At 47.7% G+C, this 494,169-nt stretch overlaps 3 protein-coding genes across 10 annotated transcripts; 2 read left to right on the top strand and 1 right to left on the bottom strand.

Moving 5' to 3' along the window:
* The first annotated feature begins 56,109 nt into the window (after window positions 1–56,109).
* On the top strand, window positions 56,110–277,592 carry DGKA (diacylglycerol kinase alpha). 3 transcript variants are annotated; one of them, XM_029594769.1, is made up of 26 exons: window positions 56,120–56,235; window positions 140,873–140,939; window positions 158,406–158,496; window positions 159,714–159,790; window positions 163,275–163,422; window positions 163,782–163,862; window positions 163,989–164,038; window positions 165,470–165,544; window positions 171,498–171,617; window positions 172,362–172,479; window positions 172,817–172,905; window positions 174,375–174,494; window positions 183,778–183,870; window positions 202,564–202,635; window positions 236,968–237,054; window positions 242,799–242,872; window positions 243,022–243,096; window positions 243,226–243,311; window positions 243,611–243,700; window positions 243,891–244,051; window positions 244,514–244,578; window positions 245,165–245,255; window positions 245,993–246,185; window positions 246,513–246,633; window positions 272,538–272,598; window positions 275,733–277,592. In XM_029594769.1, exons 1-26 carry the CDS (start codon window positions 56,198–56,200, stop codon window positions 275,811–275,813), a joined length of 2,424 nt encoding a protein of 807 aa, XP_029450629.1. In that variant the 5' UTR covers window positions 56,120–56,197; the 3' UTR covers window positions 275,814–277,592. The 3 variants fall into 3 exon arrangements, with proteins under 3 accessions (XP_029450631.1, XP_029450629.1, XP_029450630.1); XM_029594770.1 differs by lacking the exon at window positions 202,564–202,635 and having other exon boundaries at window positions 56,123–56,235; XM_029594771.1 differs by lacking the exons at window positions 245,165–245,255; window positions 246,513–246,633; window positions 272,538–272,598; window positions 275,733–277,592 and having other exon boundaries at window positions 56,110–56,235; window positions 245,993–246,142.
* PMEL (premelanosome protein) lies at window positions 277,590–315,430 on the bottom strand. 4 transcript variants are annotated; one of them, XM_029594774.1, is made up of 12 exons: window positions 315,319–315,430; window positions 308,853–308,999; window positions 308,072–308,218; window positions 300,663–300,803; window positions 300,087–300,248; window positions 298,578–298,970; window positions 297,515–297,886; window positions 296,291–296,446; window positions 287,829–287,922; window positions 287,530–287,735; window positions 278,766–278,868; window positions 277,590–278,114 (listed from the first exon to the last, which is right to left on the bottom strand). In XM_029594774.1, the coding sequence occupies exons 1-12, from the start codon at window positions 315,383–315,385 to the stop codon at window positions 277,955–277,957; spliced, it is 2,148 nt and encodes a 715-aa protein (XP_029450634.1). In that variant the 5' UTR covers window positions 315,386–315,430; the 3' UTR covers window positions 277,590–277,954. The 4 variants fall into 4 exon arrangements, with proteins under 4 accessions (XP_029450634.1, XP_029450632.1, XP_029450633.1 ...); XM_029594772.1 differs by lacking the exon at window positions 315,319–315,430 and adding an exon at window positions 311,937–312,051; XM_029594773.1 differs by lacking the exon at window positions 315,319–315,430 and adding an exon at window positions 311,937–312,051 and having other exon boundaries at window positions 297,515–297,883.
* Window positions 315,431–322,516: 7,086 nt separating this feature from the next.
* CDK2 (cyclin dependent kinase 2) lies at window positions 322,517–477,770 on the top strand. Of its 3 annotated transcripts, XM_029594765.1 has the most exons (8): window positions 322,517–322,935; window positions 326,202–326,279; window positions 326,514–326,634; window positions 368,827–368,997; window positions 388,959–389,060; window positions 425,136–425,156; window positions 469,687–469,890; window positions 476,032–477,770. In XM_029594765.1, exons 1-8 carry the CDS (start codon window positions 322,820–322,822, stop codon window positions 476,134–476,136), a joined length of 918 nt encoding a protein of 305 aa, XP_029450625.1. In that variant the 5' UTR covers window positions 322,517–322,819; the 3' UTR covers window positions 476,137–477,770. The 3 variants fall into 3 exon arrangements, with proteins under 3 accessions (XP_029450625.1, XP_029450627.1, XP_029450626.1); XM_029594766.1 differs by lacking the exon at window positions 425,136–425,156 and having other exon boundaries at window positions 322,523–322,935; XM_029594767.1 differs by lacking the exons at window positions 388,959–389,060; window positions 425,136–425,156 and having other exon boundaries at window positions 322,519–322,935.
* The last annotated feature ends 16,399 nt before the right edge of the window (window positions 477,771–494,169 follow it).

Here is a 494,169-nt window from a genome sequence, read left to right as displayed (position 1 = left end):
TTGTGGCTACTCTTCTATGGTCACAGAAAACCTCTACTTCCCTAGCCTGTCAGGGTGTGGGGGATTTTTGAGTTATGGTGCGTCGAGCACGAGGTGAGCCCTACTCGGGCTTTGGTGTCTGATATCTTGTCCTTCTTACAGGCTGGTCTGTCTAAAGGCTTATCATGCAGCTCTCTAAAGGTGCAGGTGTCAGTCCTCGGTTGTTTCCATGGTAAGATACGAGGTGTAGCCTTAGCTGCACATCCAGATGTGGCGTGTTTTCTCTGGGGGGGGTGAAACATTTGCATCCACCGATCAGGAATCCTTGTCCTTCATGGAGCCTAAATTTGGTTCTCAACGCTTTGTGTGCGGCGCCATTTGAGCCTCTGAAGAGTGTGACGCTGAAAGATCTTATGTTAAAGGTGGTGTTTCTAGTGGCTATTTCCTCAGCTCGCTGGGTGTCAGAGCTTCAGGCATTATCATGCAGGGAGCCTTTTTTAAGGATTACAGACACGGGAGTCTCATTTCAGACTGTTCCTTCCTTTCTCCCGAAGGTGGTTTCATCCTTTCATTTGAATCAGTCTGTGGAACTCCCATCCTTTACAGGTTTGGACCGCGTTGATCACCATTCTAGAGATCTGAGGAAGCTTGATGTGTGCCAGGTGCTGTTGCGTTATCTGGAGGTTATCTACGGCTTCCATATGTCGGACCATCTCTTTGTGCTCTAGAGTGGCCCCAAAAGAGGGCATAAGGCATCTAGGGCAACGATCGCTCATTGGTTGAAAGAGACTATTGGTTCAGCGTACCTGCTTCATGGCTGGCTGTTTTCATTCGGTCTCCGAGCGCATTCTACCTATTCACAAGCAGCCTCATGGGCAGAGTGTCAGCAGATTTTTCCGCAAGAGATTTGTCGGGCGGCCAGTTGGAAGTCTTTGCACACCTTTGCTAGACATTACCGATTGGATGTTCAAGCCCAGGTTTGGGGGGGGGGGGGGGGGTTGGTGAAGGTGTGATCCAAGCGGGACTCTCAGGGTCCCACCCCGCGTAGTGGAGCTCTGATACATCCCAGAAGTCTGGACTGATCCTGGTACGTTGAGGGAAAGGAAAATTGGTTCTTACCTGCTAATTTTCATTCCTGTAGAACCACGGATCAGTCCAGAGTCCCGCCCTTTTCGATATGAGAGTCCGCTCATTCAGTACTTCCTTATATTCTCTGCAGACTAGTTCAAAAGTTTTCCAAGTTTGTTTCAGGGATTCTGTTCCCACTGGAGGTTAGTGAGCGGGACGTGTGAATTGCAGGGTTTTCTTTCCCCGGTCCTTGGAGGGATGAAATTAAAATTAAAGTAGTTTTATTGTTTTTTAAAATGTTCTGCTTTGACACAATGTAATGCTGATGGACTGTAGGTGACACCTCAGGGTATAGGGCAGAGCAGTCAAAACTTCTCTGTCTCCATCTGCTGGTGGGGAGGCAAAACCCAGGAGTCTGGATTGATCCATAGTACTGCAGGAACGAAAATTAGCAAGTAAGAACCAATTTTCTTATTTGTAGCAATTGTCCAAAAGTAGCTAAATTAGCTTCCTGTCTAATACACAATTCTAAAATCTTGAGTTCAAAAAGGCACCAGATAAAGCTACAAAACACTAAGTTGGCAGCGCTGACAGGAAGGATGTTATTCAGCACTATTTAACTATTTAACTGGATAATTGAGGACCAGGGGTGTCTGTCCCTATCCTCATTTGCATACTGGGAGGTGTAGGGCAGAGAGGGGACCAGAGGGATGCTGGGCAGGGAAGAGTGGAAAGGGGATTGTTATGTTTTGTAGGATTTGGGTGGGCTTTTGGACACTGTGGCAGCTGACCATGCCCACAGGGGGAAGTCCCATGAGGGGCCACAGGTCAGGCTCAGCTCTGGACACACAAACACAGATTATATCTTTTATTAGAGTTTGTGAAGCCACCAGAGGTGGCGGTAGTGAGTAGAAGATGGAACCTGGCTGGGCTAGTATTCCCCAGGACGCTGGAACAACGGCTTCTCCAGTAGCAGTGCTGTAGGAAGAAGAACTGAGAAAATGAGTACACTGAGATATTCACACAGTCCCCAGTATGGAGGAGCCCCGAGATAGGGCGAGCTGGCCCTCGAGGAGCGAGTACCAGATCCCTGGGCACAGAGACTCTTTGGCAAGTACTCACACAGTAGTTCTCCGTAGAAGATGGCACTGGCGCTGGAACGGAGGCAGGCCCTCGAGGAGTGAATACCTGGTTCCAGGGAAACAGCTCTGAGGAGTAAATGGTAGTAGTATTCACAGATGGTGTCTGTAGCGAATTCTTCCAAGTAGAAGAGGAGATGGACACAGGCAGGAGGTCAGGGAACATGGGCCCTCGAGGTGCGAGTACCGGTTCTTCATAGCGACCTGAAAGAAGCAGAGAGGCCCCCGAGGAGCGGGTACCTCATTAACAGCAAAGAGTCCAAATAGAAGATGGAGGCAGAGTAGTTGGGTACAGAGAGCGAATCCCATCCATAGGAATTCCCTTGCTAACTCAAAGGCTAGCAATAAACAACAGGCTTAAATATCCGGGCAGTGTGACATCATCACAGAGGGACGCCCCTGAGGTTCGTGCCATAGAGGAAATAAGAATGAGGGCGTGAAGCCGTCGGGCAGCGACGGTTGCAACAGGGATCCAGGGCTGTCAGAAGGACAGACAACCATCCAAGCACAGTACCTGCCAGGTCTGGGGGAAGGGGAGTACTGATGGCCCTCATCAGGGGGTGAAAAACGGTGGAAATATGCAGAGCTGAAGAGGGGTATGGCAGAGAGGGGAGGGCTGGGAGTTGGGGGAAATGGCTGGTGGCAGATGAGGAAGGGACTGGAAGCAGGAAGAAACAGTAGGTAGCTGAAAGAAGAGATTTGCCCCTGGATGAAAAATGATGAAGGCTCAGTAGTCCCAAATTAATACCCGCTCCTCCCTCCCATAAGAAAAAATGATTAAGGTATTATGTTGTGGTCACCAAGCCTTTGATCTTTTTCTTAAGGGAAGTGGATAGGGGTGGGAGCAAGAAAACGAGGAGTGGGAGCAGGGAGGGGCGAGAACAAGAGGTGGACGAGATCAGGGAAAAGAAGGTTGGAAGAGAGACACCGAAGGGAGAGGAGGTAGTGGGGGGCAAGGGGAGAGAGAAAGGGTGAGGAGGTAGGGGCAAGGGAAAGTGAAAAGGGTTGAAAATGAAGGAGGTTGAGGGAAGGGGTTGGGGTTGGGGCAAGGGTCAACAGCAAAAGGCAGTGTGGATAGGAGAGAAGAGAATAGAGAGAGAGGGAGGGGATGAGGTGGAAGGGGAGAAATCCGCTCCTGTCTCCTCTGCCACCAGCCCCTTCCCCCTGCTCCCAGACTTTCTTCATCCTTCAGCAGTTACCGCCCAACCTCTTTCCCCCCTCCCCCCATCTTCCTGTTCTCCGTTGAACTTGCCCCATTCCCCATCCTCTCTGCTCAGTCCCTTCATTCTCTCCCCATCTTTGTTTTTTTATGCCTCTTCCCCCCACCCCCTTCAACCTCCCTTCTCCCGTTCTCACCTACTCCTACACTCTTGTTCTCCCTGCTCCCATCACCGCTTCCTGTCTGTCTCTCCTGCTCCCCAGCTCTCCTAGTCCTCCCCATCTCCATCCACATCCACTACCCTTCCACATTTCTTTTCTTATGGTTCTTTGATTCTGCTGCTGAGGGCAGCAGCACAAGCACAATGCAGATCAGGACGACAGCTAAAATGAAACAAAGGCAGGTCCCAACTCCAGCGGCCAGGATTGGGGGGGGGGGGGGGGATGGGACAGCAGCAGCAAGAGAAGGACGATCCCGGCAGCAACGGCAACAGCAAAAAGGGCCCACGGGCTTTGCTGGTCTTTTAAACTTGCTCACGAGCAAGTTGCAGGAGAGGAGGACAGCACTCAGCATTTCCTGCCAATCAGGTGAGGCAACAGAAGAGGGTTCAGCCGGATAAACAGCAGGGAATTGTGGTTGCTGATGGCCACCCCTTTCCGACGCCTGTGCAGAGTGTGGGCATGTGCAAGGCCTCTTCTCTTCTGTCTCCTGCAGTGGCTGTGACCAGCCGCTTAGGAACAGGGAGCGTGCAGCCGACTGGTGCACCAGGCCCACAGCAAAACTTAGTCTGATAGAGCATGGTGGCTGGGCCGAGGGCCAAGCTTTCCTCCCTGCCTTGACTGGGTTTTACAGTGTCCGGTTACCCTCTTCACCATACAACAGGTGGGAAAACTGGACTGTCAGTTCAAAACCAGGCAGTTGGTCACCCTAGTGCTATCTTAGCCGGATAAGGGGGGGCATTTACTAAGCATTTTTCCCATAGACACAGAATGGGAGAAAACCTTTAGTAAATGACCCAACCGCTATGTATATAGCTGGCCCAGTTACTTTATGTACTCTCCCAAAGATGTAAATATAGTAAGTTTCTATAGCTATTTTGGTTCCTCTCCACTCCCTCCTCCTTACTTCGTTTCAGTTCTCTACTCTTAGTCCCTCTCATTCCCAGCCCTTCTTTTCTCCCCTTTTCTTGCCTGCTCCCCTTGCCCCATCCCTCCCATTAAATGTAATTTTCCTTTCTTTGAGTTAATTGTAAACCGGTGTGATGTGTTCTATGAATGTCAGTATATTAAAAGTTCCTAAATAAATAAATAAATGACCCCCTAAGTTAGGACTTATGCAGCTAAGTAGTGGTAGCTTAATATCTGGTCCTGCTGAACAGCCACCACTTAGCCGGATAGCTAATTATTTGACTAAATAGCTAGCTAAGTGGTGAATGAGGTGAGGGCATCGGGGGGGGGGGGAAACTGACTTAGATGGATAAATTATTCAGCTAACTTGGATATTCAGAGTTAGCCGAATAAGTTATCTAGCTAAGGGCTGGATTTTCTAATGCCGCAAGGCATAGTGAATTCGCCGGTAACGGGGGGCCGGGGGCCGGTCCTGCGATAGCCGGCAGGGATCGCACCGCCGCGGTGCAATCGCTGCTGGCGTCGCGCCAGATAACTACACCATTAAAAGGTGTAGTTATTCGGCGCAAAACTGGCAGCGAAAAAGGAGCGTACCTTTCGCTGTCGGCAAAGTCTTCGTAGCGTCTGCCCCGGTGCCGCCCCCCGACTCCTTTTCTTCTGGGGCTGACGCCGCCCCGATCTTAGTATCGTGCGTGCGATCCGCATAGAAAATGACCCCCTAAGTGTGATCAGCCCATAAAGCTGACCTAAAGTTAGCCAGAAAAACTTATCTGGCTAACTTTATGATAGCTGGATATAATGTTTATGTATTTCCGCAGTTACAGGAAATGTATTATTGCAGACCTATTAGAAAATATTAGAAAATGAAAAGTGGCCCCCTATTGTCGGAGTTATTTGACTTATCTGAGCCAACTAAACCAATGCTATCAGGTTTATATACATTTCTACAGCAAACAGGTTGTTTGTTTGTCAGTTGATATTACACTCCTCGCAACAAGATTTACAAATCACACTATAATTGAAACAATTCTCTTATTGGTTTTTCTTCTATTAATTGTGGGAAACACAAATCGAGATGTCTCTTAGCACAGAGCTTTTTTGGCCAAAATGTAATCTATTGATATGTGTTTTAATTGCTCCATTTCTTCTGGCACTTTGGGCCACACATTTTGGTCTTGTTCTGTTACTCAGAGCTTTTTGTCCAAAATTCGGCTGTATATGACCAGGGTTGTGGGTTTTGCAATTCCAGGAAATCCTGGACCATCATATTTTTGTAATTGGAAGATTAAGCATGCATATAGCTTTACTTAGTGGAGGAATACTTTGTTCACCTTAGCTTTAATGGAGAAATTAAGTGCTAAATGGGTTTCATCTCAACAGAAAGCAGAATTCTTACAAATTTGGTTTCCATATTTAGATACACTTTCACCCAGAGCACGGAGTCAAGTTTTGAGTGATTTAACTGTACTGCTATTTCTAGACTATTGCTTAAAGATTTAATCATAATTTGCCTCATTGTTTTTTTTTTTCATTTTTTTAATATTCAGTGCTGAGCTAGGGGGAGATTTAGGGGATATATTGAAGGGGTGCATGGATTTATTGGTTGTTATTACTGGTTTGTTTTTGTTTTTTTCCATGTGGATGTATATTTTGTACATTGCAATATTTGTATCTTTCTTGTGCATGAAGTGTACAGAAGCAATCGCTGTCATGTCATTGTTGTACTTTCTCTTTTACTGTTCATTAAACAGATTTACATAAAGGTAACCTATATTATCAGTGGTGCAGCCGTGCCGCTGAATATATACAGCTAATAGGGTCATTTATTAAATTGGGATAGGCTGTTATCGTGTGGCAGTATCACATGCGATAGGACCGCGCCGTGTGCTAAAACAGCCTGTTGCATATACAAATGTCAAAATTTATATTCAAGTGGGAGGAGTTGGGGTGGGATAAATGTAAAGTAGGGGGTGGTAGCACAGCGTGCAATAAGTATCGCACATTATTGCGAGTCATTAACATGGGTAATAGCTACACCTTTATTCTTGGTGGTATGGTCCGATCGCGAGCCACGGTATTATTGCACTGTGTATCACGCGTGATAAACACAGCAAACAATCCCCACACAACTACCAAGCATTCCTGGACCAATAAAAATGCCTATTTTTACTAGGAAGAAGGACAACCAGAGCAACAGCCCAAGGCCACTTCCAAGACGTGTGAGGGGAAGTACCAGCAACGCAGGCAGAGGCTCCGCTTCTGCGGGCTCAGGGTCCGGCCCAGCGGCAGACACATGCCCGGTCACAGGCCAGGAGATACAGGGAGCGTTTCTTTCTGCCACGAACATCCTTGCTGGGCAAGCCTGAGGACTTTGTGTTAAGCAGGTATCGTCCCAGCTCTCAGGCAATCCTGGAATTATATGAAGACATCCAAGGGGATCTAGATCCGGTCACCGCAAGGTCCCACGCCATCCCCAACCTCACCAAACTCTTGGCTGCCCTTCATTTCACGGCAAGCGGCTCCTTCCAAACCACAGTAGGGGTCGTGAGGGGAATGTCCCAAAGCACATTCTCACGCTGTCTGGACCAGGTCATCGAAGCAGTCACTGACTGGACTGCATTAATCAATACATTAAATTCCCTCGCGACAGGCAGGACTTGGTAGACTCGAAGAAAGGTTTCTATGCCTTTGCACACTTTCCCAATGTCATCGAAGCTATTGACTGCATTCACATGGCTATCATTCTACCTCATCAGAGGGAGGAGACGTACCGCAACAGAAAGCTCCTCCACTCCCTCTGTGACACTCGAATGCACATCCTGGACTTGGTGGCCAGGTACACAGGAGCGATGCTCGATTCCTTTATACTTAGGCAATTGCGCCTCTTTGACAATTTTGAGGCCGGCCTGTACGGTGACGCTTGGATCGTAGGTAAGACTCACTTTTCTTTCTTAATTCTATCTCTGCTTATAGGTATGTGGCTAATGGCACCCAAATGGTGGCGGAGGACACGATTGGTGGCATTACAACCAGCTTGTGCGGATTTGTATGCAGATCATTGCCCAAGGGTATGCCCTTTTCCGCCTTCGTTTCAGAGGCCTGACAAAGTAGCACGGGCAAACAAGGCACAGAACCTAAAGTGAGGATCCACTATATACGTAGCACGTATTTATACCTAAAAGGCCCCGTTCCTGTATTCACCTTGAGAGCTGTTACAATGGCTCAGGTGAATCCGAACCATGCACTGTGCACACTGCCAGCACAGCACCTTTATGTGTGGGCCATTACTGAAGAGTAAGGAAGATGGTCACCTACAGTTTCTGTACAGCCTCATACACCTGTACCACAAGCAGTCTGCACTGCATGTTGCAGGCCTGCCATATTCCCTGTGTGTGGGCTCACTAATGGGTTTCTATGCTGGACAGACTGCACAGCTGCCACAGACATTCACCTGTACAGCATTAGCTGGTACCACAGGTGTCTCACCTCTTACGTATGTCTTGAAGGTTGGCAGGCAGCTGCACGCCAGTAGCCTTTGCTGGGTTGTGAGAGCCTGTCATGCAATACTTCCATTAGGCACATCAGATGCTGTAGTAATGAACAGATGAGCTCCTTTTGGCTACAGCTTGCCTGCATATATAGCGGCCAACAACAATGTTATACGCTCTCAGGCAACACTAATCAGGTTTGAAGACTCAGCAAAGGTAGTCTACCTTATACAATCTTGCTGGATGTTGTGGTTAGCCAGTCACATCTGCCAGTAAAAATGCAAACATTAATGCCTTTCTTCTGTCATTGCCACAGGAGACTCAGTATGGTTGCAGGCCCTGGCTTCTCACCCGCATATATATGCCAAACATGCCGGCATAGAAGAGATACAACGAGGCCTTACGTGCTACCTGCTCTGTCATAGAACACGCCTTTGGCCTTCTGAAAAGTCGCTTTCGCTGTCTGGACAAGACGGGTGGAGTTTTAATGTATGCCCCACCCAAAGCTGCAAAGATTATCTTGCTGTGCTGCGTTTTACGTAATGTAGCTATATGCCACGGACTACCAATGGACCTACGTCCAGATCTCCCACGTCCCCCTGCACGAGCCCAGGAGACCACACTGAGTGGCAGCCAAATTTGGCAAAACCTTATACTAATACACTTTGCTTGGTAGGCCTCACGTCCCAATTCCCCTTCAGGGAGAGGTCTGCCTGAAGCATGTTAGCTGCTCCTCTACTCCTTATCCCTTTATTTCTTTCATTTCTTGGCTGAGTAGGTCACTGTGTAGCATACAAACGCATATGGCAGCTCAGTATTTGTGTTGGTGATGGCCACCATAGCTGTTTGAAGCATTTTTAAAGCCCCTCGCTCACTATAAAAGCTTTATGCACATGCGCTGGCATTTTTGTGTAAGCTGGCCGAAGTGGCTTGGCTGCTGTAAAGAAGTGTCGAATTGGAAAACAATTGTGAGTATATATTGTAGGAGGGAATAATAAATACAAAAAAATTGTATTTTAAGTTCTGCAATATGTACAATTAATCAAGTGCTCTTATTTTATAGAAATTGCCCTGAAGCTGCCAATAGGCAAAATGCTGGCCAACGTTGGCTATTTTGTCTGCAGACGGTCATTATGTTTTCAGACCAGAGGGCACAAGAGCAGGAGATAAGTATCATTTTTTAATTAAGAAAAACAAAATTATATATAAAAAATATTTTTGCATTGATTTCAAAAACAAAATAAAAAATGGATAGTCGGGAGTTTTTTTTGACCGATGATAATATTACCCGCCAGCATGCTTAAAAGTTCAGATTGAACAAGGCATGTGGGCTTCTGAGGTCTTTTCCTCTACTTAAAACAAAATTTATTTGACATAAAGACATCACAATTATATAAGTGTTTGTGGAGGCAATTCATTTGTGTGTAGTGCTGCAGGACACCAGCAATGAGAAGCTCATTCTCAGCCACACTGAACCTTACAGCTCGCTATCTCTGCCGTGGCGCTGCCTGACTGCCCAAAGGGGGTGCCACTTCCTCTCCCGGAGAGGTGTCCTCCCTACCTTCAATCTCCATCCCACTCTCTTCTCCCCCCCCCCCCCCCCCCCCCCCCCACCTCCCCCTGGCCTACCAACTCCATTCCCCTCGGCCCTTTCTCTATGTCTTTGCTGCCCTACTCCTCCCACCATTCTTTCCTGCCTATCCCCTCCATCCTACCTCTCTCTACTTCTCCCCCTGTCCCTACTCCTACTTTCCCTTCCACTTCTGCCCTCCTCCTCCCACTCCTATCCTCACACCTCTTTTCTCCTCTCGATCACGCTCCATGCTCTCAGCACACACACACACACCTCAGCACTAACACACTTCTCACTACTCACTGTTATGGTTATTGATGTTTGGGTGGATCCTTGGACACTGTGGCAGCTGACCACACCCACGGTGTCAGGCTAGACTCTGGCCACACAAACACAGATTTGAATCTTTATTTAAACAGTTTTGGAAACCACCAGAGGTGGCAGTAGTGAGTATTAGATGTTGAGCCCAGCTGGGCGAGTATCCCACAGGACGATGGAATAGCGAATCCTCTGCTTGGCTGTGGAAAGAGACTGAGAGTTATGAGTACACAATGAAAAGCATTCAGAGTCCCAGGTAGATTAGGAGAAGCTCCTAGACAGGGAGAGCAGGCCCTCGAGGGGCGAGTACCTGATCCCTTAGAGCAGAGAGACTCAGTGGTATTGTACTCACACAGCGGTTCCACTAGACGAGAGGTCTGGCACTGGAACAGAGGGCAGGCCCTCGAGGAGCAAGTACCTGTTCCAGGGAAGCAGTACTGTGGAATAGATGGTAGTTGTACTCACAGATGGAAACTGTTAGTGAAGTCTTCCAAGTAGAAAGGGTTGTAGATGCAGGCAGCGACTCAGGGAACATGGGCCCTCGAGGAGCGAGGGCCCATGTTCCTGATAGCACCTGTTTCCTGATAGCACCTGAAAGAAGCAGAAAAGGCCCCCGAGGAGCGGGTACCCCATTAGCAATAAGAGTTCCAGATAACGCTGGAGCAGCAGAGTAGTTTCGGTACAGAGAGCGAATCCCATCCGTAGTATACCGGGTTGCTAATTCGATTAGCTAGCAAAAGTAGTAGGCTTAAATATCCGGGCAGCATGACGTCATCTCAGGGGGACTCCCCTGAGGTTCACGCCAACAAGGAAATAAAGATGAGGGCGGCGTGCTTGCGCGCGCGCCCGCCCTATAGTACCTTGGAGGAACATGGCGGGAAGCAGCACCAAAGCTGGTCCGGGGTCGCCGGAGAGGTCGGCAGACAGACGCCGCGGCAGCCAGTAGTCCGAGGTGAGCGGGAGGAGCTGCAAGAAGAGTGAGGTAGGCGGGGCGAAGCCGTCGCAGACCGACGGTAGCAACACTCTCTCTCACACACACACACACTCCTCCTGTGCTCCTCCTCCGCTTCTCCTATGCTCCTGCTCACACTCCTCTGCCCCTCCTCCGCTCCTCCTTACTCTCCTCTGCCCCTCCTCCGCTCCTCCTCACACTCCTCTGCCCCTCCTCCGCTCCTCCTCACACTCCTCGTCCACTCCTCCTCATACTCCTCCAGTCCTTCACGCCACACTAAAAGACAAACTGGACTTATTCACTTTCACTCCAACAAATATCACAAAGGAAAAGGGAAACATGACAGCAGTACTCAATCAGAAATCGCAAAACATGACACCACTAGTCCTCTAACCGCACTAAAGTCTCCTCTCACTCCAGTGCCCGACATACCCTCAAAGAAGGTTTAAGGTTTTTTATTATTTATATACCGTTGTCTCAGCGAGCCTTCACAGCGGTTTACAATACAAATAAATATACAGTGGAGAAATTACATTCAGTCATAAAAGATAAAAACAGCTAATTTTAAAAGAAAGAAATTACAAAAATATAGCTGTTAAAATGTAGAAATCTGAATAAGAACTATAAATATTAAACAGATAAAACCAATAAAACCAATAAAACTATGTACATTGCAACATTGCCTGCGGATTAATAGAAAGCAGCCTGCGCTTAATTTTCAGTGTATATTGAATAACCACGTTTTCAGATCTGCTTTAAACTTGCTTTTTTCTCGCTGTGTCCTTAATTGAGTTGGTAATGAGTTCCACATTTTTGAGCCTGCAATGGATAACGCTCTTTCTCGAATTGGACTAAGATGTGCTGACTTTATTGTGGGGATTGATAAAAGACCTTTGTCAGCCGATCTCAAGTGACGTTGTGGAGTATGTAGTCTCAATGCTGCATTTAACCATTCTGTTCTTTCTCCGTAAATTAAATTATGAATTATACATGCAGCCTTATACAGGATTCTATAATGGATAGGTAACCAGTGCAAGGTTATTAATGTTGGAGTAATATGATCAAACTTCTTTTTTCCTGTTAAAATTCGAGCCGCTGTATTCTGAAATACCTGGAGGGGTCTGATGGTGGATTGAGGTAAGCCTAAAAGAAGAGCGTTACAATAATCTAGATTGGCGAACAGTAAAGCCTGTAATACAGATCTAAAATCGGAGGGTTCCAGTAATGGCTTCAATTTTCTTAAAGTTAAAAGTTTAAAATAGCCATCTTTTAACTTGGTTGCGATATGTTTTTTCATATTAAGCTCTGAGTCTATTATTACTCCCAAATTTCTGGCAGAAGATGAAGGCATCAAATCAATGTTTTCAAATCTAAAGGCAGGAATCTTTACTTGCGAACATTTTCTTTCTAGTAGTATTATTTCAGTTTTTTCAGTATTTAATATTAATTTCATTTGAGATAATAGTTTTTTTATGGCATCAAGATAAATTGTCATTAACTTATAAGTAAAATCTATGTCATTTTCTATCGGGACTAAAAACTGTATATCATCTGCATAAACATAAAACTTCAAATCTAATCCGGTAAGAAGGTGACAAACTGGTAACAAATAAATATTAAAAAGGGTTGCCGAAAGAGTCGAACCTTGAGGTACACCTGTCTGAAGAGGGATTTTTTCTGAAAAGGAGTTGTTTATTTTAACTTGAAAAGTACGTTTATTAAGGAAAGAGGCGAACCATTGTAAAACTATATTAGAAATTCCAATTTCTTGAAAACGTGTAATTAAAATATCATGGTGGACGGTATCAAAGGCAGCGGACAAATCTAAAAGAATTAAAAAATATCTTTTGCCAGTATCAAAACCTCTTAAAACTCTTAATAAAGTTTCGGTACTAAAATTCTTCCTAAAACCAAATTGACTAGAAAACAAAATGTCGTTTGATTCTAAAAACTGGTCAAGTTGAATTTGAACAACTTTTTCTAAAACTTTAGCGATAAAACATAAATTTGAAATGGGTCTAAAATTGTTCAGTTGAGAATCATCTAGATTTGTTTTTTTAAGGATGGGTTTGATAATGGCATTTTTTAATGACTCTGGAACTGTACCTTCTGTTAGGGAGGAGTTGACTATGTTGGCAATAATTGGTGAGATTATATCTGAGATGGGCTTAAGTGTTTTTATTGGAATAGGGTCCGTTGGATGTCTTGCTGAATTCATCTTTTTTATGAGATTTTCAATTTCGAGAGAGGAGGTAAGATCGAACTCCAGTTTAAGTCTGTTTTGTTGGGCATTTTTATTTCTTGATTTGAGTTTGGTATAATTTTCGCATTTAATAAATCAATTTTATTTTTGAAGAATAAGGCCACTTCATTAGTTCTATCCTCTGATAGATTCACATCTCTTTCCATAGGGTTTTTTGTTAAGTTTTTTACAATTGAGAATAATATCCTAGGATTATGGAGAAACTTTTCAATTTTATTTTTAAAAAAATCTTTTTTGGCCTTATCGATTTGCTTTTTTATAAAAATGTAGAGCTGTAGGATATTTAGCTAAAGAGTTAGAGTTTTTATTTTTTTCTCCAGTCAATTTCTAGTTTTTTTTAATTGAGATTTTTTTCTTTTTTAATTCCTTGTTATACCATGGATTTTGAACATTTTTAGCATTAATAGTTTTACTTTTAAAAGGGCAGAGTTTATTCGCAATGTGTTGAACTTGTGTATTCCAAGATGAGATGGATTCAGTAGTGTTATTAAACTTGGGATTCACTTCCAGATTTAGAAATTCATTTTGCAGTTCTTCTATCTTGGGTTGCAGTTGAAAAGATATTACTTTTGGTTCATTACACCTGGGATTTACAGGAACACAAAGGTCTGCTTTAGCTGTTATTAAATAATGATCAGACCATGGTACTTGACAAGTGTTTATATTGGTCTTTTTTCAAAACTTGGAATTAATAAAAACTAAATCTAAAGAATGTCCAGCTTTATGAGTCGGGGCCTTAGATGCAGGAAGTCAGTATTTATACTGGGGAAATAAAGTGCTGTGCGATGACGTATTGAGCACCGTGATGATGCAACACTGCGTGCAAAATTTATCTGAGCAATGCGGCAGGCAGCCCATTTTAATAAACATGCCCCTTTTGTTTATCGTGCACATTATTCGCGAGATAAACATAGCATTTTGATGAATTTAGCTGTAAGTTAGGTGGATAAGTTTATCAGACTAACTAGTCGAGCTGTACAGCAGCTCAATATCTACCTCTCTGTGTCCACAGAAATACCATACTAAGGGATGCAGAGTTTAATTAGGATACTTCCCCTAACTACTCACCATACAAAAAAGAACATTAAAATTCTGATATCTCTTATTACTGGGATAGAAATTCCCTCACTATCAGTTACATTGAGAAATGATATAAAACCCTGCAAAAAACACACTCAACACATATGTAGCAAACCTACCATACCAAACCAGCACTAACACCCAGAACTCAAACATAAGAATGTAAGATATGCCATACTGGGTCAGATCAAGGGTCCATCAAGCCCAGCATCCTGTTTCCAACGGTGGCCAATCCAAGTCACAAGTAATTGGCAAGTACCCAAACATTAAATAGATCGCAAGCTACTATTGCTTATTAATTAATAGCAGTTTATGGATTTTTCCTCTAGGAAATTATCCAAACCTTTTTTAAACCCAGTTACGCTAAACTGCTGTAACCACATCATCTGGCAATGAATTCCGAGCTTAACCATGCATTGAGTGAAAAAGATTTTTCTTCTATTTGTTTTAAATGAGCTACTTGCTAACTTCATGGAGTGTCCTCTAGTCCTTCTATTATCTAATAGAGTAAATAACCGATTTATATTAACCTGTTCAATTCCTTTCATGATTTTGAATACCTCTATCATATTCCCCCCTCAGTTGTCTCTTCTTCAAACTGAATAGCCTTAATTTCTTTAGCCTTTCCTCAGAGGGCAGCAGTTTCATGCCCGTTATTTTGGTCACCCTTCTCTGTACCTTCCCCAGTGCAACTATATCTTTTTTTGAGATGCGGTGACCAGAATTGTACACAGCGGTCTTGCCATGGAGCGATGCAGAGGCATTATGGACATCCAGCATTTTATTCACCATTCCCTTCCTAATAATTCCTAACATTGGGGCCAATGCAAAAAAATACACAGAAAGCGGGTGCTGAAAAGTCAGCACCCGCTTTCTTAATGTGCACATGGTGTCCTCAAGGGGGAGGGCACCATGCTATATGCAAATTAGGGGGTGGATTAGCGCCTATTTAACCCGAGTCCGACTTCGGGTTATACAGTGCGCTCGGCTGAGCATAGGCGCGTATGTCCCGGGGCTTTGAAAAAGGAAGGGGGCGGGAGCGAGGCCTCCGGCACAGCGGCTGTGCCGGGGGATCGCACGCCGACAGCTGGCCGGCGCACGCAAGTTACGCCTGCCACAGGGAACGGGGAAAGCCATCGTGGCTCCCCTAGGGCTCGGCACGCGCAAGGTACACAAGTGTGCGCCCCCTTTGCGTACGTGCCAACCCCGGATTTTATAACGTGTGCGACTGCGCGCGCATGTTATAAAATCGGGCGTAGCTATTAAAATCTGGCCCTAATTGAAATAGGTCTGAAATTTCCAGTCCAGGTGATTTACTTCTTTTCTGTTTTCAATCTGGCTTACCACATCTTCCAGGGTCACTGTGATTTGGTTCAGTTCATCTGTATCGTCACCCTTGAAAACCGTCTCCGGAACAAGTATCTCTCCAACATCCTCTTCATTAAACACCGAAGCAAAGAATTAGTTTAGTTGTTCTGTGATAGTTTTAACTTCCCTAAGTGCCCCTTTAACCCCTTGATCATCTAACGGTCCAACTGACTCCCTAGCAGGCTTTCTCTTTCAGATATATTTTTTAAAGTTTTTATTATTTTTTTCTTCTACGGCCAATTTCTTTTCAAATTCTCTCTTAGCCTGTCTTATCAGTGTCTTACATTTAACTTGCCAATATTTATGCTTTATCTTATTTTCTTCTGATGGATCCTTCTTCCAAATTTTTGAATGTAGATCTTTTGGATAAAATAGCCTCTTTCACCTCACTTTTTAGCCATGCTGCTAATCTTTTGACCTTCCTTCCACCTTTCTTAATACATGGAATACATCTTGTCTGCACTTCTAAGATGGTATTTTTTAACAATATCCATGCCTGTTTAACACACTCTCTTAATATTTGTAGCTGCACCTTTCAGTTTTTGTTTTTTATATTTTTCTCATTTTATCAAAGTTTCCCTTTTGAAAATTTAGTGCTAGAGCCGTGGATTTACTTACTATCCCCCTTTCATCATTATAATTTGTACCCCGGTATAGCACTATCCCATTTGTTATCCTCTTTCCACCATGTCTCTGAGATGCCAATTAACCCAGGTTACAAATAAGCAGCAATGCAAATATTGTAACATGCCCTGGAACACCAATACACCTCCTAATGGGTGTTCCAGAGTGGAAAACAGAACAAGCTGGACTGTTAGAGATCCCCACAAAAACTACACAGTAACAGAGTCCCTCATCTCGGTCTCACATGCAAATCACAGGCAGACCCTCACCAAATAAAGAACACATGACCACAAATTATAAGTAGAAATGTGCAGAGAAAATTGAACTGGAAACTCAAGAAGTCAGACTCTCAGGTTGATTTTAAAAGTTGCACAAAAATGCTGACAAAATTGTGTATGTGGGCCATGTGCGAGCAGCGTGGATTTTAAAAAGCTGCAAAATATGCATGTATGTACCTCTGTGTGTGTGTGTGTGTGTGTGTGTGAGAGAGGAATAAGGGGGTGGAAAAGGGGCGGGGCATGGGTGTTATGGGGCGGGGCCAAGACTTTCATGCATACCTCTGTATTTTAAAACTGAAAATCACAGCACACATATGCTGGATATCTGTGTAAGTTTACTGCTGCTCCTGATGAGGAGCAAGTCTGCAGATCTTGAGTTTTAGGCTTCTAGGACAGGGTGAGAAGCCTGGATCAACTGGGCAACATGAAGAACCAGAGGAGTCTGAAAGACCTCAATATTAACTGGACAAACTGGGAATGTGCCTCCCGCAAGCCTGTTTTAAAGTCTGCTGACAAATCTTAAATGTTGTATCTCATAGCATTATCTAGTTGCTCAATTCTGTTATGCAAGAATAAACTAGCTTTGAGATTCACAGCAATAACAGACTGTATATTATTTGTGGACTGGCTATGGGTAACCATCTGACCCTTGATTGCAACTACTCTGTGTTCCAGATCCAAAAATGTATTAGAGGCATCCGAGGAGTATACATACAATTGTAAGACTGGATGGAGTAAAGCAGATTCCATTCTTGAAACTGCTTTCCAAATTTAAGATTTGCTAAATTTCCCAAAACTAGATTATTGTCACCAATAGAATTGTTAAAAAAAAAAAATACAATTGAAGTTTTACAAATCGTTCGGGATAAAGAAATAAAACTATCTAAGTGTTATTACCTTCCTGAAATAAAGCGGGTAGGAGGTCCTGAAGGGGGAACCCAGGTTTTGGTTTCAAATAGCCGTACTGATGTATCTGCATTTCTTCGGGATTCTCAAGATATTATATCTAATAGAGACACTTTGCTGGTATCTTTTGTTGTTGATATGGATAAAGAATCAATATTTAAGCAATACTTTAAATAGAAAGATGTTGGGTTTTGTATATCCAGATGTCTCCCGTGAAACACAGCATTGTAGGAAATTCTCTCTCTTAAGCAGCGAACAGTTTCCCTTGGGGCTACTTTTTTTCCTTATGTTTTCCTGCAAGTGTATAGTAACCCACCAAGGTGAAACTTGTGTATTCCTCGTTCCATCTCATTTAGAGACCTTTTTGGTTGATAAATCTTCTGTTTCACCAATTGTCCAAGTCACTTGATTTTGGGGTGGAAGCTACTTAAATTGTACTAATTGTTGCAGTCCGGACTTGCATTTTCCTTTTTATTTCTTATAGTCCTCCTAGATGTGGGCTTGAATTCTGTTTCCTATAAGGGTTTACATTGTGTTGTAATACCTTTTACTGACATTTTTTTTTAAATCTTTTCTTGTGTAATAATCAAAATATACCTTATTATTCTTCATGTTTATGATGAATAATCAATAAAGATATTTAAAAAAATAAGTAATAAAAATCCGCTGACATAAGCGCACAAAATCCAACAAAGTCCTATAGAGGATGCACGCATGGTGTTGCGCTTACCGGCTGCGTATGCTCCGCAGCCGGGCCTGCTCACATCTCTCAACCATCCACAAGCGCGGGCCTCCCTTTCGCTGCCGGTCTGGCCGTCCTTGTCGCTCCCCCTCTGCCCACGACGACTCCGGCAGAGTCGCAGGCCTCTCAGCGGAGCTCCCGCCGGGGCTCTGCATCCAGTGTCTCCTCGGCCCCGCCCCTAGGCACGCGCGCGGCCAGGTCACAGCATTTAAAGGGCCAAGCGTGATCCCTGCCTTGGCAATCGGGTCGATCATGTTGTGATAGCAAGTTTGCCTTCTTGTTCCTTCGTCTCCTCAGGTAGTATCATTCAGACTGTCTTCTCAGTACTGACCTCTGCCTGTTTGACTACGTTTGACCACCACCTGGATTTGACCTTTGCCTGTCCACTGACCACGTCTGCACGCTGCCTGGAACTGACCTCTGCCTGAACATTGACCACGTCTGACCACCGCCTGGAACCTGACCTTTGCCTGACTGACTATCCACGGAATGACCACTGGTATTGACCCCTGCTTTGACTGACTACGCTATCCTTGATTCTGGCCTTGATCCTTGCTCCCAAAAAACAAAGCGAAAGCTGAGCCAATACTGGTGAGTAGCGAAGAAACAAAGAAGATCAGTGTATCAAGGGACTTTTATTAGAACTTGCCCGACTCTGGCCGAGTTTTGCTCACACAGGAGCCGCCTCAGGGGCTACTGTTTAGATGGATCTCTGATTACAGATACTTCAGTGCGATCAGAGCAGAGACAGTCTGTGCCGTGAGGCTGATACAAGGAAAGACTATAAGATATAAACTGGCATACGAGACTGTTTGTTTGTTTGGGGTTTTTTTTTAAACTGACTACACACAGAATCACCAGGTACAAAGTATGATGATTTTGCACTGAAGTATCTGTAATCAGAGATCCATCTGTACAGTAGCCCCTGAGGCAGCTCCTGTGTGAGCGAAACTCGGCCAGAGTCGGGCAAGTTCTAATAAAAGTCCCTCGATACACCGATCTTCTTTGATTTGTCGCTTGATCCTTGCTCTCCATTTAAAGACTCTGTTCTTGCCTTCTCTGGCTCCTGAGCACTCTGATCTGAACATCGACCGCACACCCTTGTTCGTGGTGGGCACACCCCTGAACTTCATCTCTCGGAGATCCTGCGAGGCCTACCTAAGACCAGGTGGCCCGGGTAACCAAGGGCTCAACCTGAGGGAACCCTGGGTTGCTATTGGTGAAGCTCCAGCTAGCCTCTGTCTCCTCCTGTGCTCCGCCTCCTGTGGCAGGCGCTCTCTGAGTCCGACCAGGGAGCCTACCAACACTGCTCCAGAACAAGGGTCCACCTCCCGGCGCAACACATGGTAGCTGTGCTCGAGTAACCTCTTTAAACTTAGCATACTTACGCACGGTTGGTGTATTTTACAACATACTCGTGTGTTTAAAAATTCCAGTGTCTTTTCAGTAATGCGCCGATACCCTCGTGTATGGGCATGCACGCTCATTTTAAAATTACCATCTCTGTATGCAGTGCAGCACAACAGAAACAGAAATGCATTTCCTCCTGTGCTGTGCGAAATGCAAAGAGATCAGAGACCCACATTCCCCAAAACTAATGGAGTAAAAGAATGAACGGGCAAAAACTCTGTATAATGTTGGAGGAAAAAAAGAAACGCAGGTAAAGCAGCAAAATATGTGGTATGCTTGTCACCAGACCAGAAATGTAATCTGGCCAAGGACAGTATGCACCAGCAGCACCAAAAGCTGGGAACTGTCCTTATCTTCTTGAAAGCTAGTCGAGAAATGTATTTAGCAAAAAAATCTTGGAATAACTAGTATACAATTGATATCAAACTAGGAACTAGTTATGATTAGACTCTTTGCTGCAAAAAATCATTATGAAAAAGAGAATGCTCTATTATAGAACTTAATAAAGTTATAAACATTTTTAACTGTTAACTATAAATGTTTGCTTGAAAAACCTTTTTTTGTAATAGAGGGAAGACCTCAGTATTGGCAAGAAATCCGAATGTCTCCGAAACTTCTTATAAGCCAATTGTTTCAGTCACTGGTCTTTTGCCCTCTTAATTTTGCTTTTTCTTTAAAATGACTTGAAATTGTTCAGTAATAATGACTACTTATTAAAGCTGTGTTTCCAATTAGAAGTTCTTATAATATCTTTAAAGATTTCTTCCTTCTCACAGCTGGCAATTCCAATAACTGCAGTTGATAAGAGACCTTATTGTTGCAATTGTTGCAAGCTTTTACCATCAATGTGAGCTTTCACCACAGCAAATTGTCTGTAAGTGATTTTACTAAAGCCCTTCTTGAGTTCTAGACGGGAAATCTTCACACTGTTCTGAACTTCCTTTACATAAGAACATAAGAAAATGCCATACTGGGTCAGACCAAGGGTCCATCAAGCCCAGCATCCTGTTTCCAACAGTGGCCAATCCAGGCCATAAGAACCTAGCAAGTACCCAAAAACTAAGTCTATTCCATGTTACCATTGCTAATGGCAGTGGCTATTCTCTAAGTCAACTTAATAGCAGGTAATGGACTTCCCCTTAAGAACTTATCCAATCCTTTTTTAAACACAGCTATACTAACTGCACTAAAATCAGGCTTATCACAGAACATTATCTTATCACAGAACATTACTGTATACGTCCCGTGCAGGTACTTTAATCCCGACAATGTTTAACAGCAAGGCACTTATCTTTTTGCTCGTTCTGAGCTGTTCTTTCTCTTGACAGCAATACCGTGCCTTTCCTTCTTTTCTGGTTGCCGGGCTTAATCTAAAAGTTTGCAACATGGTCGCGCTTTTTTAATCCAGCTGACTCGCTTGAAAATGAACCAATCATGCCATGTATAAGGTCTCTATCAACTGCAGTTATTGGAATTGCCAGCTGTGAGAAGGAAGAAATCATTAAAGATATTATAAGAACTTCTAATTGGAAACACAGCTTTAATAAGTAGTCATTATTACTGAACAATTTCAAGTAATTTTAAAGAAAAAACAAAATTAAGAGGGCAAAAGACCAGTGACCGAAACAATTGGCTTATAAGAAGGTTCTGAGACATTCGGATTTCTTGCCAATACTGAGGTCTTCCCTCTTATTACAAAAAAATTTTTTTTCAAGCAAACATTTATAGTTGTTAAAGTTATAAACATTTTTAACTGTTAAGTTCTATAATAGAGCGTTCTTTTTCATAACGATTTTTTGCAGCAGAGTCTAATCATAACTAGTTCCTTGAGAAACGTATTTAGTCCAGTAAAACGAACGGTATCACCTTGTCTAGCTATAGTCTGCTTTTATTTGTTAATCTTTATTTCTGTGTTTTCTGAACTCTATGGGCCGGATTTTCAAAGGGTTACACGCGCCGGGCCTATTTTCAAAAGACCCGGCGACACGCGTAAGTCCCGGGGCTTTACTAAAGGGGTGGGAAGTGGGTGGGGAGGTCTGGGGGCGGGGTCAGAGGCTCCAAGCACAGCGACCATTTGCTCCTGTGCCAGGGATCACGTGCCGGCAGTCGGTCGGCGCGCGCAACTTACTTCAGCCCCAGGGCTGAAGTAAGTTTTGAAACAACAAAAAAAGATACAAAAAAGGTAGGGGGGAAGGGAAGGTGGGGTGGGGATAAGGGAAGTTCCCTCTGAGGCCGATTTTGGAGTGGCCTGCGAGGGAACGGGGGAAGGCAGCTCGACGCGGGCTCGGCACAGGCTCAGCGCGCGCAAGGTGCACAATTGTGCACCCCCTTGCGTGCACCGACCCCCGATTTTATAACTTGGGCGTACATGTGTGCGTGACGGGTACCGCATGGCACATGTAGGCCCCCGCACGCCCTTTTAAAATCTACCCCTATAATTTTAGTTATACTGTTATTATTATTTAGTCGTTTCCCCCCTTTTTATTTTAAATCACTTTACTTTGGCAGCATATCTAAGATGATATGGCAATCAAGTGGTCTGAATCTGCCAGATCCTGTAGTGCGCCCTCTAGCTCCCTGGTGCAGCCGAGGCAGAAGGCACAGCGGAGGAAAACCTGCTGGGGGCAGGGGGGTTGAACAACACAGAGCTCTCCAGTGCACCAGAGGAACTTTTAGAAAAGACAGATGTGAACCGTTAAGTCTGCTGACTTTAAATGCTGTGTTAGTAATTTATTGTGTGTTTAGAGGCAATTGGGAACTGTCATTTTAAGTTAGAGACAGGAGAGCCTGATGCTGTGCAGGTGAGTGGCTGGGACTCGCTAATGGAGAGGTTCCTCTATCTAGATAGGGAAACCCATGCTGGGGGAGACCGACCAGGAAAGGCCGGTGGTAAGGGCCGGTGCAAGGGGATTTGGCGCCCTAGGCGAGCCTTCTCCCTTGCGCCCCCCCCCCCCCGTTGCGCTGCCACCCCCGGTCTTGGCCCCGATTCCTACCTCATTCTCGATCACGCCCGCTGACTGTGTGGTTGTCTGGGTTGTGAGCAGGTTGGGCACTGCTCGCGGCCCGCCAAATCTCCACTCCTCTTTGCCACCGCTTGCGGCCCCATATGGCTCGCACCCAGTGGCGCACCAAGGGTTTCCGGCACCCAGGGGCCAATGCATTTGTGAGCCTCTCCAGCATCCCCCCCCCCCCCCCTTAATCCTTCTTGTACTAATGTTTAAGGTCACAGAAAATCAGTGGCATCTCTAGACAGAAGAATTTGGGGGGGGGGGGGGGGGAAGCCAAAATGACATTTCTTCATCACACCCATCTCTATAGCATGGATCCTGCTTTAAAATTGGTTATAAAAAAAAAAGTATTGATAAAAAAAGTCCAAAGGGTCTTCTGCGTAATTTTAAAAAGCTGGCCAGTTTCACACTATAAAATTATTTGATAGCCTCGTACAGCTAATTCTATATGGCTATGAGAGTGAAGCCTGGAATATATAGGAAGGGACAGAATGTCAATATAAATCCTGCACCTCCAGTTCTCTAACTCTGTGCATCCACTGAAATTCCCCCAAACAATGGAGCTTGGATGTTTCCCTTACAGCTCATCATACTAAAAGATATTTTCAGATTCTGGTGTCACCTCACAGTAACAGCAGCACAAACACCTTCCACTGCCAGGCACATTGTGAACTAACACAAAACCCCACAAAAAAGACACTCAAAATCTATACTGCAATCCCATCATAACATAACAGTAATAACACCAAGGACTCAAACAACAATAACCCTACCTGTGAAAAAGCAAGGGTAAATATTACACTGGGTCCTAGAATACCAATACACCACCTACTGAGGAAACAAAACAAATCCGATTGCTATAGATCCTTATACAGACACTACATGCTAGCAGAATCTCTCATCATGGTCACACACATAGAGCAGAGACAGACTCTCACCAAATACAGAATACAAAATAAAGGAGCACAAATTAGAAAAACCTGAAATGGAAACCCCAAGAAGCCAGACTCTGTGTATTAATAATGGAAAAACAGAACCACCATTCCTCATAAAACAATAAAATCAAGAAACAAAGTATCAGTTATAATAGTAAAACCATACTAATAAAAGAATATTTTAAAACTACTGATAAATAGAATTTCTATTAATTAAAATCATATACATTTTTTACAATTTCCCAAACACCAATAAAATATTTCAAAACAGCACATATATCAAATAACACCCAATAATTAAAACTAATAAGGATTTTAAAAAGCCCCTGCTGTCCATGCATGGAAACTCTTGATTTCCAGTCACCCTGATATTGTAGAGGATTAGGAGGTTATCCTTTCTCTCTCACACATACTCACGTCCATTCTCTCCCACACATACACTGTCACATACATACACATTCATGCTCTTATACCCACCATAACCTCTCGCTTTCACAGACACTGACACACTCTCAGGTGTAAGACACTGTCTCCCCCAACACACACTCCCCCCCACACACTCTTACGCCTCTGGATTTTCTCATACACACTCATGCTCTCACTCTCTCTGGCTCCCTCACATACACACAAACACACACACCCAGGCAAGCTCCCAATCATTCTCACACAAACACACACACACACAGGCAAGCTCCCAGTCATTCTCTCACACTGAAACTGACCCCCAGGCAGGCTCCCATTCATTTTCACACCACTCCCTCCCCATCCCCCAGGCATGCACACATTCATTCTCACACAGACAGACCCCCAGGCAGGCACCAATTCATTCACACACACACATGCATCACACACAGGCAGGCACCTATTCTCACACATACAACCCCCAGGAAGACACCCATTCATTCTCATACACAGGCAGGCACCCATGCATTCATACACATACACCCCCAGGCAGACTCCCATTCATACACATGCACACTAAAGGCAGACCCCCCTCTCTTTCTTTTGCCAGCAACCTCAGAGCCTCTCTCATTCCTCTGCTGCCACTGTCACTGCTGCTGCGTGGCTATTGGGGAGGCACTGATTACTGCTACTGGCACTGAAGCCCATTCTGCTGCCTCCTCTCTGCAGGCCCCGTGGGCTTCCACTTCCTCCATGCTGATCTCCTACATTGTGAGATCCGCATAGAGAAAGTGCTACTCTTGCACATTCCCAAAGATTACATGTGCCAATCAGTAAAAAGTATTTTTTTTTTTTTACTTTGCTGTCTGATCTTAGTTTTCTAATCGGTTGGTCACAGGATTTTTTTTCCACCTTTCCTTTCTTATTTTTTTTGCCAATTCCTTTTATATTTTTTTTTCTATTTCTTTTCTCTCCTTCTGTCTTCTTCCCTCAAAATCACAGTCAGGTTCTCATTCTCACATGCGTTCTCATTCTCACATGCGTTCTCTCTCTCTCACACACACACACACACACAGGCTCTCACTCTCACATGCTCTCTCTCTCATACAATCATTCATACACACAGTCTCTCACTGGCACATGCTGTCTGACTCACACACAGGCTCTCTCTCACTCCCACATGCTGTCTTGTTCAAGCACAGGCTCTCACTGTCACATGCTGTCTCTCTCTCACACACACAGAGGCTCTCACATGCTGTCTCTGCAAACATTCAGGTCTTCACTCCCACACACAGTCTCTCAACTCATACACGCACACACACACCCTCTACGGGCCCTCAGCCTCTCTCTCACCTCTGAGCCTCCTCTTCGCGGGTCGCTGCAGGATGGGCTCTGCGGCGACCCTGGTCTTCTCGGCCGCCCGCAATGTGGGATTCGCGGCGGCCCGTGAGCGCTGCTCCTCTTCTGCACGTGGCTGATGCTCCTCTTCCTTCCGGCACGCGGCTGATGCTCCTCCTCCTTCCTGCCCGCGCGGCTCCGGCAACATTTTTCTTCCGGGATCGCGGGGGCAGGAAGAAGGAGGAGTATTTGCAGGCTTAGAGCGACCTTTTTTTTCGGGCCATGGTGACGTGAGGTCCATCACGGCCCTGGCGATCTTCGGTGGCCGTATGAGCCTTTTTATCGGCCATCAGCGGCTCGGCGCCCCCTAATGCTAGGTGCCCTAGGCGATCGCCTAGTTCGCCTAGTGCTTCCACCGGCCCTGCCGGTGGTATCTGTCCTTGCTTGCTAGTGCCCGTGCCTGAGCACTGCCACAGGTGAATCAATGTGCTGTGAACAGCCACTGCCAACTGGACTGAGCCACTATCCCCAGGGCTGTGGGGAAAAGCAGCACTGAGAAACCAAGGTGCCCAGTGTTTTTAGGAGAGACAGAACAGACTGTGAGTAGCAGGCACCACCTGCAGCGTTCTTGTTGTGAATTGTGCATATGAAATAGGGACAGTAACTTTCAAACTGGCACACGAGCGCACATTGGCGCATGTGCAGCAAGGGACTCAGCGATTTTATAACATGCACGCCAGTGTGTGCCCAATTCTAAATGGGTACGCGCCTAGGCGCGTAAAATCTGCTTCTACCGCGTAAGTCGGGGAATTTTAAAAGGGTCGCACGTCCATGCCATTGCCAGTTTCACCAGTTTGTCCACCAGTCTGCTTACTTATGTGCTAGGTCCTCCAAACCCTCTTGGTTTAATAGCCTGCACTCCCCCCCCTCCCCCCCCCCAGTTACCTCGGACCCTTTAAACCCCTCCGAAACAGGTTTTTGTTTTTTTTCTGACTTGCACCTCCTTCGTAACAGAAGTAAATGTACGCGGCAGGGGACCTGGGCCCGCGCCCTGGTGCATAGGCAGATACACGCGCCTCTCTTGGCCCTGTCCAGACCACGTCCTGCCCCTTTCTGAAACTCCATGAGATTGTGCCTGCAGCACGAGAAGCACACACATCTCCGAGTTTTGAAAATAGGGTGGGAGCGTGTAAGCCCGATTTTGTGCGCACATCTGATGCAGTTGTGCGCACAACTGATGCACTGTTTCACCTTAAAGCTTTTTGAGCCCTTTGTACCCGAGTGCATTTTGTCCTCAGACATGAAGGGGAGATATTTAATGTGGGCAAGTGCAAGGTGTTGCACATAGGGAAAAATAACCCTTGCTGTAGTTACACGATGTTAGGTTCCACATCAGGAGCTACCACCCAGGAAAAAGATCTAGGCATCATAGTAGGTAATACTTTAAAATCGTCGGCTCAGTGTGCTGCAGCAGTCAAAAAAGCAAACAGAATGTTAGGAATTATTAGGAAGGGAATGGTTAATAAAACGGAAAATGTCATAATGCCTCTGTATCGCTCCATGGTGAGACCGCACCTTGAATACTGTGTACAATTCTGGTCGCCGCATCTCAAAAAAGATATAATTGCGATGGAGAAGGTACAGAGAAAGGCAACCAAAACGATATATTTATTTAATTAATTCTTTTCTATACCGGTTTACATCCGAACTGAAGGTAGAAAGCACATAAAACAGGGACAGGGGATGGGACTACAGGAACAGCAAAATTGCTTACCTTGTAATAGGTGTTATTCCAGGACAGCAGGATGTAGTCCTCACATATGGGTGACGTCACTGATGGAGCCCTATCACGGAAAGCTTTCTGTCAAAGTTTCTAGAAACTTTTGACTGGCATCCTAAGCCCACTGAGCATGCCCAGCATGCCATGATCCTTCGAGCCACAGGGGTCTCCCTTCAGTCTCGTTTGTAGCAATAAGCTTTAGCCAAAAATAAAATAATAAAACATATCGGACCCAACTCCGCGGGGTGGCGGGTGGGTTTTGTGAGGACCACATCCTGCTGTCCTGGGATAACACCTATTACAAGGTAAGCAATTTTGCTTTATCCCAGGACAAGCAGGATGCTAGTCCTCACATATGGGTGATTAGCAAGCTACAGGCTGAGTCATCTGTGTGTTGGACCAACAGTGCACAATTTGTGCAACGGGCACAACAACTGGTGTACTGTTGGAAAAGATGAGGCAGCCTGAAATCACAGCAGGTTGGATGTGGAAGGAGTTAGCACTATACTGGAAACAAGTTCTTTAAGACAGACTGTCCATAGGCTGAATCCTGTCTTCCTTCCTTGCCCAGGCAGTAGTGAGCTGCAAAGGTATGAAGAGAACTCCATGTTGCGGCTTTACATATGTCAGTTATTGGTACTGAATGATAGTGTGCTACTGAGGTTGACATTGCTCTTACTGAGTGCGCTTTTACTCGCCCTTGAAGAGGGAGGCCTGCTTTTTCATAGCATAACGCTATACAAACTGCAAGCCAAATAGAAAGAGTTTGTTTGCCTACTGCTTTCCCCGGCTTGTTTTTATCAAAAGAAACAAAGAGTTGGGTGGATTTCCTATGGGCTGCAGTGCGATCTAAGTAATATGCAAGCGCACGTTTACAGTCCAAGGTGTGTAAAGCCCTCTCTCCTTGGTGAGAGTGCAGTTTTGGGAAGAAAGTAGACAAGATTATGGACTGATTCAAGTGGAATTCCGTAACTACCTTGGGAAGAAATTTTGGGTGTGTACGGAGTACCACTCAGTCATGTAGGAATTTTGTATAGGGTGAATATGTGACAAGGGCTTGTAACTCATTAACCCTTCTAGCAGATGTAATGGCTATTAAGAACATAGTCTTCCAAGTGAGAAATTTAACATCACAGGAATCCATGGGTTCAAAAGGAGAACGCATGAGCCTCATTAATACTACATTAAGGTCCCATTCTGTGACTGGTGGTCAGTGTGGAGGTTTAAGTTGAATTAAACCTCTCATAAACCTACTAACAAGGGGTTGTGCTGATATCGGTGCATCCCCGACAATATTATGATAAGCTGAGATTGCACTTAAGTGTACCCTTACAGATGAGGGCTGGAGACCAGAGTCTGAGAGGTGCAACAGATAATCTAATAAAGATGATGTGCAGCAGGAAAAAGGGTCATTACCTTCTTGTGTACACCACATGCTAAATCTTTTCCACTTAGATCGATAGTTTTTTCCTGTGGAAGGTTTGTGTGAAGCTACAAGCACTTGAGAGACATAAGAGGAAAGATTGAGAGGTTGCAGGATCAAGCTTTCAACATCCATGCTGTGAGGGATAGGGATTGAAGGTTGGGATAATGCAACCTGCCCTGATCCTGAGTTATGAGAGTGGGTGCTGTGCCCAGGCGAATTGGTTTCCTGATGGAAAGATCGAGGAGTATGGGAAACCATACTTGTTGAGGCCAATACAGGGCTATGAGTATCATGGACCCTTTGTCCTGTTGCAGCTTCACTAGAGTCTTGGTTATTAGCGGTATCGGGGGATACGTGTATAGAAGGCCTGAATTCCAGTGGCGAGCAAAGGCCTCTCTGGGTAACTGGTTTCTCTGCTTGTGCAGGGAGCAAAAGTTGTCCACTTTGTGATTCAGTGCTGATGCAAAGAGGTCTACTGTTGGTTGACCCCAATGTTGAAATATACTGGTCGCTACTAAGGGATCCAGGGACCATTCGTGAGGTTGGAATTGACAACTGAGGCGGTCTGCCACTACGTTGTGAATGCCTGCCAGATAAGTGGCCCGGAGAAACATTGAGTGCGTTAGGGCCCAGTCCCAAATTTGTGCTGCTTCTTGACAAAGAAGATACGAGCCCGTACCTCCTTGTTTGTTTATGTACCACATGGCTACTGTGTTGTCTGTTTGTATCAAAACAGTCTTGTGGGAAAGGCAGTCCTTGAACGCATGCAGCGCATAACATATAGCTCAAAGCTCTAGGAAATTTATCTGAAATGTGGCTTCGAGTTTCGTCCAAGTACCTTGAGTTTGGAAATTTCCAATGTGTGCTCCCCACCCTAAGGTGGATGCATCTTTAGTTAATGTTTCTTGTGGAATTGGTTGTTGGAAAGGTAGGCCTGTGAGCAAGTTGTTCATGTTCGTTCACAAGATGAGGACCGTAATTGTTGAGTTATTTGAACTGGATAAGACAGTGGTTTAATGGCTTGTATCCACTGCCTTCTCAGTGTCCATTGAGTGACCCTTATGGCTAATCTGGCCATAGGAGTGACATGAACTGTGGAGGCCATGTGACCCAGAAGAGTGAGGTATTGATGGGCTGTCACATGCGTCCGTGTGCATAGAGAGTCTGCCAACGAGGTGAGTGTCTGTGCACGGTCTTTTGGAAGGAAAGCTTTTGACATTATGATGTTAAATTCTGCTCCGATGAATTGTAACAGGTGAGATGGTATGAAATGGGATTTCTGGTAGTTGATTAGGAATCCCACCGAATGGAGTAGATTTATTGTGAGCTTGAGAGTGTTGAGAACTCCTTGTCTTTTTTGGCTTCTGATGAGCCAGTCGTCCAGAAAAGGAAAAAAGTGTACGCCTTCCTTTTGCAAGTGGACTGCTGCTACTGCCAGGCACTTTGTGAACACTCGAGGTGCTGAGGCAAAACCAAATGGTAGAACCCGATACTGGACATGTTGATGTCCCATTAGGAGTCGCAGATACTTGCAATGAGGAGGGAATATCGGCATGTAAGCGTCTTGAAGATCCAGAGAACAGAGCCAATCTCCTTTTTGAAGTAGAGGTAACATGGTGCCCAATGATACCATCCTGAATTTTTCCTTTTTGTAGGTATTTGTTGAGCTTCCGGAGGTCCAATATGGGACGTAGGCCTCCTGTTTTCTTTGAAACGAGGAAATAATGGGAATAGAATCCTCTGCCCTGCTGAGGTCAGGGAATTGATTCCACGGCCCTGGCTCTCAGAAGGGTGGATAATTCTTTTTGTAAGAACATAAGAAATTGCCATGCTGGGTCAGACCAAGGGTCCATCAAACCCAGCATCCTGTTTCCAACAGAGGCCAGACCAGGCCACAAGAACCTGACAATTATCCAAACACTAAGAAGATCCCATGCTACTGATGCAATTAATAGCAGTGGCTGTTCCCTAAGTAAACTTGATTAATAGCCGTTAATGGATTTCTCCAAGAACTTATCCAAACCTTTTTTGAACCCAGCTACACTAACTGCACTAACCACATCCTCTGGCAACAAATTCCAGAGCTTTATTGTGCGTTGAGTGAAAAAGAATTTTCTCCGATTAGTCTTAAATGTGCCTCTTGCTAACTTCATGGAAGAGTGTGGATTGATTTTTCACTGTCCAAGACGAGGTGGGTGGAGTATCATTTGATACAGTTAGAAAGTCCAGATGGTAACCTTGAGATGTTATTGAGAGTACCCATTGGTCTGTAGTGATGTGCGACCAATTGTGATGGAAGAAAGTGATCCGACCACCTACCAGCAAATTTGGGGTCGGATTGGTAGGCAGGCTTCTGTTTTCTGGTGAGTTTTCAAAATCCTGAGGCCGGGCCTGTTTGCGGCAGGGGTTGAGCTCTAGGTGTTCTTGGTTGTCGGGTCTACGATCTTTGTGCTGGCCTTGATGACCTACCACGGGCTGCAGGAGGATAGTATGTCCATGATCTATAATATGGCCTTTTTGAATCCTTCCTTGGAAGTCTACGTGTGGATAGCTGGGATTCTGGTGGAACAGAGGAAAGTTGAGTAGTGTTTCCGAGTGTTCCTTCAGTTGTGAGACTGCTTCACGTACCTTGTCTCCAAAGAGATTATCTCCTGTACAAGGCAGATCAGCAAGCTTCTCTTGTACCTCTGGTATCAGGTCGGAGGCCTTGAGCCAGGCCCATCTGCGAGCACTAATGCCTGTGGCAGACATCCTAGATGAAGTTTCGAAGCTGTCATATGCTGCTCTAACTTCATGTTTCCCAGATTCCAGGTCCTTATAAATGATGTTAAAGGAATCTTGGAATTGTTGGGGAACAGATTCCGATAACTCCTGAAGTTGTTTCCACAGATTATGCTAGTATTGCGTCATATAAAGTTGGTAGGACGCAATTCTGGACACTAGCATTGAACCTTGGAACATTTTCCTGCCAATGGTGTCCAAAAACCTGTGTTCTTTTCCAGGAGGATTTGATGAATGAGGTTTAATCCTTTTAGACCTCTTTTGAGCCGATTCTACTACCACCGATTGGTGAGGCAGTTGTGTTTTCTGAAAGCCAGGAATGTGCTATACCAAATAGGTGGCATCAGTCCGTTTATTAACAGGTGGTATGGTACAGGGATGCTCCCATAACTTGTGTTGTAATTCCACAAGAACTTCATGAACTGGTATTGCCAGGACTTCTTTAGATGGATCCACAAATTGCAATACCTCCAGTGTTTTCTCTCTAGTATCTTCTTCAGATACTAGCTGAAAAGGGATAGTGTCAGCCATCTCTTTAATGAAGATAGAGAAAGAGAGGTTCTTTAGAGGGGACTTCCTTCTTTCCTCCAGAGGAGAAGGATCTGAGAGGACTTCCTCCGAGTAAGAGTCGGTATCTGGATCATCCCAAGTGTCCGATGAATGTGGACGAGGAGGAGTCGATGGAAAAGGAAAGGATGGCATCGAGGGTTTCACCGGTGGTCTCAATGGAAACAATGGAGAAAAAGATGGTCTTGGACGAGAGATTCCCGATGGACCGGGCATAGGTTCAGGCATCGGTAAATCTTTTATCTCTTCTCCTATCGATCTTGGCGTCGGAGCATCGGTGGTTGCACCGGAATGGCACCGATGAGAGTGTCCAACTTCGCTAGTATTGGGGCTAAGAAGGACATATCCGGCACTGGCGTTGGAATAGGCATCGGTGCCGGTGAGGGTGTCTGTTTCGGTGGTTGAGCCGGGGCCGGCGATGGACTCTGTGACGGTATTGGAATCAACACCGGTGAAGGGGTTGGAATAGATGCCGGTGATGGAACTGGCATCGAGGGTGGAACCGTAGGTGCTGGCATCGAAGGCATGTCTCGGAGTGCGTCTTGAACTGCCTGGCGGATATAACCATCCAGTTCCATCTTCATAGCTGGTGAAGTCAGAGCAGCTATAGGGGGAGGCAGTGAAGGCAAAACCGGTATTTCCACAGGTCCCTGTGGAGGTACGGTTCCCGGCACCGATATCGGTGGGGATCGCCTAGAAGACGAAGGCCTCGAGGGCAGTAGAGACTCCTCTCTCCGAGGTTTCTTAGGAGTTGGTTCGATGATTATCAAGGGAACTCCAGTTATTGGGTCCAATTCCAGATCCTGAGGCCTCCGATGTCAATGTCTGTGCTTCTGTTGATGTTCGACGCCCTTTTCGATTATGGATGCAGACTTTATCGATGACCGGGAAGGGGTCAGTGAAGGCCGATCACCTGCTTCATCCGGGCGATGTAGAGTTTTCAGAACAACCTTTCTAATTGCTCCACCCGGAGACGATTGTGTCGAAGTTGAAGTCGACGGCATCAGTTAAAGATGAAAAAAATGTTCCATCTTTTCCATGTGCGCTCGCCTGCCCTTCGGCGTCATTTCGGCGCATCTTGGGCATGTCGACACATCAAGTCTCTCACCGAGTCAGAGTACACACTCGATGTGTGGGTCTGTTATGGACATAGTGCGTGAGCAATTTGGGCACTTTTAAAATCCGGTAGCCATAGCGAAGGCCGGACAGCAGTCGATGACCTTCTGACTAGGTTTTATGATAATGGAATCCATTATCATAAAACCTAGTCAGAAGGTCGTCGACGGCAGTGATAACTTTTTTCCGAAATTTTTGAAATTATTTTTGTAGTGAATATTCACCACACAGGGCTCCTTATCCGCGAGGCTAACAGCAGCAAGGAAAAAAGAAGACTGAAAGGAGAACCCTGTGACTCAAGGGATCATGGCATGCTAGGCATGCTCAGTGGGTTCAGGATGCCAGTCAAAAGTTTCTAGAAACTTTGACAGAAAGTTTTCCGTGATAGGGCTCAGTCAGTGACATCACCCATATGTGAGGACTACCATCCTGCTTGTCCTGGGATAAAGGATAGAAGGGTAGCCGGAATCTGGCAAACAAGAAATCAAAATAAAGAAATAACAATGTAACATAACTTAACAAATGAGATCAAGTAAGGTACTGATGCAGCAAGGGGTTAATGATAAAGGGAATGGAACAGCTCACCTATGAGGAAAGACTGAAGAGGTTAGGGCTGTTCAGCTTGGAGAAGAGATGGCTGAGGGGGGATATGATAGAGGCCTTTAAGATCACGAGAGGCCTTGAATGAGTAGATGTGAATTGGTTATTTACACTTTCAAATAATAGTACTAGGGGACGTTCCATGAAGTTAGCAAGTAGCACATTTAAGACTAATCGGAGAAAATTCTTTTTCACTCAATGCAAAATTAAGCTCTGGAATTTGTTGCCAGAGGATGTGGTTAGTGCAGTTAGTGTAGCTGGGTTCAAAAAAGGTTTGGATAAGTTCTTGGAGGAGAAATCCATTAACTGCTATTAATCAAGTTTACTTAGGGAATAGCCACTGCTATTAATTGCATCAGTAGCATGGGATCTTCTTAGTGTTTGGGTAATTGCCAGGTTCTTGTGGCCTGGTTTGGCCTTTGTTGGAAACAGGATGCTGGGCTGGATGGACCCTTGGTCTCACCCAGTATGGCAATTTCTTATGTTCTTTTTAAAGGAGGAATTGTCACAATTTTTTGGTGGCTGCTCTGACAGCATGTTCTAAAATGATTGATTTCTATCAGGCTGCGGTTTAGCTGAGCTCTGTAAGCAGTTCTGATCAATCAGTGGCCGCCAGTGGCTTTTCAGTATTTACACACATTTTCATACACTTGTGCTTTAGTCACACCCATTTTGTATGCAAATTCTTTGGTGCTTGCAGCCATTATCCCTTGATATATTTGCAGTACAACCCAGCCGGCTTTTGGCAATGCCTACAGTGCTCTTGCTCAGCTCCATACAGCTCCCCAGCATCTGCAGAGCAGCTGCCACTCCGACCTCTGAGAGGGGAACCAATTAACCTCGCAAGCTGTGTAACGCCACTACATCTTCCTAAAAGCTCTGTGGCTCCAGTGTGTGCCGAGAATGAGGAGGCAGTCAAATTTTCATGCTGTCCTGCTTCTAAAGAAGGGACCTGTGTGTTCTCGAAAACTCATGGACTGTAACATCCTTTTTTTTTTTGGCCCTTTTTAAACCGTCTCTCTCAAACAAGGCCACTATCATATTTTTTTTTTTTCCCCTGGGGCCACCATAGATGTAGGAGTCTGTTACAATTAAGAGAGTTTTTACCCCAGCTCAGCGAAAAAGGTTTAATATTTTTTTGATATTAATAACAAATGGCTGTTCCTGGTGAACCAGGCCTCAATAAACAATCACTATAAGAAACTATGAATGTTTGAAAGTTGAAAAACAGAGGGGTCGATGAATGCAATCTGTAAGGGAAATAAAGAAGAGAAATTGCCATTCCCATTGTTAATCCAAATAGGATGTTGAGGCGCCCTGCCTTCGTTACTGAAAGCTTCTTATGAGCAGTTAATTTATAGCTGCGGAGTAACAGGCTACCTTTGAACCTCTCCAAAACAGATTCTCTGGGTGGGACGGGCTCATCCTCATGATTTTATCCATCTAAAATATGACGCTGCATCTCTCCCTTTCTTGAAGGTTGGGAGGGATCTGGCGTTTCTCTTTCATCCACAACTCCTCTCTAAAGCCACAGGTATACTCAGTGCTGAAATCTGCATTATTTTTTTTTTAAAGCTTTGATCAGTTAAGACCTCTAAAATATGTCTTGGACGAGGCTGATTTTCAGGCAGTAATTCAGGCATTCGTTTTAAACACGGTCAATTATTCCAACTCGCTTTATATGATATACCAGAATATCAGCCGTAGTCATTTCAATCGTTATATAACACTGCGACGCATAGGCGCCAGCTTTGTTGGTGCTTCAGCACCCCCCAATATTGCGGTTACTACCCCAAACCAAATAAGCCTGATACTTCACTTTCAATGCATATAAAGCATAGCTCTCTGCTTCAACGGCAGGGGAGAAAGTCTGATACTTCACGCATACCCAGCATAGCTCTCTGCTTCAACGGCAAGTGAGAAAGTTGACAACACGCATATCCAGCATAGCTCTGCTTCAACGGCAGGGGAGCAAGACTGATACTTCACTTTCAATGCAAAGCCAGCATAGCTCTCTGCTTCATCGGCAGGGGGGAATGAAGAAATGTGGATCTATATTCAGGCAACAACCAACAAGGACTGAATTACATAGTCTGGATAAACAGATAAGCATGGGTGTAGCTTGCTTATTGCGGTGGTTAATACCCCTAACTAATTAAGCTATTTCACTTAGATGCAGTTCCAACACTGCTCTCTACATTAATGGCGGGGGTGGAAGGGAAATAGAATAAAAAAGGTTACTAAGAGCCAAGAGTAACAGATATGTATGAGAGAGAAAAAAAAAAAGTGTGAAAGCTTGCTGGGCAGACTGGATGGGCTGTTTGGTCGTCTTCTGCCGTCATTTCTATGTTTCCTGTAGATTGGGAACTGAGAGCTCCATCCTGCAGGGCTTAGGGGCCGGGGGAGGAGGGGGAAGAGAGAGATCAAGCTGCATGTGTGTGAGGGAGGGAAGCCTGCCCACATGCGTAAGACTGAAAGAGTTTCTATTGTGAAGGGAGAGACAACTCAGAACCAACACGAGGAAATATTTCTTCACGGAGAGGGTGGGGGATGCCTGGAATGCTCTTCTGAAAGAAGTGGTGAGGGCAAAAACAATAAACACATTCAAAAGGGCATGGGATAAACAGTGTGGATCCCTAAAACTAGAGGTTAGAAATGAAGAAAAAGGTGCATGAGGCTAACCTGCACAGAACAGAGTAGCAGTTACTACCCTTAACAAAAGGCAAAGGGACTTCTTCCCTTAACCAGTTAGCCTGATGTTTGTGACACAACTGCAACGTCGCATTCTGCTTCAATGGCAGGGGGGGGGGTGGGAATTAGATTGAGACGACAGCCAACGCTAGGCCCCCCTCATTTACAGTCTGGAATACTGATATGCAGACATTAGGGGAAAAGCACAGGGCTGCTTCTACAGTCGTCCAAGGTCAAAGCACATTCAAGCAGTGTTGTCTAAATCATCATGAAGGCTGCTCACCCTGTAAAAACAATTTAGTAATGGGTTTGTGAGTTGCTTGGTTTAGTCAGTCAGTATCTCTACCTTTCACATAAGGCTTGGGGGTAACCCACATGACCTGGCAATTACTACCATAAGAAACTTGCTGGGCAGACTGGATGGACCATCTGGTCTTTTTCTGCCGACATTACTATGTTAGGTTATGATTATTGGAAAAACAACAACAAAAAAAACAACGAAATGAGAAGGGAAGAAAAACAGCCCTAGTCTTGGCCCTAACCTGTTCAACCTTTCTTTTTAAACTTATCATTTTTGTTGCCCTTCTCTGTACCTTCTCTAGTTCTGCTATATCTTTCTTGATGGGCCAAGCAGACTGCATGCACACAATACTCAAGGTGTAGTCACACCATCGATCTATGCAGAAACATTACGCTCTTCTCAGTTCTTCTCGCCATTTCTTTCCTTTCTGAATAATTCATATCACTCTATTTCACTTTTAACCGCTGCCGAACACGAAGCTGAGGATTTTGACAGGCACCGGCTCCTAGTATGGAGCGTACATAGAGCTAGGACTGGTTTTTCCCTGTGTGCATCACTTTGCACTTGTCCACATTCATTCTGTCTGCTATTTAGATTTCTAGGTTCCCAGTCTTGCAAGGTCTTGCTGCAGTTCCTCACAATCTGCTTGTGTTTTAACTACTTTGGATAATTTTGTGCCATCTGCAGTTTTGATCACCTAACTCGCTGCTCCCTTTTCCAGATCATTAACAAATTTGTTAAACGGCACAGGTCCCAGTAACAGATCCCTGGAGCATTCCATTTTCTCCCTCTGTCCGTTGGGAAAACTGAGCGTATAATCCTACTCTATTTCCTCTGCAAACCAATTACCAGTCCACACTAGAACATTGCCTCCTGTCTAATGACTTTTGACTTTGCTGAGGAGTCTTTTCATGAGGGACTTTGTCAGATGCCTTCTGAAAATCCAGATTACTCCAGGTCGACCAGTTCACCCTTACCCACATGCTTATTCTAATAGATTGGTAAGGAAGTCTTAATTCCTTTGTTAAATCCATGCTGTATCTTCCCCAATAAACCATTCTATCCAGATGAGGTGGAGGCAGAAGGGGGGGGGATGCTGGGTATGGGGGGAATGGAAGATTGTTTATGGCAAGAGTTAAGAATGGACATGGAGGTAGTCTATGGATGAGGGATAGTGTGCAGATGGAGGAATGGGGAAGGAGGGAGAAGGAACAGGAAACAAAAGGAATGGAAGGCTAGAAGAGAAGAAAATAGAAAAGAGGTAGGTGGAAGTTAAAAGATATTAGAAAAGCTCTCTCACCCCCTCCTCCCCATTCTCCACCTCTCCTCTCCCCCTTGCTCTCATCTTCTCCTAATTCAACCCCCTCTCCTCCTTGTTTTTGCTTTCTCCCTCTGCCATCTTGCTCTCTCCTCTTCCCTCGCTCCTCCCCCACATTCTTGCTTTTCCCTCTCACTCTCACCCCCCATTCTCCACCATCCTACACACACACTTGCTTTCCCCTTTTGCTCTCTCCCACCTCTTGCTCTTTCCTTTTGCTATTTCTTCTCACTCCTCTAACATTCGTGATTTCTCTCCTCGCTTGCCTCTTTCTATTTACATTTGTATTCCCCTCTCTCTCACATACACACACTCTCCTCTCATTGCCCCCAGCATTCACTCTACTCTTTCCTCTCACACACTCTCTTGCTCTCTCCTCCTCCCGCTCTTGAACTTTTACTCACTCACCCACACACACACACAATTTTCTCTTGTTCTCACCTAACTGTGCTTCCCTTCCCTCCTCTCACTCACACTCTTGCCATCTCCTCTCCCTCTCCTTTATCCATTAAAAAGGACCACTCAGAGGCGGGAGGCAGAGATTTATCAGCAATAGTAAGCTGAGGGCTTCCTCCCAGCTCCTGACTCTCGCCTCGATCTCTATCCTAGAGTCTGCTGCATGCCCAGCTATATAGAGGAAAGAGGCAGCTAGGCTGTTTCTAGGACCAGGAGATCCTGGGTGCTCTCCTGGAGATGGGTCTATAAACCCAGAGACTCTTGTTCAAATCTGGAGAGTTCCCAGCTTAGCATGTAAGTGCATTTCATTTGCTGGACCAAACCGCCCACGAGCTAACAAAAGTTTAGGAAGACTGTAGAAACACAACAGTGCTTCTGGCCTTTAAAGCAGGAGTTCTCAACCCAGTCCTCGGGACACATCTAACCAATCAGGTTTTCAGGATATCCACAATGAATATGCATGAGATTCGATTTGCGGGCAAGGCACTACATCCACTGTAATCTATCTCATGCATATTCATTAGGGATATCCTGAAAACCTGACTAGGTGTGTCCCGAAGACTGAGTTGAGAACCGCTTCTCTAAAGAGTCCATGCCCATCATTTATTTATTTATTCGTTTTTATATACTGGGGTTCCTGTATAAAATACATATCACCTCGGTTTACAAGGAAATGAAACTAACGCCTCGCAGGGCGATTTACATTGAAACGAGAAAAACACTTCAAACGAGAAAAACCCATCATAGACCGAGATGGCAGCTCCCAACCCTTACCGCTCCTAATCACCCAGTATCCTTTCCAAAAAGAACCAAACAAACAAACACTACTTCTGCTTCCTTAACGGTCTTCTCCTCTCATCAACATTTCCTGGTGGCGTTCAGCAAACTATGGCAACCCCTCACTCCCACCCCCTTAACAATACCTGCATCAATTCTTCTTCTCCTCCAAGGCTTACAAGAGTCCTCCCCATGTCATCCTGCAGTGTTGCTTCCCCCCCGCCAGGATGCTGCAGTGCTTGCGGCCTGTCGCCGTACTCTTACTGCAGACATGACCCCTTGCGGGGAATAGGTCTTCCATCTATCACCAGCACCGGCTCGTACCGATTTTTCATTCCAACAAAAAAAAAAAAAAGGGAAGAATACGTTCTCCCAAAAGAGAGAGGACCATTTCAATAGAAAGCGTAAGCAGGCAAGTCATTCTGTTTTTCCCTCTAGTGAGTGTCACCTTGCGCCAAAGCTGGGGGGGGAGGCACATAAAAAAAATTAATGAAAGGAAATGGACCAGGAAAGCCTTTGAAGGGATTCACAGAGGATGAGCAGTGCAGCAGAGGGCACCCAAAATCATCTCTCCGCTGCCTCCCATTTCAGGTAAGGTTTTGATTGAGATGTACCATCCTTTAACACTTTCCCTCCTACTGGAACTCCTATATTAGGGATAAAGTGCAAAAGCAGAGCACGTTCAAGCAGCATTGGCTGAATTACCAGGAAGGCTGCTCACCCTCTTAAAATGTTGCTAGCAGTAGTTTTGTGATGGGTTTTTCAGTTGCTTCGTTTTGATTGTAAGGGGTCACGATTTGAAGCTCAGGGAGGAAGACTCAGAACCAATGTCAGGAAGTATTTCTTCACGGAGAGGGGGGTAGATGCCTGGAATGCCCTTCCGGAGGAAGTGGTGAAGACCAAAACTGTGAAGGACTTCAAAGGGGCGTGGGATAAACCCTGTGGATCCATAAAGGCCTGAGGATGGGAATGAAGAGAAGAGCCATGGGGGTGGATTGCTGGAGTGGAGGCTACTACCTGGTGATAACTACCCTTACTCAATAAGCTTTCGCACAGTTAATGCAACTCCAACATTGCTCTCTGCTTCAACGGCAAGGGCAAATGTGGAAAAGAGGATATGCATTCAGACAACAACCAACAAGGACTGAACAACACAGTCTGGGTAAACAAATAAGCGTGGGGGTAGCTTGCTTATTGTGGCGGTTACTACCCTAAACCAATTAAGCCTGATACATCACTTTGCATGCATAAACAGCGTTGCTCTCTGCTTCAACGGCAGGGGGAAATGTGGAAAAGAGGATTTTCATTCAGACAACAACCAACAAGGTATTGATCTGTGCAGTCTGGGCAAACAAGCATCGGGGTAGCTTGCTTGATGCGGCGGTTACTACCCTTAACCATTAAGCCTTATGCTTACCCTTGATGCAACTCCAACATTACTCTCTGCATCAATGACAGGGGAGGGCAGGAAATTTACCAACAAGGGCCCTGAACTTGGTAGTTGATAAAACAGATAAGTATGGGAAAATAAGTGTGGGAGCTTGCTGGGCAGACTGGATGGGCCGTTCGGTCTTTTTCTGCTGTCATTTCTAGAGATGTGTATCGTGTGATCGATCGTCTTAACGATCGATTTCGGCTGGGGAGGGAGGGAATCGAATCGTCGCGGTTTTGTTTCTGTAAATATCGTGTAAATCGTAAATCGGGGAGGGCGGGAAAACCGGCACACTAAAACATCCCTAAAACCCACCCCGACCCTTTAAAATAAATCCCCCACCCTCCCGAACCCCCCCCCCAAATGTCTTAAATTACCTGGGGTCCAGTGGGGGGGTCCCGTTGTGATCTTCCACTCTCGGGCCACGGGTGCGTTGATAGAAAAATGGCGCCGGCGCTACCTTTGCCCTGTCATATGACAGGGCAAAGGTAGCGCCGGTGCCATTTTGGTTCCTATCCCCTGACGTCACGAGCGTAGGAGATTGCTCCCGGACCCCCGCTGGACCCCCAGGGACTTTTGGCCAGCTTGGGGGGGCCTCCTGACCCCCACAAGACTTGCCAAAAGTCCAGCGGGGGTCCGGGAACGACCTCCTGCACTCGAATCGTGTTGCCGTACGGCTGGCGCCATTTTGCAAAATGGCGCCGGCCATATGGCCATATTGCCTTACGGCAAAATGGCGCCGGCCGTACGGCAACACGATTCGAGTGCAGGAGGTCGTTCCCGGACCCCCGCTGGACTTTTGGCAAGTCTTGTGGGGGTCAGGAGGCCCCCCCAAGCTGGCCAAAAGTCCCTGGGGGTCCAGCGGGGGTCCGGGAGCGATCTCCTACGTTCATGACGTCAGGGGATAGGAACCAAAATGGCGCCGGCGCCATTTTTCTATCAACGCACCCGAGGCCCGAGAGTGGAAGATCACAACAGGACCCCCCACTGGACCCCAGGTAATTTAAGACATTTGGGTGGGGGTTCGGGAGGGTGGGGGATTTATTTTAAAGGGTCGGGGTGGGTTTTAGGGATGTTTTAGTGTGCCGGTTTTCCCGCCCTCCCCCTTCCCCTTCCCCTTCCCCCGATTTATGATTTTTGATGATAAATCGGGGTAATTCCTATTAAATATCGACTCTAACGATTTTTGACAATTTAAAATATATCGGACGATATTTTAAATCGTCAAAAAACGATTCACATCCCTAGTCATTTCTATGTTTCTAAGTAATACCACCCTTAACATAAGGCTTGGGGGTAACCTGTATGGAGCGGTAGTTACCACCATAAGAAACTTGCTGGGCAGACTGGATGGCCCATTTGGGGTTTTTCTGTCGATGTTACTATCCACGATTCAGGCAGCAGAATATGTTACATTACAAAATGAATGAAAACAAAGGAAGTAAAAACCATGCTTTTATATGAAAAAGGACATTTCAAAGTACAGACTTGTAAGGAAAAAAGATGTATGTTATATTTACATGCACTGCTGTGTTGCCAACCAGAAGACCCAGCAAAAAAGACATTTGGAACCCATATGGTATTAAGTTTATTGTAACCTCCCATACCAAAACAGCATTAATTGCCAGCACTTAAAAAACAGTAACAACCCTACCCATGAAAAAGTAACTCTGCAAAGATCACAACAGCCCTAAACACTAATGTACTTCCTATTAGGGAAACAGAACAAGCCAGCCTGCTCTAGATCCCTGCATAGAAACTGCATGCTGGAAGATCCCTCGCCCCGGTCAGAATAAACAGACCTAAAGGTATAAATAGAAATGTACAGACAAAATCTGAACTGGAAACGTCAACCAACCAATACTGCCAAAGAAGGGAGCGCTGCTGCTGGGAGGAGGAGGGAGTGCTTTACTGGAATTGCCACCATTAGGTGAGCTGGGGGAGGGGTGCACAACGGAAGGTTTGCCTGGGGCACCAAATACTCTTGGGGGAAAAAAGCAAATAAAATGTTAGGAATGATCCAAAATGGAATGGAAAATAAAACAGAGAATATTTTATTCAGGGCCAGTGCAAGAATATTTTGTACCCTAAGCAAACCTTCAGTTATGCCACATTCCCTCCCCCGCCCCTTGTCTTACATACTGGTGACAGCCCTAGCACAGTGCTCCCTCCTACCGGTAACAATGACTCCAGCACAACATTCCTACATAAGGACATATGAAGTTGCCATAAAGGGTCAGACCGAGGGTCCATCAAGACCAGCATCCTGTTTCCAATAGTGGTCAATCCAGGTTACAAGTACCCAAACGTTAAACAGATCCCATTCTACTAATGCCAGTAATATGCAGCGGCTATTCCTTAGTCAACTTGACTAATAGCAGTTTATGGACATCGCCTCCAAGAACTTATCCAAGCCTTTTTTAAACCCAGCTACACTAAATGCCTTAATCACATCTTCTGGCAATGAATTCCAGAGCTTAATTGTGCATTGAGTGAAAAAGAACTTTCTCCGATTAGTTTTAAATGTGCCCCATGCTAACTTCATGGAGTGCCCCCTAGTCTTTCTATTATCTAAAAAAATAAATAACCGATTCACATTTACCCGTTCTAGACCTCTCATGATTTTAAAGACCTCTATCATATCCCCCCTCAGCCGTCTCTTCTCCAAACTGAACAGCCCTAACCTCTTTAGTCTTTCCTCATAGGGGAGCTGTTCCATTCCCCTTATTCATTTTGGTAGCCCTTCTCTGTACCTTCTCCATCGCAATTATATCTTTTTTGAGATGTGGCGACCAGAATTGTACACAGTATTCAAGGTGCAGTCTCACCATGGAGCGATACAGAGGCATTATGACATTTTCCGTTCTATTAACCATTCCCTTTCTAATAATTCCCAACATTGTTTGCTTTTTTGACTGCTGCAGCACACTGAACCGACGATTTCAATGTTTTATCCACTATGACGCCTAGATCTCTTTTCTGAGTGGTAGCTCCTAATATGGAACCTAACATTGTGTAACTATAGCATGGGTTATTTTTCCCTATATGCATCACCTTGCACTTATCCACATTAAATTTCATCTGCCATTTGGATGCCCAATTTTCCAGTCTCACAAGGTCTTCCTGCAATTTATCGCAATCTGCTTGTGATTTAACTACTCTGAACAATTTTGTATCATCTGCAAATTTGATTATCTCACTCGTCGTATTTCTTTCCAGATTATTTATAAATATATTGAAAAGTAAGGGTCCCAATACAGATCCCTGAGGCACTCCACTGTCCACTCCCTTCCACTGAGAAAATTGCCCATTTAATCCTCCTCTCTGTTTCCTGTCTTGTAGCCAGTTTGTAATCCACGAAAGGACATCGCCTCCTATCCCATGACTTTTTACTTTTCCTAGAAGCCTCTCATGAGGAACTTTGTCAAAAGCCTTCTGAAAATCCAAGTATACTATATCTACCGGTTCACCTTTATCCACATGTTTATTAACTCCTTCAAAAAAGTGAAGCAGATTTGTGAGGCAAGACTTGCCCTGGGTAAAGCCATGCTGACTTTGTTCCATTAAACCATGTCTTTCTATATGTTCTGTGATTTTAATGTTTAGAACACTTTGCACTATTTTTCCTGGCACTGAAGTCAGGCTTTTCTCTGTATTTTGAAACCATTAAATATTTCAACCCATATACAGAGCCTCAGGGCTGATGAGTATATCTGTCATACAAGGGAATAAATTATGCACCAAAAAAATTCAGATCAGACAACAAAATCCAGCAGTTATCAACATGACAATTATTGTAAAAAAAATCAAGAATAAGTGACAAAAAAAATAAATCTATGTAAATTCTGTGTGGGAGACATATCCTGGTCACAGTCTTTGAATTGGGTCCTGGAATATTTTACAGAAGGGCCGATGCAAGGGAAGTGCCCTAGGTGAACCTTACAGTCTTGCACCACCTTCCTCCCCCACCCCTGCCACACACAATTAAAAATTATTCATTTATAATAACAGATGTTACCTTAAAAAGGAAATTCAAAGTACACTTACAAAAACAAGTATATCACATTTAGAAGCACTGCTGAGGTGCCAGGCAGAAAACCCTGCAAAAAAAGCAAAACACATTCTTGGAATTCATATGGTATTAGGCCTATTCTAATGCTTGTTGGGGATGGGCTTGGTCCTCAAAGCCAAGAGTAAACTGAATTACAATTACAATATAGTAAACCTCCTACACTAAAACAGCAATAACTGCCATCACTCAAACAGTAACACCCTTATCTACGAGAAGGCAATACTGCAAATATTACTCCAGGCCCTAAACACCAATCCATTTGTTATTAGGAAAGCAAAAAAGCCAAACTGTTATAGATCCCTACACAGAAATTACAAGCTAACAGAATACCTCACCTGGGTCACACAAGCAGAATACTGACAAACCCTCACCAAATATAGAATAAAGAGACTATAAAGTATAAATAGAAACATGCAGACAAAACTGAACTGGAAACCATAAAAAGCCAGACCCTTTATACAATGCAACAAAGGAAAAACAGAAAAGTAATGATTCCTCATCAAATAGTAAAATAAAGAAATAAAAAACATCAATCATAATAGTAAAGCCATACTAATATAAATAATAAATATCTCAAAACAACTGATGAATAGAATAATATTCAATAATTAAAAACTCACATTGTTTTCAAAATTTCCCAAACATCAATAAAATATTTTTAAAAAGCAGAAAGATCAAACCACACCCAATAATTAAAACTAATAAGGAATTTAAAAAATCCTCTGCTTTCCATACCTGGCAGCATTTGATTTCCAGTCACCCTGAGATTGTTGTGGATTATTGCGGTAGGAGGAGAACTTTGTCCTCCTCTCTCATATACACATGCTCTCCCACACACATGTTCATTCTCTTTCACACCCCACACTCTCTCCCTCTTCCTCACTTACACATGCTGTCAGTCAGGATCAGTTTCTCCCTTTCTTTTCTGGCTGTGAGCGGGATGAGCTCTGCAGGAAACTGGGGCTCTCATTTTCTTCAGCCACTGGTAGGTTGGGATCTGCTGACAGCCAGTGAGACCTCTCCTCATCTTCTGCCACTAGTGGATTAGGTGCTGCTGGCAGCCACTGGGGCTTCTCCATATCTTCTGCTACTGGGGGCCCCTGAATTTCTCCACTTCTACCACTGGCAGATTCAGACCTGCTGGTAGTCAATAGGGCCTCTACTCATCTTCTGCTGCTGGCGAGATGGGCGCAGACGGTGGCCAGAGGGGCATCTTCTAGTGCTACTGAGGAACAGTCTGCTGCCCCCTCTGAGTTGCCACCCTGTACAAGTGCATGGCTTGCACAGTAGGTTCCTCTGGCCCTCCTAGAAGGCCAGATATTCAATGAACAGCCACATTAGTATTGGTAATTATTAAAATTATTACAATGCTTTGTGGTTAGACCTGGGAAGGGAAGCATAATGGGGGGTGAACTAAGTGGGGGATTTTTTATGCTCCATCTGCCCTAGATCATAAAGTACAAATGTGGAAGATGGCAAAAAATGTCCTGGATAAGGAGATTCTACAGGCAGTCACATTCTATGGCTGGCAGCTGGGATATATCCTTAGTAGTGTGGACAGGAAAAACTGGAGAAACTGGATGGGCCAGCTGGTCTTTATCTGCCATCATTTATTATGTTACTATAAGGGGCTGAGGGATGGGGAAGCCAAAACCTGTATTACTACTGAAAATAATGTAAATAATTTGATATATAAGAATCACAGAATAATATTAAGGATTGGGGAGGAGGTTGAGGAGCACTGACAGAAGTAGTGAGGCAGTGGGCTTAGTTAGCTTCTAATTCTAGGCTCCAAACAGTACAGGCAGATCCCAGAAGCAACATTCCCCACCAAGAAAAGGACCAGAATAATGGGGGTCAAGTTCAATACTGAGGCGAGACTGTGCAGCCAAATTCCAGGACAGTGCCCTTGGCCAGCCTGCACAGAACTGGCAAGCTCAGAACTGACACAGTGGCATCCAAATGGCAGATGAAATTGAATGTGGACAAGTGCAAGGTGATGCATATAGGGAAAAACATCGTGTAACCTTGCTGTGGTTACACGATGTTAGGTTCCATATTAGGAGTTACCACCCAGGAAAGAGATCTAGGCATCATAGTGGATAATACTTTGAAATCATCAGCTTAGTGTGCTGTGGCAATCAAAAAAGGAAGCAAAATGTTAGGAATTATTAGGGAGGGAATGGTGAATAAAACAGAAAATGTCATAATGCCTCTATATCGCTCCATAGTGAGACCGCACCTTGAATACTGTGTACAATGCTGGTCACCGCATCTCAAAAAAGATATAGTTGCGATGGAGAAGGTACAGAGAAGGGCAACCAAAATGATAAAGGGGATGGAACAGCTCCCCTATGAGGAAAGACTAAAGAGGTTAGGGCTGTTCAGCTTGGAGAAGAGACGACTGAGGGGGGATATGATGGAGGACTTTAAAATCTTGAGAGGTCTAGAACATGTAAATGTCAATTGGTTATTTACTCTATCATATAATAGAAGGACTAGGGGGCACTCCATGAAGTTAGCAAATAGTACATTTAAAACTAATCAGAGAAAATTATTTTTCACTCAATGCACAATTAAGCTCTGAAATTTGTTGCCAGAGGATGTGGTTAGAGCACTTAGTGTAGCTGGGTTTAAAAAAAGTTTGGATAAGTTCTTGGAGGAGAAGTCCATTAACTGTTATTAATCAAGTTGACTTAGGAAATAGCCACTGCTATTACTGGCATCAGTAGCATAGGATCTACTTAATTTTTGGGTACTTGCCAGGTTCTTATGGCCTGGATTGGCCACTGTTGGAAACAGGATGCTGGGCTTGATGGACCCTTGGTCTGACCCAGTATGCCAATTTCTTATGTTCTTATGATCCATTGTCCACCGAGGACAGAGATTCATTCCAGGAGCAGCACTCCCTGCCTTTAACAAAGGTCTGGTCATCTAGGACCCTCCCAAGGTAGAGCACACCCCCACCAACCAGCTCAGAACCCAATTCCACATCCAGGAGGGACAATAGCCCAACTCCGGAGGATTCTCTGAGACCATGAGAATCTTGAGCTCAGGTGATTGTGGTTTAGAGCCCTGCAGTGGGATAGTTATGGGTGTTTATGGAACTTGAGAATGCAGACACAGTTTCCACAGTCACATCGCTCAGTTAGAGATCCCTTGCCATTGGTTTGAGAAACTTTCTTCATAGACAGGTCTGGGACCCAGCCAGCCACCATTTTGCTTGATCCCTTTTCAAAGTTATGTTCTTGCATATATTGTATATCCCCAAGTGTGTGTACTTTCTGCATAACGGCAGTGGGCAAACCTAGCTGGTAAGCATCCTGCCAAAAAGGGAAAAAAACATCACAGCTCAGACTGATGAATTGTGAGGAAGTTGGGCACAATGTCTCATATGCATGACTCATATTTTAACACCTTCAGTTGAACTTTAAACCAGGAGATTAACAGAGCAGCCCTTGCACTGATTCCTGGGCAGAAGGGGTATTCCCCCAAGGACATTATGCCAGGCCTGATGAGACTGGTCACTCCTTTGAGCTTCGGGGAAAAGCACATGCATCCCGGATGCCCTCCCCCTGCCATATGAATATAGTACAGCAGATGCTGACGTTGGGTATAACCCCCCCCCCTTCCAACCTCTGCTTTTTAGCACAGGTTACGCTAGCGAGATGAACTGTGGGGGCGGGCTGCTGCCTTTCCACTGAAGAGGAAAGAATCACTCTCATGAGCAGGTGGTTTCCGAGGGGGGGGGGGCAATGTGAGTCAAACACAGGAGTGGGAGGGGACGCCTCCATGTTTAGCGGTATGGTTCCCCTCCAGGGGCAGCCCTGCAAGCTCCCTCCTTCCTGTCAGCTTTTAGTTCTAGCAGCCCCTAGGAAGAAAAGAAATAACCCCCGGCACCATGCTCATGTGCTCCACCGCCCACATAAACACCGCACCAGTTGTTAATTCACTTCAAATTTATTAGCACGTATGCAAGTCCCAACAACATTAACTCTAATACCAAGGCTCTCAAGACAATGGAGAAATGAGGCCACAGCTTTAAATAAAACTCTCGCAATGCATCACTCACGTCCAAGGAGACCTTTTTTGTGCTATTGTATGATTACCATTATTATTCACCTTTTGCCCCATCATCAAGCCGCCCGAGGCAAGGCGTCTGGGGCATGGGAGAGCTGTGTTGTGCTGTCCCCATCCCCACCATTTATTTTACCACATTCCTGGCCTGGCTCCTTTATTCTTATTTTCATTTGTACTCGTACCTTCCCCAGCCACCCGATATTTGTAGTCTGGGTACTCGGAGCTGTTTGAGATACGCTAAAATTAATGCCCCTCACCAGCCCACTATCTAATGGCACTTTATTTATTTAAATTTGTGTTTTCTGCTTTTTGGCACTTCAAAGCAGATTATATTCAGGTGCTATAGGTATTTCCCCATCCCCACAGGGCTTACACTCTAATTGTGTACCTGAGGCAATGGAGAGTAAAGTGACTTGCCCAAGGTCACAAGGAGCAACAGTGGGATTTGAACCCTGGTTTCCCTGGACCATAGCCCACTGCTCTAAGCACTATGCTGCTACACCTTAGCATCTGCCACTTTTATTGTTGTCCATTTTGGCTGGTGAGTTGTTGCTCCTTCCTGCTGTGACGAGAAGTCCCACCCTGGGCCTGGTGCTCTATATTTTTGAGCAACTTTACTGTGATTGTGGGTGTGGTGGTGGGGAGTGTGGGGGGGAGGCAGTGGCGTAGCCACAGGTGGGCCTGGGTGGGCAGCTGCCCACCCAATTTAGACCCAGGCCCACCCAACTGACACCAGAACTGCAAGGCTGTCGCGGGATCCCATCCCCGCGACAGTGAAGAGGAGAACCCATGCCTGGCGCGCCATCACGGCACACGTGGCGAAGCGGTCCTACAACCATATGGCCGACCGATCTTCCTGTTGGGGGGGGGAGAGGAGAGCGGAAGCGCCGCGCACAGTTTCCGCTTCCTCCCCCCAGAGCAGGAAGATCAGCTGGCCTCTCCTGCTGCCACTGGCCTCCTGCTATCTTCGGGCCGTATGGCCGACCGATCTTCCTGTTGGGGGGGGGGGGGGAGGAGAGCGGAAGCGCCGCGCACAGTTTCCGCTTCCTCCCCCCAGAGCAGGAAGATCAGCTGGCCTCTCCTGCAGCCACTGGCCTCCTGCTATCTTCGGGCCGTATGACCGACCGATCTTCCTGTTGGGGGGGGGGGAGGAGAGCGGAAGCGCCGCGCACAGCTTCCGCTCCCCCCCCCCCCCAGCAGGAAGATCGGTCGGCCATACGGCCCGAAGATAGCAGGAGAGGCCAGCTGATCTTCCTGCTCTGGGGGGAGGAAGCGGAAACTGTGCGCGGCGCTTCCGCTCTCCTCCCCCCCCCCCCAACAGGAAGATCGGTCGGCCATACGGCCCAAAGATAGCAGGAGGCCAGTGGCAGCAGGAGAGGCCAGCTGATGTTCCTGCTCTGGGGGGAGGAAGCGGAAACTGTGCGCGGCGCTTCCGCTCTCCTCCCCCCCCCCCCCCCCCAACAGGAAGATCGGTCGGCCATACGGCCCGAAGATAGCAGGAGGCCAGTGGCAGCAGGAGAGGCCAGCTGATCTTCCTGCTCTGGGGGGAGGAAGCGGAAACTGTGCACAGGCTTGAATGTGTATGTGAGGATGAGAATGGGAGCCTTGTGTGTGTGTGGGTGAAAATCGGACCCTGGGTGTGTATGGGAGTGAGAATGGAGTCTTGAATGTGTGTGGGTGATAATGGAAGCTTGAATATGTGGGTGAGGTTGGAAGCTTGAATGTGTGTATATATGGGTGAGAATGGGAGCCAGGGTTTGTGTGTGTGGGTGAGAATGGAAGCTTGAATATGTGGGTAAGAATGGGTGCTTGAAAGTGTGTATGTGTGGGTGAGAATGGGACCTTAAATGTGTGTATGTGTGGGGGAGAATGGGTTTGTGTGTGTGGATGAGAATGGGTGCCTGGATGTGCGTCTGTGTGTGCATAAGAATATAAGCCTGGGGAGGGGTGAGAAAGTGAGAGCTTGTATGTGTGTCTGCAGAGAATGTGAGCTGGGGGGGGGGAGGAGAGCATATGAGAGTGAGAGCCTGAGTGTGTGAGGGAGTCTGTGAGAGAAAGCATTTATGTATATATGTGTGTGTGTGTGTGTGGAAGGGAAGAAGACAGTAGTAGAAAAGACACTGAAGAGGAATTAGGAAATGAGTGACAAGGGAAAGAGAGACCAGGACCAACTGATTAGAAAAATACAAAGATCAGACAACAAAGGTAAAAAAAATATATATATATAGAGAGAGAGAGAGAGAGATGTTAGCAATTTAAATATGTCATCTTTGGGAATGTGCATTCTTATATTTTTGTATTTTGCTCTTTCTTAAGTATTCCACTGTTCAGACATTTTAGTTTCTCAGGCTTTCTATTTTGGCTTTATCTGCATGTTTCTGTTTCTAATTTATAGTCTCTTATTTCTATATTAGGTAAGGGTCGGTCTCAGTTTTGCCTGTTTGTGACAGAAATGAGTATTTCTAGCATATAGTTTCTCTGTAGTAGTAGTCCAGCCTGTTCTGTTATTCCTGTAGGTGATGTATTAATGTTCTAGGGCCTGGTGTAGTGTTTGCATTGCTGCTTTTTCATAAGGTTGCTGTTTGAATCCTGAGAGTCAGTGCTGTGATTGTTTGGCAAGGTTCCAGATGCCTCTTTCTTTGCAAGAGTTTGTTACTTCACAAAATAGCAGTGGAGGGTTATTTTTTGCTGAGATTACACCAGAATTTGAATTTTTTTTTTCATGTTACTTGTAATGTGAATTGCCCTAGCTTTGCGCTGCACCTGTTCTGATGATTAATTATATTTTATTGTATTTATGAAGATTTATGGGTTTCTGCAAAGATGGTTCATGAAAGAATACATTAATTTTTGTTTTATTATATGATTGGATTTGATTGTTTTCTATACTTGAAATAATTGAAGTAAATTATTTTAAAGTTTCATACATAATGGCTGTTGCAAACTACTTAGAAAGCCATTCTAGGGTGCAGTATATGGCATTATTTATCAGTAAGAAAACAACTAGTAGACCTGCATGCCTTGTGCCCACCTATGTTAACCTTGTGCCCACCCAAAAAATCAATTCTGGCTACGCCACTGGGGGGAGGCATTCGAGTTTTGCTGTCTCCCTTCTTCTGAGCTGTTAACTGGTCACCCTCCCCCAGCCTGCTCTCTTTTCCTCCTTCTCTTTCACTTCCACCTCCATCCCTTACCTGTCCTAACCAATTGGTCCTGGCATATTAATTGCCATTCCCTGTCCGATACCTGCCCCTTGAGACCTTGTTCTACCCTCTATTGTTCCTCCTCCAGGTGTCCCAACAGCTAGAAGCTGGGACCCCTTTTCTAATAAACACAAGCTGGGGAGGGGGGAGGCCAAAAGCGATAGCCCTGTTATGCACCCTTGGCCAGCAAAGGGGACAACCATGGGTGGCAGCTGTAGACTCCTGCTGAAATGCACTGACCTAGAGGAATTCCTGTCATCTGTTAAAGGGATCAGTTCAGCTCCATAAACGAAAACCCAACCCGCTGTAAAGAAAGCCCCCTACCCCCATCTTATCCCTACACACATCATGCGCATACCTTCCAGTTCAAGACCTGCATGATGGTTCACAAGGCACTACATAACATCTCCCCCCTCAACCTAACTTTCCAGCTTCAACTACACTCTTCTAACAAACCAACCAGAAGGGCATACCAGAACAGAATGATCACCCAACCTGCAAAATCTACCCTGAGGAAACGCGCTCTATCCACAGCGGGCCCGTCACTCTGGAACTCACTACCACCGGACCTCCGCCTAGAACCGTGCCATACAACGTTCAAGGTGAAACTCAAGACTTGGCTCTTCCTTCAAGCTTTCCCAGAGAGCTAAAGCAGGAAGAACAAACTTCCAGCCTTGTCTTACCACAATAATGTAATGCTCACATTGAGTCAGTTTTTTGTTCCAAGTTGTTACCTAAGTTGATCTTAGTTGTTTCTTAATATAATATATTACACTGTATTATAGTTCTTCTGTTCATTATATTATATTTGATATGTTCCATGTAAACCGCCTACCCGGCGATAGCTATATCTGTTAAATGTGAACCGGAGTGATATGTATTGTATACAGGAACTTCGGTATATAAAAACCAATAAATAAATAAATAAATAAATATTCCTCTTCCAAAAAGCTCCAGCTCCATGCAGCACCCAATCTATTCCAGCTCCTGATCTGGGTTTCACTCTGTAATATAACAATCACATCCAAGAAGGATTATGTGCCTTGAGCAATTCTGCCCTGCAATGATGGCAGACAAATTTGAATCTGATGAATGAGTGGCTCGGTCCCCATTATGTCCCACCATCCCATACATTCTTTCAATTTTAAACAGCCAAGATGAGACACCAAAGCCTGCCCTTCTGCCAGATTTCCCAACTACCTGTGTCAAGTATTCCTTTACCTTGTAGATCTGATTGTTTTTTTTCTAGGTCTAAACTGAGTGACTTAGCTGGGCTTTAATGTCTCTTCTCCCTTATTGCTTCTCTTGTCCTGCATTCGCAGGACAACAGAGGCAATAGGGAAAACCAGGAGAAGAAGAAATTCAAGAATGCAGGAGAGAAAAAGAGAGAGAGAAGGAATATGATAAACCTAGCAGCCCCACCTGACCTAGGATGTCTGCACTGTAAGGCCGAAATACAGACCCAGATCCAGACATCAAGAGTTCCATTTACGGGGCAATGCCCAAACCGTCCATACTGGGAAAAAAAATCTGCCCTACTTTTTACCCATGGTCTTTGCAGCAAAATTTCAGAGAAAGTTAACGCATACTTTCACTTTGAAATTTCCTTTGCATAATTTGCACCTCTTTTATTATTATTATTATTATTATTATTATTATTTTGCATGGGTATTTTCTGCATGGAAAATAAGGCATGGAGAGTTGAAAAATGCAATCTGTCATTTCCTGACACAAAGTCCCCCCCCCCCTCCCCCTCCAGTAACACTGCCACTAAATGCAGCTAAAAGTAAACACATATCAATTTACACAAGTAAATTGTACTTTAGCTATCAGAAACGGCTTTGAAAATTATCCACAGGCAACAGAGTGCCAGGTCTACAAGCTTTGGAGATGGAACGCTTCCTGCCTTACATGGCATGTCCTAAAGCTTGGCAGCAGCTTCTCATACTCCAGGCATTTCACTTCTGGAAACTGATGGAACAGAGAGGGTTTTTGGGGGGTGTTTTTTGTCTTTCTAGATATAATGTCTTCCTTTTTTTTTTTTTTTTTTTAATAGACAGGTAGAAGTTCCTAGAATCAGAATCTGGACTTTCCTTCCCATGTGCCAAAACTTAAGTCGTCCTGGGATTCCCCATCCGTTTCTCCGGGCTCTCACCCTGCCCTGCCCTTGCTCCCAGGTCTGACTCTGACAGTGAGGTGCTGGCCTGCTTCTCAGTCACTGCTGCATGTCTATAACAGGGGAATACCACGATTCTCAGTGGCTGCTGTCTCTTTGGGCAGGGTGGTATACAAGTGTCACGTCTCCAGAGCAGGGTGCAGGGTATAGGCCGTGGCTCAGCGGCATATCCTGCTTGTGTTACTACTACACCTTGGCTCTGCCTACACATACACACACACAGATCTTTTGAGGAGATAACAGCGACATTTTTCATCCTGTCGTTTTCTCAGTTGCTGTTTCCGGAGCTGCAAATATACAGTTATTTATTTATTTATTTATAGATTTTTCTATACCGGGGTACGTAAATAACATCACCTCGGTTTACATTCAAACAGTAATTCAGCATTGCGCTTTACAATATAACATGGTAACTGAACGAATACAATACAGAATATAACTTTGTATTAATAGAATATAAGCAATATATGATAGATTGAGGAAGTTAGGAAGAGTAGTTGAGGATTCAGATCATTGATAGTAGGCTTTTTTAAATAGCCAGGTTTTAAGGTTTTGTTTAAATTTTTTGTGACAGAGTTTATTCCCCCATCTCACTTTAAAAATCAGCTGCAATGAAGTTTGGGTCCCGCATCCCACGCTGATCTTTTATTAACTCGAGATCTTTAACGACAGGGGAGTTCTCCCTGTGTCCTGCGGGATCCTGCTTCCCTCTCATACTGTAAGAGTAGGATTCCCCCGTGTCCGTCACCTCCTGCGTTTTGCTCCTCTAATAATAGAGGGATTCCCCCGGGTCCCTGTCAGCTCCTGAGCTCTGCGCCTCTCTCATCCCTCTACTTTTATAATAGAGAGGGATTCCCCCTCCCCGAGTCCTTGGCTCTGCTCCTCCCCTGCACTATAACAATAGAGCGTTCCCCTGTGTCCCTGCTACTTCCTGAGCTCTGCTCTCCTCTCATCCTTTAATAGTCGAAGCGATCGCCCTGTCGACCCTGTCACCCTCCCCCCCCCCCGGGGCTCTGCCCCCCAGCGTCAGCTCCGCGCTGCAGCATTCAGTATCCCGCTGGCCTCCGTCCCAGCCTCTTACTCGGTCCACGATCCTTCCCTTTCTGGAGTTCAGAGGTCACACGGCCACCCCGCGTTACCGTTCCACGATTTAGCTGGGATGGGTCCCGGCTTCTAAGCGTCGGCATCTCTGGGGTGTAAAACAGTAGGGGGGGGGGGGGGGTGGTACAAAGTTCGGGAGAGGGGATTAGCAGAGCCGGAGGGGGGGGGGGGAGTTAAGCCATTGTATGCTTCAGTGTCTAGGCAGAAGGGGGGGGGGACGGGACAGCAGATGTGACCCGCCACACCCTCGCCGAGCAGCGTGGATGAAGGGGGCCGGAGTAGGATTCTGTTGCCCCAGCGGGAGGGGCAGTAACTCAAAGAAGACGAAAAATGGGGGGGGGGGAGGGGGGCCCCCCTCAGGTGCGGTTAGATAGCGGATTCATGCTCACTAGATCGTTTTAGCTTGGTTATAGTAGCCCCGTGTAGCCAGAGCACCACTAACGGGTGGCTGGGGGAAGGTGCGAGAAAATAAATAATAAAAGGAATGCGGCCGGCATCGGGCTGTGGTAAATAAATAAATGGCGGGGGCGGGGTGCAGCACAGCGCGCTCGCTTGGCGTGGCTTGGGGGGGGGGGGGTTTACAAGGTGAATAATGGCGCTACGGCGATAAAGAGAATAACAACAGTAAAAGCCCCCCTCAGCAGTGAGCGCTTCATTATAAAAGGCATTGGAAGCTGTGGCCTCATATTCTCCATTGCCCAGCTAGAATTAGCGAGTTAATGTTGCCGTGGTGTTTAATGGGGGGAGCGCATGAACAGGGGGGGGGGGGGGGGGGGGGGGGGGCGGTCGAATGTGTGCGGCGTGCCAGGGTTTTGTTTCTGTCCTCGCACTCTGTGACTGAAAGGAGCTGCAGCAAGTGCTGCCCGTGCTGTCATCTTTGCAGCCTACCAAGCTCTCACACCTCCCACACAACTCCTTGTTTCGCTGGAGCCCACAAGCCGTGTGACTGAACGGGGGGGGGGGGGGGGGGGAATTCGGCGAACCCACAGACTGGGTAAGGGCCAGGGGAGGGAAGAAAAGAAATAAGAACTCGGCTCAAGCAGGAACATTCCCTTAGAAGGAGGGAAGCAGGGCCATAGGCCGGCAAAGGAGAGGGCACTGCACTGCTGTGAGAAAGAGTGCATGTCTGAAGGGTCTGGCTGGCACTGATTGCTGGGAATAACATGCCACTTCTGAAGACCTCACTGCTGGCAAGGAGAGGGCAAGTACTATGAGGGACCCCCTGCCTGTCTGCCCCCTCCCTCTGTATCATGTCCTGGTTAGTACAGATACATCAGGGCATACTGAAACCCCTGCTGTTGAATTAGGGAGGACAGGGGGGTGGAGGATGGGGAGTGTGAGTGCGCCTGCATGTGCTGAAGAAAAAGGCATTCCCAGATCAAATGCAAAAAAAAAACCAAACAAACCAACCCCGGTGGGTAAACTCCACATAGCAGCATATGAATGCAGGAATATAGCAGCCACCTGTATTGCAATTTGGAGTGCCTGGCTCTTCTTTGTTTGTATTGAAGGACATCATCCCAAGGATCCTAATTTATTCCAACTCTTCAGTTTTCAATTAAATGAAAAGCGGCTTCAGCCTGGATCTGGGTTCAGTTTCTGGCTCCGGTCTTCTGCTCCCTGGGCCAGCTGGGGCTGGGAATGCTCTAGAAACAGTGATCAAGGGCACTGGGATGGGGGGGTTACAGAGCCATAATTATTGTACAATGGCGTTAACCTGGGGCCAGATTTACAGCCCGTAGTTGCGAGTTTCTGGGGGAAAAAAACCAACCTTGGTTTGTGGCCCTATGCCGAAGACTGTTGCTGGGCTGAGTGAGTTAAGAGGGGACATAAAATAGAGGATAAAATCCTCAGGTGGTTGTGAATTGAAGGGTGATGGTGCTGGAAGCTCAAAAGAGCAAGAAGGAAACTGCCGATGGGGGGGGGGGGGGGGGAGGGGTCTACAAGTAGGGAAAGCATGCAGAAGCGTGGCTTCAGGAACACTTTCCAACACAGACTTGTAGAAGGGGTGTCACTTGGGGGTAAGCTGTGTGTAGAGGGTGTGGTTGTGAGCACGTGGTTGTGTGTGAAGGGCAGAGTGCATGGGGATGTGGAAGGTGTGCTTAGGAGGTACAAAGGTGTGTATTGGGGTGTGAATGTGTGCAGGTGGATGTATATGTGTATGGGAGGTGTGTGTGTGTGTTTGGATGGGAAGGGACTGTGTACATGTGGGGTGGTTTGTGTGTGGCACAGTTTGTGTAGAGGGTTGTGAAGTGTATGGTTTTTTTTGGGGGGGGGGAAGTATGACTGTGTGTATGCAGGTGGGGGTGTGTTTGGGCTCGGTGGGTATGTGTGTTTGTGTGAACTGAAAAGTTTGAGTTAAGGTGATTTGGAAGATGCCTTTCAACATCATATTTCATCAGCTGCTTCAGTTATTTTCCCTGTTTCTGTCTCGGTGGAGGGGGAGGGGGTAAGCGTAGATGCATGTGAGTGTGCTGGGAGCAGGTGTGTGTGTGCATATGTGTGTGCAGGGGGTACTTTAGATATTTTGCCTGTCTCTATCTGCCTGTGTTGCTCTGTGTCAAAGTGCTGGATGGGAGTGTGGGGGGGGGGGGGGAGATTTTGGAATGGAGAACTGGTCAACATTCTGTAGAGTGTAAATGCTTCCCATAGACGGAAATGTTTTGTTTTGGGTTTTTTTGTGGAAGCTCAGTTCTCTGAACATACTGACCCGATGTTTCTAGTTTGCAAACTTATCTGAGATATTCACATTTTCTTCTGCATGCCAAATTTGATAAATTTCTGTTCCTTTTTGGAGAGTTAATTTCCCTACAGAGAGAAGAACAGACACAGATGAACACTGACCCTCTTTTATATAATTATTTCCAACATTCCATATGTTGGAAAGCATAAAAAGGAAAGTGACTAAATTCAGCCTCTCTCACTGCCATACACAATGTATTGGGCGGGGGGGGGGGGGCGAGAGAGAAAGGCTTTCTTTTCTCCTCTTCCTCCCCCCTTTTAGCGGTCTGACGTCGCAGCACATTCCACGGTGCTCCAATGACCATAGCAAGTATTGCTGTCCACCAGTGGTGGGGGGGGGGGGGGTCTCATCTCCATCCTCTTTGGGCTTGGGGGATAAGGTGTGCTGTGATAATGCCTTTGCAGCATTATCAGCCGAAGGGGCAGGAGCTGGATCCTGGAACTGAACCCGGATCTCCTGCCTGGCTGCCGCATCTCCAGGCTCACTCTGCTAGGGCAATGTATGGAATCAACTGTGCCACAGCACCTGCCATGACAGCTTTTATTGCAATGATATGAGGGTCATCTGGCGATATCATTTATGAGCTTCCCATGCCATGCATCCCCCCCCCCCTTCTTCAAATGTAACATATACAGTTTTCTCCAGAACCAATACTAGTTCAGATTCCTTTATAGGGCAATGACAGTTTTACTGCCTTTAAAATTCTTTTCAGTCTGAAACGTTTCCCTTGGTCTAAGAGTTACTGAGAGGAGAACAGTGGAGAAATGGTAACATTTCTGACCAAAAAAAAAAAAAGGTGATTTTAAAGGTGAGCCCTTAAAAGTTTTAAACTGGATTCCCTCGAGGTCACCTGAAATTCTCCTGACTCACCAAAATAGTTCTTCCTAGCTTAGGTAAAACGTTCACAGGCATCTAAGTTATTACTGCTTCCTTATATAAGAAGTAATAACTATCTGGGAGTTCTTCCTTCCTTGTACGGCCCCCTTTCTATGTCGTGTCCAAACCTGCAGCAAGAAGATCACATACGGAAGGCTCTTTACAGGACGAATTACCGAGCTTGTGGAAAGATGTCTTCTGAGAGTGGAGTTCTTCCTGCGAGAAGTCACGACGAGTGCTGCGGCAGTAAAGGTGGTTGAGGATACTTACCTTCCCAGGGCCGGTTTAATCACTAGGCAAATCAGGCAGCCATCTACTATGGCAAAACTTGGAGAGGTGGAAAATAGAGTGCATGAACTCTTTATGAAACTGCATAAGTAAAAACAAAAAAAAAAAAAGAAGCCCCAGATTTTTTAGAAGTGGAAACTGAAAGGTCTCAATCTAATGATATATGTCACTGTTATAGGTTTTACTACAATTTCTGCATGGCTGTCAGTTCACTGGGCCAGTCTGTGGTTGTGTCTATGGGAGAGAAAGAGAGATGTGCCTGGGGAGGGTGGAGAGCCAGGGGGTAATTCCATCCCCTGGATTTTATGTACGGTATTTAAAACATTTAATACGCCGCACTGTCCTGTGTGTTAGGCGGCTTACAAGGTAAAAACAATTATAAAAACGACAAATTAAATACCAACAGGCCAGGTAAACATTGGAATCTCCTTTTAATTTCCAATGATGAGAAATTGCCATACGTTTGAGACCATACCAAAACAGAACAAGCACTAAATTATTGCATTTTCTTTCTTCTAAATTAAAATGCTTGTCTGAACAAACGAGCCTTCGCTGCATCCTAGATATCGTAATGCTTTCTTGGTTTCTCAAAGCTAATGGCAGCTGGTTCCATAAATGCGGGCCTGCCACTGAAAGTAGTTTAGTGCGGACTTCCGAAAGTCAGATCATTTTGTGGCTGGGAATATCAAGTGAATCATTGCTTTTCAGATCTGAGACTCCATGACGGTCAGTAAATTTTCAGAAGAGTACTTATACATAATGGAGCAGCATCATTCACAGCATTATGCAGCGTGCATAAGATTTTATGTTGAATGCGCTGCTCCGTTGGGGAACCAGCGTAAGGCACAGAGTACTGGACTAATGTGCTCAAATCTATTGGTGCCAGTTAATATTCTTGCGGCTGAATTTTGAATCATCTGTAAAGATTTTAAAACATAATGTGGTAATCCTTAGATAGGTAGACTTACTGTAGTCAATGCTTATTATCACTAGAGCCTGGAGTATGGTACGGAAATCTGAGAAACCTAAGTAGGGTTTGAGCCTGTGACGTATTCGTAACTTCCAATATGACTTTTGAATAATATCTTTTATATGAGACCTAACTTGTCCAGTACAACTCCTAGGTATTTTGTGTGAGTTAGAATGGAAATGTTCTATGAATGGAGAGAGGAAAAAAGGCGGACTGAAGAGTTTTTAAATTTCTGCTCAAATAGACTATTTTATTTTAGAAATCTTTAGCGTGAGTCAGTTTTGAGAAAGCCGGGTACTGAGTGCTGATAGATAGATGGAGAGTAACCCAAATATAATTGAGAAATCTGACAGTACCAGGAAGTGCAGGTGCAATAATGAAGTTCCATGCCAGCAAGACGTTTACAGAGTGGTGATAGATAAATATTGAATAATACTGCGAAGAGTGAAGAGCTTTGTGGAACTCCTGTCTCAAGTGATATGCCATACTGGGTCAGACCAAGGGTCCAACAAGCCCAGCATCCTGTTTCCAACAGTGGCCAATCAAGTCACAAGAACCTGGCAAGTACCCTAACATTAAATAAATCTCAAGCTACTATTGCTTATTAATTAATAGCAGTTTATGGATTTTTCCTCTAGGAACTTATCCAAACCTTCTTTAAACCCAGTTACATTAACTGCTGTAACCACATCATCTGGTAATGAATTCCAGAGTTTAACTATGCGGAGTGAAAAATAATTTTCTTCAATTTGTTTTGAATGAGCTACTTGCTAACTTCATGGAGTGCCCCCTAGTCCTATTGTCTGAGAGAGTAAATAACTGATTTACTTTAACTTGTTCAAGTCCTTTCATGATTATGTAGACCTCTATCGTATCCCCCTCACTTCTCCACACTGAACAGCCCTAACTTCTTCAGCCTTTCCATGCCCCTTATCATTTTGATTGCCCTTTTCTACACTTTCTCCAGTGCAACTATATCTTTTTCGAGATGCAGCAACCAGAATTTCACACAGTGTTCAAGGTGCGGTCTCACCATGGAGCGATATAGAGGCATTATGACATCTACAGTTTTATTTTCCATTCCCTTCTTAATAACTCCTAACATTTTGTTTGCTTTTTTGACCACCACAGCACACCGAGCCAAAGATTTCAATGTGATATCCACTAGGACACCCAGATCTTTTTTCCTGGGCGGTAACTCCTAAGACAGAACGTAACATTGTACCTTACAAGCTGTGATCTATCAGTAAGGAATGAGTCGAACCATTTCAGGACTAGTCTTGACATTTAGTGACTAATCATTTCGTAACTGTTTCTATGATTTTCTTTTTCTTGTTATGCTCACATACACACAACCCCACCCCCAAATTTAAAATCTTTTGTGGGCGTTTATGGAGATGGTGATTCCACGTAGCAGTGCAGCTCACAGGGCTGGTGTTGGTTGGGGGGGGGGGGAGGTGGCACCAGCCTGAACTGAAAAGAAGCCCAGAATGTTCCCAGCCTGCCTCTGGCAGAGATCTTGATGTAGTGATGGCAATGGGACAAAAAAAAAATTGCAGGAGGCCATGAGCTGGTGCACGCTCACAGGCCCAGCAGCCATCCTGCCTCCTCATCCCACAGGGCTTCCTGTTACCAAGGTATCCCTTTGAGAGGGATGGGCTGTGAACTCTTTTTAAGAACATAAGAACATAAGAAATTGCCATGCTGGGTCAGACCACGGGTCCATCAAGCCCAGCATCCTGTTTCCAACAGAGGCCAAACCAGGCCACAAGAACCTGGCAATTACCTAAACACTAAGAAGATCCCATGCTACTGATGCAATTAATAGCAGTGGCTATTCCCTAAGTAAACTTGATTAATAGCCATTAATGGACTTCTCCTCCAAGAACGTATCCAAACCTTCTTTGAACCCAGCTACACTAACTGCACTAACCACATCCTCTGGCAACAAATTCCAGAGCTTTATTGTGCGTTGAGTGAAAAAGAATTTTCTCCGATTAGTCTTAAATGTGCTACTTGCTAACTTCATGGAATGCCCCCTAGTCCTTGTCTCACTGTCTGATCTCCTGACCAAATTAGATGAGAGGTGAAGGGGGGGCGGGGGAGTGGAAGGTAGGATGGGGAAGACCCAGGATAGGATCATTCGGGGATGCAAAGCTTGACAGTACTGAACTTGCATCTTCCCCAAGGTCCTGCACCTCCCTATCCCCACTGGAAACATACTTGGGCGCACTCTCATTTTGTGTCAGTGGGAAAGGGCCTCTAGATCTTAACAGTCCCATCTCAGTGCAAGAAGATTACACAGCGCAAACCGCATCCTTCGGTGTAGAACTAGTACAACCGCCCCGGAGTCAGGCTGTCTGCAGCACAGTTTCCTGTGTACCTGTTGTTAAACGTGGCTTTTGGGGAGAAGCTGGACTCAAAACACGGCGCTTTGGTCCGGTGACTGCAACCCATACCCTTCCTGGCCATAGCAGTGCATCTGGATCAGCTTAGCATGGGAGCAAAGATCAAACCTGCTCTCAATCTGAGCCCTCCCCCGCCCCAGCATGAGAAAAGAGATCAGCTTCCCCCATAGTTCGACTTCCTCAGGGCATGGGAGCAAAGATTAGACTCCCCAGCCCTGATTTCCTGAGTTTGGGTACAGGCTCCCTAGGGACAAGCTCCTTAGCATAGGCACAGAGCTCAGGCCCTGTAGCCTGAACCTCCTAAACACAGGAGAGAAAAAAAAAATGAGTCTCCCTAGTCGAACAGACTTTGTGCAAAGATCATCATCCTGCCTCCCCCAGTCTGACCTCCTTGGCAAACACGATCCACCGCTGCTCCGCCCGACCTCCCGAGGCAGAGGAGCAAAGCTCAGCCCCGATGCAGGCAGAGAGGGCAGCAGGAGCAGGGCCGTCCCGAGCCGTGATGTCAGCGAGAGGGGAGGGGGAGGCTGGCGGCTGCAGGAAGGAGTGACTGCAGTCCTCTGACTCAAACTTCACGCTCAGCCCAGCAATCTCGCCCGCTCCGCGGCAGCTGCTGAAAACCCCTGTTGTTAAAACAAAGTTTCACTTCCTGGACTCGGGCAGGACGGCGTCTATTCGGTGCCTGCACGGTTTGTTGTTTTATTAAAAGAAAAGAAAAGCGCCGACGCGATCGCCTTGTTTGGAGGGTGGACCTGCGAGGAAACACTGCCCCCCCCCTCCCTCCCTACAGGTAGAGGAGTCTCTGCTTGCTTGTTGTTTCCAAGCAGGAAAGAAAACGAAGACGAAAAGGTACGGCGGGCGTCTAATGGGACCTATTGGTTTTCGGCAGCCAGAGGGCTGCACTGGGGAGCGGATCTCCCTGGCTTTGACAAGAAGCCAGTTTCTGCCAGCCCGCGCCTCTCGTGAAGGTCTGGAAGGATACTGGAGATGTCACTGTCGGCCGCCGAGATGCGGCATACAGGAGACGTCCATGTGTGTGTGTGTTGTGTGTATGTACGCGCATGTTACAGCTGTCTGTAGGTGGGTGCACATATATAACCATCTGCATATATTGCTATGCGTGCGTCTACATAACCAAAAGGTAAATAGTGGGAGGCTGCCTCTTTGTAAAGGACTTTTTTATTCGTTATTTCATGTTCTTGGGGGCCAGGGGAGTTGGAAGCCTGCAGCACCTGCAGATCTTTGCCACTGCACCCCCACAATTTCTCTTTTTTTTCTCTCTCTCTCCCCCGCCCTCGACAGCCCCGTTCCCCTCTTTACTCAGAGCTGGAAAGAGCGAGGCTTGTGCAGAGTTTGCGTTTGCCTTTGCCTTTTAAGTAAGATTTACGACTGTCGTCGTTCGTGTCCTCAGAAAAGAGGAGGAGGGGGGGGGGGGGGGGAAACTCCACCATACGCAGCAAAGGAAGCAGAAGCTTCCCAGGAGGAGAATCCCTGCCCTGTATCTTCCTGCTCGGTGTGACTCCTGCCCGGAGCTTTTTCATCGAGCAGACACATGGTAGCGTTCGTGGCAACACATCCTGCTTAAAAAGGAAAAAAAAAAAAAAGAGAGAGAGAGAGGAGGAGGATTTTCTCAACCAGATTCGCTCAACGTGTTTGGCGACAGGGCTGTTAATAAGGAGTTGTGTGCGTGCTCTGCAGCTTCTCTGGGACACTGGATACAAGGGTTTGCTGCTTTCACGGGGTAAATAGTGGTCATCTCTTTCGGCTCTCTGCGATCACCTGTGCGGCACTTCATTGCTTTGCGTCCTAATTTGCTGCGGCGTAGCCGGTGTGTTGGGTGCTGGTGAATTGGGGTTTGTCTGGTGTTGGTGAGAAGGTCAGGACCTATAACGCACCCCACAGCAAAACTGGAGAGGAGAGACGGGGGAGATATGACAGAGATATAATCAATGTACAAGATAAGCAAGCATTTCTCAGATTCACACACACACACAAAAAAATGCTCTGCCGTAAGATGTCAGGCTGTGGGGCTCTAAAGGAGTGGTCTAGGGGGGGAAAAGATTAGAAAAAAATGTCCTCACAAACGGGATGGTAGATACATGGAACAGTGTCTCCCAGTGCAAGGAAGCGGGGATAGGCCCAGAGGATCCAGGCAAAGCCAGAGATCAGCTGAGGTCTGTGAAGGAAACTGAACAGACTGAATGGGCCTTGCAGGCATCTGTTCACTGTTTTGGGTTTTTTTGTTTTGTTTTGAAGAGGGGTTTTATAATCCTTACCCAGATACTGACCCTGTGAGAGCTTAAAGTGCCCTATGAAGAGATTAGGAATGAATGATCTGAGAGGAGATGGGCAGAGTATACATCTGACAGAGCTGCTCTGACTCTGTTTCTTGAAGGGGTTTTCTGGCCAGTCTCAGTTTTTGAACTTGAACACAGTGCATTGTGGGACTTGTAGTCCCTGCTTACCCCCTGAGAGATCAGGGCTCAGTGTTCCAGAATGCAACAGGAGGAGAGGGGTCAAAAAAAACCCCAAGACAGGCTTAAAATCCCCCTCTGGGAACTGGATCACTTGCAGGCCAAAGAGTGATAATTGGGAGGCCAGCAACATTTCAGCCCTTCTCCCTCCACAAAAGCTTTGGTAGATGGTAGAAAAATCTTTCCTGAAGAAGAAGAAAAAAAGTGGGGGGAAATGATTCTTTTTCCAACTAAAAGGAACAGCTGATGATCTGCGTCTTACAGTATTTGACATCACTGTACTTACTTTTCTTACTGAACTTTCTGATTTGTTAAATTCAGTGCCCAGCAAGGGCTTGATGCAGGTGAAATGCATATGTAATTAAAATACAGTTTATTGCCGTGCAATTCTGGGGGATACGCTACAAAATGTTGGCTGTGCTTCATTAGCTGGCCAGTGATTAAAGCATAACTGTGGTGTAACTAAATAGAGAGCAGTGTATACAGATTGCGCTTAGAGTGTATCTGCAACATAATTGCAGTGTATCTGGAGGGTAATTACAATGTATCTGCAGTTTATTTACAGTGTAGGTTCACTAAATTACTCTGGGTTCAGTGTAATCGGCGTATCTACAGTATAATTACCCTTTCTGTGCAGCATAATCACAGTTTATCTTTCATATGTTTGTAGTGTATGTAACTCTGTGTTCACATGAGTGTCAGGCTGGTTGGCATTCATATCAGTCTCCCTTTTTAAGTACACAGAAAAAGGTTTATGCTGTTTGTCACATGGTGATTACGTGTGTCATATGGTAAGGCAGTGGTCCCCCAACCCTGTCCTGGGGGCCCACCAGCCAGTCGGGTTTTCAGGATATCCACAATGAATATGCATGCGAGAAAATTTGCATGCACTGCCTCCATAACATGCAAATTTTCTCTCATGCATATTCATTGTGGATATCCTGAAAACCCAACTGGCTGGTGGGCCCCCAGGACAGGGTTGGGGACCACTGTGTTAAGGGGAGAAGAAATGGCCTAGTGTTTAGAGGAACTTGTCTGTGAACCAGGGAAACCAAATCCCATTTCTCCCACGGACAATTTTTGTGAGCTTGGGTAAGTCACTTTCAGCTCGATCCAGTAAAGTGTGCTCCGTCGGAGCGCACTGTCACCCTGCTCTGGACGCGTGTTTTCCCTTACCCCTTATTCAGTAAGGGGAGGAAAACACGCGGCCCGCCCGCGGCACCTAATAGCGCCCTCAACATGCAAATGCATGTTGATGGCCCTATTAGGTATTCCCTAGCGATCCAGTAAGTAAAATGTGCAGCCAAGCCGCACATTTTACTCTAAGAAATTAGCGCCGCCCAAAGGTCGGCGCTAATTTCTTCCGGCGCCAGGGAAGTGCACAGAAAAGCAGTAAAAACTGCTTTTCTGTGCACCCTCCGACTTAATATCATAGCGATATTAAGTCGGAGGTCCCCAAAAGTAAAAAAAAGTAAAAAAAAAATAAAAAAAAATTTTGAATTCGGCCCGTGGCTGTCGGGCCGAAAACCGGACGCTCAATTTTGCCGGTGTCCGGTTTCCGAGCCCGTGGCTGTCAGCGGGCTCGAGAACCGACGCCGGCAAAATTGAGCGTCGGCTGTCAAACCCGCTGACAGCCGCCGCTCCTGACAAAAAGGAGGCGCTAGGGACGCGCTAGTGTCCCTAGCGCCTCCTTTTCCCCGTTTGCACCGCGTCGCCTCATTTAAATACTGGATAGCGCGCACCGGCGAGGGGCCGGTGCGCGCGCCGGGAGAGCGGGCATTCGTCCGCTCTCCCGCGGACTTTACTGGATCGAGCTGTTTGTCTTCCATTGCCTCAGGTACCCACTTGATTGTAAGCTCTTGGGGGGCAAGGATCTATTGTACCTGAAAATTTGTTGTAAGCTGCCTTGAGCTACAATTAGAAAGGCGGTCTAGAAATCCAGTTTACCATTATTAAAAAGCCTGGTGATGTAGTTAAGATCGTAGGCCAAGTTTCTTGTTAATTGTGACTGGAGAAGTGAGAGAACTTAGAAGCTGTAAAATTTGGACCTGCTAAAGTAAGTGGGTGCTGCAGAAATGGACCCGGTATACAGATACTCCAGGACCTGTAGTCAGTCACACTATAGCGGTACTGGGTGAGACCTGTTAGGAGACAGATGCCGTAGGCCTTAGTCTTGGTGACTAGCTGCTGCAGGTGACACGGAATTGCTTCTTTTTTTCCATTCAGGCTTTAACTTGGTTTGACCCAGAAGCTCATATTTCATAACGGTAGATTTCCTCTCTTGACCACAAGAAGCGAGAACAACCCGAAGCTGTATCTAAGGCTCATTCTTTTTACACATTTTCTCTTTTCTGGGCTGTTATAATTGGAGCAGGCTCTTTATCCTCTCAGGAAGTGGGTGCAGCATGTGGCTGTCTCCTGAAGCTGCTCAGCCAGGTACTGATGGTAAACCTGCAGGGAACTGTGATGGTTAAAGCCAGGAGCCATCATAGGGGCCGATGCAATACAATGCACTCAGCCGAGCGCACTGTATAACCTGCACTCTGATGCAGGTTAAATAGTCTCTAATCCACCCCCTAATGCAATAGGGGGATTAGCACCTATTTAACCCACGTGGGATGCGGAGTGAATGCAATAGCGCTTATCACATGCAAATGCATGTGAATGAGGCTATTGCGCATTCACTCCACGTGCAAAAAAAAAAATGTGCGTCTCAGACGCACATTTTGCGCTCAGCTATTAACGCCTGTCTGGAGCAGGCGTTAATAGCTGAGCACAGGTAAAAGAAATACTTAAATGCAGGAAAAAACTGCTTTTCTGTACTTCTTTTCTTAAGTAAAAAAAAAAAAATACCTCGGCAGACTGCCAAGTTATGAAGACCGACGCTGGTAAACTCGGCGTCGGTTTTCATAACCGGCCATCTGCCAGTGATGAAAATGGACGCCCCTAATTTGGTTATAGCGTGGCGCCTCCCCTTGCAGGCACCATGCGCATGTTAGGAAAGCGGGCGCTGACTTTTCAGCGCCCGCTTTCCGCGGTTTTTTATTGCATCGGTCCTATAGATAGGTCAGCTGTCATCAGTAGTAAAAAAGGAGGAACAGGCTAAGGAAATGTCACACTCTTGATTGTTTTTTCTTTATAAGTAATACTGACACTGTGCACTGGGCATTGTACAGGGAGAGACATCAATAACGACTGGTCTGCTATGGCTCTCCTTTCACAACTTCTGCAAGACAATAAATTCTTCAGATTGGGCCAGTGATTTGTATTTAAGCCTTGATGTTGGACTGTAAAGTAAGAGACTCCATATTTCCCCCTTCATTCCCTTCGCAAGTGTGACCTGTTTGCTCGGCAATTTTGTATTGGATCTGCCATTTGTGCTGGGAGTAACCAGTACAGGGAGTAAAGAATCCTGCATTCTGGCACCTGTCAAAATCCAGGCAGTGGAGTTCTGTACCATTTGCACTGCATGATTAGTGCTGGCTGGGAGGCCTACAAAGAAAAGAATTACAAGGATGCAGACCATTTAGGATAAGTGGCACCTTTATAGTGCTGTATTATCTGCATGTCCCACAACCATGCACTTGCTTATTCTTGCCCTTCTATTACTTTAAACCTAAATGTCCATGAGGAAAAAAAAAAGTTGATACTGAATGTGTGGTGACAGCAGACTGCACAGTTTGGGCGTAGCTATCAATGTATACGGAGGGAGTGGGGCATTCTAAGATAAACACATAGTCGGTGTCTGCAGGCATGGCTGTCGATTGCTGCCCGGTTTTCCAGTTCGCTGGCATTTGTTCATTCTACCATCAGCAGAGCCAAGGCTCGGATTGTGATTACCTGCTGCATCCTTTGCAACCCTGCAGTAAGGTATCACCCTGAAGCCCGCGTTATTTCCCTCCTCCTGCCGGAAGCCCAGTGGCTACTTGCCAGTGCTGCGCAGAGAGCAGCCTTGCGAGCAGATCCCCTGAGAGGCGTGACGGGTGAGCATCGCATTATCATGATGAGGCATTCCTGGCGTGCTTATGCAAACCCGCCTGACTTCACAGGAACCCTGGATGCAGGATGAGGAGGGGAACCGACTGTGCAAGATGGGAATGCTGTTGGAATCTCTCTGCGTCCTGGAGGCACTGGACTTTAGTGTGGGGCATTGGAGGCCTTGTCAGCCTATGCTTTGTTGTCTATCTGAGCTCTTCTGATGATAAAGAAGACATCACTGGGCAGAGCTTATTTATTCGGCCCCTCCACTCCCATGGCTCCTAGAGGTCTTGGTTTGCCATCTGTAATCTAGCCAGGCTCATGAGGAGCAGGAGACTATCAAGGCTGTGCTTAAGATGATTACAGCAAAACAGCAAGCACATGCCATGCTTATGTTGGAAGCTGCCATCTTTTAACTGTATGACTGATTTTGAGAATGTGTCCTCAATTTTTACAACTAGATTATCTGTCCTCCAGGGGGGAGTATTTTGAGGGACAATGTTTCAAACACTGTTGCAAAACAGGAGTCAGCTGGCTAGATTCAGTTGTTGAATACCTCATTAATTTCACAGTCTTTCAAGAAGCTGGCCTGGTGACTTAGCGCAAGGTGCTGTGCACTGCCGTGAGGAGACCCTGAGATCAGGTTCTGGGTCAGGCCTTCTGCTCCCCAGGTAAGCTGGGGCAGTGCTCCCATCCCCTGTGGGGTGAGAGTCCCAGCTGTTGCTCAACAATGACACCTGCTGGATGGTCTCGGGGCCTCTTGATTGCAGGGGTCCTGGAGCAAGGACTGTTGCTGTGATGACTTGGCTGAGTGAAGGCAGCAGTCCAGCAGCAAGAAGGGGGCCTTCCAGTCTTTTGCATCGAGTGTCACATGTATGATTTTTTTTACCTGCTGGTGAGAGATTGTATGTATACACCCGGTGCAAAGAGCTCCTGGCTCTCAGAGAACGAGTCCAATCTCTGGAGGCTAGAGTGGCAGACCTGGAGGAGCTGAGGCAGACAGAGAGGTATATAGATGAGACCATCAGGCATAGAATAGCCAAGTCCTAACTCCAGTCTGTGTTCAGGATCTGCTAGGAGTTAGCAATCTGTTCAGAACTGAGTTGCTGGAGTTAGCAATCTGTTCAGGATCTGATGCTTGATGGGAGGAGCAATCAGATACGAGTTAGCAACTTGTTATTGTTTGGGATAGTTGTGGGTGGATTCTTGGGCCGGTGGCAGATGACCACGCCCCCCCGGGGGAAGATCCCGAGAGGGACCACAGGTCACGCTCAGAGTTTGGAGACAGACACACACTAGTTCTTTTATTAAACAGTATATTGAACCACCAGAGGTGGCAGTAGTGAGCTGGAAAGCCCGGCTGGGCTGTAGTCCCTCAGATACTGGAACAGCGATCCCTGGAGGCTGAGCTGTAGAGAAACTGAGATATAGTGAGTAGGCAGAGTATGCAGATGGTAACACTCACACAATGTCCCAATAAAGCCCAGAAGCTGGAATGTATAGGCCCTCGAGGAGCGAGTACCTGGTTCCAGGGAAAACTCAGAGAGAACGATGGTAACTCACTGATGTAGCTGATATAGTTGGTAGTGATGACTTCCAGGCAGAAGAGTATATGAAGCAAGTCTGGGAACAAGGGCCCTCGAGGAGCGACTACCGGTTCCAGACTGTCACCTGAAAAAACAACCAAGGAGAGAGCGAGGCCCCTGAGGAGCGGGTACCTCTGGAAAGTCCGAGGAGGCAGAGTTGCTTAGAAAGACAAAGCGAGACCGTTGTCAATCCTTGCTAACTCGATGTGTTAGCAAATACTGAGACCTTAAATATCCGTCGCGGGTGACGTCATCTTCGGGGGACACCCCCGAGGTTCGCGCCATTGCCGGTACTTCAGTCGGGGCCGCGCCGCGCGCCCCTAGGCCTCCAGGAACATGGCGGATAGCGTCGAGCTGGTCCAAGAACCCCCAAGGACTTGCAGCAGCCAATCTTCCCATGGCCGGAGAGGGAGGCACCAGAGAGGTAGGGAGGGCGGAGAGAGGGCGTCGGGCACAGACAGACACAACAGTCTGGCAACCTTGGTGCTACCTTGGAAGAGGAAGGTCTCCTGGTCGGAGAGCATTAACCTGGTGCAGAAGGAAATGATCCTGTAGCAAGGACCTGCTTTCCAGGTGTTGCATTGTCTCACCAATGATGTCTCCCAGGGCTACTGCCCACGAGGGAAGGGTTAGGTCGGCCATCATAATTGGTGATTTGATTATTAGGAATGTGGACAGCTGGGTGGCTGATGGGCGTGAGGACCGCCTGGTAACATGCCTACCCAGAGCGAAGGTGGCGGACCTCACGCGTTACCTAGATAGGATTTTAGACAGTGCTGGGGAGGAGCCGGCTGTCGTGGTACATGTGGGTGCCAACGACATAGGAAAATGTAGGAGAGAGGTTCTGGAAGCCAAATTTAGGCTCTTAGATAGAAAGATTAAATCCAGAACCTCCAGGGTGGCATTCTCTGAAAATGCTCCCTGTTCCACGCGCAGGTCCCCAGAGGCAGGCAGAGCTCTGGAGTCTCAATGCGTGGATGAGACGGGGCAAAGAAGAGGGATTCAGTTTTGTAAGGCATTGTGGAACCTTTTGGGGAAGGGGGAGTCTTTTTTGAAGGGATAGGCTCCACCTTAACCAGGGTGGAACCAGGCTGCTGGCACTAACCTTTGAAAACGAGATAATTTAAAAGCTGCTCTAAGTCAAAGAGGAAAGCTGACAGTCGTTCAGTAGCACATGGTTTGAAGGGAAATATCTTCAAAGGATACTAATGAAGCATTAGAGTTAGGGCATCCCAACAGAGAGGTTCTAATAATATTTATTTATTTAGCATTTTTATATACCGATATTCATGTAAAAAATTACACATCACTTCGGTTTACATTAGAACGTGAACTTGCATGTAAGAATGCATTACATTTCAACAAGGGATACATTAATTGGGATAACCGGGCGAATAAATGATGGGATCTTCTCTAGAGCCGGAGTATAAGGAAGTGAACAAATTGACTGTACCTAGGGTACCTGAGCATTGAGCAGAGTCTTGTATCTAGGGAAACCTAATCAACTGAAAGGGATTTGTAAACAGGGTATCTAACATGGACTAGTCTTCTGTAGGGTGGAGGAGAGTTGTGAGCATGTCTTTTTGTGGAGGAGGTTTGAAGCGGAAAGGATCCGATGAATTAAGGGAAAGCTTGCTCGAACAGCCAAGTTTTGAGTCTTTTTTTTTGAAGGTAGCTAGGCATTGTTCGCGTCGAAGATCTGGTGGGAGAGCGTTCCAATGCTACGGACCAGTAGTGGAAAGAGCTCATTTCCTTAAAGTGCTTTTTGCGGGGGGGGGGGGGGGGGGCGATGAGAGTGTCTCTGTAGGCGGATCTTACCGGTCTGGAAGGTAAGTGTGGAAGAAGTGGGATATTAAGGACCAGAGGAGTAGTATTATAAATGGTTTTGTGTAGGACCATGTTGCGTTCTGCAACATCTGTAAGGGTTTAATGGTGTTTGCTGGTAGCCCGATCAGAAGTGCATTTCAGTAGTCAATTTCAGAGAAAATGATTGATTGGAGAACCGTGCGATAATCTGGGAAGTGGAGGAGTGGTCTCAGCCGTTTTAGAACATGTAGTTTAAAGAAGCAATCCTTCGTGGTGTTGTGGATAAATTTTTTTAGGTTTACCTGATTATCCATGATGATTCCGAGGTTTCTTACTTGGGTGGATAGAGGTGGTTGTATTGTGGAGAGCAGATAGTTAGCAGAAATATAATTGACATCCTGAGAGACGAGGAGGAGTTCTGTCTTATTAGTATTGAGGATGAGGTTGAGGCTTGAGAGAAGGTGGTTGATTGATTGAAGGCAATTGTTCCAGAAGCAGAGGGTTTGTGAAGGGAGTCTGTAATCGGAATGAGAATTTGCACATCATCTGCATATATGTAGTGAGTTAGGTTAAGGTTGGAAAGGAGCTGGCAAAGCGGGAGAAGGTAGATGTTGAAGAGGGTGGGTGATAAGGAGGAGCCCTGTGGAACTCCCAGGGAAGAGCTGACAGGTTGAGATTCTTTATTGTTGATTTTCACCTTGTAGAATCTGTTTTTGAGGAAAGACTTGAACCAGTTCAGTGCGGTGCCTTTTATGCCGATGTCAGCTAGCCAATCTGGGAGGATAGAGTGGTTCACCGTGTCAAATGCAGCTAAGTCGAGGAGTATGATCAGACACGGTTGTTTTTTATCAAGATTGAGAAGGATGGTGTCTGTTAGCGAGATTAAGAGGGCTTCTGTGTTTAGAGATTTACGGAAGACGTGCTGAGAAGTGGCTAGGATATTGTTTTCGTCTAGGTATTCCGACAGTTGCTTATTAACTATTTTTTCCAGGATTTTGAAGATGAACGGAAGGTTCGCTATAGGGCGGAAGTTGGCTGGGTCGTCAGGAGACAAGTTGGGTTTTTTTAGTAATGGGTTTAGGATGGCAAGTTTCAGGGGGTCTGGAACCCAGCCTTGTGTTAAGGAGCAGTTGATAATTTCCGCAATTGGCTTGGCAATGGTTTTTGGGATGGAGATGAGGAGGTTTGAAGGGATCGCATCAGAGGGGTGAGATGATGGTTTGAGCTTCTTTAGCATGTTTTCTATTTCTAAGGAGGAGGTAGGCTCGAAGGATTCCAGGCTTATGGTCTGTTGTCGAGACGTAGAGTTGGTGGGGGGAGGAGGAAGTCTCTTGTTGGTCATTAGTGGTGCTGTTAGATTGGAAATTTTTTTCTTTAAGTACAAGGCGAGCTCTGAGGCTTTGCTGGCCGCTTGATCATCGGGGATAGTAGCTGGAGGGGGTTTGGTGAGGGTGGAGATGTAAGAGAATAAAGCTTTCGCATCGAAGCTGAAGTAGTGGATTTTCTGAGAGAAGAAGTCTTTTTTTGTTCGTAGAATGGATATCCTGTATCGGTGCATGAGATATTTATATGTGGCCTGGTTTGTTAAAGTCGGATTTTTACGCCAGATGTGTTCACTGCTTCGTAGTTTTTGTTTGAGGGCTCTTAGTTCTGGTGTGTACCAGGGTTTCCTGTTGTCCGCGTTGGTGTGAAGGACTTTTGTGTTCAATGGGCAGGTAAGATCAGCTACTTTTTTAGTGATCTTGAGCCAGGAGGCGGAGGCTGAGTCTGCATCCGAAAGGTCCAGTTGGTCTAATGCTGTTGATAAGTGAGAGCTGAGGGCATCCGGATTGCAAAGTTTCCTGAATTGGACTGTGATTTTTTGTTGTGGTTGGGGAAGGGTTTGGTTGTTTTGCAAGGTTGTAGAGATCAAACTGTGATCCGACCAAGGGACTGGAGAGCATGTCATGGAGGAAGACTGGGTGAGGCTTTCGTTTATGAAGATTAAGTCCAAAGTGTGTTCTGCTTTGTGTGTAGGTCCGTTGATAATAGGAAAAGTAATCCAAGTGCCTATAATTAAAAACTTACCAGAGCCAAAAGATTCCAATTTATCCCTGTTAACTGAAAAGCAGAATGTAAATACAAACAAAAAACTCACTTTGAAATGTTTGTATGCTAATGCCAGAAGTCTAAGTAAGATGGGAAAATTTGAGTGTGTAGCAGTGAATGATGACATAGACTTAATTGGCATCTCAGAGACATGGTGGAAGGAGGATAACCAATGGGATAGTGCCAGGGGTGGATTGGTCTATTGGGGGATCGGGCATCCCCCCGGTGGGCTGGTCGCTCCAGTCATGTGGTCTGCTGTGCACGGCCGTGACAGAGCCACGCTCGGCAGACCACGTGATGTGTCCTGGGCTGGCCTGGGTGGCGAATACCCGGGCCGGTTGTCCTCAGGAATCCGCCGCTGGATAGTGCTATACCAGGGTACAAATTATTTTGCAATGACAGAGAGGAGCATCTTGGTGGCGGGGTGACGCTTTGTTTGGAATGCAATAGAGTCCAACAGGAAAAAGATCTTGCATGAGATTAAATGCACAATCAAATCTTTATGGGTAGAAATCTTTTGTGTGTGGGCGAAGAGTATAATGATAGGAGCATACTACCGTCCACCTGGCCAAGATGGTGAGATGGACAGTGAAATGCTAAGAGAAATTAGGGAAACTAATCAAACTGGAAGTGCAGTAATAATGGGAGATTTCAGTTCCAAATAGAACAACAGAAGCAAAGCCTTGCACTAAGCAAGTAACCAAGACACAATGTGCAAGGAGAAAATTATAGTTCCACCAAATATAACATATAAATACTCAGTTTTATTCTTACAGTCAGTAGAAAACGGCAACTCCAAGTTTGTGTATATAAACATGTGTCAGGGACTGACTGTTTATATACACAAACTTGGAGTTGCCGTTTTCTACTGACTGTAAGAATAAAACTGAGTATTTATACATTATATTTGGTGGAACTATAATTTTCTCCTTGCACATTGTGTCTTGGTTAGATTTCAATTACCCCAATATTGACTGGGTAACTGAAACATCAGGACATGCTAGAGAGAAAAAGTTCCTGGATGGAATAAATGACAGTTTTATTCCATGGAGCAATTGGTTCAGGAACCAACGAGAGAGGGAACAATTCTAGATCTAATTCTCAGTGGAGCACAGGACTTGGTGAGAGAGGTAACGGTGGTGGGGCCGCTTGGCAATAGTGATCATAATATGATCAAATCTGAATTAATGACTGGAAGGGGAACAGTAAGCAAATCTACGGCTCTAGTGCTAAACCTTCAAAAGGAAACTTTTGGTAAAATGAGAAAAATAGGAAAAAACTGAAAGGTGCAGCTACAAAAGTTAATAGTGTACGACAGGCGTGGGAATTGTTATAAAATACCATCCGAGATGACTTGGAGAACTGCTCCCGTTGCTCCAACTTGTGCTTTGTGGGCTTCGCTGATCATATTTCTGAAGGTGGGGTCTTCAGGAGATTTTGGAGCAATGGTTACCCGGAGAACCAGTCCTGGCAGGCCTCCCCATCTGCGGATCGAACGTGTGCATCGTGTGGGCTCATTTTTGGCAGACAAGACAAGACTCCACCCAGAATTGTTCTTGCAAAAATTCTGAAAATTTTCTCATAAAGCGTGTATTTTGCAAGAATATCGGAAGTGTAAAGAGATCACGTATGACAGTCGATGCATTCTGATTTTTCAAGATTTCTCGGCGTGGGTCTTGGCTTTGCACTGTGAATTAGGGCCCACCTGTGCGGCTCTTGCACAAAAGCAGCAAAGGTTTGCCCTGCTCCATCCTGCTAAGCTGAAAGTTTGGACCGCTCAGGGGATTCGCTGGTATGAATCTGTATAGGCAGCTATGGATCTTCTGGCCTCACTGCCACAACACGACAACAGAGAAACGGTGTGCTGACTTTTTTTTTTTTTTTTTTACAGCACCTTGTTTTGTGTGCATCAATGATTTGACTGGAAATGTTGGTCTCGGCCTTTTCTGCCCTTGCTGTTGGTTTGTTAAACATGACTACCTGTATTTTCCTCTTTAGTTGTTGAGGGGCAATCGGGATCAATTTGCGGCGCAGGCGGGAACTGCTTCAGCGGGCTGATGTGCTGGAGACATCAGTTCAGCGGCTCACAGATGCTCTGGATTGTTATCATGGACCCTGGTTTATGCAACGGAGATCATTGTTTAGCATTGGTATAGGGTCATCATGTGTTACAGCTGGGACATTTGCTATTTTTTGAGTGGATGTTCTAACATTTGGATCATAGTTTTATAGAGGTCAGGAATGCTTGAACCTCTGGTTTCGCTACAAAATCTTTACTGTCCTAACTGAAACATATATATATATATATATTTTTTTTTTTTTTGCATTAGGCTTGCACCAGCATGTACATTTATATGACTTTCGCTTTTTTTTCTTTTCTCTTCTCTTCCTTTTTTTTTAACATGCGTCTGTTCAGACCATGGGGTGGTGGTTTTCTTCCTCTCGCTTTCATTTTTGAGGGAGGGCACCCATGTGCATCAATGTACGTCATACTTTCTTTCGTAAAGGGAGTATTTAGATGTTATTTTGGCTGGTATTAGAGGGAAGGGATTTCTTGGGGGGGGGAGGAGAAGGTGGGTCACGGGGGGGGGGGGTGTGTGTGAGGGCATAAGGTTTCTTCTGGTCAGGGAGGGTATGGAGAGTATATTTGTAATCCTTCTCACGTTGAGCTGTCAGCTTTGTTTAGAGGCTTCCAGGGTTGGAGGTATGGCATGGGTCTGGTGGAGAGGGTTATTCTGTTTCCAGATGTCACATATGACTTTGTTCGGAGGCGCAGTTAAATGTATCACTTGGAATGTTGCAGGGTTGAGGACCCCAGCGAAAATGGAAAAGGTAATATCCCTCCTGAATAGACTTTGAGGCTCCATAATGTTTTTGTAGGAAACTCATATGTACCCTGTGGAGCATCTTAAACTAAAGAAGCGAGGTATCAGTCAAGTATTAACTGCTTCAGGCGAGCGCAACTTGCTACTGCTCCTTTGGAGGAGCAAATGTTAAATTAAAAAAAAAATAGGGGTAGCTAGGATAGGGATAGAGGGTGGGTAGGAGAGGGGAAGGGAGGTTAGGGTAGGGGGGAGGGAGGGAACTGGGGAAGGCCGAGGTGTCGCCGCGCGATTTTTGCTTGACTGTGCTCCCCCTTGTGCGCGCCGCCCCCGATTTTATAACATGCGTGCGCCGGCGCGCGCATGTTATAAAATGGTGTGTCCATGTGTGCGCGCGCGCGTATTTTTTAAAAATCTACCCCTTAATGTGCCTCTTAAAGAGGCATCTACTTTGTTCTGGGAGACCGTGAAAGCAGTTCTTCGAGGGGATAGAGTTAGTTATGTCATTGCTGAGAGATGTGAGCTGGATAGGGATATTCTGAACCTTACAAAGCAGTTAAATAAGTTAAAACCGGAATTGCTAGCTCAACCTTCTGAGTCTGTTAGACTTCAGTTTTTTTTTCTATTCTAAAATTGCTGAATGAGAGCTTACACAAGAAGGTTACCTCTTCCTTATTATCTTAGAAGCCTAAGCTGTTTTTGTATGGTAATCGCTCGGGCAAAATGCTGGCGAATTTGGTTAGGGGTGACCGGCAGTCAGCCTTTGTTTCCGGGTTGCACTCCAAAAAGGAGGACCTTGCTACCTCTAGTTAGGGAATTAGTGCGATCTTTCAGGAATACTAGGAAACTTTATACACAGCGGGAGAGGGGAGCATTTCTATACAGATCAAGTTTCTGGAAAAAGCTACTGTTTCTTCCTTAACTCCCTTACAATTGGACCATCTTAATGCTCTGATTTCAGCACCAGGCCCTGATGGCTTATTGACTCATTTTGATAAGGTACTGACTCCTTCAGTGTGTGAAAGTCTGAAGAATTTGTTTGGTGAGATGATTCAGACTGGCGCTAAGCCGGATACTTTAAAGGACACCCCTGTCTGGTCCCTCTGGACAATGGGATCTGCTCAGAAAGAATACCATTAACTAAAATGTTTGCCATTGGATTACTGTAAAAAACCCCAATTGCTTGAGTTATGAACCCAGTGAAGCCGAATAACCCTAAGACACACTAAAAACATTCCCACGAGACCCTATCAAAGGCCTTTTCTGCATCAAATCCCACCAAAACAGGGTCAACAAATATGCCTCACTTACAAAGATCCAGGAATAAAAGTATATTTATACTGGACCGCTGCCCTTTGACAAGGGCGGGATCCACAACAGCCATCTTCATATCACCCTGTATCTCTATTGAATATGGATATCAAAATTTATGCAAAATTATTGGCTAAATAGATTGGCTGATATAATGCCTTGCTTGGTCTCCCGAGGCCAAGTAGGCTTTGTCAAAGGGCACCGGTCCAGTATAAATATACTTGGTGGGATTTGATGCAGAAAAGGCCTTTGATAGGGTCTCGTGGGAATTTTTTTAGTGAGTCTTAGGGTTATTCGGCTTCACTGGGTTCATAACTCAAGCAATTGGGGTTTTTTCCAGTAATCCGATGGCAAACATTTTAGTTAATGGTATTCTTTCTGAGCAGATCCCATTGTCCAGAGGGACCAGACACAGGGTGTCCTTTATCACCTTTAATTTTAACTTTGGAGCCACTGGTTTCGGTGATGACGGTGGTACTACAGGAGCACGTAGTTTTTCATGGTTTTCCTTTACTCTCTTCATTTTTATTCGCAGCTGATATTCTTTTGTTCATTCCTCGAGCTAAATGGTTGCTCCTGAGGGTATTAGAGGTCTTCAGGGATTACGAATTGTTCTCTGGTCTGAAATTGAATTTAGATAAATCTGAGGTTTTAGACATTATGGGCCACTTACATGGGAGCTGGGGACCCTTTTCTTTGAAATTGGCAACATCTCATATTAAATATTTAGGGATTTATTTACATAAGGATCCAAATAAGTGGTATCAGGTTAATATCCCTATCATAACTCGAGAATTCAGCCATTGTACTCTCAATTGGATGAACTTCCCACTGTCCTTAATGGGGTGGAGTATTGCTTAACATTGTCTCTTCTCCCTAAGTTATATCCATTGCAAATATTGCCAATAACATTATCCAAACGAGATCTTAAGACTTTAGTGCAAATTTGTACAAAATTTGTTTGGAATGATAGTAAGGCTAGCGTGTCTACAGGGAAGGTGATGGACCCTAGGTTGCAGGGAGGATGGGGATTCCCTAACATTCATTACTATAACTTGGCCTGTTCACTCTGCGCTCTTGGTTATTTGGCAGTTGTTCTTTTGCAGATATTATAGCTTAAGGTTTTTTTTACTTCAAAATAAAGATATTCCCAGTCATCTATGTAATAAAAATCTTATCCAATATATGCAGTATGGGTGGCGATCCTTGCAGAAATTGCTATTGCTTCCTTGAAAATGTATTCCCTGGATGTCAATCTGTGGGAATCCATGGTTCTCTGCAGGTGAGACAAATAATTTTATTTTTTATTTTTTTTTTTAGAATTATTGCATCAGGGGTGAGGTCGTTTTATTGACTCTATTGATTATTTGAATAGTAGGATATTTTCTTTTCAATGCTGTATAGGAAATCTTAATTTTCGTGCGCAAGATTTTTTGTATTGCCGGCTCTGCAGTTTTATTTCTGAGTGGATTAAGATTACTTCATTTATACTGTCTTCATGTCCCTTTCAGAGAATACTTACTTTATATACTGGGTGGAAACAGTCCCTTGCAACTTTGTACAGTTACCTCCATTCTGTCCAATATGGCTTTGGGGTGGAATTTTGAGTTGGGAGCAGACCTGGACAGAGATGACCTCTTTGATAGCTTGGTTATGTTTAATCGTAATATACCTTTGATATTGTACAGGGAACATTATTTGCGCGTTATCCATAGGCTTATAATGTCCGCACACAGAGCATTCCAAATGAAGTTGCTTGAGAGCCTGGGGTGTAGGCAGTGCCCTGAGCCTCAGGCTACTTTAAGTCACGGTCTGTGGGATTGTCCATCAATTCGGAAGTTTTGGGAAGTGGTTAGGGAATTTTTTTCAAGGTAAACTGAAATTACAAGTGCCTGCACAGGCGACAGTGTGTGTTTTGGGAATACTGTCTGATGACATTACCTACAATGATTGTGAATCTGCATTGTTGATAAGAGGGCTTTGTGTTGCGTAGAGTTGTATTTTGGATCGATGGGTGGTGGGTGATCCTCCTACGTTCTTCTTCTGGCATGCAGAGATGATAGACTTTTTATTAATGGACTTTAAATTTTGGTGCCTGGGACTTGGGGGTAAAAGGAGCAAGCGTTATCCCAACATTTGGGGAGGATTTATAGAGCAGTTGCCCATATCTATTAGGGACTGGTTCACTCTGTCTCGAGGCCCTGCTCTTGTTGCATCGGAGGTGGACCCTTGGGCCAAGGTGGGGATTACGCAACTCGTAGGTGAGGACCTACGGGTCCCCACCGTTGGCAGGTGGAGTGGGCTGATAGACAGAGGCAGCTGGAGCTTCACCTATACCAGCCCTCGTTCCCCGCGGGTTGAGCCTTTGGGTGCCGGGGCCGGCAGGACTTAGGTGGGCCTCGAGGTTGGTTTGTAAGAGAAGTTGGTTCAGCCCAGAGACAGCAGTCGATAGATGGTGTAGTCCTACCCTGGACTGGGTGCGGAACTGGAACCCGGGCGCCAATGGAATGGAGAGTAGCTGGAGGCACTCGAGCAAAGATAGGCCGAAGCCTGATAAGTCCACGTCCAGGGAGTAGGTTAGGAGAGGCGTCAATGACAGGCTTGGATCAGGGCTGGCGGCAAGCAGAGGTCATGGCAAGTAAGGTAGAATTCTGAACATGGAGAAGTCTATAGCGTAGACAGTCAAGGCGATGGTCTGATCACGGAGAAGTCAGGCGTAGCAGAAGTCTGGGTCTGGAGATAGGCGTAGCAGTGGTCTGGGTCTGTAAATAAGCAGAAGAGTAGTCTGGCATAGCAGAGATCTGGGTCTGGAGATAGTCAGTAGAGTGGTCTGGGTCTGGAGATAGTCAGTAGAGTAGTCTGGCATAGCGGAGGTCTGGGTCTGGAGATAGGCAGTAGAGTAATCAGGCATAGTGGAGGTTTGGGTCTGGAGATAGGCAGAAGAGTAGTCGGGTGTAGCGGAGGTCTGGGTCTGGTGATAGGCAGTAGAGTAGTCAGGTGTAGTGGAGGTCTGGAGATAGGCAGAAGAGTAGTTGGGCATAGTGGAGGTCTGGAGATAGGCTGAAGCATAGTCAAACAAAGCGAAGTCGATATCCGTAGAGTTAGTCCAAAACATAAACAGGGCAGGAACGATGAAGACAGGAACCGGGAACAACGAAGGTCAGGAACAAGGAATAGAGAGGATTCTCTATCAGCAACGAATACTCGGAGTATGAGGAGACCTGTTGCAAAGGCAATGCTATGGAGTGAGGCCTGAGCTTAAATACACTGGAGAGTCTGACGTCATCATCCGGGGCTGCGGCCAGGTTCCTGCCGCGGGCCCTTCAAAAAGATTAGCGATGCACGTGCCTAGGGAGCGGTGCAGCGTGGGTGGCCGTGTCTCTCTGCGGACCTCACGGAGAGGCCTGATGAGCAATGGCAACACTGGGGACCATGGCGGAGCTGGAAGCACCGGGGGGAGGGGGCGGCCCGAGGTCGGAGCCGGCGGTCTACCGCCACTAGCAAGGAGGAACCAAGAGCTGGAGTCCATGTAAGAAGGTGAGGGGGGCCGCACCGCGGGTCTGCTATGGACGGCACATGTAACAGCTCTAGTGTCAGCCTCTTTTGACCCGGCTTGTACAAGGCATGCTCAAAAGTAATGGAACATCTTAAGATACTCCCTGGGCTTTTCTTGGGTGGCTTTACATTTGTATGGGAGGGAGTGGGGTTTGAGGAGATGGGGGGGGGGAGACGAGACATATAGTCCTGAACGAGATATGTTTAAACAGTTTTTCATCTGTTACTGGGTCATATGTTTGTTCATTATGTTACGATGCTACTACCATTAGTCTATGCCTGGTTTAGTGGTTTTTATGTATTGTACTAATGTTTGTAATTAAAATGAATAAAGATGATATTTAAAAAAAAATACCATCTTAGAAGGGCAGTCCAGATGTATTCCACGCATTAAGAAAGGTGGAAGGAAGGCCAAAAGATTGCCAGCATGATTAAAATGTGAGGTGAAAGAGGCTATTTTAGCCAAAAGATCTTCATTCAAATATTGGGGGAAGGATCCATCTGAAGAAAATAGGATAAAACATAAGCATTGGCAAGTTAAATGTAAGACATTGATAAGACAGGCTAAGAGAGAATTTGGAAAAGAAGTTAGCCATAGAGGCAAAAACTCATAATAAAAACTTTTAAAAATATATTGAAAGCAGAAAGCCAGCAAGGGAGTTGGTTAGACTGTTGATTGCAGAATTAAAAATATATTTAGGGAAGATAAGGCCATTGTAGCAAGGATTTCTTTGCTTCCCTGTTTACTAAAGAGGATGTTGGGGAGATAACCATTCTGGAGAGTTTTCAAAGGTGACCATTGGGATGAACTGAACCAAATCATGGTGAACCTGGAAGATGTGGTAGGCCAGATTGACAAACTGAAGAGTAGTAAATCACCTGGACCGGATTGTATACACCCCAGGATTCTGAAAGAAGTACAAAAATGAAATTTAAGACCTGTTAGAATTAATTTGTAATGTATCATTAAAATCATCCATTGAACCTGAAGATTGGAAGATGGTCAGTGTAACCCTGATATTTAAAAAGAGCTCTGGGGTGATCTGGGAAGCTATAGACCAGGGAGCCTGTCTTCAGTGCTACGAAAACTCATGGAAACTGTTATCAAGTATAAAATCACAAAACATTTAGATAGACCTGGTTTAATGGGATACAGCCAGCATGGATTTACCCAAGGGAGGTTTTGCCTCACAAATCTCCTACTCTTTTTTTTTTTTTTTTGAAGGAGTGAATAAACATGTGCACAAAGGTGAAACAGAAGTTGTGATGTATTTGGATTTTCAGAAGGCATTCGACAAAGCCCCTTAAGAGAGGCTTCTATGAAAATTAAAAAGTCATGGGATAGGAGGCAATATCCTTTTGTGGTTTTGCAAACTGGTTAAAAGACAGGAAACAGAGCAGGATTAAATGGTCTGTTTTCACAGTGGAAAAACGTAAACAGTGGAGTGCCTCAGGGATCTATTCTTGGACCCGTGCTTTTTAATATATTTATAAATGATCTGAAAAAGGGCGCGATGAGTAAGGTGATCAAATTTGCAGATGACTCAAAATTATGCAGAGTAGTTAAATCTCAAGCGGATTGTGATAAATTGCAGGAGGACCTTGTGAGACTGGAAAATTGGGCATCCAAATGGCAGATGAAATTTATTGTGAACAAGTGCAAGGTGATGCATATAGGGAAAAATAACCCTTGCTGTAGTTACACGATGTTAGGAGTTACCAGTCAGGAAAGAATTCTGGGTGTCGGCTCAGTGTGCTGCGGTAGTCAAAAAAGCAAACAGAATGTTAGGAATTATTAGGAAGGGAATGGCAAATAAAACAGTGGATGTTATAATGTGAGACTGCACCTTGAATACCGTGTGCAATTCTGGTCGCCACATCTCAAAAAATATATACTTGCACTGGAGAAAGTGCAGAGAAAGGGGACCCAAAATGATAAGGGGCATGGAACGACTGCCCTGTGAGGAAAGGCTAAAGACGTTAGGGCTGTTCAGCTTGGCGAAGAGATGGCTGAGGGGGGATATGATAAAAGTCTACAAAATCATGAAAGGACTTGAACAGGTTAATGAAAATCTGCTGTTTACTCTCTTAGAAAATAGAAGGACCTGGGGGCACTCCATGAAGTTAGCAAGTAGCTTATTTACATAGAAACATAGAACATAGAAACAAAGAAATGACGGCAGAAGAAGACCAAATGGCTCATCCAGTCTGCCCAGCAAGCTACGCACTTTATCCATTTTTTTTCCCTTTTTCTCTCTCCCACCTTTTGCTATTGACTTCCAGTACCCTCCAGCCCTAATTCCCCTCCACCCCACCACCAATTTAGAGAGCAGCGCCGTATCTGCATCCAGGTGACATCCAGATCAATTAGGGGTAGCAACCGCTGTAACAAGCAGGTCACACCCTTGCCCCATACTCTTACCCACCCCTGTTTTTATATTTTTGTTTGTTTTTTTATTTTTTTTTAATTTTTTTGGAGATAGCAGCCCTCCATCCTTCCGCTCCGTGAAGGTGGAACACTAACTACTGGCCACTGGCATCCCGCTCCGTGAATGCCTCTATGGCTACTGCCGCTCCGTGCAGTGTTTTGCTGCCTCCACTTTATTCACGCCCTCTAGACTTGATGGATCCACAGTGTTTATCCCACGCCCCTTTGAAGTCCTTCACAGTTTTAGACTTCACCACTTCCTCCGGAAGGGCATTCCAGGCATCCATCACCCTCTCCGTGAAGAAATACTTCCTGACATTGGTTCTTAGTCTTCCTCCCTGGAGCCTCAGCTCGTGACCTCTGGTTCTGCTGATTTTTTTTTTTTTTTTAAAGTTTAAAACCAAAGTGGAGAAAATTATTTTTCACTCAACCCATAGTTAAGCTCTGGAATTCATTGCTAGAGGATGCAGTTATGGCAGCTAGTGTGACTGGGTTTAAAAAAGGTTTGGATAGGTTTCTAGAAGAGAAGTCCATAAATTGCTATTATTCAATAAGGAATAATAGCTTGGGATCTATTTAATGTTTGGGTACTTGCCAGGTACTTGTGACTTGGATTACCACTGTCAGACACAGAATGCTGGGCTTGATGGACTCTTGATCTGACCCAGTATGGCAATTTCTTATGTTCTTATGTTCCAATTAGGAAGGGAGAGGATACAGGAAAATCCCCCAGGTAGTTGCAACTGAAGCTCATTGTACCAGATCCCAGCCTTGGTTTTGACTGAACTGGAAGCCCAAAAGAGTTGAGGAAATTGCTGGTCCCCCTGCAAAAAATCACCCCGTTATCCTTCATGGGAGAATGGAAACACTGGGGAATGTCTCTGAAGAGCAATGTATGGTTTATTAATATATTAATTTTATTTCTTTAAAATATTTATTTCTCACCCTTCCAGTGTTCAGGGCTGGTTACAGTAAAACATCCACAATGATCAATCAAATTAACACATTACAGTAAATTAAAATACATAAAAATAACAGAGACCAAGCAGTCTGCAGGCATCCTATCCAGTCAGATAAGCTATATATCTTTTGTAAAAGGAATGTCTTTTCAGCACTTTCCTGAACAATTTTGAATCTCCCGATGTCCTTACTCCTGCTAGGAGGGAGTTTCAGAGGATTGGGCCTGCTGAAGAAAAAGCACGCTCTCTAGTCTCGTTCAAATTTTCCTAGGAGCTGAAGCCTTTCAGCAGTGGAGAAGTTCACACAGTATCTATTTGGAGTTTCGAATATCTCAAAAGAGACCTTGCCCAGGGGCGGATTCCTGATGACAACCAGCCCGGGGATTCGCCGCCCAGGCCGGCCCTGGAGATACCACGTGGTCTGCCGAGAGCGACTCTGTCACGGCCACGCTCGGCAGACCACGTGACTAGAGCGACCGGCCCATCGAGGGATGCCTGATCCCCCGATAGGCCAATCCACCCCTGACCATGCCATCGACCCCCTCAAGTTTATCTCTTGCTTCTAGTTACCATAAATAAGAGGTCTCAAAATACAGCATCAGAGAGGTTCAGCTTTCCATGGCCGGTATAGAGCTCTCTCAGTCTCTGAGAGTCCCAGAGAAGAGAGAGTTTCCAGAGCTATTGAAATGGCGGCATTTATTCTTGCACCAGAGTTGGACTTTGACATTGTTTCATCTTCAGAAGGGACATTTTGCTTTGGAGGTGTTGCGTCCGTTGGTCGCAGATGGCTGTGACCGCTCTTCCTCACCTCTCTTTTGCCTTTCTCCTCCTCCTCCTTCGGAAGGATGGCTGCCTCCACTGCTGTTTGCCGAACCCCTCGGCGTCTCTGAGCCAACATGGGCGTCCCCGTCCGCCATGCTTCTTCCTGAAGCCTCCTAGGGCACGAGCACGCATGCTGCCCACATTCTTAAGCACGTCATGGCGGGAACCTCGGGGGCGGCCCCACCGCATGACGTCAGTACCTCAGGGTATTTAAACCTCCGCTTCAATACGAGTTAGCAAGGACTTTGGTTTTGCTACTCTGACCGCTTCTAAGCTGCTCGCTTGGATTCCTCGTTACCCTCCGGGGTACCTCGCTACCACTGAAGCTCTGGGTACCCGCTCCTCGGGGGCCCCTCGCTTCTACTCGCCCTTCGGAGTTACTCTGCCTAACCTTCAGGACACCCGCTCCTCGGGGGTCCTGTCTGCTTTATTCCAGGTACCCTTGATGCTCCTAGGTACTCGCTCCTCGAGGGCCTATCCTGCTCTGGGTATTCTGAACCTCGGACCACAGGTCCTTCTTTTCACTCGACTACTGAAGGAAGCTATCATTGCTGCTATCCTGTGAGTACTACTACACTCCAAGGCTCTTCTCGCTGCACCCTTTAGGTTCACGGCCTATTCCGTGCTGCAGAATATCACCAGACTTTCACTACATCTGGGTGAGATCATCTACATTCTACTGAGACTATCTGGAGCCTTACTGTGATATCGTTGGACTACAGCGCTGTCCGTTCCTCGGACAAGTATCATCTTCCTCACAGCAGTATAATAAAGCTTCCTTTCCTCTGTGTCCGCTTGCTATTGAGTCTAGTCTATCGTTGTGGTTCCCCACGGGACCCCTCCCCATGGGAGGAGTCATCGCCCCTTCGACCAAGGGTCCACATCATGCCACAAACCCAACAGGAGGCAGCAGATTAACGTGTTTTCTGATGTGAGTATGGCAGCATAGGCTAAATTAAGGAAATTTCTTGGCTTGCAGCAGGAAGTTTACTCAGCCAGCGTGGAAGTTAATGTGAAATTCCCATGCAAGTGCCTGATAAGCCCACTCAGAGAAGCAGTACATGGTCTGTGACCTCAATCAGTTGCTGTTATTTTTGAAGGATACAGGTTTTTGAAACAGGTTTTCCTCTTCTTAACCCCACATGTGTTTCAGATAATGGGGGGATTATCAGTATTTATCATCTTTGCTGTTATGGCCTTGTTTAGATGGGAATGGCTATGGGTTGCCTTTTCTAAGGGATTATATTGTCCAGTTTGCTTTTTTATATTGCAATCACCCCCCCCCTCCCCCCAGAGGATTGGTTAGATGTCTGTACAAAGGGAGAGATGAACTGATAGCGTTTGTAGTATAGCGATTTTTTTTTTTTGTATTGTATGAATACCTTGTTTTCTATTGCAGGCTTTGTGCTTGAATTTCTCTTTCAGTTGTCCATAACAAAGCATAGTGTGTATTCGTGGTTGAGGGCCCCCAGTTCTGCAGCCTTATTTTCAGTGCCAGATGTGTATGGCACCCTGACTACGGTGCTTATTCTTGCAGTGCCTGAGGAGCTTCTGAGGTTGCAAGACAGGGATTGGTTAGAAAAAGAGAGAGATGGATGCATGCACAGCCCAGACTTCAGACGGGTTTGCAGTGTGATCTTTTGAGGTCAGAAATGTGTGCTTAATAATAATATCCCCCTCCTTCCCACTCCCCCTCTACCCGTCCCTTTCCATCTCACCTCACTCCCGTCCTGCTCAGCTGATTTCCCACTAAGTTGGGAATCTGCTGCAAGAATGTGGCTGGGGTATTTTTAGCTGCTTGGAACACGGCATCTGCTTCCCCTCAGCATCACAGCTGCTCCAGAAGGTGCCATATTGCCAGCTGTCTGCGTCACACAGCATCTGGATCAGGCAGGGCTCGACATTTGCCCTGTGCCCCTGGAGCACCCTGGAGTACTGAAGCTTTTTCTATGGGACCCAGAAGCGAGTGGGACTAGTGTGCTGTACAGAGCTCGAGAAGTCTGTGCTAGTTGAGCTAGGACAGCCCAGGCCTTGTTTCAGGATATTTTCTCTAACATGAGAGAGCAGTTTTCTCACTTGCTTCTGCCTTCTTCAAAGCATTTTATTGCCCTAGCCAATTTGGAAGTCCACTCTGGTCGGGCGTAACCTGCTAGTGTACAGGGAGAAGGGGATTGTTGATGAGCCCTTTGCGTTTCAGTTTCCACCTCCCTTCTCAGTGGATTCTGGTAATTGTAAGCACGAATGTAAGAAATGCATGCCTGCCTCCTGGGCAATGATACCTTGCAGATATTTAAATCTCTATCATATCTCCCCTATCTCACCTTTCTTCAAAGGTAAGAACATAAAAACATAAGAAACTGCCAAACTGGGTCAGACCAAGGGTCCATCAAGCCCAGCATCCTGTTTCCAACAGTGGCCAATCCAAACCATAAGAACCTGGCAAGTACCCAAAAACTTAAGTCTATTCCATGCTACTGATGCCAGTAATAGCAGTGGCTATTTTCCAAGTCAACTTGATTAATAACAGGTAATGGACTTCTCCTCCAAGAACTTATCCAAAACTTTTTTAAACCCAGCTACACTAACTGCACTAACCGCATCCCCTGGCAACAAATTCCAGGATTTGCAATGAGTGAAAAAGAATTTTCTCCGATTAGTTTTAAATGTGCCACATGCTAACTTCATGGAGTGCCCCCTAGTCCTTCTATTTTCAAAAAGGGTAAATAACCAATTCTGTTTTCAATAAGGGTAAATAACAAATAACCTCTTCCTGTTTATATCCTTTTCAAGGTGTGATCTCCGGATAAATATAGAAACCTTTTTCTTATCCCCTCTAAATCATCTTTTTTTCAAAGCTGCAGAACGCTAACCTGTTTAACCTTTCTTCATATGGAAGCCCATCCATCACGATAATAATTTCTGTTGCCCTTCTCTGTACTTTTCCTAGTTCCACGCTCTATCTTTTTTGAAGTGTGATGACCAGAATTGCACATAATACTCGAGATGTGGCTACACCATGGAGCAATACAGAGGCATTATGATATTCCCAGTTTTGTTATCTAAATCTTCCTTTCAGAATAATTCCTGTGCTTAGCTGGCTGCTGCCACACACTGAACTGAAGGTTTCAATGTGTTATCCATAGTGACCCAAAGGTCCTTCTGCTGGGTGGTGACTCCTAATATGGAATCCAGCATTATGTAATATATAGTTAGGATTATTTTTCCCTATATGCAGAACTTTGTATTGTCCATAATAAATTGCATCCACTATTTAGATACCCAGTTTCCCAGTCAGGAAATGTCCTCCTGCGATTCTTCACAATCAGCTCATGTTTTAACTCAGGGCTTCCCAAACCTGTCCTGGGGACCCTACAGTCAGTCAGTCAGGTTTTCAGGGTATCCACAACGAATATGCATGAGATAAATCAATATACCGTGGAGATTCGTAATAGGCAAATTATCTCATGCATATTCGTTGCGGATATCCTGAAAACCCGACTGGCTGTGGGGTCCCCAGGACAGGTTTTGAACATAAGAACATAAGAAAATGCCATACTGGGTCAGACCAAGGGTCCATCAAGCCCAGCATCCTGTTTCCAACAGTGGCCAATCCAGGCCATAAGAACCTGGCAAGTACCCAAAAAAAGTCTATTCCATTTTACCATTGCTAATGGCAGTGGCTATTCTCTAAGTGAACTTAATAGCAGGTAATGGACTTCTCCTCCAAGAACTTATCCAATCCTTTTTTAAACACAGCTTACTAACTGCACTAACCACATCCTCTGGCAGTAAATTCCAGAGTTTAATTGTGCGTTGAGTTAAAACTAATCGGAGAAAGTTCTTTTTTAATGTGCCCCATGCTAACCTCATGGAGTGCCCCCTAGTCTTTCTACTATCCGAAAGAGTAAATAACAGATTCACATCTACCCGTTCTAGACCTCTCATGATTTTAAACACCTCTATCATATCCCCCCTCAGTCGTCTCTTCTCCAAGCTGAAAAGTCCTAACCTCTTTAGTCTTTCCTCATAGGGGAGTTGTTCCATTCCCCTTATCATTTTGGTAGCCCTTCTCTGTACCTTCTCCATCGCAATTTTTTGAGATGCGGCGACCAGAATTGTACACAGTATTCAAGGTGCGGTCTCACCATGGAGCGATACAGAGGCATTATGACATTTTCCGTTTTATTCACCATTCCCTTTCTAATAATTCCCAACATTCTGTTTGCTTTTTTGACTGCCGCAGCACACTGTACCGACGATTTCAATGTGTTATCCACTATGACACCTAGATCTCTTTCTTGGGTTGTAGCACCTAATATGGAACCCAACATTGTGTAATTATAGCATGGGTTATTTTTCCCTATATGCATCACCTTGCACTTATCCACATTAAATTTCATCTGCCATGTGGATGCCCAATTTTTCAGTCTTACAAGGTCTTCCTGCAATTTATCACAATCTGCTTGTGATTTAACTACTCTGAACAATTTTGTGTCATCTGCAAATTTGATTATCTCACTCGTCGTATTTCTTTCCAGATCATTTATAAATATATTGAAAAGTAAGCGTCCCAATACAGATCCCTGAGGCACTCCACTGTCCACTCCCTTCCACTGAGAAAATTGCCCATTTAATCCTACTCTCTGTTTCCTGTCTTTTAGCCAGTTTGCAATCCACGAAAGGACATCACCACCTATCCCATGACTTTTTACTTTTCCTAGAAGCCTCTCATGAGGAACTTTGTCAAACGCCTTCTGAAAATCCAAGTATACTATATCTACCGGTTCACCTTTATCCACATGTTTATTATCTCCTTCAAAAAGGTGAAGCAGATTTGTGAGGCAAGACTTGCCCTGGGTAAAGCCATGCTGACTTTGTTCCATTAAACCATGTCTTTCTATATGTTCTGTGATTTTAATGTTTAGAACACTTTCCACTATTTTTCCTGGCACTGAAGTCAGGCTAACCGGTCTGTAGTTTCCCGGATCGCCCCTGGAACCCTTTTTAAATATTGGGGTTACATTTGCTATCCTCCAGTCTTCAGGTACAATGGATGATTTTAATGATAAGTTACAAATTTTTACTAATAGGTCTGAAATTTCATTTTTTAATTCCTTCAGAACTCTGGGGTGTATACCATCCGGTCCAGGTAATTTACTACTCTTCAGTTTGTCAATCAGGCCTACCACATCTTCTAGGTTCACCGTGATTTGATTCAGTCCATCTGAATCATTACCCATGAAAACCTTCTCCATTATGGGTACCTCCCCAACATCCTCTTCAGTAAACACCAAAGCAAAGAAATCATTTAATCTTTCCACGATGGCCTTATCTTCTCTAAGTGCCCCTTTAACCCCTCGATTATCTAACGGTCCAACTGACTCCCTCACAGGCTTTCTGCTTCGGATATATTTAAAAAAGTTTTTACTGTGAGTTTTTGTCTCTACAGCCAACTTCTTTTCAAATTCGCTCTTAGCCTGTCTTATCAATGTCTTACATTTAACTTGCCAATGTTTATGCTTTATCCTATTTTCTTCTGTTGGATCCTTCTTCCCATTTTTGAATGAAGATCTTTTGGCTAAAATAGCTTCTTTCACCTCCCCTTTTAACCATGCCGATAATCGTTTTGCCTTCTTTCCACCTTTCTTAATGTGGAATACATCTGGACTGTGCTTCTATAATGGTATTTTTTAACAATGACCACGCCTCTTGGACATTTTTTACTTTTGTAGCTGCTCCTTTCAGTTTTTTTCTAACAATTTTTCTCATTTTATCAAAGTTTCCCTTTTGAAAGTTTAGCACAAGAGCCTTGGATTTGCACACTGTTCCTTTTCCAGTCATTAAATCAAATTTGATCATATTATGATCACTATTGCCAAGCGGCCCCACCACCGTTACCTCTCTCACCAAGTCCTGTGCTCCACTGAGAATTAGATCTAAAATTGCTCCCTCTCTCGTCGGTTCCTGAACCAATTGCTCAATAAAGCTATCATTTATTCCATCCAGGAACGTTATCTCTCTAGTGTGACCCGATGATACATTTACCCAGTCTATACTCAAGCCTCAATTTAGTATTGAATGCCAACAAAACCGAAATGCTCATTATCTCCCAAGATCCCCTCACCATCTCTTCAAGCTCCTCTCACCCAAACTCAATTAGCAAGTTCTCACCAGACGTCAGGGATCTTGGAGCCTGGCTAGACAACAATCTAAACCTAAAAAAGTTTGTAAACAATACCGCAAAGGACTGCTTTTACAAACTGCAAGTCCTCAGAAAGCTAAAACCCCTCCTTCACTTCTCTGACTTCCGGCTAGTACTTCAACCCATCATACTATCTAAGCTCGATTATTGCAACTCCCTCCTTCTCGGTCTACCCTCAAATACCATCAAACCCTTACAAATGGTTCAAAATTTGCATGCACTGCCTCCATAACATGCAAATGTTCTCTCATGCATATTCATTGTGGATATTCTGAAAACCCGACTGGCTGGTGGGCCCCCAGGATAGGGTTGGAAACCACTGCAGGATAGGGTTCGAAACCACTGCAGTAGGGGATTCAGTAAATGCAGCCCATAGTTATAGTCGCCTTCTTTTTCCATTTTGCCTATCAACCCCTGGCATAATCACCTTCATTCCTCACCCCTCAATCATCGTGCCTCCATCCCCTGGTGCAGTCTGTTCTTCCCCAGCACAATCATCAGTTTCTCCTGCCTCCCTCCCCAATAATCATCAATTATTTTCTCTCCACTCCCCCTAGCCCAATCATCAGTTTTCCTCTTGCCACCCCCACTCCGTGCAGTCATCAATTTTCTTCACTTCCCTCTTCCTCTAGGGCAATCATCTGTCCTCCTCTCCACTTCCCTCTCCTCTCTTCTACCCTCCCCTCCTCCCTCTCCCCTCGGTCTGAGCGCTTCTTAGCTGCTGCAGTCTCCTCCTCTACCGCCGGCTTCCCTGTTGACAGAACTGCATGAGGCCCCATAGTCTTGGCAAATTCTGCTGGCCCTCTGCAGGTTCTGATTTCAAAGGGAAGCTGGCAGAAGAGAAAGCTGCAGCAGAGAAGCAGCTGCACGCTGCCTCCTGCTGGCAGGAGGATGGAAGCAAAGAGGTTACTGCAGGAGACAGCCACATGCCTCCTCTTTCTCTCTGACAGCGCCTCCTCTGCCCTGGCCCGGCAGGCCCGCTCTTCTCTCTGCAGTTGCCGGCATGCCTGCTTTTTCGCCTCTGCTGGCACACCAGTGGTTGGGAAACTTCTCTGTTGTTAGTGGTTAAGCCTTTGGGGGATTCACTGAATCCCTAGAAAACCCTGACAGCACGCCTCTGCTGTTTCCTGTCTTTTAACCGGTTATAAATCCAGAATAGGATATTGCCTCCTATCCCTTGACTTTTTTGTAATTTCCTGAAGAGTTTTTCATATAACACTATATCAACCGGCTCACCCTATATGTTTATTTACACATTCTTCTAATATATTGGTAAGGCAAGACTTCCCTTTGCTAAAACAGGGTTGAACAAGCAACCCTGAAGTAGGGGCATGTTGGCTGCCCCACCAGGGAATCAAAATGGCTGCACTATCAAGACTTGGTTCCATGAAGTGCTGCAGGAGTGTAGTGACATCACTGTAAGTATGCCACAGCTTAACCGTGCATTTATTTAAGGGGGCTGTAGAGAGAAGCAGCTAACACTGGAGGGCCCGGGCAGGAAGCTGCTTACTCTGTGGCAGAACCAGACAAGGGAGGGTCCATAGTGATGTTCCACAACTGAGGAAGATCTGCCACCCTCGGGCCTCAGCCTGCTGCTGCTAGGTCCCCTACCCAGGGAGAGAGATCATAGCTGTTGCCTGCCTTGTGGAAAAGAAGTGGTGAGGTAGAGGAAGGGAATGAGCAAAGCAGCCAGAGAGAACGAAGAAGTGGGGAAAGAAGAATAAAGGCAAAAAGTGTTAATAAAAAAAAAAAAAAAGGTTAAATAAGCAAGCAAATCAAAGCACGAGAAATAAACAAGATGAGCAAACTAAGAAAAATACAAAAACTGAAAAAAAGAAAAAGTTGGGCAGGGTGGAATAGAGTGGTTCTCGGCTTCTAAAATATTATGGCTGACATCTAAGTTTTTTGGAAAGTTTTCCAACTCTTACCATTATGGTGTGGTGCTCCTCTGTCTGGGCGTGGGCTTCCTGTATTCAATGAGATGCTGGTCAGTTTTGAAAGACAAAGGGCACCCAGTATCCAGCATCTCCCAAGAACACTTATAATGCCAAATAAAATTTACTTTATACCGTTCACTGAGTCTAAGTGTTCTTGTGTCCCTGGCCCTAAGTACAGAATATTATGTACAGTCTGTCCGAGGGTGGAGTGTGTATCTTTGTTTTTCTGGCTTGCTGTACTCTCTGTCTAGGTGTGTTATGTCTGGGTCTCTGTGCCTATATGGTAGCAGGGTTGCCCTCTCTCTGTGTCTGTATCTGGCTGTGGGGTATATTTGTCTCTCTGTTGGTGTGGGTATGGGGTAACTGTGTCTGTGTCGCACTGTGTCTGAACGTCAGTGTCTGTGTGTGGGGTCTCTGTTTTGTTCTGGCTGTCAGTCTGGGTGTGGGGTATCTGTGTTTGTCTGGATATGGGATGTCTGCCTCTCTGGGGCCTGTGTTTGTATGTTCCTACGCCTTTCAACAACCTGAAGAGAAACAAAAGGGGGGCTTTGAGCCACTGACTGGCAGTGTGGTTGCCTGGTGGATACCTGGATACCCTTTATTTATATATATATATATATATATATATATATATATATATATATATATATATATATATATATAAAGGGTATCCTTTATATAAATTGTAATTACAATTTTAAAAAATGGCTCCAGAGACATTCTTGAAACTACAGAAAAGTTAGTTTGACATCAGCACCAGGCATATAGATCGACATGTGGTAGCTTAATGAGAAAAAGCCAACATGGCTTAGCACAGAGGTGAGCAAACGTTTTGAACTGTGGCCTCTCCCTTACATTTATTCAACTAGTTAGGGGTTCCCCAAGATTGGTTACTTCATATACAGACAGATTACACACACACATATATATATATATATATATATTTTTTTTTTGTGTGTGTGTGAATGTCTCTGGAGCCATTTTTTTAAATTATAATTACATTAGCTATCCTCCAGTCTTCACATACAGTGATTGATTTTAATTATTAACAGATTTGTAATTTCATATTTTGAGTCTTTTCAGAACTCTAGGATGAATACCATCAGGTCCTGGTGATTTGTTTCTATTTAGCCTTTCAAGTTTTCTTTTATACGCCCTTTATTTTAAAAGTGATTTGCTTCAGTTCCTCTGCCTCATCCCCTTCAAAGAATGGTTCATGTGCGTGAGTATCTCCCCAGCATCCTCTTCAGTAAAGACCGCAGTAGAGAATTAATTTAGTTTTTCTGCAATGGCTTTGTGTTCTCTGAGCGTCCCATTTACTCCTTGGTCATTTAGCAGCCCAGCTTACTCCTTCATAGGTTTTCTGCTTCAAATGTATTTGAAAAAAATATTATTTAGTTTTTGCCTCTGTGGCAAGTTTCTTCTCAAATTCTTTTGTGGCCTTCCTTATTAATGTTTTATATCTACCTTGCCAGTGACTATGCTCTTCTATATGTTCATTTGGACTTGTTTTCTATTTTTTTAAAGATGCCTGTTTGGCTTTAATAGCCTCTTTCACAGCATCGTTTAACCATGTGGGCAGTTGTTTAGTCTTCCTTTGAACATTTTATCTTGGCTTCCAAGTTGGTATTTTTAAAGATTATCCAGTCCTCATGCTGATTTTTAACCATTCAATTGTCCATTTTAGGTTCTTCCTGACTATCAAAGTCTTCTTTTTGAAGTTGAATGCTATTGCAGTAGTTTTACTTAATATTTCCTTTGGTAATTATATCAGATTTGATTGCATTAGAATAAGTGGAGTGCTCCACCACTGTTACTCCTTGCACAAGATCCTGCACTTGTAGATTTTTTTTTTTGTTATTTCGCTATGAAAATCTGGACTAGAAATGGAGATGCGGAATGCACCAGAGTGGTTCTTGCAATCCCATTGTACAGTCAGTCATTGGGTATTTTTTCTCGCTCTTCCCAGATTTACTAGATAACGCTCCTGTTTTCTCTCTCAGAGGCTGAATGGGACTAACTGGGGGTTGGGGTTTTTTGGGGTTTTTTGCGCCTTTTTTTGATAAATCAGACTCAAGAAATCTGAAAGAATCAAGACTTGGATCATTAGCCAGTCTTACAGAGCAGAAGGAATAATCATTAGCAGCTGGAGCATGGCCAGAGCCCAGTCTCTCTCATCCCATTGTACGGTCTGATAAGGGAATTATGCTGCATGCATTGGTCTTGATGTCTGACCATCATTTGTAATGGTCCCCCTCAAGGGTGCCATCCAGCCCTTTCCATAGAAGAGGCTGAGCTTTTCTCACCAAGCAAGCTTACCGCACGCAGCAGCAAATGACAAGGTCCAGGGCCGAGACTTATAACGAAGGTTACAGCCAAATGCCAGTGGCAAAGAGCTGAAATTACAACTTCCAATTTTGGAACAGAAGGGCAGGGTGACATCTGTAACCCATAACTTGCACTGCAAAGTTATGTTTAGCTGAGAGAGAGAGAGAAAACTAGAGCAAACGCTCTATATACCACAGTGACAGGAGAACAATTAATACTTGCTAAAGCCTGATGAATAAAAAGTAACCAATAAATATATTCATCACTAAAACAGGTAAAATACTAAAATAAAATAGAACTATACAATTTCTTCACAAAACTAAGGCTAAACAATGTAAAAGCTACGTTCAGAACTTTAAATTTATACATAAAATAGCAACATGGGGCTAAATTATAGGAGGCGAAGCCAGAGGAAAAGTAATTAAATGAATGAATGGCTAAAACATTGGTTAAAAACAGATGCGAATAACCCCACCTCAATCATTTTCCTGCAGCGAAAAAGATCTGAGGTTAGGCGTGCACACTTGGCAAGGAATTCCATGTTGAGGGGGACAAGAGTTGAAAAAAGCCTATTAAAAAAAAGTTTAACTTCTTTAACAGATAAGTTAAATGTAGACATTTGACTCGCCAGTCAGATTGTGGGAAAATGGATAGAAGGTCCGGGGTAGTTCTTATTCTGGTAATCCCTGAGACAGACAGATTTTCAACGAGTCTAAGCCAGGGCTTGCACTCAGCCTGTCCCGAAGACCTGAAGTCATCACCAATGGCACAGGCACATGGCACTGACCAAGGGGCCAGTGTAAGAAGATGCACTCAGCTGAGTGTACAGTTTAAACTGCACTTGGGTGCACCTTTTTGTTTTTGTGCACTAACTTTATGGCCGATGCAGTGAGTTTCACACACAAAACAATGTGTGCAAAGCAATGCAGGTACAGGTTAGCGCCTTCTCGTGCTAATAAATCCCACATTGATGATGGTGTTAGCTATTACCCCTCCCTCCAATACAGTGAGATGCGCTGACTTACCTTGTGTTTTCTTACTGCTGGAACTTAACTCCCATTTAGAGGTGGAGTAAAGTTTCTAGGGCTAATGTTAGGAATTTATGTACAGAAAATATGATTTATACACACACACCATTTTAGAGACACTTATAGGTGAATTTTTAAAACATTATGCATGTAAAAAAATTAGCATATGTGTGTAAGTAGCCTCTTTGGGCGTATTCCGTATTTAATAAAAGTAAAAAATACATGCTTATGTTCACTTTCATGCGATCTAGAAGCGTTTCGGAGAAGGAGGAACACTTACGGATGCAAATTGCTATTTTAAAAGGCACGCGTGTGCACTTGCCAAGTTGCTCATGTATTTTTGCGCCTGCTAATTATCTGGTGTAAGTGATATTAAACCTGTTAATCGTGTCGTACTGGCAGGGTGGGAGGTCTGGGTGAACTAGAAGGTGGTGGTGGTGGGGGGGGGGTTTCAGGCTGAAGAACCAGAAGGTCTCGATGACCTGGAGAAGGACTGGGCAAACTGGTGGACTAATTGCTAAACTGGTTAATTTTATTTATGCACGCATGCTTTAAAACTGGCTGACTTAGGACAAGTAAATTTGGACTTATGCGAGCAAGTCCTACGTTACTTTTATGTATAAAATATACGAGCGTATATTTTAAAAACGTTTAGGAAAAGTCCACGTGCCCAGTGCATTGCTATATGTGCTGTCAGTGCATTGCAGGTATTCACCCGTAAGCATGCATACGCCCGCATGTTGCAGAGTAAAGGTGCGGGTATTTTATAATATGCCTGTATTTGATATGCACGGGTTATAAAATGCTGTGGTAAAACTACACGCAGCCATATAAGGGCGCACATGCTGCCCCGCACAGTTGTTTAAACGTTATCCTCTAACCCTTTTCTTACTGCACATTTTTGGGTTTTTGCGCATTTTTTTATGCCCGATGCGTTAGCATACCATTGGCTTACTGCATCAGGACTTTAAAAAAATGTAACGTGCATTAAGAAACGGTGCACTGAGATTCAGTGCACGGTTTTAATGCTCAACTTATTACAATAGCCCCCAAAGAAATAAATTGGAGGGTGCAGTGGATGTGGCCTGTTTGGACGACAGTAAAGCCTGTGACGCTTTTCCACATAGAAGATGTGCGAACAAACTGGCCAGGGCAGGAAAACGTCAGAAAAAGCTAAGTGGGTAAGGAAATAGTTAAGCAACAGAATGCAGAGAGTGGTAGCCAATGGAGTCCAGGCTGGCTAAGGAAAAATGATTGAGTGGGGTTACCTCAGGGTTTAGCTCGAGGGCTGGTTCTTTTCAAGATCTTTTATTAGTGATGTTGCGGAAGGACTTGAAGAAAAAATAAGCTTGTTTGCAGGTTACGTATAACTGAATACAGTGCACATAGGAGGGGTAGAAAAAATGAAAGGGGACTGTGGGGGGAAAAAAAAAAATTAGCAGAATGGAAGCTGTGCTTCAGTGAAAAAAAAACCCTCCTACACAGGGCACAAAAACCATTAGACCTGCATTCGTTAGGAGGACAAGAACTGACAACTACCAGACAAGCAAGGTACCTTGGAGTATTGGTGGCTTGAAAGTCAGTGTGATAAAGCAGTGGGGAAAAGCTAACAGTATTGCTTGAGTGCGTGAGCAAAGGTATCGCCAGCAAAAAAATGGGAGGCTATAATCATCTTTGTACAAGACACTTATACTGTGTTCAGCTCTGGAGGTTGTATTTTCATCAGGGTATTTAAAGGGTGGAAGCGATTCAGAGAAAAGCTACCAAAATAGTAAATGACCTCCAAAACATACCCTAGACAGAGAAGGTTCGGGAACTCAAAACGTACTCGCTGGAGGAAAGAAGGAATGGGGGAGGGGAATGTGATGGAACAATTCCAAGAGTCAGGAGGCTTCAGTAAAGTTCAAGAAGGAAGCATTTTCCATATTAAAAAAAAGTGAATGGTTGGGAGGCTTGGAGGAAATACTTCTTTACTGAGAGGGTGGGAGATACCTGAAATAAGCTACTGGCAGAGATGGTAAGAGCCAGACGGGTGACAGAATTCAAGCTCAGAACTTGGGAGAAACCCAGTGGACAGCGGGTAAGGGCAGGGGGAGGTGAGAAGCAGAGGAATAACATTGGAGGGGGGGGGGGACACCTTTGGTCTTGGCTTAGGTATTGAAACACATCTGCCTGGAGTGACAGAGGGCCAAAAGTGGGACAGCAAGACTGATGTTATATACGGAGCAGCAGTATGGCCATGGCAAGCTCTCAGGGAGAGATGACATCAGCTGGCATCGGGTGACAGGAGCACTTTGGTACAATCTCGGATATAATTGGAAGGAGGTGGCAGGTTGCCTAACGGGCATCAGGATGGCTTGGCAACACTTCCCCCACTGGCAGCAAAAAGGAGAAGGAGCTACGTCCTGCAGATGGGCGAGGCTTGTATGGCTGAGAGCTTGGGAGTTCGCCTTTCACATAGAGAACAGTGAAAGGGCAAGGAATAGTGATGGGCCAGATTTAGAGTAGGGCAGGCAGAGGCAACCGGGTGGATGGGATGGTCCTTACCTGCCGAGGTGCCTTCTGTTGCACGTGAAACAGAACTGCGACACACAGAGCTAGAGCAGTGTTTTCCCAACCTTCTCGCGCCCAAGGCGTGCCTAAATTAACAAACATGTCGTGTGGCTCACCAGCCTCCTCCACGGAGCAGGCAGTGCGGGCATGGAGAGGACTTGTATGCTCTAAAGAAGAGCTGAGGAAGCACTGGAAGCCCCCCACCAGGCTCTTCTTCCAAATTGTAAAAGAAAGGGAGGGGGGAGGGGGTAGAGATACACATGTACCTGTGGCCATACACCAGCTCCCCTCAGGAAAAGGGTGTGGTGTGGGCAGCCGGCTGCAGAGCTGCTTCACTACTGCTGCTGCTCCCAGCATTCAAAGCGAGAAGCATCCAGTGCTCACCGTAGGCTTCTTCTCCTGTCCTACTCAGCCTGGGGATAAGACAGAGGCTTGAAGGACTCAGATGGGGGGAGCTGAGGGAAGTGCTGGGCACGTTGGCCAAAGCGGATCCCGGCTATCTGTGCCCTGAACGCTGAACCACACTCCGGGGCTCATGCTGCAGCTAGGAAGAGGAGGCATGCACGATTGCACATGTTCTCAGGAAGGAGCTCCTATCTGTTTAAGAGCCGCCGTGGGTGTCTGTTGCTTGTTGCGAGGTGCTAGGAGCAGCGCCCAGGTGCTGGCCTGGATCTGAGCATCAGAATGTGTGTTTAAAACTGTGCGTTCACCTTAGCACCCTCGTATGGAAATCCCATACAAAGAAGGGCATTAAACATTCCCTTCCCCCCCCCCCTGGCCTAACCCAGGTTTTGTTAATGCTGGATACTTTACTCCTGATCAGAGCAGTGGTGTAGACACGGGTGGGCCTGAGTGGGCAGCTGCCCACCCAATTTGGACCCAGGCCTACCCAACTGGAACTGAAAGTGGAGCACTGGACCTGCAAGGCCGTCACAGGATCCCATCGCCGCATAGCAAACAGGAGGACCCAGGGCTGGCGCGCCATTCCATGCATTTGCACGGCACACATGGGGAAGCGATCCTGAGGCCGTATGGCCCACTGATCTTCCTATTCTGGGGGGGAAGGAAGCAGAAGCGCCGCACATAGCTTTCGCTTCCTCCCCCCCCCCCCCCCCCAAGCAGGAAGATTGGTGGGCTGTACAGCCCAAAGATAGCAGGAGGCTGGTGGCAGCAGGAGAGGCCAACTGATCTTCCTGCTTTGGAGGGGGAGAAAGCAGAAGCTGTGCGAGGGCTTGAATGTGTATGTATGGGTGAGAATAGAAGCCTGGGTGTGTGTGAGTGTGAGAGAGAGAATGGAAGCTTGAATATGTAAGTGAGAATGGGAGCCTGGATTTGTGTGTGGATGAGAATGGGAGCCTGGATTTGTGTGTGTATGGGTGAGAATGGGAGCCTAGGTTTGTGTATGGGTGAGAATGGAAGCTTGAATATGTGGGTAAGAATGTGTGCTTGAATGTGTGTATGTGGGGGTGAGAATAGGAGCATCGGTTTGTGGGTGAGAATGGGTGCCTGGATGTGTGTCTGGGTGTGCATAAGAATGTAAGCCTGGGGAGGGGTGAGAAAGTGAGAGCTTGTGTGTGTGTCTGCAGAGAATGTGAGCTTGTGTGTGTGTGGGGCAGAGCATATGAGAGTGAGAGTTTGAGTGTGTGAGGGAGTCTGTGAGAGAAAGCGTGTATGTGTGTGTGTGTGGAAGGGAAGAAGACAGTAGTAGAAGAAAGACACTGAAAAGGAATTAGGAAATGAGTGACAAGGGAAAAAATAAGAAAAAGAGACCAGGACCAACTGATTAGAAAAATACAAAGATCAGACAACAAAGATAAAAAAAAAATTATTTTGAGATGTTAGATATGCCATCTTTGGGAATGTGCATTTCTTATATTTTTGTATTTTGCTCTTTCTTCAGTATTCCACTGTTCAGAGACTTTAGTTTCTCAGGCTTTCTATTTTGGTTTTATCTGCATGTTTCTGTTTCTAATTTGTGGTCTCTTATTTCTATATTAGGTAAAGATCGGTCTCTGTTTTGCCTGTGTGTGTGATTGAAATGCAGTATTTCTGCTAGCGGGTAGTTTCTCTGTAGTAGTAGTAGTCCAGCTTGTTCTGTTATTCCAGTAGGGCCTGGTGTAGTATTTGCATTGCTGCTTGTTCATAAGGTTGCTGTTATTTGAATCGTGAGAGTCAGTGCTGTGACTGTACGGCCAAGGTTCTAGATGCCTTTTTCTTTGCAAGAGTTTGTGTTACTTCATAAAATAGCAGTGGAGGGTTATTTTTTGCTGAGGTGACACCAGAATTGGAAATTTTTTTTTCATGTTAGTTGTAATGTGAATTGCCCTAGCTCTGCGCTGCACCTGTTCTGGTGATTAATTATATTTTATTGTATTTATGAAGATGTCTGGTTTTCTGCAAAGACGGATCATGAAAGAATACATTAATTTTTGTTTTATTATATGATTGGATTTGATTGTTTTCTACAGTTGTGCATTTATAAACTGCAATAAATATAAAATAAATTCTGATTAATAAGGAATTTTTAATGCTGGTAAGTGCTTGAAATAATTGAGGTAAAATGTTTTAAAGTTTCATGCATGATGCATAATGGCTGTTGCAAATTACTTAGAAAGCCATTCTAGGGTGCAGGATATGGCATTATTGATCAGTAAGAAAACAACTAGTAGATCTCAGACCTGCATGCCTACAGCCCACCCTTGTTAATCTTGAGCGCACCCAAAAAATCAATTCTGGCTACGCCACTGGGTCAGAGACATAAGAACATAAGAACATAAGAAATTGCCATGCTGGGTCAGACCAAGGGTCCATCAAGCCCAGCATCCTGTTTCCAACAGAGGCCAAACCAGGCCACAAGAACCTGGCAACTTGTGCACCTGTGCACAATGAAACTGGTTTTATTTTGTGGGCAAGAGGAATCTCCAGGTGGTGGTGATGATGGCCAAATTACTGAGCCCTTTGGTTGGGCACTGTTTGCCTTTTGGTTTCCCAGAGAACTTAAGGCAAAGACTTCACTTGGATAAAAGCAGGTCTGGGTCGAAAGAGATGTGCAAGTTAAAAAAAAATAGCCTGGAACCACAGTGCTGCAGCTGTCCCCAATTTCCACGCACCTCTGTATCTACAGCTCCTTCCCCTCTTGAGTTGAAACTTGCGTTCAGCCTGCGCTGAAGGCATAATTTAACTCCATCTGTGCACTTTTTTTACCTCCTGATGCATTAGCATAGCAGGAATTAAAAAAAAAAACAAAACACAAAGTAGCTTGCGCGTTAAGGAAACTGTATGCTGGATTTCGGCCCACAGTTTGAATGCTCAACTTTCTGCATGGGCCTGCACAACGGGGAAGTCGGAGCAGCCTCCTTATCCCAGTGCCCTAAACCAGCTCTCTTCTTCCTTCCAGAATCCAGACCACATCATTCCTGCCTGAGGTGAATGCTGGGGGCCAGTGAGAATCTGCTGGGGTTTTATGAACGACTGTGTGGCGGGGGGGGGGGGGGTGGGGGGAAGCAGATTAAGATTATGAGCAGACCCAGAGCAGATCTCTGACCCACAGCAAGAAGAATTCACTAAAGCCGCCCCCCCCCCCCAAACCCCTTGCATGGCATCGCCTTCGTGGGCTCGTGTCAGAACTCATCCTCAGAACCGCTGAACAGAGAGAATGAGCAGGCCGGAGTCTCGCTAGTGCCAGCTGCGCCCACCACAGCCCCGTGGAAAGAGAGAACAGAAAACACAAACAAACAAGGATCCTCCCTCCTTAGCGAGAATCTTTTGAAAGATGTAGGGTTATTTTCTCGTTATGTGCCCAACATATGAGACCCAGAACAAAGGCAACTATGGCAAGACAAAAAAGATAATTCATTTGACAGATAAAATTATTCATTTCCTCCTTTATTTCAGTTCTGGAGGAAATATTAGTTGTGGGGGAGGTGTTTGACTCATTAGTTTCCTACTGTTTGTTTGTACTTCCTGCTCAGTCGGAAGCAGCGCTGGGATCTGGCGCCAAGAGCCTTTATTCACAACTACCTGGGGATTTTGCCCCCTGTTTCCTATCCCTTCTCCCATCTTACATTAGTCCCATCAGTACAGTGACAATCCTGGGCCTGGGGCCATGCACCGGGGCTCCTTCCAGAACCCTGCAATCCTGGGCCCTGAAAGTGTTTTTGCATGATGACTGTGACTCCTTTTTCCCCAGGAGCTGGGAGTGCAGTATCCCCAGCCTCGGCTGACCCGGAGAATGGAAAACCTGAGCCAAAAATCAAACCCAGATCCTCTGAGCTCGGCCACGCACAGCACAACCACCGAATCACCGTTCCCATCCGAGGCATTAGCTCTTAACCATTGCCGAAAGCTCCCACACTACCATTTTTCATCATTACGAATGCAAGTAAATCCAAAGGCTGCTGTGCTGAACCTGCCCAGGAAACGTATACTTTTACTGGCACTGCTGCCTGCACTTCAGGTGTATGGCAAAACCTTCCCATGGCAGAAAGCTGGGCAGGGCTAAACTTAGGAGAGTGCGGGGCTCGGGACAAATCAACACTAAATTTACAGCACTGGGCATGCGGCTACTGTGGCAGAGCGGGGTCCCTCAAACTGTGGGTCCAGTTCGCTCCCTTCCTCCCCAGAAGCTAGGGCATGTTACACTACAGCACTGAGAGGTTAATTGATGGCTCATGGGATCTTGTAGTGTCAACAAGGAAGTCCTAAGACCTGATGAGAGTACATGGCTTTCAGGAGGGGTAATCTTCCTGCTTTGGCCAAAGTTATTATATCATGTTTTTCCCAGTGGGATCAGGTGGCAGCCAAAAGGCCAAATCTAGACCGCGCTCAGCTCAGACTTAACACTGGATTTTTGTTGCGCCGGAGGTGGACCCTTGGGCCGAGGTGGGGTTGACGCAACCCGTAGGTAGGGACCTATGGGTCCCTACCATCAGCAGGCAAAGTGGGCTGATGGAAGGAGGCCAGCTGGCGCTTCACCAATACCAGCCCTCGTTCCCCGCAGGTTGAGCCTTTGGGTGCTGGGGCCAGCTGGACTTAGGTGGGCCTCCGTATGTCGTCGTCGATGGAGTGATCGAGGTCAGCCCAGAGACAGAGTAGTGGAGAGATGATGCAGTCTAGTACTGGACGAGGTAGTGTCCCGGAGACCTGGGCGCCAAAGGAACAAAGTCAGACAGGGGGCGCCCGAGCAAGAGCAGGCTGGAGCCTGAATAGGCCAAGTCCAGGACGTAGGCTGAAGAGGCGTTGTAGAGCAAGCTTGAGTCAGGGCTGGCGGCAATCTGGCAGTTGTGGCATGCAAGGCTGAAGTCTGATCACAGAGATAGCCAAACGTAGTCAAGCAAAGCAGAGGTCCGGGCTTGGAGAGAGAGGCAACGGAGTAGTCAGGCGCAGAGGTCTGGGTCTGGAGAGAGGCAACAAAGTGGTCAGGCAAAGCAGAGTCAAAGTCCATGTAGGCAATCCGAGGAAGGATTGAAGAGCAGGGATGCAGGAATGAGGAAAACAAGAACAAGAGTCAATGAGGAACAGGATCACAGGAATGAGATGAATCTCTCAGGAGGCAATGAGTACTCGGACAGCGAGGAGACCTGTTGCAAAGGCAAAGCTAGTGAGCGAAGCCTGAGCTTAAATACTAATGCTCCGCTGACATCGTCATCCGGGGCCACGGCTTGGTTCCCGCTGCAGGCCCTACTTAAGGTTCAGTGATATGCGCCTAAGGAGGGGTGCAGCGCCGAGTAGCAGCGTCTCTCTGCGGGCCATGCGGAGAGACCCGACGTGGAGCAGAGGACATGGTAGCTGGACTGGAGACACCAGGGTCTGTAGCTGAGCCGGAGGCACCAGGGGTGGCCCGAGGACTGAGCTGGTGGCCTACCGCCGCCAGAGACGAGGGACCCAGGCACTGGAGTTACTTAAGAGAGGTGAGGGGGCCATGCCGCAGGTCTGCAGCGGATGGCACACGTAACAATTTTAGCCAGTAAATAATTTAAGGATGTTTGTGGTTTTTTGTGGTTTTTTTTTTTTTTTTTTTTAATTTTACAGTCCCAAAACATTTTATTTCATCTACCCTCTTCTATCACATGAGGCTATTTTTATTCACTCTGATAATGGTCTCACCAAAGGCAGGGTCTTCACAAACTGAGTTAAACTAAAATGTTGCTCTCCACAAAAATCTTTAGTATAAAGGCTTTTTTTTTTTTTTTTTTTTTTTAAATCAAAATTAAACTTTATTGATAAAAAATATAAATCTTCCAAAGCTGTCATCGGATGCATTGTAAATAACACAAAGAGCAATTCAACTACATTGCAACCATTATTAACATCAGATGCATTGCAATTAAATTAAAGTGATCAATTATATAACTATTATAACCGGCAGCTTTCGTAAGACATTTACATACTAAATAGTTTAAATAAAAATATAAGCGACTGTTAGCATTCAGCATTACAGTATCAGACAGTGCAGTTTAATTAATTTTCATGTTTTATTCTGTTTTTCCTAGCTGGTCTGCACTTCAAAACAGATTACATAGTGGATGATTAATCAAATTAAGTTGTTATAGGTTAGGAAGCACTAGGAGGGGTTATATTACAGGTAGTTTGCATGTATCATGGTGTGTTCCTAGTTGACAGGATTTGTTTACTAGGAGCAATAGTTAAGTTATGCTATAACAACAAATAATAGCTTATTCAATTAATTCAGCAATTGTTTACGTCTAGTATGTGTTTGGAGTATTACTGTAGTGTGTTAAAGAACATCAATTATGTATCTGTAATGTGAAGGGTTCCAACCCAGGGAGGGAATATGCTGTCTTCAGCTGTTTATAGATGGATTGAGGGTCTGTTCTAGCTGGTCAGCTAATGTCTTTATCTCCTTCATAGCTGCTTTCAGGGTATCATCTGCAGTGGGGGTTGTCGTCTGTTTTGTCTCCATCTCAGTCATTGGGGATACTGGAGGTTTCCCCTGAGTGACTTCTGGCTTCTTGGATACAGGGTCCTCATTGATGTCCCGTTTCCTTTTATTGGTCCTTACTGGTTTCCTCTGGTTGTTGGCAAACCCTTTAGGAATTTTTATTTCATCCTTCTTTTTGGAAGTCATGTTCAGGATCCCCACTGGAATCATCTTGTCTGCTTTTTGGGGTCCAAGGATGGATCTGTTCCTGGCTTCGGTGAGCCTGTCTGGGTAAGGTTCCTGCTTTTGTCATCCTGACTTGCACTGTAGTGTGGGCATATGATATTTTCTTTGTGGGAGCACAGCCTGAAGCTTGTGGCTGCTAGTCCCACAGAGACTACACAAAGCAATCTACTTCATGTCTCGTTTTTTGTACTGCTTGCAAATCATGGTTGAGCAATCCGAAGATTCCACCCTTCCTGCACAAGGAGACCAGGAATCCCTTTATAGAGAGAAGCTTGTTGGGAGATGCAGGACGCCCATCTTCTGTATTCGGGTCTTACCTATGACAGACATGGGCCATCCATTCAAGAGTCCAAATGCCTCTCTGATCTTCCACCCTTTTCCCTTCCTTGGCAGTCTTATGAAACTGGCTGGGAAATGCATTCAAATCTTTCCACCACAGAAGGGAGTCTGCCTTGAAAAAAAATGAAAAGAGGGTTGGGACTTTCCTGGCCTGCAGCATGGATCAGTACTCCAAAAGACTTCTACTGAAGCAAAGATGATGTAGAACTGCCCAGGCTCAATGACGCTCTGTAGACAGATAATCGCCGAGGAAAAGAACCCCGCATCCAAAATCAAGTTCTTCACCAAGAGATTGCTGTGCAGAACAGGATGGAATCCATCAACCTCCCTGACCAACAGCTGAACCATACTCTTCCACCTGGGGTCCTGCTGGGGTGGGGGCCTTGCATTGAGGAGTGATGTTTCTAGAAGTGAATATGATCTTTGGTCATCAAAGGCTGCTGAAGACATCACAGAAGAGAAGGTCCACAAAATGCTCTGGGGTAGGTCTTCACAAAGTCTTTTGGGTGGTGATGGTACAATGGAATATTCATAAGTAGTTCGGAGCCACAGAGCTCTGATGCTCGTGTGCCCAAGCAATTGTTTCTCACCAGAAAATAATGTTAGGCAAAGACAGCCAGCATTAATCCTCTCTGACACAACCATGTACCTGCTCCTGGAATCCCAGATGAAAACATCTTTAGGAGTTTGTTAGACTTGAAGAATTAAGGGTCAACAAACAAGTTGCAGTTGATACCTTTTTATTAGGATAACTTAATAGAACTATGGCAAGTTTTTGAGCGTTATCCGTACTTCATTAGGTCACTGAATTATTTGCTTTGATCTGAAAAGAAACCAGAGTAAGCAGTAATCTAGAAAGAGTGAGGCCAGTATTCAGTAGGCCGTTTAGAGGACAAGTTGTCCAGCTACAGTTAGCCAGATAACTTGTCCAATATATTCAGCAGGATGTTTATCCTTGTTTAAAGTTATCCGGCTACATATAGCCGGATAACTTTAACCCTACCCAGCCATTGATTGAATATGGCCAGTTAGACCTAAAGTTATCTGGCCTCTTCAGAGATATCCAGGTAAGTAGCGCATTTTAAAAAAAAAAAAAAGTCACAGGCCTTCCTTGCCCGATGCCAACACCCCAATCACTACATGCTTGTTCCCCACTCTGCAGTCTGAAACAGCTGCCCAAAATGTTTAAAACTTTCTAAAAAAGATGGCCACTGGCCTGGAACCCACCTCCTTCCCTGCTTAAAAAAAACCAAACAAACCCAAAAAACATTAAATTTCCTTCTTTTGCCTCCCCCTAGTCATCCCCTCCCTAACCTTAGGCTGACACCCTACCACCCACCCATTACCTGCAAAGGTGGCCCCCCTTTCTCTGTGCCGGGATGGCTGTTTTCTGCAATCCCAGCTGCTTCCAGCATTACTTAGTTTATTAGCTAAGTAACAGAACACTTCCAGTGTTACTTAGGTGGTAAAACTCTACCTTCCATGAGCTGCCAATATGGACTTTATCTGCCATCATTTACTGTGTTAGTGTTGTTACTACGCCTCAGGGTGTGGACATTCCATGCATTTGTTTCCTTTAAGGAGCGTTTAGAAGTAAACAAGCTGGACAAATTAATTTGGTCTTCACACCAGCCTGGATTTACTCACAGGCAAAGTAGGTCTGTGCCTAGAGCAGACAAACTCTGAGGGCATCAAAGATTCTACCTGCCTCTTTCTCCTTCTCCCTTCCCCCGGCTATTTGATCCCTTTTGTTTCCCCCACCATCCTCTGTGAACCTTAGGACTCTGGTGGCGACGCTGATACTAGAAGGCAATGAATTAGGGGACCAAGTTGGCCCACACTCGCAGGCTCCAGCTGCCACGTGGAAGCCCAGAGTGAGTGAGGCCCCTGTGGTGACTGTGAGCCTGGGCTGACTTAGTCCCTTCTGACAGCGCTGCTAAAGCTTTGAGGACTGCGAAGTGCAGAGGAAGAAAAGGGATCAGAGGTCTGGGGCAGAGGGCATTGAATCATATTGAGGTCTGGGTGGGATGGGGAGAGGACAAGAGAGAAGGAAATGATATCAAAGATTTTTTTGGGGGGGGGGGGCGGAATTAGATTGGAGGAATCTGAGATCTGGGGGGCAGTGGCATTTCCACCAGCACCATCCATGCCTAGGCTCAGCAAAAGACCAAATCTGTTGCTGCTCTGGGATCTGATAGAGTGGATGAATATTCAGTATTGACATCATGAAAACTTAGCCTGTATGTGGCTCTCAAGAACAAGTGATGTTCACCTCTGCTCCAAATCCTGTGTACAGTTTCACACCTTAGCAAGCATGCAGAAGAGTCTGGTTTTGATTTGTAGGAATATATTTTTTTAGTTTTGTGGTTCTTAGAGGATAATGGGTGCCAGCCAGAGAGGACAGATCCAAGGGGTGGGTGTTTGGACACTAGCAGTAAAAAGCTAAGAAAGGGAAGGGGTTTTCAAATAGTAATATGAATCTGGAGCCCCCCCAGAGACCAAATGTGAGAGAAGAATTGAGCAGGTGCTTCGATCTATGGAGAGCCATTAAACTATGCAGGAAACACAGGGGCCAGGTCGATCAGTCTATACAGAGACAGTAATTTGTGTAGGTCACACAGGGGCAGGGCGGATCAGTCTGTACATAAGCATTTAACTCATGCAGGTGACACGAGGCAGGTGTGTCAGTCTTGCGAGAAACAATCTGTGCAGGCGATGCAGAGACAGGTGCATCAGTCCGTGGGGAGAGAGATTTGTGTAGGTGGCACAGGCTTATCAGTCTATGGCGGGGAATTCAGCCTGTGTAGGTGATACAGGGACAAAGGCATCAGTCTGTACAGAGATACACTCTGTGCAGGTGACCCAGGGAAAGGTGCATCCATCTATAGAAAGACATTAATCTTGGTCCAGGCACAGCTGCTGTAAGACAAGGCTGTGAGGGTAAAAGGAAAAAGGAGACTGATGAAAAGAGCTTTTTCAGGTAGAAGTGTATCTCATCTTGAACAGTATGCTTAGCCAGGCTAAGCAGGAGGAAGTCTGAAAAGCTGCACCTGCTCCTTTGAGCTCAGGCAAAGAAGAGAAGATAATCCATACGCAGAAGGGATGTTGGTGCTGTCTTTGTGCAGTCCAACTAGGTATTGAAATACCAACAAGGAAAAAGCAGACCTGCCCGTTTTATGTCCCTGAGCTGCTACCTTTCCCTCAGTGACATCAGCTGGTCTCTGCTTCCTACCAGCAGGAGAATTCATCACATTTATTTAGAGAGGGGGATGAATCACAGTGGGGAAAATCACTGTGTCTGGCATGAGATCCGGAGGGGCTCCGACCCTGATGAAGGACTGTGTGTAGAACTGAAACGCTGGCTACAGGATAGTCATTATGGAGGAAGCCACTAATCTGGAATATATTTTTAAGTTCCTGGTGCTGGGCCCCCTATATGCAGCATATTCTGGGCCTGAGACCTGGGCTTCTTGCAATCAGCTATTGGTTTCTGCATTCCTCTGTGAGGAGATGTTATCAGAGCTACCTAAATACCTCAGAAATGCAAGTTACAGGTACATCTTAAGGTGGAGTACCTGGCACTATCAGATTTTGGTGAGTTATAGATGAAAAGATGAAATTGTAACTAATACCAAGTGAGCTCTTGCAGTTCTTACAAGCTATTAAGGAAAAACTCTTAATATGCAGGGGTGATGTTACAATGGCTTGAAAAGCACAGGGGATGATATTGTTACACACATTTGGACTCCTCTCTTTCTCCTGCTCCTGAGGCCGTGGCTTCAGTGGTGCCATATAACAAAAGGCGGTTCAGACAGGAAGGGCCCAAAAAAGCTGTATTTCACATGCACAATTCACATCAAGCAGGAACACTGCAGGTAGGGCGTGCTATTTACAGTCTTACCGTAGTTCTGTCTGCCCCAAAACACAGGGCACTTTGGTTTCTCTGTGCTGCTTTTACCCTCAGCCCTGGGGATAGTGGCTCAGTCCGGCTGGCAATGGCTGTTCCCAGCACACTGATTCACCTGTGGCAGTGCTCGGGCACAGGCACTGGCAAGCACGGAAAGATATAAACTGGCTTTTCCTGGGTACAGCTGCCCCTCTTGGTCCTGTTAATGGCGGGCTTTCCCAGCCTCTTTGCTGGGATGTCACCCCTGCCCCCCCAGAGCCCGAGTTTCCCTACCTGGTGGTCATATCTGAGAACTCTCCGGATTGGGCCCAGAGACTCCAGAGTTCTACAGGAATTGCCAGGTCTCCAGGCCAACACCCAGGAACTCCGGCTGCTGCTCCTCCTTCCTGCCCGTGCAGCAATGGAAGAAAAAAAGATGCCAGAGCCGCGCAGGCGGGAAGGAGGATGAGCGTCAGCCCGTATGGAGAAGAGGGGCAGTGTTTGTCCTTGTGGTAGGGCCGCCGTGGATTCCATCTCGCGGTGGTTTGAGAAAATCAGGGCCACCATGGAACCCATCCTGTGGCAGCCCGAGAAGAGGAGACCTGGCAGCAAGGCAGCCATGGATCTCAGACCACAACAGCCCAAGAAGAGGGGGAGGACCAGAAGCGAGGAGGAGGCCAAAGCCCTGATAGAGAATATAAGAGAATGCTTGTATGTGTGAAAATGAGACGGTGTGTAAGAGTGAGTTGAGAGCCTGTATATGTGTGAGAGAGAAACAGCGTATGAGAGTGAGAATCTGTGTGTGTGTGTGTGAGAGAGAGAAAGGCAACATGAGAGTGAGAGCTTGTGTATGTGTGTGAGAGTATGTGAGGCTGAGAGACATCATATGGGAGTGAGAGCCTCTGTGTGTGTGTGAGAGCATATGAGCATGAGAGCCTGTGTGTGTGAGAGAGAGCATGTGAGAGTGAGCCTGTGTGTGTTTTGTATGTGTGAGAGAGATAGTATGGTGTGTGTGTGTGTGTGTGTGTAAGACAGAGAGACAGCTTGTGTATGTGTTTATGGGAGGAAGGGAAGAAGACAGGTGGAAACAGAAAAAACAAGATCTTGTAAAAGGAATTAGGAAAAGACCAAGAAGGAGAATGTGGAAAAAAAGACTGGGACGAACGGATTAGAAAAATAAAATCAGACAACAAAGGTAAAAAATAAAAAATTTGAGATTTTAGTGATTGGCATATGCTATCTTTGGGAATGTGCATTATATATTTATATTTTATTCTTTCTTCAGTATTCCACTGTTCAGAGTCTGGTTTCTCAGGCTTTTCATTTTAGTTTTGTCTGCATGTTTCTGTTTCTAACTTGTATTAAGTAAAGCTCGATCTGTGTTCTGCATATGTGACTGAGGTGCAGTATTTTGGCTAGTATGTAGTTTCTCTGTAGGGATTTGTAGCAGTCCGGCCTGTTCTATTTCTCCCATTAGATGGTATATTAGTGTTCTAGGGCCTGGTGCAATATTTGCATTGCTGCCTTTTCATAGACAAGGTTATTGCTGTTTGAGTCCTGAGATATAGTGCTGCTATGAGGTGGTATGGCAGGTGCTAGGTCTGTGTGTATATATATTTTGCAGAAGTTTGTGTTACTGCATCAACCTGTTTGTGAAGTATCAGTGTGCAAAAAATGGGAGCTCATGATTGAGCGTCTGCTTTCTTAACGTGCACCCATCCATCTCTCCTGGGCACGCAATGCAGTAGGCAAATGAGCTGCTGCGTTAAAAAGGAGGAACTAGGAGAATTGTGCGTCCCTAGCGCCCCCTCAGCATCGGGAACCCAAGAGAAGTGGCTGTGCATGGGTTAGGAAAACAGGCGCTCAATTTTTCCTAACCTGACCTCTAGCAAGACATTTTTTTTTTAACCCTACTCCTTGTTTCAGTTCCTCCGACTTAATATCGCCACGATATTAAGTCGGAGGACCTACAGAAAAGCAGTATTTTCTGCTTTTCTGTTAACTTTAGGGGCTCCTCAAGTCTTAACGCCTGCTCTGGGGCAGGCGTAATTTTTGAGAATAAAAATGTGCGCGTCGGGTGCACATTTTTTTTTTTTTTTTATATAAGTGAGTAATAGCTAGTAGCCCGATCATCAAGAATTTCCATGTGATGGGTGCTATTAGGGCAGTATGTGTGTGAGAATGAACATGTATGGGTGTGCATGAGAGAGTATGAGAGTGAATACGTGAGTGTGCTAGTGTGTGTGTTTGAGAGAGTTTGTGTATATGCTGCCACTGGTGTGCACACATGCATGGCTCTCCCCCTCCTCCTCCCCACTGCTGCTGCTGCTGGTGCACGCGCAAATGGCTCCCACAGTCCGCACCAGTCTCTGGGTGATTGGAAATCAAAGGTTCCCAATTATGCTGGTTGCAGGGACCTCTATTTTAGAAAGTCCCAGCCACCCACCTACAGAGGTCCAAGCTCTCCTGCCTCTAACTTACAATGACAGTCCCTAACTGCTTCTAAATAAAACATATCTTAAACTAAAGGTTTACAATTCGCTTTCAGCATGCTTACATTTTTGGCCTGTTCCTCTTCATTTCTCACCTTCCTTGGTGCCTGGTGGAGCTCTCTAAGCACCCTCCCCCTCCCGCAGGTTCTCTTCTCCTCTCTCACGGCTGGGTGCACATGCACCGGAGGGCAGGCTTCTGGAGCTGGCAGCTCTGCTCTGTGCAGGCAGCAGAGGAGGGAGGGAGGAAGCAGCAGCGTGGCAGCAGCGGTGTCTGCTAAATGGCAGGGTTACATGCGCTCCCACCCACCTTTATGTTATGTCACAATGTCTCAAACGGCCCTGGAAACTGAAGGATGGGGAGGACGCAGTGGGCTTTTTAATAAAATGAACATTACACTCTCTACTTCCTTTCCCAATCACAGGTACGATGCTGGGCAGGGCCAACTCCTGGCAGCAGCCTGCAGAGATTGCATGACTGAAGCAGCTGTGCCCATAAGCACCACCTCCGCCTTCGTTCTGTGCAGGAGGCAGCACCCAGGAACACACACACACTAGCACAGGCCCAGCTGAAGTTTCACTGAATGCTGCTGCCACCACCGGGCCTAGGCCTCACTAGGGTTCCTGCCATTTCCACAGACTAAACCTGGAGACTCCACCATTGTCCTTCTTCTTATTTTCTCCAGCTGATCTCCAATCCTCCCTTCCCACTCTCCTCACCTCTCTGTTTCTCTCCCATGGAGATCCTCTCCCCCTCCTGCTATTTCCGGCTGTCCTCTGTTCCCTCCCTTCACCAGTTCAATTCCTGGTGGTCCTGCTTCCTCCTATCCCCACCCTTGTCCTCATTCTCCCCTGTCCAAATCCACATTCCCTTACCCCTTCTTTCTCTCTTGGTCCTCTGCTCCTGCCAGTCTCACCTAAATCCATCCCCACTCCCAATCTCAATCCTCTGTCCTTTTCCCCTTAGTAGGTAAAACTCCAGTAGGCTTTTTGCCCTTATCCTTAACTTTAGATGGATCCCTGGGTACTCTTTCTCTCCTTCCAAACTTGGTAGACCTCTCTATTTTCCTTTACCCTTCCAACCCAAGTCACTATAGCTCTCTTCCCCATCCCTGACCCAAATTAATATTTCCCCTCTCTCTGGCATCCCGGTGCTTGAAACCTGCTCTTCTGTTGCTGGCATCTCTTCTGCACAGTTCACGTTTCTGCTGTTTAAACCTTGCATCTTAGATCTTTATAGAGCATCATACAAGGTAGCTATCTTTTTTTTTTTGGGGGGGGGGGGAGAGAAGGGATTTGAGGTTAGGGCGGTTCAGCTTGGAGAAGAGACGGCTGAGGGACGATATCATAGAGATCTATAAAATCATGAGAGGACTAGAACGTGTAAATGTGAATTGGTTATTTACGCTTTCAAATATTAGAAGGACTAGGCATTCAATGAAATTAGCAAGTAGCACATTTAAAACAAATCATAGAAAATTCTCTTTCACTCAACACACAATTAAGCTCTGGACTTTGTTGCTGAAGGATGTGGTTAGGGCAGTTAGTGTAGCTGGATTCAAAAAAGGTTTGGATAAGTTCCTGGAGGAGAAGTCTATAAACTGCTATTAATCAAGTTGATTTAGGGACAAGCCACTGCTATTACTGGCATTAGTAGCATGGGATCTACTTAGTTTTTGGGTACTTGCCAGGTTCTTATGGCCTGGATTGGCCACTGTTGGAAACAGGATGCTGGGCTTGATGGACCCTCGGTCTGACCCAGTATGGCAACTTCTCATGTGTGAGGGAAAGAAGCCTCTTTTGGTGAGCCCCACATTACTCCCAAAGGCTTTGCACCCTGGGCAGCAGGCCTGGATTTAAGCATAGGAAAAAAAAAAAAGGCAACTGCCTCCTTTGCCAAATTTTAATAGGTGCCGGAGTGTTGCCTGCTGTCGTGCCCCGATCAGGTCCTGCCTCTGAGCCACAGCAGTCCTCCAATCCAGCTCCAGCAGCGGCAGCAACACTTTACGGTGGACATGTAGCGCCGGGCCTCCAGCTTCCTGCTGCGCTCTCAAGGACCTGCGGTGCTCCGCCCCCGCCCCCACCCCCCTCCAGTCACATGGGCTTCCTGTTACTATGGAAACCCGGGCGAGGGGCGGAGCACCGCAGGTCCTTGAGAGCGCAGCAGGAAGCTGGAGGCCCGGCGCTACATGTCCATCGTAAAGTGTTGCTGCCACTGCTGGAGAGATTGCACCATGTGTCGGAGGTAATCTGGAGGACCAGAGAGGAGAGGAAATAGGGGCAACCTGGGATCCCTTAGCCCCCCTCTCCTTCACATCCCTTGTACTTCTTTTGTCTAATGACATTGCTGTGGGGGGGTTTGGCATCGAAGACTACCCTCTCCCCATCCCCCTGCTGCCTAGGGGTGGCAAATATCTAAATTTGGCCCTGCTGGGCGGCAGCCCTGCCTCCCAGTCTCCTTCCACACGTACACTCCATTAGAATTATACATTTGGCTCTCCAGCGCCACAGATCCTCCTGAGCATGGGCATCTGCTTTTCTCCTCACCACCTTCTGGCACTGATTGGCCACAGACCTTTTGGGGGCAGGGCCAGTTGGAGGCTCTGCTGAACCAGATGTTTACAGCATTCTCTTTTTCAGGCCGATACAGTACAATGCGCTCCGGTGGAGCGCTCTGTTAACCGGCATTTGGACGCGCGTTTTCGACGCACTAGCTTTACCCCTTATTCAGTAAGGGGTAATAGCACGTCAAAAACGCTGTGTCCAACCCCCCTGAGACTAATAGCGCCCGTAACATGCAAATGCATGTTGATGGCACTATTAGTCATTCCTGCGCGATACAAGTAAAATGTGCAGCCAAGCCACACATTTTACTTTCAGAAATTAGCGCCTACACAAAGGTAGGCGTTAATTTCTGCCGGTGCCGGGGAAGTGCACAGAAAAGCAGTAAAAACTGCTTTTCTGTACACCCTCTGACTTAATATCATGGCGATATTAAGTTGGAGGTCCCAAAAGTTAAAAAAAAAAGTTAAAAATAAAAAAAAAATGTAAAATGAGCCCGCGGCTCAAGGGTTGAAAACCAGACGCTCAATTTTGCCGACTTCCGGTTTCCGAACCTGTGGCTGTCAGCGGGTTTGAGAACAGACGCCGGCAAAATTGAGCATCGGCTGTCAAACTCGCTGACAGCCGCCACTCCTGTCAAAAAAAGAGGCGCTAGGGACGTGTTAGTGTCCGTAGCGCCCCTTTTTACCGCGGGCCCTAATTTAAATAAATGAACTTACTGAATCGCGCACACAGGAGAGTGGCGCTTGCCCGCTCTCCCGCGATTTTTACTGTATTGGCCCATTTGCTGGTTGCAAGTAGGTGGTGAAGAGGGGGGAAGACTCGAGAGCAAAGAGGTGGTTGGGGGGGGGTGAGGAAGGAAGCAAAGAGGGGGGGAAAGGAACAAAGAGATGCATAGGAAGGAGGGAAAGGGAGCAAAGAGAGCTGCAAGGATTTGGGTAAAGGAAGCAAAGAGGTCAATGTGTGGATGGGAATAAAGAGATCTGTGGAGAGAGGAGAGAGCATAGATTTCCACAAAGGGAGGGGAAGCAAAGAGTTCTATGTGGAGGGGGGGGGGGGGAGGAAGGAGCAACAAGATCATCAGGGGGTTTTCCCTTCACTTTGACAAACACTCCAGGGCCCTCGCGATGGCTTGTGATTTACAGAAGAGATGCCATAGTGGTTCATGATATACAGGAGGGACAGACTTAGAAAAAGAGAGTATCTTGCTCTGTTCTCTGAACTGCTTTAAGGCAGCACACATTTTAGGACATGTTTTTGATACAGAAAATTATGTCACAGTTGGCAACAGGATGTGCTGCTAACACCTAGCATCATGCCTGGACAGGCTTGCCAGTTGGCTCCATTGTTTCCAGACAGGCTGATCCAGTCCCGGTTTTACCTTGTGGCATGCAGGAACTTACACTTTAGATTTCCCTAAGAAAAGCAGGACTACAAGTCCATGCATGCCATGGGAGTAAAACTAAGACTGGAGCAGCCTGTTTAAAAAAAAAAAAAAAAGAAAGAAAGAACAAGCTGGCAAACTCTGCACATGCACGCGATTGCTGTCTATCTGCCGGCGCCTTGAAGGTGGCAGCTACCTGGTCTTGCATTAGTTTGGGGCAGACCTGGGCATGGATATTGCCAAATTTCTTCCAGTGATGGGTACCAGGTGCTTCACTGCTTAGGAGTTTTCCCTGAGCCTCTGGCTTTACGCAGCTCCCTCGGCGCTTCCTTGCAAGGCTGAAACATCTGGGCTGATGAATGTAGGCACTCCTGGATTGCCTGGTTGGCACAGAAAGGGTTATATAGTATAGAGAGCCTTTCTCAGAAACCCTTGCTGTTGTGGTCAAAAGCAAGACGTTAACGGCCCACATTTTGTTCAGCCCTGAGACTTCTGACTTCTATTTTCCATTTCTGCAACTCCTCTTATTGTGTGGACAGAATCAGGGAGGCAGATGTTATCCTGTTTCTCCTGGGGTTGCCGTGGCAACGTTTTCTCCACACTTGCCTGGCCTGTACTGTCAAAAGCCGTCTCCGTCTTTCTCATCTCACTCTGTTTTCCTCTCATTTGTCTTTCTCTCTTTTGGTCTCTGTATTATTGTAACATTTCCTTTACCCATGGGTTTGTACTTTAGGGTTATTTTTTTCCATTGTTGGCTTAGTCCATTAAAGGCTTGTTTCTATCAATAGAAAAGCTCCTGGCTTTCTCTAAAATCTTTTCTGCAAGTGTTTGGTCCGTGTTATTGCGGCTCATGGTTTCCCTGAGATAAACCTGCTTTCTCCGTTCCCCTACCCTCCATTTATATCTTTCATTCCCCCTTGTCTGATTCAAGAAACTTTATTGGCTTGACACTATGTTTTGACAAAAAGAATACATTAAATGGTAAAAGGAAATGATTATACAGTACAGGAAATAAAACAACAAGGATAATTACCAGGTTCTGGTGATGGTCACTATTTTCTCTGGTTAGAGTAGATTGTTTCTCCTTTATCCCGCCAAGATTATACAAAGTTTTCCCCGTTTATTCTTAACTGGAAAGTCTTTTATTTTCTCGGTCAGTTTTGGAAATGCACATCTCTGATATTTTTGTATTTTGCGCAGCACAGGAGGAAATGCATTTCCGCTTGTTATTCTCCGGTGTTGCATTGCATACCGACTCTGGCTTCTTTGGGGTTTCCAGTTTTTGTCTGCATGCTTCTGTTTCTAATTTGTGCTCCTTTATTCTGTATTTGGTGAGTGTCTGACTGTATTCTGCATGTGTAACCTGGAGTGATATATTCTGCTAGTGTGTAGTTATTGTGGAAGGATATAGAACAGTGCATCTACAAATAGGTGTGTTTGTATTCTAGGGGTTAATGTAATATTTACAATGTTGTCTTTTCATTGGGATTGCCAACTTTTAACTGTGAAGATTCCAAAACAGAGGTACTCCCCACATTGTCATCTTCTTGCCAGGCTGCCACCCCTCTCCTTACCTTCTCTCACCCTGTTTTCCACCCATTCAGGGACATCCCTTGATACTGGTGCATGGAGCATGTGCCCCGAATATGTATGTCGGTTTCCCAAATCTCACTGCACACTGACTGTTGGCACCATCTTCTGAATAGCTGTTGCTTTCTACACAATGTAGCTCTCAGTGAATTTCAGCTGCACAGTACCTGACCTGCACTGTTTTCATTAGATTGCAAGACCATGAGAGAAGCTAAGCTTGGAAGTTTGGGTACTGCATGGCTCAAACTCACAGAGTGAATGCCAGAAAGCAACAGCAGTTCAGAGAGCAGTGGGCAAGCATCAGAGGAAGATGAGAGAAGGGAGCAAGGGGACTGGCAGACTGGTAGAAGCTGGTGGGGCAGTTGGAGACTGGCTGAGAGGGCTGGAGCTGGGAAAGGGACTTGGAGGTAAGGGACCAGCGGGCTGGGTGAGAGGTTTGGGGGTGCTTGGTTGGCTCATGGGAGTGCTTAAATAACTGGTGGAAAGGGATGTGATTGTTGGGTTTAATTATTTTGGGGGCAAAGGGAGTTATGGGCGAAGCTGGCCCAAGGGGTGGGCAACTCAAGGGAGTGCCTGCTGTATGTAGGTGGTCTTCTGTATGACGGAAAGCTGCTGTGATAAGCCGACTGTGCAGCTGAGCATCGGGGCTAGTGGAAGCACTAGGCAGACAAGGTGGCTGCCTAGACTGCTGCAGGTTTGGGAGCAGCTACTTAGTTCTTTCATGGGCCTGCTCAGATGTGGTCTTTTGGCAGCAGATCAAGACTCCATTGGCTCTTCCTGGTGGCAAAAATATGGAGATTGTGCTCCTCCTTCCCGCCCATGAGGGGTAATGCACCATAATTTCCTCTTATGGGCTCCCCCAGGCGGGAAAAAGGAGGTGCAGTTGCCTTAGTCTGAAGGAGCAGCATCAGCATTAGTCTTATGGAGGCAGAATAAAATAGGAGGCAGAGGAGCATTGGCTGAACCCACATGTGTTGCGCTGATGGTAGACCCTTGGCCTGAGGTGGGGTTGGCGCTACCCGCAGGGCAAGCCCTACGGGTCCCTACCATCGGTGGCGGAGCAGGCTAGGAGATGGAGGCAAACTGGAGCTTCACCAATACCAGTCCATGTTCCCCTTAGGTTGAGCCTTTGGGTGCCGGGGCCGACTGGACTTGGGCAGGTCGCCGTAAGATGACTCCCAGTTGATGTAGACAAGGGTATGCCAGAGACCAGCAGAGGTATTGGAAGACCGAGGACGGTCTGGATGAGGCAGCGTTCCAAAGACCCAGAGGCCAACAGGAACAAAGGAAAACAGGGGGCGACCAGGTAAAGATAGGCCGAAGCCTGAGAGGCCAGGTCCATAGGATACAAGGAGAGTCCAAGGCAAGCTGGAGTCAGGGCAGGCAGCAGGAAGGCACAGTACTAGGAGCAGAGCAAAGGTCAGAGCCAGGAGACCTGCTTTGTCTGGACAAAGCAGGGGTCCAGACAAAGCAGGTGTCAATACCAGAGAATCAGTCCAGGCGATGCAGGGGTCAATACCAGAGAATCAGTCCAAAGAAACGAGGAACAGACAAGGGAACATGCAGGAACCAGGAACAATGACAGGAACCGGAGGCAGGTTCGATAACAGGAACGAGCAACGAGTGCACGAGCAATTGTGGAGACCTATTGCAAGGCAGGGAACAAGTGGCTGGGCCCTGCCTATTATACAGAGGCCCGGTGATGTCATCATCCGGAGCCGTAGGCTACTTTCCCGTCGCAGCCCCTTTAAAAGAACGCAAGTAGCGCGTGCGCCTAAGCCAGAGCCCGGAAGAAGTAGGGCGGTGGCGTCACTCCGCGGCCTGTGCGGGGAGGCCCGCCAGGTACCAGGAGGAACCGCGCAGGAGTCAGAAGCAGAAAAGGTGGCTGCAGGCACTCGGGGACGGAGGTGGATACCCATTGCCGCAAGCGAAGGTGAACCGGAGCTGGCAGCTGAACTCCCGGGTTGAGTAGGCCCGGGCGTGGGCCTAGCATGTCCGGGACTCGTAACAACGTGGTCCTGTGGGGCCAAAGAGACAAACAGGAACAGTGTTGGCCCGTGTGACTGGAAAAAAAAGGAGGCTTCCTGTTGGCTGCATTTGCCGTAAGAGGAGGCTGTTGCTATTTGCATGTTCCAAAGGAGGAGAAGAGTGTGTGAGTGAGTGAGAGAATGTGTGTATGTGTATGAGAGCAAACGAGTGTGTGTATGTTAAAGTGTGTCTTATGTGTATATATAATAGAGAGGAGAAGAAAGTTTGGGTGAGCTCCCCCTTTCTTCGACACCTCACCCACCTCTACCACCATCACAAAAACACTCACTAATCCATGACAATCTCAGGGTGACTAGAAATCAAAAGTTCCCAGGTATGAAGAGCAGGAAATTTGTAGTTTTAATTTTTGGATGTTGTTTGATGTGTCTGCTGTTTCAAAATATTTTATTGGTGCTTGGGATGTTTTTGAACATTTTTACACAAGTTTTAATTATTGAATGTTCTGTTTATCAGCTGTTTGAAATATTCTTTCTATTAGTATGGTTTTACTATTATGATTGATGTTTTATATTTCTTGATTTTATTGTTGTTTTGAGGCATAATGATGTTTCTGTTATTGAATTGTTGTACTGCATACAATGTCTGGCTATTTGCAGTTTCCAGTTTAGTTTTTGTCTGCATATGTATATTTATACTTTGAGGTCAATATTCAAAAGCCATTTAGACAGATAACTTAAAAGTTATCCATCTAAATTACAAGGTTTTATATATTCAGCCCCTTATCTGGCTAGATTTTAGCAGGATAAGTCATTATCTCTCTAAATCTAGCTGGATAAAAGAGGTGTTCTGGGGGACGTTTAGGGAGAGGAGTTAAGTTATCCAACTAACTTAGCCAAATTTAAACTATAACTGGATAAGTTAGCTAGATATCTTTAGACCTGCTTCAGAGCAGGCCTAAAGTTATCCAGCCTTGTGTGGTCAGATAACTAGCTACTTACCCAGATATCTTCAAAGATATCCTTTAAAAAAAAAAAATAAATAAACAGTCACGGGCCTCCTGGGCTGATTCCCACCCCTCCACCACAAGTCTCAACACGCCCACTGACCTGGAACCCTTCCTCAACCCCATGAAATGTTTTAAAATAGGAGAAATCTGCACCACTGGGGCCCAGCGTTACATCCCTTTCCCCTCCTTCCCAACTTAATATACATATCAATTTAGCCTCTCGCCCCCTCCAGAAGCCTTTCCTCCCGCCTAGCGCCCATATCTTGGCCCCCTGTTTGTAGGCCTTCCCTGAGGCTTCCAGCATTACTCTGGTGATAAGATTTATTGTGATAGAGTATGCTTCCAGTGTTATCAGGAGGAACACTGGAAGCTGCCAGGATCACATTGAACAGTGATCCTGGCATATGAACCAGGAGGCCACAATACAGGTACCTTGGGGGTGGGAAGGCAAAATCAATGTGAATATTTAGCGAGGAGGGAGGGGCAAGGCTGAAGGGTTAAAAACCTATTTATGCTCCACCGCTTTCAGCAAACTCAAAGCAGTATAAGACCTTTTCTTTTCACGATTTTCCTTTGATCTGTAGTTTTAGTTATTTTGTCTGTTGAATTTTTATGTATTTTAAACCCGTATACCTTGAACCCATTTCCCCCCTTCCCTGTGCCTTGAGTTATGAAAGTTATTTTATGTAAACCGCTTAGATCTCCCAAAAATGTTTGTGTAGGCGGTATACAAAAGATTTTAAATAAATAAATAAACTGTGCAGATTTCTCCTAATTTAAAACATTTAATGGGATTGGGGGGGGGGGGGGCGTTTCCTGGCCAGCGGGTGGGTAGAGACTTGGGGTGAGGTGGGAATAGATCAAGGAGGCCTGCGACTGGGTTTTTTTTTTTTGTTAGGGAGTGCTACTTACCCTGTCTTTGAAGATATTCAGGTAAGTAGCTAGTTATCCGGCCACATAAGGGGATGAGAGGGGGGGAGTTTAATGAGCACAGTCTCTCTTCTGTATACACACACACACTAACACATTCCAATGTTCACTCTCACATACTTTCATTCTTATTCTCCCACACACAAACTCACTCACATGCTCACTCACTTCTCTCCCTCTTCCATAAACATGCCCCATTCACTCACACATAACCACACTCTTACACATATCTGCTCATATCTGCTCACATTCTCACACACACATACTTTCACATACATGCTCATTCATTCTCTCTCCCCATCCTGAACCCACCAGGAAACTCAGCTTCCTCCTCCTCCTCCTTTGGGCCCATGGGGCAGCAGCAGTTTCCTCCTTCTCCTGTTCTGCCCCCCCCCCCTTGCAACAGCAGCTTCCTCCTCCTCCTTCAGGCTCGTAGGGTCATGCAGCAGCATCCTCCTTCTGCTAGCAGCCTTGTGGACTGCTGCTATCATTGCTTCCTTGTTGCCACTGACACAGCCAGATGCTCCTCCTCCTTCTGGCCCACGAGACTGACTCATCTCCTCATTATTGCCTGTGCAGCCAGGAAGAAGTTACCTGGGCTACCTGGGGTGCTTCCTCAGCCCACCTGGAGTTTTCCCATGTCGGCCTCCTATCCCAGGCCTAGCAGCTCCGTTTGCTTCAAGGACAAATGGAGCTGCTAGGCCATCAGTTCTAAACAGCAAGTCAGTATTAGCTGAAAGTCCCACAGATTCTGAGGGGATGGGCTGAGCATCACTGCTGGGCCCAGGCACAGATTTAGGAATAGGCCACATAGACAGTTGCCTAAGGCGCCAAATATATAAGCCAAAGAAGAGCCTGCATCTACCTGCTTTACGGCCATGTGCAGGCTCAGTTTTGAAGGGGCGGCCATCATGGCACTCTGCTTATGGGTGGCGGAATCTTAAATCTGGCCCAGAGCACAGCACATTCAGGAGAAGCACAGTGGGGCTGGGAACATGAGAAAAATGCATAATAGTTTAGTTTATTGAACTTATGTTGCCTTTCAAAATCAAAGTGATTAATAATAAAAAAGCACAAACATAAATACAGAATTGGAAACATCCATACAGAATAAATATAAATATTGAAATCTCTGTATGCTAATGCTAGAAGTCTAAGAAGTAAGATGGGAGAATTAGAGTGTATAGCAGTAAATGATGAGATTGACATAATTGGCATCTCAGAGACCTGGTGGAGGGAGGATAACCAATGGGACAGTGCTATATTAGGGTACAAATTATACCGCAATGATAGGGAGGATCAACTTGGTGGGAGTGTAGCACTTTGTCTGGGAGGATATTGTGTTCAACAGGATAAAGATCATACAAGAGACTAAATGCTCAGTAGAATCTATATGGGTAGAAATCCCATGTGTGTTGGGTAAGAGTATAGTGATAGGAGTATACTACCGTCCACCTGGACAAAATGGTCAGACAGATGATGAAATGCTAAGAAAAATCAGGGAAGCTAACCAATTTGGCAGTGCAATAATAATGGGAGATTTCAATTACCCCAATATTGACTGGGTAAATGTACCATCAGGACTTTCTAGAGACATAAAATTCCTGGATGGAATAAACAACTGCTTTATGGAGCAATTGGTTCAGAAACCAATGAGAGAGGGAGCAATTTTAGATTTAATTCTTAGTGGAATGAAGGATTTGGTGAGATAGGTAATGGTGGTGGGGCCACTTGGCAATAGTGATCATAACATGATTAAATTTGAACTAATGACTGGAAGGAGGACAATGTATAAATCTACAGCTGTAACTCTACATTTTCAAAAGGGAAACTTTGATAAAATGAGTTAAATAGTTAGAAAAAAAACTGAAAAGTGCAGCTGCAAAGGTTAAAAGTGTTCAACAGGAATGAACATTGTTTAAAAATACAATCCTAGATGCACAGTCAAGATGTACTCCACACATTAAGAAAAGTGGAAGGAATGAAAAACAATTACTGGCATGGTTAAAAAGTGAGGTGAAAGAGGCTATTTTAGCCCAAAAAAATCCTTTAAAATTAGAAGAAGGATCCATCTGAAGAAAACAGGAAAAAGCATAAGCATTGTCAAGTTAAGTGTAAAACATTGATAAGGCAGGCTAAGAGAGAATTTGAAATTAAATTGGCTGTAGAGGCATAAACTCATAATAAAAACTTTAAAAAATATATCTGAAGCATGAAACCTGTGAGGGAGTCAGATGGACCATTAGATGACTGAGGGGTTAAAGGGACTCTTAGGGAAGATAAGGCCATTGCAGAAAGACTAAATTAATTCTTTGCTTCTCTGTTTACTAATGAGGATGTTGGGGAGATACCAGTTCCAGAAATGGTTTTCAAGGGTGATGAGTCAGGTGAACTGAACCAAATCACTGTGAACCTAGAAGATGTAGCAGGCCAGATTGACAAGCTAAAGAGTAGCAAATCACCTGGACTGGATGGTATGCATCCTAGGGTACTGAAGGAACTAAAAAATGAAATTTCAGATCTATTAGTTTAAATTTTGTAACCCATCATTAAAATCATTCTTGGTACCTGAAAGACTGGAGGGTGGCCAGTTTAACTCCAATATTTAAAAAGGGCTCCAGGGGTGATCCAGGAAACTATAGACCAGTGAGCCTGACTTCAGTGCCAGGAAAATTGTGGAAACTATTGTAAAAATCAAAATCTCAGAGCAAATAGAAAGACATGGTTTAATGGAACACAGTCAGCATGAATTTACCCAAGACAAGTCTTGCCTCAAAATCTGCTTCATTTTTTTTGAAGGGGTTAATAATCATGTGGATAAAGGTGAACCAGTAGATGTAGTGTATTTGGATTTTCAGAAGGTGTTTGACAAAATCCCTCATGAGCAGCTTTTAAGGAAACTAAAATGTCATGGGAAAGGAGGCGGTGTCCTTTTGTAAATTACAAACTGGTTAAAAACAGAGAGTAGGATTAAATGGCCAATTTTTTCAGTGGAAAAGGGTAAACAATGGAGTGCCACAGGGATCTGTACTTGGACCGGTGCTTTTCAATATATTTATAAATGCTCTGGAAAGAAATACGACGAGTGAGGTAATCAAATTTGCATATGATACAAAATTATTCAGAGTAGTTAAATCACAAGTGGATTATGATAAGTTGCAGGAGGACCTTGCAAGACTGAAAGATTGGGCATCCAAATGGCAGATGAAGTTTAATGTGGACAAGTGAAAGGTGATGCATATAGAGAAAAATAATCCATGCTATAGTTACATGATGTTAGGTTCCATATTAGGAGCTACTAACCAGGAAAAGGATCTGGGCGTCATAGAGGATAATACATTGAAATCGTCGGCTCAGTGTGCTGCAGCAGTCAAAAAAGCAAACAGAATATTAGTAATTATTAGGAAGGGAATGGTTAATAAAATGGAAAATGTCATAATGCCTCTGTATCACTGCATTGTGAGACCACACCTTGAATACTGTGTACAATTCTGGTCGCTGTATCTCAAAAAAGATATAGTTGTGATGGAGAAGGTACAGAGAAGAGTGACCAAAATGATAAAGGGGATGGAACAGCTCCTTTTTGAGGAAAGGCTGAAGAGGTTAGGACTTTTCAGCTTGGAGAAGAGACGGCTGAGGGGGGATATGATAGAGGTGTTTAAATTCATGAGAGGTCTAGAACGGGTAGATGTGAATCAGTGAATCAGTTATTTACTCTTTCGGATAATAGAAGGACTAGGGGGCACTCCATGAAATTAGCAAGTAGCACATTTAAAACTAATCGGAGAAAGTTCTTTTTCACTCAACGCACAATTAAGTTTTGGAATTTGTTGCCAGAGGATGTGGTTAGTGCAGTTAGTGTAGCTGGGTTTAAAAAAGGTTTGGATATGTTCATGGAAGAGAAGTCCATTAATTGCTATCAATCAAATTGTCTTAGAGAATATCCTTTGCTATTACTGGCATCAGTAGCATGGGATAGACTTAAGTTTTTGGGTACTTGCCAGGTACTTGTAGCCTGAATTGGCCTCTGTTGGAAACAGGATACTGGGCTTGATGGACCCTTGGCCTGACCCAGTATGGCAATTTTTTATGTTCTTATAACCTAAAACGACTTAGATAGTACAGTCTACAACAATAAACATTATAAATACATGAAGTAAAAACTACTTAAAAAGCCCTGCTTTGATATTTTTTTTTAAATTTAGAACACCGTGATTCTAGCCAAATATCAGGAGTTAATAAATTCCATAAAAAAGGGGCCTGATAAGCAAGGGCCGAACACCTTGTCCGCTCTAACTTGATGTGAAAAGGAATTCCTAAAAATCCTTTCTGAGAGGAGCATAAACCCTAACAGGAGAATAGTGACTCAGAAAGTCCAAAAGACAGGACGGTTGACTCCTACGCAATAGTTTAAAAGCTATACATAACAACTGTGCGCTTTGATTTTTAAGTGCCCTTTCAGACTAATCTCTCTGTAAATAATAAATATAATTACCATGAAGGCAGGCAATGAACTGGCTCAGAACTCATTTACAGAGTGCTTCCTGCAGTAAAAAAAAAAAAGCTATGTGTACTTATTGTACCACAGTGTATACAGAACAGAGAACTGAGCATGAATAATTTTGCAAATGATGTGCAATACATATCCTGCTTGTTACCCTCTCTGGGCTCGATGTACTAGAATGTGAGTAAAAAATATGAGCTCAAATATTAGCTTACTGCATCGGGAAATTTTTTTAAAAAGCACACTAATCTGAAAATGTGCGCAGAAGACATGCATAGCACGCATAAGATTTGATTTATGTGCATGAAACAGGTTTTCTGCACAAAAGTAGTGTTTTCGGCAAATAAAGCTTGATTTATGCATCCAAAACTCCATTTGTGGGCATAAAAAAAGTATGTGTACAAAGCGTTTTCTCTGTGCATAAACCATGCGTTTAAGTCTACACGCTTCTCTGCCTCAAGGAGCAACAGCTAATTCTGTCATTAACATGGGATTGAAATAGAGGAGCGCTAATAGGTGCACATATTTTTGCGCTGGGTTGTGTGCAAGTTTTGCATGCAAAATGTCGTCTTGCTACATGGGGAGTAAAGCCTGTGCACAAAGAATGTGAGCACATTTGTGGGTAAACCTGTTCACAGCCCAAGGCACTTTATGATAGCAGGGCCTGTGTAGACAGAGGTGTGGATGGCCAGCTGTTCTGCAGAGACTGGCACCTGGCAAAGTGTTAGTAGCACTCCCGCACAGCAACAAACAAAGCAGCGGCATCTTGCTTTGCATTTTTGCAGTGATCATGGCAGCCTTGTGATGGCTGTGATGTGCTGGAGGGGGCTCTCGGGAGCCCCCCCCTGAGATTGCACTATGGAAACCAAGAGTTATCTCACCAACTAGTGCAGAGCTGGTCCGAGGCCCTTGAAAAGGTCTTGGCAACATCCCCACTGCTGATTAATAAAGAGGTCACGTTAGGGAGAAAGAGAAGCCAAGACACTGTCGCCTGTGCTCTCTTACAGACTCGAGATTCAGAGAGTGAGGAGAAAGTGAGTGATGCAGAGGCAGAAACAGCAATAAGATGAGAAAGGGGGAGGGGAGAGATGAGAAACAGCCTCACACACATAAAAGAGAAACAGGGAGCAGAAAAGATTTTATCTTGGGGGTACATCCGTTGCTTGGGAGTGCACAGTAGAACACGATATCCTGTGCTGTAATCAAAGGGTGCAGTGGTGGTGGCAGCAGGAGCCGATCATGTATTGCGGAGATGCATCCCACCCATTTCCAGAGCCGTTGGTCATCTGGACAGTGACTCCTACTGTTTGGGCAGCAGAAGCTGAGGTATGCTTTAACTGCCCTTATAACCTTTAAAGTTAGATTGTAAAAGGGCCGCGTGGGTGCCCATAAACGCATGTATCTCGCCGTGCACAAAAGTACGTGCTACTTTATAACCCTATGCATGTAGGTTATAAAATACTCTTCACGCGCGCATCTCTACGCAAATATCTTATGTGCGCACTTTGCTACAGCTCCCCTTTAGATGCAGGCATCTGGTGAACATTGGGGGGGGAGGGGAGAGAGAGAGAGAGCGCCTCTTTATAGGGCTCAGTCTGATACTCTATATATGGACCATTGTAAGGAGCACTTTGATTCAGGGTGAGTTTTCGGGAGGTGGGTTGGGGTTATGGGAGGTGTTGTTACAGGCACATTCAGAGGTATCCATTGTAAAATTCACATCATGAAAGATTTTTTGACCTTATAAATGATGAAAAGGAGTTGATTTGTACACTGCAGCTAGCAGAGACTGCAGTGTACAAATCGACTCCTCTTTTTAGAATTTTCATCACTTATAAGGTCAAAAAATCTTTAATGATGTGAATTTTACAATGGATACCTCTGAATGTGTCTGTAACACCACCCCTAATCCCAACTCACCTCCTGAAAACTCACCCCGAATCAAAGTGCCCCTTTACCTCTCTCTCTCTCTCTCTCTCTTTCTCTCCCTCCCCCCCCCCCCCCCGATGTTCACCAGACTCTTTGCGCCAAACAGGGAGCTGTAGCAAAGTGCTGCGTGTAACATACATGCACTGGCTGAGGAAAATTTGGAGTTACATGCACAGGTGGATTGCAGGAAAATATTTCAGCCCAGGGAATTCTTTTCAAAACCCACCCACAAATTATCTGTCTGACTCCCTTGTGCATTTTCCCTGCAGCATGTGTTTCAACAGTTCCCAAAAGCTCGCCAACCTGACCCTTCATAGGTAAATCATGTGACCTGGAATCTGGCAGAATTGAGCCAAAAAAATCTCCAACATAAATGTCACATTTTTCCTAAATAACTAAGTAGTAGAATACAGCTTAGACCAGAGGTGAGCAAATGGAGCTGCATGCCCTCTTCCATCCATGCAATTGGTTGCCATCCGCCTGCAAGTCTGGTTACATCTCTCATAATTATATCTTGGATTCCTGGTCTGGTATTACAGTCTCTTGCCAACCAATTAGCTCTTGAACCAGTTGCCAAGTAATGTGACAATGACACTGCCAGCAGTGTCGGACACATACAGAGTCTCTCAGACACAAAAATCTTCACACACACACTCTTGCTCACTGTGTATGGGTATGTCATAGAGAAAGTGTATGTATGGATGTCTTTCTGTGTCAGGGAGAAAGAGACTCACACTCACACACACACACACTCTCATACATACACACTCACACACACACGTTTTGAAACACACATTCTGTCATTGTGCTGCTGCTGTTCATATGCTCACACAGTGAGTATCCCCACTCCAGTACTGCCACTTAATAATCAAAAACGTTTTTGCTTGGTGCCAGCCCTTCCCCAGCCTGCAGGTGCACTCACCCTCTCCCTTTCCCACTCCAGGAGACTCATTGTTTCCACAGTCAGTTGACCGTTTCAGGAAGAAAACCCAGCCTACAGAAATCTCCCCAACACTGCATATGCACTCTATTACAGCAGGCCCTTAAACACCAATACACCTGATATTAGGATAATAGAACAAGCGAAGCCAAGCTGCTATAGATCCCTAAAAAGAAACTATATGCTAGCAGAATACTTCACCTCAGTCACACATGCAGAACACACAGCCCCTCACCAAATACAGAACAGACAAAGTTTCACTAGGAACATGCAAACAAAAACTGAATTGGAAACCATAACAAGACAGACTCTGTATGCAGTACAATGATGGAAAAACAGAAACATCACCATTCCTCAGTAAACATGAAACAATAAAATCAAGATAATAAACCATCAATCACAATAGTAAAACCATACTCGTAAAAAGAATACATATTTAAAAGCAGCTGATGAACAGAACATCGAATAATTAAAAAAGATATAACAATGTTTTTTTGTTTTAATTTCCCAATCAATAAAATATTTCAAAACAGCAGATGCATTAAATAACACCCAATAATTAAAACTAAGGCTAAAAAAACTCCCTTGCTCTTCATGCCTGGGAACTTTAAATTCCAGTCACCCGCAGATTGTCATGGATTAATTACGGAATAGGAGGTACTATGCACAAACTTTCTCCTCTCTCTTATACAGACACACTTTCTAACATATATGCTCATTCTCACTCAAACTCCCTTATATTTTCTCTCACAAACATGCTGACTGGCTCACACACATGCTCACTGTTTTAAACAGTCTTTTGCGCACACAAATGCTCATTGGCATGCTCATTCTCTCTCACTCGCATACATATTCAATGGCTCACTCACTCTTGCTCACACATATGCTCTGGAAAACACAGTAAGCCTGACTATTATGCATTGCAACAGTGGAAAACAGAAACATCATTCCTCATAAAACATTAAGCAATAAAATCAAGAGATATAAAACATCATTCATAATATTAAAACCATACTAAAAAAAAAGAATAAATATGTCAAGCAGGCAACAGCCATTGAACATCCAGTAATTTAAAATAATTTTTTTGTAATATTTCCCAAACATCAAATATTTCAAACAGCAGACATAAAAAAAACACCCCAAAATTTAAATTAATTGGATTAAAAATTTCCAGCTGTTCATACCTGGGATCTTTTGATTTCCAGTCACCCACAAATTATTATGGATTGGGGGAGGGGGCCTCACAATCTCCCTCTCTCTCCCTCCCCAACACACACACATGCTGTCACACATACAGGCTCTCTCTCACTCATATATACACTGTCACATACACAGGCTCTCTCTCTCTCACTCACACACACACACAGTCTCAGGCTCTCACAGAATCATACAGGCACTCTCACTTGATCGTACATACGCAGTCTGTCGCATTTTCATATACATGCAGGCTCTCTTGCGTGCACACACGCAGGCTGACACATACATACATGCAGGCTCTCTCTCATACAGATACCCAGGCTTTCTTTCTCTCATCCACACACATATAGTTTTCAGGCAGCGCTGCTCCTGAATGCTGGAAGGGAGGTGGAAGAAGACCATTGCGACCCCTAGCTCCTGCAAGGTTGGGGGGGGGGTGTTGCAGAATGGTGGGCATGCAGGTCTCTCTTCAGGCCGCGGCAGGACGGGCTCTGCCTTGGCCGTACAGAACCTCTCGTCGGACTGCAGCAGGATGGGCTCTGCCACGGCTCCGCAGGTTTCTCTTCAGGGCAGGAAAAACCACATGATCGGGGCGACCATCCCACCAGGGGATGCCGATCCCCCCAATAGGCCAATCCGTCCCTGGTTATGCATGTCAGTCCCGGTCTTGCCTCTGGAATGCCCAAGCCCTGCCCCTTTTCCTCCTTTTTCTGGGCGCGCGTACCTCAATGTATGCGTGCGCTTCCTGGCTCCCATTCGGGCCACTTATGCATGTAAGTGGCTGTTTTTGCGCGTGCAAGGCTTTTAAAATCTACCTTTTAGGCAGCAACACGTTAATATTTAGCCGGGTAGGAAACGGATGAGTTAGCCGGATAAACTGATCCGGCTAACATCTACCGGATGTTTAACGGCACGGTGCACTGCTGAATACACTCGGCTATCAGGAAGTTAGCCAGATAAGTTTATCCGGCTAACTTTAGGACTGCTTTTGTACAGTCTGAAAGTTATCTGACTAACTTACAGGCCGATACAGTAAAGTGCGCTCTGGTAGAGCGCACTGTTAGCCAGCATTTGGACACGTGTTTTTGACGCGTTAGCTTTACCCCTTATTCAGTAAGGGGTAATAGTGTGTCGAAAATGCACGTCCAACCCCTCCACCCCGAGACTAATAGCGCCTGCAACATGCAAATGCATGTTGATGGCCCTATTAGTCATTCCCGTGCAATACAGAAAGTAAAATGTGCAGCCAAGCTGCACATTTTACTTTAAGAAATTAATTTCTGCTGGCACCGGGAAAGTGCACAGAAAAGCAGTAAAAACTGGCTTTTCTGTGCACCCTCCAACTTAATATCATGGCAATATTAAGTAGGAGGTCCCGAAAATTAAAAAAAAAAAGTTAAAAAAAAAAAAATTGAAATCGGCTCACGGGTTAAAAACCAGATGCTCAATTTTGCCGGTGTCCGGTTTCTGAACCCGTGGCTGTCAGCGGGCTCGAGAACCGACACCGGCAAAATTGAGCGTCGGCTGTCAAACCCGCTGACAGCCGTCGCTCTTGTCCAAAAAGAGGCACTAGGGATGCGCTAGTATCCCTAGCGCCTCTTTTTACCACCAGCCCTAATTTAAATATTTTAGTTTACTGAATTGTGCGCGCGCCGGGAGAGCGCAAACTTTACTGTATCGGCCTGTTAGCTAGATAACCTAATTCCACTCCCCAGAACAGCCCTGGAACTCCTCCAAAAATGTATCCATCTAAAGTTTATCCACCTAATTGCTTGACCAGGTAACCCAAAGACATTCAGAAAGCGGGAGGCATTAGATCCCACCATTTGTCTGGCTATGTCCCGAACTTAGCTGGACAAACAAGCTGAATATTGACCTGCACGCAACCTACTTACAATGTAACAGGAACAAACTCTTCATTTGCCACAGCATCACTGCCTGCGGTCCTGAAAACATCAGTGCGAGGGGGGCGGTGTGATGACTCAGTGGCAATGCTGTGCGTTGCCTTGTGGAGGGACCTGGCTTCCATCCCCCAACACAGATCCCTGTGCTGCACAGGGCCAGCCGGGGGCTGGGATCGCTGCAGAGGCAGCGTTCACAGCCCCTGGGGGGGGGGGGGGGGGGGGGAGAGAATCAAAGCCTTGCACCACAGCAGCACCTGGTGACTGGATTTTAGTGCTCCTAATCCGAGGAGCTTGGAAGGAGCCCTGGACATGGTTCTCTGGCTGAAAGACTCCTTGCTGCAGTGACTGAGCGAGTTGAGAAGGGGATAGAAAATCCCCAGGCAGTTGTGAATGAGGGCTCCCGGTGTCTGATCCCAGTTCCTGTTCTGACTGAGCTGAACGACCAGAGAAAATATCGCAGGGCTCAAACTCGCCCTTCCCCCTACAAAAACCTTAACATACGTTTTTTTTCTTTATTTAGTTCTTTAGCCAACTGCTGTCTTATTCCCAGATCTTCTGTCTGTTTTATCCATAGATACTTTTTATTTCTTAGGTTTGTACATTTATTTGAAATGAAAGATGTGCATCTTTTATTAGGATCATACCCCATGTTTTGCTTATTTTTGGTAAACGCCTCACTTGCAATCACTTGGCAGTCGTTTATTTTGAATTCTTATGTTACTGGTATTGCAAATGCAGGCATATGATGATGATCCGCACAGCAGCACCTCAATTTACTAACTACGTAGGAGAAGTTTTCAGAACCCTCAAATATTTTCTTTTTCAGGGATGAAGCAAAAATCAGAAAGGAAAAATAGTGCATCATTATAATAATCTAATTTTAACTATTAGGTAACTGAGCATTTGATTTACTAAGGCTTTTCTCCCATTCTTTGTCTATTGAGAAAGAAAGCTTAGAAAATCAGGCCCTTAATGAAAAAGAAATGGTGCTGATGCCTTCATATTTAATTTGGAGTATCACTTTCTGCCTGTGTCTTCACAACTTTCTTCTTCAGAAAGGTCTCCCAGTAGGAGAACATCACCCTGGTGTAGCAGGAAGTGATCCTGTAGCAAGGACCTGCTCTCCAGGTAATGTATTGTCCTCTCGCACTGAGGACAAGTCTCCCAGGGCTACTGCCCAGGAGGGAAGGGTTAGGCCAGCCATCATAGTTGGTGATATGTAGATAACAGGGTTGCTGGTGGACGTGAGGACCGCCTGGTAACTTGCCTGCCTGGTGCGAAGGTGGCAGACCTCACGCGTCACCTAGATAGGATTATAGACAGTGCTGGGGAGGAGCTGACTGTCATGGTACATGTGGGCACCAATGACATAGGAAAATGTGGGAGAGAAGTTCTGGAAGCCAAATTTAGGATTTTAGGTAGGAAGCTGAAATCCAGAGCCTCCAGGGTGGCATTCTCTGAAATGCTTCCTGTTCCACATGCAGGTCCCCAGAGGCAGGCAGAGCTCCAGAGTTTCAATGCGTGGATGAGACGATGGTGCAGGGAAGAGGGATTCAGCTTTGTAAGAAACTGGGGAAACTTTTGGGGAAAGGGGAGACTTTTCCGAAAGGACGGGCTCCACCTTAACCAGAGTGGAACCAAGCTGCTGGCACTAACCTTTAAAAAGGAGATTGAGCAGCTTTTAAACTAGAACAAAGGGGAAGGCCAGCAGTCACTCAGCAGTGCATGGTTAAGAGAAATGTATCCTTGAAGGATACTAATGAAACACGAGAGTTAGGACATCCCAACAGAGCGGTTCCACTAAAAGCAAACATAGTCCATGTGCCTATATGTAAAAAATCACCAAAGCTAATGATTTCCGAATTATCCCTAATAACTGAAAAGCAGGTTAACACAAACAAAAAAACACACTTTGAAATGTCTGATTGCCTATTTATTTATTTATTTAGAACTTTTTCTATACCAACTTTCGTGATACAAATCAAATCAAATCGGTTTACAAGGAACAGAGGCATTAACAAACGATAACCATAACCAGAAGGAGCAAAAATGCCAGAAGTCTAATGCCAGAAGGAGCTGAAATGCCAGAAGTCTAAAAAATAAGATGGGAGAGTTAGTGTATAACAGCAAATGATGAGATTGACATAATTGGCATCACAGAGACTTGGTGGAAGGAGGATAACCAATGGAACAGTGCTATATCAGGGTACAAATTATATCGCAATGATAGGGAGGATCAACTTGGTGGGGGTGTGGCACTTTATGTCCGGGAGGGTATAGAGTCCAACAGGATAAAGATCATACAAGAGACTAAATGCTCAGTAGAATATATATGGGTAGAAATCCCATGTGTGTTGGGTAAGAGTATAGTGATAGGAGTATACTACCATCCACCTGGACAAAATGGTCAGACAGATGATGAAATACTAAAAGAAATCAGGGAAGCAAACCAATTTGGCAGTGCAATAATAATGGGAGATTTCAATTACCACAGTACACTGGTGCAGGATAAATATTTAATCACCATCAATTTCTATGGTATACGTGACTTAAATTTTCAGAGCATCGAAGATATATATAATTCAAACAGGCAACTCCATGAATTCCAAATAATTCTTTAACTTGGTCCCCCGACACGGTCCCGTGTTTCGCTAGGCTGCGTCGGGGGGGAACCAGGGGTACATTCAAATCTCTGAAATGATACCCGGAGCGCCAATTTCAGAGCGCCGGAGCGCTCTGAAATTGGCGCCGGAGCGCTCTGAAATTTCAGAGCGCCGGAGCGCCAATTTCAGAGATTTGAATGTACCCCTGGTTCTCCCCCGACGCAGCCTAGCGAAACATGGGACTGTGTCGGGGGACCAAGTTAAAGAATTATTTGGAATTCATGGAGTTGCCTGTTTGAATTATATATATCTTCGATGCTCTGAAAATTTAAGTCAAGTATACCATAGAAATTGATGGTGATTAAATATTTATCCTGCACCAGTGTACTGTGATACTTGCTTATGTGCAAGGTTTTGCTTCTCTTCTCTCTGGACTAGATTTCAATTACCCCAATATTGACTGGGTAAATGTACCATCAGGACTTGCTAGAGACATAAAGTTCCTGGATGTAATAAATGACTGCTTCATGGAGCAATTGGTTCAGGAACCAACAAGAGAGGGAGCTTTTTTAGATTTAATTTTTAGTGGAACGCAGGATTTGGTGAGAGAGGTAACGGTGGTGGGGCCACTTGGCAACAGTGATCATAACATGATCATATTATGTTATGATCACTGTTGCCAAGATATCACCCTTATAACTTCGTTGTTTATTCTCCTAGGTAATGGTTATACTGTTTGCTTATTCTATCAGATAATTTGTTGAATTGTAAAGCGCCTTGCTGGGTTATTTTTATCTGTAAACTGAGGTGATGTGCCACACGTGCCGCGGTATATAAAAAAAACTATAAATAAATAAAAATAAATATTTAAACTAATAACTGGAAGGGGGACTAAGTAAATCTGCAGCTTTAACACTAAACTTTCAAAAGGGAAACTTTGATAAAATGAGGAAAATAGTTAGGAAAAAACTGAAAGGTGCAGCTGCAAAGGTTAAAAGTGTTCAACAGGCATGGACATTGTTTAAAAATACAATCCTAGAGGCGCAGTCCATATGTATTCCACACATTAAGAAAGGTGGAAGGAAGGCAAAATGATTACCGTCATGGTTAAAAGGTGAGGTGAAAGAAGCTATTTTAGCCAAAAAAAAAATCCTTAAAAAATTGGAAGAAGGATCCATCTGAAGAAAATAGTATAAAACATACGCATTGTCAAGTTAAATGTAAAACATTGATAAGACAGGCGAAGAGAGAATTTGAAATGAAGTTGGCCATACAGGCAAAACTCATAATAAAAACTTTTTAAAATATATCCGAAGCAAGAAACCTGTGAGGGAGTCAGTTGGACCATTAACCGAGGGGTTAAAGGGGCTCTTAGGGAAGATAAGGCCATTGCAGAAAGACTAAATGAATTATTTGCTTCTGTGTTTTCTAATGAGGCTGTTGGGGAGATACCAGTTCTGGAGATGGTTTTCAGGGGTGATGAGTCAGACGAATTGAATGAAATCACTGTGAACCTGGAAGATGTAGTAGGCCAGATTGACAAACTAAAGAGTAGCAAATCACCTGGACCGGATGGTATGCATCCTAGGGAACTAAAAAATGAAATTTCTGATCTATTAGTTAAAATTAGTAACCTATCATTAAAATCATCAATTGTACCTGAAGACTGGAGGGTAGCCAATGTAACACCAATATTTAAAAAAGGCTCCAGAGGCGATCCGGGTAACTATAGACCAGTGAGCCTGACTTCAGTGCTGGGAAAAATAGTGGAAATTATTCTCAAAATAGTGGAAAGTATTCTCAAAATCGTAGAGCATATAGAAAGTCATGGTTTAATGGAACACAGTCAAATGGATTTACCCAAGGGAAGTCTTGCCTAACAAATCTACTTCATTTTTTTGAAGGGGTTAATAAACATGTGGATAAAGGTGAACCGGTAGATGTAGTGTATTTGGATTTTCAGAAGGCGTTTGACAAAGTCCCTCATGAGAGGCTTCTAAGAAAACTAAAAAGTCATGGGATAGGAGGCGATGTCCTTTCGTGGATTACAAACTGGTAAAAAGACAGGAAACAGAGTAGGATTAAATGGTCAATTTTCTCAGTGGAAAAGGGTAAACAGTGGAGTCGATCAGGGATCTGTACTTTGACCGGTGCTTTTCAATATAGATATAAATGATCTGGAAAGGAATACAATGAGTGAGGTTATCAAATTTGTGGATGATACAAAATTATTCAGAGTAGTTAAATCACAAGCGGATTGTGATACATTACAGGAGGATCTTGCAAGACTGGAAGATTGGGCATCCAAATGGTAGATGAAATTTAATGTGGACAAGTGCAAGGTGTTGCATATAGGGAAAAATAACACTTGTTGTAGTTAGGAAAAAGATCTAGGCATCATAGTGGATAATACTTTAAAATCGTCGGCTCAGTGTGCTGCAGCAGTCAAAAAAGCAAACAGAATGTTAGGAATTATTAGGAAGGGAATGGTTAATAAAACGGAAAATGTCATAATGCCTCTATATCACTCCATGGTGAGACCGCACCTTGAATACTGTGTACAATTCTGGTCACCGCATCTCAAAAAAGATATAGTTGCGATGGAGAAGGTACAGAGAAAAGGGCAACCAAAATGATAAAGGGGATGGAACAACTCCCCTAGGAGAAAAGACTGAAGAGGTTAGGGCTGTTCAGCTTGGAGAAGAGACGGCTGAGGGGGGGATATGATAGAGGTCTTTAAGATCATGAGAGGTCTTGAACGAGTAGATGTGAATTGGTTATTTACACTTTTGAATAATAGAAGGACTAGGGGGCATTCCATGAAGTTAGCAAGTAGCACATTTAAGACTAATCGGAGAAAATTCTTTTTCACTCAACGTACAATAAAGCTGTGGAATTTGTTGCCAGAGGATGTGGTTAGTGCAGTTAGTGTAGCTGGGTTCAAAAAAGGTTTGGATAAGTTCTTGGAGAAGTCCATTAACTGCTATTAATCAAGTTTAGTTAGGGAATAGCCACTGCTATTAATTGCATCAGTAGCATGGGATCTTCTTGGTGTTTGGGGCACTTGCCAGGTTCTTGTGGCCTGGTTTGGCCTCTGTTGGAAACAGGATGCTGGGCTTGATGGACCCTTGGTCTGACCCAGCATGGCAATTTCTTATGTTCTTATGTACTATAGAAGAAGAAAACAGTCCTTTTTGGTTCAGACTAAACAGAATTCACCTGGTCCATGCACAGATTTCTGATGACAAACAGCACAACATGTTTTCTAAACAGCACTATTTTTGCTGCTCTGAGATATTCTGTTTTCACATGAGCTTGGATTACTTTGGGGATCTGTATTTACTACTTTTGCATGTATTCTAAACAAAATGTTCATGTTTATTTAAATTATTTTAAGGTTATATTAAGGTTGCTGTGATTTTTTTTTTAATTTAAGAGAGTTGACTTTCACAGTTTTGAGATTCTAAAACCTGCCTGGATGTTTTATGTTTTAAAAAAAAAAAATCAGGAAATATAATTATTTAACAAACTATCCCTCACCCCTTCCCCCCCCCCCCAAAAAAAAAACAAACCAACAACAAGAGGCCAGGAAAACCATTAATTAATGCAAGAAAGCAGAATAATTATTTCAGAAAAAAGCTAACCCAGCTCTGTGTACCTCTCCTTAAATATAATAACCACATCTGTGTCCCTCCCAAGAATATAGAGTCTAACTGAGCACTTTGGAAGGCTCTCCTTGTTCTGCTAATTAGGGTCAGGCAGGAATTAATGCAAAAGTGAGGTTCTCTTTCTGGGATCAGTGTAAAGGCTTCTGTGAAGCCACAGATGCAGGTTAAGAACCTGCAGCTTTGTGATGAAATTTTCTTCTGCCCTGCAACTGTTGATACCTTGTGGGGCAGTGAACCCCCAATACGGCACAGATTACAGGGGCTACCTTAGTCGGTGGCAGTACCACAGAGCCAGTCTCACAGACGGTCATGTCTTTCTCCTGGAGGGTGCTTTGTCAGTTTCCAGTGGTTTGTCCCAGACTAAGCAGGATGGCTCCCTGAGGAGAGCAGTTAGAACAGAGGTCATGTATGATGGTTCCCTGACGACAGCAGGATGGGAGAGCATTAAGAGACAGGCTATGCACAGTGGTACCCTGATGAAAAGCCAGATAGGAGGTTATGCGTGCTGTCTCCCTGATGTGAGACAGAGTGAAAGAAAGAGAGGCAAAAAATGAACTAGCAAGGGGGAAGGTGGATCCGGTTTCCCTTTCCTATCTGCACTTGACAATATTTCTCCTTTCAACTTTCCAGGCGGTTCCTCCCCCCTACTGAAGCTGCTTGTACGGACAAGACCCCCTTCCAGGTGGAAGAGCTCAATGTAAGCGAGACTGCCAGAAGTGCATAATACAGCCTGATTATTTTGCTGTACTGTTTTGTTGGTGGATGTGATGATTTAGTGACTGCCTGGGGCCTGCCCTCTGCTTTATTGGATCAGGAGGCTGCTGCATTGATCCAGCAAGATTATTATTAGCTCCTGGGGCTGGCAGGGTTTCATACAAGCTCCTGCATCAGGAAGGAATTAGCTCCTCTTAAGGAATAATTGAACATGAACTTTAACTGGTGGGGATGTTCCAGTTCCTCTACTGAATGATAAGGAAATTAAAATAAGTAGAGCCAGAGGAATAGACCGGTCCAATGAGAAGCACCTTCTGTTATGAGTGGGTGGTTAGTCCCTGGCGCATAAGGCTGTAGTACTGAGGAGGCAGCTTGGTAACCGTGGCTGTAGCGGCCGTGAATGCGGGACACGTAAAATCATAGTATGGGGGGAGGGTATGGCTCAGAGACAGTGAATGCGGGACCCATGAGGCTGTTGTACTGAAAAGGCATAGCTTGGGGGCAGTGAGTGTGGCACCCATGAGGCTATGGTAAAGGGGAGGGCTCTGCTTGGTTGCAGCAGTGAGTGTGGGAGCCACGAAACTGTAGTAGTAGTTGAGAATCATCACCCTGACCTGCAATTCCCGTCTTGCATTTGGATTGGAATGGTAAAACAAACAAAACAGGCAAAAAAAGAACAGCACAAAACCACTTTCCTGGACTGGGGGTCATACACAGTTTCCGACTAGGAGAACTAACTCTCTAGCCCATTAGCCCTCCCCAGGCAGCTTTGCAGGGTCAGAGGGCTGCATGCATGGTCTATGTGACTGCAGCTCCTGGAGCTGATGCATGAATCCAGCTCTCAGTTGGCTTTTATTGCACCGCACTTCTCCCAATGTAGTTAGCAATTTACCATGTTGCAAGAAAAAGTTGTAGCCCTTGTCTCCCACCCTGCTGAACAACTCCTGCATCTGGTTACCAGCCTTAAGGGAGTCAGAGTGAGTATGCGTGTGTAAAACCAGTTTCCTAGTGAGTAGCAGATGGACTCAGGACCAATGGGTATAGTGTACTCCTGATAGCAGTTGGAGATGGATCAGATTTCAATCTGACGTCAGCCCCTAGTACATATACCCCTGCAGGAAGTGCAGCTCTTCAGTATTTTCCGTCTCTATAGCAGCTAGGGACTACCTGCACGCTCTCACAGCGTTAGAGTAAATTTAACGGAGAAAACCCGAAACAAGAAGAAATCTTACCTCTACAGACAAGCCCCGCTCTCCTGCGGTGACACCCTCGGGTCCCTCCCCCAGTTGAGATTTCCCAAAGTGATTTCCGCGATCCCTCGGAGGTGAGCCTCGGTCCGGCGGCCGACCCTCGGCGGGGACCTAGCCCCCAATTTCGGGCGCGGCTGAGAGGCAGTGGGTGCAACCTCGAGCGCGGCGGTGAAGGTATTTCCCCTCTCCCCCCGCAGCCGGAGACCGCCCGGAACGAAACTGGGAAGCGCCGAGACAAGGTTAAGGTAGAAATCTTCTTTAAAGACTCCGGTCTCCGAAGCACGAGGAGTTGCACAGGTTGCCGGCCGGGACCAGTGCCACCGGGTTGCTCCACCCTAGCAGGGCTAGACCCTGGTCATATCCGAGGGTCCTCCCACGTGGAGACCCTCCGAGGTGGTTGCCATCTTGTCCGCGTGGTCGCTGTCGCCATTTGGCCCTCTTCGCCGCCCTGTCCGCCGCCTCGATCAGTGTGCACAAAGGGCGAGCCGGGCGCACAAATTACTTGTGCGCACATCATCGCACGCTAAGTACCGTGCGCACAAGTTACGCACGTAGCACGCGCTTACTGTGCCAGGCACAGATCTGCGACTTGTACGCACACCCAGCGTGCACGTCCTGAGCGCACACCCATTCCACGCGCGCATAGTCGACGCACCGGAGCGCATAACAGATTTTACACGCCTACATCCATGGCACCACCGGAAAGGAGCTCAAGGCTCAGGGCCTCTGCCCAGCATGCCACATCAGAGCCGCTCAACACAAAGAGGCCAACGCCCTGTGTATCCAGTGCGAGGAGGCCCTGGGGGATCCAGCCCAGGGCCAGCCCCATCCGGGACCGAGTGCTAATTCCTCAATAAGTACCCCGGACCTAGCAAATTCCAGCGGGCCCCCCAGGGACACAGCGCCTCCTAGCTTGGACCCAGCATCTATCTCCTGGGTGGAATTCTTCAAAGGCCTACACACCTTCGTTCATATGCAGACGGAGCCTCCGATAACACGGCCACAGCCTTCACCAGAGGACCTTTACGCCCCGGGCCCCCCTAGGCCCAGAGAAGTGAATCCACCGCCCAGAAGCCCCACCTACGGGGACACAGACAACTCGGAGGAGGAATCGGAGCCCCTGGAGGAGGGGGAACTCCCTCTGGGGACAGAGCCTCACCGGACCATGAGATGCTTCTTCACCAAGGATGAACTTCCAGACCTGGTCACCCACAGCCTGAAGGAGCTTGCTATCCCAGGCACAAGTGCCTCGGGGGAACCTAAGACGAATCCCCTGCTAGAGGAACTCCCGTCAGATCTCCTGCCATTTCCCTCTGTTACAAGCCATTCAACAGCTAATTGACCTGGAATAGATTGCTCCAGAGCCTACATTCAAAGGGGGACGGGCTATGGCAGCCATGTATCCTCTGGACCCGGCGGCCAAAGACCTTCTGACATGCCCAAAAGTGGATGCCATGGTCTGCACGGTCTCGAAGCGCACTACTATCCCAGTGGAGGGAGGTGCAGCACTCAAAGATGCTCAAGACAGACGTCTGGAATCCATCCTTAAACAGTCCTTTGACGTCGTCGCTATGTCTCTACAAATAGCGACCTGCTGCACCGTGGTGACACGTTCCTGCCTATCACAGACCAGGAACAACACTCCTGGGGAAGCCATGGAACCAGCAGTTTCATTCCTCTCGGATGCTGCTTCCAATCTGGTGCGCACCACAGCTAGAGTAGTGTCATCAGCTGTGGCAGCCAGGAGGCAACTCTGGCTCCGAAGCTGGTCGGCTGATGCTTCTTCCAAAACGAGACTCACAAGGATGCCCTTCAAGGGATCCCTCCTGTTTGGCAGCGAACTAGAGAAACTGGCTAACAAATGGGGCGTGTCCCCACTGCCGCGGCTACCAGAGGACAGGAATAAGAGAAACCAGCGATCCTTCCCCTGACCCTCCAGGGGCAGAGATTCACTGCGCTTCAATCCATACAGAAAAACTTATCAAGCGCTTCGCCCTACAGGCAGGAACCAGTCCTTTTGGAACAAGCACAACAAAAGGGGAACCAGCTCGGGTCCAGGCCCCAGCCGCACCCCACAATGAAAATCAGCTGACTCGTCCAAAGGAAGAAGCCATAGGGGGCAGACTTGCCCTATTCTACCAAAGATGGGTCGAGAGTACTTCGGACAAGTGGGTCCTAACCATCATTCGAGAGGGGTACTACCTGGATTTCCTATGAACCCCTCCAGACAAGTTCATGGAATCCCCCTGCCACGACCCCTCCAAGAGGGTGGCAGTGGAAGCTACACTGACCAGATTACTGGCCTTCGAGGCCATAACCCCCGTGCCTCCACAACAAATAAATACTGGGCATTATTCCATCTATTTGATCATCCCCAAGAAAGAGGGGATGTTCAGGCCCATCCTGGACCTCAAGTCGATCAACCGTCACCTGAGGATTCCCCACTTCTGCATGGAAACCCTGCGCTCTGTAATAAGGGCGATACAACCGGGAGAGTTCCTCACATCCCTGGATCTGTCGGAAGCCTACATACACATTCCGATCCATCAAGAACATCAGCGCTTCCTATGCTTCAAAATCCTGGACCGTCACTACCAGTTCCGGGCACTACCCTTCAGGTTAGCCACAGCACCCCGGACATTCACCAAGATCATAGTGGTGGTGGCAGCAACACTGAAGAAGGAAGGAATCCTCATACACCCTTACCTAGATGATTGGCTGATCAGGGCGAAATCCCCAGAGGAAAGTCACCAGGCAACCAACAGAGTCAAAACTCTACTGGAGAGCCTTGGATGGGTGGTCAACACAAACAAAAGCTGTCTGCACCCCTCACAGTCTCTGGAATACTTAGGAGTCCGATTCGACACCAAAGAAGACAAGGTCAGCCTCACACCGACGAGGAGATTAAAACTGATGAACCAGTTGCAAACCCTGCTGAGCGAACCCCGCCCCCAGCATGGGATTACCTACAAGTCCTCGGCCTCATGGCATCCACACTGGAGGTAGTGCCATGGGCACGAGCTCACATGAGACCCCAACAGCGCTCACTCCTATCGCGATGGAATCCACTGTCCCAGAACTACGCCGTACGTCTACAGCTTCCGGGCAGAGTTCGGACCCAACTATGATGGTGGCTACAAGACGGCCACCTGAGCCAGGGAACAAGACTATCCTCACCGACCTGGATCCTGCTCAACACGGACGCCAGCCTACGAGGATGGGGAGCATACTGCGAAGAGCTAACCGCCCAAGGGCAGTGGAACACAGAAGAGTCGGGATGGAACATCAATCGCCTAGAAGCTCGGGCAGTCAGACTAGCCTGCCTATGGTTTGGTCTCAGATTCCGAGACAAAGCGGTCAGAATAATGTTGGACAACGCCATGACAGTGGCCTACAAAAACCATCAGGGAGGAACCAGAAGCCAACAGGAGTCTCTGGAAATAGATCCCCTAATGTCGTGGGCAGAAGTGAATCTCCAGGAGATCTCGGCTGTCCACATCGCCGGGAAAGACAACATCATGGCGGATTACCTCAGCAGAGAAAGTCTAGACCCAGGGAATGGAAGCTGTCGGCCGCAGCGTTCAAACTGATAGTGACCCGTTGGGGAACACCAACCATGGACCTTCTGGCAAATCGGTCCAACGCCCAAGTACCCGGTTACTTCAGCCGCAGGTGGGAACCTCAGTCCCAGGGGATCGATACCCTGGTACAGACCTGGCCACAGGAGACCACCCTGTGATTGCGCCTATTGATTGCGCCTATTAGGGGCCACGGCCTTCCCGCCGTGGCCCCTAATAGGCGCAATCATTCACAAGATAGAACTACACAGGGGACCAGTACTTCTGGTGGCCCCGGACTGGCCAAGAAGACCGTGGTACGCAGACATGCGAAGACTACTGCCACTACCTCCACACAGAGACCTGCTCCAACAAGGGCCGATCCTCCACGAGGATCCAGCTCGATTCTCTCTTACGGTCTGGCCATTGAGAGGGCTCGCCTGAGAGAGAGCGGATACTCGGGGGCTGTAATCGACACCCTACTCCGAGCACGCAAGTTCTCCACATCTCTAACATACATAAGGATTTGGAGAGTATTTGAAGCCTGGTGAGAGGACCACGACATCATACCACGCTCAGTCAAAATTCCTGCTGTCTTGGAATTCCTACAGAACGGCCTACAGAAAGGATTGTCTCTCAACTCCATCAAGGTACAAGTGGCCGCATTGTCATGCTACGGCCCCAAGAGCGAGGGTGACAGCATAGCCTCTCACCCGGATGTTTCACGCTTCCTGAAAGGAGTCAAGCACATCTGCCCACCCCTAAAGTGGTCAGTACCTCTTTTTGGAACCTCAACCTGGTCCTGGATTTCTTAGCAGGAGCCTCTTTCAGACCTCTCCATGGCCTGTCTCTCCGACTATTAACTTTGAAGACAGCATTCCTGCTGGCAGTTTGTTCAGCCCGTCGTATATCCAAACTACAAGCACTGTCCTGCCATAAGCCGTTCCTCAGGCTTCACCCCGGGAACCATCCAGCTACACACGGTCCCCTCGTTCCTCCCCAAAGTAGTGTCTCACTTCCATATCAACCAAACCATCTCGCTACCGTCACCGGATGAACATAAGAATTCGGAAGAGGCTCGAAGTCTACGTCACCTCAATATCGGCAGACTACTATCCAGATGCCTGGAAATGTCGGAACCCGTACGAAAAACGAACCACCTATTCGTCCTTCACAGCGGGAAGAGGCAAGGGGAAGCGGCCTTGCAAGCAACCATAGCCCGCTGGATCAAAGAAGTCATCAAGGCGGCCTATGTAGAAGCAGGCAAGCCGTGGCCTCTACAATGCAGTGTCCTGGGCAGAAACCAAGATGCTGTCACCTGCCGAGATCTGCAGGGCGGGGACATGGTCCTCCATCCACACCTTCTCCAGGTTTTATCGCCTGGATGTTCAGGCTCGGGAGGACACAGCATTCGTAAGGGCAGTATTAAGTGGGTCACGGGCAGCCTCCCACCCGGTTTGGGAGTAGCTCTTATACATCCCATTGGTCCTGAGTCCATCTGCTACACGCTAGGAATTGGAGAGATTACTTACCTGATAATTTCGTTTTCCTTAGTGTAGACAGATGGACTCAGCATCCTACCCATGGCTGCCGTTACTCATGGAATTCTCGGGGGACATCCCCGGGAGCGAGTGATTCACGGGTAAGCCATGCTTTTCTTCAGCTAGGTCACCCATCCTACCAGGTGTCGACGTTTCTTGGTTGAGGGCACTGGCCGTCTCCAGCTATAGCCAATTCAACCAGTCCAAGTTAATCAAGTTATTCAAGTTATGAAGTTATTTCAAGTTATTAAAGTTAGTCAGTCACACATATATCCATAATGCTTTTCGAGGAGAATACTGAAGAGCTGCGCTTCCTGCAGGGGTATATGTACTAGGGCTGACGACAGATTGAAATCTGATCCGTCTCCAACTGCTATCAGGAGTACACTATACCCATTGGTCCTGAGTCCATCTGTCTACACTAAGGAAAACAAAATTATCAGGTAAGTAATTTCTCCATTATCTAGTTCTGCTTATCCAATCACTTAGTCTCCCTACCTTCTGGAGAAAAATCTTTTTTTTTTTTTCTTCAGGTTGGTCCTATTCAGGGCAAGCAGGACTAAAACAGGCAGTCACTGGAGAATAGAAGGAGGGGGGCTGAAAGTGCTGCCAAATGATCCAGTTCTCAGAGGGAGTTTTAAGATAGATCCAGCTTTTCCATTTCACAGTCTCATTGCATTCTGGGACCTAGCAGTGGCTGATATTAAATGGGAGAAGCAGGGACTACAAATCCCAGAATGCAATGGGGCATACATTCAGAAAACCAGGACTAGCTTTAAATCTCCCCCCCCCCCCCCCCCCCCCCCACGCAAGAGCTGGATCACTTGGTAGTTCTTCTGGAGCTGTGCTGTAATGAAATAACTATTCCCTCGCATCCCATTATGAAATCTCTCCTGCGCTTACAAATAAGGAAGAGAGCTGAGGAATAGACTAGGGCAGGGGTCAGGAACCTTTTTGGCTGAGAGAGCCATAAACGCCACATATTTTAAAATGTAATTCCATGAGAGCCATACAATATGTTTAAAACTAAATACAAGTAAATGTGTGCATTTTATGTAAGATCACACTTTTAAAGTACAATAAGTCTCTGAAAATATTACACCAGGCCTTAAGACACCAATACATCTCCTATTAGGAAAACGGACCAAGTCAGGCTGCTATAGAGTCCTACACAGAAACTACACGCCAGCAGAAAACCTCACCTGAATCACGTGCTGTCCCTCACCTAACATAGAATAAAGAGACCAAAACGCATAACAAGAAGCATGCAGACAAAAACTGAATTGGAAACTGCAACAAGCCAGAGTCTCTGTATGCAGTGTAACAAAGGAAAAAAGAAACATCACACATCCTTATAAAACAAATCAAGAAATATAAAATCATCAGCAGTAAAACTGTACTAACAAAAAGAACATATTTCGAAACAGCTGATGAGTGGAATATCCAATAATTAAAAACTCATATAAAACATTTCCAGATACCAACAAAATATTTCAAAATAGCAGACACAAAGATCCAGTAATGAAAAATAATAAGGATACAAAATTTTTTTTGCTCTGCATACCTGGGAACGTTTGATATCCAGGTGTCCTGAGATTGTTCTGAATTAGCAGGAGGTGGGGTGGTTTGCTTGGAACTTTCTCCTCTCTCAGTCACATACCAGCGCTCTCTCTCACACTGGCTCTCAATGACACACCTATACACACATGCTCTCAGTCACTCACATATACAAATGTTTTTTCTCTCTCACTTATATAGGCTCTTAATTACACATTTACACACATGCTGTCTATCTTTTCACGCTTACACACACACAGGCTTTCAATCACATAAATACATGCTGTCTTTTTCTCTCACACACAGACTCTCATTCACATGCTTACAAACATGTCCTCTCTTTCTCTCATTTACACACAGGCTCTCAGTCACATACTCACATGCTCCCTCACCTAAATCAGCTCTCAATCACACAGACACACATGGTCTCTCTCTCTCATTTAAACACAGGCTCTCAATCACATACTCACATGCTCCATCACCTAAACCAGCTGTCAATCAGACACAGACACACATGATCTCTCTCTTACTTATACACACAGGCTCTTAATCATACATACACATGATCTCTCTCACACACAAAGGATCTCAATCATACACACATACTCTTTCAAACAAACAGGTTTTCAATTACAAACTTACACATACAGGTTCCCAATGGTAAACTTACATTCATGCTCTCTCTCTCACAGGCAGGATCTCAATCACAGACATACTCTCTTTCACATATACAGGCTCTCAATCATTCACATACATGCAATCTCTCACTCACACACACAGGATCTCAAACACACATGCTTGCTCGCTCATTCACTCTCTCTCTCCCCCTTCCCCCCCCCCCCCCCGGGAACTCGCGGCAGCAGCAGCCACCTCCCAACGCTCACCTCCTTCATTTTCAGCCCTCGCGGAGGCGAAGGCGGAGTCCCATCGGCCGCGGTTGAAGATTTTCATTTTCCTCCGAGCCGCGCTGCAGTCTTCTTCCCGCGCAGGCACCCGATGCTCTCCACTTCCTCTTCCGGGCCGCGGGAAGAAGAGAGCACGCCGGTGCTCTCTTCTTCCCGCGGCCCGGAAGAGGAAGTGGAGAGCATCGGGTGCCTGCGCGGGAAGACCCGCGCAGGCACCCGATGACTCCAGCGCTGGCACCCGGCTGACACCCGATGACTCCCGCGCAGGCACCCGGATGACTCCAGTCGGCGTGCTCTCTTCTCCTCCCCCCCGCGGCCCGGAAGAGGAAGTGGTGAGCATCGGGTGCCTGCACGGAAGAAGAGACCACGCTAGTGTGGTCTCTTCTTCCCGCGCAGGCACCCGATGCTCTCCACTTCCTCTTCCGGGCCGCGGGGGGAGGGGAGGAGAAGAGAGCACGCCGGTGCCGCTGACTCCAGCTGTCCTGCCGCGTTCCGCCCGGGCTGACAGCATTTTAAGCCCGGGCGGCGGAGGACCGGGGAGCAGCTGGGTCAGCGGGGAACCGCGAAGTATGGCGACACGTGTCTGCGAGCCAGATGCAGCCCTCAAAAGAGCCATATCTGGCTCGCGAGCCATGGGTTCCCGACCCCTGGACTAGGGGATTATCACTATCATAGGACTGAGCTCCTATTTCACACTTTAAATTCTTGGCTATTCAGTATCAAAACTAAATAGTAAATGCTGAATTGGCTGGGTACAGGTGCATTTGTATCGAGCTTGGCGAAAACTAGATTCTGGCACACAAAAGAGAGAGACGTTCTCCTGGAGCCAGAAGACTCTTAAGAGTGTTTTGGTTTGCCATTGCACAGCCCTGGCACTAAAATGCATGCACGTATTTTATTTTTTTTTTTTCCCCTTGGACGCTTTTTCCTTTGCTCACAGCTGCAAGTGGGCCATAAACATTAAACATTCAAAAAGGTTCCGTTCTCTGCAACCGCAAAGTGGCTTCATTGCCATTAAATATTTAGGCAAAAGTTCCTGAACACCACCAAGACCCCTTTTAATAATCCAACTCGCACACCAGCGAGGGTTACTGGGTGGAAGCTGCTGGGAAAGCAAACCCTTCTTCCGGGGATGGGGGGGGGGGGGGTGTCTCTGCCCGTCAAGGAAGAATGAGTAGCAGAAGCAGCTGGTGCGCGCACGCTGACCTTCTCATAGACACAATGAGCAGATACGGACACTCTTACAGGGAGGCACCCGCTTAAGCCACCCCTCCCAGGCAGAGCCCCGGGTCTTCCATCAGGTGAACTAGGCAAGTCGCCTAGAGTGCCAGGGTTGAGGGAGCGGCAAAAACCCTGTAGCGGGGCCGCCCCCCCCCCATGGCCCACAGACCAGGACAATGCCTCTGATCCCCCAGCATGGTGTCCCTAAAGTGCCTCTGGCCCCCTGCAGTGGTGAGCAGCTGATCACGCGGGCAGCGCATTTCCAGCCTGCCACCTTGGGTCCAAAAACTGCTGGGGCAGGCCCTGCAGGTTGCACCCTGAACGGTGTCCCTGCTCCTTGCCATGGGTGGAGTTTGAGGGGTAGTTGTGGGGGGAGAGGGGAGGGGAATTCCCCCCCCCCCCCCCACCCAACTTAAAAAGCAGCCTACACTGCCAGCATGGCCTTTCCGTAGAAGTCAAGTTGTTTTGTTTTTTTTCTTGTTGAGGCACAGTATTTGTTTTTTGTTTTCTTAATCTCCCTGACCATAGGGTCCAACCGGAAGAGACATCACCGATGCTGGGGGAGTTAGATCCGCCAAGCTTCTTGTGTTGGAGGCAGAGCTCAGAGTAGGTAGGAAGCGTAGGGAGAGGGCGGGGACGGGGCTAGGGCTGAGGCCGAAGGAAAAATCAAAAAGCCTGCTGTTGGGTCTGGGGGGAAGAAAGAGAGAGCAAGACCTGCTGAGGGGGGAAAAAGAGGTGGGGAGGGCTGCCGGGGCTGGGAATTTGCTAAAGAGAGAGAGGGCTGCTGGGTGTTGGAGGGGTGAGGAACAGAGGATTTTCGGGGGAGGGGGGGGGGGGAGAAAGGCTGAGGGGGAAGAGGGGGGCTGCTGGGACTGGAGGTGGGGAACGAGTTTGTTGGGGCTGGTGAGGGAGATGTGGTGGCTGTGGGGGGGAGCTGAAATTAAGGGATGGAAAAGGGGGTGCTGTGCCAAAACCACCACTGGTACACATAGGTATGTAGTGAGGGGAGAAATGTAAGGCTGAAAGTTTAACTGGGGGGTCTGACACCCTCGAATCGGCTGAGCTCACTGTCATGCTTGCGTAGAGACACGTACACAGAAGCACACGGCTCTCACACTAAAGGCCTTATTCTGAAAAGGTATTTATTTTCTCTCCTCGGTCTATGGGAGAAAACTCCTCAGATTGTAGTTGAAATCCTTTTTATTGTCAGTGTGCTAGAAAGACTAGGGGACACTCCATGAAGTTAGCATGGGGCACATTTAAAACTAATCGGAGAAAGTTCTTTTTTACTCAACGCACAATTAAACTCTGGAATTTGTTGCCAGAGAATGTGGTTCGTGCAGTTAGTATAGCTGTGTTTAAAAAAGGATTGGATAAGTTCTTGGAGGAGAAGTCCATTACCTGCTATTAAGTTCACTTAGAGAACAGACACTGCCATTAGCAATGGTAACATGGAATAGACTTAGTTTTTGGGTACTTGCCAGGTTCTTATGGCCTGGATTGGCCACTGTTGGACACAGGATGCTGGGCTTGATGGACCCTTGGTCTGACCCAGTATGGCATTTTCTTATGTTCTTAAATAAAAGCTTACGGTATCGGTTCAAACCCTATGCTTTTCTTTTGGAAAGTTGCCAACTTTGCCAGCCCCCTCCCCCAATCACTCACTAGGTTTTGAAAAGTGGAAAAGTCTCATGTTCCCCTCCCCCCCGCAACGCAAGGACTTACCGCCCCACAAACCTTAGTAAAGCTAGGTTCATCCGTTTCAAATTTATAAGGGAGGACACACACACACACAAGCTGCCTGCATTTCTTTTAAGAAACCTGCGTTCGTTCGTTGCCACCCCTCCGAAATCACTCCCTAACTCTGAAAAGTGAAAAGCTAGATAACCCCATCCCAGCAGGATGTACTGCTACACAGACAGGCCGATGCAATAAGATGCGCGTTCAAAACGGGCACCCGATGCAGTATTTAAAAGAGGGGGCTGCGTAAAAAAGGATGCGCTGGGGAGAACTGTGCGTCCCTAGTGCTCAAGTGCATCGGGCGCCCACAATTGCATCGGGCACTCAATACGAGCGTCCGTTTTTATCCCGCTGAGGTGGCTGAAGTTGCCCATAACTAAGAGCCCCTTGCTATGGGCGTCTAAATTGTGCGTCCAAAAGAATTTTTTTTTTTTATAAGCAAGCCAATATACATTTATTTTTCAACACCACAAGCAGTAAATGTAAGTGGCACTATGGTATTATGTAGGAGGAGCCACAGAGGATCGTAGTTTTTCATTTCTCATGAGCCCTTGACTCGCAGATTGACTTTATGCCACTTCCGGGGCTGGAGTTAAATTTGCCACGTTAAAAAGTGTGCATTGGGCGCCAGCGGTTTTCTGCAGCGGGGGTACTAGCTAATAGCCTCATCCACATGGAATTTACATGTGATGGGCGCTATCGGCTACGCATTGGTTTGGGTGCATGTTTTATGTATTTATTTTGAAATATTTCTATTCCGCCCTTCTTATATGTTTTGGATGCGCTAATCTCCTTATTGCAATGGGTGCTAGTCTAGCGCGTGTAAGCCTGTGTGCTAGGCTGGGTGCACTTTATTGCATCGGCCCCACAGTTTGGTGAAGCTAAGGGGGAGTGCCCGCACACAAATCGCAAAACACAGATGTCTTCAGATTTGGAGAGCAGGGGCCGGTGCTAGCTTTTTTTTTTTGCTGCCCTGTGCAAACAATTACTGTGCGACTTTCCCCCACTCCCGGTTCATTCAGTCTCTGTCCCAGGCCAACCCAAAAAAAGCCCAGCTCCCTCCAGCATTACAGACTTTAAAAACTGACACCCTCCCATATTTGCAAGCCCGCCACTATGTGAATGCCCTGCCGGCGACAACTAAAGACCATCAGCTGTTTCTTACTCTAGATGGTATATTTCACTTTGAGAGACCCACGGTCCCATCCCTCTCTGGTTATTATAAGACGTTGCAGCAACGGTCCATGGTAGATGTCTGCTCTTCCCTGGTGGCTCGTTGGAACAAAGACGGAGACTTTTGTGTTACGAATCTTATTTTGCGTATCTGTTTTCGACGCATCTCCAGGATCTCTACTCATATGTACTTCAGGGAAATGCAATTTAAATTTTTAAGTAGGGCCTACGTTTCTCCCCAAGGGGCGTACCATTTGAAAATTGCCACATCGCCGGTATGCTCCCGTTGTCCTGGGACGGTGGGTACTCTGTCCCATGTTTTTTGGACGTGCCCAGTGATTCGGCGTTTTTGGCACAAGATAGCGGACTTTTTGGCAGACTTGCTGGATGTTGTACTGCCGGTTTCCCCCATGTGGTTTTTATTTGGTTGCATTTCCCCTATTAGAGTTCGAGATCCTGGAGCGCGACTGCTGTTACAGAAAGCCAGCCTGGTGGGGAAAAAAATTATCTTGCAGGTCTGGAGATCCACGGACCCCCCATCCTTCTGGGCCTGGAGGAATCAACTACATGCGATGCTAACTATGGAGAGTATGGCGGCTCGGGGTTCTCCGAGACGATGACAGCAGTTTTTCAACATCTGGAATCCGTATATTCAACGGCTATCCCCCCGGGCACGTAGCCTTGTGCTCAATGAGTGAGTGCGGCCATCGACCTTCTGAAGGCCTCGCCTGGCGCCCCAGTCTACACTGCCTGGCACCATTCGTCCATTCCACTAGTACTGGACTCTAAGGGGCGGATTTTCAGAGCCCTGCTCGCGTAAATCCGCCCAAAACCGGGCGGATTTACGCGAGCAGGGCCCTGCGCGCCGGGAAGCCTATTTTACATAGGCCTCCCGGCGCGCGCAGAGCCCCGGGACTCGCGTAAGTCCCGGGGTTCTCCGAGGGGGGCGTGTCGGGGGCGTGTCGGGGGGCGGGCCCGGTCGTCGCTGCGTTTCGGGGGCGTGTCGGCAGCATTTTGGGGGCGGGTCCGGGGGCGTGGCTACGGCCCAGGGCGGTCCGGGGGCGTGGCCGCGCCTTCCGTACCCGCCCCCAGGTCGCGGCCCGGCGCGCAGGAGGCCCGCTCGCGCGCGGGGATTTACGCCTCCCTCTGGGAGGCGTAAATCCCCGGAGAAAGGTAAGGGGGGGTTTTAGACAGGGCCGGGTGGGTGGGTTATGTAGGGGAAGGGAGGGGAAGGTGAGGGGGGAGGGCAAAGGAAAGTTCCCTCCGAGGCCGCTCCGATTTCGGAGCGGCCTTGGAGGGAACGGGGGTAGGCTGCGCGGCTCGGCGCGCGCCGGCTATACAAAATCCATAGCCTTGCGCGCGCCGATCCAGGTTTTTAGCAGATACGCGCGGCTCCGCGCGTATCTACTAAAATCCAGCATACTTTTGTTTGCGCCTGGAGCGCAAACAAAAGTAGGCTATTCGCGCGCCTTTTAAAATCCGCCCCTTAGGGTAGGGGAGGGGGGAGGTACTGTTGATCTTGAGTTGGGTTTCTTATGTGGGGGAGGGATCAGACCTCACCCTCCCCCTTTGTTGTTGTATTTGTTCTTGTCTTTGTTGAAAATCCAATAAAATTGTTTAAACATAAAAACTGACACCCCAAAGCCCCAGGTCTTCACCCCCTGCCCCGGAATCATGGCCAGTGCATGGGTATTAGGTGCCCCAGGCGAACCTTATAGCCTTGCACAACCCATCTCCCCCCCCCCCCCCCCCCCCCCCAGCCCTCTCCACACACACACACACACACAGTTAAGTTATGCATTTATATTTTACATGAAAAATATTAAACTACAGAATTCTAAGATAAAAACATCACATTATATTATATTTACATGCACTGCTGTGATGCCAACCAAAAAATCTCGCAAAAGAGACACTTGGAACTCATATGGTATTAGGCCTATTGTGATGTGTGATGGGTGTGGGCTTGACCCTCTGAAAATCCTAAAACACTAATAACTTCCTATTAGGAGAATACCTTACCTTAGTAACACATGCAGAACATAAATAAACCCACATCAAATGCAGAAGAGAGCAACCATAAAATAAATAAAAAGACAAAAACTGAACTGGAAACTGCAAGAAGCCAGACTCGCTATGCAGTGCAACAATGAAAAGCAGAGCCATCACTATTCTTCAAACATCAAACAAAATCAGAAAATATAATACAAAATCATAATAGTAAAAGCATAGTAATAATAATATTTAAAAACACAGTTAATAAATAAAAGATTGAATAATTAGAAACTTTTATAGACATTTTTTATAATGTCCCAAACACCAATAAAATATTTCAAAACAGCAAACACATCTATTAACATCTGAAAAATAAAACTAAAAAGGATTTAAAAATTTCATATTCTCCATGCCTGAGAACTTTTGATTTCCAGTCACCGTGAGATTGTCGTGGATTAGTGGGAGCAGGGTGCCCAAACTTTGTCCTTTCTTTCTTACACACACACAAGCAGGTGTCTCCAGCTGGTATTTGGTTGGGATCTACCAGCAGACCCGAGCCCTCCTCTTCATTTCGGCTGCTGGCAGTTTGGGGTCTGCCTACACTCACTCACACACCCCCCATGCTCCCATTCATACACCCTCATCTGCCCAAATCCCAGGGAGACTCCCATTGACACCCACTTTCCTATCCTACAGGCCGATTCAGTAAAAACGCGGGAGAGCGGACGAAAGCCCACTTGCCGGTGCACGTGATACAGTATGCAAATGAGGTGGTGCGGTAGAAACAGGCAAAAGGAGACGCTAGGGACACTAGCGCGTCCCTAGCGCTTCCTTTTAGCCCGGAGTGGCGGCTGTCAGCGGGTTTGACAGCCGACGCTCAATTTTGCTGGCGTTGGTTCTCGAGCCCGCTGAAGCCACAGGCTCAGAAACCGGACGCCGGCAAAATTGAGCGTCTGGTTTTCGGCTCGACAACTTTTTTTTTGGTTTTTTTTTACTTTCTTTTTTACCCTTCGGGACCTCCGACTTAATATCGCCATGATATTAAGTCGGAGGGTGCACAGAAAAGCAGTTTTTACTGCTTTTCTATGCACTTTCCCGGTGCTGGCAGAAACTAGCGCCTACCTTTGGGTAGGCGCTAATTTCTTAAAGTAAAATATGCGGCTTGGCTGCACATTTTACTTTCTGTATCGCGGGGAATACCTAATAGGGCCATCAACATGCATTTGCATGTTGAGGGTGCTATTAGGTGCCGCGGGTTGGATGCACGTTTTCCGCCCCTTTCTGAATAAGGGGTAAGGGAAAACGCGCGTCCAAGGGCAGGTTAAAAGTGCGCTCTGTCGGAGCCCACTGTACCATATCGGCCTGCTAGGTAGGCTCCAATTCCCTTCCCCCCCCACCCATTAAAATGTACGCATGATGCTGCAAGTGTGCTATTTTTATACGGGCAACCCTTGTGCAACACCTTGAAAATTCATTTGTATAAGTCCAGGTCAAGTGAATATTGAACCTTGGCAAGAATTTGTGACACAGCTGTTCTCGAAGAGCTTTTTTTCAATTAAACGTAGAATTTTCCTAAACCTGCTCTTTAACCTATCTTCTGAAAGCTCATCTTCCAGCTCAAGGCAAGTAGGACAGCACCCTGAACATGAAGTAACCTTTTGTAAAGGCTGGAAAAAGGGACTGACACATGTGGGAAGATGGAGAAGTTCTTTATTGAATAAGGCCCTAAGAATTCCCCATGATTTCCTCACCCAACATGACTCTGGAAATGCAGATAACAAAAGATGGTGAGCCAGCCCATCTCAGAGAGGTCCGGGGATCAGGTCATTTTTACCTCATGTCCCCTTGCTCTGTCCCGTGTATTAGCAGCCTTCTCCTCCTGCCTTATCCCTCTAGTGATGGCCCAGGATTTTTCTACAGAAGGGTTGAGAGCACAAAGCCTTGGTGATGATATCAGAGAGAAAAGGACAGCACAGCTTTTTTTTTTTTTTTTTTTTTCTTTTGGGGCGAAGTGGGGGGTTGGATGAAGTGACATGGTGAGCTGTTTTGAGCAAGGTGGGCTGAGAAAATGTGGAGCCCTTGTCTTGTCCCTGATGCACATGTCACTCTGATGGCTGTGTGCAAGCTGACGGAGATCCCCTGAGGCTAGCCACGATCACAGATGTACCAAGATTCCCATCCGGAGGCAGGAGGCGGAGATAATTAAGGCAATTATTAAATATATTGGTAAGAAAGAAAAGAAAGCTGGAAGGATACAGGGTTTCCCAGATTCACTGAAGGGGTTTTAGTGCAGAGACTGAGAGCTGCACAGCTCTCCCTTGCTTTCTCGGGCTTTTGGTGCTGCAGTGGAATCGGCCGTTGCAGGGCTGGGGAAAGGCTGCCTCTGTGGGCGAATGGGCTGGCTCAGCTAGTCTGGCTGCGCCAGGATCGCCCCCTTCTCCTGCCCTAGCTGGTGGATTTTGACACTCTTCTGCCGCCCCACTTCCCAAGCTTCTCTCTTTCCCTTTCAGCTTTCGTGGAAGACCAGGGCAATGTCGGACAGCCAGGACTGGACTGTGCTCAGCCCAGAGGAGTTTGCCCACCTGCAGAAGTACATTGACTGTGAGTACAGCAAATGTGGGGAGACACCAGTGTGGAAGGAGCTGGGATGCAAAGAAAGGGGGGGGGAGGGTGATGTACTGAGTGTGGCTTATGCGCGTCCCCCTCCCCTACCCTGCCCACACAGATCACCCTCATTATTACTGTTCTTTTTGACTCCCCAATGACTGTGCTGGCACAGCACAGTCATTGCCCCTAGCCCTGTACCGCGTCAACTCTCCATCCGTTGAAGAGGGGGCTATAAAGTTTGCAGATTATGTGAGAGCTGATGAGACATCCGTTGGGCAGGGTTGGAAGGTACTTGTCTGAGCATCTTACTGCTGCTCTTACTCAGGGCAGTTTGGAGTAAAGAGGCTTTATCAGCACCTTCCTTTCCTTCTGCCCGATGTCTGCTAGCAGGGCAGGGACCCAGGACCGCTCATTCTGGAAGAAATGGAAAAATATGGGGAGAACATTGAAAGGAATTCTGGGGTCAGAGCAAAGCCTGCAGGGGTTTCTGTTGCTCTTCTAAACCCCTGAACTGGAAGCAGCACATACACAGACACACACACACACACACACACACACACACACACAGACAGACAGACACACACACCTCCTTCACCAGAGTTGCCTCAGTGGCAGACTCTAGTATTTGAACCTATCTCCTAGCAGTTTAGTGCCCTTACCACTCCTCCTGTGGAAGAAAGGAGAATGGAGAGTAAGAGAGGTAAAAGGAGATGTTTTTAGCTGGTGACAAAACATGAAAAAAGACTGCCAAAGTATAGCAAAAGTGACAAGTCATGGCAAGAGTTTGAGTGATCCTAAATAATAATTTTCAGCTCCCATTATAGTGAAGAGAAGGGTGATATTATCCTATGAGACACAAACTCATTTTGGCTGCCATCTTCTCTAGTTCATCATTTCTTCTTACATCCAGCCCAGCCTGCAGGAATCTGAGGACTGACTATATCAGAGAGGGTGACAGAAGGATCCCCAGGGAGGGCAGGCCACTGTGACAGCCATGCCGCATTCTTGCTGGGATTATTAACAACCGTCTCAAGCTGGCTGCCCTTAGAATAGCAGAATGGGATGCTAAGAGGCAGGAAAAGCACACTAACAGGGGAAGTGCAACAAGGAACGACTTATTCAAGGGACATGCAAGTTAACCAAAATTTGATACTAAGGAAATAAGCCTCTGGAATGCAGTGTAGCTCTGATTATCTTCTTGTTATTTGCAGATAGCACTAGGAAGGTGCAAGATGTCCTGCAGGAGTTCTATGGAAATGGGAGCTTGTCCCAGTATCTTCAGGGTGAGGTGAGAAAGCTTTATTTATTTCCAGCATTCTGTAATATCACTCAATTTACTGAGAGAGCTGTTAGGCAATCAGAAGAAGGCTGGACTGGATGGAGTTCTGGTCTTCTTTCAGTTTAAATTAACTATGGAACTGGGAAGTGGAGCCTCTACTATGAAATCCTTTCTACAGTGCTCCAGCAGCATTCTCTACATTACTTCCTGTTTGGTGAGACTGGGGCTGCAGGAGCTGTGAGTTCTACAGCCTGCAACAATCCCCTACAGCACCTCCTGCTGGGAGAAAGTAGGACTGCAGGCATTGTGAGCTTACATGCAGTGCTCTTGCACCATTCCCTACAGTGCCTCCTGCTGGGACAGACTTTTAATGCAGGAGCTATGAGTTTTCCACAGCCAGCACTCCATTCCCTACAGTGCCTCCTGCTGGGAGAGGCTGGGACTGCAGAACATGGAAGGAGGTTAAGGTTTGTTTTTTTTAACTGTTTCCAGTTGGCATCAGATTATGTTGGTATTCTTATTATGCCTCTGTGTCCTGGTTGATATCAGTGGGCTGTTTTCCATTGTGCATTATCAGAACCAGTCAGCGTCCAGGGAACACCATGTTTGTCTTTACTTGCATAGGTCTTGCCTGGCGTGTAATTGCTCGAAACATCACCCAGTTGAGTCTCAGGAAGAGAAACCTGCTGTGAATTTGTGCAGTGGTGAGCTCTTACCAGCAAGATCTGTGCATCAAAGGGTGGGAGAGCTGCAGGAACAGAAAGAAAAGGATTAAATAGGGATTACTCAGCCCAGGGAGCTATTGGAATGCAGCATGGGATTAGAGAGAGAGGGCTGGAGAGAAGAGTGAAAGTGTTCTCTGATGCCAGAAGCCTGCTTCAGTGCAGCTAAGTGAGGCTTTGATTTCAAGCCCACCACTTTCACACCCTCTTAAACTGCTCTTCCTTACAAGATTTTCCATCATGGACTTCAAAGGCTTCGCCCTCTTCAGTATCCCCCATTGCAGAACTCTCACTTGAATATTATGGAAATCCGTGTGCAACATAATTTGTAAAGCATTGATTTCTGTAGACTAGGGGTCCCCAAATTTTTCAAGGAAAGAGCCATAAAGGGCATTTCAAATCATTGAGAGGGCTTGGGTGGGAGGGAGGGGAGAAATACCCTTAAGAGTTGTTTTCTGAGAAAGGTTTGAGGCGGGGACCATGTTTGGCCCTTTCAGTGATATGAAATGCTGGGGAAGGGGAGAGGCTGGGGGGGGGGGCAGGGTTCCCAGGGGTGTAGGGCTGTGGCAGATCGAGTATCAGTAACAATATTTCTGTCACATCTCCTTGCCCTCTGCTTCCCCCCTTCCCCGATATCTGCCCACCTAGGGAAGTAGGGGGGCAGAAAGGATGGAGGGTGGATGCATGGCAGGATGGGATGTGCATTTGCATGAGTGGTGCACACTCACACCCCCCTCCCCCATACATCCTTGCTGCCTTTCTACTTCCTTCCCCTTTCTTATCCCTTTCCCCCACCCTTTCTCGCTTTTCCCCATCTTCCCACTCTCCTCTCTTGCAAAATGCCAGATCCCTGGTGCGAGCAAAGCAATCCCCCTCTAGGGAGAGGCAGATTGCCCTGATAGCTGGATTATAATAATGAGGATTTCTGCACTCTGCTCCTCCAAAGCCTAGGATGATGTTCATGCCCCCTCCCTCATGGCTCTGAAGAGGAGGTGGCACTGCTGGGATCTCTAGGAGCCACCCATCCTTGCCTGGCTTTCCTTGGCAGCCCCGCAGAACTGAGTGCTTTCCCTATCTGTGGCCTTCACTGCCCGCCACCGTGTCTGAGTACTGACCTGGCGGAAGGGATAGAAGGTGAAGTTTGTCTATTACAGATGATACTAAGATCTGCAACAGCGTGGACACACCAGAAGGAGTGGAGAGAATGAAAAGGGATTTAAGGAAGATGGAAGAGTGGTCGAAGATTTGGCAGCTGGGATTCAACGTCAAGAATTGCAGAGTCATGCACCTGGGATGCGGTAATCCAAAAGAGCTGTATGTGATGGGGGGGGGAGGCAAAAGACTGATGCGCACAGACTGGGAGGGGGACCTTGGTGAGATAGTGTCTGATGATCTGAAGATGGCGAAGTAATGTGACAAGGCGATAGCTAAAGCCAGAAGAATGCTGGGCTGCATAGAGAGAGGAATAACCAGTAAGGAAAAGGTGAGAAACCCTTGTACAGGTCCTTGGTGAGGCCTCACCTGGAGGACTGTGTTCAGTTCTGGAGACCGTATCTTCAGATGGACAGAGACAGGACGGAGGTGATCCAGAGGGCGACCAAATTTGGTGAAGGGTCAGCACTGGAAGACTTATGAGGAGAGACTGAAGGATCTGAATATGTACACCCTGGAAAAAAGAAGGTGCAAGGTGCAGATACCTGAAAGGTTTAAATGATGAACAATCGGCAAACATTTTCCGTTGGAAAGAAGTCAATAGAACTAGGGGTCATGAAATGAAATTCCAAGGAGGACAATTTAGAACTAATGTTAGGAAATATTTCTTCACGGAGAGGGTGGTGGATGCCCTTCCGGAGGAGGAGGTGGTGAAGACGAAAACAGTGAAGGAATTCAAAGGGGCATGGGATAAACACTGTGGATCCCTAAAGGCTTGAGGTTGGAAATAAAGAAAAGAGTGCCTGGGGGTAACTTGCTGGTGTGGCAGTTGCTACCCTTAACAATTAAGCCTTGATACTATTAATGCAGCTCCATCCTTGCTCTCTGCTTCAACGGCAGTGACAAAAGGGGAATTGGATTCAGCAGCAACCAACGAGGGCCCCGACTTTTATGGTTTGGGGAACAAATAAACATGGGGGTAACTTGCTGATGCGGCGCTTACGACCCTTAATCACTAAACCTGATACTCTTGATGCAATTCCAACATTGCTCTCTGCTTCCACAGCAACGGTTAAGGGGAATTGAATTCAAACAGCATCAGAGGGGTCTGCTTTTTACGGCGTGGTAAACTGATAAGGGGGTAACCCGCACAGTGCAGCAGATACTGGCATAAGCTTGCTGGGCAGACTGGGTGGATCATTTGGTCTTTTTCTGCAGTCATTTCTGTGTTTCCATATTATGGCTGTTCTGCAGTCTTTCTCTCTGTCTTCAGTCTAAGTGGCTTCCCCTGCACAAGCAGCACAAACACCAGCAATGCATAACGCAGCCGGTCAGTAGTGGCCTTGCACCAGCAGGCTCTGACGAGCTACCACTTGCATTTCTGCCTTCAAGTATCTGAGCTGTTGTCATTGCTACAGGCCATCAAGCTCCTTCTGCTATTGCTGCCAAAGAGCCAGGTGAAATTCAGCCAAGGGCCACATCCGGCCCTTGGGCCATAGTTTAGGGACAATTGCTATAAAAGGTCCTCCTACACATTATGCTGTGTTCCACTACACTCCTCCTTCACTTTATCCTGTTTCTTGTCTGTTTTACGCTTTTTACCTTCTTTCTTTTCCCAGTCTATAAACTTTGAGGGTTTCAAGCTCTTCCTGAGGACCTATTTGGAAGCAGAGGACATTTCAGATAACCTCTGCCGGCGATTATTCAAGTCTTTCCAAAATGTACCCAGTGAAAATGAGCTGCAGTCAAACATTACCAGTCAACCAGGTAAGTGACACAAATCTCCCAGTATCAACCACAGATAAGGTGCTGTTGAGTGCATCTGAGTGCTGACCTGGTGACATCATTGCATTGTGTACATGTGATGATGCTTCACACTGAAATGTCAGTTCTGTTCTCTTGGAGCTCTGCTGGAGATTTTTTGGGGTTTTTTTTTTCAGATCTTTGGCTAGGAGATCCTGTTCCTACCAATTCAAATGACCTTGAGCAAGTCACTAAATCCCCTTTCTCCCTGTAGTCCAAACTGTAAACACTTGGAGCAAAGGACCTTGAAACGCTGTGGACTGATTGCAGTGTTCACCCCTGTGTCTTCACCAATCATGCTAAAGCCTGCTTTTGCTTTGCAGGATCAGAGCTAGTCAGTGTGAGCGATGTCTCCTGCTACTTCTCCCTGCTGGAGGGAGGCCAGGCTGAAGATAAGCTAGAATGTAAGCATTTTTTTCTACCTTTGCCTCCCTAACTGCTTGTTTGTCTCTTTCTTTGACTCTCGCCCTCTGTTTATCACTCTGCTGTCTCCCTATAATCCTGCCTTCTGTTTTGTTTCTGTTTCCCAGTTACCTTTAAATTATACGACAAGGATGCGAATGGCCTTCTGGACAGCTCAGTGAGTGCATTTTATTCTAATAGCTGCAGTTGTTCAGTTAATCTGAAGCAAGAGGAGGAAGAACCAGAGCTTCATCCTGTGTCTCACACTTAAGAGAAGGCTGTCTCCTTTCCTGTCACCCTCCATGCTCCCTCCTCTAGTTCACTCTGAGAGTGTGTCTCCCCCCTCCCTTTCAGCCCCAGGGAGTGGGGGAGACACAGCAAGGGACCCCCCCCCCCCCAATCTCCCTCCCTCTTTTCCTCAATGCTCCCTCCCCTGCAGACTGCCTCCTTCCCTTTATTTATTGACAAACATTTGACAGTCCACCTTTTCCTAAATTAGTCTCAAGGCAATTAAAATTACAATCCAAATTGCAATCGGTCACATAAAAGACACTTAAAAAGGAGATCAGAGCATGTGTGTACAGGTAATGGCGAAAGACATCATCTCGGTGGAAACAGAACATATAGTAGATAATAAGGGGGTCCGGTGGATGAAATGAGTACAGGGATACAGTTGCATATTTACTGTAATAAGGCAAGCACTTTGTGCTGAGGTAATAAGAATACATTAAGCAGGAGTAGTTTACTGGTGGATGAGGTTGTGGGCTCGTGATCAGACAGTAGAGGGAAGAGCTTCTGCCTTGGAATCTAGAGGAAGGCTGGGTCCAGTAGCTAAGGTGAGGGTAGGAAGTCTCAAGGCATAGGTTAGCGATATCGTGTTCCATATTTTTGGGGCACAGCAGCTGAATGCACAAAGTCTCGGGCAAGCTAATCCGGCCAAAAACCGGAGGAGGGGGAAGATAAGAGGGCCATTTGGGAGGATTTGGAGCTACCTTGTGGGATTGTAAGAGATCAAAAGCTCAGAGAGATAATCACGCTTAAAGACAAAGCAAAAAAAAATGTGAATTTATCCTACTTTCGCCTAGTGGCCAGTGTAACTGGCACAAGATTTGGTTTTTATGTGATCCGTTGATTTGGCCCCTACCAGAAGTCTCGCGGCCGTGCTGTGTAGCAATTGGAGGAGTTTGAAGATTTATTGTGAGATGCTGCTGAAGAGAAAGTCACAGTAGACTGTGGTGCTAAGTGACCAGCAGGAGTATTACGGTAGTAAGTTTGTATTTCTCAAAGTTATGGCAGTTGGCAAATCTGGCGCAGAAGCATAAAAGGAGATCTCTACCACTCCTGAGATGTGGGTTTCTATTATAAGAAAATGGGTCTAGCTGTACTCTCAGACTGTATGTTAAATCCTTGGATTGTAGGGGGAGGTCCTGACAGGGAGGGTAGGGCTAGTAAGGGGATGTCCTTTCAACCTCAGAGCTGTCCTGGTCTCAGACTGTCCATTTCTGCTCTCCATGGTTTCTCCCTCACTTGCATGTTCTAGTAGTGTGATATTCTCTTTCTCTTTCTTGTCTCACCTCCCACTCCCACCCGGTCTTTGTATTACCTGCAGGAAGTGGATCGCATTATAACACAGATGATGCGTGTGGCTGAGTATCTGAATTGGGATATCACAGAATTGAAGCCAGTGAGTATGAGGAATCATTTCTATAGCACATACCAGCTGTATTAACCTTGTCTTGGGGGGTCCTACCTATGTAATCCAGCAAGGGGGTGCATAGTCCCTGGATTTCCAACCTCAGTCTGCCTCTCGGAGGCTCCATGGCTCATGTCTTTCTGTGCCAGTAGCCCGTCACGCTCTACTTGTAGTCCATGTCTAGGGTCGCCACTTCACTCAGCTCAGTCCAGAGAGGCCAGTCCAGTCCTGGTATGGAAGCCGCACTGATGATTTCCCTAAAAAAAAACCCCAAAAATTAGGACTAGAGACTGGCCTAAAGGCTCATTGGCAGCGCTGCACATTGCTATGTGGAAGGACTTGGATTTGATACCCAGCTCAGGTGTCGACTTCCTGGCCCGGTTGTGGCTGGCATGCTTTGGTGGAGAGGGAGCCCTGGTCATTGTGCAATACCTCAGACTTTAGTTGTGAATGAAGGCTCATGGCATCTGATCCCAGCCCTGGTTCTGATGGAGCTGGAGGAAACTGTTAGGTTAAAAGATTACAAAAAAAGAAATCATTTTCCCTTGTATTGAGGAAGCCCTGACATCAGTCAGCCTCTGTAATTGAATGAATCTGAATCTGCTTAGTCAGGTCTCAGTGGAGCCTTGATAATAAAAAGGGTAATAGATCTCAGAAATATATTTCAACCGGTCCATCAGTACAATGGCACCTCCTTTATCAAGTGGTTTTATTACCAAATCGTGATTTCCCCTTCATTTTTTTAATAGTAGATTTTTTTCCCCTTGATGATATAGACAAACTATTTTTGATCAGTAGTCACCAAGAATGATTTCAGAGGGTTTAGGTGCCTAAATTAGCACCTTTGAAAACTGACTAGCTTGAGAGCCTAAATTTAGGATCCTAAAAGTGGGCAGGGCCAGGATGGGGCACATAAGTCAGGCACCTAGTTTTGATTTTTAATGGTAAGCTCCTAACTTTGCTGGGGAGAGGGATGTAGTCTGGGGAATTCATGAGCCCTGGCCAGCCAGTGCTAATTTCCTCCTACCTGCTGGAATCCACAGTTAACTGGTGCCCCAACAACCCCTTTGTTGCATCCACCCAAAACAAAACTAACCTGCAGGCCCGACAGCCCCTCTGACCCCTGTTCCCATTCATCCAAAGCAAAACGAAACCATGGGGCCGACAGCCCCTCCTACACGCTCAGAAGTATCCTAGTGGTTCCTAAGGCCTAGCCGAGGGGGAGGAGAGCTTATTTCTTCCCTGCTCGGCATCCAGCACCCTAATTCTAGGTGGATAAGTTTTAGCTGCTTAGATTTGGCTGAAAATCTGCTTAGCTTAGGAGGCCAGAGTTTGGCTGGCTAAAAATAGGCACTCAGCCTTTTATTGAAACTTGGCCTGTTAGCCCCTCAAATCATGGGAAATTAGCTGTTGAAAAAATCTTTGTGATAGCACCCTCTAGCTATGGCATAACCCAAATGGGTTCCCAGGCTACCAGTGACTTCTCAGTGGTGCCATCTACATGCTATAAAAACATAGTTTAATTCAGAAAAGCCTAATAAACTTTAAAGATGTTTTTTTATTTAAAAAAAAAAAAAGCTCTTTATATGGATGTGAGGCAATGCCCCTAGTGGTCTCTTATTTACCGGTCAATGTGTAGGAATTTTTCTAAGCTTTACAGAACCCAGAGGGCCTGTGGCAAGCATGGGGGTGTGTGAAAGGGTGTGGCAGAAGCTGCACTGAAGAAAAAAAGTTTCAGGTAGAGAGGAACGTACATAGTGCTACAGGTGGTCCTAGCAAAGACCTTGTAGGTGCCCAAACTCTACCAGGAGTCCAGAAATAGCTCCTGTGAGAAGTGCAGAGAAGGGGACTGTGAAGAACCCTGAGAAAGGGATCACAGAGAGCCCTAGCGAGAGTGACACAGACTGCTCAGCAGGAGGCAGTGGTGAGAAGTTGGAAGTCTGTGCTATAGGCGGTCCGGAGGAAGACCCTATAAGGTGCCCAAACACTACTGGGAGTCCGGAGATAACTCCTGTGAGAAGCCCAGAGAGAGAGGGCACAGAAAGGCAAGCAAGAGATGTCTTGGAGAGTCCAGAGGGTGGCGCTGTGGTGACCCCAACTAGTGAGGCTGCGGAGGAGCCAGCAACCGGTGTGGGCTAGTGGCCAGAGTGTACCGAGGGGAAAACCGTGGAGAGCCCAGAAAGAGGTGCTGTGGTGACTCCAGCAATGGAGGATACAGAAGAACCAGCACTTGTGGATCCCCAAATGCTCCATATAGCTCCATCGTGGTGGAATTTGAACCTGGAGCCATCAAAGGACTTAATTAAAGGACTGGGGATGTACACTGTGCGAACAGCACACAGGGTGGAGGTCATGTCATGGTCGAGGATAACCCTAAAAGGAGACTGAGAGGTCTTGAACTCTCCTAGATAGGGTCCAGGAAGTAGGGACGCTTGGCCCAATGGTTCCAACCTGAGGGGAGGGGTATATGAGGCAGTTCCCCTAGTGGTCCCTTATTTACCAAATGCCTTAAGGAGAGTATGCTTTATGGGCGGGATCCTGGTTTGTTTGTTTTTTTTTATTTATATTTTTATTGGCAGAAACAAACATTATCATGACATAGAAACCACAATAACCATAAACATTGTTCAATACTCTTAAACCTCTTGTATTATACAACTGCCAATAGATATTTTTCCCCTTTTTAGTTCCCCCCCCCCCCCGGTATGTCACACATCTGAGCGTTCCTCTTCATTAAGTACAATAGAACAGCTATAAAAATAAAACACAATGAATAGAAAAATAAATAATTTTCCCCTTCCGGGTGTCCAGTAACATCCCCCTTGTTAGGAACCCAAGCATCCTTCCCCATAGCCGCTGATTTTAAGAACCATCGCGTTGTGCTTCAGAAAGTTTTATACGAACAAAGAAACGGTTCCCAGAGTCCGATGTGAAATGCCATCTTGTCCATCTGCCCTGTGCGCAGATAGTATCAATAATGCACCGACATTTTTTTATGTCGGATTCTGCCGTTGGGGGGACTTCGCTGCACCAATATGATGCTAATTCCTGACGGGCGGCGCAGAGTAGATGGTTAATCAGGCCCTGTACCTGAGATGGCCACTCCATAGGATAAACAGACAGTAGAAATATTTCAGGGATGAAAGAAATTTCCACCCCCAAAATCTGCGAAATAATGGTCGCAGCCGAACTCCAGTAGGGCACTACCTTAGGACACGTCCACCAGACATGCATGAAAGAGCCCTCCTCCATACAGTTCCTCCAACAGGTAGCAGCTCTGCCCGGATTTATTTTGCTCAGTTTAAGGGGAGTTAGGTACCATCGATATAACAATTTGTAATTCGTTTCCACTGTATTAGCTGAGATAGAACTTTTGGCATATTCAAATAACAACGTGTCCATTGTTTAATAGTCCACGAGTGCCCCCAATCCCGTTCCCATTGTAGTTGAAAAGGGCTAGGTTCAGCTGAATGTTGACCCAGCCATACACAGATTTTAGAGATCACCCGGTTAAATACCTCCTGTTTGAAGCATATGTTCCCAACTACCATGTTAACTCCATTTGATTGTATGCTAATTGCATATTTTGTATGCTAATTGCATATTTTGTAAACCGTTATGATGGCTCTACCGAATAACGGTATATAAAACGCTACAAATAAATAAATAAATAAATATGTCCTCAAAGTCTGTCCTCTGGCAGCTAACATGTTCTCTCAGGTGTGCATCTTGTGCGCGGTGGCGGAGTTGCAGATGATAGAAATATTCATTACCGGGGATCTGAAACTGCCGTTGCAAGTCTGGAAAGGCAATTACTGTCATATTATCTATTATTTGACCGTAACACCAAACGCCCCATTGCTTCCACTTAGAAAAGGCCCGACCCACATTGGAGCCTGGGCGGCCTGCTTCATATATATACCCAGAGGCAAGAGAGGTGATACCTGTTCATGACCAGACAGTACTAATTACATTTTATCCAAATCTTTAAAGCCAGCCTAGTAAAGGGGTTCTCAATCCCACTCCACCCCTCCTTTTGCGGGTATTCCCCAAACTAAATTATATCAAGTGTCCCCACCAAGTCCCAGCTGTTCAATATTTATCCACTGTTTGTGGAATTGACGGGCCGTCCACTCCGGTATCACCCTAAGCTGCGTCACTTGGTAGTATTTACAGAAATTTGGGACAGCAAGTCCCCCCTTATCCTTGGGTCGGTGAAGAATTTTCCGCGCAATGCGGGGTGGCCGTCTCCGCCTTAGAAAATGGAAAACCTTGGTGTGTAGTAATTTCAAAAACTTATTTGGGACTTCTGTGGAGGGCGTCTGGAACAGGTACAACCACCGCGGGAGCACATTCATTTTGGGATCCTGTTTTTAAGATGGCTGGAGTCAGTCTAGTTTGTCTCAAGGCCTGTGGGAATCACCGCTCGTTCCTACAATGGGATTGTTGGCACAAACGAGAGTCCCTTCTCAGGCTCATATCTGATCACATGTCAAGCTCTTCCCTTACACAAGAATTACTGAGGACTCCTTGTGTGTGGCAGAGCCCGCTCTGGGTAGGATTACATTCTGAGAATGAGTGTTCCCTCATCAAGCCCAAACCTGAAACCCAATGATGCCTTCTCCTAAATAAAGGCTTGATGACCCATTCCCTTCTCATTCAAAGAGGCATCCGTAGAGAAAGTAAACATAACTACACAAGGGATTGACTGCACCTTCACTATAGTCCTGTTCCACCCTTTTAAATTTCTCCAGTTTAAAATTCTTCAGTTCCATCCAGAGTTTGCACATCAGCTTAAGGATATCCACCCAGATTTGAACGTATCTGTCACATATTGACTCTCCAGCTAGTCCGACAGACATGTTACCCAGTTGCTTGCTGGCCAAAGCTATGGATCCACACGCCACGGCAGAGCTCATGTTCCCAGCCATCTGCAGCTATGTCTGGTTATCCTATGTGACATTGGGGTCAACTGTGTGGAAAGGGGTACCTGCGGGACCTTTCTGTAGCTGTGCAGGATTCAGATGGTGGTTCTGGTTCCAACAGGTATACGCACCTTTGGAGTACGCTCTAGAGGAATCACTGCCACTAAAGTTAGACCTGATTGAACTATTTAAACACAGTGCAAGTGTGCTGTTTCCTCACTGATCCGGTGAAGGGAGGATAACTGTGTATGGCGCGTCTAATGCTACCATAAGTTTGCCGGGCAGATTGGATGGACCGTTTGGGCCTTTTCTACCATCATTTCTATGTATGCTTCTATGAAAGCTCGTCACAGGTACATTGTTAGACCTATGACTTGTTTGGTGACTCTTATTTCTACATATGCAAGTGGACTAACCCGGCAATCACAATACTAGATATTAATAGAGCTCCACAACAACAATGGTGGAAGTGCGCCTGCAAGTCTGAGTCATGAAGGTACCTGCATTCTCGCACTGAGTCTCGCAAAAGCAGCCTGAGAATTCAGGTATCCGCATGGTTAAAATTTGCAGAGAGCCATACGGTGCCAGCAGAAGGGTGGACAACTTATTGTGGGGCTAGAAGACTCGCTTAGACAAATCTGAAGCTGGGGATTGGCTGCCTGAAGGGGAGGCTGAAGGAGGTTGAGGCTGGCTGGCTGGCTGGACAGGAGGTTGAGGGGGGGCGGGGGTTCGGGGCTGGCTGGTTGAGGGGTAGGTAGAGGAGGTCGGGGCAGGCTGGCTAGGGGGAGAGTTGAGGATGGTCAAGGCTGGCTCAGGGAAATGGTCCTGGGTGCCTGAAATATTTACATATATAAATAAGAGACATCCAGGACTCCTAATCCACCTCAGAATATGGAAAGAGAGATGTTTTTCTGTGTTTTGTATAAAATCCTTAATCTGGTCTCTCTATGATTGTAGCTTGCGTTTCTCCTTGCCTGTGCCTCTGACTCTGACCTCTCTCTCTTTCTCCGTTATCTTAGATCCTACAGGAAATGATGAAGGAGATAGACTATGATGGGAACGGAACAGTGTCTTATGAAGAATGGCTGAGAGGAGGATTAACTACTGTGCCCCTACTCGTCCTCTTGGGGCTGGAGGCAGTATGGACAGGGGTCTCTGTTGGGAGGTGTGGGGGAGGGACCCTGAGATGAACTCCAGCTGTACCGGTGGGCAGCCTGGTCCAAACCCCAGTAACCAGGTCTGGTCTTGGGAAAAATCAATGCCAAAAATGTTTCTCTCCTCCAACAACAAGGAAAATTGCTCTGTTTTCCCCACACCGGGTCAGCACAGTCGCCTCTTCCCCCCTCCCCACTGGCATGATACCCGTGACCTGCAATCTGCCAGGTACTTGTGGCTTGGATTGGCCACTGCTGGAAACAGGATAATTGGGCTTGATGGACCCTTTGTCTGACCCAGTATGGCATATCTTATGTTCTAAGCTTCACTATGAAGTTTGAACTGCAGAGAACCTGCGGGTCCAGCAAGACTATGGGGCTCTACACAGGTCACACTTCAGGTTAGCACCAACACGGGAGGAGATAGACACAGATAAGAAGCACTGCTCATCTCATGCCAGGGAAGCAAGGGTTAAAGGAAGTATTGCGCCAGGTCCGCAGTACTGCAAGGATGGGTGCCCCTCGTGCATGGCGCCCTGTGCACTCACCCAGCCCGAGATCCGATTTTAACTCCAGTTAACCCAGTCTTTGTCTGCCTGTCTCTCTCCTCTCTGTCCCCAATCAAATCTCTATCTGTCCCCAAGAACCAATAACCCAATCTCTGTCTGCTTGTCTCTCCCCTGTCTGCCCCACAGTATCCTGATTTCTGTCTCCCTCCTGTCTCCGCAGAACATGAAAGATGACGGGCAACACATGTGGCGTTTGAAACACTTCAATCGTCCAGTGTACTGCAACGTGTGCGAGACGCTCCTGTTTGGTGTAAGGAAGCAGGGCCTGTGCTGCACGTGTGAGTGACTAAACAGCCCTTACTAAACAGCTCTCTGTATCCTCCATCCCAGCTGCCTTCCCTGCTCTGGATCTTCCCACTTTTAAACTCCTTCCCCTGCATCTTTTACCTCCTCTGACATACCTCTCTCTATTTTATTTTCTAACAAAGAATTTTGGGGGTGAAAGTAGCTTCCTTTTGGAGGGAGTACATCAGATGATGTACGTTGTCACTGCTCAGTCTGTAACTCTCTGCCTCTTTCCCTCTATGTCTCTGTATCTCTCTCTCTTCCCCCTCCTCCTCTCCCTTCTATCCCTCCTTCTCAGATCTCTCTCTCTTTTTTTTTTTATCTCCGCAGTTTGCAAATACACTGTTCATGAGCGCTGCGCACAGAAAGCACCTGCCTGCTGCATCAGCACTTACGCCAAGTCACGGAAAGAGGCCATGGTAAGTCCTTGCCAACACAATGCCTACCGCCCAAAGAGCAAGACACGGAGAGTGTGGCAATGACCAGATGAGGCTATGGCTGCAATCGGGGAAAGGCAGGAGGAGGCTGCACTTGTGACCTGGGAGAAGGTCACAAGTGTGGTCAGAGAATGGGAGTAGGCAGCTGCAGTGACTGAGGGGGACAAGAAGGATGCCGCAGCTTTGACCGGAGAAAGGAAGGGAGGTGGCTATTGCTGTGGCCAAAGAGTAAGGATAAGGCTATGATTGTGACTAGGGATAGGGAGGAGCTGCAATGCTGACGGGGACGATGGAGGGAAATGGCCAATGCTGTGATCAGGGGAAGGAGGTAGAGTGTTGGCCAAGGGAGAGTGGAGGGCATGACTCTGACAGCTTTTGTTTTTTGTTTCGTTGCTTTGCTTTCACTTTTTATTTTTCAGTGTGATATTTTCTGTGTGTGTTTATTAGCAGGTTGCATTTAGCATTATTTATTTATTTTTAAATTATTTTTACACTGCATACTTGCAGAAAAAGGTCAAAGCGGTTTACAAGCCTCTTGGCACGTACATAAAATACAAATTAAAACATTACGAAACTACAAACATCTTGGGTTACCACATTGGACTCCGTCTGTAAAACAATCAGTTCCATGGATACTCTTTCTTTTGGCCCTGCTTACAATACTGTTCTGAACAATTATGTCAGTGTGCTCCCAAGCTCACGTTGGAACAGCCATGTTTTCAATAGCTTTTTTTTTTTTTTTTTAAAGACAGAGGAGGTTGCCTCAGTTCTCAAATTTTCTGGCATATTGTTCCACAAAATTGGACTGGCCACAGAAAAAGCTCAATCCCCGATTTCACCCAGATGTGTTAACTTAATACAAGGAGCATCTAATAAGCCTTTGTTCTGTGACTGGAGAGATCACTTTGGAATATATATATTCTCATAACGACACCAATCTGTGGGGTTTTTATATGTCCAATCAGTTTGTGTTTAACATGAGAATCTTATATTAAATTTGTGAATGCGTTGGAAGCCAGTGTAATGTTGCTAATACTGAAGGGATATGATCAAACTTCTTACAATCTGTTAATAACCAGGCTGATGAATTTTGGAGTAATTGTAAAAATGAATTTGAAAGAGTGAATTGCAAAACAAATCTTTTGGCTCTAACAGCAGCTTAAGATGCTTCGACATGCAAAATATGAAACTATGTTACAGTATTTGATGGCACCTGTTTAATATAACTCAACTCATTTAAGTTTTAAATTATGTGCCTTATTGTGAACCGTTGTGACGGCAACTATTGGACTCTCATTTATCAATGTCCACTCATATAAAAAAAATCAAATTCGTACAAGTCTTTGCAAATTTTGTTTATTTATGTTATTTAAAATCTTTTCTATACCGTCATTGCCTTCCTTGGATTCTCTCTCCCTACCTTCCTCCATCTTTCTGTTTCATGTCCTCAGGTTCAGACTCACGTCTGGGTGAGAGGTGGATGTGAAGGCAGCAAGTGCGATGATTGCCAGAAGAAAATAAAAAGTTTCCAGAGCTTGACTGGCCAGTGTTGCGTCTGGTGCCATGTGAAGGTGACACACCATAATCCCCCTCCTGCCACCCACCCTGGGTGCTCTGGGCCTTCAGTACAGCCCACTCTTTCTCACATCCTGCTCCTCACTCCTTCCTCCCTCCCCCCCCCCCCCCCCTCCCAATTTTCCGGTCCCACTCCCTCCTCTTCTGCCCACATTCTACTCTTCAATCCTGCTCTGGAAAATTTAAAAAAAACAGTGTCAGCAAAGTCTGCTGCACATATGGGACTGAAGCACTTTCTGGAAAAGGTTTTTTCCCTGTACGTATTCGGATCAGTCCAGACAGTGGCTTGTGCCTCCCTTCCAGCAGATGGAGACAGAGAAAAACTCGAAGGGCGTCCACTAATAACCTGGCGCGCTCTCTGCGTCCCTTCAGTTTTTCTCTGTCTCTAGCAGATGAAGGTGGCAGAACCTGCGGTTCCCCAGTAAAGTTTTAAGAGGATAGATTATTAAGTTTTCTCCTCTCTCTAATTTCTTGCTATTTTTGTTTCACTATTTTGGATGGATCAAGTTTAAAAAAAAACCAAAAAAACAAAAAGGGTTAATTATTTCTTAGTGCTTAGTCACTCTGAAACTTGCAGGCAGAACTGGCAGCACTTGCAGGCAGAACTGGTAGCAGTGTAACTTAGTACTGTTCAGGTTCTTGTGGTAAGTTCTGTGCATTTTCCTTCACAGGTTTTGCTGTCTACAGGGGTGACAGTTGGTGGTCCAACCTCTCCCCCTTTACAATGACACGCTGCCCTGAGATGCCACGTTCCTCGGGGCAGCGCTAGCAGAGAGGCAACAATTCTCTGCTTAAAAAAAAAAGATTCAGGTCGTTGTTGTTTCTCTGAGCGGAGGTTTTCTATTTTCTCTTATCCGCTCCTGACAGCCTTCGGGGGTGGTCCTTGGTTAGCTGCTCTGCTTCCTCCCCCATGCTGTGATCCTCGTGATGCAGTGCCTGTGGAGAGCCCGGGACGCGGCTCTCCTGCGAAGGCATATGTTCGAGATGCAGGGTCCCTTGAGGCCGGCTGGACATTCCACATCGCGCTCTCAAGCACGACTGCTCGCTGGGGGGTCTGCCCCTCTCCCGTCTAGTGCGGGAACGGTGGCCATTTTGTTTTCAGAGCCGGCTGCTCCAACGCTGCCAAATGAAGATTCAGATGCCGGATTTTCTCCTTCTCCTCCGATTTTAACTCCAGTTAACCCCCCGGACCAGGGGGCAACTTCGGGGGACCTTCCTAACATTCCTCCCTCGGGGCCTACTCCCTCCAGACTTTTTTCAGTTGATTTTGTTCTCTTGCTGCACAATGCTTACTTAGCCAGTTTGTGAGCAACAGGATCCAGCTCCAGGCCTTCCTCCTCCCAAGGTAATCAGGTTGGCAGATCCCCTTGATACTGCAGGGGATTCTCAGGGGTCCTCCCGAGTTCGGGTGGTCCCCCATCCTGTTCTCTCTGATCCTTCTCCTCAGGATCCTCTTACTTTGCCTGATCCAGACCAAGATGATCCAGTTTCTTACATTCAAATGAAAGGAGATGACCCGAGGGTCTTACGCCTCTTTCAAAAGGATGAGCTAGACCCTCTCATCCCCCATGTCCTAACGGAGTTGGATATTGATGCTCCACAGGATCCTCCAGGTACCAGTGCTGGGACTAAGAAGGACCCCGTCCTTGCCGGCCTGCGCCCACCTGCAAAAACATTTCCTTTTCATCCTATGCTTCTACAATTGTTGTCCAGAGAATGAGATTCTCCAGAGGCTAGTTTGAGAGTCAGCAGGGCTATGGACAAGCTCTACCTGTCCCAGAAGAGTACCTAGATCTCCTTAAGGTCCCCAAGGTGGATGCGTCAGTGTCAGCGGTCACGAAAAGGACTACCATTCCGGTGACTGGTGGAGCCGCTCTGCGAGACCTATAGGACTGGAAGCTCGAAGTATACCTCAAGAGGATCTTTGAGGTATCTGCCTTGGGAGTCAGAGCTGCAGTTTGTAGCTCCCTCATGCAACGTGCAGGTCTTAGATGGGTTCAGCAACTGCTCAGTACTCAAGATCTGCCACAGGGCGAAGCGCAACAGGCAGAACGCCTGGAAGTGGTGATAGCTTATGGAGCGGATGCTCTGTATGATCTCCTCCGCGTGCTGGCCAGATCAATGGTATCAGAAGTCTCTGCCAGACTTCTCTGGCTTCGTAACTGGTCGGCGGACTCTTCTTCCAAGACTCAGCTGGGATCTCTCCCCTTTAAAGGCAAGTTATTGTTTGGGGAGGATCTAGAGCAGATCATCAAATCCCTGGGGGAGAACAAGGTGCACAAACTGCCGGAGGATCATCCACAGGTCTCCCGGACGTTCAACTCCACTAGAAGCTGTTTCCGGGGACAGCGGCATTTTTGACAGACAAGACCGACCTCACAAAGACCTTCTTCCTCACGGTCGCAATCCTGGTCCCATTCCTTTCGTGGACGAAGGCCAGCTCGAGACACCCTCTCTCAAGGGGCACCATCCAAGTCTACCCAATGAAGGGCCGCCGGCCCACTCCTCGACGCCCAGAATAGGAGGACGTCTTTCCCTCTTCTACAAGGAGTGAGTCAAGATTACATCAGACCAATGGGTTCTAAATATTCTAAAGCATGGCTACGCTTTAGAATTTGCTCGACCTCTAAGAGAAAGGTTCCTCTTCTCTCCCTGTAGTCCCGTGAAGAAGCAACGGATAGTACGTCAGATGCGCAACAGGCTCCTGGACTTGGGGGCCATCCTTCTGGTGCCCCTGACAGAACTGTTGCATCCGTCGGTCTCAGACAGCTTCAACCTCTGTGCCTCACCTTTCTTTCTGCTCTCCCCGCTAGCCTTGGGAAGATGGCTACCGCCACGTCTGCATGCCGCTCTCTCCGGCGTCCCCGGAACGGCAGTGGCAAGGCTATCCACCATGTTTCTCCTGAGGGCCTCCTAGGGTGTGCACGCCACCCACGTCTTTATCCACTTCATGGCAGGAACCTTGGGGGCATCCCCCTCGAGTGACGTCACGCCATCCGGGTATTTAGCCTGCCCTTCATTTGCTAACAATTCGAGTTAGCAAGGATTGGATACGCCTTCGGTCTAAGCTACTCTGCCACTTCCGTGCTGCCTCTGGAAGCTCTCTCTGCCCTTCAGGGTATTTCATCTAACCTGGGTACCTGCTCCTCGGGGGCCCTTTGCTTTCTTTCAGGTGCCTATCTGGGACACCAGGTACTTGCTCCTCAAGGGCCTGCTCTCCCTGCCTTGCTGCCTGTAATCCAACTACTTCTGCCTGCTGGGATCTACATCTATACAGCTACCAACTTACGGGTCGATACAGTAAACCTGCCATTGGACGCGCGTTTTCCCTTACCCCTTATTCAGTAAGGGGCCGAAAACGTGCGTCCAACCCGCCGAACCTAATAGCACCCTCAACATGCAAATGCATGTTAATGACCCTATTAGGTATTCCCGCGCGATTCAGAAAACAAAATGTGCAGCCAAGCCGCACATTTTGCTTTCAGAAATTAGCGCCTACCCAAAGGTAGGCGCTAATTTCTTTGGGCACTGGGAAAGTGCACAGAAAAGCGATATTAAGTCGGAGGTCCCGAAGGTTAAAAAAAGTAAAAAAAAAATTTGAAGTCGGCCCATGGCTGTCGGGTCGAAAACCAGATGCTCAATTTTGCTGGTGTCCGGTTTCCGAGCCCGTGGCTGTCAGCGGGCTCGAGAATCGACGCCGGCAAAATTGAGCGTCAGCTGTCAAACCCGCTGACAGCCGCCGCTCCGGGCCAAAAGGAGGCGCTAGGGACGCGCTAGTGTCCCTAGTGCCTCCTTTGCCTGTTTCTACTGCCGGGCCTCATTTAAATACTGACTCGCGCGCATAGGCAAGTGGCCTGTCCGCGCGCCGGGAGAGCGGGTGTTTGCCCGCTCTCCCGCGGACTTTACTGAATTGGCCCGTCAGTGAGTAATCTAACCTTTATCAGTCTGTCTCATCTACAGCTCAGCACTGGGAACCTGCAACCGGAACTCCCTATACTACCGTGTGCTGCTAACATCTACCATTGTGAGATGGGTCTCCTCTGCTGAGGGTCCCTGGACTGCTACTACTGGATCACCTCACTACTGCCACCTCTGGTGGTATCATCCAGCTGTATAATAAAAGACAAATCTCTGTGTTTGCGTGTCTCGAGTCTAGCCTAGTACTGCGGTTCCTCATGGGGCTCCTCCCCATGGGAGTGGCCATCACCGCAGTACCCAAGAATCCACTCCAACACCTCAAAACCATAACCGGAACAAGGGTTAGGCCATTATTCCATCTACTTCGTAGTTCCCAAGAAGGAAAGCTCATTCCATCCGATTTTGGATCTCAAGATGGTCAACAGAGCCCTCAAGGTTCCACACTTCAGGATGGAAACATTGCACTCAGTCATATCAGCGGTACATCGGGGGGAATTCCTAGCCTCCTTGCACCTTATGAAGGCTTATCTTCACATCCCCATCCTCAAGGAGCATCAGAGCTTCCTTCGCTTCAAGATCCTCGGTCAGCATTTCCAATTTCATGTGATGAAAGTCTGGCGACCGCTCCTCACACCTTCACCAAGGTCATGGTGGTGGTGGCAGCAGCCCTATGGAGGGAGGGGATCCTAGTCCATCCCTATATGGATGACTGGCTCATCCGAGCGAAGTCCTTGGACCTTTGCCAGCAGGCGTTAGACAGAGTCTTGCTCCTCCTCCACTCTCTAGGATGGGTTGTCAATTTTGCCAAAAACACCCTTACTCCTTCTCAGATGCTTGATTTCTTGGGAGTATAGTTCGATACCAAACTGGGCAAAGTTTTCCTTTGTCAAGACCACGCTCAGACTCTTATCTCTCAGGTACAGCACCTCCATTGCCTTCCACTCCCCACAGCATGGGATTATCTACAGATCCTGGGCTCCATGGCTTCAACTAGCGACTTAGTTCCCTAGGCTTTTGCGCATATGCGACCTTTGCAGAGAGCGTTATTCTCCCGGTGGAAGCCTGTGTCTCAGGAGTTTCAAGCCCTCCTGTCGCTGCCGGAAGTTGCCAAGGACAGCCTGAACTGGTGGCTGAGCCTGGATCACTTGCTGCAGGGAGTGGACTTGGAGATCCTACATTGGGTAATCATTACCACAGATGCCAGCCTCTCCGGTTTTGGTGTTTGAGGTAGTTGTGGGTGGATCCTTGGGCCTGTGGCAGATGACCACGCCCCCAGGGGAAGATCCCAAGAGGGACCACCGGTCAGGCTCAGAGTATGGAGACAGACACACACTAGTTCTTTTATTAGACAGTATATGGAACCACCAGAGGTGGCAGTAGTGAGCTGGAACGCCCGGCTGGGCTGTAGTCCCTCAGATACTGGAACAGCGATCCTGGATGACTGAGCTGTAGAGAAACTGAATATAGTGAGTAGACAGGGTATGCAGAGTTCAGGAACAGAACCTTGATGGTAACTCTCACACAATAGTCTCTTAGAAGCAGCCCAGGAGCTAGAAAGAAGTAGGCCCTCGAGGAGCGAGTACCTGGTTCCAGGGAACGCTCTGAGAGAGAGATGGTAACTCACTGGTGTTGTAGGCAGCAATGACTTCCTGGCAGAAGTGGTATTCAGTAGCAAGTCTGGGTACGTGGGCCCTCGAGGAGCGAGTACCGGTTCCAGACTGCAACCTGAAAGGCAAAGAGAAACGAGGCCCCCGAGGAGCGGGTACACCTGGTGAGTCCGAGGAGGCAGAGTAGCTAGGAGCGTAAGGAAACCTTTCCCTTGTAATCCAACTCCTTGCTAACTTGATTAGTTAGCGATTTCAGAGACCTTAAATATCTGGTGGAGATGACGTCACCTCAAGGGGACGTCCCTGAGGTTCGTGCCACTGCTGGTATTTGAGTCGGGGCCGTGCCGCGCCCTTAGGCTGCTGGAAAACATGGCGGAGTGCGGCGTCTAGCCAGTCCGGGGACGCCGGAGGAGAACGGCACGATGATGCCGTGGCAGCCAAACCTCCAACAGGCAAAGAGGGAGTCACCAAAGAGGTAAGGTGGGCGTAGTGGAGACGTCGGGCAGTGACGGTCGCAACATCCGGCTGGGGTGCTGTGTGTCAAACGCAATTGGCGCAGGGACAATGAACGTCAGTACAAGCGACATGGCCGATCAATCGTCTGGAAACCAGAGTGGTCTGTCTCGCATTGAAGCGTTTTCTACCCCTAGTTCATTGTCAAGCTGTAAGAATACTCTCTGACAACGCAACAACAGTAGCGTACATCAACCGTCAAGGAGGGACAAAGAACCGATATGTCTCTCGGGAGTCGGACATGTTAATGGCATGGGCGGAATTACACCTCTCCCGCCTAGCGGCGTCGCACATAGCAGGAGTGGACAATGTTCAAGCGGATTTCCTGAGCCATCAATGCATAGATCCCAGAGAGTTCCCACTCTCCAGGGAAGCAATGGCGCTTCTTTTCAACTGGTGGGGAACCCCCCATCTGGATCTGATGGCCACTCAGAAGAATGCGAAAGCCCCGTGCTTCTTCAGCCGCAGAAGAGAGCACAGCACAGAGGGCGTGGATTCTCTAGTTCTCCCATGGCCACGAGACCTCCTGCTTTACGTGTTCCCACCATAGCCCCTGGTGGGAAAGGTACTACGGCGAATAGAAGTCCACCAAGGGTCAGTCATTCTAGTGGTGCCGGAATGGCCACGAAGACCGTGGTTTGTAGACCTAGTTGACCTCGCGGTGGACAGCCCACTCCGTCTGGGGCATCTTCTGTGGCAGGGTCAAGTATTTTTCAACCTGGCAGATCACTTCTGTCTTGCGGCCTGGCTTTTGAGAGGCGCGGGTTGAGAAGTAGAGGCTACCCGGAGGGGGTTATTTCCACCTTCCTAAAAGCTAGGAAAACTTCCACTTCCGTCTCCTACTTTTGGGTGTGGAAAGTTTTTGAGGCCTGGTGTGAAACCATAGGGGTGGCTCCACGACGCACGTCAGTAACTCAGATACTTTCTTTCCTCCAGCGGGGCCTGGAGAAAGGTTTGGCTTACAATTCTCTAAGAGTCTAAGTGGCAGCCCTTGGTTCCCTCGTATGTCATCTGGATGGAGCTCCTCTATCATCACATCCTGACATTGTCCGGTTTCTCCAGGGGGTGAAGCACATCAAGCCACCGGTCCATGCCTTGTGCCCTTCTTGGAGCCTAAACTTGGTTCTTTGGATTCTCTGCGGCCCGCCTTTTGAGCTGCTGAGAAGAGTTACCCTCAAGGATCCAACTCTCAAGACAGTCTTCCTGGTGTCTATTTGTTCTGCCCGCAGGATCTCTGAAATTCAAGCTTTGTCGTGCAGAGAGCACTACCTCTGTTTCACAGACTTGGCAGTTTCCTTAAGCACAGTACCATCTTTCCTGCCGAAGGTGGTCTTGGCCTTCCATTTAAATCAGTCGGTTGAGCTTCCATCTCTCGAAGACGAGGATTCTAAAGAATTGAGACAGCTCGATGTCAAGCGCGTCTTCATTTGCTATATGGAGGTTACCAATGATTTCCGTTTATCGGACCATCTGTTCGTCCTGTGGAGCGGTCCCAGGAAAGGGACCAAGGCTTCTAGGACCACAATTGCTCGCTGGTTGAAGGAAACAATCACTTCAGCGTATATTTGTGATGGCCGGCAGCCTCCGGAGGGCATAAAAGCACATTCTCACCGTTCTCAAGCAGCTTCCTGGGCTGAAAGCCAAGCGGTCTCTCCACAGGAGATATGCAGGGCAGCTACCTGGAGTTCATTACACACCTTCACACGACACAATCGTTTAAATCTACAACCCACCGGTCTTTGGCTCGTTTGGCGATCAAGTCATTCGAGCAGGGCTATCCGGGGCCCATCCTACATAGGGAAGCTTTGGTACATCCCACTGTCTGGATTGATCCGGGTACGTATAGGGAAAAGAAAATTATTCCTTACCTGCTAATTTTTGTTCCTGTAGTACTACGGCTCAGTCCAGACGCCCACTCTAAGAATAGATGGGATTGGGATAGTCTAGGAAGCAAAGTTCGATACTCAGCTCAAATAATTAAGAGGATTAGGACTGTTCCTGTCATACTAATGGTTCCATTTGCAAGTTTTTTCCTAAAAAAAAAAAGAACAATAAGTACGCCATGTACAAAGTTACAGTTTGAAGTTTGGTTTACTTGATCCATTCAACGGTTTCATTCTTGCTTTGATATTCTTAATACTGAGTTTTTCTCTGTCTCCATCTGCTGGAAGAGAGGCACAACCCATTGTCTGGACTGAGCAGTGGTACTACAGGAATGAAGATTAGCAGGTGAGGAATAATTTTCTTATTTGCACAATTCTATCAAAATTGCACTCTCTGAGGTCAATATTCAAAGCCAATATTCAAAGCCATGTTATCCATGTTATTCATCTAACTTCATGTTATCTATCTGACTCCAAGTTATCCATTTAAATGTTTAGTTTTGAATACTGACCTCACAAAAACTGACTTGCAGGCTTTTTGGACTCATTTTGCCTGAACATAAATCTGTTTTTCTATCCCTTTTTGTTTGCTTTTTAAGGGGTTGATGCAATACAGTGCGCTCAGCCTAGCTACCACAGCTTTGCGTGCAGTTGGACGCGTGTTTTGGATGTGCTAGAATAACGCCCTATGCAACAATGGGATACACATGTGAACCAGCGTGAAGCTAATAGCACTCATCACATGTAAATGCCATGTATATTAGACAATTAGCTAATGCCCCATGCAAAAAATTACCATGTACCTGATGCGTACGTTTTAACACGCAAAAATTAATGCCAGTCCTGGAGCTGATGTTTTAAGTCTTGATGTACCCCAAGCCTCCACAAAAAAAGCAAAAAATACTGCTTTTCTGTGGTTCCTCCTACTTAATATCATCGCGATACTAAGCAGGAGGAACCAGAGAAAGCAGCATGAAAAATAAAAAATCTTGACAGCGGTCAGGTTAGGAAAACAGACGCTCAATTTACGAGCATCCGTTTTCCTAACCCATGCAGAGCCACGTGTCCTGGGCACTCGATGCCAAGGATGCTCTAGGGGTGCACAGTTAATCCCTAGCATGCTTTTTTTAGCACAGCATCTTATTAACATATTGAATCGTGCGCCCAGGAAAGATGGATGGGTTTGTGTTAGGAAAACAGGCGCTCAGTGTGAGCGCCCGTGTTCTACGCTCTTTTAATGGATCGACCCCTAAGTGCTGAAGGATGCTTTGTGTTTCCTGCCTCCGGTCTGATTTTGACAAGCGCATTCAGAAGAGCGCCGAGCCTGGTGACCTAACTACCTCTTTCTTTTCCGGCAGATCCATGATGACTGCACTATACCTCCAGAATGTGACTGTGGAGTGCTGAAGGACCACATACTACCCCCTGCCGCCATATGTCCCATTGTTCTGGTGAGTGCTTAGCTTGCTCCCTGCTTGGTGAGTGGAGAAGATGCCAGCCCTGGCTGTTATTTGTTCCCAGTGGCCTGGAGCTAGTGCCATGTCTATTGGGAAATGTGGAATTATTCCTAGTATGTGCCATGTGTATTTTTGGGGCACTTCTGTAGCGTTCTCCCTATCAGGCTGGAATCTTTGGGCATGCTCTGTGCTACCACAGACCAATGAGATCTTGCATCTGATAAGATTTCTAAAAGAACCATGTGACCTGGTGTCTATCCCATGATTTCCTTCCCCACCGTATCCTTGGTCTCTAGTAGGTAGAGAGGTGCCACAGCTTCTTCCTCTGCCAAAGAGAATACAAAGTGAAATCTTAAAACTTGCAAGCTTCTCTCTTTTCACCGCTTTGCTGAGTCGGCAGCAGGTTCTAGAGGTCTGGGCCGGTGGAGCCTCTAGTGGTACTGCATTCAGGAGCCAGTGCTAGTGGAGCAGTTAGGGAGCCACAGTCAGGCACCCAGTCTAGGGCACCAGGAGATGCTCTAGATGCAGAAATTATTTAATTTAAACCCAGAACTGACTTTGTGCCAAAAAATGCTATTCCCTGTACGTACCAGGATCAGTCCAGGACACCTGGGTTGTGACTCCGCACCAGTAGATGGAGACAGACTAAAACTTGTGGGCGGAGCCATATATGCCCCTGTGCCAGTCACAGCCCCTCAGTCTTACTCTGTCTCCAGTAGATGGTGCAGGTCCGTTCACAGCCCTGCCTGCCCTGGTTCTGGTACTCCGTCAGGGTCGGTTCTTTTTTTATTTCTTTAGGCCAGTTTAGGCTACGGTGTTTTCTGTTTGGGTAATTTTTCTAAATTGTCCCTTAGGTCCCTTTCGCCCTGCCTCCCAGGGGGGTTGTGAGGTTCTGAGGGGACCACCCCCCCCCTGGTTGAGGCAGCTGCTAGGGTCGAGGACCCAGCTGGCCTAGTAGCAGCGTCAGGGGTGACACCGGGGAGCCCGGTTCACTCACCCCTGCTGGATTAGGGCTCCAGGACCGTGGACAGCGACAGGCGTTTTTGTTTAAAAAAAAAAAAAAGGTTTGTTTTTATTTCTGTGCCGGCTCTCTCTTGCTTCACGTCGCCGCTCGTGGGGGGGGCGCCGCCGACGGGGGGAGGCCGTTCGAATTTTTTTGTTTATTTTTCGTCGCTCCTGCTGCCCCGTTTTCGCGCCTCTTCGCCGGCATGCCTCGCGGCTCGTTTTGCCGGGCCTGTGGCTCGGCGCGCGCGCGCCTTTCGCGTGAGGGCCTGTGCGCGGCTTGTCTTCCGGGCGGAGAGGGGTCGTCCGGGGCGCCTCGGGGGGCTCGGTCGCGGCCCGTGCGATCGCCTCCGCGCGGGGTGGGGCGCCGTAGAGAGGCCCCAAGAGCTCTTCCCGCTCAGCGCGGGAGCGGCGGCCATTTTGGCCACGGGCCGCGAAATGGCGCGGGAAACGGCAGGGCCTTCGGCCTTGCCTCCCGCGCTTTCTCCACAGCGGATCGCGGTCGGAGGGGGCCCCTCGGGGGACCCGGGGTCCCCGGGGAGTCCCGCTGACGATTCTTCAGATTCGGGTTCCTTTTCGGAGGACTTTGCGCTTTTGTTGCACAAAGTCCTGAAATATAAAAAAAGCAAGCGCGGCCGGAGTGAAACTCGCCAGGCTCCACCGCAGAAGAAGTCCAAGAAGCCTTCGGGGGTCGCGGAGGGGCCCCAGGGCGCCGTGCGGGGAAAGCGGCCTCCACGTGGTGTCCCACAGGAGGCGGACTCCGATTCCTCCCCTGGGGCGGACACTGATTCCCCTGAAGAGACCCAGAAGGGAGCCGACGAAGTGGGAGCGGACGGCTCCGCTACGTCCGGCGTAGGAAAAGGGTCACAGGCGGTGGAGGGCAACGATCCCAAGGTGGTCCGGCTATTCCGTAGGGAGGAACTGCCACCTCTAATTCCGGCCATTCTCCAGGAACTGGGAATAGACGCCCCTCCGGCGGTGGTTCGTCAGGAAGCTAACATGGATCCGGTCCTGTTAGGCCTCACGGGTCCTGCAGTTGCTTTTCCGTTCCATTTTTCTTCAACGGACATCATGTTCCGAGAATGGGATACTCCGGAGTTGGGTTTGAAGGTCAGCAAGGCCATGGACAAGCTTTACCCGCTCCCGGAGGATGCGCTGGACCTTCTCAAGTTTCCCAAGGTGGATGCAGCGGTCTCAGCGGTAACGAAGAGATCTACTATTCCAGTTACGGGAGCGACAGCCCTTCGGGACCTTCAGGACAGGAAGCTGGAAGTACAGCTCAAGAAGATTTTTGAGGTTTCCGCGCTAGGAGTTCGGGCCGCCATGTGTACGAATTTCGCTCTGAGAGCTAGCTTACGCTGGGCTCAGGTCCTCCAGGCCAATGCAGATCTTTCTGCAGACGAGGCAGCGCAAGCGGATAAGTTAGAAGCGGCAATAGCGTATGGAGCAGATGCGCTCCACGATCTGCTGCGCACGTCGTCTAGATCCATGGTGGCGGCTGTCTCGGCGCGCCGCCTCCTGTGGCTACGCAACTGGGCGGCGGATGGCTCTTCCAAGGCTCACCTCGGGGCGCTGCCATTCAAAGGTAAGTTACTCTTTGGCAAGGAGTTAGATGATTTAATGGCTTCCCTGGGGGAAAATAGGGCTTTCAGGTTGCCCGAGGATAGATCCAGGTCGCGGTCTTCGTTTTCAGCCAGGTCCCGCTTTCGTGGGCCCAGGAAGTCGCGTCCTCAAAGGTCGTCTGGGCAATCGTACAGGTCTTCCTCCTCCCGTACCCCACAGTGGCAGCAGCAGCAGTCCTTTTGTGGGAGGCGCTTTGGGAGACCAGGGGGTGCCCTGGCAATCACGGCGCCCAAGTCTTCACAATGAAAGGCGGTCGGCCCATCTCCCGCCGCAGCCTCAGCACGCCGTTCCCAACGTCGGGGCGCGGTTGCTGTTGTTTTACGAGAGATGGGCCGGGATAACGTCGGACCAGTGGGTCCTTACCGTGATAAGACACGGCTACGCGTTAGATTTTGCTCGCATTCCTGTGGACAAGTTCCTTGTGTCACCCTGCAAGGCCCCCGAGAAGAAGGCGGCGGTGCTAGACACCATCCGCCGCTTAGAGGGCTTGGGAGCTATCTCCCCCGTTCCGGTAAGCCAACACGGCAAAGGCCGTTACTCCATTTACTTCATCGTCCCAAAGAAAGACGGCACGTCCCGACCAATTCTGGATCTCAAAGGGGTGAACCGATGTCTTCGCGTACCTCGCTTCAAAATGGAGACGATCCGGTCAGTCATCGCCGCGGTCCGGCCCGGTGAGTTCCTGGCCTCCCTGGACCTCACGGAGGCGTATCTTCACATAGGCATTCAGCCGTCGTTCCAACGCTTCCTCAGGTTCTGCATTCTGGGACGGCATTACCAGTTTCGGGCGCTCCCCTTTGGGCTCACGACGGCCCCCCGTACTTTCACGAAGGTGATGGTCGTGGTGGCGGCGCAGCTGCGCCAAGAAGGTCTCCTGGTCCATCCTTACCTGGACGATTGGTTGATTCGGGCGAAGTCCGAGGATCAGTGTCGGATGGCGGTGGCCAGGATCCTCCATCTGTTGCAGTCCCTAGGATGGGTGGTCAACTTCAGCAAGAGTCATCTGACACCCACGCAGACTTTGGAATATCTGGGTGCGGTTTTCGACACGAAACAAGGCAAGGTGTTCCTGTCGCACGAACGGGTGTGCAAACTGCAAACTCAGGTACGGCGCTTGTTGTCTCTCCGCCAACCGCGGGTCTGCGATTACCTTACGGTCCTAGGGTCTATGGCTTCTACGCTGGCGCTGGTTCCCTGGGCATTCGCTCATCTGCGACCATTGCAGTCATCCTTGCTTTCCCGCTGGAAGCCGGTCTCGGAGGTCTTCCATCTACCGCTTCCCCTAGCGGGACACGCGAGGTCCAGCCTGCTCTGGTGGCTGGACCCCAATCATCTGTCCGCCGGAGTCTCCCTCCTGGTGCTCAATTGGACAGTGGTGACCACGGATGCCAGCCTCTCCGGTTAGGGAGCGGTCTGCCTAGGGAGCTCGGTTCAAGGCCTATGGTCAGTGTCTCAAGCCCAGTGGTCTATCAATCGCCTAGAGACCAGAGCGGTCCGTCTGGCCCTGCAAGCCTTCCTACCGTTGCTGCGGGGACAGGCAGTCCGAGTGTTGTCGGACAATGCGACCACCGTGGCATACATCAACCGTCAGGGCGGGACACGGAGCCCCCAGGTGGCGGAGGAAGCTCAGCGCTTGATGGCCTGGTCGGAGCTACATCTCAGCAACCTCGCAGCTTCTCACATTGCGGGAGTCGACAACGTGCAGGCGGACTATCTCAGCCGTCATCGCCTGGATCCCAGAGAGTGGGAGCTGGGGGACGAAGCGTTTCTTCTCATTTGCGAAACGTGGGGTGTGCCCCACATGGATCTGATGGCCACGTGGCACAACGCGAAGGCCCCGCGATTTTACAGTCGACGTCGAGAGCGGGGGGCAGAAGGCGTCGATGCGTTGGTGCTTCCCTGGCCGACGGATGTGCTGCTCTACGTGTTTCCCCCGTGGCCGATGATCGGCAAGATTCTACGGCGCATAGAGTTGCACACCCGGCCAATGTGATCTTGGTGGCACCGGAGTGGCCGCGCCGGCCGTGGTTCGCAGACCTCGTACAGCTGGCAGTAGCGGCACCCCTTCGACTCCAGGGAATGGCGGCCCTGCTCCATCAGGGCCCCGTCTGTTTGGAGGATGCGGATCACTTCTGTCTCGCGGCATGGCTTTTGAGAGGAATCGGCTGAAGAGAAAAGGTTATTCGGATGCGGTGGTGGCCACGCTACTGCGTTCCAGGAAGCAGTCGACGTCTCTGGCGTATGTTCGTGTCTGGGTGGTCTTTGAGGACTGGTGCGTGCAGCGTGGGGTGGACCCTACTTCGGCTTCCGTCTCCGACATTCTAGCATTCCTCCAGGCAGGTCTGGCCAAAGGTCTGGCGTGCAGTTCCCTACGGGTCCAAGTGGCGGCGCTTGGGTGTTTGCGAGGTAAGGTCCGTGGTACGTCCCTGGCGCTTCACCCGGATATTTCTCGTTTCCTTTGGGGTGCTAAGCACCTTCGCCCTCCATTGCGTCTTCCTTGTCCGGCTTGGAACCTCAATTGGGTTCTCTCCGCTCTATGCGCGGCGCCGTTTGAGCCCTTGAAACGCGCAACTCTTAAGGATCTCACTTTAAAAACGGCATTTTTGGTGGCGATTCCCTCGGCAAGGCGTGTTTCCGAGTTACAGGCCCTGTCCTGTAGGGAACCCTTTTTGCGTATTTCCGCATCGGGGGTGTCCTTGCGGACGGTTCCTTCCTTTCTACCGAAAGTGGTCTCGTCTTTTCACGTGAATCAATCGGTGGAGTTGCCCGCGTTTGCGTGCGGAGAGTCCTCTGCTCCAGAAGCGAGGGAGTTACGGAGGCTTGACATGCGGAGATCCCTTCTCCGATATCTGGAGGTCACTAATCCGTTTCGGGTCACAGATCATCTGTTTGTCCTGTTCTCTGGGCCAAAGAAAGGAGCCGCAGCGTCACGCACAACGATCACCCGTTGGCTCAAGGAGGCCATTGGTTCGGCGTACTTGGTGCGGGGTAAACCTCTGCCCGTGGGGCTGCGGGCTCACTCGACTCGTTCTCATGCAGCGTCTTGGGCGGAAGCTTCGCAGGTGTCGCCTCAAGAGATTTGTAGGGCGGCCACCTGGAAGTCGTTGCATACCTTTATCCGGCATTACCGGTTGGATGTCCGGGCTACCGATTCAGGGGGGTTTGGAGAGAGGGTACTCCGAGCGGGACTCTCTGCTTCCCACCCTCAGTAGGTTGCTCTGGTACATCCCAGGTGTCCTGGACTGATCCTGGTACGTACAGGGAAAGGAAAATTAGTTTCTTACCTGATAATTTTCGTTCCTGTAGTACCAAGGATCAGTCCAGGATCCCGCCCGCAGTGCTGCGCTGAAGTAATGGAGAGTCCGCTCTGTGTTCTGACTTGATCTGTTCTGCTTGTTAGCTCTCTCGGTTTGAGAGTCCGTTTCCAGGAGGGGTGTTTATTTCCCCGTTTTTTATTAGCGGTTTAGCTAGTTTTGTTTACTTCTCTGGTTGTGTTCTACTTTGACATTCCGTAAGACTGAGGGGCTGTGACTGGCACAGGGGCATATATGGCTCCGCCCACAAGTTTTAGTCTGTCTCCATCTACTGGTGCGGAGTCACAACCCAGGTGTCCTGGACTGATCCTTGGTACTACAGGAACGAAAATTATCAGGTAAGAAACTAATTTTCCTATGTGCACATGAGGTTCATCTTAAACTTATAAAAAAAAAAATATACCATATATATTTACATTTTCCTACACTTACATCTGCATTCCTTATAAATACACAGGGCAATATTCAGCCACTGTGTAGCTTGGCAAATTAGCTGGATACACTTATCCGCGTAACTTAGCAGGGATATTCAGCGGTGCAGTAGCAATGCTGAATATACCTGGCTATCTTAAAGTTAGTCAGAAAACATTGGGCCTAATATTGAAACGCTACTTAGTCAGCTAAGTCATTTTTTCTGACTAAGTAGATAACCAGATAGTCAATGGGCAGAGAATGGGCAAATTGGGGCAGCATTACTTATCCGGTTATTTTAACCAGATAAGTGCCTATATTTAGCCTTATCCAGTTAAGTTAAGCAAATAAGGTAGACATGTTCAGTAGCAGGTCTAAAGTTATCCATACATAACCTCTAGTTAGCCGGATAAGTTATCTGTTTACATTCAGCAGCATAGCCATGCTGCTGAATACCCTTCTAAGTTATCCGAATAAGTAATATCCGGATAACTTAGATGATAAGATAATTTTGATTGAGTTTATCTGGCTAACTTTAGGACACCCTGGGGCCCAACCAAAGTTAGCCGGATAAATTTTCTGGCTCTGAATATCAGATTTAGCTGGATAACTTATTCAGCTAACCCAACTCCTCCCAGTTATGCCCATTCCCCACCTCAGCCAGATAAGTCAAAGCGGTGCCTGCTGACTGTAGCCGGATATCAGCGGCGCCACGTAGCCAGATAAGTTGAACTTATCCCACCAAGCACTGTTGTGAATATTGGTCAAACAATGCATAGCATTGATAACAGAGCTAAACTCTTATTTTCTCTTCCTTAAAAAAATGAATTAGTGGAAAATCTATCTATTTAAGTTTAATTATTTTAGAGCTGTATAAAAATTGGGGGTATGGGGTAAATTCGTAATTAACATCTCAGTGCTATCCAACAAGTAAGATCTGGAAGTTTTTCTCTTTTTCCCTTCTTGAAAAATTTTTAGAGAGAAACCAGAGCTTTATGTCTAAAACCATTTTTCTGCACTCCCCCCCCCCCCCCCCATTGCCTCTTCTCTCCCCCCCCCCCCCTTTCCCCCCCCGAGACTGTTTTTCCTCAGTCACTTTCTTTCCTTTCTCCTTTTATTTTTTTTGGTCCGCAAAACTGTTTCTGAAAAGCGTTGCCTGGCATTTTCCTTTCTGGGATGCGTTCCATCCCACTGTAAGAATGACAGTGGTGTCTTCTGGGTCCAGCTATTCACTAATGAGCAGCTCTTAAAACCTGCACGCAGGCGTAGATTAGTTCGTGCAACCCGGCGCAAACAAATCTACGCCCGATTTTATAACATGCGTGCAGCCGGAGCGGCCTCGGAGGGAACTTTCCTTCCGCCCCCACCTTTGATCCAAAAGTTACGCCTGCCCGCGTGCCAGCCCCCAGCACAGGCCGCTGTGCCGGAGGACTCTGCCCCGCCCCCTTCCCGCCCCTTTTTCGAAGCCCCGGGACATATGCGCGTCCCGGGGCTTGCGCGGGCCGCCGAGCCTATGCAAGATAGGCTTGGCGTGCGTAGGGGCAGCTTTTCGAGAGTTACGCGCGTATCCCTTTGAAAATCTACCCCATGGGCAGGGCAGACAGCTCCGATCCTGGAATCCACAGAGATTTGCACACAGTGGAGGCAGTGCTTGCAGATCTCCTTCATGCATATTCATTGTGGATCTCCTGAAAACGTGGCTTATTTGTGATACTCGTGGACTGGAGTTGCCTGCCCCTACACTAAGAGGACAGATCTGAAAAGTCTGCAGTTTGCAGTGTGCTTGGGTGTGTTATTTCCCTTTGAAAAATAGTAGAGTGCAAAAAGGCCTGTGTGTACTTTTACCCAGGCACAGGAAGGCAATTTTCAGCCAAGATATTTAACCTGGGTAAATGGTTTTGAAAACTGTCCTCTTTCCTCTCCCTCCTTCTGCAACCATACTCCTCACTAATAGGTCTCCCACAAGATCATCAGCGGTGTGAGGTAGGAACCCATCTCCGAGGATAAGCAGGATGGTAGTCCTGAAACATGGGTGACATCATCAGATAGAGCCCTGATGTGGAAAACTTATCTCAAAGTTTCTAGAACTTTGACTAGGCACACTGAACATACCCAGCATGCCCCATACCATATGTCCACATGGGCTCCCTCTTCAGTCTCTTCTCTTCTTTTCTGCAGAGCTCTAAGCTTCATGATGTGATTGACCTCACTTTGGCTGTTTTTAGCCTTGTTGAAAACATTTTTTTGCTCTTCGTATTTTCACAGTTTTTTCCTCTGTCACCAGGTCCCTCTCGATGCCTTCCCATAGTGTTTCTAGTCAGGATTTTCGGCGGTTTGGGTAAGGTTTCTTTCACAGTCAGTTCCCTCCCATGGTAGTGCCTCTGTGCCCGCCAGCCATCTCGCCTGCCGTCATTGCTTTTGACTTCGCGGCCCTTTGATTTTACCCAGCCATGGCCATGTCTGGTTTTCACTGATGCCCCCGGTGCTCGAGGACCATGTCTATCACTGATCCTCACGAGGTATTTATCCTCTATCTGGGGGCATTGCATGAAATCCAGAGTTGCTTCTTATGTGCCCAGATGACCCTGACCTCGACTCGACAAGATGGATCAGCTCTTTGGGTCAAGGAAGTCCGAGGCAATGGCAGCATCGACATCGAGGGACCTTGGAGCCGCACTGATGGACAGCACACCATAGACATCAGTGGAACCGTCAGTTCCGTCGATGCTGCTGGCGGACAGAGGTGCTGTAGACCGACTGTTTTTGATCCCCTCTGGCCGAGTATGTCGGGTTCATCATCTTCGAGTTTGGCACTGGGGAAAGACCGGACCGAGCATCAAGGGAAGCCTAAGAAGCATTGGCATTGGTCCCTATCAAATGCCCCTGAAGCGACCCCGCTGTGAGGAGAGTCCATCCTCTATCAGTACCGGGGGTCCATGACAGTCTCCACCAGTCCTAGTGCCAGTTGCCGATCCCCTAAAGTAGTTCTGGCCATCCCTCCTTCCTCCCAGTCAGAGTTGTCAGCGGCAACGTTTGAGGAGGTGCTGGAGCACCGTGTCCAGCTGGCGGTGGAGTGGGCACTACAGGGGCTTTGGTCCTGTGGCACTGGACCCAGTGCTGCCCATCCTCGTATCGCTTCTGGAGAAGTTCAATGTGCTCATCTGTGCATTTCCAACCCAGCTGATGCCGGTTCCCGGGACAGCATCGGTGCCTGGTGGCCTCCACCCTCCGATATGGTGGTCGTTACTGGTTCTGAGGAGGAGGAAGCTCCACCAAGGTCGGCAGAGATGCCGAAGCCTGTAGCCCCCCATCCAGTTCTACCAGTGTATGCACCTCTGGATGAAAGCCGAGCACCTAGGTCCCCATCCCTTGTATCATACAGTGAGGATGAGGGTCCCTGTGACTCCTGGGGAGATGATCCAACTGAGTACTCCTCCAAGGACTCTGATGGTCTCCCATCAGACCTTTCTCCTCCAGATGAACGAAGGAATTCCCCGCCTGAAGACTTGACCTTTGATAAGTTTGTGAGGGTGATGGTGGAGGCCATTCCATTTCAACTTTTGGCAGAGGAGGACACCAGGCACAAAATGCTTGAGATTCTCTATTTCATGAAGCCTCCTAAGGAGATCATGACTGTCCCGGTACATGAGATCCTTAAGGAGTTGCTGCTGAAGATATGGGAACACCCCCTCACAGTGCCTCCCGTTAACAAGAAGGCGGACGGAGTCTACCTTGTTCAGAAGGCTGCCAGATTCGATAAGCGTCAGCTGCCTTACCAGTCATTGGTGGTCAAATCCACCCTCAAGAGGGCCAAGCGCGCTTGGACCCATTCCTCGGTGCCCCCGGAGAAGAACCACAGAGCTATGGATGCTCTTGGAAGGAAGGTGTACCAAGGCACCATGCCTATTGCCCGCATAGCTGTCTACCAGCTCTACATGAGCCAATACTCGCAGAACATCTGGATGCAGGTGCAAGAGGTGGCTGAGCAGCTGCCTCAACAATAGCAAGACACCCTCATGTTGCTTGCGCACAAGGGTCTGAAGTGCAGGAAATATGAAGTCAGTGCGACCTACGATATTATCGAAACAGCATCGAGAGTCTCAATAGCAGGAATTGGCGCCTGCAGAACGGTATGGCTGAGGGCCTCTGATCTCCAACTTGGAGGTACAGGAACGACTTACTGATGTGCCATGTACTGGAGAGAATCTCTTTGGAATCAGAGTGAGGGATGCTGTGGCCCAATTTCGGGACCACCATGAGACCCTCCAACAACTCTCCTCCAGTACTCTGGATCTGTCCTCCTCATCCAGGAGGCCATCAAGACTGGGGCAAAGGAATTCTTTCTTTCACCAGAGGAAGTACTGTCCTCCCCCTATTCATTGTCATCAACACCATCAAGGCTCCTGTACCGTCCCAGGCAACAGAGAGCCCCCAAACCCTAGCCAGCTCCTCCGTCAACTCCAGGGATGAAGTTTTGACTGGGCCATAGGGAGCGTATGCCAGTTAAGAACATAAGAACATGCCATACTGGGTCAGACCAAGGGTCCATCGAGGTCAGCATCCTGTTTCCAACACTGGCCAATCCAGGCCATAAGAACCTGGCAAGTACCCAAAAACTAAGTCTATTCCATGTTACCGTTGCTAATAATAGCAGTGGCTATTTTCTAAGTCAACTTAATTAATAGCAGGTAATGGACTTCTCCTCCAAGAACTTATCCAATCCTTTTTGAAACACAGCTATTCTAACTGCACTAACCACATCCTCTGGCAACAAATTCCAGAGTTTAATTGTGTATTGAGTGAAGAAGAACTTTCTCCAATTAGTTTTAAATGTGCCACATGCTAACTTCATGGAGTGCCCCCTAGTCTTTCTATTATCTGAAAGAGTAAATAACCGATTCACATCTACCCGTTCCAGACCTCTCGTGATTTTAAACACTTCTATCATATCCCCCCTCAGCCGTCTCTTCTCCAAGCTGAAAAGTCCTAGCCTCTTTAGTCTTTCCTCATAGGGGAGCTGTTCCATTCCCTTTATCATTTTGGTAGCCCTTCTCTGTACCTTCTCCATCGCAATTATATCTTTTTTTAGATGCGGCGACCAGAATTGTACACAGTATTCAAGCTGTGGTCTCACCATGGAGCAGTACAGAGGCATTATGACATTTTCCGTTTTATTCACCATTCCCTTTCTAATAATTCCCAACATTCTGTTTGCTTTTTTGACTGCCACAGCACACTGTACCGACGATTTCAATGTGTTATCCACTATGACGCCTAAATCTCTTTCTTGGGTTGTAGCACCTATTATGGAACCTAACATTGTGTAACTATAGCATGGGTTATTTTTCCCTATATGCATCACCTTGCACTTATCCACATTAAATTTCATCTGCCATTTGGATGCCCAATTTTCCAGTCTCACAAGGTCTTCCTGCAATTTATCACAATCTGCTTGTGATTTAACTACTCTGAACAATTTTGTGTCATCTGCAAATTTGATTATCTCACTTGTCGTATTTCTTTCCAGATCCTTTATAAATATATTGAAAAGTAAGGGTCCCAATACAGATCCCCGAGGCACTCCACTGCCCACTCCCTTCCACTGAGAAAATTGTCCATTTAATCTTACTCTCTGTTTCCTGTCTTTTAGCCAGTTTGCAATCCACGAAAGGACATCGCCACCTATCCCATGACTTTTTACTTTTCCTAGAAGCCTCTCATGAGGAACTTTGTCAAACACCTTCTGAAAATCCAAGTATACTACATCTACCAGTTCACCTTTATCCACATGTTTATTAACTCCTTCAAAAAAGTGAAGCAGATTTGTGAGGCAAGACTTGCCCTTGGGTAAAGCCCTGACTTTGTTCCATTAAACCATGTCTTTCTATATGTTCTGTGATTTTGATATTTAGAACACTTTCCACTATTTTTCCTGGCACTGAAGTCAGGCTAACCGGTCTGTAGTTTCCCGGATTGCCCCTGGAGCCCTTTTTAAATATGTGGGTTACATTAGCTATCCTCCAGTCTTCAGGTACAATGGATGATTTTAATGATAGGTTACAAATTTTTACAAATAGATCTGAAATTTCATTTTTTAGCTCCTTCAGAACTCTTAATGTGTGGAATACATCTGGACTGTGCTTCTAGAATGGTATTTTTTAACAATGACCACGCCTCTTGCACATTTTTTACTTTTGTAGCTGCTCCTTTCAGTTTTGTTTTTTTTTTGTTTTTTTTTAATACAATTTTTATTGTTTTATCAAGAAAATAATACAACACGGAAGGTGGTTGTACACTTCACCACCATCCCTGAATACTACAAACTCTTTATAACCCACAGAGAAACGTCCCAGAATACCCACCCACTACCTCCCTCCCTCCCTCCCTAGTCTCCCATGATAGGCAACTCATAAATAGGAGTCCAAGGTCTAAACCAGTCCTCAGTGTAGAGAATAAGTCCAAACAAGAATTCACTGTCAGTCCATGATGTACGCATTACATGCCCTCATTGTAGATCGAACTGCGGACACGCTGTGGTAAGGATTGCAGGTAGACATCCCAAACGTCCATGAATCTCTTCCGGTGACGTGGAGAAAGACGCATAGAGGCAGCTTCTAGAATCATCAGTCGGTGGAAGCAGTTACGCCAAGTCCAGTAAGAAGGAGGCAAGACCTCACGCCAATGCATCAAAATCACTTTTTTCCCCACTAAGCATGCCTTGTGAATAAATAAGCGGATTCCCCAACCTCGCACACGTAAAGGAGAAATGCAGCCAAAGAGAAGCCACAGGGGGGATATTGGAATGGTCACACCCAACAAATTTTCCAAGTAATGGACCAAGCGGACCCACAACGAATGAACTGCGGGACACTCCCAAAAAGCATGAGACAGCGTGCCCTGCAGGTTGCCACAGCGGATACATGCAGGGGAGGCTGAAATTCTAGAATAAAATGCCCCCTGCGCTGATATATAGCTTCTCCTAAAAAATTTGTATTGCATCTCTCTATAGTATGAGTTCACTGAGAGTTGGGAAATGCGCCGGAAGCCAGCAGTAATAATACGTCTATTAATGACAAACACCCCATCGCTATTCCACCTCTGAACTAAGATAGAACAAGAGTCCACCTCTGTTAACTGCTGTAACTTTGTGTAATAGCGGGACAAAGAGGGTAGCTTTTCTCGGGTGAGAGAGAACAATGAGTCCAATGCGTGAAAGTGCGAGGGTTGCCCAACATCCAGGGGAAGCGAAGAGACATAATGCTTCAACTGTAAGTAGGGAAAAACATCAGCTTTAGGAATACCGTAGGCGTCCCCCAATTCAGTAAAAGAAAATAAGGTCCCTTCTGGGGACAAAACATGACCCAATAGGGATATCCCCTTCATACGCCAGCGTTGAAATGCCCCCGTTTGCGTACCCGGGGAGAAATCAGGGTTTCCCCGGACCGGTAAAAACCAAGCAATAATACGTGGAATGCGCAGGATGCGGGTGAGCCGAAGCCATGCAGCCCGTACTGGACTAACCAAGATATTCCTCCTGATGTGGCTAGGGATCGAGCTGGTCGGAGCCTGTAACACAAAATGAAGTGAGAAGGAGGCCACCAGCTCCGCATCTGCCGCCAGATGAATGACCTCGGAAGAGGTTCGCAACCAATCTCTAATCAGTCTCAAATTGCTGGCTAAGTTGTACAGTGCCAAATCAGGGACCCCTAACCTCCCTCTTCCCCAGCGCCCCCGCATCCACCCTAGAGGGACACGAGATTTCCCTCCCCTCCAATAAAAACGCCTTTGGGCCGTGTCTAACTGCCTAAGCTCCGCGGTGCGTAACTGCAAGGGCAAATTTTGGATTAAGTAGAGCCATTTTGGCAAAATAATAATTTTGAAGAGGTGTACTCTACCGCCCAAAGAGATGGGTAAGCCCGCCCAGGCCGCCAGCTTTTCCTGTGTAAATTTGAGTAAAGGGAGAACATTTAATCGATATATATGAGAGAGGTCCCGGGGTAGAACTATACCAAGGTATTTAAACGAGGCGCCAGCCCACTGTAAAGGGAAGTCGTCCCCCCACCCAGTCTCCAGGGACTCAGGAAACGGCAAGGCCGCCGACTTAACAAGATTTAAGCGAAAGCCTGTAAAGACGCCATACTCCCAAAAAATCTGAAGTAAGGAGGAGAGGGAGGCCCGAGGATTAGTAAGAAAAACCAGAATGTCATCAGCGAACGCTGCATATTTAAAGGTAGTAGACTGGAAACGAAACCCCTTAACAGTTTTACTCAGTTGGATATGCTGTAGCAGAGGTTCCAATTGGAGAACAAATAAAAGAGGGGATAACGGACACCCCTGTCTGGTACCTCGGGAAATCGAAAAAGTCTCCAAAGAAGAACCATTAGCTATCACCGTAGCCTCCGGAGCCTGATATAACAAGCTCACTGCATCGAGGTAAAAGCCAGTAAACCCCATCTGTTTTAACACCCAAAAGAGATAGTTCCACTCCACCCGGTCGAACGCTTTTTCAGCGTCAAAACTGACGGCTAGGAAGGGGGCCCCCATCTGCTGACACATGATCATTGCTGCTAGGACTTTACGGATGTTAGTCAGAGCATAACGCTTACGGACAAAGCCCACCTGGTCCGTGCCCACTAAGGTGGGAAGGATAACCGAGAGGCGGTCCGCCAACACCTTAGCAATCAACTTTTGGTCAAAATTTAAGAGAGAGATAGGGCGATAAGATTCGGGGGCCAGAGCGTCCTTCCCTGGTTTGGGTATCAGAACAATATTAGCCATATTAACATGAGCAGGGAAAGAACCCTTATCAACAAGGGCCTCCACTACCTGCACCAAAGGAGCCCCCACCAAGTCAATCAAACATTGATAAAACTCGGCCCCATATCCTTCAGGGCCCGGGACTTAAGAGCCTTCGCCCCACGAATAACTGACTGTATTTCAGCTAACGTCACCGGTCCGTTCAGACGATCCCTCTGCTCACTAGTCAGGCGGGGAATCTGCAACAGCTCACAGAATCGAGCACAGGCCTCCGGGTCCCAATGACCGGACGTGTAGAGCTCCCTATAATAATCCCGGAATCTACCCAATATGTCCTTAGTAGCTGTCAAGACCCCCCCCCCCCCCCCCGTATGAGAGCGTAGCGCCGGAATGTAACGAGACCCCTTAACCGAGCGTACTAGGTTAGCAAGCATTTTCCCTGCTTTGTTACTGTGCTGATGAAGTTTGTACTGGTAATAAAGGAAACTCTTCCGGGCCCTCTGATGGAGGAGAGTATTTAACTCGCCCTGAATAGTGAAGTAGGCCACCCGCAAGCTATGTGAGTTCCTATTATTTAATGCCGCCCGGGCTCTCTGTAATTTATGGGTTAACGTCAAAATCCTTTGGTTCATAGCTTTTTTCCGATGCGTCATATAAGAAATAATTTCGCCCCTCAATACTGCCTTAGCTGTGTACCAAAACAGTATCGGATCCTCAGCGTGCTGAGCATTGAGGGTCGCATAGTCCTTCCAGCGAGCTCGCAAAAATTCTTGAAACTTAACATCCTGCACGAGATAAAATGGGACTCGCCACTGAAAGGTAGTACTTGAGGCACGGCCCAATTGTACCGCCAGTGACACCGGGGCATGGTCTGAGACAACAATATCTCCAATGACTACTTCCCCCACTTGTGACAAAAGATGTGCACTGACTAAGAAATAATCAATCCTCGAGAGGGTACCATGTGCCCGAGAGATATGTGTGAAATCTTTCTCCAGGGTGCAAAACACGCCAGACATCAATCAAATGAAATGATTGCTCCAAAAAGGAGGGTCCCCTTCCGTGTCCCCCCTGCGAACTCGCTGGAGAAGACCTATCCAACTGATCGTCGCGGGTCGTATTAAAGTCCCCCCCGATCAGTAAGGACTCCGCTGCATATGGGAGAAGATGACGATATATTTCCTGATAAAACCTAGAACTATAATTATTTGGAGCAAAGATATTACACCAAATCACCTTAGTCTGATTGAATTCAGCTTCCAAAAGGAGATATCGCCCCAATGGGTCCTGAATTGTGGAATGTACCTGTATGGGCATCTGGGACTTAATCCAAATAACCACTCCCGCAGATTTAGTCGTGCCTGAGGCATAATACACCTGGCCCCCCCAGAGTTTACTTAACTTCTCGTGTTCCCCATCCATGAGGTGTGTCTCCTGCAAAAATGCAATATTGGCACCTTTACGCTTAAGGAGAGTATGAATTTTAGAACGCTTAATAGGAGAATTTATCCCACAAACGTTCCAAGTGAGTAAGTTAAGGGCAGAATTAGAGGAATAGCTGTAAAAGTAGATTATTCAGTGAAATCCAAATCCAAGTTGGATGAGGCAGAGGCCCTCCCAGCCGAGGCCTCTCCCCCAAAAACCCGCCAGGACTGACTAACACACCACAACTGGTCGACCATATTTGACAGAATGTACCCCAGGAGACTAGATCCCAAACCCCCCCCCCCCCCCCCCCCCATCCGCCTTACCAAATCCCCAGTAAGGACTTCTTTCCCCTTTGGCAACGAGATCACTGCCATACTGGCCTTCCCCCCTCCCCCCTCCCCCCATCTGCATCTCATAGCAATAACAAGAACAAGAGGACAACTTTGAAAAGTAATTTGGGATGGTAAGACCCCTGCTGCAAACAAAAACTGCTCAGAAATCCAACCATGGATAAAAACGATAGGGTCATTACCATCACAAAGCCATAAGAACAAGTATATTACATGACATTTGAAAGGTTATGAACAATCATATACCCCCCTTTCCAAAATAGTGGCATGGCATTCAGTCTCAGAAAAGAAAAATAAAATACTAGAGCAGGAATAATTGCTTTTAACAAATGTCAGGATACAGGAAATCTGAATAAGAACCACATCTATAGCCAGCAGACGCCAGCTGATGACGTTGGACACGTCTCCGCTCTCGGGTCTCCCGGCCTCGCAGCTGTTCCAGCGATACCAGCGGTCCTGTAGTTAGTCCTTCCCAAAGGTGGCTCAATCGGGGGCGTCTCTCTCTCTCTGCACCTTCACGTGCAGAGAGAGCCGAGAGAATTGGGGAGCGTGAAGCTGCAGAGAGAGAGAGACGCCCCCGATTGAGCCACCTTTGGGAAGGACTAACTACAGGACCGCTGGTATCGCTGGAACAGCTGCGAGGCCGGGAGACCCGAGAGCGGAGGCGTGTCCGACGTCATCAGCTGGCGTCTGCTGGCTATAAAATCGTACAGCAGATGGCGCACCGCCGTCACCGGCGCGCCGCCTAAGCCGCGAACCACCCAAGGGGCGCGCGGCTTTGGTCGGCTTAGGTTGGAGAAGTTGCCCGTACCCTTGATTGTGTGGCCTAAAGTGGAACTTCCTGAGTACTCCCGAGCCTATGGGGAGGAAAAGGAAAGTAAAAAGCTTTCCCGTATCACCTATAACACCGAGGGGCCCTATGGACGAACACGTCTTTCGACGGTTGGAAATGTCACCGTGAGAGGACATTCAGGAGGAGCAGTTTTCTGCTTCACTAAGTCCTGGTGAAGGACCTACACCTCCCCCACAACCTACAGCAGCAGTTCTTGGAGTATCCCCACATGGAGAGGTGGGCAACCCAAAAGATGGGAAGAGCTCAGCCAATGTGGGAGACACCCAGATAAGTGATCAACTACAAATATCTAATATTGCATTAACTTTTCCTAAGGGAGCATCAGAGAGACCAGAGCAATGGTCACTGGATCCTCCTGATAATTTAACTCTGAGAGATATTTGGAAACTGACTGCTAATTTAAGTAACAATGTTTTAAAGATGAATGATTCTTTGTCTGGTATAGTTAATACAAATATAGTACAAATAGAACAACATAGCAAGGAATTGAAAGGTTTGAAGGAAGAACTGGGGAAAGTAACCAACAAGATTAAATTACTGGAAAGCACTGGGGTAGCCCATATTAAAGATAATCTCATAATCCATAGGGATTTAGAAAATTATGAAAATATGCTGAGGTACAAAAATCTGCGTTTGGTAAACTTTCCCCAGACTAGGCTTCTTTCACCAGTAGAAATGTTAAAAAAAATATTGTAGAGAAATTCTGCAATATTCTGATAATGATTTACCAGTATTCTCAAAAGTATTCTACTTCCCCAAGAAAATTGGGGGGGTGGGAGAAGAGAATCCAGAAATATCTTCAATTGGTGTCTCTACTTTCTTAGAAGAATCAGTAGATATTATACAAAATAGAGCTACTATGTTTGTGTCTATGTTGTTAGAAAGTGATAAAGATAGGATGTTTAGGGATTTCCTAAAAAATAGAGAGTTAAATTTCTGTGGTCAACAGATTTTGATGTTTCCTGATGTATCCCGAGCCACTCAGGCTAAGAGGAGGCACTTTCTCTCCCTGAAAGTTAAGGTATTAGCCCTTGGGGCTACTTTTTTTCTTAAATATCCGTCGATGTGTTATATTAACTACAGGGGGAAGAAATATAGTTTTGGGGACCCATTGCATTTAGAAACTTTTATTTCAGACAAAGACATAATTAGAGGGGAAGGTACAGAAGGTCAATAGAAATGTCAATTCTCTCTCTCTCTCTTTGGAATTTATTTGAGGTAATATGGGGCGGATTTTAAAAGGCGCGCGAATAGCCTACTTTTGTTTGCGCTCCAGGCGCAAACAAAAGTACGCTGGATTTTAGTAGATACGCGCGGAGCCGCGCGTATCTGCTAAAATCCTGGATCGGCGCGCGCAAGGCTATGGATTTTGTATAGCCGGCGCGCGCCGAGCCGCGCAGCCTACCCCCGTTCCCTCCGAGGCCGCTCCGAAATCGGAGCGGCCTCGGAGGGAACTTTCCTTTGCCCTCCCCTCACCTTCCCCTCCCTTCCCCTACCTAACCCACCCGCCCGGCCCTGTCTAAACCCCCCCCTTACCTTTGTCGGGGGATTTACGCCTCCCTCTGGGAGGCGTAAATCCCCGCGCGCCAGCGGGCCTCCTGCGCGCCGGGCCGCGACCTGGGGGCGGGTACGGAGGGCGCGGCCACGCCCCCGGACCGCCCCGGGCCATAGCCACGCCCCCGGACCCGCCCCCAAAACGCTGCCGACACACCCCCGAAACGCAGCGCTGACCGGGCCCGCCCCCCGACACGCCCCCCTCAGAGAACCCCGGGACTTACGCGAGTCCCGGGGCTCTGCGCGCGCCGGGAGGCCTATGTAAAATAGGCTTCCCGGCGCGCAGGGCCCTGCTCACGTAAATCCGCCCGGTTTTGGGCGGATTTACGCGAGCAGGGCTCTGAAAATCCGCCCCTATGTATTTAGTTCCCCCATATTATGGGTTATGTAATAGAGATGAATATTTTGTATGGAAGATTATATGTAATAATTGTGAACACTGAAATTACATTCTGATATTTTTGTTTGAAAGTTTTAAACGAAAATTCAATAAACTATAAATAAAAAAAAAAAAGAACCACATCTATATCCCGCCATGAACTGGCTCCTGCAGAATGACTGCACGAGATGAACTTGTCACAAAAAAAAACTCAGTCCCGATCCAAGGCAGTGTATAAACACGCCACGTGGGTAATTCCATGAGTCAGAAAAATGCATGGCACAGATTATGCTTGAGGCTCAGTCCAGGTCCAGATCTGTGCCAAAGCACGCCACATAGTTAGGTCCGTGAGCCAAAAATAGGGAGCTTAAACAGCCATAACTAAGAATAAATGGGAAAAAGAGAAAGAGAAAAAAAAAAAACCCAAAAAAAAAACCAAAGGAAAAAACCCATCCTGGGGCTCATGGATCGACTGGATGCCAGAGTATGAGAAAGAAGGCAGTGCCACTCAAAGAAGCGAGCAAAAACAATAAGGAAACGAAAAATAAAAAGCAAAATCCTCGCGGTATTAGGAGCCATTAATGCATGCAACCTGCATGACAGTTATGTCTAAAAGGAACCCCACTGCTGAGTCGCAAAATCGGGGAATACAAAAAACAGCATACTTATCAGGAACAATAAGACCCGGCCGTGGCCGACCATGCTGAGGCTCCAGCTCACTTCAGCAGCGAAGCACCAGAGGACCCCGCCGTCGGCTCACTGGACTCCAATAACAATGCACGGGCCTCTTGAGGAGAAGTGTACCACCGTACTCCAGCCTCAGTGGTGACCCGCAATCGGGCCGGGAATAAGAGGGAAGCTCGGACTCCTCGTGCCAGCAGCTGTGTACATGTGGGAGCCATTGCGCGCCGCTGGGCAGAAACCGCCGATGAGAAGTCCTGAAAGATCAGGACCCTCTGGTTCTCATATTGGAGGGTGCGGCCTTTACGCATGGCAGCCAGTATCTCCTGCTTGTGGGCGAAGTTTAGGAGTTTAGCCACAACCACCCGGGGTCTGCCAGCCTCTTGCCTTTTCACCCCAAGCCGGTGCGCCCACTCCACGCGCAAGGCCCCATGGGCTGTGGTGAGCAAGAGTTCCCTGGTAAGCCACGTTTCCAGCAAGGACGCGAGGGCACGATCGTCGATGGTTTCGGGCAAGCCTACAAAGCGCAGATTCGAGCGCCGGGCACGATTCTCTAGGTCATCCATTTTTGCACTGTTTTTTACCACCTCGGCCCGCAGCGCCGCGAGCTCGGTTTGCATGCTGTGGAGGCCATCTTGGTTTTGGGAGACCCGATTCTCCAGTTCAGCACAGCGAGATTCAAATTTGTTTAAATTGGCCGAAATTTCTGCCACCGCCGTCGAAATTGATTTCAGCTCGGGCCCCAACGCCTCGAGAACGGCCATCTTGATTTCGGATAACGCTGGCGCCGCAGGCTGTTCAACTGGGTGTTCCATGGCGGCCATATTGGAGGGCCCTGGGGGTGCCGGCAAATCTTTTCCCTTCTCTTTAATAGATTTGACCGAACGAGTCGGCATGCCCAGATCTGTGCCCGTACCTTAAGGGGAGGTGCCACGCTGATTCCGAAGCCCAAACGCAATTTTTAGGATGCGGATGGGGGTAGATTCCAGAGGCAGGACGCCGAGAGCAGGGGAATCACATCCTCCACCCTCAGTGCATCACGTGATCTCCCTCAGTTTTTTTCTAACAATTTTTCTCATTTTATGAAAGTTTCCCTTTTGAAAGTTTAGCAGGAGAGCCGTGGATTTGCACACTGTTCCATACTCTGGACAATGGACCCTCCAGTCGGAGGCAGATTTCTGTTCTTTGTGAACCAGTGGCCCAGTATAACCTTGGACCAGTGGGTTCTGTCTATCGTCTGCTGAGGGTACCAATTAAATCTGTCGGGTGTCCCACCAAATTGCCCTCCGTGCCCACATTGGGGGCTGGTAGCACGTCAGAAGGTACTAATGGCCAGAGTAGTTGATCCCTTACCACCAGGGCAAAGAGGGCTGGGATTCTACGCCATGTACTTCCTGATTGCAAAGAGAATAGGAGGACTCCATCCCATCCTAGACTTAAGGGCCTCAAATAAGTTTCTAAAGAGAGAAAAGTTCAAGATGGTTTCCCTGGGCACCTTGATCCCCTTTTTGCCAAAAAGGGGACTGGCTATGCTCCCTCAACCTTCAGGACACATACAATCATATTGAGATTTTCCCTGATCACAGGAAATATCTCCAGTTTGTGATGGGAACAAAGCACTTCCAGTACCAAGTGTTGCCATTCGGGTTCGTATCTGCCCCACGGGTCTTCACAAAATGCTTGGACGTGGTGGTGGCGCACCTCTGCAGACTGGGACTGCATGTCTTTCCGTGTCTGGATGATTGGCTGGCCAAGAGCACATCTCAGGCAGGGGCCATCAGGTCCATGTGCTTGACCATTTGGGGGAGTCACTAGGGTTCGTTCTCAACTACCCAAAGGCCCATCTCAGCCCGTCAGCTCAATTGGACTTCATAGGAGCCCTGCTAGACATGGCTCAGGCCGAGATATTTCTGCCCTGCCAAAGGGCCATCACTGTGGTGACCATTGTGGCAGAGATTCAACAGAGCCTGCAGGTTTTAGCTTGGCACATGTTGAGGCTGTTGGACCATATGGCCGCAACTGTCCATATTACTCCCTTGGAACATTTACTCATGCGCAGAGCCCAATGGACCCTGAGGTCACAGTAGCGCCAAGCCACTCAGAGCCTCCAGGATTGTATCTGAGTCAACCTGACTCTCCGGGACTCATTGTCCTGGTGGTAGGTACTTTCCAGTCTGGAACAGGGAATCTCGTTTTGGAGTCTCCCCGCTCAAATTGTCCTAACCATGGATGGAACTACCCTGGGATGGGGAGCTCCTGTAGATAGGCTCAGTACCAAGGGTCTTTGGTCCATCATATTTTGATGTTTATGTTCTTATGATCTATTTATAATATTTGACATGTGCAATGGATTTTTCCATCTGAACTGGTGTATTCTCATGTATGCCATAAAGCTAACCAGTTACACAGGATTGGAATTCTCAGTCTGACTCCAAGCAAATATCATCTCTATGGTCAGGTGCATATTCCTTCAGCACCCATCCAACTGGCTGTACTTCTGCAGCCTGAGCTGAATATGGGGTGCAAGCCTGATGGTAGGATTCCCCATCCTGTGCCCTAATGATACCAAAACCCATATGAGGTGCCTGCTGGACTTACTAGCTAGAGCCATCCACAAAATCATACTTCCACCCCTTTTTTCTTACCCTTTACAACCTTCTAATCAATTTGCATTAACTCTGGTAATTCATAAGTATCTCTTCACTCAGAGTGCATATGGACCTGGTTTTGGTGTTTGTATCTTTCTAATGTGTGCCATCCTGGATGAGGACACATTTTCTTCCTGCAGTTTGCTGGATAATTCAATGGAGTTATACTTAGAACCACAACAGGATCTATACCCAGAAAAATACTCCCTCTGTCCAAGTGCTCAGATTAGAACTAGGCACTCCTTTGCACAAGGGTTGTCATTCCTTTCTGCTCCTGAGACACAGTATATTTGCATTAGCTCTTTGAAATCATGAGGGTCCATGTTTGAGAAGACTGCCGGCTGGTCAGGTGGTAAATGCTGCGCACTGTCCTGAGGCGGGTCTTCCTTAGCCCTGTGGTTGGCTGCAGAAGCAGTGTTCACAGCCCCTGAGGAAAGGGGGAGCCATGGTCATAGCCCAAGGGTGACACCTAGTGGTCAGATTTAGGGCCCGTGACTGCAGGTTTCGGAAGGAGCCCCGATGCATGGCCCCAGGCCCAGGTCTGTCACTGCACTGATGGGACTAAATGTAAGCTGGGAGAGGGGATATAAAATAGGGGGGTAAAATACCTGGGTAGTTGTGAATGAAGGCTCCTGGTGCCAGATCCCAGCGCTGCTTCCGACTAAGCAGGAAGTACAAAGAAACAGGGGGAAACTGCCAGGTCAAAGTGAGACTTATTTGTTATTGGGGCAGGTTTGTTTCTTTTTTTTAATTTATGGAGTCCATAATCGGATGTTGTTATGCAGGTAAGCCCATGTTTACCCGTGTAAAAATGCCATCTGATTATTGCCCCATGCTGGTAAAAGTGTGCATGCGTACACAGCTTGTGCACTTTCAATGGCCAAGAAAAAGAGCACACACAGGGACTGTCTAGTCAAATCTCCATGTGTAATTTCCGGCATGTACTTTGTGCCTGCTTCAACGCAGGTGCAAGCACCCATGTTTCGCACCCTGGTGGGAACTGTAAAAGGAAACTCCACAAGGAGCACCTGTGAGACTGCCAGCTCCACAGGGGAGGCTCATTCTTACCCTTCCCATCTGCAAGTTCAGGTTTTAGAAATGCTTCTTTCTTCTATGAGGAAGAGAGATTTGTGGGATAGGAAAAATAATTCTTTCCTTTTATGGAGATGAAAGGGCCTGGAGACAGTTCATCCCCTTCTGAGTGGAAAATATTTAATAAGAATATCGTTTTGTTAGAGGCAGGAGAGATTTAGATGATAAGAGAGATTTGTCAAATGTCATTTCCTGTGATGCGTAATCACACTTTCACTAAGATACGGACTGGCATTAAAAACAGGAAATCCAAAAGAAAGGTACAGCTTAGTTCATAGGAATAGATGTGTCATATATTATATGAAAGAATATTTATTTGTCACTGTGCTACCAATGTTCCAAATCATAGAAAATCTTTCAATCTTCTCTAGGCAGTTCACATTTAACTGATTACTGTGATGAGTGGCATGGAACTCAGCCCTTGGTGCTGTTGTGTATTTGACGCTTCCCCATAGGCAAACCTACAAGGCAAATGCCGACAGCTAGCAAACATATCCTGTAGCGAGACAGGCTGGAGCTTCACCTATACCAGCCACCTCCCCCCTAGGTTCAGCCCTTGGGTTCTGGCAGCTGGCAGGGCTTAGGTGAGTCTCTAGGGTGGTCAGGAGAGCAAGAGTCCAAAGGCATACAAGGGTCAGGACAGGCAACAGACTGGAGAAGCCAGGAACAGGTTGAGGTTGGGGCAGGCCAGCATGGTCAGGTCCAGGCTGCAGACAAGTGTAGTCAGGTCCAAGGCAAGAGGTCAAAAGCAGAAGATCAGGCCAGAGAAGGTTGAAGAGACACAGAAGAGATGGGGGCCAGATGAGGAAGGCTGGATGAGGCAGGAACAATCTGAAACGACAGGAACAAGCTGGAATGCAAGGAAGATAAGAACACAGAAGCAACACGCGCTGCCTCAAGGCAGGGGACCCTTTGTTGAGGCATCATGGAAGCATCCTGAGAAGCCTTATATAGGAGGGGGTCCGTGATGTCAACAAAGAGTGCCGCAAGGACTTTTCCAGCCGCAGCCCCTTTAAGATTCAGAGTATGTTGCACATATGTAAGGAGGCCCCATGATGGTGGTGTCTGTAGTGTACCTGCTTTGGGAGGGCCTAAATAGCATCGGGGGTGAGTGAGGCGGCTCGAGGGGGCTTTCTGCGAGCCGCCAGTCGTAACAATTAGCAGCAATAAGCTCATTAATATACTTCTAGTGAGACCGTCAAAAATGTTGGGTAAAAAAAGATAGTGGAACAGAGTTTGTCTCTGTTTCATGTGCACACTCAGTCTCTTTCTCTCACAAATACCCATTGTCTCTCTAAAATATACTTATTCTAGCATAAACAGTTACTCTGTCACAAACACTCACTGTCTCACAGACACACATGCACTTACTGTCAAACAATCTTTCTGTCTCTCACCTACACTTCAATAAACACAGTATCCCTGTCCCCATAAAATTCCCTGTCACACAGACTCACTCACTTACTCTCTGTCTGGTACACACACTTGCTGTCTGTCAAACGCTCATTCTCTCCAACATTCTCTCTTTTTCACATTTGCTTAGATAGTCTCTTTCTCATACATACACAGTCTCCAAGATTCATTCATTCTCACAGGACAAGCAGGATGGTAGTCCTCACATATGGGTGACATCACAGGATGGAGCCCAATCACGGAACACTTTTGTCAAAGTTTCTAGAACTTTGACTGGCACCTACTGGGCATGCCCAGCACAGCACCAACCCTGCATCCAGCACGCGGGTTAAGGAGCTCTCTAAAAATTCCTGACAGGAATTTTACTCACGGAATGTCTTTAAAATTTTTTCAAAAATTTCTACCCATGGGAGTCCCCCTATCGATATCTGTACTCCGCGTCGAATGGTAAGGTTTTACTCTTGTTGTGGTCGATTCCCATCGAGTTTTCCCTTCGGGGCCTAGTGGCCATCGACCGCACCGCGGCTAAATTTTTGTCGAAGCCATGGCGTCGGGTTTTCGTCGGTGCCCTGATTGTCCTCAGACAATGTCCATCACAGACCTGCATAGAGTTTGTGTATTGTGCCTGGGGTCCGGCCATGATGCCCTGTCTTGCACCAAATGTGCCCAAATGATGCCGAAGGGCAGTAAAGCCCGCTTAGAAAAAATTGAGTTTTTCTGACAAATATCCGAATCAATTCTGGGCGGCAGCAACACCTGCCTCTAAATATTCGGGTGTGGGTATTTTAATACACAAAGATATTCAATTTGAGGTACAGAATATACTATCTGACCCACAAGGCAGATACCTTCTCCTTCATGTGGTTTTGGGTGGGGAGTCTTATACACTTTGTTCCGTGTATGGTCCTACTTCTCAGAAGGAAGCTTTTTATACTAAATTGCATAAGATATTAGCAGACCACATGGAAGGCAGTGTTATCCTGGGTGGGGACTTTAATTTGACGCTCAATTCTCGGATTGATAATTCGGCGGGATCCAGTTCTGACCCGGCTTTGGCTCGGAGGGCGTTTAAACAGGTGATCACGCTTATTGCCGGGGTGGATATCTGGCGTTCTCGCTTTCCTACCTCTCGTAGCTATACCTATTTCTCATCCCCGCATAACAGCTATTCTCGCTTAGATATGTTTTTGCTTGATCGGACTAAACTTAATACAGTTACTGCGGTAGATATTGAGCCCATAGTTTGGTCCGATCACGCACCTATCTGGTTTAAACTAACTACTGGCCTCACTGACTCAGGTCAACGTTATTGGCGGCTGAATGATTTGCTGCTGGAGGATGATACCTTCCAGAAGCAGCTGACTCAGGAAATTCAAGATTACATCCGTCATAATGATACCGGGGAGGTGGGAGCTGGGACCTTATGGGACTGTTTAAAATGTGTAATCCGAGGTTCCTGTATTGCGCAGGCTTCATATGTTAAGCGACAACGAGAGCGAGAACGCCAGAAGCTTTTGATGTCTTTATCTAAGTTGGAGCGGGCCCATATGAGGGATGGAGCTAGTTCTACGTCCCGGAGCCCCATTCAGGAGTTGAGGGATAAGATCATGGCGTTAGATTCAGCTCGTATTGCCCACCACTTGGAATTAGCCCAACAGCGATTTTTTGAGGGTGGGAATAAGGCAGGACGGTATTTAGCTCATAGCCTCAGACGGAAGCAGGCACAGGCCACTATTTCAAAAATTAAGGATTCTTCTGGGGGGCTCCTCACAGATAATACCTCCATTAGGAGTTGCTTTCAAAAGTTTTATTCTGATCTATATTGTGGGGACGCTGACATACCGATAGCTTTGATAGAGGCCTATCTTTCTCGGATTCCCCTCCCTACTCTGAAGACGGCTCAGAGACAATTTTTAGACAGGGACATTACCGCTGTAGAAGTACAGGAAGCTATCGCCTCACTTAAACTGGGAAAATCACCAGGTCTCGATGGGTATACTCCACGGTTTTACAAATTATTTGCTACAACCCTTACCCCCTTGCTGTTGAATTACTTTAACTCTTTGAAGGCGGGGTCTACCTTGTCTACACAGGCCAATTTAGCGGGGATTACGCTCTTACTTAAACCTGGCCGGGACCCCTCAGTCTGTGGTTCATACAGGCCCATTTCTTTGTTGAACATTGATGTTAAATTACTGGCCAAAATTTTGGCGAACCGTTTAAATTGTTTTATAACCGAATTGGTGGGGGTAGATCAGGCAGGTTTTATCCCTGGGAGAACTACGGCTGATAATGTTCACAAAATTATGGACACTATCTGGTATGCCCAAAAACACATAATCCCTGCCGTGGCATTGTCGATCGATGCGGACAAAGCATTTGATCGAGTGCACTGGCCTTATCTTTTTCAAACCTTGGAGTATATGGGATTTGGCTCCTCCTATCTACAGTGGCTGGGGCAGCTTTATCATTCCCCCAGGGCCTGCTTGAAGGTAAATGGAGGCTATTCAGCTCCTTTTGAGGTGGGAAGGGGGACTAGACAGGGTTGCCCGCTGTCCCCTCTACTCTTTGCTTTATTTCTTGAACCGTTTGCTATTTCTATTCGTGGAAATGCTGATATCTCCGGAGTGACTATAGGTAAAATTTCTACTAAGATATCCTTCTATGCTGATGACATTTTGTTTACGCTCTCCGACCCAGCCAATTCCCTTGAATCAGTTATTGCTGAGATGGAGACTTTCGGTAAGGTCTCTGGTTTCACAGTAAATTGGGATAAATCAGAAGTTCTCAATATCAATTTACACTCCCGTACGGTCCGTCTACTTCAAGAGCTGTTTCCCTTTAAGTGGGCCAAGACTCAAATTAAATATTTGGGCATTCAGCTCAGCGCTACGCACGATTTGCTTCCCATTAACTATACTCCGCTTTGGAACAAATTATCCAAGGATATGGAAGAGTGGAATCGCTATCAGATATCCTGGCTGGGTAGAATGGCTGTCTTTAAGATGACTATACTTCCGAAATTATTGTATCTTTTTCAGACACTCCCAGTACTGGTTTCTGTGTCTATGTTAAAACAGTGGCAAAGACGGTGTATGGCTTTTATTTGGGCAGGAAGGCGGCCCCGGGTAGCCCGCAGGGCACTCACACAACCTAAAAGTAGAGGTGGACTGGGCGTACCGGATTTGATCCGTTACTACCGTGCTGCTCAGTTTAAAAAACTGGTTGACCTGAACTCGTCTCGCAGACAGAAGCCATGGGTTCTTATTAATCAGGAACTTCTAGGTACTGTTCCTCTTGGTAGTCTTATATGGCAGCCCAAGCACACCTGGGTGGTAGACCTGGGTGCGGTGTTACCTCCCTCTACGCTTCTGCTGCTTTATTTGTGGCAGCATTATGGTACATTCCTGGTGGGAAATAGGGAATACCATCTCAGTACACACTTATTCCACAATAAAGCTTTTCGTCCAGGCTATGAGAGCTCGGCTTTTTTAGATTGGAGGAAACGGGGCACTACAACATGGGGACATATTTGGGGTTCTTCAGCTTTACGTCCTTTTGCTGATCTTAAACGAACTTATGACTTACCTGAATCAGCGATATACTCTTATATGCAACTAGCCCATTTTGCCAAGGCCAATATGCTTTCATCTCACTTTGCTCAGGAACAATCCGACTTTGAGAAGTTATGTGAGAGGGCTCATAGCTACCCTAAAATATTATCCAGACTTTATCAATTGTTATTGGTACAAGACCCCCCCAGTTATACCTTTCAGAAAGCTTGGGAGCAGGACCTTCGGGTAAGCTGGTCGCCCCGGATATGGAAGTCTATTTTTCAAAGTATGGGTAAGGGGCATATTGCTGCTTCTCTTATTGAGAACTCTTACAAGATGTTATACCGCTGGTACAAGTGTCCTTCACAGATACACAAATTCATGCCTCTCTATCCAGATGTTTGTTGGCGAGGCTGTATAGAGGAGGGCACGTTTTATCATATGTGGTGGACCTGTTCCCAAATTCAGGTGGTTTGGAGGCAGGTCTTTCAATGGCTGAGTATTCTTTTTCCAGGGCTGCCATCTCTCACACCGGCACAGGCATTGCTGGGTCAGGCACCCCCAGGGCTGTCGCAGGACTCCAATCAGTTAGTTCAGTATATCTCCACTGCTAGTCGTTGTGAGAGAGCGCGCTTATGGAAGGCTACTAGTATTCCCAAGTTAGAGGACATTCAACACAGAGTGCGTAAAATCTTTTTATTATCCAAAATCACAGCATTTAAACATAAGAAAGTCTCTCGCTTTACATCAATTTGGCATCCCTATCACACTTGGCTTTCTAGTGTATCCCTGGGTATTCCGACTTAAATAGTGAATGTGTAGCGGAAATCCTTTGGCTCCTTTAATCCTCTTGGGGGTAACCCTATAGGCATATCTATTCTCTCTGGTGTGACACCATTTATACTATGTTTGTGCAAATTTTGACATTGTAACTGGAAAGCATGGGGGGTGGGGGGTGGGGTGGATTATATAAATTCAATGTGAACAACTCCGTTGCAAACCTTTGATGTATAACCTACAGCAGATAACGGTTTTGTTTTCATATCCGGGCTGTTTCTTAAGCATGTTATTCTCCTGATTATATGGTCCGGTCTGTAGGTTGCTTTATGTTGTTGTTTCAATAAAAATCTTTAAATTAAAAAAAAAAAAAAAAAAAGAAAAAATGGAGTTTCTTTTTCATTCAAAACCCCCGACTCCATCGACTACTTCGTCTGAGCCAATGCCATCGACTTCTCGCCAGCAGCAGGACACCGGTGCTGCCTGACCTCATCGACTACTCCGAAGGTGTGGCCATCTTCCTCATCTCCTCAGGAGAAGGACCAAGGAGAACATCGTAAAAAGCGTCGACACCGGCATCGGAAGGCTCAATCCGCTGATTCAGGCAAGCCCTCTGCATCAGCGTCGACAGAGCCACCAACAAAGAAATCCCGTCCAGAGAAGGCCTCATCCTCCTCTGTTACCGGGTTGCCGAGGTGTTCCCCACCTTCATCGGTGAAGGGAGCCGCAACTCCACTTTTACCAGTGGACCCTCCGGCTATGCCTCTGTTGCCTCCTACTCCGGAGCCGGGGTTACTTGCCCCAGGCCCCCGTGAGGAATTGGATCGGATGATCCAAGAGGCCATCGGAAAAGCACTGCAGGGATTCTAGCCTCCATCGACGCCGGTACCGATGCCAGAGCCGATCACCGATCCGATTCCCATGGCGCTCGCACTGCTACTGGGTAAACTGGATGCGTTGATTGGTGCCCTTCCACTGCTGGAACCAAGGACACCGGTATGCCCTCTTCCTTCGACGCCGATACCTTTGTCGTCAGATGGCAAAGAAACACCGATACCCATACCACCGTCTGGAATTCTGCCACTGTCTCATCCATTGATGTCGCCAGTTTCATCGGTGCCACCATTGATGCCTTTGATGCCTCCATCGATACCTCTTTCGATGCAGTCAATGCCCAGATATGGCCCTTCGGGAATAATGCCATTTCTTCCCTCTGAAGATCTTCAGGGAGCTGGTGATCAACCATATGATCCTTGGACTGATGATTCTTCCCAGGATACAGATGATCTGCCTTCACAGCCCTCTCCCCCTGAAGAGAGAAGTCATTCTCTTCCAGAGGATCTGTCTTTTATTAACTTCATTAAAGAAATGTCTGAGACAATTCCATTTCAGCTTCAGACAGAAGAGGATTCAAGGCACAAGATGCTGGAAGTACTCCAGTTCCTTGATGTCCCTAAGGAAATCATGTCTATTCCGATTCATGAAATCCTAATTGATCTTCTAAAGAGGAACTGGGAACACCCAGGTTCTGTTCCACCTGTCAACCGTAAGACAGATGCCACCTATCTTATACAGTCAGCTCCTGGGTTTCAAAGATCACAACTGGATCATCACTCTGTGGTTGTGAAATCAGCCCAGAAAAAGGCACGGCATTCCAAAACTCATACCTCCAGGGAAGGAGCAAAAATCCATGGATGCTTTTGGCAGATGGGTCTTTCATGGCTCAATGCTTATATTTCGCATTGCTGATGTGTTCTCCGTGAGAAGTTAGCAATCTGTAGTATTTAGGAGAGTTGTGGGTGAATCCTTGGACAAGTGGCAGATGACCACGCCCTCAGGGAAGACCCCGAGAGGGACCACCGGTCAGGCTCAGAGTATGGAGACAGACATACACTAGTTCTTTTATTAGACAGTATACTGAACCACCAGAGGTGGCAGTAGTGAGCTGGAATGCCCGGCTGGGCTGTAGTCCCTCTGAAGCTGGAACAGCGATCCCTGGAGGCTGAGCTGTAGAGAAACTGAAATATAGTGAGTAGGCAGGGTAAGCAGAGTTCATGTACCGAACCTGGTGGTATGACTCACACAATGTCTCATAGAAGCCCAGGAGCTGGAATGTATAGGCCCTCAAGGAGCGAGTACCTGGTTCCAGGGAAAGCTCTGAGAGAGCGATGGTAACTCACACATGTAGTAGGCAGTGCTGACTTCCAGGCAGAAGTGAATTCGAAGAAGTCCGGGAACAAGAGCCCTCGAGGAGCGAGTCCAGTTCCAGACTGCAATCTACAAAGTAAGAGAGAGAGCGAGGCCCCCGAGGAGTGGGTACCCCTGGTTAGTCCGAGGAGGCAGAGTAGTGTAGATAGAACGAATCCATATCCTTGCTAACTGGATGTGTTAGCAAATTCTAAGACCTTAAATATCCGTCGTGGGTGACGTCATCTTCGGGGGACGAACCCAAGGTTCATGCTGTTGCCGGTACTTCTGTTGGGACTGCGCTGCACATGCGCCCCTAGGTCTCCAGGAAACATGACGGTTAGCAGTGTGGAACCGGTCTGGGGACGCCGGAGGACCTCGGCAGAGGAATGCCGCAGCAGCCAATCTTCCCGCGGGCGAAGAGGGAGGCGTCAAAGAGGTGAGGAGGGCGGAGAGAGGGCGTCGGGCACCGACGGACACAACAATTGCTTCTTACCAGTTATACATGACCCAGTATAACAGAAACCTTTTTACGAAGATCCAGGATTTCTCTGAATCTTTACCTGACCAGTTCCAGGATGACCTGAATGGTCTGGCTCAAAAAGACCTAGATGCAGGCAAGCATGAGGTCCATGCTGCGTACTACATATTTGACACTGCCTCTAGGGTGTCCACAGTGGGAATTAGTGCAAGAAGGTGGGCCTGGTTGAAATCCTCAGACCTAAGACCAGAGGTACAGGACAGGTTGGCTGACCTGCCCTGTGCTGGTGATAATCTCTTCGGAGACAAGATCCAGGAGACTGTGGCGCAGCTAAAGGGCCATCATGAAACGCTGCGTCAACTTTCTTCAGTGCCTGCTGATTTCTCATTCACCTCTAAGAGGATATTCAGGCGAGATTCTAAGAGGCCACCTTACAAAACAAGAAGGTATTATCCTCCGGCTTCCAGAGGTCGCCCATCCAAGCTTTATCAAAAAGGTCAGTCCAGACAATCCCGACCTCAAAAGACCCAGCCAGCTCCTCAGCCGGGACCAGCGTCAGGATTTTGACTCCTTCCTGGAGAGCATATGCCAACCTCCTCTACCATCTGTACCGGTCGGAGGCCGATTGTGCCACTTCACCAACATTTGGCACATGGTCACCACCGATCAGTGGGTGCTGGCGGTAGTCACTCAGGGTTACCACCTCAACTTCCTGACTGTCCTGGTGGACTCCCCGCCTTGGCTGACGTGGGGATCATCCGACCACTCTTCCCTTCTAGAACAGGAGGTTTCAACCCTCCTCCAGTCCCGGGCAATAGAACCAGTACCCCTCTCCCAATAGGGGCAGGGGTTTTATTCCCATTATTTCCTCATCCCAAAAAAGTCAGGTGGCGTTCTTCCAATCCTGTCTTCACGCCCTAAACAAATATCTACAAAGGGAGAAGTTCAGGATGGTGACTTTGGGCTCTCTACTTCCTCTTCTACAAAGAGGGGATTGGCTGTGCTCTCTGGATCTCAATTATTCCATTTCATCGCAAATTCCTGCGATTCCTGGTCGGTCCTCGCCACTTCCAGTACTGCGATTCCGGTCGGTCCTCGCCACTTCCAGTACCGTGTGCTACCATTTGGCCTAGCATCCGCTCCACTAGTCTTTACCAAGTGCCTAGTGGTGGTCGCAGCCTTCCTCAGGAGTCAGGGTGTCCATGTCTACCCTTATCTCGACGATTGGTTGATAAGGGCTCTGTCTCAACAAGCCGCGTTGGTGTCCTTGCGTCTCACTCTACATACCCTGATCTCCCTAGGGTTTCTAATCAACTATCCCAAATCCAAGATAGTTCCATCCCAAACTCTGTCCTTTATAGGGCCCGACCTAAACACTATACAGGCAAAAGCCTTCCTTCCTCAGGATCGGGCTTTCATCCTGGCCTCTCTGGCGCATCATTTGCAGACTCGAGTATCCTCAACTGCTCATCACTTCCTCATACTGCTGGGTCACATGGCGTCCGCGGTGCATGTCACTCCGATGACCCACCTAGCCATGAGAGTAATGCAGTGGACCCTAAAATCCCAGTGGATTCAAGCTTGTCAGCCAATGTCCAGCATTGTTCAGTTACCACACAGCTCCACCAGTCGCTTGCCTGATGGATACAACACTCCAATCTACTTCAAGGCCTTCCATTTCAGGCTCCAGATCCTCAAATTACCTGGACAACAGACACCTCCAACCTAGGGTGGGGTGCTCATGTCGGTGATCTACAGTCCCAGGGAAGGAAGCCAAACACCAGATAAATTTCCTGGAGCTTCGGGCAATCAGATATTCCCTCAAGGTTTTTCAGGATTGCCTTTTGAACAAAACCATCCTGATTCAAACCGACAGTCAGGTGGCGATGTGGTACATCAACAAGCAAGGGGGAACGGACTCCTACCTCCTGTGTCAGGAAGCTGCACAGATATGGGCGTGGGCCCTTTCCCACTCGATGTGCCTCACAGCCACCTACTTGCCGGGTGTGGACAATGTGTTGGTGGACAAGTTGAGTCGCACCTTTCATCCGCACGAGTGGTCTCTCAAGCCCACGGGAGTGGACACAATATTACAATGTTGGGGATGCCCTCACATAGACCTCTTTGCGTCAGACGTTTTCACCCTCTCGTGGGCCAGTGGTCTCCTGTACGCGTACCCTCCACTTCCACTCATATCGAAGACTCTCGTGAAGTTACGGAGGGACACGGGTGTAATGATTCTAATAGCCCCTCACTGGCCATGCCAGGACCTGGCCAATCCTCCAGGACCTCTCAGTGCGCCGGCACATTCCTTTGGGGAAGGATCCATTTCTGATAACTCAGAACAACGGGTGCCTTCGCCACCCCAACCTCCAGGCCCTATCCCTGACGGCCTGGATGTTGAAAGGTTAATACCCCAACCTCTTAACCTTTCAGAGTCGGGGTCCCAAGTCCTGGTAGCTTCACGAAAGCCTTCCACGAGAAGGTCTTATCATTCTAAATGAAAGAGGTTTACGGGCTGGTGCACTTCCATGTCCATAGACTCCTTCACCTGTTCCACAGTGAAGTTTCTGGACTATCTCTGGCACCTGTCGGAGTCAGGCCTGAAAACTTCCTCCATCAACGTGCATGTCAGTGCGTTAGCCGTGTTTTATAAGGGCGTAGGGAATGTCACTATTTCAACACAACCCTTAGTAACACGCTTCATGAGAGGCTTGCTCCACTTAAAACCTCCACTGCGCCCTCCGGCCCCTGCTTGGGACCTTAACGTAGTTTTGGGATGGCTCATGAAACCTCCGTTTGAGCCTCTGCACTCGTGTGATCTCAGTTATCTCACCTGGAGGGTAGTTTTTCTTCTCACTATCACCTCCGTTTGCAGAGTTAGTGAGTTGCAGGCTTTAGTTACCTACCCGCCTTACACTAAAATTCTGCATGACAGGGTAGTGCTCTGCACTCACCCTAAGTTTTTACCAAAGGTAGTGTCTGAATTTCATCTCAATCAATCCATCATCCTACCTACCTTTTTTCCCAAGCCCCACTCAAACCCAGGAGAGCAGGTGGCGTATATCCATCGCCAGGGCGGTACGAAGAGCCGTGCGATGGCGGAGCAGGCGCGGCTACAAATGCTCTGGGCGGAAAGAAATCTGATCAACATCGCGGTGTCCCACATCGCCGGAGTGGACAATGTCCAAGCGGTTTTCCTCAGTTGGCCTCGGTTGGACCCGGGGAGTGGGAGCTGCTGGAGATGGCTTACCACCTAAGTTACCAAAGGTGGGGAACGCCACACATGGATTGATGGCCACCGCTCAGAACGCCAAGGCTCCCCGATTCTTCAGTCGAAGGAGAGAACGAGGAGCCGAAGGGGTAGATGCGCTGGCACTCCCTTGGCCCACGGACGTTCTCCTATATGTGTCCCCTTCCTGGCCTCTGTTAGGCAATGTCCTTCGTCAAATAGAATCTCATCTGGCGGAGGTGGTCATGGTCATGGTGGCGCCGGAATGGCCACGACGGCCATGGTTCGCGGACCTCTTGCTCTTGGCAAAGGAGGCTCCTCTCCGTTTCGGGGGGACGCGGCTCTCCTGAGGCGGGGTCCGGTATGTTTGGAGGACGTGGCTCACTTCTGTCTCGCGGCGTGGCTTTGAGTGGAAACGTTTAAAGTCAAACGGATATTCGGATGCGGTGGTAGCTACCTTGATGAGTTCTAGGAAGCGGTCTACGTCTTTGACTACGTCCGGGTCCGGACGGTGTTTGACGATCGGTGTAGATCGCGTGAGGTGAATCCGGGGTTACCATCCGTGCCGGATATCCTCGTTTTCTTCAGGCAGGCAGCACCCTCCGAGTACAGGTAGCGGCGCTTGGCTGTCTCAGAGGAAAGGTGCACGGTCGGTCGCTGGCTCATCATCCAGACGTGGCGCGTTTTCTTCGTGGAGCTACGCATTTGCGGCCTCCGTTGCGGCATCCTTGTCCTTCCCGGACTCTTAAGTTGGTGCTCTCTGCTCTGTGCACGTCGCTTTTCAGAGGGCGACACTAACAGACCTTACCCTGAAGGTGGTTTTTGTTCTCGTAGCAATTGCGTCAGCGAGGCGAGTTTCAGGTTGCAGGCATTTTGTCGAGAGCCGTTTTTTGCGCTTCTCGGATTCTGGAGTTTCTCTGAGGACCATTCCTTCTTTCCTTCCGAAGGTGGTGTCTGCTTGGCTTTGAACCAGATGGTTGAATGACCCGTTTTCCTGAGGGCCCGCGGGCTGATCCGGACGCCAAGGTGTTGGAGAAACTTGATGTCCGCAGAGTTCTGCTCCGTTATCTGGAGGTAACGAATCCTTTTCAGGTTTCGGACCATCTTTTTGTTTTGTTTTCGGGTCCAAAGCAGGGCGGCGCTGCTTCGCGAGCGTCCATTTCTCAGTGGCTGACGGCAGCTATTTCTCCTGCGTACCTATTGAAAGGTAAGCCTGTTCCGGTGAGCCTCCGCGCTCACTTGACGCGCACTCAGTCCACCTCGTGGGCGGAATCTTCGCAAGTGTCGCCACTGGAGTTTCGCAGGGCGGCGATTTGGAAGTCGTTGCATACGTTTGCTCGACACTATCGGCTGGATGTTCAGAACCTGGATTCAGGGGGTTCGGGGGGAGATTTCTGCGAGCGGGACTCTCTGGTTCCCACCCTCGGTAGTTCAGCTCTGGTACATCCCAGGTGTCTGGACTGATCCTGGTACGTACAGGGAAAGGAAAATTAGTTTCTTACCTGATAATTTTCGTTCCTGTAGTACCAAGGATCAGTCCAGGCTCCCGCCCAGGTATTGTTTTCGGTTTAAGAAGAGTCCACTCGGTTGGTTTCGATTGTTTTTCAGTATCTGTTGTTGGTCCTCTGGTTCTGGATGTTCTGATCCAGCTGGGGGTTTTTTGGTTGAATCGGCCCTAGTGTGGGGCGGTATAGTTAGTTAGTTTGGTTTCATTGCAGTTTTGCTTTGACATTCGTACGACTGACGAGCTGTGGGTGGCGCCTTACTATATGGGAGGGTGCCCGACAAGTCTTGCTCTGTCTCCATCTGCTGGTGCGGAGTCACAACCCAGGTGTCTGGACTGATCCTTGGTACTACAGGAACGAAAATTATCAGGTAAGAAACTAATTTTCCTATAAAAGTTATCACAGCCTGCCAAGAGTACAGTTTACCCCAAGAGACAAATCTGTCATGTCAAAACAACACTAACTCCCAGGACTCAAACAATATTACAACAGGCCCCAGAAAACCAATATACCTCCTATTGAAAACAGAACCCTATGTACCCTGCTCAGAAACTACTCACTAGCAGAAAACTTCCCCTTGGTTGCACTGGAAGACTGACCAAAAACAAAATCAAGAATTATAAATCATCAATCATAATAATAAAACTATACTAATAAAAAGAATAAATATTTCACGACAGCTGATGAATAGAACATTCAATAATTTAAACCTCTTAAAAATGTTTATAAATTTCCCAAAACACCAATATAATATTTCAAAAGAACAGATGCATCAAACATCATCCAATAATGAAAGCTATAAGAATGAAAAAAAATCTCTTGCTCTCCATACATGAGATTTTCTGATTCCCAGTCACCCTGAGATTGTCATGGATTGGGGGAAGGGGACCACACAAACTTTATCCTCTCTCACACATGCACACTCACATGATTTCACTCACACTCTCTCTCTTTCTGTCTCACACGTGCTCACACAGTGCACCCCCTCCCCGGCTCCCATACACCTGCTCCCAAGCTCCTCTCCCCACCCAGTCCCCAGCAGTCTTGTTCCACAGCCCCTCCCCCATTTTATGCTCCCCAGTTCCCAGCAGTCTTGCTTCCCAGTTCCCTCTCCCCACCTTGACCCCTTCAGCCCCCAGCAGTCATGCTCCCCAGACCCTTCTCCTCACCCAGCTCCCCATTTCTGCAGCCCCTCCCCTCCAAGACCTCCCAGTCATGCTCCCTAGCCCCCTCCTCACCCAGCCCCCAGCAGTCTTGTTCTGCAGCTCCTCCCCTCCAAGATCCCCCCACCAGTCATGCTCCCCAGTCCCATCTCCCTACCCTGACCCCCGAGTAGTCATGTTCCCTACTCCTCATCTAGTCCCCTCCCCAGTCTCCAACAGTCTTGCTCTCCAGGCCCCTCTCCCTCAGTCCCAACAGTCTTGCTTCCCAGCCCCTTCCATTTTCCAGTCATCTTGTTCTCCAGCCTCCTCTCCTCACTCACTGTCACTCATTTTTCTCAGTTCAGCACAAACACCGGCACTGAGATCCTAGAAGAAATAGCCACATAGCATTTACTTTTCCTCCCACCACCTGCCCTTGGATCCACATGGGCACAGAAACTGGCTCCAAGTTTGTAGACTTTCCCGTCACACGCTCCTTGCCGCCCTGTTTTTCCACGTGGGGTAGATAGAAGGCAGAACCTTCTTCCAGCCGAAGCAAAGTCTCGCCTTCTACCTCCTGCTGTGCTGCTGCTTCAGTCTGTGCCTGAGCTGCCACTTGCCTGCATCCAGTCCCTGCAATTGGTCCCACGCGAGGCTCAGTGTCTGCTCTGCCCAAACCTTTTTATTGGCCCCCTCTGAGGTGCAGCCTGCAGGCAGCCACAGGCAGCACAGAGGTGCAGCTGAAAAACAAAATTAAAAAAAAAAAAAAGGTCCAGGGCTGAGGATTCACTGAATCCCTTGAAGGCCTTGACTGCATGCCACTGATGTATTGCATGCATTATAAATGGTCAAAGGAAGACAAATGACTGCCCAAATGGTTAAATGATGCTGGGTAACTGCCAGGTTCTTGTGGCCTGGTTTGGCCTCTGTTGGAAACAGGATGCTGGGCTTGATGGACCCTTGGTCTGAACCAGCACGGCAATTTCTTATGTTAAAGAGGCTATTCAAGCCAAACGGGCATCTTTTAAAAATGGAAAGCAAGTCCAAATGAGCACAGGGAAAGAGCATAGTCACTGGCAAGGCAGGTGTAAAGCATTAATAAAGAAGGCCAAAAATTAATTTGAGAAGAAGCTTGCCAAAGAGGCAAAAACTAATTAAAGAAAGTTTTTCAAGTACATCAAAAGCAAGAATCCTGTGAGGGAGTCAGTTGCATCACCAGATGACTAGGGGTAAAAGGGGTGGTCAGAGAAGATAAAGCCATCGCAGGAAAACTAAATGAATTCTATGCTTTGGTCTTTACTGAAGAGGATGTTGGGGAGATACCCACACCAAAATCATTCTTTGAAGGGGACGAGTCAGAGTGACAGGCAAATCACTGTTAACTAGAAGATGTATTAGAGCAAACAGACTAAATAGCAAAAAATCAGCAGGGCCAGATGGATTCACCCCAGAGTTCTGAAAGAGATCAAATATGAAATTGCAGATTTCATCCTATTATTTTGAAACATATCATCAAAATCTGCCACTGTACCTGAAACTGGAGTGCATAGTTCCTTCTAAGCTGAGCGCTTGAGCGATTGCTTATACATTTCAGAACATCACTCACAGGTTTTACATGGTTGCTCACATACATTTTTCTTTATGCTGGATACAAAAATACAACGCTAATACCGGTGCTCAGAAATTGTTGGTTTAAAAAAATTGTTGCCCACACAAAAAAAGAATTTGCACACACCTAGTCACTCCATGGAGGGAGCATTGCTGGAGGGTAGCCAGATTAACTCCAGTTTTTAAAAAGGGTTCAAGGGATGATCCGGAAAACTACAGACCAGTAAGCCTGACATCAGTGCCAGGCAAAATGGTGGAAACTATAGTTAAAAACAGACTTACTAGACATATGAATAGGCATGGCTTAATGGAGAAAAAGCCAACATGGTTTGACCAAAGGGAAGTCATGCCTTACCAATCTTTTAGAATTTTTCAAGGTATAAATAAACAGGTGGAGAAAGGAGAGCTGGTCAATGGATTTTTAGAAGACATTTGATGAAGCCATGTAGGAAATTACAAAAGTCATAGGATAGAAGACAATGTCCTATCGTATATTGGTGACTGGTTAAATGATAGGAAACAGAGGGTAGGTCTAAATGGTGAGTTTCCTCAGTGGAAAGAAGTAAATAATGGAGTGCCCCAGGGATCTGTACTGAGACCAGTATTGTTTAATATTGATAAATAATCTGGAAAAGGGAGTTTTGGGTGAAATTAACAGAGGATCCAAAATTATTCAAAGCATTAAAACATGACCTGAAGGTGAGGGATTGCAGGAGGACATTGTGAGACTGGGGAATTAGGCATCCTAATAGCAGTTGCAGTTTAATGTGGAAAAGTGCAAAGTGATGCACTGTAGCCAAATGTAATAACCACAACACTTATATAACTATAAACGACCACAGAGCAGAAACATTACCAAATTCCAGTAACTTTATTATAAAACCCCTTTGTGGTGACTGAATATTCCTTAGGCATCCCCCACCTAAGACCTAGATCTAGAAAGCAAGGAACAGCAACAAAGTATAACATTTAAACAATTATCAGGATCAATTGCCCAGATTGAGTTCTTTCACTGTCTTCCTTCTGAGCACCCTGGGGGAGAGCAATGCTTGAGTAATATTTATGATTCCTACTCCATGTAACCCCCTGTCTATAGGATTCTTCTCCTCCATCCAGGTCACAGAGCAAACTATTCAAATCCTCCCTTGATCCCATCATATCAATCATTCTTCCTTGTATCAGTTCAGACAAAATGCCTGCTGCAAGATAAGGGTGTGTGCCGCTGTCTACCTACTGTTCTCATCAGGTTATGAAAGAATCTGGCTTTGCTCATTGTCGAGCCTGCAGATTGGTTTGCACAGCTCTGGAATGCAGTTCTTGCACTGTGCTCAGGATGATGAGAACATATCAGCCTGCTTAGCTGTATTTCGTCACTCTATGCACACAAATTGCAACAGGCACATAGGATACAGAATCCCAACTACAGGTACACAATGCTGGGTTCTGTATCAGGAGTCACCACCCAGGAAAAGGACCTTGGGGGTCATTGTGGACGATATTTTGAAATCCTTGGCTCAGCATATGGCAGCAGCCAAAAAAAGCAAATAGAACATAAGGCCTTATTCTGAAAGAAATAGAAATCAAAACTGGGAATATAATAATGCTTCTGTATCTCTCCATGGTGTGACTACATTTGGAGTATTGCGTGCAAAAAGATATAGCAGAACTATAAAAGGTAGATAGAAGGGCAACTGAAATTATTACGGGGATGGATCAGCTTCCATATGAAGAAAGGCTAAACAGGTTAGGCTCTTCAGCTTGGAGAACAGACAACTTAGCAGGGATATGATAGAGGTTTATAAAATTATGTGCTATAAAAAGAGGTTAATAGGGAATACTTATTTACACTATGAAATAATGCTAGGACAGGTAACAGGTAGCAGATTTTAATGCTAGTAACAGGTAGCAGATTTTAAAACAAATTAAAGAAAGTATTTTCTCACTCTATACACAATTAAGCTGTAGAACTTGTTTGCAGGAAACATAATTAAGGCTAGTGGTATAACTGAGCTTTAAAAAAGGTTTGGACCAGCTTCTGGAGGACAGGTTCATAAATAATTAGAAGGCAGACTTTGGTTTCTCCACCTCTTAATTATTTGGGAGTAAAACATGAAAGATTTTCATATTGGGGTGTGCAGGTATTTCCTAGTGACTCAGACTGACCATTGTCAGAGACAGGGTGCGGGTCTCGGTGGACCTCTGGTCTGACCCAGCGTGGCATTGCTTATGTTAGGACATGCGCTGTGGAGCGGTGCGTGGACCTGTGACCACATCGAGGGAGGGAAGTTCTCAGATGGTCGAGTCACATGCTATTTCCCCTTGCAAATGGCTTTGTAAATTGTCCTCCCCTTGTATCACTTTGAAACCACACATTCAAATAGTCACCCCCAATAAACTTTATTGAATCTGAACCCGAATTTGGCTCAAAAGGAGAACTGAACAGCGCATCCTGTGAAGCAGTACTTCGTCATGCCAGCCTTCCCTTCAACTTTCTGAGAGCGAGCAAGCGAACATGACTGATGCAGATAAAAGGAATGTCATTGCAAGGCAATACGGACACTTGGAGGGTCATTTTTATAGCTAGTTGCACAGGGACAAAGTTTGTGTGTACTTTGTCACAGGCAGACTTTAGCAAGGATTTTGAAAGCGAACGTCCGCGCATAAGGTTGCTTTGAAAGGCCTGTCTTCATTGTCCAGGTCTGCGCCCAAATTGCGCATGCATGAAGGTGCACCTGCTCCAAGCAGGAAATGTATGCGCACACGTTTGAAAATCTAGACGTGTACATGTGAGTCCTATCCCTGGAACACCTGCTGTGAGTTTGTATAAAAACACGCGCATGATAGAGTACGTGCATGTTGTATGTGCACTGGCCCCTGCATTATTTGCACAGAGCCATTTATATGCATAAACTTGGATTTCGTGCATGTAAATGCTTTGAAAATCAAGCCCTTGGGGAGGGGGAGGGGAATTGCTAAGGCATTTCTGCAAGTAAAGCATTTGCTCTCTCTGTTCAACTGAGGTTTTTGCTCCAGCTGCATGTGCACACATTAACGTGCATACAGCAAGGATGCCCAGGAGAGAGAATGGCATGCCAGCACACTACTGTTTTCACAGGTGAAGGGGATCAGGAGGCCGGGGGTGGAGGAATTGAGACATGGGTTCTGAGACTAACATGATTTTCTTTTTTTTTTTGTAAACTGAAGAGGATTAGAGGATTGGGATCATGAAGGAGATTCAGGATGCCATTGTTAGCCGAGTAAATCTAATCCGTGCCCACCCACCCCACCCCTCCCTCCCAGAATGCACCCACCCTGCTTTTTTTTTAATCTGGCTGTGTTTTAGTCAGGTAATGACTTATCTGGTTAAAACTAAGCCATTCAGCAGGGCAGGACAATTGAAACTCAGGGTTTTTCTAGCTAAGTCCTGAACTTAGCCGAGGTTGATATTCAACACACAGTTGCAGAAATCCACTTCTTATCCCAGGGATAAGCAACATGGTTTCTCCCAGGATAAGCAGGATGGTAGTTCTCACAAATGGGCGACGTCACTGGACGGAGCCCCACCATGGAAAACTCCCCACCAAAGCCTCCAGAAAGCCCCGACTGGCACACCGAGTGCACTGAGCATGCCCAGCACGCCATCATCCCCGCATCCACAGGGGTCTCCCCTTGGTTTTCTTTTTTCCACGCTACAGTTAGCATCGCTTTCAGGAGTTCTGTGAGAAATTTCTCACAACTTTTCCTGCGGAAACACTTGAAGTTTTACTTCACAAATAATTTTTCCCTACACGGGTCTCCCTTCGCATACATTTAATCAACGCTCGGTGAGTACTATACCCTGTTTTTCAGTCGGTTCCTGTCACCTCACTAATGGTTTCCCCGGCTTACCAACTGACTTGCGGCCTCCCTTCCTCCTATGTTTTCATCCTCAGTGAGTTACAAAGCCTGCGAGTGTCCTCCTGCGATCCTCCACCAGGTTATTGGGGCTAGAGGGATAGGGACATCCACGGTTACCGTTGCCGCCAGGGATGCTGTCGAGGCCATCGATGCTCTCATCCCATCCATGTCTCCATCGATTCCCTTGGTGCCTTCGTTGTAGTCGATGTCATCCTGCCTCCATCGATGCCCACGATTCCATCGATGCCATCGACGCCCATGTTGATGCCCATGTCGATTCCATCTGTGCCCATGTCAGTGCCCATGTCAATTTCATCCGTGCCCATGTCGATGCCCGTGTCCATTCCATCAATGCCACCAACACCCACATCGTTTTCGTCTATTCCATCTCTGCTGTCGATGCCATCGATGACTCATCGATTCCATCTATACCTACGTCGATGCCATCGGTGCTTCCTTCGATGTTATTGGTGCTCCGCCCATGCCATAGACGCTTCCATCAATGTCTTTGATGATACCCTCGATGCCGCCTTCAATGCTGCCATCGATACTGTCAATACTACCGGAGCACCTAAACTCAATGCCCTCGACTAAACAAAATGCTCCATACTTCGGGTTTTTAACCAAAGCCCCGTATCATCCTAGGGCACTAGATAGTGCCAGGAGCAGTGCAGACATGGTGACAGTCCATCACCGCTTGCCATCTGAGACAGTGAGGGCATCCACCTCGGTGCTGGGGAAAGACCGGGCCGAGCACCGTGGCAATCATCGTCACCAGCATGGTGACCGTCCGCCACTGACACAATCCAGGACATTGGTGGCGTCTTACTCTGGCTGCAGAATGACCGGGCCGAGCGCCGAGGGAGACATCGCTGCTGCCACCGCCACTGTTCCGCACATCGGTGGCAGTTCCTCTGTGCTGGAGAATGACCGAGCCGAGCTCCAAGGGATACTTATTCTGCACCAGCGTCAATGTCCATTGAGCCAGTTGTGAAGCGGGCCTGGGTTCATGAGTCCTGTGCTCCTCTGCACCCGTGCGCCGAGGCGTTCCCCACCGACACCAGTGCCGGGTACTGAGCCACCACAAAATAATGTGGACGCGCCAGTAACGCCTAGCCTGTCTCTGTAGCTGCCCTACCATACCAGCATACAGAGTTGAGCCAGACATTTATGTCCCTCAGGCTGTCCTCGATGCCTCCCGAAATCCACGGAGCCATCGATATTCACCAACTCGTCCTTCTGCGATCCACCACGAAGGACAGTAAGTACTCTAATCCCGCTTTAGCAACAATCCCATTGAGACCTGGTCGCTAAATCGGGCCACATGGTTTTGGAAGGTTCTGGGTCGTAATCTTCTCCAAGAACCATATTAGTGTCACATATCGCTATTGCCAGCTATGTTTGACACAACACCAAGAGAACCTCTCTACCAATAATTTGGGATTGTATCGAGACGTCTTCCCGTTGCCAGCAACGGGACTCCATACTAGATAATACTCTGGCTTCTGGTTCCTAATTACGGCCTGATGTCCCAGATATATTAGCTGATCTCCTAGACACGAGATCCAGCAGACACTGCCTCAATTGCAAGCCCACCTCGAGACCTGGCAACAGCTCTCGACGTTTTCTTGCACAGCAGACAGAGATGCGGGTAAGACGTTTACCGCTCATGCTCCCAAGGGAGACCAGCTGATATCCAGTTTACATCAGCTCCGCCAGTTGGACAGCCTCCTGGTCTCTCAATCTTGCTGGATATCAGAGCGGCCATCCCACTTAGTACCAGGGCTTGGGGTACAGTCCCCCGGACACTACAAGGTGGGGAGGGGGGGGGGGAGTTTTTAATCCCACTATTCCTTCTTTCAATAGAAAGCAGATGCTCTCTACCCATCCTGGACCTCAGAAATGTCAACTATTTTCTTCAGAAGGGACAGATAAAATGGTGTCTCTCGTCACTGTGCTTCCCTTACTGCAGAAAGTGGGTTACCTCTCTCCTCTAGTCTTTCTATGTGCTTCATAGTGAATCAACAACATTGCAATGTCAAGTTCTGCCGTTCGCACTAGCTTCGACAACTTTTATATTTCACCAAATGCCTAGCAGTGACGGCTGTTTCTCTATGGAGCAAAACATCATTCACGCTTTTCCTTGCATGGACAACTGCCCAATAGGAGTCAATCCAAGCAAGGAGCTCTAAATTCTCCACAACTCACTATAAATCTACTACCTGGGATTTCTGTTTAACTACCATAAATCCCATATGGAGCAGTTCTAGACGCTACAGTCGTAACGAACTTCCTGCCCAACAACCGTGCAGATATCCTGTCAAATTCCTACACATCTCTGCGCATATGTAACATAGCCTCAGCCCCTCAGTTCTTTCATTGATGGGCCATGGGGTTTTTTCACTATCCACTTCACTCATATGCCCAGCCTGGCTATGAGTAAGATTCTGTGGATTTTCAAATATCAGTGGCTCTAAGCTGTTCAACTACTTTCGTCCCTGATGCATATTACTGACTCAGAAACAAATCCTCAGATGGTCCTGGTCACTGTCGCATTTACTTAGGGTTGAAGACTTCGAATCCACATCTTCCCAACCCAATATGCGTCTATTTCGCTCCATACAGAGTTTCACATCAACTTCCTGGAGCTTCGAGCCATGAGTTATGCCTTAAAATACTGCCTCTGCAACAAACCTTTGTGCATACAGACAGACAGCTTAGTGGCATTGTGGTATTCCAACATACTAGCACGCACAACCTCTTAGCTGCTCTGCCAGGAAGCTACGCAGCTCTAGCCTTTGGCTCTTGCACACTCCATGCATTCCCGGGCCACTTATCTAACTGACTTACCGAACGTACTAGCAGAACTTCTCCAGAGATGTTTCCATCCTCTCGAATGGTCTGACTACATGTGTAGCGAACAAAATCTTCTAGCGCTGAGGTCAACCGACCTTGCCCTCTGCGTCCGAATCGAACTATACGGTGGACAGATTCTACTCCCTACACATGTATCGGAATGCATTCCCATGGACGTGTTTGCTCGCTCTGCAACAAAGGCCTCTTATAAGTGTCTCTTTTGACACCTCTCATAGCCAAAACTCTCACTATGCTACAACAGGATGGGGTTCAATGTTTCTCAGACTCATGTCCTGACCACAACAAGTATGCTTTCCCATACTTCTCAACCTATCACTCCAGTAACCAATTCGCCTGCTCACAGGTCAGTCTCATATCACTGATGCTGTCAGGTACTGGTAGCATCACAACAGCCTTCCACACGTAAATCTTACCATTTGAAATGACATGATTTACCACATGGCGCATACAAAAGGGTATTAGCCCCTTTTTCTACACCACTCCTTTTCTCTTACGCTTTCTAACATACCCTCGGATTCTGGTCCCCAGACTTCCTCCTCATGGGTACACCTCATTTCGAATTCGGCGTACCACTTGGGAGTGGGGATGTCCGATTAACGGTTCAACCCCTTCTGAGTCGGCTTACCATGGGTTATCCACTGATTAAGTCACCTGTATGTTCACTGCTTACAGAATGGGGCCTACATTTAATGCTTACAAGACTCATACGTTCCCCATTCGAGCCTTTGCATTCCTATAACAAGGTCAGTCCTGCTAACAAGGTCAGTGAGTTACACACCCTTGTTGCATACTCACCCGACCCTGTGTTCCTCCATGACCAAGTGGTCCTACGTACTCACTCTCTTCTTCTTAAGGTAGATGCAGCCTCTCACCTTACTCAGAATATACTCTGCCCACTTTTTCCCAACGCCTCTCTCTCTCACCAGGGCGAGAGGGTTTTCCACTCCTTGGACTGTAAGAGTGCACGTGCATTCTATGTAGACCACACTACACTCCATAGGAATTACACCTAACTCTTTCCTTTGACAAAAGACAAGCTGCGAGTTCAAGTGGGCAAACAAATTCTCTCCAGCTGACTAGCAGACTCTATCGAATTCTGCTATGATGCACCAGGCCTTCCTTTCTAGGGGTGAGTGCAGGCACATTCTGTAACGGCCATGACAACATCAGTACCACACTATCGTTCAGTACCAATTGCCAACATCTGCTAGGCTGCGAATTGTAGCTATCTTCACACATTCACAGCCCCCTACTACATATCAATGAAAGTCTGTCAAGACTCTGTCTTTGGCCAACCTGTCTTGAAAAGCTTTCTTCCACTATAATCCCCAACTCCTTCCACAACTACCTGCTGTGATGTCAGGCCGCCTCGTCATTGCCAATAGCACCCCAATCATTGTGCCTCCGCACGTGTTGTCTGCTATTGGCCTGTTGTAATGTGAGTCAGCCTGTAGCTTGCTAATCACCCATATGTGAGGGCTACCATCCAGCTTGTCCTGGGAGAAAGCAGAGTTGCTTACCTGTAACAGGTGTTCTCCCAGGACAGCAGGATGTAGTCCTCACGGAACCCACCCGCCACCCTGCAGAGTTGAGTCCGCTAATATTTATTTTAATTTTCGCTCGTGCTTTTTGCTACAAACGAGACTGAGGGGAGACCCTGGTTGACACGGGGATGATGGCATGCTGGGCATGCTCAGTGCACTCGGTGTGCCAGTCGGGGCTTTCTGGAAGCTTTGGCGGGGAGTTTTCCATGGTGGGGCTCCGTCCAGTGACGTCGCCCATATGTGAGGACTACATCCTGTTGTCCTGTGAGAACATCTGTTACAGGTAAGCAACTCTGCTATCTATCTACCTCTTGGGATCCAGCCAGGTACTTGTGACCTAGATTGGCCATTGCTAGAAACAGGGTACTGGGCTTGATGGACCTTTGGTCTGACCCAGTATGGCAAGTCTTATGTTCTTATGTCCTAAGAATGCCAAGAGATGACCATTGTAGGCTGGCCTAGTGGCTCAGGTAGAAAGTGTTATGTGCTGCCATGTGGAAGGTCCCTAATCTGACCCCCCCAAGTCAGCTCTTGTTCCCTGGGTTGGCAGGTGTTGGGGATGCTGTGGGAGCAGCAAGCCCAGCCTACTATGGAGGTAGGAGGCTGTGGTCATTGTTTAAGGCTGATATCTAGTGGCCACATCCAAGACCCATGATTGCAGGGTTCTGCGAGGAGCCCTTGTTCCTGGTGCATGGCCCCTGGCCCAGGAGCATCATTGCAATGACCCAAAGTAGATACGTTCAGGGCGGGAGAATATAAAATAGGAAAAGGTTCTCTGGGTAATTGTGAATGAAGGTTCATGGCCCTGGTACTAACTGAGATGGAAGTTCAGAGGAGCAGGAGAAAACTGGGGGATTAAAAGAAAAAGAAGTAACCAGTGCACTTTCTAATAATCTAGTAAGCAACATAATTTGTATAGCATCAAGGTCTTTTGTAATTCTCAGTTTGTGCATTTTGCTGTGGGTATGAATGGATTATCAGCTCCCTGCCTTCCATCTGAAGAGAAAGCTGAGATTGTCTTTCTAAGTTCTGTAAGACTATACTTTAAGTAGTACCAAGAATTATTATGGATAATTTTTCATCTACAGCTTCTACGAAGTCCATACTCAGCTGCCAGCCAACAAGGAAAGTTAGCTGAATAAACTTATCTGGCTCTACAGCTATCCTAAAGTTATCTGGCTATGATAGCTGGATAACATTGAAAATTAGCGTTATCTGCCTCGGACCACTCCCAGACCACCCCTGATATAGCTGGATACGTTTTCAGCTAGCTAAAATCTTGCCCAGCTATGTCAGGGATGGTCAGATTGGCAGGATTTTCAAATCTCCAAAGTTACAAAGCTGGAGAAAAGAAGGAAAAATAACATACATTATTCATAATGGATCTTCCCTCACATTAGAGTTTAATAATCGTCATCATAATAGACACTACCAATTATGAACAAGGCAATGAAGGTTAACAATCATATGGCATCCTTACTTAATGTTCCATACGAACCAAACAATTTTTAATAATTTTTTATGCAATTAAAAGACTTATCTTGATACTTCTATGAAGTCCAACACCCTGACACAGACCGCATTTCCAAACAATGTTTCTGCATTAGGGGGGCCATCAATCTCTCTGTGTCTTTATAAATTGTGTATATGATATTTTTCTAAAATAAAATAGAAACTATTAGATATAAACATTAAAAAAATATAAGAGGTCTGTAGACTTTCACCCATTCTTGCAGGCATACCGCACTCCGTTCAAACCACAGTGTCTAATGTCAGTTTTGGCACCAAAAATCTCAAAACCGGAAGTGTCTCTAAACTGGTTTCTGCATTAAATATATAAATTCAAATAAAAGTGTACCATTTCATCTCTAAGTTTAGTCCACAAGGCGCAAGAGAGTTAAGAAAATATGTCCAGAACTGTCCACGTACATTTAGGTGGAACTCCCGATCTCCCTCTCTTGGTGACTCATTGATATGTTCCAATACGCCCCAGCCTAAATCTGCAAACGAGCGATTGTTTTCCAAACAACGACTAACCAGGGGGGACTTGTTCTTTCTTTAGTGGTAAGACAGCTCTTGTGCTCTCTCAGTCGGATCCGGACCTTTCTTTTGGTTCTACCTATGTACACATTCAGGCAAAGGCATTCGATAAAATATATCAAAAATGATGACTTACAGTCTGTGGATGATGATAATATAAATGTGCGACCAGACAGAGGGTCACACCAACTAGTGCCTGTAATGGTAGTTGAACAAAAAGAACAATTCCCTCAGCGTTTGATGACCCTTCAGAGGATCCCTTTGTACTTGTTCTGCTGTAGGGAGATAAGAGTACCACTAAAGAAAGAACAAGCCCCCCCAGGTTGGTCATTGTTAGGAAAACAATCGCTCGTTTGCAGATTTAGGCTGGGGAGTATTGGAACATATCAATGAGTCACCAAGAGAGGGAGATCGGGAGTTGTGCCTAAATGGACGTGAACAGTTCTGGACATATTTTCTTAACTCTCTTGCGCCTTGTGGACTAAACCTAGAGATGAAATGATACACTATTATTTGAATTTGTATATTTAATGCAGAAACCAGTTTAGAGACACTTCTGGTTTTGAGATTTTTGGTGCCAAACTGACATTAGACACTGTGGTTTGAACGGAGTGCGGTATGCCTGCAAGAATGGGTGAAAGTCTACAGACCTCTTATATATTTTTTAATGTTTGTATCTAATAGTTTCTATTTTATTTTTGAAAAATATTGTATACACAATTTATAAAGACACAGAGAAGATTGATGGCCCCCTGATGCAGAAACATTGATTTGAAACGCGGTCCGTGTCAGGATATTGGACTTCATAGAAGTATCAAGATAAGTCTTTTAATTGCATAAGAAAATTATAAAAGATTGTTTGGTTCATATGGAACATTAAGTAAGAATGCCATATGATTACGAACAAAGCAATGAAGGTTAACAACAGGTAGTGCCCATTATGATGGCAATTATTTAAAGTCCAATGTGAGGGAAGATCCATAGTGAATTGAATATAGGATTTTCAAATCCCCATGTTTTGTCTGGCTAAGTGCCAGTCTTAGCCAGTCAAATGCACTGAACATGGACTGCTACTTATTTTGCAAGGAAGGCCCAGGTTCACTAATGCAGGTAAGTTAAGTGGCAGCCTGGAATGCTCGTTATATTTTCTAGAAGTACTTTAGGATGGTCAAGTGGTTTTGACTGATGGGTGATCCACACTGCTCAGGTTTTGCTCAGTAAAGTGTTGCTTTGGTAAGGCCCAAGAGTTCCAGGGTGTCAGGGAGAATATTACAGAATGGGAACATCAGCTTACCTGTGCCTGTTCCTGTTCTGTTAATTCTCCACCCTGCTGCCAATCTGCAGCAACCCTCCCTGTGCATTTCTCTTGCTGTCCTATTAGTTGGAGATTATTAGTAAGGATGTGCATTCATTTTGTTATGCGCATAACTTGTAGACTTTATAGTACACACATAAAAAAAATGGATAGTGTGTGCATAACTTGAGCTATTAAAAATACATGCATACTATTCATTATGCGTGTACTATAAAGTCCACGAGTTACGCGCATAACTCCAGAACAAATGAAACAAATGCACATCCCTGGTTATTAGTGGCTCTCTGCTCCATTTTTATCGTGCGTTGTTGTGGAAAGTATCTCATCTAGGATTGATCATGTGAGAGGGACACCAAGTCACATGGTGCTGCTACTGGAAATCTCATGAGATTTCATTGGTCTGCTGTCTGCAGTGGGATGGAGAATACCGGATGGTTCCCATTAGCCCATCATCTAAATTGAGACTGATGCTGTCTGCGGATGGAAGTCTATGCCTTCTCCCATATATTTTAGTAACATTGAAAATGTCTTTAATCCATAGGCATACATTGGAACAATTTTTTATCTGCAGTGCAGAAAACCCCTTTTGATCCTTGTTTATATGTCACAGGATACTCTCTGCAAGCCCTTGACTTACTGTGTGTTTCCCAGAAAACACAGCTCAGAGCCAGCTGCTTGCAGCAAGCAGTGTCTTTATCCTGTGCAAAAATGTTCACATCACACCTACAGATTGCATTTCCTATCCCAACGTACCAGGACAACCCAGTTATGTAAAGTACCTTCTGCCAAGATGCATTTTAGCTGCACATTCCTAATCCGTAATTAAAGGCTCCAGGCATCTTTGCACCTGAGTCTGGGTAAACCCTCTCCCAGCTCCCTGCCCGTCTCCCTCTCCTGGCAGTTACTTCTGCCCTTATGAATCACATAGCTTCCTTGCAGTACTTCTCTAATTAGCTGCATTCCCAAGTTATTGCCACCCTCTTCTGTGGCCAGTACCTTCCTCCTGACTGGTTCTTGGCCAAGGCGCTCTAAACTACATTTCCCAGCAGCCCTCTGCTGCTTGTTTCTCCAGTTTTTACAATTTCTGTTCACTACCCTTTAAGACAGTGTTCCATCTGGAGTTCCCTCTAGATCTCTCTCTGCCTTCCAGACACTTTTAACTGTCTCATCTCTCCAGGCTGCTCCTGTTTGTGTGAAACACTTGTTTCATCACTGAATAATATAAATCAACATTCCCATACTTCAAACAAACAGCGCTCCTGACTCTGAGGTGGCACAGAAAACTAACAACCCCTGTGAGGATTTTTCATGGCTTCCCCTGATTTACACTAGAATGGGGTAGGAGGAGAAAGGATATCCCGCAGCTGCATCCCGACTGTGTCTCTGTTGCTGACAACGGTTTCTCAGGCTGCTGTTTTTTGTTCCAGGGGAGGCAGAACAGCCAGAAGAATGGTGGGGTGAGCTCAGAAGAGACATGTTTGACATTCAGAACCCCCGACGGGCAAGCACTGCGGGTATGTACATCATTACCGGTGACTCTGTGCCAGCAAGCTGTATCTGTCCTCAGGGACGGCTCCCATCACAGTATCACAGTGGGGAGGTGGATGGGGGGAGGGAGGTGTGACAAAGAAAGAAGGGGGCTGTACCAAATATAGGGGGTTCCCTGTACGTACCTTGATCAGTCCAGACAGTGGGTTGAGCCTCCTGTCCAGCAGATGGAGACACAGAAAAACTGAAAGGGTATCCTATATCAGGACAGTGCTCACCCTGCGTCCCTTCAGTATTTCTTTATCTCCAGCAGATGCAGATGGCAGACCATGCAGCTCCCCTCTAGACAGCTAGATTGTTTGGGAAAGTCTACTTCCTCCCTCTTTCTATCTTATTTGGATCAAGCAAGTACTTAATTTCTAGTTTCAGTTTAAAAAAAAAAAAAAATCTTAAAGTTTTAATTTCTTGTAGGGAGCAACAGTGTTTGCTCCTTGCTCTTACTGGGTGCCTAGGGGGGCTTTGCCCCTTGAGATCCCTAGCCTAACACCCTACCCGGTGACCTGCCTGGCTATAGGGGTGAAACTGATGGTCCAGTCCCTCCCCCGCACAGACCCAGAGACGAAGCATACCTCGGGTCTGCCCAGAGAAGTTCATTCCTCTGCTTCTTCAACTTTACTAACAAGTTAAAAAAAAACCAAAACCTTCCATGGGGGAAAGAGCAGGTAGCTGAACCTTTCACTTCCCTGCTCTCAGCCAGGCACAGGCGATTCTTGCCGTCTCACAGGTTGCAGATCTTCCCCTCCCCCTCTATGCCTTGCGGCTCTCCCGCAAGGGAGTGTGTTCTCGATGCTTGAACGGAGGGAACAGCTCCTTTGCATCGGAGAGATCAGCTGATCGTTCCCGGCCCGGCAGACACACTGCAATGACGGCCCCTTTCCTGCAAACCGCGGGACCGGTGGCCATTTTGCCTCCAAATCTCGCTGAAGATTCTAAGCCTGATTGGGGCAGGGACCCAATTTTTCCTCACTCCCCCCCCTCCCCCCCATTTAAGCCCCGTGGACCCCCCAGATGCCAGTTCTGATCCAGGCAAATCTCCAGGGTTTTTTTCAGCTGATTTTGTTCTCCTCATGCATAAGGCTTATGTTGCCAGCCTTCTACAACAGGGTGACCCACCAGATCCTCAGCTGCCTGCCTGCCCTCCTCTTGCCATGGTCCCTAGATCGGCTGCAGCGCAGGGGCCCTGGACCCCAGACTCTCAAGGGGCGAACCGGGTTCGGGTGGTCCCAGGGGTTCCGGTCCCTCCGGCCCCCACTGATCCGCCCACTCCAATACCGGACCCCGACCCGGATGCCGATGTCCTCGCTCTGAATCCACCAAGAGAGGAGGACGACCCCAGGGTGTTGCGTCTCTTCCAGCGTGAAGAGCTGGATCCGCTTATACCCCATGTTCTGGCCGAGTTGGGCTTCGATGTCCCTCCAGAGGGCAACGCGTCTGCCGCAGCTCCTAGCAACGTTGACCCAGTCCTCGCCGGCCTGAAGGCACCCCCGCGCACCTTCCCTTTCCATCTGATGCTAATGCAGTTACTGCTCTGGGAATGGGAGAAACCGGTTTGCTCGTGGGCAGAGCCATGGACAAGCTGTACCCGCTTCCAGACCCGTGTGTGGATGTGCTCCGGGTCCCTAAGGTGAATGCCTCGGTCTCTGCTGTCACAAAGTGCACTACTATCCCAGTTGTTGGGGCGACTGCGTTGAAAGGTCTTCAGGATCGCAAATTGGAGGTCTTCCTCAAAAGGATTTTTGAGGTCCTAGCGCTTGGGGTCCAGGCGACAGTCTGTAGCAGTCTCATGCAGCAGGCAAGCCTTAGGTGGATTCAACAACTACTCAGCACCCAGGATCTCCCGTCTGCGGAGGCAGAACAGGCAGAGCTGCTGGAAGGCGCCATTGCGTATGGGGCAGATGCCCTCTATGATCTTCTCAGGGTGCAGGCCAGAGCTATGGTTTCGGTGGTGTCCGCTAGACGTCTCCTCTGGCTTCGTAATTGGGCAGCGGACTCCTCTTCTAAATCAAGGTTGGGCACTCTCCCATTCAAGGGTAAGTTGCTCTTCGGGGAGGACCTGGAGCAGCTTATTCAATCTCTTGGGGACAATAAGGTGCATAAGCTCCCGGAGGACCGCCCTCGGAAATCCAAATCCTTTTTTTCCTTCGCACTTTCAGTTCAGGGGTCAGCGCAGGTACAACAAGCCGAAAGGGGCTGCCCAAGACCCACCTCCACTAGATTCCAGTCTTGGTCTCACTCCTTTCGTGGCCGACGGCAGTTCCGGGATATGAACCCTTCAGGTTCCACCTCAAAGTCTTCCCAATGAAATGCAGCCGGCCCATTCCTCCGCTCCCACCTTAGGTGGACGTCTGTCCCTTTTTCTCGAGGAATGGCCCTACTTCACTTCGGATCAGTGTGTCCTCGATGTGATCACCAATGACTACGCGTTAGACTTTCCTTGGGAACTCCCCGACCGCTTTCTAATCTCTCCCTGCGGCTCTCAGAAGCATCCAGCGGTGTGCCAGTCTCTGGACAGGCTACAGGAGCTCGGGGCCTTAGTCCCTGTACCCCTGGAGGAACAGGGATCCGGCCAGTATTCCATCTATTCGATATGCCCAAAAAGGACGCCTCCTTCCGACCAATCCTGGACCTCAAGAGGGTCAACCGAGCTCTCCGGGTGCCCCATTTTCGGATGGAGACCCTGTGAGCGGTCATAGCGGCGGTTCACTCAGGCGAATTTCTGGCCACTCTCGACTTGACAGAGGCTTACTTGCATATCCCAATCTGCCACGACCATCAGAAGTATCTTCGCTTCGCTATTCTGGGACACCACTTCCAGTTCCAGGTGCTTCCGTTCGGCCTGGCCACTGCACTGTGTACATTCACCAAGGTCATGATAGTGGTGGCGGCCTCCCTCTGTCGGGAGGGAGTCCTGGTCCACCCTTACATGGACGACTGGCTCATCCGGGCCAAGTCGGAGAACCTGTGCACTGCAGAGGTCTACAGGATCGTGACTTTTCTCTCCTCCCTCGGGTGGATTGTCAACTTCTCCAAGAGTCACCTCAAGCCCTTCCAGGTCCTGGAATTTCTAGGAGCCCATTTCGACTGCCTGAGCACCGGGCACTCAAGCTCATGAACCAGGTACAACATCTATCATCTCTTTCGGTACTCACGGCCTGGGACTATCTCCAGGTCCTGTGCTCCATGGCTTCCCCATAGATCTGGTTCCTTGGGCTTTTGCACACATGCGTCCGCTACAGAAAGCATTGCTGTCCCGCTCCAAGCCGGTCTCTCAGGAGTTCCAAACACCCCTACCGCTCTCAGACTCTACCATTGCCAGCATGCAGTGGTGGCTTTCACTCGCCCATCTCTTGCAAGGAGTGCCATTGGAGACACCCCAGTGGATTGTTGTGACGACGGATGCCAACCTCTCCGGCTGGGGAGCGGTGTGTCAGCACCAGTCTACACAAGGACGGTGGTCTCCTGTGCAATCCCGATGGCACATCAATCGTCTGCGCAAGTGGGGAGTTCCTCACCTCGACCTGATGGCTACCCTGAACAACGCAAAGGCTCCCAGATTCTTCAGCCACAGACAGGAGAACTGCTCGGAAGGGGTGGATGCCCTGGTTCTTCCCTGACCTCACGACGTTCTTCTTTACGTGTTCCCACCTTGGCCTCTGGTGGGAAAGGTACTCAGAAGGATAGAACTCCACAAGGGGCCGGTCATTCTTGTAGCGCCAGAATGGCCTCGGAGATCGTGGTTTGCGGACCTGGTGAACCTTGCAACTGACGGTCCTCTTCGCCTGGGTCACCTCTCAAACCTGCTCCGCCAATGACCAGTATTTTTCGATCAGGCAGATCGCTTTTGTCTAGCAGTCTGGCTTTTGAGCGGCAGCGCCTGAGAAAGAAAGGATATAAGGAGGAAGTTATATCCACTCTCTTGTGGGCACAGAAGACCTCTACCTCTCTCGCTTATGTCCGCGTATGGAGAGTGTTTGAGAATGCATGTGCTGAGTCCGGAGTCCAGGCGCGCAATGCTCCAGTGTCTCAGGTTCTTTCTTTCCTGCAGTCTGGTCTCTCCAAAGGTTTGTCTTTCAATTCTCTGCGGGTGCAGGTTTCGGCCCTCGGTTCTCTCCTTGGGCATATCAATGGTTCCGCTTTGGCAACTCATCCGGATGTCATTCGCTTCCTTAATGAGGCCACACATTTAAACCCACCTGTCCGGCCTACTTGTCTGTCCTAGAGCCTCAATTTGGTGCTTCAAGCCCTTTGCGAGGCGCCTTTCGAAACTCTCCGGCGGGCCATGCTTAAATACCTCACTCTTAAGACAGTATTTTTGGTCTCTGCTCGGCCAGGAGTGTGTCCGAGCTCCAAGCCTTGTCTTGTCGGGAGCCCTTTCTCCGCTTTTCTGACTCAGGTGTTTCCCTCAAGACGGTGCCATCCTTTCTTCCAAAGGTCGTGTCTTCTTTTCACGTCAATCAGTCAGTGGAGCTTCTTGCCTTTTCTCCTGAAGACATTGCACGCACGCCTGGCGGGGACCTCAGGCGTCTTGATGTAAAGAGAGTCCTACTCCATTATTTACAGGTTACTAACGAATTTCGCATCTGTGATCTTCTCTTTGTCCTATGGAGCAGACCAAATAGAGATAACAAGGCCTCTAAGGCTATAATTGCTCACTGGCTGAAAGAGGCCATTGCGTCGGCTTATATCTGTTGTGGCCGGTCGGTTCCGGAGGGTTTGAAGGCCCATTCTTTGCGTGCGCAATCTACTTCTTGGGCGGTGAGTCAAGTCGGTCTCTCCTCAGGAAATCTGCAGGGCAGCTACTTGGAAGTCTCTGCATACTTTTGCTCGTCATTATCGCCTCGATGTCCAGGCAACAGTGTTTGGCTCCTTTGGCAGGCAGGTGCTTCGAGCGGGTTTGTCTCGATCCCACCCTCTTTCGGGAAGCTTTGGTACATACCACTGTCTGAACTGATCCGGGTACGTACAGGGAAAGGAAAATTGGTTCTTACCTGCTAATTTTCGTTCCTGTAGTACCACCGATCAGTCCAGACTCCTGCCCGGGCTGTGGTTTCTTTTTGATTCGTCCGCTCAAAGGTTTTTTCCTTTTTTGTTTGGTTCTTAACAGCATTTTGGATCCAGTTACTTCCTATCAGAACTTCAAGGCACCGGAAGTATTTCTCACCTGGATATATATGTAAGAGCGGTTCTTTCATGTTTTGATAGTTCACATTACATGTTGGTTGTTACTTGCTTGATCTTCTACTGGTTAAATTTACCTTTTCTTGCTTTGATAACGTTTATACTGAAAGGATGCAGGGTGACATTGTCATATAGGATACCTTTTAGTTTTTTCTCTATCTCCATCTGCTGGACAGGAGGCTCAATCCACTGTCTGAACTGATCCGTGGTACTACAGGAACAAAAATTAGCAGGTAAGAACCAATTTTCCTTTAATGAAGGGGGGAGGGGCAGAAAGCGAGATCACTGCTCCCATGGGATGGAACTCCAGGTTGGGACGGGTTTCAGGGGACTTTAAAAGGCTCAGGACATCACTCCATCATGTGTCTCTGGACCTGCAGTTGCTGACACGGCTCTCCTTTGGGTTTATTGTGACCATGAAATCCTGAAGGCTTTGCTTTCCGTGGCAACAGTAGTGCTTGACATGCGCTTTAATTAATTAATGGATCTGTTCATTTTGGTCCCTGAATTGGTTTGTGGTGTTTCTGTGCAGATTATTCCAGTCCCAAAGACCCATCCGCTGCTGGTTTTTGTGAACCCAAAGAGTGGGGGAAAGCAAGGAGAGAGGTAAGCAAGGGAGGAGAGAAGCCTGTGGTCAGGGTATTCTTCTGCGTGTCCTTGCCTCGTCCCAGGGTCTCTGTGTAGAGCACACATAAATGCAGGCAAGTGCCACTTAACTGAGGCTTACACTGTCTCTTGATCATTTTTTTTGGTAGAGTTTTTAGAAAATTCCAGTACCTGCTGAACCCGCGACAGGTTTACAACCTTGTAAAGGGGAGCCCAGCCGTAGGGTAAGCATCTCTGTGTTACTGTCAGTCAAATGCTGAGGTGAGGGTGGAGGGGTGTGAGGGTTGGGGGAGACTGAGAGAAAACAGGAGGAGGGCCGGGCTTTGTTCACTCTTAGTTTCTTTTGCTTCCAGGCTGAACTTTTTCCGGGATGTGCCGGATTTCCGCGTCTTGGTGTGCGGCGGAGATGGCACAGTGGGATGGATCCTGGATGCCATCGGTCAGTGAGTGATCCAGATTGCTGTGACTTGAAGGAGGGGATGGGGCAAGTTTCTTGACGCAGTGAGCTAGGAATTTCAGAGACTTAAACGAAGTACGGGGGGAGGGGGGGGAGGGGGCTGGACTGCCCCTAAAAGCCTGGAAAGAGCCAAAGAGGGAAGAACATTCAGTGAGCCCAGCTTCATCCAGTGGGAAAATACCAGCCCCAGCTCTCACTGGGGCTGGTTTTGGTTCTTTGCTTTTTCTAATGTTTTCATATTATCATTCCTCTCACTTTCTCCCTCATTTCCTTCTTTCCAGATAAGGCCAATCTGCCCTGGAGACCGCCTGTGGCAGTGCTTCCCTTGGGGACTGGCAATGACCTTGCTCGCTGCCTGAGGTGGGGAGGAGGTAAGAAATGCACAGGCTAAGGGCAGTAAGTGGCTCTTGAATGTGATTTAAACCCCGTGAGAACAACCTGTGGTCCTCCGTGGTCCCAAGGTGGTGGCGGGGGTGAGTCAGAGGAAGGCTGTGCTTTTATCTCTGAAAGAAGTAGTTGATGGGGACCCTGATCAAGTAGTGGTTTGCTTCTTCTTTGCAGGATACGATGGGGAGAACCTGAACAAGTTCCTAAAGGATATCGAGATCAGTACGACCCTCCTGATGGACAGGTGGAGCATTGAGGTTGTTCCTGAGAATCCTTTGGAGAAGGGAGACCCTGTGCCATATAAGATCATTAATAACTACTTCTCCATTGGTGTGGTAGGTATCTGGGTCTCTCATGCCTCGTTTTCAGGTTTTGTACTCCCAAATTATATATACTCTGAGAGTCTATGCTTCAGTTATTGGTTCCCATTTTTTGCAATATATGTATTTTGAAAAGGAACTTTAAAGGCTACTGTAGACCAGTGGCAGTTCTCTTACTATAGTACTAACATTGGCTAAAGTAGAACTGGGACTCAGATGTAATGGAAGTCAAAGCTACAGAGGTCAGGGTAAGGGAGGAGTGGCCACAGAACCTGCGGTGCTCAAGCAGATGATGGCAGTGCCGTGTATTCCACTGGCACTGCCGCCTGGGCACTGCCTGCTCGCCTGAATTCCCAGTGCTGGCTGACACCGAAGGTGAAGGAGAGGAAAGATCAGAATCGGAGCCAGCGGACGGATCATGTGATCCTCCCATTCCTTGTGGGCTGATGCATCTGCACTTTCTTGCCCCCTCCCTAGGATGCTTCGATCGCTCACAGGTTCCATATAATGAGGGAAAAATACCCAGAGAAATTCAACAGCAGGTAAGTACAACACAGCAGCAGAATGTGAAGGCTAGGGGAAGGAGGACTAAACGTGTTATCTGTCTCACTGCAGGAGTGTTATGTGGTGAGCTAAGTGCTGGAATAGCATGGGGAGCTGCAGGGCAGGATTGAGCTGCATTGGCAGAACTGTGTGTGTGTGTGTAGGGGGGTCTCAGCACTGGAATAGCAGGGGCTGCTGTAGGGCATGATTGAGGTGATTGGCAGAACTGTATGGGGGGGCGGTTGTCTCACTACTGGAATAGCAGGGAAGAACTAAGGTGCATTGGCAGAGCTGTGTATGGGTTCTCAGGACTGGAATAGCAGGAGGTGCTTCAGGGAAGAACAGAAGTGCATTGACAGAGATGTGTGTGGGGGTGGACGGGGGTGGACTGGGGACCCTCAGTACTGGAACAGTAGGAGGTGCTAAATGACAGGACTGAGGTGCATTGGCAGAGCTGTGTATGGGGAAGCTTGCTGAGTGCTTGCCTGCATAGATCCAGTACTTAGACAATAAAAGTCTTTCGCTTTTATTAGCTCTTGATTTAGTAAAAGAAAAAATATTTAAACAGTTCTTTTTTTCATATAGAATGAAGAACAAATTGTGGTATTTTGAATTTGCCACCTCTGAGACTATTTTTTCCACCTGTAAAAAACTTAAGGAATGTATAAGTGTTGAGGTGAGCTAGTTTTTCATGGTTTCTTCCAGCACACACACACTCACTGCCTTATTTCAGTGCCCTTATAACATTGGTTTTTGCCCAGTGCTCCCTCACCATTGCCTACAACGCCTTCTGCTGGGAGAGGCTGGGACTGCAGGAGCTGTGAGCTCCTCCACAGCCAGTGCTCTTGCACCATTCCCTACAGCACCTCCTGCTGAGAGAGGCTGGAACTGTGAGGTCCTCCACAGCCAGCGCTCCTGTACCATTCCCTACAGCACCTCCTGCTGGAGAGACTGGGATTGTGAGCTTCCCCACAGCCAGTTCTCCTGTACCATTTCCTGTAGCACCTCCTGCTGGAGAGACTGGGACTGCAGAAGCTGCGAGTACCCTGCTGCACCCCTCCCCCATAACTAATGCTCCTGTACGATTTCCGACAGCACCTCCTGCTGGAAGTGACTGTAACCAGAGTTGTTAAGGTCCCTCAGATGCTCTTTCTTTCATCCTGATTGATGAATATTATTGTATCAGTGTTTGTTATATGGATGAGTGGATTTATTTTGGGCTACATAAGCTGCAGAACGTGAAGCTTTATGGTGCAGTAGGCCCAGTTAGAGCAAGTTCAGATTGAGTTAAAAGCACAAAATACAGGAGGAAGCTTTTGGGCCAAAAAAACAAAAAAGTTAATGAGAGCAACACAGTTTGAGTTGGTTTAAGGGTTTATAGCTAGCCCATGCTTTTCTTGCCTCTGTTCTCAGTGCCTTGGAATGACCCTGGACCTCAGTAACTTGTCGCTGGAAGGCATTGCCATCCTGAACATTCCTAGCATGCATGGTGGCTCCAACCTCTGGGGAGAGACGAAGAAACCATTAGGGGGGTCATGGAAACCAGTCCGCCGGGGTCTGCCCGAGGTGATCACCGATCCTGATATCCTCAAGTTATGCGTTCAAGGTGAGAGTGATCCTGGGCATGAGGTGGGGAGTCCTGCGAGTGAGAAGCTGGTGAGAGGGTGCTGGGAATAAAGGAGGTGCCTTCCCTACAGCCTTAGATCCCTTACTCCAGTCACATTGGCTGGAAGCAGAATCCCCAGGCTTCCTGTGTTTAGCTGAATTTTACGCTGTCTGAATGACATCCAAGCATTCTGGTGAAAGGAAGTACGAAACTGCACCCCCTACCCCAGTACCGTGTGTCTTTGGTCATGAAAGTGCATTAAAGGGCTCTGTGACCCTTTTGCTGAGGATGATTGCACTAATACTTCCTCTTTCTCCTCTTTTCCAGACCTGAGTGATAAGCGCTTGGAAGTTGTTGGCCTTGAAGGCGTGATTGAGATGGGACAGATTTACACAGGATTGAAGAGTGCTGGCAAACGACTGGCAAAGTGCTCTGAGATCATCATCCGGTGAGTGCCACACTCTCTGTACTGGGACTACTGGTCCCTATCCAGTAAGTGCTCCCTGTACGGGATGTCCTGTGGCTTAGAATGGATCTCCGCGCCCAGGGGCCAATACATTTGTGTGGCCTCCCCTGCGTCTTTCCCTTCCCACCACCACCATCCTCCTTGTAGAAATGCTTAAGGTCACAGCCTTTTCTCGCCTTTCACCTGCTTGCGGCTGAAAAAAAATACAAAACGAGACCACCAGATGTCTTGATCATTTTGGTTGCCCTTCTCTGTACCTTCTCCTTTTCATCTATATCTTTTTTGAGACAATGCAAACAAACTGTCTGCTCACTGTACTCAAGGTGCAGTCTCACCATGGAATGATTCAGAGGTACTATGATATTCTCCATTTTATTCACCATTCCCTTTCCTAATAATTCCTAACATTCTGTTTGTTTTTTTGACTGCCACAGCACACTGAGCCGATAATTTCAATGTATTGTCCACTATGAGGCCCAGATCTTTTTCCTGGGTGGTAACTCCTAAAAGAAAATGTATTCTTTATCTGCTAATTTTCATTCCTGTAGTACCATGGATCAGTCCAGGCCGAGGGTTGTTCCCCCCACCCCCCCCTTCCAGCAGATGGAGTCAGAGCAAAAACTGAGAGGGCGCTCTCTCATAAACTGGTGCGCCCTCTGTAAACCCTTCAGTATTAAGAATATCCAAGCAATAAAGAAAATACCTTGGATGGATCAATACAAATTGAATATCATGGATCAATACAAAATTGAATATCAACTGTAAACATGTCTAAGCAAAACTTGCAACCTGAACTCTTAATCAGTCCCAAACCGGTCCCGAAATAATTACACAGTCGAGCTGACAGATTATCCCAAAGAACCCCCAACAATCCTTAGGGTGGGTGTCTGGACTGATCCATGGTACTACAGGAAAAAAAATTAGCAGGTAAGGAATAATTTTCTTTTCCCTGTACGTACCAGGATCAGTCCAGACCGTGGGATGTACCAAAGCTTCCCTAAGTAGGTGGGCCACTGATAGCCCAACTTGAATGACCTGAGCCCCAAAAGAGCCCATGATCGGCTGAAGATTCAAGCGATAATGACGCGCAAATGTGTGCAACGACTTCCAGGTAGCCGCTCTGCAAATCTCCTGCGGAGAGTCCGCTCGGCTTTCTGCCCAGGAGGCTGCTTGAGCTCGGAGAGAATGAGGCTTTATACTGTCTGGCGGTGGACACCCCGCGCCAACATACGCCGTAGAAATTGATTCCTTTAGCCAGTGGGCAGTGGTGGTTTTAGAAGCCTTGTTTCCCTTCCTGGGACCACTCCAGAGGACAAAGAGGTGATCTGATAAACGGAAATCATTGGTAGCCTCCAGATAGCGAAGGAGGACGTGCTTGACATCGAGGCGTCTAAGGTCTCTGGAATCCTCGTCCTGGAAGGATGGCAGTTCCACCGACTAATTCAAATGAAAGGATGAGACCACCTTCGGTAGAAATGATGGTACGGTACACAAGGACACTCCCGAATCCGTGAAGCGTAGGTAAGGCTCTCTACATGACAAGGCTTGAAGCTCCGAGATTCTTCGAGCAGAACAGATAGACACGAGGAAAACTGTCTTGAGAGTGAGGTCCTTGAGGGTAGCTCTTTTCAGAGGTTCAAAAGGTGGCCCGACAATAATTCGGAAGACCAAATTCAAGCTCCACGAGGGGCATAAATTGCAGATCGGAGGCTTCACATGCTTTACTCCTCTCAAGAACCGGACCACGTCTGGGTGTGCTGAAAGGGTAGATCCATCCCGATGACCTGCACTCTAAGGGAATTGTAGGCTAATCCCATCTCCAGCCCTTGCTGTAAGAATGACAAAATCTGAGCTATGGTCGCCTGATGTGGAGAGAGCTGAGTGGACCGGCACCAAGACTCAAAGATTTTCCAAACCCAGACATAGGACATGGAGGTGGCGGTCTTCCTAACCTTGAAAAGAGTGGAGATAACCGCCTCTGGATACCCTCATCTCCTCAGCCAGCGTCGTTCAAAACCCAAGCTGCTAGACAGAAGCAATCTACCTGGTCGAAAAATACTGGCCCCTGCCATAGGAGATTCGGCAGATGCCCCAGACGAAGCGGGCCGTCCACCGCTAGGTTGATTAAGTCTGGAAACCACTGCCACTCTGGAGCCACTAGAATTACGGATCCCCCGTGACTCTCTATTCTTCGGAGCACCCTTCCCTCCAGAGACCATGGTGGGAACACATAGAGTAGGATGTCCTGCGGCCACGGGAGGACTAGGGCATTGACTCCCTCGGCACCGCGTTCCCTTCTGCAACTGAAGAAGCGCGGAGCCTTCGCGTTTCTTTGCGTGGCCATCAGATCCAGATGGGGAGTCCCCCATCGCGTGACGAGTAGTGAGACTGCCTCTTGAGACAGTTCCCACTCTCCGGGGTCTAAGCACTGGAGACTTACGAAGTCCGCTTGAACATTATCCATTCCTGCAATGTGAGACGCTGCCAGATGAGACAAGTGGAGTTCTGCCCACGGCATTAGCTTGTTTGTCTCACGAGCGACATGGAGACTTCGTGTCCCTCCCTGACAATTGATGTATGCCACTGTCGTCGTGTTGTCGGAGAGGATTCGGACTGCTCGGCCTTGGAATAGGGGAAGAAAGCGGATCAGTGCCAAATGAACCGCTCTTGTCTCCAGACGGTTGATGGGGCACGCTGCCTGAGCCTGGTGTCCATTGTCCCTGCGTCGATTGGTGGTGTACACTGCCCCCCAGCCGGCGAGGCTGGCATCTTTCGTAATGAATACCCACTACAGATCCTCCAGGTCCACCCCTCATAGCAAGTGATCTAGGTTGAGCCACCAGGCCAGGCTGTCCTTGGCTAGGGGTGGTATTGGCAGAAGATCTTGAAATTCTCGAGACACCGGCTTCCAGCGTGAGAGTAATGCTCTCTGCAATGGACGTATGTGGGCAAACGCCCAAGGCACTACATCTATAGTGGAGGCCATGGAGCCCAGCACCTGGAGATAGTCCCAAGCTGTGGGAAGTCTGAGGTCCCGAAAGGGCTCCACCTGAGTGAGGAGAGATTGGGCCCGATCCAAACAAAGAGAGACTGTGCCCACTTTGGTGTCAAAATGAGCTCCCAGAAAGTCGAGTGACTGTGATGGAGTGAGGCTGCTCTTGGCAAAATTGACGATCCAGCAGAGCGATTGGAGGAGTAATACTCTGTCCACCGAATGCTGGCACAGATCCCTGGACTTTGCCCGGATGAGCTAGTCATCCAAATAGGGATGGACCAGAATTCCTTCCCTCCGTAGGGCCGCCGCCGCCACCACTACCGTTACCTTGGTGAAGATGTGAGGAGCTCTCATCAGGCCGAATGGCAGGGCCTGGAACTGGAAATGCTGCCCCAAAATCTTGAAGCGAAGGAAGCGCTGATGCTCCTTCAGGATGGGGATATGAAGATAAGCCTCCGTCAAGTCCAAGGACGCAAGGAACTCTCCCTGGTGTGCCACGGCAATCACTGAGCGCAGGGTTTCCATCCTGAAGTGTGGTATCTTGAGAGTTCTGTTGACCGTTTTGAGATCCAGGACCAGTCGGAAGGAGCCTTCCTTCTTGGGGACTACGAAGTAGACGGAATAATGGCCGAACCCTTGTTCCGGTACCGGCATCGGGAGAATGGCACCCAAATCCAGGAGCCGATCCAGCATCTGTCGCACTGCGCATTGTTTCTTTAGTTCGCATGGGGAGAAGACAAACCTGTCTCTGAGAGGTCTAGCAAATTCTAAAGCGTAACTGTGCTGTAGAATATCCAAGACCCAGTCTGAGGTGATTTTGACCCACTCCTCGTAGAAGAGGGAAAGATGTCCTCCTATCCTGGGAACTGAAGAGTGGGCTGGGGTAGATTTAGCAGAAGCTCCTTGCACAGAGGAGTCCCGAGCTGGTCTCCGGCCTCAAAAGGAATGAGACCTGGACTGCGACCTCAAATAGGGAGTCCTGTGAGGCACTGGTCTACTCTGACGAAAATGTCATTGGCCTCTGAACCGGGTCCACGTAGGGTTGAAGGTTCTGGAGGTCCGAGGATGATCTTCTGGCAATTTATGCACCTTATTCTCTCCTAGCGATTTGATGATCTGGGCCATCTCGTCTCCAAATAGTAACTTACCCTTGAAGGGAAGTGAACCCAGCTGAGCCTTAAAGGAGGAATCCGCTGCCCAGTTTCTGAGCCAAAGGAGCCATCTAGCTGAGACCACTGAGACCATAGATCTTGCCAGGACACGAAGCAGATCATATATTACTAATAGATCTGAAATTGCATTTTTTAGTTATTTCAGAACCTTGGGGAATATATCATCTGGTCCGGGCTATTTGCTACTTTTCAGTTTGTCAATCTGGCCTACTGTATCTTCCGGGTTCACAGTTATTTGGTTCAATTCATCTCCTCAACATCCCCATTAGTAAACACCAACACAAAGAATTTGTTTAGTCTTTCCATGATGGCCTTATCTTCCCTAATTGCCCCTTTAACCCCTCAATCATCTAATGGTCCAACCGACTTCCTCACAGGCTTCCTGTTTTGGATATATTTTAAAAAGTTTTTATTATGAGGTTTTGCCTCTATGGCCAACTTCTTTTCAAATGAGCTCTTATCAATGTTTTACATTTAACTTGCCAATGATTATACTTTTTGCTATTTTCTTCAGATGGATTCTTCTTACAATTTTTAAAGGAAGTCCTTTTAGCTAAAATATCCTCTTTCATCTCACATTTTAACTATGACAGGAGCTGTTTGGCCTTCCTTCCATCTTTTGTAATGTGAAGAATACATTTGGACTGCATTTCTAAAATGGTATTTTTAAACAATGTCCCCGCGTGTTGTACACTCGTAACCTTTGAGTGTGCACCTTTCAGTTGTTTTATATTTCCCTCCTGTTATCAAAGTCTCCCTTTTGAAAGTTTAGATCTAGAGCTGTAGGTTTATTTATTTTTTTTATTTAGATTTATATTCCACTTTTCACACTTTTTTTTAAGCACTTCAAAGTGTATTTCCCTATCCCCAGAGGACTTACAATCTAAGTTTGTACCTGAGGCAATGGAGTGACTTGCCCTTGGTCTCCTGGTCTGTAGCCCACTGTTCTAACCACTAGGCTACTCCACTTCACTTACTTTCCCCTTCCTGTCATTAAGTCAAATTTGATCATGTTATTATCTCTATTGCCTAGCGGCCCCACCACCATTACCTCTCTCACCGAATCCTTTGTTCCGCTAAGAATTAGATCTAAAATGGCTCCCCCTCTCATCTGTTCCTGAACCAATTGCTCCATGAAGCAATCATTTATTTCCTAGCGTGTAGCAGATGGACTAAGGACCAATGGGTATAGTGTGCACTTGACTGCAGTTGCAGACTGAGTCAGACTTCAATCTGATGTCAGCACTACATGTACCCCTGCAGGAAGCTGTGCTCTTAGTATTTCTCCGTCTCCATAGCAGTTTGGGGCTCTACACACGCTTGCACAGTGTTAGAAAATCCAAACCCAAAGAAGAAAGAAAATTCCAAAATCTTACCTCTACAAGACGAGCCCCGATCTCCTGCAGTGATACCTAAGGGTCCCTCCCCCAGTCGAGAATTCCTGAGGTGATTTCCAAGATCCCTCAGAGGTAAGCCTCGGTCCGGCAGCCGGTTCCCGGCGTGGACATAGCCCCAGGAGGGAGCGGCTGAGAGGCAGCGGGTGCAAGACCGAGCGCGGCGGTGAAGGTATTTTCCCTCTCCCCCCGCAGCCAGAGACCGCCCGGCACGAGACCGGGGAGCGCCGAGACAAGGTAAGGTAGAAAACTTTCTTAAAGTCTCCGAGGCTCGGGGGCGCGCTGACGTCACCGGCGAGAATGGCCGCCTAACCGGAGCGCTCCCGGCTTTCCTTTTTGTAAACGCCAAAAACCCACCTTCTTGCCGCCTGAAAGTCCCTCTGGACCACCGCAGCTTGCAGACTTAGACGCCGGGATGGCAACCGCGAAGTCGGGCTGCGATATCACCCGCTTCATGTACGCGAAATCGGGGTCTGAAATCCGGGAGCCTGAAGCGCATGTGCCTGCGGGCCTCACTGCCGCAGAGGAGGCAGAGCACCCGGCGCCGGCAGCAATCTCGGACCTGCCGTCGCGGGCCGAGATGAGGGACTGGTTCATCGGCTTGCGTGCCGATATGAAACAGCATAAGGCTGACCTACTGCAGCATATGGAGGAGCTGAGGGATGATCTCGCGACGCTCGGACGCCGCGTGGACGAAGTAGAGACTAAGGTAGAGGGCCATGATGATGCGGTACATAAAATGGCCGACGAGCTCCGTATAAGCTTGAAGGAGCAGGCATCACTGGCTGACAAGGTAGAGGACCTTGAAAACCGGTCCCGCCGGAATAATTTGCGTATAAGAGGAGTGCCAGAAGAGGAGTGCTATGCCAATAGTGAGTCTGTAGTGGCAAAAATCTTTCAGTTCCTTCTGCATGAGGGGGAGACAGAGGGGGAACGGGCAGTGGATGGAGGCCCTGGCTTCCATATTGAGCGGGCACACCGGACCCTGGGCCCCAGGAGGTCCGAAAAACCCCGGGACATTTTAGTGTGCCTACAGTCCTTCAGGGAGAAAGAGCTGATATATGCCCGCACCCGGACACGACGCGATTGGACTTGGGAGGGCCACAAAATAAGCATTTTCAACGATCTCGCAGCTTCCACGCTGCGTAGACGTTTTGAATTTCGTCCCATAACCAGCACGCTGCGGGAACGGAACATTAGATATAGATGGACCTTCCCTTTTGGCCTACAGTTCGAATCCCAGGGGAAGACCTTCAGAGTCCGCGCCCTGGAAGAGGCGTCGGAGGTTTTTGCTCAGCTTCAATTGCCCTTGCCAGTGGTTGCCACAGCCGCAGCGCCACAGTCCTCCAGCTTGCCCAAGACGCCCCGTTGGCAACGGGTTGGCAACAAGCGCCGCCTGGAGCGCCAGGGGCGAACACCACCTGGGGGTCGTCTGGTGCCCACCACAGGCCCCACCGGATGAAGGACTGGCAGCTTTCTTATCTATCTTATTAGGTGTGAGAGTTTTGAATATTTTGACTCTGTTTAAAGTTTAGATGCTGTTTCATCTTAATTTGCGATGCATGGGTTTTGGCCGAACTTCTGTGAGGATTCATTATTACAAGGCCGGGGGGAGGCTCTTCTCGCGGGTTACTAAGACCCCCGGTGCAGGAGTTATCCCAATGAGGGATATATTGGGAATTGGGGGGAAGGGCGATGGGGGGTTTTCATCCATGTGCTCAGGGGATAGAGTTGGGGAGTTTTCACGTAAGGGGAAGGCCCGGAATGGCACTCGGGAGTTGTTTCAGCAGTGTGGTATACACCGATCTTTTCAGGTCATCTGATGGCTTTGAAAATATGGTCAATGAATGTGAAAGGCCTTAACACACCCTTGAAAAGGCAACACCTTCTTAGAGATTTAAAACGTCAACATGTTGATGTTGCTCTTGTCCAGGAGACTCACACTAGAAAACATCACGAACATTTATTGCGCTTTGCTGGTTATCCGCATGGTTATTTTGCCTCTAGTTCTCCTACTTCTAAATATGCAGGGGTGGGTATTCTGGTGGCACAGTCTGTTATTTTTGATTATCAGTCACACGTGGCCGACCCAGAGGGTCGCTATGTTCTCCTGAAACTCCGGCTGGATGGGCGCCTGTACACTATAGTGAGCGTCTATGCTCCTAATGTGGATCAGCATCTCTTTTTTGCTAAACTGGAAGATGTGCTGTCCACTTATGCTGAGGGATCGCTGATCTGGGGAGGAGATCACAATGTAGTGCGGAACCCCAGGGTGGACTCCTCCCATCCCAAAAAAGCGGGGAGCTGGAAAGCCACCTCCTCCTTGAAGACTTTAACGCAGGGGTGGAGCCTCATTGACATATGGCGGCAGAGAAATCCTACGTCTCGAACTTACACTTTTTATTCTCATCCTCATGGCACATACTCTCGCCTGGACTTTCTATTGGTGGACAAGGGGATTCAAAATCAGGTGCTGACCACCGGGATAGGGGACATTACATGGTCAGATCATGCTCCCGTGTGGCTCACTATTGGCCTGCTGGACCGTGAATCGGGGTGTAGATTTTGGCGCCTCCGGGACGAATTACTTCGGGACCCTGCACATAGTGAACAATTAACAGCCCATTTACGGGACTATTTGACTCTGAATAGGGGGACGGTACGGGACGCGGGGGTTTTCTGGGAGGGCTCTAAGGCGGTCATGAGAGGGCACTTGATTGCTCTCTCTTCCGCCTTGAAGAAACTAAGGGAGGCCAAGCGCATAGCCCTCTTGGCTGACATTGCCCAACTGACACGGGAACATTCCCAACGCCGGGCTCGGGACACGCTGGCCCGTCTCCGGCTTAAGCGTACAGAACTGCATTTACTAGATGCTGAGCAGATAACGCATGCTATGTTTCGGGCTAAGCAACGTTATTATGAGGGTAATAATAAAGCGGGACGGTTCTTAGCGAGACTACTTAAGCAGCGTACTTATTCGACCCTTATAGCCAAGATCAGGGATAAACAGGGCCCTATGCTGACAGCCACTAAAGATATACAACGCTGCTTTACTCAGTATTATACCCAGCTGTACGCTGCAGACCCTACTATTACTACAGCTCAGGTGGACCAATACTTAGCGACCACGTCCCTCCCCTCCTTGACTAAGTCCCAGCAAGCCTATTTAGACTCCCCCATTCAGGAAATGGAGATACAGGAGGCCATTCGGGATCTGAAAGCTGGTAAATCACCGGGTCTGGATGGCTTCTCCGGAGGTTATTATAAAAAGTTTAGTGCCCATTTAGTGGGTCCCCTGACTGACTATTTTAATGGACTGCGGGACGGAGCCTCACTACCCCTCCATACTAATGTGGCGGGCATAACGGTTCTCCCAAAACCCGGTCGGGACCCCACGCAATGCGGGTCATACCGTCCTATCTCATTGCTCAACGTCGATGTCAAGCTTCTGGCTAAAATATTGGCAGCCAGACTAAATACCATTCTCCCTTGCTTGGTACATAGTGACCAAGTAGGATTTATACCACGCAGGACGGCAGCAGACAATGTGCGTAAGGTGATAGATGCGATTTGGTGGGCCAAGGAAGCGAAAGTCCCCATGGTACTGATGGCCATTGATGCCGAGAAGGCCTTTGACTTGGTCCATTGGGACTTTTTGTTTGCAGTTTTGGAGAAAATGTCATTTGGCCCCGGATTCTTACGTTGGATCCAATGCCTCTATCAGACGCCGGGTGCCCGAATTAAGGTCAACGGGCAATATGGGGAGCTTTTTAAGGTAAACCGAGGGACACGCCAGGGTTGTCCTCTGTCTCCCTTACTGTTCGCACTGTATTTGGAGCCCCTGGCGACTAGAGTGCGCAGATCTGACTTCATTACAGGAGTGCCTATGAGGCCCAGCCCCATGAAAATCTCCCTCTTTGCAGACGACATCCTTCTCACCCTCACACGACCGTTGACTTCTATAGCTGGAGTAGCGGAAGAACTGCAGGCATTTAGTGAGGTATCGGGGCTCAAGGTTAACATGGACAAAACGGAATTATTAAATATTAACACGGACTCAGTGGTAATGGGAGAGTTGGCGCGCCTTTATCCCTTTCGGGTTTCCCATAAGGTGTTAAAGTATTTAGGTGTACACATTGGAGCGGATTTTCAGGAGCTTTTTCGCCTTAATTATACACCACTGCTGAAACGGATTGGCCAGGACCTCCACCTCTGGGATAGGGGACAATATTCATGGTTGGGGAGGGTGGCGATTATAAAAATGAATGTCATTCCTCGATTTTTGTATTTTTTCCAAACCATTCCCATCTACATTACTTCAGCGATTCTACGCTCATGGCAGAAAATACTCTTTGACTTTATCTGGCGGAGACGCCCCCCCAGGGTGTCACGGCGTCTATTGTTTCAGCCTCGAGATCGCGGGGGCCTTGGGGTCCCGAATTTAACATGGCTCTACGCGGCTGCCCAATTGAAGGCGATCCCTGATGCCCACAGTCGCCGTACTCCGAAGCAATGGGCCTCATTTGAAGAGCAGGTACTCGGGGGTATGCCACTGAATGATCTTATTTGGCAGCCGCGCTGTACCTGGCTGCCGACGGGTAAGCAGACGGGAGCCCTGACAACCATGTTACGTCTCTGGGATCGCTGGAAGATAAAATTGGTGGGAGATCGCTATTACTTTCATTCGACGGGACTCTATAACCATTTGCAGTTCCCAGCCGGTCGCCAACATGGGGTGTTCAGCGCTTGGCGGAGGAAGGGAATTACTCGCATTGAACACTTGCTTAAAGGCGAGACTTTGATGACATGGCCTGAATTGCAGGCTCTCTATCATTTACCCCCTACCGATTTCCTGGCGGGCAGTCAAATGCTCCATTTTCTTCGAGCACCTCGAATGAAGGACTCTATACCTAGGGGTAAATCTCAGTTTGAACATCTTTGTGCGGCGGTCGACAAAACTAAAGGGATGATATCCAAACTTTACTCCCTTCTGGCTGGGCACGATGAGAGACCTTTTCCCCATACGGTCGCCTGGGAACATGATCTGGGATTAACGTTAACTAAAAAGGATTGGTTCAATATTTACAACCAGGCCCGTCGGTGCTCTGTCTCCGCCCTCTACCAGGAGAATTGTTATAAAATGATAACCCGCTGGTACCTTACTCCTCATCTCTTACACCGACGGTATCCTCAGTTGGATGCTCAGTGTTGGCGGCTCTGCGGCCACCCAGGGACTTTCTTTCACATTTGGTGGCAATGCTCGAAGGTGGCGGACCTATGGACTGCAATCGCGACCTGGCTGGAAAGCATTTTGGGAGTCACTGGACTATATAGGGCTAGTTTTATGCTTCTACATCATCCACCCATACACCTACGAAAAAACCACATACTCTTGTGCCATCAAGTTTTTATTGCAACCAGATTGACAATTGCACAAGCCTGGAAACAAATTGAAGCGCCATCTTTGGTGAAGGTGCAACATAAAGTTCATCTGTCTTGTAAGCTGGCAGCGATCACGGCGGATCTCCATGCGGACATCTCCAAGTTCCAGGCTGTTTGGTCCCCTTATCTATATTGGGAACAACAACAAACTTTGCTTTCCCTGTACGTACCAGGATCAGTCCAGGACACCTGGGTTGTGACTCCGCACCAGTAGATGGAGACAGACTAAAACTTGTGGGCGGAGCCATATATGCCCCTGTGCCAGTCACAGCCCCTCAGTCTTACTCTGTCTCCAGTAGATGGTGCAGGTCCGGTCACAGCCCTGCCTGCCCTGGTTCTGGTACTCCGTCAGGGTCGGTTCTTTTTTTTTATTCTTTAGGCCAGTTTAGGCTACGGTGTTTTCTGTTTGGGTAATTTTCTAAATTGTCCCTTAGGTCCCTTTCGCCCTGCCTCCCAGGGGGGTTGTGAGGTTCTGAGGGGACCACCCCCCCCTGGTTGAGGCCGCTGCTAGGGTCGAGGACCCAGCTGGCCTAGTAGCAGCGTCAGGGGTGACACCGGGGAGCCCGGTTCACTCACCCCTGCTGGATTAGGGCTCCAGGACCGTGGACAGCGACAGGCGTTTTTGTTAAAAAAAAAAAAAAAAAAAAAAAAAAAAAGGTTTGTTTTTATTTTCTGTGCCGGCTCTCTCTTGCTTCGCGTCGCCGCTCGTGGGGGGGGCGCCGCCGACGGGGGGAGGCCGTTCGAATTTTTTTTGTTTAATTTCGTCGCTCCTGCTGCCCCGTTTTCGCGCCTCTTCGCCGGCATGCCTCGCAGCTCGGTCTGCCGGGCCTGTGGCTCGGCGCGCGAGTCTGTGCGCGGCCTGCATCCCGGGCGGAGAGGGGTCGTCTGGGGCGCCTCGGGGGGCTCGTTCGCGGCCCGCGCGATCGCCTCCGCGCGGGGGGGGGCGCCGTAGAAAAGCCCCAAGAGCTTTTCCCGCTTAGCGCGGGAGTGGCGGCCATTTTGGCCACGGGCCGCGAAATGGCGCGGGAAACGGCAGGGCCTTCGGCCTTGCCTCCCGCGCTTTCCCCGCAGCGGGTCGCGGTCGGAGGGGGTCCCTCGGGGGACACAGGGTCCCCGGGGAGTCCTGCTGATTTTTCCTCAGATTCGAGCTCGCTGTCGGAGGACCTTGCGCTTTTGTTGCGCAAGGTCCTGAAATACAAAAAAAGCAAACGCGGCCGGAGGGAGGCTCGCAGAGCTCCACCACAGAAGAGGTCCAGGAAGCCTTCGGGGGTCGCGGAGGGGCCCCAGGGCGCCTTGCGGGGGAAGCGGCCTCCACGTGGCGTCCCACAGGAGGCGGACACCGATTCCTCCCCCGAGGACGACGCTGATTCCCCTGAGGAGACCCAGAAGGGACCCGACGATGTGGGAGCGGACGGCTCCGCTACGTCCGGCGTCGCAAAAGGCTCACAGGCAGTGGAAGGAGACGATCCCAAAGTGGTCAGGCTCTTCCGTAGGGATGAATTGCCACCTCTAATTCCAGCCATTATGCAGGAACTGGGAATAAACCCCCCTCCGGCGGTGGTTCGTCAGGAAGCGAACATGGATCCGGTCCTGTTAGGCCTCACGGGTCCGGCAGTTGCTTTTCCGTTCCATTTTTCTTCAACGGACATCATGTTCCGTGAATGGGACACTCCGGAGTTAGGGCTGAAGGTCAGCAAGGCCATGGACAAGCTTTACCCGCTCCCGGAGGATGCGCTGGACCTTCTCAAGTTTCCCAAGGTGGATTCGGCGGTTTCGGCGGTAACGAAGAGATCTACTATCCCGGTTACGGGTGCGACAGCCCTTCGGGACCTTCAGGACAGGAAGCTGGAAGTACAGCTCAAGAAGATTTTTGAGGTTTCAGCGCTAGGAATTCGGGCCGCCATGTGTACGAATTTCGCTTTGAGAGCTGGCTTACGCTGGGCTCAGGTCCTTCAAGCCAATGCGGATCTTTCGGCAGACGAGGCAGCGCAAGCGGATAAGTTGGAAGCGGTAATAGCATATGGCGCAGATGCACTCCACGATCTGCTGCGCACTTCGTCTAGATCCATGGTGGCGTCTGTCTCGGCGCGCCGCCTCCTGTGGCTACGCAACTGGGCGGCGGATGGCTCTTCTAAGGCTCACCTCGGGGCGCTGCCATTCAAGGGTAAATTGCTGTTTGGCAAGGAATTAGATGACTTGATGGCTTCCCTGGGGGAAAATAGGGCTTTCAGGTTACCCGAAGATAGATCCAGGTCGCGGCCTTCCTTTTCAGCCAGGTCCCGCTTTCGTGGGCCCAGGAAGGCGCGACCTCAAAGGTCGTCGGGGCACTCGTTCAGATCTTCCTCATCCCGTACTCCACAGTGGCAGCAGCAGCAGTCCTTTCGTGGGAGGCGCTTTGGCAGACCAGGGGGTGCCCTGGCCATCACGGCGCCCAAATCTTCACAATGAAAGGGGGTCGGCCCTTCTCCCGCCGCAGCCTCAGCACGCCGTTCCCAACGTCGGGGCGCGGTTGCTGTCGTTTTACGAGAGATGGGCCAGAATAACGTCGGACCAGTGGGTCCTCACCGTGATAAGACACGGCTACGCGTTAGATTTTGCTCGCATTCCAGTGGACAAGTTCCTTGTGTCACCCTGCAAGGCTCCCGAGAAGAAGGCGGCGGTGCTAGACACCATCCGCCGCTTAGAGGACTTGGGAGCTATCTCCCCCGTCCCGGTCGGCCAACAAGGCGAAGGCCGTTACTCCATTTACTTCATCGTACCAAAGAAGGACGGCACGTCCCGGCCAATCCTGGATCTCAAAGGGGTGAACCGATGCCTTCGCGTTCCTCGCTTCAAAATGGAGACGATCCGGTCAGTCATCGCCGCGGTCCGGCCAGGCGAGTTCCTGGCCTCCCTGGACCTCACGGAGGCGTATCTTCACATAGGCATCCAGCCGTCGTTCCAACGCTTCCTCAGATTCTGCATTCTGGGTCGGCATTACCAGTTTCGGGCGCTCCCGTTTGGGCTCGCAACGGCCCCTCGTACTTTCACGAAGGTGATGGTCGTGGTGGCGGCGCAATTGCGCCGAGAAGGTCTCCAGGTCCATCCGTATCTGGACGATTGGTTGATTCGGGCGAAGTCCGAGGATCAGTGTCGGATGGCGGTGGCCAGGGTCCTCCATCTGTTGCAGTCCCTGGGATGGGTGGTCAACTTCAGCAAGAGTCACCTTACACCCACGCAGACCTTGGAATATCTGGGAGCTCTTTTCGACACGAAGCAGGGCAAGGTGTTTCTGTCGCTCGAACGGAGGGGCAAATTGCAAACTCAGGTACAACGCTTGTTGTCTCTCCGCCAGCCGCGGGTCTGCGACTACCTTACGGTCCTAGGGTCTATGGCTTCCACGCTGGCGCTGGTGCCATGGGCGTTCGCTCATCTGCGACCCTTACAGTCATCCTTGCTTTCCCGCTGGAAGCCGGTCTCGGAGGATTTCCACTTACCGCTTCCTCTAGCGGGACACGCGAGGTCCAGCCTGCGTTGGTGGCTAGACCCCAGTCATCTTTCCGCCGGAGTCTCTCTCCTGGTGCCCAGTTGGACAGTGGTGACCACGGATGCCAGCCTCTCTGGTTGGGGAGCGGTCTGCCTAGGGAGCTCAGTTCAAGGCCTATGGTCAGTGTCGCAAGCCCAGTGGTCTATCAATCGCCTAGAGACCAGAGCGGTCCGTCTGGCCCTGCAGGCTTTTCTACCATTGCTGCGGGGAAAGGCAGTCCGAGTGTTGTCGGACAATGCGACCACCGTGGCATACATCAACCGGCAGGGGGGGACCCGGAGCCCCCAGGTGGCAGAAGAAGCTCAGCGCTTGATGGCCTGGTCGGAGCTACATCTCAGCAACCTCGCAGCGTCTCACATTGCGGGAGTCGACAACGTGCAGGCGGACTATCTCAGCCGTCATCGTCTGGATCCCGGAGAGTGGGAGCTGGGGGACGAAGCGTTTCTTCTCATTTGCGAAACGTGGGGGGTGCCCCACATGGATCTGATGGCCACGTGGCACAACGCGAAGGCCCCGCGATTTTACAGTCGACGTCGAGAGCGGGGGGCAGAAGGCGTCGATGCGTTGGTGCTTCCCTGGCCGACGGATGTGCTGCTCTACGTGTTTCCCCCGTGGCCGATGATCGGCAAGATTCTACGGCGCATAGAGTTGCATCCGGCCAACGTGATCTTGGTGGCACCGGAGTGGCCTCGCCGGCCGTGGTTCGCAGACCTCGTACAACTGGCAGTAGCGGCCCCCCTTCGGTTCCAGGGAATGGTGGCCCTACTCCATCAGGGCCCCGTCTGTTTGGAGGAGGCGGATCACTTCTGTCTCGCGGCATGGCTTTTGAGAGGAATCGACTGAAGAGAAAAGGTTATTCAGATGCGGTGGTGGCCACGCTACTGCGTTCCAGGAAGCAATCAACGTCTTTGGCTTACGTCCGTGTCTGGGTAGTCTTTGAGGACTGGTGCGTGCAGCGAGGGGTGGACCCCACTTCGGCTTCCATCTCTGATGTTCTAGCGTTCCTCCAGGCGGGTCTGGCCAAAGGTCTGGCGTGCAGTTCCCTACGGGTCCAAGTGGCGGCGCTTGGGTGTTTGCGAGGTAAGTCTCTGGCGCTTCACCCGGATATTGCTCGTTTCCTTCGGGGGGCTAAGCACCTTCGCCCCCCGTTACGTCTTCCTTATCCGGCTTGGAACCTCAATTGGGTTCTCTCCGCTCTATGCACGGCGCCGTTTGAGCCCTTGAAACGCGCAACTCTTAAGGATCTCACTTTAAAAACGGCTTTCTTGGTGGCAATTGCCTCGGCACGGCGTGTTTCCGAGTTACAGGCCCTGTCCTGTAGGGAACCTTTCTTGCGTATCTCCGATTCGGGGGTTTCCTTACGGACGGTTCCTTCCTTTCTTCCGAAAGTGGTCTCGTCGTTCCACGTGAATCAATCGGTGGAGTTGCCCGCTTTTGCGTGCGGAGACTCCTCTGCTACCGAAGAGAGGGAGTTACGGAAGCTTGACGTGCGGAGATCCCTTCTCCGATATCTGGAGGTCACTAATCCGTTTCGGGTCACGGATCATCTGTTTGTCCTGTTCTCTGGACCAAAGAAAGGAGCTGCAGCGTCCCGAACAACTATCGCTCGTTGGCTCAAGGAGGCCATTAGTTCGGCATACTTGGTGCGGGGAAAACCTCTTCCCGTGGGGCTGCGAGCTCACTCGACTCGCTCTCAAGCAGCGTCTTGGGCGGAAGCTTCTCAGGTGTCGCCTCAAGAGATTTGCAGGGCGGCCACCTGGAAGTCGTTGCATACTTTTGTCCGGCATTACCGGCTGGATGTCCGGGCTACCGATTCTGGGGGTTTTGGAGAGAGGGTACTCCGAGCGGGACTCTCTGCTTCCCACCCTCAGTAGGTTGCTCTGGTACATCCCAGGTGTCCTGGACTGATCCTGGTACGTACAGGGAAAGGAAAATTAGTTTCTTACCTGATAATTTTCGTTCCTGTAGTACCAAGGATCAGTCCAGGATCCCGCCCGCAGTGCTGCGCTGAAGTAATGGAGAGTCCGCTCTGTGTTTTGATTTGCTCTGTTCCGCTTGTTCGCTCTCTCGGTTGGAGAGTCCGTTTTCAGAAGGGGTGTTTCTTTCCCCGTTAGTTAGCGGTATCTAGTTTTGTTTACTTCTCTGGTTGTGTTCTACTTTGACATTCCGTAAGACTGAGGGGCTGTGACTGGCACAGGGGCATATATGGCTCCGCCCACAAGTTTTAGTCTGTCTCCATCTACTGGTGCGGAGTCACAACCCAGGTGTCCTGGACTGATCCTTGGTACTACAGGAACGAAAATTATCAGGTAAGAAACTAATTTTCCTTTAACTTGGTTGGTAGCCTGAGCTACGTTCACTTTACTTGCCAATCCTCACCAGTTTTCCTTTTATTTTCTTTTTTCTTTCGGTGTTGCCACCCTTTATTGGACTGCTATTGCTTCTGGACCTAGCACCTTGTATTTTTCAGAGCACATGGATGTAGGGTGGGGGGGGGAAGAGTTCTTGGGGGGAGGGGGGGTAAGCGGCGCAGAACTTTTATCTTGTATGTTACGCTGTTGTGTTTTGTCATGCTGCATATCTTGTAATCTCTTGATAAACTAATAAAATTATTAGTAAAAAAAAAAAAAAAAAAGTCTCCGAGGCTCAGATAGCCGCACAGATCGCCCGTTGGCATCTGTCCCATCGGGTTGAGCAGCCCCGTCCAGGCTAGACCCCTATCCGGCTCGAGGGTCCTCCCATGTGGAGACCCTCTGGGGGGGGGGTCGCCATCTTACTTGTGTGGTCGCCAGCGCCATTTCCCCCCCTTGATTGCCGTACTGTCCACCTAACTGAGCCGGGCGCACATCGGCGAGCCGGGCGCATAACATTCTTGTGCGCACAGTGGCGCACGTATAGGAGCCGTGTGCACAGTGAAGCGAACAAGGTGCTGGGCGCATAGTGCCACGCTCGACAGCACTATGCGCACAAGTTCGGCTGCGCGCACAGCAGCACGTGCATCCCCGTAAGCGCACATACAGGCTTGCACGCACCCGGAGCGCATATCTAAGCCTCCCAGCGTGCGTATATAAACGCACAGATCCGGTTTGAATGCCCCTATGCGCACAAACCATGGCACCACCGGCCAAGAAAGCCAAAGCACAAGCCCTCTGCCCAGACTGCCACATAAGAGCTGCGCAGCATGAAGAGGCTACTGCCCTGTGCCTACAGTGCGAGACGGCTCTGGGATAACCAGGGCAAGGTCCCCCCGCCACCAGCCAGTACAGGAATCCAGATCCACTGACAGTACCCTGGACCTCTCTATCCCCAGCTCGGCCCCCCAGACGGGGCCCTCTGGGAATGCTGCTGGGTTCAATATAGACCCAGGAACCTTTTCCTGGGTGGAATTCTTTAAAGGTCTGCAAACCTTCGTCCAGGTGCAATTGGCGCCACCAATGACACAGCCACAGCCTCCACTAGAGGACCCAAACCTCCCAGGCTCTTACCTGCTAATTTTTGTTCCTGTAGTACCACAGATCAGTCTAGACTCCTGGGTTTTGCCTCCCCACCAGCAGATGGAGACTGAGAAGTTTTGACCGACTCTGCCCTATACCCTGAGGTGCCACCTACAGTCCATCAGTATTTAACTGTATCAAAGCAGAACAAGATAAACTATCATAACAAGTTAACGGCCATGCAAAAACCAGGGGAGAGAAACCTGTAACTGCAGTCAACCTGCTCACAAACCCTAAGACAAGCAGAACCCGTGAGCGTGTAAAAAAATATTTGGAAAATGAATCTGCAGAAAAATTTAAACCCTGAACAAGCGGACTCTTCATCACCCGAATACTGAAAATGGACGGGACTCTAGACTGATCCATGGTACTACAGGAATGAAAATTAGCAGGTAAGAACCAATTTTCTTTTCTCTGTACATACCCGGATCAGTCCAGACTCCTGGGATGTACCAGAGCTCTTCTAGTTAGGGTGGGACCCCGAAAGTCCCGCTCGGATCACAGCTTCACCAAACCCCCCAGTGCCTGGGGCCTGGACATCCAACCGGTAATGCCTCGCAAAGGTGTGCAAAGACTTCCATGCAACCGCTCTACAAATCTCTTGCAGTGAAACTTGTTGACATTCCGCCCACGATGTTGCCTGCGAATGGGTAGAATGTGCTCGTAGCCCGACCGGGAGCATCTGGCCTTGAAGCAGATATGCCGAACCAATAGCCTCCTTCAACCAGCGAGCAACCGTTGCCCTGGACGCTTTATGCCCTAGGTTGTGGACACTCCACAAAACAAAAAGATGGTCCGACATACAAAAACTATTAGTAATCGCCAAATAACGAAATAGAATGCGACGCATGTCCAGCTTCCTCAGGTCACTCGACTGGGGATCGGCACAATCCAAGTCAGTAAAGGAAGAGAGCTCTACCGATTGATTCAAATGAAATGATATAACTTTTGGGAGAAAGGATGGAACCTTTCGTAATGAAACTCTTGTATCCGTAATTCTCAAAAAGGGTTCCCTGCAGGATAACGTCTGAAGTTCCAACACCCAATGAGCTGAGGTAATAGCCACAAGGAAAACGTAAGATCTTTTAGCATCACCCTCTTCAGCGGTTCAAAAGGAGCCTCACACAGAGTCTTGAGAACCAGGATCAAGCTCCACAACGGACAAGGGTTCCTGACCGGCAGACGTAAATGTTTTGCTCCTCTGAGAAAACGTGCCACATCCAGATGCGCAGCCAACGCTGCTTCGCCAACTTTACCACGGAAGCAACCTAGAGCCACCACCTGTACCCGTAACGAGCTGCATGAAAGGCCCTTTGCAAGACCAACCTGTAAGAACGACAAAATATGCGAAACTGAGCCATCCCCTGATCAATACACCATGACTCAAAAATTCCCCAAACTCTGACATAGGCCAGAGAAGTAGAGGGTTTCCTAGACCGCAAGAGGGTAGCCACAACTGCCTCAGAGTAGCCCTTTCAAAAGCCATGCCACTAGACAAAAATGATCTGCCTCTTCTAAACAAACAGGCCCTTGATGAAGAAGGTTCGAGAGGTCTCATAGCCAGAGGGGGTCCTTCCACCACCAAATTGCCTAGATCCGCAAACCATGGATTCCTCAGCCATTCCGGAGCTACCAAAATCACCTCTGATGGGTGAGATTCTATGCGCCTCAGAACCTTTCCAATCAGAGGCCATGGAGGGAAAACGTACAGTAGAACATACTTTGGCCAGGTGAGAACCAGAGCATCCAGTGACGACTGAAGAAACGAGGAGCCTTGGCATTGCGAAATTTTGCCATTAGGTCTATGCCTGGTCTGGACCACCTGTCGCAGATAAGCTGGAACACCTCTGGAGAGAGCTCCCATTTCCCGGGATTGAGGCAGTTGCGACTGAGAAAGTTGGCCTGAACATTGTTGACCCTGGTGATGTGAGAGGCTGCAATGCTGACTAAATGCTTTTCTGCCCAGATTATCAACTGTCGCGCTTCGCTCGTCACCAGTCAATTCTTGGTTCCTCCTTGCCGATTGATATAAGCCACTGTGGTCGCATTGTCGGACAGAATCCTGACCGACTTCCCTTGCAGCCTCGGTCGAAGGGCCTGCAGAGTTAATTTCACCGCTCTGGTCTCCAGACAATTGATCGACCACTCGCCCTGTACCGACGTCTCCTGACGCACCGCTCCCCAGCCGGAGAAACTAGCATCCGTGGTGACCACTGTCCAATTGGGAACCTCCAGGGATACCCTGCAGCTCAAGTTGATTGAGTTGAGCCACCAATCTAGACTGGAACAAGCAGAGTCTGTAAGAGGCAGAGGAAGATGAAATTGCTCCGACACCGGGTTCCAACGGGAAAGCAATGCTGACTGCAGAGGTCTCATATGAGCCATCGATCCAAGGACCCACAAATAATCCCAGACTCTGGGAGGATGCTTAGACAACAAATCCAAGGACCCACAAATAATCCCAGACTCTGGGAGGATGCTTGGACAACAAATCCTGAACCTGTTCCTGCAGCTTGGCGATGCTGTCCCCAGTTAGAAAGACTCTGCCTTGCCATGTGTCGAACTGTGCCCACAGAAATTCCAAGAACTGAGAAGGAATCAGGTGACTCTTAGCAAAGTTCATCACTCATCCGAGTGATTCCAATAGCTGAAGAACCCGATGAACCGCCGAGCGGCAAAGCAACTCCGACTTCGCCCAAATCAGCCAATCGTCCAGATACTGGTGAACGAAGAAACCTTCCTTCCGGAGCTGTGCCGCCACCACAATAATCACTTTGGTAAAAGTCCTGGGCGCTGTAGCCAGGCCAAATGGCAGTGCATGAAACTGAAAATGGTCTCCTAGGTTGGTGAACCTAAGGAATTTCTGGTGGTCAGACCGGATGCCGATGTGCAGGTACGCTTCTGTGAGTACTAGAGACGCCAAGAACTCGCCTTTGCATACCGACGCAATGACAGATCTCAAGAGTTTCCATGCAAAATCGTGGAATCCGAAGGCATCTGTATACTCTTTTTAAGTCGAGAATGGGTCGGAAGGTGCCCTCCTTCTTTGGCACCACGAAGTAAATGGAGTAACGGCCCTTCTGCTGTTCCATGAGAGGAACCTTTACAATTGTCCCAAGTTCGAGGATACGCTGCATTGTGTCCCATACCGCCCGGTGTTTCTCGTCGTACAAACATGGGGAGATGAGAAAACGATCTCTGAGGCACCAAGCAAAATCTAACTCATAACTGTGCTTTATCACCTTGAGGACCCACTAGTTGGAAGTCAGAGTGGCCCATTACTCATAAAACCGAGACAGTCTGTCTCCCACCACTGGAGCAGAGGAATGGACCGGCCTCACATCATTGGGAGGACTTGACTCCACCGGAGAACTGCTGAACTCCTGGTCTGCCGAAGCGCCGGCCTCGAAAGGACTGGGACCAGGACTGTTGTCTTCCAGATGGCTGTCGAAAGGAAGATCCAGAAGACCGGGATGAACGGAATCTCCGATTTCTCCGTAGGTGCAAACGAGACGGAAACGAGCCCCTCGTCCTATCCTCAGGTAGACTATGTACCTTGTTCTCACCCAAGGATTGAATCATGTCCTCCAGGTCTTTTCCAAAAAGTAGCTTTCCCTTATAGGGCAAAGAGCCCAATTGAGCTTTGGAGGAAATATCCGCTGACCAATTTCACAACCAGAGAAGCCTGTGGGCAGAGACCACTGAAACCATTGATCTGGCTGAAGTACACAAAAAGTCATAAAGGGCATCTGCACTTCCAGACTTCCCGCATGCACCACTTCCAGACTTCCCGCATGCACCGCTTCCTCAGCAGTTAAGGCAGTGCTATTTTGCAGCTGCTGGATCCAGCAAAGACCTGCCCTTAAGGAGAAACTACTACACATGGCAGCTTGGACACCAAGCACCGACACCTCAAATATCTTTTTGAGTTGCACCTCCAGCTTTCGATCCTGGAAATCTTTTGAGCGCCGTTGCCCCCATCACAGGGATAGTGGTCTTTTTTGTGACTGCCGATACCACCGCATCCACCTTAGGGACGCGGAGAAGATCTAAGGTCTCTTCTGGTAAGGGATACAACTTGTCCATTGCCTTACTGACCTTCAAGCCCAGATCAGGAGTATCCCATTCCCAGAACAACAAGTCCGTAACAGAGAGATGAAAAGAGAAGGACTTGGTTGGACCCCGCAGGCCCACCATGACAGGATCCACGGAATCCACCCGAGAATCCTCCTGAGGGGTCTCAATACCCAATACTTCAAGGATGGCAGGAATTAATGGACCCAACTCATCCCTGCGGAACAATCCCTCAACAATTTGAGGACCTTCGTGAATTAGAGGTAGATCCTGGTCCTCCTCCAGATGTTTTCCCTGATGAGACGCCCTGCTAGGCTCCTGAGCGCCCTGCTCCAAGTCTTCGGAGGATGAATCATCTCACGGAGAGGGGGATAAGGTCCAAAGCGGTCTTTTAGCCTTCTGATCCTCCCCCCCCCCCCTCTGCCGCAGGCTGGGACCTTTTGACCCCATGCCTTCCTGGGCCCCTGGGTTGAACGTACTTTGGGGCCCTCTCCTGAGAGCCTCCAAGCTGGTCTTATGCAGCAATAAAACAAAATCTGATGAGAAAGAAGAGGAGGGAGGAGTCTGATGCCCCTTCTGGGCTTTCCTCCGTCAGCCCAAGCAATTTGTTTGCCGGACAGCCCCCCTCGGGGGCCATAGGCTGCAGGGAAAGAGGAGGAGGGGGAAATCCCTCCCCTCTCCGTGGTTTGCGCTGCCGTGCGAAATGTGGCCAAAATGGCCTCCGTTCCCGCGCTCAGCGGGAATGGGTCTGCCGGCTGAGGCCGCAAACACCCAGACGACATGGAGCCCCTTCGCGGCCGAGGCACGCCTACCCCGATGGCCACCGATGTGCCTTCCCCTCCGGGAAGGCAGGCAGAACATAGCCCGTCGTGCGAAAGCCGCGCAAATGCGTGTCTCCACAAGCCTGGCAGGCCTCACCGTGAGGCATCGCAAAGCAGCTGAAGAAAAAAATAAACTTTTTTTTTTCCTTTCGGCGGCAGAGAATAGGCGCCTAAGTTCGCAGCAGCGCTCTTACTTCCACTCCAGAAGGAAAACAGGTCCTGTCTGCCCTGGGGTGAGTGAGCCGGGCTCTTCAGTATCACCCCCAACTAGGGACCGTGCTGGAAAGCAGGGTTCTCAATCCCTATGCAGCGGAGCCTCAATACCAGGGGGAATGGTCCCCTCAGGATTTGCTGAATCCCTGAGAGGCTGAATGTAAGTGCTCCTGCCGGCTGACGAAAGGCCTCCCTTTTATTTTTTAAAGAAACACTACCACTACCACTAAAAGCTTTTAAGTCAAATTCCTGTCAAAATTCCTTATGTCTTTTTTTTTTTTTTTCCAACTAGCTACAGACTGTAGGATTTTGCACCTCCACCATCTACTGGAGACAGAGAAATACTGACGGGACTGTAGGTGGCACCTCAGGGTATAGGGCAGAGTCAGTCAAAACTTCTCTGTCTCTATCTACTGGTGGGGAGGCAAAACCCAGGAGTCTGGACTGATACGGGTACGTACAGGGAACTCCCATTATTACTGTTCTGCCAAATTTGTTAGCTTCTTAATTTCTCTTACCATTTCATTGTCTATCTGATCCTTTTGGCCAGGTAGACGATAGTTTGGGTCCTTCATTTTCAATTTAAACCAATTTTCACCCATAAATTCCCAGATTTTTCCAAAGTGACAATCTGTTTAAGCAGTTATTCACCCTAACTTTAGGTTGATTAAAAAGCTGCTCCAGAGCTGCAGATGCAGTGTTTTAAGGCCTCCAACCATTACAGGAAGCCAGTATGGGCCAAAGTGCATGCTATGTTTCCAGTGCAGCCCATGCCATGTTTCAAGTCGCACCTTCTCACCCCCTAAGCAGCCAAAGTGCCTGCTGTCTGGTGCCACGAATGCATTTGAAGCAGGCCCTGACCACCAGAAGCACTTCCTGGCAGGCTCCCTGGCACTGCACAAAAGCAGACGTACAGTGCTGCAGAGCATGAGAGCATCAGTAAGCAGGCTGCTGAAGGAGAGGGGAGAAGCCTGGAGCCACCACCGATATGGATAAATATACTGTTGAAGTGCAGGAGGTGGCAGGCAGAGGGAGATTCTCAGCAGGTGGGGGAGAGAATAAGGACATACAAGGCAGGGGATGGGGAGTAGAACTAGTCATGGGGTAGAGGTTAGAGATGGGGATGCTGCTGAGTGGGAAAATCTGCTTAATAATGTTTTATTGTTCTGGCTTCTGTCCACCAAATAAACTCCAATATTTACCAGGAAAAATGAGTCTTTTTTTTTTCTACTGATTTTTCTCCTGTTTTTGTTCTTGTCATAATAAACCCTGATAAATTCCTGAGAAAAATAAAGAACAATAAAAAACAAAAATGAAGGTCCCTAATAATAGTATACCCCTATCTCTATATTCTTCCTCAACACACATGGGATTTCTATCCACAAAGATTCTACTGTGCATTTAGTCTCATGTAGGATCTTTATCCTGTTGGACTCTATGCTCTTCCAAACATAAAAATGCCACCCTCACCAAGTCAGTCCACCCTATCACTGCGGTATAATTTACACCCTGGTATAGTACTGTCTCATTGGTTATCTTCCTTCCACTAGGTCTCTGAGATGCCAATTATATCTACCTCTTCATTCAGTGCTATATACTCTTAACTCTCCCATCTTAATTCTTAGATTTCTGGCATTTGCTTTAAGACATTTCAACGTATGCTTTTGTTTGAATTAACAATCTGCTTATCAGTTGACTGGAATAGTTTGGAATCTTTTAACTCAGGTGGTCCTTTTCTTATAGGCACATGGACTACTTTTGTTTTTATTGGCACCTCTTTGTTGGGATACCCTAACTCTCCTGTTTCATTAATATCTTTCAAAGATACCTCCCTCCAAGCCACGTGCTGTTGAGGGATTATCGGCTTTCCCCCTTGTTCTAGTTTAAAAGCTTTTAATGCACCCCAATCGATCTAACCAATGCTGGAAACAATGCCACATGGAGGGTACGTTTTATCATGTTTGGTGGACCTGCCCAAAAATAATACCATTTTGGAAGTGCATTGAGAGGGTGCTCTCTGAGTTGACTAAATTGAAGGTTCCATTCCTTTCTACCATATATCTCCTCTCGACCTATCCAAAATCGTGGCCAAAAGCAGACAAAGACATTAATAAATTCTATACTTTGTGCAGCTAGGCAGGAAGTGATGGCACACTGTCAAAAGGTAGTAGCCCCCACTAATTCAGACTTCCTGAGGAAGATTTGGAATGTGCATTATGGGTCCTATTTGACAGCCACTCAGAGACACTGTTGCCTTCCACATTCAAGCATGGGAACCTTTTCTTCAGTGGTATCAAAAGCTAGATCTGTGATATTGTATTGCAACATATGTCCAAGGCATAGGAATGATATAGATAAGACCAAGGTAGTAGTATTGTCTGTATTGCATTTATCAGATTGGATATAGGCTTATTTTTTTTCTTCTTTTTTACATAAGCGATCATGGGCTTATGTGCTACTCAACCATAACATGGTTTAAACATAGAGGGGTGGGGGGAGGGGATGGGTAGGTTTAGGTTTTGGTTATGTTTTGGGTCTTGGGGGAAAACAAAAAACACTTGTGTTACATCAATTTGAGGATAATATCCAAAAAGAACTATCGCAACATTCATGTCCATGAATTGGAAGACGGTTTTGCATTGTTGGGTTTATGTTTGTATATCTATCTGCCAACACTAATACAAATCTAAATATTTAAAAAAAAAAAAAAAAGCTTTTAATGCTGTAATTATCACTGTTTGGTTTTATTTTTTAGGACATCCAAGCTCCTCCCTATGCAGATCGATGGAGAGCCCTGGATGCAGCCACCCTGCACGGTAAGAGGCATCTTGGTGAATCCCTCTGAGATACAATGTGCAGAATGTCCACTAAGCTCAGAGTCTCTTAGAGCAGCGGTTCTCAACCGGTGTGTCGCGACACCCCAGTGTGTCGCCAAGCACCGGCAGGGGTGTCGCACGGCTCCCGGTCCCTCCCGCTGCTCTTTCTTCCCTGCTGCCGTTGCCGCCGGGCTATCAGCACGTTCAAGCCCAGCAGGAACGGCAGCGGTGCCAAAAAAAAAAAAAAAAAGCTGTGGCATCCGTGGCTGGCCTTTTCTTCTTCCCGCGCCTGCATCCCCCCCCCCCCCCTGGACCCGGAACAGGAAGTGATACGCGGTGCGCGGGAAGAAGAAAGGCCATGCCGCGTGATAAACTAGCAGCGGCCGCTGCAGCATCGGCCCCCAAGCTATTGCAGCAGACGGTAATCGGGAAAGGAGTCAGCAGCACGAGCCTCCCGCGATCGATGGAATTCTTCCTTCTTGGCCTGCGGGGGCTGGAGGAGGAGGAGCAGCTACCGTTTGTGCTCGGGGGGGGGGGGGGGGGGGGAGAGGAAGTGAGTGACAGAGAGAGAAGCAGCCAGCCAGCCAGTGTGTAAGTGAGAGAATGTGTGTGATTGAGAGTCTGTGTGTAAGTGAGAGAATGTATTTGATCGAGAGTATGTGTGTGATTGAGAGAAACTGGTCAGAGAGCTGATGTATGTGTATATGTGAGAGGCAATGAAAGTGACTGCTCAAGGAGATGACTGATGAGTATGTGAGAGTGTGAGACAGTCAGGGATGTGTGTGTGTGTGTGTGTGTGTGAGAGAGAGAGAGAGAAAAAGCATGGAAGTGAGAAATCTGGGTATGTGAGAAAGCATGGGAGTAAGAAGCCTGGTGTTGTGGGGGTGTATGTGAAAGAAAGCATGGGAGTGAGAAGCCTGATTATGTGAGAGAGAGCATGGGAGTGGGAAGCCTGTGTGTGTGCATGTATATGAGAGAGACTGGTTGGTAAGGTGACGGTGTGACTGGTGTGTATGTGAATGTGAGAGAGAGAGAATGTGATTCAGGGAATGAGAAGCCTGTGCACGTGGAGAGCGAGCATGGAAATGAGAGAGACTGGGTTTGTGTGTGTAACAGAGAAAGTGATTATGGGAATGAGAAGCCTGTGCATGTGAAGAGAATGAGCATGGAAGTGAGAACCTGGGTGTGTATGAGACACAGCATGGGAGGGAGAAGCCTGTGTATGTAAGACAGAACATGGAAGTGGGAAGCCTGTGCGTGTGTGTGTATGCATGAGAGAGATCAGGTGATGGGTGTGTGTGAGAGAGAGAGAGAAAGTGATTATGGGAATGAGAAGCCTGTGCAGGTGAAGAGTGGGCATGGGAGTGAGAAACCTGTGTGTGTGTGAGACACAGCATGGGAGTGAGAAGCCTGTATATCTGAAAGAGAACATGGGAGTGGAAAGCCTGTGTGTATGTATGCATGAAAGAGATCAGGTGACTGGTGTGTGTGTATGTGTGAGAGAAAGAAAGTGATTATGGGAATGAGAAGCCTGTGCATGTGGAGAGAACAAGCATGGGAGTGAGAGACTGGTGAGTGTATGTGAGAAAGAGAAAGTGATTATGAGAGTGAGAAGCCCATATATGTAAGTGGAACACGGGAGTGGGAAGCCTGTGTGTGTGTGTATGGCATGAGAGAAACTGTTCAGGAAGGTGACTGGTGTGTTTGTCAAAGACTGGGAGATGATTGGTGTGTGAGAGACAGAAACTGGTCATGGGGGCATGACTGGTATGGTGTCTGTGTGTGAGAGACATGGGCCCTAAGGAAGAGGACCATGAGTATAGAGCTTAGCCACTACTGCTGCTTCTGGTGTGTGCTACAGCCTGCATGGAAGAGGAGTAGGAGAGCTGCTGGAGGGGGTAAGTAAAGGTGGCTTTTTAAGTTTATTTTTCTTGATTGACTGCCATTTTAATTATTTAATATTATGTGATGTGTCTGCTTTTTTTGAAATATTTTATTGGTGTTTGGAGAATTTTTAATAGTTTTTATGAGTTTTTAATTGTTGGATGTTATTCTGTTCATAGTTGTTGTGAAACATTTATTCTGCTTATTAGTATAGTTTTACAATTATTTCTGTGTGGGGATCTATAGCTGCTTGCTAGTTCTGTTTTCCTAATAAGAGGTGTATTGGTTTTTAGGGCCTGATTTAATATTTGTAGTGTTGCCTTTTCATAGATAGGGTTGCTCCTGTTTGAGTGTATTCCATAATACAGGTGTAACTGTGTGTGGATTAGTTTATGTGCATTACTACAGATCCTGGGAGTATGTTAGGTCGGTTCTGTGTCTGTTACAGAGATATTTTACTAGCATGTAAGTGTTTTATCAGTCTTATTTGTTGCGTTTTCTCAAGAGGACATGCATTGGTGGTAAACTGCTGTCTGTTCATAAGTAGGGCTATTGAGCCTGAAAGTAGAAGGAGTTTGAGTTGCTGTTACTGAGATGACACCAGAACCAGAATATCTTTTTTGTAGAGTGAGTTGAATGGGGAATGTCATAATTCTGCTTTACATCCATTATTGTGGATCAGGGGGGTTCCTGTGGATGCAAACTGTACATTTACATCTAGCCCTGTGACGATCATGGGTCAGTGTGTCACGCATGTGAGAACCATCTGTCAGGTGTGTCCCGACAGAAAAAAGGTTGAGAACCACTGTCTTAGAGGAATTCCACCCTCTGGGACCAGCATCTCCTGCCTGCTGGGCTCTATATCTCTCACTACTACATCTTATAATTTCAATAGTGTTACTAGATGCTATATAGATAAGAGGGATCCTGCTCACCTGGTTCAAGATCTCATGTCTTACATACTTTGAGTGTTATCAACCCTTTGTAATAGGGCTTCTGTTACTCTTGTCCTTTACATTCCCCATCCATTGCTGAATGAGGTAATTCCATGTGATAATACTGGCGCACTGTTATCCAAAGATGCACCATAAGTAAAGGGCACATGCTACCTTTCTCCCCCAGCCATGGGTCCACCTGTATTCTCTCTCACACATCAGAATAAGAGTTTGTGTGAACCTATACTGTGATTTTCCTCTCCTCGGATAAAAACAACTAATGTGTGTCTCCCCATCCCCAAACTTCTTTTTCAGATTAAAATAACACACAAGAACCAAGCTCCCATGCTGATGGCCCCTCCCCCACGTTCTTCCAGCATCTTCTCCCTCAAATAAGGTACCCAGGCACCTGTCTGCTACTTCCACGTTTCAACAAGGAGGGAGCAGAGTGTATTAAATCATTATCCTGGCGATCTACCCCTGGCAGGAGCTGGGATCCTCCCATCAGCACCAGAAGATCTACCCCTGGCAAGAGTTGGGATCCTCCCCTCAGCACCAAGAGATTTGCCATGGGTAGGAGCTAGGATCCTTCTTTCACAAACAATGGGAACAACAGGCAGCAGCTATAATTTTTTGTAAAGGAAGTGTTGTCCTGTTTATAAGCTTCATTTGGAGACTTGCAGTGGATTTTGAGGACACCAATCTTATGAATTCACAGTCACTGAGGTTTCCGCAGGCTGAATGTGATCTCCACGCACACATGCTTTCCCTTCCCTTCCTCCGATATGTACATTCTGCTGTTTGCTCTGTCTCTTACTACCAGTAAATTCAAAGATTTGTCCCTTGTAATTGGGCTCTTACATCTACATAAATCATCCGTTGCTGGAGATTATTGCTGGAAATCACATGACCTTGCCCTCTGTCCTGATCCAGCTCGTGACCAGTCCTAAATATCTCTCTCTAGTCCCACCATCAGCACTTAGATTTTACTTTAGCCTGTGGAATTAGGTTTATTTGGTGGGCGATGCTTTCTAGTTGGAGGAGAATGTTAATTTGATGTACTTTGGGACTGAGATGTCTTATGTTATTCTGCTTTAAAATGCTTCTATTAGCCATTCGTGAGCCTGGATCCCAGGCTAGAACACCCATATGCACGCATAGACTTCAGAAACAGGAATACAAAAGCCTTTCTTACAGTAACTTTTAAATAAACTTGTAGGAAACATGAGACCCCCTCACTGGTTGTCTGGCTCTGGAACCGGAGGAGTTTTGTCCAAAGACCAAACATTGACCTTTTAGGCAGGGAAGGACAGCGGGTCCCACACACCTGTTACGGCTATAACCTCGTGCCACTGGTTCAATGGCTCTGACCTATGGCACCTGAGAGCAGACAGACTAATCAGGAAGAGATTATGCCAGCAGGTAGCATGAAAGCTGCCGGCTTTGTACCACTTTGACCGGGAGAGGCCTGAGACAGAGACCTTTTTGCAGATAATGAATTCCTCCTGACCCTTGTAAGGTCTCTTTGTTATGCCTTTTCCATCTGCGAGTCCTTTCTGTTCAGCCATTGGAGGTGTCTATGAGCCCCAGCCCCCAAATAAAGCAGCTCTTGCAAGAACCACTCCTTTGGCTGCTCTGGCCTTGGCCAACAGTAGTCGCTTTAAGAAAGTGAATATATGGGCAGATTCATTCTGCTCCGGCCTTCATTTATGAAAAGACTGCTGGTGGGGGGAGGGAGTTCCTGGTAATTGGGCTCCTCTAGCCTTTATCTGAGGCAGCAGGCACGCCTGTACATAGAATATGCAGTCTTGAATTTTACACCCAGGCATGGGAAATGAGTGCTAGAAAAGCCCCCTGGTACTTGAGGACCTCTGTCTCACACCTTTCCACACACATTGTGCTGCACAAATTCAGTGGTTATTTTAGTTCTACTCCCAGTCACTCAATGCCTGCCTAATGACTTTCATCGCCGCCCACCCAACCTCATTCTAATGGGATTTATTGTATGAGACTGGCCCCAGCTCTCCTTGGAAATTACTCCATTTTAATTCTGCATTTATGAAAATCCCACAGTTGGCTTCACAATGCTGAGTGTCCAGTGCACTTGCTTTACCCGCCTCCCCTGTGAGGCCCTGACCCCGCAGGAAAAAAAAAAAAAAGAGTGATGGAAACCAGGACTCAGAACCTTTATTGGCAGGAGATAGGACATTGGTGAAGAAATGGCTTAGTGGGAAAGGGTGCCAGAAACCAAAAGGGGTGGAAGGGGCTGTAACATAGGCTGCCATTATGCATGCAGAAGAAGGGAACACTGAGAGAGAAGGCACATGGCCAGGCTTGTGCAAGTCATATTGCCCAAGCTCTGCCCCTTCCCCTACCATGTCGAACTGTTTACAAGGTAGGTTCGCACTTTCAGCCCGGTGCCCTTTTTCTGTCCGGCCTTGTCCGTTCTATCATCTGGTCTCTGGAATCAGAGATGTTTTAATCCATGCAGAAAGAGCAGCTGCAGTGTGTAATGTAGGGGGGAGGGTGGGCGGGCATTACACAGCACTCCCATGCAGCAACGGGCTGCTCTCGCCTCTTGTTGGCTTGCTCATTATATTTTGAAAAAAGAGGAACAGAGGGGAGGGTCGGACAATCCATCTTCGGGGCGGTGGTTGGGTCGCATCACTGGGGAGAGAGGAGTATTTGTGCATGTGCCTGTCAGAGGGAGAAGAACTAGTTACTGTTTGAGCACTGTAAAAACTAGATGTGGCATAGGGCCCTGACAGAAAAGAGTTGTGGCCCGACCTAGACAAAATGTGGAGGGGCTGGCAGGTGGCAAGCAGCCGTCGGGCAGGACATTGGATTTGTAGACTTTCCCTCCTGGGCACTGCTTGATAGTCAACACTTGCCTACAGAGGTCTGAGCTAGGCCTGCCGACAGGTATCAGTCTGGTCAATCAGTTTCATCAACGAGTTACCCACCCCATGCACTGTGTCCTGCAGCCACCTCCAGAATCCTTGTACTTCATGTCACAGCATATAAGAGTGACATTAGACTACACCACTCCATTCTCAGACCTTCAATCATGGCTATAATGGCAGAGTCTTGCTGGCACATAATATTGTAAATGTCCTAGTGTTTAGTAAATTAATCTATTACAAATTTATGTTCAGTTTCTGTGTGCAAAAAGGTGTACAGAAGCGCTTCTTATCTGTTTAGCTGTGGCTAATGAAATGCCTACTAAAACCTGAAATGGCCCCTAGTGCTACATGCTTGAAGCTATTCCTTACCTCAGGACTGCAGGTTCATTTGTGTTACTGCGAGCACTCGCCTGTCAAGAGCAACTGCGCAATGTCGTGGGCTCACCTGTAGATATAGGCCACAGCAACCAATGCGGCAACCAGGACGATGACTACCAACAGTACACCAATCCCCAGGGCAGCCCCTGAGCGAGGTGCCCCATCTACCCCTAGAACACAAAGTGCAAGAATTAGAATATTTATTTATTTATTTATTTAATTTCTTTTACTATACCGATGCTCAAGACTAGGTCTTATCGTACCGGTTTACAATGTAACTGAGGGGAAACCAATTAACATCAAGGTAGAAAGTAAAGTTACATTAAACAGGGAGCGTAAAACCTGGGCAATGGAAGACAGTACAGAATTTAAACTAAGAAACAATTAGAGAGAGATAAATATATAATCAACAAAAACTATAAGATACATAAACATAGATTTATCCTAGGCAGTTATTAGCATGGTATGTCCAGTGGGAGAAGGAAAGGGTGAGGTTGGGTGGGGGGGAAGGGGAGAGGGAAAAGAGGGGGGGTAGGGATTGGGGAGGGGTGGGAGAGTGAGAGTCAGTGATGGTTGAGGAGATCCTTCAGCGGTAGGCTTCTGCGAACAGCCATGTTTTCAATTTCTTTCTGAATGTTGAATGGCATTGTTCTTGGCGTAAGTCTTGGGGAAGTGAATTCCAATGTAGTGGACCTGCTGTTGAAAGAGCTCGCTTGTGAATAGAGTTGTGGACCGATGATTTGTTGGGGGGGGCCTTGAGCCCCCCCCAACAAATCAATATGACTCTACACATCTACTGCCAGCTCTCCAAAGACCAGGAGAAACTTTTGGGGGGAAAAAAACAAGAAGGGAGCTCCAGGCCAGACCTGTGTACAAAACTCAGGAATCTGCTGGAGTAAGAATTGCTGGATCTGGTTTCTGAGGGCCACTAGCTGGTCTCTGATTGTCACGATATCTGCAGTAAGTATTCATGAGATACGCATTTGGCTTGGTTATCCTGAAAATCAGACCTTGCTCTGCCCATGAGAAGCAGAGTATGCCTCAGTTACAGACACAAGGTGACACTGATAAGGTTTGCCATTTTAAGCTAGTAGTTTCCAAACATGGCCTTGGATATACCCTGCTGCTCAGGCTTCTAGGCTATCCATATTGAGCATCATGAATTATATTAGGATTCAGTGGAGGCAGTGCAAAGTCATTGTAGAAATCCTGAAAATCCAATAAGTGTGGGGTTACCTGAGGACAGTCTTAAGCAGAAGTAACTATGAGCATGGACAGGTGATCCAGTCCTGGTTGCCTTAAATGCTATTCCTAGTCCTTTAATCATAATGGAACAAAAATATGGCCATATTCTTGTATACTGCTTTTGTCCTCCAAAGGGAACCCAAAGCAGTTTACTTATGAAACTAGTAAAACATGTTAAGATAATACAATAATAAACGTAATAAAATACATCAAAATTGCATAATGAAATAAATTCAGAAATCCCTTCTGCCAGTCAGCAGGGGTGTGAAAAGCAGTATTTACATATCGAAAAAAAAGATACTTCCACACATCATAAAATCCCATCATTACATCATTAAAAAAAAAAAAAAAAAGAACAAAAACACACAAAAAATTGAATACATTATACATAATCAGAATAAGGCAAATACCTCGTTATATATTTTCTACCTTCCCAAGTAATAAACCCCAGAAAAGCTCAAGATGATCCTTATCCCCCTCTCTTTACAAAAAGAAAGGGAAACCATGAAACCAATCCCTAAATAAAGAAAAGGAACTCCTATTCTCACAGGACAAGCAGGATGTTAGTCCTCACATATGGGTGACATCACAGGATGGAGCCCAATCACGGAACACTTCTGTCAAAGTTTCCAGAACTTTGACTGGCCCTTACTGGGCATGCCCAGCATAGCACCAACCCTGCAGCCAGCAATGGTCCCTCTTCAGTCTTCTTTTTTTCCGTGCAGCAGTAGCCACACAGTTAAGGAGCTCTGTAGAGATTCCTGACAGGAATTTTCCTCACGGAATCACTAAAAATTAATTTACCCCACAGGGGTCCCTCCTTCGAATTTTTGACTCCGCGGTACTCCGGTAAGTTTTTACCCATTTTCGGTCGATTCCCATCGAGTTTGGCCCTTGCAGCCTTCCGGCTGTCGACCGTACCGCGGCTCAATTTTTTCATGGCCATGGCGTCGGGGTTCCGTCGGTGCCCGGACTGTAATCGCACCATGTCCATCACAGACCCTCACAAAGTCTGTGTAATGTGTTTCAGATGTGAGCACGATGTCCTAACCTGCACCAAATGTGCCCTAATGACACCAAATGGTCGCAAGGCTAGAATGAAGAAAATGGAACTTCTCTGCTGTGCTCAAACACCAACGCCGTCGATTGCATCGACATCGTCAGAACCGGCACCGTCAACTTTGCGCCAGCATCAACCTTCGGCCAGTGACCATCCGGCATCGGCGACTTCTCGGCCTTCAACACCCTCTACTCCCCCTCAGGATCGTGGGGACCATAGAGATAAACATCGCCACCGGCATCGAAAGTCTCGGACCATCGAGGGAGCGAAATCATCGACCTCACCATCATCCGAGCCACCGTCAAAAAAAACCCTGTCCAGAAAAGGCACCGACCTTTTCGGCGACCAGGTCACCGAGGCAACCCTCACCCGACAGGGTATCGGGAGCCGCAACTCCGCCTTTAACGGTGGTCCCTCCGGCTATGCCACTGCCTCCTTCTTCTGTTCCGGAGCCGGGACTACGTGCTCCAGGTCGCCGAGAAGAACTGGACCGGATGGTTCAGGAGGCCATCGACAAGGCAATGCATCGATTCCCGGTTCCTCTGGTACCGACACTGGTACCGATTGCGGAACCAATCACCGACCCGATTCCAGCAGCATTGGCACCACTGCTCTCGAGGATGGAAGCGCTCATGGCTGTTTTTCCACCGATGGACCCCGGGTCATCGATGGCTCCAGTGCCCTCCCCGCTAGCTTTGTCATTGGGAGGAGAAACACCGTTCCGCATCCCTCCATCGGGAGTTCTGCCGATGCTTCAGCCATCGATGCCGATATATCCCTCAATGCCACCAATCCACCCATCGGTGCCAATACGTCCGTCTGTGCCACCGAGCCATCCATCGATGCCCTCGTTGCCTGCACCGGTGACTTCGATGCCTTGATCGGTGCCTCCACTCAGTCCTTCGGAGCCTAGACCAGGACCTTCAGGGATCCCACTGCCCTGTCCTCCTCTAGCTCCTAGAGGAACAGGTGCTGATCCCTACAATACCTGGACTGATGATTCTTCACCAGACACCGAGGATTTGCCTTCACCACCTTCACCTACTGAAAGCAGAAAGCGTTCTCCTCCAGAGGACCTTTCCTTTATAAATTTTGTGAAGGAGATGTCTGAATTGGTTCCCTTCCAATTGCAGACTGAACAAGATGACAGGCATCAAATGATGGAGCTGTTACAATTCCTGGATGCTCCCAAGGAACTAACCTCCATCCCTATCCACCAGGTTCTTCTGGATCTCCTCAAAAAGAACTGGGAACATCCTGGCTCTGTGGTCCCAGTCCACAGGAAAGCTGACACCACCTATCTCGTCCAGTCAGCTCCAGGTTTTCACAAACCTCAATTGGATCACCAATCTGTGGTTGTAGAATCTGCCCAGAAAAGAGCAAGGAGATCAAAACCTCACACTTCCTTCCCCCCAGGCAAGGAACAGAAATTTCTAGATGCCATTGGTCGCCGTGTCTTCCAGGGAGCAATGCTCATCTCTAGAATTGCCTCTTATCAGCTCTATATGACCCAATATAATAGGGTCTTATTTAAGCAGATACAAGACTTAACAGACTCCCTGCCTCAGCAATTTCAAGATGAGCTCCAAACCCTAGTAAACAAGGGTTTTGAGGCAGGCAAGCATGAGATCAGATCATCTTACGACATCTTAGCAGCTGCAGATACCCTGGGAGCAGTGTCAATCTCGGCAAGACGATGGACCTGGCTCAAGTCTTCCGACCTTCGACCTGAAGTACAAGACAGACTATCCGACATGCCTTGTGTAGGCGATAATCTGTTTGGCGAGCAGATTCAACGAACAGTGGCGGAACTCAAGGATCATCATGAGACCTTAAGACAGCTCTCTCTGATACCTTCTGAGTACTCTTCATAACAACCCTTCCCGAAGGACTCTAAGAAGTCATTCTTCGGCCTGAAGAAATCCTACCCGCCACCATCTAGAACCCGTTCTACGAGACCATTTCAAAAAGCCCAGTCTCGTCAGACACGAAAACAAAAACCGCAAGCAGCTCCTCAGCCGGGCCCTGCTTCCGGTTTTTGACTCCTGCATAGACAGCAGCAGCCAGGTTCCATTACCCCACATACCAGTGGGAGGTCGATTGTGCCATTTCAACAACAGGTGGCACTCCATCACCTCAGGCCAGTGGGTCCTGGCGATAATTTCTCAGGGTTATCATCTAAACTTACTCTCCATTCCACCAGACTCCCCACCTCTACTGACATGGAGAACATCCGATCACTCCATCCTTCTGAAACAGGAGGTCTCCCTCCTCCTCCAGTCCAAGGCAATAGAACCCATACCCTACTCTCAGCACGAGCTAGGGTTCTATTCCCAGTACTTTCTAATCCCCAAAAAATCAGGAGGCGTTCATCCAGTTCTAGACTTATGCGCCCTCAACAAATACCTCCAGCGAGAGAAGTTCAAAATGGTAACCTTGGGCTCTCTTCTTCCTCTTCTACAAAGAGGAGACTGGATCTGCTCTCTAGACCTCCAGGATGCATACACTCATATCGCGATAATTCCATCTCATCACAAATACCTGAGGTTTCTAGAAGCCCCAAGCACTATCAGTACCGAGTGCTTCCATTTGGCCTCGCATCTGCACCACGAGTCTTCACAAAATGCCTCGTCGTAGTTGCAGCCTTCCTCAGGACTCAAGGTGTTCACGTCTACCCCTATCTAGACGATTGGTTGAGCAGGGCTCCCACTCAGCAAGCTGCTCTGTTGTCCCTGCATCTTACCTTACACACTCTAATCTCGCTGGGATTTCTCGTCAATTACGACAAATCCTACTTAGTCCCATCATAAACCTTATCGTTCATTGGGGCAGACTTGGACACCTTGCAGGCAAAGGCTTTTCTGCCTCGACAGCGAGCTCTCACTCTCGTGTTTCTTGCACACCAGCTGCAATCTCAGCACTCCACGACTGCACACCACTTTCTCATCCTATTGGGACACATGGCGTTATCAGTTCAGGTAACCCCAATAGCCTGCTTGGCCATGAGAGTCATGCAGTGGACTCTAAGGTCACAATGGACTCAATTCATTCAGCCCCTATCAACCATTGTCCACGTAACAGACTCACTCTGTCAGTCTCTCGCCTGGTGGAGAAATCAGGTCAATCTCCTCCAAGGCCTGCCCTTCCAGGCTCCAGATCCTCAAATAACTCTCACCACTGATGCTTCCAACCTCGGCTGGGGAGCCCACGTGGCCGATCTGCAGACACAAGGATCTTGGTCTCCAGAGGAAGCCAAACACCAAATAAATTTCCTGGAGTTTCGAGCAGTCAGATATGCTCTCAGGGTATTTCAGGATTGCTTCTCCAATCAAGTCATCCTGATCCAGACGGACAGTCAGGTGGCCATGTGGTAAAACAGGGACGGACGGGCTCCTACCTTCTGTGTCAGGAAGCTGCACAGATATGGGCGGAGGCCCTCTCCCACTCGATGTACCTCAGGGCCACCTACTTGCCGGGAGTGGACAATGTGTTGGCAGACAAGCTGAGTTGCACCTTTCAACCGCACAAGTGGTCTCTCAACCCCTCAGTAGCGAACTCCATCTTCCAACAATGGGGTTATCCTCAAATAGACCTCTTTGCGTCACCTCAAAATCGCAAAGTAGACAACTTCTGCTCTCTCCCTTGCAGCCAACACTATCAGCCAAGAGACACGTTCTCCCTATCATGGGCAACCGGTCTCCTGTATGCATTCCCTCCACTTCCACTTCTCTCAAAGACTCTCGTGAGGTTACGTTGGGACAAGGGAACCATGATCCTGATAGCACCTCACTGGCCGCGCCAAGTGTGGTTTCCAGTACTTCAGGATCTTTCCATTCGCAGGCACATTCCCTTGGGCAAAGACCTGCTTCTAATCACTCAAAATGACAGGTGCCTACGCTACCCCAATCTTCAAGCCTTGTCCCTGACGGCATGAATGTTGAAAGGTTAATCCTTCAGCCACTTAACCTTTCTGAACCAGTTTCCTGCATCCTGATTGCTTCACGGAAGCCTTCCACGAGAAAATCTTATTCTTACAAATGGACCAGGTTTATATCATGGTGCTCTTCTCAGTCCCTTGACCCCTTTACCTGTCCAATCATGAAGTTTCTGGACCATCTCTGGCACTTGTCAGTCAGGTCTAAAAACTTCCTCCATCAGGATGCATGTCAGTGCGGTAGCCGCCTTCCATAACGGTATCTGGGATGTTCCCATATCAGTACAACCCCTTGTCACACGTTTTTTGAAGGGCTTGCTTCACCTCAAGCCTCCTCTGCGTCCTCCGGCCCCTTCTTGGGACCTCAACCTAGTTTTGGGTCGGCTCATGAAACCACCATTTGAGCCTCTTCAATCCTGTGACCTTCGATATCTCATATGGAAAGTGATTTTCCTTTTGGCAATCACTTCCGCTCGCAGAGTTAGTGAATTACAGGCTCTAGTTACCTATCTGCCTTACACTAAACCTCTGCAGGACCGGGCAGTACTCCGCACTCACCCTAAATTCTTACCTAAGGTAGTATCGGAGTTTCACATTAATCAATCCATTATACTACCTACCTTTTTTCCCAGGCCCCATTCCAATCCAGGAGAACAGGCTCTGCATACCCTTGACTATAAACGGGCTCTAGCGTTCTACCTAGACCGTACAGCTGCCCACAGGAAGAGCACTCAATTATTTGTCTCTTTCCATCCTATCAAATTGGAGCAGCCTGTGGGTAAACAGACTCTCTCCTCCTGGTTGGTGGACTGCATATCCTTTTGCAATCAGCAAGCAGGCATTCCACTTCAAGACCGTGTTAAAGTACACTCTGTGAGGGCCATGGCGACTTCAGTAGCACACCTACGCTCTGTGCCGCTTCCTGACATTTGCAGGGCTGCAACCTGGAGTTCTCTCCATACATTTACAGCCCATTATTGCTTAGATAAAGCCGGAAGACAAGATTCCATCTTCGGCCAGTCTGTCTTGCGAACCTATTTACAATGTGACGTACCAACACCCTTCCGCCTACTCAGTGGGGTTCAGGATGCCCTTGGCCAAATTTCATTCCAGGCCTAGTGCTTTGCACGCCTGTGTACACTTGGTGCATACACGGACATCCTCAGCTCGGTACTCGCCCATATGTGAGGACTACCATCCTGCTTGTCCTGTGAGAAAGCAAATGTTGCTTACCTGTAACAGGTGTTCTCACAGGACAGCAGGATGTTAGTCCTCTCGAAACCCACCCGCCGCCCTGCAGTGTTAGGTTCGTAACGTTTTCTTATTTTATTTTCGGCACTACCTGTAGCATTTTAACAAGGCTGAAGGGGGACCCCTGCTGGCTGCAGGGTTGGTGCCATTCTGGGTATGCCCAGTAGGAGCCAGTCAAAGTTCTGGAAACTTTGATAGAAGTGTTTCATGACTGGGCTCCATCCTGTGATGTCACCCATAGGTGAGGACTAACATCCTGCTGTCCTGTGAGAACACCTGTTACAGGTAACCAAAATTGGCTTATCACCCCAAACCAATCTTACAGCTCCCCAACACAAGAAGCATTCTCTCCTCATTGCCTCTGAAAGAGTCTTCAAAGGGCAATCCTCTTTGGAGGTAAAATGCCTCTGAATGCACAGCACTTTTTTCAAGACCCCTGGGGCTGGAACTGATGTTGGCAGGAGCAGACTCCCTCCAGGTGGGTGGAGTTAAGCTGGGTCAGTTCTGTCCAGGTTGATCTGGGCACCAGGGAGCATTGCAGGGGAGTGTTCTGAGCAGGGTGTCTGGGCTCTCGAGCACCCCTTCTCCTTCCTCTATCCTTTGTAAGGGAGGATAGAGGTGGTTCAGAAAAAGAGCTACTAAAATGATACAAGGCCTGTGACATAAACTCTACAAAGAAAAGCTTGAGAGGCTCAAAATTTACACTCAGGGGCAGAAAGGATGGGGGGCATGATATAAACATTTGACAAGCTTCAATAAAGTATGAAAAGGTGAAATCTGCCATAGGTGAACATTCAAGAACAAAGGTCATAATGTGAAGTTGCCTGGAGGAACATGAGAAAATACCTCTTTACTGAAATAACCTACTGTTAGAGGTAGAAAAAAACAAAACCCAAGACAGCATTTAAAAATGCTTGGGATAGACAGGGGGCATGGGTTAAAGGGCCAATGGAGGGTAAAAGGTAGAAGAAATGAAAGAGAAGGACTTAAATGGGGCAGTTGTGGAGCGCAGTGGTGGGAGCAAGGTTGAGAGGTCAGGGGTGAACCGATGTTGGTTTAGGCAATGGGAACACATATGCTCAATCTATTACCGTGGTGGCAAGCCCAAGAGAGTATCAATCTGGGCAGACTGAATGGGCAAGTTGGTCTTATAATTATAATGTTACTGTGCCTGGCACAGATGTGGATTCCTAGTCTGTTTGTGGATTCTACTACAGTGCATTATTCTCAGTTCACCAGATCTATTCAATTTAAATCACCAAGTACAACATCTTGTCAGACAGGAGGAGGCTAACCCAGCACTGGACAGCCCCAGCGCTTTCCCTGCACGGGGGCACTCACCTCCACCAATGCTGACTTGGGTGCTGGCCATGGCAAGGCTGACCTCGTTGGTCAGTGAGACGTTGACGCAGTAGACCCCAGAATCATTGAAGATTTGATGCAAGACAAGCTGGCAGTCTGCTGAAGGCTCCACAGGCCCACAGAGTTTTTGCTGGGGAGCAAGGCAGTCTGGATCGGAAATGATGGTGCAGGCTTCCTGGGGAATGCTATACAATGAGAATGGAGATGAGGAGTCAGAGGAACAAGGGGAAGGGAGAGACATGCTGCTGGCATCACCTGCTCAAGTGAGGGCATCTTACCTGCCCTGGCATGTAACCGTGAAGTCCACTGTATTCTGTCCTTCAGAAGCTACCAATGGGAGCACCTGGATGATCTCCACACTTTCAATCCCCTCTGGAACATTAAGACACAGGTACCATAACCAGTGCTGCACCAATGGGCAAAGGTAAGTCTGGAGCCCACAAGCCCATTCCTGACTACTAGGTAGACACTCAGACCCTTGGGATAATCCAGTTCTTACATAGGGTATTTCCAAAGCCATTTCTGCTAATAAAACAGTGCTTTACCCACAAAAACTGACCTTTATAAAATTGCCAGTCTGATTTGTGGGTAAAAGGATGTGCATCGAGCCTATATGTGTGTACCTTTACCTGAAGAGAGGAGAGGTGTTCTAGGGGGCAAGGTTAGGAGGGATTTACAATTACATCCATGCCTTTCTGCATTTTCAAGATTATGGAGTAGAGGAGTAGCCTAGTGGTAAGAGCAGTGGGATACAAACCAGAGTTACTGCTGCTCCTGGTGACCTTGGGCAAGTCATTTTACCCTCCATTGCCTCAGGTACAAAATTCTGCACGACTGCGGAGAGCAGAATTCCCCTCTGTAGTTGTGCAGAATTTGGCAGGCCCTGGTGTGCCACAAGTGGGGTGGCCTCTGCTTGCAGCATGCCTGGGCCTGCTTCATCTTTACTGCAATCGGGACACCTCCACTTGTAGTGAAGATGGAGCAGGCCCCAGTGTGCCACGAGCAGAAACCATCCCGCTCGCGGTGAAGATGGAGCAGGCCCCAATGAGAGTGAGTCTGTGTGTGTGTGTGTGTGTGTGTGTCTAAGACTGCAAGCCTGGGGCTGTGAGAGAGCATGTGTGATGGTATGTGGGTGTGGTTGTCAGAGAAGGGGAGCCTATGTGAGGAGATTGGGAGGGATGTGTATATGTGTGAGAGATTGGGAGCTGGTGTGGGTGAAAAAGGGATTGTGTTGTATGTGAGGGTTCTTGTTTGTGAGAGAGGGAGCCTTATGTGAGGGTATATGTATGTGTAAGAAAGAGAGCCTGTGTGAATTAATGTATGTGTGCGTTAGATAGAGAGGGAGCCTATATGTAGGGGGGGCTGAGCAAGAGAGGAAGCCAGTGTGCAGGGATGTGTGAGAGAGAGACATTGCTAGTCTATTTGTGAGAGAGAAAACAGCCTGTGTGGGAGTGTGTGCAAGAGAAAGAGGGAGCTGTATGGGAGGGATGTGCGAAAGAGAGAGAGGGAGCTGTATGAGAGTTTGTGTGTGTGTGCAAAAGGAGTCTGTACAAGGGTGGGTGTGTGTTTGAGAGAGAGAGCGAGAAGGCGCTATATGTAGGGGGGGTGAGTGAGAGAAGGAGCCTATACGTAGGTGGGTGAGCAAGAGAGGAAGCCAGTGTGCAGGGGTGTGTGAGTGAGAGACATAGGTAGTCTGTGAGGAGGTATATACGTGAGAGAGAAAAGGAGCGTGTGTGTGCAAGAGAAAGAGGGAGCCTGTATGGGAGGGATGTGTGAGAGATGGAGCCTGCATAAGAGTTTGTGTGTGTGTGTGCAAAAGGGAGCCTGTACAAGAGTGAGTGTGTGTGTGAGAGAGAGGAGAGCCTATATGAGGGGATGTGTGTGAGAGAGTGGGAGGGATGTGCAGGAGAGATGGAGCCTGCATATGAGTTTGTGTGTGTGTGAGTGAGAGAAGGGAAGTCTGTATGAGGGGATTTGTGTGTGCATGAGAGAGGGAGCCTAAATGAGGGGATGTATGTGAGAGAGAGGGAGCTTGTATGAGGAGGGGGTGTATGTGCATTACAGAGAGGAAGCCTGTATGAAGGTGTGTGTGTGCGTGCACATTGAGAGAGAGAGGAAGCCTGTATGAGGGTGTGTGTGTGAGAGACAGAAGGAGCCTGTATGAGAGGAGTGTGTATGTGCATTAGAGAAAGAGAGCCTGTGTGTGTGTGAGAGAGAGAGGGACAGAGGTAACCTGTGTGAGGGGCAGTACTGAGAGAGGGGTCAAACTCTGGGAGTGGAGATAGAGTGAAAGGGATTGAGCCTAGACGGGGAAGGGAGAGATGGTGGCAGGTGCAGGAGTTGGGGCCTGAGAAGGCAAAGTGAAAGGAGACTGGCCAGGGGAGTAAGGAGAGAGAGTGGAAGGGACACTCCCTTACAGTGAACTTCTAGGGAAATTCTCAAAATATTTAAAACTCTGCATCTGTAAGTAATAACTTTTTTAATTAATTACTTAAAGACTATCATGTATATTGTGTTATTTTGACCATTATAAAATATGCAGAATTTTAAGTTTTTGAATGCAGAATTTTAAATTTGTTTATGCAAAATTCCCCCAGGAGTAAAAGAAAATTATTCCTTACCTGCTAATTTTCATTCCTGTAGTACCATGGATCAGTCCAGATCGTGGGTTGTTCCTCCCCACCAGCAGATGGAGTCAGAGCAAAAACGAGAGGGCGCTCTCTCATAAACTGGTGCACCCTCTGTAATCCTTCAGTATAAAGTATATCAAAGCCAGAAAGAAAAACCTTGGATGGATCAATATAAAGTTAACAATAACCACAATAACCTGTAGAAATGCAACTTGCAGCAAGAACTCTTAATCAGTCCCATACCGGTCCTGAAAGGAGAAGACAGTCGAGCTGAAAAGTGGATCCTCACAACAGAACCCCCAAAGAATCATAGGGTGGGCGTCTGGACTGATCCATGTTACTACAGGAACGAAAATTAGCAGGTAAGGAATAATTTTCTTTTCCTTGTACGTATCAGGATCAGTCCAGACCGTGGGATGTCCCAAAGCTTCCCTAAGTAGGGTGGGCTAATGATAGCCCAGCTCGAATGACCTGAGCTCCAAAAGAGCCCATGCTCAGTGGTGGAAGATTCAAGTGATAGTGATGTGCAAAGGTTTGCAACGACTTCCAGGTAGCAGCTCTGCAAATCTCCTGTGGAGAAACCGCTCGGCTTTCAGCCCAGGAGGCGGCTTGAGCCCAGAGCGAATGAGCTTTTATGCTGTCTGGCAGAGGGCGCCCAGCGCCAACATATGCAGTAGAAATTGATTCCTTGAGCCAGCGGGTAATGGTGGTCTTAGAAGCCTTGTTGTCTTTCTTGGGACCACTCCAGAGGACGAAGAGGTGATAGGACACATGGAAGTCATTAGAAGCCTCCAAGTATCAAAGGAGAACTCGCTTGACATTGAGGCGTTGAAGGTCCTTGGACTCCTTGGCCTGGAATGATGGTAGTTCCACTGACTGATTCAAATGAAAAGAGGAGACCACTTTTGGTAGAAATGATAGTACAGTACACAAGGATCTCATGGCCACTCAAAGGAACGCGAAGGCTCCACGCTTCTTCAGTCGCAGGCGAGAGCATGGCGCAGAGGGTGTCGATGCTTTAGTCCTCCTGTGGCCACGAGACCTCCTGCTGTAGGTAAGGTTCTCTACAGGACAAGACTTGCAGCCTCAAAATTCTGCGAGCGGAACAGATAGACATCAGGAAAACTGTCTTTGAGTGTGAGGTCCTTGAGGGTAGCCCTCTTCAGGGGTTCAAAAGGCGGACCCCCTAGCGTTCGAAGAACCAGATTCAAGCTCCATGAAGGACAGAGATTGCGGATCGGTGGTTTCAGGTGCTTTACCCCTCTCAAGAACTGGACTATGTCCGGGTGTGTCGCAAGAGTAGATCCATCCCGATGATGAACGAGAGCACCAATTGCTGCCATCTGAACTCTGAGGGAATTATAGGCTAATCCCATCCCCAGTCCTCGCTGTAAGAAAGACAAGATCTGGGATATGGTCGCATGGCGTGAAGAAAGTTGCGTGGCCTGGCACCAAGAGTCAAAAGCTTTCCAGACCCGGATATAGGACATGGAGGTGGAAGTCTTCCTGGCCTGAAGAAGAGTGGAGATAACTGCCTCCGGATACCCCCGTCTTCTCAGCCGGCACCACTCAAAAGCCAGGCCACTAAACAGAAGCGATCTACCTGGTCGAAAAATACAGGATCCTGTCGCAGCAGATTCAGCAGATGTCCCAGCCAAAGCGGGCCAGCCACCGCTAGATTGACCAAGTCCGCAAACCACGGCCGTCGAGGCCATTCTGGAGCGACCAGGATCACTGACCCCTAGTGACACTCTATTCTTCGGAGCACCCTTCCCACCAGGGACCAAGGCAGGAACACGTAGAGCAGGAGGTCTCGTGGCCACAGGAGGACTAAAGCATCAACTCCCTCTGCGCCATGCTCTCGCCTGCGACTGAAGAAGCGTGGAGCCTTCGCGTTCCTTTGAGTGGCCATGAGATCCAGATGGGGAGTCCCCCATCATGAGAAGAGGAGTGACACCGCTTCCTGGGACCGTTCCCACTCCCCGGGGTCCAGGGGTTGGCGACTCAAATAATCCACTTGAACATTGTCGACTCCCGCAATGTGAGATGCTGCCAGGCAGGACAAGTGGAGTTCCGCCCATGGCATGAGCTTGTTCATCTCCCATTGTCGCATTGTCGGAGAGGATTCTGACCAATCGACTCTGGACTAGGGAGAGAAAGTGCTTCAGTGCAAAATAGACTACTCTCGTCTCCAGATGGTTGATGGGCCAAGCAGCCTGAACTGAAGTCCATCGACCCTGCGTCGATTGCGGTCCGCACACTGCCCCCCAGCCGAAGAGGCTGGCGTCAGTCGTAATGATCACCCATTGCGGGACCTCCAGGTCCACCCACCCCCCCTCCCCCCCGGAGCAGATGATCGAGGTTGAGCCACCAGTCCAGGCTGTCCTTGGCTAAGGGTGATAGCAGCAACGGAGCCTGAAACTCCTGAGACACCGGCTTCCAAAGGGAGAGTAATGACCTTTGTAAGGGCCACGTGTGGGCAAACGCCCAAGGCATTACATCAATAGTGGAGGCCATGGAGCCCAGCACCTGGAGATAGTCCCACGCCGTGGGAAGCTGGAGGTCCCGAAAGCGCTGAACCTTGCTGAGGAGGGACTGAGCCCAATCTATGCAAAGAGAGACCATGCCCACTTTGGTGTCGAAATGAGCTCCCAAGAAGTTGAGGGACTGCAATGGAGTTAGACTGCTCTTGGCAAAATTGACGACCCAGCCGAGTGATTAGAGGAGGGACAAGACCCTCTCGCCCGCCTGCTGGCACAAGTCCATGGACTTTGCCCGGACTAGCCAATCATCCAGATAGGGATGGACCAGGATTCCTTCCTTCCGCAGGGTCGCCGCCACCACCACCAGTACCTTGGTGAAGGTGCGGGGAGCGGTCTCTAGGCCGAATGGCAGGGCCTGGAACTGGAAATGCTGTCCTAGCACCTTGAAGCGAAGGAAGCGCTGATGGTCCTTCGGGATGGGAATATGAAGATAAGCCTCTGTCAAATCCAGGGATGCCAGGAACTTCCCCCGGTGAACCACAGCAATAACCGAATGCAGGGTTTCCATCCTGAAGTGTGGAATCCTGAGAGCCCTGTTGACTAGCTTGAGATCCAAGATTGGTCGAAATGAGCCTTCCTTCTTGGGGACGACGAAGTAGACTGAATAATGGCCGGACCCGAGCTCCAGTAGCAGCACAGGGAGAATGGCTCCCAAAGCTCCAGCGGCTGCAGCATGGCTTCTTGCTTTCTTAATCCGCACAGGGAGAAGACAAACCTGTCTCTGAGAGGATGAGCATACTCTAAAGTGTAACTGTGCCATAGAATATCCAAGACCCATTGGTCTGAGGTGATTTTAACCCACTCCTCGTAGAATAGGGCCAGGCGTCCTCCAATCTGAGGAGTCAAGGAGTGGACCGGCAAAGCTTCATTGGGAGGATTTAGCAGAAGCCCCCTGGGGGAGGGCTTCTCGAGCTGGCCGTCGACCTCGAAAGGAATGAGACCAGGACTGTGATCTTGAAGAGGGTGGTCTGTGAGGGACAGGCCTCGCCTGGTGGAAATGACGCTGCCCCCTAAAATGGTATCGTGTGGTGCTGTACGTCCTGGAGGTCCGAGGACAATCCTCTGGTAATTTATGAACTTTGTTCTCCAAGCGACTTAATGAGTTGATCCAACTCCTCACCAAACAGAAACCTATCCTTGAAGGGGAGAGAGCCCAGCTGAGACTTGGAAGAAGAATCTGCCGACCAGTTTCTGAGCCAGAGGAGGTGTCTAGCCGAGACCACTGAAACCATGGATCTGGCCAGGACTCTGAAGAGAACATAGAGAGTGTCTGCCCCATAGGCAATAACCACCTCAAGCCGGTCCGCCTGCTGAGCCTCCTCTGGCGGAAGCTCTTGTGGGCCGAGCAACTGCTGGACCCACCGGAGACCTGCTCTCTGCATCAGGGAACTGCACACTGCAGCCCTAACTCCCAGGGCGGATACCTCAAAGACCCTCTTCAAGTAAACCTCAAGCTTGCGGTCCTGCAGGTCTCTGAGGGCTGCTCCTCCAGTTACTGGAATAGTTGTCCTCTTCATGACTGCTGTAACGGCAGCATCCACCTTTGGTACCTTCAGCAGGTCTAAGGACTCTTCCGGGACCGGGTACAGCTTGTCCATCACTCTGCCGACCCGCAGAGAGGCTTCCTGAGTGTCCCACTCCCTGGACAACAATTGGAGAAGCATAGGATGAAAAGGAAAAGTCATCGAGGGAAGCTGAAGGCCAGCCAGGACTGGGTCTCCCTTCTTAGGTGTCGCAGTACTGGGTCCAGGGGTATCCTGGGGAGCGTCGATATCCAATTCTGTCAGGACATGCAAAATAAGCGAGTCCAACTCCTCCTTCTGAAAAAGGCGTAGGACCTGAGGGTCATCTCCCTCCACGTGTGCCAAAAGACCAGAGTCATCCAGGTCCACCCCTGGGACCACTGGGGGAGGGGAATCAGGCACAGCCGGGCGGGTCCCCGCTGGAACTTGACAGGACCCTAAAAGAGGCCCTGGCACTGGCGGACAAGGAGGCAACCCTGGTGCTGTACCTAACCTAGGTGGTACAGAGCTCTGAGACAGCCCTGCCAGATCTGGAGGGTCCCCCAATCTGGGCACTTTGGATGGGGGCGGGGGCTAGGGCAGGGTCCTGGTGCTGGTAAAGCCTTGCCAGATATGCATTGTGCATCAGCAAAATAAATTCAGCCAAGAAGGGTTCTGGAGGAGGAATGGTAGAGGGAGGGGCAGGGAGATACCCAGAGGGCGGCTCTGCGTCTGGGAGATGAGCCGGAGTAAGAACCGGTGGTAAAGAATCCTGGTCTGTGTCAGCAGGGGGCTGCGCTGGAGCATCCGTGTGAGAATCCAAGATGGCCACCGGAGCTGACCTCCCCTGAGCCTGGCGTGTGTTTGTGCGCGAAACCGACCGCCCCTGAGGCCTCGAGGTGCCCTCGACGCCGGGGAGGCACCTGGCACACAGGCCTTCGCGTGAGAGCCTCAACCCGGGCTCACCACAGGCGCTGTATCGCGATGGACACGGCAGACGTCCAAATACCTCCGGAGACTGCAGGCAGTAAGAGAGCTGTGCTTGCCCTGCAGTCAAAACGACCCTTTTTTTTTTTAAAGATTCAGAAGGATGCCGCGTCTCTGGAACGCTGGCTGACCCAAGGAAATGACCTCTCAGGCAGCGGGTCGAGGGGGAGAGGTTGGATCACCAACTTTCACCCCTAAGGCAGCCAAATAAACCCCTGTAAGGAAGGAAAATATACAACTTACCTCCAAATGACAGAAACAGTAAGCACTATAAGACAAGTCTGCCACTGAGCAAACGTTCTGCCTGCAAGTTCTAGCAGAACATCTACAGAGGAAATCCTCCCTGATACTTTTTTTTTTTTACTTATGATACATCCAGGCAAGAGTGTCAGAGAAAGAAACAACAAATATCTCTAAAGACACTGGGGAACCGACGGTGAGACCCGATCTGCTGGAGTCAGAGAAATACTGAAGGATTACAGAGGGCGCGCCAGCTTATGAGAGAGCGCCTTCTCAGTTTTTTGCTCTGACTCCACCTGCTGGTAGGGGGGAACACCCTACAGTCTGGACTGGTCCTGGTACGTACAGGGAAAAGTTAGATTATGAGCCCTCTGCGGACAGGGAAATACCTACAATGCCTGAATGTAATCTGCGTTGAAGTGCCAAAAAGCAGACTAAAAATAAATGTGCTATTTTTCCCCAAAAAAAAACCTATGCACATACATTAACAGGTGTAATTGCATGTGGGTAGTTTTGATGGGATAATTTCCATAAGGAAAGTGTGTGCGAACCTTCCCTTTGAAAATTGGTCTAAAGCCTGGATAGTTAAAAAAAATAAAAAAAAAATAAAAATTCACGCCCAACATTGGCTGCAGGACTCCATGCTGAAGGGAGGCCCCTGAAGGTGTTGGGAAACATTGAAAGGCTGAGGAGGGTAGCATGGTAGAAGCATTTGGATTGTCAGAAGGGAGTTTGCTATTAGGGAGCCTCCGGTCTAAGGTGGACCTGTTTTAGAAGTATTACTGTCTGTTTTTTTGGTTTTTTTTAAAGGCAATGCCAGTCTGCCCTTTAAACTTACGGACGATATCCAGGGTTGCAGAGAAGGAGCCGTAGCGGTACAGGAGGCAGCTGTATGCCTGGCCTTCGGGTGCCTGGCGTTTCTCCAGCTGCAGAGCTTCGCTGGGTGCTGTGGGAACTGCCTCGGGCTGCGCCTCGCCGGTGGCTGCAGTAGGTTCTGTCAGAGAAGGGAAAGGTCAGGGAGGACTGGGGCTTGGGCAGACGAGAAGAAAAGCTCCGGCCTGCACATACCAGAGCCTGACAGTCTGTTGCCAGCTTCCAACCCCCATCTTGCCTCCTGAGCCTCCAGCCCAGTTTGGGGTTTCAGCAAAGAGGGCCCATGCTCCAGAGGCCCCAGGATCCCTTTACAACCCCCCGCGGCCCTTTAGCGGTGCTGTGGCTATGGCAGCCCTAGTGCCATCTGGAGCACCCTCCCTCGTCGGGGCTGCAAATCTAGCCTGGCCAAAGAATCGGAGAGCAAGCACCACAACCAGGGCTCCAGAGGACGTGGAGCTGGGTTAGAAAAATCAACCAGCTGCTCAGAGCCAGCTAAGCACCAAAGGCTGCCTCTCACCCTCCTCTGACTGGTACAGAGATGGGCAGCAGATTAGGGGAATGAAAATCAGCATCCAGCAACTGCTGCCAGAATTTTCTTTTTCCTGTCTGACCTTTCAGTTTCCTCCTGCTCCTTTGTACTTCTGGCTCAGTCGGGGTATCCAGGGCTGGGATCTTGCACCAGGAGCCTTCATTCACAATTAGCTGGGGATGCTTCCCCCCCCCCCCCCACCCCCTATTTTATTTGTCCTCCCAACTCACATTTGCCCAATCCTTGCAGTGTCAGTCGTCAACCAGGGGTCATGAACCAGAACCCTGCAATTGTAGGCCCTAAATGTGGCCACTAAGGGTCACCACTGCACAATGACTGTAACTCTCTCTATCCCCTGCCTCCCCCACCAGGGGCTGTGAGCACTACTTCCTCAGCATCCCCAGCCTTGGTCGACCCAAGCTAGATCCCTCTGCATGGCAGCGCACAGCATTGCCACTAAGGTAACGAGCCAACCTGAATTCAGTCTTAATTTCACCACTCATCTGTCAGCAGCAACCACCTGGCGAGGAGCGGGATGCAAGGCATGGTCTCAGTACGATGTGGCGAGGAATGAGCCATGAGCACAGGGCACGGGTCCTGGCAAGGAGCAGGGTGTAAGCATGGGGCAGGGCGCAATCCCGGCAGGAGCTGGGTACACACCTGGAGATCCAGGGAGGGCGACGCTATCTGCGGCTCCTGCTGTGGATGCCAGGATGGGAGAGTCCGCGGCTATGGATATCGGCAGGCTGGCCAAGCTGGTTAGAGACACCGGTAACGTGGTCACGTTCGCGTCCGTTGAAGATGCTGGGGTGCCAGACCCTTCCAGAGTTGCCTCCAGGTCGACTTCAGCAGGAACAGCGGTGGACGGGGTGGCTGCGGCAGCGGGTGCCATGCTGCCTGCGGTGGGTGCAGCCAAGCCAGGGGCTGAGGATGCAGATACAGCAGTAGTCGGTGCTTCAGCCGCTGGCTCCTGCCCTGTAGGAGTTACCGGCTGATCAGAAGGAGACGCAGCAGCAGGTGAGGCTCCAGCTGCTGAAGAAACAAACAGAGCCATTTTTCCATTTTTGGTTTGAGATTAGATAAAAATAAGTCCAAAGTACATTGACCCTTCTCTATGCCTCTGCCCCTGATGTTTAAAGCTTGGTGCGGGTGTTTATAAAACCAAGAGAAGCAGTAACATTTCAGTACATAACGAATAAACATGATTGCTGCCAGACACTGTTCCCATGGAGGTCCTTTTTAAGCATACTTTTCAGTTTCTATAGGTGCTTTTTATCCACACCCTTTGCCCCAAGTCTGCAAGAGAAAATACACCCGCATTTTTTTTAAACTTGCAGATACAAAATATCCACAGGAGTGTGCCATTGCTTTTTTCTGGGGACATTTTTTGCACAGAAAATAATCTGCATAGAGTTAAAAATGCCATCTCCATGTGATTCTCTTCCTCCCCCCTCCCCCCACAACAAAAACACGCCCTCGGCAATGCCTCCTGTCAAAGCACATGCTTTTAGCCACCCTGAGGGAGGGCAATATTCAGATGAGATGATTTACATAGGTAGAATGCTTTTTACCCACATTCATGGCCCTCTTAATGATTCCCCTTTATGAAACACATCTTGGCTATAACAAACTGAAGCCCCATCCTTCAACGTGATTTCTGCCATAACCCGGCTTTATAAACATACATTTTATATTTCTGCATCCACGCGCACATTGTTCTTACCTGTGGTCTGGCCTTGTGCTGTAACCAGAGCTGATGGGTCAGCGGTCACAGCTGACCCCATGCTTTGCTGTCCTGCAGGCTCAGTGGTGATCACGACAATGGTGCCTGTGGAGGTAGTGCCACAAGAGGCCAGAGGAATGGCCGCCTGCAGGATAAGCTGAGATCTGAAGGAGCCAGCTGCAGTATAAGCGTGTGTGACGGCCCCACTGTGCGAGATCAGGGTGCCGCTCTGATCCCCAAAATCCCAGGAGTAGGAGAGGTCGGCACCTCTCAGATACTGGCTGGGGTCATGCACCTGTACTTGGAAGGAAATGGGCCGATTCTGGACAAATTGCTTGTCATCCCCATCCAGGTCCATAATCTGGGAAATCTCCACAGACAGAGGGATCTGGTCTGTCAGGAAGAGGAAAAGGAAGCAGATTCACCGAGGTCAATATGAAGAAAAAAATTAAAAAACAGATAACTTATCCAGCTAAAGTTAAGCAGTTAAATTTATCAGGGATGTTCAGTGGGATAAACTTCCTGCTGAATATCCTGGAATAAGTCAGCAAACACATAAACAGATAACTTAGAAACCTAACCAGCTATCTCCAGTTAGGTTTCAAGGTCAACTGGTGATATGTACCCAGATAACCTTAACCAAAGAATATAGCCAATTTATTGGTGCAGTTGCAGAGCCCCCTACCCCACAAGCCCTTCCAACCATTTAGGACAAAAAGATATATAGGCCAGCTTAGCAGCCCTGCCCTGAGGTGAATTAAAATTGTACTGACCTCTGGCCCCCTTCTCATCCCCCCCCCCCCCCCCGAAGCCAGCCCACCCCTATCCGTTCCAATGCACCACTGGGGTTGCGGTAATAGTAAATTACTCTAACATCACCCTGAAATGCCCCTGAAACTCCTCCCACTTTTCCGGCTAAATTCTGTCCAGATAATGACTTTTCCAGATAAAATGTAGCTGGGTAAGTGGCCCCAATACTCAAGTCATCATTTATCCTGATAACTTTGGAGTTATCCAGATAACTGCCTTTGAATTTTGACCTCATAAAAAGTCTCCGGTCCTCTTTGCTGGTGAACAGGGAGGAATTGTCCCAAGGCTCAGGCCCCCCTCATTACAAGGAAAGCACTCAGAAAGAGCTGGATAATTGTAGACCTGTCTGGTTAAACATCTGCAAATAGTCACAGATATTGTAACTGCGGGGCATGGTTGTGCTGGTCTGCAAACAGTTTCCATCCATCCCGGATTCCCTGCAGTTTGTAAATGCTTTTATTAGGCAGGATCTGGAGCCACCTATTCTCAAACATCTCCTGGGGCTCTTAGATCAGCTCCTCAATGCTGCTGTCACTGCCTCTTGTGCGATTCGGTGCCGATCGTATGAGCCTTTGCGGACTGTAACCTATTCTTGTGATGTCCTACTATCATGTACAGACAGAAGCCTTTTTTTTTTTTTTTTAAAGTCTAGCTTGTTGATTTGATGCACAAGGCAAACACTACAGGGGGTGTTCCTACCAGTGATGGAGAACTGGGATGTCGCCCTTCCGAGGGGGACGAACCGTTGCCGGCCGCGGGAGTGGTACACAATCACTTCCATGGTGTAGGAGCCCAGAGGGGTATCCTCTGTGTCAATAGTCAGCAGAGACAAGGGGCCATCCACAACTTGCCAGTACTTCCCTGCAGCCAGAGCCCAAGAACATGAGGTTTAGGACAGGGTAAAGAATTACTCAAAAGCACCAATACCACCCACCCCATTCTGCAGCTTCGCAGAGTGCCTCCACACCACCGATCCGCACAGAGGGCCCCCGCACCCCACCGTTTTCCAGGGAGCCTCTGCGCTCTCACCCTCCCCTCCGGTCTTCACGGGCGAGGCCTGTACACACCTCTCTTTCCCCCAGAGGAGGACCCTGCATCACCCGCCCCCCCGCACAGGCAGTCCATCCGTCTGCTTTAACTAAGGAGGACTCAACTTAAAACACTCACAGGTCACTAGGAAGAGAGTAAAAAGCAGAGACTTCACCTGCCCCACCGCAAGCGCTGATGACTGCCCCTCTCCCCACTGCCGAGCACCACCAGGCATCCCCTTCTCACCCCAGGCCTGCCACACATAGATGAACTTGCTGCGCTTCTTCTCAGCTCCCTGCGGGAATGGACTTCCATCGGGGAACACGCAGTCCAGACCTTCTGAGGTTTCACTGGGAAAGACGGGGTCTCCAGCGGTCGCGTGAGTGCCTGCAAGGGCAGGGAGCATTATATTACCCACCAAGAAGGAAAAACCACCATCAAAACATCAGATCCCGCCGCCGCCTACCCCAAATCCTCTGCCTGTCACATACTGGGGACACTTTCAAAACAGCCCACCCAGGGACAAAGTGCAGTGGCACTTTGCGCTCGCCAGCTTTGAACAAATTTTCTAAGGGAAAGTCTGCACACATTTTCCCTTTGAAAAATGATCACGGGTCCACAGACTTTGCACCTACTTTATGTGCAGACTCAGTTTGGCTGGGGAACAGCATTCACGCTTTTGAAAATGCGATATATGTGTACTATTTCCTAATGCTGCCCAAAGCTCGCCCCCGGGAACGCTCTCTCTTACCCCAGCAAAAAGTGCATGTGCTGGGGCATCCGACTTATACGTTCAGCCAGGAGAAGGGTGGTTCATTTTCAGATGTCTCTCTTACCTCGGTAACAGGCGGATGCAATACAGTGTGCTCAGCCGAGTGCACTGGTGAACCTGTGGTGGGACGCGCGTTTTGGACGCACATCCACAACCCCCAATGCTAGATGGGGATTAGCGCACCCAAAACACGCGTCATTACTCCCCAAAAAGCTAATAGCGCTCATCACATGCAAATGCATGTTGACGAGGCTATTAGCTATTTTCCCCCATATTAAAAAAAAAACAAAACAAAAAAAACCATATGCGCCCGATGTGCACATTTTCACTTTCAGAAATTAACGCCTGCCCAGAGCAGGCATTAATTTTTGAGCATCCCAAACAAAGTGTACAGAAAAGCAGAAAATATTGGTTTTCTGTACTTCCTCCGACTTAATATCGTAGTGATATTAAGTCAGAGGAACTAAAAGAAGGACAACTTTATAAAAAAAAATTTTTTAATGTGCTGGCGATCAGGTTAGGAAAAGGGATTCACGTGAAATGGAGTGTCCGTTTTCATAACCAGCTAACAGCCAACCTCTCCTGGGCACCTGCTGCTGAGGAGGTGTTAGGGGCACTCAATTTCCCCTAATGCCTCCTTTTTACCGTGGCAGTCAATTTAAATATTAAATTGGGCACCCCAGAGAGGTCGATCCACACACATTGGGATAACTGAGCTCCTGTTTTCCCCACGCCGATATTGCATCAGCCTGTAAGCTGGTATTTACCTGGGTAACTAACTTTGAAAATTGCCCTCGTTATATGTATTGCCTGGGTTAATGTCTCATCAGGACATGCTAGAAAGGTTAAGTTTCAAGCTGCCATAAATGACTGCTGCATGGAACAGCTAGTCCTCGAACAGACAAGAGGGGCAGCTACTAGGGACGTGCAGGGAAAAATTATTCATTTTCGATTTGTGTTTGGGAGTTTTTTCCCCCATGAAGTTTAGTTTGTGGAATTTTGATTTATTTCATTTGTGTGAAAAATATGAATCAAACATTAAAAAAAAAAAATAAAGGCCACAAAAATGAAAATGGAGTCTCCCACCCACCCAGAAAAATGCCAGGGCCAGGATCCATCCCGGGCTCCACTTATCTGGTCTGGTGGGGATCTGCCATGAGGCATAGGCCCAAGCTGAAGCGTTGGACTTCCATAGGCCAAGGCCACGGTAGGTTATCATGACCTCAGCTTTGGCTTACACAAGGCTGACACTTTGGCCTAAGCCGGAGCACAGGCCTAGTCCCTACGCCAGGGCCTTGACCCAGACTGAGGCCCAATGCTGGGACCTGGTTCAGAGGCTTGGCCCCTACGCCTTGTCATAGGCCTAGGCCCAGGCCAGGCCCAAGTCCGACACCTCGGCCCAACCCAGATGTCGGCTCCTGACACCAGGGCCTTGACCCGGAGTGCATCATCTAGGCCTAGACCTAGGTCTGAAGCCAGGGCCTCACCTAGGCCACAGGCTGAGGCCAAAAGCAGGGCCCGTGGCCTAGGCCCAAGCGTGATGCTGGGGTTCAGCCTGGGCCAGGAACTTGGAACCCCCCCCCCCGCCGAACTAATTTACCTGATCCATCGGGTATCTTCAGAAGTGGCCAGGCTGGGTCCCAATGCTTGGACTTGTGCCTAGGCCAGGGCCCAGGACTGGCCTGGAGGCCGGATCCTGATACTTGGGCCTCCACTTAGGCTAGCGCCCAGGCTCAGGTCCAATGCCATTTATTTATTTATTATTTATTTAAAATCTTTTCTATACCGTCGTTTGGTAGTGCACTATCACAACAGTTTACATAGAGGCACATATCTCTCATTTTCAGTTTGGGAAACGCTATCTTACAATGTGCCAAAATAGTTTCGCTAACATGTTTCAATAATATAATCTATATGAAAGTTGACATGGCTCTTATCCCTATGTCTGATTAACTGGGTAACCATATAGGTATAGTACTTTATACTTTCTCTGTTTATCAGGGCCTGGCCTAGAGGTTGGGTCTCAACACCTGGGCCTCAGCCTAGAGTAAGGCCCAGGCCTTGGAGCAGCTACAAGCATCCAACGTCCTCTTTTTGTCTTCAACTGACGCCATCCATTAGGGTTGTGCCGGAGTTAATCAACCCTGGTACATTCATCCCAGCGGACGGTGCCATTTTGATTTATGATATACATCAAAAATTTGTTCAGGGAAGGGGGTCTTGGCCTAGGCCCAAGATGGGGTTTCACCTGAGCCCCCTTAAACAAACTTACCTGATCTGTCGGGTATCCAGCATCAGGCCTGGGTTTGGGTTGAGTCCTCAACATCGGGTCTGGGCCCAATGAATTCATTTAAAACGAATTCAATGAATAAGGTTCATTTCATTTGGAGGGCCCCCTGATTCATTTTGCGAGTACCCAAATGAAATGAATTGGCCTTATTCGTCACATTTTGCGCATTCGTTTTAATGAATACACATCCCTAGCATCTACTTTAGATCTAGTCCTCAGTGGAACACATGACCTAATGCAAGGTGTTACTGTGGTGGGGCCACTAAGCAGTAGCAATTATTATGCAATCAAATTTGACAATCACTGGAGCGAGGTCATTAAGAAAAACTACACAATAGCATTTAACTTTTAAAAGGGAGACTATGATAGACTGACGAAATCTGAAAAAAATAAAAGGAATGGTTCCTTGGATTAAAAGTTTGCATGAGGCATGGACATTTTGGAAGCCCAGATAAAATGTATTCCATGCATTAAAAAAGGTCGAAGGAAGACCAAATGACTACTAGTGTGGTTTAATGAAGAGGTATAGGAGGCAGCTAAAGCTAAAAGGGCATTGTTAAAAAAAATTGAAAGCAGACCCAAATGTTGAAAATAGGCAAGTGCATAAGCACTGGCAAGTTAGATGTAAAACAGTAGACAGGTCAAGAGAGATTTTGAAAAAAAACTTGCCACTGAGGCAGAAACTAATAATAAAAACTTTTTCAAGTATATTTGAAGCAAAAAGCTGGGGAAGGAGCCAGACTGGGCTCATGCTGGATTCTATTGCACAGTGCCCCAAACTTTTTGTTTGCTGCTTCAGCCCTTCCTTCCTGTCCCCACCTTACCCAGACAGCACTGTGGAAGACCAGAGGGGTGGGGCAGGAGCAGGGAGCCCACACAGAAGAAGTGAATGGCAGGGATGAACATCTGCTCCCTGCTCCAGCTCCTCCCCTCTGGTCCACCTCCCATCTCCACCTGCTACCTGAAATACTGGGCTATTCTCTGCTGTGCTCTGTTTACTTGGATAGTCACTGCCTCAGACCCTAGATATCTCTGCCACAGGGACTTCGGACTCAGATGACAGCAGAGTAGAGAGTTATGCAGAGATGCAGCCCAGTGAGAATGATTGTGGGAAAGGAAACGGGATGAATACTTGAGAGGGGGCAGTTCAAAAGGTGGTGAATGTTGAGGGAGGTTAGGAGTGAGTGAATGCTTGGGGGTGGAGGGAAGCACAGGATGCTGAAAATATTATGCACTTCTGCTCTTGCTGGGAGGGGGCAAGAAGGGAGAGGATTGGAAGGACATACCTGCCCATACCAGGGGAGGGGGAAGGTGGGTAAGGGGGAGGACGAGAGAGAGAGTGGATCAGGTATGAAGGGGGGAAAAAACAAGAGGGAGCAGAAGGGAGCAGAGAAAAGTGAGAGAAAGAAGATCAGAGACTGAGGAAGACAGGAGAAAGGACCCTGGATAAGGGGCAAAGTGATAGGGAAAGAGAAAGAAAGAGAGAGGATTAGGTACTGGAAAGACAGAGATGGAGAAATTACTTGGGAATAGGTAGAGAAAGGGGATGAGAGAGAAATGACCCTGGATTTGGAGGTGAGGGAATTCTGGAAGATAATGGAGGAAAAAAGGAATGAGGAATGGAGGAGATAGAGTAGGAGAAAGAGGAGAAGGAATGAGGAAAGGAGACCTTCAAGGGCAGAGAAAGTATTAAAATATCCACTCAAGGAAAGAGACAAAGAAGAAGAAACAAAGACACCAGAGAGAGAGAGAAAAACAAAAAAGGAACAGAAAATGAGAAAAAAGAGATACAAGCAGCCAGAAAATTGAGCCAGAAATATCAACAGTTGGAAACTTTTATTGCCTGATAAAGAATATTAATTCTCATCAGTATAAAATATACGGGGACACAGACCAAAGTCTCTGACCTGGATGTGTCTCTTACATAGAATTTTGTTGGCTAATTTTAACTTGCTGGTATATAATGAATTCTCTTGTATGTAGGACATACCCACCAGTATGGAGGCTTTTGCACTGGGCCCAAAAATATTTTGCGGAAGCACAACTTAAAGAATGTTCCTTTAGATATATTTTGAGAGTAGATTACTACAATTTTCCATGGAGATAGTCCACCAGACTTCTTCCCTCTCAACCAAAATGAACTTCTTACTCACTGCTTGCACTACAGGGAACAAGTGTCCCAGATTCACCCACCAGAACTCTGGTAATCTTACCTTAGCTCCCTCGTTTCCACTGACAGGAGACGAGCAGTGCTTCTTACCTGTGTGCACATCCAATGCCAGCTTCAGTCTGATGCTTGAATGTGTGGGGCTCTATAATCTCAGCTGGTCTACACATTCAGATGTCAGAATGAAGCACACACAGGTAAGGGGGGGTGGGGGGGGGTGGCAGAGTGAGAACTGTGCAAAATTTGATTTGATGCACCATGAGTAATAAGCAAATTTGAAAGTATGCCAGGAAATTTAAAAAAACTGAGACGCACTGTGCTAGAGGATTGAGGGGCAAAAGGGATGCTCAGGTAGGACAAGGAAATAGGAGAATAAGTGAATTAACTCTCTGCCGCAGTCTTCATGGAGGAGTGTATTGGGAACATACCCGTATCTGAAACATTCTTTAATGGTGGAGGTTCTGAGCAACTAAAACAAATATCTCTGACAATGGAGGATGTAACAGATCAGACTTGACAAACTAAGGAGTAATAAATCCACCGGGACCAGATGGCATGCACTCCAGAGTTCTGAAAAACTAAAACCTGAAATTGCTAACCTGTTACTATATTTAAAAAAAACAATGTATAACCTGCTCCAGGGAAGATCTGGGAAACTATAGACTGGTGAGCCTGACGTCGAAACCATTCTTAAAAGCAAAATCACTGGCCATATAGACAGACATAGCTTAATGGGGAAGAGCCAACAAGGTTTTAGCAAGAGAATGTCTTGTCTTACCAGTCTTTAAGATTTTTTTGAAAGTGTAAATAAACATGTAGATAAAGGTGAACTGGTTGATATCTGGATATTCAGAAGGCATTTGACAAAGTCCCCCATGAGAGATTTCTCAGGAAATGTAAAAGTCATGGGATAGGAGGCAGTGTTCTACTATGGACTGGTAACTAGTTAAAAGGCCAGAAACAGAGGGTAGGACTAAATGCTCATTTTTCTATCTTGAGAAAGGTCATTAGTGGAATACCACAGGGAGTGGTACTGGGACCTGTGCTATTTAATATATTCATATATGATCTATAAGAGAAAGATGAGTGAAGTGATCACATTTACAGATGACACAAAATTATTCAAAGTTGTTAAAACAGCAGTGGATTGTGAGGAACTGCAAAAGGACCCTGTGACACTGGAAGACTGGGCAATCAAATGGCATATGAAATTTAAATTGGAAAAGTACAAAGTGATGCACATATGGAAAAATAATCCCAATTACAGGTGCATGTTGCTGGATCCTGTACTGGGCATACTACCCAGGAAATGGACCTTGGAGTCCTTGTGGACAATAGTTGAAACTCTTGGCTCAGTGCCCAGTGGCCTTCAAGCAAATAGAGAAGAAATGGCTGAGAGGGGACAGGATAGAAGTTTATAAAATCATGCCTGGGGTGGAACGGGTAAATAGAAAGGATGGTCATTTACACTTTCAAATAATACTCAAACAAGGGGACACTCCAAGTAACTAATAACCAGCAGATTTAAAATAAATCATAGAAAGTATTTTTTCGCTTAGTGCACTATCAAGCTGTGGAATCTGTTGCCAGAGGATGTGATTAAGGCAACTAGCATAGCAGGGTTTAAAACAGATGTGGATAAATTCTTGGAGAAAAAAATCCATAACATTATAACCTAGGTAGACTAAAGAAAGCTATTGCTATCCCTAGGAATAAATAACAGGAATTAGATCTACTTCATGGGATCTGCCAGATACTCATGACCTGGATTGGCCACTGTTGGAGACAGGATGCTGGGCTTGATGGATCCTTGGTCTGACCCAGCATAGCAATTCTTATGTTTTTATGAAGCTGGAGGACAAACTGAAGCCTATTATTGGATGTCCCTCTGGAAAACGATAGGGTTGCAGAAATCAGCTTATTCCCCTATCATGGGAGGGAACACGTCCTGTACTTAAGGATGGGGGGGGGGGGGGTTTGAGTGGGGAATGCTCCCACTGCCACAGGGGGACCCTGGTCATAAACAATGATCTAAAGAGTTTCCAGACAGAGAGTCCATGCTGAAGTCCCATTCCAGTAGAAGGGAATATCCATTAATGGCCCTCCAAAATAACATTTTAATAGAAATCCAGCAGGGGTGGAAACTCTCTCTTTCCAAGGCCAACAAATGTTTAAAAAGGCAGCTTTCAGGAATATCATCAATGATAGCAAAACGATCTCTATTCAAACTAAGCCCTTAGGGAGATTTCTTTATCAGTATTGGTGCATGTAAAAAGAAAAAAAATGTCTTTTTAAAGAAACAGTACATAAGAAAGGCATTCCCAATGGTGTAGAAGCAGAGAATGAGCTGTTTGGGCCCTCCCTATGGGATGCAAGAGGACCTGGAGGGGGGGCTGTCAGCGAGCATCTGGTTCCCTGGGACTCACCATTTGCAGTGCGGTTCTGGTTCCACACCACCTGCCCGTCGGCAAGCACTGTCTGATCATGGGGGAACTGCAGCTTGATGGAGAAGGTGACCTTTGCACTGGCCAGCGTCGGGGCATCATTGCTCACCTCAAGCATCACCTGGCCACCTGGAAGAAACCCAAGGCCACATTGTTAGAGATACAGGGCAGTCAAGAGAGAGCCCTGGTAAGAAGCGAAGTCCCAACTCCCTTCCTGGGTGTGCAGGGCACAGACATTGCCAATGAGTTTCATCTACAATCATACAAACATCTCTCTGCTCAGACTCCAGTAAATAAAAGACACAAAAAAGCTCACACACAAATGTGCAATTAAAGCAAATGGCAATAAAAAGATATTTAATTCACAAGCAAGTTTTTTTTTGTTTTTAATTATGAGCATTTATTCCTTTCTGCAGTGCATTCCCGTTGCAGTCACAGATAATTAGAGGAATCACACACATCATGACAATAAATAAATGTTTTATTTATTTCGTTATTTTATCTGAAAAAAAATGGCCAGAACAGATTACAGCATAACATTCATAAAAAAAAAGCACACAAACAATAAAAGGATGAGGCTGAATCAGCTGCTTAACTCTCCCAGGGTTGCTGAGGTGTCAGACCATTTCTTGCCTTGCACAGACCCTCATCCCCGCTCCCATGCTCAGAGCTTTAGTCTGAGCCAACCAGCTCGCAAGGTAGCCCAGATTTCCTAATCTAGCCATGCCCCCTGCAATCGATGGCCACAGGCCCTTGGACTCACCTTTCCAACAGTCCCTCTGCCTGGGGTCTCCATCCTGCCAGACTGGGTATAACTGAGAGTTCCAGCCCTTGAAGGGGGCAGGCGAAGGGGGCTGCTCCTGACTTTGCCTGCTTCTCCCGCGTCCTCCTCTCTCCGGTGGCCCTTCCCCTGTGGCAATTCCAGGGAGGGAAAAAAAAAAAAAAAGGAGTTAAAACAGTAGTGTTATCCTCAGAACAGCATTTCCTGCTTCCTGAACTGCGATTAGGATTGAGGTACACAGGGAGCTTAAAGTGACTTGGACCAAGGTCACACAGCCATTGGCCAGGCTGGGATTAGACCTGAGGCAAAGTCACACCAGAGGAGTACAACGGCCCAAGTCTCCCACACTGGCAGGCTGATGCAGCAATCTGGACTTTACAATGCTGTGTGCTGGATGACTTTTTTTTTTTTTTAATTCCTGATGCAGCAAGCTAATGATATGCTAATGCATTGGGAGTTTAAAAAGGGCCAATTGTCTGCAAAATGTACATTTAGCACAGGCCGAACACTATTTTAACTGAGAAAGGGGAGGGGTGAGGCATCCCTGATAGGCAGATCAGCTCCAGGTAAGCTACCTGGCGAGGTTTGCCTCTGCCACTTAGCTAGAAAAGTCAGAACTTATCCGGCTATCTGGCACAGTTTGCCACTTCGTAACTGGACATGTCGGTACTTATCCGCGAAGCGTTGTTTGACATTTTTAAATTTTTTTTTCTGTTTTTTACTAGTTTTAAGTGCCAACGCAGTAGCATTGGAAACGTAACTCCATCTCTGACCCCAGAGTTGAGTGTCCAGCGCTAGGAAAATCTTGGCCGGGCCAAGGCACCTCATTGCATTGGGGAATAATGCTTAATGCCCTCATTTGCATGGGTTTTGCCATGCGAAGGTGCTAAGTATTACTCCCATTTTACAATGCCCATTTTGTGGGCGTAAAACTCCTTGCAGCCTTGGCAGTAAAGTTTACGTCCACAAAGTGAGCATTCAAACGCGGGCAAAGTTGTGCGATGGCCAGAACGCGCCTTTCTGCATCGACCTGTGCGAGCTGGACGTTCCCACCTAATGCAACAGACTTGGGAGACAGGTGGCAGCAGCTCCAGGGGCCTGGCATCCATGTTGCCGAGTTGGCCAGTGAAGGCGCACACCACATTTCAAGACCACGAAGGAGGAGTACCGGGGTGGAAGGTCACTGCTCTGTTTTCTTCTGTGCCAGCAATGCCAACAACTTCAAATCTCATTGTGATCGGCGGCAGGAAGCGTCGCCCACGAAATGTGAAGCTGCTGGCAGTGTCAGCGCAGAAGAAACCACGCAATGGCCTGCTGCCCAACAGGCTCAGTTAGCTGCTGCAGGCAAGCCGGGTGGCAGAGGGGATTCTGGGGGGAGGGGGGGAGAGATAAGAAACAATTGGGAGAGAATGCTGAGGAAAAGGAACTCGCAATAGAGGAATGTAGATATTAAAGAAGGGAGGAAAAAGCGACAGGAGGGAGCGAATGCCGAGGAAAGGGAGCTAGCAGCGGAGGGGCAGATGCTGAGAAAGGGAAGGGAAAGCAATAGCAGGAAGCAAAAGCTCGGGGAGGGAGGGCGAGCGATGTAGGGAGCAGATGCTGGGGGAGGTGGGAGCAAGAGGCAGGAAACAGATGCTGAAGAAGGGGGAAAGGGGCCAGAAGCAAATGATGGGGGGGAAAAAAGGGCGAGGGCAGGGAGTAGATCCTGAGTGGAAAGGGGGGGGGGGGGGGAGAGAGGCAGGAGGTAGATGGTGGGGGGAGGGGGGGGGGAAGGAGTGTAAGGATGGATCCAGAGATAAATGAAGGGTCGGTGGAGGCGATGGGAAAGGAGAGGGATGAGATGGTGGTGGAGGGGAATGGGCAGGTGAGAGAAAAGTGAAGTGAAAGGGTAAGTGGGTGGAGGCATGGGGCTGATACCGAGGAAGAGGATAGGGGCAGATGGGGAAGAGAAATATAGAGGGTGAAGGATGGAAAAGGAGAAATTATAAGGATGAGATGAAGGGAATGGGAGACAAAGAAAAGGAATGGAAGTGCAGGAGGGAGGGAAAATGAAGAGAAGGGGTAAGCGAGGGAGCAGAGAGCCATGATGAGAAAAGTTATGAAGAGATGGCAATGAAGGAAAGAGATATGGAAGCGGAGAAAAGAAGCGGGAAGGGATGGCAAAGATCCCACAATAGAGAGAGAGGGGAAAAAGACTGGGGATAGAGGAGAAGGGGTGGGGGGAGGGAGAGAAAGGACTGAGGATGAGGGGATAAGAAAAGGAGGACACCGGATTCGATAGGGGGAAGAGGAACCCAAGGAGATAATAGAGAAGGAAGGGAATGAGAATTGAAGGGAAGAAGAATGGAGAAAGGAGAGCATGTAGGAAGGGAGAAGAAAGCGGAAAGAGAAGGAAGAGAAATTATTTACTCACAGACAGAAAAAAGGAAGACAGGACTGAAACAGAAAGGAAAATGAGAGAAGGACACCAAAAGACTGAGCAGGCAGAGATGACAAAAAAGGAGGAGAAGCAGAAAGATGAGAAAAAAAAATCTAACTGCAGGCACACAGGTTGGAAAATTATTTATTTTAATGTTGGCAAGGGTTTCCTACTTTGCCTCCTGTAGTTAGTAGCTGGTCAGGAGCGAGGGGCTTCCCACAGGCAGGGGAAACCTTCGCATTCATCCCTGCTGTCACCCGTGTGAATGAAAGGACCGAGGGAGGAGGGGTGGCAGCGCTGAAAATCATCCTCTTCAAAGCTGTTCCCCTTTCACAGCCCTGGGAGCGTCCGTCCCTGGGGACGGAGGGAGAGGGCGATAGTTAAGGAAGGCACTGGAATTTCTGGTTCCTTGCCTTAGCAGTAACCAAGACACTGCACTAGCCCTCCTGGAAACAATTTCTTTTTTTTTTTTGTTTTGCTTTAATATTCTGCCTTTCGTGACCCCTCAAAGCAGACTGCACTCAGGCCCAGCAGCGGGTATTTGGTCGCTGCTTTCCTGAGCCTTATACTGGCCAGCGTCACACATTGCTGCGGCCATAAGCCTCAGCCTGTCCGCAGGAGGCCTCGCGTTAGTCTCCAGAAAATACCTCGCCAGCTTCCTTCTGGCGGGAGCGACCCCTCCGGCTGACTTTTCCCTTCCGGAAGAGTCTCAGGACGCCATGTGACTGCACACATCGGCTTGTGCCAGGGGGCTCCGAGCAAATGCAGTCACACGGTCCTTCCAAATCCTCTCTGGAATCTTGCATGTGACTTTCAGCTGAGCCTTTAACTTTTATCATTTGCAGCCTTGGAGGAGATAAGGAAAAAAAAAAAAAAGGGGGGGGGGAAGAGACATCCCATTCCCACACCCCTCCCCCCAAATTTCATACCAATATCTGGCGCAAAACAGGGTGGAGTTAGCACGAGTTTTGAAACTTGTGAGCAGTGACTCTAATTGTCAAGAATTCAATCCTGGCTACTTCCCATGTGGGCATCTTTTGATACGCATAATTCAATGATCTAAAAAAAAATACACACCAAAAAAAAAAAAAATCCATCTAAAATGAGAGTAGATCTTCAGTTCACTCACCTGACCTGCTTGGGTCAGAAAGAGCTGAGCATTCTGGCTACAAACAAGAAGGTTCCCTAGGAAATGCAAATATCAGTCAGGGAGCAGGTTCTAGCGAGGAGTGACTGTCCAGGGAGGGGAGGAAGAATGGGGGCTAGGAGAAAAACACATCAGAGCACTGCCTTGGAGACTGAGGATAAAATGGAGCAATAATCCCACCTTGTCACTGCTCCTGCTGTGATTTCCATCCTCCTCCTCTATACATTTCAAGGCTTGTAGAGGGTGGGGATCACGATAGGATCAGTGAGAACGTAGGAGTTTTGCTATATTATTTTCTCATTTTAGCCTCTTGGGTAGATATTTGACGACTTACCCGAATAAATTCTAGTTGGATAACTCTTTATCTGGCTGGCATTTAGCCGGATATGCTGGGGGCATTCCTGGGGCAGGTGGTAGGCGTTCCGAGGAGGAGCAGAGTTAGCCGGTGAACCGAACTGTCCAACTCTGGCCGTGTTGCAAGACAGGTCTAAAGTTAGCCGGGCATACCAGTCCAGCTAACTTTTAAAATAACCGAGCACCGCTGAATATACTCGGTTAAATAAACCGGATAGGCTAACTTATCTAGCCGCTCAGCAGCTGAATAGGGACCCTTCTGTCTCCAAGTCAGCAGCCCAGCTATATTTTGAATGTGCTTCTCTCCCAGCCTCCATCCTGCCTACCTCCTTAGTCAATCGCATCTCTCTACAAACTATTCCCTCACTAATATTTACATTTCCTAAGGAAACTCCTTTAAAGTTTGCAGCCAGAATGTTCAGCCCTTTCTGACCCAAACATGAGGTAAGTGAATGAAAGACAAACTCTCTTGCATTTTTTTTTTTTAAGATCCTTGATTTATGAATATGTGAAAGATTTGGGAATGGACAGTAGCCAGGGTGGAGTCTTTGATGATTGGCACTACTGCTCACAAGTTTCTAATTTGTTCCACTTCAAACTCCTTTTTTTGTGCCTGTCACCATGTGGCCAATATATGCGCACATAGTTTCCTCTATCGGTATTACAAATTATTCCCCCATGGAGCTGCAGTCTATAAATGCCGTACCAGGACCCATGTCTGCTTCCTCCTAAAAAGAACAGGTCTAGGACTCACCATGCTATGTCTCCTTGGAGTAAATCCAGGAGGAGGAAAAATAGGCTAACATCTGCCCCTCAACTAAGGAACTGCCTTGCCTACCAGTCAACTTTTTCTATTCTACACTGATCTCTGCTCAGATGCCACAGAAAAGGCAGTGAATCTCGCAATCTGCACGTCTTTTTGCAATGGAGCCAGGGTGGGAAGTGTATGTTGAAAGGTACACCCTGGTCATCGAATAGATTTATTACCTCACAAAAGCACTATTTGAGTATTCATGCAAAATCCCTACCCCCTAGCAGTCCTGGTTGTTGTCTGGGTCCTGAATGTACCTACTCCATCCAGCTCTGCAGGAGCTTCCCTGGATTTTGCTGCAAACACAGATTCAGTAGAAAGAGCTCTCTCACTGACTGGCAGAATGCTAATCAAGGAATTTACGGTATGAAGCAAGTTAGTCCAATAAAAAGGTATTAACATTTTTTGTTGTTTTTTATTTGCTAACTTTGTATTTCTGTGGCAGAATGCAAGTCTGGATGGTGTTCTCCTGGGGCCAAAGGGTCACCGACAGGCCAGGTTCTAAGAACACATGCAATGACTGCTCATCAAGGGGTCAAACTGTCCACATTGGGAAAAAGTCCACAGATGCATTTAACCCCAGGCAATTTGCACCGATTTATCAAAGTGAAAGCATGCGTGTACTTTGGGCTTTGAGTCTTGCCGTGGCTACTTGGACGTTTGCAGCTGCTTTTTCTGTTTCTTGGAGAATAACAGCATAGGATTGAAAATGCGATCTCCGGGTGTCATTTCCTTCCTCTGACCTGCGCATTCCGCCGGGAACGGCTCCTCTCGGTGCCAACTAAAAGTTCGCCCGTTGTTGAGCAACGCACATAAATGTATTAAGGTAGGGCAGTTTGCAGAAAGTCAGTTAAGACGGGTTAAAAAGCATGCAATCCGTAGCTTTAAGTATCAGTATTCAGATGCCTACAGAGATGGTGTGGACTTCTTGGGGAAGGTTTTAAAGCACTCCCAGCTCTGGGAAAATTACTCCATTCCACGCCCAGCTATAAACGTTTAGAATAAATAGAGTCACTTCTGCAGGTCACAGGCATGAGAAACTACCGGTAACAACTTATTAAACACAAGGACGGCTGCAGTACCGCCAGCAGTGAGCTAACCAGAGCCACCAAAAATAGAGTGAAAAAGCTGTGTTTTACAGCACATCAATTCCAGGAGATGCAGGGCATAGAGTGTATTATTATTATTATTATTATTATTATTATTAATGTCATACAGAATGAGATTTGCCAATTCATGGACATTTTTTTTTAATGGTAGTCTGCCACACTTTTATTAACAAAAATAACTTCCCAACTTTTTTTTACTGACACCTTTTGCATTGTTGCCATTTTTGTGCACAGATGGACTTACTATGCCAAGATTGTACTCCTTTTATACGCCGAGCTGTAGTTCCCGACTATCACGTGGTACTGCCCCAGAGAAGCTGACCCCACAGCACCGGAGGCAAGCCCCTTGCTCATAAAGTTTTCACTGACATGTCATGAATTTTTTTCTTTTATTTAGCTTAACAAGATAAAGCAAGAAGATATCTTGCACCAGAAAACAAAGACAAATTTTCCCACCATCTTTTGGCAGTCCAATAAACAGAGATCCAAGACTCTATAGTCATGAAATTATTTTTACATGTTAATTTTTTTAACTGTTAGTAAACAGTTGGCAACCCTACACAGAATACAACTTTGGGTGACTGGGCAGGAGGTAAGAGGGTACTTACTATTCTGAGCAGCCGCTGCAATCAGGAGAACCCACAATATGGTCATCCACCACCAAAGCCCCTGCATCTTCCCTTCCAATTCAGTTCTATAAGCCCCTCAAACTTCTTCAGGACCTCCAGAACCCACAGAGCTCAGGGGAAAGAGGGCGCTATAAAAGAGGAGACCTCATTTGCATAGACTCGCCTACCTGCAGCTACACTGTCAAATACTTGTACATTCCACTCCAACATGTGCTGCCGCCCCCAACAGGAGAGTCAGTGTGTGATGGTGCTGGGGGATAGTCACGAGTGAAAATCCTGCCTCACAATTTTAACACACTACTACATTATTCCTGCACACATTAGCCTCCACCAAAAAAAAAAAAATTTCTACTGAGAGTCTTGCAAATGCTCAGCGCTGGATAGCAGTTAGGTGCCCAGTACAGTTGATCAACAATTCACTGTCATTTACCATTCAAAGGTTTCCTCCCTTGTGATTCAAAAGGTGTTGTTCTTAAGGACCATCCAGAGAAAGAAGAACCTTATACATGGGTGCCAGCACCCCCATTATCAAGCAAACTCCTTCACTATGATCAGGAAGGGTTTATTTGTGTTGGGTTTAGCACCTCCATTAATTGTGAAAAGTTGGCTCCGTTGAACTGTTTTACTGCGTGAGCATTGGATGGTGAGGTATAAGGTCCTAGGAACTTGAAGTTTCAGAGTTTAAAGTCATACTTTACATAAGTACTTTGGGATGTGGAACTGCATGCAGGTGCACCATAGAAGTCGCCATGGCTCTGATAGAATGAGCCTTAACATAGCCCCCCCCCCCCAGTTACCGTCCTGCCTAGTCATAGCAGAAGGAAATGCAGTCTGCTAGCCAGGTGGAGAGAGTCTGTTTAGTAACAGCCACACGCAGCCTGTTAGAGTCAAAAGAGACAAAGAGCAGGGTAGACTGTCTGAGGCCTGCCGTCCAGTTCAGGTAGAAGGCCAAGGCCCTCTTACAATCAAGTATATGCAGCGCCCTTTCCCGGTCTAGGGAAGAAAGTAGGCAGGATTATGGATTGGTTAAGATGGAAATCTGTCACGATCTTCCCTAGGGTGGGTTTGCAGAAGCACCCTGACATGGAAATACCTTGTGTAGATCTGATAAGTCACCAAGGCAATGAGCTCACTGATTCTGCACACCAACGTGATTGCCACCAAGAATATGACTTTCCAGGTCAATGGAACCCAGCATCTCAACCTTCAAGAAAAGACTCAAGACCTGGCTGTTCACGCAGGCCTTTCCTAACTCCAACATTATTTAACTTCCATCAATCAACACACCTCGCTAGCAATCTCATTATCAGCCACCTCTTACAATGTTATTATTTGTAATTATCTGATCTTCTTTTTCCCTCTTTCTCCAAGTTCTATATTTCCTTGTTACATGTAACTGCTTTTTTCTGCACTATTGTTCAAGTTGTTAAGTTTATTATAATTGCACCCCTGTTTCTTGTGAACCAGCATGATGGGACTATCGTCTTGAATGTTGGTATATAAAAAACTTAAATAAATAAATAAATAAATAAATAAATAGTCCTCAAATTAGAGCAATGATTGACCTTTTGGTTGTCAGTCACTGTCACCTGCTCTTTTCTTTGTTTGGAAGAGATGCTCATGGTGGTCCAGCAAGAAGGCATCTACCACCCACGCATGGATAGTGCATGCAGAAGGGAGAGGCACAGCGGCACTAGCAGTGATGTTCAATTGAAATTCATCAGCAGCAGAATGATGTGCGGCAATTAATTGTACTGGACCACAACACTTTACAAAACAATTAGTTTTTTATTCTGTGTGTGTGCACAACAGTTGTGCACAAGAGTTCAATCTCAGAGTGAAATGTTGATTGGAAAACCCCGTCACGGCCGTGTTTCGTGTCAGGCTGCGTCAGGGGGACCAAAGTTCAAAAATTTCTAAAAGCAAACAAAGTTTATGCAGTTATTGTGCAGTTTGGCGGGCACATGAAAAACATATAATTAATTGAAGTATCAATGAATAGAGGACCAAGACACGGAGATAAACACAGTGGTAGTCGTATACAACAACAAGGCAAGTGACTCAAAGCATGAAGGGGCAAAACAACTCATTGGATGGCAAAATAAAAGGATTGACCGGGATCAGTGAACCCAGTGAATATAAGGATAACCTGATATGAAAGAAGGGGAAGGGATGGGAAAGGGGAGGAGGGGAGGGAGGGAAAAGGAGGGGGGAAAGGGGAAGGAAAGCGGGAGAAGAAGGGAGCGTAAAGGGGCATGGTGGAAAAAACAAACGCGATTGAAAGATGACTTACTTGGATTTAAAGAAAAATGGATAGTTGTCAGCTGACGTCTAGAGACAATTCTTGAATTGTTGTTCCGTTCCGCGATGGTCCCAGCGATGGAACCCTTCCACTTTACGCAGCTTTATTAATACATGAGAAAGTCCCTGGGGACGTCACTGTTCTGAAGGTATTTCTTTCCTCCTCGTTGTTTCAGTTGTTTAGAGTCATTGCGATTTTTATGCCTTTTAATACGTGATATTCTGAAATTTTGGATTTTTTTTTATAGCGTTGCTTCAAAGCCTTGTTGCCACAGTTTTGCCGTGAATTGAGCTGCAGATTCAATTTCATTTTCAAGGTATTACACATCCGGGTCCTCAAGTCACTTAATTGTCTAGATACATTCATCATCACATCAACCTCACCCCCTTTTATCTTTTTTTTAAATTTTTTAATCTTTTGTCTCTAGATGTCAGCTGACAACTATCCGTTTTTCTTTAAATCCAAGTAAGTCATCTTTCAATCGTGTTTGTTTTTTCCACCATGCCCCTTTACGCTACCTTCTTCTCCTGCTTTCCTTCTCCTTCCCCCCTTTTTCCCTCCCCTCCCCCCTCCCCCCTTCTCCCTCTTCCCTTTTCCCCCTCTTCCCTCCTCCCCTTTCCTATTTCCCATCCCTTCCCCTTCTTTCACATCAGGTTATCCTTATATTCACTGGGTTCACCGATCCCGGTCAATCCTTTTATTTTGCCATCCAATGAGTTGTTTTGCCCCTTCATGCTTTGAGTCACCTGCCTTGTTGTTGTATACGACTACCACTGTGTTTATCTCCGTGTCTTGGTCCTCTATTCATTGATACTTCAATTAATTATATGTTTTTCATGTGCCCGCCAAACTATACAATAACTGCATAAACTTTGTTTGCTTTTAGAAATTCTTTAACTTTGGTCCCCCTGACGCAGCCTGACGCGAAACACGGCCGTGTCGGGGTTTTCCAATCAACATTTCACTCTGAGATTGAACTCTTGTGCACAACTGTTGTGTGCACACACAGAATAAAAAACCAATTGTTTTCTAAAGTGTTGTTGTCCAGTACAATTAATTGCCGCACATCATTCTGCTGCTGTTTATCTAAATGTGTGTGCCCTTTACTCCGCTCTCCCTTTGTGCTTTCGCCCAATTGAAATTCATACCATAGTAACATAGTCAATGACTTCAGACAAAGACCAAAATGGTCCATCCAGCTACAGAAACATGGATGAAAGCCTCTGCATAGTTCTGTGACTGCAGCAGACAAGGGAACTTTATGGCGGCTGAGAAGACCACCCGAAGTAAACTGCCTAACTCAGGAGGAACAAAATGTAATATTTCTTCATAGGAACGCTGATGTATACACGAGGAGGGTATAAACTGTACTGGAGTGCACAAAGGATCTCTAGAAGTAGGAAAGGGAGGGTCTGTGACATTGCAGAAGGTAGAGGTTAGATAGACCTGGAGGCCTTTGTCTGCCACCATATGCTATACTTTTATGAGGGACAGAGGAGCCAGTCCTGTTTTTTTTTCCAACTCCCATTTTGAAGCATTCAGAATTGCTAAGTGACTGCAGGGAGACTTTTAGACCAGTCCTGTTTTGTGAAGTTCCATCTCAGTGCAGTGTAGTATTTACATTCCCTTCTTCCTCCATTAGAAATCAGCACCACATACATACACAGTAACATAGTATGATGGCTGATGAAGACTAAATGGTCCATCCAGTCTGCCCAGTAAGCTGCTCATGGTTGTAACTGCCACTCTGTACAAGTTACCACCATGCCAGTGATGGATTTAGGATTTTATCTCTCCTAGACACTGTTGGTGCTCTCGTTCCTCCCTGACAAGGGACAACAGAGCCAAAGGTCTAAGGCACAGCCATCTTTGCTCTGCTCTGTCTGCCCGAGCCTCACTTCCTCCCCTCAGGATCCCGAATGACAAGAGAGGCCAGATTAGGAGACAGAGTAGCTTTTCTTTGTTTAGTCTCACCCCTGGCCTCCTGTTCCCTGCACAAGACAGGAAGAGATAGACCGGAATAGGGAGTAGAGCAGTTTTTCCTCTTTCTCTTCCAGCTTCATCCATCCCCTCCTGTTTTCTGTATTGAGAGGAGAGGGGCTGGCGCAAGATGCAGAAGGCTTTTCTCCGTTGAGTGAGATTCAGCACAACTGAGAGGGGGAAAATCTTCAGCTAGTTTGCTACCTCCAATATTTCTGCAAACTGAGGCACAGGCCTAGTGTGCCTATTACAAATCCAGGCCTGGATGCATCCTACATCATGAGCAGCTATCAAGAGAGGCAGGCCTGGCATGGTGACTCACTCTAGACAGATTCACATAACTCTATTGGTGTGACAATTTTACATGTGTTGCCAAATTAATATACAGAATGATAAAAATAAAAGCAGGAGCATTGTTAGCTAGGTGCTCACGCGGCCCATGCCTCAAGTCGCTTCTTCAGTGTTCTGATTCTCTGCTTGTTCGGCTGCTGGCACATCCCCTCCTGCCAGTGGCTGAAGAGGGCCCACCTTGGCCCTACACATTTCCTTCTACTAGCAACTGAAGAAAAGGCTCAGTGGGAAAACATTTTCTGGATGCAGGAAGAGAGATGCAGTACAAGGACTAGAAGGTAGGACCAAACTCTGGCAACTGACTGCTGTGATTGCCTCAGTATAAATACAAGTCTATACAGGAAACAAGTTGATCACTAGGGGGAAGTGAGTGGGACAGGGCTGGGAGGACCTAATAGATAGTCCACAGTGCCACCTGCAGACTGGAGGAGAATCTGGCAATAGATTCTTACAGTGAGTGTGTGTGTGAGAGGGAAAGAGAGCCAGTGAATGTGAGTCTGTATGTGTTTGTGTATGTGAGGGAGAGATAATCCTTGTGTGTGTGAGAGAGAGTGAGAGAGAATAAGTGTGAAAGCTGAGAGCCAGTGTGGTATGTGAGAGACAGTCTATGTATTTGTGAGTGAGAAAGTATGCGTGAGCATGTGTGTGTGAAAGAGGGAGTGTGTATGAGAGAGATGAGCATGTGTGTATTAGAAAGTATATATATATGAAAGAGAGGATAAAGTTTATGCACCCTCCCCCTCTCCCACTAAAGCCTGAGGATGACTGGAAATCAAAAGTTTCCAAATATGAATAGTGGAGGATTTTTTTTTTTATCTCTGTTCGTTTTAATTATTGAGTGTTATTTGATGTCTGCTGTTTTGAAATATTTTATTGGTGCTAGTAAATTTTTTAAATTTTTAATATTTCTTTAATTATTGGATGTTATTCTATTTGTCAGCTGTTTTGAAATATGTATTCTTTTTATTAGTATGGTTGATGTCTTACATTGTTGATTTTGTTTGATGTTTTATGAGAAATGTTTCTGTTTCTCCAGAAACTGCATACAGAGTCTGGCTTTTTGTGGTTTCCAATTCAGCTTTTGTCTGCATGTTTCCATTTATACTTTATGGTCTCTTTATTCTGCATTTGTCAAAGGTCTAGCTGTGTTTTGCATGTGTGACCATGGTGAGGTATTCTGCTAATATATAGTTTGTGTAGAAATCTATAACAGCCTGGTTTGTTCCTTTTTCCTATGAGCAGGTGTATTTGTATTTTAGAGCCTGGTATTACATTTCCAGTATTGCCTTTTCATAGGTTTGGTTTTTTATTTGAGTCTGGCAGTTACTGTGTTATGATATGGCAGGAATACATTTTTACATGGTTTTGAATTATTACACAATTTTTTTTATAGTGGGGGAGGGGGAGTTTGTGTTGTTATTACTGAGGCAACACCAGAATTTATTTATTTTTCTGTGGTGAGTGGTAAGGAAAAATGTCCTAGTTCTGCTTTGCACCCTTTGTTGGGGAATTTCTGTGAATACAGGGTATGTAAAACTTGAGGTGCAGGGTTTATACTGGGATTCTGTCATATCCTGTATAGATGCCAGACTACAGATACAGAATTTTATTGATTGATACCACTGAATAATTTTAGTAGTATTACTAGATAGTTGAAACTGGCCAGGGGTTTATTTGTTGCACAGGTCTTTCTGTCTAGAGACACCACTGACAGGCATGCCCAGTACCTTGCGACAATGGTGCAATATGTTTGTAGAAGTGGCTCTATATGAGTAATGATGTTCTGTCTGCATGGACACAGGCTAAGAGCCAGGTGCCTTAGGGGCAGCCATAGGACCCCCACTAGGATCAAATTAACTGGGTGTTTTTCCTGTAACAGGTCATATGACTCCTTGATGACAGCTGCATGAGAACTAGAACAAAGATCATTTATATTAAAATGTGATGTCCAATTATGTTTTTACAGGATTGTTCTTGAGGGGAATTATCAAAATCTGGGAGGGGGAAGGGGGGGGGCAGAGAAGGCTTATGGGGCCATGCTTCTGAGCTTTCTGGTTCCTAACAAGACATCTGAATAAAAGGGTGGCCTCCTAATTCTCAACAACAAAAACTTGGAAAGTGGGGTTCCTTAAACGAAATGGATGGTGTAGAAGATTTTTTTAAACAAGAATGGCATTCTATTTGCTCTTCCTTTCTGCTACACAGGGTGACTCTACAGGTCCAAGCCAAAAGGCTCAGCCAGTCTTTAATTTTATTCCCATTATTACATTTAAAGAGTTATAATGCGATAGTTCTTTTGACTTGCAATTATTAGCTCACCCATTATAAAACTTGCCTCCCCCGGCATGAGTTGGACTACATCACACCTCTAACCCTGCTACAGAATACAGACTGACATCCTGCGCGGGTGGAGGAGAGTTACCCGCTATGTAGCGTCATTCAGCGTGCTCGCTCACATTGGAACCTTCAACCAATAGGAAACTGGAGGAGGCGGGGCTAAGAGAGCGCGGCAAGTAACATTGTTGCTAATGAAGGGAGGTTAAAAAAAAGTCTTGACGGGATTAAAATGTATTCTTAAAAAAAAAAAAAAAAAAAAAGAAAGTAGGCGCGCGAGATGCTGGCGGGCAGGTGCCTTACAGACGACCGGAGTAAGGGGCGCGAGAGGGTAGCAGAGCGTGGAACCCGGGCCGGCCAATAGGGGAGTGCGGGTCGTGAGCCTGCGCCGCGAGGCGGGAAAAGCGAACGGACTGAGCGCGAGACGCGGCGAGAAAGAAAGAGCGCGAGCCCTGCCCCTTTCCTTCTCCCCCCCCCCCCCCCCCCTCCCCACGGGAACTGCGCCGCTCCGCCATGGAGAACTTCCAGAAGGTGGAGAAGATCGGTGAGGGCACCTACGGGGTGGTGTACAAAGCCAAGAACAAAGTTACCGGGGAGGTGGTGGCGCTCAAGAAGATCCGTCTCGATACGTGAGTGACTCGGGGAAGAAAAGACGTTGCCCCCCTCTCCACCCAGGAGACCCACTCTCATTTTTGGGGAGTGAGGGAATAAGTTATTTGGTTTTCAGAAGGTGGAAGATACTGGATTTGGATTACTTGCTTGTGCCATCTCTAGTTTAAGGCAACTTGCCCATAGTTGGTAGGCCTCTGCCTCAGGAGGCTGATGTTTCATGATTTGGGAGATTGTGCCACCAAGGGCTACAGTGCAATATTGAGCATTACTATTTTTTGTTACTAATATAGTACTGAATTTGTAAATCATTTTTTGGCTAGAGATGGGTCAGACTATCACAAGTTTTGAATTACTATCTAAAATCCTATTTTGAGCATGGATATAAATAAGCCACAGATAAAATACACACCTATGTACCTTTATTATTCCATTTATAAAATTACTACTCTGTAATTAAAACAAACTTTTGTTAAAATTCTGATGTGTCTTGGCAGTAACTTTTGGACTACTGTCTCGTGTTATTTTATCCCTGGTTCCTGCTGGAAGGGAGGGCTATTAACAAGAACAAAGCAGTGACTTGTCCTCTATATGTAAAAGTGGATGAAAGAATCAATAAGGTGTATTTTTAACCTTAAGGTTGGATTCTCTGTGTTGCCAGCTGTAGTGTGGCATTCAGCGGTACTGAATCATTCTTCTACTACCACCTTTTATAAGGGGTAAAGAGTAAGGAAAAAAATTTCATTGCTGTGCATGCAGTGGAAGTATAAAATATATGTACTCAGCCATGACTGACCTTTGGTAGTGCAAGCTGGAAAGGTGCTGGGGGCATCTTGGGAGCTGGTCATTTGGTGGGCTAGGCAGCAATGGTAAGCATTTGTGTCCAGTGTAAAATGAGGCGTGAGGAAGCTGATGGGCTGGGTCTCCCTCCATGCCCACCCATCATACACACTACTGGCAGGAGGAGTGATGCTTAATAACTTGTCTGCTTCCTCTACCATGCTGGGCCAGTCTCGCAGCCTGAACTGCAAGATTATGGAATCTCACAGATCAAATTGTGAGACTGGACCTGTGCAGAAGAGGATGCCATTCCTGCTTGCCGAAGGAAAGGGGGGTTAAAAGTATAGGAATTTAGGAGCAGTAGACTTACATCATATGGGATTATAGAGGCAGAGGAAGTCTGTGCATAGGGTTGTGATATGACTGAAGATGGAGTCATGAAATGTAAGGGATGATTTAGGATTGAGGGATAGGTCCCAGGATGGGGACGGAGCGAGTGGAGCAGATGGAAAATAGGGGATTCAGAGGAGGTGAGAGGGGGAAAGAGAGGCTAGAAAGGGTGTGGCATGAGAGAGAATGCTGGTAAGTAGGCAAGAGATGAAAATAGGGAGTTTGTGAGGCCTGGGAAGGTCAATAGCCATGATAAATGGAGAGGTAAAGTAGGGTGCAAATATTAAAATATGTGGAGAAATGACAATGAGACAGGTAAAGAGACTGGCATAGGAGTACTTGAAGGGTATTGTTGGAGAGACCATTGCCTTGTGAATGGTGGAGCATAAGGGAGACAGGCAGCAGTTGTGGGTATGAAAAAAGGAGCTAGATAGCTGGAGATTGGCGATGGGGCAATGGAAGGCAGAGATAGGGAGCTGAAAAGCTGGGGTAGTGGGAACTAGAGGGGGTATGATCAAGATGAAATCTACCTATGAGTGAACTTTGGTAGAGACATGAGATGAAAGGAAAATATCAATGTTGGAGACAGATGTAAGGGAGGAAGTAAGGTGAACAGGAGGAGCGAGAAGAAACAGAAAGTGAAATGGAAACCATGAAAAAGGAAAATGGAGAAGGTGCTGAAAGAGAAAAAAAAAGAAGACCAGGATCAACATAATTAGAAAAAATAAAATGCTCAGACATTTTAATTTAAGTTTTGTGATTAGAACATGTCCATCGCTGATGACTTTGTATTTTGAGCTGTACAAGAGGCATTTGTTTTTCTTCATTGTTGCAGTGCATACAGAATCTGTTTTTTGGAATTTCTAGTTTGTTTTTGTTTGCAGGCTCTTGTTTTGTAATTTGTCGATTCTTATTTTGTATTAGGTGAGAGTCTGTGTTCTGCATGTGTAACAGAAGTTAGATATGTTAGTAGTGTTTTTAGTTTCTGTTTAGGGTTATGTAGCAGTCTGACTTGCTCTTTTGTCCAGTAGGAAGTATATTTGTGTTCTAGGGCCAAGTATAATATTTTCCATGTTGCCTTTCATAGGTAGGATTTTAGCTGTTTGAGTCCTGGGAGTTAGTACTGTTTTTGCATGTCAAATTGACTATATAGTTTTGGAATGATTATTGTAATTGGCTTTTGTGTCCGTGTCCCCCCCCCCCCCCCCAAGTGCCTGGTAGTGGAGAGTTTTTATCTTGCTTTTACTGAGGTTATTCCAGAATTTTATTATGTACATTGAGAGAATGCCTGGATGGAGGAGAAGTGGGAGATAGAGGGAGACAATGCCTAGAGGAAGATGAGAGAAGGGTTGAACATACTAGGAAGGAGGGAAGGTGGGGGAAAGGGCTTGTAAGGAGAGAGGGGAGAGAATATGTGGAGGGGAGGGTAAAAAGACAGAATGTCAGGAGGAGGAAAAGGGGAAAGAATGCCTGGAGGAGTAGACTAGAGAGAATGGATGTAGGAAGGGAGAAGAAGGGGGAGAAAGGATGTCAGAAGCATTGGCACTTTTTGCCCAGGGCGCTATTTGCCCTAGAGCTGGACCTGCATCCAGCAGCAGTAAGACTGAGCATAAGTTAACAAATTGTTTTGTTTTTTTTTAAAGTCTGCAATGGAAGAAAGCTCTTGACAAACTGAGATCGTTGTGCTATAATGCTACTAGTCACCATGAAAAGTGTCTTCATATTAGTTGCGTGGTTAAAACAAAAGTGCAAATCAGAATATCTGTTGGTGCCCTGAGTTGTAGTTTGGCTCTGGAATGTATGAAGAAAGTGATACATACATACATACATACATACATACATGTATATATTTCAATATTGTGTTAATGTGTATTTCTTTAAAATAGGCAGTAATAGTGACTTAAAATTGAGTTAAAATGTTAGGCACCTTTTTCAATGTTACTGCATATACCCGGATTATATGTAGCCATTTCACTGTTGTACCCCCATCTTGGGTGAATTTCTTATAAAAAAAAAAAAAAGACATAAGACACAAATAATAAAATATTAGGATGGTGGCACATTCTTTGTCTTCTCCTTGTCTTAAGAAGTCTGGTTTATTTACTTTTCTCCCCAGGGAAACTGAGGGGGTTCCCAGCACAGCAATTCGAGAAATCTCACTTCTCAAAGAGCTCAATCATCCTAATATTGTGAAGTAAGTTGGGCTGAGAGCTGTGGTTGTATAATAGCATGATATAAACATATATACCATAAAGATAGTACAGTGATCTCCTTCAAATACATTTTCCCTCTGCCCCTTTTGTTTGTTTGTTTTCTTTTCCTACTACCCTTGCATTTATTTTCTTTGTGCCTCTGTACCTTCTTTCCCTTATTCCTCTTTAATTTTTCTCTTCCTTTACCTCCCTTGTGTGGATTTTCTGTGGGCCAGGTTACTAGATGTCATTCATACAGAGAATAAACTCTACCTGGTCTTCGAGTTTCTTCACCAGGACCTGAAGAAGTTCATGGATGGATCTTCTATTAGTGGAATTCCTTTACCTCTCATTAAGGTAAGAAGCTGTGATATAAGATATATACAATTTTAAAGCATCTCACCCACCCCCTCACAACTCTCCCAAAGAATCAGCAATGGATTTGAAAGCACAGAGTTTGTGACTAGGTCACACAATTGATGGCAGTTGTGGAATTACTCTGGACCGCAGGGTCTTTTATTTCTGTTCTCTATATATAGGCTGCAAAGCTAGCCCATGTTACATAGTAATATAATAGATGCTGGCAGTTAAAAACCAGTTCCCTGTACATACCCAGATCAGTCCAGACTCCTGGGCTTTGCCTCCCTTCCAGCAGATGGAGACAGAAAAAGTTTTACTGACACTGCCATATAACCTGGTGTGCCACCTGCAGCCCCTCAGTATTTCTCTGTCTCCAGCTGATGGTAGAGGTGCAAAACCTGCAGACTGGAAATTAGTTAAAAAAAAAAAAAAATTAAAGAGGGAAAAGAGGATTTCCTCCCATAAGGTTGGCAGGTCCTGGTGGGACCATCCCTTCTGGTGCTGAGGTGGATGAGCAGGGGGTTGAGGACCCTTATTTGGCTTGGTCCTTTTGTTGCCGGGGCTAGATATCTGGTGGGGCCAGTTTCCTCTCCCCCAGGAGTTGTGAAGCCTGCTGCCCATCTTCCAGGGAAGTGACTTTAAAGTTAAAACAAAAAAAAGTTTCCTTTTTTTTTTTTTTTTTGGTGGCTGTCAACCTGGGGGACAGAGCGGAAAGACAGCCTTGCAGGGGCATGGCTGCAGCAGCTTTCGCATTGCTTTGGAGCCCTCTGGGTGGCTGTTGGTGCGCGTGATCGAGCAGGCAGGAGTCATGCTGCGCGGCACTAGATGTTCCACGTGTGGCAATATGCATTCGTCTGTCCCATGCCAGCGTTTGTTCCAGTTGCGCCTCTGGGGGAGAGGGTGGCTCAGAACTGCGGATATCTAGAAATCAGGGAGACACCAGTATTAAACAACAATCAAAATAAACTAGCTGGTGTTACTAATGAATCAGTGTTGCTAGTTTTTAAATTCTCATAATGTTTACTTATATTCAATCGTGTCTTTATTTAATTTGTGCAAATATTTATTTATAAGAGAGGAAAAGACCTCAGCGCTGGTTCTGACTGTGTATTTCATCAAGTCTGACACCAGTTGTTGCAATCATGGGTAACGAAAAACCTCTCCTTTTTTGAATTTTAAGTAAAATCTGTTTTATATAATTTAATCCTTAAAAGATCTTCAAGAATCTGTATTCTCCTCAATATGTAGCCAAATGTATCTTTTTTTCTGATGGCTATAACAGTCTTTGAAATCACTTAATATATTCAACTTAATTCTAGCAACAGTTTGTCCGATGGAGGCAAGAATTTTTTATATTTATCTCTCAACGAGGTTTTCGCAAAAATCTTAACGCATTGAATGTCGAATACTATTAATTCTGTTCCAAATGTGCCTGAAAACGGCTGCTGCAAAAATGCCGATGTGGACAACTTTTCGCCAATGCTGTGTCAGGGCGATATGATCCTAGAATAACATTACATCAAATGAGACCACAAAACACATTTCAATTTAATTCGTAAGAGTTACCATTACTCGCTTAAATTTCTTGTCGTGTCAGATTTTCTTCCAAAAATTCCACTGGGCTATAACAGATATGGCAAAGGCTTGCTATTTAAATCACTCTACCAATCACAGCATATTGCATCCTTACATTCATACGTATCTATGTTGTAAATACACATAACGTAATTTTACAATTGATCAATTCAGTTCTTAAAATATAACACTCTTCCATTCTATTGTAGGCAATCTATGATTTTATAATAAACTGCTCCATTCTATTTACTGTTCAGTCCACGAGGTTCTTCGGCTTTTAATCTAAATATCCATTGTTGTTCTCTATAACAGTGGTTCTCAACCTTTTTTTGGCCGGGACACACCTGACAGATGGTTCTCACATGAGTGACACACTGAACATGTGACTATCACAGGGCTAAATGTAAACATGCACTCTGCATCCACAGGAATCCCCTCAACCCCCAGCAATGAGTGCAGAGCAGATCTAAGGCATTACCCTGTATAACTCGCCATACAAAAAATATATTCTGGTTCTGATGACATCCCAGTAAAAGCAAAACAAACTCCTTTTACTACCAAGCAAAATAGCCTTCTTTATGAAAAGACAGTAATTTACCACTAATGTATCTAAAGAAGATTTCGCCACACCTCCGACTTCACCGTTCTCCTCCCAGTCAGCCAACTCAATTATTAAACACTCTCCATTTGTTAGAGACCTAGGAGTGATACTAGATAACCAGCTTAACCTAAAGAAGTTTGTGAACACCACTGCTAAGGACTGCTTCTTCAAATTGCAAGTCCTTAGAAACCTAAAACCTCTCCTTCACTTCCAGGACTTCAAATTGGTGCTGCAATCCATCATCCTGTCAAAACTGGACTATTGCAATTCCCTCCTTCTCGGTCTCCCAGCCAACGCCATCAAACCTCTTCAAATGGTTCAAAATTCAGCAGCCAGGATTCTCACTAACTCCAAAAAAAAAAGGGAACATATCACCCCCACCCTCCAGTTCCTCCACTGGCTACCCATCAAATTCAGGATTCTCTTCAAAGTCCTCACGATCATACATAAAGCTAAACACAACCTCACATCTCTCAACACCGCTATTCAACTTACACCACATACCTCTTCTAGACCAATCAGAAGTGCCTACAAAGACACTCTGTATGCCCCTCATGCAAAAACATCCTTAAGAAAGCGGGCCATTTCAACAGCAGGACCCCATCAATGGAATGCGTTGCCTCCGGACATCAGGCAAGAGCCCTGCCCATCTTCATTCAAAAAAAGGCTTAAAACATGGCTTTTCAGCCTAGCCTTCCCAGATACTTAATTCTCCCTCTCTTTCAGAATGGCAATTTCAATCTGACATTCCATTTGGTCTTCACAGACCAACGCTTTTGTTCCTTTTGTGTTCCTGTTCTGTTCCTCAGTTATCATCGTATATGTTATTGAGATGACCTGTTCCCTGTACGTACCCGGATCAGTCCAGACACCTGGGTTGTGACTCCACACCAGCAGATGGAGACAGAGCAAAACTCGACGGGCTCCCTACATATAGTAAGGTGCCATCCACAGCCCCTCAGTCTTTCTCTGTCTCCAGCAGATGGGGCAGGTCAAAAGAGAGAGAAAAGGAAAGTGAGGAAGAACTGAAGAAGTAAGAGAAGTCTCCCACCGGTGGAGCCTCCCAGGAGGGTTGGGAAGGTCCTGAGAGGACCATCCCCTCCTGGTCGAGGCCGCTGCTGAGGGTCGAGGGCCCGGCCACTGCTGGCAGGGGCGTCGGGGGTGACACCGGGGAGCCCGGTTCACTCACCCCTGCTGGAGCAGAAGACGTCAGGACCTCGGCCAGCGGCTAAGTAAAAAAAAAAAAAAAAAAAAAAGCAGTTTTGCGGCTTTGTTTTTCACCGCGTCGGCTCTCTCTCTCTCTTCGCCCGGTCGCGTTTCGTCGAGGGGGGGTGAAAACTTGATTTCTCACTTCTCCTCTGCTCGTTGCGCCGGCTGGGGATGCCGAGGGGGACGGCCTGCCGCGCGTGCGGGAGTTTCCCGGGACGGGGTCTGTGCTAACTGCGTTTCCGGGGGCGAAGGGTCGTCGGAGGTCGCTCGAGCAGGTCGATCTCGGGGGGGGGGGGGCCGTTCGCCGCCGCGCGTCGGGACGATGGAGGCCGCATCTTTTGATCCGTTCCCGCTTAGCGCGGGAACGGAAGCCATTTTGTCTTCTGTGAGGGAGGCCACGAGGAAGGCGATCCAAGATGGCGCCCATCCACCTCCGTTGTCGCCGCAATCTTGGACTTCGGGGGGAGAGGTCCCGAGGCCCCGGAGCTCAGGGCACCTTAGTGCTGAGGAGTGCTCCTCGGGTTCGGAGGGGTCCTTTTCTGCGGAGTTCACTATGTTGCTCAAGAAATTAGCGAAATTTAAAAACTCAAAACAAAAGTCTGGAAAGCTTTCAGGGGGCAGGGAGGGACGCTCCCAGCCCCGGAAGAGGACCGCTCGGACCCGGGGGGCCCCGTGTCCCCCTCGGGAGAAGAGGCAGTCGCGGGGTGATCCCCAGGACTCGGACACTGCTTCCACCGCTTCCTCTGGTGAGGACTCGGCTTCAGGAGTCCCTGAAGGGCCTGATGAGGAGGGTCCAGCCCCGCCGGGAGCCGGCAAGGGGCCACAGGCTTCAGAAGGGGATGACCCTAAAGTCGTCCGCCTGTTTCGAAGGGAAGAACTCTCTCCCCTTATCCCAGCTATACTGGATGAGCTCGGAGTGGAAGCCCCGCCGGTGGAGTCCCGCCAAGGGGCCAAGATGGATCCGGTGTTATTGGGCCTGGCTGGTCCGACTGTAGCTTTTCCGTTTCACTTTTCGGCTTCCGATATCTTGTTCCGGGAATGGGATACCCCGGAACTTGGGCTGAAGGTGAGTAAAGCCATGGACAAGCTGTATCCTCTCTCAGAGGACGTCTTGGAGCTGCTGCGGCTCCCATGGGTGGACGCGGCAGTGTCTGCGGTGACTAAGAGGTCCACCATTCCAGTCACGGGCGCGACCGCGCTCGGGGATATCCAGGATCGGAAGCTGGAGGTTCAATTAAAAAAGGTCTTCGAGGTGTCCGCTCTGGGAGTTCGAGCGGCCATATGTAGTAATTTTGCGTTACGGGCAGGGCTCCGGTGGGCCCAAACGCTCCAAGCGAATGCAGGACTCTCCGAGGGGGAGGCATTGCAGGCGGATAATTTGGAAGCGGTGATAGCCTACAGCGCGGATGCGATGTACGACTTGCTCAGAACCTCGGCCCGTGCAATGGTGTCGGCGGTCTCGGCTCGCCGTCTCCTCTGGCTCCGTAACTGGGCTGCGGATGGGGCGTCCAAGGCCCACCTGTGGTCCTTGCCTTTCAAGGGGAAACTTCTGTTTGGTAAACAGTTGGACGACCTGATGCAGTTTCTGAGCGAGAACAAGGCTTTTAAGTTAGCAGAGGATAGGCCCAGACCTCGGTCATCTTTTTCCTCTCGAAACCGGTTTCAGTCCAACCGGCGCCAGAGGCCGCAGAGATCGGTGGGGTCGGGCCAGGCCTACCGGTCGGGTGCTGCTAGATCCTCCTCATGGTCTCAGTCCTTTCGAGGGAAGAAGTTCAACAGGGCAGGTGGACCCTCGTCGGGGTCCGGGGCCAAGTCGGCCCAATGAAATGAGAAGGGTTCATTCCTCGTTGCAGCCTCCAGGCCTCGTACCAAACGTGGGAGCGAGGCTCACAAGGTTTTACGAGGAGTGGACCAAGGTAACTTCAGACCAGTGGGTCCTCAGCGTGATAAGAGACGGTTACGCGTTAGATTTTGTTCGACAACCGCTGGACAAGTTCCTCGTATCTCCCTGCAAGGCCCTCATCAAGCGAGCCGCGGTCGGGACTACCCTTCGGCGCCTGGAAAACCTGGGCGCTATTACGCCGGTGCCACCGCAACAGCGGGGCAAGGGAAGGTATTCCATTTACTTCGTGGTCCCAAAGAAGGATGGCGCGTTCAGGCCCATTCTCGACCTAAAAGGCGTCAACAGGTGCCTGCGCGTTCCGCGCTTCAAGATGGAGACGATCCGCTCGGTAGTGGCCGCGGTTCGTCCGGGCGAGTTCCTTGCTTCGCTGGATCTTACGGAAGCGTATCTTCACATCGGGATTCAGCCGGCCGATCACAGGTATTTGAGGTTTTGCATCCTGGGCAGACATTATCAGTTCAGGGCTCTTCCCTTCGGTCTCGCCATGGCTCCACGCACCTTCACCAAAGTTATGGTGGTGGTGGCTGCCCAGCTCAGAAGGGAAGGGCTCCTGGTACACCCTTACCTGGACGATTGGCTCATCCGGGCCAAATCCGAGGCCGAGTGTCGGGGGGCGATTGCCAGGGTCCTGCAGCTCTTACGATCTCTCGGCTGTGTAGTGAACCTCTCCAAGAGTCACTTACAGCCTACCCAGAGGCTAGAGTACCTGTTCGACACCGAGAGAGCCAGGGTGTCGACACCGAGAGAGCCAGGGTGTCGCTGACCCAGGAGAGGGTAGTCAAACTCCAACGTCAGGTGCGACGTCTTTTGACCATGCAGTGCCCGTTGGTCTGCGATTACCTGATGGTCTTGGGTTCCATGGCGTCGACGATCGCTTTGGTTCCCTGGGCTTTCGCTCATCTGCGACCGTTACAATCAGCGTTACTTTCCCGTTGGAAGCTGGTATCGGAAGAGTTTCATTGGCCGTTGCCACTCACGGTCCGTGTCAGGGCCAGCCTGCACTGGTGGCTTTCCACGGATCATCTGATGTGCGGGGTTTCTCTGCTCATGCCCACGTGGACGGTGGTCACGACGGACGCCAGCCTCTCCGGTTGGGGGGCGGTCTGTGGGGGCCACTCGGTGCAAGGTCAGTGGTCGAGCCAGCAGTCGCGGTGGTCCATCAACCGGCTGGAGACCAAGGCAGTAGCGTTGGCGTTGCGGGCGTTCCTCCCGTGGCTACGGGGCCGGGCGGTCCGGATTCTGTCGGACAACGCGACCACCGTAGCCTACATCAATCGACAGGGGGGAACAAGGAGCCAGCAAGTGGCAGAGGAGGCGAGTCAGTTGATGTGCTGGGCGGAGCACCACCTCAGCAGCTTAGCGGCGTCTCATATCGCCGGGGTAGACAACGTCCAGGTGGACTTCCTCAGCCGACATCGACTGGATCCAGGAGAGTGGGAGTTACCGGAGGTAGCGTATCGTCTCATCTGTGCCAGGTGGGGACAGCCACACATGGATCTGATGGCCACCGCTCAAAACGCAAAGACTCCGCGGTTCTTCAGCCGTCGGAGGGAGCGGGGCGCAGAAGGAGTCGATGCTCTGGTGCTTCCCCGGCCCACGGACGCGTTGCTATATGTATTCCCTCCGTGGCCTCTGATAGGCAAGATTCTACGCCGAATAGAGTTGCATCCGGGGGAAGTGATCTTGGTGGCGCCGGAATGGCCGCGGCGCCCGTGGTTCGCGGACCTCGTTCACATGGCGGCGGAGCCTCCGCTTCGGTTTCACGGAGAAGCGACCATTCTTCGTCAAGGACCCGTCTGTTTGGAGGATGCGGATCACTTTTGTCTCGCGGCTTGGCGTTTGAAAGGGCACGCTTGAGGTCTAAGGGGTACTCCGAGGCAGTGATCGCTACTTTGTTGAGAGCGAGAAAGCAGTCTACGTCCTTAACCTACATGCGGGTCTGGACAGTTTTCGAGGACTGGTGTAGTGCTCACGAGGTGGATCCTATCCGGCCGGCGGTGCCGTCGGTTCTCGCTTTCCTTCAGGAGGGCCTGTCGAAGGGCCTGTCCTGGAGTACCCTAAAGGTGCACATAGCTGCGCTTGGTTGCCTTAGAGGTAAGGTCCAAGGGCTGTCCTTGGCCTGTCATCCGGACGTGGTACGTTTTCTTCGTGGGGCCAAACATTTACGCCCTCCGGTACGGTCTCCTTGTCCATCCTGGAATTTAAATTGCGTGCTATCGGCTCTCTGCAGAGCCCCGTTTGAACCAGTCAAGCAAGCGACCCTGAAGGATCTTACCTTGAAGACGGTTTTTCTAGTTGCCATTACGTCCGCTCGGCGGGTCTCGGAACTACAGGCTCTGTCTTGTAGGGAACCCTTTTTGCGTTTTTCGGAGGCCGGTGTTTCTCTGCGGACTGTGCCGTCCTTTTTGCCCAAGGTGGTGTCCTCGTTTCACTTAAATCAGTCTGTGGATCTCCCAAGTATTTCGACCCTCGATCAGACGGATAAGGGGGCGAAGGAGTTACGGAAACTCGATGTGCGCAGGACTCTGATTCGTTATTTGGAGGTTACGAATCCTTTTCGGGTGTCCGACCATCTTTTTGTTCTCTGTTCCGGGGCTCGCCGTGGGTCTGCGGCTTCGCGTGCCACGATTGCGCGTTGGCTTAAGGAGGCGATTGGTTCGGCGTATCTTTTGCAGGGCAAGCTGGCACTTAAGGGACTTCGGGTTCATTCGACTCGGGCGCAGGCCACGTCTTGGACTGAGGTTTCTCAGGTGTCCACGCAGGAAATCTGTAGAGCGGCGACGTGGAAGTCGTTGCATACTTTTACTAGGCATTACAGGCTGGATGTCCAGGCTGCTGAGCCGCAAGGGTTTGGAGCGAGTGTTCTCCGAGCGGGACTCTCTGCTTCCCACCCTCGGTAATTAGCTCTGGTACATCCCAGGTGTCTGGACTGATCCGGGTACGTACAGGGAAAGGAAAATTAGTTCTTACCTGATAATTTTCGTTCCTGTAGTACCACGGATCAGTCCAGGCTCCCACCCGTCTGTGTTTGTTTTTGCGCTGAAGAGAGGGAGAGTCCGCTCGTTTTTTATAATACAACATTGTTTATTCCGGTTGTGAATACTGCATTATTCGAATTTGGAACAAGGCCGTTTTGCCTCTGGTTCTGACTATTCTGTTTCAGCCAGGGGTGTGTTATGAATTGGCTTACATTAAAGGAGTTCATAGTTAGTTAGTCAGGCATTTTTGCTTTGACATTACGTTCGACTGAGGGGCTGTGGGTGGCACCTTACTATATGTAGGGAGCCCGTCGAGTTTTGCTCTGTCTCCATCTGCTGGTGCGGAGTCACAACCCAGGTGTCTGGACTGATCCGTGGTACAGGAACGAAAATTATCAGGTAAGAACTAATTTTCCTTTATGTTATGTTATGTCATGTCCCGTTTCCACTGTTAATTGCCTCACATGTTCCTTGTATCACCCTTGAGCGAAGTTTGCTGTTACATTGTAAACCAATGTGATCTGTATTTTTATAGGAACGTCTGTATAGAAAAGTTAAAAATAAATAAATAATGCATATCCTATTGAGAAAACACAACAAATAAAATTGATACAAATGCCTACATGCTAGTTAAATACCTCACCTCGGTCACACACCCTTCACCAAGTACAGAAAAACTATAAATTACAAATATGGAGACAGAAACTGGAATGGAAAACCAAAAAAGCCACTCTGCATGCAGTGCGAACATAGAGAAATGGAAAGAGAAATATAGCACCTAACAGACTCTCAGGATTTGCAATAATGCACACAAAGTTACAACTGTATTATGGAACACACTGAAACAGATGTACCTACAAATGTCGGTAAAAAACAAACAAACAAACCCCTTTAAATAAATAAATAAAGTAACAATCCTATCTAAGAAATAAAACTATTAAACCAGGCCCTAAACACTAATACATTTCCTATTGGGAAAACAGGATAAGCCAAGCTGCTAAAGAGCCCCACACAGAAATAATTGTAAAGCTATACTAAAAATGTTACAAAACAGCTGCTGAACAGAATAATATCCAACAATTAAAAACTCATAAAAATTATTAAAGCATGTCCAAATATCAAAATATTTCAAAACAGCAGACATCGCATAATACCCAATAACTAAAATGGCAGTCAATCAAGAAAAATAAATTTAAAAAGCCACCTTTACTTACCCTCTCCAGCAACTCTCCTACTCCTTTCCCTTCCAGGCCAATAGCACTCACCAGAAGCAGCAAGGATTGCTGAAGCTCCAGCTCTTTCCTAGGCTTCCATTCACACCTACACACACAAGCTCTCACCCTGGCACCCATTCACAACCTCAGACACACCAGTTCTCACCAAAAACATATTCTTCACTGCAGGAATGGGCTCCAGTTCTGCCGCGGCTTTACTCCGGCAGGCCTTCTTTTTGCTCCACCACGGGAATGGGCTCCCGTGGTAGCCTCGGTCGGGGTCGGGTTTTATCTTCGCCGCCATGGGCTGTGGCATGCCTTGCCTCGGTCGGGGTCTGGTTTCCTCTTCGCCGCCACAGGCTGTGGCGGTCTTGCTTCGTCGGAGTTCGAAACTGCTATTTCTCCCATCCCACCCCTGGGCTAGACGATACCTGCCTCACCGGTCAATCAAAGGCTTCCTCCCTTCTTCCTACTCCCACTGGAAGGTAGAAAGGAGGAGGTTTCCGATTGGCCTCCGTGGGGGCAGGCAGAATGAAGGAGGCTTCCTATTGGGCAATGGGGGTAGGAAGAAAGGAGGCTTCCAATTGGCCTGCGGAGGCTGGAAAAAGGGAGAAGGGAAGTGCAACGGGTGGTGGGACACCAGGAGACGCGACGCACCTGCCGGTGTTTGGCGACACACTAGTGTCCCGTTGGCAGACAGTGTCGGAACAGTTTCACACAGTCGTCCTCCTGTTTTTTGGGCCTTACCGTCGCCGACTTGTAATGGTGGCTTTCCCTTCCTCATTTGCTACAGGGAAAGCCTCTGAGTCCCTCAGTGGACAATAGTAACCACGGATGCCAGTCTCTCGGGCTGGGGTGCAGTCTGCCTCTCCCAGTACACCCAGGGGATCTGACCGGCAGCTCAGTCTCGCTGGCACATCATTCGGTTGGAGGCTCGGGCGATGTTACTAGCTCTTCTGGAGTTTCTCCCACTCATCCGCGGCAAGGCGATACGGGTCTTGTCAGACAGCTCCTCCACTGTGGCTTGTCAATCGCCAAGGAGGCGCCCGCAGTCCGCTGATGGCCCTGGAAACCAGCCGTCTCTTTGCCTGGGCAGAGCGACATCTACAGTGCCCGGCGGCCTCCCACATTGTGGGCAAGGGGAATATTCAGGCCGATTTTCTCAGTCGCCAGTCACTCGATTCCGGGGAGTGGAAACTCTCTGACGCAGCCATGAGTCTCATCGTCGACAGGTGGTCCTCCACCACCTGGGCCTCATGGCGACCCTTTGCAATGCCAAGTCAAATTGGTTCTTCCGCCGCTGGAGGGAACACGGCTCGGAGGGCGTAGATGCTTTGGCTCTCCTTGGCCGGCGGTCGTCCTTCTGTACGTGTTTCCCCCCCCCCCCCCCATGGCCCCTGGTCGGGAAAGTTCTCAGAAGAATGGAACTCCACCGGGGTCCCGTGGTTCTGGTAGCACCAGAGTGGCCGCGCAGGCTGTGATTCGCGGATTTTCTCAACTTACCGCCGGACGGACCTCTACGGCTACGCCATTTTCCTTGGCTCCTTCGTCAAGGACTTGTATTTTTCGACCAGGCCGATCGCTCCTGTCTAGCGGCCTGGTTTTTGAAAGATGACGCCTAAGGCGCAAGGGCTATTAGGAGGAGGTCATCTTCACCTTGTTGCTGGCCCGGAAACAGTCGACTTCCTTGGCGTACGCGCGTATCTGGAACGTGTTTGAAGCTGTTTGTGCGGAGTCGGGTATCTCAGCGCTCTCCACCCCGATCTCGTTAGTCCTCTCTTCCCCAAGAAGATCTTCTCCCCTCTCGGCTCTCTCCTGGGTCGGGTAGAATGTCATCACTGAACAGGTCACCCGGATGTGATTGGTGCTTGAAGGGCGTCAAGCATCTACGTCCATCTTCTCGGCCGCTTGCCCATCGGGGAGTTTGTCTGATCCTTCGGGCCCTCTGTGTGGCTCTGTTCGAACCTCTCCGTCGCGCTACCTTGAAAACTCTTACGCTTAAGACTGTCTTTCTGGTCTCTATCTCTTCTGCTCTTCGGATCTCGGTGATCCATGCACTGTCCTGTCGCGAACCTTTTTGTTTTGCAATTTTCCGATTCCGGGGTATCCCTCGTGATGGGCCCCTCCTTCTTAGTGAAGGTTCTTCTAACCTCCATGTCAACCTGTTGGCAGAACTCCCTGCGACTGGGGACGATTTCCGTAAACTTGATACTATACGCGTTCTACTTCGCTATCTCCAGGTTACCCATGGCTTTCGGGTCTTGGTTCATCTTTTGTCCTCTGGAGTGGGCCCATTCGGGGTACGCTGGCTTCTAAGACCACTATCGCACGGTGGTTGAAGGAAGCAATCTCCTCAGCCTCTCTTTGTCGAGGACGGGCGGTTCCCGAGGGCCTTACGGCTCATTCACTGCATTCTCAAACTACTTCCTGGGCGGGCAGTCAATTGGTCTCTCTGCAGGAGATTTGCAGTGCCGCCACTTGGACATCCTTGTATACTTTTGCTCGACACTACCGCCTGGATGTGCAAGATCCGCTTCTTGGTTCTTTTGGGCTACAAGTGCTTCGAGCGGGACTGTCTCGGTCCCACCCGGTTTAGGGAAGCTTTGGTACATCCCACAGTCTGGACTGATCCGGGTACGTACAGGGAAAGGAAAATTAGTTCTTACCTGTTAATTTTCGTTCCAGTAGTACCACAGATCAGTCCAGATGCCCTTCCCTGTTTGTCTTTTTTTCTGTCCTCTCGAAGCTTGTTTCTCTTGCAGATTTGTAGATTTCCATACATCTTTTTTGTGCATGAATACTGAGCAAATACATCGGAAGCCTTGGTTACCCAGCACCAAGTGCGGGAATAGTGGCCATTTTGTTATCTGAGCCGGCTGCTCCTGTGCAGCCCGCTGGGGATTCTGATCTCGGATTTTCTCCGCTGCCTCTTCTGACCCCCGTGGACACTCCGGACCTCACTACAACTTCAGGGAACTCGGTGGGGGCTCCCCCCACGCCCTCCCCCCGGGCCGTTTTCTACATAGTTTGTGCTCCTGCTCCACAGTACTTATTTAGCTAGGCTGGGACAGCAGCAGGAGACAGCCCCCGGACTGCCACTGGCCAAACAGAGCAGATTAGAGCTACCCAGTGATAGCCCGGGGGCAGGGGCTACCGCGGGGTCCTCCAGGGTTCGGCTGGTTCCACATCCCAGCTGTCCCGCTCCGGCGCCTCAGGATCCTCTGCTGCCTACACTGCTGGATCCTGATTTGGATGATCAGATGGCGCACATGCAGGTCGAAGGAGATGACCCTAGGGTCCTGCGTCTTTTTCAAAGTGAAGAACTGGACCCTCTAATTCCCCATGTTCTGAGAGAATTAGATATTGATGCCCTGGCGGACACTCCTGGGTCTAGTACCACGGCTAAGAAGGGAGATCCAGTCCTGGTAGGGCTGCACCCCCCAGAAAAGACTTTCCCTTTCCAGGAGATGCTCCTCCAATTGTTGTCCAGGGAGTGGGATACCCCTGATGCCACTCTGAGTGAGCAGAGCTATGGAACCCCTCAAGGTGCCCAAAGTGGACGTGTTGGTGACAGCGGTCACTAAATGAACGACAATCCCGGTCACGGGTGGTGCTGCTTTCTGGGATCTCCAGGACCAAAAGCTCGAGGTCTACCTCAAGAGGATTTTTGAGGTCTCGGCTCTAGTGGTCAGAGCCGCTGTCTGTAGTTCTCTCATGCAGCATGCAGGTCTCAGATGGTTTCAGCAACTGTTCAGTGCACAAGACCTGCCTCTGGAGGAAGCTCAGCAGACAGAGCGATTGGAATCCGTCATAGCTTATGGAGCTGATGCGCTATACGACCTCCTCTGCGTCCTGGCCAAATCAATGGTTTCTGCGAGATGTTTCCTTTGGTTTCGCAATTGGTCGACGGATTCTTCATCTAAGCAGCAGCTGAGATCTTTGCCTTTCAAAGGGAAGTTGCTTTTTGGAGAGGACCTGGAGCAGATCATTAAATCCCTTGGGGAGAACAAAGTGCATAAGTTGCCTGAGGATTGGCCACGGACCTCCAGAACATTCAGCTCCTCCAGGAGTGGCTTCAGGGGTCAGCGACATTTTTGCCAGTCTAAACCAGGCTCGCAGAAGCAGCCACCAGCTCTGTCCCAGTCCTGGATCCATTCCTTTCGAGGTCGTAGGCCAACCCGAGAACTCCTCCCAGGGGAATTCTTCCAAGTCTTCCCAATGAAGCTGTACCGGCCCACTCCTCGACGCCCAGGATAAGGGGACGGCTTCTTCTCTTCTACAAGGAGTGGGTCAAGATTACTTTGGATTACTGATTAAACCGGTCAAAAAGCATAATTGTCCACTATAAGTTCCATGACCGCCCATATCCCCCCTAGGCCCGATTACGCCTTATCTGGACAGCCCAATTGTTTTGAAAGACTCCTTTGTTGATGCATTAGTTCTTTAGCTCATGCATTACTCATGTTTATGCCCATCAACATTGTTCTCTGTTACCTGTATATCCCTACTTAGCCTACCCTCTATTTTTAGCTATTCCCTACATTTATTCACGTTATTTTGACGAGTTATTGTTCTCTATTTAATATTTATGTTCTTATGTTCAGAAACTCTGTTTAATGTAACGCCTTAACCGCAACAGTTTTGTTCTATGGAAACCGACCTGATTTGATATTTGTATCGAATGTCGGTATATAAAAATCCTAAATAAATAAATAAATAAATTACTGGGTCCTGGATATTCTAAAGCATGGCTACGCGTTAGAATTTTCTCTGCCATTAAGAGAGACAGGTTCCTCTTCTCCCCGTGCAGCCCAGTGAAGAAGCGCCTCATTGTTCGTCGGACGCTCGACCGGCTCCTAGCTTTAGGATCCATTCTTCCGGTCCCTCCGCGGAACAAAGGTCCGGCCACTATTCAGTTTACTTCGTGGTCCCCAAAAAGGATGGCTCCTTCCGTCCAATCCTCGGTCTCAAGATGGTCAACAGAGCTCTGAGTCCCTCGCTTCCGAATGGAAACGTTGAGGTCCGTCATTGCAGCAGTTCACCACAGGGAGTTTCTGGCTTCCTTGGACTTGACGGAGGCTTATCTCCACATCCTGATTCTCAAGGAGCATTTCCAGTTTCAGGCACTGCCCTTCGGCCGCGCAACTGCACCCCGCACTTTCACCAAGGTCATGGTGGTAGTGGCGGCAGCCCTACGGAGGGAGGGAATTCTTGTTCATCCCTACCTGGACGACTGGCTCATTCGGGCAAAGACCAGGGACCTATGTCAACAGGCTGTCAACAAGGTACACTCCCTGGGATGGATCGTCATTTTCACCAAGGGCAGTCTCACTCCCTCTCAATTACTCAACTTTTTGGGAGTACACTTCGACACCAGTGTGAGCAAGGTGTTTCTTCGCCCGGATCGAGCCCGGTCCCTCATCGCTCAGGTACAGAGCTTCAGTTGCCTCCTGCTTCCCTCAGCATGGGACTGTCTCCAGGTTCTGGGCTTCATGGCTTCAACTATCGATTTGGTTCCTTGGGCCTTTGCGCATATGCGTCCTTTGAGAGAGCTTTACTCTCCCGCTGGAAGCAGGTGTCACAGGAGTTCCATGCCCTCCTTCCCCTATCGGATCGTGCCACGGACAGCTGGGTTAGTGGCTCAGTCTGGATCACTTGTTGAAGGGAGTGGACTTGGAGGTTCCTCAGTGGGTAATCCTTACCATGGATGCCAGCCTCTTGGGCTGGGGGGGCAGTATGCCAAACCCAGTCAACGCAGGGGCAGTGGACATCTGTTCAGACAACATGACTGATAAATCAGCTGGAAACCAGAGCAGTCCGCCTCGTATTGAAGCATTTCCTCCCACTAGTTCAGCATCAGGCCGTGAGGGTTCTCTCAGACAACGTGACCACAGTTGCGTACAGCAGTCGTCAAGGAGGGACAAGGAGCCGGCATGTCTCTTTGGAAGCGGACAAGCTGATGGCATGGGCAGAGCGTCATCTCTCTTGCCTGGTGGCATCTCACATAGCAGGGGTGGACAATGTGCAAGCGGATTTCTTAAGCAGACAGCACATAGACCCCAGAGAGTGGGAACTCTCCGATGACACAGTGGGTCTTCTCTTCCGTCGGGGACCCCCCCACATGGCCACCCAAAGGAATGCGAAGACTCCACTCTACTTCAGTCACAGAAGGGAGCACGGCGCAGAAGGAGTGGATGCCCTACCATGGCCGCGTCATCTCCTGCTCTACGTGTTTCCGCCTTGGCCCCTGGTGGGAAGGGTAATTCGGAGAATAGAGGCCCACCAGGGACCCGTCATCCTTGTGGCGCCTGAATGGCCACATTGGCCGTGGTTTGCGGACTTGATCAACCTCAAAGTGGACGGTCCTCTTCGATTGAGACATCTACCGAACCTACTACTTCAGGGTCCAGTATTTTTCGACAGGGCAGATCGCTTCTGTCTTGCGGCCTGGCTTTTGAGAGGTGCAGGTTAAGAAGTTGAGGTTATCAAGAGGATGTTATTTCAACCCTCCTCAAGGCCAGGAAGACTTCCACGTCTCTTTCTTACGTTAGGATATGGAAGTTTTTTTAGGTCTGGTGTGATTCCATCCACATCTCTCCACATTGCGCTTCAATAGCCCAAATACTGTCCTTTGTCCAGCGGGGTCTGGAGAAGGGATTAGCCTACAATTCACTGCGGGTCCAAGTGGCAGCCCTCTGTTCCCATCATCGGTCATCTGGACGGGGCTTCTCTGTCATTTCATCCTGACATTGTTTGTTTTTTGAAGGGAGTCAAACACATGAAGCCTCCAGTCCACGCTCTATGCCCCTCTTGGAGTCTCAATTTGGTACTCTGTGTTCTGAGTGGTCCTCCTTTCGAACCGCTGAAGAGTGCTACACTCAAGAATTTGGCGCTCAAGACAGTCTTCCTGGTCTCCGTCACTTCTGCCCACAGAATCTCGGAGCTCCAGGCTCTCTCCTGCAGGGAGCCCTTCCTCCGTTTCACAGATTCCGGGGTATCCTTAACCACAGTCCCATCTTTTCTGCCTAAAGTGGTTTCGGCGTTTCATGTGAATCAATCGGTGGAACTTCCATCCTTTTCGCATGACGACTCCAGGGAGCTTTGCCGCCTTGATGTCAAACGCGTCCTCCTTCGCTATCTGGAGGTGATTAACGACTTCTGCTTATCGGATCATCTCTTTGTCCTCTGCAGCGGCCCTAAGAAGGGCAGCAAAGCTTCTAAAACTTCCATTGCTTGCTGGTTGAAGGAAGCAGTCTCCTCAGCGTATGTAGGAACAGGTCAGCACCTTCGGTGGGACTTAAGGCTCATTCTCTCCGAGCTCAAGCCACTACTTGGGCAGAGAGCCAGGCGGTGTCTCCACAGGAGATTTGTCGTGCAGCTACCTGGAAATCGCTACACATCTTTGCGCGGTACTATCACTTGAATCTTCCGGCACTGGGGTTATTTATTTATTTAAAAACTTTTCTGTACCGTCGTTTAGTAGTATACCATCACAGCGGTTTACATATAGGCACATAAGTTTGGTTAGGATTATAAATTAGCTAGTAGGTGCCAATAACATTTCGGTTACATGATTCAAATAATATACGCTATTTGGATTGTGGATTGGAAATTCCATTTATATGAATAATAGGATATCCATATATGAGAATACTGTACTCTTAAATTAATCTTTATGTATGAGAAAAAATAATAAAGGAGGGATAACTGCTATTTGTTGACTTTCAACAGTGTGCCGGAGTTCTCTTTCTTGTCCGCTAGTATTCCTTACTCCCCACTCTCACTGTGAAAAGCTTTTTTGAAGAGCCATGTTTTTAAACTTTTTTTGAAGAGTTTTAGATCTTTCATTAGTCTTATTTCGAGTGGTAGTGTGTTCCATAATATTGGACCGACTAGGGATAGAGCTCTCTCTCTTACTTGCGTCAGTTTTGCTGTCTTTACAGAGGGAATGGTTAGTAGAGCTTTATTGGCTGATCTTAGATTTCTCTGGGGGACATGTAGTAGTAGTGCAGTGTTTAGCCAGTCAGTATTTTCCTCATAGATTAGTTTGTGGATTGTGCATAGTGTTTTAAATTGCACTCTTTGTTCAATTGGCAGCCAGTGTAATTCAGCGAGTGTTTGAGTGATGTGATCTCTTCTGTTTTTTCCAGTTAGAATTCTGGCTGCAGAGTTCTGTAAGATCTGTAGTGGTCTTAGTGTTGTATATGGTAATCCAAGGAAGAGTGTGTTACAATAGTCTGTGCTCGCGAATATAAGTGCTTGAAGAACGGTTCTAAAGTTCGCTTGGGTTAATAGGGGTTTTAGCCTTCTAAGCACCATAAGTTTGGCATAACCTTCTCTAACTTTCACTGATATGTGTTGCTTAAGATTGAGTTCATTGTCAATTATTACACCTAGGTTTCTGGCTTTTTCGTTTAGTTCCACTATCTGATCCTTTTTAAGTTTGATGGGATTCTGTATTAATTAAGTGGTTTTTCTTTCAAGGTGTATGAATTCTGTCTTATCAATATTAATTACCAGTTCCATTTGGTTTAATAGTTGTTTTATTATATCTAGGTACACCATTGCTAAGTTTAGTGTTTAGGCTCTTTTGGCGTTCAAGTCATTCGAGCAGGGCTTTCCGGGGCCCGCCCTACGTAGGGAAGCTTTGGTACATCCCACTGTCTGGACTGATCCGGGTACGTACAGGGAAAAGAAAATTATTCCTTACCTGCTAATTTTCGTTACTGTAGTACCACGGATCAATCCAGACACCCTCCCTGAGATTATATGGGTTTTTTGGGATTGTCTTAACTGTGGTTTGCACCATGGTACTACTGTGACTGGTAAATGGTTCTTTTTGCAAGTTTCTATTGTTCGCACTGTTCATAAGTTTGTTACCGCTGTTCTAATTGTTCAGTTCTGGTTTACTTGATCCATCCAATGCTTATCTGTGCTCTGATATTCTAAATACTGAAGGGACGCAGAGGGTGCACCTGCTTATATGAGGGCGCCCTTCGAGGTTTTCTCTGACTCCATTTGTTGGAAGCGGGACATAACCCACTGTCTGGACTGATCCGTGGTACTACAGGAACGAAAATTAGCAGGTAAGGAATAATTTTCTTCTCTCCAACCTGTCCTTCAGAACCTGGCCTTGACAATTCCGCATAGTGGAGTCCCAGTTTTGCCCATACAGCTGAACACTTCCTCAAAGTCTATTTTTCAGACTGCTGCTTCATCTTCCTCCATTGTAGCAGAGTCATCCAGATTGGGAATGATGGACTGCTTGGCACCACCTCCCACCGGAGGAGCCTCCTGAGTCACACTCATGTTCATTGCACTCCTGGGTGAGTGATCCTGTCCTGTTGGGGGTTTGGATAAGAAGGCATACCTTCTGATCCTCTACTGAGCCACCAGACCATACTTCTCACCTCTGAAGGACCTCTCATACTTTAAATTCATCAAAAAGATGGGATGTGCCCTGGGTGTCATGTGCATAAAGACAAAGACCAATTCTGAACTTCTAGGCCTTCTGCAAGTCCTTAATACTCCATCAAAGCCAGTGGGAAATGCCTTTTTCTGTTATGCCAACTGTGAGAAAATTGGACCTGGAGTACAGGATTCAGTAGTCTCTGGGATTTGGTGTCATGCATTTGCTGCACCATTCAGTGGTAGTTGAATCTGTAGTGAAGCAAGCAAAAAAGACATGGATCCATGCCAATTCACTGCTTGGTAAAGGCCACAGGTTTCTAGACTATTTTGGCAAGAAGTCTCTATACTGAGTGCACAAATTCTGTTTTACATGGTACAGTATATCCAAGACTGCCTGCAAAAGCTGAAGCCTTTCCTTCAACCGGAGGAAGGTATTATTACCTTCTATGTTCAGTCTATGAAGTTTTTAATTCAGTTCTAGAACCTCTGCATCATCCATTGGAGCACATTATATGGCATGGTTTAGGGCCAGCAGTATTCAAAAGGGCATGCATAGAAACTAGTAGACTTCCCATGTATCGGGGATTATGTTTTTGGAGAAAAACTTAGGAAGACCATGGAATACATTAAAAAAAAAAAAACCCCCAAAAAACTGTACAGTCCGTTTTGACAGGCCTCAAGCAGTCATCTACATCATGAAGTGTATAAGTGCAAAATATAAGTCCAATAAAAGTAAAGTAAAGCCTTGATAACTTCTTAAAGGCTGACAAATTCAGACAGGCAGTTTTAAGGAACCTGTTTTCACTGTAATCCATTAAGTAAATGTTCTGCTGCAACCTTCTGCTTGGGACTTCCCACATGTAATAGCTAATTCTGCCTGCTTATTGATGGGGGGGAAGCAAGTTTTACTGGAAACAGTGTTTTCTGTAAAGAGCAGGATGAATTAGCCCTGGAATATTCGCCTGCCTCCCTGCAAAGTTGGCTACATAGCTCTGGTACTGACTAAGGAGGCTCAAGAGGCAATGCCCACATGAGAACTCTTGCACATGCTCAAAGCTGTACTATCTTTGAGAGATGAGTCTATTTGGTGCTGTTGAATGATATCAGCCATATGTAATGGCTAATTCATCCTGCTATGCAAACTGCTTTTCTTTGAAATTCCTTTTCTGTGGAAATTTTCATCTTCTGTAATTTGAGGCCTTTCAGCTATTTGACTATTTCTATCCTATCTCACCTTTCTCTTCTTTCCTCCAGTTAGTACATTTATTTATTTATTTGGAATCTTTTATATACCGAGGTATAGCAAGCTGCCTTCACTCCGGTTTACATTTTAACAACTTATTACAGATAATGAACAATAAAACCGAGAATCTTATTAACGTAACGCATTAAAACCATTCTATATATAGGCGAATTGAGCACGTATTAACAGTGTACAAACAGCGTACGGACAGTTAACAGAGTACAAATAGAGTCTAAACAGGTCTTACAGTGTATAAACATTGTCTAAACAGAATACAAACAGGTATTGATAGACAGATTACGTAGAAACTCGAGAACGTCATCGAGTCTCCAGAGTGTGAGCGATCAGTTTAGCCAACACCATCTGTAAATGTTTGTCGGAATATCCAAGTTTTGAGATCCTTTAAGCCTTTCATTGTAGGATTTGCATTACAAGTCCTATATCATTTTAGTAGTAGTTCCCTGAATTGCTTACGAATTGTCCTTATGAAAGTATGGCCTTCAAAATTGTATGCAATACTCAAGGTGGGGGTCTCACTAGTGACCTAGACATAGGCAATATTTCTTCTTTTTTCCTGCTGATGAGAATTCTATTTAAGCAACCAAGCATGCTGTTAGCTTTCCTTGTTGTTTTATTATATTTGACTAGCAACCTTCTTATATAACAGTTTCCAATTTTTGTCCTCATAAATGATATGGATTTTTTCCAATTCAGTTTTTATTGAGACCATGGTGCACTATGCAGTCATGAGTACAAAATAACATATTAGTAATAGAGAAGCAGAATTCAAACTCTATCTAATACACATCATAGCAAGCCTATTATACAGTAATTTTAATAAAAAATCATAAATAGTAAAGCAATATAGCTAGCTTCAGCATACCCCGGTGCTACTGAAATTCTTTTGTACTCATGATATGTCAAAATAAAACATAGCAACAATAAGTGTCACGTGTCCTTTATTACTCCCTGTCCCTAAAACCCTCCCCTCCTTTCCCCATATCTCACTAGGGAGTCCCATGAAAGGAGCTGGCCTTCCGCCCACATCAAAACGTGTGGGTAGGCACATTACATAACTAGCCTACTCATACCTGCTTTAATTTCCATTGGGTGTAGGGAGACCATATACGTTGGAACGAGGGTAGACACTTATTCTTATGGGCAGTTCTCACAGGACAAGCAGGATGGTTGTCCTCACAAATGGGTGACATCGAGGATGGAGCCCACCACGGAAAACTTCTGTCAAAGTTTAAACAGAACTTTGACTGGCCCCTACTGGGCATGCCCAGCAAGGCACTGACCCTGCAGCCAGCAGGGGTCTCCCTTCAGTCTTCTTTTTTCCGCGCAGCAGTTGCCACGCGGTGAAAGGAGCTCTCTTACCACGTTCCTGACAGGAATTCGGTATTTTTCTTTCCGAAGAAAATTTGCCCCTCAGGGGTCTCCCTTCGACAAATTTTTGTCACCTCCGCGGAAACCGGTAAGTTTTTTGCCTTTTTTCTTCGACTACCGTCGAATTTGGCCCTTGAGGCCTGTTGGCAATTACCGAGCCCGCGACTAAATTTGGCCTTAAGCCATGGCGACGGGGTTCCGTCGATGCCCGGATTGTACCCGGACTATGTCAATCACAGACCCCCATAGAGTTTGTGTTTTGTGTTTGGGTAGTGGGCATGATGTCCTGACTTGCACCAAATGTGCCCTAATGACACCTAAGGGTCGCAAGGCCAGGATGGAGAAGATGGGGCTCCTCTTCCATGCACCCACCCCAACGCCATCGATAGCATCGACGTCATCGGAACCGGCACCGTCGAAGTTGCACCACCATCGTCAACCCTCCGGTGACCGTCCACCATCGATGACTTCTCGGCCGTCGACTCCTGTCCCCTCCCCGGATGGGCGAGGAGACCGGAAGGACAAGCATCGCCATCGACGGCACAAGTCTCGGCCTGTCGAGGATCCACAGTCATCGACCTCTGAACAAGCCGAGCCACCGACTAAGAGGCCTCGATCAGACTTGGCACCGTCCACGTCTCGTTCGCAGGCATCGAGGAAACCCTCACCCTCTAGGGGTGTGGGAGCCGTGATCCCACCGGTTACGGTGGTCCCTCCGGCTCTGCCTCAGCCTCCCTCTCCCGTCGAGCCGGGTATTGTTACCCCTGGTCTCCGGGCAGAACTGGACCGGCTGGTCCAGGAGGCCATCGAGAAAGCGATGCAAAGATTCCAACCTCCATTGGCACCGTCTCCGGCACCGATTCCGGCATCGACCCCGGCACCGACTCCGCCACCGAGGAAGGAACCGACCACCGAACCTTTGGTGGAAGCGCTGGCACCGCTACTACAACGTATGGAGGCACTTGTACATGCCCTTCCATCGATGATTCCAGTAGCACCGACAGCGCCATCGTCTCCGACTGGATTTTCATCGGCGGGAGAAACACCGTTCCTGATTCCCCCTTCCGGGGTGGTCCCATCGGTGCCTTCTCGAATATCTCCACCGATTTATCCTTTGGCTCCATCGGTTCCAAGACCGGCACCGACTCCATCGGCAGCGCCGAAACCCTCGATGCCGTTCCCAGTACCGATTGTACCGCCGGTTCCTCCAAGGTTTCCGTCGATGCCTTTTGGATCCTCAACCAGGTCCATCGGGGCTTCAACCCCCAAGTGATCCCTATGATACCTGGGGTGATGATACATCTTCTGACACAGATTTACCATCACCGCCTTCTCCTACAGAGAGTAGAAAAAGATCTCCTCCAGAGGATCTCTCCTTTATTAATTTTGTAAAGGAGATGTCCGAAATTGTACCTTTTCAGCTGCAATCTGAGACCGATGACAGACACCAGATGATGGAACTGCTTCAATTTTTGGATGCTCCAAAAATCATCGCTTCCATCCCCATTCACCAGGTGTTTCTCGATCTCTTAAAGAAAAACTGGGAATCTCCTTCATCTGTATCACCAGTTAACAAGAAGGCTGACTCCACATACCTCGTCCAGTCAGCACCAGGCTTTCAAAAGCCTCAACTGGATCATCGCTCTGTTGTGGTTGAGTCCGCACAAAGAAAGGCCAGGCGTCTAAAGCCACACTCCTCCGCTCCACCGGTCAAGGACAATAAATTCCTGGACAGTGTGGGACGGAAAGTGTACCATGGAGCTATGCTGATTTCTCGCATAGCCTCATATCAACTCTACATGACGCAATATAACAGAGCCATCCTAAAACAGATGCAAGATTTTGCTGACACATTACCTGACCAATACCAGCCACAGCTTCAAGCCCTTCTTAACAAAGGGTTTGAAGCGGGGAAGCACGAGATCAGAACGGCTTATGACATCTTCAATGCCTCCACAAAGGTTTCAGCTACTGCCATCTCGGCCAGACGTTGGGCTTGGTTAAAGTCATCCAACCTTCGCCCAGAGGTCCAGGATCGTTTAGCGGATTTACCCTGCTTAGGGGACAATTTGTTTGGAGAACAAATTCAGCAAATAGTAGCTGAATTGAAAGATCACCACGAAACGTTGAAACAACTTTCTTCTGTTCCGTCTGAGGTTTCCTCCAAACAACCACTTAAGGACTCTAAGAAGTCGTTCTTTCGGCCACGCCGTTACTACCCTCCATCGGCCAGGCCTCGTCCAGCTCGATCCTCTACTAGGCCTCAGCCGCGTCAGCCTAGGAAACAAAGGCCTACTGAAGCCCCTCCTCCTGGGCCTGCGGCTGGCCTTTGACTCCCTTGTAGGGAACACATGCCAAACCCCTCTTCCAGACATTCCTGTAGGAGGTCGACTGTACCATTTTCTACAACCTTGGTTGCAGATCACCTCAGATCAGTGGGTGCTAACAATTATCGCACAGGGTTACCACCTCAACTTCATAACTCTTCCGGCAGACTCCCCGCCTCTTCAAGCGTGGAGTCTATCCACCCATTTGGCTCAATTACAACAGGAAGTGTCTCTTCTTCTGAAATCAAATGCTATAGAACCCGTTCCTCCCTCTCAACGAGGCAAGGGATTCTATTCCAGATACTTCCTAATACCAAAGAAATCAGGGGGACTACGTCCCATTTTGGACCTTCGAGCCCTCAACAAATACCTTCAAAAAGAGAAGTTCAAAATGGTAACCCTAGGCGCGCTGCTCCCTCTGCTACAAAGAGGGGATTGGCTGTGCTCTCTCGACCTCAAGGACGCTTATACCCACATTGCGATCACACAATCCCATCGCAAATATCTGCGGTTTCTCGTAGGCCACGACCATTATCAATACCGTGTCCTACCTTTCGGTCTGGCTTCTGCCCCACGAGTCTTTACCAAATGCCTCGTAGTGGTAGCAGCATTCTTAAGGAAGGAAGGTGTCCACGTCTACCCCTACCTGGACGATTGGCTAATCAGGGCCTCCACCCAACAGATAGCTCAATCCTCCCTAAAATTGACAATTCAAACACTCCTTTCCTTAGGGTTTCTTGTCAATTACGAGAAATCTTGCTTAGTCCCGTCTCAAACCTTATCCTTCATTGGAGCAGACTTGGACACCTTACAGGCAAAGGCTTACCTTCCTCTTCAAAGGGTCCACACCCTAATATCCCTGGCTCGCCAGCTCCAGTCTCAGAACACTGCCACGGCTCGCCAGTTCCTTATTCTCCTAGGACACATGGCATCCTCGGTTCAAGTCACTCCCATGACCCGACTAGCCATGAGAGTAACACAATGGACTCTACGACACCAATGGATTCAAGCTTTTCAGCCTCTGTCCTCCATAGTCACAGTCACACAAGCGCTGCGCCTATCCTTAACCTGGTGGACGACTCAGGTCAACCTCCTTCAGGGCTTACCTTTTCTTCCACCGGATCCGCAAGTAATCCTAACCACCGACGCTTCTCACATCGGTTGGGGAGCCCATGTGGACGACTTTCAAACCCAAGGGTTATGGTCCAAACAGGAAGCCGAACACCAGATCAATTTCCTGGAACTTCGAGCAATCCGCTATGCGCTCCGAACTTTCAAAGATCATCTATTTCATCAGATAATCTTAATCCAGACGGACAACCAAGTGGCCATGTGGTACATAAACAAGCAGGGAGGCACAGGCTCCTTCCTTCTGTGTCAGGAAGCTGCGCAGATCTGGGCGGAAGCCCTCTCCCACTCCATGTACCTCAGGGCCACTTACCTGCCGGGAGTAGACAATGTATTGGCAGACCAGCTGAGCTGTGTCTTCCAACCACACGAGTGGTCACTCGATCCTCTGGTAGCGACCTCTCTGTTTCACAAGTGGGGTTCTCCCCGCATAGACCTCTTTGCGTCCCCTCAGAACCACAAAGTGGACGATTACTGCTCTCTCATTCGGAGCCAGCACTCTCGGCCGAGAGATGCATTCTCCCTCAAGTGGACAACCGGTCTGCTCTATGCATTCCCTCCACTCCCTCTTGTGTCAAAGACTCTCGTGAAGCTACGCCAGGACGGAGGAACCATGATCCTGATAGCACCTTACTGGCCACGCCAAGTATGGTTTCCAATACTCCAGGATCTCTCCATCCGCAGGCACATTCCTCTGGGAAAGGACCCGCATCTGCTCACTCAAAACGACGGATGCCTCCTCCATCCCAACCTCCAAGCCTTGTCCCTGACGGCATGGATGTTGAAAGGTTAGTCCTTCAACCATTTAACCTTTCAGATTCTGTTTCTCGGGTCCTGATAGCTTCACGAAAGCCTTCCACAAGAAAGTCTTACTCATACAAATGGAAAAGGTACACATCATGGTGCACTTCTCAGTCCCTTGATCCCCTTTCCTGTCCAATCTCCATATTCTTGGACTATTTATGGCATCTCTCTGAATCAGGTCTTAAAACCTCTTCTATCAGAATGCATGTCAGTGCGGTAGCCGCCTTCCATAAGGGTATTGGGGGTCATCCTATTTCAGTACAACCCCTAGTAACACGCTTTCTTAAGGGCTTACTCCATCTAAAGCCACCCTTGCGTCCTCCGGCCCCATCCTGGGACCTTAACCTGGTTCTTGGTCGTCTAATGAAACCTCCTTTCGAACCTCTGCACTCCTGTGACTTGAAATAACTCACTTGGAAAGTGTTATTCCTTTTGGCTGTTACTTCAGCTCGCAGGGTTAGTGAATTACAGGCCCTAGTTACCTATCCGCCTTACACTAAGCTCCTGCAGGACCGGGCGGTACTTCGCATTCACCCTAAATTTTTACCTAAGGTAGTTTCGGAGTTTCATATTAATCAATCCATCATACTACCTATCTTTTTTCCCAGGCCCCACTCCAACTCTGGAGAACAGACCCTGCATACCCTAGACTGTAAACGGGCTCTAGCTTTTTACCTAGACCGTACAGTTTCTCACAGGAAGAGCACTCAATTGTTTGTCTCTTTCCATCCTAACAAGTTAGGACAACCTGTGGGTAAGCAGGCTCTTTCCTCCTGGTTGGCGGACTGCATTGCTTTCTGCTATGAGCAAGCTGGCATCCCCTTTCAAGACCGTGTTAAAGCACACTCTGTGAGGGCCATGGCGACGTCAGTGGCACACCTTCGATCGGTGCCGCTTCCTGACATCTGCAAAGCTGCAACCTGGAGTTCTCTCCATACTTTTGCAGCCCATTATTGTTTGGACAAGGCTGGAAGACAGGACTCCATCTTCGGCCAGTCTGTCTTGCGTAACCTTTTTCCAACCTGATGTACCAACACCCTTCCACCTACCCGGTAGGGTGCGGATGCCCTTTCCCAAATTTCTCCTCAGTTGTTGTGCCTGCTGCACACCGTTGGGTACATTTGGTGCAAGTCGGGACATCCTCAGCTCGGTACTCACCCATTTGTGAGGACAACCATCCTGCTTGTCCTGTGAGAAAGCAAATGTTGCTTACCTGATGTAACAGGTGTTCTCACAGGACAGCAGGATGTTAGTCCTCACGAAACCCGCCCGCCTCCCCGCGGTGTTGGGTTCGTTTTATTTTTACTTTCTAGGCACTGCCTGTAGCTTTGAAAATCAGACTGAAGGGAGACCCCTGCTGGCTGCAGGGTCAGTGCCTTGCTGGGCATGCCCAGTAGGGGCCAGTCAAAGTTCTGTTTAAACTTTGACAGAAGTTTTCCGTGGTGGGCTCCATCCTCGATGTCACCCATTTGTGAGGACTAACATCCTGCTGTCCTGTGAGAACACCTGTTACATCAGGTAAGCAACATTTGCTTTATCCGGCCTAGGCGGTAAAGTTCTTCGGTGCGGGCCCAGACCACTGCAATAGAGGGAATTACCTTGGTCTTCCAAACCTGCATCAATTCACAGCGACCTGCTGTATATACTAATTTAATTAATTGTTGCTGGTATTTATCACCCTGAGGGCATGGATCGTTGAGTAGAATAACCTTGGCCGAAAGTAAAATGACTAGCGGTAGCATATCCTTGAGCTAATCAGTTATCTCCTGCCAGAAGGGTTGGACAAGTGCACAATCCTATCAAAAAGGGTAAATGATATGGCTTTTTATACCCTTGATACATGATTTTATACTTTTTAGCACTGATGCTCATTTTCCAAAACTTTGATCATTATTCCAGGTGTCTGCAAAACCCCTTTCCCTGTACGTACCAGGATCGGTCCAGGACACCTGGGTTGTGACTCCGCACCAGTAGATGGAGACAGACTAAAACTTGTGGGCGGAGCCATATATGCCCCTGTGCCAGTCACAGCCCCTCAGTCTTACTCTGTCTCCAGTAGATGGTGCAGGTCTGGTCACAGCCCTGTCTGACCTGATTCTGGTGGTTAGTCAGGTTTTGAATTTTGGGCTAGTTTTTGTTAGGCCTAGTTGTTTTATGCTAAATTGGGTTTTTGTTTTTCTTTTAATCCTTCGTCCCGGGTGCCCTGCCTCCCAGGGGGGTTGAGAGGTCCTGAGGGGACTACCCTCCCCCGGTTGAGGCCGCTGCCAGGGTCGAGGACCCGGCTGGTCTAGTGGCAGCATCAAGGGTGACACCGGGGAGCCCGGTTCACTCACCCCTGCAGGACTAGGGCTCCAGGACCTGGGACAGCGGCCAGCGTCAGCGGTTAAAAAAAAAAAAAAAAAAAAAATTTGTTTGATTTTGTTGCGGCCGGCTTTCCGTTGCTTAGGCGTTGCTGCTCCTTCGTTTTTCACGCGGGGGGGCGCCGCTGGCAGGGGGGAAGGTCGCCGAATTTGTTTTTATTAATTTTGACGCGCGCCTCAGTTTTTTTTTTTTTTTCTTCCCGCGGTCGCCGGCAGGCCGCGCGGTTCTCCCTGCAAGGCCTGCGGATCGGTGCGCGCGCGTTTGTCCCAGGAGGGCCTCTGCTCGGCCTGCGTCCCGGGCGGTGAAGGAACGTCCGGGGCATCGCGAGGGGCTCGGGCCTGGAGCGCGCGTTCGCCGCCGCGAGGGGTAGGCCAATTAGATAGGCCTCAGGACATGTTCCCGCTCAGCGCGGGAGTGGTGGCCATTTTGGCCACCGGCAGGGAATTCACGCGGACTGCGGCGGGCGATTCCGCTCTACCTCCCGTGTTATCCCCACAGCGGGGCGCGGCGGGAGGGGTCGTCGCGGAGGGGCTGTCGCGGAGGGGCTTCGGCCCCGGGGGGATTCCGGGGCCGATTCGTCTGACTCGGGTTCGTTTTCGCAGGATTTTCGCGGTTTTGCTGCGCAAGGTACTTAAATACAAGCGTAGCACGCGCTCCCGAGGGGGGGGCTCTGAGGAAGGCCCCCACCAGGCCCCACCAAGTAAGCACAAGGCGAAAAAAGACCGCGGTGCGCGCCCGGGAGCCCTCACGAGGGAAACAGCGGCCCCGGGGCGTACCTCAGGAGTCAGATTCCGAAGATTCCTCCACGGTGGATACTGCTGATCCCGAAGAGCCCCCGAGGGGGGCCGAGGCGACGGGGGCGGATGACGCAGCCCAGCTCGTCGCGGGGAAAAGGCACACAGGCGGCGGACGGGGATGACCCCAAGGTAGTCCGCTGTTCCGCAGAGAGGAGCTATCGCCACTCATCCCGGCCATCCTCCAGGAGCTGGGGATAGAGGCTCCACCCGTGGTGGTCCGCCAGGAGGCCAATATGGATCCAGTTCTGCTAGGTGTCACGGGACCGGCGGTGGTTTTTCCTTTTCATTTTTTCTTCGGATATATTTTTCCGGGAGTGGGATACCCCGTAGTTAGGGTTGAAAGTCAGCAAAGCCATGGATAAGCTCTACCCGCTCCCGGAGGAGGCGCTGGAGCTTCTTCTACTTCCAAAGGTGGATTCAGCGGTCTCCGCGGTGACGAAAAGGTCCACTATCCCGGTCACGGGGGCGGCGGCCCTTCGGGATATACAATACAGGAAGCTAGAGGTGCAGCTCAAGAAGATATTTGAGGTATCCGCCCTAGGGGTGCGGACCGCAATCTGCACTAACTTCGCCATGCGAGCTATTTTACGCTGGGCCCAGGTCCTTCAGGCGAATGCGGGCCTCTCTGCAGAAGAGACGTCTCAGGCTGATAGATGGGAGGCGGCAATAGCTTATGGAGCTGACGCCCTCCTCAACCTTCTGCGCACCTCGGCTAGGTCCCTGGTGGCTGCAGTTTCGGCGCGCCGTCTCCTGTGGCTGCGCAACTGGGCGGCGGATGGCTCTTCCAAGGCCCATCTGGGTTCGTTACCTTTCAAGGGGAAGTTGTTGTTCGGTAAGGAGTTGGATAATTTGATGATTTCTCTGGGAGAGAACAGGGCATTCAAGCTGCCCGAGGATAGGACCAGAGCGCGGTCCTCTTTTCTGGCCAGGTCCCGGTTTCGGGGGCCCAGGAAATCGCGCCCTCACAGATCTGACGGACCTTCGTATAGGCATCTCCTTCCCGGAACACTCAGTGACAGCAGTCTTTTCGTGGGAAACGTTACGGGAGGCAAGCCGGAGCCCTGTTGGGTGCGGGGTCCAAGCCCTCCCAATGAAGTCCGGCCGGTAATGGACCAAGGTGATGTCGGATCAGTGGGTCCTCAACGTGATAAGACGCGGCTACGAGTTAGATTTTGCTCGCATCCCAGCAGACAACTTCCTGGTCTCGCCTTGCAAGGCCTCCGGGAAGAGGGCGGCGGTGTTGGACACCATCCGTCGGCTGGAAAGCTGGGGGGCCATATCCCCCGTCCCTGTCGATCAGCGCGGCACGGGCCGTTACTCCATTTACTTCGTGGTTCCCAAGAAGGACGGCTCTTCAAGGCCAATTCTGGACCTGACGGAAGTAAACAGATGTCTTCGAGTTCCCCACTTCAAAATGGAAACGATTCGGTCAGTTATTGCTTCGGTGCGTCCGGGCGAATTTCTGGCTTCCCTGGATCTCACGGAGGCGTACCTTCACGTGGGCATTCAACCATCGTGCCAGCAGTTTTCTGAGGTTCTACCAGTTTCGGGCGCTCCCATTTGGCCTTGCAACGGCGCCTCGGACATTCACAAAAGTGATGATGGTAGTGGCGGCGCAGCTGCGACGAGAAGGTCTCCTGGTTCATCCTTACCTAGACGATTGGCTGATTCGGGCGAAGTCCGAGAATCAGGGTCAACGGGCGGTGGACAGGGTCCTCCAGCTCTTGCAGCCCCTGGGCTGGGTGGTCGATTGCCACAAGGGTCATTTGGACCCCACTCAGTCCTTGGCATATCTGGGGGCCTTATTCGACATGGATCGGGGCAAAGTAGTCCTCTCTCAAGTTCGGATTGGCAAGCTGCAATCTCAGGTGAGGCGTCTGTTGTCTCTTCGCCATCCGCGAGTCTGCGATTACCTGACGGTGTTGGGGTCTATGGCTTCAACGCTCGTGTTGGTACCCTGGGCGTTCGCTCACCTGCACGGTCCAGTCTTCTTTGGTGGCTGGATCCAAGTCATCTGTTCTGAGGCGTCTCCCTTCTCGTTCCAGAATGGACGGTGGTGACCACGGATGCCAGTCTCCCCGGCTGGGGAGCAGTTTGCCTAGGGAAGTCGGTACAAGGCTTTTGGTCAGAATCACATGCTCAGTGGTCCATCAACCGCCTCGAGACCAGAGCGGTCCGTCTGGCTCTCCAAGCCTTCCTACCATTGGTGCGGGGACAGGCGGTCCGGGTACTGTCGGACAACGCCACCACCGTGGCCTACATCAATCGTCAAGGCGAGACGAGAAGTCCGCTGGTGGCGGAAGAGGTGCACATGTTGATGGCCTGGTCGGAAAAACATCTCAGCAGCATAGCAGCGTCTCACATTGCCGGGGTCGACAACATACAGGCGGATTTTCTCAGCAGGCATCGTCTAGATCCCGGAGAGTGGGAATTGGCGGACGAAGCGTTTCTCCTCATCTGCAGGACGTGGGGAGTTCCCCACATGGATCTGATGGCCCCGTGGCACAACGCGAAGGCTCCGCGTTTTTTACAGTCGGCGTCGAGAGAGGGGAGCAGAGGGCGTCGATGCGTTGGTGCTTCCTTGGCCGACGGATGTGCTGCTGTACGTGTTTCCCCCATGGCCAATGATCGGCAAGATTCTGTGGCGCATAGAATTGCACCCGTCCAACGTGGTCATGGTGGCACCGGAGTGGCCACGCCGTCCATGGTTCGCAGACCTCATTCAGTTGTCGGTGGCGGCTCCCCTTCGTCTTCAGGGATTCGCGGGGCTGCTTCATCAGGGCCCCGTCTGTTTGGAGGATGCGGATCATTTCTGTCTCGCGGCATGACTTTTGAGAGGACTCTGTTGAAGAGAAAAGGTTACTCAGACGTGGTTATTGCTACGCTACTGAGATCCCGGAAGCAGTCTATGTCCCTGGCCTATGTCAGGGTATGGGTAGTTTTTGAGGATTGGTGTGTGACGCGAGGTTTGGATCTCCCTACCGTTGCGGTCCCTGATATTCTGGCTTTCCTCCAGGCGGGACTGGCCAGAGGATTGGCGTGCAGTTCCCTACGGGTCCAAGTGGCGGCACTTGGTTGTTTGCGGGGGAAGTTCAGTGGATCCTCCCTGGCTCTTCACCCGGATATAGCCCGTTCCCTGAAGGGGGCTAAACATCTCCGTCCTCCTTTGTGTCCTCCCTGTCCGGCTTGGAATCTCAATTTGGGTTCTTTCGGCCTTATGTTCGGCACCGTTTGAGCCTTTGCAGCGCTCTACTGTCAAAGATCTCACGTTAAAGACCGTGTTTTCTGGTGGCGATTTCTTTGGCTCGCCGTATCTCGGAATTGCGGGCATTGTCCTGTAGGGAGCCGTTCTTGCGAATCTTCGACACAGGCGTTTCCTTGCGGTCTGTCCCTTCCTTTCTTCCTAGGATCGTCCCGGCTTTCATTGGAACCAATCCGTTGAACTTCCCGCTTTCGCGGTCGGGGAGTCGTCGGATCCGAAATCGAGGGATTTACGGAAGCTGGATGTGCGGAGGGCCCTCCTTCGCTATCTGGAGGTCACTAATCCTTTTCGGGTAGCGGATCCTCTGTTTGTCCTCCTTTCCGGCCCCAGGAAGGGTGCTGCAGCGTCTCGTACAACGAGCGCTCGTTGGCTTAAAGAGGCCATAGGCTCAGCGTACATGATACGGGGACAGCCTCCGCAGGTGGTTCTTCGGGCTCATTCGACAAGGTCTCACGCTGCGTCTTGGGCGGAGGCTTCTCAGGTGTCGCCTCAAGAGTTTTGTAGGGCGGCTACCTGGAAGTCATTGCATACCTTCGTCCGACATTACCGTCTGGATGTTCAGGCCGCTGAGGCCGGAGGTTTTGGGCAGAGGGTACTCCGAGCGGGACTCTCTGCTTCCCACCCTCGGTAAGTTGGCTCTGGTACATCCCAGGTGTCCTGGACTGATCCTGGTACGTACAGGGAAAGGAAAATTAGTTTCTTACCTGATAATTTTCGTTCCTGTAGTACCAAGGATCAGTCCAGGATCCCGCCCGCAGTACTACGCTAAAGTAACGGAGAGTCCGCTCATCGTTCTTTCTGTACGCTCACTGCTTGTTCGCTCTCCCGGTTGGGGAGTCTGGTTCCTACAGGAGTTGGAATTGTTTCCGGTTAATTAGCAAGTTTTGTTAGTTAGCTATGGCTGCCTACTTGGGTTTCTACTTTGACATTACGTATGACTGAGGGGCTGTGACTGGCACAGGGGCTTATATATGGCTCCGCCCACAAGTTTTAGTCTGTCTCCATCTACTGGTGCGGAGTCACAACCCAGGTGTCCTGGACTGATCCTTGGTACTACAGGAACGAAAATTATCAGGTAAGAAACTAATTTTCCTTTCATTGTTTCCACCCCTTTTTCTGTGTATTATGTTATAGATTTTGATATTATCTGAAAAGTCATTTCCTTAGTATCCTGCTGGGTCTTAGAATCACACCTCTGATTTCCATCCTGATTAGAGACAACACTGGGGATCCCCAAAAGGGCTAGGTTGTGCTGCAACCACAATCTGCCCCATGTGAGAAGAATTCAAACTGGTATCCATTCTTGTCAAAATCGAAGAGTCTGAGTTGCCAACTGCCCTGTACTCCTAGCGGGGCCATAGGTGCAGGATCTGTTCCCACAGCGGCTTACCACTCCTTAATGCACTATGTCCCAGTGTCCTATTAGGAGGACTGCCTCTTTAAAAATTTGGGACATAATGGGTTAAGCAGCTCAGGAGGATTCCCTGGTAACCTCACTGCTGCTCAAACATGATGTGCAGAGCAGCTCAGATGAGGTAAAGGAACATCTGCAATTGCTGGCTCCACAACTCTTTATATCCCTGCTCCTTATCCATGATACTACTGAAGATGTTCAGAAGAGAAGCAGCTCATTTGGCAGAAGAATCCCACCTCCTGCAAAAGTAGCATTTAATACCTATGTGCTCGCAGTGAATGCTCATCTTGCAGGAGCTGAAAGCTTCTCCAATTCCTGCTAACAAGTAAGCCTTAGCAAACTTTTTGGAGCAAGAGATTTTCTCAAAGAAGGGTTGGGGGGGGGGGGGAATAGGGAGAAGGCAGATTCAGAGGATCCTTTCCTCCTCCTCCTCCTCATTATTATTTGTACTGCCAAGTCTGCTCCTTTAGTTCTACCAACCCCTCTCTGAGCTTGGAAACCTGTTCATTAGGGCATGAAACACTGCCAATCGGGCCTGGCCCTTTGATTATCTGGGAAAGAAGCCTTGGTCCAGGCTCCACAGGTGTTGTTAATCTGTTGCTGAAGATTCCTGATGGGGGAGGAGTTAGCAATCTGTTATAATCTGCTATGCTGATGGGAGGAGCAAGCACATAGTAGTTAGTGATAACTCCTAATGAAGGAGTTAGCAATCTGTTATGGTTCGGCTCCCGTGGTAGGAGGAGTTCCCTGTACGACCTGGATCAGTCCAGATCCTGGGTTATGTCACCAATCCAGCAGAGGGAGGCAGAGAAACATTCTACTGACTCTGACGTATACCCTGGGGTGCCACCTGCAGTCCATCAGTATTTCTCTGTCTCCCAGCAGAAGTGCACGTGCCTAACCCTGCAGTCTGTGGTAGTTTTTGTTTTCTAGTCAGGGAGTTTAGGAGTTAATTTTTAGTAGGCTTTCTATCTCTTTCAGGCCGATTCAGTAAAGTCCGCAGGAGAGCGGACGAACGCCCGCTCTCCTGGCGCGCGCACCGGCCACTCACTGGTGCGCGCAATTCAGTATTTAAATTAGGTGGTGCGGTAGAAACAGGCAAAAGGAGGCGCTAGGGACACTAGTGCGTACATAGCGCCTCATTTTAGCCCGGAGCGGTGGCTGTCAGCGGGTTTGACAGCCGACACTCAATTTTGCTGGCGTCGGTTCTCGAGCCCGCTGACAGCCATGGGCTCAGGAACCGGACGCCGGCAAAATTGAGCGTCCAGTTTTCGGCCCGACAACCGCGGGCCCATTTTAAATTTTTTTTTAACTTTTTTTACTCTTCGGGACCTCCGACTTAATATCACCATGATATTAAGTCGGATGGTGCACAGAAAAGCAGTTTTCCCTGTACGTACCCGGATCAGTCCAGACTCCCGGGTTTGGCCCCCCCTCTAGCAGATGGAGACAGAAGTTTACAAACAAAAACTCCGCCTATATCTAGGCTGGTGCCACCTACAGTCCGGCAGTATTTTTCTGTCTCCTAGCAGGTGGAGAGGGTGCCAAACCTACAGTCTGTGCTGAGGCCTAGATTTAGGTGGTAGTTGGTGTGGTAAAAAAAAGGAAAGGAAGAGAAAGCAGTTTGAGAGTAGGAAGCCGACGGATTGGGGTTCGGACCGCAGAGGCTTGCCTGCTGGTCACCGAACCTGCCTCCCAGAGGGTAGTGAGGTCCTGAGGGGGACCATCCCCTCTGGTTGAGGCCGCTGTTACGTGGGGGAGCTCCACTGTCAGCGTCTATCAGGGCTGGGGGTGACAACGGGGTGCCTGGTTCCCTCCCCCCAGCTGGACCCGGACCTGATTTACCGGTAACTGTGTCTGTGTGTTTAAAAAAAAAAAAAAGTACTGCCTGTTTTTTTCTTCTGTTGTCTGTGCCTCGTCTCTCTTGTCCTGTTCCTGTGAGGGGGGAGGTAGAGGACCGCCGTCACCGGGGAGATCTTTTCTTTTTTGTACTGTGCCTACCCTTTTTTCCTCGTCGGGGCCGCGATGCCGCGGAGAGCTGCATGTCAGGCCTGCGGGTCCGCGGCCACACGGCTGTCAAGGGACAGCCTGTGTTCGTCATGCGTTTCCGGCAGTGAGGGGGGGGTCCGCGACGCCGGTAGGGTCCCGGGGCAGGAGGCAGGTACGTGCCGGTCCCGAGGTCGGCAGGCCGGCTATTAGTGCGGGGCCGGCTTCTGGGATGTCGGGTCTGGGCGCCATTTTGTTTTCTTCGCCGGCGTTTTCGGCGGGAACGGTGGCCATTTTAGATCTGAGGGAAGCCGCGGCAGGCGCGATGCCGGCGTGTGAGGGGGAGGACGACCCTCCGCCGATGTTATCCCCGCAGCGGGGGGAGTCCCAAGGGGGACAGTCGCGCTTCTGCCATGGGGGCTTTCTCTCCACATCCCTCTGAGGGGGAGGAAGAAGAGGCTTCTGACTCGGACTCGTCCTTTGGGTCCGTGTTTGTTCTGCTTATGCATAAGGCCTTCAAGGCCCGTAGACGGGCCAAGAAGGCATGGGAGACCTCCACTCTGGTTTCGGGGCCTCGGGTGGAGAAAAGGTCCAAGCCAGGTCCGGGGTCGGAGGGCCAGAGTAGGGCTCGACCACTCCGGTCCTCGGTTCCCAGGGGGGAGCTGGAATCGACCACGGACACGGATGAGCTGGAGGACCCGCCCGGGGATACAGAGCTTCCGTCCCAGCCCTCGAGGGGGGGTTGATGGGGACGGAGACCAAGGGGCTTCGGGTTCCCGAGGGGTCCATGCTACGAGGGGGATGACCCGAAGGTGATCCATTTGTTTCGGGAGGAGGAGCTGGGACCTCTTATCCCGGAAATTCTGGGGGAATTAGGGATCCAGGTGCCACAGGAGGAGTCCCGGCTCGGAGTAACGGCTCCGGTCATTTTGGGTCTCCGGGGGCCTCCTTCAGCCTTCCCTTCGCATTTTTCTGCCTCGGATTTGCTGTTTAAGGAATGGGACACTCTGGATTTGGGGCTGAAGGTGGCAAGGCGATGGATAAACTCTATCCCTTACCGGAGGACGCCCTGGACATGCTGCGCATGCCGAAGATAGACTCGGCAGTAGCGGCGGTCACAAAGAAAATCACCATTCCGGTCACCGGAGGTACTGCTCTTAAGGATTTGCAAGAAAGGAAGCTGGAGGTGCAGCTGAAAAAGATCTTTGAAGTCTCCGCATTAGGAATTCGTGCGGCGATTTGTAGTAATTTTTCCCTTCGGGCAGGTCTCCGCCGGGCACAGCAGCTCTTGGCCAATGAGTCTCTGTCGCCGGAAGAAGCACGCCAAGCGAGTCGCTTGGAGGCATTGATCGCTTATAGTGCGGATGCCTTCTATGATCTTCTTCGCACTTCAGCCAGGACGATGGTTTCGGTGGTGGCCGCGCGGAGGCTGTTGTGGTTACGACATTGGTCGGCGGATGTGACTTCTAAAGCACGGCTAGGTTCCTAGCCCTTCAAGGGGAGACTGTTGAAGAATTGGAAGATTTGATTGAATCCCTGGGGGAGAATAAGGTTCACTGTTTACCGGAGGACAGGCCGCGGTCTCGGGGGGGGCTGGCCCTTCCAGGTCGCATTTTCGCGGTAGTCGCCAGTCTCGAGGCTCCCGGGGATCCGTTTCTTCTTTTCGTCACAGTGCACAGCATCAACAATCTTATTCGCAGTCCTTTTGCTGGCGCTGTTTCGGTCGTTTGGGCGCTTTATTGGACTTTATGCTTTCCATAATTTCTTGAGTGGTAATCGGGGCGTTTAAAAACTCCAATTGCTCATTAGTCAAGGTGGGTAGAGCCAAGTCTCTAAAGAAAGCAGCTTCCACTTCCCTGGCTTGTACCGGGGCGTCAGCTGTATATAATTGCTCATAGAAATCTCTGAACACTTCACAAATGTTTGGTCCCTTGGTCTGTCTTATCCCATGTTTATCTATGAGGGCAGCAATGAAAGTATTACCTCTCTGTGCCCGGACTTGGTTTGCCAATAGTTTTCCCATTTTGTTCCCAAATCTGTATAGTTTATGCGAATGGTATAGTAAGTCTTGTTGTGTCCTACGATGAATAAAACTATTTAGAGCAAACAGTAAATCTCTATAGTCTTTCTTAGTTTGGGCCGTAGGATGAGCTTACATTTCACTTTTTGGACCGCAGTCCCCATGTCAATGAGTTGTTTATTCGCCTGCTTCTTTTGCCGTATGACATACGCAGTGATTTCCCCCCTCATCGTGGCCTTACCCGCCTCCCAGAACAGTGACGGATTCTCCCGATGTTGCCCATTATGCTGAAGATATTCCTGCCACTTATGATTAAGATATGTTTGAAAAGCTGCATCATCTGCAAGATGGGCCGGAAAACGCCACCTAGGCTGCGTGCTCCGTGGCCCCCCCCCCCACACCCACATCTAACCAAATCATCACATGATCCGAACATTCCGTAGGTCCTATCTCCGCCCTTCCAATCCTAGAAAAACAATGGGAAGATACCAGGATATAATCTATTCGGGACATAGACAGATGAGCCCTGGCCACATGAGTGAAATCTGTTACTTCTGGGTGGAGTATTCTCCAGGGGTCTAGCAATTGTAATTGTTGACATAAATATGGCAGCCCCTTGTGGAGGGAGGCCCGCATGCCTGGCCCCGGATTCGACCGATCCAATCTGGGATCCATCACCTGATTGAAATCACCAGCCAAGAATAATAATCCTTGCTGTTGCAAAGATATAAATTGTACTAGGTTAGTGAAAAAACTGTGTTGATAGACATTCGGGGCATAGAAACAGCAAAAGGTGACCATTTGCCCAAAAAGATGCCCTGTCACCAGGACGTAGCGGCCCTCTGAGTCCGCAAACACGTTAGCATTTTCAAAGACCACATTCCTCCCTATCAGAATAGCTACTCCTGCCCTCTTATGTAGCGCCGGGGAGTAATATACCTTACTGACCCAATCTCTGGATAATTTTTGACTCTCCGCATCCGAAAGATGTGTCTCCTGCAAAAATGCAATTTGTGCCTTCTGCCTACGTAATGACTGCAAGATTTTCGCCCTCTTTACGGGTGAACCAATGCCTGCCACATTCCATGATATACATCGTACTTGCTCAGCCATAGCCTTGCACAGGTAAGTATAACGGAAAATACTGAACAACGCTACAAGCCCCTAACATGGTGCCCCCCTCCCAGCCTAGGGGGGACACATCAGGAGCCCTCATGAAATCCTTCCAGGCTTGCAGCTCCTCGTCATATGAGCCATGGTTTAGGCCTTCAACCATAGACTCAATCACACCAACCCCAATGTTTAATGCTTCTTTATCCCCTCCCCCACCCCCTCCCCACTGTCATTCATCATACACCCACTCATCTCCCCCTTAAAACGGAGGCAGGAGTCCACCTAATGTACCTGTCCGGCTACCCCACCAGAAAAATATTAACAGACATTAGTGAGCGACCCAATATCAACCAGAAATACAGAAAAATCTTATGGATAAAGTGAACAATCACATTGTCCAACAAGGAACTAGGAACTTCATGCTGCTGCCAAAGTTAGCTTCAAGGAGTGTCCCCAAGTCCTGTAATAAACTGTTTAGCTGCTGCCACTGAGTCAAAACTGTGCCATGACCCTCTGTGTTCCAGCCGGAGCTTAGCAGGGTATTGCAGAGTAAACTTGATTTTTCTATTAAACAGGTCTGCACAAATAGGAGAGAATTCGCGACGCTTAGTGGACACCGCTGCAGAATAATCTTGGAAAAGCATTATTTTATGACCTTCATATAGTAATCCTGCGCAACTCCTATAAGCCTGCAGAATTTCAGTTTTATGGCAAAAATTAAGGATGCGAGCGATTATCACTCGGCTTGGGGGCTTCAGGTTTCTTAATCCCCAAACGGTGCGCCCTTTCAACTACGATTTTGTCCGCTAATGCTGATATGCCCAGCTCAGGGAGCAGCCATGTTTCCAGCAATTTTGCCAGGTCCCGATCCGATACTGACTCGGGGATCCCCACTAACCTTATGTTATTCCTTCTCGACCTGTTTTCCAGGTCTTCTACCTTGTTTTCCAGGGTGGAGACTTGTTTCAGTAAAGTTTCCTGCTTCTGCAGCAAATGCTGTGTGTCTGTCTCGACATCTGCAATTCTTTGCTGCGTATCTGCCACTTGAATCTTAATCTGTTGTAGCGTTTCATTCCCCGAATTGATTTTTTGAAGTAAGTCACAGAATCTAGGCTCCAAAGCGAGTACCACCGCTTGGGATACCTCCCCCACCAAATCCGCAGTATTTACCGATGGATCTTGGCTGCTGGCGCATGGGCTCGGCGGTCCGGCGGCCATTTTGGAATCGGGTTGCCGGCCCGTAGTTTTTTCTTTCCTTTTAATTAATTTAATTTTAATTAACATTTTTCTATACCGACCTTCAAGGAAGAATACCATATCAGGTCGGTTTACATCGAACAGGGGATAGATAAATATAACATAGTAACAACTCTTTATAATCAGAGGAAGCAAAAAAGTAAAAAAGTACCAAAGTGAAAAAGTAAAAGTTACATAAAACAAGGACCATGAACTTGGAAGCTGAGTCAGCTGGAAGAAGAAAGGCCCTAAGGGGGTAAATAAATTATACAGTGATTCATGTCTGAGTCTGGTCTAGAGCCAGTTAACTTATTAGTGTAGATAACTAGTAAATGAGGAGAATATTGGGGGAGCGAAGTTCCATTTTCATGAGCGGATTGGTTAACTAGTGAGAGTTTGCGGTTTTGCAGACATTCTTCGCTCGCTGCGGGAAAAAAACGACACTATCGTTTTCTGGGCTGGCCCCGAAGATTCTGGCGTCGCCACGGTGCGTTGCAGAGGCTCAAAAAGTACTGAGTTTCGGCGGGGGAACCGGGAGCGCGGTCTGCCAGCAGCCTACCCGCTCATCAGGTCACGTGGACTCCTTTTTTTTTTTTTAAACTGAATGCTCGCTGCGGGACTTGGGAGCTGCTCCAAATAGGGTGAGTGAGTCAGGCTCCCCGGTATCACCCTAGCCAAGAGTAGTTGCTGGGCATATAACCTCCCCAACTCCGGCGGCCTCAGCACCAAGAGGGATAGTCCCTTCAGGACCTCACTACCTCCTGGGAGGCAGTGAAGCATCTGCTAATTAAAGTTAGACCGCTGTACCTATTTTTTTTTTTTTTTAGTGTCTTAAAAGGACCAGTCCCAATCTAAAAAATCCTAGACCAAACCTCACTGAAAAGAATTCCTGACTAATCTGACAAAAACAAACTACCACAGACTGCAGGGTTTTGCACCTCCACCATCTGCTGGAGACAGAGAAATACTGACGGACTGCAGGTGACACCCCAATGTATAGGGCAGAGTCAGTCAAAGCTTTCTCTGTCTCCATCTGCTGGAGGGGAGGCAAAACCCAGGGTATGGACTGATCCGGATACTTACAGGAAAAATGTTTGGTTTTTTTGTTTGTTTTTTACAGATTTCAGAGATACTAATCTGCCAGTTTAGGCAAGAGACTACTGATGGCCTTTCCTGCTGTACCAAACTACATATAGGAAGATTTCAGCAAAAGAGTGAATCTCTGCCTCCATTTGCTGTTAGGAGGGATATAATCCCACATGTCTGGACTGGTCTGGCAGGACTTGAGAAAAGGAAATTAGCAGATAAGAATATAATTTTACCATTTTTCCCCCAAGTCCCTCTGCAGTGTTACTTTTGAAGATATTGAAAAGAACCAATCCTAGCACCAAAGCCTGAGTTACCCCAATCTTGGGGCCTTCATTTTTAGTTTTTCTTTTCCTGGGAATTTATCAGTGTTATGATAAACTGGAGAAAATCTATGGAAAATTCATTTTTCCTTTAATTTGTCTCCTGGATTTTATTTGTTATAATAAACACTGATAAAGCCACAAGAAAAATAAAAACTAAAACCAAAAGTCCCTCCCCATTGTTAACTTTCTTCTCAATAGTGAACTCCATTGAACCCCCCTTCTGTTGCTTAACCAGTTCTTTACCCAATTGATAACTGTTCTACTCCCACATCATACAGCTTGTTTACCACTTTTCTACATAGAAAAGTATCAAGTACTTTACCAAAGTTCAGCATGGCAACATCTATTGCACCTCCTTGATCCATTACTTTTTGTTGTCTCATTAAAGAACTCAAAGTATGTCTGACAGGGTCTTCCCTCTGAAACCAATTTGTCTCATAATCTACTTGTTTCAAGGTACTGTACTATGTTTCTTTATTATAGTTGCATAGTTTTGCCCACTACTGAAGTTAGACTGGGTCTTTAGTTGTCTACCTCCTCCTTGTTCTTACTTTTGTTTAGCAGAACTGCATTTGCTCTCCTTCAATCCCTTGGAACCTCCTCTGTCTTCAAGGACAAGTTGAATAGAGTTATATAGGATACTGTCAGTACATCATTGAGCTGAAAAAGATATGGTATTTCGGAGTGGGGAGCTACTCTGGCTGCAGTTTGCATCACAATGTAATATAATTTTATAAGCAGAGATTACAGAAGATATTAGATCAGCATTTATATCTGAGCCTTATTTCTTTTTGCTATCTGTCTAGAGTTACCTGTTCCAGCTATTGCAAGGGCTGGCATTCTGCCACTCTCACAGGGTGCTCCATCGTGACTTGAAACCACAGAATCTTCTCATCAATGCTGAGGGAGCCATCAAGCTGGCTGACTTTGGGTTGGCACGAGCATTTGGCGTGCCAGTGCGGACCTATACTCATGAGGTGAGTAGTCCAGGGACATAAACACACCAGTAATAGTCCCTTTTTTATTTTTTTGACCCAACAGTCTTCCTCCTGTTCCTTTGTACTTTCAGATTTATCGGAACTAGGGGTGGAATCCTGGCATTCCCTGTACGTACCATGGATCATTCCAGACTGTGGGTTATGTTCCCTGTCCAGCAGATGGAGTTAGAACCAAAAATTCCCAGGGGAGGACCTATATAGCCACGCCTCCCTCGCCTCAATCCTCAGTATAGTTCTAACTCCAGCAGATTGAGCAGGGGACATGGTGGTCCCCAGCACTTTTCTAGTTTTATTTTCTCTTTGAGGAATCACTTAAATAATATTAGATAAAGGTTTTCTTCTAAGGGATAGGTTCTGTAGTGTTCTGACAGGACCAACTCCGTTCAAAGAGAGACACTGTTTTCCAGTCAGGAACTTGCTGACAGGCTGTGTTTTTTGCCTGTCCCTTTATTTCTCTCTTCCTATCTCTTTGTTTTTTCCTCTTCCTTGCCTGTCTAGAGTGTGGTAAGTGTTATTTTTATTTCATTTACAGTCGTTGGTAGGAACAGGAATTTGAGGGGTGAAAGTCTGTAGTGCTGACCGCTCCCCCTAGCCCTGGAGTTTTCACCAAGGACCAATATTTTTCAAGGAGGCAGATTCCTTCTGTCTTGCGGCTTGGCTTTTGAGAGGCGTCAGTTGAGACGGCGTGGATATCCAGAATCTGTCATCTCCACGCTCCTGAAAACTAGGAAGACATCCACGTCGGTTACTTATGTCAGAGTATGGAAGGTTTTTGAGGAATGGTGCGAGTCAAAATCGATTCTACCAACGCAGGCCTCTGTGACACATGTGCTTTCCTTCCTACAGGCTGGTCTGGATTTGGGCCTTGCCTACAATGCTCTTCGTGTGCAGGTGGCGGCGTTGGGAGCCTTCCTACGTAGTAATGACAGGGAGCTCCTGGCCTCACATCCAGATATCCTACGTTTTCTAAAGGGGGTAAAACACTTGAAGCCTCCAATTAGGCCACCTTGTCCTTCTTGGAATCTCAATTTGGTATTCCGGGCTCTATGTGCACCGCCTTTTGAGCCTCTGACTTCGGCCACACTCAAGGATGTCACCCTTAAGACCATCTTCCTGGTGGCGATCAGCTCAGCACGTCTGATCTCTGAACTACAAACTCTATCATGTAGGGAGCCTTACCTTCGCTTCACGCCAGGGGGAGTATCCCTGCGGCCAGTTCCATCTTTTCTGCCGAAGGTGCTCTCGACTTTCCATCTCAACCAATCGATAGAGCTTCCGTCATTTTTATCCTCTGATTCTTCTGACCTGCGTCGGTTGGATGTCCGACGTTCTTTGATACATTATTTGGAGGTCACTAATGAATTTCCACTCTTCGATCATTTGTTTGTCCTTTGGTCGGGACCCAGGAAGGGTTGCATGGCATCCAAACAATCAATCGCTCGCTGGCTGAAAGGAGCGATTATAGCCGCATACATCGGAGTGGGTAAGTCTCCACCTTTAGCTGTTAAGGCGCATTCTCTCCGCGCTCAAGCGACGTCGTGGGCGGAAAGTTCTGCAGTTTCTTCTCAGGAAATCTGTAGGGCGGCCACATGGAAGTCTCTCCACACTTTCGCAAGACATTATCGTCTAGACATTCGCGCGCCGTCTCACGGTCAACTTGGAGACAGGGTCATACGGGCAGGGCTGTCCGCGACCCACCCATGATGGGGAAGCTTTGGTACATCCCACAGTCTGGAATGATCCTGGTAAGTACAGGGAAAAGAAAATTATTCCTTACCTGCTAATTTTCGTTCCTGTAGTACCATGGATCATTCCAGACCCCTCCCTGGTTTTGGGGGTTCTTTGTGGGCCATCCCTGCTTTCCTGTCTTCACAATATTTTCACTCTGTATCTCTAGTTATTGCGAGCTGTGTCTTTGAACACAGTGCTGTTTGCAAGTTCTCAGTTACAGTTTTTTGAGTACAAGTTAGTTGCTGTCACTTATAGCTGTTATTTTTTCTCTATATTTTTGAGATTAATTGATTCCTCTGGTTCTGTCTCTTCTCGTCTTGGCTTTTCTAGTCCAGTAACTGAGGATTGAGGCGAGGGAGGCGTGGCTATATAGGTCCTCCCCTGGGAAATTTTGGTTCTAACTCCATCTGCTGGACAGGGAACATAACCCACAGTCTGGAATGATCCATGGTACTATAGGAACGAAAATTAGCAGGTAAGGAATAATTTTCTTCTATGAGCCTTCATTCACAACTGTATTCCTTTCTAACATATATTCAGTCCAGCCCATTGCAGTGACGATCATGGGCCAGGGGCCATGTACCAGGGCTCCTTCCAGAACATTGCAATCATGGGCCATGAATCTGGCCACTAGATGTCACCCTTAGGCAAGGACCATTACTCCCTCCCTCCCTGGGTCTGTGAATGCTGCCACCACAGCATCTCCATCCCCAGCTGACTTGGGGAGCAGAAGACCTGATCTGAGGTTCAAACTATGGATCTTATGCATGGCAGTGCACAGCACCTACCAGATAAGCCACTGGGATGGCCTTTTTAAACATTTTAAACAATTTTCTTTTTTATTTTGTGCTTTTAGAGAGCAAAATACATAAAAAATTGTTCCCTGTACGTACCCGGATCAGTCCAGACTGTTGGGTTATGCCTCTCGTCCAGCAGACGGAGACAGAGAAGTATTTGACTGACACTGCCCTATATACTGAGGTGCCACCTGCAGTCCATCAATACTTCTCTGTCTCCAGCAGATGGTGGAGGTGCTTAACCTGCAGTCTGACTTGACAAAAAAAAAACAAAACAAGGAAGTTCCCTGTACGTACCTGGATCAGTCCAGACCCTGGGTTATGTTACCAATCCAGCAGAGGGAGGCAGAGAAAACATTCTAATGACTCTAATGTATACCCTGGAGCACCACCTGCAGCAATCAGTATTTCTCTGTCTCCCAGCAGAGGTGGACGTTCCTAACCCCTGCAGTCTGTGGTAGTTTATTTTTTAGTCGGGTAGTTTAGGAGTTAATTTTTTGCAGACTTTCTTTTTCTTTTGAAGAGAGCCTGTTCTTCTCATTTAAGTTATTTAAAAAAAAAAAAAAAAAAAAAAAAAGGTTTTCCCTGTACGTACCCGGATCAGTCCAGACTCCTGGGTTTTGCCCCCCCTCTAGCAGATGGAGACAGAGCAGTTATCAAAACAAACTCTGCCTATAAATAGGCTGGTGCCACCTACAGTCCAGCAGTATTCTTCTGTCTCCAGCAGATGGGAGCGGTGCCAAACCTACAGTCCTGGCTGTGTGCTTAAGTTGATTATCTTGTGTTTAGTTAGTTTAGGGGACTTTTTTGTCTTTTGTTTCTGGATTATTTCAGCTTTATTTAAAAAGAATATAAAAGAAAGGAGCTTGTGGCAGCACAGTGGTCGTTAGGTTCTGAGAGAGCCATCCCATGCTGGTCTGAGGCAGCTGCTTCACAGGGTCGAGAGCCCTGCTTATCTTCTCAGCAGCTGGGTGCGATACCGGGGAGCCCGGCTCCCTCCATCCGAAGGGATCAGCACATTGGATCACTGCCGGGCAAGTTTTATAATTTAAAAAAAAAAAGTTTTGCTTTCGTTTTCTCCCGCGCCGGCTCTCTCTCCTTCACTCCCTGTCACAGCACGGTATTTGCCTTTCGTTTTGCTGTTTGTTCATTGAATTTTCATTGAATTTTCTTTATTTTGTCTTTATTTTCCTGTCACAACTCGATGCCGCATTCGTCCGTTTGCCACATGTGCGAGTCAGTCCGTGCACAGCTCTCCAGGGAGGGCCTTTGCTCGGTTTGCATACCGGGGGGAGGGAGAGGGGTTGTCGGGAGCCAAAATGAAAATGGCAAAACTAGTTAAATCAAAGTCACATCTGCTGCAATTCACTCTGATATAAAATTACACACAATATAGAGAGCCCAACAATAATATATGAAATATACAAAATTTATTTAAAGATATCACACAGATATACCTATATAGACAATAAAACTAAGCTAGAGCACACACATTCATACCCACAAGTTAAAAAATGTTGTATTGAGATACAGTATATAACTCTGGTTATATTACCAATTGAGTTTACAAATACTCATCAAATTTCAATTGAGAATTAATAAATTACTACAAACTTTTAATTGGAATTATGTGCTATTTGTGTCCGACAAAAGCAGATGCAAGATCTCTTCGTTTCACCCCTGTCATTTGGGGCTTCCTCAGGGACTGATGTAAATGTACACTTACAAGTGTATTGCCACACTGAATTACAACAATTTATTCAACCTATAACACTTCTAACTTCTTACAAAGTTCCTTCAACACAGCGTTCCCTTTCATTCATTAATCACGTCTTTCGACCATCTGTGTTTCGTGGCGTTTCCTTTAGCCCTTATGAATTTCTATATATCCTTCCTTTTTTACATATTTATTGATGAAATACGCCGACCTGCGATCTCAAGCCAAACATATTGTTTGATCGGAAGTGACGTAACACGCCGTCACCCGCTGACATTTCAGCCGTCACTTCAGCGGGTGACGGCGTGTTACGTCACTTCCGATCAGACAATATGTTTGGCTTGAGATCGCAGGTCGGCGTATTTCATCAATAAATATGTAAAAAAGGAAGGATATATAGAAATTCATAAGGGCTAAAGGAAACGCCGCGAAACACAGATGGTCGAAAGACGTGATTAATGAATGAAAGGGAGCGCTGTGTTGAAGGAACTTTGTAAGAAGTTAGAAGTGTTATAGATTGAATAAATTGTTGTAATTCAGTGTGGCAATACACTTGTAAGTGTACATTTACATCAGTCCCTGAGGAAGCCCCAAATGACAGGGGTGAAACGAAGAGATCTTGCATCTGCTTTTGTTGGACACAAATAGCACATAATTCCAATTAAAAGTTTGTAGTAATTTATTAATTCTCAATTGAAATTTGATGAGTATTTGTAAACTCAATTGGTAATATAACCAGAGTTATATACTGTATCTCAATACAACATATTTTTTAACTTGTGGGTATGAATGTGTGTGTGTGCTAGCTTAGTTTTATTGTCTATATAGGTATATCTGTGTGATATCTTTAAATAAATTTTGTATATTTCATATATTATTGTTGGGCTCTCTATATTGTGTGTAATTTTATGACAAGTGGATAGAGAGTTGTAGTTATTTACCCTTTGTGTATATTTACCGTGTTGGCAATTCACTCTGAGGCTGATCAGTTCCCGTTCAGCATGGGAACGGGGGGACCATTTTCCAGTCATTCAGGGTTGTGTCTAGTGCAGCGCTGGGGGAGGGGGGTTTTTACCTCCTCCTATTTCTCTCCAGCAAGGTTTCCCAAGGGACAGGGAACCTTTACAGCCTAATTCCCCTGCAATGGAGGATAGCCTAGAAGGGGGCCTCTGACTCCTCCTCTTCCTCTTTTTTGTCACAATTTGTGTTATTGCTTCATAAAGCTTACAAGGAGAGGAAGTTAGGGAAGCTGCAGTCTGGTAAAAAGGTTATTTCTCAAGGTTCTAAGACCTCTGCTAAGAAAAGGTCTACCTCTAAGGGAGGTGCAGAGCCTGCTCAGCCTAAGCGTCCCTGTCGGTCAGGGGTTCCCCAGATTACTACGGATACTTCTAGTCAGGATTATGATCCAGATGACCTAGACATACTGCCCAAGCCCCCACAGGGGGTGGCTGTAGACCCTGATTTACTGCACCAAGGCACAATGCGTGGGGTGCATGCTGCAGAAGGGGATGACCCTAAGGTGGTGCTCCTCTTTAGAAAGGACGAGTTGGGTCCCCTTATTCCTTCTGGGCATTGAAGGTCCCCCTGAGGAATCTAAACTGGGTGCTATGGATCTGGTGTTGCTGGGTCTGAAAGGCCCTGCTTCTTCCTTTTCCTCTCATTTCTCGGCTACAGATTTGCTCTTCCGGGAATGGGATACTCCGGACCTGGGATTGAAAGTGTGTAAAGCCGTGGACAAGCTATATCCTCTGTCAGAGGATGCTTTAGAGCTGTTTTGAGTACCCAAGGTAGATGCGGCAGTGTGCACTGTTACCAAGAAGACCACGAGCCCGGTTACTGGAGCTACAGCACTCAAGGACCTGCAAGACAGGAATTTGGAGGTGCAACTTAAAAGGATTTTTGAGGTTTCAACACTGGGAGTGTATGCGGCTATTTGCAGCAATTTTGCCTTACGAGCGGGTCTCCACTGGATTCAGCAGTGCCTGGGCTGCCTAATCGGATGAAGAGGCGGCCCAGGCAGGTTGTCTAGAAGCTTTGGTGGCGTACAGCACGGATGCACTACATGATCTACTGCACACATCGGCCAGATCCAGGGTTTCAGCTGTCTCAGCTCGTAGGCTCCTCTTTTGAGAAACTGGTCGGTGGATGTCTCCTCCAAGTCACAGCTAGGGTCCTTGCCCTTCAAAGACAAACTACTTTTCGGTAAAGACCTGGAAAATATGATCCAATCTCTGGGGGAGAATAAGATTTCTAATTTCTCCCTGCGGTTACGAAACCAAGCGAAGAGCGGTGCAGGACACTTTGCCATGACTTCTGCAACTCTTTATTTATTTATTTATTTATTTACTTACAACTTTTCTATGCCGTTCCTGTAAGCATACAAATCACATCGGTTTACAATATAACTGCCATCGTCTCAGTGCCTCCGGAGGCAAGAAGGAAAGGCCTTTACTTCATAGTGCCAAAAAAAAGAGGGATCCTTTCGGCTCATTCTGGATCTGAAAAAAGTAAATAGATGTCTCCGGGTCCTCCGATTTCGCATGGAGACGCTCTGGTCAGTCATTGCCTCGGTGCGCAAGGGAGAGTTTCTAGCATCCTTAGACCTCACTAAAGCAGATCTTCATATAGGCATTCAGTCAGACCACCAGAGGTTTCTTCGGTTTTCGGTACTGGATCAGCATTTTCAGTTTCAGACTCTGCCCTTCGGTCTAGCCACAGCGCCCAGGACATTCACCAAGGTGATGGTGGTGGTGGCAGCCCATCTCTGCAGGGAAAGGTTGCTGGTGCATCCTTACTTGGACGATTGGCTGATTCGTGCAAAATCGAAAGCGCTTGCCCAGGAGGCGATACAGAGAGTACTTCAGCTCCTGCAATCGCTGGGCTGGGTGGTCAATTTCACCAAGAGCCGACTGGAGCCCACTCAGTCATTGGAGTATTTGGGTGCTCTATTCGACACTCAGCAGGGCAGAGTTTTTCTTACCACGGAACGCATCTCCAAGCTGCAAGTCCAGGTAAGAGGTTTAATGCTCAAGCACTCACCCAGAGTCAGATTATTTACAGGTTCTCGGGTCGATGACTTCAACATTAGAACTTGTACCCTGGGCCTTTGCTCATATGAGGCCTTTACAGTCTGCCTTGCTTTCCTGATGGAACCCAGTCTCCGAGCTTTTTCATCTACCTTTGCCGCTTACGGAGGCAGCATGATCCAGTCTCGATTGGTGTTTGGTGACGGACAGTTTAACACGGGAAGTTCCCTTGGAGATGCCCGACTGGACAGTGGTCACCACAGATGCCAGTCTCTCTGGTTGGGGAAGCGGTATGCCGAGGAAAATCGGTGCAAGGACTTTGGTCTTCCGTCAAATCGCTCTGGTCGATCAATCGACTGGAAAACATAGCGGTATGGTTGGCGTTGCAAGCGTTCCATCCTCTCCTCCAGGGCAAGTCAGTCAGTGTTCTCTCAGACGATGCGACCATGGTGGCATACATCAATCGCCAAGGAGGAACCAGAAGTCAACCAGCGACGATGAAAGCTCAACAATTGATCAGCTGGGCAGAACAAAACTTGGTAAGCATAGCAGCGTCTCACATCGCTGGCGTGGACAACGTGCAGGCAGACTTTATAAGTCGTCACCGTCTTGATCCCGGGGAATGGGAATTGACGGGTGCGGTTTTTCAACTCATTTGCGACGCATGGGGCACGCCGAGCATGGATCTCATGGCGACGTTTCGGAATGCCAAAGCTCCACGGTTCTATGCTTCACGGAGAGAGACTGGAGCAGAAGGGGTAGATGCCCTAGTGCTGCCTTGGCCCACAGAGGTTCTTCTGTACATGTTTCTGCCTTGGCCATTGATCGGCAAAGTGCTCAGGCGGATAGAGATCCATCCAACGGAGGTCATCCTGGTAGCTCCAGAATGGCCGAGACGTCCCTGGTTCGCGGACCTTCTCAATCTTGCCATGGAGGGCCTGCTGCAGTTTCCAGTTCTCCCGGACCTGCTGTATCAAGGGCCTGTTTGTTTGGAAGAAGTCGATCGCTTCTGTCTTGCGGCATGGCTTTTGAAAGGCAGAGGTTAAGTCGCAAAGGCTGTTCTCCGGCTGTAGTAGCCACGCTCCTCCGATCGTGTAAGACTTCTACCAATCTCACGTATATTAGAGTATGGAAAGTTTTTGAGACTTGATGTCTGGACTGAGAGGTCATGCCTACCCAGTCTTCAGTGTCAGATATTCTGTGTTCCCTGTACGTACCAGGATCAGTCCAGGACACCTGGGTTGTGACTCCGCACCAGTAGGTGGAGACAGAGCAAAACTTGTGGGCGGAGCCATATATGCCCCTGTGCCAGTCACAGCCCCTCAGTCTTACTCTGTCTCCAGTAGGTGGTGCAGGTGCGGTCACAGCCTCGGCCTGCACTGATTCTGGTAGTTAGTCAGGTTTTTTGGAATTTTTTTCTTTAAATTTGGTTTTGGAAACTTTTCATCTAGATAAAGAAGATTTTGGTTTTGGAAATGTTTTCTTCTAAAGAAAGAAGACTCCCTCGTCCTGAGAGCCTCCCAGGGGGGTTGGGAGGTTCTGAGGGGACCATCCCCCCCTGGTAGAGGCCGCTGCTGAGGGTCGAGGACCCGGCCCTTGCTGGCAGCAGCGTCGGGGGTGACACCGGGGAGCCCGGTTCACTCACCCCCGCTGGAGCAGGCACGTCAGGACCAGGGACAGCATCCAAGCGGCAAGCGCAAGTACAAAAAAAAAAAAAAAAATCTGTTTTGTTTTTACTTTGCGGCTTCCTCGACTCGCCGGCTCTCCGTCCTTCGCGGCTTCGTTCCGGGGGGGGTTGATTTTTACTGTAGATCCCTTCTGGGCACTGGCCGGTCGTGTGGGGGATGCCGGTTCTCCGTCCTTCGCGGCTTCGTTCCGGGGGGGGTTGATTTTTACTGTAGATCCCTTCTGGGCACGTGCCGGTCGCGTGGGGGATGCCGCGTGGAGCCTCCTGCCGCGTGTGCGGCCCGGCGCGCACACCTGTATAGGGACGGCTTGTGTTTTTTCACGGGTCTCGGGCGGCGGGGACCGTCCGAGACAGGTCGGTGAGCGCGGATTCGACCAGCGTCGGGGCTGCCGTGTGATGAGCAGGCAGGGGATAGCTCAGCTGTTTCGTCCCGCTGAGCGCCGTTCCCGCGCTTAGCGGGAACGGCGGCCATTTTAGGTGCAGTTAGTCAGGCCGCGCTGAAGGCCTTAGAAAATGGAGGTCTCCCTCCGGATCTTCCCCGCAGCAGCGAGCCCCCGGGAAGCCCTCCCCGGGGAGGGGGGGGGCTGCTTCTCCGGTTTAGATGGAAGGGGCCTCCTCTGTTTCGGAGGCCTCCCCTTTTCTTCAGATTTCCTGAAGTGCAAAAGATCAAGGCAGCAGAGGAGGAAAGCAGGGAAAGGATCTGAAAAGCCCTACGATCCTCCAAAGCGGAAGTGCCCGGTGCGGGCAGACCGCAGGAGACGGACTCCGGAGCCCTCCGGTCCTCCAAGGCAGAAGTGCCCGGTGCCGGGCAGCCCGCAGGAGACGGACTCCGGCTCCTCCTGTTCGGAGGACGCAGCCCCGGCTGGGGGGGCGCTGAGGAGCCGGAGGAAGGGGGGTCAGACCTGCCAGGTACCAGCACAGGTACAGCAGTGGATGGAGTTGACCCCAGAGTAGTCCGCTTGTTCCCATGGGAGGAATTGGCCCTTTTTTCCTGGCCATCCTGCAGTAATTTGGGGTGGAGGCCCACAGATGGAGTCTTGACCGGGGGCCAAGATGGATCCGGTCTTTTCCAGCTCACCGGTCCAGCAGTGGCCTTCCCGTTCCCCTTTTTCGGCTGCGGACATTTTATTCCGGGAATGGGATACCCCGGAGCGGGGCCTGAAAGTGAGTAGAGCCATGGTCAAGTTGTATCCATTACCAGCAGATACTCTGGAGCTTCTTCGGGTTCCCAGAGTGGACGCAGCGGTGTCGGCGGTAACTACGAGGTCAACGATCCCGGTTACAGGAGCAGCCGTTTTCAAGGATATCCAGGATAGGACAATGGAACTCCAGCTTATGCAAGGGTTTTTCAGGTGTCGGCCTTGGGGGGCGCGCGGCGATTTGTAGTAACTTTGCGCTGTGTGCTGGGTTCCGGTGGACCCAGGTTCTCCAGGCCCACGCGGATCTGTCGGAAGAGGAGGCGCGGCATGCGGATCAACGCAGATTCTCTGTATGACTTGCTCCGGACGGCCGCCAGAGCTATGGTCTCGCCCGGATCAGCGAGGCGCCTCCTCTGGTTTCGGAACTGCGATCCCAGGTAGTCGCGTCCTCCACGTTCGTCGGGACCCTCGTATGGGTATTCTTCCCCCCGGACCCCTCAGTGACAACAGTCCTTTCGGGGGCAGCGGTTCGGTATGCCCTCGCCGCAGCCTCTGTAAGTGGTCCAAATTGTTGGGGTGCGGTTAATGTTGGTTTTCGAGGACGGGGCCAGCGTTACGGCGGACCAGTGGGTCTTCGGTGTGTTAAGTCGCGGCTACGCGTCAGATTTGTTCGAACCCCAGCGGACAAGTTTCTCGTCGCTCCTTGCAAAGCTCCGGAGTAAGAGGCGGCAACGCTAGGCACCATCCGGCGCTTGGAAGTTCAGGAGCTGTGGTTCCGGTCCCGATCCATCAGCATGGCGACGGCCATTGCTCCATTCGCTTCATCGTTCCAAAGAAAGACGGCACGTCAAGACCGATCCTGGATCTCAAAGGCGTGATCAGATGCCTGCGTGGGAGAAGATTCGTTCGGGGATTGCTTCGGTGTGCCCGGGCACATTCTTGGCTTCCCTAGATCTTACGGAAGCGTCCCTTCACGTGGGACTTCGACCGGAGTCCCAGAAATTCCTGAGGTTCTGCATGCTGGGACGTCCCTATTGTTTCCAGGCGCTGCCGTTTGCTCGCGCAACAGCTCCCTGCACATTCACGAAAGTGATGATGGTGGGGGCGGCGCAGCTACGCTGGGAAGGCTTCCTGGTTCATCCTTGCCGGGACGACTGGCTGATTTGCACAAAGTCCGAGGGTCAGTGTCGACGGGCGGTGGCCCGGGTCCTACAGATCTTGCAGTCTCTAGGCTGGGTAATCAATTTCAGCAAGAGTCAACGGGTACCGACCCAGACCCTAGAATTCCTCGGAGCGGTCTTCAACAAGAGACAGGGCAAACTGTTCCTACCCCAGGAACGCAGGTGCAAGCTACTGTCTCAGGTGAGGCGGTTGCTGTCTCTTCCCGGTCCTTGGGTCTGCGATTGTCTGACGGTCCTGGTTTCGATGACTTCAACACTCGCCATGGTTCCCTGGGTGCTCGTTCATCGGCGGCCGTTGCAGTCGTCCTTTTCTATCCCGATGGTAGCCGGTCTCGAAGGAGTTCTTCCTGCCTCTTCCACTCGAGGGCCAAACGAGATCCAGCCTGCGTGGGTGGCACAATTCCAAGCTTGTGGTGTGTCCCTGCTGGTACCCGATTGGGCGGTGGTGACCACGGATGCCAGTCTCTCCGGCTGGGGAGCAGTTTGCCTAGGGAGGTCGGTCCCGGGGCTATGGTCAGCGTCTCAAGCCCAGTGGTCTATCAGCCGACTAGAGACCAGAGTGGTCCGTCTGGCTCTACAAGCCTTCTTACCGTTAGTACGGGGAATGGCGGTCCGAGTATTATCGGACAACGCAACCACTGTGACCTACATCAATCATCAAGGAGGGACAAGGAGTCCACAGGTGGCTGTAGAGGCGCAGCTCTTGATGTCAGGGTCAGAGCTAATCTCGGCAGCATCGCAGCCTCCCACGTTGCCAGGGTCGACAATGTCCAGGCGGTTTTTTTTCTCAACCGTCACCTCCTCAATCCCAGAGAGTGGGAATTGGGAAGAGCCGTTCCTCTTCATTTGCAAGTCCTGGGGAATGCCCCACATGGGCCTGATGGCCACGTGGCACAACGCAATCGCCCCGAGGTTTACAGTCTGAGTCGAGAAGGGGAGCAGAAGGGGTCGACGTGTTGGTGATTCCCTGGCCGACGGATGTGCGTCTGTACGTGTTCCCGCCGTGGCCCATGCTCGGCAAGATTCTGCGGCGCATAGGATTGCTCCCGTCCAACGTGATCTTGGTAGCACTGGAGTGGCCGCGCCGTCTGTGGTTCGCAGACCTCGTCCAGTTGTCGGTTGCGGCACCCCTTCGTCTCCGGGGGTTCGCGGGGCTCCTTCATCAGGGCCCCGCCTGTTTGGAGGATGCGGATCCCCTCTGTCTTGCGGCCTGACTTTTGAGAGGAGTCTGTGGCAGAGAAAAGGTTACTCGGACGCGGTAGTTGCTACGCTGCTGAGGTTCAGGAAGCAGTTCTACGTCCCTGGCTTATGTCCGGGTCGGGGTAGTCTTTGCGGAATGGTGCGTGGAGCAGAGTCTGGATCCCACTTCCGCTGCTATGTCCGATATTCTGGCTTTTCTCCAGGCGGGGCTGGCTAAAGGCTTAGCGTGCCGTTCTCTACGGGTCCAAGTGGCGGCGCTTGGTTGTTTACGAGGTAAGGTCCAGGGAACCTCCCTGGCTCTTCACCCGGATATTTCTCATTTCCTTAGGGGGGCTACACTCCTCCGTCCTCCTTTGTGGCCCCTTGGTCCTTCTTGGAATCTCAACTGGGTGCTTACCGCCTTCGGCTCAGCGCTGTTTGAGCCCCTGAAGCGTTCTACGATCAGGGATCTCATGTTGAAGACCGTATTCCTGGTGGCGATTACGTCGGCTCACCGTATCTCGGAATCGTAGGCTCTGTCCTATCGGGAGCCCCTCTAGCGTTTTCCGATTCGGGAGTTTCGTTGCGGACGATTCCTTCCTTCCTGCCCAAAGTCGTCTCGGTTTTCCGTTTTGCATCATTCGGTAGAGTTTGCCGTTTTCGCGGTTGGGGAGTCTTCGGACACGAAAACGAAGACCTTAAGAAACCTGGATGTGCGAATCTCTCTTCTTCGCTATCTAAAGGTCACTTATCCTTCTCGGGTGACGGATCATCTGTTTGTGCTGACTTCGGGTCCACAGGAAGGTTCTGCGGCGTCCTGCACGAAGATCGCCCGTTGGTCTAAGGAGGCCGTTGGCTCCGCGTACTTAGTGCGGGGCAATTCACCGCCTGTGGGTCTTCGGGCTCATTCGTCGCGGTCTCATGCTGCGGCTTGAGCGGAATCTTCCCGGGTGTAGCCTCAAGAGATTTGCAGGGCGGCTACCTGGAACTCGTGGCATACCTTCATTACACATTGCCGGTGGGATGTTCAGGCTGCTGAAACTGGGGGGTTTGGAGTGAGGGTTCTCTGAGCGGAACTCTCTGCTTCCCACCCTCGGTAAGTTAGCTCTGGTACATCCCAGGTGTCCTGGACTGATCCTGGTACGTACAGGGAAAGGAAAATTAGTTTCTTACCTGATAATTTTCGTTCCTGTAGTACCAAGGATCAGTCCAGGATCCCGCCCGCAGTGCTACGCTAGTGTAACGGAGAGTCCGCTCATCGATGTGTTTAGGTCAGCTGACCCCTTGTTTCTTCGCTCTCCCGGTTGGGGAGTCCGGTTCCTGTAGGGGTGTTGGAATTTTTCAATTGCAAGTTGGTAAAGTTTGCTCTGGTTACCTTATGGAGTTTTCTACTTTGACATTACGTATGACTGAGGGGCTGTGACTGGCACAGGGGCATATATGGCTCCGCCCACAAGTTTTGCTCTGTCTCCACCTACTGGTGCGGAGTCACAACCCAGGTGTCCTGGACTGATCCTTGGTACTACAGGAACGAAAATTATCAGGTAAGAAACTAATTTTCCTTTTTCTACAATCTGGTCTTAACGGTTTGTCATGTAGTTCCCTCAGAGTGCAAATGGCGGCGCTTGGTTGTTTGCTTGGATCCGTCCGGGGCGTAGCGTTAGCCGCACATCCGGATGTAGTTCATTTTCTTAAGGGAGCAAAACACTTGCGTTCTTCACTTCGACATCCCTATCCGTCATGGAGTCTGAATTTAGTCCTCACTGCTCTTTGTTCGGCGCCTTTTGAGCCCTTGAAGAGATTGACTCTAAAAGTTCTTACCTTGAAAGTGATTTTTCTGGTGGCCATTACATCGGCTCATAGGGTGTCTGAACTCCAGGCACTTTCATGTAGGGAACCCTTTTTGTGGATTTTGGATTCGGGAGTTTCTTTAAGGACTGTTCCATCTTTCTTGCCAAAAGTGGTTTCCTCTTTTCATGTCAACCAATCGGTTCATCTGCTGGCCTTCACTGAGTTAGACCATTCGGATCCTTTGGCTGGTGACTTGCGGAAGCTTGATGTTTGCAGAGTTTTGCTGTGTTACCTAGAGGTTACCAATTAGTTTTGCGTGTCTGACCATCTCTTTGTGCTGTGGAGCGGTCCTAAACGAGGACAGCAGGAGTCCAAAACTACTATAGCTCATTGGCTAAAAGAAGCTATTAGTTTGATCTATCTCCTTCGGGGTAGATCCCTTGCTGCGGGTCTGCGTGCCCACTCTACTCGTTCGCAAGCGGCGTCTTGGGCAGAGTGTCAGATGGTATCACCGCAGGAAATATGCAGGGCGACTACATGGAAATCCTTGCTTACTTTTGCAAGACATTACAGACTGGATGTTCAGGCTCCAGTTGCGGGAGGATTTGGAGAGGGAGTGCTTCGAGCGGGCCTCTCCAGATCCCATTCCAATTAAGGAAGCTCTGGTACATCCCACGAGTCTGGACTGATCTAGGTACATACAGGAAAGGAAAATTAGTTTCTTACCTGATAATTTTCGTTCCTGTAGTACCATGGATCAGTCCAGAATCCCGCCCATTTCAGACATGAGAGAAAGGGAGAGTCTGCTCGGTTCTTATATATTATCTTATTTCAGATTGGCAGAGTTCTGAATTTTGTCCTCAAGTGGTTATCAAGGTTCAGGTCCTGGGAGGGTTCAGTGGACAGGTTTGTTTCTTTTACTTAATATAGTTATAATGGTTTTGAGATTTCCATTCTGCTTTGACATTGAGTAATACTGCTGGACTGTAGGTGGTACCAGTCTATTTGTAGGTGGAGTTTGTTTTGATGACTGCTCTGTTTCCATCTGCTAGAGGGGGGGCAAAACCCAGGATTCTGGACTGATCCGTGGTACTACAGGAATGAAAATTATCAGGTAAGAAACTAATTTTCCTTTGAGGCTCCAAGGGAGAGCTCTCGTTTTGGGGCTGTGGATCCTGTCATGCTGGGCCTTTGCGGCCCGACTAGATCCTTCCCGTTTCATATGTCGGTGACCGCTTTTTCCGGGAATGGGATACACCAGATACAGGGCTTAAGGTTAGTCGAGCGATGGATAAGCTGTATCCGCTTCCAGATGAGGCCCTGGAACTTCTAAAGATCCCAAAGTTAGATGCTGCGGTGTCGGCAGTGACTAAGAAGACTACCATTCCGATGATCGGGGTGGCAGCATTAAAGGATCTCCAGTACCGCAAACTTGAACTTCATCTTAAAAAGATATTTGAGGTTTCTGCCTTAGGGGCTAGAGCTGCTATGTGTAGCAGGTTTATGTTAAGAGCGGGCCTCTGCTGGGTTCAGCAATTACAGGTGGACAATTCTTTGTCGGAGTCTGATGCTCTTCAGGCGGAACGTCTGGAAGCCGTTGTAGCCTACAGCACTGACTCCTTATATGATCTGCTTCGCACTTTGGCTAGAACCATGGTGTCTGCTGTTTCTGCTCACAGACTCCTCTGGTTGAGGAATTGATCTGCGGATGTTTCCTCCAAGGCCAGCTGGGGTTATTGCCCTTTAAGGGCAAATTGCTGTTTGGTAAGGAATTGGAGAACTTGATCCAATCCTTGGGGGAGAATAAGGTTCACAAATTGCCCGAAGACAAGCTGAAACCAAAGGATGCTCCCCTCTCTCGCTCCCACTTTCAAGGGAACCGGAGATTTCAAGCCTCCGGATCATCAGGTTTGTCTTCCAGGTAGACCTCAGGCAGGTAGCAGTCGTGGAACCAGCCCTTTCGAGGCTGATGGCTTGGCAGAAGCGGGATTTCCCAAGGAACGGGAGAAGCGGAAGTCTTCCCAATGAGGCGATGCCGGTCCTCTCCTCTGTTCCGAGAATAGGAGGCCACTTGACTCTTTTTTACGAGGAGTGGGCCAAAATTACGTCCAACCAGTGGGTCTTAGACCTTGTAAGTCACAGTTACGCTTTAGAATTTGCTTGGCCACTCAGAGATCGTTTCCTCGTCTCCCCATGCTCTTACGAACAGAAGAACCTGGCGGTGCAAGTCACCGTACACTGTCTCTGTGATCTGGGAGCCATTGTGCCGGTGCCTCCGGCGGAGTGAAGGACAGGCAGGTATTCAATTTACTTTTTAGTGCTAAAGGGCACGATCCAGCCCATTCTCGACTTGAAGGTAAACAAGGTTCTCCGGGTCCTGTGTTTCCGTATGGAGATCTTACGGTCGGTCATTGCAGCGGTTCACAAGGGGGTGTTCCTGGCATCCTTGGACTTGATGGAGGCTTAATTGCACATAGGTTTTTGGCCCAACCATCAAAGGTTCTTTGAGGTTCACGATCCTAGGGGAGCACTATCAGTTTTGCGCCCTGCCCTTGGTCTTGCAACGACCCCCAGGACTTTCACCAAGGTGATGGTGGTGGTGGCAGCGGCTCTCCGGAGGGAGGGTGTACTAGTGTACCCTTATCTGGATGACTGCCTAATTTGAGCGAAGTCTGAGACTCTCTGCTGGGAGGTGGTCAGTCGTGCCCTGCGTCTCCTGTGGTCTTTGGAGTTGATAATCAGTTGGGCCAAGAGTCATCTGATCCCCTCCCAGAACCTGGAGTTCTTAGGAGCTCTTTTTGACACTCGATTGGGCAAGGTGTCGCTCACCGAGGAGCAGATTCAGAAGTTGCAATCTCAAGTTCTCTCATTGCTGGCTATGCACATACCCAGGATCTGGGATTATCTGCAAGTGCTGGGATCAGTGATCTCCACCCTGGAACTGGTTCCATGGGCTTTTGCGCATGAGACCTCTTCAATCAGCTTTGCTTTCCTGATGGGATCCCCTCTCTGAGCAATTTCAGATTCCACTCCCTCTTACAGATTCTGCATGGTCCAGTCTTTCCTGGTGGCTCCTCCCAGACAAGCTTCGCCGGGGGATGGACCTGGAAGTTCCCTCTTGGACAGTGGTAACCACAGATGCGAGCCTGTCCGGTTGGGGGGGTGGTCTGTCAGGACAGATCAGTGCAGGGCCATTGGTCCGTGACGGAGTCTTCATGGTCCATCAACTGGTTGGAAACCAGAGCCGTGCGCCTTACCCTTCAGGCTCTTCTCCCCCTGGTGCAAGGAGATCAGTACAAATTCTGTGCGACAATGCAACAGTAGTGGCCTTCATCACCGGGGGGGGGGGGCAACAAGAGCCGACTAGTTGCTCTGGAAGACCAGGAGTTAATCCACTGGGCAGACCTGCATTTAGAAAGGATCGCAGCTTCACACATCACAGGCAAGGACAACGTTCAGGTGGATTTCTGAGCCGTCAACAGCTGGATTCCAGGGAGTGGGAGCTGTCTGAGGTGGCCTTCCTGCTAATCTGCTGCAGGTGAGCCATGCTGTGCATGGATCTTATGGCGACATTCCACACCGCCAAGGCTCCTAGATTCTTCAGCCGACATTGGGAGCCAGGAGCAGAAGGAGACATTGGGAGCCAGGAGCAGAAGGAGACAGAGCCTGAGTTCTCCGTTGGATGTATTCCTGATCATGTTTCCTCCGTGGCCCTTGATCGGCAAAGTATTGTGCCGTATAGAGACTCATCTAGGCAGCGTAATTCTGGTGGCTCGGAATGGCCAAGGTGGCCCTGGTTCACAGATCTTGTCAACCTGGTGGTAGATGTGCCCTTTTGGTTTTGCTGGATGCTGCAGTCTCTGTGTCAGGGCCCCGTTTGGAAAAGGTGGATCGCTTTTGTTTAGCAGCCTGGCTTTTGAGAGGGAGCATTTGAAGAATAAGGGATATTCAGATGCAGTTGTTACCACTCTCCTGCAGTCCCAGAAGACTTCCACTTCCTTGGCGTATGTCAGGGTGTGGAGGATCTTAGAATCTTGGTGTACGGAGCGCGAACTGGTGTCTATCCGGGCCACGGAGGCGGAGGTTTTGGCCTTTTTACAGGATGGTCTTGGGAAAGGTTTGTCCTCTTAAGAGTTCAGGTGGTGGTGTTCTGATGTCTGCACGGAAAGGTGTGGGGGGGGGGTTACCCTGTCAGCACATCCGGACGTGGTGTTTTCTCTTCGGGGGTGGGGGGGGTGGGGAAAGCATTTGCATCCTCCGGTACGGAATCCGTGCCCCTCGTGTAGCCTTAATGTGGTCCTGAAGGCGATGTGTGCATCTCTGTTTGAACCGCTGAAGCAGGCTGCGTTAAAGGACCTTACTTTGAAAGTGGTTTTCCTTGTGGCTATTTGTTCTGCTAGGAGGGTATCTGAGCTCCAAGCTTTGTCCTATAGGGAACCCTTCTTACGGATCACGGATTCGGGAGTATCCTTGAGAACGGTTCCCTCCTTTCTTCCTAAGGTGGTGTCTACTTTTCATCTGAATCAGTTGGTGGAGCTCCCTTCTTTTCCGGATTTGGATTCTTCCTCTCCTCTTGCTAAGGATTTAAGGAAATTGGATGTCAGGTGGGCTCTGTTGCGTTACTTAGAAGTGACTAACAGTTTCCACCTCTCAGATCATCTTTTTGTCTTGTGGAGCAGCCCCAGGAGGGGCATAAAGCCTCTAGGGTCACCATTGCGAGATGGTTGAAGGAAGCTATTAGCTCTGCCTACATTGTTCAAGGCCATCCTGTCCCGGTTGGTCTTCGGGCGCATGTTACCCGGTCACAAGTGGCCTCTTGGGCCGAGTGTCAACAGGTCTCGCTGCAGGAGATTTGTAGGGCGGCGACGTAGAAGTCTTTGCACACATTTGCCAGACATTACCGTTTGGATGTCCAGGCCCCAGATTCTGAGGGCTCTGGGAAAAGTGTGCTTCAAGCGGGACTCTCTGGTTCCCACCCTGTGTAGGGAGGCTTGGGTACATCCCATTAGTCCAGAGGCCCGCCTAATTCAGACTAGAGTGTTTGGCGAGTCTGCTCGATCAGTTCTTCTTTACCAGGAAGATAATCTCAGGTCAAGTCCCGCACGGGTTGAGTGTGTGGGCTTTATTTTTATTATGTATTTTCTTGAAGTTCCTTAGCCCTCTGCTCAGTTTGGGGGGAATCAGTTTATCGTGGTGGTTATCGTTGTTTATCTGTTTAATGGGTTCCTTCTTATTTGGCTTGGGTATAGTTCAATACTGACAAACTGCAGGGTGGCACCTCAGGGTATAGGGCAGTGTCAGTCAAAAATGTCTCTGTCTCCATCTGTTGGACAGGAGGCATAACCCAACAGTCTGGACTGATCCGTGGTACTACAGGAAAGAAAATTAGCAGGTAAGAACCAATTTTTCCAATTGTGTAGATTAGAAGAATACTACAAACAAAGTATTACGGTATGTTAGCAAAGAGGATATGGCTAACCTGATGACTCAGAAGGAACTGTTTACTACTATGCAAAATGTCCCCAGTTTGATGTATGTTGGCTCTTCCATATCCAGAGTAGTGGAAGGAATCTGCTGAGTTTAAAAAAAAAAAAAAAAAAAAAAGAAATAATTCAAATGAAAACATGCTGGCAATAGTCATTTTGAAAGACAAATTCTCCACATTTCATTTTTCATCCCATGTCCTTCCCAGGTGGTCACTCTGTGGTACAGAGCTCCAGAAATTCTTTTGGGCTGCAAATACTATTCGACAGCTGTTGACATCTGGAGTTTAGGCTGCATTTATGCTGAAATGGTATGTAGAATCTTCCTCATGATGCCAATTATTTTACATCATCACTGTGATCTTGAACTCAACATTGAAAATATTTTCTGATGCTATAAAAAGTGATTTGCAAAATATATTAAAGTGAAACATAATTTTGACCACCTAGAAATAAAAAGATGTGAATTTAAAATAAAGATGATTCCCTGTACATGCCCGGATCAGCCCAGACTCCTGGGTTTTGCCTCCTCTCCAGCAGATGGAGACAGAGAAGTTTTGACACTCTGGTGGAGGTGCAAAACCTACATTCTAGTCTTAGTCAGTTGTGTAAAAAAAAAAATAAAAAAATACAATTTAGAAGAAGACAGAAGAATTTAGTTTCTACACAGCCTTCAGAGCCTCCCAGGGGGTTGGTAGGTCCCGAGGGGACTATTCCCCCCCTGGCATTTGAGGCACTTGGAGCGAGGTGTTGAGGACCTCCTTGTCTGCTCCGCCCCCTCTAGGATTTGGGGTGATACCGGGGAGCCCGGCTCACTCACTTTCAGAGGCAGAGGACCCAGGAAGACATCAAACAGGTTTAAAAAAAACAAAAAACAATTTCAACTTTGTTTTCTCCTGTTATAGAGGCAGAGTGTGTCACTGTGCGGGTTCTCTCTTTTATCGGGCTGCGCTGGGGGAGGGCATTCGACACAGTCGGTGTTCTTTTACTTTTAGTGCGGCCCCCGTTTATTTTATTCATGCCGTGGCGAGCAGCCCTCAAGGCATGTGGAGACGCGCGTGCGGCTCCAGAGACTGCCTTTGCTCCGCCTGCCTCCCCGGGGGGACGGAATGTCTGCCGCCACTGGCAACAGCGTTTCTAAGCCTTGCCACGAGCCAGGGAGGCTGGGGTGGCTGCGGCAGGACACCCCAGAACCGTTCCCGCTCAGCGTGTGAACGGAAGCCATTTTACAGTCTTTTCACGTGGCTGAACTAGCCATGGTGGGGGAGGGGAATTTCCCCCCACCTTTATCGCCGCATTTTCAAGCCCCTTGAGGGGGCAAGCAGGCAGAGAATTCCATTGACGAGGAGGGGCAGAACCCTGAAGGGGATTCTGACTCCTCCCTCATTTTCTTCGGATTTTATTATGCTCCTGCACAAAGCATGTAAAGCCAGCAAAGCTACCAAGAGAGGGGCCAGGAGCTGCCGTGCTGGTCTCTGGGGCGCATGGTCCAAAGCAGCCTCTGCTTCCAGAGAAAGGGGATGTTCCATTACCATGGTCCCTCCGTCGTTCTGCCCCATCCGGCGGGCGATGTGTCCTCGTCGGATTCTGGCCTGGAGGACCTGAATTTGGGGGACAAGCCCCCACTTGGGACGGATCCCGACAGCGACTTGGACCAGGTCAAACCACATGGCATGGAGGGAGATGAAACATAAGGTGATCTGTCTCTTTAGAAGAGATGAGTTGGACCCGCTCATCCCTGCTGTTTTGGAAGAATTAGGTATTGAAGTAACTAAGAAAAATTCCCGATTGGGGAACATTGACCCGGTCAGGATGGGTCTCCGGGGGCCGACAAAGTCTTTTCCCTTTCATTTGTCCATCACTGATTTACTGTTCCGTGAATGGGACACTCCAGAGTTGGGGCTGAAACTCAGCAAAGCCATAGATTAAAAACTGTATCCTCTGCCTGAGGAGGCTTTGGATCTGTTGAGAAGTGCCTAAGATGGATGTGGCGGTGTCTGCTGTAACCAAAAAGACCACCATCCCGGTGACAGGAGCGACGGCACTTCGAGACCTACAGGACCTTAAGCCTGAGGTGCAGCTCAAAAGCATATTTGAAGTTTCTGCACTGGGGGTCTGAGCTGCTATGTGCAGCAGCTTTTCTTTGCGTGCGGGGCTTCGTTGGGTCCAACATCTGCAGAACATTGTTCCCTGTACGTACCTGGATCAGTCCAGACAGTGGGTTGAGCCTCCTTTCCAGCAGATGGAGACAGAGAAAAACTCGAAGGGTATCCTGTATCAGGACAGGGCTCCCTCTGCATCCCTTCAGTATTCCTCTGTCTCCAGCAGATGAAGGTGGCAGAACCTGCGGTTCCCAGTCTTTTAGCCAATTTCATTCTTTGAGGAAGTTCTTTCTTTTCCTCTTTCTATATTTCTTCAGGATCAAGCAAGTATTTGACAAATAAGATTTCAAGCCATTTAAAAAAAAAAAAGTTTTTTATTTTCAGGAGAACCAGAACTGTCTCCTTACTCTTATATGGTCCTAGGGGGTTTTTTCCCCCTTGATTCTCACACGACAAGCAGGATGGTAGTCCTCACATGTGGGTGACATCATCTGATGGAGCCAATCACGGAATACTTTTGACAAAGTTTCTAGAACTTTGGCACTTACTGGGCATGCCCAGCATGGCACTAACCCTGCATCCAGCAGGGGTCTCCCTTCAGTCTCTTTATTTTTTTTTTTTCCTCGCAACTTTAGCCACGCAGATTTTTGGAGCTCTTCACAGTTCCTGACTGGAATTTTTTCCTCAGGAAATTATTTTCAAAACTTGCAAACGTTTATATCCCCTATGGGTCTCCCTTCTGCGCCGTCGAATACAGAGTCGTCCGGTAAGTTTACCACCGTTTTTCGGTCTGTTCCCGGCGGGGACCTCTGTAGGCCTTGTCGGCGCCAACTGCGACTGGCCTAAATTTTTCGACGGCCACGATGGGGGGGTTTTCGATGCCCTGACTGTCCGAGAACTATGTCAATCACGGACCCGCATTTGGTCTGTGTGTTATGTCTTGGACCGTCGCACGATGTAGAGACATGTACCGACTGTGCCCAAATGACTCCGAAGGGCCGTAAGGCACTGTTAGAAAAGATGGCATTATTATTCCATCGCAAGTCTCCACAGGCGCCATAGACTCAATCGCCGAAGCATCGACATTGATCCGAGGCCGAAGATTCCTGATCGCTGTCCAGTTATCGGCATCGACTTTGTCGATGCCAGAGTCGGGAAAAGGGAGCACCAAGAGAAGCACAGACACAAACATCAAAGACCAGTGCCTTCCGCTTCGTCGGTGGAGCCATCGTCTGAACCACCGATGAAGACCTGGGCCGAGGAGCGTCCTGCGCCCTCGAAGCCGGATGCACAGAGGCGTCCGTGCCTTCGGTGGAAGGGGCTACCGAGACTCCACTGGGACCGGTTAGACGGTATTGCCCATAGTGCCTCCTACTCCGGACCTGGGGCTCACCACTCCAGCGCTATGAGAGGAATTGCACCGGATGGTGCAAGAGGCTGTGGTCCAGGCTATCCAAGGCCTCCCGCAACACAGACGCTGGTGCCTGTGCGGGAACTGGCACTGATGCCTCCGGTGCCGCTACCTCTCCTGGACAAGCTGGATCTGCTCATCAGTGCCTCTGACGGAACTTGTTCTGGGACTGTCTGGTCTTCCACCATTGAGGCCACTGATTAAGTCCCCGATACCATCGGTGCCCGTGTATCTGGTACCGGTGCCAGATCATGATTTTTTTGATGCCGAGACCAGGTCCATCAATGCCGGGGCAGATTCCACTCAAACCTCACCCTCGGGCTGAAGAACACCTACTTGGACCACTGGGGGATGCAGGAGATCAACCCTATGATCCCTGGACGGATAATTCGACAGATTCCCAAGATTCAACAGAAGTTCCGTCAGAACAGTCTCCTCCAGATGAAAGGCGCAAGTCTCCACCGGAAGATCTATCCTTTATTAGTTTTATAAAGGAGATGGCAGAGACTATCCCGTTCCAACTACAGATGGAAGAGGATTCCAGGCATAAAATGCAGGAGGTGTTGCAATTCCTGGATCCTCCAAAGGAAATCAAGTCTGTCCGGGTTCATGAGGTGCTGCAGGATCTGATGCAGCGCAACTGGGAGCATCCTGGGTCGGTTCCCCCCAGTGAACCGTAAGACGGACACTATTTACCTGGTCCAACCTTCCCCGGGGTTTCAGAAGACGCAATTAACTCATCAGTCGGTGGTAGTGGAGTCCGCCCAAAAGAAGGCCAAGCGTCCAAAGCCCCATTCCTCTGCGCCACCTGGAAAGGAGCAGAAATTTATCGACGCTTTAGGCCGCAGGATGTTTCACGGGGCCATGCTTATCTCGCGTATTGCGTCATATTAATTATATATGACGCAGTACAACCATAACCTGTTTAAACAGCTACAGGATTTCGGACAGTCCCTTCCAGAACAGCTTAAAGACCAACTGAATTCCATACTAAAGAAGGTATTCGACGTGGGCAAACATGAAGTCTGCTCAGCATATGATGTCTTCGACACAGCATCCCGTTTGTCTGCGGTGGGCATCAGCGCCCACCGTTGGGCTTGGCTGAAGTCCTCTGATTTCCGTCCTGAAGTACTGGACCCTTTGGCTGACCTTCCATGCACAGGGGATAACCTGTTTGGAGATAAAATCCAAGAGATGGTAGCCCAGTTGAAGGACAATAGCGAAATGCTCCGACAGCTTTTGGCGGCCCAGGCAGATCTTTCCACTTCATCCAATTGACAATTCCGGCATGATACTAAATGGACGTCTTACAGGATCAATAAATATTATCCACCGGTGTCTCGGGCTTGCCCGGCCTGGGCCTTCCAGAAGTCTACACCGCACCAGCCTCGAGCTCAAAAAGCTCAAGCATCTTCCCAACCTGCTCCTGCAGCGGGATTTTGACTTCAGACTTTAGAGCAAAGACCATCCTCTGCTACCCAATCTACCTGTAGGCGGCCGTCTATGCCACTTCTCCACCAAATGGCTAAACATCACCACCGACCGCTGGGTGCAAGCAGTTGTCGCTCAAGGCTACCATCTAAATTTCCTCTCCATCCCGTCGGATACTCCACCTTGGCCGGGGTGGCCCACTTCTGACAACTGTCACCAACTGCAGCAGGAGGTATCCTCCCTGCTGCAAGCAAATGCCATAGAATCTGTTCCTCTTGCCCAAAGAAGGCACAGATTCTACTCCCAATACTTTTTAATCCCAAAAAAGACGGGAGGGATCCGCCCGATATTAGACCTACGGGCCTTAAACAAGCATCTTCGGAAAGAGAAGTTTCGGATGGTAACCTTGGGCTCTCTGCTTCCCCTTCTTCAACAGGGGGATTGGCTTTGCTCTCTAGACCTAAAAGACGAGTACATGCACATTGCAATTACCCTGTCTCACAGGAAATACCTCCGCTTCCTTGTCGGAAACCAACATTTCCAGTACAAGGTCCTTTCATTCGGCCTAGCGTCAGCCCTTCGAGTTTTCACGAAATGCCTAGCAGTAGTAGCTGCATACTTAAGAAGACTGGGCACTCATGTCTGTCCTTACCTGGACGACTGATTGCTGAGAGCTCAGTCATCGGAAGGAGTTCTTCATTCCCTCCACCTTACAGTGCAGCTACTACTCTCACTGGGATTTCTAATAAATTACCAGAAATCTCACCTGATTCCATCTTAGTTCCTCTCCTTTATCGGAGCGGATCTCGACACGATCCAAGCAAGAGCTTTTCTTCCCAAGGACTGAGCTCACACACTGGCGTCGTTGGCACAGAACATAAGATCTCGTCAAACCCACGACTGCTCGTCATCTACTGGTCTTGCTGGGGCATATGGCGTCCTCCGTCCATGTTACCCCTATGGCTCGTCGAGCCAGGCGAGTAACTCAGTGGACATTAAAGTCCCAGTGGTCACAAGCACATCATTCAATGTTCAATATTGTCCACATCACCAGGCGGCTTCGTCTCTCACTAGCATGGTGGATCCTGGAGTCCCATCTGCTTCAAGGTCTACCTTTTCAAACTCCAGAACCTCAAATAGTATTGACAACTGATGCTTCCACTCTAGGGTGGGGAGCACATGTCAACCACCTACAAACTCAGGGAACCTGGTCGGTAGAGGAGTCACAACATCAAATAAATTTTCTGGAACTCCAAGCGATCAGATATGCTCTCTTTGCGTTTCGAGATTTTGTCCAACAAAACAATCCTGATCCAGACTGACAACCAGGTAGCAATGTGGTACATCAGCAAACAGGGAGGAACAGGATCCTACCTCCTTTGTCAGGAGGTAGCACAGATTTGGGCTTTTGCTCTGTCTCAGGCCATGCTTCTCAGAGCGACCTACCTGGCAGGTGTGGACAATATTGTAGCGGACAATCTCAGTCGGGAGTTCCAGCCCCATGAGTGGTCCCTCAACCCTGTAGTTGTGGACAGAATATTTCAGAAGTGGGGGCATCCAACCATCGACCTATTCGCGTCTCTGCAGAATCGCAAGGTGGACAACTTCTGCTTTCTCCATCGAAGTCGCAACGTTCCACCTCGTGACGCATTTGCCCTCTCCTGGAGGGAAGGTCTCATTTCTGCCTACCCACCACTTCCTCTCAGCAGCAAGACTCTCGTAAAGCTACGCATGGACAAGGGTCTAATGATTCTCATAGCCCCCTACTGGCCACGTCAAGCTTGGTTTCCTATCCTTCGGGATCTCTCTCTGTGTTCACAGATTCCTCTGGGCTAGGACCCGTCCCTCATATCTCAGAGGAACGCCAAATGCGCCACCCCAACGTTCAGGCCTTGTCACTGATGGCTTGGATGTTGAAAGGGTGATCCTACAGCCTCTCAATCTTTTGGAATCTGTATCTCAGGTCCTGGTGGTTTCACAAAAGCCTTCTGCTAGAAGGTCTTATTTGAAATGGAAAAGATTTTCCTTGTGGTGTACTTCCAAGGAGTTAGATCATTTTACTTGCCCCACGAATCAGTTTTTATACTACCTCTGGCATCTCTCAGTCGGGTTTACAAACCTCTTCCATCAGAATGCATGTCAGTGCAGTCGCCGCATTCCATAGAGGTACGGGGATGTCTCTATCTCGACACAGCCCCTGGTAGTGCGCTTTATGAAAGGCTTGCTTCACTTGAAGCCTCCTCTCCGTCCACCGACCCCGTCTTGGGACCTTCTTGCGAGTTGAAACATATCACTTGGAAGGTCCTTTTCCTTCTGGCATTAACATCTGCTCGCAGGATCAGTGAGCTACAGGTGCTGGTTACATACCCCCCTTACACGAAATTCCTTCATGATCGGGTGGTCCTTCGCACTCATCCTAAATTTCTACCAAAAGTAGTATCTGAATTTTATTTAAATCAATCCATAGTACTGCCTACTTTCTTTCCGAAACCCCACTCACTTCCTGCTATGTGAGCTCTGCATTCCTTGGACTGTCAACGTGCACTTGCCTTTTATTTGGAACGCACTGCAGGACACAAGAAATCCACCCAGCTTTTTGTGTCCTTTGATAAGCTTAAGCTGGGAATCCCCATTGGAAATCAGACCCTGTCCTCCTGGTTAGCGGACTGTATCTCCTTCTGCTATCAGCATGCAGGCCTTCCGCTTCAGGAACGAGTTAAAGCGCACTCCATTAGGGCAGTGGCAACTTCTGTTGCGCACCTTCATTCTGTGCTTCTTGTTGATACCTGTAAGGCTGCAACCTGGAGTTCTCTTCATACCTTTGCAGCACACTATTGCATAGACAAAGCTGGTACACAAGATTCTATCTGTGGCCAGTCTTTTCTACGCAATCTATTCTCAGCATAATATCCAACTTCCTTCTACACCCGCTGGGATATTCAGGCTGCCCGTATACTAAAGAATCACCCGTGTTGTGCCTGTTGCACGTCTTTGAATGTTTTCGGTACATGCGCGGGCGTCCTCAGCTTGTTATTCACCCACATGTGAGGACTACCATCCTGCTTGTCCTGTGAGAAAGCAGAGTTGCTTACCTGTAACAGGAGTTCTCACAGGACAGCAGGATGTTAGTCCTCACAAAACCCACCCGCCACCCCGCGGAGTTGGGTACACTTGCGATTTATTATTTTATTTTTCGCACACTCTTTTTACTATACATAAGACTGAAGGGAGACCCCTGCTGGATACAGGGCTAGTACCATGCTGGAAATGCCCAGTAGGTGCCAGTCAAAGTTCTAGAAACTATGTCAAAAGTATTCCGTGATTGGCTCCATCAGATGATGTCACCCACTGTGAGGACTAACATCCTGCTGTCCTGTAAGAACACCTGTTACAGGTAAGCAACTCTGCTTTCTTCAGCCTAGGACCTTCCCGGTGAACAATTGCCTGGCTGTGGGGTGATACTGGTGGTCCAGTCCCTCCCCTGTTCAGAACCCTGAGATGTCACTGCTGACAGAGAAGCCAAAATTCCTCTGTACCTTTAAAAAAAAATAAATAAAAATAAAAAAGCTACATACTAGCAATTATAGCAGAAAGCTAGCAGCTTTCAGGGGAAAGAGCAGAGCGCAGGGCTATTTTCTTCTGCTCCCGCTCGCAGCCAGGCACAGAAGGGGGTTGCTGTTTTCAGCGGCAGTTCCTCAATTCCCCCCCCCACCTCCGATGTTATGCCACGATCTCTCTTCTGTGTGGCGTGCGGGGAGCCTGCTTCGCGGCTCTCCCGCGAAGGGGTTTGTTCTCATTGTTTGCCCGGTGGGGAGGGGCTCTCTTCAGCAGCGAATCGGATTCATGCCGGTAAACGCGCTGCCAGAACTGCTCCGTACCTGCAAACCGCGGGAACGGCGTCCATTTTGTCTCCAGGTCTCGCGGCTGATTCGTTGCCTGAGGGGGGAAGGGATTCTGTTTTTCATCAATCTCCCCGGGATTTAAGCCCCGTGGATCTTCCTGATATGGGCCCTGACCCCCACCACGATGTGCCCTCTCCTTCAATGCCAGGGAAAACCCCTCAGCATTTTTCCACAGATTTTGTGCTTTTAATTCATAAGGCTTATGTTGCTAGCTTACAGCAGCAGGATGACCCCCCCCCCCCCCCCACCTGCAAAGATTTCTAGGATGTCTATAGAACAGGGACCCAAACTCCCTGACTCTCAGGGGTCTATCCAGGTCAGGACCATGCCAGGGGTCCCGAACCCTCCAGATCCTCCTAACCCCCCCCCCCCCCCCCCCCCAACCTCAGCTCCCAGACCCCGACTTAGATACTTTAAATCAGAATCCACTGGTCGAGGGAGACGACCCGTGGGTTTTATGCTTGTTCAGCGGGAGGAGCTAGAGCCGCTCATTCCTTTTGTCCTGGCTGAACTGGGGATAGATGCCCTTCCGGATGAAACCGCAAGTATCCCGGCTTCCAATAATATGGATCCTGTCCTGACTGGACTGAGACACCCCTCCCCCCCCCCCACCCCCCATGTACGTTCCCATTTCATCCTATGCTAATGCAGTTACTACTCCGAGAATGGGAATCTCCCAAATCCGGCCTATGGGTAGGCAGAGCAGTGGACAAGCTCTATTCCCTCCCAGACCAATACCTAGAAGATGCTCAAAGTCCCTAAAGTGGACACTTTGGTTTCTGCGGTCACCAAAAGAACCACCATTCCAGTGGTGGGAGCCACGGCTTTAAAAGATCTTCAGGATTGGAAGTTGGAAATGCATCTCAAAAGAATTTTTTTTTTTTTTGTTATTAAAGGTTTTTATTGAAACAAAGAATGAAACCTACATACCAAACCAGACAGTAAGTAGGATAAGTACTCATAGTAAACATCATTAGTAATAAAACGAAACAGTTAACAAAAGTAGGTTATTCATCACCTAATTGTAACACCAAGTTGTTCATGTTTAATATAGGTAATCCACCCCTCCCCCCACCCACCCATACTTCACATTTACAAAATAATGTTGAGATAAGAATAGTATGAATGGTATCACACAGTAGAGAATAGATGAGCCTTTAAGATTATTCCCGAGAGGAGTATATAAGTCTAAAGGGTTCCGCTACAAATGCAATATTTAAGCCGAAGAATCCATGGATACACTAGAAAGCCATTTTTGGTAAGGGTGCCAAATTGATGTAAAGCGAGAAACTTTCTTATGTTTAAATGCTGTAATTTTGGATAATAAAAAGATCTTCCGCACTTTGTGTTGAATGTCCTCTATCTTTGGCGTTCTGGGAGCTTTCCATAAACGTGCTATCTCACAACGACTAGCAGTGAATATATACTGAACTAACTGATTGGAATCCTGCAACAACCCAGGGGGGCCTAACCCAGCAACGCCTGCTCCGGTGTAAGAGATGGCATCCCTGGAAAAAAATTGCACAGCCACTGAAATAGCCCCCAAACTACCTGGATATGGGAACAGGTCCACCACATATGATAGAACGTGCCCTCCTCCAGACAGCCTTGCCAACAAGTATCTGGGTAGAGAGGCATGAATTTATGTATCTGGGAAGGACACTTGTACCAGCGATATAACATCTTATAAGAGTTCTCAATAAGAGAGGCAGCAATATGTCCCTTACCCAGGCATTGAAATACCGACTTCCAGATCCGGGGGGTCCAGCATACCCGGAGGTCTTGCTCCCAAGCCTTCTGAAAGGTATAAGTGGGAGGATTCTGGGACAATAACAATTGATAAAGCCTGGATAAGATTGTAGTACAACTATGAGCCTTCTCACATAACATCTCAAAATCAGATGGTCCCTGGGCAAGTTGGGAAGAAAGCATGTTGGCCTTAGCAAAATGGGCTAATTGCAAATAGGAGTACAGGGCCGACTCAGGTAGGTCATAGGCTCGCTGGAGATCAGCAAAAGGGCGTAAAGCTGCCAAACCCCAAACATGTCCCCATGTCTTGATGCCCCGTCTCCTCCATTCTAAGAAAGCCGAGCTCTCAGAGCCCGGACGGAAGGCTTTATTGGTGTATAAATTTGTACTTGCATGGTATGTCCTATTGCCCACCAGGGAAGTGCCATAGTGGTGCCATAAATAGAGTAGCATGAGTGTGGAGGGAGGTAGCACCGCACCCGGGTCCACCGTCCAGGTGTGCTTAGGTTGCCAGATAAGACTACAAAGTGGAACAGATCCTATAAGTTCCTGATTAATGAGCACCCACTGCTTCGGTCGTCTGGATAAGTGCAAATCTACCAGTTTTTTGAACTGAGCGGCACGGTAGTAACGGAGAAGATCCGGTACTCCCAGTCCACCCCTACATTTAGGTTGTGTGAGTACTCTACGGGCTACCCGGGGCCGCCTACCTGCCCAAATGAAAGCCATACACCGTCTCTGCCATTGTTTTAACATAGATACAGAAACCAGAACTGGTAGCGTCTGAAAGAGGTACAGCAATTTCGGGAGGATATTCATCTTGAAAGCAGCCATTCGACCCAGCCAAGATATCTGGTAGCGACTCCACTCTTCCATATCCTTAGATAATTTATTCCAAAGTGGGGTATAGTTAATGGTTAGCAAGTCTTGCGTAGCACTAAGCTGAATTCCTAGATATTTAATTTGGGTTTTGGCCCACTTGAATGGAAACAGCTCCTGAAGTCGACGGGCCGTATGGGAACGTAAATTAATATTTAGAACCTCTGATTTATCCCAGTTAACTGTGAAACCAGAGACCCTACCAAAGGCCTCCATCTCAGCCATGACAGAGTCGAGAGAATTGGCTGGGTCGGTGAGCGTAAACAAGATGTCATCGGCATACAGGGAAATTTTAGTGGAGAGGTCACCTATGGTCACTCCGGAGATATCAGCGTTTCCACGGATAGTAATAGCAAACGGCTCAAGAAATAAAGCAAAGAGTAGAGGTGACAGCGGGCAGCCCTGCCCTGGTCCCTCTGCCCACATCAAATGGAGCTGAGTAGCCTCTGTTTATCTTCAAGCAGGCCCTAGGGGAATGATAAAGCTGTCCCAACCACTGTAAATATGAGGAGCCAAAACCCATATACTCCAGTGTCTGAAAGAGGTAAGGCCAATGCACTCGGTCAAATGCTTTCTCGGCATCAATTGACAAAGCCACTGCAGGGATTTTGTGTTTTTGGGCGTACCAGATTGTGTCCATAATTTTATGAACATTATCAGCAGTGGTTCTCCCAGGGATAAAACCAGCCTGATCTGCTCCCACCAAGTGAGTTATAAAGCAGTTCAAGCGGTTCGCCAGAATTTTGGCTAGTAGTTTGACATCAATATTCAATAAAGAAATGGGCCTGTATGAACCGCAGACTGAGGGGTCCCGGCCAGGTTTAACTAATAGTGTGATCCCCGCCATATTTGCCTGTGCAGACAAGGTAGACCCCGTCCTCAGGGAATTAAAGAATTTCAACAGGAGGGGGGTGAGGGCCGTAACAAATAGTTTATAGAACCGTGGAGTATACCCGTCGAGACCAGGTGATTTTCCCAATTTAAGGGAGTCAATAGCTTCCTGAAGTTCTATGGCAGTGATGTCCCTGTCTAAGAATTGCCTCTGGGCTGCTGTCAGAGTAGGGAGGGGAAGCCGAGAGAGGCCTCAATCGAAGCTGCCTGTATGTCTGTGTCCCCACGATATAGGGCGGAATAAAACTTATGAAAGCAATGCCTAATTGAGGGGTTATCAGTGAGAAGCCCCCCTTCAGTATCTTTAATTTTGGAAATAGTGGCCTGTGCCTGCTTCCGTCGAAGACTGTGAGCTAAATAACGCCCGGCTTTATTCCCACCCTCAAAAAATCGCTGTGGAGCTAATTCCAATTGATGGGCTATATGAGCAGAATCTAAAGCCATGATCTTGTCCCTCAATTCCTGAATGGAACCCCATAGCGGAGAGCGAGCTCCATCCCTCATATGGGCCCGCTCCAACCTAGACAGGGCTGTCAGTAATGTCTGGCGCTCTCGCTGTCGTTTAACATAAGAGGCCTGCGCGATACAGGAACCCCGTATTACACATTTTAAACACTCCCACAGGGTCCCGGCCCCCACCCTCTCCGGTATCATTATGACTGATAAATTCTTGAATTTCCTGAGCCAACTGCTTCTGGAAGGTATCATCCTCCAGCAGGGAGTCATTCAGCCGCCAAAAACATTGACCTGAATCAGACAGGCCAGTAGTTAATGTAAACCAAATAGGTGCATGGTCAGACCAAACTATAGGCTCAATATCTACCGCTGTTACCGCATTAAGTTTGATCCGTTCAAGCATAAACATATCCAAGCGCGAGTAGCTATTATGCGGGGACGAGAAGTAGGTATAGCAACGGGAGTTGGGAAAGCGAGAACGCCAGACATCCACCCCGGCTATAAGCGTGAGGACCTGTTTGAACGCCTTCCGAGCAAGGGCAGGGTCAGAACTGGATCCCGCCGAATTATCGAGACGGGGGTTAAGCGTCAAATTAAAGTCCCCTCCCAAAATAACACTTCCTTCCACATGATCTGCCAAAATCTTATACAGTTTAGTGTAAAAAGCTTCCTTCTGAGAAGTAGGACCATACACCGAACAAAGGGTATAATACTCCCCACCCAAAAGCACATTAAGGAGAAGATATCTGCCCTGGGGGTCAGGAAACATGTTCCGTACCTCAAATTGAATATCCTTGTGTACTAAAATACCCATACCCGAATATTTGGAATCAGGTGTTGCTGCCGCCCAGAATTGATTCGGGTATTTATCAGAACGTAATAGGCCCTCATAACGCTAACGTAGGTGAGTTTCTTGTAAGTAAATCACCTTGGCAGATAACCTTTCCATTTCCTGAAATAAAAGCTTCCTTTTCCTGCCAGAGTTTAAACCCTTAACATTAAGGGAGAGGAAGGTAATCGCGGCCATGTTCTTAGGTGTCCCATCACCTCCCCTCTTCCCAGCCCATATCCCATCGCCGTGGACCGTAGTAACCTGCGCATTCTGTGCCAAAAGGGAAAACTCAAACCCTGCAGCTCCATAGAAAAGGCCCTAAAGCTCCCCAACATGTGGGGAACCCAAAGCCATACTGACTCCCAAAAAACTCTCCACATGTGTGAGAAACCATTCAATGTGAAGCAAAATACCCCCCCCCCCCCCCCCCCACCCATAGAGCACCCTGGAAGGTTTCCCTCCTTCCAGGAAGAAATTTGGAGGAAGAAACCATGCCGGAGAGCAGATTCCACCCACCCCCGGAGCAACCCTGCTAATGATCCTGTAACAGTGTCAAACGCAATTACAGCTGAATTTACCCACACCAGTATAAAACCGAACATGTAAGTGAAATCTAAACTTAATGAGCAGCCAGTTTGAAACCAGTCAGAAGGAACCATGACGAGCAGACTGTCTAAGCAAATCAGGTGAGAGTCTCAGCCACCCCGGTATCACTGGCATTCTTGCGAAGTCTGCGGCCACCCTTGTTGACACGTTGCCAGCGTGGGGCTGCTGGTTTAGAACTGGAGGGAACCACCTCTTTTGGCACAGGTATATCCGCTGTTATTCCCGCTTCCTTCAGAGCCTGCACCGCTGCATCCAAACTGCGGACCTTATAAGATTTCCCATCCACTTGGAACCATAAGCTGAAAGGAAACAGCCACCTATAGCATATGGATGCAGTAGCCAGGGCAGAGGTGACTGGGCAGAGAGTTATTCGCTTGCAGAGGGTGCTGGAAGCTAAGTCTGCATAGATGGAGATTTAATTCCCTTCCCAGCTCCATACTCGCTGCTTCCTAGCTGCTGCTGCAATTTTTTCTTTATAAACAAAAGAGTGAAAGCAGAGTACAATGTCACGTGTCCTATTGCCAGTCTTGGGTCCCAGGGCCCGGTGTGCACGCTCTATCCTATGGTCAGATGTAGCACCCCCAATTTCATTCTCCGGAGTCCCAAGAATCCAATAACAGATTTGTTGAATAGTGGATGCACAGTCCTGATATTCCTCTCTTTCAGGAATGCCCTTGAAGCGTAGGTTACAACGTCTGGATCTGTTCTCCAAGTCTTCGAGTTTGTCCTCCAATTCTGTCTGTGTGGATTTTAAAGCTGTAACCTCCAGTTGCTGCTGCTGCCAGCGCTCCTCGTGCTCGTCCAATCGAAGGTCCGCTTCATCCACTCGGCGGCCAAGGGCCGTGTTGTCCTCTCTCATTTCTTGCAAGGTCTCAGTGATTTCTGTTTTAAACCCTTTAATGTCACGCCTCAGCTCCATGAACCAAGATCGCATCTCAGATTGGAGGGGCCGCTCTGGGTCCAGGAAGTCCCGATCTGGCTCTTCAAGCTCCGGATCCTCCTCCTCGGCAGCCGCCGCCATTTTAGGGCCCTGGAGGTCCGGCGCATCCCCTCCTTTAGAGTAGGAAAATTTGGCGAAATCCACAGGTTTTTTTTTCGTCGCCATGGATCCACTGCTGTCCGCTGTCATATGCCCACAAAAGCGCTGTGATTTGGGTGGGTTTTCACGGTTTTTTTTGCTAAAAACGCTCCGGGGGCAGAGAGCTCCGCTAAGAAGCAGCCGGCATGGGAAGTGACGTCACTTCCTCCCTCAAAAGAATTTTTGAAGTTCTGGCACTAGGCGTTCGAGCGACGATCTGTAGCAGTCTCAGCAACGGGCAAGCCTTAGGTGGGTTCAACAACTACTCAGCACCCAGGACCTCCCATCTGCAGAGGCGGAACATCTGGAAGCCACGGTTGCATATGGGGCTGATGCCCTCTATGATCTCCTCAGAGTTCTGGCCAGATCCATAGTATTAGCTGTCTCGGCCAGGCACCTTCTCTGGTTGCGAAATTGGGCAGCAGCCTCCTCTTCTAAATCGCAGTTGGGCACTCTCCCATTCAAGGTAACTTTCTCTTCGGGGAGGACCTGGAACAGCTTATCAAATCTTTAGGGGACAACAAGATTCATAAGCTTCCCAAAGATCACCCTAAACCATCCAAATCCTTTTTTCCTTCGCGCTCTCGTTTCAGGGGACAGCGCAGGTACGACAGGCTGTGGGGTGCTCCACAAAGAAACCCCTCTACAAGATCTTAATCGTGGTCTCATTCCTTTCGTGGACGACGACCATTCTGGGATGGAAACCCTCAAAGATCTGCCCCAAAGTCCTCGCAATGAGATGCGACCAGCCCATTCCTCCATTCCCAACTTAGGAGGCCAACTCTCCCTTTATCATGAGGAATGGGTCAAGATTACTTCGGATCAGTGGGTCCTCGAAGTAATAGAACGAGGGTGTGCTTTAGAGTTTGTTCGGTCTCTTCCAGATCGCTACCTTATCTCTCCTTGCGGACCCCCTCGGAAGCAACAGGTGGTGTGCCAAACTCTTGACAGGCTTCAGCAGCTCGGAGCCATCGTCCCTGTCCCCCTCGAGGAGCAGGGGTTAGGCCAGTATTCCATTTACTTTGTGGTTCCCAAAAAGGACGGCTCCTTCTGACCAATCTTGGACCTCAAGAGAGTCGTTAAAGATAAACTTATAGAGACTCAAGGTCCCCCATTTTCGGATGGAAACCCTGCAGGGCGGTCATAGCGGCGGTTCGCACTGGCGAATTCCTAGCTTCTCTGGATTTGACGGAGGCTTCTTTCCATATACCCATCTGCCTGGAACATCAGAAGTACCTACGCTTCAACATCCTGGGGCATCATTACCAGTTTCGGGCGCTCCTGTTTGGCCTTACCACCGTCCCCCGTGCATTTACCAAGGTAATGGTCGTGGTGGCGGCCTTCCTCTGCAGGGAAGGGGTACTGGTCCATTCTTACCTGGACGACTGGCTCATTCCGGTGAAATCAGAGAATCTCTGCGCGGTGGTAGTCAACAAAGTTTTGTCGCTTCTCAGCTCCCTCAGTTGGATAGTCAATTTCTCCAAGAGCAGCCTCAAGTCTTCTCAAGTCCTGGAATTCTTAGGGGCACGCTTCGATGCACAGAAGGACAAAGTCTTCCTTCCCGAGGACCGTTCACACAAGCTCATGACTCAATTGCAACATCTGTTCTCTCTCTGTGTCCACAGCCTGGGACTACCTGCAGGTCCTGGGCTCTATGGCTTCAACTATAGATTTGGTTCCATGGGCCTTCGCACATATGCGTCCTTTACAGAAAGCTTTACTGTCCCGCTGAAAACCGGCCTCTGGGGAGTTTCAGGCGCCTTTACTGCTCTCAGACTTTACCATCTCCAGCATTCAGTGGTGGCTGTCGCTCAACTACCTGCTGAAGGGGATGCACCTGGAAACCCCCCAGTGGATCATTGTTACAGACGCCAGCTTCTCCGGCTGGGGAGCGGTTTGCCAGACTCAGTCTACACAAGGACAATGGTCACCAGCTCAATCTCAATGGCACATCAATCACCTGGAAGCCCAAGCGGTTTGCCTGGTGCTGAAGACATTCCTGCTCTTGATTCGTCACAAAGCAGTTTGGGTTCCTGAACATACCCAAATCAGTCCAGAGAAGTGGGTTGTGTATCCCTACCAGCAGGTGGAGTCAGAGAGCAAAACTTTGGCACTGCCATATATACAAGTGCCACCTGCAGTCCCTCAGTATTTCTCTGACTCCAGCAGATGGTAGAGATGCACTCCTGCAGTCTTCCTAGTTTTTTTAGTTATTTTTTTTAGAATTTAAAAGAGGTTTTTCTTTTTGATTTAGGTTGCTTCCTGAGGTGTTAGGCACCTTTGTGGGCCATCCCTCAGTGGAAGCCTGGCGTCCGGGGGGTTGGACACCCCTGTCTAGGTTTCACCCGCTTTAGCTCGGTGGTGGAAGGCCAGGGGCTCCTGACTACTCCTCACCAAGGCTGCTTTACCTGCTCCCTCTCCTCCTGCACTAATTTGGCTCCGTAAAGTTTTAAGTTTAGCCGGTGGCAATCTTCCTCTGAGATAAGGAGTTGGTGCAGTGGGGGACTGCCTGTAGCAGCTGTTTCGGGAGCTTGGCAGCGTATTCCTTCAGCTACCAGGGCTCCGGGGTGTTTCCTGAAGGGAGAGGGTGAGTTGGGCTTTGCGCCGTGTTTCGCTGCGTTTTCAGCACTGCTCGTGCTATTTGGGCTGCCGGAGAGCGCGCCTTTGTCCGGCAGCAACATTTCCCCTCACAGTTCGACCGCGTGGCTGGGCGGTCTGTATCATGGCCCTTGCACAAAATTGCTGGTTTGGGGCGCAGAGTCAGGCACTGGATTCAGCTTCCATGTGCACTACCTGTGCCTTAGGCATGGAGGGCTCATCGGGACTTGTCGACCCTCCCCGTAGGGGGGGGGGTGCCTCATGCTGCGGAGTGGGGGATGAAGATTCTTCACCCGTTTAGCCCCCATGGGGGAGGATCTCGCAGGCGATGTCACTCCATGCGATTCTCCGGAGGGGGAGGGGACCCAGAAGAATTTTCCCCTGAATTAATTTTACTCATGCACCAGGCCTTTCTAGCTAGGAGGCATGCGGCACCTAAGAGGGTTCGACAATCGGTGGATCTGTCAGAGCCCCCTGGTAAGAAGGCACGGGTTGCAGAACCGCAGCAGCGTCCAGGGGAGCAGCCTCTTTAGGTGCCACAAGATCCAGATGTGGGTTCAGGCACTTCGACAACCCCAGGGATGACTCCGGGGACAGACCTAGACCTGATTCCAGATCCAGGGGACGTTGATCCTGATGATCCCTATGGTGGTGATCTCCCACCCGCTGAGGGAGATGATCCCAGCGAGGTCCGCTTTTTTAAACGGGAAGAGCTGCGGCCCCTAATTCCCCAGGTCTTGGATGTTCTGGGCCTTAAGGTTTCTCAGGAAGAATCTGACAATGAAGGGGTTAATCCTGTCCTTGATGGCATTCAGGGTCCTACATCCTCTTTCCCGTTGCCCAAGAAGGTCCTCAAGCTGGTAACCCGCAAGTGGGATGCTCCGGATTCAGGGCTGAAGGTTGGCAGGGCTATGGCAAAATATACCCCCTGTCTACAGATGTTTTAGACCACCTGAAGATTCCGAAGGTGGATGCGGCGGTCACAAAAAAGACCACTATTCCAGTAGCGGGGGCTGCAGCTTTGAAAGACATGCAAGACCGCAAACTGGAGATCTAACTGAAGCGGGTTTTTTAAGTTGCCGCTTTGCGTCTTCGGGTGTCAGTTTGCGTGAGCTTTATGCAGAGGGCATGCCTGTGCTGGGTTCAGGACTCTGCTTCCATGTCGGGGTCCGGTGGCAGTGAGCCGCTACAGGCTGCCCGTTTGGAGGCGAGCATCGTTTATGTTGCGGATGCGCTTTATGGACCTGGTGCACACATCGGCTCGAAGTATGGTATCAGTGGTGGCGGCGCATCGACTCCTCTGGCTGCGCAATTGGGCAGCGGATTTGTCCTCAAATTCCCAGCTTTGTAATCTCCCCTTTTAAGGGCAAGCTCCTTTTCGGGGAGGACCTCGATTAAGTTGGTTAAGCTGCTCGGGGAATCCAAAGGCAATAAATTGCCGGAAGATAGGAGGAAAAACCTTCTTTGAAGATCTCCTCGGGCTCGTTTTCAAGATTCTCGCCAGTATCCAGCCGCCAGATATACTACACCTTCTGGTCCTAAACAAACTCTGGGACGCTAGCAGTCCTTTCGCGGTGGTTGCCGCTCCAGTAAACCCTCCCAATGAAGCCACGAGCACCCATTCCATTGTCGAAGCTGTCAGAGGCAGATTATCCATCTTTTACACGAAATGGGCAAGGATTACCTCGGACTGCTGGATCCTGGGAGTGATCAGAGACTGCTACACTCTAGAGTTTTCGCGACTGGTTCGGGAGGTTTTTGTGGAGTCCCACTTGGCCTCTGACATCAAGCGCCGAGGGGGTGCGGGCGACCCTGCAATGTCTTCTTGAGCTCAGAGCTATTGTCTCAGTTCCGGAGGCACAGCAAGGTCAAGGCCGGTACTCTGTTTTACTTTGTGGTCCCCAAAAAGGAGGGCATGTTTTGTCCCATCCTCGATCTGCAGAAGGTAAACCGTTGTCTTCGGATTCCTTGTTTTCGAATGGAGAACCTGAGGATGGTAATGGTGGCGATATGGAAAGGGGAGTTTCTAGCGTCGCTGGACCTCACGTAGGCGTACCTGCACATCCCAATCCGGTTGAGCTACCAAAGGTTTCTGCGCTTCAAGGTCTTGGGGCAGCACTTCCAATTTCGAGCCCTCCCATTTGGACTCGCCACAGTTCCTTGAACTTTCACCAAGGTGTGATGGTGGTGGTTGCAGCCTTCCTTCGCAAGGAAGGAATTCTAGGCCATCTTTATCTGGACGATTGATCCGTGCAAAGTCACGTGACGACTGCGAGAGATCAGTTTTTATGGTGATGTTCACCTTATAGTCCCTCGGGTGGGTCATTAATGTGCAGAAGAGTCACTTGGACCCCACTCGAGCTGATTTACTTGGGAGCGTGGGGGCAAAGTGTTTCTGGTGACGGACCGAATGACAAAGTTACAAGGCCAAATCCACGCCCTTCTCTGGAGAGAGAATCCGACAGTCTGTCTTCATCTACAAGTCCTGGGTTCCATGACCTCCACCTTAAACTTGGTTCCGTGGGTGTTCACTCACTTACGAACGTTATAGCGTGCGCTTTTGTCACGATGGAGTCCGGTGTTGGAGCAGTTCCACCTACCAATGCTACTGCTTCCAGAATCCAGAGTCTGTCGTGGTGGCTTTCGAGCGACAATCTGGAACGGGGGGTGGACTTGGACCCCCCGGAATTGGCTGATAATCTCCACCGATGCCAGTCTATCTGGTTGGGGAGCAGTGTGTGCAGACAAGTCCGCCCAAGGTCTCTGGTCGCCGACGGAAGGATCCTGGTCTATAAATCGTCTCGAGACAAGAGCCGTTCGACTTGCCCTGCAAGCACTCCTACCCTGGATCCAGGGCAGAATGGCATGAGTGTTCTCTGACAATGCGACTGTGGCTTACATCAACAGGCAAGGCGGCACGAGAATTTCCGCAGTAGCGCTCGAGGCGTGACTCCTGTTCACCTGGGCGGAGCGTCATCTCAGGGGGATTGCCGCTTCTCATGTTGCAGGAGTGGAGAACGTTCAGGCGGACTTCCTCAGCAGACAACGGCTCGACCCAGGAGAGTGGGAGCTGTCCCTCGAAGCGTGGAACCTCATCTGCACCAGGTGGGGTGTACCACAGTTAGATCTGATGGCAACACAGGCGAATTCGAAGACAGATCGCTTCTTCAGCCGTTGTCGGGAGAGGGGCTCGGTAGGCCTCGACGCTGTGGTGTGCCCTTGGCCCACAGGAATTCTACTGTATGCCTTCCCTCCATGGCCCCTCATCGGTTGGATTCTCCGTCGGATAGGACTTCATCCAGGAAGGGTGATTCTCGTAGTGCTAGAGTGGCTGCGTCGCCCATGGTTCTCGGATCTAGTTCGCATGGCTCTAGAAGGGTCCCTTGGAGCTTACTCATCTGCCACATCTGCTTTGGCAGGGACCCATATTTTCGGATTGGGAGGATCACTTCTCTTGCGGCTTGGCTTTTGAGAGGCGACGTTTAAGCTTGAAGGGTTATTCCGAACAGGTCATTTCCACGCTCCTGCAGGCGAGACGTCCAGCTACCTCTATGGCCTATGTTAGAGTCTGGAAGCTGTTTGACACGTGGTGCCACCAGCGTTCCTGCGATCCATTAGCAGTGGACGTCCCACGGGTCCTGGAATTTCTGCAACAGGGGCTCGCTAAGGGGTTAACGTTCAATTCCCTTCGTGTTCAGGTGGCGGCTCTGGGTGCTTTGATTGGAAAGTTTAACAGCTGTTCACTTCAGTGCACCCAGATATTGCTCGGTTTCTCAAGGGGGTTAAACATTTACGGCCTCCCGTCCGTTCTGTGTGTCCAGATTGGAGTTTGAACCTAGTGCTTCAGGTACTCTGAGGTCCCCCTTTCGAGCCTCTCTGCAGAGCTTCGCTGAAGGATCTGACGTTGAAAACTGTCTTTTTGGTGGCCATTTGCTCGGCTCATCTGTTTTCAGAGTTACAGGCGTTGTCGTGTCGTGACCCTTTTCTTCGGATCTACGACGATAGGGTGTCATGCACTGTTCCGAAGGTTGTATTGGCCTTTCATGTCAATCAGACTGTAGAGCTTCCAGGGTTCCCTTAGGGGTCGCGGGAGTCCTCTCAGGACAGGGACCTTCATCTTTTGGACGTGCGACGCATCTTATTGCAGTACCTGGAAGTTACCAATGACTTTCGACGTTACAATCATTTGTTCATTCACTTTGGTGGTCCTAAGAAGGGGGACAAAGGGTCTAAGGCATCCATCTCTCATTGGATTAAAGAGGCCATTTGTTCGTCATACATAGCCTGCGGATGTCAAGTGCCTTTGGGTCTCAGAGCTCATTCCACCAGGGTCCATGCTACTTCCTGGGCAGAATGTCAGTTGCTGTCACCTCAGGAAATCTGTAGGGCGGCTGTGTGGTCCTCACTTCACACTTTCACTAAACATTATCGACTGGACATTAAGGCTTCTGATGAATCGTCCTTCGATGAGTGTCCTGCGGGCGGGTCTTTCGGGTTCCCGCCCAGTGTAGGGTGGCTTGGGTACATCCCACTTCTCTGGACTGATCTGGGTATGTTCAGGAAATGAAAATTGGTTCTTACCTGCTAATTTCCGTTCCTGTAATACCACAGATCAGTCCAGAGGCCCACCCCTTATTTCAGATACTGAAAGACTGTGTTGGCTAGACTTGCCATGTTTTATAGGGAGCTCCTTTTTTTTTGGCAGATATGAGTGTTGGAGCAGTTTTTTCCTAGCAGTTACTTCAGTTTAGGTTTTTTTTTTTACTTGGGGCGAAGTGTTAGTGGGTTTTTCCAACCCTTCACCCGTTCGTGTTATTTCTATGGGCTTGGATACAGGCCGATACTGAGGGACTGCATATACAGGCCGATACTGAGGGACTGCATATATACAAGAGTGCAGGTGGCCCTCTTGTATATATGGCTGTGCCCAAAGTTTTGCTCTCTGACTCTACCTGCTGGTCAGGATACACAACCCACTTCTCTGGACTGATCTGTGGTATTACAGGAACGAAAATTAGCAGGTAAGAACCAATTTTCATTTCTCTCCGACAATGCCACCACAGTAGATTACATCAGTCGCCAAGGTGGGACCAGGAGTCATCTGGTAGCCCTGGAAGCCAGCAAGTTGTTCTCCTGGGCAGAACGGCATCTGATTCGATTGGCAGCCTCCCACATTGTGGGGAAAAAGAATGTCCAAACCGACTTCTTAAGTCGTCAACACCTAGACCCCGGAGAGTGGGAGTTGTCCGAAGAGGTGATGGATCTTCTCGTTCGCAATTGGGGCACTCTCCATTTAGACCTAATGGCCACTCTGAGAAATGCTAAAGCTCCCAGATTCTTCAGTCGCAGAAGAGAGCACAGCTCGGAAGGGGTGGACGCTCTGGTGCTACCCAGGCCTCACGACATACTTCTCTACGTGTTCCTGGTCTCCGGTGGGGAAGGTGCTCAGAAGAATAGAACTCCATAAGGGGCCGGTCATTCTCATGGCACCAGAATGGCCCCGAAGACCATGGTTTGCAGACCTATCATAGTAAACTTCGCAGTGTAGGGTCCTCTCCACCTCTGTCACCTACCAAACCTTTTATGGCAAGGTCCAGTATTTTTCGATCAGGCGGATCGATTTTGTCTAGCAGCCTGGCTTTTGAGCGGCAGAGACTGAAGAAGAAAGGATATAGGGTGGAGGTTATTTCCACTCTGTTGCGCTCGTGTAAGACTTCTACCTCTCTCGCTTACATATGGGTTTGGAGATTGTTTGAGTCTATTTGTGCGGACTCAGGAATCCTGGTGCGCAGGGCCCCAATTTCCCATGTCCTCTTTTCTACAGAATGGTCTCTCCAAGGGTTTGTCTTTCAATTCTCTTCAGGTGCAAGTCTCTGCTCTTGGTTCCCTTTTAGGGCGGGTCGAAGGTTACACTCTGGCGGCCCATCCAGATGTCATTCGCTTCCTCAAGGGGGCAAAGCATTTGAACCTGCCCATCTGGGCTACATGTCTGTCATGGAGTCTTGGTCTGGTGCTTCGAGGTCTCTGCGAGGCACCTTTCGAACCCCTCAAACAGGCCACGCTCAAAGATTTGACTCTTAAGACAGTTTTCCTGGTCTCTATTTGCTCAGCCAGGAGTGTGTCTGAGCTTCAAGCCTTGTCTTGTTAGGGAGCCATTTCTTCATTTTTCTGACTCAGGTGTTTCACTCAAGACTGTATCATCCTTTTTACCAAAGGTCATTTCCTCCTTTCATTTAAATCAGTCAGAGGAACTATCTGCTTTTTCTCCAGAGGACACTGAGACCACACATGGCAGAGACCTAAGGCACCTGGATGTGAAACGAGTCCTGCTGCGATACTTAGAAGTCACAAACGAGTTCCCGGTCTCAGTTCATCTTTTTGTCTTATGGAGCAGACCCAATAGGGGGAATAAGGCATCAAAGGCTACCATTGCTCACTGGCTAAAGGGGGCGATTGCTTCAGCTTATATTTGTTGGGGCGGCCGGTCCCAGAGAGTTTAAAGGCCCATTCACTCCAGTCGCAGGCTACCTCTTGGGCGGAAAGCCAGTTGGTCTCCCCACAAGAGATATGCAGAGCAGCTACTTGGAGATATCTTCATACGTTTGCTCGACATTATCGTCTCGATTTGCAGGCGCCAGTTTTTGGTTCCTTTTGCAGACAGATGCTTCGAGCGGGACTATCTGGGTCCCATCCTGCTTAAGGAAGCTTTGGTACATCCCACTGTCTGGACTGATCCAGGTACATACAGGGAAAGGAAAATTGGTTCTTACCTGCTAATTTTCATTCCTGTAGTACCACAGATCAGTCCAGACGCCTGTCCTTAGTGGAGGGAATCTGACTTTTCTTTTCGAAAACCGCTCGAAGTCCTATCATTCACAGATATGCTGATTTACAAGGCACCGGAAGTATCTATTGCATATATAAGAGCGATTACTTTGCATTTCTTCAAATTTTCCAGCTACAATTTGGATGTTTAAATATTTTTGCTTGCTTGATCCTATTTCTAGTTGAGGTTACATTTTTTTGCTTTGATAACGTTTATACTGAAGGGATGCAGGGGGAGCACTGTCCTGATACAGGATACCCTTCGAGTTTTTCTCAGTTTCTATCTGCTGGAAAGGAGGCTCAACCCACTGTCTGGACTGATCCGTGATACTACAGGAACGAAAATTAGCAGGTAAGAACCAATTTTCCTCTTCTCTTTCTCAGGAGCAGACCGTTCAGGTAGGGCACTTAGAAGCTGCGGTGACGTACAGCGAGGATGCCTTGTATGACCTGCTCCATACCTCTGCCCGGTCCATGGTGGCAGCTGTCTCTGCCCACCGCCTACTCTGGTTGAGGAATTGGTCGGCCAATCTCTCCTCTAAAGCTCAGTTGGGATCTTAGCCATTTTAAAGGCAAATTACTGTTCGGAAAGGAACCGGAAGATAAGATCCAATCATTGGGAGAGAACTAGGTCCACCGCCTACCTGAGAATAAGCCTAGACCAAAGGGGGTACTTTCCCTTCCCGGTCTCGTTTCCAAGGGAATCGTAGATACCGAGCTTCTTGTTCATCGGGTTCCTCCTCCAGACAGGCTACAGGCAGGCAACACTCATGGTCTCAGTCCTTTTGTGGCCGTAGATTCGGAAGATCCGGGGCCCATCAGTCCACAGGAGTGGTTAAACCCTCTCAATGAAATGCGGCTGGTCCATTCCTCTGTTCCGCTTGTAGGAGGCAGACTGTCTCAGTTATACGAGGATTGGGCCAAGTTAATGTCAGATCAGTGGGTCCTCACGGTGATAAGACAAGGCTGCGCTTTAGATTTTGCTCGGCTCCTTCAGGACCGCTTCCTAATCTCCCCTTGCTCGTACGAAGAGAAACGTCAGGTGGTTCAGGACACTGTAAGACGCCTTATCGATCTGGGAGCAATTGTTCAGTTCCTCCCGCGGGGCAACGAAAGGGCCGTTACTCCAATTACTTTGTGGTTCCAAAGAAAGACGGCACCTACCGGCCCATCCTAGACCTGAAGCGAGTCAACAGATGCCTTTGTGTTCCATGCTTTTGTAACCGTCAGTAAAAAGTCAGGAAAGAGGTCCAGGCAACTGATCCGTAAAGATAGACTTTTATTGCCAGCAAGATGCAGCTAAGACAAAGGCTTAGTACAAACTGCATGCCACTCCCCGTGGGGAGTGAACTTTTATACATTCTTTCAAGTAGGTGTAGCTTATAATCAGACCATTGCACACGTCATTTAATAGACATGATATGTTAGACATTTTATAGCAGCAATCGTATTAATACAATACAAAATATTATTACAAAATGGTAGTGCGTTTCACTGAATGTCAGTACGTAAGTGCGTAGTGCGTGCCATTGCGTATCAAATGTTAGTACATTCAATATGGCCGTGCGTTTCAATGCGTTTCAATGCTGGCGTTATTAATCAGAAATCTTCAGTTTTCTCATTCAACGATTGTTCATAGGATTGAGCTCCTACATTTTCACATGGAGACTCTGCGGTCTGTCATTGCCTCGGTTCACAAGACGAGTTCCTAGCAACCCTCGATCTCACCGAAGCATATTTACACATCTGTATCCGTCCCGATCACCAGAAGTTCCTACAGTTCTCCGTTCTGGGAGATCATTTTCAATTTTGCGCTCTACCCTTCAGCCTGGCTTACAGCATCCAGGGCCTTTACCAAAATCATGGTTGTAGTGGCGGCGCACCTGAGAAAGGAAGGGCTTTTTGTGCATCCATACCTGGACGACTGGCTGATTCGGGCAAAGTCGGAGGAGCTCTGTCGTTCGGCAGTGAGCAGAGTGCTTCAGTTGGGTAGTCAACCCTGCCAAGAGCCACTTAACTCCCCCGCAGTCCTTGGAATTCCTGGGAACTTTGTTCGACACACAGCAGGGGAGAGTCTTTCTTACCGAGGACCGCATTGTCAAACTGCAATGACAGATTCGAGATTTGTTGTCCAAAAATCCTCCAAGAGTATGGGATTACTTGCGGGTCCTTGGTTCCATGGCCTCCACTCTAGAGTTAGTGCCATGGGCATTTGCTCATATGAGACCTCTGCAGTCAGCATTGCTTTCCTGTTGGAACCCGGTTTCCGAACAGTTTCTTCTTCTGCTTCCTCTTACAGATTCTGCTCGGTCCAGTCTTGACTGGTGGCTCCTCTCGGACCACTTGAACCAGGGTGTGGCCCTGGAAGTGCCTGTTTGGACAGTAGTGACCATGGATGCCAGCCTCTCCGGATGGGGAGAGATTTGTCAAGACAGATCGGTGCAGGGCCTCTGGTCACTGGAAGAATCCAGGTGGTCAATCAACCGTCTGGAGACCAGAGCGGTGAGATTGGCATTGCAAGCCTTTCTGCCGCTTCTGCAAGGGAAATTGGTCAGAGTCCTATCGGACAATGCGACAACAGTGGCTTAAATCAATCACCAAGGAGGGACCAAGAGCCAGCTGGTGGCGATGGAAGCTCAGCTCCTGATTTATTAGGCAGAGCAGCATCTAGTCAGTATCGTGGCCTCTCACATTGCAGGAGTCGACAACATTCAAGCCTATTTTCTCAGTTGCCACTGTCTCGATCCCGGAGAGTGGGAACTCTCCACAGAAGCTCTCCAGATGATATGCAATGCGTGGTCCAGACCAAGCGTGGATCTTCCAGAATGCCAAGGCTCCTTGTTTCTTCAGTCGGCGCAGGGAGCCAGGAGCGGAAGGAGTGGATGCCCTGGTTCTTCCTTGGTTGACAGAAGTCCTACTGTATGTGTTTCCGCCCTGGCCACTGATTGGAAGAGTGCTTCGAAGAATGGAGGCTCATCCGGCAGAAGTGGTATTAATTGCATTAGAGTGGCCAAGGCATCCTTGGTTTGCGGATCTAGTCAACCTAGTGGTGGACTGCCCCCTGCGGTTCCGAGAGTTGCCAAATCTTCTGTATCAGGGGCCCATTTGTTTGGACGAGGTGGATGGCTTTTGAGAGGCAACGGCTGAAGAGCAAAGGATACTTTGATGCGGTGATAGCTACTCTCTTGTGGTCGCGAAACACATCTACCTCACTAGCTTATGTCAGAGTGTGGGGAATCTTTGAGTCCTGGTGCATTCAACACAAGACAGATCCAACTCAGGTATCGGTGTCGGATATTCTCTCCTTCTTGCAGGTGGGCCTAGCTAAGGGCTTGTCCTGCAACTTGCTACATGTGCAGGTAGCAGCCCTTGGATGTTTCCGTGGTAAGTTACGAGGAGTCTGCTTGGCCGTTCATCCAGACGTTGCGCGTTTTCTTAAGGGGGCGAAACATCTGCATCATCCGCTCAAGAGGCCTTCTCCGTCGTGGAATTTAAACTTAGTTCTTAAAGCTCTGTGTAACGTGCTGTTCAAGCCCATAAAGAGGGATACTTTGAAGGATCTTACTTCAAAGGTGTCATTTCTAGTGGCCATTTATTCGTCCCGCAGTGTGTCGGAGCTTCAAGCGTTATCCTGCAGGGAGCCCTTTTTACGGATTACGTATTCGGGAGTATACTTAGACAGTTCCTTCTTTTCTTCCAAAAGTGGTATCCTCTTTCCATTTGAATCAGTCTGTGGAACGTCCGTCCTTCTCTGACTTGGATCGTTCTGATTCCCACTCTACTGAGTTACAGAAGTTAGACGTCTGCGGGGCCCTGTTACGATATTTGGAGGTTACGAATAGTTTTCGCATGTCAGACCATTTGTTTGTACTGTGGAGTGGTTCCAGAAGAGGTCATGAGGCATCAAAGGCTACTGTAGCCCGTTGGTTAAAAGAGGCCATTGGCTTAGTGTACCTTCTTCATGATCATCCCCTCCTGGAGGGTCTCCGAGCGCATTCTACATGTTCGCAGGCAGCCTCGTGGGCTGAGTGCCAGCAAATTTCGTCGCAGGAGATTTGTAGAGCTGCCACTTGGAAGTCTTTGCACACCTTTGCTCGTCATTATCGATTGGATGTACGAGCCCTAGACTCTGGGAGTCTTGGGGGAAGGTGTGATACAAGCGGGACTCTCAGGGTCCCACCCCGGCTAGGAGAGCTCTGGTACATCCCAGGAGTCTGGACTGATTCTGGTACGTACAGGGAAAGGAAAATTGGTTCTTACCTGATAATTTTCGTTCCCGTAGTACCACGGATTAGTCCAGAGTCCTGCCCTTTTCAGCGTAGGGATAACGTCGAGTCCGCTCGTTCAGTTCTTGGTTAATTTGCTCTGCAGATAAGTAATTTACAGATTTTGGAATTCTAACTTGTTACTGGCTCTGCTGCCGTTTGGGTTAGTTAGCCTGGTTTCTATGGAAGTAAACCCCAGTTATAGCAGATAGCTAATTATGTTGGGTTTTGGGTCATTCTGCTTTGATACATTGAAATACTGACGGGACTGTTGGTGGCAGGAGTCTGGACTGATCTGTGGTACTACAGGAACGAAAATTAGCAGTAAGAACCAATTTTCCTTTTTCATATACAGCCAGATTCCACACAGAAAGTAATATTGTAAATGATGGAAGAATATCCATATCAAATTGATCCGTCCAGTGTGTATATAAATCAGCATACAAAATCCCATACTTGACTTAACACCAGCTCCTCACCTCCATGGCTTCACATTCAAAAGTTAATTATTTTTGCAGTTTCTAGTCACTACATTGGAGTTAATATAGAATAGTGAGTAATTAGAACAATGAGTGTGTTTACATGAACTCTTGATTTATTCACAAACTTTTTTCAATTTCTGACAAAATCATGGGACCCTTTGGCCTTTTCTTATTGTCCTTCAACTCGTGACTCACATTCATGTCTTTTGGTATCTCTTAGTGTATCCCACTGTGGGACTGGATTAACCCTTGTTTTAATTGCTCAGACATATGCTAGAACTTATGTTGGTTGTAGACCAGATAGGTTGATTTTTGACAATAAGCAGGACATTACATGTGGGGATGATGTCACCCGGCAGCACCAAACAGAATTCATGTCTCCAAGTTAATGCAGCTTTGAACTCTACTATGCAGGTGTTGCCTCATGAGCCTCCTGAGTCATTTTTTTGTCCAAGCACTTTATGGATATGTACGCTCTCTCTCTTCTTAATTTTCCACAGAATTTCTTATTTTGGAATATTTACCTCACAAAATCTTTTCTCAGTTGCCTCGCTGCCTCTGCAGCCCCACAACAGCACTTTTTTGTGTTATTAAAACAAAAAAACTGTGGTCCTACCTTCCATCATGTCCAGCCAAAAGAAAAATATCAATTGCAAGTGGGTTAAAAGTTGTATCTGTGGAAAGATTATGTTCCTCACAGACGGCCACAAGCTATGTTACCAATCCTTTGAATTGGAAACGACCAAAAGAATTGCTAAGCCTGTGGATGGATATCTCTGTGTTCACAGGGTTCTACACTGCTTTGTATTGTGGAACTGCGTAAATCTCTCCGGAATTGCAGTAGGTCCTTGTCTTGCAATGCAGCATAATCTTTCTCACCGGGAAAATAATTGAGCAGGAGTACAGACTGCTGAGGCTGGAGCCAGGGAGTTGAGTTGACCAGCTTCCCTTCATTGAAGACAAAGTGGTATTAATTGCTGCAGCCATCGTAGCCTGCATGAAGAAGCACAAACACTTTAAGTTGGCGGAAGGAGCATCAGCATTCCATTGCACATTGCATAGACTCGCCTGACATAGTCTGCATCAATGCGCTCAATGCACGTTGCATGCACGGCTCTTGAGGCACATAGACGCTTCTGCTCTTTGTTTATATGGTGCACCTGATCTTCTGTTACACAATCTTAAGTTGCACAGTGCAAGGGTGCATGGCACAACCCTTGCGCAATATCGCCATCCCTCATTGGATTCCTCGATGTGTATCTTCAGTCAAAACATGCCAAGTCATCCAAGGCATCTAAACAATTGTAGAGGGTTGAAGGATAAAGATTTTTGCCATGAAGTCTGGATTACACAAACACACTAAGAAAATGTCACCTGTCTATAGCTTATGTGAAAATATGAAAAGCTATATTTTCTGTATATAAAAATGCACAAAATAGATGCTTATGAGAACATTTGGGTCACAGAACAAGTTATATATCAGCACACTAAGCAAAGGTAAAAAAAAAGTCCACAACTAATAGGGAAAAATACATACAGTGGCCTACTGAAAGCTGCCACTTTCCTGAAAGAGTGCTTTCCAAACTCCTCAGACTTCTCAGCAGGTACGCTTTGAGAAGACTGGAGATTTTTTCATTGCAGAGATTGATCTTGCTGAAGTGATTTCTTCAGCTCTCAGCAGAGAATGTACCCATACCACTGGGTGCTAGTACTTATCCCTATGTCTGGACATGCGCTGTGCAGTTTTGTTTCCCTGCTCTGAAATATTGCCAAACTTAACTGATGATAAAAAGTACTGTGTGTGTACTCTGAAATGGTGGATTCCTTGAGGTTTACTCACTACTTATAATTGCCATTTTCTACAGACCTTCTGTCTTATTTTATTTATTTATTTATTTATTTAGAAGTTTTTAAATACTGACTAACGTTGGGAACATCTCATCGGTTCACATAAAACATAATTCAGCAACAATCGCTTTACAGTGTAACAAAACCTTTAGAAGAGAGAGGACATTTTCAAACAAGTTACAAGAAGAAGGTCGAGGGGTGTAGCGTTAAGGGCTGAACAGAGTCATTATTTACACAGTTAACACTAAGTCATTTTTACACATGAGGCGGATTGACAGAATAGATGGGAGGACAGGGAAGAGGGTGTTGTGTGACCATTGGGGGTGGTGTGTCACACATGTGACCATTACCTTTGTACTTCTAAATAAAATGCATTCTGTTAGACACGCACAATGGATAAAAATCATCAGAAGTGTCGTCAATGTAGAATAAAAGCAAACATAACTACTCAGTTAACAAGTAATCACTACTGTTAAATTACTTTAAAAGGGCCTATAAATACTGTGTGTGATGTATATTATATCTATAATCCACTTCTTAATAAAGAAGTTTCACCAAAAACTAAATCTGGGCAGTTGCCAAGTATTTTCCAGTTCTCAGCACTACTTGGTGCTATGTTCCATGGGGACCGGCTTCTTAACTCCCTAACTACCAGCTTGGCACTAAGTGGTGGTATCTCCATCTTGTATTCTGTATATCTCTGCTTGTGACCTTGTTCAGGCTTCAGGTTAAGAGGAAGAGAGGGCTAGGAGGAAAGCTGTAGGGTGGGGGTGGAAGGGCTCATGGGCTGTACAGGAAGGGGGGCTATGTAACAGCCCAGAATCCTGTAATGTCTTTATGCTTGTCCATTATCTTTTCTGGCAGAAATACTAGTTTCAAAACAAGCTATGTGCCGACCTTGTAGTATAATAATGAAGTATAACTTGTTCTTTCTCACTTTAATATCCTCCTCCTCCATTTCACTTTCTGATCTACTAGGCAAAGGGGGTGAGGAGGGCTGTTAAGCGAAAGCTGCCACACAGTATGTTTCTCTGTGAACTTAAGCACAAAGCTGCATGCTATAACTATGAATCAATCATAACTCTCTTTTTTCTCTCTCATAAGGGACTAAATTAATCCTTTTCCGTCGATAAGCAGGGCATTTAGCCATGCATGGTGGGTGGCGTCGTCCTCGATGTCACGGAGGCGGAGCTTTCTCTCTAAGCTCGAAGAGCTTTGAAGTGCGCATGAGCACCACTTCCCGTGCTCCTCAAGCCTGCCTCAGTTTTTCGTTTTCCGTGACTACACGATCTAAAGGATGCTTACTCATATCTCGATTCACAACTGTTGGCGATACCTCTGTTTTCAAGTTGCAAATCAACATTATCAATACCAAGTGCTTCCCTTTGGCATCTCCTCAGCTCCAAGAGTCTTCACAAAGTGCCTTGCTGTTGTTGTGGCTCACTTACGCAAACAGGGCATAAACATTTTTCCTTGGGGCGGAGCCAAGATGGCAGCGGAATAGCAGCACAGCTCTGGATGCTGCCCGATTTTCGCTAGATTCTGCTAAACCTTTTCTTACTTTTTGCTGGAAACATGCCTCTGAAGTGAAAAGGGAGAGTAAGGGTGTACCCTGCAGCCCCTTCTCTCCCTCCAGGACAGTGGACCATAACGGAGCTGGCTGCAGGCTTTTCAAGGCAGGGGGAGCAGTACTCCACTGAGACGGTCGCGGGAGGAGCTGCGATCGATCTTGGAGAGACCAGCTTAAGCCCCCCGGACTCTCGGATGCCTCCAGTGCCGATTCCCCAAAACTTCTCAAGCCCGGTGAGTGCAGAAGCGGCCCTGTCGGGACTAGATTATGCAGCTGTGGGAAGTGGGAGTAATGAGCAAGGCCTGGAAGGGGAAAACATGGCTGATTTGCATGCGGCAAGCCTCATTCCTGAGGCTGTGTTTTCTTTAAATGCCTTAACTGGTGAGGTTGTGGAGTCTGAAGCTGCAAAAACCATGTTCCCTAAACTTTTGGTAGTAACCATGGACTCCTTATGGGGACTGATGGCACAAATGGGGTTTACACTACAAAAATTTTCTCAGCAGCAAAAAAGTGTTTCTTTACAAGTAGAAACCGTTACTCAAGACTTTAACTCAAGGAGTTTGAATCAATTACAGAGGATCCAGCAGTTAGAGGATCAAACTAAGGCGTTTCAAGATACCCAGGTGGCATTAGTGCAAGATCGAGTCATCCTGAATAGGAAAATGGAACAATTGGAAAACAAGACCAGAAATTTGAACCTTAGGTTTATTAATTTCCCTAAGGTTCTGGGAGAACAACCAAGGATAACTCTAAAGAAATATATGACTGAGATATTAAAAATTGCACCTGAAAATATACCAGTCTTCAACAAAGTATATTTTCTACCATATGCAAGATCAAGAGAAGAAGATGTGGCACCTACGATCGACATGGCAAGTTTGACTGCCTTCTTAGAGACTTCTACGTCTGAGATAATAGGACAACCCTCCTAGTGCCTTTTATATACTCACAGGACCTCAGTTTAATCATGAGAAATTATTTTCAAAATATGAGTGGAGTTTATGGGTAAGGTTGTACAAGTGTTTCCCGATTTGGCTAAAGTCACCCAGGATAGGAGGAGAGGGTTCCTTGCCATGAGGCAAGAAGCTCGCTCCATGGGAGCTGTATTTATGCTTAGATATCTGTGCCGATGCATACTTTAAAATGGATAATGTTACCTACGTGTTTTTCGTTCCTGAGCAATTGAAGGCACTATTAGACAATAAGAAAAAAGTGTTACCTAATCCCATAGTCCAGGATTCTACTACTAGTGAGTCATAGAGAAAATAGGAATAGCCAAATACGTTAAGCTTATTCTTTGTAGATAATTCCTTTTTGATTAATCTCCTCATAATTCTGGCATAAGCCCCCCATTTAACTTATATTGGAGGAAAAGCATAAAGAAATGTTTTCTTTCTTCTTGTTAAGCAGTATATACTGTGATTTTTGTATAAGTGATTGTTTCTTTGTTTTTGTGCAAAGAGGATATTCTTTGTATAATTTGAATAAATCAAACAGAAAATTAAAAAAAACAAAAAACATTTTCCCTTATCTAGATGACTGGCTGATCGTATCTCATGACCCCCAGTTGCTACAGACTCACATAGAGAGTACACTCTGCTGTCTCCATAACCTCGGATGGATAATAAACTACAAAAATCTCAGCTCTATCCAACCCAGAACATTCAATTCATAGGGGCTGTTATCAACACCCCGCTTTCCAGAGCTTTTCTGCCGCTGGAAAGGATCCAAACCTTAAGATCCCTGGCTCAAACTCTATTACGCCGGGCCACGTGTCCGTCGTGGAGTCTCAACCTAGTCCTTCGTGCTCTCTGTGTGGCTCCCTTCGAGCCTCCTCGCCACGCTACGCTCAAGGATCTTACTCTAAAGACTGTCTTTCTGGTCTCTATTTCCTCTGCTCGCCGTATTTCCGAGCTTCAGGCGCTGTCCTGTCGGGAGCCCTTCTTGCATTTCTGGGATTCCGGGGTTTCTCTCAGGATGGTTCCTTCCTTCTTGCCTAAGGTTGTCTCCGCTTTTCATGTCAACCAGTCGGTAGAACTCCCATCGTTCTCTCCGGAGGAGATTGCTGGTATGGCGGGTGGCAACCTTCGTCGGCTAGATGTAAAACGAGTCTTGCTTCGTTATCTCCAGGTCACTAATGACTTCCGGGTATCGGACCATCTCTTCATCCTTTGGAGTGGTCCCAACCGCGGTAAACAGGCTTCTAAGACTACGATTGCACGGTGGTTGAAGGAAGCCATTTCCTCGGCGTATCTTTGTCAAGGTCGTCCGCTTCCTGAGGGTCTGAAGGCCCATTCTCTGCAGGCTACTTCTTGGGCGGAGAGTCAATCTGTCTCCCCGCAGGAGATTTGCAGGGCCGCCACTTAGACGTCTCTGCACACTTTTGCTCAGCACTACCGTCTGGCTGTACACGCTCCGGTGTTCGGTTCCTTTGGGTGACAAGTGGTTCGAGCGGGACTGTCTCGGTCCCACCCAGTTTAGGGAAGCTTTGGTACATCCCACTGTCTGGACCTATCCGGGTACATACAGGAAAGGAAAATTAGTTCTTACCTGTTAATTTTCGTTCCTGTAGTACCACGGATCAGTCCAGACGCCCTTCCCTGTCTGTCTTCTGTCCTCTCGAAGCTTGTTTTCTTGCAGGTCTGCAGATTTTCATATATTTTTGTGCAAGATTACTGAGCAATTACACCGGAAGCCTTGGTCGTTTTCTTATAACAAGTTGATGCAAGAGCGTATAGGTATACCATGTTTTTTCTACATTATTCTATATTTGCTCCATTGAGCTTTACGGTTACTTGCTTGATTCTATTCTTGGGTTTGTTGTTTTATGCTTTGACATACGTTATACTGAAGGGGTAGAGGATAGGCTCTGTCCTGATATAGGGCATCCTTCAAGTTTTAGTCTGTCTCCACCCTGCTGGAAAGGAGGCTCAACCCACTGTCTGGACTGATCCGTGGTACTACAGGAATGAAAATTAACAGGTAAGAACTAATTTTCCTTTGAGGATTTCTGGGGGCACAATGCAAAGTCACAACAACCTGAGGTTACAAAGCTATGAGACAGATATTCACAGATCATTTACTAAAATACTGGGATCCTAGAGCAGTGTTTCCTAAACAGTGTGGGGTTGATTTTAAAACTCGTGCGCACGGTTCCTGGTGCATGCACATGGATGTGCCGATTTTATAACACGTGCATGTCGCCGTGTGCATGTTATATAATACGATATCCATGCGCACATCTGTGCCCAATTTTATAATCTCTGCGGGCAGGTCACGACTCGTGTGGGAGGGGAATTTTTGTAAAGTATGCGTGGTAACGCAGTTGGACTTTTGCCCAATTAAGGAGCGGACTGGGAGGGAAATTTCCTATATCTTACCTACCCTTCCTCCCTTTTCCCCTCTCCTCCCTGACTCCTAAACTAATCGTATCTACCCTATTTTTTTTTTTTTTGTTTCAGTACTTCCTCTTCGTCGGAGAAGTAAGTACCACGTGCTGGCTGGCTGCCGGCATGTGCTTCCCCAATCAGGGCCTAATGGCTGCTGTCCTGGTCGGCCCCATCCCGGCCCACTCCTTTTCTCTGGCCTGTCACTTCAGCACGTACCAGGAGATATATGCGTGTCCCTTTCAAACATGCGCTCAGGATGCACAGGGCCTGGACATGCGACCCCAGTATTTGCGCAAGCAGGCCATCGAAAATTTGGGCGTGTGCTTTTAGACCTCATCAAGTATGCCATGGAAAAGTCACCACTGCTGGATGCTAGGATCCAGGCCAACACCTGGGCCCTTCTCTCAGCATCTCACAGCAACAAGAGTCACCAGCAGTGGCTCTCAAATGTGTAGGAGTTCTTTCTGAGAACATATATAATCAAGCATTCCTCTTCTTTCTAGCTACAGCATGAGCCCTGAAATGTGTTAATGTGAAGCGTGCAGGGCATGGATAGCCAGATCTCACTTTGTGTGGCACACACAGCACTTCTCCCTTCTGAGCTGCCTCCTTTGAGTCGTCCTAGCCTCTCTTGTTCCCCAACTGAGGGAGACAGGGCTGGAACTGAGGTTATAGTGCCCATAGGCCAAAGATTGCAGATGGGTATTTGTTTCCCCAGAAATTAGAGTAGCAAGGGGGAAGGCCCAGGTTTTGGGCACCTTCAGAATTGGGTGCCTTAAGTGCTTGCCTATGCCTAAATCTGATCATCAGTAAGAGTGTGCACAGAATACTGGATGTGACTCATTCTGAGTGTTGGGAGCATCAGTAGTGGAGGAGCTCTGGCAATTATTTGCAGCTGCCAAGGTAACTCGGCTAGCTGCCTGCATCACACCAACTTTTCCCTTTTCCTGCACTTATATGTAGAGGGAACTGGTCCATTTTGATGGTTCATATGTTTCAGCCTCCTCTCTCTCTTTATTTTAAAATTTGGAAGAGAGACCGGTGGGGCTATCAATGCTTCCCCAGCTCTTCTTTTTTTGACCATATGAATCTTCAATAGGTGTGCCTTGAACTTCAAAAATTTATGAAACACTGTCCTATAGCAACTCCCTTACCTAGGTCATTTATCAGTCACAAAATCACAGTACTAATAAACAAAAAATGCTTTATTAAAAAGGATTTACGGTGATCTCAGGAAAAGCTTGAAAAACTGCAAGCAGGAAAAAAGAAAAGGGATTTTCACAATATTAACTAGTATTTTTAAATCAGAATGAAATGCATCTTTCTCAATCAACCCTGAGGGTCCTAAGTAATGTTTATCCCATCTGACGCAAGCCCCTCTGTCTTTTTGGACCCTCAGCAGCAGTCAGTCAGCAGCTTGTTCTGACTGGGATTAACCTGGTCAGCTCAAGCTCCTGTGATAATGGAACAAAGCATTTGCTTCACCTGCTGTTCAACTCAAAATTGTCAGAAAAGAAAAGAAAATGTTCTCAAAGAAAAAGTAGTTTGGCATGAAAAAATAAATATAATTCAGACTGGTTTTTGCCATGGGTATATGAAGGGTTGTGGTTATTGATTGTAGGTGTATATGGAGGGTCTGTGGTATTGGAGTGGGTGGGCATAGATGTGCTGATTATGACATGTGGGGTGAAGAAAGGGGAACACCATCCTTTGTCAGCTGTTTTTTTTCTCCTTGTTTGCTTCTCGTGCTGTGGGCTGAGCTACTTGAAAGTATAGTGGGGAGGGGGAGAATGGTGTGCTTCTAGCTGCCTCCCATAGTAAAGCAATAGGGTATTTTGAGAGGATATGATTCTGGTTTTTCAGCTCATCTGACATACTCTTATTCTCCATGGACAAGCAGGAAAGTCCAGTCATATACCTATGGGGTGACATCTTCCGATGGCACAGACAAGAATGGAGTGCACACCTATTTAGTAGGGATGGTCGCAGAAAACAACACGGAAAGCCAGTGAGCAAACAACAACAAAAAGGACAAACCGATCTCCTTAGATGTCCGGAAGCTTTAATTTGCTGTGCATTTTGTCAAAGTAAAAACGCATAGACCCAAATTTATAGGATAAATTGTCAATGGCCCGATTCAGGCCGAGTTTCGCCCGTACAACTAGGCTGCATCAGGGGCTGAAAAACATATAAAACAATATACCAAACTGGACATACCTAACAACTATGAAATTATAATTCCCTGTACGTACCCAGATCAGTCCAGATACCTGGGCTCATCTCCCTCTATCAGCAGATGGAGACAGAGAAAAAAAACTTCAGACACCGTATCTAAGCAACAGTGCCACCTGCAGTTCGTCAGTATTTCTCTGTCTCCAGCAGATGGCAGAGGCTGTTAATCCTGCAGTTGACAAATTTTTTTTTAGCTAATTTTTTTCTTTTGAGCCTTCCTCCTGGGGGTTTCTTTTCTTTTCTATTCTTTTTTTTTTCTTTTTTTAGAATCCTTAGGATTCTTCTCTGTCTGGTTGAGGCTGCCGAGCCAGGGGTTGTACCCTTGTATGTGCTTGGTGTGGGTGCCCGTGAGGTGTAAATCTGGTTGTCCAGATCCCTCCCTTCACGAGGCAGCTGCAGGCTCTTTCCCTGTACATACCCAGATCAGTCCAGACTCCTGGGTTTTGCCTCCCCTCCAGCAGATGGAGACAGAGAAGTTTGAACAGACTCTGCTCTATACCCTGAGGTGCCACCTAGAGTCTGTCATTATTTCTTTATCTCCAGCAGATGATGGAGGTGCAAATCCCTTCAGTCTGGATTAGCTAGAAATTAGTTTAAAAAAAATAAATCCAAAAACAAAACAATTTATTTAGAGTCTAGAATATTAAAAAAAAAGAAAAGACTGAGGTATTTTAAGCCTCCCAGGGAGTTGGCAGGTCCTGGTGGGACCCCCCCCCCCCCCCCTGATATTTGAGGCTGAGGAGCAGAGGGTTGAGAACCCTGTAACCGACCCTCTTGGCAGTTTGAGGGTGATACCAGGGAGCCCGGTTCACTCACCCTCTGAGGGGGGGATAGGTCCTGTATTTTTCTTAAAAACAAAAAAAAAAAACCTGCGAACTACAGAAGGAGCAGTAAGGTAATATAAATTTAATTTGCCTTTCTGCCCGGCCTCTCCGGACATCTCTGTTCCTCCCCCACCACTCATTGCCTGCCGGCTTACAGCAGCCGTGCCTCCCGCTGAGCTCCCCTTTCTAAAATTAGTGCTTCTCATCGTGCCGCGCGGTGCGGCCTGCAGCGCCTGTGGGAATGCGCGCGTAGCTCTCTAGAGCTGGTATTTGTTCCGACTGCCTCCCCGGGGGGAGGGCACCTCGGGGGCGACCGAAAATACGTTTTCCCGTGGCGGCGATTCCGCAGATGCCAAGAGCCTGGGAGGCTCGATCAGCAGCATCAACCTTCAAGCCCATTCCCGCTGAGCGCAGGAACAGCAGCCATTTTGGAGGTTTTCAGAGCACAGGAGCAGGCAGCTTTGGGGGAAGGGAATTCCCCACCACCTGCCTCCGGAGGGGGGGTGATATACAGGCTGATTGGGAGAACTCGTCGGGGGAGGGGGGGGGTCCTGGGGGGAGCCTCTGATTCTTCTTCATTGTTCTCCGAATTTCTTTCACTCCTCCACAAAGCCGTTAAGGCTCGGAAGGCAGCTAGGAAACATGGTAACAAGGCTCTTCGTTCAGCCCTGGCGCCCTCGGCTGGGGGTAAAGAGGGTATTTTGACTCACAAGCGGCCCAAGCCCCCGGGCTGCTTGTGGGTCTGAGCGAAACCTAAATGGCCGCTCAGATCTGTATCTTGCCTGATGGACAGTTCGTCTTCGGAGGCTTTGGATGTAGATGAGTCCCATCCGCTGGATCCTCAGTGTCCGGATGCAGATCCAGACGGTCAGCTTCAGCTTTCCAAGCAGTCGGGCACACCGATGGTCGAAGGTGATGACCCAAAGGTGGTACGTTTGTTCCGAAAAGATGAGTTGGGGCCACTTATTCCTGCTATTCTGGAAGAATTGGGAATAGACGTTCCTCAGGAGGATTCATGGCTGGGAGCTGTGGATCCGGTGATGGTCTCAGGGGTCCAGCTTGCTCTTTCCCCTTTCGTATGTCAGTTACTGACCTATTGTTTTGGGAGTGGGACACTCCAGACTTGGGCTGGAAGGTCAGCCGAGCTATGGACAAATTGTACCCACTACCAGAAGACGCCCTGGACCTCCTCAAGGTGCCCAAGTTGGATGCGGCGGTCTCCGCGGTGACAAATGAGGCTACCATCCCGGTGACGGGAGCTACAGCCCTTAAGGATTTGCAGGATCGCAAATTGGAGTTGCAGCTTAAGAAGATTTTTGAAGTGTCGGCTCTCGGTGTCCGTGCCGCCATGTGCAGCAGCTTTGTGCTGAGAGCCAGACTCCGTTGGGTGCAACACTTACAATCGGTAGCTTCCCTTTCTGATGCAGAAGCTGTTCAGGCCGGTCGACTGGAGGCCATGGTCGCTTACAGTGCAGATGTGCTTTATGATCTCCTTCGTACTTCGGGCAGGACTATGGTTTCGGCTGTCTCGGCCCGTAGACTCCTATGGCTCAGGAACTGGTCCTTACCCTTTAAAGGAAAGCTGCTCTTCGGCCAAGAATTGGAGGACATGATTAAGTCTCTGGGAGAGAACAAAGTTCATAAGTTACCGGAGGATAAACCCAAGGTGAGGGGATCCTTTCCCCAGCGGTTGAGATTCCAGGGGAATCCCGTTTTCGATCTTCCTAATCCTCTGGGTCCTTGTCTCTGCAGGGTCCTAGCCGGCAACATTCCTGGAATCAGTCCTTCCGTGGCTGACGTCCTGGTAGAGACGGAGCCCCACAGGCACATGGGGGTCTCAAGTCCGCACAATGAAGTGATGCCGGTTCACTCCTCCATACCGAAGATAAGGGGGCAGGTTGTCCCTTTTCCTAGAGGAGTGGACCAATTTGACCTCTGACCAGTGGGTCCTAAATATAATAGAACACGGCTACGCTTTAGATATTGCTCCGGGAGGGATTTCTGGTTTCCCCGCGCTCTTACGAGTAAAAACGTCTGACTGTGCGCATCACCCTGAGACGTCTGCAGGACTTGGGCGCCATAGTACCAGTACCCACAGGAGAACTCAGGCAGGGACACTACTCAATTTACTTCGTGGTACCCAAAAAGGAAGGCATTTTCCGACCCATCCTCGACTTAAAGAGAATCACTCGGGCTCTAAGGGTACCTCAATTTCGCATGGAAACTCTTCGTTCTGTAATAGTGTCTGTTCACAAGAGAGAGTTCTTGGCGTTTGTAGACCTGACCGAGGCGTATTTGTACATAGCCATCCGCCCCGACCATCAAAATTATCTGCGGTTCGCAGTCCTCTGGCATCACTTTCAATTTTGTGCCATGCTGTTCGGTCTGGCAACGGCGCCCAGGGTATTCACCAAAGTAATGGTGGGCGTAGCAGCAGCTCTCCGGAGAGAGGGTGTTCTGGTGCACCCTTATCTGGACGACTGGCTGATTCGAGCGAAATCAGAGGACCTTTGCCGGAAAGGGGTACATCGTGTCCTACAACTGTTGAGCTCGCTGGGCTGGGTTGTCAATCCAGACGAGTCATCTTGTTCCCTCCCAGTCCTTGGAGGTTTTGGGTGCTCGGTTCGACACCCTCTTGGGCAAAGTTTTCCTAATGAGCAAAAAGAAGATCTCAAACCATTCCAGGCGCTGCAGTTTACGATTTCGTGGGGTGCCGGAGACCTCGGAATATCAGGACTGTATTGACATTGTGATACAAAGATGTAACATTTTTTGGCTGCTAACTCGCCTGACGACTGTTCTCCTACCTTTTGAAATCAAACTGGAGCAGGCTCATCATTCCTTAGGCCCGAAGACTGACAACGTACCACGCAACATAACTTCCATAACTTCCAGGTAAAAGATAAAATTCATAACCTGGTTCGCAAACAAACTACTTGGACCTGGAATACATATGACATCTCTGTTTTTGCTGATTTATCCCTAACAACTTTGTGAAAGCGGCAGGAGTTCCGCCCTGTCACTGCCTCTCTCAGAAAAAGAGAGCATTAGATATCAATGGTTGTTCCCATTTGGGATATGGTTCTCTACGAAGGGTGTATCTCATCCGAATTAAAACTATTGCAGAGGCAAATATGGTCTTTAAGGAACTAGGCCTTCCAGCCATGCAAGTCACATCTGGGCCTGAGCCGCCAGCCTCCAGTAAAGAAGACCCTTGTCAATGGCAACAAGTAGGCAGGGGCAGGAAAATACTTTGCCGCAACTCTGAGGGATTGTTGATGTCACAAGATGTGATGTGAAGACATTGAGGGAACTTCAGGGTTGCAATTTTTTGCATAAGTAAGTTCATTATTGGTATATGTTGGGGAATGAGGATATAGTTCCACTGATTTTTGTACTGTTTTGTTTCCATTTGCATTTTGTAGCTTTTTAAACTTTATTTGCTGCAGATAGCTGTATCTTTGATTTGATAGACCACAGGGGAGGTCTCTGGCCTAGATGATATTTCCTCCTATAGACATAATAGGTCTGTGAGCTTTTTCTAAGCAGATGGGGGTGGGGAAAAGGAGGCTGGGGTTAAGAGTTTCAGAAATTTCACCAATATCATTACTGATAAATCTATTGGGATGAAAGACGAGGTTTTGGGATTTGTTTTTGTTTTTTTAAAATCTTTCTCAGGAATGTGCGCTTCCATAATCTGTACTATAAGCACTGCATCCTGGCGATTTCTTAATATGCGCTTGGACAGTATTTTTCTAATTATTCATGACAACTTTTAAAATATGCTCCTTAAATGTAAAGGGCTTTAATTCCGGTTGGAAGCGGCATTTCTTCTTTGATGCCTTTGTGCTGCTGTGGTTTTGGTGCTGGAGATTCACTTGAAAGCACGTTATGATCATCTGATGTGCTCAAGTGAATTTCCATCTCAGTTTTAGGAAGCACGATCCAAGTTGACTAAATATACGGGAATAGGAATAATTATTCACAAGGATTTTATTTACGAGTTTATAGGACGTCATAAGGACCCAGGGGGATGTTTCTTAATCCTGATTATTAAAATAGAAAAAGAGCTCTACATTCTAGTATCTGTATATGCTCCCAATACATAGCAAAGCTTCTTTTTTCAGTTGTTAAGCGACAAAATCCGGGAATGCTGTACTGCATCTTTACTTGATCTAGGCATCATAGTGGATAATACTTTAAAATCGTCGGCTCAGTGTGCTGCAGCAGTCAAAAAAACAAACAATGTTGGGAATTATTAGGAAGAGAATGGTTAATAAAACGGAAAATGTCATAATGCCTCTATATCGCTCCATGGTGAGACCACACCTTGAATACTGTGTACAGTTCTGGTCGCCACATCTCAAAAAATATATAGTTGCGATGGAGAAGGTACAGAGAAGGGCAACCAAAATGATAAAGGGGTTGGAACAGCTCCCTTATGAAGAAAGGCTGAAGAGGTTAGGACTGTTCAGCTTGGAGAAGAGATGGCTGAGTGGGGGATATGATAGAGGTCTTTAAAATATGAGAGGTCTTGAATGAGTAGATGTGACTCGGTTATTTACATTGTAGAATAATAGAAGGACTAGGGGCATTCCATGAAGTTAGCAAGTAGCACATTTAAGACTAATCAGAGAAAATTCTTTTTCACTCAATGCACAATAAAGCTCTGGAATTTGTTGCCAGAGGATGTGGTTAGTGCAGTTAGTGTAGCTGGGTTCAAAAAAGGTTTGGATAAGTTCTTGGAGGAGAAGTCCATTAACGGCTATTAATCAAGTTTACTTAGGGAATAGCCACTGCTAATAATTGTATAAGTAGCATGGGATCTTCTTAGTGTTTGGGTAATTGCCAGGTTCTTGTGGTATGGTCTGGCCTCTTTTGGAAACAGGTTGCTGGGCTTGATGGACCCTTGGTCTGATCCAGCATGGCAATTTCTTATGTTCTCATGTTCTCTTATGTACTAATCGGGGAGGGGGGGGATTTTAATGTTACATTGAATCCTGTATTAGCTAATGCCTCTGGCTTTTCATCTGATTCTCAGGGAGGACAGAGTGGTTTGAAACAATTTCTCCGGTTACTTTATGGGCGTGTTTAAAAGCAGTCCTGCAAGGTCACTTTATAGTCAAAGCACTTTTTGAGAAGAAATGCAGAGAGAAGGTACGGCAGGAGTTGATCCTTAAGGTCTAAGAGTTGGAAAGCAACCATAAGACCTCTCTCTCATCCCAGGTTTATCACGACCTACAAAATTGCAAAGCGCAGTTGTTTGAACTGGATGCGTCGATAGCTCATACTTTAGAACTGGTAAAACAAACATTTTGAGGGCGACGACAAAGCGGGTAAAATATTTAATCCTGGGGGAATTCTGCGCTACTGCTTTTGCGCAGAGTTGTCCCCCCTGCGCAGAATTGCCATTTTCTGAACAGAATGGCCAAATTCTGCGCAGAAAATAGAGGAGACCCGGCATGCCCTGAATGGAGTGCGCAAAGACTAAGGCCCGCGTGTACTGCAGGAAGCGCTCAGCTCGCAGCAAAGATGAAGGCCCGGGCAAGCTGTTTGCGGCAAAAATGGAAGGCCTCTGTGTGCCACGAACAGTGTGCTTCGCTAGCGGGGAAGATGGAAGGCCCCGGTGAGAGAGAATGTGTGTGTGTGTGTGGGGGGGGGGGAGTGTGAGAGCAGGGAGAGGGGTGTAAGAGGGGAGGGTGAGAGAGCGGGGGGTATGCTTGAGTGGGGTTTCAGAGAGAGGGAGCCTATAGGAGGAGATTGTGAAGGAGTGTATATGTGTGTGAGAGATTGGGAACTCATGTGTATGTGAGGGTGCTAGCCTGTGTGAAGGGATTGTGCATGTGTGAGACAGAGCCTGTGTGAAGGGGTGCGTGAGAGAGAGACATAGGTAGCCTGTTTGAGGATGTATGTGTGTGAGAGAGAGAAGGAACTTGTGTGAGTGTTTGTGCAAGAGAGAGGGCCCTGTTTGAGGGGATGTGTGTGTGCGCGAGAGAGAGAGGTAGCCTGTATGAGGGTGTGTGTATGTGTAATAGAGAGAGGGAAGGACAAAGGGAGCCTGTGTGAGGGGCAGTACTGAGATGGGGTCAAACTCTGGGACTGGTGATAGAGTGGAAGGGGTTGAGCCTGTATTAATTTAAAATGTAATTACTTAGACTGTCATGTAAATTGTATTATTTTGACCAATATAAAGTTTGCAGAATTTTAAGTTTTTGTGCGCAGAATTTTAAATTTTTTTTTGTGCAGAATTCCCCCAGGAGTAAATATTGGCCAACAAATTGTGGGCAACAATGACAAGATGAGACCAGTCGTATATATTGAAGGGATTCCTTTATTAAGATACAAAATTCCAAATTTAATGCCCTTGCCCGACTCAGGACGAGTTTCGCCTTAACATTGGGCTGTGTCAGGGGCTGTAAAACAATAACACACAAAACACATGAATATATATTAATAAAACAATCATACACATTTTTTTTTAAAGGTTATACACAAACATCAATACAGTTCCAAACCAAGACTTTATAGATATGGTAAATAGTAAATATAGATGCACTCCCAAAGAAATACAAATGTAAAGGCATAAACAAAAAACAGATTGAAAAAGGAAGAAAGGAGAAGGGAAAAAAAGATATACATATTAGTAAAATATTACCTCATTGGGCTACATTAGAAATAATAAACAAGACAGTGTGCTCCAATGGTGGCTCTATGCAATCTGCTGCTAAGGTAGTTGGTATTGTCTAAAAACCGGAAAGCAAATACCTCAGAGTGAATCATTACATTGTTTACTTAACCAAAAAATATTAATATGCTAATAATATTGAAGACATGAAAATATATAACTTTCAAGGCTAACAGTACAACACATCTAATCACGGCATATTAGGTGCACCACAGTACAACTTGCTCACAAGATAGATAAACTATTGTCTATCCTAGATAGTGGATTCTGCATATCCAAAGCTTATTTTTATTATTGGGTTGTGTTATAGTTCACTCCTCCAGAGGGGAGGAGTTAGCAATCTGTTAACGATTCTGCTAGGGAGTTAGCAATCTGTTGTCGATCATCCCGCCGGGGGGGCGGAGTTAGCAATCTGTTGTCGATCATCCCGCCGGGGGGGCAGAGTTAGCAATCTGTTAGCGATCCACCTGCCAGGAGGGCGGAGTAGCAATCTGTTGTAATCTGACTCCTGTAGAAGAGAGGGGTTAGCAGTCTATTATGGCTTACCCCACCAGGAGGCAGAATGATCATTCTGTTAGAGTATCTGCTAGGAGTTAACAGTCTGTTATAGGTTAGGACTGATGCGTAGCAATCTGTAATAGGAGCTGCTATGGAGTTGCTCCCCATAGAGGAGAGGTCAGCAACCATCAAGATCTGTTCTTCCAGAGAGGAGGAAATAGTATCTGTTATGAATCTCCGCACAGAGTGGCAACCTGATATACGAGAGTCTCCCTGGAGGGAGGTGTAGGCCCTCTGTATGGTTCCTGCTAAGAAGTAGCAAATGGTTATGATACAGTTCCTGAGGAAGAAGATGTTAGCAACAGTTGAGGGTAGACTAAGGTAGCAGTTTGTTGTACTCAGCTCTTGAAGTGAGAGAGATGAGCACTCTAATGTAGAATGGTGAATCCTTGGGTCGATGGCAGATGACAGCACCCTCAAGAGGATATCAAGAGAGGGACCACCGACTAGGCTGGAGTATGGAGACAGACACAGATAGTTCTTTATTAGACTGGTAGTAGAACCACTAGAGGTGGCAGTAGTGAGCTGATGTGCCCGGCAGGGCTGAAGTCGCTCAGATCCTGGAACTGCAATCTCCGGGAGCTGTAGGGAGAGACTCATAGATAGTGAGTAGACAGGGTATGCTGGATACATAACCAGAAGTAGATGATACACTCACACGGATTATAATAAAGCTCAGTTGCTGGAGAGAGTAAGGCCCTCGAGGAGTGAGTACCTAGTTCCAGGGGCATTCCACGAAGTTAGCAAGTAGCACATTTAAGACTAATCGGAGAAAATTCTTTTTCACTCAACGCACAATAAAGCTCTGGAATTTGTTGCCAGAGGATGTGGTTAGTGCAGTTAGTGTAGCTGGGTTCAAAAAAGGTTTAGATAAGTTCTTGGAGGAGAAGTCCATTAATATCTATTAATCAATTTTACTTAGGGAATAGCCAGTGCTATTAATTGCATCAGTAGCATGGGTTCTTCTTATTGTTGGGTAATTGCCAGGTTCTTGTGGCCTGGTTTTGGTCACTGTTGGAAACAGGATACTGGGCTTGATGGACCCTTGGTCTGACCCAGCATGGCAATTTCTTATGTTCTTAATAATGGAACCTCTCTGTTGGGATGCCCTAACTCTCCTGTTTCATTAGTATCCTTCAAGGATACACTTCTCCGAAACATGCACTGCTGAGTGACTGTCGGCTTTCCCCCTTGTTCTAGTTTGAAAATTAGTGCCAGCAGCTTGGTTCCACTCTGGTTAAGGTGGAGCCCATCCTTTCGGGAAAAGTCTCCCCTTTCCCCAAAAGTTTCCCCAGTTCCTAATAAAGCTGAATCCCTCTTCCCTGCAGCATAGTCTCATCCACGCATTGAAACTCTGGAGCTCTGCCTGCCTCTGGGGACCTGCATGTGGAACAGGAAGCATTTCAGAGAATGCCACCCTAGAGGTTCTGGATTTCAGCTTCCTACCTAAAATCCTAAATTTGGCTTCCAGAACCTCTTTCCCACAACCCTCTCTCCTACATTTTCCTATGTCATTGGTGCCCACATGTACCACGACAGCCACATGGGGCCACTTGGCAACAATATCTTTTAACTGCCGAGCAAAACATAGAACAGTGCTAAGAAGTGATTATCCCAGGACAAGCAGGATGCTAGTCCTCACATATGGGTGACGTCAGTAACGGAGCCCTAGTGCGGGAAAAACTTCTGTCAAAATTTCTAGAAACTTTTGACTGGTCCTGTGAGGCCACTGAGCATGCCCAGCATGCTATGATATTCTCTGCCACAGGTGTCTCACTTCAGTCTTCGTTTTTCCGCGCCGCTGGCTAGCAGCACGGACCAGAGCCCCCTGAGAGTTCTCTCAGTTTTTTCTAAAAACCATAAATTCTCCCTCACGGGATCTCACTTCCTCTCACTTCACCGGCTGGTGAAGTAACTTGTGAAAAATTTTTTGGATATACGCTACCTATATCTCTAGTCATCGACTGCTGTCGATGACAACATGGCGTCTGGGTTTAAAAAATGCCCGACGTGCAACCGAACAATGTCGGTTACCGATCCGCACTTAGAGTGCGTTCGATGTTTAGGCGAGCAACACGATATTTCATCGTGTGAAAAATGTCAAGAAATGACGCCGAAGGGACGAAAGCTACGACAAGAGAAGATCCAACAACTCTTCAGCTTGCAGTTAATCCCCTCGCCATCGACTTCCAAGAAATCCTCACCGGCAGGTGCACCTCAAAAGGTTTTGTTAAAAAAGCGCCGTCTACAGACTTCGGAAGGAAAATCCTCGCCGACATCATCGATCCATTCAGCGGTAGAGGTAAGGCCTAAACACAAACATCGCCATCGACATGCCTCGGCCTCGCCTTCGACCCCTATCCGGGAGAAACCGATCGAAAAGCGGCCTAAGCGTACCGACACTTCGATGCCTGACAGGCCTGCTAAGATAGATACTACACAGACAGCATCGTCTCCGTCAACACCGTTGTCTACACCGATGCCGCAGGACTTAACTGCGTTCATAAAGGAAACAGTCCTACAGGCTATAAAAGACAGTTTACCGGTGCCTTCACCGATGCCGGCAACTTCGCCAATGCCGGTTACATCTGCCCTATCTAAGGTGTCACCGATGCCAGCACAACTAGTGCCAATATCTGAGATACCATTGACATCGATTCCGGGAAATCTCCCGATGCCGGGCACCGTCCCGATGCTGGACACATTATCAACGACGGACACTGTTCCAAGACCGACCACCGTCTTGATGCCAGTCGCAGTCTCTGTGCCACCCACGGTCTCGATGCCGCTCTCTTTTCCGATGCCATCCACCATGCACTTTACCTCGACGGATTCTTTTCTGAAGCCTGGATCCTCTCTGATACCGAGGGATATATCGATGCTAAGTACAACAACAGCTTTCTCATCGATGTCTACATCGAAGCCTCAACATTTTTCAAGTATGGCTTCTTTGGTACCCTCAATTCAGACTTCATCCTCGATGATGCGTACCGGAATCTCCTCGATGCCATCGATTACTCAACCAACTCCAATGATGTCATCGGTGCCGCATGCAACATTGTCGATGCCAGGTCCTCCTGGAGATGCAGTATCAGCTGAATCAACTTTATATTCAGCAATTCATAAGAGGTATCAGGATCTACTAGATTCTTTACCGATGAATCCAGTAGAAGAAGACTCTTCTCCTCCAGAACCTATTCCAGGACCATCTGGCGTAGTTCCTCCTTCTGCTCCCCATAAAACACGACCTCACACTCCAGATTACGATACCTGGAGTGATTCACAGTCAGATACATCAGAAACCTTTATGTCTGACCCCTCTCCACCACACCCAAGAAAACAGTCCCCACCAGAGGACCTTACTTTTTCTGCATTTGTCCAGGATATGGCAGACTCTATTCCTTTTAAATTAGAGTCTGAACAGGATCTACGTCGTCAAACACTAGAGGTGTTACAATTTGTGGATCCTCCTAAACAAATCATGGCAATACCTATACATGATGTCCTCCTTCAACTTCAACTTAGAATGTGGGAACATCCTTGCACAATTCCACCCATCAGTAAAAGAATGGACTCAACATACTTAGTCCAATCTGCACCAGGATATCAAAAATCTCAATTACCACATACCTCAGTAGTGGTTGAATCCGCTCAGAAGAAAGCAAAGAGAACAAGGGTTCATTCTTCTAATCCTCCTGGAAAGGATAATAAGTTTCTGGACACTTTAGGTCATAAGGTATTTCAGGGTGCTATGCTGAATTCAAGAATTGCAGCTTATCAGCTATATATAACCCAATACCAACGAAACCTTTGGAAGCAGATGGAGGAGTTCATCCCATCCCTTCCTCAAGAGTACAGAGAATCAGCACAAAGCCTCATCCACAAGGCTTTCGAAGCTGGGAAGCATGAGGTACGAGCTGCATACGATTCTTTTGAGACATCATCTAGACTTGCAGCTTCAGGAATCAGTGCTAGACAATGGGCCTGGCTTAAGGCATCAGACCTGCGACCAGAGGTCCAAGAGAAATTGGTGGACCTTCCATGCGCGGGAGACAATTTGTTTGGCACAAAGGTCCAAGAAGCAGTCTCCCAATTGAAAGAACATAATGAGACCTTAAGACAGCTCTCCTCCCTACCTCATGAAACTACTTCCCATACGGTTTGTAGAACCCAGCGAAGAGATGTAAGGAAACCATATTACTGCCAAAAGCGATTCTATCCTCCTGCAAGTAGGCCTCGACAAACAAGGCCTCAACACAGATCTCAACCTCGACAACAAAGACCGCCCAGGCCCCAACCAGCAACTCAGACAGGTCCTGCAGTGGGCTTTTGAAGTTATCTCCAGGGAACTCAGCCAATCACAAAATCCTCGACCAGAACTCCCTGTAGGAGGAAGATTATCCAAATTTTACAACACTTGGATAACATTAACAACGGATCAGTGGGTTCTGTCCATAATATCTCGAGGTTATCAACTCAACTTCCTTTCAATTCCAGAAGACTTTCCACCAAGTCAAATTCGTCCCAACAGAAATCACATTTCTCAACTTCAAATAGAATTATCTACTCTTCTGAAATCCAGTGCCATAGAACCTGTGCCCAGGCTTCAGAAGGGCAGAGGATTCTACTCCCGTTATTTCCTCATTCCAAAGAAAGCAGGAGGCTTATGTCTCATACTAGACCTCAGAAATCTCAACAAATTTCTCAGAAAAGAAAAGTTCAGGATGGTCTCTCTAGGCACCATGCTTCCACTTCTCCAAAAACAAGATTGGCTTTGTTCTCTGGATCTTCAAGACGCTTATGCTCACATTTCAATATTTCCTCCTCACCGAAAATATCTGCGCTTCATGGTGGGTCATCAACACTTCCAATACAGAGTACTGCCATTCGGACTCACCTCTGCTCCCAGAGTATTCACAAAATGCTTAGCAGTAATATCAGCACACCTACACAAGCAAGGTGTCCATGTCTTCCCATATCTATTTATTTATTTATAACTTTTTTTATACCGAAGTTCAGGTAACAGAATTACTTATCACTCCGGTTTACATTATAACAAGTAGATAGGCGACTGGCTCATCAGAAGCCACACTCAACAAGGAGCAATAACTTCTATCAATCAAACAATTGCTCTACTTCACTCCACGGGATTTCTCATCAATTATCAAAAATCCCATCTCACACCATCTCCTCTGCTCCAATTCATAGGAGCAGATCTAGACACCACACTTGCAAAAGCCTTTCTACCAGAAGATCGAGCAGAAACACTGTCCTTGCTGGCATACTCAATCCACTCAAGGACACAAGCAACAGCTCATCAGTTTCTCACCTTACTAGGCCACATGGCCTCAACAGTACATGTCACTCCAATGGCAAGACTAGCCATGAGGATAACCCAATGGACTTTAAAATCACAATGGATCCAAGCCATTCAGCCACTCCATTCTTCAATTCATGTAACCCACCAACTACGTTCCTCACTTCTTTGGTGGATAAACAAGGACAATTTATGCAAAGGCCTACCCTTCCAACAACCAGTCCCACAGATAACGTTAACTACAGATGCATCCACCTTGGGTTGGGGAGCTCACATAGACAATCTCCAAACTCAAGGTACTTGGACACGTCTCGAAGCAACATATCAAATCAATTTTCTGGAACTTCGAGCTATACGTTATGCACTACATGCGTTCAAGGACTGCCTTTCACACAAGACTGTTCTTATCCAGACGGACAACACAGTAGCCATGTGGTACATCAACAAGCAAGGAGGTACGGGCTCATACCTCCTGTGCCAAGAAGCAGCACAGATTTGGGACTGGGCCCTGAATCACTCAATGTTTCTACGAGCCACTTATCTAGCAGGCATACACAATGTAGTGGCGGATCGACTCAGTCGTCAATTCCAACCGCACGAATGGTCCCTGGATCCTGCAGTAGCGACCAGGATATTCCAACGTTGGGGACAACCAACAATAGACCTCTTTGCATCCTACCTGAATCACAAAGTGGACAAGTTCTGCTCCCTGCACAAACAGAACAACAAACCAGCCAAGGACACCTTTGCTCGCCCTTGGAACTCAGGCCTTCTCTACGCGTATCCTCCAATACCGCTCATAACCAAAACGCTAGTGAAGCTACAACAGGACAAAGGATCCATGATTCTCATAGCCCCGTATTGGTCTCGACAAGTGTGGTTTCCCACACTTCTAGACCTCTCAGTCAGGGATCCAATACGTCTGGGAGTAGCTCCCAATCTCATCACTCAGGATCAGGGTCGGTTGCGCCATCCCAACCTCCAATCCCTATCCCTGACAGCATGGATGTTGAAAGCTTGATTTTACAACCACTCAATCTTTCCACCCATATATCTCAGGTACTTATAGCTTCACGTAAACCTTCCACACGAAAGAACTATGCATCTAAATGGAAGAGGTTCGCCTTGTGGTGCAACCAAAACAAACTTGATCCTTTCACTCGCACTACTACTTCTCTCTTAGACTACTTATACCATCTTTCAGACTCTGGTCTCCAGACTTCGTCCGTAAGAGTACATTTAAGTGCAATTTCTGCTTACCATAACAAAATGGGTGATGCACCAATTGCCACACATCCTCTCGTCAGCAAGTTTATGAGAGGTTTAACTCAACTCAAACCACCCATTCGTCCTCCAACTACAGAATGGGACTTGAATCTGATATTAACAAGACTTATGCGTTCTCCTTTCGAACCCATAGACTCCTGTGATCTAAAATTCCTTACATGGAAAACCATTTTCCTCATAGCCATTACTTCAGCTAGAAGGGTGAGTGAATTGCAAGCACTAGTCACGTATCCACCTTATACAAAGCTTCTTCATGACAAAGCAGTTCTCCGTACTCATCCAAAATTCCTTCCTAAGATAGTTACGGAATTCCATCTGAACCAATCCATAGTTTTACCCATATTCTTTCCAAGGCCTCACTCCCATCCAGGAGAAGCAGCTCTACATACCTTAGACCAGAGCTTTCCAAACTTTTCATGTTGGTGACACACTTTTTAGACAAACAATTTCGTGACACAGTAATTCAGTCTACCAGCAAACCAGAAGTTAAAGGTTAAACGAACAAAATGTATTTCAACAATTTATGTATGTTTCCTTAAATATATACATAAATAAAATGTTTCACAACACAACCTATCTCATAATAAATATTTGCAGGCTTCCACTTCCTCCATGCTGATCTCGTACATTGTGAGATCGGCATAGAGAAAGTGCTACTCTTGCACATTCCCAAAGATTACATGTGCCAATCACTAAAAAGTAATTTTTTTTTTTACCTTTGCTGTCTGATCTTAGTTTTCTAATCGGTTGGTCACAGGCTTTTTTTTTCCAGCTTCCCTTTCTTGTTTTTTTGCCAATTCCTTTTAAAGGGTCTTTTTTTCTATTTCTTTTCTCTCCATCTGTCTTCCCTCAAACACATAATCAGGTTCTCATTCTCACACATTCTCACACACACAGGCTCTCACTCACATGCAATCTCACACATCCACAGCTCTCACTCTCACATGCCTCTCTCTCATACATACATACTGTCTCTCTCGTGCACATGCTGTCTCACTCTCACACACACAGGCTCTCTCACTCCTACATGCTCTCTTGCTCAAGCACAGGCTCTCACTGGCACATGCTGTCCCTCTGCACGGGTTGCCGAAGGATGGGCTCTTCAGAGGCCCTGATCTTCCCTGGCCGTGACATGGGATCTGCAGCGGCCCTACTATCGGGTTTCCTCCTCTTCTCGGGCTGCCGCGACGTGGGATCCGCAGCGGCCCTGCTATCGGGTTTCCTCCTCTTCTCGGGCCGTCGCGACGTGGGATCCGCAACGGCCCATTAATGCTGCTCTTCTTCTGTACGCAGCAGATGCTCCTCCTCCTTCCTGCCCACGCGGCTCCGGCAACGTTTTTCTTCCAGGGCTGCACAGGCAGGAAGGAGGAGGAGTGAACGTGACCCTTTTCTTCGGGCCGTGGTGATGTAAGCTCCACCACTGCCCGCCTATCTTCCTGCTATAGTTCCCTGCTTCCGCCGGCCCTGTGGACCGGGCGACACACCTCCACACTACAGGCGACACACTAATGTGTCCCGACACACACTTTGGAAAGCTCTGCCTTAGACTGTAAACGTGCTCTATCCTTCTATCTACACCGCACTGCAGTCCACAGGAAGTCCAATCAGCTATTTGTTTCTTATGATCCAAACAAACCAGGTAGAGCAGTGGGTAAACATACTCTATCCAATTGGCTAGCAGATTGCATACAGTTTTGCTATGAAAAAGCGGGCCTTCCTCTCCAAAGGCGAGTAAAAGCTCATTCAGTGAGAGCAATGTCAACCTCGGTTGCACACTATCGTTCAGTACCAATTCTGGACATTTGTAAAGCAGCAACATGGAGCTCTCTCCACACCTTTGCAGCTCATTACTGTTTGGACAAAGAAGAACGACAAGATTCAACTTATGAACACTCTGTCTTAAAGAACTTGTTTCCAGTTTAAACCCAACTCCTTCTACAACCAACCTGCTGTGATCTTCGGCTGACTCATTTCAACTACAATACATAACTATTGCCTCAATACAAAATGACTCGGCCTTTAGCTTGCTAATCACCCATATGTGAGGACTAGCATCCTGCTTGTCCTGGGATAAAGCAAAATTGCTTACCTTGTAATAGGTGTTATCCCAGGACAGCAGGATGTAGTCCTCACGAAACCCACCCGCCACCCCGTGGAGTTGGGTCATATACTTTTCTTATTTTATTTTTGCTAAAGCTTATTGCTACATACGAGACTGAAGTGAGACACCTGTGGCAGAGAATATCATAGCATGCTGGGCATGCTCAGTGGCCTCACAGGGCCAGTCAAAAGTTTCTAGAAACTTTGACAGAAGTTTTTCCCGCACTAGGGCTCCGTTACTGACGTCACCCATATGTGAGGACTACATCCTGCTGCCCTGGGATAACACCTATTACAAGGTAAGCAATTTTGCTAACTCCATAAACCAGTGAAGTTAAAGAAAAAGTAACAACCAGGAAATAGTTGTTACTTTTACTTTTTCTTTAACTTCACTGGTTTATGGGGTTGGTCTGGTGTATGCAGTCAATAACCTTTTATGCCTTTCACTTTTTTACATCTTACAGATCTGCTTGTTTCAATATTGTTGAAGTCCTTCCGATGTAGCCAGTACGAAACACAGCCCTTATCAGGGGACTTAAAATGTTTCTACTATAAACTGTTTAACTGCTTCAATATGCAAGATATGTCTGCCTAATAATTATGTTGATTGAATAAAATCCTCTACTGCTACTTCAGGATGGCTCTTGTGCTTGTAGATGCTTTACCTTTCCTAACACACCCTCTTCTTAGCTGGAAGTATTAGTACTATACATAGTTTTGTGTTTCTTTTTATTGTTTCTTATTCTGGGAAGCCCTCTGGTTGATGAGGGGTAAATTTCTGAAGTTAGCTTCTTACAGGTATGACTGGCAGGCTGGGGGGCGGGGAGAGGAAGGTTTGATGATATCTCCAGCTTCGATGGCCGCCTGAGATCTCTCTTGATCCCAGAAAGCCTTTTCTATGTTTTCTTCTAGCCCACAATGGGGTCTTAATTTCATCTGTTGGTTTAAAATGTAGCTGAAAGTCCGGTCATGACTTGTAAAAGAAAACTGTAGACTTGAAACAGTTTTCTTTTTCTAAAGTTGAAGAGGAGCTGAGCAGAGCTGATGGCGATCCGGGGCCTGCAGGAGTGTCTGATATGCTACTGGGAGAAGCTGCTGTACCGTCACAGTATTTACAAATGGAACCTGACTTACCTTCGCGCGCCGAGTTTTGTGAATGGTTCTGCGATCTTCACAAAGACGACAGGAACAACAAAGCAGGAATGATCGCCTTGATGTCTGAGCTTCAGGAGGAACTGCTGGAGCTAGGTCAGCGCACTGACAAGCACGGCATGAGTCTCTATGCACATGCACTCCGAATTGAAGATCTTCAGAAGCAGTGTTCCGCTCTGTATGATGAAAATTCCACCCTTGCCAAAAAACTTGAAGACATTGAGCACAGGTCCTGACGGTGCAACCTCCGTTTTAGAGGCATTGCAGAAAGCCTTGACTTAGCAGATTGCAAGGCCTTGATAATTTACAATTTTGTGCCTTTCTACAAGACTCCGAGGAGGCTTCGGCCTTCCCTTGTCTTGATAACATCACCATAGTGCGGTCTTATCACACCCTGGGTCAGCGTGTTGGAGATCACCCGCAGGACATAATTGTATGTTTTCATTTGTTTGCAGTAAAGGATCAACTTTTTACTATTGGAAGGGAAAGGAAGGTCTTGTCCTGGAATTTGCATCAGGTAGCCGGTTTCGCCAACCTCTCAGCAGTCACAATGCGTAAGCGCTCAGAGCTGCGGCCTGTCTCCTCGCTTTTACGAAAAGAGAACAGATACCGATGGCTATTCCCCTTTGGGCTGGCGTTTACAGTACTGGGGATCATTCATAAAGCTAAAACAGTGAGTGAGGCAGAGGCCATTCTGAAGGAGTTGGGCTTTGATTATCCGCGGCAGTCAAAAAAGCAAACAATGTTGGGAATTATTAGAAAAGGAATGATGAATAAAACGGAAAATGTCATAATGCCTCTATCGCTCCATGGTGAGACCGCACCTTGAATACTGTGTACAATTCTGGTCGCCGCATCTCAAAAAAGATATAATTGCGATGGAGAAGGTACAGAGAAGGGCTACCAAAATGATAAGGGGAATGGAACAACTCCCCTATGAGGAAAGACTAAAGTGGTTAGGACTTTTCAGCTTGGAGAAGAGACGACTGAGGGGGGATATGATAGAGGTGTTTAAAATCATGAGAGGTCTAGAACGGGTAGATGTGAATCGGTTATTCTTTCGAATAGTAGAAAGACTAGGGGGCACTCCATGAAGTTAGCATGGGGCACATTTAAAACTAATCGGAGAAAGTTCTTTTTTACTCAACGCACAATTAAACTCTGGAATTTGTTGCCAGAGAATGTGGTTCATGCAGTTAGTATAGCTGTGTTTAAAAAAGGATTGGATAAGTTCTTGGAGGAGAAGTCCATTACCTGCTATTAAGTTCACTTAGAGAATAGCCACTGCCATTAGCAATGGTTACATGGAATGGACTTAGTTTTTGGGTACTTGCCAGGTTCTTATGGCCTGGATTGGCCACTGTTGGAAACAGGATGCTGGGCTTGATGGACCCTTGGTCTGACCCAGTATGGCATTTTCTTATGTTCTTATCCGGCCTCCAATGTACCAACTTCTGCTGCGATGACACACAGAGATGATCGCCCCCGTTGGCGGGTGGTAGAAAAGGGAAGTCGCCGACTTCAGCGTAATTCGGGAGGAATTGCTACTTCTCGGGACTCACTGACTTGAGTATTGGTGCCAGCTCAATTCCTTTTCTTTCTCTTGGAATTTGCTGAGTTTGATTACTGAGCCATATTCTGTCTCTGAAGGCTGTGGTGCTCTATATGTTCATGGGCTTTTTGCTATGTAAGGTTTCTGGAGGGGGTGGGACCTCAGGATCTAATGGCTTTCCCCCAATTTTGTTGCTGCTCTGGGTTGAGTAGTTTCTGTTTCAGGAGGTTGGGGGCAGTGGGGGGAGGAGGGGTGGTTTTGATCAGGGGCTACTATATTGTTGCCACTATACGGGCTTTAAGGAAAGGAAGTTCCAGCTTTAGTGGGGATGGTGTTTAGAGTACTAATCTGTTTTTGATGAGTGGCCTCTTTCAGTGATTCTTTAGGTACCTTGGGAGTTGGAGGGGTTCCAGTCTGTGACCTTAGGGTCCCTGCCATAGTAATTTCATGATGGCATTGATTAAAATATTTTCTTTGAATGTAAAAGGGTTAAATAATCATAGAAAAATAAAATTATGTTCCGACTTTACGGACCAGAAGGTCTCTATTGCATTTATTCAAGAGACTCATCTGAAGAGGAGTTACGAGTACTTAATGGCCTTTTCCTCATACTGTGAGATTCTTTGCGACTGCTTCCCAGGGACACAAATATACGAGGGTAGGCATACTTTTTTCTTCTCAATTCGCTTGTTATGTTAAACAGTTATGATGACCTGCAGGGAAAGTACATTCTTGTCACCATAGAAGTGGGGGATGAAACTATAACCTTGATTAATATGTATGAACCCAACACTGACTAAGGTTCTTTTTTTGAGAATTTATCTGTAGTTTTGAATTTGAGAGCTGAGGGTAAATTAATCATTGGAGGTGATTTTAATTTGTCTCCTGTTTCATAGGTGGATACTTCTTCCGGGGGAGGTCAATTCCCAAAATCTTCCAGGAGCAAATTCAAGCAGATTATACATAGCTCGGACTTGGTGAATATGTGAAGACATAGGTATCCTAAGTCAAGGAGTTATATTTTCTTCTCTTAAGGCCCACAGTGTGCACTCCTGGATTGATCACTTGTGGGTGGATAAGCTCCCGTTGAACCAAGTCACCCACACAGGCATCAGGGTCACAGACTTGGATAGGGGTCGTCGCTTTTGCAGGCTCAATGATTCCTTACTGGTGGACGACTCGGCTTGTTCCACTTTACAGGGGGTAATCAAGGAATATCTTTTCTCACAGGACAGCAGGATGGTAGTCCTCACATATGGGTGACATCATCAGGATGGAGCCCAATCACAGAACACCTTTTGTCAAAGTTTCCAGAACTTTGACTGGCACCCACTGGGCATGCTCAGCATAGCATCAACCCTGCAGCCAGCAGGGGTCCCCCTTCAGTCTTCTTTCCACGCAGCAGTAGCCGCGCGGGTTAAGGAACTCTTCAGAGATTCCTGACAGGAATTTTCCTCACGGAACTGTAAAATAAATTTCAGAAATATTTACCCCATAGGGGCCTCCTTATCAATTTCTTTGCTCTGTGGTTGAACAGTAAGTTGGGTTTTTTTGCCCGTTTGCGGTCGATCCTGTCTAGTCTTTCCCTCGCGGCTTACCAGCCATCGACCGCACTGTGACTAAATTTTGTCGAAGCCATGGCGTCTGGTTTCCGTCCATGCCCCGACTGCACTCAAACAATGTCCATCACTGACCCTCACATGGTCTGTGTGATGTGCTTGGGGTCTGGCCATGATGCCCTTACTTACACCAAATGTGCCCAAATGACACCAAAGGGTCGCAAGGCTCAGCTCGATAAGATGGGTCTTCTCTTTCGGCCAAAACCCCGACGCCATCAGTGCCGTCTACGTCGCGCCAGCACCGGGAATCCACTGCTACCTGACCGTCCTCGACTCCACGGGTGTCGACCCCCCTCTATTCCCCCTTAGGAAAAACACTGGGGTGAACATTAAGAAAAGCATTGACACCGTCATCGTAAAGCTCAGGCCATCGATACTGGTAAACCCTCAACATCATCTGAGCCTCCGACAAAGAAGCCCTGTACAGAAAAGGCTTCGTCCTCTTCTGTCTCTGGATCACCGAGGCGTTCCCCACCTGGACAGGTGCCGGGATCCACGATTCCACCTTCACCGGTGGACCCTCCGGCTACGCCAGTGCTACCTCCCACTCCGGAACCGGGTATTCATGCCCCAGGTTTCCGTGAGGAATTGGATCGGATGATCCAAGAGGCCATCGGCAAAGCACTCCAGGGCTTCCAACTTCCATCGATACCAGTTTCTCCTCCGGTCACCGACCCGATACCCATGGAACTTGCACCGCTATTGGCTAGAATGGACAAGTTAATCGGTGCCCTTCCACTGGTGGATCAGAGGGAACAGAGGGACCTGACTCCTTCCTCATTAATTCCCTTGTCATCAGAGGAAGATGAAAAAACACCGCTCTTCATTCCACCATCGGGATTGCCGCCACTGACACATCCATCGATGTCACCGATTCCGTCGATGCCAGCGATGCCGCCATCTATGCCTTCTATTCCTCCTTCGGGACCATCGATGCCAAGGCCTTCAGGAATAACTCCGTTACTTCCTTCTGAAGAACATTTGGGAGCTGGTGATGACCCTTATAATCCTTGGACCGACGATTCATCCCAGGATTCTGATGATCTACCTTCACAGCCCTCCCCTCCTGATGAAAAGCATTCTCCTCCAGAGGACCTGCCCTTTATTAATTTTGTAAAGGAGATGTCTGAAACGGTCCCATTCCAGCTTCAGACAGAAGAGGACTCTAGACATCAGATGCTAGAGCTTCTACAATTTCTCGATGCTCCAAAGGAAATTATGTCCATCCCTATTCATGACATCCTTTTGGACCTTTTGAAGAGAAATTGGGAGCACCCTGACTCGGTGGCATCTGTTAACCGAAAAGCAGATACCACCTACCTAGTTCAGTCAGCCCCTGGCTTCCAGAGAACTCAGTTGGATCATCACTCTGTGGTTGCAGAGTCAGCCCAAAAGAGGGCCATACGCGCCAAACCTCACTCATCCATTCCCCCAGGGAAAGATCAGAAGTTCCTGGATGCATTTGGAAGACGGGTATTCCATGGATCAATGCTCATTTCTCGCATTGCATCCTACCAACTCTACATGACCCAATACAATAGGGCCTTGTTCACGAAGATTCAAGACTTTGCTGAGGCCTTACCTCTGCAGTTCCAGGACCAACTTCATGCCCTAGCACAAAAGGGCTTAGATGTTGGCAAGCATGAAGTACAATCAGCTTATGACATCTTTGACACTGCTTCTAGGGTGTCGGCAGCCGGTATCAATGCAAGGAGATGGGCCTGGCTGAAATCTTCAGACCTCAGACCAGAGGTACAAGACAAGAAATAATCTTTTCGGTGAAAAGATTCAAGAAGCAGTGGCGCTGCTCAAGGACCACCAAGAGACTCTGCGCTAGCTCTCCTTACTGCCTTCTGATCCCTCCTCTTCATCCAAAAGATCCTTTAAGAGGGATTCCAAGAGGCAATTCTACCAGCAGAGGAGATACTATCCCCCAGCATCCAGGGGTCAGCCTTCTAAGCCTTACCAAAAAGGCCAACCTAGGCAGCCTAGAGGGCAGAAGTCGCAGCCAGCCCCTCAACCAGGTCCAGTGTCAGGTTTTTGACTCCCTTCTAGAGAGCAGTACCCAGCTTCCACTTCCGACTATTCCGGTTGGCGGCCAGTTGTGCCACTTCTCCAGCCTATGGCACACAGTCACCACAGATCAGTGGGTACTGGTAATAGTATCCCAGGGTTACCACCTCAACTTTCTCTCTGTCCCACAGGATTCCCCGCCTCGGCTGACGTGGGGAACATCCGACCATTAATCACTCTTGGAGCAGGAGGTCTCCCTCCTCCTCTAGTCCCGAGCAATAGAATGAGTGCCCCGCTAAGAACAGGGGCAAGGGTTCTATTCCAGGTATTTCCTGATACCAAAAAAGTCTGATGGGGTGCGCCCAATATTGGATCTTCGCACTCTAAACAAATACCTACAAAGAGAAAAGTTCAAGATGGTGACCTTGGGTTCTCTACTTCCCCTTGTTCAAAGGGGAGACTGGCTTTGCTCTCTAGACCTTCAGGACGCCTACATGCACATTTCAATCACTCCATCACATCGCAGATTCCTGCGATTCCTAGTAGGCCCAAAACACTTTCAATATTGAGTGTTACCTTTTGGCCTAGCATCTGCCCCACGCGTCTTCACCAAGTGCCTCGTGGTGGTAGCTGCCTACCTCAGGAGTCAAAGTGTCCACGTCTACCCCTATCTAGATGATTGGTTGATCAGGGCTCCCTCTCGGCAAGGTGCACTGATGTTCCTTCGCCTCACTTTGCATTCCCTGATCTCCCTAGGGTTTCTTATAAATTATCAAAAATCCAGGCTAGTTCCTTCGCAAACTCTATCGTTCATAGGGGCCAACTTGGACACTCTAAAAGTGAAAGCTTTCCTACCTCAGGATCGAGTTCTTACTCTCGCTTCTCTGGCCCTTTGACTGCAGTCTCGACAACATTCAACTGCACGTCACTTCTTGATATTATTGAGTCATATGGCCTCCACAATGCATGTCACTCCCATGGCTCGCCTCGCCATGAGAGTCATGCAGTGGACTCTTGTCTTCTCAGCCAATGTCCACCACAATCTGCATCACCAAACAGCTCCGTCTATCGCTAGCTTGGTGGGCAAACCAATCCAATCTGGTACAAGGCCTCCATTTCAGATTCCAGAACCTCAAATAACCTTGACAACAGATGCGTCCAACCTCGGCTGGGGAGCACATGTTGGAAACCTGCAAACTCAGGGCATCTGGTCTCCAGAGGAAGCCAAACACCAAATACATTTCCTGGAGCTTCGTGCAATCAGATATGCTCTCAGGGCTTTTCAGGATCACCTCTCCAACAGGTCATCCTGATTCAAACCAACAACCAGGTGGCCATGTGGTACATCAAGAAGCAAGAGGGAATGGGCTCCTACCTCCTGTGTCAGAAGGTGGCACAGATATGGGCGGAAGCCCTTTCCCACTCGATGTACCTCAGGGCCACCTACTTGCCTGGAGTGGACAATGTGTTAGCGGACAAGCTGAGTCGCAGTTTTTAACCGCACGAGTGGTCCCTCAACCCCACTGTAGCGGACTCAATATTCCAATGTTGGGGTTACCCTCACATAGACCTCTTTGCGTCAATTCACAACCGCAAAGTAGGGAACTTCTGCTCTCTCACTCACAGCCAACACCGCCAGCCCAGAGATGCTTTCTCCCTCTCGTGGGCCAGTGGTCTCCTTTATGAGTACCCGCCACGTCCACTCATTTCAAAGACTCTCGTGAAGTTGTGAAGGGACAGGGGTCTAATGATTCTCATAGCACCTCATTGGCCTCGCCGGTCTCCAATTCTCCACGACCTATCGGTACACCAGCACATTCCTCTAGGGAAGGACCTGCTTCTGATCACTCAGAACAACGGCTGCTTTCGTCACCCCAACCTCCAGGCCCTCTCCCTGACTGCCTGGATGTTGAAAGATTAATACTTCAACCTTTTAACCTTTCAGAGCCGGTTTCCCGTGTCCTAGTAGCTTCACGAAAGCCTTCCACAAGACAGTCTTATCATTATAAATGGAACAGGTTTACGGGATGGTGTACTTCCATGTCCATTGATGCCTTCACTTGTCCCACACCGAAGTTTCTGGACTATCTCTGGCACCTGTCAGAGTCAGGCCTCAAAACTTCATCTATCACGGTACATGTCAGTGCGGTAGCCGCCTTCCATAAAGGTGTGGGGGATGTACCCATTTCAGTACAATCCCTTGTCACACGTTTTTTGAAGGGCTTGCTTCACCTTAAAACTCCACTGCGCCCTCTGGCCCCTTCTTGGGACCTCAACATGGTTTTGGGAAGGCTCATGAAACAGCTGTTTGAGCCTCTCCAATCCTGTGATCAACGCTATCTCACTTGGAAAGTGATTTTTCTTTTGGCGATCACATCCGCTTGCAGAGTTAGTGAGTTATAGGCCTTAGTTACCTACCTGCCTTACACTTAACTTCTGCATGATAGGGTAGTACTCCGTACTCACCCTAAGTTTTTGCCTAAGGCGGTATCGGAGTTTCATATAAATCAATCCATTATACTACCCACTTTCTTTCCCAGGCCCCAGTCAAACCCAGGAGAACGGCTCTCTGCATACCCTTGACTGTAAACGTGCTCTAGCATTTTATCTAGACCGTACAGCTGCCCACGGAAAGGCACCCAATTGTTTGTTTCCTTTGATCCCATCAAATTGGGCAAACCTGTGGGTAAGCAGACTCTCTCCTCCTGGTTAGCGGACTGTATTTCCTTTTGTTACCAACAGGCAGGCATTCCGCTTCAAGACCGTGTTAAAGCCACACTCTGTCAGGGCCATGGCAACAACAGTAGCGCACCTACGCTCTGTGCCGCTTGCTGACATCTCTCCACACCTTCGCAGCCCATTATTGTTTAGACAAGGCTGGCCAGTCTGTGCTACACAACTTATTTGCGAACTGAGGTACCAACATCCTGCCAACCCAGTAGGGTTCAGGATGCCCTCTACCAAATTCCACCCCAGTACCTGTGACTGTTGCACGTCTTTGGGTACATTTGATGCATTGCTCGGGCATCCTCAGCTCGGTACTCACCCATATGTGAGGACTACCATCCTGCTTGTCCTGTGAGAAAGCAGAGTTGCTTACCTGTAACAGGTGTTCTCACAGGACAGCAGGATGTTAGTCCTCACAAAACCCGCCCGCCACCCCGCGGAGTTGGGTTCGCTTATGATTTATTATTTTATTTTTCGCCTGTACGTTTACTATAAGACGAGACTGAAGGGGGACCCCTGTTGGCTGCAGGGTTGATGCTATGCTGGGCATGCCCAGTGGGTGCCAGTCAAAGTTGTGGAAACTTTGACAAAAGGTGTTCCGTGATTTGGCTCCATCCTGATGATGTCACCCATATGTGAGGACTAACATCCTACTGTCCTGTGAGAACACCTGTTACAGGTAAGCAACTCTGCTTTACGTAATATTGTGGAGGGTATGTCTCCAATAGTTGTTTGGGAGTATCTCAAGGTGGTCTTAAGGGGGCGTTTAATTTCTCTGGCATCCTTTCAGAAGAAATAGAAGGCCTGACAGTGAAATTTGTGGCTGTCTGGGATCGCTGACCTGGAGCATTTACATAAACAAAACCTGAAGCACTCCCTTTATCTCCAACTTCAAGAGCTCAGACAGGAGTTGCAGGCGTTACATAGGTCTCATAGCACACCGGTTAAATTTGGCCAATCGGTCACATTTTGAATGGGGTGACAAAGCTGGGAAAACTTTGGCCCGTAAGTTGAAAGCTTGGGAATGTCTATAGCAAATTGCAAAGGTGAAAGATTTGGGGAGCCAGTTATTGATATCATCTATAGACATAGGGGGCAAGTTTTCTCAATTCTACAGTGATTTGTGTGTGTGACTCCAGCATTCATGTTGCTGAGATTGATGACTTCTTACGGAATATGGACTTACCTAGTCTCTCCATTGAACAACAAACTATTAAACAGGGAAATTCAAATGCTGACGGTATTGCAGGTTATCCGTGATATAAAAGTTAATAAATCCCAGGCCTTGATGGCTTTTCTCCTAAATTCTATAAACTCTTTACCCCTTATATTGTGGTACCTCTGAACATGTTTAATACTCTGCAGAGTGGTTCCTCACTTTCAGTAGGCTTTAATATTGCAGGGATCACTGTCCTTACCAAACCTATCTCCCTCCCTCCTGAATGTCAATCGTAAAATATTGACCAACGTTCTTATGAACCGGTTGAATATGTTCATTAGTAATCTGTTACACATGGACCAAGCAGGCTTTATACCTCAGTGCTTGGCTGTGGATAATGTCTATAAAATTATAGATATCTTGTGGTACGCCTCCAGGGCTAATATTCCGCAGTCTTATTATCCATCGATGCTGAGAAAGCATTCAATATGGTCCATTGGGAGTTTCTGTTTAAGGTTTTTAAAAAAATGCATTTTGGCCATCATTTTATAGGTTGGCTTCATAAGCTGTATGACCACCTCCAAGCCTATGTAAAGGAAAACAGTGGCTATTCCAAACCATTTTTTGTTAACAGGGGTACACGTCAGGGGTGTCCCCTCTCACCACTGCTGCTTGCATTAGTTCTTGTACTGCTGGCGATAAGGGTTAGGGAGAATGATCCCATTCAAGAGGTCAGGATTGGTAAAGGAGTGTAAAAACTTTCACTGCTGATGATTTTATGTTTACTTTATCCCAATCCCAGGAGTCCTAGATAGGATTTTAGACAGTGCTGGGAAGGAGCCAGCTGTCGTGGTACATGTGGACACTAACGACCTAGGAAAATGTGGGAGGGCGGTTCTGGAAACCAAATTTAGGCTCTTAGGTAGAAAGCTGAAATCCAGAACCTCCAGGGTAGCATTCCCTGTTCCATGCGCAGGTCCCCAGAGGCGGGCAGAGCTCCGGAGTCTCAATGCGTGGATGAGACAATGGTGCAAGGAAGAGGGATTCAGTTTTGTAAGGAACTGGGGAACCTTTTGGGGAAGGGAGTGTCTTTTCCGAAGGGTTGGGGCTCCACCTTAACCAGGGTGGAACCAGACTGCTGGCGTTAACCTTTAAAAAGGAGATAGAGCAGCTTTTAAACTACAACAAAGAGGAAAGCTGACAGTTGCTCAGTAGCGCATGGTTCAGAGGGAGGTATCTTCAAAGGATACTAATGATACATTAGAATTAGGGCATCCCAACAGTGAGGTTCCAATAATAAGAAAAGTAGTCCAAGTGCCTGTAACTAAAATCTCACCTGAGCTAAAAAATTCTAACTTATCCCTATCAATTAAAAAGCAGAATGAAAATACAAACAAAAAACAAACTTTGAAATGTTTGTATGCTAATGCCAGAAGATGAGAGAATTAGAATGTATAGCAGTGAATGATGACATAGACTTAATTGGTATCTCAGAGACATGGTGGAAAGAGGATAACCAATGGGACAGTGCTATACCGGGGTACACATTATATTGCAATGACAGAGAGGAGCATCCAGGAGGCGGTGTGGCGCTTTATGTCCAGGACGGCATAGAGTCCAACAGGATAAACATCCTGCATGAAACTAAATGCACAATTGAATCTTTATTGGTAGAAATCCCTTATGTGTTGGGGAAGAGTATAGTGATAGGAGTATACTACCGTTCACCTGACCAAGATGGTGAGACAGACAGTGAAATGCTAAGAGAAATTAAGGTAGCTAACCAAATTGGTAGTGCAGTAATATTGGGAGATTTCAATTACACCAATATTGACTGGGTAAGTGTATCATCAGGACATGCTAGAGAGATAAAATTCCTGGATGGAATAAATGACAGTTTTATGGAGCAATTGGTTCATGAACCGATGAGAGAGAGAGCAATTTTAGATCTAATTCTCAGTGGAGCACAGGATTTGGTGAGAGAGGTTATTGTGGTGAGGCCGCTTGGCAATAGTGATCATAATATGAACAAATTTGAATTAATGACTGGAAGGGGGACAGTAAGCAAATCCACAGCTCTCGTGCTAAACTTTCAAAAGGGAAACTATAAGGGAAAAAATAGTTAGAAAAAAACTGAAAGGAGCAGCTACAAAGGTAAAAAGTGTGCAATAGGCATGGTCATTGTTTAAAAAAAAAAAATCCTAGAAGCACAGTCCAGATATATTCCACACAAAAAGAAAGGTGGAAAGAAGGCAAAACGATTACTGGCATGGTTAAAAGGGGAGGTGAAAGAAGCTATTTTATCCAAAAGGTCTTCTTTCAAAAATTGGAAGAAGAATCCAACAGAAGAAAATAGAATAAAGCATAAGCGTTGGCAAGTTAAATGTAAGACATTGATAAGACAGGCTAAGAAAGAATTTGGCCATAGAGGCAAAAACTCACAGTAAAAACTTTTAAAAATATATCCGAAGCAGAAAGCCTGCGAGGGAGTCAGTTGGACCGTTAGATGATCGAGGGATTAAAGGGGCACTTAGAGAAGATGAGGCCATTGCGGAAAGATTAAACAATTTTTTTGCTTCGGTGTTTACTGAAGAGGATGTTGGGGAGATACCTGTTCCGGAGAAGGTTTTCATAGGTAATTATTCAGATGGACTGAACCAAATCACGGTGAACCTAGAAGATGTGGTAGGCCTGATTGACAAACTGAAGAGTAGTAAATCAACTGGACTGGATGGTATACACCCCAGGGTTCTGAAGGAACTCAAAAATGAAATTTCAGATCTATTAGTAAACATTTGTAAGCTATCATTAAAATCATCCATTGTACCTGAAGACTGGAGGGTGGCTAATGTAACCCCAATATTTAAAAAGGGCTCCAGGGCGATCTGGGAGACTACAGACCAGTTAGCCTGACTTCAGTGCCAAGCAAAATAGTGGAAAGTGTTCTAAATATCAAAATCACAGAACAATGTAAACTGGAGTGAAGGCCATCACCGATACTTCAGTATATAAAAGCTTATAAATAAATAAATAAGCATATAGAAAGACATGGTTTAATGGAACAAAGTCAGCATGGCTTTACCCAAGGCCAGTCTTGCCTCACAAATCTGCTTCACTTTTTTGAAGGGGTTAATAAACATGTAGATAAAGGTGAACTGGTAGATGTAGTGTATTTGGATTTTCAGAAGGCATTTGACAAAGTTCCTCATGAGGCTTCTAGGAAAAGTAAAAAGTCATGGGATAGGTGGCGATGTCCTTTCGCGGATTACAAACTGGCTAAAAGACAGGAAACAGAGTAGGATTAAATGGACAATTTTCTCAGTGGAGGGGAGTGGGCAATGGAGTGCCTCAGGGATCTGTACTGGGACCCGACTTTTCAATATATTTATAAATGATCTGGAAAGGAATACGACGAGTGAGGTAATCAAATTTGCAGATGATACAAAATTATTCAGAGTAGTTCACAAGTGGATTGTGATAAATTGCAGGAAGACTTTGTGAGACTGGAAAATTGGGCATCCAAATGGCAGATGAAATTTAATGTGAATAAGTGCAAGTGATGCATATAGAGAAAAATAACCCATGCTATAGTTACAAAATGTTGGGTTCCATATTAGGAGCTACCACCCAAGAAAGAGATCTAGGCATCATAGTGGATAACACATTGAAACTGTCTGTTCAGTGTGCTGCGTAAGTCAAAAAAGCAAATAGAATGTTGGGAATTATTAGAAAGGGAATGGTGAATAAAATGGAAAATGTCAAAATGCCTCTATCGCTCCATGGTGAGACTGCACCTTGAATACTGTGTACAGTTCTGGTCGCCGCATCTCAAAAAAAGATATAGTTACGATGGAGAAGATAAAGAGGCAACCAAAATGATTTATTTATTTATTTAGCACTTTTATATACCGATTTTCCAGTAAACAGAATTACTAATCAAGTCGGTTTACATTCTAAACAATAACCATGACAAGAGGATGTCTTACAATAAACAGGTAGATTGAACTTGGATAAAAATAATTGGGGTTAACAACATAAAGTAAAAGATATGGGGCCTAATGTAGGCTGGAGTTAAGAACGGGTTTGGGCATAAGGATAGGTTTTTAATATTGCTCTCTGGGGGTTACCAATGAAAGGGATCATAGGTTGGAATACACAAAGCTGAAGTTAGGAGAATGCTTGGTAGAGGTAAGATTTCTTCTTGTTTTGGTTTTCTTTGCTAAATTACTCTAACGCTGTGCTAGCATGCATAAATGATAAAGGAGATGGAATAGCTCACCTATGAGGAAAGACTAAAGAAGTTAGGACTGTTCAGCTTGGAGAAGAGACGGCTGATGGGGATATGATAGAGGTGTTTAAAATTATGAGAGGTACATACTCAGGGGAGTTTAAAGCTAGATTAAAAATTGGCATCGTTTAGTTGCTTACTAAATCCATTCCAGACATCGACAAACCTTTTCCATCGGAAAAAAATCAGCAGAACCAGAGGTCACGAGCTGAGGCTCCAGGGAGGAAGACTAAGAACCAATATCAGGAAAGTATTTCTTCACGGAAAGGGTGGTGGATGCCTGGAATGCCCTTCCGGAGGAAGTGGTGAAGTCTAAAACTGTGAATGACTTCAAAGGGGCGTGGGATAAACACTGTGGATCCATCAAGTCTAGAGGGCGTGAATAAAGTGGAGACATTCAAACACTGCACGGAGCAGCAGTAGCCACAGCGGCATTCAAACACTGCACGGAGCGGCAGTAGCCACAGAGGCATTCACGGAGCGGGATGCCAGTGGCCAGTAGTTGGTGTTCCACCTTCACGGAGCGGAAGGATGGAGGGCTGCTATTTCCAAAAAAAAAAACAAAAATAAAAACAGGGGTGGGTAAGAGTATGGGGCAAGGGGGTGGCCTGCTTGTTGCAGAGGTTGCTACCCCCAGTTGAGCTGGATGTCACTTGGATGCAGATTCAAAGCTGCTCTCTAAATTGGGTGGAGGGGAATTAGGGCTGGAGGGTACTGGAAGCCAATAGTAACAGGTGGGAGAGAGAAAAAGGGAAAGAAAATGGATTAAGTGCATAGCTTGCTGGGCAGACTCGATGGGCCATTTGGTCTTCTGCCGTCATTTCTATGTTTCTATGTTACTATCGACTATGTTTGCTGTATTGATATATATAATTTCCTAACATATGACTCACCAGCTGCAAGTTATTGATGATGAGCGAATATGGAAAACTGTTGAACTATACAGTAGTGCACTAGAACTCCCACTTGTTAGGTTAGCTGTTTATTTGTGTTAACATTGTGCGACTATGTAACATGTAATAGGCAAATGTATGCGTGTGTTTAATGCTTTTGCTAATTATTGATGCTCCATGAAAAGAATTTAAACAAAAAAAAAACCTCATGAGAGGTCTAGAACAGGTAAATGTGACTCGGTTATTTACTCTTTCGGATAATAGAAGGACTAGGGAGCATTCCATGAAGTTAGCATGTGGCACATTTAAAACTAATCAGAGAAAGTTCTTTTTCACTCAACACACAAACTCTGGAATTTGTTGACAGGGGATGTGGATAGTGCAGTTAGTGTAGCTGGGTTTAAAAAAGGATTGGACAAGTTCTTGGAGAAGTCCATTACCTGCTATTAATTAAGAAAATAGCCACTGCTATTACTTGCAACAGTAGCATGGGATAGACTAAGTTTTTGGGTACATGTCAGGTTCTTATGGCCTGGATTGGCGACTGTTGGAAACAGGTTGCTGGGCTTGACGGATCCTTGGTCTGACCCAGTGTGGCATGTTCTTAGGGAAATCCTGGCTGAACTGCACAGATTCAGTAAGGTCTCCAGGTTTAAAATTAATCTTGAGTCTGAGGTTCTGAACATTTCAGTCCCTAGCTCTGCTGTTCCAGCTCTGCACAGGGCTTTTCCTTTTAAATGGGAAATATTTAGGTCAGAATTTGAATGATTTGTTCATGCTTAATTATGCCCCCCTGGCCCGTGCTGTATATAAGGATTTGGAGCAATGGGAAAGGCTCGGAGTATTGTGGTTCAGACAGCTGGCTTCCTTAAACATTTATGTATTTATTTAAAACATTTTTCCTAGCGTGTAGCAGATAGACTCAGGACCAATGGGTATAGTGTACTCCTGATAGCAGTTGGAGATGGATCAGATTTCAATCTGACGTCAGCCCTAGTACATATACCCCTGCAGGAAGTGCAGCTCTTCAGTATTTTCCGTCTCCATAGCAGTTCGGGACTCTATGCATGCTGGCACAGCGTTAGAGTAATTTAGCAAAGAAAACCAAAACAAGAAGAAATCTTACCTCTACAGATGAGCCCTGCTCTCCCGCGGTGACACCCATTGGGTCCCTCCCCCAATTGAGAATTCCCGAGGTGATGCCTACCCTCTGCGGGGACCTAGCCCCCGACATCGGGTGAGGCTGAGAGGCAGCAGGTGCATCTTTGAGCGTGGCGGTGAAGGTATTTTCCCTCTCCCCCCGCAGCCGGAGACCGCCCGGAACGAGACCGGGAAGTGCCGAGACGAGGTAAGGTAGAAATCTATTTAAAAGTCTCCGGTCTCCGAAGCTCGAGGAGTCGCACAGGTCGCCAGCCGGGACCAGTGTCACCGGGTTGATCTGCCCTAGCAGGGCTAGACCCCGGTCAGATTCGAGGGTCTTCCCACGTGGAGACCCTCCGAGATGGTCGCCATATTGTCCGCGTGGTTACAGTCACCATTTTGATCTGTTCGCCGCCCTGTCCGCCGCTCTGAACTGTGCGCACAGAGGCGAGCCGTGCGCACACATACCTTGTGCGCACAACATCACACGCCCAAGTACCGTGCGCACAAGCGACACGCATAGCCAGACGCTTACTGGGCCATGTGCATAACTTCGATCTGTGTGCACAACAGTGTGCGCATCCCCCTGTGCGCGTACCAATCCTACGCGCACAACTTTGATGCACAGGAGCGCATAACTGTATTTTACACACACAAGCCATGGCACCACCAGAAAAGAAGCTCAAGGCTCAGGGCCTTTGCCCAGCATGCCACATTAGAGCTGCACAGCATGAGGAGGCCACAACCCTGTGTATACGGTGCTAGGAGGCCCTGGGGGATCCAGCCCTGGGCCATCCCCAGCCGGTACCGGGTTCCAGCTTCTCGAACAGTACGCCGGACCTAGCGTCTCCCAGCGGGACCCTCCCTCAAATGGGGCTCCCCAGGGATGCAGCGCCTCTTAATTTAGACCCAGCATCTATCTCCTGGATGGAATTCTTCAAAGGCCTGCATACCTTCGTCCACATGCAACCGGGGCCTCCGATAATACGACCACAACCTCCGCCAGAGGACCGCAACATCCCCGGGACTCTCTGTGCCCAGGGAAGCGATTCCAATGTCCAGAAGCCCCACCTTCGGGGATACGGACAACTCAAATGATGAATCAGAACCCCTGGAGGAAGGGGAACTCCCTCTGGGGACAGAGCCCCACCAAACCATGAGGCGCTTCTTTACCAAGGGCAAGCTTCCAGACCTGGTCACACAAAGCTTGAAAGAGCTCGCTATTCCGGGCACAAGTGCCTCGGGGGAACCTAAGACGAATCCCCTACTAGAGGGACTCTGTCAGACCTCCCGTCATTTCCCATTATTGCAAGCCGTCCAGCAGCTAATTGACCTGGAATGGGATGCCCCGGAGACTACGTTCAAAGGGGGGCGTGCCCTGGCAGCCATGTACCCTCTGGACCCAGCTGCCAAAGAACTCCTGGCATGTCCGAAAGTGGATGCCATGGTCTGTGCGGTCTCGAAGCGCACTACTATCCCAGTTGAGGGAGGAGCAGCACTCAAGGATGCTCAAGACAGACATCTGGAATCCATCCTCAAACTCAAACAGTCTTTTGATGTCTCCGCTATGCCTCTACAGATCGCGGCCTGCTGTGCCGTGGTGACATGCGCCTGCTTATCACAGACCAGGAACAACACTCCTGGGGAGGCCCTGGAACCAGCAGTATCATTCCTCACGGATGCCGCTTCTGATCTGGTGCGCACCACAGCTAGAGGAGTGTCGTCAGCCATGGCAGCCAGAAGACAACTCTGGCTCCGAAGCTGGTCGGCCGACGCATCTTCCAAAACGAGACTCACAAGGATGCCCTTCAAGGGAATCCTCCTGTTCAGAAGCGAACTAGAGAAACTAGCCAACAAATGGGGAGAATCCCCACTGCCGCGGCTACCGGAGGGCAGGAATAAGAGAAACCAGCGACCTTTCCCCCGAATTTCCAGGGGCAGAGGATCACAGCGCTTCAACCCATACAGAAGCACATATCAAGTGGCTCGCCCCGCAGGCAGGAGCAGTCCTTTCGGAACAAGCACAACAAAAGGGGAGCCAACTCTGGCCCAGGCCCCAGCCGCACCGCACAATGAAAATCAGCCGACCCGTCCAAAGGAAGAAGCCATAGGGGGGCAGACTTGCCCTATTCTACCAAAGATGGATCGAGATAACTTCGGACAAGTAGGTCCTAGCCATCATTCGAGAGGGATATTACCTGGATTTCCACCACCTCCCTCCGGATAAGTTTGTGGAATCCTCCTGCCATGACCCTTCCAAGAGGATGGCAGTGGAAGCTACACTGACCAGATTGCTAGCCTTAGAGGCTATAACACTGGTGGCCATACAACAAATAACTACTGGACATTATTTTATCGTTCCCAAGAAAGAAGGAACGTTCAGGCCCATCCTGGACCTCAAGTCTGTCAACCGCCGCCTGAAGATTCCTTGCTTCCTCATGGAAACCCTATGCTCTGTAATAAGGGCGATACAACCGGGAGAGTTCCTTACATCCCTGGATCTGTCAGAAGCCTACCTACACATCCCGATCCATCAAAAGCATCAGTGTTTTCTACGCTTCACGATCCTGGACAGTCACTACCAGTTCTGGGCACTACCATTTGGGTTAGCCACAGCACCCTGGATGTTCACCAAGAATCATGGTGGTAGTGGCAGCAACACTGAGGAAGGAAGGAATCCTCGTACACCCTTATCTAGACTATTGGCTGTTCCCTGTATGTACCAGGATCAGTCCAGACGGTGGGTTATGTCCCCTGTCCAGCAGATGGAATCAGAACAAAAACTTCTGGGGAGGTGCTATATAAGCCCACCTCCCTTGTCTCAATGCCCAGTATCTTTCTGACTCCAGCAGATGATAGCAGGGACCATCAGTTCCCCAGCACAGTAGCTTAGTGTTATCTAGGCTTGTACTCGATCCCTCAAAAGAAAGAGAGACAAAGTTTATAAAAAAAAAACAAAAAACAGTTTTGCTTGGCAAGGTAAACTGTTTAGCTTCAGCCTGGGAGAGTCACTGATCTGGCTCTCCCCGGGCGCTTGCTGATAGGCCTGGTCCTGTGGTTTTTCCTTCTCTTTCTTAAATCTTGCTGTCAGGGGGTAAGTTTGTTTCATTCTCTTTTTGGTACAGGTTTACCTTCCTTCTTGCGCCTGACCGCCGGGGTGCACGTTAGAGGCTCTAACCTCTTCTCCCCCCCCCCCCCCCCAGTTGATCGCTGACCCGCAGCCCTGCGACGTGCCATTCCCCGGGGCCGCTCTCCGCCGGGACGTCCGATTCCCCGGCGGCCCTTTTTCTCTCTGGGTTGGTGGGGCCTTCAGGGCGGTCTGTTCTTGCAATTTTGCTTTCAGGCGCCGAAGAGCTAGCCCGCGCTTCCCGCCCCCCCCCCCCCCTGTTCACAGCATGCCGCGGACTTGGAGGCCAGCTTTCGCGGGAGGGGCTGTGTACAAGCTGCCTCCCCGGTGGCCCAGTGGCTAAAGGAAGCGACTGTTACCGTGTACATTGGTGCGGGACGGAATCCGCCGCTGGGACTCAAAGCTCACTCTTTTCGTTCTCAAGCTACGTCTTGGGCGGAGAGTTATTCGGTCTCCTCGCAGGAGATCTGCAGGGCTGCCACTTGGAAATCGCTTCACAGCTTCGAGACATTATCGTCTGGATGTCCGGGCGCCATCTTTTGGTTCCTTTGGGGACAGGGTCATCAGAGCAGGGCTGTCTACGGTCCACCCATAATAGGGGCGCTTTGGTACATCTCACCGTCTGGACTGATCCTGGTACGTACAGGGAAAAGAAAATTATTCCTCACCTGCTAATTTTCGTTCCTGTAGTACCAAGGATCAGTCCAGACGCCCTCCCTATATCTTGGGGGATTTATTTGGGAAGCCTCTGCTTGACTCTTATCTCTTACTCAGCTTGGTACTCTCTGGGGACCTAGGGAGTCTTTTCTTACAGTTCTATTTGCAAGTTCCAGTTGAAGTTCTAGTTCAGTTTAAGTACAGTTTCCGGCTTAAGATTGCCTTATGTGTGTTTACTTGATCCCTCCGTCTCTTCTCCTGTTTTCATGGCTTTGTTAGTCTAGTTACTGAGCATTGAGACAAGGGAGGTGGGCTTATATAGCACCTCCCCCAGAAGTTTTTGTTCTGACTCCATCTGCTGGACGGGGGACATAACCCACCGTCTGGACTGATCCTTAGTACTACAGGAACGAAAATTAGCAGGTGAGGAATAATTTTCTTATCAGGGCGAAATCCCCAGAGGAAAGCCACCAGGTGACCAACAGAGTCAAAACTCTACTGGAGAGCCTCGGGTGGGTAGTCAACACTGTCTGCAGTCCTCCCAATCTCTGGAATACTTGGGAATCCGGTTCGACACCAAACAAGACAAGGTCATCCTGACACTGACAAGGAGATTAAAACTGATGACCCAGTTGCAAACCCTGTTGAGCGAGCTTCGCCCCAAGGCATGGGACTATCTCCAAGTGCTCGGCGTCATGGCATTCACACTGGAAGTAGTGCCATGGGCAAGAGCTCACATGAGACCCCTACAGTGCTCACTACTATCACGATGGAACCCACTGTCCCAGAAGTACACCATACGTCTTCAGCTCCCGGACAAAGTTTGGACTTAACTATGATGGTGGCTACAAGAAGGCCATCTGAGCCAGGGAGTGAGACTATCCTCACCAACCTGGATCCTGGTCACCACGGATGCCAGCCTACGAGAATGGGGAGAACACTGCCAGGAGCTAATCACCCAAGGGCAATGGAACGAAGAAGAGTCGGGATGGAACATCAATCGCCTAGAAGCCTGGGCAGTCAGACTAGCCTGCCTACGGTTCGGTCACAGACTCCGAGACAAATCAGTCAGAGTAATGTCGGACAACACCACAACAGTGGCCTACATCAACCATCAGGGAGGAACCAGAAGCCAACAGGTGTCGCTGGAAATAGACCCCCTAATGTCATGGGCGGAAGCGAACCTTCAAGAGATCTCGACTGTCCACATCGCGGGGAAAGACAACGTCGCTGCGGATTACCTCAGCAGAGAAAGTCTAGACCCAGGAGAATGGAGGCTGTCAACCACAGCATTTTAATTAATAGTAAAACCGTTGGGGAACTCCAATCATGGACCTCCTGGCAAACTGGTCCAATGCCCAAGTGCCCAGCTTCTTCAGCCGCAGGCAGGAACCTCAGTCCCAGGGAATCGATGCTCTGGTACAGACCTGGCCACAGGAAACTCTCTTATACTCCTTCCCACAGTGGCCCCTATTGGGCGCAGTCATCCACAAGATAGAACACCACAGAGGACCAGTACTTCTAGTGGCCCTGGATTGGCCAAGAAGACCGTGGTATGCAGACATGCGAAGGCTGCTGACAGGGAGCCCCCTCCCACTACCTCCACACAGGGACCTACTCCAATAAGGACCGATCCTCCACGAGGATCCAGCTCTATTCTCTCTTATAGCCTGGCCATTGAGAGGACTCGCCTGAGGAAGAGCGGATACTCGGGGGCAGTAAGTGACACCCTGCTCAGAGCACACAAGTTCTCCACATCCCTAACATACGTAAGGATTTGGAGAGTATTCGAAGCCTGGTGGAGGACCGCGACATCATTCCACGCTCAGTCAAAATTCCTGCGATTTTGGAATTCCTGCAGAACAGACCTCAGAAGGGATTGTGTCTCAACTCCATCAAGGTATAGGTGGCCGCATTGTCATGCTACGGAACCAAGAGCGAGAGCAGCAGCCTAGCCTCCCACCCAGATGTCTCCCACTTTTTGAAAGGAGTCAAGCAGATCCGACCACCACTAAAGTGGCCGGTGCCTCTTTGGAACCTCAACCTGGTCCTAGATTTCTTAGCAGGAGCCTCCTTCAGACCTCTTTGTGGCCTGTCTCTCCGACTATTAACATTGAAGACAGCCTTCCTGGTGGCAGTCTGTTCGGCCCGTCGTATCTCCGAGCTACAAGCACTGTCCTGCCGGGAGCCGTTCCTCAGACTCACCCCGGGAACCATCTAGTTGTGCACAGTCCCATCCTTCCTCCCCAAAGTGGTTTCTCACTTCCATCTCAACCAAACCATCTCGCTATCATCGCCAGGTGAGCATAAGAACTTGGAAGAGTCTCGCAGTCTACGCCACCTCAATGTCTGCAGATTCCTAGTCCGATACCTGGAAAGGTCGGAATCCGTACGAAAGACGGACCATCGATTCATCCTTCACAACGGGAAGAAGCAAGGGGAAGCGGCCTCACGAGCAGCCATAGCCCGCTGGATCAAAGAAGTCATCAAGGCGATCTACATAGAAGCAGGCAAGCCACCACCTTTACAAGTCAAGGCCCATTCCACTAGAGCCCAGGCAGTGTCCTGCGCGGAAACCAAGATGCTGTCATCCGCCGAGATCTCCCGGGCGGTGACATGATCCTCCATCCACACCTTCTCCAGGTTTTACCGCCTGGATGTTCAGGTTTGAGAGGACACAGCATTTGCAAGGGCAGTACTAAGTGGGCCACGGGCAACCTCCCACCCGATTCGGGAGTAGCTTTTATACATCCCATTGGTCCTGAGTCCATCTGCTACACGCTAGGAAATGGAGAAATTACTTACCTGATAATTTCATTTTCCTTAGTGTAGACAGATGGACTCAGCATCCTACCCACAGCTGCCGCTGTTCATGGAATTCTCGAGTGACATCCCCGAGAGCGAGTGATTCACGGGTAAGCCATGCTTTCTCCAACTAGGACACCCATCCCTACTGGGTGTCGTTTCTCGGTTGAGGGCACTGGCGGCTTCCAGCTATAACCAATTCAACCAGTTCAAATTAATCAAGTTAACCAAGTTATAAAGTTAATCAAGTTATTCAGTCATACATATATCCACAATTGCTTTTTGAGGAGAATACTGAAGAACTGCACTTCCTGCAGGAGTATATGTACTAGGGCTGACGTCAGATTGAAATCTGATCCGTCTCCAACTGCTATCAGGAGTACACTATATCCATTGGTCCTGAGTCCATCTATCTACACTAAGGAAAACAAAATTATCAGGTAAGTAATTTCTCCATTATATACCGTTGTTCCATGTAAAGATCACAACAGTTTACAAAGTTAACAATTAAAGATGGGATACTGAATATTCTCTCTAGATTTCTTTATCTTTTCTAAACTCTACCAATATCAGTACCCAATAACATGCTGAAACATTGGCAGAAGCGCTTATTTTCTTTTATTTGGAAGCAGCCTCCCTGGGTATCCAGGCAGGTCCATTTTCAACCTAAATCTAAGGGGGACCTAAGGGCACCATATTTGACATGGTACTATGTCACTGCCCAACTCTGGGCTGTGGTGGACTGGCATAGATGGGGTGAATAGAAGAATTGGGTAATTATAGCACAAAGTCTGTTGGGAGAGATGCCTTTGTCTGCATTGATTTGGCACTCGGTCAGGACTTGGCGGCCTTTCCAGGAAAGCCCCTTAGTACCTTAAACACACTAAGAGTGTGGTCGCAATGGAAGGTGACTCTCATAGGTTGTAGGAATTATTTTTATGGTAAATCTTTATACAATAATCTTGACTTTACACCAGGGTTGGAGATTTCTTGTTATAGACCCTGGATTGACAGAAGTGTTTTATCTTATGGGCAGGTTTGCTAACTTAGGTACATTTATGGATAAATAGTCCCTAGATAACAAGACTTTTCTACAGTATGTGCAATTACGCCACTTCCTAAGTTCTTCCACTATCACTGGAGATCTTGTTCAGGGCTGAACTCTCTTGGAGGGATATTGTTTAATGGCTGATAATATAAAGCTAGTTGTTTCTAAATTATATCATTTCTTAAAGAATTGGCGGAAAAACCATCTCATATTTTGGCCTGGGAGAGAGAGATTGGCCTTGTGGCTGAGGGGGATTGGGATATAATATTTCTATGCGTGGTGAAGAGTTCCAACTCGATAAGCATTTTAGAAAACTCTTACAAATTATTGTATAGGTGGTATGTGACTCCAGAACATCTTCGTCAGATGTACCCTCATGTTGACTCTGGTTGCTGGAGGCAGTGTGGGGGATTGGGGTCTTTCTGTCATATTTGGTGGGGCTGCCCTCTCATATCAGTATTTTGGCAAGACATATGTGGAAAACTTAACAAGGTTGCACTTGGATCCTTGTGTGAAATCTGTTTTATTGAATTTTCCTTTTGCAAAAGGTGATAATTTTGAACAACTATTACTGCATCAAACATTTCTTGTTGCAAAGGGTGTGGTTGATTTCCACTGGAGATCGGCCACAGTGCCGCCCATATCGGATGTGCTTAGACTGTTGGATAGAGTATATTAAGTAAAATTACCACCTTTCGTTCACATACTGTTATTAAATTTGATTTGGACTGGACCTCATATATCCAGTGGAAACCTTCAAATTGAGGGTGACCCAGTGGGTAATGATCTTGCCCGTATATATGGTGGGTTGGGTTTGGTTTGTGATTTCTTATTTCTTTGCCTTGTTCCCCCTGAATATATTGTCTCTGTATTGTCTCTAAATTTGTAATGCACAACTTTTAGCTTGCTTGTTGTATAGTCAACTGGGAGTATTTTCTCTGCTAGTACCTATAAGTCTGTTCAGAGGATGTTGGGGATAGATAATAGGGGGGGTGGGGTTTATGCATTTATTCATTTGTTCTTTGAAAGAATGGCATTGTTTAACTGCCTCTGTTATCTTTTAGTAAAAATTATTAAAAAAAAAAATACTGGCAGGCTAAGGTCAGCATGGGTGCCTAAGGGGTGAAGTTAGTGAACCTGTTGATCTCTGTCTCCATCTTCTGGTTGATAAGCATAAACCTCTAGTCTGGACTGGTTTGACTGAACTCAAGGAAAGAAAATTCAGGTAAGAAAACAAATTTCTTCTCTTCCCCCCCCCCCCCCCCCCCCCCACACTTATTTTCTGTCATTTTGTTGGTTATAGTAACCAAAGCCCCTAAGTAAAATCCTGAAATTGGGCTGCTGCAGTGCTATACCTGGTGAAACCCTTTTTTTTTTTTTTTTTTTTTTTTTTTTAACACTAATAAAAAGGTATAATGCTTTTTATTCTTTACATTTTAGATCACCAGGAGAGCTCTGTTTCCCGGGGACTCTGAAATTGACCAGCTCTTCCGGATCTTCCGCACTCTGGGAACACCAGATGAGCTAGTATGGCCTGGAGTCACCTCCATGCCAGACTATAAGTCCACCTTTCCCAAGTGGGCAAGGCAGGATTTCAGTAAGGTAGTCCCTCCCCTGGATGAGGATGGCCGAGACCTGCTAGCCGTAAGTACTTTACCTTACTATCTGGCCTTTGTTTCTTATCTTATTTATAAAGTACCTTCCCATTCTAACACTGATTAAGCTAGTTCCATTATTTTCCTGGTTTACTTTGGGGATTTTGTCGCTTTCTAGCAATTAGTGTACAGAGAGTAGAATTTCAGTTAGCAGAGAGAGGGCATTTTCTCCTAGGGCAAGCAGGATGTTAGTTCTCACATGTGGGTGACATCATCCGATGAGGCCCACCACGGAAAACTTTTGTCAAAGTTTCTAGAAGCTTTGAACAGCAGACTGAGCATGCCCAGCTGGCTATTATCCACATGTCCACAAGAGGTTCCCCTTCAGTCTCTTCTTTTCCACGGTGCAGTTGCCTCACGATTGGTGGAGCTCTTCGATTTCCTTGTTTTCTTGATTTTTTTTTGAGTGTTTTTCTTGAATTCCTTGTCTGGTCCCCCTTTGGTCGGTGCCTCCTTGGTACGGGTCATTTCTGCTTTTTTTCCAACTTGCTTTCGATTCCTGACTTTCGCCTTGCGGTGACTGCTGGTCATCGACCGTACGCTAGGTGTTTTTTCTGTGGTGTCTATCGGTTTTCGTCAGTGCCCGCAGACCATGTCCATCACGGATCCGCATAAGGTTTGCATCTTCTGCTTGGGGGCCTCGCATGACATCCGCGGGTGCAGTGTGTGCGACCAGATGACATCCAGAGGGCATCGGGTGCACCTTGATAAGATGGAGAAACTTTTCGGGACCCCGAAGTCTACTCCCTCTACACCTGCGTCTGTCCCTTCGACTCCGAGAGATCGCAGGGAGCCGACCGACTCGCTTCCCCTAGGAGTCCCTCTTGCCAGTTCTTCCAAGGATCGAGGGGATGGGGATAGATCCTCGCTGGTCTCCCTGTTCTCCAGGACATTGGGATCGTCAACTTCCTTGGTGCTGGGGAAAGATGGGGCTGAGCACTGAAGAAGATCCCGCAAGCATCGATACTGGTCACCGTCGATGCATAGTTCCGGTTCTGAAGCGGCACCAACCATCAGAGGCCCCATCCTCTGATGCCCCCAGTAGCCCTAGGCATTCCCCACCGACACCGGTGCAGGGCACTGCACCACCTCGGAGGCCCAAGGAAGAACCAGTGACTCCTCATCCCCCTCCATCAGTCCTGGCGACTTCGGACTTTCAGGAGGAGTTGGACTGCAGGGTGAATTCCACAGTGCTCAGTGCTCCAAAGTGTTGAGCTGCCAGTGCCACTGGCCCCCATACCGGTGCCTGAGCCTCCACCATCGATGCTGGCACCATTGCTGGAGTGTCTGGATGTACTTCTGGGCCTCCTTCTGACGCAACAAGTGCCCAAGGGGCCTTCGGTTGCCCATCAGCTACCGATGCTCTACACCAGAGCGATCTCGATTCTCAGGTCCTCCGAGGAGGAAGATATGGCCAGTACCATGTTTCCCCGAACCTTTGCCAGATTCCTCCGGCCTTCCATGGCCTCTGGTCCCCTCGATGCTAGGGGAATCATCGATGCTGGTGGGTACCCTCGAGGCCTTCGGAGCCCATGGTCCATACCCCTCATGAATCTCTCCCATGGCATGCTGGTCCCAGTGAGGAGGAGAGGCCTTACAACCCCTGGAGTGACGACTCCATGGACTTGTCCTTGGATTACTCGGACGACCCTCTCTCGGAGCCTTCCCCACTGGAGGAACGGCACCGGTCGCTGCCTGAGGACTTGTCCTTTGCAGGGTTTGTCGGAATGGCCTCAATCATAGCTCTCTTTCAGCTGCTTACAGAGGACGATGTGCGTCATAAGATGCTGGAAGTGCTCCAGTTCATCGACACTCCTAAGGAAATCGTGGCAGCTCCTATCCATGATATTTGTAAGGACCTCTTCCTCCACATATGGGAGTACCCCATTTCTATCTCCCCCCATTAACAAAAAGGCCGATGCGACCTACTTGGTGCAGTAGGCCGTGGGGTTTGATAAGAGGCAACTCCCCTACCAGTCTGTCGTGGAGTCCGCTCTTAAAAAAAAAAAAAAAAAAAAAGTCCCGGCGCTCCTGGGATGCAAGCATAGGGAGCTTGATGCCCTGGGGAGAAAAATATTCCAGGGTGCCATGCTGGTGGCCCACATCGCCGCCTATCAACTTTACATGACCCAGTACAACCGCAATCTCTGGAATCTAGTCTAGGATTTTGTGGAGGGCCTTCCCCCAGCAACAGCAGGAGGCCCTCTCCGCCATTGCCCTGTTGGGTCTTGATGCGGGAAAACACGAGGTGCCTTCCACCTATGATGTTTTTGAGACAGCGGCCCGCTTGGCCACCGTGGGCATCAGTGCCAGAAGACTGGCATGCTCCGGGCTTCTGATCTCCCAGCCGGAGGTCCAGAACAGGCTAGCCGACCTCCCCTGCACAGGTGAAAACCTCTTCGGGGATAAGGTTCGGGATGCGGTGGTGCAATTGAAGGATCATCATGATACCCTTCAGCAGCTGTCCGCTGGTGCCTCAGAAGGCCCGTCCTCTGCCAGAAAATCCTTCAGGCAAGGTTCCCGGAAGCCCTTTTATCGGCAGAGAAAATATTATCCTCTGGCCGCCCAGACTTGTCCGCCTCAAACCATTACAGGAGCTGACCTCGCCAACAGTGAGCGCCTAGACCCCAACCGGGCCCCCCAGCAAGCCCCGGCTATGGGGTTTTGACTGGCGGCGAGGGAGCAGAAGTCAGCTGGCCATACCCCTGGCATCAGATCCCCCAGTCGGGGGTAGGCTCATGAGCTTTGCCTGTCACTGAGAACAGATAGAGAGGACCCAGCAGTCCAATGTTATCGTTCGCCAGGGGTACTGCCTCCATTTTAGCAGGCTTCCAGAGAACTCTCCCCATCATGGGGTCTATCTGCCCATTTGGTCATTCTTCAGACGGAACTCTCCACCCTCCTCCCAGCAGGTGCTATGGAACAGGTTCCTCGCCATCAGCAGGGCCGAAGGGTCTGTCGAGATATTTCCTCATTCCAAAGAGGAATGGCAGCTTGCGCCCCATTCTTGACTTCAGGGCGTTGAAAGAGTTTCTTGTAAGAGAAAAGTTCAAGATGATCTTTCTGGGCACGCTGATCCTGCTCCTCAGAAGAGGAGACTGGCTTTGCTCCCTCGATCTCAAGGAGGCTTACTCGCACATTACGATTGTCCCCAACCACCGAAAGTACCTTCGCTTCGTGGTGGAGAAAGCATATTATCAGTACAAAGTGCTGCCCTTCGGGCTGGCATAGGCCCCCCGCGTTTTCACCAAATGCTTGGTGGTGGTGGCTGCTACCTTAGGCATCGTTCAGTCCATTGGTTTCCATACCTGGACGACTGGCTGGTCAGGACAAATCTTGCTCTGGAGCCTTGCAGGCTCTGGCCTTGACAGGGCAGACCCTGCAAACTGTGGGGTTTGTTATAAACTTCCCCAAATTGCATCGCTATCCGTCCCCTCAGTTGGACTTCATAGGCGCCAAGCTGGACACGGCATAAGCGAAAGCTTTTCTGCCTAGAGACTGGGCGATCACCCTTGCCTCACTGGCTTCCCTTGTCCACAACAGTTGGAGGGTACCAGCCCACCTTCCGCTCCACCTACTGGGCCACATGGCAACCTCCATCCTTGTGACTCCTCTGGCTGGCCTCTGCATGAGGCAGCAGACATCTCAGGATCTCGAGGTTCTGGTTGCAATTACGGACCCTCTAAGAGCATGTCTGTCCTGGTGGGAAGATCTTTCAAACCTGGAAAAAGGATTTCCCTTCCAGCCCGCTTTGCCCTAGGTGACCCTGATCACAGATGCTTCCCCCAAGGCTGGGGAGCCTATTTGAATGGTCTCCATAACAGGGCCTCTGGACCGCTGCCAAAGCACCTGTCAGATAAACATTTTGGAGCTTCGGGCAATCCATACACCTTGTGGGCATTCAGGGACCAGTTGTTGTCAAAGGAAGTTCTTATCCGGACAGACAACCAGGTCGTAATGTGGGACATGAGCAAACAGGGAATCACGGGTTCATTCCTCCTCTGCCATGAAGCAGTGCAAATGTGGACCTGGGCCCTGTCTCAAGGGTGTCTCTATGAGCAACCTACCTGCCAGGTCATCTCAACATGCTGACGGACTGCCTGAGCCTGTTCTTTCAGCCACACAAGTAGTCCCTCAACCCCGAGATAGCAGCCAAACTTTCCCACCAGTGGGGTATGCCGGATGAGGATCTCTTTGCCTTCCCTCACAACCACAAGGTGAGCAGGTTCTGCAACCTGGTAGCGGGGAACGGCCATCTGGCCTGCGATGCCTTCTCCCTTCACAGGGGGAAGGGCTTTCTGTATGCATACCCCCTCTGCCGCTCCTCTTGAAGACCCTGCTGAAGCTCCAGCAGGGCAGAGGGACCATAATACTCGTGGCACCTTCTTGGTCTCGACAGGTCTGGTTCCCACTTCTGCAGGACCTGTCGGTGCGGGTGCCCATCCAGCTGGGGACGGCGACTGATCTCATCTCGCAGAATCAGGACACTCTGTGCCATCCGAACCTCCTGGTGCTGGCCCTCACAACTTGGATGTTGAGTGCGTAGTCCTCCAGCCTTTGCAGCTCTTGGACTGTGTCCTGGTAGAGTCTCGAAAGCCTTCCACCAGGAAGTCCTACAGTTTGAAGTGGAAACTGTTTTCCATCTGGTGCGCGGAGCAGGATTTAGATCCTTTCTCATGCCCCCTTCCCTGGCTGTTGGACTACCTGTGGCATCTGTCCGAGTCTGGGCTTCAGACCAGCTCAGTCAGGGTGCACCTCAGCGCCGTCATTGCGTACCACCGAAGTGTCGCTGGCATATCCATTTTGGTCCAGCCTTTAATGGATCGTTTCATGCGGGGCCTGCTCCAGATGAAACCCACTCTTTGTCCTCCGGTGGCATCCTGGAACTTCAGCGTGGTCCTGACGCGGCTCATGCACCCTCCTTTTGATCCGCTGCAGTCCTGCGAGTCGAAGTTCCTCACCTGGAAAGTTATATTCCTGGTGGCAATCACTTTGGCTCATAGGGTCAGCGAACTTCAGGCGCTGGTCACATATGCACCGTACATGAAGTTCTTCCATGATCATGTGGTCTTCTCCTAAGTTTCTGCCCAAGGTCGTGACTGATTTCCACCTTAATCAGTCCATCGTTTTGCCCACCTTTTTTTCGAGGCCTCATTCCCATCCAGGGGAACGGGGCTTCATACTTTGGACTGTAAACGAGCTTTGGCTTTCTACCTAGATCGCACTGCAGGCCACAGACAGTCCACCCAGCTCTTTGTGTCTTTTGACCACAACAGGCTGGGAGGAGCAGTGGGAAAGCAGACCTTGTCGAACTTGCTGGCGTTGCCTTGTGCTACACGCAGGCAGGCCTTCAGCCAGCCGGCAGAATAAGAGCTCACTCTGTGCGGGCTATGGCAACGTCGGTGGCTCATTTGTGTGCAGTCCCCGTCGATGAAATTTGCCGAGCTGCAACCTGGAGTGCTCTTCACAAGTTTGCTGCTTATCACCGTCTAGGCAGGGATGAATGCCAGGACAGTGCCTTTGGTCAGTCTGTCCTACACAATCTGTTCCAGACCTGATCCCAACTCTTCCTGCTTTATGCTTCTTGTGGGACCCAGACTGCCCCCTGTTTACCTACAGCATCACAGTTGTGTTATGCCCGTTGGCACCTTGTTCAACCGCTGTTGGTCTCTCCAGTTGAATGGGGCAGTCTGGAGCTTGGTATTCACCCACATGTGAGGACTACCATCTTGCTTGTCCTAGGAGAAAGCGCAGTTGCTTACCTGTAACAGGTGTTCTCCTAGGACAGCAGGTTGTTAGTCCTCAGGAATACCGCCCACCTCCCCACGAAGTTGGGTTCTCCTCCGGTTTGTTTTATTTTTTCGCTATGTTACGAGTCTGAAGGGGGACCTCGCATGGATGCGCAGATAGTAGCAGGCTGGGCATGCTCAGTCTACTGGTCAAAGTTTCCCGTGCCGGATGATGTCACCCACGTGTGAGGACTAACATCCTGCTGTCCAAGGAGAATTCCTGCTACAGGTAAGCAACTGTGCTTTCTCCTCATCCCGACTCTGCAACATCATAAAAAAAATGCTTTCAATTTCTTTTAACCTTTGGTGATTTTAAAGTGTTTTTGTTTGTTTTGTTTCAGCAAATGTTGCACTATGACCCAAATAAGCGCATCTCTGCCAAGTCAGCACTTGGCCATGTATTCTTTCGTGATGTGACGAAGGCGATCCCTCACTTGCGGCTATGATCTATATCTGGATGGTAAACAACATGCATTCCTGCTCTCTAAGAGTGTTCTGTGCTTTCCCTTGCTGAAAGTTCAGCAAACTGAGGAGCTAATGTTGCTGTATATATGAAAGCCCACACATACGGTGAAACCTTTGCCACACCTCCCTAAATATACAGAATTTAGTAATGTTACTCTTATAGTGAAAGTTTTACTGCCAGAATTTAAGCCCTCTCCAAAGATTGGAGATTGCATAGTTCTTATCTCTGTGTGTCCCTTAAAGATGCAGACATTTTGGAATGGCAACTAGTTTAAAATAGACACTAGCTCCCACCTTCACCTCCCCCCATCTGCAGTTTATAGAAATGTACTACAGTTTATTCCTAGGTTTCCAACCTGTACCGTATGTTTTACTAGATTTAAGATTCAGTAACAGAAATCAGAACTTGAAGCTCCCCATTTTAAGAAGAAATCTTAGCAGGTCCAGAGAGGGGCCAATTATATAAATTTGAGGGATTAAAAAAAAAGAGTTGTGTGGAGAAAGAGGAAAGCTGAGCTTGGCATACAAAATAAATTGTTTGAAGGGTTAGCCCTGAGGGTATTAGCTGGGTGGTGCAAAGAGAGCATGCCTTTGAGGCTTTCTCAGAAGTATCTGAGCCCTCATTGCAGCTGGCTGCACTATGATAGGATTTTAAAAGATAAGAGAAAAACAGGCATGATGAGGCAGTCCTACTCTGAATCCTCTTTGCAACATATTCCCACCTCATTTTCAATGAAAATATAAAGGAATGGTAGAAGCTATGTCTCTGACTTGGACATAAATAATCACTCTTGTTCATGTCCTGGATTTAACTCTAAAGCAATTTCAGAGGGCTCGACAGTGTGGCCTTTACTTGTACAATCTGATCTGCTTTGTGTAAGAATCCTGCAGAATTGCTAATTTAACTTAAATTTGTTCCCTTGAGAACTACATCTGTTGCCTGGTTGTAAAGGGGATTGGACGAAAAGGGCTTTAGGTCTGCTGTTGTCAGTGGAGTTCTTGTCTCGCAGTACTAAAATTGATTTTTGCTGGATGCATGAATGAATTACAGAGAACAGGAGAAAAATGTAGGTCCAAAGCTAGCACTTAAGGGCATCAAGACAAAGCTCACCAACAAAATCCAGAAATTACTGTTTCAAGGTGGCAGTGTTAGATCAGCAAGTGCTGTGAAATAATTGGCAATACTTGCTCCAGGATTAAAAGCATAGGGGCTAAGCAGTAAGAACGAAGAGGGTGACAATTTTGCATCAGAATGAAGGCATCATGCAGTCAGATGCTTCTTACAATGTGTATGTGCGATACTCTTAAAACATAAGAATACTTCATGGACAATGAGATGTTTTAGTGTCCGAGTGGATAGGGTGGGGTTGAATGGGGCAAAAGAAAAGATTCTTGTTTTTAGAACACATGCATTAAAAGGAATAAGCGTTCTTCCTATTTAATATTCTCAGGTTTCCTAAAGTGATTTCTTATGGTAAGTGAGATCACCCTTCTTACTCCCAAAGTTCCAGAAACACTGTAGTCCTCATCCATTTAAAAAAAAAAAAAAAAAAAAAAACCCCACCACCACCACAATGATATTCTGACCTGTTACTGATATGGAAATGATACTAATGTCTCTTAAACCTGCTGGACTTTACATTGCTTGTAACTGTAGCCCACTTCATAATAAAGTTTAGATATATGTTTGCTCTCTCACATTGAGGGCAGAGATGAGCAACTCTGCACTTAAAACATCAGAAAATATTACATAAGGCTTCAAAATAACATTTGGACATAGGGAAAATAATGCAGCAATTAAGTGACCATATATATACATATAGTATAAATTAAGATGTTAAAAAAAAAAGTTTTTTATTGTAAGCCTTATACATGTGTGGACCAGGTTGTGTTACAATGAAAATATGAGATGAATATTAGTTTGAAAGCTTGAGTACCAAAAGGCATTCTTCCCAAATTTGTGTACTGGTGGGTTTTCTCATTGTGCTCTGCTATCAAAGAACTTGTGTGCTTCATGGGCTGCAACCTACAAGTTTCACAGAATGCTGCCTGGTAATGATCTTGTTTTTGTAAGTCTGTCTTATCTCATGGAAAAAGCCATTTCCTCCCCTCAGTTGGAAAGATGCCCAATGGGAGCACTTAAAATAGGGTAACAGGCAAGCATGTGACTGTCCTTGTGGAAACCTTGTGGATAAAGGACCCAGTATAATACCTGGAGAGAGTCAATGGTGTAAATATATTTTCCACCTCTGTTCTACGTGGAGACTGTGATAGTTTAGGTAGGAAGTATAACAGGGGGTTTCAAGTCATAATTCTAGCCCCATTTTGTACTGGAACCAGCCTTTTGCTAAATATTTATATATGACCTGAATTTTAAGTGCTGAATACAATTTATTAAACATGCACCTTTAGTTTTGTAAACAATTGTTTTTTAAATAGTTTGTATTTTTCAAATTTTGTATGTACTTGGCTGTTTCTTACAATTGTTAAAATCTTTCTAATTAAAAATCATAGTTTTAATAATTCTGCAATTTTTTTTCTATTTTGAAACCATGTTGAAGAGTTTCCTCTTTTGGAGTATGATGTTTCTGGTTTTAGTTTGTGTTAAAACTCACTAGAATATAGATGAAATCAGTGCTTCAACATCTCAAGCACATGTTCATGGCTATATACCTATTAGAAAGCATAGATAAAAGTATTTGCTCCATTATTTCAGAACTATTTTTTAGTGATGCTTCAACACATTTCAGGTGTGGGGAAGAGTTCTGCAATTGCCATTTGTCTTTCGGTTTAATTGACTTCTAAGCTGCTAGATTGAAATATCACTTGCAACAGTACCTCCTAGAGACACATCCAAAATTTTTTTCATCCTGCTACACCAGTTCAGACATGTGGGTTTTCTCCCCCTATTAGCAGATGGAGACATTATCCCAGGACAAGCAGGATGCTAGTCCTCACATATGGGTGACATCACTGATGGAGCCCTATTCTGGAAAAACTTCTGGCAAGTGACGTTAACTACAGATGCATCCACCTTAGGCTGGGGAGCACACATTGGTCATCTGCAGACCCAAGGTACTTGAACAAAACTCGAAGCCACATTTCAGATAAACTTCCTAGAGCTTCGAGCTATACGTTATGCGCTGCATGCGTTCAAGGACTGTCTTTCCCACAAGACTGTTCTGATACAAACAGACAACACAGTAGCCATGTGGTATATAAACAAACAGGGAGGTACGGGCTCGTATCTCCTTTGTCCAGAAGCAGCACAGATTTGAGACTGGGCCCTAACACACTCAATGTTTCTACGGGCCACTTATCTAGCAGGCATTCACAGCGTAGTAGCGGATCGCCTCAGTCGTCAATTCCAACCTCACGAGTGGTCTCTGGATCCAGACGTGGCGACCAAGATCTTTAACGTTGGGGCCAACCAACAGTAGACCTCTTTGCATCACAAATGAATTACAAAGTGGACAATTATTGCTGTTCAAGCAGAGAAACCGCTTACCCAGGGACGCCTTTGCTCGCCACTGGAATTCAGGCCTTCTATACGCTTATCCCCCGATACCGCTAATAACCAAAATTCTAGTGAAGCTACAGCTACCCATAGCCTCGTATTAGCCTCGACAAGTGTGGTTTTCCATATTTCTAGACCTCTCGATCAGAGAACCAATTCGCCTGGGCACAGCACTCACTCTCATAACTCAGGATCAGGGCAGGTTGCGTCATCCCAAACTTCAATCCCTATCTCTCACAGCGTGGATGTTGAAAGCTTGATCTTGCAACCACTCAATCTTTCAACTAATGTTTCTCAAGTGCTTGTAGCTTCACGTAAACCCTCCACATGAAAGAACTATCGTGCTAAATGGAAAAGGTTTACCACATGGTGCACACAAAACAGTGTTGACCCTTTTTCCTGCACTACATCATCTTTATTAGACTACCTATGGCACCTCTCAGACTCTGGTCTACAGACCTCATCTGTAAGAGTACATTTAAGTGCAATCTCAGCTTATCACAACACTGTCGGAGATGCACCAATATCAGTGCAACCCCTTGTCAGTAGATTTATGAGAGGTTTAATTCAACTTAAACCTCCACACCGACCACCAGTCACAGAATGGGACCTTAATGTGGACTTAATGAGACTCATGTGTTCTCCTTTTGAACCCATGGATTCCTGTGATTTTAAATTTATCACTTGGAAGACTATTTTCTTAATAGCCATCACATCTGCGAGAAGGGTTAGCAAGTTACAAGCACTTGTCACATACTCACCCTACACAAAATTCCTACATGATCGAGTGGTACTCCATACACACCCAAAATTTCTTCCTAAGGTAGTTACGGAATTCCACTTGAATCAATCCATCATCTTGCCTACTTTCTTCCCAAAGCCACACTCTCATCAAGGAGAGAGGACTTACACACCTTGGACTGTAAGCATGTGCTTGCATACTACTTAGATCGCACTACGGCCCATAGGAAATCCAACCAGCTCTTTGTTTCTTTTGATCCAAACAAACCTGGAAAAGCGGTGGGAAAGTAAACTCTATCTAATTGGCTTGCAGATTGTATACAATTTTGTTATGAAAAAGCAGGCCTTCCTCTCCAGGGGCGAGTAAAGGCTCACTCAGTAAGAGCAATGTCAACCTCAGTAGCTCACTATCGTTCAGTACCAATAACTGACATATGTAAAGCAGCAACATGGAGTTCTCTTCACACCTTTGCGGCTCACTACTGTCTCGACAAGGAAGGACGACAAGATTCAGCCTATGGACAATCTGTCTTAAAGAACTTGTTTCCAGCATGATCCAACTCCTTCCACATCCAACCTTTCGTGATTTCAGGCTGCCTCATTTTTTCCCAACAGTACACCAGTTGTTGTGCCGCCTGCACAAGTTGTACACTGTTGGTCCAATACAAGAATGACTCAGCCTGTAGCTTGCTAATCACCCATATGTGAGGACTAGCATCCTGCTTGTCCTGGGATAAAGCAAAATTGCTTACCTTGTAATAGGTGTTTCCCAGGACAGCAGGATGTAGTCATCACGAAACCCACCCGCCACCCCGCGGACTTGGGTCCGATACGTTTTATTATTTTATTTTTTGGCTAACGCCCATTGCTACAAACGAGACTGAAGGGAGACCCCTGTGGTTGAGAATATCATAGCATGCCGAGCATGCTCAGTGGGCACATTGTGCCAGTCAAAAGTTTCTAGAAACTTTGACAGAAGTTTTTTCGGAATAGGGCTCCATCAGTGACGTCATCCATATGTGAGGACTACATCCTGCTGTCCTGGGATAACACCTATTACAAGGTAAGCAATTTTGCTTGACTTCATCACTAGTAGTTACCATGGTGCAGCTCTGGCAAAAAACCAGTATTCTGTCTTCATCAGATGGCAAGACATGCTTGTCTGGTGCAGCAGAAACTTGCCTCCCAAATTTTAGCCTTTGCACAGCCTGGTGGAGGATTTTCAGGCAGTTCTGCGTTTGTCAGCCTTTTCTGCTTTGACAATGAAATCCGGGGCCAGGCTTCTGGTGCTTCCCAGTTAAGTGAACCCTGTGTAAGGCTCCCAGCCCCAGAAGGGGTTTGATAGAGCTTAGAGGATGGAAACTTGTTTTTGGCTCAGGAGGTGCTTCTGTTTGAAGTATTCTTCCCTCTCTCCCCACCCCCTCTTTCTCCCTCTGACTTATTAAAGCTTTAAAAAAATGGAGAAAGGTGAGAAGATCAGCCACTTCTGCTGAAGCAAGCAACTGGAGGGAAAGGAGTATATTTGAGCTGGTGCAGGAGTGGGCCTGCCAACTTTAGTCACCTCTTTGTCTTTGGGCCTGCTTTCTTTGTAGCTTCTGACCTTATTGTAATGGAGCTTAGTCAGTGCTGGAGTTTTTGTGAGTTGGTGCTTCTGCTGCGGTGCCAGCTCCTATTGTCTTGTTTGTATCAGCAACAGGATTCTTGGGTGTAGTCTGTGAAGCCCCTCTAGTCCAGCCGTACACATTTGGCAGTACTTAGTCAGGCTGTCTAATCCACGAATGGCAGCAGTTGAGTCCAGTGCTGTAGTCCATTTTTTTCCCCTTGGAGGTGGCCTTTTTGGTGGGAATGACTACCATTGTATATGTATCCTGTGTGGAATTCCTGCCCATTTCTCCTGAGCTGAGGCCTTCCTTGGTGGACGGGGCCTGTGGATTTCTTCAATGTGGGGGGAACCTATGCTGAAGCTATGCTAGGTCCTTGCCTTTTCTCCCCAGAATTTTTTCTTCCTTTGGCATTTTACAACAGGTCTTCTGTGTGTAAAAGACCTGGTGAAGGGACCCTGCTATCATGTGTCAGGGCTCTTCTCTGGTCATTTCAACTGCTGGATGGCAATCCGTAGTGCTGTTTGGAGCAGGTGATTTTGTGGGAGAGTACCCCAATTTTTCCCATCCTGAAAGATAACATAGATGTATTCAAGCCTTAGAGCAGAGCTTCCCAAACCTGTTCTGGGGACCCCACAGTCATTTGGGTTTTCAGGATATCCACAATGAATATGCATGAGATATATTTGCATATACTGAGTCTCTTTGATATACAAATTAAGCTCATGCATTTTCATTGTGGATGTCCTGAAAACCCAATTGGCTGTGGGGACCCCAGGATAGGTTTGAGAAGCCTTGCCTTAGAGGAAGAGCAGGTAGCATCCGAGAATGAGAGTGGCTGTCTTCTGTCTATTTGTTGAAAATAATTCTCTATCGCAGGTGGTCATTTGCTTTAGGACATCAGTTTTTCAGATTATGGAATCCTATTCTGCAATTAAGCCATAGGTAGTCTAAAGCCTTTCCTCTTCATTCAGAAGTGCAGATTATGCTCCTAACGAAGTGGGAATACCCTAATAATAGTTCAAAGATTTGAGGGTTCACCAAGTTGTATACTCTTGCCCCAGGAGACTACACAGTGGCTTTTTTTTAGATACTGTGGGGGATGCCCTGATTTTGGTGGAAGACAATTTTTTTTAGTAATAGTGGACATGGCCCTCAAAGATCACGAGGAGAGAATTAAGTTTCTTTTGAAACATGCCTTCTCATCCACATTTTTACCAGTGCCAATCACTATGATGTCTATGTAATTTTGGCAGTTGTGCTGGAAACAGCAGCTCTTTGAAAGGCAGGCGGTGGCTCGGCTGGAGTCCGGGACTGCTTTCTTGGAGTATGTGTTATATGATCTTACTGGGATCTCTATTAGTTCTGTAGCCTCATCGATTGCAGCGGGAGATGTCCTCCAAAGCCTGTCTAAGCAAGATTATTTTTGAGTGGGAAACTTTATTGAGTAAGGACTTAAACAAGTTTGTAAAGGACCCATAGGAAGCAAAACCTCAGAGAAGCAATAAACTTCCCAGTCATTCATAAAAATAAATCAGTCCTTTCAAGCATCCATAAGGCCAAGAGCTGAAGTATCTGGTTCCATTGTCTCTAGCTGTTTTACCCAATGAAGGTCAGTAGTTCTCCTTAGAAATGTTTATAGGCATTCAACTTCAGCAGTTTTACCAGACATGATCATACTTATCTTCACAGTTACAACTTAGTTCTTACCACTTCAAGTTCCCAATGCCTGAATGGTCTCTCCATGTGTTTCACTTGCCAGAAGGATGGCTGTCTTACTATTCTCGAGTAGCTTCCACACTTCCAAGCAGTACTTCAGGTTGCATGTGAAGCACAGGGGCATGGCTAGTACTCTGTTTTGTGGTCCTAAAGAAGGATTGTTCCTACAAAACCCATCCTCGATTTGAAAAGGGTAAACAGCAGTCTTCACATTCACCCTTTCAGTACAAAAACTATCCAGTCCATATTAGTGACTGCATGGCAAGGCGAGTTTCTCTCGTCTCAGAAGTTTTCCAAGGCTTCCGTCCATATTTCCATCTAGGAAGATCATTATAAGTTCCTCCATTTTTATGTTGCATCCTGAAATAGCACTTTCAGTTCTGTGAACTCCCATTTTGATCTCTTCATGGCTCCTAGAACCTTTCCAAGTTTATTGTAATGGTGGCAACTTTCTTACAAAAGGAATGGATTATGGTTCGTCCATCCCTTGGTGAATGCTTAACAGGAACAAGTCCCACCAGGAAGGCCTTTATGATGTCCATCAGAGTTGTGCAAGTTTAGAAGGCTTGTGTTGGGTAAACAACTTTGCCAAGAACAAGCTATTTTTTTCCCAGTCTAAAGAAGTGGATCTCAACCTTTTTCCCATCATGACACACCTGACAGGCCACGCTCACATCTGTGACACACTGCTCATCACAATTCACGGCGGAAATAAAAAGTAAAGGTCCGGTAATTATTTTTATTGTTTAAAATGACAAGGAAAAGATACGTATTCTGTCTGAACAGAAACTGTATAAATAGTAAACATCCCACACCAAAACAGCACCAATTTCCAGCACTTAAACAGTAACCACCTTACCTAAGAAAAAGCAACACTGAAAATATTACACCAGGCCTTAAGACACCAATACATCTCCTATTAGGAAAACGGACCAAGTCAGGCTGCTATAGATCCCTACACAGAAACTACTTGCCAGCAGAAAACCTCACCTAAATCACATGTGCTGACCCTCAACTAACAAGGAATAAAGAGACCAAACGCATAACTAGAAGCATGCAGAAAAAACTGAATTGGAAACTGCAACAAGCCAGTCTCTGTATGCAGTGCAACAAAAGAAAAAAAGAAACATCACCCATCCTTATAAAACAAATCAAGAAATATAAAATCAGTAGCAGTAAAACCATACTAACAAAAAGAATAGATTATTTCGAAACAGCTGATGAGTGGAATATCCAATAATTAAAAACTCATATAAAAAATTCTAGATACCAATAAAATATTTCAAAACAGCAGACACAAAGACCAAGTAATGAAAAATAAGGATACAATTTTTTTTTCCTCTGCATACCTGGGAAAGTTTGATATCCAGGTCTCCTGAGATTATTTTGAATTAGCAGGAGGAGGGGTGGTTTGCTTGGAACTTTCTCCTCTCTCTGTCACATACCAGTGTGCTCTCTCACACTGGCTCTCAATTACACACCTATACATACATGCTTTCAGTCACTCGCATATACACATGCTTTTTCTCTCACTTATATAGGCTCTTAATTACACATTTACACACATGCTGTCTATCTTTTCACGCTTACACACACGGGCTTTCAATCACACACATACATGCTGTCTTTCTCTCACACACAGACTCTCATTTACATGCTTACAAACATGCTCTCTCTTTCTCTCATTTACACACAGGCTCTCAATCACATACTGACATGCTCTCTCACCTAAACCAGCTCTCAATCACACTCATGCTCTCTCTTTCATTTACACACAGGCTCTCAATCATACATACACATGATCTCTCTCACACACAAAGGATCTCAATCATACACACATACTTTCACACAAACAGGTTTTCAATCACAAACTTACACATACAGGTTCCCAATCGTAAACTTACATTCATATTCTCTCTCTCACAGGCAGGCTCTCAATCACAGACATAATCTCTTTCACATATACAGGCTCTCAATCAGTCACATACATGCTATCTCACACACACACACACACATGCTTGCTTGCTCATTCACTCGCTCTCCCTCCCTCCCTCCCCGGAACTAGCGGCAGCAGCAGCCTCCTTTGTTTTCAGCCCTCGCGGAGAAAGGAGTCCCACTGGCCGCGGGGTTGACGTTGTTCTTCCTTTTTCTGCATGCCATGCCGCGCCTCTCTTCTCTTCTTCGGGCCGACGCTGACCACACTAGCACGGTCTCTTCTTCCCGCGCACGCACCCGCTGCTCACCACTTCCTCTTCCAGGCCAAGGGGGGGGGGGCAGGAAGAAGAGACCCTGCTACTGCCGCTGACTTCACCTGTTCTGCCCGGGCTGACAGCATTTTAAGCCCGGGCGGAGGAGGACCGGGGAGCAGCTGGGTCAGCGGGGGACCGGGAAGTGTGGCGACACACCTGCGTGTTCTTGGCGACACACTGATGTGTCGTGACACACCGGTTGAGAACCACTGGTCTAAAGAATGCCAAAGCAGGTCAAAAATATTTAAGTGTGAAAAAAATGGTTCCAGGTAGAGAAATATTTTGTACAGAGGAATCCCAGAGCTTAGGATTGCCTACATCTCCTGGGCTTTGTGGTAGCCTCCTTAAATTTGGTTGAGTGGGCTAGGGCTCCTATGTGTTTTTCTATCTGTCTTATTGGTACTTTCAAACTCAGGACTACAAAGTTTGTCATCCTTTCCTGGGTTCAGGGAGCAGAATATCTCTTGGGGAGTTGATACCACTGAACTTACTCAGGAGAATGAGTCTAGAACATCCTCCATGGGTGCTCCTATAAACAAAAGCAAGATTGTTGGGATGAGGAGCCCACTACCAGGACTGGATTGCTTAGGGGCTCTGGTCACAGGAGGAGGGCTTGTGGTCCATCAACAGGTTGGAAACCAGATTGGTTTTTTTTTTTATCCCAGGACAAGCAGGATGCTAGTCCTCACATATGGGTGACATCAGTAATGGAGCCCTATGTACGGAAAACTTCTGTAAAAGTTTCTATGAAACTTTTGACTGGCACCAGTGTGCCTACTGAGCATGCCCAGCATGCTATGATATTCCCTGCCACAGGGGTCTCCCTTTAGTCTTCTTTTTTCCGCGAAGCAGTTAGCCTCGCGGTTATTAGGAGTCCTGTGGGATTCTCCACAATTTTCCTCACGGAAAACTTTCAAAAAAACTTCAACCGCAAAGGGTCTCCCTTAGTTTAGTCATCGCGGTGAGTTTTTACCGTTCTCGCGGTTCCGTTCCGTTTTTTGGTTAAAAACATTTTTACCTGAGTCTTAGGCCGTCGACGGCTGTCCGGCCACAAAATGGCTACAGGTTTTAAAAAATGCCCAAAATGCGCGAGAAATATGTCTATCACAGACCCACACCAGGACTGTGTACTTTGCCTTGGTGAGGGTCATGAGGTAAAAAATTGTCCCTTATGCGCTACGATGACCTCGAAAGGTCGACGTCTACGGCTGGACAAAATGGAGCAGCTATTCAAGATTCAACTAGTTACTGCTCCATCTGCTTCCAAACAATCGTCTCCGGCTGGATCGATTAGAAAAGTAGTATTGAAAAAAACGTCACTCAGGTGAGTCGGGAGACGCTCCATTTTCCTCCCCCTCACCATCGTCCAAGGCCTCAACATCGGGCAGTGAGAAAGCCCGCGAAAAAGACAAACATCACCATCGGCATCGTAGGCCGCATACGGCATCACCTACCCCGATAGCCGGTGAGCCATCGACAGATGACGGGGAACCGTCCAAGAAACCCCGGCTCAAAGGTAAGGCTTCCGAGCCATCGACAAGGCGATCCTCGCCGATTCCGGCGGAAGGAACCGTACCTCCTCAGGGCTCTGAGGTTGTACTGATGTCGCCACCACCGCCTCCCCCCATGGGTGCTCTGTTCACACCATCCATGCGGGCGGAACTTGACGTTTATATACGCCAAGCGGTTCAGGATGCCTTTGTGGAAGCGATGCCACGACCGTCTACTCCTCTCCTGCCATCGACACCGGCCTTCATACCATCGCCGATTCCATCGCCAGTACACGCGATGCCGATGCCGAGGAAATCACAATCAACGATGCCGTCGGTTCCAGGACTGGTACCATCCAGGGCGCAACCAGCGGTACCTTTGATGTCGATGCCCCAGATTCCATCGTTACCAATGCGGCCATCGACCTCGATGGCACAGCCGGTACCATCTCATGATACGTCCATTTTTCAACCTCTGATGGAAAAATTGGACTCACTTATATACGCTTTTTCCTCTGCACCTCAACATCCAGGTTCTGATCTCCATCAGGAACCGTTACCAGGCCCCTCAGGTGTCATACCACCCATCAGGCCACAAACACCACTCTCTGACACTCCTTTTAAGCCTTCTAGGCCTATAGAACATCCTCTGGACTCTAGTGACTCAGAATATTCATCAGGGGAAGATATCCTCTCTGAGCCCTCACCACCAGAGGATAGAAGAAAATCACCACCGGAGGATCTTTCCTTCTCGAATTTTATAAAGGAAATGTCTGAAACAATTCCCTTCTCCCTCCTTTCAGAGATAGACAGCAGACAAAAAACTTTGGAAGTTCTCCAATTCGTAGATCCTCCTAAGGAAATTCTTGCCATTCCAGTCCATGAGGTCCTACAAGAATTGATGTACAGAATGTGGGAGCACCCTGGATCTGTGGCAGCGGTCAATAAGCGTGCTGATGCCACTTATCTGGTACAGCCCATCCCAGGGTTTCAAAAAACACAATTACCGCATCAGTCAGTGGTGGTCGAGTCGGCCCAAAAGAAGGCCAAGAGGTTAAAACAGCATGCCTCTACACCTCCTGGTAAGGATAACCGGTTCCTGGACAATCTAGGAAGAAAAATATTCCAAGCTGCCATGCTGGTATCTAGAATAAATTCTTACCAGCTCTTTATGAATCAGTACCAGCGAGACCTGTGGAAACAGGTAGAAACACTGTCACACCAGTTACCTGACCAATTTCAGGACGGATTACTAAAACTCGTGCACAAAGGCCTGGAGGGCGGGTAAACACGAGGTTCGAGCAACATATGATTCCTTTGAAACAGCCTCCCGACTGTCAGCGTCAGGAATCACAGCCAGAAGATGGGCCTGGTTGAAATCATCGGAGCTGAGACCAGAGGTACAAGAGCGCTTGGCAGACTTGCCCTGCCTTGGAGAAAACCTCTTTGGGGATAAAGTTAAAGAGGCGGTGGCGACAATTAAGGATCACACTGAGACCCTTAAACAACTATCTCAGCTGCCGCAAGAAGTACACCAACCTTCTAGGAGGCTTCCAAGAAGAGAACCAAGGAAACCATATTACCGCCCTCGGCGGTATTATCCCCCAGCAGCCAGACCCAGACAGCAAAGGCCTACTCAAAGGTCACAACCTCGCCAGAGACCTGCCAGACCTCAACAGCCTCCACCTGCAGCGTCCACGTCTGGATTTTGAAATCCAACCAGAGAGCATGAGTCATTCCAAAAATCCTTGCCCACAATTACCTGTCGGAGGCCGAATTTCTCATTTCCATCAAAATTGGAACTCCATCACGACAGATCAATGGGTACTCTCAATTGTATCTCAAGGGTACCACTTGGATTTCCTCACTGTACCAAACGACAATCCTCCTATCCCATCTTGGACAGTGTCTTATCATTACACAATTCTACAAGTAGAATTATCCACCCTACTGACTGCCAAGGCCATAGAAAAAGTTCCCAGGCCTCAGTGGGGCAGAGGATTCTACTCCCGATATTTCCTCATTCCAAAGAAAACCGGGGGCCTACGCCCAATCCTAGATCTCAGAAATCTCAACAAATTTCTAAAGAAAGAAAAATTCAGGATGGTGTCATTAGGCACCATGCTACCTCTTCTTCAAAAAGGAGATTGGCTCTGCTCTCTGGATCTTCAAGACGCTTATGCTCACATTCCCATTTTTCCTCCTCATCGACAGTACCTGCGATTTCTGGTGGAAGGTCAGCACTTCCAATATCGAGTACTGCCTTTCGGCCTAGCCTCAGCACCTCGAGTGTTCACAAAGTGTCTTGCAGTAGCGGTGGCACATCTTCACAAGCAAAGAGTACATGTGTTTCCCTACTTGGACGATTGGCTAATCAGAAGTCAAACACAAAACGGTGCTCTCACTTCTCTCCATCTCACAATGCAGTTACTTCACTCCTTGGGGTTTCTCATCAACTACGAGAAATCCCATCTCACACCATCTCACCAGTTACAGTTCATAGGTGCAGATCTCAATACTATCACAGCAAAAGCTTTTCTTCCAAGAGACCGTGCTCAGGCACTCGTCCTCTTAGCACAATCAGTTCGCAATCAATCTCGAGTTACAGCTCATCAGTGCCTCACCCTACTCGGACACATGGCCTCAACAGTTCATGTAACTCCCATGGCCAGACTGACCATGCGCCTACCGCAATGGACACTCAAATCTCAATGGATTCAAGCCATTCAACCATTGTCCACTCCCATTCGTATCACACCAGATCTAAGATCATCTCTTCTCTGGTGGACATCCGTAATCAACTTGCTCAAAGGCCTGCCTTTTCAGCAACCAGTTCCACAAGTGACTTTAACAACAGATGCATCCACCTTAGGGTGGGGTGCGCACATTGCTCACTTAAAGACGCAAGGCACGTGGACAAAACAAGAAGCCTCTTTTCAAATAAACTTCCTGGAGCTTCGAGCTATACGCTATGCTCTACATGCGTTCAAGGACTGCCTTTCACACAAAACTGTTCTGATCCAAACGGACAACACAGTAGCCATGTGGTACATCAACAAGCAGGGTGGTACGGGCTCGTACCTCCTTTGCCAGGAAGCAGCTCAAATATGGGACTGGGCCCTAGCACACTCAATTCTACTACGGGCCACCTACCTAGCAGGCATCCACAACACAGTAGCGGATCGCCTCAGCCGCCACTTTCAACCACACGAGTGGTCCCTCGACCCAGCGATAGCAACCAAGATATTTCAACGCTGGGGTCAACCAACAATAGATCTCTTTGCGTCGCATCTGAACTACAAAGTGAACAATTACTGCTCTTTCCTCTTCCGGCAGAACAACTTACCAAAGGACGCGTTTGCTCGCCATTGGAACTCAGGCCTGTTATACGCGTATCCACCAATACCGCTCATAACCAAAACATTAGTAAAGCTACAACAGGACAAGGGGTCCATGATACTCATAGCCCCATATTGGCCTCGACAAGTATGGTTCCCCACACTGCTAGATCTCTCAGTCAGGGATCCAATTCGCCTGGGAGTAGCTCCCACTCTCATAACTCAGGAACAGGGACAGTTGCGCCATCCCAACCTTCAATCCCTGTCCCTGACAGCATGGATGTTGAAAGCTTGATCTTGCAACCATTCAACCTTTCAACTAATATATCTCAGGTACTAATAGCTGCACGTAAACCTTCCACTAGAAAGAATTATTCCTACAAATGGAAAAGGTTTACTTTATGGTGCACTCAGAAAGATTTAGATCCTTTCACTTGCCCCACTACCACGCTACTAGATTACCTTTACCATCTCTCAGACTCTGGTCTTAAGACGTCATCTGTAAGGGTACACTTAAGTGCAATCTCAGCTTATCATAACAAGCTAGGTGATGCGCCTCTCTCCACACAGCCTCTCGTCAGTAAATTCATGAGAGGCCTAACTCACATTAAACCTCCAATTCATTCCCCAAGCATTCAATGGGACCTGAACGTAGTATTAACTAGGCTCATGCGTTCCCCATTTGAACCCATAAATACCTGTGACCTTAAGTACCTAACTTGGAAAACGGTCTTTCTTATAGCCATTACATCAGCTAGAAGGGTCAGTGAATTACAAGCACTAGTCACATACGAACCTTTTACAAAGTTCCTACATGACAGGGTAGTCCTCCGGACACATCCAAAGTTCCTTCCTAAGGTTGTCACGGAATTTCATTTGAACCAATCCATAGTTTTACCAACATTCTTTCCTAGGCCTCATTCCCATCAAGGTGAACGAGCCTTACACACTTTGGACTGTAAGCGTGCGTTATCCTTCTATTTAAACCGCACTACAGCCCAAAGAAAATCCAGTCAGCTGTTTGTATCCTATGATCCAAACAAACCAGGTAAAGCAGTGGGTAAGCATACTCTGTCAAACTGGCTTGCAGATTGCATTCAATTTTGTTATGGAAAAGCAGGCCTTACTCTTCAAGGGCGAGTAAAAGCACATTCAGTCAGAGCAATGTCAACCTCAGTAGCACACCTTCGCTCTGTACCTATTCTGGACATTTGTAAAGCAGCAACCTGGAGTTCTCTTCACACTTTTGCAGCTCACTACTGTCTAGACAAAGAAGGAAGACAAGATTCAGCCTATGGACAATCTGTCTTAAAGAACTTGTTTCCAGTATAATCCCAACTCCTTCTACGTCCAACCTGCTGTGATCTTCGGCTGATTCATTCCATCAACAATACTTCACTGTTGCTACATGACAAATTGACTCAGCCTCTAGCTTGCTAATCACCCATATGTGAGGACTAGCATCCTGCTTGTCCTGGGATAAAGCAAAATTGCTTACCTTGTAATAGGTGTTATCCCAGGACAGCAGGATGTAGTCCTCACGAAACCCACCCGCCACCCCGCGGAGTTGGGTCCGATACGTTTTATTATTTTATTTTTGGCTAACGCTATTGCTACAAACCAAGACTAAAGGGAGACCCCTGTGGCAGGGAATATCATAGCATGCTGGGCATGCTCAGTAGGCACACTGGTGCCAGTCAAAAGTTTCATAGAAACTTTTACAGAAGTTTTCCGTACATAGGGCTCCATTACTGATGTCACCCATATGTGAGGACTACATCCTGCTGTCCTGGGATAACACCTATTACAAGGTAAGCAATTTTGCTTTCTCCAAGGGCAAGCAGGATGGTAGACCTCACACATGGTGATATCATCAGATTGAGCCCAGCACAGAAAACCTCTGTCAGAGTTTCCAGAATTTTGACTTGGCATACTGAGCATGCCTATATCTCGCGCCCATTTTCAGTCTTATTTTTCACAGAGGTGTTGCATCGCAGTTTCAGTGAGCTCTTGGCTTTTTCTCTAATTTTTGGAAAAAGTTTTCCCCAATTTTTAATTTCTTGGTTTTCGCATTCCCATCGATGCCGGGTCCCTCCCATAGCCTCCTCAACTAGGTTTCTTGGCATTTCAGATAAGTTTTTTCTTTCGCATCAACTTCCCTGAAGTGGCGGTTCCTCGATGCCTGCTGGTCATCGCAGCTTGTTACCATCATTGTCTTTTTTGCATACCTCTTTTTTTCATTTATCATGCCTACAACCAGTTTTCGTCAATGCCCCTGGTGCCCGAGAAACATTTCCATAATGGGCCCCCATGATATATGTGTACTCTGCCTGGGGGCAGGGCATGACGTCAGGGGTTGCCGCAAGTTGCCCAAATGACCCCAAATGGATGTAGCTCTCAACTCGACAGGATGGAGAAACTCTTTGGGTCAAGGAAGTCCGAGCTATTGACTTCGGCACCGATGGAACTTGGAGCCGCACTGATGGACATCACACAATCGACATCGGCAGGACTGTCGGTTCAGTCAATGCTGATGGTGGAGAGGGGCGCTGGAGACTGGCCACGCTCTGTCTCCTCCAGGTCGAGGAAGTCTGGTTCCTTATCTTCGAACTCAGCACCTGGGAAAGTCCGAGCTGAGCACCAAGGGAAGCCGAGGAAGCATTGGCACTGGTCGTGTTCAATGCACGGTGCCAGGCTCAGAGATGCGCCAGCTCATGCTGTGATGCCCCCGAAGTGACCCTGTGTGGCAAGGAGCACCTATCTTCCATCAATGCCGGGGCTCCTAGACGGTATCCACCAGTCCTGGTGTCTGTCATTGATCTGCCTTGGGGATCCGAGGAAGATCTGGCCACCCCTCCTTCCTCCCAGTCAGTGCTGCCTTCAGCAGCTATCGAGGAAGAACTGGAACGGCATGTCCAGCTGGCAGTGGAGTGGGCAATGTAGGCAATTGGTTCTGTGGCACAGACGCTGGTCCTGTCCGCTTTGGAGCTGCTGCTGGAAAGGCTCAATGTGCTCATCGGGGTATTTCCGAGCTGCTGGTGTCTGTTCCCGGGAGGCTATCAAACCCCAGAGGGGCACCGATGCCTCCCCGATCAATATGGTTGTCGTTTCCAGTTCTGAGGAGGAGGAAACTCTGCCTGGGCTGGCAGAGAAGCCAGGTCTGCACCATTTTTGCTGGTGACTGCGCCGCTGGATGAAGACCAAGCACCCAGGGCCCTATCCCCTGTAGATTACAGTGAGGGTGAGGGTCCCTATGACCCCTGGGTGGCTGATACTAGAGTCCTCTTCTGAGATCTCAGAGATTCTCCCCTCAGAACGGTCTCCAGAAAAGCGAAGGAGATCCCTGCCGGAGGACTTAT

This window comes from Rhinatrema bivittatum, chromosome 3, assembly GCF_901001135.1.
Source record: "Rhinatrema bivittatum chromosome 3, aRhiBiv1.1, whole genome shotgun sequence".
Classification (NCBI taxonomy): Eukaryota; Metazoa; Chordata; class Amphibia; order Gymnophiona; family Rhinatrematidae; genus Rhinatrema; species Rhinatrema bivittatum.
Note: the sequence above shows the minus strand (reverse complement) of the source record. Positions and strands in the feature narration are given on the sequence as shown.

Coding starts and splice junctions, on each gene's coding strand:
- DGKA (XM_029594769.1), top strand. CDS start 56,198: ATGCCACTTCTGAAGACCTCACTGCTGGCAAGGAGAGG. Junction 56,236..140,872: donor TCACTGCTGGCAAGGAGAGG/GCAAGTACTATG, acceptor TCAACTTTCCAG/GCGGTTCCTCCCCCCTACTG. Junction 174,495..183,777: donor GCGTCTGGTGCCATGTGAAG/GTGACACACCAT, acceptor CTTTTCCGGCAG/ATCCATGATGACTGCACTAT.
- PMEL (XM_029594772.1), bottom strand. CDS start 312,024: ATGTGTGCAGTCACATGGCGTCCTGAGACTCTTCCGGAAGGGAAAAGT. Junction 300,249..300,662: donor CTATGTGTGGCAGGCCTGGG/GTGAGAAGGGGA, acceptor CTCTGGCTGCAG/GGAAGTACTGGCAAGTTGTG. Junction 296,447..297,514: donor CGCCCTCCCTGGATCTCCAG/GTGTGTACCCAG, acceptor CTTCTCTGACAG/AACCTACTGCAGCCACCGGC.
- CDK2 (XM_029594765.1), top strand. CDS start 322,820: ATGGAGAACTTCCAGAAGGTGGAGAAGATCGGTGAGGGCACCTACGGG. Junction 326,635..368,826: donor TTCCTTTACCTCTCATTAAG/GTAAGAAGCTGT, acceptor CTATCTGTCTAG/AGTTACCTGTTCCAGCTATT. Junction 425,157..469,686: donor ACTTCCTCTTCGTCGGAGAA/GTAAGTACCACG, acceptor TTTACATTTTAG/ATCACCAGGAGAGCTCTGTT.